This window comes from Armigeres subalbatus, chromosome 3 (genome assembly GCF_024139115.2).
Source record: "Armigeres subalbatus isolate Guangzhou_Male chromosome 3, GZ_Asu_2, whole genome shotgun sequence".
NCBI lineage: Eukaryota > Metazoa > Arthropoda > Insecta > Diptera > Culicidae > Armigeres > Armigeres subalbatus.
Genome location: NC_085141.1, coordinates 177,136,362 through 177,713,077, shown reverse-complemented (window position 1 = coordinate 177,713,077; position 576,716 = coordinate 177,136,362). Strand labels below are relative to the sequence as shown.

At 39.5% G+C, this 576,716-nt stretch overlaps 14 protein-coding genes and 2 long non-coding RNA genes across 28 annotated transcripts; 7 read left to right on the top strand and 9 right to left on the bottom strand.

Moving 5' to 3' along the window:
* Positions 1–45,877: 45,877 nt before the first annotated feature.
* Positions 45,878–133,272, bottom strand: LOC134219077 (protein NASP homolog). Of its 2 annotated transcripts, none has more exons than XM_062697751.1 (4): positions 133,095–133,272; positions 62,509–63,265; positions 62,174–62,448; positions 45,878–46,332 (listed from the first exon to the last, which is right to left on the bottom strand). In XM_062697751.1, the coding sequence occupies exons 2-4, from the start codon at positions 63,230–63,232 to the stop codon at positions 46,093–46,095; spliced, it is 1,239 nt and encodes a 412-aa protein (XP_062553735.1). In that variant the 5' UTR covers positions 63,233–63,265; positions 133,095–133,272; the 3' UTR covers positions 45,878–46,092. The 2 variants fall into 2 exon arrangements, with proteins under 2 accessions (XP_062553735.1, XP_062553736.1); XM_062697752.1 differs by lacking the exon at positions 133,095–133,272 and adding an exon at positions 77,266–77,389.
* On the top strand, positions 78,342–114,628 carry LOC134220127 (uncharacterized). 4 transcript variants are annotated; one of them, XM_062699119.1, is made up of 5 exons: positions 78,342–79,025; positions 96,000–97,099; positions 103,153–103,428; positions 105,676–105,813; positions 113,411–114,628. In XM_062699119.1, the coding sequence occupies exons 2-5, from the start codon at positions 96,760–96,762 to the stop codon at positions 113,683–113,685; spliced, it is 1,029 nt and encodes a 342-aa protein (XP_062555103.1). In that variant the 5' UTR covers positions 78,342–79,025; positions 96,000–96,759; the 3' UTR covers positions 113,686–114,628. The 4 variants fall into 4 exon arrangements, with proteins under 4 accessions (XP_062555103.1, XP_062555102.1, XP_062555104.1 ...); XM_062699118.1 differs by lacking the exon at positions 78,342–79,025 and having other exon boundaries at positions 96,123–97,099; positions 103,153–103,395; XM_062699120.1 differs by lacking the exons at positions 78,342–79,025; positions 103,153–103,428 and having other exon boundaries at positions 96,123–97,099.
* A 3,078-nt stretch (positions 133,273–136,350) lies between the features above and the next one.
* On the bottom strand, positions 136,351–137,041 carry LOC134227915 (splicing factor 3B subunit 6). The gene is made up of 3 exons (XM_062709620.1): positions 136,884–137,041; positions 136,703–136,821; positions 136,351–136,651 (listed from the first exon to the last, which is right to left on the bottom strand). Exons 1-3 carry the CDS (start codon positions 136,911–136,913, stop codon positions 136,420–136,422), a joined length of 381 nt encoding a protein of 126 aa, XP_062565604.1. The 5' UTR covers positions 136,914–137,041; the 3' UTR covers positions 136,351–136,419.
* An 8,276-nt stretch (positions 137,042–145,317) lies between these two features.
* On the top strand, positions 145,318–160,521 carry LOC134226780 (protein CLEC16A homolog). The gene is made up of 10 exons (XM_062707761.1): positions 145,318–145,704; positions 145,772–145,911; positions 146,188–146,566; positions 146,641–147,218; positions 147,274–147,483; positions 147,792–147,911; positions 147,982–148,174; positions 148,237–148,502; positions 158,637–159,219; positions 159,884–160,521. Exons 1-10 carry the CDS (start codon positions 145,502–145,504, stop codon positions 160,389–160,391), a joined length of 3,180 nt encoding a protein of 1,059 aa, XP_062563745.1. The 5' UTR covers positions 145,318–145,501; the 3' UTR covers positions 160,392–160,521.
* Positions 154,031–154,898, bottom strand: LOC134219174 (uncharacterized protein K02A2.6-like). Its single transcript, XM_062697879.1, has one exon. It carries the CDS (start codon positions 154,640–154,642, stop codon positions 154,031–154,033), a length of 612 nt encoding a protein of 203 aa, XP_062553863.1. The 5' UTR covers positions 154,643–154,898.
* Positions 155,135–157,859, bottom strand: LOC134219169 (uncharacterized protein K02A2.6-like). Its single transcript, XM_062697874.1, has 3 exons — positions 157,107–157,859; positions 155,226–156,417; positions 155,135–155,145 (listed from the first exon to the last, which is right to left on the bottom strand). The coding sequence occupies exons 1-3, from the start codon at positions 157,857–157,859 to the stop codon at positions 155,135–155,137; spliced, it is 1,956 nt and encodes a 651-aa protein (XP_062553858.1).
* Positions 160,522–169,389: 8,868 nt separating the features above from the next.
* LOC134220245 (DALR anticodon-binding domain-containing protein 3) lies at positions 169,390–171,259 on the bottom strand. The gene is made up of 5 exons (XM_062699245.1): positions 170,526–171,259; positions 170,283–170,464; positions 170,089–170,222; positions 169,589–169,756; positions 169,390–169,524 (listed from the first exon to the last, which is right to left on the bottom strand). The coding sequence occupies exons 1-5, from the start codon at positions 171,104–171,106 to the stop codon at positions 169,405–169,407; spliced, it is 1,185 nt and encodes a 394-aa protein (XP_062555229.1). The 5' UTR covers positions 171,107–171,259; the 3' UTR covers positions 169,390–169,404.
* An 85-nt stretch (positions 171,260–171,344) lies between these two features.
* On the top strand, positions 171,345–172,470 carry LOC134220247 (uncharacterized). 3 transcript variants are annotated; one of them, XM_062699248.1, is made up of 4 exons: positions 171,345–171,487; positions 171,557–171,631; positions 171,704–171,938; positions 171,998–172,470. In XM_062699248.1, the coding sequence occupies exons 3-4, from the start codon at positions 171,750–171,752 to the stop codon at positions 172,202–172,204; spliced, it is 396 nt and encodes a 131-aa protein (XP_062555232.1). In that variant the 5' UTR covers positions 171,345–171,487; positions 171,557–171,631; positions 171,704–171,749; the 3' UTR covers positions 172,205–172,470. The 3 variants fall into 3 exon arrangements, with proteins under 3 accessions (XP_062555232.1, XP_062555231.1, XP_062555233.1); XM_062699247.1 differs by having other exon boundaries at positions 171,678–171,938; XM_062699249.1 differs by having other exon boundaries at positions 171,423–171,484; positions 171,556–171,631.
* Positions 172,351–173,892, bottom strand: LOC134220246 (S-adenosylmethionine mitochondrial carrier protein homolog). Its single transcript, XM_062699246.1, has 3 exons — positions 173,698–173,892; positions 172,947–173,629; positions 172,351–172,594 (listed from the first exon to the last, which is right to left on the bottom strand). The coding sequence occupies exons 1-3, from the start codon at positions 173,755–173,757 to the stop codon at positions 172,483–172,485; spliced, it is 855 nt and encodes a 284-aa protein (XP_062555230.1). The 5' UTR covers positions 173,758–173,892; the 3' UTR covers positions 172,351–172,482.
* A 3,085-nt stretch (positions 173,893–176,977) lies between these two features.
* Positions 176,978–178,552, top strand: LOC134227816 (programmed cell death protein 6). 2 transcript variants are annotated; one of them, XM_062709494.1, is made up of 2 exons: positions 176,978–177,181; positions 177,225–178,552. In XM_062709494.1, the coding sequence occupies exon 2, from the start codon at positions 177,264–177,266 to the stop codon at positions 177,786–177,788; it is 525 nt and encodes a 174-aa protein (XP_062565478.1). In that variant the 5' UTR covers positions 176,978–177,181; positions 177,225–177,263; the 3' UTR covers positions 177,789–178,552. The 2 variants fall into 2 exon arrangements, with proteins under 2 accessions (XP_062565478.1, XP_062565477.1); XM_062709493.1 differs by having other exon boundaries at positions 176,980–177,181; positions 177,239–178,552.
* A 674-nt stretch (positions 178,553–179,226) lies between these two features.
* On the bottom strand, positions 179,227–180,099 carry LOC134227818 (single-pass membrane and coiled-coil domain-containing protein 4 homolog). Of its 2 annotated transcripts, none has more exons than XM_062709496.1 (2): positions 179,885–180,099; positions 179,227–179,696 (listed from the first exon to the last, which is right to left on the bottom strand). In XM_062709496.1, exon 2 carries the CDS (start codon positions 179,689–179,691, stop codon positions 179,509–179,511), a length of 183 nt encoding a protein of 60 aa, XP_062565480.1. In that variant the 5' UTR covers positions 179,692–179,696; positions 179,885–180,099; the 3' UTR covers positions 179,227–179,508. The 2 variants fall into 2 exon arrangements, with proteins under 2 accessions (XP_062565480.1, XP_062565479.1); XM_062709495.1 differs by having other exon boundaries at positions 179,227–179,727; positions 179,885–180,088.
* Positions 180,100–196,378: 16,279 nt separating this feature from the next.
* Positions 196,379–207,576, bottom strand: LOC134219982 (mitochondrial import inner membrane translocase subunit TIM14). Its single transcript, XM_062698904.1, has 3 exons — positions 207,431–207,576; positions 207,138–207,377; positions 196,379–196,783 (listed from the first exon to the last, which is right to left on the bottom strand). The coding sequence occupies exons 1-3, from the start codon at positions 207,431–207,433 to the stop codon at positions 196,670–196,672; spliced, it is 357 nt and encodes a 118-aa protein (XP_062554888.1). The 5' UTR covers positions 207,434–207,576; the 3' UTR covers positions 196,379–196,669.
* On the top strand, positions 205,087–205,659 carry LOC134219983 (uncharacterized). The gene is made up of 3 exons (XR_009981734.1): positions 205,087–205,149; positions 205,249–205,295; positions 205,544–205,659. It is a non-coding gene; the product is annotated as an uncharacterized LOC134219983 (long non-coding RNA).
* A 1,001-nt stretch (positions 207,577–208,577) lies between the features above and the next one.
* On the top strand, positions 208,578–211,031 carry LOC134224935 (small ribosomal subunit protein eS1). Its single transcript, XM_062704587.1, has 3 exons — positions 208,578–208,973; positions 209,086–209,395; positions 210,750–211,031. The coding sequence occupies exons 1-3, from the start codon at positions 208,633–208,635 to the stop codon at positions 210,909–210,911; spliced, it is 813 nt and encodes a 270-aa protein (XP_062560571.1). The 5' UTR covers positions 208,578–208,632; the 3' UTR covers positions 210,912–211,031.
* Positions 211,032–219,910: 8,879 nt separating this feature from the next.
* On the top strand, positions 219,911–225,452 carry LOC134224936 (uncharacterized). Its single transcript, XR_009983113.1, has 5 exons — positions 219,911–220,455; positions 220,660–220,700; positions 222,777–222,844; positions 223,052–223,235; positions 223,454–225,452. It is a non-coding gene; the product is annotated as an uncharacterized LOC134224936 (long non-coding RNA).
* A 17,431-nt stretch (positions 225,453–242,883) lies between these two features.
* On the bottom strand, positions 242,884–569,195 carry LOC134220244 (protein TANC2). 5 transcript variants are annotated; one of them, XM_062699240.1, is made up of 11 exons: positions 568,724–569,195; positions 527,338–528,306; positions 317,230–317,424; positions 297,082–297,239; positions 271,594–271,885; positions 270,965–271,237; positions 248,144–248,485; positions 245,650–248,076; positions 245,235–245,586; positions 244,914–245,169; positions 242,884–244,504 (listed from the first exon to the last, which is right to left on the bottom strand). In XM_062699240.1, exons 2-11 carry the CDS (start codon positions 528,287–528,289, stop codon positions 244,160–244,162), a joined length of 5,592 nt encoding a protein of 1,863 aa, XP_062555224.1. In that variant the 5' UTR covers positions 528,290–528,306; positions 568,724–569,195; the 3' UTR covers positions 242,884–244,159. The 5 variants fall into 5 exon arrangements, with proteins under 5 accessions (XP_062555224.1, XP_062555225.1, XP_062555227.1 ...); XM_062699241.1 differs by lacking the exon at positions 270,965–271,237 and having other exon boundaries at positions 568,724–569,192; XM_062699243.1 differs by lacking the exons at positions 527,338–528,306; positions 568,724–569,195 and adding an exon at positions 517,634–517,844.
* Positions 569,196–576,716: the final 7,521 nt, after the last annotated feature.

The window sequence follows — 576,716 nt, the reverse complement described above, 5'->3', positions numbered from 1 at the left end:
TGTTGCATTCAGATGAATATTTGCTTTCCCGTAATACATGCGATTTGAAATTCAAACCATCACGTGCTAATGCGTCGGCCAGGCCGTTCAAGAGAGTCCGCGAGTCATGCATCTTAATACTGGCGGCTAGTCGAAGAGATGTTCATGTTTACTGTTAATTGGGCTAGACTGATTACTAAATACGTTCAAAAATGTGAACCTGATGATAAATAGGATTGGAATAGAATTACAATAAAATGAATCACTCCAACAAATGAAAAACAATACTATATAATGGTTTATACACAGAATTTTGTATTTACGCGACTCACTCGTACGATTGAATGTGTAACTTCACTTTACCACCAACATTCATGCAACAAATTCGCAAAACGTTCAAAATTATTCTAAGGAAATTCAAATAACAAATAATATGCTGTACGCGTTTCAGATAATCGCAAAATCGAGAAAACGAATTCTGCGTACTTTCTAACTCTCGAAAATGTTCCAACACTCAAAAAAACGTTCTCAATATCGGTGTATCAAGTTCTAACACTACAAAGCTGATAATAATGATCACAATACAGGTTGTAGAAAAAGTGTTCTCTGTGTGCGAATTGTATTTCATTTTGGGTTTTTATAAACTATTTACTGTTGAATTTAATTATGTTAACAATACTGTCAACGGGCTCTTAAATTCACGTGTAGTATTTTTAACAAATAATCATTGACATATTGGTTACATACATATTTCGAATATATTATAATAAATCTATATAAAAACCAACTTATGTATGCATGTATGTTAGCTAACTTCTTCTGAGCCAATTGACTGATATCAACAAAATTTGGTACACACATTATCTATACTGAGGAGAAGATCACAGTGGGTGGGAACTTATTCAATCAAAAATAATCTTCTTCAGGACCCTCCTAAGCCGTGCGGTAAGATGCGCGGCTACAAAGCAATACCATGCTGAGGGTGGCTGGGTTCGATTCCCGGTGCCGGTCTAGGCAATTTTCGGCTTGGAAATTGTCTCGACTTCTCTGGGCATAAAAGTATCATCGTGTTAGCCTCATGATATACGAATGCAAAAATGGTAACTTGGCTTAGAAACATCGCAGCCAACTGTGGAAGTGCTTAATGAACACTAAGCTGCGAGGCGGCTCTGTCCCAGTGTGGGGATGTAATGCCAATAAGAAGAAGAAGAAGAAGTAATCTTCTTCAGCTAAATACTAGCTTATTTAGCTTAAATTGTTTCTTGGGATGCTTATGGAGTAGGTAGAAGAGCCATTGGGAAATTCGGGAAGGTGTAGGAGAGGGGTATTGTTTAGAAAACGAACATTTCAATGTAACTTCTAAGCCCCTTGACCAATTTCAACAAATTTCGGTACAAATATTCTTTCTCCATGGAGACATGGAGATTATAGGCAGTAGGAATGTTATTGGGGAAGGGTGTTTTTTCACAAAATGAATCATTTAAAGAAGGAAACACATGAAGCGATCTGAAGAAAGGAAAAATGTAGAAAAAAGAAGGAAAATGTAAGAAGAAGGCTACATATGCATGAAAAAATAATAGTAAAAGAAGATTAATGAAGGAAAAAAGAACAAGGATCAAAGATAAAGGCTGAGAGCAAAAAAAAAGAAGGAATATAATTGGGTAGAGCGTAAAGAAAGGAGGCATATAGAAGAAGAAGTTATAAAGTGGAAGGAAGAAAAAATATGTATGAAAGGAAAAGAAATTAAGAAGAAAGGAAAGCGAAATGAAAAAAGAACCTATGTGTTATTCACTCGAGAACTGAATTTTAAACATTTTGAAATATTAAGTCAAACGGCATTTTACTAAGCATTTCACCTAAAACCAAGTTGGATAGAACCGGAACAGTTATCATAGTCAAGAACAGATCACAGTGGGCACATCGTATTGAATCTATGTATTAATCTATCTTTCAATAAATATTACACTATATAACCTATGTATTGTCAGATTTTCTGGATATGATACACTGCGCGGCGTTTGTAATGTTCCCAAATGAGTACTTGCACAAAACTTCACGCGGCGAATGACTGTCGAAAGGTACGGCCGCGCCAAACGATACACCGCAATGCTATTCACCCGTAAGATTCAAGTAAACGGGGTGCAGAAAGCCCGGCGGTACCTTTCATGAAGGATTCGCCGTGTGCAATTTTGAGAAAATCAGTCAATATGTGGATTCCATGCATGCTTCAGCATTGGACATTTTAATTGCATAATTTACATTTTAATCGCGAGCAAAGCCAGGTACATATAGCTTGAATTAAATAAATATGAATTCTGGTGGATGTATTTCTTCTTTTGTTTTTTATCTTGCCCATCCCTAAAAGCAACTACCGATACTAGTCTCGCTAGGGTGATTAATTACCTTCTGGCGTTAAACCGGTGGACGCACCATAAGCGCATAATATGTGTTCTGGATTTTCTGCAAGAATGGTAACGTTACTGAACTGGGTGAGCTTTGGATTTGCAGCACCGCGCGCTCAAATGGGCAAGGTAGATATATCCGCACTGCAATCGCATCTTGGCGAGGTCTCTTTGACGGTACAACCGCCGGTATTTTATTCGGACCAGTGCATTCTGATTGTTCCGCTGTTCCTTCAAATACCGTTTTCATCCGACGGATAAGTAATGTCCATCAAGAATGTATTAATATGTTGGCCCTTATTCTGCTGGCTAATGAGCACCACGAGTCGTGCGGGATCTTTTCTAGACCATACAAATTGCACTGATACAATTCATATTACACGTAAGGCCTAATCACGTAAACTGAGTGATGTGGTGGTCAACGGTTTTTAGCGGAATCTCTAGAAGTCTAGCAGCAGTCTTGTATTTGAATGGTATCATTGGAGCCTTGGCGCATTAGAACAAACAGGATTGAGAATACAAATTAATTTGTATTTGTCAATACCTACTGCCGTAATCTGAAAAAGTGACTTATACGTCATTTTCAAAAAATGGTGCTAACGAGTAGTACTCACCGAGCTCTTTAAAAGAAAAATGGAAAACATGTAGGTTGTAATTTGGTGCATACGACACTTCTTCAGATTATGGCATAATAGTGCTCATTTATTGATACATTGAGTTAGGGGATGGTCAAATTGAATAACTAGTGAACAGTAACTGTAGATTTGAACAGAATTTTCCATTAAAAAATCAAATTAATAATAAATAATTGCAAAATGTTTAACAAAATAAATATTTTTTCCACAAACAATCAAGAAAAAGCAAAAACATATTAGATTTTTCAAAACTTCCCGTTTTTTAAAAGTGTTAATTGTGCATGGAAAATTTACTCAATTGTATTGCTTTTTTCTTTTTTAATAGAAATTATCTCTCGTACAACTTTGTTGTACGAGAAAGGCGCAAAAAAGGGGGAGCCTCGACTGGTGATTTCAGGCGCATTTCGTTGTGTAATATGGGATACAAAATATACGCGACATGGCTGAGAGAGCGGAAACGACCCATTATGGAGGGGTTAAGCATCGCTTCCATACCAAATTTATTTAAAAAAATCTTTAAAAATGAACTGTTTATCTTTTTCACATTGCGGCTGTCGAATAGGGTGCTCTTTTAACTCTAGTTTCGTAAACATTAGGTCAATTTCGCTAAACTTATGTTGTTTTGTTTTTATTACAATAAAACAAACTACCGCAATAATGGGACTCTGCTGCCTATCCTTGCCATATTTTTTGAAGGTCTGCCCTTTTGTTGCGATGTCTCCTGTATTTCTTATGGAGAGCGATACCACAACAATAGGACCTTAGCACTACCGCAATAATAGGCTCAAGGGACTCAATTTTTTAAGGAAAAATGTTGATTTTTCATCATTTTGAATGAAATTTTGTTAAACAAAAGGTGTTCTAGTGGTTAATTCGAAAGGTTTTAACGGATCCACAATTGTTTCTGATGCTGTTATACACAGAATGGACTATTTTTACACTACCGCAACATTAGGACATACCACAACGATAGGACGTTTTACCCTATCTTGATTGTAGGCGATAACGGATACCTAGAAGATGATATAAATAATATGAATTGTGGAATATATCAATATATCAAAAATCAGCACTGATATTATTCCGAACAATTTGACTTAATATGTCAATTTCAACATATTTGTAGTTCTCTGCTAAAATTTCAGCTCAATCGGTCATCGGCCTTTGCTGTTATTATTTCGAACACCACTATAGATCGACGGACGACCAAATTTTATAAAGAAGAGTAACTGAAGAACGAGAGAATGCAGGAAAAATTAAGCTCATAGCATCAATAGACCTAAAGGAAGCCTTTGATAGGATCGAACTGCACAGTATAAATGATATTTTATAATGAATGTACCACATGATGATATATGAAGAATCTGCAACGCTGTCCAACACTTCTGAATGATGAACGCTTGAAACTACCCATAGTGCTGGCCGTCGCAGACGACATTCTTATTTTAACAAAATCCAAGGAATAGTCGGAAACCATTTTGAGATTTCTGGAAGTAAAAGCATTAATAAAAGTTTAGAAATTATTGCAAAAAAAAAGCTGAATTGTGATCCGATTCCGAGAACCTATGAGTGACCGTAACATACCGGACGAAATGCAGTTGAATAATGACATTTTTCTATTTGAATACACAATTAACACTAAGCATTGTGTTAATCGACCAGTAACCACAAAACAGAGTTGCAAAGATACAATGAAAACTGCAAAGGTTTCAATAGAATTTATGGAGTGATACAATCCTCCATGGAGTTTCGGTAAACTTGTATGCAAAATTGTAATATGCCCTGCTATAACATATGGAATTGAAACAGAGACTATTCTGAAGGGTAACAGTATGTTTCAACAGATTATCAACGGCCAGATACGAACACAAAGGCGTAGCCAGAGGGGGGCATGGGGAGGGCCGTCGCCCCCCCCCTAAATGGTGGTAAGATTGAACGGGGACTGGAATGAATTCCCTTAACATGTGCACTTTACAATACAATCATATTCAGAAATAGGTGCACCCAAAAAACAAATCTGACAATTATTGTATAAAATCTGGCCATATACAATTCTGTAAGCTTTTTATACAAATATTGTATTTAAATAATACAAATCTGTATTATTTCAATACCACAATTGTATTAAAATCTTCCGAAATTGTATATGCCCAATTATTATACACTTTCTGTAAGGTTCTTATGAAGCTGTATTAAAATCAGCCATCCGCTGGTTGGGTGTGGTTGAAATTCAAGAGATTTCCAAAAACTTATTAGGGTATCCATTATCCATAATTCATGTGAAAGTTCAAAACAACTCGAAACATTTCGGGGTCATAAATTCTCCCTAAAATTCTTCTAGAAGCTCCCCTGGGAACTTCTTAATTCCTCCGGGAAATTATCCACAAATTACTTTTGAAAATCGTTCGAAAATCCTTCTCATGTAATTGTAATTCCTTTTTATCTAGAAACCCCTCACAAGATTTTTTTTAGGGAATTCATGAGGAAATTCCTTGAAGATTTTTTACTTCTTTCTAAGTTTTACTTCTAGACATTTCTTCGGCTATTCTTACAGCAAAATCTCCGGCATTTCTTCTGGAATGTATTCGAGAGTTCCTTCAAGAATACATACGGAATTTCATCCCGAAATTCCACCAGAAGTTTCTTCAAAAATGTATGACAAAAATTCTCCGATTTCACTCCATAATTTCACTTGTAAATCTATAAGAAATTCTTTCGGAAATTCTTCAAGAAACTTCTTCAGGCATTTCTCCAGGAGCTCTCCCTTTAATTCCTCCGGGATAAAACCGCCATAAACTTAATAGCAAAATCCTCTGGGATTTCAATTTAGAATTCTTTTCGCAATTACTTCAGAATATCCTTCACGAATTCCTCTACAAATTTTTTTGAGAATTTTTCCAGGAGTTCGTCCAAGTATTTCTCCGGAAATTCTTCCAGGTATTTTTCCGGGAATTCCTTCAGGTACTTCTCCAGGAATTCCATCTGGAATTACTCCGGGAATTTTTTCGCAGAATTATCCTAGAATTCTTTCCGGACTTCACTCGGAATATACTCCAGAATTTCATTCGGAATTTAATTTGAAAGTTCCTCCAGGACATCTTCCATTGAGTTCTTCCAGGAATTTCTTCAGAACAAACGCCCGGGAATGCATCCAGTAATTTTGTCAGCAATTCATTTGGGAATACTTTCAGGATTTCATCTGGGAATTTCGGTATTAATTCCTCCTGGTATTTTATTCGGGAATTACTTCTGATATTTCTCCGGAAATTCCTTCAGGAACTTCTCCAAGAATTATTTCAGGACTTCTTTGTGGGAGTACCTCCGGGAGCTCCTCCTGGAGTTTTACCAAGCGTTCCTCCGGGAGTCCCTCCAGGAACTTCACAGGGAATTCCTGGATTCGAGGTGAGCCAGCCTTGGACTGAAAACTTCTCAAATAAAGATAATAATAATATTTAAGGTTATGGCTTTCAGTCTTCTTATGCTCAAAAACGGGTTTTACGTTTTTATCCGACGTTTCGGTTACCCATATTGTACCTTTATCAAGAAGATAACTAAGTTCGGTTTTATTGTTACATTGTCTTAGCATTTCCTAATAAAATGGGACTTAGTTAACTTAGCAACTTAGAATTCCTCTGATAATTTCTACGGGAATTTTCCCGGATGTTCCTCCGGAAATTACTCTGGGAGTTGCTCTTCTGAGGTGTATCTCCCGGAGAAGTTCCCGAAGGAACTGCCGGAGGAGCTCCCGTAAGAACTCTCGAAAAAATTTCAGGAGGAACTCCTAGAAGAATTCCTAGAGGACCTCCCCCACATAAACTATCGGAAGAACTTCTTTCTGAAGAAAGCTTAAATGATTTCTTGAAAAAAGCCTTAATGATTTCCTGGATGAGCTACTGGTGGAACTCTCGGAGGAATTCTTGTAGGAACTTCCGGAGGAATTTCTGAAGAAACTCCCGGGAGAATTTTTAAAGGAACCCCCGGAGGAAATGCTAGTGAAACTATCAGAAGAATCCTCGGAAAAAATCGTGGAAAATTCATCTTATAGACAAAACTCGTGTAGCTGAAACCTTTGTAGGGGTATATAGCTGGACCATCGTCATCGTCAGAGGACATCCCGGAGAATTCCCTGAGGAGCTCCCAGAGAAATTCTCGGAGGAGCTTCTGGGTGGATTTCTATATAAATTCCTGAAGAAAACTAAATGAATTCCAGAAAGAAAGCCTGAATGAATTCCCAGAGTAAATTCTGGAGAATTTCCCGGAAGAATTTTCAGAGGAACCCCCGTAGAAACTGCCGATAGAACTACTGTAATGATTCTCGGAGGAAAGCCTGGAGGAACTCTTGGAGGAACTGCCGGTGGAATTTAAGAAAAAACGACGACAAAGAAATACAAAAAGTCCAAGTTGGTACAATAGGCAAATAAAAAAATTGAAAAATCGCAAACAAAAAGCACATAAAATCTACAAGAAAGAAGAGAGTGATCAAAACTTAGCGAAATATTTGGAAATCTGCGACCAACTGAATCTAGCCATCAGTAATGCACTTGAAAAATATAATTCAAAAATTGAGCTTGAAATAAAGTCCTGTCCAAAACAACTTTTTCAATTACGTAAAAACAAAATTAAAACCAGACAATTTCCCATCTGTAATGCACCTCGACGAAAATGTTGGCGATAGCTCGGAAAAAAACTGTAATTTATTTGCCAATTTTTTCAAAGACATCTATACTACATTTTCGGAAGAAGATCGCGATCGCGATTATTTTGCGTTTTATCCAGAATTTTCCAGAGATGTTGGTGTAAATCAAATTCAAGTCCAGGAAATTTTCAACGCTCTAATGAACTTGGATGCTTCGAAGGGACCTGGCCCTGACACGATCCCACCAGTATTTATTAAAAATTAGCAAAAGAACTCACTACTCCTCTATATTGGCTTTTCAATAAGTCTCTGGAATCTGGAATCTTCCCAAAAATATGGAAAAGCTCTTTTCTAGTACCAATATTTAAATCTGGTCGAAAATCAGACGTACGTAATTATCGTGGCATAGCCCTTATCTCTTGCATTCCAAAACTTTTCGAGGCAATTGTCAACGAGAAGCTATTTTTGCAAATCAAAAACAGAGTAACTGACACACAACACGGCTTTTTAAAGGTCGCTCGACCTCAACAAATCTCCTTCAATTCGTAGATTTTTCATTGAATGCAATGGATAACGGCAACCATGTAGAAGCTCTATATACGGACTTTAGCAAGGCATTCGATCGCATTGATATACCGATGCTGCTTTTTAAACTACACAAAATTGGAATTGAACCACGACTCCTGAAATGGCTTGAATCATACCTAACTGACCGCCAACAAATTATCAAATTTAATGGACACAAATCAAAACCAATTCAAGTCACTTCGGGAGTCCCTCAAGGCTCTCATTTGGGCCCTCTTCTTTTTATCTTGTACGTAAACGACATTTCCTTCATTCTGAAAAACATTAAAGTGTTAATTTATGCCGATGATATGAAGCTCTTTATGGAAATAAGAAATGAAGTCGACATCAATGTATTCCGCAATGAAATAGACAAATTCTACATATGGTGCAAGAAAAGCCTATTAGAACTGAATGTAAAGAAATGCAACTTAATATCAAAAACCAAACATTTCAATCGCATTAGGGAATCAGAATGTGGAGAAATGTGAAAGAGTAAGGGACTTAGGAGTAATCTTAGACTCTAAACTTTCTTTCGTAGACCACTACAACACAATCATTCACAGGGCTAATATAATAACATGCTAGGGTTCATAAAGCGTTTCTGCTATAACTTTCATGACCCATATACAATTAAAACACTTTATGTAGCTTATGTTAGATCAATAATGGAATATTGCAGTATTGTATGGTCTCCTTTCTCAATCACGCACGAAGAGAGATTAGAATCTGTACAAAAGCAATTTTTACTATTTGCTCTTCGTAAATTAGGTTGGACATCATTTCCACTCCCATCATACAAAGCACGCTGCATGCTTATTGACATACAGACTTTGAAAGAGCGGCGTGAAATAGCAATGGTTTCCTTCGTAAATGATATCGTTTCGCAACTTGTTGATTCACCTGAAATCTTATCAAAATTCCACTTTTATATTCCTTCAAGGCAACTTCGTAATCGCACCTTATTTATAACAAACTATCATCGAACAAATTATGCCAAATTTGGACCTTTGAATCGAATAATGAACATTTACAATCAACACTGCGAAGCTATCGACTTTACAATGTCTCGGCAGAATCTTAAAACATATTTTAATAGAATTCGAAATCGCAACACATAAGACAAAAGATATAACATTTTTTATCTGTCCTATTTAATCTCGAGTTAATTTTTTATTATAAATATATGGTAAATACTTCACAATTTATGTATATTAGCATTAAGAAATGAAAAAAATATGTATATTTATATGTACTAGTCTACGACGGTTGACGAAATTAATAAATAAAAGTATCTTGTGTAACAATTCTGACAGCATTCCTGGAAGAATTCCCGGAGGAGTTTTTGGAGAAACTCCTGGAGGATCTCCCAGTGGAAATCTTGATGTTTTCCCAGGAATTCTTTCAGGATTACTTTGGTAATTATTCTAGGAATTCCTCAGAAAATTTCATGTTTGGTATAATTTCTGTTTAAATGTTCGGTGAAATTCCAGGAGAAATTCATTGAAATCTTCACAAGAAATTATTTGAAACTTTCAGGGAAAATTTTATGGAATTTACACAAGAAATTCGAAGATTTTTTGCGAAATTCCCAGGAATGTTTACTGGCAGCTCTGCGGAATTTCCACGGAATATTCTTAGGAACTTCACGGTGCAATTTTTCAGAATTTTTTATGAGAAACAGCACGAAGAATTATCTGAAGAATTTCCTGCAGAACTTATAAAGGAACTCGTGGAAGATTTCTTGGAGTAAATAATGGCGTGAAATAGCAATGGTTTCCTTCGTAAATGATATCGTTTCGCAACTTGTTGATTCACCTGAAATCTTATCAAAATTCAACTTTTATATTCCTTCAAGGCAACTTCGTAATCGCACCTTATTTATAACAAACTATCATCGAACAAATTATGCCAAATTTGGACCTTTGAATCGAATAATGAACATTTACAATCAACACTGCGAAGCTATCGACTTTACAATGTCTCGGCAGAATCTTAAAACATATTTTAATAGAATTCGAAATCGCAACACATAGGGTAACGGCTGTATTTTGGACCGGGCTCATATTTTGGACCACCTAGCTGAATTTTGCTTTTATATCACACAAAACTAAATAAAACACGCAACATTTAAGTTTTATTGCAAAAAGAAACTATCCATAAAGTATCTCCTACATTTGTTTCTTATAAAATATAGCCATTATTAAGAAAATTTTCATGTATTTACCCATTCTGGCTGGATTAGACCAAAACCAAGACGACATGGTAGAATTGAATTCAATTTTCAAAAGCTGTAAGTTTATTTGTACATAGATTTAAAACATGTGAATGATGTTGTTGACTTATTAGAACCTAATTGAAGCAGTTTCAGACCTGGAGCAAAACATTGTAAGTTTAAAAACAGTATTCTGAGGCATGACCAAAATAGGTTCATTTTTCATTTATCCGAACATATTTTCGACATATCTTCTTTTTAGTTCCTAGATCTCTAAAATTTTGCCTTTTTGCTACCAGAGGTGAGCCAGCCAGCCTCTTGAATGATGACAATAATAATAATAACTTTTGTTTTTACCAACCATTTATTTCTCTAAAAACAAACATTTCATAAACTACTGTTCATACCGCATTTATAAATTACCGTTCATTGATGTAAGCCCTAGAAAAATGTCTATTAAACCAACATGTAACTGTTTTCATTATTTCCATACGAAAATAGTTAAGAAAGCTCCATGACAAGAACCAAACTTTGCTAGAGCTCTCCGTCCGTGCTGCTTGCCAATGCAACAGAGTTCCGTGTTCTACGATTATGTTTCGTTTGGAAAAAGAATGTGCAAGGAGCAAGTAAGAACCGGGCAACCCACTACTATCAATGACGCATATGCAACACGTTTGTTTTGCTTTGATGAAGCTGTTCCGAGTGGTACTGCAATTGATATTAGTTTCAATACCCTTAGCTAGTAGATATTGTTCTAAGCTTTTGAGTGCTTATAAAAATGTATTGCTTAACACGGACTTTAAGGATGGAACGCCGAAAGTGATGGAGGTCGCTAATTTAATCTAATAGTAACATAACTTTGCAAGCAATACACAATTATTCGAGTGGTCCAAAATATGTGCAATAGGTGGTCCAAAATAAAAACAGGTGGTCCAAAATTAAATCTAACATATCTTCAGAATTTACGATAGTTTGGTTCTTTCGGTGGGATTTACAAACATTTTTACCTACACATCCTAACTAGCATTCACCACTTTTTAGTTGCATAGGGAATTAATCAAGCATTATTACAAAATCTAGCTTTTATTCGAAACATTGTTTGGCCATCTCCTAAAGTGGTCCAAAATACCTCCCTTACCCTAAGACAAAAGATATAACATTTTTTATCTGTACTATTTAATCTCTAGTTAATTTTTATTATAAATACCTATATGTTTAATATTTCACAATTTATGTATATTAGCATTAAGAAATGAAAAAATAAGTATACATATTTATATGTACTAGTCTACGACGGTTGACGAAATTAATAAATAAAAGTATCTTGTGTAACAATTCTGACAGCATTCCTGGAAGAATTCCCGGAGGAGTTTTTGGAGAAACTCCTGGAGGATCTCCCAGTGGAAATCTTGATGTTTTCCCAGGAATTCTTTCAGGATTACTTTGGTAATTATTCTAGGAATTCCTCAGAAAATTTCATGTTTGGTATAATTTCTGTTTAAATGTTCGGTGAAATTCCAGGAGAAATTCATTGAAATTTTCACAAGAAATTATTTGAAACTTTCAGGGAAAATTTTATGGAATTTACACAAGAAATTCGAAGATTTTTTGCGAAATTCCCAGGAATGTTTACTGGCAGCTCTGCGGAATTTCCACGGAATATTCTTAGGAACTTCACGGTGCAATTTTTCAGAATTTTTTATGAGAAACAGCACGTAATTATCTGAAGAATTTCCTGCAGAACTTATAAAGGAACTCGTGGAAGATTTCTTGGAGTAAATAATGGTGACATTTTTGGATTATTTCCTGGCGAAATTAATGGTGAAATTCATGAAGACATTGCCGAAGAAGTTGCTGGAGGCATTCCTAAAGAATTCCTGATAGAACTTCGGATAGAATGACTGGAGCAATTGTCGAACGAATTCCTGGAGGAAGCTTGCATATTGTTTTTTTCTGCCTATTTGATGAGCAATATTATTTCAGAGCGGATTTGTTTAGAAATTCAAATATCATTATTGTTGTTTAATAAGCGCACAACGCGAACGTTGCATTGTGGGCATAAATGCGTCACGTTAATTAGCGTTGCGTTCTAGTACAAAACGCTGACTTCAACGCCCAGCGCAACGTGCTATTGTGATCCAGCCTTTACTGTTGGTTGTGGATTTCGTTTCATAGTTTCTGGAATTTAGAAGGAAATAGTGCCAAGCACTAATATTCATGTGTTTTTATAAAACTACGAATTAGAAGACCCAAAAAAGTTGCCCCCCCCCCCTGCTCGAAATCCTGGCTACGCCCATGTACGAACACCAAATAGGGTAACAGGAGGTTATGTTAGCCTACACCCACCAGAGCCACCACCAGAGCTGCGATTAGCAAAATTTGTCGAACATAATGTCCATTCCGCTCGAGATTTTTAATTGCTTAAATAATATAAGAGATTGTGCACAGATTATTGTTGTTTTTGACCACATGGCGTTATAACCAGAAGTAAGCAAGACGTCTGGTAGAAAGATTTTGGTTAGAGCTTCAATAAATAAAGATTTACAACGAGAAATGTGCTCAATCACAGCATATTAGACTAAAGTTTGAACCATATATCCTAGTTCGAGAAATATGGGAACACTCGAGAAATGAACTTGCAAGAGAAGTTTCAGTAGCAAATCTTCTAGAAGGACAAACGGCTCTAGGACAACTAGACACCAGCGCATATGTTACCACCACCATACCTGTTACGAATGCAAAAATAGTAATCTAGCATAGAAACCTCGCAGTTAATAACTGTGGAAGTGCTTAATGAACACTAAGCTGCGAGGAGGCTCTGTCCCAGTGTGGGGATGTAATGCCAATAAGAAGAAGAAGAAACCACATCATAAATGTAGTTCAAACACAAAACTAACTAGGCTTACTATGCAGTGTCGTTGAAAATAATAGTGAGAATCAATTCACAATCACAATTAAGCCATAGGACGGGGACATCTCGTTTCAATAGCTCCGTTTACATTATTAGGTGATAATTGTTGAATCATTGGGAGTGACTTAACTAAGATAATTACTGGGCGGGGGGCCATAAGTGACGTAAAAAGAGGGCCGAGTGTATACCATTGCACCTCCTATCAAAATTTTGTTTTCGGAATGGCCACCTAGCCTAGAAAAACCTAGCACGACAGAGTATAAAAATCTCGTTATCAATTATAACGACTCCTACTCAAAGCTCTCAGCTCAAAGCATATCATATTTAGCCATTGAAAAATGCTGACATTTATTGTTTGAGTGATTGAAAATCATCGTAAACACTTTCTCTATTTCAAGTAATGCGTTAATCTAGCTCTCCGGTAAATGCCCTTTAGCAGTAAGATAAACTGTCTTCACTTTCCACGTGGTCAGTAATAATGCAATAAAAGTTGTGCGTGACAAAACATTGATGAGCAATCTAGCCCTATAGGAGCCAGCGGCAGCGCATGGTACGGATCGGACTGCACGGTGTGGCACCTTAAGTGGCGGTGATTTTGTTTGACTAATGTTCACCTTTATTTGTCCATTAAATTAACGATATTTCTGCTATACATTGCAGGAGGAATTTTCACTTTTATACTGTTGATAATTGACATTGGACCAGGAACGACTGAGAAAAATCACTGAGACCTCATTGAGCAGCTTGTGAAACTAAACAAACTGTGTAGAAGAAAATAGCTTTTATCAATTTGGTAGCTTTGGGTACATTGAGGTGTCGAGAAATACAAAAAAATAACCCTCTAATGTTTAAACACACCTTTAAACAGTGTACTCGTACTGCCAACTAGGTTTGTCCTTGTACTGTTTGAATATTTTTAAAAGTTTAATTCCATTAATAATTGGTCATTTGTAATTTTAATTGATTAAAAGGCAAATTACAATAATAATTCTGAATAGATACACAATAGAAAACATTTTCAAAAATCGATAATTATGGTACATTCACAGCGTAAATATCTTAGCCAATAAATAAACTAATAAATTTGCTAACAAAAATTAGATTGATATTATTTTACACCAACAAATACCAAAAATTGCTTGCACCATTAATGGGCACGCTGTTCCTTTAGTAGTGGTAAAAATTGATGTTGGTTCCTATAGTGGTGCTATCCATTGATTTCATATTAGACTCGCCACTATTGGTACTGTTGCTCCACTATAGGTACAGTTTTATAGAGGAAAATCATTGTTTTCAATCATTTTTCAAGCGAAATCATAGGGTAAGTGGACTGAACAGCATACTACTAACTACATACAGCATACTGAACAGCACGGCGCATCAACTAAAACCATCATAAAGTGTATTATTATTTTCAATTCCACTGAGCTATTAACAAAAATGTTTTTTGTCATCCCATTTGGCAACCACGGTGTGCCTGTGACGGTTATTAACGAAATAAAATGTCCATCCATTCTGAACTCGCCTTTCGAAAGATATAATATCCAGGTGTCTGCTATGAAAATTTCAAAATATTTCATCTAGGGAATCGAAAGTTATAGCAGTTACAAATTTAATGATTTTTGCGTTCGATATTTCACTAATATGCAACCATATATACCGTGAATTTCCTCCTGATTACATCCAAATAAATTATCATCAAATATGCAATTTGCAACCTCAACCAACTATAACCTAAAACCTATTCTTTGAATAATAGAAAAAAAAATAACAAAGGATGTTAGAGATAATATTGTTCTAATGTCAATGACAAAATAGACAATACAACCACAATACAGTATTCAAATTACAGAATTATTGCACTTCAATCTCCTAATCATACCAAAGTGTGAATATTGTCTATGGGAGACAAGTAACTACACTCTGTATGATGATTTTGCTTTTATTAAATATGATATTAGTTGGTAACATAGAATACCGCGCTGAAACAATTTTGTCTTTCATGGGTACTGGGTAGTTAGTATGACTAGTAACCAACATTTAAACAACAATGTGCATGATTTGTTGTCAGTTATACAAACATCATCCAGTTCGATTCAAGCAGTGGTACGAAAACGAGTTCCATTTGTAAAAAATGGGAAAGGCTAGATCACACGAGGAAAACCGCCTTTTCCGAGAACGGTAGATGGAAATTCCGTCACGGAATGAGCATATATGCCCCAATTCGGAACGTCTCAACAATTTAACTGACGTGTTGAACTAAGATGCATTTACTTCATAAATTAATGCATTTACTACATAAATTAACTGACACAGGGAATACTAGTATCCGACTTAGAACTAGAAGAGAAAAACCATCGCGTTTTCATAAAGCCAGGTAAGAAAATAAGATATTTTAGAAAACTGAAACTATTTAAGAAATATTTCACTGTCATGAAACGAGTTTACTACAATTCCATTTAATTCCACCAAATCGTATTACTTTTACATATACGTTTTTCGACCTCAACTGTAAGGTCGTCTTCAGTGTCTCGTACTTGACTCGACTCAAGTCTGTTGACTTGTAAGGTCGTCTTCAGTGTCTCGACGTGAGTCGAGTCAAGTACGAGACGATCTTACACACTTAATTTTTTTAACCGGGATCTCAGCAAAATGGTCAACTTTTACCGAGATTCGCACAGCTGTGCCCCAGCAAACATGTTTTTTGCCGAGATTTCTGTCAAAAGTGCTGAAAATCAGCAAATGATTTGCCAAAAATCAGCTAACAAACATCATTTTTGCCGGAATATCAGCTTTTTATTTTGTTGGCGTACGGCTGTGCGGATTTTTGCCGAGCTGCAGAAATAAAAACTAAGTGTGTACAGTTAAGGTCGAAATACGTATATGTAAAAGTAATACGATTTGGTGGAATTGAATGGAATTGTACTAAACTCGTCTCATGACAGTGAAATATTTCTTAAATAGTTTCAGTCTTTTAAAATCTCTCATTTTATTACCTGGCTTTATAGAAATGCGATGGTTTCCCTCTTCTAGTTCCAAGTCGGATACTAGTATTCCCTGTGTCAGTTAATTTATGTAGTAAATGCATTAATTTATGAAGTAAATGCATCGTAGCTCAACAAGTCAGTTAAATTGTTGAGACGTTCCGAAGTGGGGCATATATGCTTTTTCCGTCTACCGTTCTCGGAAAAGGCGGTTTTCCTCGTGTGATCTAGCCTTTCCCATTTTTTCCCAAATAGAACAGTGGTTTTTGTACCACTGCTTGAATCGAACTGGATGATGGTTGTATAACAGGCAACAAATGATGCACATTGTTGTTTAAATGTTGGTTACTAGTCTTACTAACTACCCAGTACCCATGAAAGACAAAATTGTTTCAGCGCGGTATTCTATGTTACCAACTATTATCATATTTAATAAAAGCAGAATCATAATACAGAGTGAAGTTACTTGTCTGTCATAGACAATATTCACACTTTGGTATGATTAGGAGATTGAAGTGCAATAATTCTGTAATTTGAATACTGTATTGTCTATTTTGTCATTGACATTAGAACAATATTATCTCTAACATCCTTTGTTATTTTTTTTTCTATTATTCAAAGAATAAGTTTTAGGTTACAGTTGGTTGAGGTTGCAAATTGCATATTTGATGATAATTTATTTGGATGTAATCAGGAGGAAATTTACGGTATATATGGTTGCATATTAGTGAAATATCGTACGCAAAAATCATTAAATTTGTAACTGCTATAACTTTCGATTCCCTAGATGAAATATTTTGAAATTTTCATAGCAGACGCCTGGATATTATATCTTTCGAAAGGCGAGTTCAGAATGGATGGACATTTTTTTCGTTAATAACCGTCACAGGCACACCATGGCAACGTCAACGCCAAATATTTTCAACAAATTATCACCGATCAAGTTATGCGAAGTATTGTCCCTTGAACCAAATGATGGCTATATGTACACCGGATTCTGTTTTACACGGATTTTTTTACACGGCCGTCTAAAAAAAATCCCATCCAAATTTTTGCAAAGTTGCTCCATTTTACATGTTTCATCGAGAAATCATAAAAAATATTTATACGAATTTTCTAATTTTGAACTGAAACTCTTTTCACACGGAACGTATCCCCGTGTAAAAAAGAATCGGGTGTATAATAATAATGCCATTGACTTCAGTATGTCCAAATCAAAATTAAAACAGTATTTTGCAATCGTCCGGTTATCTACAGTAGAAACACCTAATTGTACAATTATTTCTATAACACAATATTGTAACCTAAGACTAAAATATGTAATTTAGAATGATATGGAAATGCTAATATCATCTTCCAAACTTAGACGTACATGTTCATGATAGAATTAGAGGCGAAAGTATAGAATTGATAGTTCCGTTAGGATATGGCAGGCATGAAGAATGTTTTTATAGAAGTCGATTTGAAAGCGAGTAATACTTTCACCTCTAATAATATCATGAACATGTACGTCTAAGTTTGGAAGATGATGATATTAGCATTTCCATATCATTGTAAATCGTTTAACTTCACGTAGAAGTAATACACCCAAATCATTAATTAATGTAATGATTTAGTGAAAACACGGGACAAACGCTTTTGCAAAACGGGACATGTCGAAAACCTTGTGATAAAATTCAAGAGCTGTGGAAATTTCAAAATTTATGGGTTTAGAGTGAATCACTCACCACCATAACCTTCTATTCTATTAAGTTAGTTGTGTAATTTTTTTTTTTTGTCTTTTTTAAGGAGACTTTCAGCCCGAGGCTGGCTCGTCTCCGAGGTGGAAAAATTCTAAAATACAAATATTTTACTCTTTAATGGGACGCGGACAAAAACACGAAGGAATAGAAAATTACGCATCTTTCAATATAACAAAAAATTGGAGAATTTTGAATATTTATTTTAATCTACACTTAGACATGCTTATGCTTTAGGTTTTTTTATTGACCAATATCAAAAATTGTTCCAATTCTGTACATTTGAGCATAACAAACAATAGTCAAAGTACCAATCTAATCAATTTACAGTCCTTATTGGTCGAAATTGATTTAAATGACGCTAAGCCTCACAACTTGGGAATCTTGTCAATTGATTTTGTTCCCATGCACTCCCAAAAAAAGCAGGACTCATGCAATTTCGTCGCGGAAAAGTATAAAATCCTGGCCAATTTATAGCCTGGTTTATTACTCGGACTCTCGGAGATTTCCGCCGGATTGTATTTTAAATCGAGCCGAATTTCTAATTTTTCATAACGGAATTCCATAAATCTCATCCACACACATGGGAGCGAAATTTGCAGTCCCTGATGTATGAACTAGCCTTAAAGCACGTTTCCGACCAAAGCTTTCCTCGGTTTGAAACTGCCTTAAACTCGATTTTGTTCAGTTGATTTATAAATTATTTTTTTCATGCCGTTGATTTTTTACAGTGGATGATTTCGAAATATTCAGAATTATTCAGAAAGACTTTGAATGATTCGAAAAGAAGCAAATGATTGAACAACATGTGGTACAGCAGATTTGAAAAAATAATTGAAGTACCTACTTTGGAAGATTAAAAAAAAATGGAAAATAAACTTAATCTGAAAATTATATTGTCGTTGAGGTGTGACCTGATTTTATGGAAATACTTGTCTACCAAGTTGCTAATTCCGTTCAATCCACTGATGAAATTGGCCAAATTTTTATGCCTCCGGAATAAGCAGAAAAAATAATTGATTGTATGATAAATCTCCCGGAGAAGCACCTGTTGTCATTAACTGCTTAAAACCCTAAGAAAAGTGAATCAATGGAAAATACAGAACGGCATAGATAGCATTCTTTTAAAAGCAACAATAATAAAATAACATCTCACACTATTGTTTATGGGTTTCGTCCACTTTCTTTGTTGAGAGATGAGCCAGCCTAGGGCTGTAAATCTCTCTACTAAGGAGGCAAAAAAAAAAACACTTTCTATGTATGATCAATGTTGTAACCGTCAAGCGTTACAAATAAACAAATATATATGCGAGAATAATTTTGACTGCGACTTTCATAAAACTTGCTAACTGCCAAAAGTGAAGAGGGTCGGTTCAGAACACTGTTTGCTCTGGTGGGTGCAATTTTGCTTGGTAGCAAAATGTATACATACGTGGTAGCTGGGATGCTAGAAATGTGGCAAGCGGAACGGATGGGAATGTGGACGATGCCAAACCGAAGTAGCGGGAACGAAGAATGTGATGAGGTCTTTCTCTTGGTTTTCGGCAGTCAAAGTGGCTAGTTCGAGGAAGATTTCCCTCCGAGAAGAAAAAGTACAAGTGAAAAGTTTTGTGGGCTGGAGAGCCGGCACGTTTTCCAAAACCGGTTGCTAAATTGGAGTTTTTTGCCGTCCGTTGGACAAGTGCGCGCATCGTCGGCCATTCCGGCGAATCACGCCATCAGTCGGGCGAACCGTACATCGGCAACTCGAAGTGTTTTTTTCGGAGATTCGTCCACAAGTCGTGCAAAGACAACGCCATTCCAACCGGCCGATCCATTCATCGGCAAACCTGCGAGTTCCGCATCGTTCCATCCGTCGGCCATTCCGACGAGTCACGCCATCCGTCGGCCATTCCGACGAGTCACGCCATCCGTCGGCCATTCCGACGAGTCACGCCATCCGTAGGCCGATCCATTCATCGGCAAACCTGCGAGTTCCGCATCGTTCCATCCGTCGGCCATTCCGACGAGTCACGCCATCCGTCGGCCGAACCGTCCGCCGGCAATTCGGCGTGTTGCGCCATCTGTCGACCTCCGCTCCGCCGACAAATCGTGTGAGGGTTACCCGTCGGCCATAGCTACCGAGTACAACGCCATCCGTTATCCGGCGACCGAACCATCGGAAATCCAGCGAGTTCCACCATCCGTCGACCCATCTTGGGCATCCGGCAGCACATCGAGAAAACGTTACCCGTCACCCATTCCGACGGCCACGCCGTCCGGCGGCCGAATCAGCAAGCCAAGCCAAGCGATCAAACCTAGCGACGTTTGCGGTGGAGAATCCTGCGACCATCGTCATCTACCAGCCCGCGCTGTCCTGTCATCAGTCGACCGAACCACGCCCCGTCGGCTAATCTATCGAGTCGAGACCCACATCGTCATCGGCGATTCGTACACGCCGTCGAGCAGCAAGTTGGCCTTGTAGGCAGTCTGCCATTGTCACCCCCATACTTACCGTGAGTAAACTGTTTGTAACCTAACCTCCAAGCTTCCGATTTTAGCTAGTCCGAAAACCTCCCCATAACCTCCATCGACCCTGGGACTCGAGGACTAAAAGAGGCCTTGCGTGCCCACCCCGTTGACTACCGTTGGCTATAGACCAGTAGTCTGGGGTTTAGGACGGTTCCTCTTCTAGGACCTGTCGGCAGTTCCTCGAGGGCAAGAGGCCGTACCAGAAACGGTATCATTTGGCGCCCAACGTAAAATTCTGGAAGTTTCCCAGCAAGGAAAAATATTCTTGTGATATTTTTTCTTTTGAGGTGTGGGGGAGTTTTCGCGAAAATCGCATTTTCTCGCAATCAATCAAAAAAATTCGCTCAAGTTGGATTTCGTCTCGCTTAAAAAAAAAAAAAAAGGTTTCGTGTTTGGCTGGTGAGAGTAATATCCGCGTTCGCGAGTGTTGAAATTGGTAATCGAACTACAATCGAGGTGAATATCCGAAGAAAAAAGATTCGATCGCGATCCCAGATAGCAAAAAAAAAATCCATACATCCATTCGCAACACGCGTCATTGAGATTGTGAGCGACTGCTGTTGATTCCAGAAACGGATACGCTCCATTCAACTAGGATACATCCCACCCCAAGTTACATCTTTATTCAGGCAAAGAAATCGATCGTTGAACAATGCCGCGATTCTCCGGAGAAACATTCTGTTCCGTTTACCGTACGCTGCGCGTCGATCACCTAACCGCTGGTGAGTTGGATTACGAATTGCTCCTTCGAAATATCGCGATCCCCGATGACGAATCCCGCTGTAAACGCCGACGTAGGTTGAAAGAGATTCTAAAACAGGAAAGAGAGGGCCATGAGAACATCTTAGAGTTTGATCATGATCCGGAGGTAGATTACAATTACTGCTTGAAAATTTTCCAAGAAATTAGGCAAATTCTAACAAATAAGCACAAGAATAGTGGACACTGTAGGGCAAGACTTCTTCATTTAGGCCACCGCTTGGCTCTGATAAAAAATCATTGTACTGGCGACTTAGCGACCAAGTGTACTGAATCGTATCAGGAGGTCATCGCCTTATTCGCCGATCATTTTTGGAATGAACATAGTTTTTTCGGAGATGAGTCTTCCACTTCAAGTGGAAATGAATCCCCACAAGGAGCGGCCGCATTGAGGCCGGCTTCATCAGTGCCATACACTGGCACAAAACCCAAACGAACTAAATCCAAATATGTTACGAAGCAGGATTTCACGTTTGCAATGAAGGAATTTTCTGATTTGTTTAAGAGCTTAACTACGGAAGTAAGAGATCTAAAAACGGAGCTCCGAACTCGAAAGTCGACCTCTCTGAACGAGTTTGAGATTTCCGACATTCTAGTCGATCCCGTGGCGACGTCTAATTGTACCGATCTTGAAAACGAGTATCCCGTCGCCACAACAGTTGCACGGTCTTTCTCGAGATCTTCGACGTATGTGACAACTGCCATTAGTCAGAGCATACCTTTTCCACCGCCGTCTTCGACACAACTACCTGGTACCTCACAAGCTCCAATATCTCACAGTGTTGCAGCTAGGGGCCAATTTTTCAATACTTCGAGTCCATTCCTATCAGATGTCATACCTGAGTTGTTCGAAACAGGGGACTAGGGGAGTTAACTAGAACTGAACCGACAGTGACGTTCACTCTGCCTTCAGAATTTCAAGAGACAATTTTTTTTCAATTCTTGGCTCCAGCTCGTCAACCACCTCCATAGAATCCGTGTTGGACTGGTTCGAGGAACAGGGCTGGAGCAATTCAACAGCCTTGGTGGTCAGAGTCAGAAGCTCTACCACCAATAGCACAAAACAACTCGTCTAATATCAATCTTTACCGACCGGTAATCGGTGCTGCTTTTAGCCTGGCCATTCGTGCCTCGAGGGTTTGCTCGTCCTCGTTTTCGAAACGATTATAGTCCCCGCCGTCCACTATTACTTCCTGCCCTCGAGTAACCATGAAAGGTGAATAACCGGTAGCAGAATGGATGGTTGAGTTAATCATAAGCTCTATTTCGGATAGTTTACAGTCCCATGATCTCTGGTCTTCCCTGGCATAAGATCTGATAGCCGTATTTATCGAACGATTAACGCGTTCTACTGGATTGGCTTGTGAGTGATACCTGGTCGTTAGCCAGTGTTTCACTCCAAACCTCTCCAGTAAAGCCCCAAACTCTTTCGATAAAAACGTGCTAGCGTTGTCTGATAACAAAATAGACGGAACTGAGTTCCGATAAAACCAGTGATCCTGCAGAATGACCTTCAAGGAAGATACGGAGATTTTAGGACATGCGTGTAATTGGGTCCATTTACTGAAAAGATCCATAATAACGAGGATATATTGTTTTCCAGACCGGGTTCTTGGCAAAGGGCTCTAACATCCTTTGTTATTTTTTTTTCTATTATTCAAAGAATAGGTTTTAGGTTATAGTTGGTTGAGGTTGCAAATTGCATATTTGATGATAATTTATTTGGATGTAATCAGGAGGAAATTTACGGTATATATGGTTGCATATTAGTGAAATATCGTACGCAAAAATCAATAAATTTGTAACTGCTATAACTTTCGATTCCCTAGATGAAATATTTTGAAATTTTCAAAGCAAATGCCTGGATATTATATCTTTCGAAAGGCGAGTTCAGAATGGATGGACATTTTTTTTCGTTAATAACCGTCACAGGCACACCATGGCAACGTCAACGCCAAATATTTTCAACAAATTATCACCGATCAAGTTATGCGAAGTATTGTCCCTTGAACCAAATGATGGCTATATGTACACCCGATTCTGTTTTTACACGGATTTTTTTTACACGGCCGTCTAAAAAAAAATCCCATACAAAATTTTTGCAAAGTTGCTCCATTTTACATGATTCATCGAGAAATCATAAAAAAAATATTTATACGAATTTTCTAATTTTGAACTGAAACTCTTTTTCACACGGAACGTATCCCCCGTGTAAAAAAAGAATCGGGTGTATAATAATAATGCCATTGACTTCAGAATGTCCAAATCAAAATTAAAACAGTATTTTGCAATCGTCCGGTTATCTACAGTAGAAACACCTAATTGTACAATTATTTCTATTACACAATATTGTAACCTAAGACTAAAATATGTAATTTAGAATGATATGGAAATGCTAATATCATCTTCCAAACTTAGACGTACATGTTCATGATAGAATTAGAGGCGAAAGTATAGAATTGATAGTTCCGTTAGGATATGGCAGGCATGAAGAATGTTTTTATAGAAGTCGATTTGAAAGCGAGTAATACTTTCACCTCTAATTATATCATGAACATGTACGTCTAAGTTTGGAAGATGATGATATTAGCATTTCCATATCATTGTAAATCGTTTAACTTCACGTAGAAGTAATACACCCAAATCATTAATTAATGTAATGATTTAGTGAAAACACAGGACAAACGCTTTTGCAAAACGGAACATGTCGAAAACCTTGTGATAAAATTCAAGAGCTGTGGAAATTTCAAAATTTATGGGTTTAGAGTGAATCACTCACCACCATAACCTTCTATTCTATTAAGTTAGTCGTGGAAATTTTTTTTTTTGTCTTTTTTAAGGAGACTTTCAGCCCGAGGCTGGCTCGTCTCCGAGGTGGAAAAATACTAAAATACAAATATTTTACTCTTTAATGGGACGCGGATAAAAACACGAGGAATAGAGAATTACGCATCTTTCAATATAACAAAAAATAGGAGAATTTTGAATATTTATTTTAATCTACACTTAGACATGCTTATGCTTTAGGTTTTTTTATTGACCAATATCAAAAATTGTTCCAATTCTGTACATTTGAGCATAACAAACAATAGTCAAAGTACCAATCTAATCAATTTACAGTCCTTATTGATCGAAATTGATTTAAATGACGCTAAGCCTCACAACTTGGGAATCTTGTCTTGATTTTGTTCCCATGCACTCCCAAAAAAAAGCAGGACTCATGCAATTTCGTCGCGGAAAAGTAAAAAATCCTGGCCAATTTATAGCCTGGTTTATTACTCGGACTCTCGGAGATTTCCGCCGGATTGTATTTTAAATCGAGCCGAATTTCTAATTTTTCATAACGGAATCCCATAAATCTCGTCCACACACATGGAAGCGAAATTTGCAGTCCCTGATGTATGAACTAGCCTTAAAGTACGTGGGAACCTTAAATCTACCCTTTAATCTGACCAAAGTTTCCATCGGTTTGAAACTGCCTTAAACTCGATTTTGTTCAGTTGATTTATAAATCATTTTGTTTATGCCGTTGATTTTTTACAGTGGATGATTTCGAAATATTCAGAATTATTCAGAAAGACTTTGAACGATTCGAAAAGAAGCAAATGATTGAATAACATGTGATACAGCAGATTTTAAAAAATAATTGAAGTACCTACTTTGGAAGATTAAAAAAAATGGAAAATAAACTTAATCTGAAAATTTTATTGTCGTTGAGGTGTGACCTGATTTTATGGAAATACTTGTCTACCAAGTTACTAATTCCGTTCAATCCACTGATGAAATTGGCCAAATTTCAATGCCTCCGGAATAAGCAGAAAAAATAATTGATTGTATGAAAAATCTCCCGGAGAAGCACCTGTTGTCATTAACTGCTTAAAACCTTAAGAAAAGTCGATCAATGGAAAATACAGAACGGCATAGATAGCATTCTTTTAAAAGCAACAATAATAAAATAACATCTCACACTATTGTTTATGGGTTTCGTCCACTTTCTTTGTTAAGAGATGAGCCAGCCTAGGGCTGTAAATCTCTCTACTAAGGACGCAAAAAAAAAACTTTCTATGTATGATCAATGTAGAATCAATGAAAAACGGGACAAATTAATAAATTTTCAGATTACGACGGGACAGCACAAAAAGGTCTAAAAACGGGACTGTCCCGTTAAATACGGTACGTATGGTCAGCCTATATTATATGCATTAGCGTAACTACAGGGGGGCTAAGGGACGCTATAGCCCCACCTAGAACTAAATTGCCCCCCTAGAATTGTTGCCACCTTGCATGAATATTGTACTTATCTAGCTCTCTGATCTTTTATAGGCGTCTTATGACATTTTGTCTGCACGGCTTATCATCCGTTTATCAACTCCCGATGAACATTTTGGTTAACTTAGTGACAAGCTAAGAAAATAATTATTATATATTATTATTAATTTTACTGAGAAAAAATTATATCACGCTCTGAAAATACTCAATAAATTTACAAATATGAAACATTTTGAATCTATTTATTCATTTGTTTATTCACAAAATTATTTGAAATATCCCTTGTCACTTTTTAACTCACATTTCAAAGATTGTTTTTGTGATTGAATCATGGTCGGATATGAACACAAAATACAACAGCGGTGAAAAACCAACACAATCGCACTCAAATTTATTTAGAATTTGGCAGTAATCCAGCTGAAATTTGACAGTAGGACATTAAGGTGAAGGTGGGTTGAGTACCAAAACAAAGCTTTGAAAGTATTGGTACAATAAAAACTGCCATATATTGTAGTCGTATTTATAAAAAACAAACAATATTAGTAGGGTGGTTCAAAAAACGACCCAGCACCACCACGCTCACTCGATACTGTCCCATGCTCCGAGTGTCCTCCAAAAATCGATTTGAACAAAAACTGGTTGAGCGCAAGCCGGTTCAAGTTTGTATGAAAACTAGTATGGGAAACTAAACCTTTTATTACACTGGCTACAGTGCCTCCCCTCCAAACGCTGGCGAAAAGAGAACCCACATAGCTGAAAGCAACATTCCTGAGACTTCACTGAACGAAAACCGCACCGCAGGAAAGATCCATTGATTACGTAACGCAAAAATAGCATTTTATACCCCACTCACCCCCACGTCACACTTTTTGTATGAAGCATTTGCCCCTTGCGCGATTGTGTAGACTAGACTAGACTAGAAGTATCTGCCCCTGGTGCGATAGATATCACAGACAAATTCTGGGTATTTTGTTGAATTGCACGTTTCACTGATGCCTTCTGAGAAGCCTAATGATCATGCTAAAGATTCGCAACCTCGCTTAAAAACGACTTCCAACTCACTTGTTTAATACAATCCCATTGAATTCCACCACTTAATTGTATCTTGACAGATACGTTTTTCGACCTAAAATCACAGATAACAGACATCCAGGCCAGAACAAATTTTACTCAAAAAGCTGTGTAAATCAAAGTACATTAGAATACTGACTGTGGCAATACGTCGTTTGGTGGCGCTAGGTGTCATTCATGGCGTCATGCGTACTAGCTGTCATATTTCATCAAACAAACATTGCGCGCCAAAATGATACCAAACATGCCTCTTCCAGCACGTGATAACTGTTGATGTTTATTTTTCATGCACTATAGAACCAAAAAGGTGAAAAAACAAACTCTACAAAACGCATTTTCGTACCTTCAAACAACCTTATTCAATTGCCAAGTGAAGTTTCTGCTACTAATGCCACTTCTCATATTGTTTAATAAATAAATGCTTATAATAGTATTTTCAGATTGCGATTAGTTAAAATTGTTAACTACTGTCAAAGAGAGATAGTGTTCCAAATAATTGTTTACTGCCGGAAATGCTAATTATATTCTTACTTATACACAACCTGAATTGAATAACTAAACGGGACATGAAAAATTGAAGAATCATGAATATACTTGAGCACAAAGTATGGCCTTTTCATCCTTTTAGTGCTTCGCAGCTGGCTGTTACGATGGCTGTGGCCTAATGGAAAGGATGGTAAAGATTCAGAAGAAGTAACAATAATGAAAATACAAACAAAGGCGGTAGCTGCTGTTCACAAAGTTTGACAAAGTTTAACGAAACATCTCAGGGAACATCTATAAATTTCATAACGCTTAGAGGGGTGGCCTGAAGTGTGAAAATTTATACAAAAAATCTAGATACCTAATTCATATACAAAGTGTAACATAGGAGAGAGGAGGTGTCATACATGATCGTTTTGGCGTTACGTAATTAATGGACCTTCCCTCATCATAAAACAATTCATGCGCTCCATGATGGCAAAGAAATCGCTTGCGTAGTGTGAGAAAGAAACATCACATATGGAATTGAAAACAGAGTGAGGAGGAGGATCTGTTGTTTATGTCTATGGTCTATTTTGACAGCTTCTTGATGAGAGAAACTATGCGATGCCAGCGCCTCCACGTGATTGCCACTTGTGTTGCGTTTCAAAATGTCCGTTAAATTCCTTACACACGATTGAGAACGGACTTGTATGTCTGTTCTCTGTGCTCAAATGTAAGGCCGTCTTCAGTGTCTCGTACTTGAGTCGAGTCAAGTACGAGACACTGAAGACGGCCTTACATTTGAGGTCGAAATACGTATCTGACAAGATACAATTAAGTGGTGGAATTCAATGGTATTGTATTAAGGTGATTATACAATCGAGCCATGTGGTGAATTTCAAATTCACCACACGGTTTTCTACTCCTATTGTCAAAAGTTCAAATCTAGCGAAATAATGTTCGTACAATGCTGAAATTAAAGTCGATTGTTTAGCATAAGTAAGCAAACGTTCTACGGATGTGTCATACCCATGGGCGTTGTGGTTCTTTCAATTCGTGCTCTTGAAACATTGCTACAAAAAGTACGTGGTTTCTAAGATGGCCGATACGTGGCTTTGTTGTATAATCACCTTAACTCGTCTTATGACAAGTGAAGACATTCCACTAAAAAGCTCAAAATAATTTTCTTATCAAAACGACTTCCAACTATTGGAACGTCTATTCTATATGGATTGTCTATGGAGCTGAAGCTCTTGAATATTTCATCCAGTCATATCCCCCCTCGCCATCGCCCAATGACGGAGTGCCAGAATCAGAATAATGTTAAATTCAACCTCGCAATATCAACTGTCATACAAACCTGAAACGACCTGTGCACAGTAAGCATCTATTCAAACATGCCCAAACCATCGGATGACACCCAAATTATAAATATCATAATCGACTGAGCATGGCGGAGCCAAATTATTTTTTGAGCCACCCTGTTTATTAGTTTGCTGCTGCCGGTGCCGTTGTTTACATTCGCTCCGCGATCAGTTTTTAATCGTTTTTTTCCGGTCAAAAATAGCAGTTTATAGCAGTTTTCGGTTTAAACAAGTGACTGATTTCGAAAATTGATGTTTAATTTGCATTCCATCAACATTTCGGGGTGTTCATGTGCGGAGAAGTGAGTAAAAACTTGATATTTTCAGTGCCCTTTGAGAAGAAATGAAGTGCAGTGATAAACCCACCAAATCGCGAACGGCTAATAAATTGGCACGAAATTGCTAATTTATGATATTATTCGAACCGAAATACATAGGACTCTTTGGATAAACATGTTCATTATCACGGGAAGTGAATAAATATGCTGTGAACAGGTTAGTAATTTGAATATTAAACTTTTGTTCGATGCTGTTCGAAGCATTCGAATGCTGGTGGGAGAGGGGTGCGGGAGGTGTGGGGTTGACCCATGGAAGGTCCGGTGCCATCTTGACTGCCATCGTGGTACTCTTCCAACTATGTCCTTAAAACCTAAATGAAAATGTTGAGTAAAGACGGGTTCATGAAACTAACGAGGCTAAATCTAAAACGCAATATGAAAATTCGGAATTTGGTTGACTGCAAACTAACTATTCAGTTTGCAGTCAACCAAATTGATCACACGGTTTGAACATATACGAACGTAGAAAATAATTCAAGTACTTCGGGGGGGAATTCGTTAATGAATCAAATTGATTTTGATAGAGGGTAATTGTACCGATTTTGGCCACCTTAGTGCCTAACATGACAATCCTGAAAAAGCATTTTTTCCAAAAAAAAATCGATCAGTTTGAACAGTTAAGAAGCAATAAGCCCTCCAAATTGCTTTAATTGCAGTAAATAATGCAATATGTAAATGAAACTAAGTTTGGCCACCGAGTCCATAAGATTTCTTTTAAGGTCGATACAAATATTTAAGGACTATTTTGTCATTTTTTGTCAATACATAATATTTTCATATATTCGAATAATTTTGAGGTTTTTAAAACATTCTTTAGCAAATCCGAGGAGTTTTTGGATTTTTTTCATTTTAATATTTATTTTTTATTATAACCCCCCCCCCCCCTTGACCTTTCGGAGACCAGTAGGACAAAATGTTAATTAAATATTTGTAACGGCCTAATTTGATCACCACGTCAAAATATAAAGCTATAACATCCTTTTATTGTGGTATGCCATATTGTGGACCTGATCTCATTATCAATATGGCTATCTTATCCGCAAAAAAATTTGCACTTTATTATGCCATACAAAAGTTGAACAAAAAGGGGGGGGGGGTGGAGGCAACACTTTATCAAAATTCAAATGATCATAACTCTGTGAAATATCAATAGATTCCTTTGGTTCTGCCAGGGTTCGAAAAGAAAACTCATCTTGTTTTGGAAAATTTATGTTCAAAGCACTGAATACCGGCAAGGATGTTATCGATCATTTAGTAATCTGCGTTCGATCACTTATTAGTTTGTCAATAACTTACTCCACAGGCTAAATTTCAAAATGTCTACAACTAACAAGTCGATGTTTGAATTTAACTTATAACGGAGCTATAGCGCTAGTAGCAGTAACTTATACTAAATGATAAAAAAATTTCAATCCAAAATTTCAAGGTGAGTTACTGCTACTAGAGCTATAGCTTCGTTATTAGTGAAATTAATTGAACGAACTGTTAGGCAGAGTTGTAGATAAACCTTTGCTCTAGAAATCCACCATACAACATTTCTCGGGTACTTATTCAAAAGGACGTATGTGATTTTGTAAACAAAGATTCAAACGTCGATTTGTCCAATCTGATAGCACTCCCACGCAAACCATTACCACAAACAGGTAGGGGAAGCCTTCGGCTATCTGTTGGTGGTGACGAAGAATTTAATCCCGGATCCCGGGATTTTTTATAGTCCGAGAAACAAGACCCTCTATTCTCCAGCGCCAGATATCATTACTTTAGGAAATTGGAGTAGGAATATTGGTTCCATGCTGATGTAATGCTGATTGGATGAATAATAGAAGCAACAGACTAAGAAAACAAATACAATTTCTAAAATTTTGATTGGATAAAGAAAGTTCTAGTGGCATACTGAACTGTCTAATGTTGGACAAATTGTTTAAGGAACACAGGATGCTTAGCTTATCGGCATATTTCTAAAAAAATCCTGATTTAATTGGTTTTCTCAGCAAGTATTTATTCTTTAAATATTTTAAAGTTTTTACAGAGTTTTGCGAGTATATTAAATTAAACCTAGCGTGTTCATAGTTCTTAAAGATGCATGGCCTTTCTGAAAGAATTATCAAAAGAATCCTTCCGGAAAAGTGAGAGCCTAATACTACGTATCATATGTCTGTAAACAATTTAAGTTGAATAAGCTAGTTTTTTAGCTGAACAAGCCAAATTATGGCGAAATAAGCTCTTTATCAGCCTCCAATGTCTTTCTAATCGCATAAAGTTTTTTCTGGAATCTGGAAAATTCATCACTCTCACTTAACCTCCTGTGAAATGATGGTTCTGAGACGAACCGCCAATGCACCTTTCCAATCACAGGCAAAATAAGAATTGTGAAAGAAAATTTCTGTTGTCTACTCTGACATCAACGTCAGATGATTTGGCATCCATGGAGAAAAAACTTCTGAAGTGTCGCCAAGCGATTATGATTTGCACTTTGAAGTATGTTCGTCTCGGCTCAACCTCCTCTAGTGTATCTGAGAAAAACCGATTTGTTTTCAATAATGTTTTTTCCAATTACAAACAGAAATCAAATCTGCATTTTGAATATCACTTGACTGCTACTGACGCCAACGTTTCTGAGCGTTGCTCTCCGACGAGCGTTTGTGATTCTGATACTGACGGAAACTTCCTTCAGTACCGATGCCATTGTTTGCTATCAACCCTTTCTTTTCATAAAATGCTGGCCCTGAAAAGAGTCGATTTTCAATCCACAATTTCATTCAATCATTTATTTAGTCTACATCTAAACGGATAACACTGAATCAACAATTTGACGCCACAATACACGGTTCGAGGCCGCATCTCTCCATCCTCGAATACGCCCCACGCTCGCCAAGTCGTTGTGCACCTGGTCTGTCCATCTCTCTCGTACCTGCCGGATCGGAAGCGAACACCATCTTTGCAGGGTTGCTGTCAGGCATTCTTGCAACATGTCCTGCCCATCGTACCCTTCCGGCTTTAGCTACCTTCTGGATACTGGGTTCGCCATAGAGTTGGGCGAGCTTGTGGTTCATTCTTCGCCGCCACACACCGTCTTCTTGCACACCGCCAAAGATGGTCCTAAGCACCCGTCTCTCGAATACTCCGAGTGCTTGCAAGTCCTCCTCGAGCATTGTCCATGTTTCATGTCCGTAGAGAACAACCGGTCTTATTAACGCAATCCACAATGCGTCTTTCGAATCACTCACAGCAATCAAACGTTAATCTGAACCGTGTGTTAAAAATTCACTGCTGCTGCTGTCCGACGGCCGCTCGATGATTTCCCGCTAAGACGCTAAGAATAAAAGTTCAGCACCGCCACTGATATCCCGAGACCGCAATCGACGCCTGAGAAGAACAGATTTTCTTTCCACAAAGCGCTTTTCTAATCACAGATAGAAGCAAAACGAAAAGGACGTAATCCTACGTCAAAAATTAGCCCCCCCCTAGAATTTTTCGTTAGTTACGCCAATGATTACATGCACTCAATATTATAATGAAGTCTACAAGCTTGATTGACGACAAATACATAAAAAACGAACAATCTCATTAAAACCCCACTACTTCCACTATTGGTGTTATCAGCTATTACGCTCAAAAGGTGTAATATCATTAGGTAGGTACTCTGAATAAAATGGATTATGATATTGGTTCCTTAATTTAGTTTGATCTAATTTTTCCTAATAATTCAGAGTCTTGCCTGTCAAATACAGTAATCTGTATGAAAGAATGGATTTATCTGATACATTTGGTTGTAATGTTCCATTCCATTGCCATCAACGTGGGGTAATTGAAAAAAGTACAAAAATGTTTTCTTTATCTATAACATGGCTGGGTTTTGCGTGCTCAGGAATCAATATACATTTCTTTACACGATACTTCTACTTTGTGCAATTAATGCTGGAAAAGATAAAGTAAGTCAATTAGCTATAAGATTAGCAGAACGGTGTTGCATGACTAGACCTCAACTCGACTGCCTGCAAGGAATGCATTTCTATAGTTCAAGCCTCATAGAAGCTAGACAACAGTCAGACAGTCATTATTCATTACATTCATGGTTAGCAAAAACTGGTGAAAAGCCTGAAAATTCAAGTCACAACCTTTAACTAAGCATGCAAAATTCATAGTCCACAGTCACAGTCCACAGATGAATGTCGCAAAATTATCTAACCATAAGTAGCAGGTAGTACAATGTTGCGCAGCTTTTGCTTTCCAGAGATCGCTCAAACATAATGGAAAATGACATTCACTGATGTGATTAATCCTCTGTAGGAAAGAAGACCTGAGCAAACATCTAAGCATGTTCAAAAATCGGTCGAACCACAATTACCATAAAGCACAAGACAATAAAAATGACACAATTACAGCATGGAAGTTAGCAACTGGCTGTTGCTGCGATGCCCTTCGTAGTTGTTTGCGTAATTCTCCAAGTGTGTTTAACGAACAGGAATAATTGTACAGGGAGAATCAATTCTGTTTGGCATTGTTTCGTTCCGACTTGGGCAATGGATTACCGTCGTCATAGGACGTAAGCGACAATTTTCGACTATTTGTTTCAATAACATCATTGTACTCATGGTCAATGACTCTGCTCAATTGCTTTAAATTTGGAGAATTCCTAAATTCACCATACGACATCGCAATTCAATGTTTCTCTGCTCCTAAAATGTAACAACCTTCTAAACCTAAACTCCCAATCCATCTTGCGCTAACCAAACAAAGGTTGCAACGTGGCTGATCGATGCCGATGATCCGTGCGAAACTCGGAAGACAACGTTTAATTTGATTTATTGCACTTGAAGTGAGTTGTCAGGTTCGATTTTCGCCGATTGATTTATTGGTAGGTTCCATCGGTGAGACCAGTTTCGCGCCACAGTTTTTGTCACCTTTAGTCGGGTTGGCCATCAGTGGATGGAACAAAGTAGCACAGCGTGCCTACAAGTGAAAGCCGCGACGAAATGCTGAGAAAATAAAATCTACCCAGCCGATGTAATAAAGAATCATTTTCCAATTTTGCGATGCTTCTCTGACGTTTAATAATAAAAAAACGAAATTAACTCTCCAATTTGTGCCTTTCTCATTACATTAAAAATAGAGAAAATAATGTCCTCTCCCTGTAAAGGGAACAGATCCCACCATCATTGGCATGAATGGGGGTGTATGGCCGACTTGTGGTCTCTTCCAGAAAATTTAATTTATAAAGAAATTCCAAAATATTCAATTTCAGTTTAGTATGTATATATTATCGATATTATCGCATTCAGATTGATATTTTCACGAAATCTAAAAAAACCTTTAAAATCCCTCGTGGAACTCGCAAGTTATGATAATTATTCAAATATTATAAGATTTGAATCAAATCTCAACAAATCTCATATTTAAATATTGTCCATTTTCTTACGAACTACATAAAGAAATCAATGAAGAGCACCTAAAAAATCTTAAAGATTATGGGTAATTTCGAAAGTATCTGTGCTATTCATATAGAATTCTAAATTTTGTATAGGCCTTTGGAAAGAAGACATAATTTTATACTCAGAAATCACTTCGAATCGGGAAACATTTTAACAAACTCAGCGCACAAGCCCAAGTCCTGGTGTCAGGTAGGACACAAAACAAACAGCCGACGAAACAGGAGGTTAGCGCAGGCCCAATAAGCCACCTTCAAAAACAACCATAACGAACGACATAGAAGATAATACGACTCGATATAATCAGCAAAGACCTAGACGAAGAATAAAGGATCACGATCAAGAGCGTAGCCAGAGGGGGCAGGGGTGGCCATCGCTCCCCCCCTAAATGGTGGAAAGATTGAACGGGTACTGAAATGAATTCCCTAAAACATGTGCACTTTACGATCCAATCATATTCAGAAATAGGTGGTTGAAATTCAAAAGATTTTCAAAAAACTTATAAGGGTATCCAGGATCCATAATATATGAAAGTTCAAAACAACTCGAAACATTTCGGGCTCAAGAATTCTCCTTGAAATCCTTCTGGAGTAAATTCCGAGTGAAGTCCGGAAAGAATAGGACAATTCCGCGGAAAATTCCCGGAAAAATTTCCTGAAGGAATTCCTGGGAAAATACCTGGAAGAATTTCCGGGGAAATACTTGAACGAATTCCTGGAGAAATTCCTAATGAAATTTCTAGAGGAATTCTTGAAGGATATTCTGAAGTAATTGCGGAAAAAATCCAGAATGAAATCCTAGAGGATTTCGCTATTGAATTTATGGAGGTATTCCCAGAAAAAAATCCTGGAAGTTATCCCGGAGGAATTAAAGGAAGAGTTCCTGGAAACTTCTAAATTCCTCCGGAAAGTTACTAAATTCCTCTGAAAATCGTTCGAAAATCCTTCTCGTGTACCGTGCGGCACCGAAATCCGTACAGCACCAAAATCCGTCCACCTCATGAGATATCAATCAATTAAGGGGGGTTAAAGGTAATTAATGTAGAAATAATTTATATTATCTTGTTCAGATTCTTGACAGAAAGTTTTTAGTGCATAGAAATGGGAAGAAGGCTTTGAAATTAAAACAAAAAAAATCAAAAACAAATCGCCACCCACCAAACGCGGAGTTTTTGCCGCCATTTTGTTTTCGGGTAGAGCATAATTGCTCCAAAAGTAACTGTGTTTTAATTGCTAATTGCGAATAATCACATAAGATAAGCGGAATACAAGTCAAATGGATCGCTTCTCAAGGTGCGTATCGAACTATTTACAGTGGTAGTTTAATCAATCAGACTGCTTCAATTTAAATATTTAGGTAAAAAATAGCTGTACGGATTTTGATCCTTTGATTCGAAATCCGTCCACGGTGGACGGATTTCGAGTCAGGAGTAGTTGATTTTATTCATTATTTTATCACGTTTTTCGTAGTTTTGAATGAGTAAATGCGAAACACTTCAAAGTAGAAGCCTACAAGCTCCTGTGTCAATGACAAACGATTTATTTATATTCGATTCCTATTTTCTAATGACTATTTCATATACTAAGGTGCTTGAGTGTACGGATTTCGATGCCCCACGGTAATTGTAATTTCTTCTTATCTAGAAACCCCTTACTAATTTTTTTTCAGGAAATTCATAAGGAATTTCCTTGAATATTTCTTTTCTTCTGTCCAAGTTTCACTTCTAGACATTCCAGAAAAATTTCTGGCATTTCCTACAGGAATGCATTATAGAGTTCCTTCAAGAATTCATACGGAGTTTCCTCCCAAAATTCCACTAGAAGTTTTTTTTTAGAAATTTATGACAGAAATTCTCAGATTTCGCTCCATAGTTTCACTTATAAATCTATAAGAAATTCCTTTGGAAATCCTTCTACAAATTTCTCCAGGCATTCCTCCAGGAACTCTTCCTTTAATTCCTTCGGGATATAGATAAGATTTTTTCCGGGAATACCTCCGAAAATTCAATAGCGAAATCCTCTAGGATTTCATTCTGGAATTCTTCCATAATTACTTCAGAATATACTTTAAGAATTCCTCTAGAAATTTCTTTAGGAATTTTTCGGGGAATTCATCCGTGTATTTCCCCGGAAATTCTTCCAGGTATTTTCCCAGGAATTCCTTCAGGTACTTGCCCAGGAATTCCTTCAGGAATTTCTCCAGGATTTTTTCCGCGGAATTGTCCTAGAATTCTTTCCGGACTTCACTCGGAATTTACTCCAGAATTTCATTCGGAAATTAATTTGAGAGCTCCTCCAGGATATCTTCCAAGAGTTCTTCCAGGAATTTCTTCAGAACAAACAAAAAACAGCAATTCATCTGGGAATACTTTCAGGATTTCATCTGGGAATTTCTGCATTAATTCTCCTGGTATTTTTCCGGGAATTCCTTCAGATATTTTTCCAGAAATTCCTTCATGAACTTCTTCAAGAATTATTTCTCTACTTACTTACTTACTTATGGATCCTGTACACCTCCGGTGGTGCAAAGGGCCGACTTGAAAGATCTCCATCCTGAGCGATGCCCGGCTATCGCTTTAACCTGTTGCCAGGTTAGATTTCGGTCGACTTCTTTTATTTCTTTATTGAGGCTTCTCCGCCATGAGCCTCTGGGTCTGCCTCTGCTGCGATGTCCCGCTGGGTTCCAGTCTAATGCTTGCTTACAGATTTCGTTTCCGCCCCTACGTAGAGTGTGGCCGACCCAGCCCCACTTCCGGTCCCGAATTTCTGTTGTTATCGGCCTTTGGTGACAACGACGATGGAGCTCGTTGTTTGAGATCCAGTTGTGAGGCCACCAGGCCCGTGAAAATTTCTCCGAAAGTGCTTGTGGGAGTTTCTCCGGGAACTTCTCCAGGAGTTTTTCCAAGAGTTCCTCTGGTAATTCCTCCAGGAACTTCACAGGGAATTCCTGTAGGATATTTGGCAGGAATTTCAAGAGAAATGGGATTTCGGAAGTTCCTCTAGAAATTCAACTCCCGGTATTCCACCGGCTGTTCCTCTGAAATTCCTCCGGGAGTTCCTCCAGGAATTCATTCAGGCTTTCTTTAAGGAATTCATTTAGGCTTTATCCACAAACTCCTCCAGAAGTTCCTCGGAGAATTTCTCTGGGAGTTCGTCCGGGAGGTCCTTTAAGAATTCTTCCAGGAGTTCCTCCTGGAATTCTTACGGAAGTTCATTTGGGAGTTCATCCAGGAGTTCTTACGAGAGTTCCTCCAGCATTTCCCCCGTAAAATTCTTCCTGTAGTTCTTCAAGAAATTCATCCAGAAGTTCCACCGGCAGTTCCTCCGAAAATTCCTCTGATAATTTCTCCGGGAATTCCTCCAGAAATTCCTCGGGGAGTTCCTCCGGAAATTACTCCGGGAGTTCCTTCTCATAGAAACTGCCGGTGAAAGCCCCGGAGAAATACTCATAGAAACTGCCGGTGGATCTCCCGGAGGAATTCCCGTAGGAACTGCCGGATTAGTTCCCGTAAGAACTCTCGGAGGAATTTCAGGAGAAACTCATAGAAGAATTCCTAGAGGACCTCCTGGAGGAACTCCCAGAGAAACTATCGGAAGAACTTCAGGAGGAATTTCCAGCTAAATTTCTGAAGAAAGCCTAAATGATTTCCTGAAAAAAAATCCTGAATGATTTCTTGGAAGAGCTACTGGTGGAATTCCCGGATGAATTGCCGGAGGAATTTCTGAAGAAACTCCCAGGAGAATTTTCAAAGTGAAACTAGCAGAATAATTCTCGTAAAAAATCTTGAAGAATTCATCTTATAGACAAATCTTGTCTAGCAGAAACTTTTGTAGGGGTATGTAGCTGGACCATCATCATCATCAGAGAACCTCTCGGAGAATTCCTTGAGGAGCTCCCAGAGAAACTCTCGGAGGAGCTTCTGGAGGAATTTCTGTATAAATTCCTGAAGAAGCCTAAATGAACTACCGGAATAATTCTTGGAGGATCTCCCGGAGGAATGGAGGAATTATTGGAGGAACTGCCGGTGGAACTCCTGGAAGAATTTCCGGAGGAACTCCTGGAGGAATTTCCGGAGAAACTCCTGGAGGATCTCCCAGTGGAAATCTTGAGGTTTCCACCGGAGTTCTTTCAGGATTTCTTTGGGAATTAATCTAGGAATTCCTCCGAAAATTCCATTGTTGATTTCATTTTCGGTATAATTTCTGTATAAATTTTCGGTGAATTCCTGGAGAAATTCTTTGAAATTTTCACAAAAAAATATTCGAAACTTTCACGGAAAATTTTATGGAATTTACACAAGAAATTCGAAGACTTTTCGCGAAATTCTCAGGAATGTTTACTGGCAATTCTGCGGAATTTCCACGGAATATTCTTAGGAATTCCACGGTGCAATTTTTCAGAAATTTTTATGAGAAACAGCACGAAAGAATTATCTGAAGAATTCCCTGCAGAACTTATGAAGGAGTTCGTGGAGGATTTCTTGGAGTAAATAATGGTGGAATTTTCGGATCAATTCCCGGCGAAATTGATGGTGGAATTCCTGAAGACATTGCCGAAGAAGTTGCTGGAGGCATTCCTGAAGAATCCGGGCGTGACTGCTTCACATTTATTGGCGTTGCGTTTTAGTACAAAACGCTAACACGCAACGCGCTATTGTAATCCGGCCTTTACTGTTGGTTGTGGATTTGGTTTCAAAGTGTTTGGAACTTAGAAGGAAAAAACACCAAGCACTAATATTCATGTGTTTTTATAAAACTACGATTCATAAGCCCTAAAAAAATTGACCCCCCTTAATCGAAATCCTGGCTACGCCCATGATCACGGTTGACGCTTGGAACATGGAACTGCAAGTCGCTAGGTTTCGCAGGTTGCGACAGGATGATCTATGATGAATTACATTCCCGCAACTTCAAAGTCGCACTGAGGAGTATTTCAGCCCAAATCCTGGCCAAAAGTCAAATTTTTTATATATTTCCATATTATTTTTCGTTTTTTAATTCTCAAATAGTGATACTAATTTGCCATGGGATTTTTGAAACAATATTGTAAGCGATGCTGGCTGTCGAAACTTCACCATAATTTTAATGCTAGTTTTATCGCAAATGTACATTGAAACATATTCATGTTTTAGCATGTTTTTCTTGATTTATAATGAATTTCAAGATGAAAATTAATATAGGTATCAATAATGAGGATATTTGAAACTTTTTCAAGCTTGATTCGATCAGAAACCTTTTTCAGGTGATCCATAATCATGATATTAATTACTAGCTTTTTTCTACCTTTTTACAGTAATATGTTTTACAAAACAAAACTTTTGCCTGTCATAAGACGAGTTTAAACAGTCCCATTGAATTCCACCACTTAATTGTATCCTGACAGATACGTATTTCGACCTCAACAGTAAGGCCGTCTTCAGTGTCTTGTACTTGACTCGACTTGCTCCAAGTCGAGTCAAGTACAAGACACTGAAGACGGCCTTACTGTTGAGGTCGAAATACGTATCTGTCAGGATACAATTAAGTGGTGGAATTCAATGGGACTGTTTAAACTCGTCTTATGACAGGTGAAAGCATTCCACTAAAAAGCTCAAAATAATTTTCTTATCAAAACTTTTGATTAGGTTCCAAGGCAGTCCAAGCAACAAAATTGTCACCGTTGGAAAGATTGGAGTTTCCTGAATAAGCTCCATAAGAAACATTTCACGCAAACTCACGCAACCGTGATTTATTTTTATTTTTATTTAGTTAAGTTTGCTTAAAAATGCTAGAAAAAAATCATGGTTTTGATTGTCAAACCTCACATAAATAATGTTTCGCATCCAAAGAAGAGTGAGAATTTGATGAACACACCGATTCATAAAAGCATACGCATTTTCCGGATATTAAGATTTTTAAGAAACATAGCGGTTGATTTGCATTTCGTATTTATTAGGTCAGCTCCATTTGACATTACAAAACATTATCCAGGGACTTTAGCATGATTCGATGACAAATTTATATTGTTGAAGTAAACAAAGAAGTTACATTTTTATTTTTATTTTGTTAATGTGTTTTTTAATTCTAGGATTAAACACTGGAAACAAGTTACATCTTCTCGCGAAATTTATTAAGTAATAATCAATGAATGAAGATTAACATAAGGAAGACCATACCCACTGACTGAGCCAGTCGTGGGCACCACTCGTTGCAAGCACGCTGTAGTTCTCAAAGACAGCGTTCTTGCGCCAAGTGATGCTCTTTAAAAAACAATAACTGACGCCGCCAGTGGTCATACTTCACTGCTAGATGAATGTAAACAGCATAAAAACAAAAAATATACTTTACTGTTTCTATTGAATGCATTTACAGACGACAAAATGATTGACATACTTTTGGCCACGCTTTTACACTGCGTACTCCTATGTGCGTCGTAGCGCTGCAGTAAATCTGCTGGACAGGACAGAAAGTGTGGAAAAGCGGGCATCGAGCGGCTACCTTCTATCAAAGCTGTGGCACCACCAACGAGCTGGGAACCGGCTTCATAGTGCTGGGCAAGATGCGCCAACGTGTGATAAAAGGCCGTTTCTTCAACTACAGCATCATCAACGTGCACTGCCCACACGAAGGAAACCCGACGACGAGAAAGAAGCGTTCTACGCACAGCTGGAGCAGACATACGATGGATGCCCACTGCAGGACGTCAAAATAGTCATCGGCGATATGAACGCACAGGCAGGAAGGGAGGAAATGTATAGACCGATCATCGCAGTGGATAGTCTGCACACCGTATCGAATGATAACGGCCAACGATGCTTCGCAGCCTCCCACAGAATGGTAGTCCGAAGTACCTTCTTTCCCCGCAAAAACATTCACTAGGCCACATGGAAATCATCTAACCAAGAAACGGAAAACCAAATCGACCATGTTCTAATCGACGGTGAATTATTCGCCGACATCACGAACGTCCGCACTTACCGCAGTGCGAATATTGAATCCAACCACTACCTCGTTGCAGTATACCTGCGCTCAAAACTCAAGACGGCGAATGTGAGCAGTTAGTGGAAGAGATTTTCCGGACGAAAAAGCGCCAGCAGGAATATCGAGACCGTGAACAGACGGAGCAACTGTACCGCGCTAATAACACACGAAAGTTCTATGAGAAATTGAACCGTTCACGTAAGGGCCATGTGTCACAGCCTGATATGTGTAAGCATAAGCGGAAACCTTCTTACGGACGAGCGTGAAGTGATCCAAAGGTGGTGGCAGCACTACGAAGAACACCTGAATGGCGATGTGGCAGACGAAGATGGCGGTATGGTGATAAACCTGGGGGAACGCGCGCAGGACATAATTTTACCGGCTCCGAATCTCCAGGAAATCTAGGAAGAGATTGGCCGGCTGAAGAACAACAAAGCCCCTGGGGTTGAACAACTAACAGGAGAGCTATTTAAACACGGTGGTGAGGCACTAGCTAGAGCGCTGCACTGGGTCATTACCAAGATTTGGGAGGAGGAAGTTTTGCCGCAGGAGAGGATGGAGGGTGTCGTGTGTCCCATCTACAAAAAGGCGATAAGCTGGATAGTAGCAACTATCACGCAATCACATTGCTGAACGCCGCCTACAAGGTACTCTCCCAAATTTTATGCCGTCGACTAGCACCAATTGCAAGGGAGTTCGTGGGGAAGTACCAGGCGGGTTTTATGGGCGAACGCTCCACCACGGACCAGGTGTTCGCAATTCTCCAAATACTGCAGAAATGCCGCGAATACAACGTGCCCACACATCACCTATTTATCGACTTCAAACCCGCATATGATACAATCGATCGGAACCAGCTATGGCAGCTAATCCACGTACACGGATTTCCGGATAAACTGACACGGTTGATCAAGGCGACGATGGATCGGGTGATGTGCGTAGTTCAAGTTTCAGAGGCATTCTCGAGTCCCTTTGAAATGCTCAGAGGGCTACGGCAAGGTGATGGTTTTTCGTGTCTTTCGTGAAAGGGATAATACGAAGAGCAGGGATTAACACTCGTGGTACAATATTCAATAAGTTTGTCCAGCCATTTGGTTGCGCCGATGTCATTGATATTATGGCACGTAACTTTGAGAAGATGGAGGAAGCCTACATCAGACTGAAGAGGGAAGCTAAGTGGATCGGACTAGTATTTAACACATCGAAGACAAAGTACATGATAGGAAGAGGTTCAAGAGAAGACAACGCAAGATGAGCCACGGCGGGAAATTATGAGAAAAAAATATGTTCACCTTGAAGATGAAGCTTTTTATTTAAACCTTGTTTTGAAGTTTCAACAAACTACCCACTACAATTTTAGATGAAAATGTTATCTTCTTTATTTCTAATTCTAGCAATGTACAATGTTCTAGAAAGTTGTTCCTTATTTAATTTCGATGCACTTTGCTGAAAAAAACCATTGTTGTACGTCATTTGTATCATTTGTTATGATAAATTCAATAAATAATGTTTGGGTAACCCTAAAAAATCAATATTTTGATTGTAACTTTTTGGATTTAATTTTTAATCAAGTGACGTCTTCTACAAAGTTTTAGAGCATAATAAAATGCACGTGTTGGTTACACATTCGAAGACGCATACTGGCTGGAAATCGTACGTTTTTTGGACTACACAGAGCACTCCGATCGAATAGACTTCGCCGCCGTACCAAACTGGCTATCAACAAAACGCTCATTAGAGCGGTAGTCCTTTACGGACACGAGACCTGGACGATGCTCGTGGAGGACCAACGCGCACTTGGAGTTTTCGAAAGGAAAGTGCTGCATACCATCTGATCTATGGTGGAGTGCAGATGGCGAACGGTACGTGGAGGAGGCGAATGAACCAAGAATTGCATCAGCTGTTAGGAGAACTATCCACGGTCACACCGCGAAAGTCGGACGACTGTGGTGGGCCGGGCACGTAGCCCGGTGAATTTGGGCAGAATTTTATTCATGGTCCACAAAGCTTAAGAGTTTAACAGTGTAGCGCATGATGTTTTACTGCGGGGTAGCAAACTGTTTTGTTCGTCAAATATTGCGTAAAATATGCTTTTACAAAACTATTAAAAATTAAATTCTGAACGAAGCTATTGTTACGTTATTAAGCCTGTTGCATAGATGTGTTTAAAAGCCTCATAACGATATATAAATATGTTTCTTTTGAGACAAAAAACGTAAGAAAATTATTTCTAGGAGGGGCCAGTTTGAACGCCCCCCATCCTTCCCTAAAAGTCTTAAAAATCAAAACCGCCCTGATTAAAAAATATAGCTTTGTATTCATCACATTTTACACGCCCAAATCGAAAATTTGCCTTTTGGTAGTTTTGCTCACTCCTTTATATGAGGCTGTCCTATTGTGGAATTGTGGGAATTTGAAGTAGGGTAGCGTTTCAAAATCTTGGAAGAACCACATCTTACAGGAAAGATGCCTATATGTTATGTGTTAGGATGTAAGAAAATTAGCTGGAAAGTGAAATAAGCTCTACTAACACAATTCAATGTCTACAACAATATCTTAATATCTGCTTTAAGCAAGTGAAAAATATTATTATTCTAAAAGATGTATTTACTCATGTAACAGGAACTTTGAACATGATGCAATAGTGTCCGATACTGAGGGAAACTTTTCGGAATCGTGAATTTACACCAAAATCCATCATCAAAATACATCGTCGAAAAACCTGTTCAATTGATCAAATATATCTTGTATAAATCATCAATGATCATATATTATGTAGCCCGGGGCTGGATGGTCTTTCCCTACTGTAATATCCCGTTTTTATCGCCCCCAAGCGTCAAAATCGGTTTAACGCTGTATTGAACATGAGTAAGTAGTGCTGCTTCCAACTATAAAAATACTCCCAACTATATAAATTTACATTATTATTGATGGTTCTCGGCAATGATCCGACGGGCACAAGAAGGTGATGTGCGCAGCGAGCAAGGTGGATCGATCAGATGGATGATGGAGGACGATTTGCGAACCCTCCGTAGATTGCGTGGTTGGCGACGTGCAACCATGAACAGAGCCAAATGTACTGCACAGGCTACTCCGGCCTTAGTCTGAGTAAATAATAAAAACATTAGTGACGACCAAATGGATTTATACCTGGACATTCCACTGCCACTGCCGTGCTATTTCTAGAATCCGTGTAAAAAAGCCGAGTAAAAAATCTGTGTAAAAAAAGAATTGAGTGTACATTGAAGACGGTTCTTGTAAATAAATAAACAAATAAATATTTTAGTCGAACTTCTGAAAGCCTTCCATTTGATGGGCTACGATATGGCGCTAAGGATTCTTCACAACGGCAGCCCTTACTTTGCACCGTTCAATGTGCAAAAACGATCCATAAAAAAAATGAAATATTATCCGTTTATAACATCTGAATATTACATAAAACGCTACCATAAATCCATAAAATTCCAGAGATTCCATAACCAATAACATTTCGATCCATAAATCTTTGAAAAATAATCCATAAAAACTATATTTCGATCCATCCAATTTCAAATTTGCGCAATTTTTATTCTGATGATGATCCATAATTTCAGTAATATGATTCGTAATTTTGGTCATATCATCACGATAAAAATTGCGCAATTTTAAATTGTCAAATTTTATGGATCAAAATATAGTTTTTATGGATCTTTTACATTTTCCAAAAATTTATGGATCATTTGTCACACGTTCATGGGAAAATAGCAAGAATTGTATTGTTTTTCTTGACCATGTTAATGGGACATATTTCCCTATTAATTGCTAAACTTTAGCTCAGTTATGGATCGAAAAAATATTCTTTATGGAATCTCCTGAACTATTTAATGAATTAATGGTATCGTTTTATGGAAGATTCAGATGTTATTTATGGACCGTTTTTCATTTTTTATGGATCCTTCTTTATTGTTTAAATGCAAAAGTATGTTTTGCCCTTGACAACGGTACCAAGCACAACACAATTGCAACATGATAACAGATTACGTGTGGTCATTGGAAGTAGTTATCCCTCAGTGGTGATGATGCCTTTCTCGATTCAATACCGTAAAACCTCGCTCATTCGAAAGTGATTGGTGTCGAGTGAACGGGGTACCGTTTAAATTCAAAAAGGTTAATTTCGTTCCCCTGTGTAAGATTAGTGAATAAAGTCGAATATTCTCGCTTAACTTTTCAAAAGGATTTAAGTAACATTTTTTCATTAAATAATTTGAGTACTGCAAATGAAAATTGTCATGTTAATTAATTATGTTAATTATGTTAATCAAATTAATTCATGAAAAAAATGTTGTTATTATACACCAAAAAGACTTTGTATGTATCAGCAGAGATCACGCGAAAACTGCAAGTATTCATCAGCCAATGTTTACATTTTATAATTCGAGCTAGGTGGCCTCACAACTTGATCTCGTATGCTGAGATCCATCGACGATGCTATCAAAAACCGATAGAAATAGAAATTCTAGTGTTCGTGTTTTGTGGAAAATTCGTGGAATGTCAAACTCAATCGAAAAGTCTCAGGTAATCAAACTTACAGATTAAATTTGATTATTAATTTCGAAGCCTTGCCATAAGTTAAGTTAAAGTTTCTTTCAAGTTTAAAAGACAACAATGTATAGTTTGGACATTCACAGATATGAATCTATTTTTGGATAACTTAATTGCAATGTTATAATTAGATCTCACCATAGTGCACATTATTTTCTAACGAAACGAAAAACAGAAAGGATAATTCAGAAAATAAATAAGTGTTTCAGCGACTGTCGTCTTAATTGGTAATATTCAAGAATAACAAATTGTGTGGGAAATGGAAATGTAAAGACTCAAATTCAGTCGCTAGTTTTGTCTGCCTCAACTGCTGTTTTTTTGGCGGGAGAACCTTCAACCTCGACGGTGGCAGAGTCCGGTTTCTTTCTCTTGATAAGGTGCGTGATGTCGGTGGGTTTTGCGCTAGACGAGGTTCCGTTGGAGACCGACGATGATGACGAAGGACCGGCACTGTCAAAGCCATTGGTTGTCTCTCCCTTGACGATGATTTTGGACAGTTCACGTTTGACGGCTTCGATGGACTGAAAATAAAAGAAAGCAACATTCAGAAACCTTCCAATAGTTGACATTGCTATAAAACCATTTGCTTTTAGTGATGATTGTCCATTGGGAAATATTGTAATGAATACGAAGCGCAAATTACAGAGAAAAGAATAAGTTCATAGCACTTATACGGGTTGTTTTGGATTAGCATTATTACGGTGTAAATCATAGATTGGAAACTAGTGATTACTAATGTTTCACCAAATCTATAGAATGCTATCACAAATCAAGAAAGAGAGGAGTCCTAGATTCCAGTCAAAGATAAAAACAAAAATACATGAGGGTTACTACTCCTGACCAGTACTGCAAACGGTCGTGATGTCATAAGACAGAGAGGCGCCCTAGTGCAGCGGTTGCGGTGCTTCCAATGGCGGATCGAATATCTCTCCAGCCATCTTCAAGAGATGCTGCGCCTAGCTGCTCTTCCGTTGGGAGTGCCACTTCCAGCTGCTGCGCGTAGTCTTGGGCTAGTCTACCGTCTTGTAGCCGCCCAATGTTTAGCCGCGGCGGACGAGTCGTTGATCACCGTCGAGAGTTTTGAACGCAGACTTACTGCAACGAGGTAGTGGTCGGATTCAATATTCACACTGCGGTAAGTGCGTACGTTCGTGATGTCGGAGAAGAATTTACCATCGATTAGAACGTGGTCGATTTGGTTTTCAGTTACTTGATTTCCATGTGGCCTTGTGGATATTCTTCGGACTACCATTCCGCGGGAGGCTGCAAAGTTTATGCATCGTTGGCCGTTGTCGTTCGATACGGTATGCAGACTATCCGGTCCGAAGACCGGTCTATACATTTCCTCCCTTCCTACCTGAGCGTTCATGTCACCGATGACGATTTTGACGTCCCGCAGTGGGCATCGATCGTATGTCTGCTCCAGCTGCGCATAGAACGCTTCTTTCTCGTCGTCGGATCTCCCTTCGTGTGGGCAGTGCACGTTGATGATGCTATAGTTGAAGAAACGGCCTTTTATCCTCAGCTTGCACATCCTTGCGTTGATTGGCTGCCACCCAACCACGCGTTGGCGCATCTTTCCCAGCACTATGAAGCCGGTTCCTAGCTCGTTGGTGGTGCCACAGCTTTGGTAGAAGGTAGCCGCTCGATGCCCGCTTTTCCACACTTTCTGTCCTGTCCAGCAGATTTCCTGCAGCGCTACGACATCGAAGTTGCGGGGATGTAATTCATCGTAGATTATCCTGTCGCAACCTGCCTAGCGACTTGCAGTTCCATGTTCCAAGCTTCCAATCGTGATCCTTTATTCGTCGCCTAGGTCGTTGCCGATTGTATCAAATCGTATTATCTTCTATTTCGTTCGTAATAGTTGTTTTTAAAGGTGGCTTAATGGGCCTGCGAAAACCTCCTGTCTCGTCGGAGGGTCGTCGTGTCAAGGCTGTTTAGCGTCCCACCTAATACCAGGACTTGGACTTGTGCGCTTTGAGCGACACACGGTCGCTTTGGCGGAGCCTACTTGCGGATTCATGCAGCTTTTTATAGAGGTTTAACAGGGCCCACTGTCAAACTCCACCACATCCTAGGCAGGCGTTACAACTCGCAGATGACCTGGGGAGGGATCGTCAAGCCATTGGACTTAATTCCTGCTGCCCTTAGTCCCTTAGCGGCTACTAAGCTCCTGCGATTTCGGTGATTTGAGGCCAAGTCATCTACTGGCGTCATCCAGTCAAGATCCGTATTCGTAAGAAAAACACGCAAGGCCAATTGCGGCTTTGACTGCCGACGTGCAGATGGAAGCAACAGCACATGCTGGTATGCTGGTATCATATGTCGTTTTCTTTTTTGTGGTGTAGCTACACCGGAAAGTGCATCTTTTTGCACCACATAAACGAACATTTACAGTGCAGTCCCAATAAGATTGCGAAAGTATGTGTGACATCGATCATCTTCCATGATTCTGTCATATTTGTTTTTGTTCTTGCTGCCTGCTTTGAAATATGTATGTTATTCCAATAATTCTTGTTGGGCTTAAATTGAAATTGTATGAATAGTGTCACTCTTATAGACATTTTACTTTTACTTTCTGTTTAATTGCTTCGATTATCTAAAGCCACCTAAAGCTGAACACAGTACTCACTGTCTGACAGATCATGAAAACGATGCATGATATTTCAAAACGAATCAAATATTGCAAAATTTTACGGCCAATAATTCATTATACGTAGTATAGGGTATAAGATAAGAGCTTCTTTGTTTCTGATGGAAGTATTTAAATATGCAAAAGCATATTCCAATAAATCACAATACAAAACTACAAGTAGATTGATTTTTGGGTTTTCATTGGGAATTCTTGGGCCATTTCAGGTTTTTGAGAAGAATGTTGGATTCTGAGGGAAACGTTTTCACTAATCCTTAATTTGCTAATATATTACAACTATTATTGCGGCGAACTTCGTTTCGTAAGAGACATACATTTTTCTGAGCATTCACAAATTAAGTAGAAAGTAGAATGTGTTATAAACGAAATTGGTTTCCCTAAGCTTTCCAGATATTTATTAAACGAATTAAAAAAGCTCGAAACAGGTTATACATTCTAAACTCGATTCTAAACTAATCTTGTTGTACATGTACATTCGTGATATGCTGATTGAGCTAATATCCGTTTAAAATTACGCCATTTATTATAATAAATATGATAAAGAGTAACTTGATGCCAATCTACAAACATTCAATTTTCTATTCCACTTGAACACGATATTTATTAAGATTAGCTATGAATAGGCTATAACACATCGCCTCATCTATTGAATTTTAGTTTTAAGAGGTGACCTGGCAGCCATTTGAACATATGTACTGAGACTTTTACATTACAATTCACAAATTATGTTCAATTATGCTAAATCAACTAAGGTACAGTGGGGCAAGTGGGTAAAGGAAATCGTATATGTCATGGTCATCAAGTCATAAAAGTTGAATATAATATTGAAATTGATCATATTTATGACATAACGAATCATCTATCCAATCTTTATATGCCTGCGAACAAGATCTTTGAAAAATACTTTTAGGATACAAAATATTTGGAAAACAAATAAATCGGTTTCAATTTTTCACTTGCCCCACATGTGGGGTAAGTGAAAAAATGATTTTAAAAGAGGATTTTTAAATATAAGAACACATTTTCTGTTCATATATTTCATGCAAATGATAATTATACTGAATAGAGCATAACTGTGATCTGTTGTGACACTTCATGAAAGTCAAAGGGCACTAGAGTCCCTCCATTAGAATTCCAGAATTTTATGTTTTTATGTTTTCTTTACTTGAATTTTTTGAGATCTACGCGTAAAAAAATAACCTTATATGTTATGGCAAAAACCATTCGAAAATACTTATACTCTTCATTATGCCACCTAATGAATGATCACATATTAAAAAGCTAATAACATTCATAAGTTAATGAAAAGTATAAGTTTCGGAATGTATGTGACTAATGCGATGTATGAGTTTTTTCTTATAGAGTAGAGTGGGGCAAGAGTACGCACTTAGTTTTCAATCGATCATGTGGCCCTTATGAAGCAAGCTTCTACATATCAAATCAGTGTCGATGATTCATATACTCTTCCTTTATGTTACCCAGTGGAAAAAATATTGAAATTATTGAGATTCGTTTTAGTAGAACCCTTATTGCAAGACAAGTGAAAAACGCACTCTTACCCCACCGGTGGGGTAAAAGTGCGCATCGGGTGGGGTAAGAGTACGCATTTATCCAATCATGTACTTTTAGTATATATTAACACAAATAAGAGTTAATAACATTTAATTGATGTTTAGGGTCTGTCTCATTTGGAGAATTAAACTTAAAAGTGACAGTTCGAAAATTAGCAAATAACCCGGTAATAAGAATCGCTGGTGCTGCCCAGCAATTCCAATAAGACATCGATGCAAAATGATTCGATATCTGTCAAAAGTAATCTTGCTCTGCGAGCAGGGTTATTTGATAATTATTGAAATGTCACTTTTAAGTTTAATTTCAGTTTAATTATCCAATTGAGACAGACCCTTAATGGGCATATATTAGGGAATGTTTAAAGATTACGTAATTCTTAAAGGGGGAGGGGGTCCTAAAAATGTGCACTTTCATACGAAAAACCATTGTTTTTTTATATATACAAAAACCTACAAGGGTAAAAATATATATCAGGTTTCGTGTGGCGTACCAATCACGTAGCGTAAAATTTGGCTATTTTATCACCCCTCCCCCCTATCTTAAACTATTTGTATGAATCCTCTAAAAATTATATGGATCGTCACACATCTCGCAACCCCTCCCAGCTAAACGTTGAGTAATTTATGAATGTTTCTTTTGATTAAATGAAATTATCATTTAGATGAAATTGTGTTTTCGTACTATGTTTAGGTGTACAACAAGTCTTCATACCATTTCATTATTTCGCTTCAGTGCTTTGTTCGCTAAGTCCTTTCTAACACCGAATTACTTAAACTTATCCTAAAAACTTGTGATAATTTCAAATTCTGTCCCTTTTTTTTGGTTGTGGATCTTTACGCTTTGGAAGAAGTCTTATTTCAGGCGGAGATACGGGTTTGACATCATAACTTGAAGATTCATATGCGTACTCTTGGCCCACCGGTTCCTGCGTACTTTTACCCCACAGTCCCAAAAATTATTCAAGTAATGGTTTTGACTTCTTGGAAAACCAACCGGATTGGTGTTCTGTACCATAAAGTACTCTATACAATAGGTTATCGAAATGGTATAATGTTCACCTGATTGAACGTATATATGGTAATGAAATACTAGTTGCGGAAATCCAATTATTTTTAGCAAAATGATCAAAAAGTTATCTAACTCCATATCTCCCTTGTTGTTTATTCAAATCGTTTACAATTACACATGATAATAGTTGGCCAGAATACCTGTCAAACTGATGCAATGCTGCTAGTTTATCTTTTTTTATTACTTCAAAAAATCGAAAACGTACTCTTACCCCACGCGCACTCTTGCCCCACTCTACTCTACATGTCATTAAGCGCCTGCTTTGGCAAAAAAGTATTAGAAATCTTAATAATAAAATACATTAATTTTTTTTACGTGTAATATCTCATCTCCATTTGTCTCTAACACTACTTTCTATTTCAGGCTTATATAGTAAGATAAAAAACCTTGGCGATAATTCAGAGAAATTATCTTTGAAATATTCATCAAACCTGTAATCATATTGTGTTTCATTAACAATCCGCTTATGATTTCAGTAGAAGAGTCTACATTAACAAATAAATAAATTTTATAAATTTCAACTAAATAAATCATAATTGTTGATATATGTGCAATAGTAGTGATTCTTGTATTTGAACTATATAAATAACACTTTTTCACGAATTATTTATCAAACATAGATTATTTAAAACACTGACACGCTTGGCACTTTGGGTTTCTGATTTAGTATTACCACGTATCACTGTAATAACCAAAAGCCTTCGAAAGAGTTCAAATTGGTATCATTTGTTTATATACGCTTAATAGAAATTATTTGTGTTTGGAAAAATAGAGAATATAGAATTTTTTGATGTTGATGTTCATGAATTCAAAACTACAAAGAAAACCAACTTATCAATGCACTAAAAAAAAATATTTGTATTTATTGACACGCAAAACAACTTGTGCAAAAGATAAACTTGAAAGGTTAATAAACTTTTACTCTCGCATGTTGAAATGGTTCATTATTTTATGTTTCACTTATTCAACGCATTGATTTGAATGACCTTGTATGATAGTGAAGTGAAATTGAATAATTCTGTGCTTCATCAGTGAACCCACTTACCCCACTGTACCTTATACGTTTTCAATTCCATGGATTAATCAGCAAAGGCTCAACTAAAACGTGACCCATGTAATACAATGTGAGATAGCAAAGCTAGACTGTAATTATTGCTATTGAGTCATTAGATAATAAAAATCAACAAAATCTCAATAGATCAAAGCTGAATATTCAAAATCTGAAAATGTTATGAAAATCCTTTGCAAATACCAAAAACTTGGAATTCAAAAGAGTTTATGGAATGATTCTTCACCTCAAGCTAGTTGATTTTTCCAAAAGATACTTCGAAGAACAAGTTCTGATATTGGTTCAAAATTTTGGAACTATTTTCAAGTTGCACAAAAAAAAACTTGTTTATTAGAATAATTTCATGACTAATAATATATTCAAACCGATGGTCAAGGTAATGAAAGTATAAAATTTAATAGCATGAATTAGTACAATACAACTGGTTGAATGTAAGCAATTTCTTTTGCCTTGATTCATCGCCTTTTATAAACTTAACTTTTATAAACTAATCGATTAGTAAATGTCCTACACTGTTTTTAATTATCCTTTTCTTATGACATACATAAAACTACATTTTTATTTATTTTACATTAGATAAATATAATTAAAACGCGCAATTACCATTCCCACTTTATTAAAAAATCTAACTCCAACGCGCACCCGGCACATCAAAGCCGAAGCCAAAACAAAACAGAATTTGACAGCAACAAGCACGTGACATGCGGCTGTATTGGTAACACCACCATTCGAACAAGCAGCACTCTCGATTTTATGCGTGGTACACTTTCCGTACGGTGCACGAAAAAGTGTGGTTTGAGTGTAGAGTGAAAACCAAAAACGAACAATTTCAGTGCAGAAAGTGTACACCCGGTGCAGCTACACCGCAAAAACGAAAACGACAATAGTAAGTACGGCGATGGAGTTCGTGGAGCTACCGGTCGTCAAAAAAAACTAAAGAGCCGCCCATGTACTGTCACTAGGATATACCGGAAATAGACGAGCCAGTTTAGTCATGCCATCGTCTTCACATCTTGGATCGAACTTCGCATATTCGATTTCTCGTTGGAATCAGATGTATCAATTATTACGACAACCAGCAGAGTAAACCGCCTGCGTCTTCTGCTCTTCAACTACATGCAGCAAATAGATCAACGATAAGGTACAGTGGGGCAAATGAGTAAAGGAAATCGTATAGTTCAGGTTCATTAAGTCATAAAAGTTGATCAGGGGTTGAAGGGGCCCTCTTTAACCGTGCGGTAAGACGCTCGGCTACAAAGCAAGACCATGCTGAGGGTGGCTGGGTTCGATTCCCGGTGCCGGTCTAGGCAATTTTCGGATTGGAAATTGTCTCGACTTCACTGGGCATAAAAGTATCATCGTGTTAACCTCATGATATACGAATACAAAAATGGTAATTTGGTTTAGTAACCTCACAGTTAATAACTGTGGAAGTGCTTAATGAACACTAAGCTGCGAGGCGGCTCTGTCACAGTGTGGGGATGTAATGCCGATAAGAAGAAGAAGAAGATGTTTATGGTAAAAAGAATTATATGCCCGCCGAAAATTATATGCCCTGCTAAGCCATTTCCAAGCAAAGAAGATTTTCACTACTCTAGATTTGGTTTGAGCGTATTACAATGTGCTTACCGTAATATTGTTTGGGCATTTGATTGAAGGTAAAACATTTACTGTATTCAACGACCATCGTAACCTAACCTATATTCTAGATTCCATCTTTACACACTTTACACTTTACACACACATACAAATTTTGAAAAAAATAGTTATTGCTTTGCCTGTTTTTTACCATGGGTGGGGCAAGTGAAAATTTTCTGACACTGAATGCATTTCTCTATTTTTCCAAACACAAACGTATATAAACAAATGATAGCAATTCGAACTCATTCGAAGGCTTTTGGTTATTACAGTGATACGTGGTAATACTAAATCAGGAACCCAAAGTGCCAAGCGTGTCAGTGTTTTAAATAATCCATGTTTGATAAATAATTCGTGAAAAAATGTTATTTATATAGCTTAAATACAAGAACCACTTCTATGGCAAATATATCAACAATTATGATTGATTTGGTTGAAATTTATAAAATTTATTTATTTGTTAATGTAGACTCTTCTACTGAAATCATAAGTGGATTGTTAATGAAGCACAATATGATTCCAGGTTTGATGAATATTTCAAAGATAATTTCTCTGCATTATCGCCAAGGTTCATTATCTTACTATAAACCTGAAATAGAAAGTAGTGTTAGACACAAATGGAAATGAGATATTAGATCTCAAAAAATTCAAGTGAAGAAAACATAAAAGCATAAAAATAATTTAATGGAGGCACTCTAGTGCCCTTTGACTTTCATGAAGTGTCAAAAAGCATCACAACAGATCACAGTTATGTTCTATTCAGCATAATTATCATTTGAATGAAATATATGAACAGAAAATGTGTTCTTATATTGAAAAATCCTCTTTTAAAATCATTTTTTCACTTACCCAGGAGGGGGCAAGTGAAAAATTGAAACCGATTTTTTTGTTTTCAAATATTTTGAGTCCTAGAAGTATTTTTCAAAGATCTTGTTCGCAGGCATATAAAGATTGGATAGACAATTCGTTATGTCATAAATATGATCAATTTGAATATAATATTCAACTTTTATGACTTGATGAACATGAAATATACGATTTCCTTTATCCACTTGCCCCACTGTACCTTAAATCAAAGAAAACAGAATGGTAATATGTTAATGAAGCGCCTGTTAAGAAAACTCCGCTGTGAACCCTTTTTAATTAACAGGCTTGGCAGTCATAAGAGGCCATGGGTTCAATTTCAGATCGTTTCCATTCCTTATCACATTGGCTATCACATTCTATTATATCACATTGGCTTCTACTCTCTTCATTGGCATTACATCCCTCACTGGGACATTGCCGCCTCGCAGCTTAGTGTTCATTAAGCACTTCCACAGTTATTAACTGCGAGATTTCTAAACCAAGTTACTATTTCTGCATTCGTATACTGCATTCATCGCTAACACGATGATACTTTTATGCACAGGGAAGTCGAGACAATTTCCAATCCGAAAATTGCCTAGACCGGCACCGGGAATCGAACCCAGCCACCCTCAGCATTGTCTTGCACGGCTAAGGAGCGCCCCTATCACATTGGCAACACGTCAATAAAGACGAAGCTCTGGTTAGTGAAATATTTTTGTTAGATTTCTCTGAGAATTTCCAAGCAAATTTTAAAATGGTTTTATGCTTTTAGGGACAGGATTTTATAAGAAATTGAATATTGCTAATGGATTCATAGACCACCATGTGTCCGAAAATAATTCTTTAATTCAAATATACTTTCAAGATTCCAATTTGACATTTTAAGGTCACTCCTGACAGAATCCAAGTTTCAAAGTGCTCGCGTTTTCGGGGGCACACTACTCGATACGGAGGCGGCGGACAACTGTCATTTTTGTTGATTCAGCTTTGCTGCGTCGCAGCATGCGTGAAAAAATAAAAATAACAGTTGTGTGTTGCTTCCGTATCGAGTGGTGTGCCCCCGAAAACGCGAGCACTTTGAAACTTGGATTCTGTCAGGAGTGACCTTAAGTTAAGGATGATATGTGATATTTGGGAAATTCTGTAATGCTGATGTAATTTTCTAAAATTACACAGAGGAACAAAATTTAACCTTTTGTGGGTCCTCAGAACCAATTGATGTGTCTTCAGTAGACTTTGGCTCGCTGAATCCGAATCTGTCCTCAGATATGCTCTAACACGTCCAAATTTTGATATATAGCTAGATTAATACCGCTAATTTGAAGAAATTGGCATTTTTCGAAGAACTTTCATGTAGTATATAAACATAATTTTAGGTCAATCAATACCCGGAACGGTAAAAGCACATCTGGTCTAATGAATTTTCATCAGATTTGCACGTTACAATCGTTTTCTATTCGGTTTTCCTTGAATTTGTTCAGTGCAATTAATTTAAAAAAATTACATGCAAGTCCGTTTCAAAAACTTGCATGCAAACGTCATCACCATCAGTTCGAAGCCACCAAAAAATCAACAACATGTGACCAGATATATATGCTAGAATATAGTGCGAACATGATGATGCAGAATGTTCCTTTCTTAGTAATCAACAAGGAAAGAGATCGGGTTGCAATTTGAACAAATTCAAATCCTCTACTAGATCCACTACCAATAAATTCCAGCACTCGGAAAGTAAGTTGAAACTTAAACATTTTGTAACTTCATCGTAAATTTTCTCATTCATGCCGTTGTGTTGTTAAATTAGAGAAATGTCAGAGTGCAGAATTGGCGGATCATCCAACCATATGCTCGGGTAACTGTAACATGGTGAACAGCACACAAGTGGAGCGGAGCCCAAGTTTTTTTTTATAGCGCATAACTTTGCGTCTTAGCACATAACAAAGCTTGATAAAACTAGTGAACTTTTTCCCGTTTCACTGTTATAAGCTGACCATAGATAAAAGAAATTGCATTGGCAACATCCACGCAGCATTTTCAACGCGAATCAAAAAATAAAAAAAAGTCCCCCACGCACAAGTAGGTTGTTGACGTTTTCCGGTTTCTGTTGCGTAGCCGTCAACGTCGCTTCAGCTTGTCTGCAATCATACACAAGAACGATCGAATGCAACTTATCGATTCGTTGATTGATTTTCCTAATGGATAGTTCTCCGCCCAAATTTATATCATAGGAATATTGGAATGATCATAAATAGCAGGAATAATCAAAATATATAGAACTGCGTACAGTTCTCTTACTTGCATTATTCGAATGAACATAATAAAGGAGCTTCAATTGACAGTTAATACACCATATCACTTGAGCAATTATTGAAAATTTATCGCGCCAGAGGAAATACAATATCATATTTATATCCAATAGAACTTACTTCAATGAAAAAATATATTTTTTTCGCTTGGACAAACTATTATATTGAATTCTTGTTACTTTCCTCTCAACACAGTTCACAGAAAAAAAAACCAGTCTTGTATACAAGTTTTCGAAGGTGGCTTGCATAACACACGTTTTCAAATAACTGCCACTTACTAAAATTGTAGATAAATCACACTTATTATGTTTAACTTGTTTAAAATGCACCACATTTCGAAATATTAGATGTTTGTGATCCATTTTGGACCTTGATTGACTAGTAAGTCTTTTTATAGGGTTGACGATGGCTGTTCCAAAATGCTCTAAATCATTGATTTTACAACATTTATTGATGTATATCTCCAAATCTCGACGTGTTAGAGCAAATCTGATGTCAGATTCGGATTCAGCGAGCCAAAATCTACTAGGGACACATTATTATTGGTGTTAGAGATAAAATCTTGTTGAGCTGTGTTATCAATCAGATTAAAAGAGGTAAATGTGTTTTTTCCTGAATAGAAACAATTTAGCAGTTTCAACTATAACACTAAGCAGATTTAAAAGCATTTATATTTCAAGAAGAAAGAATCTGAACAAATAATTCTTAAAATTTCTGAAATCTCTGACACTTGAGAATAGTTTTTATTTATTTACAATGCTCTGAAAAACGCCGATGTGAATATGTATATTACGTGAAAGATTTTGATTTTAAAGTGTATTAAAGGTAACCACTTTCCTTCGATGGGACTCGAACCCATGACCCTCAATAATAAAGGCAATACCTAGCCTAATGTACATATTCACATCGGAGTGGCCAACAACCGAAAAATTAACTTTGATTGAATGCAGTTCTTATATGTTTTTTTTTTTATTTTTAACATTTACATTTATGATTGTAGTTCTGAAATTCCAGAAAATCCAAAAGAAATTATTCTTTGGAAAATATTGATCAATTCTGTAAACATAATTCTCGAGTTAAGACGTGATTTCTAAGACCTAAAATTGTCAAGGGATTTAACTGTTTTCATGCTGGAAGCGAAGAAATTATCCAACTGTCCCGCGAAAATTTGGAATTTTTGAGAAAAAAAATAAAATAATTTGATAACAAAACTCATTCAAACGGCGTTTCATGAATCTTGGATTTCAAATAAAATGCAAACAATTATCAGTAAAATGGTTTAAAAATAGATAAGAAGTTAATTGATTAGTTATAGCTTTTATTTAGTCTGTCGAAAACAATATTCAGCGTCAATCAAATTCCCGGTTCTATCTCATTCCCGGTTAATTCCCGGTTTTCCCGGTTCAGTAGCCACCCTGTTTGAAGTACATTTCTGGCTTCACAGGCTCGATAAGGAACATTTAGGCTATTTAGCTTATAGTCGTCTTTAAACTTAGTGATTCACTCCCACAGTTCCTAATTGAGAACTAGGTACCCGACTAAGGGGCTTTCCTTAGCCGTGCGGTAAGATGCTCGGCTACAAAGCAAGACCATGCTGAAGGTGGCTGGGTTCGGTTCTCGGTCCATTCTAGGATATTTTTGGGTTGGAAGTTTTCTCGACTTTCCTGGGCATAAAAGTATCACCATGTTAGTCTCATGATATACGAATGCAGTCCTGGTAGCGGGTCACAAAGCCTCTTTTTTCGACCTCAAGTCACTAAAGTCACTTTTTTCCGCAAAAACTCACTATTTTCAACTATTTTGAAACCATTGACCAAGATTTTTGAATGAAGCCTTATGTTTCCGTCCGATGATGCTTTGTCCATGGCGGAAATGAAATAACGGATCTTGGAAAAATGATCGCTCTGAAACATCGCCAGCCATTTTACTCACTGCTCTTATTGGCATTTCACCAGTAGCTAATTGAAGGTGTTTTACGTCAGAATTTATAAATTGGTATATGGTCATGCAAGCAGAAGACCTGCCGATTTTGATTTTTAAATTTTAATTTTTTTAACTTTCTACAATAGGGGAAGGTGGGGATATCTGATTCCTTGGGAGACTTGGTCCTCTCTTGTTTATCAAGAACTAAAGTAGTTTTGTTATAGCGTATTTTGCTAATAGATCCTCTAGCCAAATGATCGGAAAATCTGCGTATTTTGGAGGAAAAATATTTAAAAGTTCGGAGAGCACCTTTCTAATTTCATTAAAGCAAGTTCTTGGAAGTTCCGAATATTTTCAAAATCGACTTTTGACAGCACTCTAAAAAAATTAATTATGTATCAATAACAACAACAGTTACAGACTACCACCACACATTCGTCATAATTTTGAGTAGTCCTGCTTTTGACTGACATTTGGTAAAATTTCCGTTGGATAAAAAGAGATGGCAATACAATATTACTTAGTCACTGAGCAGAGCTGGCATTTCCTCACACACTGTGCACAATGAGGAGATTTTAATACACACCACAGAGAGTGACGCTGATACTCATCGTGTAACAAAGCCAACACGGTGAGTGAGGACGAAGACGAAGAGTGAGAGAATCATTCCGGTGTGAGCTGGGCCAGCACAAAGTTGTGCCACTTAGTGCAATATTCTTGGAAACGATTTCGTTTTCTATGAAGCTCACTGAAATTTTTTAGAACACAAACATACTTCGCTTTTGAAAATTAGTTAACTAACGTCTCAGTTAGAAATAATAAAGTTTGGCGCTCCATGCTATATTGGCGAATAAAGATTGAATAAAAAAGATTAAGAAGATGAAGAAGCTAAAAAATGATATTTGACAGGAATGGCCCGGGAAAGCAAACGGTTAAATTTGTAAAACGCTTCTCGAAAATTCTAGAAGCAATTTAGTTAAATGCAGTTAGCAGCAGTGTTGTAAAATGTCATTTGCATTCGGTTGTAGAATTTTCCCAGAACTTTTTTCTGAAGGTAGCCATCATTCCTGAGGTATGACGAACTTATAGCGCTTAAATGTACCAACAACTTTGTCTAACAAGACATTGCTGTAAATATGTAATCTGAGGCGTGGGAGGCAAAATGTCATTCAAATGACATTATGTCAAATGACACGTGACATTTTGGAGAGTTTTCACTATCCAGCCTCATATGTAATATTTAGAGCAATGTACCCTTGGACAAAAATATTGCCCTACTCAAGCGTTATGAGTACATCTAAAATTATGGAATAAATTTGGCTTCTGAAGAAAGTTATGAACAAATTAGTCAAATGACATGCAGATGACATTTTACAAGCCTGGTTAGCAGTACGGGGATGAACTTTCCTTATATTGTATAAAAACACATAATTTCGATTTTGAATTTTATTCTGTGATATTGCACTGATGTCTAGAATTTGTGAGAAGAGTTTTATAAATTTCACCGAGTGCTTTCCCGTGCCATTTTTTTCTAATAATATCTTTCGGCTTCTTCTTCATGCAACCTTTATTCGCCTGGAGACGGAAGGGGAATTAAAACTGTTTATTTTTAGCTTGGCGTAAATCATAAATCTTTTCTAAAACTATTTTACACAGAATTGTGCAAAATAAACAGTGTTTTTCAATGAAATTTGTGTGAAAACTTTCATACGGCCGTGAACATTATTCTGAAGGACAGCAGGAGTACATTGGGCATGATGGCATGACATCTAGAAAAAAATTAACGCTGAAATGAAATAATGGAACTTTATATAAGTTCAATGTTTTCTGTTTTTGTTCCGAATTTAGAACCTTTATATTTACCAAGATTACCAGATAGAAATTGTATTTAGAAATCGTCTCGTCAGTAACTTATTTTAAAGCAGGTGGGGCGGAATAATGCTAGTAGTACAATTGCTTCTTTGCCCACAGACATCCCAACAGCTAGCAACCACAAAAATATCTTATTACGCATAAATAGTATCAACAGCTACGTTTAACTTTCTTTGACAATGTTTATTTTCATTCTGTTTGATTCACCGTTTTGTCAAAACTCATTGAGGAACACGGTGTGTTTATTTCATCATTTATCCTCAACTCTTCGTGTCTGACAAATGCATTCGATGCAGAGTAGAAACACAAAGAGGACTCACTGCGTTGTGGAAGAGAAAGAATGAGCGATAAGCGAAACACACTCTCTGCGGTCTTTTTGAGGAGTGCAATAGACACGCACATTTCGTCTACTCTGAGGAGTATGCCAGCCCTGTCCCTGAGTAGATAAGCTAGCGTGCACGATTTTCGTTTCTCTTCGTTCGTTATGAGAGAGTGGTGAGTGAAAGATGTTCTCCGTCACAAATTACGAAAAAAAGATTCTCCTTCGACTCAAAAACGCTTGATTTCGTCTCATCGTACTTGCAACTGAAACTGAAAGTCACTATTTGGTCACTTTTCTGCAACTGAGTCACTATTTGGTCACTTTTCTGAAACTGAAAGTCACTATTTGGTCTTTTTTTCGCCAGCTTTGGTCACTAAAGTCATTATATTGAGCGGCATTGGCCGCTACCAGCCCTACGAATGCAAAATCGATCGAACATTAAGCTGCGGGGCGACAATGTCCCAATTGGGGATGTAATACCATTAAGAAGAAGAAGATCCGACTAACATCTTCCGCGTTAAGTAGCAAAATGTGCCATACGACGGCCAACCTACCGAACTTATCCGATTGAGAAGTTTTGGGCCGTATTTCTCTAGTCACTTATAAATTATAAGTTATAATGTTAGTGGTATAATAGATCACCTGGAAAAGACCACCAGTGGTGCGAATTCTCAATCTCAGTGACTGAAATTTGTTGAAATTGATACCATTGCCTCTTCACACTCACTTCCTAACAGTGAAAACTGAAAATGGTTAGCAGCAACAATCAAAGATAGAGTAAACAAAAGACCTCTCTTCTCATTACACACGCAGCCCGCAGTGACAGTCCATTCAGTTCACTCGCTGCTGCGTGAATACATTTTAACCCTATATAAATGTATGGGTGAATACTATCACTTGAAAGACAGTGACAGGAAATTGGTGCCGAATGATCATCAAATTCAGCCCGCTGTTGGCAAACCGAGTTAGCTAAGCTACTCCTGAAAGACACCGTCATAGGCGAAGAGGAGCAGAGAAAAATACAAAACAAAAGAATCACACTCAGCAGGCATTGTTGATAAATTGCACCACTGACCAACACACTTACCGTCTTCTTCGTATCCTCAACTTCGGCGATTTTCTCCAAAATTTCTTGCTTTGTTTCTTCCAGATCCTTGATAGCAGCCTTTGTTTCATCGGTTTGTTCCTTGCTTTGTTCCTGTTGAACAACTTTATCCATTTCGCTACAAGCTTCACGGAAAGCGACAATGGAATCCTCGAACTCGTTTTGCATCAGATGGCACAAACCAATTTTATAGTGTATTTCGGCAATAATCCGCCGGTCAGTTTTACCGGTTTTGTCGTATACGGCCAGGGCTCTTTCTGAAACAGTAATTAAATATAAATGAATAATATTTTTATTATTATGTTTTCACAACTCACTGTAATCACTAATGGCAATCGCAAAATTGCTATTCTCAAGAGAAATACTGGCCAACTCCGAATAGCACTCCGACAAATTGTCCAATGATTTATCGCCTTGCTTTTCGAAGATTTTAACTGCCAACTCCAATATTTCCCAAGCAACTTCCAAATTTCCTTCGCATTTTTCTTCCTCGTCTTCTTCTGTGTCATCCTTCTCATGTTCCACACCGTTTGCCGTTGAAGGTCCAGGTTGTGGTTCTCCATCCGCCTTCGATGATGATCCTTCCATTGCGGTCTTTTCCTTTTTTGACTCCCCATTTTCCGTTTTTTCTGATTCAACTGCTTCCTTTTCCGTGCTTTCTGTTTTATCATCTTTATCCGCATCTTGCTCTTTCTCTTCACCTTCTGCTTCACCCTCACCCTCTCCTTCCTCGTCACCATCTTCACCATCTCCGTCTTCTTCGTCGTCATCATCGGCCTCCTCTCCCTCACCCGGAACGATCAAGTTGTTCTCGTCCTTACCCAGGGCAATCAACGACTTAGCATATAGCAAATAAGCCATGCCGCACTCGTCCGAAGTAGGGCCATACAGTTCCGAGTAGATGGCGCAGCAAGCGCTCAGATCATCGGCAGCATCTGTGTACTGTTTCATACAGAAGTTTCGACTACCACGACCGAACAGTTCCTTTGCTTCCGCCACCTTCTCATCCTTTGTAACAAGAGCTTCCGATTTTTCAGCCATTCTCTGTTCCGGTGATTTTTTTTTGCGAATACTCTGAAAAGTCAAAGGAAAAAAATGATCGTTAAAATTTAGATTTAAACATGATTTGCGCATTGGCCTTTATTTTCTTTAAATCTTCATCCGATTTACCTATTCTGGGATGTTTATGGCCCAGAGCTTTTCGATTCATCGCAACTTTGGAGTATTCTGGGATTTAGCTCTTATGTAGATCTCGTTAAACCGCACAATTAAATGTATTTGTGTACACAACTTGTGTGCACGTATTTCAGAAGAGTAAAACAATACAAAAGATTCGGCAGATTTTTCAGTTTTGAGCTGACTCGATTCGATCAATGAATCCAAAAGTACACAAAACAGTCCCTAATAAATCAAACGAAATGAATAAAAGTTCATTTAATCATCGTACAATGTGGACACCCTTTACTTGAATTTCGCATTCACTAAAAATAACCAAGCCTTCACCACAACCCTACCAAAATAAATCTTTTTTTACATATTATTAAGCTTAAAATAGTTTTGACTGGAATAAATGTTAAGTTTGAAAACAAACTTGTTGATAGCCTATTCAGATTACGCCATTTATGATAATAAATATCATGATAAAAAGTAACCTGGTGCCAATTTCCATACATTCATTTTATTTTTCATATTTAACACGATAATTATTATGATAATTGAAATTGGCTATAAGTAAATTTTGTTGAAATATTATTTAGAACATTTCAAGAGTTTTTTTACATACTTTTAAAGCATCTTTATGAGGTGATGACTTTATTAGCTTTTGAAGCTTTTTCAAATCTTCCAACTCTGGCTCCATAGAAGGTATTTCTAAAAAAAGATGATTAGAAAATATGTTGTAACGCTTATAGAAGATTGACAGTGTGTCTACGATAGAAGTACATGCGGGTAAAAATACTATGTGAACTATTAGACGACCTTGAAGGAATATAACTGAGCTGAACATACTGACTTAAACATTCGAATGTATATAACATAACACTTGACACCACAAGAAAGAAATGGACCCAACTCATACCGGATCACTTTGCTTCCTTGTCCTTCAACTTCGACTTGCCATTTGTTTTACCGCAGTACCTGTTGAAATTATAGTCACTGGGCCGTAGTCTGGCGGATATAATGGTGGAATCCTGTTGAACTGTTGATTGTAAAACCCAATCGAGAATGAAGTGGAAAAAATTGAAATTGGATCAAACCTAATGATATAAATATGTATGCAGTTTTAATAAATGAAATGTCTACTACAGTTTCAGTTTCAAAGTGTTAAAGTCGCATGTACAAAAACAGAAATAATAAACAAAACTTATAACAAAATGCTAGCCATGTTTTCATAATGATTCTGGAAGAAATACAATAAAAAAAATAAATGAAGTCCTAAGAAAACAAAACAAAGTTGAATCGTTCGTTTTTATCTCTGCCACACTATAGTACAATGACTATAGTTGCACCAAGCTCCCACATGGGATCATAAAAGCACTGCAGATGCAATGATGTTCCTTGCCAAATCGCAGCCTATTCTGCAGCGCAATTTGGGTTTTTGATACTGACCATAAAGTGGATTCAAAACATATGATAAATGAAAAATGATGCAGAGTGAATGAATTTTGATGGACGATTGAGATCAAAAAACATAATTTACATAATGCGTTCACCTTTGGCTTCAGCCTAACTTATGAGAGCAAACAAACAAACAAACAAACAACATACAAACAGAACTCAAAACGGTAAAATTTTTGGGTAATAATAGATGGGACTATGTGAAAAATATATACTGTGAAAAAAAAACTTTGTTCAGTTATTTATAAAACAAATCAATTTTCACGGTACAGATTGAGATTAGTAAAGATCGAGATTTTGATCCTCGAAGATGACCGACCATTCACGGAAATCAGCGATGATGTTATAATTATTTACGTGGGTATATTTATCGGCGCTACTAATTTGGAGTCATCTGTATTTTTTCTTATTCTGGACATAGAGTAAGTGCTTTTGAAGGAGTAATTTACTTTTTTGCATAATTCCCAGCAAATCCATGAGTTCAATTAAGGAATCATGCATTAACTCGCCTTATTCCTGGCAAATACATATTTTTAAGGGAGTCATTTACTCGTTCGCCATTTTACGAGCAAATGCATGGTTCAAATGAAAGCCAATGCGTGCGTTTGAAGAATTAGTTATTTAACCTTTCATCATCAAAGAGGTCCTAAATTGTCTTATTTATATTATTTGGAGAATCTGTCTGAGTCATCTTATCTGTCTCATTTATCTTTTTTTGTCTTATTTGTTTCATTTGTCTCACTAATCTTTTTTGTCTTATTTGTTTCCTTTGTCTCACTTATCTTTTTTTGTCTTATTTGATTTATATGTCTTATTTGTCTTATTTGTTGTATTTGTCTTATTTGTTGTATTTGTCTTATTTGTCCTATTTGCTTATTTGTTTCATGTGTCTCTTGTACTTATCATCTTTGCTCCACCAGCACCATGATCCTTTGTACAATGAATCTGTTATATTTTCCAATATTGTTCCAAAAATCAAAATTTCATACTCCAAAACCAGCTGGGTTTTGTTTTGTTTTCCTCAATACGTCGGTTGAAGCAATTGTAAACTGAACAATGATGAGATTGTGTTGGCGACACTGTCAGTTCAATTCTGGCGGGCGATCTCAAAGAGAGCTATCACGTGCTTTTTTAACGGAAACGCTTTCATCAGACTTTGAAGAAGGAATCAAATACTCTTCCCCTCATTCCGGGAAAATGCATACTTTTAAAGAAGGGATCGATAACTCTTGGTTAAAACTCATAGCAAATCACTTCGCTTCCCATCCAGTCAGACTTCGAGAAGATCCCAGTAAGTACTACCAAGAGTTCACAATGTAAGCTGCACGGAAAGTTTGTAACGTTTTGCAACTTTTCAATACAAAAACAAAATTCAATATTAAATAAATAGGATGAATTAGATTAAAAACAAAAATAATTATTTATTTTAGTACCGTCAACTGGAGGGAAGATGATCATTGAGGTGAAGATGATCATTTGATGGGTCAGTCAAATGTGCCAAATTTTTTATGAAACGGTAGTCAACAATATTCTCCGTTCAAGTAATGTTACCGCTAGGTAGAAATCCGAGTTTTTCGATTATAATCATGAAAATGTATTTTGTGGAAGAAAGAGAGAGATAGTCATAGATGACGCTATTTTCGTTTCAAATATTGACTTCGTAGACTTCTTTACGTAGTATATTCAACATTCATACAAATAACCTAGTGTATTTTGACTACTAGGTCATAATGATTTTAGTAGAGCTGTCTTGATCAACTTCACCCCAAACCAGATTACTTAAAAAATGTGTGATAATTTAATTTATTTTAATAAATGCGAATGCATTTCAGAAAACTAAAGTTGTTGATTATTGCAACGTATAGCAGTACATGTTTTGAAAATATTTGTTTCGATTTAAAATGTAAACACACATTGTTATTGCATGTTTTGTCTTAAAAATGATCATCTTCCCTCCAGTTGACGGTAACTATTTACAATACAGCACAATTAAAAAAGCATAAAATTCCTGTTATAAAAAAGCTTTATTGGTTTGGATAAAAGCTTCATATTTATATCGAACTAATGAATACTTTGCGGAAACCAAGATGGCCTCCAAATATAGCAATGAAATACCACTTGTCTACTTGTTTACTTGTCTAAAAATCATTTAATAGTACATATTAGTTAAAATTTCTCAAAGTAAATATTTGTGAATACCTTGCTCAGCCATTTCTAAATCATATCGGCTAGAGTGCGGACAGTTAGTTTCGGTGATAAAGTTTTTATTTTTCCAATTAAGGTTAGTCTTTATTTCAATAGAATTTGATTAAATGTAATTGATTATAAAAAGTGATTTGACATGGAGTGAAACGTTAATAGGGGGAAAGACGGCTTTGGCAGTTTTTGTTCTATTATTGGCAGGGGGGTTTTTGTCGACTGAATTTTATGAAATTTGGCCACAATATTCTTTGATATGCAAAGAATGTTTGGGCCAAATTTGAGCCTAGTCAGTCATAAAAAAAACCCCTGCCAATAATAGAACAAAACCTGCCAAAGCCGTCATTCCCCCTATTTAATCAAATTTGTTTTTTTTTGTTAAATTAGTTTTTCGATCTAGATTACGAGAAGCGAAAACTCTGCGCTCTTGTGAGATTTTAAATCTGTACAAAAGGCAATTATATTAGTGAATTCATTTGTTGGCTTTATTTTAATTTCGTTTCTCGTTGGAACCTAGCGTCCAACGGGCGCTTTTTTATCCGAGCGACAAGCATGGCATTTTCCCGCCATCTTTTTTTGGAATTCGTCCACGTAGGGACGATTACGGTGACGACCGCGCTCATCCTAACCCGCCAGTTCCTTGGCTTGGATTTTCAGTTATAATTCGTTAGAAAAACGACAAAGATATATTTTTTCCCGTTGGCATTAATTATTTTAAATCTCTTGTGTTAGATTATTACGTGATTAGCGTGAAAAAAGCTTTGCCTTTCTGTATATTTGGTTTTTGGATTTTTGACAAAATTGTGTTTTTTCCCAAGGGTCCCCCCTCCCTTGGGAATAAAAGCGCAAAAAAAAAATTTTTCACTTATTATGCGTTTTCCGACTAGGACTCTTCACCAAAAATGTAACGTGCCATGATTTGACTGGTTTTACTTAAAACCTGATTTTTAAAAATCTCTTATTTATTTTTGTTGTTGCCTGTTTTCCCGCTTGCCGGAAAGTGGCAACTATATTGCCACCAATGTTGTTCCGCTTGCCAGGCAGTGGCAACTATATTGCCACCAATTTTTCAATGTTTCTGAACTGTTTAATGTATAACAAACATACATTTGAGTTTAATACCATGTCAACATTGTGTAATATTGTTGCTTTTGTTGATTTATTGTTTAGATTCGTCTGCCTTATAAAGGGTTAACGCGATGATTAACCCATAATAGGTCAGTTTACCCTATTTAAAAAATGTTTCTCGATTGTAGGATGATGTCATCGATTCTAGATAAAAATGGCTTTCTTTCGATACCTATATTGATTTCACCCCTGTTTTATGGAATGCGTCTTTTACGAGCTTTTTGAAATTGTGCCACTGGTGGAGCAAAAAGGGTGCAAATTTAGGAAATCGCTTAATATTACCATTTGAACAAAATGATTGAATGTTTAAATGAACTATTTGACATTCAGTATACCTATTCACAATGGTTTAGGACAGCGGTTCTCAACCTTTTATCTTGAGAGGTACCCCTTCGAGCTTTTGCATTCATTGAGGTACCCCTTATTTTTTGGCTATACATGAAAATAAGCGTAACTTATAAGATATATGGCCGGAGTTCTGTGAAATCAGTTTCATTTTAGTAAATTTGATTGATTACAAACCATATTTGATATCCATCAAACCCATAACTGTGTACATTCTACAACAAATGCGAGTTTGAATTGCTAGGAAAAGATCTCCGATTTCCTTGTATGAACAAAATATCACACATCAGTCAAAATGTGGTATGTTGTGGTTTTTCATAATCATGTTGTGGTTTTTCATAATCGTTATTATTAGGGTTTTAGTACCGGGAGTACCGGTACCGGAATTCCCGGGAATACCGCCCAATTTTCGGTACCGAAATACCGGTACTGGCTTAATGAAAGTACCGGTATTTTCGGTACTAAGGAAAAAGTTTTGGTTAAAACTTCCGATGGTTAAAACCTCATTTTTGAATGCAGCAGCTAGTAAGAAAGATATAATTTTTTTTCTAAAATTTCAAACACCTGACAATAGAGGTAATAAACTATAGAGGACGATTGTCGCTGCGGTTCTTTTTGTTATCGTCCCCAAACATGTTGGCTACCTATCTGTCAAAACGTACTAATTATTCCTTCGTTGACATTTAGTGCCTACCCCATAAAACATTTGACAGATGGTGAATTTCCTGATACACCGACAAAATCGGGTGCCGACGGAATCAACTGTTTTTATTACCGATGAAATCGGGTGTCAATGAAACCAACTGTTTCTACTACCGACGAAATCGGGTGTAACTTGGGGTGTCGTGAAAATTAGCCTTCACGATTGCCAACTAAATCTGGTGCTGACCAAATCATTCGTATGGACAACCTATTTTGTCGAGTGACTCATAGGAACTACTTAAATCGACGTATCAATCGATAGATTAAGTAGTGTTTATACAGCAGATTTAATCGGGGTAATGGTTGGTAGATCATATTTGTTTAGAGTATTTGTTTACTTATATAAGTGCTGTGATTATTCAACAATAAAAATAGTTAAAAGGTGAATATTTAGTTACTTAGTACGTGGCAAAGTTTAGTGCAACAATGACAAATATGTGTGTGCGCAAATAGTATCGCTCACTTTTTTTGTCCTCAATCGATTTTCTCGCAACAAGTTTCGAAGGGGAATCCTGCTTCCTATTAAAAATTGGCCGGAACGGAGTATGCGCTGACGTAGTAGCCAAAATACTTTATTTTATGCTCTTCGTTCAATAATTATTAGTGTGAAATTTGTTTTATTAAACTAGTTCCTCATTACAGTTTTGTGTACCCAAAAATCGGATAAAAAGTATTCGCTGAGTTTTAAATACTATCGTTTTTTAATTTGCTCGAAACAGGTTGCATTCGACGGGGAATCCCATCCTATTATTTCCTTTTGTAAATTGACCAGATCCAACTATGGGCTCTGAAGTTATGGCCAAAAAACAATTTTTAATTTAACAAACTCGATGGAGACTCAAATGAATAATTTTGATTTTTTTCATCTGCCTTTATTTCCCGTCGGTTTCTCTCCTCATCAGTGACAACTTTCTTCTTCTTTTTCTATGACTCTACACTCCAACTGGAACTTTGCCTGCTTCTCAACTTCTATTAGCATTCTTACTCTGCCCGCCATTTCATGAGTATATATCTCGTGTGGCAAGTACAATGGATACACAGTACCAAGGGAGTCGAGAAAGTTTCCCACCCGAAAACATCCTAGACCGGATCGAGAATCAAACTCGCCGTCTCCGGATTGGCCATTCTGTGCCTTTGTTTGTAAGGCTTTAACTGGAGTTCCGGTGATACCCAAAAAGACGACTTCCACATTGGACCCTACATATTGTACCCATCAACATAAGGACTGCGATCTATGCCTTTCCTTCTGACTGTAGGAAGATTGGACCCAGACATGTTCCGTTTTAATTAATGCCAACGGCGACCATAAACATCACGGCTTTTTGGCAACTGTACTAACTAAATCAACTTATTATCAATCGATTAAATAAAATTAAATCACCATTTTTCGCCGGGTTGTGTTTGTTTTCCTTTTTAAATATCCGATTCATAGCTTATTTTAGAAGAACGTAAACAAATGATTTCATCGGGTACCGTCTACTGTTTATAAAAATACAATTTTTAATCGAGCAATTTACTTGCTTTTAATCACCCGATTTCGTCGGCTGTATTTCATTATTTGATTGAATCAGTTGATTAATCATCCAATTCTTTAAATTTTCATCGATCGATTTCGTTGGTTTGATCGCTTTTCTGCCGTCGACTACGTTAACCGATTAGTCTACCGACTAAAATGCTTCAAATCTATTGATTTAGTCGGCCGATTTAATGTATTGTTTAATCGCTAAACGCCCCTGTAAAGCTCCCATAAGCGTCTGTGCAACAAACAACCGATTAGTCGGATGCAAAGTAGGCCGATCCGACCGACGAAAACCGACTAAATCGTGGGAAAAGTAGGTGGGATGTTTTATGGGGTATCCTTACCAGCAAAAGATGTTTCGCCAGTGACGACAGCGACAATCAGTTAGGACAAACGTCAGGCGTCCGATGACGTACCTCAAGACAATCAAACCGCAACGACATCGTCACATCCAAAAAAATCGTCACACTTCATCAGTATTTTTTCCAAATCGTCCCCGCTTGAGGCAAGAGTGTTCCTGTAAGTTCGATTACTGCACCAGGATTCGTAAAGATTGTAAGACAAAAGTTAACTTACAACGACTCAGAAAAAGCTGAAAGGAAAATACTTGTTAATGCTTCATGATTCAATAGCAACAGTTCGCCCTACTTCTGTAGACTCAGAAAGAGCTTTCTCTGTTTCTGGAAGCTTCGCTACTAAAATACGATCCCTTATGTCTGACGAAACATTGCATATGCTGTGCGTTTTGAAAGCATATTTCAAGGAAAAGGACAAGCTCCAAGACAAGTGTTGAATACATACAAAGCAATGAATAAAGTTTGAATCGTTACCATTTAATTCTGTATTTTTATTGATTTTAATGATTTTCGAAAAAAAATCTTCCAGTACCGGTATTTTCCCGGTACTCCCGGTACTGAGGGGTTCAGTACCGTAGTACCGGGACTCACCAAAAAGGGTCAGTACTAAAAACCCTAGTTATTATGGTGTTATCCTATGATTGAATTAAGTTAACTTGGTGCGATTTGGTAGAGCCCCGATGATATGAAAAACGTGCCTGAAAGCTAAAGGGATATAAGGCTCTCCTAAAAAGTTGTCTAAAAAATTAATTATTCCATTAAACTTTCCAAATCAAATTAGGACTTTAGAGGACTTTAGGAGGCTTCCGAACCTCTTGAAAGGAGGCTTCTGACCCTTTTGAAAGGACGTTTCCGACCCTCTTGAAAGGAGGCTTCCTACCCTCTTGAAAGAAGGCTTCCGAACCTCTTGAAAGGGGGCTTAAGAGCCCCTTTAAAAGAGGCTTATGAGCCTCTTGAAAGGAGGCTTCCGAGCCTCTTGAAAGAAGGCTTCCGAGCCTCTTGAAAGGAGGCTTCCGAGCCTCTTGAAAGGAGGCTTCCGAGCCTCTTGAAAGGAGGCTTCCGAGCCTCTTGAAAGGAGGCTTGAGCCTCTTGAAAGGAGGCTTCCTGAGCCTCTTGAAAGGAGGCTTCTGAGCCTCTTGAAAGGAGGCTTCTGAGGCCTCTTGAAAGGAGGCCTGAGCCTCTTGAAAGGAGGCTTCTGAGCTCTTGAAAGGAGGCTTCTGAGCCTCTTGAAAGGAGGCTTGAGCCTCTTGAAAGGAGGCTTCCTGAGCCTCTTGAAAGGAGGCTTCTGAGCCTCTTGAAAGGAGGCTTCTGAGCCTCTTGAAAGGAGGCTTCTGAGCCTCTTGAAAGGAGGCTTCTGAGCCTCTTGAAAGGAGGCTCTGAGCCTCTTGAAAGGAGGCTTGGAGCCTCTTGAAAGGGAGGCCTGAGCCTCTTGAAAGGAGGCCTGAGCCTCTTGAAAGGAGGCTTCTGAGCCTCTTGAAAGGAGGCCTGAGCCTCTTGAAAGGAGGCTTCTGAGCCTCTTGAAGGAGGCTTCTGAGCCTCTTGAAGGAGGCTGGGCCTCTTGAAAGGAGGCCTGAGCCTTGAAAGGGAGGCTTCTGAGCCTCTTGAAAGGAGGCTTCTGAGCCTCTTGAAAGGAGGCTTCTGAGCCTCTTGAAAGGAGGCTTCTGAGCCTCTTGAAAGGAGGCTTGAGCCTCTTGAAAGGAGGCTTCTGAGCCTCTTGAAAGGAGGCTTGAGGCCTCTTGAAAGGAGGCTTCTGAGCCTCTTGAAAGGAGGCTTCTGAGCCTCTTGAAAGGAGGCTGAGCCTCTTGAAAGGAGGCTTCTGAGCCTCTTGAAAGGAGGCCTGAGCCTCTTGAAAGGAGGCTTCTGAGCCTCTTGAAAGGAGGCTTCTGAGCCTCTTGAAAGGAGGCTTCTGAGCCTCTTGAAAGGAGGCTTGAGCCTCTTGAAAGGAGGCTTCTGAGCCTCTTGAAAGGAGGCTTCTGAGCCTCTTGAAAGGAGGCTTCTGAGCCTCTTGAAAGGAGGCTTCTGAGCCTCTTGAAAGGAGGCTCTGAGCCTCTTGAAAGGAGGCCTGAGCCTCTTGAAAGGAGGCTTCCGAGCCTCTTGAAAGGAGGCTTCTGAGCCTCTTGAAAGGAGGCTCTGAGCCTCTTGAAAGGAGGCTTCTGAGCCTCTTGAAAGGAGGCTTCCTGAGCCTCTTGAAGGAGGCTCTGAGCCTCTTGAAAGGAGGCTCTGAGGCCTCTTGAAAGGAGGCTTCTGAGCCTCTTGAAAGGAGGCTTCTGAGGCCTCTTGAAAGGAGGCTTCTGAGCCTCTTGAAAGGAGGCCTGAGCCTCTTGAAAGGAGGCTTCCTGAGCCTCTTGAAAGGAGGCTTCCTGAGCCTCTTGAAGGAGGCCTGAGCCTCTTGAAAGGAGGCCTGAGCCTCTTGAAAGGAGGCTCTGAGCCTCTTGAAAGGAGGCCTGAGCCTCTTGAAAGGAGGCTTCCTGAGCCTCTTGAAAGGAGGCTTCTGAGCCTCTTGAAAGGAGGCCTGAGCCTCTTGAAAGGAGGCTTCCGAGCCTCTTGAAAGGAGGCCTGAGCCTCTTGAAAGGAGGCTTCTGAGCCTCTTGAAAGGAGGCTTCTGAGCCTCTTGAAAGGAGGCTCTGAGCCTCTTGAAAGGAGGCTTCTGAGCTCTTGAAAGGAGGCCTGAGCCTCTTGAAAGGAGGCTTCTGAGCCTCTTGAAAGGAGGCTCTGAGCCTCTTGAAAGGAGGCTTCTGAGCCTCTTGAAAGGAGGCTTCTGAGCCTCTTGAAAGGAGGCTTGAGCCTCTTGAAAGGAGGCTTCTGAGCCTCTTGAAAGGAGGCCTGAGGCCTCTTGAAAGGAGGCTTCCTGAGCCTCTTGAAAGGAGGCTTCTGAGCCTCTTGAAAGGAGGCTTCTGAGCCTCTTGAAAGGAGGCCTGAGCCTCTTGAAAGGAGGCTTGAGCCTCTTGAAAGGAGGCTTCTGAGCCTCTTGAAAGGAGGCTGAGCCTCTTGAAGGAGGCTTGAGCCTCTTGAAAGGAGGCTTCTGAGCCTCTTGAAAGGAGGCTTCTGAGCCTCTTGAAAGGAGGCTTCTGAGCCTCTTGAAAGGAGGCTTCTGAGCCTCTTGAAAGGAGGCTTCTGAGCCTCTTGAAAGGAGGCTTCTGAGCCTCTTGAAAGGAGGCTTCTGAGCCTCTTGAAAGGAGGCTTCTGAGCCTCTTGAAAGGAGGCCTGAGCCTCTTGAAAGGAGGCTTCCTGAGGCCTCTTGAAAGGAGGCTTCCTGAGCCTCTTGAAAGGAGGCTTCTGAGCCTCTTGAAAGGAGGCTTCTGAGCCTCTTGAAAGGAGGCTTCTGAGCCTCTTGAAAGGAGGCTCTGAGCCTCTTGAAAGGAGGCCTGAGCCTCTTGAAAGGAGGCTTCTGAGCCTCTTGAAAGGAGGCTTGAGCCTCTTGAAAGGAGGCTTGAGCCTCTTGAAAGGAGGCCTGAGCCTCTTGAAAGGAGGCTTCTGAGCCTCTTGAAAGGAGGCTTGAGCCTCTTGAAAGGAGGCTCTGAGCCTCTTGAAAGGAGGCTTCCAGGAGCCTCTTGAAAGGAGGCCTGAGCTCTTGAAAGGAGGCTTCTGAGCCTCTTGAAAGGAGGCTTCTGAGCCTCTTGAAGGAGGCTTGAGCCTCTTGAAAGGAGGTTTGAGCCTCTTGAAAGGAGGCTTCTGAGCCTCTTGAAAGGAGGCTCTGAGCCTCTTGAAAGGAGGCTTCTGAGCCTCTTGAAAGGAGGCTTGAGCCTCTTGAAAGGAGGCTTGAGCCTCTTGAAAGGAGGCTTCCGAGCCTCTTGAAAGGAGGCTTCTGAGCCTCTTGAAAGGAGGCTTCCTGAGCCTCTTGAAAGGAGGCTTCTGAGCCTCTTGAAAGGAGGCTTGAGCCTCTTGAAAGGAGGCTCTGAGCCTCTTGAAAGGAGGCTTCCTGAGCCTCTTGAAAGGAGGCCTGAGCCTCTTGAAAGGAGGCTTCTGAGCCTCTTGAAAGGAGGCTTCTGAGCCTCTTGAAAGGAGGCTTCTGAGCCTCTTGAAAGGAGGCTTCTGAGCCTCTTGAAAGGAGGCTTCTGAGCCTCTTGAAAGGAGGCTTCTGAGCCTCTTGAAAGGAGGCTTCTGAGCCTCTTGAAAGGAGGCTTCTGAGCCTCTTGAAAGGAGGCTTCTGAGCCTCTTGAAAGGAGGCCTGAGCCTCTTGAAAGGAGGCTCTGAGCCTCTTGAAAGGAGGCTTCTGAGGCCTCTTGAAAGGAGGCTTGAGCCTCTTGAAAGGAGGCTCTGAGCCTCTTGAAAGGAGGCTTCTGAGCCTCTTGAAAGGAGGCTTCTGAGCCTCTTGAAAGGAGGCTCTGAGCCTCTTGAAAGGAGGCTTCTGAGCCTCTTGAAAGGAGGCTTCTGAGCCTCTTGAAAGGAGGCTTCTGGAGCCTCTTGAAAGGAGGCTCTGAGCCTCTTGAAAGGAGGCTGAGCCTCTTGAAAGGAGGCTCTGAGCCTCTTGAAAGGAGGCTTCTGAGCCTCTTGAAAGGAGGCTTCTGAGCCTCTTGAAAGGAGGCCTGAGCCTCTTGAAAGGAGGCTTCTGAGCCTCTTGAAAGGAGGCTCTGAGCCTCTTGAAAGGAGGCTTCTGAGCCTCTTGAAAGGAGGCTTCTGAGCCTCTTGAAAGGAGGCTTCTGAGGCCTCTTGAAAGGAGGCCTGAGCCTCTTGAAAGGAGGCTTCTGAGCCTCTTGAAAGGAGGCTTCTGAGCCTCTTGAAAGGAGGCCTGAGCCTCTTGAAGGAGGCTTCTGAGCCTCTTGAAAGGAGGCTTCCAGCCTCTTGAAAGGAGGCTTGAGCCTCTTGAAAGGAGGCTTCTGAGCCTCTTGAAGGAGGCTTCCGGGCCTCTTGAAAGGAGGCTTCTGAGCCTCTTGAAAGGAGGCTTCTGAGCCTCTTGACAAGAGGCTTCCGAGCCTTTCGAAAGGAGGCTTCCGAGCCTCTTGAAAGTAGGCTTCCGAGCTTCTTGAAAGGAGGCTTCCGAGCCTCTTGAAAGGAGGCTTCCGAGCCTCTTGAAAGGAGGCTCCCGAGCCTCTTTAAAAAAGGTTTCCGAGACTCTTAAAAGGAGGCTTCCGAGCCTCTTGAAAGGAGGCTTCCGAGCCTCTTGAAAGGAGGCTTCCGAGCCTCTTGAAAGGAGGCTTCCGAGCCTCTTGAAAGGAGGCTTCCGAGCCTCTTGAAAGGAGGCTTCCGAGCCTTTTGAAAGGAGGCTTGCGAGCCAAATAAATAAAAAATGATTTGTGTGAAAAAAATCTAACATGGGAGGAGGGGGTTGAAAAATCCAAAAAAAATGCTTACGTAATTAGTGTAGGCCCCCTTACAACGCAACACGTCACATTCCACTTTTCCGCGTCTCATTCAAATGGTTCAGAACCATTTTTATTGTTAATGAACTAGATTTAAATATAATTTAAAATTAATTATAAATAATTAAAGGCATTTAAAAACTGGTTTGATAAAAAATGTTGAAAATATGAAGGGAATTGCATCTCTGGCGGAAATACGTCTCGTAATACTAATTATTTAATTGCGCTTCTCTTCTAAATATGTTTTGTACACTAGCGGATTTAAAGTGGGGTACGTTGGGTCAACCAAATTTGTATTTAAAAAGTTAGAATAGTAATGGTAAAGATTCTCCATCATTTAAATATTTGTTTCCAACCAATAAAAAAAATTAGAATACCCATTATACATATACGCCCACATGATTCTTCCCAAACTGCCTATTTTCCATTCATTTTTCTAAAATTCGAATAAATACGCTGAAGCAGTTCATATAAAGAGAAATGGGTTTTTACTAGAATTGTGATAACTTGTGGTCCACTCTGGTAACCACGTATTATCAGGTTTCCCTCATCTTGTGACAAAGGAATGAAAATTAAGGTCATATTATCAAGAAAGACAGTGCTGTATACATGTATCCAAACAACTGTATAAATTTTGTCTCCACAGCTATCTTTATTCAAACACAACATATAAAGCTAATAAATTATGTAAAATAGACCCACTTATCGCCGAGTTCATCAAACCTCACGATTCGGGCATTAGAAGTCTGGGCAATATTCATTGTCATAGGCAACCAGAAAACATATTTCCATAAACATTCGGCACTCACAATTGGCGGACAGAGAAGCGTCGTCTGATTGAGATTGTTAGACGATGACATTGGAAACAAATCGAAGCATGTTGGGTCAACAAACATAAAATATGTATACCTGTCCGAAAAATGACCACTAGGCACGAACAAAGCCAGCACTCATTATTAAGTACATATAACTCTATCACATATCGGACTACAGGAAGCCAAAAATTAAACACAGGACAACGCGAAGATGTCCCCCGTTACACTGAAGCCGGTCGTAATATATGACAACTAACAATAAACATTCTGCTTGTTCTATTGATTTTTCGCTCCGCCTCCAATGCGCACGTGCTGGCAAAATGACACCCACGACCGTGTGTGAGTACGGGAAAACTCTGTAAACATGGGGCGAAAACGATCGCTTTCCATTTCTAAGAAGGTGTTTGAAAGTATGGGGCCCGTCTGCCCCCTTTCTCGATAATCATGAACAGATGTACGACATTTTTCTGACACACAAGATACAACATATTCGTGCAGTGTCAAGCATAGAAACTCTCCGATTACTAACATGAACATTAAGATATCTTTACAACTTCAGTTAAATTTTAGTCGAGAGCCCAACAGCTAACACCTAGTTTTTTTTATTTGATGATTTTATTATATTTTAGTATAATCAATATAATCTTTATCAATATTTTAGTAAAATTCGGAAAAGTGATTTCTTAACGAGATGTAGGTTCTAACAGATCTATCTAAATATTCATAATATTGTTTCATAGTAATTACTCCGTTTTTTGAAAATTTCTCATTCTTCAACTTTGGTCGATGAGACGAGTGTATTACTTCTGCTTGAAGTTAAATTTCACAAATTCATTTGGAACACACCCAACTTGTTATCAACCTGTTCTTGATCGACGTTTTGTCCCTTTCGATCTTTTGTCATTTCGACCTTGTCTTTCGACTTTTTATCTTTCGACCTTTTGTCAAAGATCTGGCCAACCGGTCGAACCTATTGCCCAGATTATACCTGTTAGAATCTCGGTAATTGTTAATTGAAAAACAATATGTCATGTACCCAATTAAAAAAAATTACTGAACACTTTAAACAATTCCCTTTTGTATTTCTTATAACGCCAGTGGAATAAATTTTCCGCTGTCTCTAGCTTACAAGGATATTTTTCGCCCCGCACGAGTTATAGTATCGCGAGCATTAGACACGAAAGGACTTACTATTCAGTCCGTCCCGTATGATTCGACTAGCAGTGTGCGAACAAAAGCGAAAACAGGGTTGAAGAAAATTTAAGGATCCAAAAGAGAAGTCGGATCCAGTTATTGCTTTTTTCTCAAAACTAGGAGCCGCTTTGCCTTTAAGTATTTTCATCTATTCATCTATTCGAGCATGTTATTTCCAACTAAGCAGCGAAGGAAATTAGAAAACAAAAATTGAAAGTGTGTCAGTTCTCTTCTATCCAACACGACGGATCCTTCGGATTGAATTGCAATGCGAAAAAGTTTTACACGTTCCTTGTTGTGGAATAAGTGCAACCGTGCAGAAATCACGACGCTTAACCTACATCTAATTTTAAATAGAAAAGTTTTTCCCGGAGGAAAATAATTCCGTGCAGTGTTGTGGTGTGGATAAAAATAAAATTCTTGAAACGCGAAAGTATCAAACCTGCAATCAAATCCACATCTACGCTACCAAAGTGGAGAATAATTACAAGTGTTCTTATTATAGTAACCTTCTTTGAAAGCTCACTGAAAAATCAATTTCGACTAGCAGTACGCTTCAAACCAACGTAACAAAAGAAATTGTGGAATTTCCAAAAAGGATAAATGCACGTAACAAAGCTTCCTGCACCACTACATCTTTAAAGCAGCTTCGCTAATCAGGTAAGACCCCGTTGTATTGCACCAGGTCGTGTTACTGCGAATGTCGTTCAGTTCATTACTCTATGTCAAGGGTATTTTAACGCGAGTTGCATGTTACGTTTATTCCTGAGAAGTATTCTGGTTGCAATGCTATAAAAATGTGTGTTAATCTCATTGATGATTCATGGAAAACTAGAAATTTAAATATTTGAAAGTATTTGAAATTAATGATTTCAATCGAACTGCAGATAAGAAGAATATGATAGATTGTCAGTAAATTGCTACTTAATTACATGAATTTCATGTAAAATGGGCATGTTTGTGGATCAAAATTTCGATTCCTTGTGAGTAAATTGAGTACATATTTTGCGTCCCAACTAAAAATTATCTGAATTTTCATCTAATGAATGTTTTTTTGTATACATGTTGACTGAATAGGCACGTTGCAGTTGGAAATAATTATAAGGCCACTTGTAATAAGGCTTCATCATTTTTTCATCTGAAACCTGCCTCTCCAGTCAACATCCATACAAATAACATTCATTGATTGAAAGTTTAGTTCATTTTGAGTTGGGACCCAAAATATGTATTCACGAAACGATGTTTTGTTCTTAAAACATGTTCACTTAGTAAAATCAGTGCTGACGTTAGAATTATTTCCAGGGGGTTACAATCTACAGGAATGCGTTTCAACATCAACAGCAATATAAATTTAGTGGACTATAGTTTTTGAAGCATGTAGAACAAATATTAAAGTGAATTACGACAGTGTCCAAAAACGGCTGCCACAATGGCCGTGCTAGCTCTCACCTTGCAGTTTCGCTTGCACAAATGTAATTTTATAGGCGATTACCACATTTGAAAACCATTTTTTCGTGTATGCTGCAAGTGAGCAAGCTCAAATAATTTTCTTAACTTCAAATTACCCCGTACACAGTCTTTAAATAGACTGAGTTTGATATCCTCGAGGATCATGCGGAATAGTTTTGCCGATTTCTGTTTTAAAGGCTTAAATACTGCACATAAAAAATTACATCACCATGGCATTTCAGCCATAGTTTACATTGAATCTTTAATAAACAGAATAGTTTTCATTATTTGAATGTAGTAAAACATGTTACACTCATAATTTGAAACAAGCAATAAGATCCACTTGATGGAGTGCCAAATTTGTAATGATTCAGCTCAAACAGGATCCCTGTTTGTTTTACCCTGTCCATTTCCCCCATGTCCATTTCCCCCCTGTCCATTTTACCACCACCTCCCCTAATAAGCTTGCGAGAAGTCGAGATACAGAAGAAGAAGCATTTTCAGGACGATACAATGCAATGAAAAACCGTTTTTTTAACTTTCTGTCCGTCCTCATAAAAACTTACGTTGTCTGTGCTCTGGGGTCATATTGGCCCCAAATTGAAATTGCTATAACTTTTTTATTGTTTGGTTAATTTTGGATTTTTAGACGTTACCTAAGATTAACCGCATTAATAGGTGGGGGTACCTCACGGGAAGGAGTTTTTGTAAAAAACGATTCAAGACAATGATTTATTATGCCTATTTTACTTATATCTGAAAATCCTACCCAACTATTTTTTTTTTCGAAAAGGTTGTGTGTTCTTCGACATGAGGTATTGGTTAGCTTGGAACTTGGCCGCTAGATGGTGGTATACGTGAAAGCATTATTTTAGACTACTCAAGATATTCCGATATATGGAATTTCCCACATTGTCCAACCAGCGGATGGCAGATTTTAATACAATTCTGCATAAGAACCTTACAGAAATTGTATAATACCTTGGCATATAATACTTCAATACAATTGTTGTATTGAAATTATACAGTTTTGTATTAAGGACTGTATCGAAAATAAGTTATTCACATTATTTTATTCGAAAAAAATTGGATGAATTTTAAAATATTATAAAAAATTGCCTAGCAATATATGTTAATTCTGGCTTAATTTTATGAAAAAAATATGATACTGAACAAATATTGCACTATTCCAACAATTATCCAAGCCTTTTTCTCCTAGTCACAAACCGGCGTAAAATTGCTTCATTTTAAAGCATTGATCACTTTCTAGTCCAAATTTCGATCACTTGATTTTGATTTTCTTCTTTTTTTCCGACAGTTTAGCGAACGTGTAGTACTCCCCACGCTTGTTGACCACGGATTTTTACCTTTGCGGGGTGGATAGCGAAACGCTTGGTCAAATTATCCATCTCGATGCCCTTCTTACGGAGCCATGTGTCCAAAACTCGAATTTCAATATCATTTTCAATTTGCGATACATCTGAAACAACAAATTTTCAACAAACAAAATATTTCTGATTTGAAACTTAACATATGAATACATCAAATGCAGGGTAAAACAAACCAATAACTTTTTGATTTTTTGAGTAGTAACACATTGGAACAGGATAACTTATTTTCGAAACAGTCCTTATTTTAATACAATATCTGTATAAAAAGCTTACAGAATTGTATATGCCATGATTTTATACAATAATTGTCAGATTTGTTTTTTGGGTGTAAATATTTTTATCGCACAAAATTTAAATTTGTAAAGATGATGTTTGGTGGGAATGGATTGTCTTTTGACGGGAAAAAATAATAAAGATGTCTTATGGTTTCCAGATATAAAAAGCAATTAGAGGAATCTTAAAGTGTGATTATTTCAAAATGTACCAAATTTTCAGCCGTTGAATATAGCCATATCAAATTTTAATGGATTATTAAAAATCCTTTAAGGTTTAAGAGATTTGTAGAAACCTGAAAGGATTTAAGCTATAAGCCCGCATAAAATTTGGTCCGGAAGGGGTTCTGAACTCCCCAAATCGTGCTGGTAGTGAATCGGAACTAGACCTGTGCGCCGCCGCGCCGCCGCCGCCGGTGGTTTTACTCACGCCGCCGCCGCCGGCGATTTTGGGTCGGCGCGCCGCCGATCATAATTTTGCCACGCCGATGACTAATCGCAATAAAAAAATCAATTAACTTGAGTCGAGTCGAGTAAAATAAGAGACACTGAAAATGGCAGAGACGAAATACGTATTTGTAAGACAATACAACGTGGTGGAATTGATTGGAATAGTACTAAACTCGTGTTATGATTGTTGTTGTTAGTTAGTTGTTAGAATGTTGTTGAGGTAGAACTCGTCAGAATTCAATTTCAAATCTACCTCAAGTGATGGTGCCTCTAAGACAGTGTGGTGACAAACATTGGATAATGAATTGGTTGGTTGATTAGTTGTGAATTTGAATTAGGCTGTATCTAGTAGATTTATTCTACTAAGGGCCAATTTCTTCACCTCCGCCTGACTCTTAAGCGGTGCTTACCCATACGCTTAAACATGGTTTAAGGCCTAAGCGGAGGTGAAGAAATCGACCCTAAATAGAATAATACAAAAAATGTTGAAATGGTCTTTGGAATTCGTCTATGCCAAAGCCTCATTCAGTCGGCATCTAAATCTGTAGGCAGTGTTGTCCTATACTCTGTGCAAAAAATTCTGCTCTTTGATTTTACTCCATCCAAACGATTTTACAATCTTAACTAAGTAAGTGCAACCAGTGGCGTAGCCCAAAAATTGGTCGGGGGGGGTGTTTCTGAATTTTTTTTTTCAAAAAAAAAACTTTTTTCTAAAAATGTTTTCTTTGGGTGGGGGTTTATGTAAACGCCACTTATGACTACGCCACTGAGTGCAACTAATAGAAGGCTATTTGAATTTTCTAAATGTCCATCGTTTAGATGGAGTAAAATCAAAGGGCAGAATTTCTTGCACAGAGTGTAAGACAACACTGCCTGTAGGTGACTCGCAAATTATGTTTGTTGTGGCACATAAACTTTTGTGAAGGCTTGAATACATCCCCAAAGCGCCAAAACCACTTGGTATATTTCCTAGTACATTCCTCCGAAAAGTTTCAATAAAAAACCTTAGAAAATTACTTTATGTATTCTTCCGGAAATGTCTTACATATTTCTTAATAAATTTCTCAACAAATTCCATTTGGAGTTTCTTCAAAAACTCTTTAGCAACTCTTCAATTTTTTAAAGGAATACCTCCTCATGAATTTCTTCGGCAATTATTCTATGAATTCCTCAAATAAATTCTTCCAGAGATTGCATAAGGGATTTCTTCCTAATTTTCCTAAGGAATTTCTTCAGAACTTCTTCCAGCAATTCCTTTAAAATATTCTCCGAGAATTCTTCCAGAACTTCTGGCAGGAATTCCATCGAAAATGCCTTCATGGGTTCTTTACGAAATTCTTTCAGTAATACCTTCAGATTTTTTCAGTGTTAGTTGTTTAATTTATTTAATTTATTCAAGGAAATTTTTTTGAGGAGCTCTCAAATGAATTTTTGGAAAAGCTTTTGAAGAAATTCCTGGAGGGTTTTGTACAGGAATTTCTAAATGTATTTCCGAAGGCATTTTTAAGAGAGAGCCTGAATGGATTTTCGAAAATAATTTCCATTTGAACTACTTTAAGAGATTTTGAAAGTATTTCTAAACAACTTCCCACAAACCACGTAGGCCGAATTTTCACTTTTTCAAACCTACCACCCCTTCCCCCCTAGTAAACTTTTCCAAAACCCCTCCCACACCCCCTTGAAGTCTACGTAGACTTTCTCACATTTTTACAAAATGTCATATGTGATTGGAAGAAAATTGGAAATCAACCACGTTTTCAGCAATTCGCTATACAAATCCATTTTCAAATCCATTGTAAACACTACAGTAAACTTCAAATTTTTAAACCTAACAAAATGAAACTGAACAAAATCCAACTCAATATCAATTAAAAATTTTAAACGAAATCAAATTCAATCCTCTGTCCATAGCTCCTGAAACCAAATCTCGAACTTACTTATGGATCCTGTACACCTCCGGTGGTGCAAAGGGCCGACTTGAAAGATCTCCATCCTGAGCGTTGCCCGGCTATCGCTTTAACCTGTTGCCAGGTTAGATTTCGGTCAACTTCTTTTATTTCTTTATTGATGCTTCGCCGCCATGAGCCTCTGGGTCTCGAAGCCAATTAATTTAATTTCTGTTGGATTTGATTCCTCCTAGAGGTGTGCGCCACCGCCACCGGCACTTGCATAGGCGCGCCACTGCTTAAAATCTGTCACGCATCTGAATTATAATTCTTCATGCCGGTTCAAATTTGAAAAAAACCCAAGAATTTTCAGAATTTCGAAAAATTTCGAGTTGAAATTCCGAGAACGTCAAGGTTACATTCCAAAAAGTTTGTCGTAGAAATTCCGTAGAATTTCCCGATTGATAACATTCAAAGTTTCCAGGTAATACGACAAAGAACTCTCCGTGATAATTCCGATATTTTTCTTGAAAATTCCATTCCGTTGAAATGTCAAGATTTTTTTTCTAAATTCCAAAAGTTTTCCCGTTAAAATGTCTAGTAATATTCCGTGAAAATTTTGAATTATTTCCCGTTAAAACCATGCTAAAGGTTTCCTACGATATTTTGACATTTCTCTTGCACAGTAGTAGCGATTTCCTGAAGAAATTAAAAAAAATCCTATAGACATTCCATAGAATTTTCCAGATAATTCTCGGTGGAAAAAACCGTCTAAGACGAATTAAGTACTGTCCATTTAATTCCACTAGTTAATTTTCGTTATCTTTGCAGATACGTATTTCGACCACAACTGTGTGGTCGTCTTCAGTGTCTTGTACTTGACTCGACTACTTGAGTCGAGTCAAGTACAAGACACTGAAGACGACCACACAGTTGTGGTCGAAATACGTATCTGCAAAGATAACGAAAATTAACTAGTGGAATTAAATGGACAGTACTTAATTCGTCTTAGACGGTTTAATACATTCCACTAAAAGAGCTTAATATATTTTTCTCTCGGTGGAAATTATGAAGGATTTCAGTTGAATTTGTGATGAATTTATGTAAAAAAATAGAATAAATTTTCATGAAAATTACAAATGCTTTCTTACAAGAATTGCAATAATTTTTTTGTGAAAACTCAAAGAGTTTTTAATGGAAAATTCCAAAGAATTTTCATTAGAACTGCCGAAGAAATTGCCGTTAAATTTCGAACATGCGAAAATTCCAAGAATTTCAGAAATTAGGACAAATTTCCCTGGGACTTCCCAGAAAATCTTCAGTGGAAATTCTGAAGAATTTCTCACGGAAATTTCGGAGAATTCCCCTTACAAGTTCCAAAGAATGTCTTTTGGGAATTCTAAAGACTTCTTCTTGGATATTTCAAAATGCTTCCTTTGTAAATTCTCAATAATTCTTGTCGAAGTGCGACATAATTCCCAGTGTAAATTCTAAAGAATCACTTGTAGTTTCTAATGAAGCTCCTGCCGAAAATCAAATGATATTTTAGTAGAATCTACAATGTAATCAATGTAATCCAAGTGGAAATTCTGAAATTTTTTCGAAATTTTTAATAGAATACTTTGGAGAATTTTCCTGCTCAACACAGAAGAATTTGCTGTTGAAATCATGATATTTTTAGCCGTAGTTCAGACTATTATACTTCAGTGAAATCCATAAGAGATTCGAGAGATTATTTCGGTAAAATCTTGCAAAAAAAAAACGGAAAAATCGAAAAAAAAATCAAACAAATGAACTTCGCACCAAGCTGCTGTATGAAATGTTTTACGAAAAAAATAAAATAAAAAAATCAGAAGGGTTATGTACAAGACACAACCGCCCAACGTAAACTACGTAAGGCAGTTTTGTTCATTGAGGATTGTAGTGCCATCATGCATGAATATTTTTAGAAAATTTATTTGATTACTTATGTCACTGGTTTCGAACAAAACTAGCGTATCTTAAGATATGCAAATTGTTGGCGATTCAAACCATGCGTGAGTCAAATCCCATCAGAATCATGGCCTAGAGAGTTGCTCATGATTCGAATCACATTTTGCATCATTGTGAGTGAGCGAAGCGATGCGATTCTGGCCGAGAAACTCAAGCGCGATGCTCCCCTTACAGAATCGCAGGCGAGTTAGCACTGAGTGTCACTATGGATAAAATATTCGTGCAACCATTTTATTAATATCATTACAAGACTTTTGAATCAGGGAGCAAGAAGGTGATAGCTCTATTGTAACTCATAAAGCCCGTTTCAAGAACGTATGCGTTCCAAAGCTTTTGTCGTATACAATAAGTACCGCATGATTGCACCCACGTATTAAGCATTATGTGTGCATTCACTCTTCCTGAATCAAAGTTAAAACCTTCTGATTCAGACGCGCATTTAATTGGACAAAATATTATTAGGCCGATATAAATATTTTTTTGTAATATGCCCCCCCCCCTCCGGATTGTTTTGCTCAAAAATAACAATTTGAGGGGCAACAAAAAAAATGTCCGGTAAATTTTGAGAACTTTCAAAACATTCTTTAACAAATCCGAGAAGTTTTCATTTCAATATTTTTTTTCCATTTTAATATTTATTTTTTACTAGCAGACCCGACGAACTTTATTTCTCGCTCAACTTTTCAAAAGGACCTAAGTAACATTTTTTTTATGAATTAATTTGAGTACTGCAATCGAAAGCTTTCATGTTTTTCTGTTGATTGCGCTATTCAAATTAATTCATGAAAAAAATGTTACTTAGGTCCTTTTGAAAAGTTAAGCGAGATTTCGCCTGAAATTGATTTATTTTCTGATTAGTTCTCGAGTTATGCAGAAATTATTGTTTAATTTGTATGGGAGCCCCTCTTTCCAGAAGGGGGAGGCGTTGCAAACCACCACAGAAACATATCTTCTCTTCCAAAACCTCCTCACGCCAGATTCGGTTCCATTTGCTTGATCTCGAGTTATGATGAAATTGGTGTTTTATTTGTATAGGAGCCAGGTTTCAAAGAGGAGAGGGGTCTCGAACCATCTTAAGAACCTTCCCCGGCCCCAAAAACCTCTGCATTCAAATTTTAACGCCGCTCAGTAGAAGAAGATTACCTCTCCCCCTTGACTTTGCGGAGATCATAATTTTTCATAAATATGTGTAACGGCCTTTTTAGTTTTCAGTTTGCAAAAAAAAAAGCTCAACATTTTTCCAAAGTCGTTTTTTAATATAAACATGTTTGCGCAATTACATTGCGATGATTGCATTACTAGCAAGGGCATTGGCATTGATAACAATTGATCGTCTCATGCCTGCACAAACATGCCCCTATCTGCATAACTTTTTATACAGCATGCACTACATTACGCATTTTTGTTACATTTGTTTCGACCGCGGTCACTGGTCCGGCTCCATTGTTCTACTTTTTGTGCGAAACACCGCACAAAAAGTAGAGTCCAAAAGCCAACCGCACTGAACGGCGACGGCCGAAACGAGACTCTAGCGGACAAGAAAAGAGGGTGCTGCCAAAATGATCCGATACCCTATTTCAACGTTTATAATAGAAAGTTTCAATACAATTGACAAATTGGTAGAGAATTTCCGAGTCGATTGATATATAAATCTCAAAAATCCATCAGAAGATAAAGGCGCTATTAACGTTCAAAATCTTACATGATTTCGTGACGGTCTCGAATTTGGAAATTTTCATTTGTCACCCTGTATCCGAGTCTTCCCCTTAGACGTAGTTTACGTCAAAAAAGTCTACGTAGACTTTTCGTATACCCACGCCCCCCTTCGTAGACTGACGTAGACTTTTGTGAACCCCCTCCCCCTCAAGAGTCTACGTGGTTCATGGACAACCCCTAAAGGAATTTCTGAAGGAATATTTGAAGCAATTTCCGGAGGAATTCTCAAAGGAATTTATGAAGAAATTTCTAATAGAATTTCAGAGGAAATGCCTACTGGTATTTCTGAAGTAATTCCTAGATTTCTCCAGGATTTTTTTTTTGTAATTCTTCAAAAAATTCTATGGAGATTCAAACAAAAACTCCTCCGAAAACGAATTCCAGAAAGTTTTTCGAAAATTCTCTCAGCTATATTCTGAAATTTCTCTCAGGAAAAAGTGCCTTCAGAAATTTGTTCAAGAAAACCTTGGGAAAATAGTTAAGGTTTTTTCCCGAAAATTCCTCAAGAAATTCTTCTAACAACTCTTTTGGAATTCCTTGAAAAGTTCTAGGACGAAATTTCCTTAAGAATTCCTGAACAAGTTCCTGAAGGAATATACGTAGAAGTCCCTGAAAGTTTTTTTCAAAGTAACTCCTGAAGAAACTTCTGACAGTCTTTGATATCTCCGAAAATTCCTTTGGACATTCCGTCAAGACTTCGTTCAGAAATTCGGATAAACCTTTTGAAAATCCTTCTTTTTGAAATATCTACAAAGAATGTTTTAGGAGTTCCTCAGGAAAGCGTTTCAAAATTCCAAAAAAATCTCTAAAGTCTCGTTCAGAAATTTATTAACGGATTACTTCGGAAATTTCTGTCAGCTTCGGAATTTAGCTTTGGAAATCAATTTGATATTCCTTCGGAGTTCCTTAGCAAGTTGCTTGACAATAATTATTCCTGAAATTCCCATAGGAATTCTTCCAAAACTACTTTAAGCAATTTAATATAGAATTTCTTAGGGAAATCCTTTAAAAATTCCTCCAGAAAATTCTTTTGTAACTTCATGAAGCTACAGACACTGACAAAACTAGCTCTGTACACATCGTTGATTCGTCCAGTTGTCCTGTACGGCTATGAATCATGGACGTTAAAATATGCAGATTATCAAATTCTCAAAGTGTTTGAGTTGAAAATACTGTGCTCAATACTTGGCAGCGTGGTGGAAAATGGTAAATGGAGCAGACGAATGAATGAACCACGAGTTAAACCAAGTATACAAAAATGCAGACATAGGCAGGTTGATAAAATAAGGCAGATTACAGTGGGTTGGACATGTAGTGCGTATGCAGGAAGAGAGACCAGCAAAAGAACTTGCAGAGAACCTGGAACATGACGTTGGCTCTGGGGTGTGCAATCGAGGAAGATACGGAAGCAGCCGCTGATGCATTTTGGAAATACTGTTAGGAATTCCTTCGAAATGTCTGTGGGGATTTGCTCAAAATTTTCTTACAAGGTTCCTACTACACTTTCCAACACTACTTCAGGAATGTTCTCGTAAAGGCCTTTAGAAAATTCTCTTAGGAATTCCATCAGAAAATAGTTCATTCTTTAATAAATTTCCGAATGAATATATTTTATGGTTTACTAAAGGAATTTCCCAAAGAGAACATGAATTGATTATAATGGATATATTCTTTCTAAAATAGAAAAAATCTGCAGACATTGTCATAGGATTTTACAAATGAATTCCTAATGAAATTTACTGAGAAATGCCTGTAGGAATTAAAAAAAATCATAGTTTCCTCCAGAAATTATTTTAGAAACTCCACCAAGCCCTTTGTTGGCATATTTAGGCAAATTTCAGGAAAATATTAGATTTTTTCGGAAACTTAGTTATTTTGAGATCAAAACGACTGAAATGCATCTAAATCCTAAATTTGAAATAACTTTTGAAAAAAGTTATTACCAATTTGCTCTATGACACCGAAATCTAATTCTTCACTTAGGGGTCACGAAAAAGAAAAGCAGGATTTATTGTTAAAATTTGATTAATCAAAATCAAAGAGTAACAAAATAGTGGTAATTCAAATAACATTTTGAAATCAGATATTGATTAGTATCGCCGGCAATTGTCTATTTTGAATGTGCTGTTTGATGATCGGCAAACGCAGAATATTGCAATTTTAATCCACTGAAGTCGGTTTTTATACGGGCGATTCCTACCGTGTGAATCAAACCCCGTTATCCAAAAATCCACGGTAAAATTGTTTTTTTCAGCCATTGATTTTTTCATCCACGCCGGTTCACGCCGCCGCCGCCGCCGCCGATAAAAGTCAACGGCGCGCCGCCGTGACGCCGCCGCCGCCGGGGCAAAAGTGACCACCACGCCGCCGCCGCCGATGATATGACCGGCGCACAGGTCTAATCGGAATGAGCCTCAGAAATTTTTGAAAGTTAATGAAAAGTCCAAGTAGTAGTAATTAGGGGAGAAGCTGCAATAAATTTTTGTTTAGCATGAATTGCGTCTGTAGCGCTTCACTAAAAAAGAACGATAAGACTGTTGTCAGCGAAAAGTGAAATTTTCTCGCAAGATTTTGACATGCAACGAATAAATATATCATAACAACTAAAGACACTATAAACAAAGACGGGAAATGTTCCAATTGGAATTCCAAATTTACTGTCAGTGTCATTCCAATCGAGCAAGAGACCTGTCATTCCAAAATATCGCGCGCAACATTTGGCAAGGGTTCATTTGAATCAGCACGAATAAATATGTTTGTATTATTATTTGAATATTTTTTGATGGATTTAGGTAAAAAAGTGTTCGTATGTGGTTGAAAATCAATTAAACATGTTTATAGTGAATTGTGGCTTTTTATTGGGTGGTTGAACACGATACAAATAAAATATTTTTGAATTAGGAAATTCGTATAGACCAATATGGAAAGTATATCCAGCATCAGCAGTGTTGCGCACGCAGAGTTGCTTGGTGATTTATGTTTTCAGGGATCAGACTTCCCGTCTTTGTATATAGTGTCTTTAATAACAACATGCGAATAAATTTTTGCAGCGTCTCCCTCTGACGCGCACTCGTGATTCTGCTACCGACGGCAACTATCTGCCGACGCGACGCCAATCAAACCTATTTATTTCCAATAATGTGCGTTTCAATCACAAACAGCACTAGCTTGATTGCTACTGAAGCCGAAACCGAAATCAGTTGTATATAGGTAACAGAAACCTCTATGAAACATATGTGCTGCTCAGGCAGCCACACGATGAATTGCCATGGAAATGCTAAAGACGCCAGCCATGTGAATACATTTTTGCAGCGTCTCCCTTCGACGCCCGCTTGTGATTCTGCTACCGCCGGAAACTTTCTGCCGATTCTGATAGGGTCGGTGTACCGGTAATAGTGGTATTAGTGACAGGTCCTTATTGATTAATTCATAACAATTGATAGGAATATATTTCCTGTGATGTAAATATATTGGCAGAAAGCTGTTCTTCTCTACTTCTCATGAAAAATATTGTTGATACTTCAAAATATTGTTTTCTTTTCAAAATCGCTTCCTCCATTCACTGGTACATGGTACTAACTTCTGTTCCTATAATAGTGAATCCCATTGGTTTCTTATGGGATTCACCATTATAGGAACGCCTCACTATTATTGGTGCAAGGTAGCCAAAAAGTTAAGGAAAAATAATGTTTTTCGATGTTTTCCCGGAGAATTTGTAAACTTTTTCGCACACATTCACCTTTTTTAAGCAAGCGCTATGCTATGAAGTAATTTGTAGAAATCAAAATGCACTTAATCCAGCGAAAATCGAGTTTCCACTATTACTGTTACACCACTATTACTGGCACAGCCACCCTACCGCTCTCCGCTCTCCGTGACATCTCGAACAAACCGGCTCGCGCGCGCTATGTTTCGGGCGCGGTTCGATCATTTACGGTAGCAATCAGCGTGCATCGGAGGCGATCGTCGGACGGAGAGCAGACCATGACGTCGGGTAGCGATCCCAGTGACAACGGCTGCCGCAGCGATGGCGTTGGTGGCGTCATCGGTTGTAGAGCGGCAGTAGTTGCTGATTGTAATTTGAGATATTGACAATAAACAGGTTTTTTCAGGACCACCATTATTTTGGGAAGAAAGTTAAGCTGAGAGGATTTTTGTTGTAAGTAATCAATTACGAAAATATATTTAAAAAAAAAACCTGATTATTCCACCTAGCGGTGTTGCTGCCTTTCTCGTGCAAAAAATCACTTAAAAATATGAGTGAGTGCTTTTTAGCGTGTTTTGCGCATAGAAAATAGTATTTTGGTCATAACTTCTGATCCCATAGTCCAATCGGACCAATTTTCAATAGCAAACAATGGGACAGGATTCTCAGTCGAATGGAACTTGTTGCGAGATTCGGCCAATGCTAAGTTCCAAAATTGTGTACACATACACATATACACACACACATACATACATACATACACACAAACAGACATCACTTCAATTCTTCGAGCTGAGTCGATTGGTATATAACCCTATGGGCCTCCAATCCTTCTATCAAAAGTTTGGTTTTGGAGTGATCATATAGCATTTACGTATACTGCCGTGAATCGCATAGTTGTCCCATATGAAACCCAGCAAAGATGGGACAGATATGCGATTAACGGCAGTATAATTAGTATACGAGAAAGGCAAAAAAAAATAAGGTGCAATTGTCGTAAATTTCTTATTTTGGAATTTTGTTCGAAACCAGTGACATAAGAAATCAAAAGAGTCTTCTTGTTCGGAGGTGAACTAGCCTTGGGCTAAAAACCTCTTTAATAAAGATTTTAATAATAATTTTAAGTCTTCTTGTAATGTTCATGCATAATGGCACTACATTTCTCAGTGCACCAAACTATTTTACCTAGTTTACTTCGGACGGTCGTGTCATGTACACAACCCTTATGATTTTTACGTCATTTATTGTGAAGAAATGAAAAGAATTTTTGCTTAGATTACTCTTTTTTCACTCAATTCAATGAATTTAGGGCCTTTTCCAATATAATACATGTTTCAGCAGATCTCCAAAAATTTCCTGGCGTTTATGCTTTAGGCTTTCAGGCCTCCACACTCGTTAACTAAAATCTACCGGCCAATATCAATATTCCTAGCGATTCATGAATTAAATTGAACATGCCTTCAATACAGGCCATAAGTTTATACGCGTAACGATAGATTTATTTTGTCATTTTAGAAATGAAACATGCTCTTAGTAGTCATTTGAATCAGATAGGATTTGTTTTCTCGTATAAATCGTACCAGGTACCAGTCAAAACGTTCAATGCAAGTGATGGCGTTGATTCAGTGGTAGTAAAATTGGAATTTCATCACTATGAAACTACTAATCACTGCGAACTAAGTGCAATAGATAATCTTTTCGCCTCATACTGCATTTCTTATCACTACTTTCTTCTAAAATACCCCCATTTTCCATAAATTTGCGAAATACCTGATTTTCCCATACATTTTATCGATTTCCAACTACCATTCTTCCATGAGCTCATGGTGAAAATTTCAAAACATATATTAGCATGTTCAACAAAACAGATAGAAACGCCGGTATTGCGACTCAGTGACGAGTACCGTAAACATGGTGCACGGAAGATTGTTGTCCACACTTATCACTGCTGATGCCAACTGGAAGTAAATTTCATAAAGTAAACAGTTGATACCTACCTACGTTAGAGTCGTGCCGGCGTGCGGTCAGCATTTGCATGAGATTTTTTGTTTCGGCTCGTGCGCAGCGCAAACAGCACAGAATCGAGTTTAGTCACATTTGGCGCAAAGCCTAGAATGTAGGTACTTATTTATTCGTTCTTACCTCTAAAATGAACAAGGAGTCACGAAATGAATATTTCCCACCAAAAACGGTTATACGTTGTGAAATTATTGTACGAAAACATTAATTGTGGTGAGAGAAAATAGAAAAAAACATGAGCTGACTATCGTCTGCTTGGCGTGGCTGCTGCTGCGGCTGCCTGGGTTTGTTTTTTTTTTGTTTTTGCATGGAAGAATGAATGGTAAAAAGAAATGTCAACCATTCCCATCCCTGATGGAGAGCATAAATTATCTTCAAATGATCTAATAGTCATTAAGGCGCATACTTTATTATTTTTTTGACAAAATCACGCGCGGTTTTCTGGAGCCTCTTCGTTATAATGTAAAGATTGAACATGTCACTAAGGGAACACCCATAAATTACGTAACGCTCAGAGGGGGTTGCCTGAAGTGTGACGATCCATACAAATTTTGCAGATGCTCCATACAAAAAGTGTGAATGGGAGAGGGCGGGTTGGGTTTTGAAAATGGGCAATTTTTGCATTACGTAATTAATAGATCTTCCCTAATGAGCGGCCTTGAATAACTACAGCGCCAACTAAAGGTAAAAGGCTGAAAAGCATGCATTTTTCCATATATGTATTTAGTCGATTTTTCCCATATAAACTTCATGCAAAAGAACTTCATTTTCAGGGAGTATACTGCCGCTAACCGCAAGTCGAGCACATCTGTATATGGACCTCCATATACAGATGTGCTAGACTTGCGGTTAGCGGCAGTATACGTCTCGAAAAAAATATTTGGATTTTTTTTTTCATATAAGTGTGGTCCAGCCTAATGTACCCAGAGGATCTACTGTAGGGCAAATTGGGTCAGACTTTCAAAAGTTAATTTCAACGAATAACTTAGAGTATTTGAGTGTTTTATGTATGTATCGTGCAGGGAAAATGCAGAACTTGTTATTTAGATCTCACGCGAAATTAGTAAGTTGGAAATTTCTTCGCCTAAGGGCAGGAAGTGCAAAATTCAACAATTGGAAATGTTGTGTTTGGGCAAATTTCATTTTCGGGGAAAAGTCTTTTTTGGGGAATTGTACAATCTCAAGAACCTCGCATAAACTAAAGAATGAGAAATTTCAATTATGCCTAACTTAGATTACCTTAGCTTAATTGACCGCCCATAGTCTCAAGCATCCTACTTGTTTGCAAAATGCTGAAGATTGATACCCATATTGCCATAGTTTGTGGTATTTTGAAAATGGCTTATTTTGATGCTCGGAACTGACAGCAGGGTAGACAATGTCCTCAGAATCATATCCAGGTGTCATAATCCTACTTGTCTTGCAAAAGGCTTAAGTTGCTAATATCGAGCGAAAATATTGAACTGGCCATTTAGGGGCCGGTTCCCAAAAGGTCACTTCAAAGAAACCTGTTGGTGGCCGATTCTGAAACAGGTGTCACCGTGATTTTTCGTGCTGATACAATCTCTATATACAAATCTACCGAAATGGGACAAAATAAATGTCATTTTCTTAGACTTATATCGTCAAAAAAGAAAGTAGTGATCAAATTTACTGCATCTGACCCAGTGACCCACCGGAATAACTCTGGATAGGATGACCACATCATAAGTCCCAGAACAGTGATAAAATCAGGCCAATACGACATAAAATGATGAAATGGCAGTAATTTGACTTTTTTTCTTTTACTCAGACCGACACGGATTAAATAAATATTACACCTTTCCAACATTTATGCAAGTCTTCCTCTCCTAGTCACAGATCGGAATAATATTGCTTCGTTTAATTCATCTTGATTTTCTACCTTTTACGCAAAGTTGGCGAATGTGTAGTATTCCTCAAGCTTGTTGACCATGAATTTTTACCTTCACGGGTCGGATAGCGAAGCGCATTATTCATCACTATGCCTTTCTTACGGAGTCATGAGTGCAAAATTCGAATTTCAATATCACTTTCAATTTGCGGTACATTGGAAACAAGAAATGGTCAACAAACAAAAAAGTTCTGATTTGAATCTTAATAGGTTAATACGTCGAATGCATGTTAAATACTTGTATAAGCTTTTGAGTAGTAAAGCTTTGAAAGTTGCTAACTTATTTTCGATACAGTCCTTATATAGATTAAATCACGGATTCAGCTTGGAATTATCGAGGCGCCGTATAATCGAATCAGACCTGTAATATGAACTAGTGAAAAACTATGTACATTTGTTTATGTTGAAGAAATAATTGTCCACTACTACCAAACATTCAGCTATGTTCACTAAATCCATCAATTAACAGTCGTCTTATTTATTTACATTGTATACAACTGGATCCCGTCCAATCTTTATTCTATAACTAGTGACTGACAAAATGTACAGAAGCAGATCCATTATCCATCCTTGGGCGGAACCAAATACTTCACATACAGCTATTCCATCAATAGCCACTGCCAAACAGCTCAGCAAATATTGATGTAGCAATTAACGGGCGACAGCTTTCTTAATGTTCATCAAATGATAGCATATACATATTTGTATACTACTAAGGAAACATACATTTTCGATTATGACATTGTAACAAGAATACTTATTAAACAATCAAATAATTATTTGCAGAGACCAAGCAACGTGTATTAATATGTTGTCAATTCTCTATATTCTATTCGTGTAGTGGACGAGAAGTTGAATTCGGCGGAAGAATTCTCGCAAAAAGGTCCTCGCCAGCAAACTCAAGAATAAATATAGACGGTACCGCCAACAAAATGAAGAAACGCGATACCGATTTATGACTCGTAAAAAACAAATCGGGTGGCTGTAAAATAAAGGTGACAACCCGTTGTTTACCCGCTACTTCAACTGTAACAACCTATAACCTAGAGCCACCGATTATCACCCTTCCCCAACCACCAACGCCGACCGACCACGAACCAACGACGGTCAGGTTCGAGCTTGGCGCAGGAGCCGAAACCACATCCAACATTAAGCACCATATCCCTCAACACATCCTCCCCGAAACTGCCACCCAAATCGATAATAGTGGCAATTTGGGCCATAGTAACAATCATCAAAATAGCTCCACAAACGATTCCGGCATCGATATCAACCAAACCACAAGTCCCGATACAGCAGCCACCGTGGACCAACAACCGACAGACTACGTTAGGAACAAATCAACCACACGCAGTTGGCCGGTAATACACCGGAATAATTCCTACCGGTACCAGCTCCAACCGACGGTGCACAATCACCGACGACAGCAGTCACATCAATATTACCAGTATGATTATGACGCCCTAACCGGGCCTAACTGTCCTTCAAATGATACCAACAACAATATCAACTACAGCGCAAACGAAGATTATCTAGTCAGTAGCAGTTACGATAAATCCCCTAGCATCGATAGCTATTATTTCCAGCACTATAGGCACAGTATGCAACAGTCGACCACCACAATGACCACAGCTGCAGGACAGGGAGGCGCCACTATCACTTCCACCGCCCATCATCAAACGCAATCCGGTACCACTTGTTGTATGATGCCGCCGCCGGTTCTGTTCCTATTCTTCACCCTACTGATGACATCCAGCGCAACGGCCATGCTCTGCGCGGCCATCATGACCGACCACTGGGAACATGTGTCCTGGAATCGGGAAAATTTGGACCGGCTCAGCAACAAGTCGTCTATCGAGCTGCAGTGGTATCTCGATGGGCGGGCGGCGAAGTTTTCCGTGTCCGATATGCACAGGAGATCGGGTGACGGCCGAAGCAGAGGTAAGTAGGAAGAATTTGTATAACTGATACATAGTGATTGTGTTCATAAACAAAACATATTTGAAAAATGTACACCAAACTGAAAACGAATCATGTAAATTTTTCAAAAATTAGAACTAAAATAAATGCACCCTTTGAAAAATGAGAAATTTTCCACAGAAAATGTGTAACTCTATATAGTAAAAATGAGTTATGATTTCCATTGTTACGTTTTAGCTCCTGAAAAAAATATCAAATTTTCAAAATGTTTTCTTTGATTGATACTGTATTTATGTGAACGAAAAGATAATAAATTCCACTGGAAAAGCTGGAAAATAACTGAAGGTGGCAGCAAAATAAAATGTCCATGAAAAATTAGAAATTTTCCAAAAAAAAATTGGAAGTTGCTAAAAAAGAAATCAGGGAATGAGGAATAAATAAATACATACAAAATTTCCACAAATATTTAATGTAAAACTTCCAATAACAATTGAGGATTTTCCACAAAACATACAAAAATTAGCGTTTTTAAAAGCAAAAATTGAAATTACAAAGGAAGAATTTTCCATAAAGAAAACAATCCGTGGAACATAAAAAAATACAAAATTTTCATAAATAAATCAATAGTAGCAATAAACAATAACAAAATTTCGCACAAAACAAATATTTTTTTCAATAAAAAAATGAAAATTGTCTACAAAATAACCAATAAAGAGCAATATAAATTCTTTTTTTATAATTGAAAAATTACATTGCTTTGAAAAGTGTTAATTTATTTTAGTATTAATTTTTTAGTGGAAAATTCCTAATTGTTTATGGGAATTTTGCATTTTTCAGAGAAATTTTATATTTATTTATTATTGCTCATACCCTGATTTCTTAATTGGCAATTTCCTATTTTTTATGAAAAATTTCTTTTTTAGGGGAAGTTTTCATTTTATTCAGAACAAAATGCTGGCGAGTTGTGTTGATGTGTCGCTATATCACAATAAAATCTATTCAGAGTGCATTGCAGAAATCAGTTCCATATTTGACATCCCCATAATATTATAGGAAATCTCAAGCAATGCCGAGTTTGTTCAGCTAGTTAACATTAAAAACTACTTTTGAAGGAAATTTTCCAATTAAATTATTGTTTTTAATTATTTTTTACGGTTTCATGCATGTTTTCAAAAGTTTTATCTTGTCAAAAATATAAATTTTCAGTCAAGCTTATATGACATTTATTTACTATACACTAGACTGGCTCAGCTCAATGTGGTCGAATTCCACGGGACAACACCCCCCCCCCCTCCACAGGATTGTGCATTTTTATGAGAAAATCAATCTCTCAAAATTTCAGCTCAATCGCTTGTTGTATAAGCTGGCGCATTTGATTAGAAGTTTGTATGAGGTTTTCAGCCAAGATGTATAGGAAAATACACCTCCGTCACTCATTCGATCTGGAAATTGATTCTGATTGCTCGATTGAGTTCAGAATTGCAAAAAGGGTAGTTGGTATGTTACAGAACAATTTCAATAAAGATTGATGATTAAATGAACTTTCGAATGAGCTTTCAGCTGATGTATAAGGGGCTAGATTGTGTATTTTTGAATTTATTGATCGAATCGAATCAGCCGAAAACTATATAAAAGTTCATTCAATCATCATACAATATTCAGTGAAATTGTTCTGTAACATACCAACTGCCCTTTTTGCAATTCTGAGCTCAATCGAGCAATCAGAACCAATTTCCAGATCGAATGAGTGACGGAGGTGTATTTTTCTATACATTTTGGCTGAAATCCTCATACAAACTTCAAATCAAATGCGCCAGCTTATGCAACAAGCAGTTGAGCTGAAGTTTTGAGAGATTGATTTTCTCACCAAAAGACACAATCCTGGGGGGTGCCCCGTGCAATTAGACAACTGTTTCTTGGGCCAGTCTACTATACACATATACATATATGTAGAAAGTTTTTAAATCGAAATTATTGAATGGAAACCTACCCACAACTGTATCTAGCATGGACCTAATTTCTAGCTGAAGGAGTGCGAAAACGTTGCGAGAAAATGTCTTTGTTAGGCCAACTTGACCACTAGATCTCTTGCTATACAACGGCCATTTTTTTTGGAAATCCACCTGACATTAAATGTTTTAGAAAATGCGGTAAATGTTCTTCAGGAATTTAAAGAATTTCTTCTAGAACACCTCCGGAAATTTCTTGAAAAATACATGAAATTGAAGAGTTTCTACAATTTTTTTAGAGAATTGTTTTTCAGAAAATTCCTCCAGCAAGCCCATTGGTAAATCCACACAATAAAACATCGAAAATTCATTCAAAAATTTGGAGAATCAAACCTGAAATTTCCTTGATGAAACCCCCAAGAATTGTTTCATAACACCTTTCTTTCTACAAAAATTCCAGCTTTAATTCTTCTAAAAGAATTCCCGGCGTCATTTACGGAATTTGCTACTTATTAAGACTGCTATCACCAAATAAGTTCAATTGTTTCTGGAGAAGTTCCCGTGGGCGTATTTCCTTAAATAATTTCTTGAAAAATTTCCAGGTGGATTCTAAGAGAAACTTATGGAGATGTTTTTGGAGAAACAGGCGATTTCGAGCAATAACTGGAAGAATTTCTGAAGGAATTATTTCCGGAATGTCCAGAAAAGTTCCTGAAAGAACTTCTAAAGAATTCTTAAACTATTTTCGAGTAGAATTATTGGGGGAATTTTGGAGGAAAGGAATTTCCGGTTGAATTTTCGGGAGCTGGGTGGGAGGTGAGTTTGGACGAATTCCATGTGAATTTCGGAAGGAATTGAAAAAGAATGAAATTCTGATGGAAATTTCTAGAGTAGCTCTCTGGCGAAGCTACTCGAACATTCCGGAACAATTTCTGGACGAACTTTCGGATGAGTTTCTGAACAAAATTCCGTTGGAAATCCTGGAATAACTTCCAGAGGAATTCCTGGAGAAGCTTTCATAGGAATTCCCGGCGAAACTTTTGGAGGATCTTTCGAAAGAATTCCAGGAGGAACTTCCGGAGGAATTCCTGGAGGAACTTTTGGAGGAACTCCTGGAGGAATTTTTGGAGGAATTCCTCGAGGAACTTCCGGAGGAATTCCTGGAGTAACTTTCGGAGGAATTCCTGGAGGAACTTTCGGACGAATTCCTGGAGGATCTTTCGGACAAATTCCTGGAGGAACTTCCGGACGAATTCCTGGAGGAACTTCCGGACGAATTCCTGGAGGACCTTTCGTCCGGGGTAGTGTCCAGACCACATGTGGCAAGCATGTGGTCACGCATTGCGCGAAAACGTGAGCACACGAACAACACGTGTTCCGCCGTTTCCTCTAAACCTGCGCACACCAAACACTCGGGCGAGGCCGAGCGAGCCAGCTGCGTTACCTGCACTTTGATTTTGCAGCACGCTTAAACGCCGGGCACATCGAACCCCCATGGGTGCTTGCTGTTCACAGCTTTGCTGGAACAAATCAAACAATTGGGAGGGTTCGTGCAGCATTGTGCCTTATGTCCCTCCAATCCGCAGCGTCGTCAAAGATTGCTTCTGTCAGGGCCTTTGCAGTCCCATTGCTTGTGCCCCGGTTCCAGGCACTTGAAGCAAACTTCGGGTTGCTCGTATATGCGCACAGGGCATACCGACCATCCCACCTTGACGCTCCCTAACTTGACTACCTTGGAGGCGTCCGCTGCAGATAGCCGAACCAATGCTACCTGCGTCCCTGCCGGACCTTTCCGTAGCCGAACGGCTGCGGTGGTCGTCTCCACTTCACACTGTCGCCGCAGTGCCGTGACGAGCTCTTCGACTTCGATGATCTCGTCCAGGTCTTTAACCCTTAGATTCACCTCCGTCGTGAGTGTCCTCACCTTGACCGTCTCGCCTAGGACCTCCTCCGCCAACTTCTTGTAGGCGGCGCTCTTTTGCGAGACGCCCCGCTTCAGCTCGAGTATCATCTCGCCCATCCGGGTACGTCTTATTCGACGTACGTCGGCGCCGAGTTCACCGAGCTTGACGTCACTCCTCATCGCCTTCAAAACATCCGAGTACTTAGCCTCGTCCGCCGTGATGACTAGGGCATCGCCCCTGGAGCGATTGGCGCCTACCCTAGACTTCTTGCTACCCTCATTCGCCTGGGCCTTCTTTTCGGCCCTTGACGTCTTCGGTTTCCTCTTGTTCTTGACCAGGGTCCAGGAGGCGTCACCCCCCTCTATTTCCCTGATCTGGTGCGGCTGAGAACTTTCAGCCTGCCGTAACCCCTTATCACCGTCTTTCCTGAGTGGACGGACCTTTCCAGGTCCTTCCTTCCCCGGTTTTGGAGGTACCTGACCGGGGTTCAGCTTCCCAGCCCCACTACCCTTGTTCGGGGTAGTAACCCTCCGCGTTTTGGAGCGGCTCCCAGGGAGCTCATCCCCTGGAGACTGTCTCCCCCGTTTTTGTGTCTGCTCCGTTGGAGCAGTCACCCCGACGTACCCGCAAATACTTGAGCCTCAGTCTGGGTAGACTTTGGCACCACCGTCTTCGCTGGCACGCCTTCGGTCGATTCGACCTTGCCCGAGTCCGCGAATCCTTGGGCCTCAGTCTGGGTAGACCTCGACTCCACCGATTTCACGGGTTTACACTTGGCCGTCCCGACCGCCCTCTCCAGCTTGGCGTCCAGCATCGACTTTCGAAGTCTCTGCAAGCTCCTCTTGAGGTCCTTGCTGATATTATGCTTCGATGACGCAAAGTCGATGATGGCGTCCAGCTGTTCCGTCGCCACCTCGAATGCCGAAAGCCCATCGCGTTTGCGGTTCATCGCCTCCACAAGCCATGGGCCGTCAATAACCCCTACCGGCGTTTTTATAGCCGAGAGGAAGGTTGAGTGACCCACGCTGGCGCTGCGCACTGAGCTGCCGACTATTGCCTCTGGCCTCCTAGGCGGAGACCTGAACAACCCACCTCTTGCGAAGGGGTTGTCGCCTACAGTACTACCACTAATTGAAGAATTGACTTGGTTTTCCATTTTTGGTCCCACGAGTTGCTCGGGAAAAGAGGTCCACCACGCCAGAGCCCAGCATGACGCGGTAAGGGACAATTACTGTGGAGGGTGCCCAGGTACCCCACAGGCTCCGTTAAAGGCCTAGCTTATTATTTCCCCCCCTGGCCATGCATCCCTCGGCACGGGTCGCTTGACGCCTTGGGATTAGGGGTTAGGGACGATGGTCCCGGTCTAACTCGCAGTGGCCATGGGGAGGGGTCGTCAAGCCCTTGGACAAAGTCCCTGCTGCCCCCTAATCTTCCAGACTATGTGTTAACGTATTGAGTCACGTGATTGATGATAAATTGAAGCCGCTAAGAGCAAAAATGTAAAAAAGTATGTTTTCCCATACTAATCTCCATGTAAATTTAAAACGCGATGCGGCATGCGAGGTTGCAATCAATCGAGCCCATATTTTGCACAGTTGATTGGGGTCGATTCAGAAAAACCTTGATCTCACTTGATCGGACGAATTTTGCGTTTTTCCATACAACTGCGCCCCACACTAATGTATATGTATGATTACATTTTTTCAAATAGTAGAATTTATATTGGATTCACAGAAATATGCACGTGTATTGGTTGATTTTGTTGAACGGAACCAGTTATAATTGACGTACATTAAAGGGGCATGTTCTTAAAGGGGCCCTCCTTAGCCGTGCGGTAAGACGCGCGGCTACAAAGCAAACCATGCTGAGGGTGGCTGAGTTCGATTCCCGGTGCTGGTCTAGGCAATTTTCGACTTCCCTGGGCATAAAAGTATCATCGTGTTAGCCTCATGATATACGAATGCAAAAATGGTAACCTGGCTTAGAAACCTCACAGTTAATACCTGTGGTAGTGCTTAATGAACACTAAGCTGCGAGGTAGCTCTGTCCCAGTGTGGGGATGTAATGCCAATAAGAAGAAGAATACATGTTCTTAGAGTTCATATTCGAGTGATAAAACGGCCTAGAAACTTTTCTTCATCTCTCTACCAAAAGTGCTGTATTACAAATATTCTCATGTTTTGTAAAAACCATTCATTCTTTTATTTCGTCCTTATTCTAGACTTTGATTTCCCCCGATATGTGCTGAAACACAACAAGCCACCTATCGACAAGCGGGCCAATGTGTTCCTGGTTCCGATGAATGGTGGCATTTGGACGCTCTGTATCGCCCTAACGCCGGACGAAATCCGATCGCTGTCCAGCGATGGCTTTCCACAGGTCGATCAGTGCGTCAACTATCTCGCCGGTAATGCCGAAAGCGGGCAGATCAACGAAGAAAATACCCGCGCGGAGTGGCAACACAGTGAGTTCCAGCCCACATTACATCCGCATTTAAGTAGGTACAACTGAGTGTGAAAAACAAGTGTTTACTAAATTGTTTCTTAAATCTGTCACCTCTCCGAACTGTCGATACAGCGACATTTCTTTCCTTTTTTTCACTATCTCTAAAGACGAACCGCAAATTACGTAGGAAATTTAGCGCATTTTGTCGCTATTTTAAAATGAACTCGAAGCCTTACATAATTTGCAGGTGGCCTTTAATCCATTGCAATCCTTCAAAATAAAACTACGTGAAATGAAAGCACATGTACATTTCGATCTTCAATCACTTGGTGGCTGGTGTGAAATTGTTTTTTCAGGATTTATCAACTACAGTTTATTCACGTCGGTTGTATCATTAGAAGTGTGTTTGCATTACCATCTTCATAATGCTTCCTAACTTGTGCTCTTAATTTTTAAAGCAGCTACCAACACTGTCCACACAATCTAGAGCCATATCAAATGGGAAGGAAATTCCAAAACCTATTACACCTCATGCCTCATACTCATCATGTTTGAAACGAAATGTAAAATAGGAATTGATTTTTAGAGCATGTTCAATGTGTACTTCCCAATTCGAAATATTGAAGTACAATATAAATATTGGAAAATCGGCTGGGTCATTCTGCACTGGCACGGCATTCTTCTGCACATAGATTAACATAGTAGTGCACTCGCTTTGATATTATTATCTAAAACGTAGATTTTACATGCCATAAATGCTTTTTTAGCTTGCATTCCATTTCATATTACTCACATACAAAAAATACAAGCACATGACTGTGAGGGTCTGTGAGACCCCAATGAAACCAAAGAGATTTTGAAACATGCCATGGATATCGCCAAATTTTGGTCAACGCAAAAAGTCTCAAGCTTAGGGAATCGTAAAATATCGTAGAAGATTTTCAGTGATTCTGAAAAATAACTTTGAATTCTAAAGCAACGCAAAATATGCTTAATGAACACCAGATGTGATGTTAAGGAGCTTTAAGATGGTCATCGCATTAGCAAAACCTTCATGTATTGTAGAGTATTTGAAGAGGGGAAGGAAGATTTACCATATCCACCAAACCGAAAAAAAACTAAGATTCTAGTTCAAAGCATTCAGAAAAAACTATAAATAAATTCCAGAAACTTGGTCAAAAATCCGAGATTTGAATATGTAAATATTTTTACGGAAATCCTACAAATAATTCTGTTCAGTCTGAAGGAATTCTAGATTTATTCAACTTTTCCATCAGTTTTCTAAATATATTGGCATTATATATCTTCAGAAACCCAAATTTAATTCACCTAATAGTGATACTGCCTTTCTCGCATTTAGCCAAGCAATTAATCTTTTCGATTCCGTACACTATTTTCTGTATAAATTTTACACGCAATGGCCGATAGTTATCAAATTCAATAGCGATCATTGCCACCTTTCGAATGCAACTTGAGAGCGAGAAAATTGATTAAGGATTACTTTATGAAAAGTTGGTTACATTTTTTTATCTTTTGTGCACACACAAGGACAGCCAGAAATTTGCTCAGTTCGTCGAGCTGAGTCGATTGGTATATAACACTATAGGTCTACGAGTCTTCTAATAAAAAGTTCGTTTTCGTAGTGAAATTCAACTAGAGTACAAGAAAGGAAAAAAATAGTTCAAAATAACCAATCTTCATTAATAGTGATTGCTGCTCCTAATTCATTTTTAAACAACAAAAGGCTTCCACATGATATTGGGGCCTTTCTTAGCAGATGCGCGGCTACAAAGCAAGACCACGCTGAGGGTGGCTGGGTTCGTTTCCCGGTGCCGGTCTAGACAGTTTTCGGATTGGAAATTGTCTCTACTTCCCTGGGCATAAAAGTATCATTGTGTTAGCCTTATGATATACGAATTTGGCTTAGAAACCTTGCAGTTAACAACTGTGGAAGTGCTTAATGAACGCTAAGCTGCGAGGTGGCAATTTCCCAGTGAGGATGTAATGCCAATGAAGAAGAAGATATTTGTAAAACACAATAGATCAGGACAAAATACAGCATTAAATTAAAGTCATTTTAATCTCACATAACAAAACTTAACAACTCCTCACTGCCTCAGCAATATATGCTTTCGCTCATATGACTTCATTCAAAAATTGCATCATTCCTCGGATTCACGATACTGCAAAACTAACATTTTTCTTCACTTCTGCTCTCAAATTTATTCACCTAAAATCGTTTCGATTTCTAATGAATTCAATTTTTACTATTATGCGCAATTGCTCCCAACAACTCCAGGAATGCAAAATTTATCGATATCGTGCTCATTGGTGTGCCTTATCATATTAGGCAGTGCGGCTTTGGTTGGAGCTTTCGGCGTTTGTCAGCGGCAGATTAGCGCCGTATTGGTGACTGGTGTGATGTACCTGTTGGCCGGTAAGTACTAACGAAGAAGGTAATTTATTAACTTTCAACATTCATAATTTAACGAAACCGAGTCGCTCAAAATTATTTAAAAGTTAACGCTTGGAGTGATTATAGAATCTGCAATATAAATAAATGGCAAGAAAAACGATATTTTTTACCTGGAAAACAGTATCAAAACTGTGTGGATAATTTAGAGACCATTAAAGATTTTACTATTTCTGTTTACCCTTGTATCATAAAATAGAGCGATACTGCTGCCAGCCGCTTTAAAAATAGCATCAACACATTAATTCGAACATATGCACAAGAAACGTCCTTCCTGTAACACGCTAGCTGACTGACATGGTACCTTTTTGCATGTGCCCCCTAAGGGTGCGAGTGATGAACGCTGAACAGTTCATAGACAAAAGAATCGGCCCGCCATGGAAAACAAAAATGACTAGTTTGTAAACAAATACGTAAAAAAGGAATCAAAGGATATTAGGACACGAACGTAAAACGACTGACATGCAACTGGCGGGCGTGGACTATTTCGTATCTAGCATGACAGCCAGAAATAATAGTGAGACAGACTACCGTTGAAACATGCAAATGTTCCTTCTGTGTGAAACGTTGGCCCACAATAAAATGCGGTGATACCTTGCAGTTAGTATGCACACCATTTTCATCAGCTGTTGAAGAGCTTTCAATATGTTTGATTTTATGTGGCCTCCTTTGGCGAGCTTTGCTAGCAAAAGAACTGTATTGCCAATCAGGACGGGATGGATGTGATTCTCGGTCTGCTGGTCCAGGAAGGGAAAAATTCTCGACACAATATGTACAGTGTACTCCCAACCAGCGTTTGTTAGGTTTTCTAAACATTGTGTATAACAACATCCCAAAACCTGTATTAGAACTGAGCTAGAGTGGTGCTTTTAACCAATTAAGCTACGAAGGACCTCCGTCGGCCTTCGCAGCTTAGCGGCTCATTCAGTAGCCGCTAGGTTGCGAAGGCCGACGGAGGTCCTTCGTAGCTTAGTCAGTCTAGCAAACTGATGGTCGTGGGTTCGAGTCCCATCGAAGGAAAGTGGTTACCTCCAATACATTTTTCAAATCATGATCTTCCACATACATATATTGTACACATTCACAACTGAGTTTTCAGAACATTGTAAAGAAAAGCTTGCAAAATGTTAAGGTCTCACACTAGCATTTTCGCATATGCCCAGTTCCTATACAGGTTTTGCTAGGTTCTCATACAAAATTGTTAGAAAATCCAACATTCACCGGGTTTATATTTTTTCCAAAGCAAGCTAAAATAGCGTTAATAAATCCTAATAACCGATCTTTTATCTGCAATTTATGGGACAGTTGTAAGTTCAATATATAATGAGAAGTAAAGAATCGATTATCATTATTATCAGAATACTGTTATCACAGACATACGTAACAGTTAGAACAATTCATGAAAAATTCATCGCCCAGTTATTACAAACTCTCGTCTTTGTTACATGAAATATTGTTTAGTACGACAATGTCAACAGACGGTGCTAATGTGAAATGCAGGGCTGTTACAAACTGAGCGAATTCCAATCCGCGAAATCCGCGACTAACACAATGCAATCCGCGACTGCAAAAGAGAACTGCGACCAAGAGCGCGACAAACAAAAATAATGGTCTTAGTACTTAGAAACACATTTCAATATAGAAGTACGCCCGAAGTTGTTTTTTTTTATTAAAGTGTTTTTTAATCTACAGATTTAGTTCAACACCGATATACGCCCGAAGTAAAAAAGTAACTAGAACTTTCGTTTTCTACATTACTGTTGCAACGATGCATTGAACGGTAAAGCAGAACTAATTTCATTGTTCATTAATAAATGGGTCCTTGCATTCCTAATAGCCTAGTCAATCACTGGCTTCAGAACTTGAAAAATAATTGTATTTGTAATTGTGTATATTGATGCCCAAGTTCACAGATCTGAATTTTACTAGGAATAAAGTATATGATTCATATCAAGATACATCATTTTATCAAATGATAAAACTAATAGTCTGAATATGTTATACGTCCATGTACGCAATTATCAAGCAAAACTAACTTTCAAATTCAGCCAATGTGCATGATGGATATTTCACAGTTAATTGAAACCCTATCTTGTATGTATCTAGTGTGATAAAAACTGTTAGCGATTACAAACTAATGGTGGAACTAAAGTGAAAACGCTTCCTTTTGTATTTAACACACTCGAACTGACATCGATGCTATTTGTTGTAAGTACGTTGTCAGATAGCATTTAGTCACACGTACATTACAATTTGGTTAATGAAGCATACTTTCTGAAGCAAACTTTTGCAACAAATTTTAAACTAGCCTAGATATTAGTAAAAGAGAGCGTAATGAAAGAGAATCTCTCATTTGGACTTACGACGTTTTCAAAAATCACGCGAGAATTTTGAAGAATTACTGCGCATATTAGAGTAGAGGGGTATACAGAAGTTGCGCGATTCTGCTCCCAATCAACAAACAAGTACCAAGTGGGAAGGATTGCAACGTCTATTGACCACCCATCTATCGTGAGCAGTGAATTGTCGGATTTACAATCAACCGTGATTTCCCAGATACTTATTTTTTCTTTCTTTATTAACGTGATTTTTAGAGTTAAAAAGTTCTTCATTTGTCAACATAACAATAATTAATGATTTTGTGTGTGTTACTTCTACGTGAAGTTACACGATTTACAATGATATGGAAATGCTAATATCATCTTCCAAACTTAGACGTACATGTTCATGATAGAATTAGAGGCGAAAGTATAGAATTGATAGTTCCGTTAGGATACAGCAGGCATGAAGAATGTTTTTATAGAAGTCAATTTGAAAGCGAGCGGAGGACAATGCCATCACAAATATTGCCCTCCTTTCAATTTCAGTTTTTAAGGTTTATAGGATGACGATGCTGGCAGGGTCCTACCGAAGTTATATAAGAGCCGCGTGTGTCCAGAACGGCAGAAACGTAACCGAAAAATGTGTGATGGGAATTGAGCTATGGCAATACAAGTGACGAAATAGCGACTAGTTAGAATATTCAGCGACTACTGCTTTTGATCCGGATGATAAGGGCCCATTCACAAAATACATAACGCTTTAGGGGGTGGGAGGGTGTCTGTCCGAGCGTTATGGCCCATACAAATTTTAGAACCTTTCCATACAAAACACGTTACGAGGAGGTGGGTGGGGGTTGAAAATGGTTTATTTTAGCGTTATGTAATTTGTGAATGAACCCTAACACCCTTGGAGAATAAAGCAGTCGTTCCCCAAAACGTAATAATTATCCGCGATATAACATTTATAGGAACCACTGTAAACATATTGGAAAAGAAAACTAAGTTCTAAACACAATCCAATCAATTTCATAAAATTGGAAAATTGCGATTTTCGAAAAAGTGCAATAATATAAATCCGCGATTTTTGCGACAACATTTTAAGGAACCGCGATTTTCGCGAAACATATCCGCGACAAATCCGCGAAATACGTCTGTGCTATTATCATGAGAAACTTTTTCCCATTTTTGTTTTTGAGAAGAACAAGCGATTCACTCAAAGGCCATAGTAAATAGAAAACAAAATATATTTAATATACCCTAGTATAAAAGATTTTACAAATGCAATCTTCGCCTACTTTGTTAAATATTCTTGGCTGAGCATATGCACAGCACATGTTTCGAAATGAACAAATTGATATGAAATTTGCGGAAAAGAATCTACGTGTCTAGGAGGGACTCAACCTCAACCTCCCACTCTCTAGATAGGCGTGATAACCCCTACACAATAAAACCACTTAAATGTCACGTTTACGGAAAAGCCATCAGAATCCGAGTACCAACCTCCACCGCGGTTAGCTCTTTTTTGCAAATTGAATATATTTCGAATGCTTGATTTGTCCCATGTGCTTTACTGTTGTATATCCACAGTCAAGCGAGCACACCTTGTTTATTATTCGAGAGCATCACAAATCAAGCATCCGAAAGATATTCGATTTGTAATTTTCGGTTTGAAAATTGTTTCGACTTCCCTGGGCATAAAAGTATCATCGTGTTAGCCTCATGATATACGAATGCAAAAATGGTAACTTGGCTTAAGAACCTCGCAGTTAATAACTGTGGAAGTGCTGAATGAACACTAAGCAACGAGGCGGCAATGTCCCAGTGGGTGATGTAATGCCAATAAGACGAAGAAGACTTGATCGAAGTCTGTCTATCCGTGTGTATGTGTGTGTGAAAAAGCAACATCTTAGACATATTTTCATATATTATTTTTATTCCAATTTTCTCGCAATAAGCTGAACTTGACGTGAAAAAAAACGTTTCGTGTTCGTTGAGGAGAGGACTACTGTTCGATTGACCTATTCGGTCGGAGCATGCGGAGTTCAAATTACGAACGATTTCCTGCCGCTATGCGTCTCCGAATTTGTCTGTTGGCATCATTTAACAGTGAGCCCAAATACAAGATTTCTTCAACCACCTCGATTTCGACACAAACGACACAAACTCGTGGTGGATGGCAATCATTTTTCTCTCTTGAGCTTTTTCCTATCACGTACTTCGTCTTGGACATGTAGATGACTTGACTAGTTGGATCCGCTTAGCCTTCTTTAGTCTAATGTAGGCTTCCTCCATCTTCTCATAACATCAAAGTCTTCGGCGAAACCAAATAGCTGAACGGACTTCGTGAAAATCGTACCACTGCCCTTTGTATTACACCCCTTTCAAAGCGATGTTGAATAGCAAACACGAAAGATCGAGACTGCCCCTAAAATTCGAACTACGTACATCATTCGATCGATCGTCAACCGTGTCAGATAATTTGGAAATCCGTGTTGGTGATGTATGGGCACGTTATATTTGCGGCATTTCTGCAATGTCCGGCGTACGGCAAACGCATGGTCCATTATTGAGCATGCGCCCATGAATCCCGCCTTTCTTCTTTGCGAAATCGAATCTTTGCAATTGTTGTTAGTCGGCATAGAATTTGGAATTCAGGTGCTTTTCGTAATGCTGACACCCCCCCCCCCTTTTTTTTGATCACCTCACACTTGTTCCCCTTCCATATCCTTACAAATATCAGGCTATGACACAAGTCCCTTTCGTGAACGACTCAACTTCTCATAGAACTTGCGTGTGTTATTTGCGCGGTAAAGTTACTCCGTCTCTTCACTTTTCCTATCTTCCTGCTGGCGCTTTCTCCTACAGAACATCAATTTCTGACAGGGATTGAATCCTAAAGAGAAAGAGCAAGTCTCTCACTTATCATCTCTGTATACATATACGATATGTAGCATACCGCGAGAGACTTTTTTTCGCAAGCTGTCATGATAGAGAACTGATTCGGGAGGCAAAACCCCATGATAAATTTCTTTTAGAAAGCTCCAAATGCGGGGAGCACTGGCTCTGATGATGCATTTCAACTTGTTCTACACAGCTGTGCAGTAATCAACACGAAAGGAGCTAAAACAAAGCCAGAATCACCATTTTTCTGTGGGGCTGCCTATCCGATTTTGTTTTTTCGCACTTGTATACAAGTTTGATACATTTGTTATCATGGGTTGTTATGATTCGGAACAGTTTTTGCCTCTCTTTTATCGTTGTTCGTTATCTATGGAGAGCGATTTCTGCAAACCCTGATTTCTGACTATTCCGCGTCTTTTTCTATCTTGCCTTGTTCGCCTTCGTGCGGCGAATCTTTGGTGGCATTGTGCACCTCGACTCGAAAGAAGCAAACCATGCAAACTGTCATACGAAAAAGCTGTATAAAGGAGATGCGCAATGAGGCCCCTGCTTTGTGATGGAGTGCGCGGTTGATTATGTTTCTGCTCTGCTTTATTCTGCTTTGTGTGGCAGAAAAGTGATTTCATCATTGCGCGTTTCATCGTGTTTCTGCACGTTACGCAGAATGTTCGAGTGATTCTGATCAACTTCTACTTCTTATCTTCCTCTCCTAATCCAAAATTGACGATGGAACGTGGCCAGCATGAAGAGGGTGATCACCCTGAGGCCCCTCTTGAGGACTGCTGGCGAAAAAGCTTAAGGGGTGCATTTTAGACTGTTCTCCCTCAAATACCTATATCCCATCCCATGATCTGCAGCTACAAATCGGTGACATTATGCTTAACCATGTCTCTTCCAACGATATCGTTACACATTAGTCATGTCTTATGAAATTATGAGACAGCTTGAAATAGCTCGTACTGCGAACATTAACATGACAAGAAAAATAATAGGAATAGTCAATTCTATCATTTTCCACGATCCGTCCAAATGATTACTGCATATGTGTATACTAGAGTAGACTCGTATTAAATTGTATTTTAAAATATTCAAATGAGTCCAAAACGGTATACTATTATCACATAGAGCCTAATAATAATATAAATAAAGAATAATGCGGAGTCGACGGAGTTTTTTTTTTCATTTGAGTGGGACGTCGATTGAAATTTTGATGATAGTAATCGCATGATATATTCATGTTGATGTCTCATCAATTTGCAAGATATCTGGATGACAAATATTTGACTATTAGACATTAGAACCTTATCACTGGTTTTCGGATTGTTGGGGGCAGCAGTTCACGCGAGAAAAAAAAAACCTCGGTATTTAGAAGTTAGATTAAACCTCTCTATGAAACTAATATTGAATCAACTTAGCAATTCAAATGGGGACATTATACATTTCTCATCTCATTCGATTAGCGTCACATCGCTCTATCCAAATATTGATCTAGTTTGATAATATCATAAAAGCACAAAAAGACAAACATATGGATGTACATATTCTAGATATCTCGTTAGTTCGACCCCTCGCCAGAATTTGTTTTCCTCCACGAGCTCTATAAACTCGTTAACTTAGTGATTGAGTCCATAAACACACAGAGGGCCAAATCGAAAAGTTAGGAATTATAGCTATCTAAGCAAATGAAAAACATTAATTTGTATCTAGCAGTAAGTAGCCAAGGCTTGTACAAAAAACTCCCTGGTATCCTGAATATTTTTCAATGGCTCTACATTCCAACTGGAACTTGTCCTGCTTAGTATTCTATTAGCATTTCCTCAGTTATTAACTGAAAGCTTCTATATGCCCGCCATTGCATGAGTATGTATCTTGTGTGGCAATAACAATGGATACACTATGCCCAGGGTAGGGTGTCGAGAATGTTTTCAACCCGAAAACATCCTAGACCGGACCGAGAATCGAACTCGCCATCTCCGGATTGGCAATCCTAAGCCTTTGCTCGCAACTGGAGACCCCTGAATACGAATAGTATTACAAGGATTTGAAATTGATTTTATTTCCATGTCCAGAGATTGATTAAACCTAGAGGGAGTTCCATTCAAAGCTACGCACTTTGCGTTATGATTCCGAAATTTTATAATTCTATGCGCAATTTACAAATTTGTTATAAATATCATAGATATTCCTCTCGATATTTTTTAATTTGCCACAAATTTACAATGTGGGTTTAATCAATCAACTTTAAAATACAAACTTTCCCGATCGGACCCACTGCAGTTCAACTATCACGCATTTATTAACATAGTTATTATCTGTATCTCTTTGTCTTTTCTTTCCAGCACTGTTTGCCCTATTCACCCTGATGATAATACACTTCAAGCGGCAACAAGGACGACCACTGGCGGAGGTCGACTATGGCGTCTCCATCGACGGAGTGGTCGCCGTCAAACCCGACTACATATACGCACAACCATTGCTAGATGCACGGGTCATCGTCACCGCCTGGAGTCTCAATCTTGGCTGGGGTGGGGTTGTCTTGTGCGCGTTTACTTCGTTCCTCTGGATACTGCTGTCAAAGATCATGCGATTCAACCCACTGTCGGCAATGATTTGATGATTCAAAATCAAATTCAACAAAGTGGCCGTCTACAATGTGACATGAATCGGTTTGTGGTTATTATCGTACAATCTTGCTAACAACATTCTATAGCATTGTTTCCAGCTAACTCATCATCTCTATGCGATGCGAAGCAACTAAGTTTTCCCAGTCCATCAATATCAGTAGAGACCTACCCGATTTACAGTTATCACCGAATACATATTGAAAAATACCCATCTAGAACGAATTCCGTACCACCTCTTAGAGCATAATGAATCAAAGAAATGCGAACGTTTTTCTCCCTTTTAGAGCAAATCATAACTAGAAGATTTGCACCGCTTCGAAATATGAGTAATCTTAAAATAGAACAATTTTCGCTAAACACTATTTGGAATAGCTCATAAAACAACGTCCATAAGTTACATCATGCTTATAGGGGGAGGGGTTTCGAGAGCATACATACATAAAAAGCACGCTGACGGAGAAATGAGGGTTTAGAATGATATTTTTGCGTGATGTAATTCATGGCTCTTCCCTAACGAGTCCATGCGATTTTCTTCGCATGCTTTTTGCAGAATTACGAAAGATATTGAATCAAAACAAAGAAAATAACTAAACGCAAGGTGCGACTTATTGCAATGCTTTCATTGCTAGATTTTCTATTCTAAATATTTGTTCCTTTCTCATGCATCCCCGGTAAAACTTTAATGACGAAAGAATAAAAATATCACGAATAAACTCATCAATACAATATCATCAACAAATACAAAGAGAAGTAACAGATCTATCCAAAACGCGAATGTTTGCCATTTTTTTCGTATCAGCAGAGTGATAGCACTCGCCATGAAATCTGGCATTGTAGATCAACTACTATATTTTATGTAAATGCTTTGCCTTAATGAAATGAAACAACTTGCATAAAAGATTTACTATACACAAATAAATGACAAAACTACTATCAAAAATGTACAATGCTTATTCTTTGGAAAGAAAACCTTCCCTGCACTGGCTATTATAAACAATTGAATGGATCTGTTTCACAATCGTCCGTATAAATTAAAAGCAGGGTTACTGCTCCTGGACTTCATCTCATAGCTCCGATATTGGTCTCACGAAAAACAAAGCAATGTAAAGGTATTTGGTTTGTTTTTTTTTGTGATTTTTTTCAGCAGTGAGCACGCATGTTAGCAAAAAGAAGCGACGAAATTGGTGTCGTATTTCTTTGTTTCGCGATGAGATGAATATATGTTCAGTGAGATGGAAAACGGAACAGTTCCCCTAGTTGTTGAACTCTTGTAGCTTGTAGCGCCTACAGATGTCCACAAAGAAAACTACATGTTTGATATGAATAAATAATAAATAACGTTTCGAGCATATGGCATATGTTACATTAAAACTTTAGCATTTACTACATTATCATTTACTACATGCAGAAACGTAAAAACAAGATAGACCACATGATGACGATGATAATTTCTGCAGCTAATCTACAACTAAGATGTGGTTTTTATTTATTTCCCTTTAATTGGGCTTCTATTTTCAAAAACAAAGACGAATCGCTACGATTCATATGAATGACATGCATCTGAAACATGAATAGCAACGTCTAGACTAGACTACGAGAAACCAGTAGTAAACATTTCTTTTATTATTACCAAATTAGTTGCTTGTAGTATGCTCGAAATGTGTGGTGTAGTAGAGTCTTTGTTATTCAAACGAACTTCCACAAGTGACGTTTACTACTCAAATGTCTTTTTCCTAGCGTGCGCGTGTGTGCGCGTTTATATGTGCAAGGTGTCCTAAAAACAATTTTTCAATTTTTTTTACCCCGCCTCTGATAAGTTTCGAAACTACGCAAACGTATCGTGTGTGCTGAGAAGGAGGTTTTGGGCCGATGTCCACGTAGCGGAGTTTTCAGCTGCGTGCACGTCGCGTCCACGCAAAATACCTACCTGGATACCTGGTTGGCTATAGCGTCGATACACCTATGCCTAGCGCATTGTAGAGCTCCATAATCGTCGGTCTTGGGCGATGTTCCTCCAGTTTCCCCGAACGTTCAGGGTCCCCAGGTCCGATTCCACCGCGTGCAGCCAGCGTGTTCGTGGCCTTCCACGAACCTTCTGGCAACCTTCTGGTTGTCTATTGAATATTTTTTTCGCTATTCTTCCTTCCGACACTCGCACTAAGTGACCAGCCCACTGAAGTCTGCCATATTTTATACGATTCACAATATTTTCTTCTTTGTATACTTGATACAGCTCATGATTCATGCATCTGCGCCAAATACCATTTTCTAGTTTGTACGCAGCACTTTTCGCTCGAAATCCCCAGAAGCTATCCGGGCCGCCTCTTTTAACGGCTCGCTTCATGTCCATAAAGGGCCACTGGTAGAATCAGAGTTTTGTATAGAGCAATTTCGTTTCCGTCTGCATGTTGCGGAACCTAAGCTGGTTACGTAATCCGTAAAAGGCCCTGTTCGCAGCAGCAATACGTCTTTTCGCTTCACGGGAAACGTCATTGTCACATGTCACAAGCGTTCCAAGGTAAACAAATTCTTCAACAACTTCAAACACCTCCCCATCAAGCACTACCTCAGCACCAACACCACTAGGTCTTCCCCTATATTTACATGCCATCATGTACTTTGTCTTGGTAGAGTTAATGGTTAGGCCTATCCTCGCCGTCTCCGTCTTCAGTGGGACAAAAGCCTCCATTACTGCTCTGCGATCGAATCCAATAAGGTCAATGTCGTCCGCAAAGCCCAGGATCTCCAGATAGCGCCTTCTCCAAATAGCGCCTTCGAGTGCAATGTTGAACAATAAATTCGAAAGTGCATCACCCTGCTTCAATCCGTCTAAGGTCACAAACAAGGTTGACACTTCGTCTGCAATCCAAATACTTGATTTCGAGCCATCCAGCGTTGCACATATCAGTCTAATCAGTTTTGCGGAAAGCCATGTTCAGACATTATCTGCCACAGCTTATTTCTTTTCACTGAATCGAACGCTGCTTTGAAATCAATGAACAGATGGTGAGTCTGCAAGTTGTACATCCGCAGGCTAAACATCTGATCCGTCGTTGATCGGCCCTCACGAAGACCTGCCTGATATTCGCCGACAAAGGACTCCTCAAACGGTCTCAGTCTGTCACGTCCTGCGCTGTTGTAGTCACAACCTCGTGGATATTTTCCCACAATCTGTTGACGTCGCCAGATCCGGTGGCATATATCCGCTTGTTCAGCTTCTGGTGGTACTGTTCAGCAACTCTTTCAACTGACAAGCGTTGGATATTGAAACGCATCGTTCTATTGTTTCGTGAATTCGTGACGGTGGAAAGTCGAGCCCTCAGGGTGGTGGGTTCGAGTCCCGAGTCCGAAGGGAAAGTGGGTTACCTCCAATACATTTTTCAAATCAACAACTTCCACATAATGTACATATTAGAGTGGGGCGTCATGGACAATTTTTCAAATCAATGGTTTTTCGAAACCATTCTGGGTCCCAAACTGTGCAGAATTTGAGCCCAATTGGTTGCTTCCTCGCTTTCCGCATCGCGTTTGAAGTTTGTATGGAAATTAGTTTGGGAAAACGTATATTTTTGCATTTTTACTTCTAGAGGTTTTAGTTTATCGTAAACCAAGTGGCATATTACGTTAAAGTATAGCCCAAAGGATGCCGAAAAACTTTGCTGAAAAACGTACGCTGTTGGAAACTCCACGAAAAAAGTTATAACGCTACGAAAATTGCTTGTTCAAACCATATGCGAAAAATCGTTTATTCTGCCAGCACTGTCGAACTACGTGGGCCAATAATTTAACTAAGTATTATTCCGAAATTATTGATCTTACAGGGCTTTGAAGCTAATGGGAGTTATTCTGAATCATTTCACAAAGTAAAAATTCCGACAAGAAGGAAGATGGGCTTTGCCCTCTGTCAAACATATGTTGTCCGGTAGTGCTGGCAGAAACATTGATTACTTGCATATGGTTTGAACAGTTTTCGAAGCATTATAACATTTTTTGTGGACCTTCCAGCTACGTACCTTCTTTGGCAAAGTGTTTCGGCATCTTTCAGACTATATGCCCACGTATTGCGTCACGTGATTGATGATAAATTAAGGCCTCTAAGGCTGTGAACCATTCCACCGATTCGTTTAACTTTTGGTTAAAATTTGACATTCCGATGGTTATTTTCCCATCGTGGTTAAAATTTTACTCCGAAGCCATTTGAGTTTTGACAGATTGATAGTTATTTGGAACGAAATGGATTTGGCGCCAATTTTCTCGCGAACAAAGTTTAACTATCGAACTGTCAAATCTAACCATGCTCCGGAGCAGGGTTATTTTTAACCACGGCGAAATAACCATCGAACTGTCAAATTTTAACTAAAAGTTAAACGAATCCTTGGAATGGTTCACAGCCGAAAAGCAAAAATGTAAAAAAGTACGTTTTCCCATATTAATTTCCATATAAATTTGAAACGCGATGCGGAAAGCGAGGACGCAACCAATCGAGCCCATATTTTGCACAGTTGATTGGGGTCCCAAAACGATTCAGAAAAACCTTGATCTCACAACTCTAAACAACTGCGCCCCACTCTAGAACATATTCACATATGAGTTTTAAAAAAATTGTAAATTAATGTCCAAGTCGAATGGTTTAATCCCCGGAATGTAGGCAGTTAACTTTGATTGAACTGAAGAAATTCCTGCTATAAATGCTTTGAATATACTTACAACCGCAAATTCTTTCATCTTTTTGAAATCTAAAATAAACCCCGCTGAATTTTTTTAAGAATTACTTTTGGAAAAGCAGAAAAATTTCCTTTGAAAATTGAATTTATTCAACGCAAAAAAAAATCTGGAAGCCTTGTATTAATGGAACACTGTGGCTACGTTTGAAAATTGGAACACCGTGGCTACTACTTCCAATGAATATGCTTCTTAGTGATCTTTCATTTTTATTATTTGTTATGATGCTTTTTCTCCTTTTAGATAATCCAATTTGATGTTTAATTTGTTAAAGCTCAATGTTTCCGTAATAAGTTTGTAATCATTTCATTAGATTTAAAATACAGCAGTCTGTGCAACAAATGTCTAAGACGTAGACGTACAAAAAATCAGAAAGTTTCTCTAGGATATAAAAAAAACTTGAAAAATCTGGACCTAATCAGCTGGACATACTTTCAAATATATACTGGAAATTCTTCGGTATTAGAAGTTTATTGGAATTTCAACGTAAATATGAATTTCGGAAAATTCATCCATTGCTTCCATGGAATTTCCGAATAATTTGTCGTGAAAATTCTAAAGATTGGTTTCATGAATACTCCGAAGAATTTCATGTGAATATTCCGAAAAGTTTCCCTCGGTACTCAAGAATAATTATACTTGAAAATTCAAAACAAGTTTTCGTGGATAGAAAAAGAAAATGTTGTTGACATTCCAAACAATTTCTGGTGCAAAAAACATAAAAAAACATGCAAAATATGTAGCAACGATCGAAGTCGATTCCCGGTGCCGGTCTAGGCAATTTTCGGATTGGAAATTGTCTCGACTTCCTTGAGCATAAAAGTATCATCGTGTTAGCCTCATGATATACGAATGCAAAAATGGTACCTTAGCTTAGAAACCTCGCAGTTAATAACTGTGGAAGTGCTTAATGAACACTAAGCTGCGAGGCGGCTCTGTCCCAGTGTGGGGATGTAATGCCAATAATAATAAGAAGATCGAAGTCGAGGGAATTAGATCAGACATTGTTACTGTGTGGTATGCACATCATTAATATCATGAGGAGCACGAACAGGTCTAACGAACAGCACCGATCCATTATCATATTTGACTCCAGTGTTGCCACATATAAAGATTTATCTTATTTATAAAGATTTTTTAATATTTTTTGATAAAGATATCTTTATATAAAGATTAAAGATTTTTTGGAAAAATAAACTTTTTCAAGATTTTTGGGCATTTTGAATTTTAGTGTTCTGTTTTTTTCATTTTTGGCCGATACTTCAATCCGATATCTTGGCCAATAAAGTAGTTTTTACTCAGTCAAATTCGTCAGCCACCAGATGGCTATCGCATGAATCAGTAGTCAAAAGGAATATTGATCGTTTTTTTCAAAGCTAATCATGTACTTTACGTTCTATTCGAACTGTGACAAGTATTGAACTGCCCAGCGCCACCGTCGTCACCTCAACGATCCCATCCCTGGTAAAAGTCATGAACAGAATAAAAAAACATGATGTAGACTTGATTGATATAAGAGATAAAAGAACAGGCAACAATATCAAAAATTTGCACCGAAATATCATTTAAATATCAAGATATGCTAATGATAAGAACAAACTAATGGAACATGATACTGATCTCTTATTATAAATAGCATAAATTGATCTCCTCATGATATTTTAATGCAAAATATAGATATTGTCGTTTGATCTTTTATCTCTTATATCAATCATGTCCATATCTCATTTTACTATCTTATCAACATTTGATATTATTCAGATATTTTCTTCTACTCGGGATGACCTACTGCTTGTTAATAAAGTCAATCGTATTTTCCAATCGGAAAGCCCTGAGTATACGAACATGTCAGTGAAATTAAATCGCGTTATCTGATTATCCTTTTCAAAATCTAGAAAGATGAATATCTTAAAAATATCACAGACAAATGGCTTTCAAAACTTTGAACAACATCTTCACGAGAAAATGAAGACCTACGTAGGGCTAGCGGCAGAAAATCTGGCAGGACCTCTTGATTAACCGCTGAAGGAAACTTTCTATTCTCTCGTATATAATTTCTATGTGGAGCTGGTGAAACAAACAATCAAACTCTTGAATGATCCCGTTTTTAAGACAGCTTGACTCATCGATCCAAAGAATTTGAAGAACATTACCAGTCTCAGTTTGATTATGAAGAAGTTTCCAAACTTTTGCGGGAGCTCAGGGGTGCAAATCTTTGCAAAACTGATCAGATCGAAGAGCAAGCCGATACGACGAAAAGTTGCGAGACATCGCTGGGCGGTAAACGGCGAGAAGGAAAGCTGGCATTTCCATTATTAAGAAAGTTCATCAACATTTCTATCCCATCCCTCATTCGGCAGCAGCGGTTAAAAGGCTGTTTTGGTCGAATAACTTTATTAAAACTTTGGTTAGTAACCGACTGAGGCCGTGAACCATTCCACCGATTCGGTTAACTTTTAGTTAAAATTTGACACTTCGATGGTTATTTTCCCATCGTGGTTAAAATTTTACTCCGAAGCCGACCCATTTGAGTTCTGACAGATTGATAGTTATTCGGAACGAAATGGATTTGGCGCCAATTTTCTCGCAAACAAAGTTTAACTATCGAATTGTCAAATCTAACCATGCTCCGGAGCAGGGTTATTTTTAACCACGGCGAAATAACCCAGGTAATCACTAGCACTTTATTTCGCCTTTTCGGCTATATAGAGCTATAAAAGAGCCAGTATAAAGTTTGTTAGCTCTATGAAAGCATTTTAGTCGCACGTACGGCTTATTTTAATGCTTACAGTTACCTGGGAACCATCGAACTGTCAAATTTTAACTAAAAGTTAAACGAATCGGTGGAATTGATCACATCCTGAATATATATATGGTATACCAGCACGATTAATGCTATTTTGCGTTAAAAAATGTTATGTTAAAAAGAAAGGAGTTGCCAAGATGGCTTTAACATTGCAATGCAATTCAAAATGCAAAAAGTCAAAATATTCACACTACAAACCTGAAAGGTTTATAACTCGTTTCAAAATATACTCTCATTACAAATATCTACCTGCTTCTAAAAAAACCCAACAGATTTAAAAACATTTGTATATTTTTAAAAAAGTGAATATTTCAGCTATTAAGCACCTATTCAAGTTTAAACCTGGAGCACAAAGACCCGTTCGCCAATAAACTCGTCGAATTTGACAGTTTATCCACGTGAAAATGTCAAATTTGACGGGCGAAATGACGAACGATGGCATGCGCTTCAGCCTTAAGTACATAAAGATTTTTTTCAAGATTTTTTGCTCACAAATAAAGGTGAAAAAGATTTTTACGCCTGAAAATGAAGGTGAGGTTCGAAAAATAAGTGGCAACACTGTTTGACTCTCCTCTCGGACACCCGCATCAAGGCAGTCAGTACGTTGGGGACTTCCATTCGAGCCAGTCGTGTGCGACCCAATCGAAGGTGTTGAAGAATATGGTCATCTCGATATTAACTATAGTCCCATTGAACACACCAGACATGAGAAAGAACTGATGCAGCAAATCAAGGAGTTGAAGCAGACCGTTGCAGAGCTGTCAAACAGATCAAGATATGAACCGAACGTCGTGGCTCGGGCGCATAAGGATCAGTCCAGTGGTGTGGAGCAAGTTGCATCAAAAATTCAAAACTACTGTGAATCCGGCTACCAAAATGTGGGAGACAGGGACCAAGTACATAGAAAACTTTGAGATAGCCGCCTCGTTGTTCAATGCGCGTGATCCTGGCCGACGTGTACAATTGCTTTTCTTGTCAATGGGAGAGGAACTCCAAGGAATTGTGCGAGCTGCTAAGCTACGTCCAAGCTTAGATAGCGCTGATTGCTTGTGCAAAATATCGATCAATACTTTAGATCCATGACCGATACATCCGCCGAACATGAAGATTTTGCCAGTATGCATCAGGCGAAAGGTGAATCCGCTGTAAGTTTCCATGCGCGTTTGAGAGAGAAGGTTTGATTGTGTGGGTATAGTGACACTGACCAAGAACGTTTTGTCCGTGTTCAACTGTTGAAAGGACTACAGAATCGAGAAATCGCCAAGGCGGCAAGAACGTATGGGCATGAGACCAATTTTATTGTACAAGCGGCGACACGAGACGAAGCTTATGCCAGGGAAACGTCAGCTGATAATCACAATACTTTATCAATCGATAGAGTACAGAGCCGTGGAGCAGGGATGCATCGAAGCCGATGGAATACTTCTACTCAACAGGTTGGTTCTGGATCATCCTTCGGGCGTAAGAGAACCAGAAATGAAGGCTCATCTTATGGATCAGGATCGTCGTTTGAGCCTAAGAGGTTCAGGAATGAGAATGCTGTTCATGCAACACGGCGTGAACGTTGTTCAAGATGCAATCGCCCGATGCACAAGAATTGCCCATGTCCGGCAATGAATAAGTCGTGTAACTCCTGCGGTCGACAAGGACATTTTGCTGTCACATGTCGCAGAAAGGCGGTGAGCAATATCAGAGATGAACAAGTGGAACCGAACATTGTTGAGAGAAAAGTCAGTGATCAGGTAATGGATAACTGAAATGTAAATGTTAACTTTTAATGAGGAAATAAATTACTTCCAATGCGTGTTTCAATAGCAATATTTTTTTATTGTTTAGGTGTATGCTCTTTCATTGGGAGATGTGCTTGTTGATTGCTCACTTGGTTCATCGAATTCGATCAAATTTTTGATCGACTCTGGAGCGGACGTGAATGTCGTCGGGGGCGCTGATTGGAAAACTCTCAAGGAACAGTATCTTGCAGGAACTGCTTGCTATGAATTAGTTCACTATCCGTTTGACAAAAACGTACACGGATATGCTTCGAAAACCCCTATGCCGATAGAGTGCGCTTTCAGAGCAAAGATTCAAGTTGTAGGTTACGACAAGCCTTCAGTAACAGCTGATTTTTTGGTTGTCAAGGACGGCAGACGATCCCTATTAGGCCGCTCAACCGCCAATGACATGGAGTTGTTGAAGGTTGGACCGTCAATAAGCAACTGCGAGGAGGTGACAACATGCGAAATTTTTCCTAAAGTACCTGGGGTCAAAATTAGATTTAGCGTTGATAAATCAGTGCCACCGGTCAAAAATGCATACTATAATGTCCCGGCAGCTTTCCGTGATGCAGCGCGTTCAAGGCTGGAATTGATGGAGAAACAGGGAATAATAGAAAAGGTGACATCGGCACCTACATGGATCAGCGGTATGTCGGCATGACACAATGAGGGCACCAAATAAGGCCATCCAACGGGAATATTTCCGTCTTCCTCTCATCGATGAGATGAAAGTTAAGTTACATGGAGCTAAGTACTTTTCCAAACTCGACCTTTCAAACGCATACTATCACCTCGAATTATGTAAGGAGTCTCGCGATTTAACTACCTTCTTAGCGGAATGTGGTATGTATCGTTTTACACGATTAATGTTTGGGGTAAACTGCGCTCCAGAGATATTCCAGAGAGAAATGTCTCGTATTCTGGAGCCAGTTAAAAACAAGATTGTCTATATCGATGACGTTCTCCTGTTCGCCGAAACATTGGAAAAACTTCGGAAAACAGTCTCTCGGGTTCTGGAAATCCTAAGACTGCATAATTTAACTTGGAACACAAGCAAGTGTCAGTTTGACCAAACTCGCGTTACGTTCCTGGGACATGAGTTGGACGCAGAAGAGTTCAATATCGAGGAGGCAAAAGTGAAGGATGTGCGAAAGTTGAAAACTTTGCTGAGATTTCCGCACCGTTGTGGACCATAACGACAGCGAGAGCCTGGAGCTGGGGTGTGGAGCAAAGTGAAGCATTTGAGATGATTAAAAATCGTATTATTGGTTGCACTACTTCGCTGGGTTATTTTTCTGATCAAGACAAGACCATTCTATATACGGACGCTTCTCCGACGGCACTCGGCGCCGTTTTGGTTCAAGAGAATGAACATAGTGTATCGCGAATAATCAGCTTTGCTACGAAATCGCTTTCGACCACAGAAAAAAAGTAGGGTATGATGGGGCAAGATGGGTCGCCTAAGGCGAACCCTGAATATCTGAAAACAGAAACATTTCAATTCAACTTTTCAACATGGATCTAAAAAAATAGCTCATAATCTGTAACCCAAGCGTATGAAATACCAAAAACTCCACTTTTTATTCCATTTCAAGTCATTAAAGTATAAGTCTATTTTTCTGTCAATCAAAAAATGGCGGGGTAAGATGGGTCAAACAGCGGGGCAAGATGGGTCACCTTTAAGTACTGCAATTAATATTGTTTTTATTCCCAATATTGAATTAGCCACAGATAGATAGCTTTATTGCCAATGATTATATTGAATAAAAAATAATTTTTTAGCCTTGAATGAAGAAATGGCTCTACATTTAAAAATGTCTGCAAATTCCAATGAAAACAAGCCGTCTAAGTATTGCTTTCTTAAAAACAAAAAATAAACATTTTCAATCAATAAATTAACATCATTATGACAAAAGTAACCTTAAAATGATTAAACCAGCAATGGAAAATATGTTTTGAATACGAACTATGTCCTTCAGTATGTGCTGACCCATCTTGCCCCATTTGTAAGTTCATGTTAGAATGTCTAATTTTCGATCAAATGTATTTATTTCAACGCAGTTAGTATAACATCACCTACATTACTTATAATACGTTAACTATGTTACTAAAAATGTTTAAATTTTACATTGCTCGACGAGATTATACGTTTTATAGAAAGTGTGTTTCGCATAAGAAACAATGCAGTGCGGGCAGCAGGGACTATGTCCAAGGGCTTGACGATCCCTCCCCAGGCCATCTGCGAGTTGTGGGGCTTGCCTAGGATGTGGTGGGGTTTGACAGTGGGCCCTGTTAAACCTCTATAAAAAGCTGCATGTATCCGCAAGTAGGCCCCACCAAAGCGACCGTGTGCCGCTCAAAGCGCACAAGCCCAAGTCCTGGTGTTAGGTGGGACGCTAAACAGCCCTGACACGACGGCCCTCCGACGAGACAGGAGGTTTGCGCAGGCCCAATAAGCCGCCTAGAAAACCAATCATTACGAACAATATAAGAGATAATGCGACTCGATATAATCGGCAAAGACCTAAGCGACGAATACAGGATCACGATTGGAAGCTTGGAACATGGAATTGCAAGTCGCTAGGTTTCGCAGGTTGCGACAGGATGATCTACGATGAATTACATCCCCGCAACTTCGACGTCGTGGCGCTGCAGGAGATTTGCTGGACAGGACAGAAAGTGTGGAAAAGCGGGCATCGAGCGGCTACCTTCTACCAAAGCTGTGGCACCACCAACGAGCTGGGAACCGGCTTCATAGTGCTGGGTAAGATGCGCCAACGCGTGATTGGGTGGCAGCCAATCAACGCAAGGATGTGCAAGCTGAGGATTAAAGGCCGTTTCTTCAACTATAGCATCATCAACGTGCACTGCCCACACGAAGGAAGACCCGACGACGAGAAAGAAGCGTTCTACGCACAGCTGGAGCAGACATACGATGGATGCCCACTGCGGGACGTTAAAATCGTCATCGGTGACATGAACGCACAGGTAGGAAGGGAGGAAATGTATAGACCGGTCATCGGACCGGATAGTCTGCACACCGTATCGAATGACAACGGCCAACGATGCATAAACTTCGCAGCCTCCCGCGGAATGGTAGTCCGAAGCACCTTCTTTCCCCGCAAAAATATCCACAAGACCACATGGAAATCACCTAACCAAGAAACGGAAAACCAAATCGACCACGTTCTAATCGACGGTAAATTCTTCTCCGACATCACGAACGTCCGCACTTACCGCAGTGCGAATATTGAATCCGACCACTACCTCGTTGCAGTATGCCTGCGCTCAAAACTCTCGACGGTGTACAACACGCGTCGAAGTCGGACGCCGCGGCTTAATATCGGGCGGCTACGAGACGGTAGACTAGCCCAAGAATACGCGCAGCAGCTGGAAGTGGCACTCCCAACGGAAGAGCAGCTAGGCGCAGCGTCTCTTGAAGATGGCTGGAGAGATATTCGATCCGCCATTGGTAGCACCGCAACCGCTGCACTTGGCACGATGCCCCCGGATCAGAGAAACGACTGGTATGACGGCGAATGTGAGCAGTTAGTGGAAGAGAAGAATGCAGCATGGGCGAGATTGCTGCAACACCGCACGAGGGCGAACGAGGCACGATATAAACAGGCGCGGAACAGACAAAACTCGATTTTCCGGAGGAAAAAGCGCCAGCAGGAAGATCGAGACCGTGAAGAAACGGAGCAACTGTACCGCGCTAATAACACACGAAAGTTCTATGAGAAGTTAAGCCGTTCACGTAAGGGCCACGTGCCACAGCCTGATATGTGTAAGGACATAAACGGGAACCTTCTTACGAACGAGCGTGAGGTGATCCAAAGGTGGCGGCAGCACTACGAAGAACACCTGAATGGCGATGTGGCAGACGAAGATGGCGGTATGGTGATGGACCTGGGAGAACGCGCGCAGGACATAATCTTCCCGGCTCCGGATCTCCAGGAAATCCAGGAGGAGATTGGCCGGTTGAAGAACAACAAAGCCCCTGGGGTTGACCAACTACCAGGAGAGCTATTTAAACACGGTGGTGAGGCACTGGCTAGAGCGCTGCACTGGGTCATTACCAAGATTTGGGAGGAGGAAGTTTTGCCGCAGGAGTGGATGGAAGGTGTCGTGTGTCCCATCTACAAAAGGGCGATAAGCTGGATTGTAGCAATTACCGCGCAATCACATTGCTGAACGCCGCCTACAAGGTACACTCCCAAATTTTATGCCGTCGACTAGCACCAACTGCAAGGGAGTTCGTGGGGCAGTACCAGGCGGGTTTTATGGGCGAACGCTCCACCACGGACCAGGTGTTCGCCATTCGCCAAATACTGCAGAAATGCCGCGAATACAACGTGCCCACACATCATCTATTCATCGACTTCAAAGCCGCATATGATACAATCGATCGGGACCAGCTATGGCAGCTAATGCACGAACACGGTTTTCCGGATAAACTGATACGGTTGATCAAGGCGACGATGGATCGGGTGATGTGCGTAGTTCGAGTTTCAGGGCATTCTCGAGTCCTTCGAAACCCGCAGAGGGTTACGGCAAGGTGATGGTCTTTCGTGTTTGCTATTCAACATCGCTTTGGAAGGGTAATACGAAGAGCAGGGATTAACACGAGTGGTACAATTTTCAATAAGTCCGTCCAGCTATTTGGTTTCGCCGACGACATAGATATTATGGCACGTAACTTTGAGAAGATGGAGGAAGCCTACATCAGACTGAAGAGGGAAGCTAAGCGGATCGGACTAGTCATCAACACGTCGAAGACGAAGTACATGATAGGAAGAGGTTCAAGAGAAGACAATGTTAGCCACCCACCGCGAGTTTGCATCGGTGGTGACGAAATCGAGGTGGTAGAAGAATTTGTGTACTTGGGCTCACTGGTGACTGCCGAAAATGACACCAGCAGAGAAATTCGGAGACGCATAGTGGCTGGAAATCGTACGTACTTTGGACTCCGCAAGACGCTCCGATCGAATAGAGTTCGCCGCCGTACCAAACTGACAATCTACAAAACGCTCATTAGACCGGTAGTCCTCTACGGACACGAGACCTGGACGATGCTCGTGGAGGACCAACGCGCACTTGGAGTTTTCGAAAGGAAAGTGCTGCGTACCATCTATGGTGGGGTGCAGATGGCGGACGGTACGTGGAGGAGGCGAATGAACCACGAATTGCATCAGCTGTTGGGAGAACCATCCATCGTTCACACCGCGAAAATCGGACGACTGCGATGGGCCGGGCACGTAGCCAGAATGTCGGACAGTAACCCGGTGAAAATGGTTCTCGACAACGATCCGACGGGCACAAGAAGGCGAGGTGCGCAGCGGGCAAGGTGGATCGATCAGGTGGAAGATGACTTGCGGACCCTCCGTAGACTGCGTGGTTGGCGACGTGTAGCCATGGACCGAGCCGAATGGAGGAGACTCTTATATACCGCACAGGCCACTTCGGCCTTAGTCTGAATAAATAAATAATAACAATGCAGAAAACTATTTTACCTTGCCATACTGTGCCAAAATTAAATTTTATCATCAAATCGAGTGATGATTAAGTAGAACCAAATTATTCCTCCTACAAAGTCATAATCTCCACATTAAAATGTACACGATGCTCAAAAACGGCCCTGACCCATCTTACCCCGTGACCCATCTTGCCCCGCCTAACCCTATGCCTAGAACCAGCGTGAGGCCCTAGGAGCTGTATGGGCGGTGGAACACTCCGCATACTTTTTGTTGGGAAGGCATTTTATTCTTCGAACAGATGCCGAAGGGATTACCTTTATTCTAAACAGAACTCGTGAGAACTCAAAACGAGCCTTAACTAGAGCGGATGGATGGGCGTTAAGGTTAAGTCCTTATAACTACGAAGTTGAATACGTTAAAGGCCGGGACAACATAGCGGATCCCTCATCGAGGTTGTACCAAGGAAATGATCACTCGTTCGATGAGGAAAACAGCCCTTGGGAGATTGCTCGCCTCGAAGCAAACCCAATTTTATTTATGACAGAAGATGAAATATCAAAGTATACCGCGGAAGACGAAACGCTCCAGCAGGTTATAACTGCTATGGAATCCGAGAACTGGTCGAACCATCTGAATCGCTACAAAGCAGTGGCCAGTGATTTATACGTTCGAGATGGGATTTTGGTTAAAAAAGGTTGTGCTGTTATTCCAGAAAAACTTCGACAGAAAACGCTTAAAGTTGCACATACAGATCATCCGATGTCTGCTAAATTTAAAAGTATACTTCGCGAGCGTGTTTGGTGGCCAAAAATTGGATCCAATCGTGTTCAACTTGCGCAATAAATGGGAAACCCGAAAGACGAACCCCTATGGAACGCAGTTTTGCACCCAAAACCGTATGGGATACAATAGCTGTCGACTTTAATGGTCCATACGCCAAAGTTGGCGGCATTTCTATCTTGGTTATTGTAGATCTAAGATCCAGATACGCAATCGCTCGTCCCGTCAAATCTACAAGTTTTGAGTATACCAAACGAGTTTTGGAGGATGTGTTTAATTGGGAAGGATTCCCTAGAGCAATTAAGTCTGACAACGGTCCCCCATTTAACGGAGAGGAATATAAGTCGTTCTGTGCGCAGCGGGGTATCCAAGTGATCTTTTCAACACCATTCTTCCCACAGAGGAATAGGCTTGCTGAGAGCTACATGAAATTTGTCAATAAAGCAATGTCAACTTCATTTTCGGAAGGAACCAACTACGTTGAGGAGTTGCAATCTGCAGTTCAGGTCTATAAAGCGGGTGCGCATTCAGTCACTAAGATTCCGCCAGAAGAGGCTATACGAAAATACCAAATTTTATGAAGATTAAATTTTATGAAATTTGACCACAATATTCTTTGATTTGCAAAGAATGTTTAGGCCAAATTTGAGCATAATTTGTTAAAAAAAAAACCCCCTGCCAATAATAAAACAAAACCTGCCAAAGCCGTCATTTCCCCTGCTATGATCGACACATCTCGTCTCATGCTTCATATATAAAGTTGTACTGTCCACGTGGTTGATGTTGTTGGATCTCAGTTCTATCCCTAAAGAACAAGATGATTTTAGCCGACCTTGTTTACCACTAAAAGTAGCTAGGCTTGCGAGAACCATGCATTGATTACCATTTCTCTAAGCAATACTCTATAAAATAACAGATTCTGCCATAATGATGAGTTTATTCCCCACGAGACAAATATGCGTAGAAATTCAACAATGGGACATGGGACAACATTGACTGATTTTTCAAATAAAGTGCGATATCTTCGGTGTTTTCGACAAAAACATCAAAATAGAGCGGTACATATGTGATGAAAAGTTAAAATCTCAAAAATCTATCAAAATCTATTTTATAGAGAATTAATTCTAACATGGAACAATTCAAGACAAAATTTTCAAAACGACTTATCTGCTTTTGTAAACAAATATTCAAACGACGATTTGACGAATCTGATAGCTCTCCCACGCAAACTAACACCATCAAGAGGTAGGTGAAGGATTCCGCTACCTGTTGATGGTGTTGGTTTGCATGGGAGAGTTATCAGATTCGTCAAATCGTCGTTTAAATCTTTGTTTACAAAAGCAGATAAGTCGTTTTGAAAATTTTGTCTTGAATTATGCGTACTTCTTGGCAGTGAAGATTTTAAATGAAAACTAGCAATTTAAGCAAAACTTCATAATTCAGGCAAAGGCATATCAAGAACATTGTGTTACGGTTCTGATTTTAGAATCAAATTATCAATTTCAATTGTCAACAAAAGTATCAAAAAAATTGTGGCATAATGAACAGAGTTTTGAGATTCTGAATAAAACTTGCATGCCCTTAGAACATGGTTTCCCAAACTGTGGGTCCCGATCCCCAGGGGGGGTCGCGAGCGGATTGTTTGTGGGTCGCGTAGAACAAATATTAATTGCACCTCGAATGCCGAACCTTTTGATCATTTTTTTCAGGAACATAATATCAAGCTCAAACCGCATTTTAATTTAAATATTCATCACCACGCTATTTTAGAAAATATGTATGCCTAAAAGCTTAATGAAGTAAAATAAAAACATTTTGACAAATAATATCATGTTTGTCGTTTTTTGAATTTGTGCATGAAGGCAACGTGAATATTTTTGTAAAACTTGCGAAACAGATGACATTCTGATTCAATCAATGCTTAATACTACTTGGTAAAATGCATTTTTTCATAGGTGGGTCGCGAGACATATAGAATTTCTGGTTCTGCCACATCACACCAAGCACCGACGAAAAAATACCCATTCTTTGTCTAAGCTTCCGTTTAGCAGATTTAATTAATTGCAAACCGTTTCGGATATTGCTCAATCCCATAACTGAGGATATTCTACAACAAATGTACGCATGCATTGTTATGAAATGATTTTCTTTTTTTTTGTACGAACCAAATATCACAAGTCCGGCAAAAAGCCGTTTGGTGCGGTTTGGCAAAACCCCGACCATATATCGTAATAATTTCTAGCACCCCTAGAGCTATTTAAGGGCTAACATACTGTTGGGAATCTAGAGATATTTCGGAAAACTTCTAAACCAAAGACAATTGTTCTCGAAATTCTTAAAAAATATTCGCGAGCCTTTTTTTGCATCCTGATGCATTGAAGGGGTGTGCAAGTTTTTAATATTCTAATACCTGATACATATTTCAAAGCGCTTTCGAAATCAAACGAAACATTTCTAATTCCCATGGTGTGTTTAGTTTGATTTATATTCCTGTTTTTGTCCACTGTTTTGAGGATCAACGTGTTGATCGTATGTTTTCAAAATTATATTTTTTTTATATTTTGCACTAGAAAAAAAACACGTGGTATATACCACGGGGGGGGGGGGGAGGGGTTCCACCAAATGTATACTTAAGTAATTTGAAATAAATTCATTATTTGATCATAAAGATGATTAAAAAGATACAACTCACATACAACTTTGAACGACTATTCAATGTGACGGAGCCTAGTCGCCATGAGTGGGAAAGACTAAGTACAGTAATATCCGGATTTTATTACTTCCTGGTGAATTTTGGGTTGATAAAATAAAAAATGTGACAAAATAAAAAAAATCAATTTTTTATTTTTTATGATAAAAAAAATTAATCAATGTATGTTTTGAAATGGCAAAATACATTAAGAGAACCCACAATTTCTTATCAAAAAGACTGACACAATTCTTGATAGGTACTTCAGAAATGATTCATAATAAACCACAGGCGTTGAAAGTTATTGCATTCAATTACTCAAACAGATTGCTGAAAATAATAAACTAAATTTATTCTGTGTTCCTGGGCACTGTGGAATTGAAGGTAATGAAAAAGCTAACTTGTTAGCAAGAAAAGGTTCTTCCAAACCATTCACAGCCCCTAAACCATTCTGTGATATTTCGGAATGTATTCTCAATATGGAATTAAATTCAGCATAGCAAGCAGTAGCACGCGTGACAGCAATACATAAATTATACCAAAATTATCCCTTTGGCCCATCTGATTAATATAGGAGCATGTATTAATAATGGAACAAATATCCTGCGAATCAATTAACCCTGCTACGAAATTTAGTCGAATTTGACAGATCGATAGTTAAAATAGCTAAAATCAATAACTTTTTATTGGTTAAATTGATAACTTTTAATCGCTGAAACCTCAAATGGGTCAGCTTTGAAGTAGAAGTAAGATGGGAAAATAACCAAACCATCATTCAAAAGCTTGAACCAAAAGATAAACGAGTCGGTGTATATATGTTTGTTTGCACATTTGCTCGAGATCAACATTGATGTTCGATAGTTCCATTAGATTTCAATCTTTGGGACACCCTATTTCGTTCTCAATGTGATTTCTTCCAGGATACAAACGGTAACAAAGGCTTTTTCATGTAATGAGGAACTAAGCAATAATTTTAAAATTTGTATTATATCTACAGAAGTATAAAATGTGTATACAATTAGTTGTCCCTTGGCAACGTTAAGAAACCTGGAACTTTTAATCGTGATGTAGGCCCTATATAATATTCCATTAGAAACCATGTTGTATCTACGATCGTTCATAAACAAATAGTAAATAGTGAAACACTCACCAGACGACACGTTTTTCAAAGCACACTGAATAACAGGAATCAAATTGATTGTAATCAGCAATAGTTCACACAGTAAATCTCACGAAATACAATTATTTTGTTCAATTTAAAACGACACCAACATGAACTTTAGCAGACGCTGCCGGCTTTGCGAAATGACAATGACAAATGGCGCGTTTGACGGTTTCACTCTCATATGGAGTGCATAGGTAACACAGTAACGGAGCGTAACAGTGTATAACACTATCGTTCTAGCAGAGTTTTTCAAAGTGGCTAATTCGTGAAAAAATACCTCCAAAAAAATTGTAAAACTTTTTAATTAAAAACTAATTAACTTTTGGTATAGTAGAAATTCGATGATCTACTAAAAAAGCATTTTACATGATTTTTTTTTGTTTTTAAATTATATTTATTGTAAACCTTATTAAAAGCATTTTCAAATATACTTCCTATCTTCACCGTATCGAAATACAGCAACAGTTCGCTAACTGGGCGCGTTTTAACTGGACTGTTTTTTAACTGGGCGTTCGCTAACTGGACCAAAGCCCAGTTAAAAAGCAGTTATCCGTCAAAAAACAACAACAAAGACTCGGTGACGAGGGGACTCTGAATGGTATATTCTTTAAGCTTCATGTAAAACACGATCACAACAATGCATCGCGAATTCCCTCGTCAGCCCAGTTAAAAAGCGGCGTTCGTTAACTGGGCTGGTGTTTTAGCCCAGTTAGCGAATGGATGCTGTACAGAGATTTCACGCACGTCCGTCTCCACCAGATGGCAGCAGCGCGGCTTTGTCAAGGCGAATTGCGGACCGGGAGGATACAACGGACTAATAAAAGGGTTTCGATTTTAGTGGGTCGGGTGGTCTGCAACCACACTACCAGGAGCCTCCTTGGTAGGTGTCTGATTACAGATTCCAGATTCGCATTCGATCAGAGCGCGTTTGTTCTATATAGGTAGGGTGACCGTATGGTATCCTAAAGGAGGACTTGTCCTCCTTTTTCATTAAAAATCAGAAGTCCTCCTTTTGTGCTAAAATGTCCTCCTTTTTGGAAATTTAGAGAAAACAGTTGCATTAATAACAATTTCTGAAGAAATTCTAATTCAACAAACAATAATACAACAAAGAGCCATTCACAAACAAAACGTTGCACAAGTTTTGGAATAGAATTATTGTAAAAATCGAAAATAAAAAGCTTGAGTTACAGTAATCAGGTGTCGAAGATATCAGAAAAATCGGAATTTAAAGAAATGGGTTAGAAAAAAATGCATATGCTTCTCAAAATTTCCTACGAGCAAAGACCGATCGAATTGCCTTTTAGTCGCATCGCATGGTATGTTTCTTGAATATAGAGCAGCCCCAGCCACCATGCCATGCCTTGGATGAAATTAAAATATCTAAAACTAATCTGAACTCGATTTAGTAAACTGTTATGAGTTTCCACTGTTGAGAACTTTGTGGTCATACGGTTGATGGTATTATTCTCATTCGCATGTCTTAAATTGTGATTCTCAATGGCATTCAAGAAAAAAAATTCCTCTGGTCTATAATGCATCTTGTGTTCAGATCTAATAGAACCTAACGTTCGGTAAGTTATCTATTGCAAAATGTTCTGAATTGTAAACAATGAACTTTTCTTTTTTTAAATCTTGTGAAATATCGCTGAAATCGCCAGCATATTAACACAGAGAAACAGACGTCTCACTCAACATATGTTCCATCGTACACCTTTTTAACGGTTTATTTAACTTTTTGTAGGTGGTCAATCGGCCACCGATGGCGCTTTCATCGATTTTGCTTGTGTTTGACGTTTGCACACTACCGCCATCTGGTTGCCGCTTGGCCACTTACCGGGATTTTAGCATTGGGTGACAATGTTTTCGTGACGATGATTTTGATTGCAATTTGTTCTAAGTGAGACGTCTGTTTCTCTGTGATATTAATATACAACATTTGTTCACTGCTAATTTAGTTATTAGTTGAAGCTAAAATACCCTCATTATGGTGGTGATGGTGCTGATAGTCTAACTAGAGAGTCGGAAATGTTCTATCTTGAGGTAATAAAGTTATCTGTTATGTTAATGAAGTAGAAGAAGATGTCGTATTTATCTCGATTCACAAAAACTTCTTCCAATAGACTTTGATGTGGAAAATTCAAACAAATATGATACTCTTCATCATACTAAAAACTAAAAATCGATCGATGTTTTTTATGTCCTCCTTTTTAACCAAATGTCCTCCTTTTTCGTTACGATTCCGGTGAAATGTCCTCCTTTGGAAAAATTTCATATGGTCACCCTATATATAGGGGAACTGTTCCGTTTTCCATCTCAATGAACATATATTCATCTCATCGCAAAGCAAAGAAATACAGCACCAATCTCGTCGCTTCTTTTTGCTAACAAGCGTGCTCGCTGGTGAAAAAATCACAATAATAAGAAACAAATCAAATTCCTTTTCATTGCTTTGTTTTTGATGCGATGGAAATAAAAGATATTTTAGTTACCAGATAAAGATTGTCGCTGTCGTCACTGTCAGGAACATCTTTTGCTGGCGAGGATAGGGGAGCTAAATGTCAAAGAAGGAAAATCCATACGATTTGAGAGCTTGGTACCCAACATGTTCCGGACAGCAGAACAAAGGGAACCGAAGCGACAATCTTTATCTAGTAACTAAAATATCTTTTATGGAAATAGCTATGCTATGAATGTGGGATGAAGTGCCGAACCGTTCCCCTATATGTTCCTATTATTTAATGATGTATATGTTCCAATTTGGACAATTGGCAGCACTTTTCTTATGAGATGGAACATTGAAGTGTCTGGATGGATTTATATTCGTTACTAGCACACCCAACGAATTTATTTTGATTGAAATTGATAATTCTCTGATTTTTTCTGTTTCTTTTGTGAATAAATTTAATAGCGATCAATAAGACAGTTGAATGCAACTTGTTTCAAGAAAAGCTACTGAGAATTTATGTGGAGTTGGTTATTGTTTTTCGTATACATATTTTGTAAAGACGAACCGGATGAGAAGAAGTTTGCGTACAGTACAACGACAAATCTGTGTAATAGTTTGTATATTGAAATCAACTAATTGCGTAAATTGCAGTTACTTAAAACCGTGCAGATTGGGATATATGTAATGTCTTCTAAAACTTGATTGGTTCGAATCAAATAAGGCATGCGATGCGTAGAAAAGTTAATGTTATTAATGAAACTTGAAATCACGGAAGAAAAGAATACGATGATCTTATTATAAATATTTATACGAAATAATTATGTTTATTGCTTACTCTAAACAGTGTTCCCTAACACACAATTATTTCCTCAAATCGTCCGAATTGATATTGTATTTAGCCTTCATCTGGTCCAACTCCTCCTGCTTCTTATCTACGTCCAGTCGTTTGAAGGCCTTAGTGGACTGGTAATACAGCACCACTAGATATCGATTACAAACGTTGAATCCCGACAAATGGTCACAGGCATTCTTGGCATCGAAAATGTCCTCGTAAACTACGAAAGCCGTTCCGCGAGTTTCCGGTGTATTTCCCCTAAAATTATAGAATTAATCAACTGATTCCCACAATTTGTCATCAACTTACACCCTGATTTGACGAATAGCTCCGTATTTGCCAAAAATATCGTACATCTCGTCGGATGTGATCTTATAGGGAAGATTCCGGACATACAGCACTCGATTTACCTCCGGCGGTAATCGAACCTGGGAATAACCAAATAAAATATTGAATATTTTTGCACCGAAATAGCAGCATGGTAACTTACGTTATTTCTTTTTTGCAATGCCAATGCCATGATTTACGATAAAAATTCCACTTAAATTTTTTTAGAGGTTGATTGTAGGTGTACTTTTATAAACAAAGCTGACAAAATATAAACGAAAATAAAAAATGGTTTGACAAACAAAATGTCAAAAATGTGTGGCGTTACATTCGTTATTAAAATTAAACACTTTACATTCGGGCAACCCCAGGGGACTGAAGAGAAGGCTAATACGCCTACCCACCATTTATTCAATATGGCGTACAATGTTTTTGTTTTAATTTCCTTTGATCCATAATAACAAAACTTCGTAAGTATCGACAAGCTATTAATCAACATAAAGAAGCCATACAAACACAAAAAGCTCGATGTACCTCAACCAAATGCAAGTTTTCGCCAGGAAAAGTTAATTGCCGATAATTAGCACTAACTGCGAACGAACCAATCACCCCAAAATGAGCGCTGAATTCGGGTATACTACCCAGAAACTGGGTACCAAAAACAGAAGTACCAAAAACGATGTTGGGTAGAGTGCCATTGTACCGCGGATGACAGGCGTTTCACCCTCCGGGGCAACCCCGTGGCAAGAGATGCTTCTCAGCGTAGCGTACATCTTCATGAATATGTCCAGCATACATTTTGAAAAGTACTTATCCCGAATCGTGCTTTTACAAACAACTAGATTTTATCCAAAATATTGCTGACCACACATTTTCAATTTGTTTTAAAATAATACCAGCTATTATGAACATGTAAATATAATCCTAAAACATCTTTCTGCACACCTTTTATTTCATTTCAATTTCACTATTGAATGTTGTTCGATTTCCATTCCCGGACCATTTCAATTGTGATGCACACCACAGTATAAACAATAATAATATTTTTTGTTTGATTCACAGCATGAGAACAAGTTACGAAATATGATTTCGTGTAGCGTTTAATTTCACCTACCGATTCACTCCAATTCGTAAGTTCATTATATTTTATCATCAAATAACACAATTCCCATGGTCAAAGATGTAAATCTTACAAATTATTTCGAAAACAATTTTCAGATTTAACCAAAACAAAGAGTAAACAAAACACATGATGTTTATTTTCGACAATAACAACGGACGGTAACGAGCTACCCGGAGGGTGAAACGCCTGTCATCCGCGGTACAATGGCACTCTACCAACATCGTTTTTGGTACTTCTGTTTTTGGTACCCAGTTTCTGGCTAGTATACCCGAATTCAGCGCTCATTTTGGGTGATTGGTTCGTACGCAGTTAGTGCTAATTATCGGCAATTAACTTTTCCTGGCGAAAACTTGCATTTGGTTGAGGTACATCGAGCTTTTGGTGTTTGTATGGCTTATTTATGTCGATACTTCCGAAGTTTTGTTATTATGGATCAAACGAAATTAAAACAAAAACATTGTACGCCATATTGAATAAATGGTGGGTAGGCGTATTAGCCTTCTCTTCAGTCCCCTGCGAGCTACCGTCCGTGGACATGGTGGCTATTGTCAAACGCCTTGAGATAGTATAGGACGCCAGGGGGGTGCATTCGGGCTGTTTAGGCCCGATGCCCACGTAGCGTCTTTTCATCGCAGCGTGCACACAGCGTTAAAATAACGCAGGTGTGCATCGGAGCGGTGACGCTGCGTTAACGCTTTTTTCCGATACACACCTGCGTCTTTTTAACTCCGTGTGCACGCAGAGTTGAAAAGACGCTATGTGGGCATCGAGCCTTATGAATTACACAACACGCAGTGCCCTATACACGGTTAGAACGCTTTACCCATTATTTAAAGGGTATAACTTTTGCAAGTCCCGCACTTCGGGATAACTCGCTTAACTTTTCAAAAGGACCTAAGTAACAGGACCTAAGTTGACAGTTCACAGAGCTTTTTGAGTCTCCGCGGAGCTTCCAGAAAAATTGTTTCGTCATTTTATTCTCATGTACATACTCAACTAAACTATCTCATAATCATCATAAGCCTCATCTTATGAAGCGTGGAAAAATAATCGAATACTATATTCATAAAGCCTCTTAAGATAAAGTCTCGCGTGATTTTTGAAAACTTCGTATGTCCAAATGAGAGACTCTCTTTCATTACGCTCTCTTTCACTGATATCTAAGCTAATTTTGCATTTATTGCAATGTTTTCATCTCAACACGCTAGACAAAGCAATTCTCTTCAGATCTCTGTTAAAAAATCCGATGTAAATGTTAGTATGGCTTCGTAATAATCGAAAGAGAAAGTAAACAAAGAAAAGCCTCTCTTTTGGACGTTTTCAAAAATCACGCGAGAATTGGCTCGTTATTGAGATTCTCACGTCCAAATGTGTGAGTGGCGATAAAACGAAAACAAACACTCCTAGATGGTGCAACCTCACAAAGCTTGGGTTAAAATGAGTATATTTCCATATATTTTTTGACTGTTTCGCAATCATTGTGATGACCCGACAAATTTTGAGGTTATGAGCAGAAGGAAAACAAACATGTATTTACACATGCCGAACTGCACATTAGTTTAGCACATTAGCGCTAAATGCCACTCATCTCTATGAAGGTCATCTCTGTATCTTATGAAGTTCATAAAAGTTATCTAGATCTAATACAGTAGACGTTCGATAACTGCAAGTCATTTAACTGCAATGCTTTTTAACTGCAATTCGATAGTTGCAACAGTTTTGCAGTTATCGGACCGCTAAACTTCAAACTGATGTCAGACTTAATGACAGCTGCATTGGGATGCACATTTAGATGCACTTTTATTGCATCTGACGTCGATTGACAACCGTTTGACGTCTAGAATGCGTTGCAGTTATCGAACGGCATTCGTTAACTGCAAAGTAAATATTTTGCAGTTATCGAACGGCTACTGTAATGGATGGAACGAAAAGAAAAATATCAAGTTTTGATACATGATATTTGGAAGATTTTGTACCAAATTACTTTGGCTGCACTTGCGACCACCTCGTCAGAGCAACCGACTTAAAAACAACAAGGCAGTCTCAATTGAGTTGTCACATCCTATCCTAGATCTAGATGAGCGAAAGCATGGTTGGGTACGTTTTTTGACCGTGTATCAGGCGCATCCGTTAATACTAGAGTGCTTTGAGAATAGGTCGTATGTGCAAAAGAGAGCCTCTCTTCGGTTACATTCTCTTTCGATTATTACAAAGCTATACACAAATTTATGTTGGATTTTTTGGCAGATATCTAAAGACAATAACTTTGTCTAGCGTGCTAAAGTGAAAATGTAGCAGAAAATGCTAAACTTGCCGATCTATTAGCGAAAGAGAGCGTGAACAAAGAGAATCTCTCTTTTGCACATACGACCTATTCTCAAAGCAATCTAGAATAGATATTTTCATTGAAATCGTGACGTCATGCTCGTTTGGAGACAGAGGATTTATCTTCGCTCATCTATATTCCACTATTTATATCTCTAGCCGTAATCATACACGGAAGAAATAAACTACCCAATAGTGAGTTTAATAAATTCACCCAACCTCAAACATCCGTACGGGAAGCCAAAATTGAGTAAGTGGGGCCCTCCGCCAAGAGTCAAGACCATGCTGAGGGTGGCTGGGTTCGATTCCCGGTGCCGGTCTAGGCAATTTTCGGATTGGAAATTGTCTCGACTTCCCTGGGCATAAAAGTATCATCGTGTTAGCCTCATGATATACGAATGTAAAAATGGCTTAGAAACCTCGCAGTTAATAACTGTGGAAGTGCTTAATGAACACTAAGCTGCGAGGCGGCTCTGTCCCAGTGTAGGGATGTAATGCCAATAAGAAGAAGAAGGGTCGAAGTAGTTTGCCTTTACTCCCATGTTAAAAAAGTACCCAACGGAAAATTTATTTACCCAAATGTAAGTTTAATTCACTCAATTTCGACCTCAGGTAAAAAAACTCAAAATTGGGTTCCCGTATTGAAGTGGCGTCGTTGGATTGTTTGGCTCTTTGTTTTTGACAACAGAAGAAAGAGTGAATGAAAGAGAAGAGAAAAAATAACTCAAACATAAGTTAAAAAAAAACTCAACGCTGGCAAGGGGTGTCTCACAGCTATCGATCGCAGCGAATATCAATCGAAATAAAGTCGATTTAAAGTAAAGTACTGATTGATAAATATTGCAACACACCTTCTAGGACATTGAACTGAAATTTTTGTCTAAGCAAGCGTGGATTTTCACGTTACCAATGACATCAAAAAGTTGTTTATTGATCCTTCAACAACAACAAAAAATGGGTAGATCTTCTGAATTCACAATTGTTCATTACATATCAACTAATAATAGATTTCCTTCTTATTTCAGACATTATTGTAACTGGAATAACCAATAATCAAATGCGGTATTTCGTAGCTCATTGATTCACCAGATTCGTATTATTTACAGACTGTTAAAGCATGCACTAAAGGATAACATAATCCCATGCGAAGATGATTCACAATAAAAACCCACTAAAGCTGGGGTGTTGGCCTTTCATCGGAGATTAAACTCTTGCAAATGAGTCACTTGCAAATGTGATATTATTTTATTGTCGGACTTCAGAATTTAATAAATATAGCACAAATTTTGTATTCGAGACTCAAGTTATTTATAAGCTCTAACATTGGTGGAAACTCTTGGGTGTTGTCTTTCCATGTGCCAAATCGTCTTTATTCGAAAATACATCTTCATTTTTTGAGTTCTTCTTTAAAATTTGCTTACACAGCTTTGATACTAAATGTATGGCATATAACGTGTGACGTAGTTTTGGATGCATCCACTAACAAGAAACTAGGACACATTCCTGCTACTGAAATCTGATTTAAACTACTGAAAATGTATAGGTATAATATGCCGCAAATTTCAATATTTTCTCTTTTTCGGTGTACCTAGTTGATCTACACTGAGATAATTCCCCATCTAAAATATATGTGCACTGCACATATATTTTTGCAATCAAGCTTTGCAAATATATTTTATTGGTCTTGCCCATAGAATGAGAAAATCTGCTACCCTTATATTTTATATGCACTCATTAATAGAATTCAAATGCATTTGAAATATTTATTATTAGTTCATTCCAATATGTTTTAAGTGCAAAAACTAATAATAATCATTCACCTGGTTTTTAAAATCGTTAAAGCTGATTTAGCATTTCGATTCCTTGAAATGAAAAAAAAAAAACAATAAATGCGAAGAAACTCTCATTTTATTTAAATTCACCATTTACACGACCTACTGCCTACTAGAGGCCTGAATTCAGGCCTCTACTGCCTACTACCATTTTCGGAAACTTCCCGTTTTCTAGCCAAAGTTCGACGACATGCGGACATTCAGGACCGGTCACAAATTACGTAACGCGGTAATGGTCAGTTCAGTTGTTATATACGCTTCATATCGAATAAATCTAATTATCCATACAAAAGGTGATACCACAGATAACAGATGTTGATGCTAGCATCCCATACGTGTGTAAACATCCGCAACCGTTAATTCAAATGTATTTTAAATTAGGACCGCGTTTGGCAATCGATTGGAGATGGCGCAAGAATCATTGTTATTGAAAACGCAGCCCGATTGCGGCTGTCAAATGCATTGGCTGCGTTCGACGGTTGTAATTCAGCTGCATCCTTATGTACTGCCGCAATCAGTTGAGTAGATGGCAGTAGTGGGCCAACGTATATCAATTCAAAAGTTTACACAGGATTTTCAATAAAATTTGTTCTAGGTTCAATGTCTGTTATCTGTGGTGATACACAAGAGAGGAAAGGGATATAAAATTTTGTTACGTAATTTGTGAGCAGGCCTTTCTATTCGCCGGTAATTTTCCTGCTGTAGAAGAAGACTTCAACAACATGCGGTTCTCTTTCGCTGAATATGATGAAGGATTGACTTGACTTCCGCGGCTTCCGGTTACAAAACGACGCAGGCAGTTCAAGGTGTAGTACGTGACTTTCCTGTTCATCGGTAAAACGGACCGCATCACTTCACTTGATACCCTGCACTTTACTTAATGGCTAAGTAACCGCTCCTCCTGGATTTCTTCTTCCTGTAAGATCAAAATAAAAACATTTAATTGGGAACACTATTCTTGGTAAGCTTTGCGATTCAGCAGAAATTTAAAAATTGAAATTTTACCTGGTATACCTATAGGTTCAGTTTTAGCTAGGGGAATCATCTTCACTGTTGATGTGCCTGTATCCGAATCTGGGCCCCCGTACTGTCGTATGTTCCGAGCCAAAAACCACGTAGAAATATTATCTTCTTTCCAAGTAGAATAGATGTTCTACCAAATAAACAATTACCATCTATTCGTTGCGGATAAAAGAAGGAAATTAAATTGGATAAAGATGAAATCCTGTTTTCCAAGACAAACTTTAACAATGTACCTGAGAGTGCGAGCAGATTCTCTGGCATTTGTTTTTATTTTCAGTTCATTGTGCGGTTATGAATTATATATGCGAGAACAGATAGAATTTTATTATTAGTCGATACATTGAAATTTTATCTGTGGTACCAATAAAATTTGAAGTTAAGGCAAATAGAACATAATACAGTTTAAATGCTGCACATAAAATCTCGAAGGAATACGGTGAATTAGTTTTATATGCTTGCTGCACATAAAATATAATGGAGTTTTGATCTCAGTGTATGTTTCTTGACTAGGCAGCGATGGATACACAGCTTTTACTAAGTTAAGCGACGACTGTTTTATGTATGTCTTTGTTCAAAATAAATGCTCTCTCAAAACACAAACTCGGGAATTCTAAGGAACTATTTATAAAGAGTAGGCAACCATCAATACTAATTTAAATAAAATATGCAATGTAGGTACTTCTCAAGTTTAACTTGGGTTACCAAGGCTGTGAACCATTCCACCGATTCGTTTAACTTTTAGTTAAAATTTGACAGTTTGATGGTTATTTCGCCGTGGTTAAAAATAACCCTGCTCCGGAGCATGGTTAGATTTGACAGTTCGATAGTTAAACTTTGTTCGCGAGAAAATTGGCGCCAAATCCATTTCGTTCCAAATAACTATCAATCTGTCAAAACTCAAATGGGTCGGCCTCGGAGTAAAATTTTAACCACGATGGGAAAATAACCATCTGAATGTCAAATTTTAACTAAAAGTTAAAAATCGGTGGAATGGTTCACAGCCCAAATGATTTTCTTGTAAGCATTATCTATAAATGAAACGTGTTTACTATAAAACTGTCAACGTTCGATTTGACAGATAATGACGTTACGTTGCTAAAATCAGCAATAGCACTTTTAATTGGTTTTGATTTACATCGAAATAAAGTCGCTTTGGTTACTTGGTTAATTTTCGACAGATATATTCAATTTAATCTATGTGAGACACCCCTTGAACGCTGGGTACTTTTTTTCTTCCGTGTATGTTACACGGTAACCTGAATATACTCTTTTAGAACTATAAAGTACGCATAATCGTGGAAAAGTGGAACTACGCCTAAAACGAGTAAATTTCATTTACTCATTTAAGAGTATACTGCTCATACGTCAAAATCGGCATACTTTTCACTCCTTTTTTACAAGTAAAAAGTGTGTAATTTTTACGCCAAGAACAGAAGAAAAATGTGTACTTTTTACCCCTGCAATTTTATGCATGGATTTGCTTTTTAAAGTCGGTAAGGTTGCTCAACTTAGTTTATTTTGATAATAAAACATATGACAGTCAATCTAAAATCATTTTTATTTTAATTAATAATAATAATACATTATTTTACGTATATACATCTTTGATTCTCGTACCCCTGGGGTTTTCTGGGACCATCCAAATTTCCTTTTCAGTGAAATTTTCAGCATTCCGGCACATTAGACCTTACTCAGCTATCTTGAAGGCAGCGGCAGCTTCCAGTACTGGTTGCAGTGGTCACAGAGCAGCGCACGTCGTATAACAGCTTGGCGCGAAGAACGCGGCGGAAGCGTTTAGCAACGGCTTCTGATTCTGCTGCTGACCCGGGCTTGTTGATTCTTGCGATTCCTAATCCAAAAGGACAACAATGATCATTTTATATTATTTTAAGAATCTTTGAAAGAATACTAACATTACATACCTTCCATATAGGCCAAACTGTCCGTATATCAAAAACAAGCGAATTCAACATTTTTTTTTTCACAACAACTGACTGATTGCAACTATGAAGTTACGTGCATGAAAATTTTCTTTTCTTGTAATGTACTTCTTTTTACGCATTTCTCAATTTAATGCGCATACCACGAAAATCGTAAAAAATACTCTCCCTCCGATAACTAAAAGTACGCATAATTTGACGTATAGGCAATATTCTCCAAAGTGAATGAAAAATACTCCTAAAATGAGTATTCCTGTATAACCGTGTACGCGAGATATCTTTTGTCCAAAACGCCCTCCCAAATTTACGTTCCGTAATTTTTTAATAAACCCCATCATGATCATTGAAACTTCAAACAGAAAAACGTCATCATCAGAACAAAAGCAAAATTTTCACGCGAAATGTTATTACTTTATTTTTAAGTTCTCAACAAAACTCGAAAAATGTGCATAAATTTATAGATAAACTTGTTGGAAAATTGCTGAATATTGCGCGTAATGTGTTAGTAGTGTGAAACCAAAAAAAATACAAGGAAAAAATGTTCCGCAGTCGAAGCTGGTTTGGAGGAGGCTGGAACCGTCCGAAAAATCGCCTCTCGCTGGACCACCTGAAATATTTGTACAGCGTATTGGAGCGGAATACCACCGTATCGGAAAACAATCGGGGCTTGTTGGTGGAGTCCCTGCGCTGCATTGCCGAGATTCTGATTTGGGGTGATCAGAATGATTCATCCGTGTTTGAGTAAGTATGATGCGATGTGGGAGTATAGCAATTGCTGACCTTCATCTAATTGTGTCGTATTTTGCAGCTTCTTTCTAGAGAAAAATATGCTGTCATATTTTCTGCACATAATGCGACAGAAAAGTGGTGGCTCGAGCTTCGTATGTGTCCAGCTGCTGCAAACATTGAACATTTTGTTCGAGAATATACGAAATGAGACGTCCCTATGTAAGTACTAGCGACGGGTAGACACTCTTTTTTCCGGAGGTTCTTGGTTTATGATAAAATATAGTATTAAAATTACTTATCACTTTTTCATCAATTATTCGTACTTAATTGAATTAGGGCAATTTTCTTCACCACCCCTAAACTCTCAAGCGGTGTTTACCCATACGCTTAAACTGGGATTAATGCACAAAATTAATGCCTAAGCAGAGGTGAAGAAATTGGCCTTCGGACATCTACTATTAACAAAACTTTTAACGCACGTTCTTTTCGTTGTAGATTACCTCCTGAGTAACAATCTCGTGAACTCTATAATCGTCCACAAGTTTGATTTTTCCGATGAAGATGTTATGGGCTATTACATACTGTTTCTCAAGACGCTCAGTCTGAAGCTGAACACGCACACGATACACTTCTTCTACAACGAACATACGAATGACTTCCCTTTATACACCGAAGCAATCAAGTTCTTCAATCACCCCGAATCGATGGTGCGCATCGCGGTACGCACCATAACTCTGAACGTTTACCGAGTGCAGAATCCAAACATGCTGCAGTTTATTCGAGATAAAACTGCTGCTCCTTATTTCAGTAACTTGGTGTGGTTCATCGGGAAGCATATCTTAGAGCTGGATGCCTGTGTACGGAATGATATTGAGTGAGTGTTGAAATACCTATTATGATGAGCAATTTCTCAAAAATCTTTTTTTTTTAAATCGTGTCTGTTTTCAGTCATCAATCGCAGCATCGCTTGGCTAATCTAGTAGCGGAACACCTCGATCACTTGCACTATCTGAATGACATTCTTTGCCTGGATATTCCGGACCTCAACGCAGTTCTAACCGAGCATTTACTTCATAAACTGCTGGTTCCATTGTATATTTTTTCACTGACTCCATCGCCACCTATTTCTATGGCTGTCGTGACCAGAAATTTGGCGGCTGTGTTGAACAAAGTAGTGGATATCGATATCAAGGAGATGAACAACCCAAGGGTATCCAGTGTAGTGGCACTGTTTTTACTATCCCTTGTGTTTTTGGTTATAACCCATAGACCTCTTATCAATGCTTTGACTTGGGTCATTCTCAATGCCGACCATACGGTATTCAAAGAAGGGGCAGCTCAGATTCTCAATTCATATATTGAAAATCGAGAGGTTGTGGCACTGGGATTCGGACAGCCTGTCGAAAGCTTGGAAGAAGCGCTGGAAAGCTCTGTAGCCTCCTCGAGTTTTTACAACTACGACCAAAATGTGGATGAAGGAAACAGCAGCAGCAGTACGTCCACCAATCACGATCAACAGATATCGGGTAAATCACTGAAGCGGTTTTTGTTAAACATACTTTGAATATATATTTTCCTCAGAATCACCAAGTCCTCCATCATTATCGGACGAAATCGAGAAGGTCAACATCACCGACGAAGAAAAGGAAAAACTACTACTCAATGCATATCGTACACCTGAAACTAATAGACCGTTCCTAGATATGGTTCTTTCTTCCTTGGATTGTGCTGAAAACGACTATCTTGCACTACTGGCATTGTGCCTTCTGTATGCATTAGCGAACAACAAAGGTGAGAAATATCATTATTACGTTTGCACACTTGTAGTATTCAGAATTCAGTAACAAACATAACAGAATCGTCGAGTACAAAGTACGTTGAAAGTAATTCCATTTTCGCTTGTCATCCTCACTGCTATGCATAACTGTCTGCTCTAAATCCTGAACATGCACCATTCCTATGGAACTTAAACCACTGGCAATAACAAACGGTAGATGGTTGGTTGATTTCCCATTATTTTAGTGTTGTTCTTTTGTAAAAAAAAATGTTTCGTTTGGGTTTCGTTTTGAGTGCGAATTAATGTTTCTGTGATATTTTAGGGGTTAATGCAGAGTGGCTGGAAATAGTCTTGAACCGCTCGTCTCCATCGGGATGTTCCAAGTACAACATCATACTAATTGAAAAACTGCTCCAGATAATTACTCTTTGTAGTCAACCATGTGAGTGCCTTGAAAAAGACGAATATTTAATTTTAACTTTATATATTTTCTCAAAATTTCTAAATTTCAGCCTGTCGGGTTCGATTAGTAACGATTGACCTAACATTGAAACTGTTATCACAAATTATCGGCGTTGGTACCAGTAACGTCAACATCAACGATTTGCATAAGAATACTGTAATGTCAGCCCGGAATCAAAGCATGACCGTATTAAGGAATTTCTACAAATCGGAAGACATATTCCTGGATTTGTTTGAAGACGAGTAAGTCAATTGAAGCAACCCAGTACAACGCACACACATTCACCTCACAAACCGTTCCGCAGGTACAACGAAATGGTAAAGTCCGTTTTGAACGTCGAGTTTCTGTGTAACGATTCAACCATACTGCTTCCACCGACGGGGACTCCACTGACGGGAATAGGATTCACCAGGCGGCTGCCCTGTGGTGAAGTGGAGAAAGCGCGTCGTGCCATTCGCGTATTCTTCCTGTTGCGTCGAATGTGTCAAAGCATCAACGGCGAAAAGGAGCTTCTTCTACCTCTGACGAATCCCACTCACTGTGTGCAGATCGACAATGCCCTTGATTTGAGTAAGTTTATTCAGTTTCTTCCGGGACTCGTTCCAACCGCAATTTTATGCGTTATAAGTCAAGTTTGTTAAGTCAAGATAATTGTGCTAAAAACAAAGGCTCGGTTATCACTCGACGGAAACAGCTCGTAATGTCGTTGGATTGACGACCGGCGACAGATTCATCCCACAAGCATGTAATAACAGGCAGGTCTTTCATGTACTTGCCCTCAGGAGCAAAGAATTCGTTATACGGGACCATCCACAAAGTACGTCACGCTTATAGGAGTAGGGGGGCTCCGAGCAGCGTGACGATTCATACAAAAATTATGGAGGCTTAAAACAAAAATTTGGGGTTGTATACAGGACACGACCGCTCGACGTAAACTACGTAATACCAAATATAGTACACTGAACCAATTATTCCGCTCTATATGGAAGAGAAGGAACTATCCCATCGACACTACTACCCAGCTTTAGCAGCATCTCCCACTCTGTGAAGGAGTAAGGACCCCACTGTCTAGCAGCTGGGCCACCCCATTCATTACCCCACAGTTCAACAATTAATAATACCCTAAAAGTAGGAAATTACCAAGGATTGGAACGCGCTGCATAGAAAGAACTAAAATTTTCAATGTTTTAGCGATGATACTCAAAAGTTTTAATAGTACTGGCAAATTGGTGGAGAGTTTATGAATCGATTGATATATAAATATTTAAAATTCATTGAAAGATAAAGGACCTATTAATGTTACAAATCTTGCATGATTTCGGTCCGGTGACGTCGGTCGGATTTCGGTGACGGTCCCAAATTTTGAAATTTTCATTTTACACCCTGTATCCAAGTCTTCCCCTTAGACGTAGTTTACGTCAAAAGTGCGACGAAGGGGGGAGGCGGGAGGTTGAAAATCGCTGATTTTTGCGTGACGTACTATTGTGAATCTTCCCGAAGTCAATAAACGCTGCGAGAACACGATACCTAGACTAACGCTGCTACGAACGAACGATGCAATGAGAGAATCGTCTTCACAATGTGACTGACTTGCGGTTACTTTTCGCGTGGTTGAGGAATGCAATCGCATGTCAGTCACACTCGAATTACTATTGAGAAAAATACTGTTATCAATAGTTTTAACAATGTTTCTACTGCAAAACCATTGGTTCTGTATAATAGTATGACTTTTTTATATATAGTCTAAACACACAAATAGTAGAAAACATACTTAACTTTTGCAAGCGATTTATTCGTTTTACAGATGGGACTGACTTGCGATTCGCGGCAGTATATACATAAAAATGAATTTCTGTCTGTTTGAACCTTACAGACTCCGAAACTACTGAACCGATCGGCGTGAAAATTTGTATGCAGAGGTTTTTGGGGCCGAGAAAGGTTATTTTCGGGACCCCTCCCTCCTTTGGAAAGGGGGGCTCTCATACAAATTGTTATATATGGGACAGTCAGAGATCTGGACAAATAACGTCTTGATTGAACTGAGGTGAAAACAAGAATGCTTTTTATTTTTAGTGTCAAAGTAACATAGATTGCTATGATGTTCTAGGCCTTAAGTTTGACCTGCTATCAGGTATCAGGTATCAGAACGTCGGCTCCAGGGGCACGTTCACCTCAATTCGGGAGATTTGTGCCATCGCCTTCACAGCCTTTCTCATCACGCACCTGACGGAAAAGGAAGTGAACAAAAAGGAAAGGAATATGGATGGGAGAAAATGGGAAGTTTGGGAAAGGTACCCTTGAAGAGGGCATACAACGTATACAACACGTACAAAAGCTCAACAACAACGGGTTATGAACAACAGAATACTTTGAAGGTTCAGGTTTCTGTAGTCAATTTCACTTAGTAAGCGTTTACCAAATATTTGGAAACGCAGTTGCGCATAAACTGGGCAGTTACATATCAGATGATAAGAAGTTCCATAATCGGATTCACAACCATCACAGACAAAGGATTCAACACGTTGAATATTTGCCATGTGATAGTTGAGTCGGCAGTGACCTGTCAAGGCCTTGACTAAGACACTGCAATTCTGTTTAGACAGATTAGCTAAATAGTTAGCTACTACCGGAGATGGCTCTCGGATATACAATTTTGTTTGTCGACATGAATCCAAACTACTCCAATACCGTTTGTGCTGAGTGGAAGCCCAAGAGCTAATCAAACGCTTCACCCAACACTTAGATATTGGAATAGCTGGCTCAGGACCAAAATGTCTTGTGATGCTCCAGTGCGAGCTAACTCATCAGCCAATTCGTTTCCAGCTATGGAAGAATGGCCAGGTACCCATATAAGGTGCAATGTATTAACTGAATTCAGTTCCTCTATTTGAGTTCGACATGCGATTACTAACTTCGACCTTGAGTTGGCCGAAGCGAGGGCTTTGATAGCTGCTTGACTATCTGAACAGAAGTATATTACTTTGCCCATTATGTGTTTCTGCAGTGCGGATTGCACTCCACACATAATGGCAAATATTTCCGCTTGAAATACAGTGCAGTGTCTACCCAGTGAGTGGGACTGTTCCAATCTTAGCTCACGCGAGTAGACACCTGCACCCGCTCTACCTTCGAAGAGAGCCGTCAGTATAACAAACAATGCTGTCCGACATACTTCTCTCCAAATAGCCAGATGTCCACTCATCCCGCGAGGGGAATTGTGTTGAAAATGTCCTATAAGGGAAACTACTAGCGAGTGTGAGATCACTTGGAGCAAGGACTGTTCTGTCCCAATCAACCATGAGTTGTAACAACGAAGTGTGTGTAGAACTGCGGTTTACAGGATTCTCTTCCATGAAACCGAGAACCCATAATCGGTAAGTACAAGAAAGTGCTTCTTGTTTGAGATGTATGTGTAGTGGGACAACGTCGAGAAGAACCTCGAGAGCAGCCGTGGGAGTCGAAGAGAACGCACCAGTCATTGCCATTAGGCACATCCTTTGAAGATGGCCTAATTTAGACTGAATTGTCCTCACTTCACCCTTTTGCCACCACACAAGACATCCATAAGCCAAAATTGGTCGTACAACTGTTGTGTAAATCCATTTGATATATTTAGGTTTAAGACCCCAAGTTTTACCAAAAGTTCGTCGGCATTGACCGAAAGCCATACACGCCTTTTGACTCTGAACTCAATGTTAGGAGTCCAGGAGAGCTTGGAATCAAGAATTAGTCCCACATACTTTACCTGATCCGTTACATTGATTTCAGAGTCAAAAAGATGTAATGGGCGAATACCATTACGGTTACGTTTTTCCGTGAAAAGTACAATAGATGTTTTATTCGGATTAACCGAACGGCCATATTGGCGACACCAACTTTCGACTGCCTGAAGAGCATTTTGCATCAGGTCGAATAAAGTAGTAATACACAAACCGGCTATTAATATTAGATAGTCGTCGGCAAATCCATAGGTAGGAAAACCGCCATTATTGAGTAATCTCAATAGCGTATCTGCAACGAGGTTCCACAAAAGTGGAGATAATACTCCCCTTGAGGGCAGCCACAGACACTCAATTTCCTAATCGCTGCTTGACGTAATGTCGAGTAGAGATGTCGGTTTTAAGCATCTGGTGAATCCAATTTGGCAATTATATTAGGTAGCCCATGACAACGTGCGGCTTCCAATATTGCATCGAAAGACACGTTGTCAAAAGCACCCTCAATATCTAAGAACGCACCCAAGCATGATTGCTTTTGAGCAAATGCTTTTTCGATGTCGTAGACAACCTTGTGTAGAAGAGTCACGGTGGACTTTCCAGATTGGTAAGCATGTTGATTAACATGAAGAGGCATGTTTGCCAAACAGTCATCACGAATGTGATGATCGATAATGCGTTCTAAGCATTTCAGAAGAAATGAGGTCAGACTGATGGGTCTAAAACTCTTTGCTTCTTCATACGAAGCACGTCCTCCTTTTGGGATAAACTTTACCGTGACATCCCGCCAGGATATGGGAATGTACCCAGTAGCAAAACTGCATACTAAAAGTTTTTTCAAAACATGTTTGATATGCTCAAAACCCTTCTGAAGAAGAACGGGATAGATCCCATCTTCCCCTGGAGATTTGTAAGGAGCAAAACTATTAAGAGCCCATTGAATCGATTCAGTAGTTATGATTCTACGAGCCTGAGCCCAAGACCCATAACTACATGAAAAGACATCAGGAACATCCGAAGATGCAATATCTACACATCCAGGGAAGTGTGTATCAAATAAGTGCTCTAACGCTTCTTCGTCAGAAGAAGTGTAGTCGCCATTTGGCTTGCGAATTTCGCCAACTTGGAAATCCTTGGATCTCGCAAGAATTTTGTTCAATCGAGTGGCTTCACTCAAATTTGAAACATTTGCACAAAGGTTTTTCCAGCCGAATCGTTCAGCAGATCGTAGAGCCTTCTTGTAAGCTTTGCGAGCCAACTTGAAAGAATCCGTCCCTGCTGAATGGCGTCTGTTCCAACTCCTTCTACACTGCTTCCTGAGCTTAGCCAAATCGGAATTCCACCACGGGGTTCCTCTTGAGGTTTTCACAGAACGCAAGGGGCAAGCTTCTTCAAAAGCTTCCACGATATGCAACGTTGTAGTATCAACGGCATCATCCAAGTCGGTAGGAGTTTCAATGAACTCTATAGACTCCGAAACTACTGAACCGATCGGCGTGAAAATTTGTATGCAGAGGTTTTTGGGGCCGAGAAAGGTTATTTTCGGGACCTCTCCCTCCTTTGGAAAGGGGGGCTCTCATACAAATTGTTATATATGGGACAGTCAGAGATCTGGACAAATAACGTCTTGATTGAACTGAGGTGAAAACAAGAATGCTTTTTATTTTTAGTGTCAAAGTAACATAGATTGCTATGATGTTCTAGGCCTTAAGTTTGGCCTGCTAACATCTCCCCCTTAGAAAAGATTGTAATCCTTAAAAAATGCTGGAAACCTTCGTGTTCTTGATGTTGATTTCCTTACAATGGAAACTGGAGTTGGTGTGTCTGGAATGTTTAAATTAATTTGGGCAGTTTCTCGTGGTCCATCCGGAGTATTCGGGGGAACATCAGAGGCTTCTAATGCATCCACATTTTCAAGTCCAGTTGATTGGTTGACTCGTACTTCGGGAGCTGTCAATAATTGTTCCGTTGGATATACACTGAGTCCAGAAAGCAGCGGTTCATTTTCTAGATTCTGTTGACTGATTTCGACTTCATTTTCAAACACTCCGAATTCATTCAAAAGCGTTAATATTGGTAACTGTTCTTCCTCCGCCATAATTGTGTTGCTAACATGTCTGTGCCTTAGTTGGTTTGTATGCGATCTGATTAGTCCTCTTCTTCTCACGTCGTCAAGAAACACGTTGTACGTCACACTTCCTTTTTTTTCGATTATCTTTCCAGCAGCCCAGTATCGTTTATTGCGTATATGAATTTCTGCGTATACTTCATCACCGGCAGCAAACATCCTTTCTTTGGCTCCATGAGATCTATTAAATTGGTAATTTTGCTGGTGATTAACCTGTAACGACTTGGGTTGTTGTTTTTTTAGATGGTCCAAATTCATTTTGATTTTTCTTCCAAGCATCGCTTCGGCAGGTGATTTTGAATCTTCAATATATTTGTTTGGAGTGTATCTGTACGTGAACAGAAACGTTTGAAGTGCCTCTTCATAATTGCATCACATTCCATTTTTGTTAACGCCCTTTTCAATGTATCGACGAACCGCTCGGCTTGCCCGTTCGACTGAGGATGAAATGGTGGAATTTTAATATGTTCTATTCCATTCTTTTCACAAAACTTTGCGAAGGAATTTGAATCAAACTGTGTCCCGTTGTCAGTCACGATAACATCTGGTAATCCAAACCTTGCTATGGTTTCGAAAAGCTTGTTTATAGTGACGGATGATGTCATGGAGTTCGTGCAATATATTTCTGGCCACTTGGTGAGAGCGTCGACGATAACCAGAAAAAATTTGCCCTTGTATGGCCCGGCATAGTCCACATGGATACGAGACCATGGCTGTGTAGGAATTGGCCAAGATGAAAGTGTTGTCTTTGTGGGAGACTTGGCTACTGCTGCACAACGGGAGCATCGTCGAACGTAATCTTCAATGTCCGCATCGATGTTTGGCCAAAATACGTAGCTGCGTGCTATAGTTTTCATTCGCTCCATCCCAGGATGTATGTATGTAGCTGCTTTAGAACTGGTGTACGAAGAACATCTGGAATGACCACTCTATCCGATAACATGACACAATCCCTTGAACTGTATAACGATTCTTGTCGTGCACGATACGGTTTCACATCAGGTGCCATATTGGTTGTTGACCATCCAGTTCTGATTTGTTGAAGTACATTCAGAAGTGTTTTATCTTCCTTAGTAGCAGCTACAACCATTTCGTGTGTGATTGGAAGCGAAGAAAGTGATTCGGTTTGGATTATTCTAATGCTGGTCTCCATTCGATTACTTGCGGTAACATATTCCTCTTCAGGTTTAGCATGCTGATTTATGAGTCTTGATAGGAAGTCGGCGTATCCAAAGCTTTCCGTTGATTTGAATTCGATTTTGAAATTATACAACAACATAGTTAGCGCCCACCGTTGAAGCCGATTAGCGGTGTGAACCGGAATTCCTTTCTTCGATCCGAAAATAGAAACCAAAGGCTTATGATCTGTCTGCAATGTAAATGGACGTCCAAACAACATTCGATGAAATTTGGTAACGGCAAAAATTAGCGCCAAAGCTTCTTTCTCGCCTTGACTGTATCCATTCTCGGCTTGAGTCATGGTTCTGGAAACGTGACAAACCGCCTTAATTGTGCCGTCTGGAAAACGATGTAGCAGAACCGCTCCAACTCCACTCATGGAAGCATCAGCGGCAACAATAATCTCGAGCCTTGGGTCATAGTGTGTGAGTAACAGGTTTGACTGCAAAATCCGTTTGAATTGGTTGAAAGATTGTTGACAAGCCGGAGACCAGTACCACCTGACGTCTTTCTTCAGTAATGCATCCATCGGTTCACGTAGTTTATGCATACCACGTACAAATTTGCTATAATAATTCACCGCACCCAAAAATGATCGTAAGGTAGTGACATCATGCGGTGCCGACATCTCACTAATAGCTCGAACCTTCTCTGGATCTGGACGTATACCTTGAGAATCAACGATTAACCCCAGATACTTAATTTCACTCATGAAGAAATTGCTTTTCTCAATCTTGAGAGTAAAACCATATTCGCGAATACGTGCAAACAGACGCTCTAAATGAATCATGTGTTCTTCCACTGAATCACTTGCCACGATGATATCATCTAAATAGCCACTTACTCCGTCCAAACCAGCGATCATGTTGTCTACAATTTCTTGAAAAGCACCTGGAGCTGTCTTGACACCAGGAGAAAGTCGTGTAAATTCAAAAAGTCCCTTGTGAGTATTGATTGTGAGCCGCTTTCGTGAATCTTGATCAATCTCGACCTGTAAATAGGCGTCTGATAGGTCAATTTGACTGAACACCTTCTTGTTGGCCAGCTTGGCAAAGATGTCTTGAGGTAGAGGTAACGGATGCTGATGTGGCTCCAATGCAGAATTTAATCCTGTTGAGTAGTCGGCACATATTCTGACACGTCCATTTGGTTTTGTCACAGCTACTATCGGAGCAGCCCACTCTGAATACGATACAGGTATGATAATTCCGAGTTTTTGAAGACGATCCAATTCTACTTCAATCTTGCTTGCAGATGCATAAGGAACTGGTCGTTTCAGACGGAATATGGGTTTGATACCAGGTTTGACTGTGAACGACACCTTTTTCTTTTTGCAAAGTCCAAGTTCATCACTAAAAATTGCGTCATATTTATGTTGAAGTTCTTGAATAAGACCCTCCGTCCGAGGAAATTTTTGTAGTTGTACAGTGTTACATACAGCATTTATTGGAACGTCCCATAGCTTGAACATTTCAATCCATTTAATCCCAAAAAGAGACAATTCTGGTACTGTTGTCACAAAACATCTTCCTTTTTTTATTGTTCCATTTAAAGAAACGCTGCACTCTAATTCACGAATAAGTCCAACCTCTTCGCCACTAGCATTAACTGCATCAATGGATGGTACTTTTGCTACAGGTGAACCTAGTTGAACGTAAACATCTTCAGGAATGATGGTGATTGGTTGGTACTCCGTTGATCTCCACTGTGACATACTTCCATCTATCCGATAGTTCTACTTGATTGACAGTGAACACCCCCTGTGCTTGAAACTTTTGCTTGAATCGTTTATCTTTCTGCTTTTTGATCGGCTTCCCAAAACAGGCGCAATAACCTTCTTTATGACCAATCTTCTTACACGTTTGGCATTCATGATTGACAGTGCTTCGAATAGTGCATTTCTCGCTTAGCTTTTCAAAAGGACCTAAGTAACATTTTATTCGTGAATTAATTTGAATAGCGCAATCAACAGAACAACATGAAAGCTTTTGATTGCAGTACTCAAATTAATTCATGAAAAAAATGTTACTTAGGTCCTTTTGAAAAGTTAAGCGAGATTTCTCCACATCTCCAACATGGTGATCTCGGAACGTCATTAGGTTCATCGCTGGAAGTGAATCTTGATGGATTTGTACGAGTTATGGCACATACTGCTTGCTCCGTGCTGCTATGCTTCTCTACCATTGCTGTGTCGCGTTTTAGATTGATCAGTCGCTGGCATTCATCTACTAACCTATGTACCGTCATATCATCATCGGGCTTATTGCTTTCAATTCTGGACAGGAGAGTGGTGCGAATGTCTGCATCCCGGTGTGATTTAAGGCCGCACACGTACATAAGGCATTTGAACTGATCTGGCGTCACTTCGTTAAGCTTGAATTCTTCACATTTTTGATTAACGATTCCTGCGTAAGTGTAAAAATCATCACTGGAGTTCTTTGACAGCTGTAGACACTGATATCTTGCGTTGAACACTAAAATCTGTCGTCCGAAAATGGTCTTCAGAATTGATACGGTTTGATCGAAATTTTGATCGTTGGGCTTCTTCGGAAGGAAATAGCTAATGTACTTTTGATGTGCCACCGTACCAATGTTCCGAAGCAAAAGTCTAACTTTTGCGGCTTCATCCAGGTTTTTTGCATCTTCATGGAACAAGTCTTCATACCTTGAGAACCACGCTGCAAATGTTACGCCGTTCTCAGGATCGTACATGAACTCTGTGATTCCACTGGACAGAGACTCGATAATAAACTCCTGATTGTTGTTCCTCTGGTTCGAAAACGTGGATTGTCGGCTTGATGAACTTCCATTGTCTTGACCAGCGGATGATTGATTTTCCATCAGTTTATCGAGAATCCGTTGTTGATTCTGAAGAATATCCAGAAGCGAAAACTCTGGATTCATCTTGAAATTAAAAATCTTTGAATTTCCGTAATCCTCGTCGCCAAAACTGTTATATATGGGACAGTCAGAGATCTGGACAAATAACGTCTTGATTGGACTGAGGTGAAAACAAGAATGCTTTTTATTTTTAGTGTCAAAGTAACATAGATTGCTATGATGTTCTAGGCCTTAAGTTTAGCCTGCTAACACAAATGAAACAGAAATTTCTGTATAACTAGAGAACTAAGCAAAGAATAAATGAATTTTAGGCGAAACGAAGTTCGTCGGGTCTGCTAGTGTTAAATAAAATAATCATGATAACACTGAAACAAATTTCTCGAGGAATCATCTTGCACTTTAGTCATGCACTTTAAATCATGAACAAAGTTGGTAACACTCTAGGTATCACCCTCATATATATATATATGATAACAAAAATGGTAACTTGATTCAAAAGCCTTGTAACTAATAACTATTATGTAACAGATTATTAATAAACCAAAAGTTACAAGTGGACAATGCCCCGGTGAGCGATGTAATGCCAACAAAGAAGTACAAAATAATGAGCGAGACCCTCAGATTGGGTTTGGAGGCGATGCCTTATGGCTCGCTTCCAATCCCGAATCCTGAATTAGAAAAAAAACACATTAATAAAGAAAAAAATATGGTTTACATCTCTAATTCTACTATATACATTAAGGACATTAAGCCCCTCTTCTACAAAGCAATGTTTACGAAAACATATTTTATTAGTATTATCATCCCAAGTAATCTAAAGCCAAAATTCTATCTTTGCAGATAACAGTGATTTGATAGCCTGTACCGTGGTGATGCGAGATGGTACCAAATATCGCCGATTCCTGGTGATGGATATCCTCCAGCTCATACTAGTGGAACCTGACAGCAAACGATTGGGCTGGGGAGTGGCCAAATTTGTTGGATTCTTACAGGACGTGGAGGTGAACGGCGACAAAGAAGATTCCAGGAGTCTACATCTCACTATCCACAGAGGCGGTGCAACTAACAATCGCACTCCGATATTGTCTGCCAAATTTATGTTCGATGACCACATTCGTTGTATGGCTGCGAAGCAAAGACTCACCAAAGGTCGCAGCAAGGCACGCCAGAAGAAAATGTTCCAGATTGCACAGTTGTTAGAAATACCTGGACAGCTAAATGATGCCCCGTTCCCTTCGCTAGCATCTTCGGGTTCATCGGGTAGCATGGCGAGACCGAACAGCGGAAGGCATCCAAGAGAGCATCGACCTCTGTTTTCCACGGCAAACCGAGTACCTGGGGTCGCATCCGCTTTGAGACGCGACAGCATGCCCTCGGGGAGCGTCAGCAGAGTGCAACTCAACGCAAGTCGTTCGATAGATGGGTAATTGTTTATTACGTTTCTACTGTGTGAAAAGAACTATATTTTTTGGTTATCCATGTGTATTATTAAAGTACTACTATAAATTTTCAGTAGAAATGAAACATGGGTCTATCCTGTATAGGCCACAATAACTAACCCAAAATCGTCAAATATTCATAGATTTCCTCCGAAAAACTAAAAAGAATTACAATTAATTGCATATTATTCGGCAACTCAGCCGTACAAAAACCATTTTTTTTGTTAAATATCTTGGCTGTGTATGTGCACATTTTGCGAAAAAGAATCCACGTGTCTTGGAGGGACTCGAACCCTCAACCTCCTACTGTCTAGATAGGCGTGAATAACCCCTACACAACAAGACCACTTAAAGGTCACGTTTGCGGAAAAGCCATCAGGATCTGAGTACCAACCTCCACCGCAATTAGGTCTTTTTTGCAAATTGAATATCTTTCGAATGCTTGATTTGTTCAATCTTCACATGTGCTTTACTGTTGTATATCCACAGTCAAGCGAGTGCACCTTTTTTATTATTCGAGATCATCAACCCCATCATGATTGTTCATTAAGTTGTGGAAAATTATGGAATTAACTATTTGATTTAAAATAATGAACTAATTGGGCTTGTTTTCTATTACTTTCATATTGCATATGAATTTCATTGCAGTGAATCCACGGGAGCCCATCGAAAATGTCCCAACACCGCTACCCGTCGGGAATCCAGCCAACCAATAACCGTCAGTTCAGTTAAATCGCGGGAAACCTCTCGTAATAGGTCCAGCGGCACACCCAGATCGCGTGAGTCCAGTCCTCGTGTACCGAGACCTCGGTCGGAAGAAATACCGTTGGAGGATTTCCGTCGTTCGCAAAATGCCAGTCCGGTTTCACGGAACTCCTCAAATGCCCCTTCACGTTCCCACACCCCTTCTCGGTTGACATTAGAACCGGTGATGGCAGTCATGCCCAACGTTAGTGGACCGTTGGCTAGTGGCAGTAATAGTGGGAGCAGCGCGAATAGCACTTCGAAAGAAGCTATCGTGTCAACGGTGGTGGCCGTGAATCCAAGTTCCACCACGATTACCATCCCGGTGGAGCTGAGTCCCACTTCTGAGGAGACGTCGTTCATCGCCGGTGAAGAACGGCAAAAGAAACGGGGTGCTATAGAGACGGTGTGAGTAGGGGATTAAAACTGTTTTCGTTTAACTTTTTATTCAATGTCAGGACGAATTTTTATCTTTGTATAACTTAACGTAATAAAAAATAGCAGGTGAATTTAGTAAAATAAAGATTATTTATGTTCATCTATTTTCATTGCGGATTTGTTTAGTAATGCTTCGAATTTCAGTTTTTTGTATTCGCTCCCTGTACGTAATACAAATTGGCTACATATGGTGCCCAACATTAAAGGAGTGATATAAGCTGTTAACAACGATGATCAGCAATCCTTTTGCTTTTTATATACAGATATTTTTAAGAGAACGAATAATCACATAAATCTTTAATTTATGCGAGTATTCTGGCTTAACAGTGTATATACAAAACTAACGCTTCGCATATCCCTGTTGTTCGGTGCAAAAAATTCACCTAAACGAAATTGAAAACTTCCGATTAATCCACTTAGCGGTAACGATGCCTTTCTTCTTGTATAGCACACCATTTTTCATAACTTTTGAACGCAATGTCCGATCGTGATTGATTTCGGGTGTCCTTTGAAAGGCGGAATACGAAAGGCAGAATGGACGTAAGGCGGAACGATACAAAAGGCAGAAACAAGAAAGGCGGAATCACAAGACAGAATTGCATTGGGGTGTTTCAACGTAGATGGACATTTTGAACCACCAGATCAAACGGCCGGTCGTAACTCTAGAACTGCTTAATGGATACTAAGCTGTAGTATCAGTTGGGAGATAAGATTCCAATAGATAGAAAGTAGATAAATATACTAAAGGCGTACTTTTAAGGAAAAAAAAGACTTATTCCCCTTTAACTTAGACCGGGCAGATATAAGTCTTTAAAGAATAGCTGAACCACGAAATTGCAATCGCCAAGCTTGACAAACTTGGAGTCGGTGGAAATCTCCTCGATTGGTTTCAATCATATCTGACCGGACGCCAGCTGGTGGTTGCTTTGGGCGATTGTCGCTCAGATAGTTTCCGCGCTTCGTCTGGTATACCGCAGGGTAGCCACCTGGGGCAATTGATTTTCCTGCTTTACTTCAACGATGTTCACCATGCAATCGATGGACTACGGCTATCCTTTGCGGACGATCTAAACATATTTCTTGTCGTCGATAAGGCGGCCAGAACGCCTGAAAAATTTCACCGACGTACATTGCTTGAAGGCACTCTACTGCTCTCTCGCGCTTCGCCGTAGTTTTGTAAATGTTTTTCGTCGTAGTAGCTGACGCGCATATGCAAGATAAGTGTATTTTAGTCCCATGACAGCAATCCGATTTTTCGTTGTGATACTGTTTTGTTAATTACCTAGTTATTATTGTAGTGACCACTGGTCACACTAGTTTTAACCCTCTCCCGCCCATGGTGTCTGTGGTGCACCATCAAATTTTGCACCTTCTAACCTTCATCGAATTGTTTCAACAACAAAAAGGAATATTGGACACATCTTTATGGTACCATTAGACTGGAAATATAATCAATTTTGAGTACAAATAGTGAAACTATTGAAAACAATCAATTAACTATTGATTTACAATCAAAAACTTTTTTTTTCGTTTTCCACTAATTTTGTCTATGCCAAATAACTTTTGTTCTAGCATTTTTCTCAAAGATGATTCCTTCCTATTGAAATCTTTGAAAAAAGTCGTGGGCGGGAAAGGGTTAAAATCATCATTAGGATTACAAACAAACTGTTGATGTACACCATAAATAAACAAATAGAATATGTTCTCTCTCACCTCAAGCAGAGGCCTGTGTAAAACTAAGAAATTACCGGCTTTTGTTACATGTATAAGAAGGTCTGCCTTTCGTGATTCTGCCTTTTGTGATTCCATCTTGCGTAAGAGTCCCAAAACAAAACGTCCAATCGTGATCAACTAGGGTGTGTCCCGCGGCGAATGCAACTTGTTGCGAGAAAATCGGATGAGAATTACTACATGCAAAGTTGGCTAAAGTTTTTTCGTTTGTGCACACACATACACACGGACAGACAGACATTTGTTCAGCTCGAAGAGCTAAGTCGATTGATATATAACAAGGGTCTCCGAGCCTTCTATAAGAAGTTCGAGTTACAGTCAAGAGCTAAAAGTAGAAATGATTCTAAAACGCCGTTCATTAAAAAGTGAAATGAAATAAATTAGGCTGCAGCAAATATTGTTTACTCTCTCCTCCCTCCCTCTATATTTCGAGGAAATTCAAAATTGTAACGGGAAAGTAATAAAATAATGCACTTTCATAGAAAACTCTTTAGGTTATGAGTTTTATGATTAAGTCAATTTTTTTTTCATGTCGTCAAGTTTTAAGACTGATGTATCAACACGAAATTTTAAGTAACCGTTCATACAAAAAAAGTGCCCAAACATCACTGCGATTATTATTGGCTTATTGACGCCATCTTGTTCCCAATGGAACCGTCAAAAGCGGAACCAAGTACCAATTCGTGTTGTTTTCTATTTTCACCCATAAGAAGCAATCGAAAAGTTCAAGTGATGCTGGTGTTATTTTTACGATATCATTCATTTTCATACGTTGCCTTTTCGACAGTTCTTAACTTTGTGCGGCCGTGAAACATGGAAGTCAATTGAGGCTGATCGGAGAGCTTTCGGAGTATTTGAGCGTAAAGCTCTACGGACAATACTCAGCGATAAACAAGAGAACGACATCTGGCGGCGTAGCAAGAATCACGAGTTATACCAGGTGTATTCGCGAATACGAAGGTAATGCCTCTACTCACTTTTATGGCAAAAACTCATTGCTATCTGTCAGACTGTGCGTGAAACATGGCCGCCAATCACACCTTCTTGTTCCTCTACGGTAAAATCCCATAATACTATCGACAGACATATGATTTCCGCACAATGATTTTCGTATCACGCTGGACGCGTACAGTGACAAGATGACACACATCTTTTATTTCCACCGTTGTATCTATTTGACAGCTTGTTTTGAAACTGATTCTACCGCTTTCCAAAACTATATGTTTCATCAAAATGTATAGAAATCATAAACTGTTACTACAGATTTTATGAGTAGTATACAATATTTATCCATATTTTTTTGAATAAATTGTGAATTCACGTCAGCAGTTCATTCATCGATATAAAAACGTCATAGTTTCCAATTCTTCGTATGGGTATTTTAGCAGAAATATGAGAGTTCTTGCAAATATTCCGCAGGGCAATTATTTCTGCGGACGTTAATCACTCTATTCTATGGTTTGGGGTGATTTCAGTGCAAACGTCACTGATCGTTTAATTCATTCGGACATTTTGAAGGATACAGCCAGCACCGTTCAATTGGGTCATAGATCCTGTAACAGGTTTATTCGGACACGGAGCTCCGGGTTTTCCAAACACTTATTTACTTCGCGCTGACTACCGTTTATTTCTGCACTCCACGTTTACCTCCACGAGATCCTCCTCTCCTATCCTCCTTCCCTCTCCAAACACTAAAGATCCAATTTTGAATTTGTCCAAAACAACGGTGCAAAACATTCTTCCAAAAAGTAGATGCTGACTCATGGCAAATCAAAGAGCCCGCATCCTTCCCAACCCCCAGACCTCATTCCAATTAAAACCCATGGGATCCTTGCACAAAATGTTTGAAATCACACGATACAGAACTCAAACCATTGAATATCATGCAAAAGTGACGGTAGATCTTTCCCGAGAACAACCCAAGAACTGGCAAAATCAATAGGAAGACATCTTCAGAACGTACAGTCACTCTCAAAATTGAGCGTACAGTATGGATTAGTTGACTACATTCGAAAATTTCAAAGGAAATTAAATGGTTGGCTCGGTTGTTTTTAATGCATATCATTATTCACCCCTTCCTTCAATGTATGCGTACATAAAATTGTTGAAATTTTTTCTCTAAAGTTCATTAATTTGAAAATAATCTCAAAATACGCCTATTAGATGTGACAAAATTGAGCGTACAGTGAATTTTTTTCCATATAATTTCTTATTATAAACACGATTCATGTATTTTAAAATTGTTTTTTCATGATTATATTTATAATAATAAACATCCGCTACTTAAACATTCAATGTTTTGAAATTAAACCATGTTTTAATCAAAATGGCGAACAAGTAAGATGTATAAGCAATGGTATTTAACAATTCAATGCTGCTGGGCAAAATAGATGCTTTAAGATATGGATTTCACCGGAATCGTGTCTTATATATGATAGATAATCGAAATCGAACAAGACATACGATAAATTTGGGAAAATTCAGTCGGTAAATGATGAAAACAGATGTAAACATACAGAGAAAACGAAAAATGTTAGGAATGACATAATTCAAATTTAGTATGTCTTTAACTTAAATTTGTTTTAAAGCTCGATTATTGTCTCAGGTCTATCATTAAGAGTAATATTATTGAATCCAATCATTCACAGTCAAATTCTAAAAGTAAAAGGTGCATGTTAAGGTACCGAACATAAAAACGACTTTTCAACCCCGTAGAGCACTTCTGATTGAATATTGAAAAGATTGCTTAAAATCGTAATTTTATAATTAAATTTGGATTAAATTCCACGATATGTTACCATAAGGGATACAATTGGATGATTTCCATGTGGCAAGTGAAAATAAACTTTTTTACGAGTTCGGCAGCTTATTTAATGATATCTTGGTGAATTTAAATGATTCAACCAAATTTGTTAGTACGGTGACTGAGTCTTCAAATATAAATTGACGTCTTATAATGTATCCGTCTGCCACTCTTTCATTAATATTATTATTAATGAGTGTCCTGAGCTTATAAGCTACCTATAAATCGACTTTTTAATAAAGTTATACTTAATTTGAAATATGCCATTCCCAACATTTGTCGTTTTCTCTGTATGTTTACATCTGCTTTCATCATTTATGGCCCGTTTACATATGTGCTAGTTCTAGCGGACAATGCACTATCCGACAATACTAGCGCGAAATTAGCCTAATGTAAACGCTTGTTAGCCAAGACAATTCCTGTTTACATTATGCTAATATCGCGCTAGTATTGTCGGATAGTGCATTGTCCGCTAGAACTAGCCAATATGTAAACGGGCCATTACCGACTGAGTTTTCCCAAATAAATCGTATGTCTCGCTCGATTTCGATTATCTATCATATATAAGACACGATTCCGGTGAAATCCATATCTTAAAGCATATATTTTGCCTAGCAGCATTGAATTGATAAATAGCATTGTTTATACATCTTACTTGTTCGCCATTTTGATTAAAACATGGTTTAATTTCAAAACATTGAATGTTTAAGTAGCGGATGTTTATTATTATAAATATAATCATGAAAAAACAATTTTAAAATACATGAATCGTGTTTATAATAAGAAATTATATGGAAAAAAATTCACTGTACGCTCAATTTTGTCACATCTAATAGGCGTATTTTGAGATTATTTTCAAATAAATGAACTTTAGAGAAAAAATTTCAACCATTTTATGTACGCATACATTGAAGGAAGGGATGAATATTGAAATGCATTAAAAACAACCGAGCCAACAATTAAATTTCCTTTGGAATTTTCGAATATATTCATCTAATCCATGCAGCGCCGTAGCGTGTGGTTGGCCAGGTTGGCCCCCGCCAAGGGCGCCAATCTTTAGGGGGCGCCGAAATCGCGGATTAAGCTAAAAGAAAAGACACATTTATTTAGTTTGGGGCCATTTACTTAACAACTCAACTGACTGTGGGTTATTTCAATGATAGAGATATTTGCTTTTATTTCCACATCAACATGTTATATGGATTGGTTTTAGTTTCGACTGCTATTCCGATTTCTTAAAGGCTTTCGAAACCAAGAGGTCAGTAGAATAAAAAAACAACAATATTGTATTATACAAGTTATTTGAAAATCATGAATTTTGATTCCAACATTGTGTGAATCGGATTATTTCAAATTTTAGCTATTACATATTAGGGCCGCCGAGGGATTTCCGGAACCATAACGTTTAATAGCAGTGAGCACAATTTACACTTAAATTCATTGGTTTGAATTTATTCAGGTGGATTAAGTGGATATTTAAAGGATTACATCCATAATAAACCGATTGACCAAATTCAAAAGTGACTTTTGTTCTTATATCCGGAAGTATTGGTGTGGATTTTTGTGTATATTTTTTTTTTTTTTTTTGAGATTTTGAACATCGATGAACCAAGAGTTTTCATTTGATTTAATTTGTCACAACTGGATCCAGTGGTCCAAGCTATCGAAAGACCCACTCCGAAATTGAATTTTAGGTTCAATGGCAATTCCCGGCTATTAACCAACCAACTGCGAAAAATGGTTTTCCCTGATTCGACTAGATCCGTTAAAAACTCTGACCTTCGACCATCTCACCCCAGAGTGGAACTTTATTAGCCCAGTTAGGTTCAGAAGTGGTTTCAAACCACCGTCAGACCCACTCCAGAATTGGATTTTCCTTGGCCCGAATAGTTCCGATAACGATTCTGATCATCGACCGACGCATTTTAGAGCTTAGAGCTCTAGGGGAACTGTTCCGATATCCATCTCACTGTACATATGTATATCCATCTCATCGCTAAACAAAGAAATACGGCACCAAATTCGTCGCTTCTTTTTGTCAACATGCGTGCTCACTGCTAAAAAAAAAAATAACGAAAATAATAAACAAACCAAATTCCTTTCCATTGCTTTGTTTTTGATGGGATGAAAATAGGAGCTATGAGATGAAGTGGCGAACCGTTCCCCTATTTACTCAACTAGAGTTAGCAGTGCTTATGCTCTGAAAAAAAGCCTCACCATTTTTAATGAACTTCCAACACGGCTCTGGAAGGTCCCTTACATAATTTGTGAAAAAATCAAAAAAGTATCACCAAATTGAAGAAAATCTCTGGAGAATGTTCTGCAATTCACGTGACGACCTTCAGGAACTAATGATTGCAGAATATGAATGTTATTTAAAAATGAAACCACTAAACCTTCTAATTTTACTTTTTGGTGAATTTCAAATTGTTTCTGAATGTTAAATGTTAAATGTAAAATTTTCATTTTTTTTATTCGTAAGAGAGGGGCGCCAAATCATGGTTTCGCCAAGGGCGCTGGCAGTTCACGCTACGGCTCTGAATCCATGCTGTACGCTCAATTTTGAGAGTGACTGTAATTGAAACAAATAATGGGCTTACGAATAATTATTTTGCCAATGTAGTGAAAAATATCATCTGGAATTGCAGAAAAACGAATTTTACTCAGTCAGCTTGCAAATGTTTGTTTTATTTCATATGTCAAACGGCGTATTTGACATTTCAGAACAACAAATTATGTTCTGTTTCGTACAATACAACGGTCGCAGGGCAGGGTACGGGAATCATCGTGCTATCGTCATACCAGCGTGATTCTGGGTGACAGACATATGATTTTATGCTGTACAGTGATATTGGTATCATATATGTGTCACAAGTATAAGGAACTGTCAGACTGTGCGTGAAGAATTTACCTTCGTAGCCGCGAATAAAGGGCTGGATATTGTTAAGAGCGAAGATAATATTCAGTAGAGAAACCGGGAGAGGTCGTAGGCTTCGTGGAAAGCCGCGTTAAAGAGGACCTGAGGGCGCTAAACGTTCAAGCCGACTGGAAGCGATTGGCCAAGGATGAGGATACTCCATCCGACGTAGGCTCATCGACGAGGAACTATAGCCCTATTAGTATTAGTCCGTGCAATACAAAATCAAACGTCGATCTTCATCAAACGATAAAGAACTACCTTTATCTGGACAGTCTAGGAAGAAATAAACCAGAAAATCCACTGCTATCTGTTGAAGATCAGCGTTGCTTACATCACTTACTCTTCGCAAAGATGCACGATATGAAGCCGGATTGTTTGGCGATACGACGACATCAGTCTACCGGATAGACGATCAATGGCACTGTATCGATTTCAATGTCTGAAAAAACAAATAGAGATATATTCAGAGCTGGACACGGCAAGCTAAGATAACATAATACATCGAAAGACAATACATCAGAAAGCCCAACGAAAAAGGAACAGTTTATCAGATCCGTCGTCGGTCCCGTAACCAACCCAAACAAACCTTTTAACGTCAGAATAGTGTGGGATGTAGCCGCTAACGTTCACGGTACTTCGCTGGATTCCGTTTTTCTGAAGATACCGGGATCTCCTACGTTCACTGCTCAGTCCTCGTTATACGGCTACAGTTTCGGGAAGGACATATCAGAATAACTGGCGATATTCGTGAAATGTTTCACCAGGTGCTGATCAGAGCTGAAGACCAATTCAGGCAATGCTTTTACTGGGCGAATGAACGTGGCGAAAGTGAAGTGTATTCCATCCTGGTCATGACATTCGGGGCATCAATATCAACCAACAATCATACGATAACTAAAATATTGTTATATTATCGCGACTGGAAAAGCAAATCCGCGAAAATTGCGAAATCCGCGACTGTTGTAGCAGCCCTAAAAAAAGTCGAAAATTATCGACTAGTGTTTCCGATGAATGGATACATCGTTTCATATATGAACTATAGTGATTAGTGATTGTAAAAAGATGTGGAAGAATTCGGAGACGAGCCAACCTCGGGCTGAAAGTCTCTTTAATAAAGACACAAAAAAAAAAGAAAGATTTGGAAGGGGTAATTTGACACTGGGGGATAAATTTATCCCCCAAAAAAGAGCGAATAGGCAAACCAGTCAAAATCCATAGTGAAAAAATTGGATGTCGCTCCTCTGGGTTCTTCACAGTCCTCGACGTAATTGATAATGGTAAAGCTTTTGACATCATCCCTGTAGAACAAACGACAAAAATGACGTAGAAGTCGGGAGAGATCATTGAATATCGTGAACAGTTGTTTAGAGGTCCGAGATTACTTCCTTATGGTGCACCAGAGGTATTGAAGAAGCATTCACACTAGGTCGATCCGTTTTTCATAGAAACCAATGATGTTGATATATAGACTGTAAACCCTAATGTTTAAAGGAATTTCTCTATAAAACACATTCAAACTAAAATTAAATAACGTTACATTTGCGTCACTGCTTCAAGGTCCAACATATTTAACAATGTCGACAAAACATAATACACTGATTTTAGCATATAAATTCGTGCAAACATGGTGGATAACAGATGATCCCGATTTTCCTAATAAAGTCATAAGGAGTTATGCATTAAAATATATGTTACATAGTTGCAAGGTCATTCTTACCGTTAATATCCGGATCCGCCGATAGTATTTGCTCAGACAAATGACCAATCCCGATGTGAAGGCTAACACTAAATGTGGCGACAATCGTTCCAGTTGTCCGTCGCCCAGAGCCTGTTTTACCATGTTGGGGAAACCAGCCACGTAGACCCAAAACAGATGCCATTCGTCCTAGAATTGGAATGAAGTTAGACATATTTTTTTTTTCCTCGTTTGTCGGGTGAAGATCACTGCGTCCAGATTTTAGGATTTTAGGACATATTTGAAAACGTCGAAAAACAAAAGTCGTCTTAAGTGCAAGCATACAAGCAACATATCGCTCCGAGTCAGCCTTGCTAAACTTGATTATAATTATGTTCAATCTTACATAATATGTCTAGTTACTATGTGCAGATAACATTATCAATTTTTTTAGCAAATATAAATTATTCAGAATTATTATAAATGTCAAAATAAGTTAAAATATTTAGATCTTGCAAAATAACAGTTCTGTAAAGACTTACCTCTTCTTCCAGCCGACTGAAATCAATGTCCTCCAAAGATGGTAATTCTGGATAATAACCTATCTTCTGCTTTTCCGATAATGTTTCGAATATAACAGACAATCTTGCATAATTGTACAAAATGAATGAAGCTCCTACAAGAAGAAACATGTTTTATGTAGTAAACTGACAATTGAAATAACAAGCGCATTTACCCTTGCTAGACTGATATTTATCTTTTCTCATATCAACCGGACTCGATGCTTTAGATTCCAGCATGTCGACAATGGCAGCCGACCGTCCCAGACTAGCGATCGTTTCCTGGAAGTGTCGATGATCCCTTACGCGTATTCCATACTTATGCTGCGCAATCAGCTGCATGTCATTAGCACGTTTTCTGGAAATTATTCAAATTGGATTTACCTTCCTGTGGTATTACTTTATATGATAAATATTACTTGACGTAATCTTTTGCGTTGATAAACTGTGATGTTACCGGCCCACACACAAGTTCAAAAGCATTGAATTCCTTATTGCGATTTCTCACGATGCTTATGATTAGTGTGGGATTTTCTGTTGGATGAATCATTTTGAATCCACCGAAATCTAACAAGTTTTTAACTACTTTTTGTACGGTTGAAAGTCGAAAATCCGTCATGTTGAAATTGTCTGAAGAAATTTCATCTACGTCACTAATAACAGAAATCTCGCTTGAAGGTTCATCTCCAAACCCCAGCTTGTGGTCAAGAGCTTTCTCTATACAGTAACGAAAGACGTATTCACGTTTCAAATGAAAAGCTATAGATGAACTGAACATTTTTATGTTTTCTAGCGGTAACTTCCATTCTATACTTTCTTCAACTAACGATTGCACTGCAAAGTCGGCTGTATCGATTCTTTGGGGCTCAATAAGTTTGACCACGATGTCGCCACATTCCGACAACTGTCTGTTTTGATAACGCATCGAATACCGGCTCGTATTGAACCATTTTTGCACGAAGTTTTTTAAAACGTCGTCTAGCTTCTTGAAGTCTTCCATTTATTATAATTAACACTAGTTTTTCAGTACCAGTAGGTAGTTGCATAGATTAAAAAATAATTAGTTTAAAAGTGATTGTATTTATAATTATATTTTAAGAGTTTTTCCAATGAAATAAGCACAGGAACAACTGTTAGCTTTGTTTACGTTACTGAGCGTTACGTTGGTTCAACTCATTCATTTAATTGGCGGACGTGACGGTTGGGAGAGAACTGGTGGGTGGTGAATATGCGAACGTGACCTCTTGTTGACATCTCGAACTTTTCTTATCAGTGTTTTCGTTCGTATCCCATCCATGCATACTCAGCAGGAGACGGGCAGCAGTGAGCAGTGAAAACTTCAAAGTGCAGACGATAAAGAACGCAAAATCGTAAAAAAAAGGTTTGCATCAATTATACGTGCAAAGCGATTCCATTTCTGGCACATCTTAATCTGATTAACTTCACATAGGTCGCACTTTCGATGAAGATCCATTAAAACATTCCAGATTTTGAGAAAATGTGATACTGACGTGCTTTATACATTGTGAGTTCTAACTAAAGCTGGTATCATCCATTTGCAATCGAAACAGACGAGAAATTGCTTATCTTTCGCTAGAAAGTTCCATAAATTATAATCAGAATACGCGGCACACGAAACCAAAATGAGCTCCAATCTAACGCAAACAGTCCTGTTGACAGTGAAGAACATCACCGGCATGAAGAACGCGACGGCGTCCGCTGGGGGAGTGGAATTGCCCGATAACAAACACTATCCCGGCAATTCGGAGAGTCTGAACTTTCTGTTTATTCCGCTGGCCGTCCTCATCACAGTGATGCTGCTATCAGTGATGGTATATTCGGTGATTGAAAGTAATAATAAAATAGATAATTATACATTTAAATTTTCCAGGTATATCTAATGGCAAGGAAGAAGCATACGATTTTTAACAAGCACGTTTACGTGCCTAGTTTCTCGTTCGATTCATCGGATCTTGAAGACGACAACGATTTGGAAACGGAACACCTGCTGAAGGGTAAGCTCCGCCTAGATGAACCTTATTTCAAAGGAATCAACAGCAACAAAACTTACACAGGTGGAAACGAAATGTACGCCTAAAGACTTATATTTCTGGTTAATCTCTATTATTATGTTGTTGCCATATTAGATGTTTCCAAATATGTAGAATAGCTGCTCATGTTAGTATTACGAATTAGTATTTATTCGCAAACCAAGCATAAAAACATACACCAAAAACATTCCACTTAAACTTTGTGATAAGTGCTTTTTTATTACGTTTGTTTATTATTATGAATTCGTTTAAGATACATACTATTGACATAGTAAATTAAGCTTTGGTTTGACTAAGATCAAACAATTGCTAATATTTGATATTTCTACTTGTCATTATCCGAACTTAATATCCGTGATGTAAGGTCGTAGAATCCGAAAAATATAGCGCCTCCTAGTGTTATCCATAGCACTCGAGGAACGAAGCCAGCAAAGATTCTGAAATAGAAAGAGTAAAAACATGCAGTCATTTTTTATAAGTGCAATAAATAGAGGTAATAAACTATAGAGGAAGATTGTCGTCACTGGCGAAACATCTTTTGCTGGCGAAGATAGGGCACTAAATGTCAACGAAGGAAAAATCAGTACGTTTTGACAGATAGGTACCCAACATGTTTGAGAAAGATAACAAAGGGAACCGCAGCGACAATCGTCCTCTATAGTTTATTACCTCTATTGTGCAATACTATTAAATTCATTACAACATCACGGGAGGTCTTCGACATGCTGCTACTTGGACATGCGTTCTTTTCGGCTCATTATGAATGAAATATTAAACCCATTATCTTACCCTCGAATTCCACGTTCTCGATAAATGCCTCGCAGTATCCTAAATGCGCTGATTTGCCTCACTTCGTTCTGGTCGGCCAACATGATTCTAGTTTTCACCACGTCGAGCGGTGTCGTAAGACCGGCTGCAATACCTCCGGCAATGGCACCGCAGATAGCTACCGACACCGGCGTTTGTGCAGTACCCGTAACCGAAGTCCAATTCAGTTTCAAATATTCCCACAGTGGGAACTGTATAAATGAAAATGGCACTTCTCGCATGATGGTGGTTCCGAATCCACGATACAGCCCTCTTCGGAGGCCTTCCGTTTTCAGCGCATGGTACAGTATCTGCAACGATGATGTGTTGTACTTAACGGAAAGAGCTTGCCTTCGCTGTTTCGCAATTTCCACTGGTACGCGGATCAAACAAGCCACTATTTCCGCACATGCTGCCGATGCCATGTGAACATATGGCTGCTGTGACTTAGTTGCCATAGCCCCCAGATGTGATTTCAGTCCATCATATGTGCAGAAGAACAGAGCTGCCGTTGGGGCACTACCGGCAGCAGCAGGTGCCAATCCCTTATAGATGCCGCGGAAGCCACCGGATCTTATGAAACCTCGCTCGCTTTGAAGCCGCGTTTTGATCGTATCTATTGGAAACAAGGCAACATCTACAACCAACCCGGCGACTCCACCAGACTGATCGGAAAAAAATATGTTTTCAGATTATTATTTGGGTTATCATCAAGCTTCAAATTCATACTCACTATCAGTGATGACCAATAAACATAATCCGCAACCGAATGAGCTTTAGTTTCTAAAGTCATGTTAAACCATTACTTCACAGCGTATTCAAATTATTTTTATCGAATCGTGAAATGTTGTTCAAGTGTGCTACGCCTGATATGCTGATATTAAATTTTCGAAATTTTCCTCTATATGCTTTGCTGATGATATGAACGATTTGAACCATTTGAACCCTTGAACCGCATCCGCATGCAGACGAGACAGTTCGTGAACGTACCTTATGCACGCGGGTAAACTTAGAGATGCCGTAAAATCTCGATTAATTGATTAGTAACTAATCGATTACTCTCGATTCAAAATTAATCGATTATCACAACAATGAATCGAAGATTATCGAACACTGAGGAAAATGGACGTATGATTTTTAATCAAACAAACGCCTTATGAAAATTTGCCACAATCGGTATGAATTTCAATAAGTTGCCTTATGAATGATAATTTTCATTTGAAAAAAGTGAAGTGCGGCAGACTGGGTTCGAACCATGGACGTCGGGGTCGGGAGGCCGGTATGTAGACCACACGCTTATCGACGCTTGATTACTCAGGAAAGTAACTGCGTATAAGAATCACTGTTGGTGGAATAATCAGTCGAAGATTCATAAGGCGCCAGTTATGAATTTCGATAGTACAGTTCGCTGAGTGAAGTAATCGACATCTATAAGTAGTCGTAAAATCCCGATTAATCGATTAATAACTAATCGATTACTCTCGATTCTTGTCGATTATCGAATCGATTCATCGTTGAGAAGTAATCACACTTAAATTATTTCACAGATTTCGGTGAATTTTGCTTCAATTCACCGAAATCTCAACAGCAGAATTGTTCGGTAAACATTTCACCAAATTTTCTGCGATTTTTTCTTTGTTCAACTGTCAAAACCACCGAAAATCTGTAAAGTTATTCACCGAGCAGTTCTGCTGTTGAGATTTCGGTGAAATTTCACAAAAATCTGCGATTTATTTCAAGTGTGATCGATTCGAATTAATCGATTATCACAACGATTAATCGAAATAATCGATTAATTTGCGAGATCTCTATAGGTAAACTCAAGACAAAATTTACAAAACGACTTATCTGCTCTTGTAAACGAAGATTCAAACGACGATTCGACGAATATGATAGCTCTCCCACGCGAAACCATTACGTGCCATTACCATCAACAGGTAGCGGCAACCTTCACCTACCTATTGGTGGTGTTGGTTTGCGTGGGAGAGCTATTAGATTCGTCAAATCGTCGTTCGAATCTTTGTTTACAAAAACAGATAAGTCATTTTGAAAATTTTGTCTTTAACTCATCTTAAAGGTATAGTCTCACACCTCGGGAATTTGGTCCGCGTATTTTTTCCCATGTGTTTTTACACTGACAAAAATCCAATCATATCCATTATGTGTGGCACACATAAATTTTGACTATAGCATTTCCCACATAACAGCTATGTGAATTCGCATAGCATAAATGTGAAAACACACATAACCGTTATTAACTAATAACCTTTATGTGGATTCTTTTATAGCGGGTGATTATTAACGCACACATGAAATTTATTTGTAAATTTCTTTAGATTTTTGCCAATAAAAATGTGTGGATTTTTATTAGTGTACATATGCGATGTTTTCGGGATTTGGGCACGGAAAATCAAAATCCCGGCCAAATTTAAAATGCACGGGGTTCAAAATCCGGCGGAAAATTTTCCCGAGGTGTAAGGTAGCCTTAAGGTCTGTCTCATTTCGATAATTCAAGACAAAATTTTGAAAACGACTTATCTGCTTTTGTAAACAAATATTTAAACGTCGATTTGACGAATCTGATAGCACTTCGACGCAAACCAACGCCATCAACAAGTAGTCGAAACCTTCACCTACCTATTGCAATGTATAAAAATGCACGAAATAGTGAAAATAATACTGGCAGCACTTGAACTTTTTGCTGGATGCAAAAAGTAAACAAGTCGAAATGGAACCGCTTTTAACGGTTCGATTGGAAACAAGATGGCGTCTTCGCCGGTCTCTTATTCTAGTGCGAACACAGGTTTCATTTTTAGTAAACAGCGCACCGATGAAACGTCATTGTGTTCATTCAGTGCATATTGCGTTCATTTACGACCCATTATTTTGCGTCGGTCTATTAGGTTCTGCAGCATGACGTCACGAATGAATTCGGTCCTCGTCGAATGAACTTTTTTGACAGTTCAGTAGTACTTTCCACTGACTCCGACAAGGATCGAATTCGTGATTGGTTGGCTGCCCCCGAGTCCAACGCGAAGTACTAGTAATCAGTCATCAGTTTGAGGTTAGATACAGACGCTGCAGAACCTAATTGGACGTTAGGCCTTTTCACGAGACGTTTAGGGCCGATGCCCACGTAGCGGTTTTTCAAGCTGCGTTATCGCTGCGTCCACGCAAAGTACCCAGCATCAAATGTACTCATGCAAACGTATACGTGCGCATTACTCTATTTGATGCTGGGTACCTTGCGTGGACGCGGCGTTAAAGGTAGCCTCACACCTCGGGAATTTGGTCAGCGGATTTTTTCCCCATGTATTTTTGCATATGCGATGTTTTCGGGATTTGGGCACGGAAAATCAAAATCCCGGCCCCATTTAAAATGCACGGGGTTCAAAATCCGGCGGAAAATTTTCCCGAGGTGTAAGGTAGCCTTAACACAGCTTAAAAAACCGTTACGTGGACATCGGCCCCTTAAAAGCAGCTCACAAACAGGGTTTGCGGGCCTGTTCAGTGGTTGTAAGCTGAGACGAGACCTGCAAAGACGCTGCTTCTTTTCTCTTGTTTTGACACTTGTTCTTCTTTTCATCACAGTTGATCATCGAGTTTCAACTGTTTACTTGACTGTTTCACCTAAGCCCCAGGTGGACCCTTCTGAGCACAATAAAAGTGTATCCAATTCACGAAATAGTTAATTCATTTTCATAAGGATTTTTATACCGGGAACAAAACACAGCTTTATTACTGATTATTAACAAGCTAAACGGAAGGTTTGGAATACTCGTTAAAGTAAAAAAGTCTTGGTAAAACAAAAATGATGTGGAATATTTTATTTGGGATACCAATACTTTCACTCAAAAAGCTGCTGGTTGCACCTGACAGTTCGTGACAGCAGTTGACTGGCAGCAGCTGAAGTTACATTTTTTCCTCTTTGCAGGTCTCGTCTCAGGTTGTAAGCAAGTGCAGTCTCGGCGCCGTGTCACATGAAAAGGCCTATTGTAAAATTTGTTTAGTGTGTGTTTAATGCGTGAGCGCACTCGAAAACGTCGAAAACCGATGCGATGATGACACTTTTGAAGATTTTTACTTTACATTCGTAAATAAAAATACAAGCCACCTGTCAGCATCAGCGGATGAATCATAATTAATCGAGAAAGTTAAAAGAAATTTCTTGTTGTATTTCGAATTTCGCAAGTTTTGATTCTTTCTCGGTAAATACCGTAAGTACAAGTTTCTACATCTACTACCAAATTATCCCAAAAGATCCCTGCTTACAGAGAAACTGTCAGAAAACAAAGCGCAATGTCGGGCATGCCAGATCAACAATTTCTGTGGAACATTTTCCAAAAAGTGGACCGCGACAGAAGTGGACATATATCGGCCGATGAGCTACAGCAAGCACTATCTAACGGCACGTGGAATCCGTTCAACCCGGAAACGGTTCGTCTGATGATCGGAATGTTCGACCGACAGAACCGTGGCAGTGTCAGCTTTCAGGACTTTGGGGCACTTTGGAAGTACGTCACCGATTGGCAGAATTGTTTCCGCTCCTTCGACACAGACGGTTCGGGCAACATCGACAAAAATGAGCTGAAGCAAGCGCTGACGGCTTTCGGGTATCGCTTGTCGGACGGATTATACGATACGTTGATCCGGAAGTTTGATCGATATGGGAACGGCACGATACTGTTTGACGATTTTATTCAGTGCTGCGTAATTTTGTACACATTGACGTCAGCTTTCCGGCAGTACGATACGGATCAGGATGGCGTGATAACCATTCACTACGAACAGTTCCTCAATATGGTCTTCAGCTTAAAAATTTAACTGGGTAAATTTTTGAATGCTTTCTTCTACGCCATCCGCTACACCATTTAAATTTTAAGATAAATGAGAACACTTGAAGTGAGTTAAATCTTAAATATGCTTCAAATTCATTGATTTTTGTTAGAATTTGTGATACATGTGGATGTGAGCGTCTATTATCAAATATGTATTGGCCTTCAAGTATGGGAATAAAAATTATCAACAAAAGTAACTGAACAAAACTAAATTTGACAAGATTAACACATACCACATGGCGACAACTTTTGTATGCGAACAAGCCCAAGCTTTGCTTATTCTACTGAAGGAATAAGGTAAGGTATTTTTTTTAAATGCTTCAATTTACACGATATATTTGTCACTCTTGTGCAAGTATCGAATATGTTGCTTAAAATCATGCTTAAGTACCGTTAACTTCAATGATGTCGCTGGACAAAGTTATCAATTATGTTTCAGTCAATCATAACTTATTAAATTCTGAAGCAGGACAGCAGGACAACAACAAATTTCATTCCTAATCCAATCAGAAATCGATCAAATCTCGTCCTTGTGGTTGTTTGTTAATTTTTTTAAATTTGTCGTTATGATTTGACATAATGTTATATTTTTATACTAAGACAGTTTATAACAATAGTAAAACAAAGAACAGGATCAAATATTACAATTGCCAAATTATAACAAAAATTCTATCGATGTTGATGGGTTATTAATAAAGTTTTCTACAATACAAATGTTTGAATAAAATATTTAATAGTATTTCATTGAAATATTGTCTTTTTCAAAATCGAACAGCACATTATTTCATATCCGATAGTATTATTATATTACATAGGACTGTTATGCATTTATGGGAAGTGATTATGTTTTTTGCCATTCAAACCATTGCGAAAAACACACTTTTAGTTAGCAGTGGCTCGTGAATATCCTTAAACAAAAATGAATTCATAGAAATGCGAACTCAAGAAAGGATTGTAAGAACAAATGTAATGCATTCATCATTGTATTCAATGGATGCGTCCAGTAAGTATACTTTTTGCCTTTCTCGTATACTAAGATTTTTTCGCATGAACTCAGTATACTGCCGTCATACGCATATTTGTCCCATGTTTGGTGGGATTTCTTATGTACATGGGACAGTTATGCGTATAACGGCAGTATAATAACGATATGATCACCAATTTTAAAACTAAATTGCGCATTTCGTGGATTATGCTAGTGACACACTGGTTGTATAAGTACCGCAGTAGAAAATTCTTGAAATGAGTGCCATATGGCATTATTGTCTTTATCAAAGATAGTCTTGCAATTATTATCATGGGTACAAATACCACAAGTGCATCCTTAGTATTACTCGGACCAAAATCTTATTTCCTGATGATTACATATCTTTTCTCGATAATTTGAATGCGCTGTTATGCTGTTAAAGTCCAAACATAGGTAATGAAACAAATAATTGAAGGATAATTTTATTCCATTGTAATATAAAGATAGATTTCGTAAACTTTGTACATTACACTGCATTCACTGGGCATTTCACCTATAAAAAGAATGTGATTTGAAACAATTGCAATGTTTTCGTTAGTCTAATAAAGCACGATGAAATGTGGAAAATATTCCTTTGTAAAAATAGTGTTTTCTATACTGCTCAGAAAATCGTTCGTAAAAAAGGAATATGTTGCGATATATCGCCAAATTAAAATAAATTGAGTGGTATTCATTCTTTCTACAATTCCTCATATCGGGGACGCGTTTTTAGGAATACGTAAACCACTATGCACATCAGGAACACACCACAGATCGGAAGCACAATCGTTTTGAGCTGTTGCTGGATTTTCTGATTCTCTTCCCGTCGCTCCTGCTTCTGCTTGCGGGTTTCCTTGGTTTGTCCTCCACGCAGTTTTCTCATTTTGCCTGGTAGTGGTAAAAATGCTGATATTCAGTTCTAAAACACAGTCAAGATAAGATTAGCATATTCGAAAGCAAATCGCATGCTGTGGTGGTGGACCTAGCTTCAAAAAGTGCCACGCTGGAAGATCCAAATCACCGGCAAAATAAAATTATGTCTCTCTGTAAACATTGAATTCATGCAACTAACTTACCTGATATATTGAAAAATGCCGAAGAATAATGAAAAATAGAAACTGCTATTGAATCTTGTTTTTCTTTGACAATTTTTATTATGATTTGTGATGTTGAACTGTAAAATCGACTAATGCTTTTAAGTGTGCACTCGAGGGAGAATCGAGGGTGCAAGAAATCGGAGAAAACTTCGCACGAATAACAACATCGATGACAGAAAGACTTTGACAGTTGAGTAAAAAAAACAATATCGTAACATTCGTTACGGGTAACGTTCGTTACATTGATTATTAATTTAGTACAATAATGATTTTATTCATTTTATTAAATAAATATTTATAGAAAGTACTAGAACACGCAGTTTCACGAAAGATATTTAAATCATTTTCAGTTGATTACGTTTTTTTACGTAGGACTTACGTCTTTCTTATATATTATATCAAGACAAAATTTTCAAAACGACTTATCTGCTTTTGTAAACAAAGATTCAAACGACGATTTGACGAATCTGGTAGCTCTCCCACGCAAACCAACACCACCAATAGGTAGGTGAAGGTTTCCGCTACCTGTTGGTGGTGTTGGTTTGCGTGGGAGAGCTATCAGATTCGTCAAATCGTCGTTTGAATCTTTGTTTACAAAAGCAGATAAGTCGTTTTGAAAATTTTGTCTTGATATATATACAGTGTGGCGTTGAAATCAAGGATACCGCGATTCGGTAGCGGAAAGGTTATGTTGGAACGCAGGTTGCCTCATTCCAAGTACCTCTGGCTGACGCCAAGAAGGTACTGGATAAGGCCAAGCAAAAGGTGGGTTGGTCGGTATGCTCGGTGAGCGCAAACTAACAACCTCAGTCCTGATTCAAGTGCTTCGATTACGGACATATAAGTCATATGACTGCAAAGGTCCTGATCGGAGTCGGCTTTGCCAGAGGTGTGGAGCTGAAGATCGCCAGGCTCACACTTGTCAGGCCGCACCGAGGTGTTTGATCTGTGGTCTTGACACAGACATCGATCAAACAACCATCCGATGGACAGGCCTGTCCGGCCTCCAGGCGGGCTCGGTCATGCAATTAGGTCAGCTAAATCTCAACCACACGGGAGTAGAGATGTCCAAAATTAATCGATTACCTCGATTAATCGATTCATCGTTGTGATAATCGATTAATTTTGAATCGATTACTACCCAACGATTAATCGATTCAATAATCGATAGGAATCGAGAGTTATCGATTAATTACTAATCGATTAATCAGGATTTTACGACATCATAAGGATGTCGCTAATTAGTTAATTACTTCGATGAATCGATTAATCGTTGTGATAATCGATTAATTTTGAATCGATTAATATACAACGATTAATCGATTCAATAATCGACAAGAATCGAGAGTAATCGATTAGTTACTAATCGATTAATCGTGATTTTACGACATCTCTACACGGGAGATACCCCATCGTGTTTGATTGAAAGCGCAATTGCTGATTTTAGCAATGTAACGTATAAACCATCTGTCAAATCGAACGATGACAGTAATAGTAAACCTTAGTAAACAAGTAAGTATTATGAAAAGAAAATATTTATACATGAACTATCAGAGAACATCTATAAATTACAGCAGGCAAGAAACATGCTCATTGCTAATCCTTAGTGAGAGTGATAGTCTTAGATAGTTACACCATTATATCAAGACTCTTGTTCTTCTTGGGCCCATGTTTTAGCTTAGGTTTCATATCAATAAGCTTCACGCGAAGAGAGTAAAGGTAGCCTCACACCTCGGGAATTTGGTTCGCGGAATTTTTCCCCATGCATTTTTACATCAGGGATGCCAGATACAATTTTTATAAATCTGTATCAATCTCAGTCAAATGTCTGTATTTGTCTGTATGGAGTTCAGAAGGTACAGGAATTAGAAAATTATTAAAAAATCATGCCCTTTTGACATTCTACGTTGTCAATCGAGGTTTCATTCATCCAAAAGTCAGTGTAAGACTTAGTCAGGTCAAGTATGAGATACTGAAGACAAGGTTGTTGTGGATCGAAATACGTATTTTAGAACTTACTTTAAAGTTACAATCTAGTGGTGGAATTAAATGGGATAATACTATCTCTTCTTATGACAAGTGAAGATATTCCACTACACAGCTCTGAATAATGTTCTTGCTCATCAATATTTATGTAACGTTTTAACTAAAACCACGAACATGACTCATATTCTGAACACTGGCGTTTTAGCGCCCTCTAACTAAAATTTACATCGGTTTTCCGCACTGAGGATCAAGATTACAAACGAATTGATGATGCAAAATACACGAATAAACCCAAAATGGCCATTTGAACGCAAGTGTTTGGAATATGAGTCATGTTTGCAGTTTGAGTCCAAACGGTATGTAGTTACCTTACCTTAGCATAAATTGATCATATTTACGCTATTTTCTGACTGAAAATCCGTCAGGAAGCTCAAAACAGTTCGGTTCGAAAGAGAGGCTTCTTGGGAAAGAGAGGCTTTTTGGGTTTCTGAACAAAATTCTTTTGGCTTCGAAACGGAATCTTTTTAGGCTTCGGAATCACAAAAGGAATATTTCCTTGTACAGAGAAAGGAAAAAATCCCATTCAGAAGCCCAGATTTCAAAAGTATTCCTTTCGAAAGTCTAAAAGGAATCCCTTTGAAAGCAAAATCCAAGATAATTTCGTTCAGAAGCCCAACAAGGTTTCGTTTGGAAATCCAAATTTAGGGTAAAGTGCCCAATAGTGGACCCCCAACCAATAGTGGACCCTCCAGCCATTTTTGCATTATTACTGCACAATGTAAACATTTTGCTATGAAATTCCATCGGGAGAACCTACCTTACACTCCTACACACTTAAAATAAATCGCCGAATTCGGTAAAATTTTACCGAAATCTCAACAGCAGAACTGTTCGGTAAATAATTTTACAGATTTACAGTGATTTTGACAGTTGAGCAATGGAAAAAATTACAAAAAATCTGTAAAATAAATTACCGAACAGTTCTGCTGTTGAGATTTCGGTAAAATTTACCGAATACGGTGAAATGAGTTAAGTGTGTATGATTTGACTACATGCATTGGAAATGCTATGGAAAGTAAAATTAGATGATTTTTTACAATTCCATAAAAAATAAACACTAGAGTGTCCATTATAGGAATATTTTGGGGGTCCATAATAGGAAAGAAGAACGTCGCGAAACGGAACATAAAAATCAAATGAAGTGTCGACTATAGGGAAGCAATTTCCTATTATGGACCCCCAGGGGGTCTACTATAGGGCGAATTCAGTCAGACTTTAAAATGTTAATTTCAACGAATAACGTCGAGTATTTGAGTGTTTTATGTATGTATCGTAAATAGGAGATGCAGAGCTTGATATTAGATATCACGCCAAATAAATATTTTGAAAATTTCCACTCCTTATGCCAAGAAGAGCAAAATTTCGCTACTAGGGGGTCCACCATTAGGCATTTTACCCTAATCTGTTTTGGAAGCCCAAAAGATTTTTTTAAGGAAATATAATAAAATTCCTTCCAGAGTCCCAAATAATTTCATTCGAAAATCAGAGAAAAGCCTTATTTTATGTTTACGAACCGATTTTTTTTGGTATTCTAAACGGAACGGATGAAAAAAAAACATGTTCAGAAAACCCCCCCAGACCAATTTTCTGGCAACGCCACTGTGTTGGGCTTTTGAACGGGTTCCTGTTTGGCTTCAGAATGGATTAATTTTGGACTTCTGAATGGAATCTTTTTAGGTGTCCGAAAAGAATTAAAGAATCTTTCCGTTTTAAATTCTAAAAGGATTCTGTTTGGAACTCAAAAGGGATCCCGTAAAGAAGCCTAAAAGGCTCCGCTCAAAATTCCAAAATGATACTGTTTGGAAACCTTATAGAATTCCGAACGAAATCCCCATAACGATTTTGTTTGAAACCCCCAAAATGGTTTAATTAGAAAGCCCAAAGTTTTCAAAAACTGAATGTCTGTAAAAGTCTGTAACTTCAATCAAAAGTCTGTATAATGTCTGTAATCTGTATGATATCTGTATGCAAGACCAAATGTCTGTATAAATACAGACATGTCTGTATGTCTGGCATCCCTGTTTTACATATGCGATGTGTTCGGGATTTAGGCATGGAAAATCAAAATCCCGGCCCCATTTAAAATACACGGGGGTAAAAATCCGGCGGAAAATTTTCCCGAGGTTTTCCCGAGCAGGAAGCAAGATACTCTTCTACTTCACGAAAGTAGATGTTGCCATATGTATATGATACAGACGTTATCCCCGATTTCAAACGAATTCCAATGGACGAAACATTTCTAATTTCTTGGGCTCAGTGAATAAATCTAAACCCAAATCTAAAGTCTAAGCTATGAAGCCCAGCTGTCACATCCCACGTCATACGTATTTCTTCAGTAGCAGAACTGAGGTTGTGATAGCAAGTGCAGAAGCACGGAAATGAACAACATATCCTCGGGTACCTAATAGGGGTTATGAACATCCTAGTATTTCTACGTAGGATCAGAGCATTTTACAGGATGACGAATATGGAAGTCGTGCTGCAATTATTCAAATCAAAGCTCGAAGTCAAATGGATTATATATTTGTAGGCAACGGGCAAGTAGTTTTTGTTAGTATTGCTGAACGCAATGAAATTTCCAAAGCTTTTTTCAGCTGTTTTTCATCATATCGGCAAGGGTTAATTTAAAATCTGAAATAATAAACAATGAATATATTATTATATAATGTAAAACCAATATCAAATCAGAAATCATGTCCATTTTCTTGTTGGTGGAAAAATAAACAACTTGATGTCATTGGTAACATATAAAATCCACGCTTGCTTGGACAAAAAATACAGTTCAGTGCAGAAGGTGTGTTGCAAAATTGATCAAGCAGTAGCTATAAATGTCATTCGCTTTAAATCGAAATTATTCGCTGCGATTATTGACGGTGAGACACCCCTTGCATTGTCCTCTCTTGTAAATGTTGGGACAAACTCAACTCGCAATAAGCGTTTGTCCCAAACTGCAACAGAATAGGACAATGATTGCCTGCCGCGCATTTTGAGATTTAGTCGGCTTTTGATGATGTTTTTGGTTAAATAAAGTATCAGTTATCAATGTTTAGACATAAACTTAACCATCTGTTGACATGATTTGTGTTTTACCTCTGAAATATACAAGTTTGAAAAGTACACAACAATTGCCTCTCCATGTTTGTCGCAAATAAAATGGAACCCAACAATGTCTTTATCATCTACAGATGAGGACAAAGAGTTATCGTTATTCTCTTTTGTTGCTTGTTTTTTTTTTTTGCATTTTTCAGCGACAATTACATTCCTTGGTTATAGCAGGTGACTTCAACGCGTGGGGAGTGGATTGGGCTTATCGGTTCACTAACGCTAGAGGTCATATCCTGCTAGAGTCTCTAGCGATACTGAACGTAGTCCTGCTGAACGAGGGCCAAGCGTCAGCTTTCAGAGGATTGAATGGCGAGTCATGCATCGATGTGACCTTCTACAGCGCGGGATGGACGGTGGAGCTTGAATGGAGGGTTCACGAAAGGTATACTGCTAGTGACCATCAGGAAATACGTTTTCTGGTCAGATATACCCCCAACAGAACCACAAGGCCTGCCAGTAAAGCTGATATAGGGTGGCGTACCTTGCAGTTCGACCTGGGAGGGAGCTCTTGATACTACACATCAAATTAATTATATACTGTCGTCATGCAACAAGTAAATTTTCAACAAGAAAGAACAATCAACGTAGGCGCCACCTGAAAAGACTAAATTCATTTTTGCGTGTTATTGTTGTTATATTGCCTTCAAAAATTTGCTTGCCGAGAGTTTCGTTTTCGGCTCACACTGACAGCTAGATTTCGGCTCGGCTTGACACACACATTTTTCGTATCTGTTTCTCCCTCCCAGAGTTCGACCCAAAAAAAGAATCACTACGGTGGAAAAATTGGACTCTAGGCCTTAGTGGTGATGAGTTATCCGATGTCCTAACACGAGCATGTGACGTAACAATGCCCAGGAGGACTATACCAACCGGCAATCGCAAACCGGTGCACTGGTGGACGAGCACGATAGCTGAACCTGTCTTAGAGCTATAAGAAGGTTGCGACGTACTAGAACCGAAGCGGACACGCTAGAAAGACGCCCGATATTCCAAACTGCGAGCAGAGCTCTGATCTACAAAATCAAATGTAGTAAAAGAGCCTGCTTTGAAAAGCTATGTATTAGAGTGGGGCGCAGTTGTATGGAAAAACGCAAACTTCGTCCGATCAAGTGAGATCAAGGTTTTTCTGAATCGTTTTGGGACCCCAATCAACTGTGCAAAATATGGGCTCGATTGGTTGCAACCTCGCATGCCGCATCGCGTTTTAAATTTACATGGAGATTAGTATGGGGAAACGTACTTTTTTACATTTTTGCTCTTAGCGGCTTCAATTTATCATCAATCACGTGACTCAATACGTTAGCATATAGTCTAGAAGATGCCGAAAGACTTTGCCGAAGAAGGTACGTAGCTGGAAGGTCTACAAAAACTCAAAGGTGCAGCCCAATCGGGTTGTACGCAAAGGTGACGTAGGACTACGTAGCTATTCGAAAATGATTGTATTTGCCATAATAATTTGTCTCGTTTTATTAACATTGAGCAAACTGCTCGGAGGCCAACTCAATCAAGAAGTCGATTAGTTGCTCCCAGTTGGATGGACTTTGAGTCTCTAACCGTGGAATTAACATGACTCATCGGCCGCTAAAGCCACTCGACTGGCTTCCAGTCAGGGACATCACATTCCTTACTTTGCCACGTACGCTTACATCGCGAGCGAAAACCAAACGTTGCTAATAAAAATATTTCCGTTTGGTTTCACGCCACTGCTTATTTCTCCTTTATTTCGTAAATTTTGAGGATGATGTCCTCCAAAAGGCCTTTATACAAAAGGTTGATCCGACAATCCGATATAAACTTTCTTCAAAGTGCAAAACTCAATCGTAACTAGCAAACTTGATAGCGCATCGGAGGAGATGATGCAGTAAATTTGAATGGATGGAATCACTAACAGCAACCAAGCTACCACGCCAAACCCGATCCCACAGAAACAATTCATTTCGCAATAACCTCTTTCTTATCATAAAATGTTGGTCCTAAGAAGAACCATTTTCATTTCCCAATGCGACTTTCTAATAACTAACTGCATCCAAACGCTTGCCGGCACCTTACGTTGAAACTGTCCGACCGCCACCTGATGATTTTTCGCTCAGCCTCTAAAATTTGAAATAAATTTTCCGCATTGCCACACTGCCACCCACTTCGTGCTGCTGTGTCCGCTTCGCAGCATCGAATGTCGAACCGCCTTCTGTAGAATTCCGATCAAAATGGCTCGCGCGCGCCGAACAGCAGCTTTCTTGTATTAAATAAATTAAACCCGTAAGCCCCGCCTCTTTGTGATCTGATATGAGTGTTAATGTAATGTGCACTCATAACGATTAATGAAGGGGCGGGGCTAACGGAATTACCTCATTAGATATAAGAAAGCTGCTTTTTCGGCGCGCGCGAGCCATTTCGATCGGGATTCCGCAGACAACGGACCGTTCGGAGAATTATGAATTCTAAGAATCCAATGAAACTTTCTCGAAAGATCCTGAATTTGGTTATGAGATCAATCGTAAATAGCGAATTTGATAGCGCGTCGGAGGAGATGATGTAGTGAATTTTAATGAATGGGATCACTAACAGCAACCAAGCTACCACGCCAAACCAAATGCCACCGAAACAGTCCATTTTCGCAATTACCTCTTCCTTTTCGTAAAATGTTGGTCCTGAGAAGAACCGATTTTCTTTTCCCAATTCCCATTCCAATCACTAACTGCATCCAATCGCTTGTGTAAATTTGCAGCATTGCCACACTGCCACCCAATTCGTGCTGCTGTGTCCGCTTCGCTGCATCGGATGTCGAACCGCCTTTTGTGGAATCTCGATCAAAATGGCTCGCGCGCTATCGAACAGCAGCTTTCTTGTATTTAATAAATTCAACCCGTAAGCCCCGCCCATTTGTGAGCTGATATAGTGTAAATATAATGTGCACTCATAACGATTAATGAAGGGGCGGCGCTAATGGGATTACTTCATTAGATATAAGAAAGCTGCTTTTACGCGCGAGCCAGTTCGATCGGGTTTCCACGGACAACGGACCGTTCGGAGAATTATGAATTCTAAGTATCCAATGAAACTTTCTCGAAAGATTCTGAATTTGGTTATGAGATCAATCGTAAATAGCGAATTTGATAGCGCGTCGGAGGGAGATGATGTAGTGAATTTTAATGAATGGGATCACTAACAGCAACCAAGCTACCACGCCAAACCAAATGCCACCGAAACAGTCCATTTTCGCAATTACCTCTTCCTTTTCGTAAAATGTTGGTCCTGAGAAGAACAACGGACCGTTCGGAGAATTATGAATTCTAAGAATCCAATGAAACTTTCTCGGAAGATTCTGAATTTGGTTATGAGATCAATCGTAAATAGCGAATTTGATAGCGCATCGGAGGGAGATGATATAGTGAATTTTAATGAATGGGATCACTAACAGCAACCAAGCTACCACGCCAAACCAAATGCCACCGAAACAGTCCATTTTCGCAATTACCTCTTCCTTTTCGTAAAATGTTGGTCCTGAGAAGAACAACGGACCGTTCGGAGAATTATGAATTCTAAGAATCCAATGAAACTTTCTCGGAAGATTCTGAATTTGGTTATGAGATCAATCGTAAATAGCGAATTTGATAGCGCATCGGAGGGAGATGATATAGTGAATTTTAATGAATGGGATCACTAACAGCAACCAAGCTACCACGCCAAACCAAATGCCACCGAAACAGTCCATTTTCGCAATTACCTCTTCCTTTTCGTAAAATGTTGGTCCTGAGAAGAACCGATTTTCTTTTCCCAATTCCCATTCCAATCACTAACTGCATCCAATCGCTTGTGTAAATTTGCAGCATTGCCACACTGCCACCCAATTCGTGCTGCTGTGTCCGCTTCGCTGCATCGGATGTCGAACCGCCTTCTGTGGAATCTCGATCAAAATGGCTCGCGCGCGCCGAACAGCAGCTTTCTTGTATTTAATAAATTAAACCCGTAAGCCCCGCCCCTTTGTGAGCTGATATAGTGTAAATATAATGTGCACTCATAACGATTAATGAAGGGGCGGCGCTAATGGGATTACTTCATTAGATATAAGAAAGCTGCTTTTCCGCGCGCGCGAGCCAGTTCGATCGGGTTTCCACGGACAACGGACCGTTCGGAGAATTATGAATTCTAAGTATCCAATGAAACTTTCTCGAAAGATTCTGAATTTGGTTATGAGATCAATCGTAAATAGCGAATTTGATAGCGCGTCGGAGGGAGATGATGTAGTGAATTTTAATGAATGGGATCACTAACAGCAACCAAGCTACCACGCCAAACCAAATGCCACCGAAACAGTCCATTTTCGCAATTACCTCTTCCTTTTCGTAAAATGTTGGTCCTGAGAAGAACAACGGACCGTTCGGAGAATTATGAATTCTAAGAATCCAATGAAACTTTCTCGGAAGATTCTGAATTTGGTTATGAGATCAATCGTAAATAGCGAATTTGATAGCGCATCGGAGGAGATGATGTAGTGAATTTTAATGAATGGGATCACTAACAGCAACCAAGCTACCACGCCAAACCAAATGCCACCGAAACAGTCCATTTTCGCAATTACCTCTTCCTTTTCGTAAAATGTTGGTCCTGAGAAGAACCGATTTTCTTTTCTCAATTCCCATTCCAATCACTAACTGCATCCAATCGCTTGTGTAAATTTGCAGCATTGCCACACTGCCACCCACTTCGTGCTGCTGTGTCCGCTTCGCTGCATCGGATGTCGAACCGCCTTCTGTGGAATCTCGATCAAAATGGCTCGCGCGCGCCGAACAGCAGCTTTCTTGTATTTAATAAATTAAACCCGTAAGCCCCGCCCCTTTGTGAGCTGATATAGTGTAAATATAATGTGCACTCATAACGATTAATGAAGGGGCGGGGCTAATGGGATTAGTTCATTAGATATAAGAAAGCGGCTTTGTTGCCACGGACCGTTCGGAGAATTATGAATTCTAAGAATCCAATGAAACTTTCTCGAAAGATTCTGAATTTGGTTATGAGATGTTGTTTATCTAAGATGCGTATTGTTGCGAGGAATGACAACAGAAATTCGACTCAAGACAAAGTTTCTTCATATTACCAAACATTATCTCTTGGCATCTGTCTATTCAAGCGACGTTCACTTATGGGTAGTTGCTGTAGGTAGATAGTTTTCACAAATGTGGCGATTTTATTGATTCTATACAAAAGAAAGTTGATCCGACTATCCGAAATAAACTTTCTTCAAAATTCAAAACTCAATCGTAAATAGCGAATTTGATAGCGCATCGGAGGGAGATGATGTAGTGAATTTTAATGGATGGGATCACTAACAGCAACCAAACTACCACGCCAAACCCGATGCCACCGAAACAGTCCATTTTCGCAATTAACTCTTCCTTTTCGTTAAATGTTGGTCCTGAGAAGAACCGATTTTCTTTTCCCAATTCCCATTCCAATCACTAACTGCATCCAATCGCTTGTGTAAATTTGCAGCATTGCCACACTGCCACCCACTTCGTGCTGCTGTGTCCGCTTCGCTGCATCCGATGTCGAACCGCCTTCTGTGGAATCTCGATCAAAATGGCTCGCGCGCTCGAACAGCAGCTTTCTTGTATTTAATAAATTAAACCCGTAAGCCCCGCCCTTTGTGAGCTGATATAGTGTAAATATAATGTGCACTCATAACGATTAATGAATGGGCGGGGCTAATGGGATTATTTCATTATTTACAAGAAAGCTGCTTTCCGCGCGAGCCAGTTCGATCGGGTTTCCTGAACAACGAACTCGTTCGGAGAATTATGAATTCTAAGAATCCAATGAAACTTTCTCGAAAGATTCTGAATTTGGGTATGAGATCAATCGTAAATAGCGAATTTGATAGCGCGTCGGAGGGAGATGATGTCTGTCCAAGCGACGTTCACTAATGGGTAGTTGCTGTAGGTAGATAGTTTTCATGGATTTTATACAAAAGAAAGTTGATCCGAAATAAACTTTCTTCAAAGTTCAAAACTCAATCGTAAATAGCTAATTTGATAGCGCGTCGGAGGGAGATGATGTAGTGAATTTTGATGGATGGGATCACTAACAGCAACCAAACTACCACGCCAAACCCGATGCCACCGAAACAGTCCATTTTCGCAATTAACTCTTTCTTCTAATAAAATGTTGGTCCTGAGAAGAACCAATTTTTTATTCCCAATGTTCCTTTCCAACTAACTGACACCACAATTTATAATAAATTTTGATAATTTGGTGCGGGATCGCCACAGTGCTATTTTTATGGTCAACCTTTTCTTCATATGAAATTCTGGTTCGTTGAGGTTGAATGATCTGCAGCAACACATCGAGCACCACCACCAATGCGATGGATTTTCTTTGAAATTGTTATTAGCGCCTCCATGATGCTGTGTCCGCTCCGCTACAATCGCTTTGATGCGTCTGCTATGCGTGAAATCTTGTTCAAACTGAGGATTAGATCCAAACCCGCAAGTGATTGATTTTTGATGTCTGTGCTAGTGATGCATGTACGTGATTGGTTAGTTTACCCATTTCTAAACTTTTTATCAATTATCGATAATAAATAGTTGAAAATCAGTATTTTCAAATAAATACAAAGAAGCGTTGACTCATCCTTGATCGAATGGTCCAAAAAAATTGAAAATCCATCGAGAAACGGCTTAGATATTAAAGTTTAAAGTCTATCATATTTTCGTGACGGTCCCCGATTTTCGCAATCGTAAAGTGTACCCCAATATAGAAAACACAGACGTAGTCCTACGTCAAAAATGTTATTACGTTTCGAAAATGGATTTTTTAAACCATATGCAAAAAAATCAATGTTTCTGCCAGCACTACCGGACAACCTTTGGTTATCGAAGGGCAAAACCCATCTTCCTTCTTGTCGGATTTTTTTCTTCGTAAAATAATTCCGGATACATAGCTCCCATTAGCTCTGAAGCCCTATAAGATCAATTATTTTGAAAAAACACTCAGTTAAATTATTGGTCTACGTAGTACGGCAGTGCTGGCAGAATAAACGATTTTTTGCATATGGTTTGAACACTCAATGTTCGAAACGTTATAACTTTTTTCGAGGACGTTCCAAGAACGTGCCTTCTTCAGCAAAGTTTTTCGGCATCCTTTGGGTTATACTTTAACGCAATGTGCCACTTGGTTTACGATGAACTGAAACCTCTAGTAGTAGAAATGCAAAAATATACGTTCTCCCATACTATTTTCCATACAAACTTCAAACGCGATGCGGAAAGCGAGGAAGCAACCAATCGGTCCCAAATTCTGCACAGTTGTCCAGGACCCAGAATGGCTTCGAAAAACCATTGATTTGAAAAAAATGACCATGACGCCCCACTCTACTATGTATGATGGCCAATACAGTAGACGTTCGATAACTGCAAAATGTTTACTTTCCAGTCAACAAATGCCGTTCGATAACTGCAACGCATTCTAGACGCCAAACAGTTTTCAATCGACGTCAGATGCAATAAAAGTGCATCTAAATGTGCAGCGCAATGCAGTTGTCATTGAGTTTGACATCAGTTTGAAGTTTAGCGGTCCGATAACTGCAAAACTGTTGCAACTATCGAATTGCAGTTAAATGACTTGCAGTTATCGAACGTCTACTGTGATACTCCATGGGGGGATGCATACAGGATAGTTATGGCTAGGACCAACAGCATATCTCCTGAGAAATCCCCGGAGATGTTAGCCAGGATCGTTGAAGGTTTGTTCCCGAAGCATGACTCATCGGACTGGCCCGCCACACCGTACGAGTCAGTGAACGTGGTACCGCTAGTGACTAACGATGAGCTTATCGCCGTTGCAAGAAAACTTAAGCTAAATAAGGCACCAAGTCCGGATTGTATTCCTAACCTGGTCCTTAAGCACGCGATTCTTGCCGCTCCAGATATGTTCAGGAGCTGCCTCCAACTTTGCCTGGTATCTGTTTGTAGATTTCCGTTTACCCTTGCTCAAAAAAATCCTACACACTTAATTTTATTTGACGAGCTCGGTTAACGAATTACCGATTTCTCAACAGCTGAGCTCCCGGTAGTCCCCTCAGTAAAAAGTTGAACAATTTTCCGAGCTCTCGGTTTGCAGCCTCGATGATGAAATGTCAAAAATTGCCGAGCATTCGGTAAACAAATACTGAATACTTTGTAAATTAATTACGGATCTCGGTTTTGAATATTACCGAATAAAATGTAATTTTGCCTTCCTTTTATTTATTAACAAACGAAGTAAAAGAAAAATGAGAAACATTCTTGGCCATAATATTCGTTTATTTATAAATAACAATTGATAATTATTGACACAGCCTATATGAACGAAAGCAAAAACCTGGTGATAATTATTCCATCAACGTGGTGCGCAGCAAGTAAATCGAATGGTATAAAAAATATGTTCGGATGCTCGGTAGTCTAGGTTGAGATTCGACAGGAACAACCCGGTGCGCAGCGGGTGGATCGATAGAATATGCGTCGTTGGTGATGTGTCGCCTTAGATCGAATAGAGTAATTTCTTCCTCAGACCTTGATACGTCCACGGGCCAAACCGGCCAAACTTCATAGATGCAGCCAACTTCCTGAAAATTGAAGAAGGTTTTTCTTAATTGTTCCGTTGCCTGCTATTGAGTTAGTTTGCTTTTACTTACCGAAATATCAACCAGGAACAATAATTTAACTTGCGCACAATCTACAAGTACGAAACTCAGCAAGAATGCATACTCTAATATGGCGCCACTTCGAGCGTCTTGCTAGTCTGCTGAAAGCTGAGCTCGGTAAAAAAAATACCGTGAGCTCAGCAATAAACAATTTTGTTTACTGAATGATCGGTATTTTTGTTGACCATTGCCAACAGAGTTTGTTGAACAAAGTAGCTCAGTTATATTTTTTACCGATGCCCTGTAAATTGTTTGACATTGCTGAGAAGTCGGTATAATTTAATACAGAAATCAGTAAATTCTTATAAATTAACTGACTTCTCGGTTCAAATTGTAGTTTACCGGGTTAAATCGGTATAAAAAATTACCGAGCCAAAATACTCGATTTAAGTGTGTACATCGGATTTCACTTCAATTTTTCCAAATCGAGAGCGTTATGCTGCGTTTTGACAGGGCAAGCGAATAGAACAACTCAGTTGCATTCAATAGGGTACCCCGAAACGTTGCACGCAAGAGATGACGTTGATCTAATTATCATATAGGGATAGGTAGGGATAATATGCTTAAATTGTTCAGTTGACTTGCAAAGAGTTTCTCTAACAAATTGTCCATTAAACCAAACTGAGCTGGAAACAGCCCATCAGTTTCAAAGTAAGATTAAACAAAAACCAACTCTCCCTGGTTTAACGTAGATTACAAAATCCAACCTCATCTATTGTTTCCGCTCTTCAACTGGTTTGAGAACATAATTTAATTTATGAGATTATCAACCGTCCCTGATTGTAGTTCCAGTTGAAAACCGAAGTGAGCTCTCGCGACAATTGAGTTTATTCCCATTTCTGTGTGTTGCAACTGCGTCGCGACTTGCATGATGTCGCATGGCGGTGGCACAGATGCTCACTAGTCGCGATGCAGTTGCGACATCAAGAAATGGAAGAAAACTAGGAACATTTTTCAAATAGGCGTAACTGTATTTGACCTTGAAGTTTAAAACGACTCCTACCCACTCTATTCAGCATATTTCGTTCAACTGACGTTGCTACCTGATAGATCGCAATCTATTCTTTCTGTTGGGTACATTAGTTGACCAAAATAATTTGAATTAAGAGCACAATCGTCTTTCCAAAAATTAAGGTCAGAATCAATTACGCCCATTTGAAAAAAGTTCCTAGAAAACTCAATTGTCACGATCGCTCACTTTGGTTTTCAACTGAAAGTACAATACGCATTGGCATCACAGAGAACAGACGTTCATCTTATGTCGGGAAGCTGTGTAAAACTTTGTACTGGTCATTTCGAAGTATGTCGGGGAGTTGCACGGTGCTAGTGTGCTAGGAATGTTTGTGAAAATTTGCCGTATTTTTCTTTTTAGCGCTAGTGGTGGCTAGTGTTCAGTCCGAATTGTCCCTATGTATATGGTATCACCTTGTTTACGTAGTGTAATCTAACTCCATCGCTTGGTAAGATTGAGCTTGTATGTCCCGCAGTCTGCGTTGGCGACGCTGAGAAGTTTTACACACGTTTTCAACAAAATGTTTGAGCCTCCATGTCTGTTCTCTGTGTTGGCATTGCTCGTTTCAGTTTTTTTTTTCAAAGGGTGCAATTCAAAACTTATTGCAAAACAATCGTTAAGAATCGAACAGAAACTCTTGTGGGGGTCTGACCGACAGACTTTATCATTTGTAAATCGCGGATGAAACCAAAGAACACCTGTTGCCTGTTGGGCTGCCAAATCTGAAAGAGGACGAGCTCTCGTCGCCGCCTACTATGATGCGCTTGGGCTGTGGTGTCGCGCATGGCATGCTGTGATGCGCGTTATTCGTTTATGACTTTTCTAACGGTTTACTGAAGCAGTTCTAATACCGCATAACTAGCCCACAACTCTTATGTGAATTGGGGCAGTATAAATGTAACTTAAAAAAAATCCTGTCATGAATTGGAATGTTTCTATGGTAGAAAGTATCACCAGAATTTAAAGGATGTCATCAGGACCGAAAGCAAACAAAAAATAATACAGGATGGAATACACAAGATTCTGTTTTTACACTTTTTTTGCTCGTGTTTTTGATCGTGTGACTTCAATTTGCCACCAAAATCATTGCAACATGTTTCAAAAAATCCTAAATAGTTCAAAGGAAAATCACATGGTTAATAATATAGATAGTAGAATCTATAGATAGTGGAATATATAGATGAGCGAAGATAAATCCTCTGTCTCCAAACGAACTGTCAAACGTGTCTCCAAACGAGCATGACGTCACTATTTCAATGGAAACGTTAAGGGCTGTGACGTCATATGCGCGTGTGCACGGGCAAAAAAATCGACTCAGCCATGCTTTCGCTCATCTATAGATTCTACTATCTATAGTAGAATCTATAGATGAGCGAAAGCATGGCTGAGTCGATTTTTTTGCCCGTGCACACGCGCATATGACGTCACAGCCCTTAACGTTTCCATTGAAATAGTGACGTCATGCTCGTTTGGAGACACGTTTGACAGTTCGTTTGGAGACAGAGGATTTATCTTCGCTCATCTATATATTCCACTATCTATAGTTAATAATATGCGTTAAATATTTAGGATGCGTGCAAAATTGAGAAAGTGTAAATCGTGTAAAAACAGAATCCAGTGTAATTTAGTCAAATACTTTGCACTTTGTCAAATATATTTTACATTCGTTTCAATAATAATAAATATTTACAAAACAACTGTGATTGATACATCAGCGGATGCTAGATTTTCTAACAATTCTGTATGAGAACATACCACGATCTGAATAAGAAATGAGCACATACGAAATTGTTAGCCTCTTGTACAAAACATAGATATACTGTAAGAAAACCTCGCAAAATTTTGAGAATACAGCCATTTCGCATATGCCCCGTTCTAATAGCTTTTGTTAGGTTCTTCTAAGAAACGCTGACTATATACTAAATTATTTGGTGTTGTCCATAAAATCTTTAGCTTCGTTGATTTTGGCAGCCAAATACGGTGACCCTCCTTTGTCGGGATGATTTAGGAGCATAATTCGTTTGTGAGCATCTTTAATCTGAAATTTTTCAGTAATATACGTAAACCAATTAATTTTAAGTTGTGCTACACTAGATGTTCGATAACTACAACATGAATTATTATTTTTCAGACGAAATTTACACAATTAAAAGGTTTTACAATTCTTCCTTTTACTTGCATTATGTTAAACTTGTTTATATAAACAGATAGGGGTCGTACACTAATTACGTAAGCACTTATGGGGGGAGGGTCTGCCATTTTCTTACGCTGCATATAAATAAAAAAAATGTATGGGAAAAATCTTACATGGGGGGGGGGGGTGTTGAAAAACCCAGAAAATTTGCTTCCGTAATTAGTGTACGGCCCCATAGGGTAGGACGGAACTACAGGAGCAATTAGCATCCTAAGAAAGATACTCAATATCATCTTAGCAAGCATGCTTTTCTAAATTACAATACGGCAGTTCTTTTTTGTTGCATATCAACTAAAATCTAGACTAAAGACACTATAAGCTTATGGTGTCTTTAATCTAGACTATATTGAGTGTTTTTATTGACATAACGTGTTATATGTGTGGACAATTGACTTACTCTGTTTTACCGTGTACTCCTAAGAATAAATAAAACTTATTACTATTGAATCGTTCGTCAGAATATAACGTGTTTCAATCTTTCTCGACAATGTCCGATCGTTAGGTTATGTGCCCAGCATAAATTCGATTTTGATAAACGTAAAGTTGTTCGGGAAAGTAATTAGCGTTCGGTTTTCAGTTTTCCGCGCGATGGATGACGACGTGAAGTTTTTGCGAATAAAGCCATTCGACGGTACGGGTTTTAATAATTGGTGTTTTCGCATGAAGGCGTACCTACAGCAGCTAGAGGTTCTCCATTGTGTTGAGAAGGCTGGCGAAGAAGAAGATTTCTGGAATACTTCCGAAGGTGCGACGAATGAGGTTAAGGCAGCGGATAAAATCAAACGGGATGCTCGTATGCGTCAAGACAACAAGTGTCGTTCCATCTTGATTCAAGGAATTGCTGACAGTCACCTCGAATATGTCAAGGACAAAGTTAGTCCAAAACAAATTTGGGAAGGACTGCATAACGTGTTTGAGCGAAAGAGTATAACGAATCGATTTCTGTTGAAACGCCAACTTCTTTCCATGAGATTCGATGAGAGTGATCGCTTGCAGGATCATTTCCTGAGATTTGACCAGCTTGTCCGGGAAATTAAAGGTGCTGGTGCAAGAATGGAGGAGGAGGATATCATATGTCATATGATGCTCACAATGCCATCGTCGTATGATGCGGTCACGACAGCCATGGAGGCGGTGTCGGACAATTTGACGATGGATCTTGTACGGAAGAAGTATCTGGATGTAGAAGCAAAGCGAAGGGGTCAAAAGATGGAAACAGAAGCAGAAGATATGGCGTTCGCAGGAAAACTAAGTTGAAGTTTAAGTGTTTTTCATGCGGTGAGGTGGGGCACAGAAAAGCTCAGTGTCCGAAGAATAGTTTTAATGGATCGTATGGTAAACATACGGGAAAGAAGCAGATGCAGAAGGCAAATGCGGTGTCAAAATCGGTGGCGTTTGTTGCGGCGGATTTGTCCGTTGCTGCTTCGAGTATGGCGGTTGGTGCAAAGTGGTTCCTGGATAGCGGAGCATCGGATCATATGTGTAACGAGAAAGTTTATTTGAATGTCTGGAAAAGCTCGATAAACCAGTGACAGTGCAAACCGCAAAAACTGGCGTGAATCTTTTGCTCACAAGAAAGGTCGAGTTACTGCATTATCCGTAGTGGAAGGTAAAGTGATCAATATAAACATGGACGATGTGCTTTACATTCCCGAATTGTCGTTCAATTTGTTGTCATTGCGTCGACTTGAGTCCACGGGTAAGAGAGTTATCTTCTTTGAGGGCTGCATCACGGTCGAAAGTGAAGGAGAAGTCGTTGCAACGGGAAGGCAGCACGGACAGCTTTACAGTATGGATTTCGAGTGCAAACGTAATTATGACTCTAATGCAATGGTTGGCAAAGTCAGTCAAAAATTGGAACTGTGGCACCACCGGTTTGGGCATTTAGGAGAAGATAATCTAAGAAAGCTACTGAAAAGCAACATGGTGGAAGGGATGAATGTTGACAGTGTTAATCAGTGTAATTTGAAAATCCTTTGTGAGTCATGTGTAATTGGCAAACAGACCCGCGGACCGTACCAATGTCGCACAGAAAAACGTACTAGTCGACCATTAGAAATCATCCACAGTGATGTGTGTGGGCCTATCACACCGAGATCATGGGATGGTTTTCGATATTTTATATCCTTCACGGATGACTTTACACATATGGCGGTTGTGTACTTAATGCGGTCGAAAGCCGAGGTACTTGAGCGGCTGAAGGAGTACGAAGCGATGGCTAGTGCGCATTTTGGTACGAAAATCTCTCGATTCAGGTGTGATAATGGGGGAGAATATACTGGTCGTGCAGTGAGAGTTTTTTGCAAGAACAAGGGAATACGTTTGGAGACCACTGCTGCTTACACACCTGAACAAAACGGTGTGAGTGAAAGGCTCAATCGAACAGTGGTTGAAAAAGTGCGTGCGATGTTACTAGCAAGCGGTGTGGGGAAGCAATTCTGGGGAGAAGCGCTGTACACAGCGGTGTATGTACTAAATCGCAGTCCGAGTGTAGCAGTGTCTGGAAACATGACGCCTTACGAGGCATGGTATGGTAAAAAGCCGGACGTTTCCAACCTGCGTGTTTTCGGTAGCGAGTGTTTCGCCCACATACCGAAACAGTTACGGAAGAAACTTGACTCAAAGAGCGAAAAAGTCGTGTTCGTTGGATATGTACCTGGAGGATACAGAGTTTGGAATGGAAGAAGAGTGTTTGTTTCTCGGGACATTGTTTTTAACGAAGTGTTAGTTCCAAACTGTGTGTGTGAGTCCAAGACTGATCTATCGACTGCCCCCGAAAAATGTGTTATTATTGAGCAAAAAGATAAGCCAGAAACTGTTAGTGACAATTGCGGACAAGAGTGTGATTCAGAAGACTATTTTTCTGAGTGTGAAAGTGTGACTGAAAGTGAAGAAGCTGATGATGCAGTCGAAGGCGAAGGCGAATCATCGAGTGCACCTTGCGACACTGTGTCAGCACGAAGAAGTGGAAGAGTAGTAAACCCTCCTGCTTGGCAGAAAGACTATGACATGGATGTGTCGGTATTCGCACTATGTGCCGAAGAATTTGTCGATAACATTCCGGCGGATATCAGTGTGCTGAAGAAGAGAAGTGATTGGCCTTCTTGGGAGGAAGCCATTAAAGAAGAACTTAGATCGCTTGAGAAGAACAAAACATGGACATTAGTTGATCGTCCTGCTGGGAAGAATGATATTGACAATAAATGGGTGTTCAAAATGAAGAAAAACAGTGAAGGTATCGTTGAAGGATACAAAGCAGGGCTGGTTGCTCGCGGTTTCACGCAGAGACCGGGTTTCGATTTCACCGAAACGTACTCGCCGGTTGCAAAAATGTCAACGCTGAGGATCTTGTTAGCATTGGCGAATCACGAAGACTGGAGTATCCATCAAATGGATGTCAAGTGTGCGTTTCTCAACGGTGGCTTGCAAGAGGAGATATTCATGCGACAACCAGCAGGCTTTGAGAAGGGGAAGGATCTGGTTTGCAAGTTAAATAAAGCCATTTACGGCCTGAAGCAGGCGTCCAGGAACTGGAATCAGCGGTTCCACGAATTTATTGTCAATCTTGGATACAAGCGTAGTGAACATGATTTTTGCCTCTACTATCGATCATCGAAAGGAGTCGTGACGTATGTAGTTATTTACGTTGACGACATTATGCTAATGAGCAATTCGGATGAGGCTATCGAGAAAATCAAGAAACAGTTGTCAGCTGAGTTCGAGATGAAGGACCTGAACGAAATAAAGAGTTTCCTTGGATTGAACGTTTGTCGGGATCGGAACAAGCGAATCATGACGATCGACCAACGAGCTTATGTTTCAAGCGTTCTGGAGCGATTTGGGATGGAAAACTGCAAGGCGTCGGCCATTCCCATGGATCCAAATCTTCGACTTGAAAAGGAGAAAAACCCGGAGTTATTCACGGACAAGCCGTACCGTGAGCTGGTTGGCTGTTTGATGTACCTGATGGTCACCTCACGACCGGACATCTGTGCGGCGGTCAACTATTTTGCTGGGTTTCAATGCGGAGCAAGTGAAAAACACTGGGTACATCTCAAGCGAATCCTTAGATACTTGAGGGGTACTAGTGACGTCAAGCTAATGTATGGGTGTGACAAGGCAGCAGAAGTGTTGGAAGCGTTTACAGATGCTGACTGGGGAAACGATCCCAACGATCGGCGATCCGTTTCTGGCTTCGTCATTAAATTACATGGTTCCACGGTTACATGGGCAACGCGAAAGCAGTCGTCGGTGGCACTATCAAGTACGGAAGCTGAATTGATGGCGTTATGTCAGGGAAGCTGTGAGCTGATGTGGATCATCAATCTATTGGCGTCTATTGGTGTGACAGTTCCGAAGCCTGTTACGATTAATGAAGATAATCAGTCGTGCATTTCGGTTACTGTTGAACCCCGAAAGCATAAAAGAATGAAACATATAGAGATGTCGTAAAATCCCGATTAATCGATTAGTTACTAATCGATTACTCTTGATTCTTGTCGATTATTGAATCGATTAATCATTGTATAGTAATCGATTCAAAATTAATCGATTATCACAACGATGAATCGATTAATCGAAATAATCAATTAATTTTCGACATCCTTATGATGTCGTAAAATTCTGATTAATCGATTAGTAACTAATCGATTACTCACGATTCCTCTCGATTATTGAATCGATTAATCGTTGGGTAATAATCGATTCAAAATTAATCGATTATCACAACGATGAATCGATTAATCGAAGTAATCGATTAATTTATGACATCTCTAGAAACATATTGAAATTCAACATTTCTTCGTGCGAGAGCTTATACAACAAGGACGTGTTCGGTTGAAATATCTGCAAACTGATAATCAGGTTGCCGATTTAATGACAAAAGGCCTTGCGCGATTGCGTTATTTTAAACTGCGTGACATGCTAGGAGTAAGTAATTGACGTGGGGTATTGAGTGTTTTTATTGACATAACGTGTTATATGTGTGGACAATTGACTTACTCTGTTTTACCGTGTACTCCTAAGAATAAATAAAACTTATTACTATTGAATCGTTCGTCAGAATATAACGTGTTTCAATCTTTCTCGACAATGTCCGATCGTTAGACTATAGATCGTGAATTTAAAAAAGAACGGTAATCCCGATAAATGGGACTTTCAATCTTATCCGAACTCAAAAATGAGTTCTTACCGTGGAAATTTCCAGAAGGCCAACGATCGCTGGTAGATCATCATGTTAGTTTTGATTTACTAAAGTCTAAGTGTTAGCTGTCAATAATTCCATATAGTTGACGCACGTCGAAATTGTGAATTTAAAACGCAGGAATCTTCTCATTGATTTATGCCAATCGAAAGATAAGACTTGGCTTCGGCTCAATTGGCCAGAGTAAATTAGAAATTCGACTTTGAAGAGACTAAATTGGGGGTGTCCAAAATGTGTACTTTTGGGGGTCCAAAATATGTTGCACTGTCCAAAACGAAGAATATTTCCATTTCAGAAAATGTCGAATTTCAGTGATTTATCAATAACTGAAGCTCATTTCGAATTTCTATTTTATAAATAAGACTTTTATCTTTGAAATGGTGTCATTTCCGCCCATATCGAACCTGTATTGTAATAGTACGAACCTGTAATCGAACCTGTAACCTGTGATAGATATAAGCATATATTGGGATGCACTTCCTCTAGCGGTCCAAAATAGGACAGTTACCCTATTACGCGTTTACTAGGATAATTTAACCGCTACAACATTAACACGTTACGATCAACAAAGATCAGTTAAGGCCCAGGCGGATGAGGGTAGCAAGAAGTCAAGGGTAGGCGCCAATCGCTCCAGGGGCGATGCCCTAGTCATCACGGCGGACGAGGCCAAGTACTCGGACGTCTTGAAGGCGATGAGGAGTGACGTCAAGCTCGGTGAACTCGGCGCCGACGTACGTCGAATAAGACGTACCCGCATGGGCGAGATGATCCTCGAGCTGAAGCGAGGCGTTTCGCAAAAGGGCGCCGCCTACAAGAAGTTGGCGGAGGAAGTCCTAGGCGAGACGGTCAAGGTGAGGGTACTCACGACGGAGGTGAATCTAAGGGTTAAAGACCTGGACGAGATCACCGAAGTCGAAGAGCTCGTCACGGCACTGCGGCGACAATGTGAAGTGGAGAAGCCCACTGCAGCCGTTCGACTACGGAAAGGTCCGGCGACTACGGGACACAAGGTAGCATTGGTTCGGCTATCTGCAGCGGACGCCTCCAAGGTAGTCAAGTTAGGGAGCGTCAAGGTGGGATGGTCGGTGTGCCCTGTGGGTATATACGAGCAACCCAAATTTGCTTCAATTGCCTGGAACCGGGGCACAAGCAATGGGAATGCAAAGGCCCTGACAGAAGCAAGCTCTGCCGACGCTGCGGATTGGAGGGACATAAGGCACAATGCTGCACGAACCCTCCCAATTGGGTCCTAAAGCCCTACCTCGTTTATGGTTGCAAACGATAGTGCATCGGTCAAGAATACTTGAACCGATGTTATAAAAAATCTGGTAAAAGTCTAAATCAGTAAAAATAATATTTTTATGTTTAATACATTTTAAGGCAAATATTGGCCTGTGCAACATTTCAGAACGAATCAACCATCAGCCCAAAACGTCAGGCCCATATATTAACTGTCAAAGGTTGAGTCAAGTGCCCTGCGGTGTTTTGCTAGTGCGTTTGAATCCTTACGTCAAACAAGACCGAAAATGTCGAGGAACCATTTTTCATCTATTTTTTAATTTCAAATTAAACAATGTTCCTTTCAATTTTTGAGTCAAAAGAAAAACTGACGCGTTCAGGATGATTAACTTCATCGTTCCCTGAAATAAAATCGAATATCGGTTCTTCATTTTAGGACCCAATTGCTTGATTTGTTCCAGCAAAGCTGTGAACAGCAAGCACCCTATGGGGGTTCGAAGTGCCCGGCGTTTAAGCGTGCTGCAAAATCACAGTGCAGGTAACGCAGCTGGCTTGCTCGGCCTCGCCCGAGTGTTTGGTGTGCGCAGGTTTAGAGGAAACGGCGGAACACGTGTTGTCAGTGTGCTCACGTTTCGCGCAATGCGTGACCACATGCTTGCCACATGTGGTCTGGACACTACCCCGGACAACCTAGTTCGGAGGATGTGTAAAGATGAAGTTGGCTGGAACGCCGTTTTATCGGCTATCGCCCAAATCGTCTCTTAGCTACATAGAAGGTGGCGCGTGGACTCAAGGATGGCTAGTTCAGGCGCAAATAAGAGGTGGTCCAAGGGATCGGAGTCGGCTTCATGGGTCATACCGGTGGTCATGCTCTGTGGTTGAACTCGATCCTTTCATCGAACAAGTGGCCGCGCGAAGAACAACATGGTATCGTCGCTTTCGCGGCGTCGGTCAACCGGGCGGGTTCCGAGCCCGAGGACGGAAAGGGGTCCTCCTCAAGACTGGGGCAGGCGTAGGCACTGCGACGGCAAGTCTCTATGTGTGTTGGCGAATAGGCCCTATCGCAGAAAGGTCAATTTGGGGTGCACGCGGCATCATCATTCTTGATACCAGTCGTGCAGAGGGAAGCAGGCGCGAAGTCGACCCTTCCCACCTTCCGAGGACACAGGACGTGGTAAGGCCACCTGGAAAGCCGGCAACGCGCTGGCACGATACCATGGTGTTCTTCTAAAAAAGCGAGTTACGATGTGCGGTGTTGCAAGGACACGCAGCTAACCTCGAGGGTGCGTTGTGCAGTGGCCCCCCTTTGAAGCATTACTTTCTGCACTGAAAATAATCTAAACGTTCGATTAAAGAATTCTTACACATAGATGTCAATGTAGGTCCACTGTTTGATTCAAAAGGAATATCTTCCCAGATTAAACTGTTCTACCCTTTGAATTCAAGAGTTAAAACACTTGAGAACTCAATTATCAGTCACTCACCGACATCAAGTGTGATGATTGTTTCATTAAAGTGGAATACACATAGATTCGCCCTACTAGTCAGAAACAGTGACTTCGAAGTGTAAAACACTTTCGATTCAATCGTTTTAGATTTGGTAATAAAGCGAATTCTGTTGTTTTGATGGCAAGGGCATTAAAGTAAAATCCATACAATCGAAAGTGCTTTACACTTTAATAAAGTATGTTCCACTTTGAAAAAAAAAATGCGGGTAGTGGCGGTTAGTAAAAAATTTGAAGAGCGATCCACATTCTCAGTGAAAAAGGTAAGTACAATTGATAAAATGTGATCCATCATAGAAACCTATAAATTATTTTGCATATTTGTCCATATATGATGCTTATGATTATTATTATTTCGACAGGAAAAATCACTATTGTCAGGGTGCAGAGGAACATGGCTGTATATAAGGTACATATGATTCACTTAAAATATTGCTGTTCAAGTGGAAAACTGGAATGGGGGACTATCGATGGTGGACTTTTCTCGCAATCCGTAGTTAAACCCTCGGTTAAACCTAATTTCGCTTATAGTGCGCTAGTCTTATTAGCCCTTTAGAAAAAAAAATAACATCAATAGTCCCCCATTTTCCTGTTTTCATTTTGATTAGCGATTATCATTTAAATAATAACTAAATTAAATTACACATTTCTTTACAGTACGCTGCAAACATTATCCGGAACCGAAGGAATAATCAAAAACAACGGATTGAGAACATAATAAAAATGTGTATCATGGTAAAAATATTAAATAAAAAAATAAAACTATAATTATTCTCCCAAAAACAGGTTTTTATATTATTCTAGAAAATAATAAGAATATTAAAAACATGGGATTTGAACAGCTAAAACATTCGTTTTCAAAGCTTTTACAGTTTTAAACAAAAAGCAATACTTTTCGATTTCAATACCATAGCATTTTAAATACAATGCGAAAAACTGTTGTTATCAAGTATAACAACACTTGTTTCGAAAGTGTTTAGCTGTTGAAACTAATATGTTGCGCGGTGAGTTACTGAAAGTGTTTCACACTCGAGTCTCACATGTTTGACCAGTAGGACAAATCAAAGGGCGAAACACTTTATAGTCGCGTGTGTATTTTTTTGAGTGTGGTTGTACCGAAGGGACTATGGGCTTGGCGGCAATGGAAACGGTTTAGCTGGTCGGGGATGTAGTCCTGCCTCCCTCGTTTGCTGTTGGAGGTGATCCCTAACCTTGCACTTCCTGGACAACCCAGGATGTCTGTTGAGCAGATTCCCTCTCCATTGCTTAGGAAGAAAAAAAACACACACACACATACATACATACACACATACAGACATCACCTCAATTCGTCGAGCTGAGTCGATTGGTATATAACACTATGGGTATCCGAGCCTTCTATCAAAAAATCGTTTTTGGAGTGATCCTATAACCTTTTCGTATACTTAGTATACGCGAAAGGCAAAAAAAAAACAGAATAATCCACTTGCAGTGAGATTTTTCCCCTTCCTTAGTCGTAAGGAAATATTGTCAGACTCCAGTATTTGAAACGAGATAAATGTACAACTCAACTTCCCATGGCGATTGATCGTATAAAGTGACAAATTAATTGCCTACCAAAAGGCGGATTTCATGGGTTGATTTCAATCTAGGATAAAAATCACAAAAGCATGAGGATTACTACTTCTGGCCACGCCCATCTTCACCGTAACTTAGGAGGGGAAGGAAGTGTTGATGTAGTACTTACTTAACGAGAGGCCCCCGACTCAGCGACACCCTCTTAAGTACCACGGAGTTGGATATTGGGGAAGGTATTCGTTGGGTCAGGATTTGCCTGTAGCTAACAATGTGACCGTGGTAGATCTTATATTATGTAGGTATTTCAATTATGTTGTAACTACTTAAGCTAATATTAATAAATATTGCAGCTTAAAGCTGCTTCGCACCCAGATACGGAGTACACATACAATTTTATTCCTTTTGTGGGTAGTCTCATTCCTTGGCAAAAGACCATAATTGATAATCATGAGTATGTACAATTTTAGCATTAATTAAACTGACCCTAGAATCAAGGGTCACGCACTAAAAAGAGTCATTTTCATTTTACTAACATGCACAATGGAGCTACTAATATTTTTTTGTTTTTGACTTATATATGTGGGGTCAGTGTATAGGTATGTGAGAATCAGGCTTCTCGAACTCCTGTTCCTAGAAGCTTGACTATTTTATGGGCGAACCCTTGTTCACGGGGTAAAATCGAAACATTATCTACCTTTAGCTTAGATGCTGACGGACTAACTCCCAGAATAAGCGCCGCTTCCCGTTTGTTCATTTTAGGATCGAATCCGCCCCGATAGTACTTCGAGTTGGCCATCGATTCCGCATCGAATTTGGGAAGACTTTGGAGCGCTTCCTGCATCTTGCTGGCGGCGTTCGGCATCTGCCGCAGTAGAGCCCGTCCGCCGAAACCGAGGGCAGCAAGACCGAGCCCCGCCAAAATTATCGAGCCGGTCTGAAATAATTTAACAATAAGTTTGAATCTATAAAAACAAATCTAAAATTTACCATTTTAAATGAAACCGGAACGATTTGTTACGAAATTACAATCTCTCGGAAAAAAATATAAACAACCGATGTGATCCTACACGGTAATCTGAATATACTCTTTTAGAACTATAAAGTACGCATAATCGTGGAAAAGTGGAACTACGCCTAAAAGAAGTAAATTTCGTTTACTCATTTAAGAGTATACTGCTCATACGTCAAAATCGGCATACTTTTTACTCCTTTTTTACAAGTAAAAAGTGTGTATTTTTAGAACAGAAGTAAAATGTGTACTTTTTACCCCTGCAATTTTATGCATGGATTTGCTTTTGAAAGTCGGTAAGGTTGCTCAACTTAGTTTATTTTGATAATTAAAACATATGACAGTCAATCTAAAATCATTTTTATTTTAATTAATAATAATAATACATTATTTTACGTATACACCTTTGATTCCCGTACCCCTGGGGTATTCTGCCATGGGACCATCCAAATTTCCTCTTTAGTTAAATTTTCAGCATTCAACACAGACCTTACTCAGCCATCTTGAAGGCAGCGGCAGCTTCCAGTACTGGTTGCAGTGGTCACAGAGCAGCGCACGTCGTATAACAGCTTGGCGCGAAGAACGCGGCGGAAGCGTTTAGCAACGGCTTCTGATTCTGCTGCTGACCCGGGCTTGTTGATTCTTGCGATTCCTAATCCAAAAGGACAACAATGATCATTTTATATTATTTTAAGAATCTTTGAAAGAATACTAACATTACATACCTTCCATATAGGCCAAACTGTCCGTATATCAAAAACAAGCGAATTCAACATTTTTTTTTTCACAACAACTGACTGATTGCAACTATGAAGTTACGTGCATGAAAATTTTCTTTTCTTGTAATGTACTTCTTTTTACGCATTTCTCAATTTAATGCGCATACCACGAAAATCGTAAAAAATACTCTCCCTCCGATAACTAAAAGTACGCATAATTTGACGTATAGGCAATATTCTCCAAAGTGAATAAAAAGTACTCCTAAAATGAGTATTCCTGTATAACCGTGTATATATGACAAATGACTGACATTAGGAAATGCAGTACCAGAATTATGTGCTAAAACTTTGATATTCTGTCAAAAACTTGCGTTGTACTAAATTTCAGTTCAGCGGATGCCACAGTCTCCGAGCTGTCAAACGTCGAGTGTTTCCGTTCTTTTTGATCGTGAAGTGTAATCATGGCGGTCGGCAAAAATAAGGGTACCTCCAAAGGAGGCAAAAAAGGATCGAAAAAGAAGGTTGTGGATCCGTTTACCCGCAAGGATTGGTACGATGTGAAAGCCCCGAACATGTTCGCGACCCGGCAGGTCGGTAAGACCCTGGTAAATCGTACCCAGGGCACAAGGATTGCCTCCGACGGTCTCAAGGGCCGCGTGTTTGAGGTTTCTTTAGCCGATCTGCAAAACGAGAACGACGCTGAGAGATCTTTCCGTAAGTTTAAACTTATTGCTGAAGATGTCCACGGACGCAACGTGCTGTGCAACTTCCACGGAATGGATTTGACCACCGATAAACTTAGGTAAGTGAACGAGTATGATATTGTTTTGTTGATGTCCTGTTTAACCTCGAATACCGCCTCTTGTAAACAAAAGGTCGATCATATAAAAGTTTAAATTTTTCTTTTATTCCAGGTCCATGGTCAAGAAATGGCAAACCCTGATCGAGTGCTCGGTCGATGTCAAGACTACCGACGGCTACCTGCTGCGTGTGTTTTGCATCGGTTTCACCATCAAGGATTCCGTTTCCCAGCGTAAGACCTGCTATGCTCAGCACTCGCAGATCAAGGAAATCCGCAAGAAGATGACCAGCATTATCACCCACGATGTGACCAGCTCGGATCTGAAGGAGGTCGTAAACAAGCTGCTGCCTGATTCGATCGCCAAGGATATCGAGAAGGCATGCCAGGGAATCTATCCGCTGCACGATGTCTACATTCGTAAGGTAAGTTTGGGAGCATGTGTTGAAAAATGGGAAAGTTCGTAGTGGTGAAAAGATGGCCGAAGCCTGTTGGGAATTGTGATCTGGTATGGTATGGACAGGATTGCATAGTTGCAACAGAAAAAATGTTCCCGGGATTATGGTAGTGAAATTCTGAGAATGAAATTATCCCTAAAGGAAAAGTGTATCTTTCAATTGTTATCATAAACGTTAAGGCAGAAAGATGAATGAATATTTGTGGGTGAAAAAACCGAATTGTTCTGCGTGTTTGTGGCATGAATTACCATTATGAGAGTATGTATATTAGAGTGGGGCGTCATGGTCATTTTTTCAAATCAATGGTTTTTCGAAGCAATTCTGGGTCCTGAACAACTGTGCAGAATTTGGGACCGATTGGTTGCTTCCTCGCTTTCCGCATCGCGTTTGAAGTTTGTATGGAAATTAGTATGGGAGAACGAATATTTTTGCATTTCTACTACTATAGGTTTCAGTTCATCGTAAACCAAGTGGCACATTACTCTAAAGTATAATCCAAAGGATGCCGAAAAACTTTGCTGAAGAAGGCACGTTGCTGGAACGTCCACGAAAAAAGTTATAACGCTTCGAAGATTGAGTGTTCAAACCATATGCAAAAAATCATTTGTTCTGCCAGCACTGCCGAACTACGTGGAGCAATAATTTAACTGAGTGTTATTTCAAAATTATTGATTTTATAGGACTTTGGAGCTAATGGGAGATATTCGGAATGATTTCACAAAGTAAAAAATCCGACTAGAAGAAAAATGAGTTTTGCCCGGTAGTGCTGGCAGAAAAATTGATTTCTTGCATATGGTTTAAACAATCAATTTTCGAAACGTAATAACATTTTTTGTAGACCTTCTAGCTGCGTACCTTCTTCGGCAAAGTCTTTCAGCATCTTCCAGGCTATATGCTAACGTATTGAGTCGCGTGATTGATGATAAATTGAAGCCGCTAAGAGCAAAAATGTTAAAAAGTACGTTTGCCCATACTAATCTCCATGTAAATTTAAAACGCGATGCGGCATGCGAGGCCGCAATCAATCGAGCCCATTTTTTGCACAGTTGATTGGGGTCCCAAAACGATTCAGAAAAACCTTGATCTCACTTGATCGGACGAAGTTTGCGTTTTTCCATACAACTGTGCCCCACTCTAATGTATATCGCTCAATAATTAAAAGGTGAACAAGCCAAGAGCTGAAACCCTGTACTTTTGCTGAAACCCATATTGCCTAGATCGGAATGCATTTCTGAATGAAAGCTTTCTCGACGTTTTGTTACGCACCTGTACCATTCATTCTAATGTAAATTTTCCTAAAAAATATCTCCCACTCTTCCAGGTTAAGGTACTGAAGAAGCCGCGCTTCGATCTGGCCAATCTGCTGGAACTACACGGTGACGGTGGTGGCAAGGGAGCCGAAGTGTCGACCGGAGCTGCCGAAGGTGGTGTGACCATCGACCGCCCAGAAGGCTACGAACCACCAGTACAGGAGTCGGTTTAAGTCCCCAGCTGTTAAGAGCGTCTTAGATTTAAATCAGTAATATTTCCATGGGGCGAGAAGGTGAACTGTCGTGCTGAACAGGAGAGCGGGAGGAAATACAACCGAAACTGTTGTACAAAACTTGTTTGTTTCGCTTTTTTTACGTGTGTTAATTCGGTCACATGTCCTGACTCTTGTCTTTTTTTTGTTTTCTTCATGATGCAGTTCAGGTCAGTATGGTCAATTGTGCAATCAAATATTAAACAAATTTATATTCCAGATAAATAACACATGTTGCGAGGAAGGCTGCTGCCGTGAAGAAGGTAAGAAATACATTTTTTACCATTTTTACAATTATGTTCTGTTATTTTATGATGATTCGATCATTCATTAGTTATTTCTCGTCTCTGAATTATCTACGATAATTATGAACGAGTCGCATGATTCAGACTGACAGTCATACTGCATTTATGTAGAAGATTCAATAGATTTACAACACCATTAACCAATTACATTTTCGTCTTTTACAGGATACAACATACGCATCTGGGGAGTTGCAAATTGATTACAACAGGTAAAGCTATTATTACTCACCATTGTATTAATTTAAAGTATTCTGTGATGATTACCAACTCAGCTCGCTTTGATAGAAACATGAAGAAAACTTGTTCCTATAATTCCTACGCATTAAATTATATACTGAAGCAGTAATCTTCAATCAATAATAACATTGCGTAGTGTGAATTATTAAAAAGAATTTGTATTTTCAGAAACCCTGGATACCGCTCTACAATAATGACACATTGTGGATAAACGAGTCATACGTTTCAGTTCAGACCGGTAAGCATTTGTTTACTATTTTACTGTTTTGCACTAATGCTCTGTCTCATTTGGAGAATTAAACTTAACCCTTAAATGCGCAATGTTGTTTTAAAACAACAAACCGAAAATAAGTTTAATGTTAATAATTTTAATGGTAGTTTACGCTAAAAATACTTTCGACGATTTCTAAAAAAATCGCCTTGCGCCTTTAAGGGTTAAAGGGGAACACAAATTGGCAACACCACTACATAAAGCCGTATTTTTTTTAATGAGTGGTTGTGTTAGTTCTTGGTGTTGCACTACCACAATCACAATTTCCCGAAGGACGGAAAGATACAGACGATACACTGCCGGTGGTAACTCATTCAGAAAGCTCTTTTCATTGTCCAATTTTTCTTGAGCCTTAAAATTAAAAGTGACAGCTCAAAAATTTAAAAATTACCCGGCAATAAGAATGGCTGGTGCTACACAGCAATACCAATAAGACATCGATCAAAAATGATTCGATATCTGTCAAAAATAATTTAGGTCTGCGTCACTTCTAAGTTTAAGTTTAATGCCCCAGGCTGAACGGACTTCGTAAAAGTTGTACATCGCGAGTGCCTTCGTACCTAGGCATAACACCGTTTGGCATAAGTCCATTTAGCATAATCCCATTTGGCATAACGAGTTGAATAGCCAGGGGCCATTTGGCATAACAACCGTTTGGTATAATAAAGACATATAGTGATTTTAGGGCCATTTGTCATACAAATTAAAAAAATTGTAATAACTTGGCAGAAGCTCGCTTTACAAGAGTAATCTGTCTTATTGCTTTATTCTGAGCATATGCGTGTTTTAAGGAGTAATTTACGTTTCGTCTAATTCCGGGTAAATGTACTAATTACCCTTATTCCAGAAAATGGGATTTTTAAAGATTTTTGCGTAGAAAATAAATCATATACGCTTCGACTTTTTCCTGGTGAATGCGTTCTTTTGAAGAATGGGTCCAACGAAATGCCTAAAGGGATTCTTGAAGAAATTTTAAAAGAATATCTAACGATATCCCCAAAGTATTAGATTTTCTCAAGACATTTTCGAAGAAGCCCCTAAAAAATCCTGGGGGAAGGTTTGAAAGATTAAATGAAAGAAATTCGGAAGCAATTCTTAGAATAATCTCTATAAAGGGATATCTGAATTCATTTCCGGAGGATTTTCCGAAGGAATCCCTAAGGGAATTTTCGAAGGAAATCCTAAAGGAATTTTTCATTGAATGGTTGATCCAATTTCTGGATAAGCTGCATTAGATACCTATATTAGTGCAATCCACCAAAAATGTGTTAAATTAATCAATTTGGATAAAATGCACGGTATTAACCCTTTCCCGCCCACGACTTTGTTCGTAGATTTCAATAGGAAGGAAAAAAGTTATTTGGCACAGCTAAAATTGATTCTATGATACTGCCCCGAATGTCACTAACCCGAACGCCAGTACCCCGAAAGGCTATTGCCCCGAATAACCCGTTACCCCGAATGGTCACTACCCCGAATGACCATTGAATTGCCAAAAAAACATGTACCACTCACTTTCTCGCTCACTTTATTACTTTACTAGAATGCGTTTCAATAACGAAGTTGAAAATAGAAACTAATCAGTCAAAAATAACATATTCAAAATAATTGAAGTATGAGTCATTTACTGACCCGTCTAATTCTGGGCTACCGCGCTGTTTAAAAGAAGGAAACATTTACTTTTTCGCCTCATCCCGGCCAAATGCATGCTTTAAAAGAAGTTATTTACTCTTCCATCTTATTCCGGGCAAATGCGTGCTTTAAAAGAAGGTGACATTAACTCTTTCGAATTATTCCGGGCAAGTGCGTGTTTTAAAAGAAGGTGTCCTTTACTCCCCACTTTATTCCGGGCAGATACGTGCTTTTAAAGAAGGAAGCATTATTCTGGAGAAGCAGATCCTTTAAAAGAAGGTGTCATTTACTCTGTCGCATCATTTCGGGCAAATGCGTGCTTTAAAAGGAGGAGGCGTTCACTGTTTCGCACATAGCCCCGCACATAGGATTCGTTTGGGTTGCGTTTGACAGTGTGCCAAACGCAACGTAAACGTAGCCTATGTGCGGATCTCTTTATTCTAGACAAGCACGTGTTTTACTCTCCCATCTTATTCCGGACAGATGCGTGCTGTGAAAGAAGGAGAAATTCATTCTTTTGCATTATTCCAGGCAAGCGCGTGCTTTCAAAGAAGGTGTCATTCATTCTCCCTCCTTTTTCCGGGCAGATGCGTGCTTTAAAAGAAGGATGCTTTCACCCCTTCGCATTATTCTGGACAAGCACACTTTACAAGAAGGTGACATTTCCGGGCAAGTGCATAATATGAAAAAAAAATACTCTCTCGCCTTGTCCCGGATAAGTGCGTAAGTGCGTGTATTAAGCACATTAACATTATTTGTTGCTGAAGATATGTATATCCGTTCCATAGGCAGGACATGTATTAAAGAAAAAGAAATAATTGCTTATACTGAAAGTCACATCACATTTTCACAAATTTCTCGTGAAGGTCGTGAAGCCAAATTTGCTTTCATTATCTCCGCTGGTCTCTATATGAACACCGTCTCTGGCATTTGCTCTTTCGCATTATCCCGAGCGCTCCAGGCTCAAATATTAGGGTGATTGTTAGCATATGCAAACGTAATAATTAAAATTATTGCGTAATATATTTATATGATTTTCGGGGTAATGGCCTTTCTGGGTAGTGGGGTATTCGGGGTAAAGGGTTCATATCCTTTGGCACAAATTTAGCTCCGTTTGCTCGGTACCACTGCAATACGTTACGAGCGTAGTTGCAAGACGCCAGATTAGGCCAAAACAGTGTTGATACTTTGTGTTTTCTTATGAATGGCAAAAGACGCTTCTTGAGACACTATTCGGTGTAAATCGTACTGTTGAATGTTCCGGAAGTAATGAAGGGAGCGCTTACTTCACCACATCCGCAAATCGCCTGATTTCTTAGCAAATTTTAATAACTTCTTTGTTCGGACATCCTTCGGAATATCGAACTTAAACTTGGCAACGAAATATTCATGCCCAGGAATCTGACGGAAGTCAGCCTTGACGTAGGTTTCATCATCCATCACGATGCAACAGGATTTGGTGCACAACTTCGTGTAATACTAAAGACACACTGGTTGTACAAATACCATGGTACAAGAATCTTGAAATGAGTTCCGTGCCGATTATTGTCTTTATCAAAGATAGGCTTGGAATAATTTTCTTGTCCTCTTTTACCATGGTACAAGTACCACAGGTGTGTCCTTAGTATAAAGTTTCCGGGCGCGGGTTTTTGCAGCGGTGCTATGCTTTTCATTTCGGTTTGGGGCTTTTTGCACCTTGTAAACATGTAACCCAGCACGTTTCATGGGTTTGGGCACGAAACCAACCGACATCTTGGACTTGTTAGCAACATTTCGTTTGGAAACTTATTGAGCTGTTCTACCACTCCTGGTCATTTTACTGTCCATTGGACCGCTTCTACGACCACTCCCTTCCTTCCTTTGAAAACTCAGATGCTCCTTAAAGGTTTTTATTACACGAGATACAGTTGAATTTGCAATCCTGAGTGTTTTGCTATCGATTGCAAATCGGGTGCAAAAATTTTTTTCTTGTTCCGACGATATGATTGGAACCACTGTATGAATAACTATGAAATTCTGCAGATGTAAACAATACACTATGAATAAGATTTGGTCAAATTTTCTAACCCATGCAGTTCAAAAGTTATAGGAGATTTTCGGTGTGCCATTTTTATCGAATACACCCTTTAGTGGTCATTCGGGGTAGTGGAATATTCGGGGTAGTGACCTTTCGGGGTAGTGACATTCGGGGCAGTGACATTCGGGTTAGTGTCATAGAACCGCTAAAATTAGTGGAAAACGAAAAAAAAAGTTTTTAATTGTTAATGAATAGTTGATTGATTGTTTTCAACAGTTTATCTATTTGTACTCAAAATTCATTATATTTGCAGTCTAATAGAACTTAAAAGATGTCCCAATCCCAAATATGTATGTATTGCTTTTTATTGCTGAAACAATTTGATGTAGTTTAGGCGGTGCAAAATTTGATGGTGCTCCTCCTAGACACCATGGGCGGGAGAGGGTTTGCGTGGAATTAGAAGAGGTCACGGTATAAACTTACTTCAGTTGATTGTTTTGCTGAAAAAATCTATATATGGAACGTTTGTAAATTAATGTAAAGCACCAGGAAAAATCAGGATATTTTATTTTTACAGATGGATTCGCTAATTGGGCCAAAATCTAACCTTTGCTAGTTAGAGTGGGACCGTGCTTCAATTAGCAAAGCTGAACTTCATCGTTGGCGTAATTATCTGCTTGCGTGAAGTAAATTGATTGTTGAACACGCTACACGGGGGAAAATCGACATCTGAGAATACTTCAATACCAAATTTTCAATACGACCTATCTTCTTTTGTAAACAAAGTTTCAAAAGTCTTTTTTTTTTGTCTTTATTATCGAGACTTTCAGCCCAAGGCTGCCTCGTCTCGTGGATGTTTCAAAAGTCGATTTGACGTATCTGATAGCACTCCCATGAAAACCAACACCGTCAGCTGCAGGTAGCAGAAGCTTTAAGCTACATATCGTCAAATCGACGTTTGAATCTTTGTTTACAAAAGTAGATAAGTCGTTTTGCAAATTTGGTATTTTTATTCGGTGGTGTTTTTGTTGCTGCGGTTCGATACTACAGTATTGACACGATTTTGTCACTCTCCGATTTTGTCCACCCCAGATTTTATCATGTTTTCGACCCGATCTTTTCACGTCCCGATTTTGTCACTCAAAAAAAAAAAATTGAAAATTTTAGTCGTTCTTTTTATTTTTGTAAATAATTCCGCAAACAACAATGATTTTCATGAAATAACTTTCACCGACTATAATAGTTTAATCACTTCTGAGTACCTGTCAAGAATTTTGTAAGCCTTTCCGACATGAAATTATAAGTTCCGTTAACGTATTTTGCCTTCCCAAGGCTGATTCATATTTGTGGAACAAATTTTAAAAATTAAAATTTTTTTTTTTCGATTTTCTCACATTTCCTATTTTATCACCCAAAAATTCACCATGGGGATGATAAAATCGGGGTATGACTGTATTCTGTACTATACATGTTGCAAAAATATTTGGACATTTACTTAATTTATTTATTTTATTTTACTTACTTATATAAAATATATTACTATTTATATTTTCGCAACATCTTTTGCCTGCTGGGATATTGATGATGAAAAAAAAATCCATACTATTTGACAGTTCTGTATCCGCCATGTTTCGGACTAGGGACTAGAACAAAGGGAACCGAAGTGACAATCTTTATCTTGTAACTAAAATATCTTTTTGTAGAATGAAGAGCGCGATAATAGCCGTTCCAATAATTGAGGTCAGAACAGAATCAAATACGCCCATTTTAAAAAAGTTCATGGATATAATCTTTTACGATGATGATTACCAACTCAGCTCGCTTTGATAGAAACATGAAGAAAACTTGTTCCTAATTCCTACGCATTAAATTACATACTGAAACTTTGGAGATCAGCTTTATTTCAAATACAATGTTGTGGTTCACATTATTAATATTTCACATTCTTTTGTGTTACAGACTACCTGCAATACAAGCTGAGAAATATTGCGAAGCTCAATGAAATGGTAAGCATTATTGACACCTTACTAGTTAATAGATAGAATTCTCTTTTTTTATCGCAGATCATGCTCTACTTTTAACTACTACTCCTATAAATTACCATTGTTGATTAAGGCCCAAAAGGTGGTTCAAGCATAATTAATTATCGAGTACTCGTTTTGCTCCGTCCTTGCCTATTGTTTATAACACTGCCCCTATTCGCATAAGCGTCCCATGTCCCATGTTTTCTTCAACTTCAGTAATATGCCGTTGAATGTTTCAAACTCGTTTTACATGGAGAAATACAAAAAATTCTAATAATTTGATAAAACCTAAAATCTTTCTGTAAATTTGGCATAACATTCTTTATCTGTATACATTGCTATGGAACTATTAAGTGGACCATAATTATATTTCTTTTTTTGCGCAAAAGTGGAAAATGGCTGTTATGCGAATAAATAGCTAGATGGGACAACACAAGTGGGTTTTGTTTTCAAATTTCTTGAACGAAGCCTATTATTTTATCAGTTTCTCTTAAAGATGAGGTCATTTTAAGCTTATTTCAGGAAAAAAAAAATCAAAATCGCAAAATATCGATATGGGACTCTTATGCTAATCGCGGCAGTATAGGAGTTTATACTTTTGTGGAGCCAAACCGTATTTTGTGTTGGAAAAGAGAATTCTGATTTTAAATTCTTCAATGATGATTACCAACTCAGCTCGCTTTGATAGAAACATGAAGAAAACTTGTTCCTAATTCCTACGCATTAAATATTCACTGATTTTGTTGTACAGTGATACCATTATGTTATTCTGCTAAACAATTTTATTACAACACATATTTTCTATTCATTTTCAGAATAACTAAATGATTTTGAGTCGTGACAACAAATATCTTAAGGTAAGAAATGTCCTTCTTCCAACGGAGACATAAATCAACTTTGTAATCAATGATGATACCGATGACGAGACTGAAACGAATTCTCACGACATTCTTTGTTTCTGTGTTTTACGGAATCAGGTTGTTTCGAATTCTTTCAAGATTATTTTGGCGGCTGACTCAATTGGTTTAACAAAGCTTTATCACGTTCAATTTACTGAACAAAAATTAATGAGTCTTATGGTTTTGTATTTCAGATAACTTATTGACTGTGTTCTTCAAACTCGATCTGATGATGGTGTTTGTGAAACAAAAGGAAAAGGTAAGGGCATCATACCTAATCATTTAATTCCTAACATATTTTCCATGATGATTACCAACTCAGCTCGCTTTGATAGAAACATGAAGAAAACTTGTTCCTAATTCCTACGCATTAATTATCTACTGACGTCTATGATACCGTTTATAATGCAAAGTTGCTCTAATATAGAAGTTATAATTAGGTTTTTCATCTGTTTCATTTCAGAATGATTTGCGGAACAAAGTTCTGTCTAAAATTAAAAGGTAATTATCCTGTAAAACTATATTGAATGGTTTGAACGCTATCCTCCTTAAACCGAATCTAAAGGTAATACGTATGAGGAAAAAATAATCAGCATACGTATGCATTAGAATTCACATTTACTTACCCTTCTAATGCATGATCAACTTGGGAGGCAATGGTGGCGAATTCATTCGATGCGACGAAACCTTAAAAGTAGGGCAAATTCCAATGATGAAACCGATGACGAGACTGAAACAATATCATACGACAGCCAATGTTTCTGTGTTCTACGGAGGCAGGCTGTTACGATTTCGTTCAAGATTATACTGGCGGCTGATTCGAATTTGCCTTACTTTTTAAATGTTTTTCATTTGCTGTTAAACATTGATAAATAATATTTAAATTGATTTCAGAAACATGGATTCACTTCACGATTTTGCTGGTTTGTTTCTGAGATATATTTACCCAGAAGTTCATTCATACCTAGGATCTTTGGTAAGCATATTAAATAACCTTCTTAGTTTAAAATTAGTCCATCTATGATGATTACCAACTCAGCTCGCTTTGATAGAAACATGAAGAAAACTTGTTCCTAATTCCTACGCATTACTTAGATACTGACGACACCGTCTCCAGTGTGCAAAGTAACACAGAGATTAAATTTGTTCTAATTCTATTTCGTTTTCCACATTTGCAGGTTGTTTCCATATGTATGCCTTCATTCAGGTAGACTGCCGTGAATCGCATATTTGTCCCATATGCATAGGAAACCCAGCAAAGATGGGACAGATATGCGATTCACGGCAGTAGACAAAAAGGTAAATACATACATAGTCAATAAAACCTTAGATTTTCTTCCATTTATTATTTTTATTGAAACGGAACTGCTGGTATTCGCATGTCAGCTGTTCTGGGTTTTCGTCATATCAAAACAGCTAATTATTAGAAAGAATATAATTTATATTGACGACCTCTGAATCGTTTTTCGGTAATCCATTCGGGGAACATGAGCAGTCAAAAGTATAAAAAGATAACAAATGAAGTATTTGCTTATTTTTATTAATTTACTTAAAGTTCTGCATGGAATAATTGATATCATGACAATTCGGGACTGATTCGCGATTTGGGTGTAACTTATTTTGTAACAAACATTGGAAGGCTAATTCCTGCTTATTAAAGTATTTCCTGAGAAAACGATAACAAAATGTTTGTTTACTAAATAAGTTACGTCCAAATCGCAGATCAGTCCCGAATTATTAGGTACAGGACTGAAATGAAAGTATCAGCAGCAAACTTCTTATAATTTATTACATTTTCGGTTAAACAAATTTGTATTTACAAAAGAAAATCTAAGGAAAGTATAACCAAATATTGGGCAAATTCTAATGATGATACCGATGACGAGACTGAAATAGAACCATACGACATTCTTTGCTTTTGTGTTTTACGGAAGCAAAATGTTACGGTTTTGTTTGAGATTATTCTGGCGGCTGATTCGAATTTGTCTAACTCTTTGGATGTTATCCAAAATTGCTGTTAGAATTGATAAATAATTTTTATTTTGTTTTCAGAAATATGGATTCACTTCACGATTCACGGTAACACAACGCTAACAATCTTTCTACATTTCTCAGCATTGGTAAGCATCAACAACCTTACCTTCTTAGTTAAGAATTAGTCTATCTATGATGATTACCAACTCAGCTCGCTTTGATAGAAACATGAAGAAAACTTGTTCCTAATTCCTACGCATTACTTAGATACTGACGACATCATCTCCAATGTGCAAAGTAACACAGAGCTGTTAGCTGTTCTAATTTTATTTTATTTTCTACATTTGCAGATTGTTGCCATATGTATGTCTACATTCAGCTAGACAGAAAGGTAAATATAAACGTAGTCAATAAAACTATTTTCTTAGATTTCCTTTCATTTATTATTTTTATTGATACGGAACTGCCGAAATTCGCATGTCAGTTTCTTCTGGATTTTCGTTATATTTGAGTAAACTTCATGAATTGTGTTCGAGAGAGATGCGAAAAGTAACAAACCATCTAATTATTAGCAAGAATAGATAATGTTTCTATTAACCTGAAATAATAAAATTAGGCTACACTAAATCGAAGGGGGTGCAGTCAGAATGTTCCGGTATGTTTACTGCCGTGTCAAGCATATCTGTCCCATGTCGAAAAATATGCAACTGAGAAAAATGCGATTGAAGTTGGAAACATATTTTTCAGTTTTTAGTTGAATTGCCCCATGAAATTTTGATTAATAAACGTATATCGATGAAAATAGTGTATTTCTAATGGCTTAGTATGTTTCAAAGGATAAACACTATTTTTTTAGTGGAATTTATTCAGTGGGACATTTATGCTGCGAAATTGAAGACAAAATTGATAATTCCAAGCATATTTGTCCCAGTGCTAGAGTATCATCAGATTACTTTGCGCTTAGCAAAAGTTTAGTTGGGTCTGGATAATAACCTGTTTCAAATTGGATGCATTTAGTCTTTTCAAAGCGTATTGTAGTAAGGAGCCGTACACTAATAACGTAAGCTTTTGGGGGAGGGGGCTCTTACGCTCCATAGAAAAAAATGTGTATAAAAAACTGACATGGGGACGAGTGTGTCTGAAAACCCCCAGAGATATTATACCTTACATAAGTATAAGGACAGTGAGAATTGGTTCTCATTCATAATTTGATCCTGAAATAAGTTCAGGTGAATTATGTTTCAGCGCAGATGGGTTTTTGGAAGAAGCATCAAAATCAGGTTCCGTAGTAACTCAATACCGCAATACTGCGAAGGTGTTTGATGATTCCTATGAAATTTATTTCAGATTAGCATCTGATGTGTCGAGTGGAAACTTCCACCTGTGTGGAGTGCGTGTATGTACACTTGTAAACACACGTTAAGGACCATTTTTTTTTTCGTAATAAGTTGCACTCGATGGAAAATTCGGCCCCATTGTTTGCTATTGAAAATCGATTAGTCACTTCGTTCCAAAGCTATTGCAAAAATCTTTTATATATGTAAATGAATTGGGCCTACCTTATTGCCATGCCCTTAGAAGCACGACTACAAAGCGATGATGCTTTGGTGGGTTGGTTGGACTCACGGTCAAAGGAATTTTCGGGTGCAATTAGGCATACAAGTATTATCGTGTTAGCTTCATCATATACGAATGCAAAAATGGTAATGCCAATAAGGAAAGAAGAAAAAGTGTAAATAAATACATAGAATGCGAATAAAAATAATCTCTCATTTTTATTCTCACTTAAGTTTCAATCATATATTACTTTTAAATTTTCATAATGCACAAGAAAGGCATCAACGATGTTAGGTGGATTAACCTTTTTACCCATTGAAACTATACCACAACCCATAGTATTTCTCTGAATGATTTGATAATGAAAATTGGCCTCCTCGAAGTAACTTAAAACATGTTGTATGGAACCTGTTTCAATGGGACAGTTATGCTTGGAAATTCTACTATGGGACAAAATGACCCGATATTTTTTCGCCAAGTTTTCGAACAAACTATATGCATTTATTTGTTCACAATAAAATATACATTAATTTAGAACGTTTGGAACATAAAACTCAAAAATGATTAAAATCGACATGGGGCAGATATGCTTGGGACGGCAGTTTAGGGATGTGAAAAAATAGTAATTGACTGAAAGTATTAACATTTTCGGTTTAACACATTTGTAGTTAGAAAAGGAAATCTATAGAAAATATAATAATCAAATTTTGGGCGAATTCTAATGATGATACCGATGACGAGACTGATACAAAACCAATCGACATTCTTTGCTTTTGTGTTTTACGGAGGCGAAATGTTACGGTTTTGTTTGAGATTATTCTGGCGGCTGATTCGAATTTGCCTAACCCTTTGGATGTTATTCAAAATGGCTGTTAAAATAATTAATAAATAATTTTTATTTTGCTTTCAGAAATAAGGATTTGCTTCACAATTCACGGCAACATAACGCTAACAAAATTTCTCCATTTCTCAGCATTGGTAAGCATATTTAACAACCTTACCTTCTTAGTTAAGAATCAGTCTATCTATGATGATTACCAACTCAGCTCGCTTTGATAGAAACATGAAGAAAACTTGTTCCTAATTCCTACGCATTACTTAGATACTGACGACAGTATCTCCAATATATAAAGTAATACAGAGCTTACAATTGTTTTAATTCTATTTTATTTTCTACATTTACAGATTGTTTCCATTCAACAAGACAAAAGAGGAAATAGATGGACACATGCTGAAATATATTTCCTGGGTTATTGTGATGGTGCCTTCAAATAGTTTCCCCAAGATTTTATGTTCATCATCTCGATATTTCTATGACTCGATGGTCCGTTCAATATCGACTAAACAACTGACTGCGTTGACTTTATAAGTGAGTATCTTTAACCTCATACTTATCACGTTTCATTGAATTATAGACTTTGTGATGATTTCCAACTCAGCTCGCTTTGATAGAAACATGAAGAAAACTTGTTCCTAATTCCTACGCATTAACTTTCCGACTGATTTTTTATTTTTCTCATTTTTATCCATATTATATATAAGACATCATTTTTCTAATTCATATTTTACATTCATGTTCCATTACAGCTGTGCTATGCAACGGAGCAAAAATGAATTCTGCAATCAGCCAGTAAGACGGAAACAGAGGTATGATCGAATGTCGTTTGACATTCTACAAAATCAAAGGGAAAATTATGCTTGTTTGTTATTTGAATGTTCTATCCATCGTAAACGAATGCTCTATCCATCGTAAACAGCGTAACAGTTTTTCGTGGTTTTTTATTTGTTTCGCATATAGGTACAGTGACCGGCATAATAAAGAGCCCATTTGGCGTTTTTCATACAAAATGGTCAACTTTGGGTGTGAACCAATTTAACAGAGCTCAGATATAACTTTATTTTTACCACACCTAGGTTACACCTAAGAATCGACCATATTGATTCACAGGGTAAAAAATTATTGCGGTATTATCAAAATTAGAAATACTCGAATAAGAGATCGGCGAAGACGCCATCTTGTTTCCAATCGAACCGTCAAAAGCGGTTCCAATTCGATTTGTTTACTTTTTGCTTCCATAAGAAGCAAGCAAAAAGTTCAAGTGCTGCCAGTATTATTTTCACGATTTCATGCATTTTCATACGTTGCCATTTCGACAGTTTTTCACTCCGCCGGTCTCTGGTTATAGGGTTGCTAATCAAAATTATTCTAAAGCTTGTAAACTGATTACATATTCAGCGAAAAAGAGTATTTTGCCATACAAAACAATTTGCTGTGTAGAAAGAATTGAAGTTTTCAAGATATTTAAAAATCTATTGCCAAGAAATTCGTTTTGGTATTACCGCAATAATTTTTTACCTTATGAAATAGCATGGTCGAAACTTAGGTATGGTAAAAGCTTTTCGCCAACCTAATGTTGAATGGAATTTTTGAAACGGTAATGATAGGCAAAACTTGCCCCTTTTGAAAGAGTTACATACTAATTACTATCGAACAATTACTAATACAAAACCATGAAAAACAATCCTTTCAGCGGAAACAACACCCGCGAACCCACATACAATGTTGAAGTCCATTAGTCTGACAATAATAGAACAAAATCTGGCAAACCCTTCTTTCCCCTTTCTGCAGTATGCGGATAAATACTGATGATGATGATGATGATGGTGATACTACCATCTATTGTAGCAAGGCACCTGCCGATAGCACTGGCCATATCTGACAAACGATTTGATCATGATTATACTATTGTATGTATTTCATCAAACTCCTGTATGAAGGGCCAAAAATGGGTGGGGTGGTTCCATAAGCAAAGACACTTATGCGAATCCACGGGATAAATACAGAATCTCCTTCCAGAAGAAAGTTCGTACATACAATAATATAATCTAGCCCTCGTTGCCCAGATTGACCCAATAGATGGGGAGAAGAGCCCGCCCTTTATCCACGAGATGTCAACAATAGGAAGTTGGCGATTCCACTCTTCCTATCCAAATCGCTTCAATCGGGTGCCCTGATGGTTTTTTTCGTAAATAATCATATAATTTGGTAAATATTTATATGTATATATATCATGTATAAAGGAATTCTCTCACCAAATTTTAAATCGCATGTCCTGGATGAGGGAGGACCTTGCTTCATCAGCTAGTTTTAGATTTGTGCTGTCTTCAGAGATGGAAAACCAATAGTTGGGAATATTCTTTGTTCTTGTTTATTGTTCATGTTTGTTCTTGAAAAATATACTTCTTGATTTCTGAAAAGATGAAATAAAAGGACAGATGGCAATATCATAGATAATAACATTAGCGTCTTGATTAAAATGAATATGAAATCTGATTTTTATGCAGTATGCGGATAAATACTATGCAGAAAATGGAAAAATAACATACCGTCTAACGGGGTCACTTAAAATTTTAAATGACAAGCAAATAACATGATGATTTTTCTCGAAAACGATTTCTTCCTGTTGAAATCTTTGAAAAAGTCGTGGGCGGAGAAGGTTAACATAAGATTCTTCAAGATGACCTTTAGCGTTCAAACGGGTTTTTATTTTGGTTGAATGACATAAATAAACAAAATTAAATATGAGCTTTTACTATTTTTTGATTTTATATCACATTTCTTATATCACATTAACTAAGATTAATAAGGTAAGACATCATATTAACTGCCTTGAATCACTTAACTCGAACCCAGCAAAAAGACAAAGATAAATACATGCAATAAATGTAGGCATCACAATATCTTGAAAAAGTTCCTACACTGCACAAACTTTACACATCAACAGACTTCAACGTATTGTATTTGTCGTTTTTTTTTTGCCAAATTCGTTTATTTGATAGGTTTAAACGTGTAAAACAACTTTATACTTACAACGCATGACGAACGCATCAGATAAGAGGAAAGCAGCCAATAAGAAAACAGGATTCTCGAATCGAAATCAGATAAAAGATTTATCTAGAAATTATAGACACGTCATTACTAGTATGCGGGCGATAAATCCAGAGAAGCTTTTATCAAGAGTGTTGGTGGGATAATCAAGCTTGAGATCCTGGGACTGAGTGAAGTCCGTTGACCAAACTTTGGAGAACACAGAATAGCGTCGGAACAAATTCACGCTCGCGGAGTTGGCTTACTCGTTGGAGTTGACTAAGCGCCCAGGAACACTCTGCGCTAATGAAGTCAGAAACTATGAATGAAAGGATAATCGTTGCTAGATTTAGAACACGGGTACGAAACCTTAACATTAACAATCCAATGTTATTGCGCCAAACGATGCAGCCGATCTGCAAGACAAAGTCCTCCCCTCCCCTCAACTCAATGCCGTCGTAGATAGAATTCCAGATGGTGATGTCAAAATCGGTTTGAGCGTCTTAAATGAGAAGATTGGATTCGACAACTTGAACCATGAGCGGATCATGGGACATCATGGTCTCGGAAAATGAGCGAAAACGGAGAGCTGTTCGCAGAATTCTGTGGTAACATCGATCGTTTACAAGGTCAAGTACTGTCTGTAACCGCATAGTTGTGCCATTTTTGCTGAGTTTCCTATTCATATGGAAGAGTTATGCGATTACATGTAGCATGCAGCGTAGATCTCTTGTGACGGCTTTACATAAAATTAAATCGATCACATCTGCGTTAGCCGAAAATGGAAACGGAGTTTTCTTGATGTACACACTTAGCTTTTATTTCTGCTGCTCGGCAAAATTCCGCATAGCCGGCAAAATAAAAATTACGTTTGTTAGCTGATTTTCGGCAAATTATTTGCTAATTTTCAGCTATTTTGACTGAAATCTCGGCAAAAAACATGTTTGCTGGGGCACGGCTGTGCAATCTCGGTAAAAGTTCAACATTTTGCTGGGATCCTGGTAAAAAATTAAGTGTGTACGGAATAAACGTAGTGCGGATATCGCGTCTGATCATCATCTCCTTATCGGTGATACACGCCTGCACTTCCCGTGGATTCGTTGACAGGAGGAGAGAGTTACGCGACGGTTCAACATACGCCGACTGGAAGATGCCACGGTTAAAAGTTCCTTCGTAAGAGAACTGGAGTCTCGTGCTGCAGATATTCCGGAAGGTGGCAACGTGGAAAACGCCAAAACATCTTTCTCTCACCCCTCTTTTCTCTAGAGCGAACATAGAAGATAAGCGAAAATCGTGCCTACTTGATGAATTTATTTTTTCGTGTCATCACTTTTACGCCTCACTCACTTTTCGCGAAAATTTTCGGTCAGCAGTTACAAAAAAAATATGACCGCAACGGGATTCGAACCTAGAACACCAAGAAAAATGGCGATGCGGTCACTATAGCCACACCATCACGATAAGGAAGAAAGGAGTGAGAAAACGAGCAAGTCAACTTTTCGCGGCACTGGTAGTGAGGGAGAGAGAGCCGCCGCAACCGGGGACATTCGCCTCCTCTACGATATCTCACGACGCTTAAGCGGGGCGAAGATGAATGCAACGATACATGTGAAAGACGCGAATGATCAGTTATTGACCGACCCAACTGACCAGCTGAAACGCTGGTTCGAGTACTTCGAACTAGCCACCCTATAACCAGAGACCGGCGGAGTGAAAAACTGTCGAAATGGCAACGTATGAAAATGCATGAAATCGTGAAAATAATACTGGCATCACTTGAACTTTTTGCTTGCTTCTTATGGATGCAAAAAGTAAACAAGTCGAATTGGAACCGCTTTTGACGGTTCGATTGGAAACAAGATGGCGTCTTCGCCGATCTCTTATTGTAGTATTTCTACTTCGAACAACTTTTTCAAGTGCCAGCCAGGCCATCACCACCTCGGCATGATATGCCTAGGATCCGACGTATAATACGCGTCAATACCGAAGCTCCATCACTGATAGAGATTCAAACAGCCATCCAAAGCATGAAATCGAATAAAGCCCCAGGGGTCGACCGCATATCAGCTGAGATGCTCAATGCTGACCCCATGACATCCGCTCAACTACTGCATCGTTTATTTCGTAATATCTGAGACACCGCAACTTTACCGGTTGACTGGATGCAAGGTATCTTAGTGAAGGTGCCCAAAAAGGGTGACCTGACTGTATGCGATAACTGGCGAGGCATTATGTTGCTGTGTACCTTTCTCAAAGTTCTGTGCAAAATTATCCTAGCCCGGATTCAGGAGAAGATCGATGCGACTCTCCGGCGGCAGCAGGCCGGATTCCGTGCCGGAAGATCCTGTGTGGCCCATATTGTCACGCTCCGCATAATTCCGGAGCAGGTCAACGAATTCCAAGAGTCCCTTTACTTGGTATTCATTGACTACGAAAAAGCTTTCGACCGTCTCAATCACGAGAATATGTGGGGCGCCCTGAGACGCAAGGGGGTTCCTGAGAAAATCATCGGCCGCGGATATCGCGTCTGATCATCATCTCCTTATCGGCGATACACGCCTGCACTTCCCGTGGATTCTTTGACAGGAGGAGAGAGTTGCACGACGGTTCAACATACGCCGACTGGAAGATGCCACGGTTAAAAGCTCCTTCGTAGGAGAACTGGAGTCTCGTGCTGCACAATGGGGTCCTGTCCGACCCTATCCGGGTCGTAGCTGGTGTGAGGCAAGGATGTATTCTATCACCGTTACTGTTCCTCATCGTAATCGATGAGATTCTGGTAGATGCGATTGACCGTGAACCAAAACGCGGGCTGTTATGGCAGCCTATAATCATGGAGCACCTAAACGACTTCGAATTGGCTGATGACGTTGCACTCCTCGCGCAACAGCGCTCTGATATGCAGAGTAAGCTCAACCTGGGACGGGACTTGCAAAGAGGAAAAAATGTAACTTCATCTGCAACCAGCAAGCGCTGTCACGAATTGTCAGATGCAACCAGCACCTTTTTGTGTGAAAGTATTGGTATCCCTCGAAAAGTATTCCGAATGATTTTATTTTACGAGTACTTTTTCACTTTGAAAAGTATTCTACAATAGCCGGACAGATTATTATTGAACAGTTATAAATACATGTTTTATTTCCGATAGGAAAATCTTTATAAAAATAAGTTTACAAATTCGTAAATTGCAAACACGTTTATTGTGCTCAGAAGATTCTACCCGGGATTTAGGTGAAACACTCAAGGAAACAGTTGAGAATTGATGATCAACTGTGATGAAAAGAAGAACAAATGTCAAAAAAAGGAAAAAGAAAGCCGTCTTTGCAGGTCTCGTCTCAGAGCTCAACGACCTTTCCGAGCGCTCTTCCTCGGCAGGTTTAGTCATCAACGTCAACAAAACCATATCGTTAGATGTAAACACGGTGACTCCTTCCAGTTTCACAGTAGCCGGGCAACCAGTGGAGAATGTTGAAAGCTTCCAATATCTTGGTAGCCAAATGGCGTCAGACGGCGGTACAAAGATCGACATAGGCGCACGGATCAAGAAAGCAAGGGCTGCCTTTGCGAGTTCAAGATATATCTGAAAAAAAAAAAAAAACAGACGGATGAGTGAACGCACCAAAATGCGAATTTTCAACTCTAACGTGAAATCTGTGCTGTTATACGCTAGCGAAACGTGGTGTGTATCAGTGGAGAACACTCAACGGCTGCAGGTGTCCATTAACAGATGCCTGCGTTATATATTATTCGGGCCTGGTGGCCTCACAACTGGATCTCAAACAACGAGCTCCATCATCGTTGTCACCAGAGGCCGATAGCAACAGAAATTCGGGATCGGAAGTGGGGCTGGGTCGGCCACACTCTACGTAGGGGTGGAAACGAAATCTGTAAACAAGCATTAGATTGGAACCCAGCGGGACATCGCAGCAGAGGCAGACCCAGAGGCTCATGGCGGCGAAGCCTCAATAAAGAAATAAAAGAAGTCGACCGAAATCTAACCTGGTCTAACAGGTTAAAGCTATAGCCGGGCAACGCTCAGGATGGAGATCTTTCATGTCGGCCCTTTGCACCACCGGAGGTGTACAGGATCCATAAGTGTAAGTAAGCTAGTGAGAGAGAAATGGTTATCTATCATGACACTTTTTTTCTTATCCCGAACATGGAATTCTCGACGAAAATCAGCGTGAGGGAGCATTTTCTGCTCGTGAGAATGAGTGAGAATTACTATCCCTGCTCTGGATCATGTTTTCCCACACTCTGAAAAATCTTCACGTCATATTTACCTGAAAACAAATGTGGTTCTCATCCACCCTACTTTTCACGTAAGAGTGACCTGAATGACAAGTAACCTGAACAAAATTTAGTTTCCTTGAGTTACGTGATTTATCCGGTGACTCTGACTGGATCTTCCAGTACTTATGACGTGAAGCATGAAAGTAGTTACGTGTTTTATCAGGTGAACCTGACGTGATTTGTACGTACTGGTTACGTGAAATTTTAGTGAAATCTACAAGACAGCAGGTAACCACTACATGTTTTAAAATGTATTGCAATATAGTGATTTTGGAATGAATGCAAAAATGAACTAAACAGGGACTGCCCATAAAAGGTAAGCTTTTTCGCGTTATTGACAGGGAATGCCGTCATTTTGTCATTGCGCTTTGGAGTTATCACAGAAATACTGTTGAAGAAAAACAATGTAATCGGCGGATGTTGAATTAAATTTATCAGATTTGTTGAGAAATTATGTCAATGAGAATCGCTGAAAATTTGAAACTAGTTGCTTGCTCGAAAATTGCTAATATTGCCGCTGTTAATTAACCAAAAAGTAGTGGAACCTAGGCTATAAACTTTATATTTACGCGACCGGAAAACTGTAGCTCTAGACTTCCATGCAGCTTCCTTTTCTTTTCCGCATAATTTTTCAACGAATCTAATAAATTTTATCCAACCTCCGTTGCTTTTTTTTCAAAGAGGAGAAATTCAGGCACGGAAAATATCCGCCTAGATGCACCTGAAATATCACTTACCTCCGCCCGCGAAGTATCATCATGTTTAGGTTATGTATTATTATTTCTTGTTTACAATGCAGGTCTTCCGCAAATGCCGAAGCTGCAATCACACTAACACAATCTCACTTGAATTGTTTACGTGGATATACAGTCATATTCACCAAGATTTTTAGTAAAAGTTACGTGAATTTCTGGTGAGCATTACTAACGTCACGTAACAATCTTCATTTGTTCAAGACAGATCAGTTACGTGATTTTTCACGTGAATATGACGTGATGATTTTTTAGAGTGCAGGAATTATAGAAAATAGCCACCATCCACCGTTCTTTGTGTGTCCAATTCCTTTATAAATTTTGAAGAGTACTCTCACGGACTAATGAGAAAAACTCGTTGTTCGAGAAATGTCTATCATAAACCTCACCTTTTCTAGCGTTTCCGCCTTCCCATTGCCGTAGATTGAGAAGTGAGATATGAAACACAAACTAAGGTAATCTTGAATGATCTGTCGACCAAAACACGCATCTGCTCTCTTATATTTGTAAGAAAGTAAGATACGTGCTTAACTGGTTTCATCGACCGGAGTGCCTCGACAGAACTAAACTAAGACTATCCTAGAAGAAGAAATAATGGTCTACGGGTTGATCAGAAATAATCCCCAAAGCGAAGTTAATTACTGCCAGCTCAGCAAAACCGAACCGAACACGATTCCTGAAGTTTTCGGAAGGTGGTTGAATTTACGTTGAAAACAGCGAACCAAGATGATCCGTTAATACGAAATACGTTAATCAGTGAAATATCTGATGTTGCAATTAACATGTTCATATTTTTCAGTAAAAGGAAGGGAATAGATATTTGTCGAAGATGATCCGATATTCCTTGAATTACATTTTTCATGGTCAGATAGTATTCAATTGAGAAATTCATTGGTGAGGAGAACTCGAAAGGGGAGGGAGACAATGATCAGAAGAAATGTAGTTGAGATAACCTCTCAGGAATCTTGACCGTGAGAGATGGCAATCAGATGCTGAGAGAAAGCAGAAAGAGCTGTAGAGGAGGACGGGGCAAGATCGCCACCCGGGAAAGATGAGTACCCTTTATTTTTACCGCTATTCTTCTTTTGACGTAAACTACGTCTAAGGGGAAGCCTCAGATACAGGGTGCAAAATAAAAATTTCCAAATTGGGGACCGTCACGAAATCATGTAAGATTTCAAACGGTAATAGCGTCTTTATCTTTCGATGGATTTTCGAGATTTGCTTATCAATCGATTCGGAAACTCTTCAGCAATTTGCCAATTCTATTGATACTATTGATTATCAACGTTAAACTATTGAAAATGTTATTTCTTTCCAAACCGGGTGAAAAATTCAATCCCGTTCATAAATCCCCAACACGGACATCAGATTGCAGTAACGTATGGGCCTTTTGATCCGTTGCTTCGTTTTCCCTGTGTATAAAAAGCCCCGTGTTTCGCGTGCGCGCGTCATTTTCATTCTACATGTCACGGAGAACGGACGATTCCGTTCGCACGGGAGGGTTCGTTGATTGAGATTTATGAGTGATGATGCGGATGAAATTTTTCGTCAGGTGGTGGTGGTGGTCGTGGCAACAGCAGTGCATCTTTTCATCCGTGTTCCCAACAGCATCGTTGAATCTGGCAATCAACGTCGTGCTGTTGATAAGGCACATAAGTGGAAATGAATCGGTTCTTTTCAGGACCACCATTATGTTTGGGAAGAAGGTTAAGTTGAAATAATTTTTTGACGTAATCTACGTCTAAGGGGAAGACTCAGATACAGGGTATACAACGGAAATTTCCAAATTCGAGACCGTCGCGAAATTAGGATAGATTTCAAACACTAATAGCAACTTTATCTTTCGATGGACTTTTAATCACTTATTCTGCAGAAGTCGAATGATGGATTGAATCTTATGAATTTTTGCGTAACTGCTGCCGATTTATTGCAACAATTTTAGTTTTACTTTGATCAAAATTCATCTCGCCTCGTTGCCTTAAGTTATGACTTAAGAGCTACTTTCATGGATGGTAGCCAATCGTTAGTAGGGGAAATTACGGCTTTGGCAGGTTTTGTTCTATTATTGTCAGGAAGTTTTCTGTAACTAATTACGCTCAAATTTGGCCTAAACATTCTTTGCATATCAAAGAATATTGTGGCCAAATTTCATAAAATTTGGTCAACAAACCGCCCCCCTCCCCCCCGCAATAATAGAGCAAAACCTGCCAAAGCCGTCATTCCTCCTACTTCATACAAGAAAATTTAATCTGAGCGCTGCTAATGTTAAGGTCACTCCTGACAGAATCCAAGTTTCAAAGTGCTCGCGTTTTCGGGGGCACACCACTCGATACGGAAGCAACGCACAACTGTCATTTTTATTTTTTAACGCATGCTGCGACGCAGCAAAACTGAATCAACAAAAATGACAGTTGTCCGTCGTCTCCGTATCGAGTGGTGTGCCCCCGAAAACACGAGCACTTTGAAACTTGGATTCTGTCAGGAGTGACCTTAATGACGACGACCGCGCGACCCACACCATCACCGGGGATAAAATTTCCGGTAGGAACTCCGCCGATGCCGAAGGTGGTACCACGGTCTGCTCTCCGCGACATCTCGAAAGAAATGACTCGCGCGCGCGGAAGAGCTGCTTTCTTGAAATCAATAAAGTTGAACCTGTAGCCACGTCCCTTCGGTGAGTGTGTGACGGTTACACAATATTTGCAGCCATACCGGACAACAAAGAGGCGGGACTAATGAGCCATCTTTATTGATTATAAGAAAACTGCTCTCCCGCGCGCGCGAGGCATTTCATTTGAAATGTCGCGGAGAGCGGTCCCAGCATCGGCGGAGTTGCTGAGAGAATTAATCGGTTCTTCTCAGGGCCACCATCCTATACAAAGGAAGAGGCGAGGCGAATATTATTCAAAGAGCAAATTAACCACTTGGCGACGTAGCAGAATTACGAGTGCGCCCCGGGAGGAGATGCTACAAATATGAATTCGTATGGATGGCATCAGTGGCAGCCAGGTGAAATTTTCTCAAGATTCTTACTTGGTTTTGTTGCAGCTTGTGATTGGGAAGGCGGATTAACAATCAATATTAACAATCGAAAGATTACAATTTTGTGGAAGCGAAGGTTAAGCCGAGACGATTTTTGCCGTAAACTACGTCTAAGGGGAAGCCTCGGATACAGGGTGCAAAATGAAAATTTCCAAATTGGGGACCGTCACGAAATCATGTGAGATTTCAAACGGTAATAGCGACTTTATCTTTCGACGGATTTTCTAGATTTTCTTATTAATAGATTCGGAAACTTTTCACCAATTTGCTAATTGTATTAAAACTATTCATTACCAACGGTAAACTATTGAAAACGATCCGATTCTTTTAATAAATAAAGTTGAACCCTTAGCCACGCCCCTTTAGTGAGTGTGTGACTGGTACACAATATTTGCAGTCATACCGGACAACAAAGAGGCGGGACTAATGGGCCATCATTATTGATTATGCGAAAACTGCTTTCCCCCGCGCGCGTGGCATTTCATTTAAAATATCGCGGAGAGAGGTCCCAGCATCGGTAGAGATATCGCAAATTAATCGATTACTTCGATTAATCGATTATTTGTGTGATAATCGATTAATTTTTATTCGATTACTACTCAACGATGAATCGATTCAACAATCATCAAGAATCGAGAGTAATCGATTAGTTACTAATCGATTAATCGAGATTTTATGACATCTCTAAGTATCGGCGGAGTTGCTGAGCAAATTTTAGTCCAAATACATATGGGATATTGGAAAAATCGGTTCTTCTCAGAGCCTTCATTCTATACAAAGGAAGATTGAGGGATGCGAATTTTTTTCAAAGTGCAAATTAACTGCTTGGAGACACCATAAAGTTGCCTGGCGTCAGTAGCAGAATCACGAGCGCGCGTCGGAGGGAGATGCTACAAATATATATTCGCATGGATGGCTTCAGTGGCAGACAAGTTTAATTCTTTCAAGATTCTTATTTGGTTTTGTTATTCCAGCCAATGACGTGGGTCGTGTGGTGGTTAGTGATTCGAAATATGCATTATTGGGAATTAATCGATTCTTCTCAGAGCCACCATTTTAAACATAGGAAGATTGAGGTGAGACGAATTTGTTCAAAGTACGACGTCGTAGCAGAATTACATTGCCGTTCGTAGCAAAATAACGAGCGCGTATTGTAGAGAGCTGCTGCAACTATGTATTCTTGCACAGGCACTAGATTCTTCATTTCACCAAACTGTTTTACGTAGTTTACGTCGGGTGGTCGTGTCTTGTACACATACACACTTATGATTTTTTTCTATCTAAATAACCCCACATGCTGTTAAACTATATTCCAACAAAAAGCTTTACAATAAAACATTATTATTTTTATCTATATTTGGGAGATTTTCAGCCGGAGACTGGTTCATCTCCTTAGAGGAAAAGGGCGACAAGCCCCCCGGGCAGTAAAAGAGTACAGGGATTTATGTCAACTTATTATCTAAGTATCATATGCATCTGTTGGTTCGTCTTGAAGTTGGTGCGAAGATGAGTGTTATCCGAAATGCTCCATAATCGATGTCGATGTTTGATCCACAGTAGGCCCAAAACCAGTTTAATGTGTTCGTAGAGATTAATGTCTTTCAGGTAATCCATAAGCCTTGTGATACTACTTGTACACATTGCAGGCTGGACAAGTTTTGAGGAAAGGTCTTTCATTTCCCATGCTATGGGATACTCTTGTGTGGCCAGTTCTGAGACGCGACAAATTTTTTTGGTCACGTTGTTTTTTTGGATCCTCCCATTGTGAAGTATCAAATTTAACTTTTCGAATAAACAGGTTTCGTGAGTTATGCCAGGTTAATGCCCACGACACTCTTATTGACTTCGTAATCCATCGTTTCAAATCTTGTCCAGGGATTTCATTTGTATGAAGATGTTCGTCCCTACCAACTGCTGCTAGGCGGTCCGCCTCATGGTTGCCGTGAATCCCGCAGTGGTCGGCAGGCCTGGTAGCGGGTCACTTTTTAGTGACTTGGTCACTTTTTTCGGGCAAGTCACTAAAAAGTCTCCTTTTTCGAGCTCAAGTCACTAAAGTAACTTTTTCTCGAAAAAAGTCACTTTTTTCAACTATTTTGAAACTATGTATTGACTATGATTTTTTTATGAAGCATTATGTATCCGTCGGATGATGCTTTGTTCATGGCGGAAATGAAATTACGGATTTTGGGAAAATGATTGCTCTGAAACTTCGTCAGCCATTTTACTCGCTGCTCTTATTGACATTTCACCAGTAGCTAATTGAAGTAAGACACCTTCAGAATTTTTAAATTGGTATATGGTCATGCAAGCAGGAGACCAGCCTATTTGGATTTTTTTTAACTATCAGGCTTTCTACAATAATGGAAGGTGAGAGACTAGATCCCTTGGGAGACTTGAGCGTATTTTTAGTGGCGAGTTATTTTTTGGATTGACATATTTACTCTATTATTTACTGTGTTTTGTCCCTCCTGAAGATTTTTTAGTGGTCCCGAAAAATTTGAACCACTCCTCCCAACAATGACCAAATGCTATCATTTTTTACAGCACAAAGCCATAAGTATGCTAAATTGTCTGTACTGATAAATAATCCTGCATTCCATTACAATTTCAGGATATTTGTATTTTTAGTTGTTGCCCCAATATGAGGAGACTTGATCTCTCATTAGTCACACATAAAATTGGCGAATTCAAGAAAATATAAATTGTGCTAAAGCGGATAATTTTTTTGTAGATATAGGGGAATTGTTCCATTTTCCATCTCACTGAACATATATTCATCTCATCGTGAAACAAAGAAATACGGCACCAATTTCGTCGCTTCTTTTGCTAACATGCGTGCTTACTGCTGAAAAAAATCACAAAAATTATAAACAAACCAAATACCTTTTCATTGCTTTGTTTTTCGTGAGACCAATATCGGAGCTATGAGATGGAGTCCAGGAGCAGTAACCCTAGGTGTAATGAAGGATTTGCTCGAAAAAATATTTATTGAGTTAGTCATTTAAAGGGGATTAGGACTCCCCAATTGTGAAGATTCCATGCGCTGTCGAATTCCATAGCGAAAATCATTCATGATTTATTTATTTATTTATCATCAGACTAAGGCCGGAGTGGCCTGTGCTGCACATAAAAGACTTCTCCATTCAGCTCGGTTCATGGCTGCACTTCGCCAACCACGCAGTCTGCGGAGGGTCCGCAAGTCGTCCTCCACCTGATCGATCCACCTTGCCCGCTGTGCACCTCGCCTTCTTGTTCCCGTCGGATCGTTGTCGAGAACCATTTTCACCGGATTACTGTCCGACATTCTGGCTACGTGCCCGGCCCACCGCAGTCTTCCGATTTTCGCGGTGTGAACGATGGATGGTTCTCCCAACAGCTGATGCAACTCGTGGTTCATTCGCCTCCTCCACGTACCGTCCGCCATCTGCAACCCACCATAGATGGTACGCAACACTTTCCTTTCGAAAACTCCCAGTGCGCGTTGGTCCTCCACGAGCATCGTCCAGGTCTCGTGTCCGTAGAGAACTACCGGTCTTATAAGCGTTTTGTAGATAGTCAGTTTGGTACGGCGGCGAACTCTATTCGATCGGAGCGTCTTGCGGAGTCCAAGTACGTACGATTTCCAGCCACTATGCGTCTCCGAATTTCTCTGCTGGTATCGTTATCGGCGGTCACCAGTGAGCCCAAGTACACGAATTCTTCAACCACCTCTATTTCGTCACCACCGATACAAACTCGTGGTGGGTGGCTCACATTGACCTCTCTTGAGCCTCTTCCTATCATGTACTTCGTCTTCGACGTGTTGATGACTAGTCCAATCCGTTTAGCTTCGCTTTTCAGTCTGATGTAGGCTTCCTCCATCCTCTCAAAGTTACGTGCCATGATATCAATGTCGTCGGCGAAACCAAATAACTGGACGGACTTCGTGAAAATCGTACCACTCGTGTCAATCCCTGCCCTTCGTATTACTCCCTCCAAAGCGATGTTGAATAGCAGACACGAAAGACCATCACCTTGCCGTAACCCTCTACGGGTTTCGAAGGGACTCGAGAATGCCCCTGAAACTCGAACTACGCACATCACCCGATCCATCGTCGCCTTGATCAACCGTATCAGTTTATCCGGAAATCCGTTTTCGTGCATTAGCTGCCATAGCTGGTCCCGATCGATTGTATCATATGCGGCTTTGAAGTCGATAAATAGATGATGTGTGGGCACGTTGTATTCGCGGCATTTCTGCAATACCTGACGTATGGCGAACACCTGGTCTGTGGTAGAGCGTTCACCCATAAATCCCGCCTGGTACTGCCCCACGAACTCTCTTGCAATTGGTGTTAGTCGACGGCATAAAATTTGGGAGAGTACCTTGTAGGCGGCGTTCAGCAATGTGATTGCGCGGTAGTTGCTACAATCCAACTTATCGCCCTTTTTGTAGACGGCACCCACGAAACCTTCCATCCACTCCTGCGGCAGAACCTCATCCTCCCAACCCTTGGTAATCACCCAGTGCAGCGCTCTAGCCAGTGCTTCACCACCGTGTTTAAACAGCTCTCCTGGTAGTTGGTCAACTCCAGGGGCTTTGTTGTTTTTCAGCCGGCCGATCTCCTCCTGGATTTCCTGGAGATTCGGAGCCGGAAGTCGCATGTCCTGCGCGCGTGCTCCTAGATTCATTACCATACTGCCACCGTTGTCTGCCATATCGCCATTCAGGTGCTCTTCGTAGTGCTGCTGCCACCTTTGGATCACCTCACGCTCGTTCGTAAGAAGGTTCCCGTTTATGTCCTTACACATATCGGGCTGTGGTACGTGGCCCTTTCATGAATACAATGATAAATGCAAGTTGAAAAATCTGCGTATTTTGGAGGAAAAATATTTGAAAGTTCAGAGAGCATTTTTCTACTTTCATTAAAGCAAGTTTTTGGAGAAGGAACAATACCCTCTAAATTTTCAAATTCGAATTCTAATAACGAACCATTAGGCAAAGCTGTAGAAAAACCTTCGCACTAGAAGTCCACCATTCAACATATTTTGAAATTAAGCTTCTGGAATGTGTTATTGACAAACTACTAAATGATCGAACGCAAATTACTGAATGATCGTTAACATCCTTGGTTTTGACTGATATTTAGTAAAGTTTCCGTGGGATAAAAAAAGAGCGGCTAATACAATTTTACTTAGTAACTGAGTAGATAAAAGTTAACTTGCACGATTTTCGTTTCTCTGCTGGATTCGTTATGAGAGAGTGGTGAGTGAAAGATGTTCTCCGCCACAAATTACGAAAAAAGATTCTTTTTCGACCCAAAAACGCTTGAATTCGTCTCATCAAATTTGCAACTGAAACTAAAAGTAAGTATTTGGTCACTTTTTCTGCAATTGAAAGTCACTATTTGGTCCTTTTTTTCGTCAGCTTTGGTCACTAAAGTTACTATTTTGAGCGGCATTGGTCGCTACTAGCCCTGGGTCGGGTATCCACATAAATACCGTATTGGGGAGTGCTTGTAATTGAATAGCTTGTATCCAAGGATGACGAGACACGTCTGAGGCTAGTGCTCCAATGACGCTAGCTGAGTCAGTTAGCACGAGAATGGGTTTTGGCGATGGAATTGTACAGGCGATGAGAATTGCTGCGGCCTCTGCTGAAAAAATGGAGCAACAATAAAAAAATATTATAAAAATAAAATGAATCTGAAGTTCAGATAGGTAAATTCGTAAAAGTTGGCGAAAACTTAGATTTTCTTACGAGACGAGCCAGCCTTGGGCTGAAAGTCTCGCTAATATTTTTTTTAAACAAATATTTTGTAATGAAAATCTTAACCTATTTCACATATTATATGTCTTAAGAAAATAGTTTAGGGCCAGTTAAAATATTTACAGTTAAATGTTTGACCTTGCTAGATTTGAATGATTTATCTTAAATGGGGCAAGATGAGCCCCCCTTTTTGAAACAATCAAATAATACACCAAATACTAAAACCATGCACCTACAATTATGATTCACAATGCACTGCATCTGTTGAGTAACGTACATTATCAATTTATTAAATTTTTTAACTGATTTCTGTTATTTAGGGCCGATTTCTTCACCTCCGCTTAGGCCTTAAACCAGGTTTAAACGTATGGGTAAGCACCGCTTAAGAGTTAAGCGAAGGTGAAGAAATTGGCCCTTAATGTGATTTCGAAGTTATCAATAAAAAAACATTAACTTATCGATCCCAAAACAGTTTTATTATTTTAATATGGCCAATGCGCATAAAAATCTATTATTTGTTATATTGATGCTCTAATACATATTAGGAAAAAATGATTTTTAGATGGTGCTCTTCTTGCCCCGTAGGGATGCTAATCTTGTCCCGTAGTACATATATTTGAACCAGTTAAAAACAGAGTTTTAGTTAAGTCACATTTATTGGGATTACCGTTCTTTTTTAAATTCGTGTTCTAGTCTACACGTTTAGAAAAATGTACCTAATATTAGGTACTTTTCAATCAAATCGGAGATTTAGTGTGGTCACCCAAAATTAAGTAAATTTTCCTTGAAATATACATAATTTTGAATAGAAACTAACTAAAAGTTAGGTAAATTTTACTTAACTATTGTAAACATGAGATTACTTAGCGTTGGGTTCCCACAGTTTAATGCCCTTGTTGAGTAGTTATGACAACCGTGAGGGCCGATCAACGACGGATCAGATGTTTAGCCTGCGAATGATCCTTGATAATTTCCGGGAGTACAACTTGCAGACTCACCATTTGTTCATTGATTTCAAAGCAGCGTACGATTCAGTGAAGAGAAATGAGCTGTGGCAGATAATGGCCGATCATGGTTTTCCGGCGAAACTGATTTGACTGATACGTGCAACGCTGGATGGCTCCAAGTATTCGGATTGCAGACGGAGTGTCAACCTCGTTTGTGACCTTAGACGGATTGAAGCAGGGTGATGCACTTTCGAATTTATTGTTCAACATTGTACTCGAAGGCGCTATTAGAATATCTGGCGTGCAGAGGAACGGCACTATCATCACACGGTCGCATATGCTCCTGGGCTTTGCGGACGACATCGACCTTATTGGAATCGATCGCAGAGCAGTAGTGAAGGCTTTTGTCCCACTGAAGAGGGAGACGGCGATGATAGACTTAACCATTAACTCTGCCAAGACAAAGCACATGGTGGCAGGTAGAGATAGGAGAAGACCTAGTGGTGTTAGTGCAGATGTAGTGCTTGATGGGGATCTGTTTGAAGTTGTTGAAGAATTTGTTTACCTTGGAACGCTTGTGACATGTGACAATGGCGTTTCCCGTGAAGTAAAAAGACGCATTGCTGCTGTGAATAGGTCCTTTTACCGATTACGTAACCAGCTTAGGACCCGCAGCATGCAAACAAAATTTGCTCTATACAAATATACCCGCAGCAACAAAATGTGCTCTATACGAAACTCTGATTCTATCAGTGGCCCTTCATGGATATGTAGCATGGACGTTAAAAGAGGCCGACCGGAGAGCTTTTGGGGTTTTCGAAAAGGGCTGCGTACAATGGTGGGTAGGTTTATGACTACAAATGGAAAAGGGAGGGAGATGCAAGATAAAAAAAAGTACCTTAAATTAGGTACTTTTTTCTAACCGTGTATATGTTACATAAGATGGGTCTACTACGAAAGGCCGAATCACGAAAAGCCGAATGCACAAAAGGCCGAAAACACAGAGCCGAAAGTGCATAAGGTCAAATCACAAAAGGCCGAATGAACTCAGCAGAGCAACAAAATGGACCAGAGCGAGCGCGTTCTGCTCACTGGTGAAAAAATCACAAAAATAAGAAACAAACTAAATTTATTTTCATTGCTTTGTTTTTGATGGGATGGAAATAGGAGCTATGAGATGTAGTGCCGAACCGTTCCCCTATGTGTCTCGATAATATCTAATGAAAAGCAGAGAAAACAAATATTGGTACACAGAAAGAAAAATCATTATTGAAATTAAAAAAATCGTTGGTAAAACTAAAAAGTTGCGTTGGTTCTTTTTCGTAGAGAGTAGCGCATGTTCAAAATAAAAGTACGTAAACTTTTGTTATGCCCATGATTAAAAAAATCCGAACCGCTCTAAAATTGAAAGTTAGGACATTTAAAACAATTGTTGATCTGTCAAACCAAAATGTAAACACTATGGAAAATAAAAGTAGTTTTCGCTTTTGAAATCAAAAGTTTGGACTATTATTAATAATAATTTAAATTTTGTTCTCAAATATTCAATTTATTTATTGTTCATTTCAAAACATTATTTTTTATAACAAATTGTTGTGTTTGTAAACGCCGATAATTTAAAATGGGGCCAAGATTCATGTAGCTGGGAGTGACGAACAGCGCTCGTAGGTTTTGTAAGAAACTGTCACGATCTCCAGTCTCGACTTTTTCCGAAAAGATCTTCCGCCGTTTTTCGGTACATATCTGAAAAGAAAATCCAGTAAAACAAACTAAGAATATTATGCTCATTGGTTAGCAAAATGTTTCAAAAACTGTCTAACTTACCTTCTTGGTATTTTTCTGCGAATACATTGGTCGTCTAATTGGGACTGTCTCGCTGAGCATATTAAAATTTGACCACCAGCCATTCTCGTCAGAACTGTCCTGTCGAAAAAAATAAAAACTTGCATCAGTTTTCCTTGTTCGCCACAAAGAGTCCGACATAAATACCTTGTAGATGTTTTGAGTTTCCAATAATCCTTTATGCAGGCGTTTTCTTAAAAATTCCTCGAAGGCCGCGGCAGATGTCCGATCGCGAAATATTGAATAAAACAAACTTCGCCTTTTATGTGCGTTTCTTCGCGGCGCTGACTGTTTTGTTTTTATCAGAAATAGTATCTCTGGTTAGCGTCGTCATGATCTTGACAGCCAGCATCGGTGATTTGAAACTTGCAAAACAATATTTTTGAAAAAGAGAACTTTTAAATGAGAGAGTACATTAAGGTGAAGCATACTTTTAATTTAAACGAAATACTTTCTTGAGGATCAATTTCACTTTCATTTCAAAGCGAACTGAACGTTTTTCAAAATGAAAGTACAAAGTATTCATTGAAACAATTTTATTTTTTTCTGTGTATGAGTTTTAATATTTTATTTTGTATCAATTGAGTACTACAATTATCGAAATGATAAAACAATGCTTATTATATACAAACACTCAAAATAATTTAATGTATATCCTAAATCAGCAGTTAACCAAGGAAACCATTTTATTAAGTCTAACATGCACATAAATAAAGTAGTATGTACACTGGCCGGCATAATAAAGTGCCCACTTGCCGTTTTTCATACAAAATGGTCAACTTTGGAGCTCTAGATCTTGGGTTCCCGTGAACCGATTTGGCTGAAAATTTTACCAGAGCTCAGATATAACTTGAATTTTAACATATCTATGTTTCGAGCATATTGACTCACAGGGTTAAAAATTATTGCGGTAATACCAACGTGAATTTTTTGGCAAAAAATTGTTTTTCAAATGCCTCGAAAACTACATCTCTAAGTGTACAGGTATATATAGCAAACTTTTTTGTATTGGCAAAATACGCGTTTTTGCTGAATATGTCATCAGTCTACAACCTATAGAATTCAAGATATTTAAAAAATAAATTTTTGCCAAAAAATTCACTTTGGTAATACCGCAATAATTTTTTAACCTGTGAATCAATATGGTCGAAACTTAGATATGTTAAAATTCAAGTTATATCTGAGCTCTGGTAAAATTTTCAGCCAAATCGGTTCACGGGAACCCGAGATCTAGAGCTCCAAAGTTGACCATTTTGTATGAAAAACGGCAAGTGGGCACTTTATTATGCCGGCCAGTGTAAATGATTTTTTTTACTCAACTTTCCTTTCAATTTATATACACCACCTACATTGCATGTATGGCTTACAAAGACAAGATGAATTCTAAAAATGCTTCAAACTGATGTACTTTTAAAGAAAATTAGAAATCTGTTATCTCTGGTATGTACTCTTATCGATCTGGTAAATAATTTAGATTATAAAATAATTTTATAAGTTATGATGGACGACCAACGACTCTAAACTATTTTGAATACGTTGCACAACATTTTTCTGTGAAAGGAATTATACGTTGCAATAGTATTGTGCACTTTCAGTGCTTAATAAAAATCGAAGTGTCGAAAATAAAATTTCAAAAAGGTTAAATGTTTCAATTACCCTAAAGAATGCTATTACACTAAAAGTTTTATTGCATTGCGAATGATGATTTGCATTAGTCTTTTTCGATTTTACGTTTTTTCGTTACACTTGCTATTTGATTAAATCCTAAATCGTAAATTAAGTATTATGTTGCACACACTATAAATCGGTTATTATGTCCATGCATTCGGCGACGGAACGGCTGCTATGTACCGAACTGGATCTGGTGCTGCTTTCGCCAAAGCCACTCAAGAGGGAAGCGTTTCCCGCCTCAGCCAGCGCTTGCATATGCCGCTTCTGGAGGTCGCTGTGCAGTCGGGTAAGTGTTTCCCGTATTTCCAACGACGTAGATTGAGCCTTTGTTAAAGCCATGCCAGCGTCTCGGAGGGCATCTCCATAGTTGCCGTACTCCATAAGCGCCTTGGAGCGTGCATAATATCCGTCGTAGGCATTGGGCTTGATTTCAATAGCTTGAGTGGCTAGCTCCACAGCTTCTGCCACATCCTAGGAAAAGAAAAGAATAATAACATTATGTTCGGTTAGGTTTCAAACAATTATAACTTTTATTTAGTTCTATTTCGTGTTCTATCGTGGTATTTCATTTCGCGGCACAGACAAACAGACGTAACAGTCGTTTAATTTTTGTCGTTCATTGATTTGCTGGTCTGTTTATGTAATCATTAATTAGTCAAACGATCACTTGTGGCGCGCTTGTCTGATTTGCTCGAGTTTGACATTTGCTTACTTCTGCTTCGTGATTTGCCCAATTTAGTTAAAACAACAGAAGTTTTTAGTATTTGACCGACGATGAATTTGAAGATTGAATGTCTGTTTGTCTGTGATCATTCTTCCTTCCAATATCATAATTAAACAAATAAGAACTGGGTGTTTTTTTTTAGGAAATTATACTTACGTTCATTTTTCTTTTACAACGCGACAGGTTGAGCAAAAAGTTGAATTTCAGTTGTTGGAAGGTAGCATTGTTAGCCGAGTTGTTGTTTGTATCAGTCGAATAGATAACAGATTGCTCCGGTCCGCTGTCGTTGCTATTGAGCGTGGTCGTCGGAATTTTCTTCAAGGCATACTGATAACGATGAGAAGCTTCTTGCAGGCGGTTCTTACGATACAAAGTATTTCCGTCCTCGAGGAGTTTGTTCAAAAGTATGAGCCTGAAAAGAGGTGTGGTTTTTAAGGATTGAGAGCAAGTATAAAATAGAAAAAGGTTTCTAATTACATTATTTCTGATTTCCCATTGGCCATGGCCCAAGTAGCTGGTCCTAACTTGGCTCCTCGTTTCAGGAATACTTGCACAACTTGTACATTGCGACAAGCAATCGCACGATCTAATGGTCTCATACCATTTATATCGACATGTTCAATTTGTGCTCCATGGTCCAAGAGCATTTGAACTAATGCAGCTGAACCTTGGTATGCAGCCAGATCTAGAGGAGTTCTGCCAGTACTATCTGCATGCTGTTTATCTGCGTTTCTTTCCAATAAGCATTTAGCTGCTTGTTGTTTGCCTCGAAGACAAGCCCAGCTGAGAGCACTAAGGCCATCCTTATCAAGTGTACCAAGCGAAGATCCTGGAAGTGTAAATGGATTGTTAAGCACCCAATAAAGAAATAAGTTCATGATAACCCACTTACCTCTGTTCAATAGCAGCTCAATTATTCCAACGTGTCCTTCTTCGGCTGCGATCATTAACGCTGTTTTGCCATTGCTATCGGTCTGTTCCACATCTGTTTGGCTTTGCAATAATCTCTCGACTATTGCCCAATGACCTTCCTTAACAGCAATCAGCAGAGGAGATTGCTCTTTGCGATTTCTCACATCAGTGGCACCTCCACGGCTGAGTAGGATCGTCACCGTTTCAGTGTGTCCATTAGAGCAAGCCGTCGTCAGAGCCGTTTCGCCGGTGATAACATCCAATCGGTTGACCTGTACTTCACCCATATCCAAGAAGTCCTCTACAATCTCGGTGTTTCCTTGACTCGCTGCGGCGATCAGTGCCTGTTGAGCTGCCTGTTCTAATGTGACGTCGTTGCTATTAGGTCTAGGGTTCCAGTCACAGGCCACGAGATATTTCACAACCTTGAGCTTTCCAGTAATGGCTGCATGCACTAGAGCGCATCGCTGCGAGGTGTCAGTCTGTCCAAGAGCACTACCAGCGGCAACTAATTGACGGACAACGTCACAATGTCCTTTAGCTGCGGCTAAGATTAGCGGAGTGCAACCTTGGCTATTGGTTTTTTCGACGTTTGCCCCGAACTCGAGCAGGAGACTCACCATCGGCACTATTCCTTCGTGGGAAGCTATACAAAGGACGGTTGCGCTACCCAAGAAGCTAGTAACGTGGTCTGGTGATGCTCCTGCTAACAGGAGAAGTCTTGACACCTTTATGTTGGGGCTGTATACATTTCTGAGTGTACAAAGGGCGGATGACACACATATCGTTACGGACGACACCCAATATGCTTGCAAATCCCTGGGAGATTGATGCTGTGGGGCAGTGCGGTAGAGGTGAGCTTTAAGAATATGATGACCCAATTCGAGTGCTTGATCGGGATCAAGTGGAGCTTGAAGGCGAGATAAGCGCAGAGAAATGCCTGCGTGGCCATTTCTGAGATCACAGATGAACTTTGTGCTTTCCCCATCATCTCGCCTTATCAACCACTCCCTAAACGAAGGATGGAAGAACATATACGTATTGTCTATTCGCTTGATCAAAAAACCTGTCAAAGTTTTAAATCGACAGATAAACTCCTCCCAATCGATGTGTTCTCCCCCTTCTCCTTCGACAATCAAAGCATTGATGGAGTAGAAGATTTCGGTCAGCGTCAATGGATAGAGTGCAGCCAAGCAGACGCTAAGAATACTGGAAATCTTGTCATACGCAGTTGTGGTCGGAAATCGTAGATTGAAATTAAGTAGAAATATTTGAGCCAACGAGACAGGCAGTATTTTGAAACTACTTGATTTTATGACCAAGCTGCCCCGTTCGATTAGATCCAACGTCAGTTTGGCATAAAGGAAGGAACCTTTTGTAAGACTTAGCAAATGCTGAGCAAATTTAAAGTGTATACTTGTGTTAATTATTTCTTTGCCTCCGGCAATATTATGTTGTATGCTGGAACTTTGATTGATCCGGAATGTGATATACTCGAGGATATCTTTTTGAAGCGCTTCGTTGCTATTCCAATTATCAAGGCTCATTTTAGTATACGGCAGGCCTTTTGTGAATTCGGTCATTTGCGTTCGTATTGTAGCGATGACCTTTAACCACGAGGGAAAGTGTTCAGCCATTTTCTGCAGGAAAGAAGCTATTGTATCACCGTGATCTGGCCTATGGTATTCCGCTTCGCATAAACCATCGATTAAGATAACACAATTCTTTGGAGGTATTTTGCCTACCCTTCGCAACGCAGCCAGTGGCTCCAATATGCCCATTACCATAGCCCGTTCAGGATCGGCAATACATTCCTTTACACTCAGAACGTTCTGAAGAGCTTGTTCACCTAGGAGAAATTCATGGTAGGCGGTTAGTTGCGGGGCTTGACACAGCTGTGCCGCTAAAGAGTGGATGAAATCTGGAATTAGGCAGGTTGAGTTATTGTCCGCTTGGCAGAAATGGTAAGCAACCACGTGTGATGCGAGATTTCGCAATCGATCATGTGCAACGTTTATTTGGCAGTAGATTCCATCATTTTCCTGGATAGGCATTTCTTTGCGTCGACCGAAACATGAGTATTCCACCAACTGCAGAAGTAGAGCTGTTTTTCCCGTTCCTAAGGTTCCGCTCAATAAAATACCAGGTGAGTCTGTTGACTGAACGGCGTTGGCCAATTCTCTGACTAACCAATGTCTTCCGACAAATAGTGGATCTGGTTCTTGAGTAGGTACTTCAAAGAACAACGGCTTCAATGTGAGTTGCTGCTGCTGCTGACGGTATTGAGCAAATCGAATTTTCGGATCTATAGGCCCTTTGATTTGACCCGACCGAGCTGATCTTCTAACCGTTGTCTTTCTGGTTTTAAACAATGCTAGGTCATCGAGATTGCCACCACTTTGGGATGCTGCAAAACAGAAATATCATTTTAAAGGTTGGGTGATCAAATGCATACATTTTTCGAAATAACTTACTGGTAACTGAATGTCTCCGGCTCATTGGACTGGAGGAGGCATTGCTCTGCTCCGATATGGACACGGACATCATTGAGCCGATTGAATCACAGCCGGTGTTGTAGTGGTTTGGTTCCTGGTGCAGCTGCAGCGTTCGCGAAACATCGGCTTCTGATGACCCAGTGAGGGTTGACACAGGACTGGTGTTTGTCGACGTTAGCGAACTGCATGATTGTATAGGTGCACGTAGGTTCCGTCGGGGGTTGTTTTCCAGAAAAAATCCGAGGCGCACCTGTAGCTCATCATGGGATGATTTCGACTTTCCATTTAGAAGCATCGGTTTAACATTGCCGCCTTCATCATCTGTAAAAACAAAATGTTTGTATGAAAGTTTAAGCATTTAATAGTAGAAGGTTTATAAAACATCCAACATGCATGAATATAAAAAAGGTAAAGTAGATACTTGATAAGTAGTTTGAATCATGCTATATTTTGTCAAATATGGTCCAAAGTTATTTTTATAAAACAAACACGTTCAAAAACTATAACAATCATGTAAAATGGAATATGTTATATTTTTAGATCATCTTTGTGGAACTAATATTTTCAAGTTATTTTGAGCGCTTTTAACTCCACATGCATTTTAATAGTACAGACTAACAGACATAAAACTCGTCAACTTTTCATCGATTACTAATTGACTGGTCAATTTCAATAATTATTAGTTAATCGATCACTCGCGGCGCGCGCATCGGCTTTGCTCTTGCTCGAGTTTAACGTTTGTTCACTATCGGTATCTGATTCGTGATTCGTCCAACTAACTGAAATCAACAGATGTCGTTGGTGCTTGTCCGACAATGAATTCTTTGTGGTAGAGTGACCGGCAATATAAAAACCCCACTTGCCGTTTTTCATACAAAATTTTCAACCTAGATCTCGGTTGCGTGTAAACCAATTTTGCTGAAAATTCGACCAGAGCTCAGATATAACTTGAGTGATTTTGAAGAACCGATTTGTTTTCTAGATGAATTGTATCAGAAAATTTATCAATGTTTGGCGAGACAAAGTTCGCCGGGTCAGCTAGTTTTATCTATAAAAACAAATTAACCTGTGTTCTAATCCGCATAACTTGAGAATGACTGGATGAATATTCTTCATTTCTTCAGCAAATCTGTTCATTATAATATTTCACGTATAAACATACGATATTTTCTCATATGAGTGGAAGTTCCTTCGTGAATGCATAAAATACATTTGTTTTATTATTGTTATATGTACTGGTATTTCTGTTTCGTACGTAAGCATATTTTCCGGGTTTTTCGAACCCCCCTCCCCCCATGTAAGATTTTTCCCATACAAATTATTTTTGTTTATATGGAAACGTAAGAAAATGACAGATCCCCCTCCCACAGCGTTAATGAATAAAACTTCAAATGAATGATTAAATTGGTTATGATTAAATCATCTAACTTTATGATTAAAGATTATGATTAATGATTATGATTAACGATTAAAATATTTGTTTACAACGAATAACGATTATGGATAATGAATAAAACGTTTGAAGTATGATTAACGATTACCGATCGTGATTAAATGTTGACAGAATATGTGTATGATTAATGATTAACGATCGATATGATTAATGAATTATGATTATGAATAATCAAATTGAAATATTTTTTGATAGTGATCAATAGTCAAGTAACCTTTCTTCCAAATTGAGTTATTAAAAGGTATAAAATTATATGATTATGATTAAAGATTAATGAATAAAAGCAATGTATGCCAATGATTAAAATTGATGAGTTATGAATAAACTTAAAACAATTATGAACATGATTAGTGATTAATGATTAAATCATATTTTTTGTATGATTATGATTAATGAATAATGATTAAATAGCCCATTATTCATTAATCATGATTAAATCTATGATTAATCACTAATGCTCTGCCCCCTCCCACCATAAGTGCTTACGTCACCCTAAGTGCAAATCTCGCCAAATAACTTTCAACGCGGGATCGCGGGTTCTTTGGTATTGCCTTCGCCTCACATTTTTAAGACGGATCAGTAGCTGAAGATCGTTGTCAATAATTATGGAGTTGAATTTAATCTCACATTTAGGAATTACATACAATGCCTCTGGCATACAATAAAATTTGTCAAAGACACGAGAAAAAGATATTTTAGTTACTAGATAAAGATTGTCGCTTCGGTTCCCTTTGTTCTGCTGTCCGAAACATGTGTGGTATATACCTGTCAAATCGTATGGATTTTCCTTCTTTGACATTTAGCTCCCCTATCCTTGCCAGCAAAAGATGTTCCGGACAGCGACGACAGCGACAATCTTTATCTAGTAACTAAAATATCTTTTACACGAGAGCATTATCAATATCACTTTTGGTATCGAGGGGAATATCAACATCATTCCTATCGATATACCTCTTCTTCTTCTATATATATAAAACAAAGTTGGCATTTGTACGACCGCGCATCACTCAAGAATAGACAACCTAATTTTTGCTAATTTATATGCCTTTTCTTCTTCTATTTACAAGGAAAAATGTTAAGATGAAATGGAATACTTTAAAGATCAATGCCCAATCTTTTCGTTGAAATGGTTTTTCGTACAATTTTGCATGATTTTTTTCAATTTTGATCATCTTCTATATATATAAAACAAAGTTGGCATTTGTACGACCGCGCATCACTCAAGAAAAGACAACCCAATTTTTGCTAATTTATATCCCTTTTCTTCTTCTATTTACGAGGAAAAATGTGAGAATGAAATGGAATACTTTAAAGATCAATGTTCAATCTTTTCGTTGAAATGGTTTTTCGTACAATTTTGCATGATTTTTTTAAAATTTTGATCATCTCTTCTTCTTCAAAGATGGCATTTGTACGACCGCGCATCACTCAAGAATAGACAACCCAATTTTTGCTAATTTAGGGTAAATCACTACTTGGGCCTATGGACCCGATTCCTGGCTCACTGCACAGAAAACTAAGGATTTACACTTTTTGGAAGCCGTAGGTTTATGGTTGATAATTTTAAAAAAGTCTCCCATTTATATCGCACAATACTCAATATTTTTCAACCATTTATTTCACTCCTAATTGGTCCAATTATAGAAAATAAAAATGTGCATTCCGAACAATCACTCTCCGTTGCTACACCACTGAGCCGGAGTGAATCTTTCCACTTTTACAAAACGGTATTTTCATGTAAACACCTACCTGAAAATCGTCACAGTTCTCAATACAATCATTGCTGGAAGCTGTTTATCACCACACAATAATTCTAAACTCACGCACTTTAATCTTTTCCATTTGTTTGTTTCACTAGAACTAATATAAACATATTAGAATACATTTAAAAATGTATCCTCAAACCGAACAAAAATTCACCTCGGCCTAAGAACTTCTAGCCGCACCGTGCTGCCATCCTTCAACGTTCATAGGAAAACTATCTAATTAGTTGACCGTATCATGTTATTTGAAATTCTCTCGATTTCAAAAAGTGACAAAAATATAATTTTTAAGCGTTTGGAAGTAATTTGGATAAGTGAATATATCTTTTCAACCAAATAAAAATTATTATAAATAATACCATCTGGCATCATGTCGGCGTTGAACGTTCTTATTTTTGTTTACGTCGCATTTTCTACCGTCCCGAGAGAGCATGAGAGTAAGGTGTTGAGAGATTGAGCGAAATTTTGCTTAGGCCGGGAACCGGTTTGGAAGTGGGCCGGAAATGAAATCGCTAAGACTGAAATTAGTGCTGGACCTCGTTAATTTAAATCAAATAAAAGCTTTTTCAAACGATGTTTACCAAGAAAAGCTATTTTTAAGCAGAAGTGAACCCCATTGCAGTATAGCACGGCACACGAAATTTAGGAAAAGTTGCTTCCTGTCATAAATATCAATTAAATAATGCAGTCGCATGCATGTTAGGCCGGGAATGGGGTAAGAAACCCTATATCCCTTTTCTTCTTCTATTTACGAGGAAAAATGATAAGATGAAATGAGATACTTTAAAGATCAATGCCCAATCTTTTCGTTGAAATGGTTTGTCGTGCATTTTGTATGATAATTTCAAATCATGTCATCTAAGTTGACATTATCATCAGATAACGGAAAAATCGATTTTTGTTAATTTTGGTTTGGCTACTAAATTAATTCGAAAAGTGTCATGATAAAATAATGTCAAAAAAAGGAAAAAATATTTTGAAAAACCGGTTTGTTTTTTAGATAAATTGTGTACGTAAAAAATATATCAGCAAATTGATCAGTTTTGGGCGAGACAAAGTTCGCCGGGTCAGCTAGTTTTATATAAATCCCAATCAGTTCTATGATAATTAAAAGTAGAGCTGATTAGATTATTAATGGCTTCTTGTGAGATTTCAAACGTCACAGGAAGGTGATCAGAGTCAAAGTCAGCATGAGTTACCAATTGGCCACACAGCTGACTTGAATCAAGAATGCAAGATTGCAAGAAAAACAAATTGGTCCATTGGGATATTGAATAGTATAATGTCCCTCAGAACAATCTTCAAATAAAATTTTACCATTGAAATTGCTTTGAGCATTATTCCATGAACGGTGTTTGGCATTGAAGTCACCAATTATGAAAAATTTGGATTTGTTGCGAGTTAGAATTTGAAGATCAGCTCTTAACAAATTCCTTTGCTGCCCATTGCACTGGAAAGGCAAGTAGGCAGCAATAAAAGAGAATTGTCCAAAATTTGTTTCAACAGAAACTCCCAAGGTTTCGAAAAATTTGGTTTCAAACGAAGAATAAAATTTATGTTTGATACGTCTATTAATGACAACAGCGACCCCACCACAGGCGCTGTCAACACACTTAATTTTTTCCGCCGAGGCCGGCAAAATAAATTACCGAGAATCCAACAGCTGAGAAGTCGGTAAAAATCTCGGTGAAAGTTCAAATTGCCGACTGGTCGTAAAATGTGCGAAATCATTTAACTGTCAAAATTTGCCGGGCCGTTCGGTAATCTATTGCCGAACTGCTCGGCGAAGTGTTTCACCGAATTCATGTAAATAATTGTTTTTATTATTATTTTCAATAAAGCATAGTAAGAAATTTTAGAGCGAAATGCAACATAAAATCACGAATATTTATTGAACCATATACACCATTGAATATACAATAAATTTATCAGAACATTTGAATAATTTTTTTTACAAAATGCATACAATAAAGTTACATATTTTGCATTCAAGCACTGAAGAAACAACTAGGTACATATGGCATGCCTTTTGCACAAAACATCCGCTCACGAAAAAGCCGCACATTGAATAGATGACGAGTTGAAAAGCTGTCCCACCGTGGAACTTCCACGTCCATGTATCCTCCATGTCCACGGAAAGTCGAAGAAAAGTTCATTCTCATCTCGACGCCGGCGTAAAGAAAAACGATCAACGCCTTCTTCGGTTAACGTACCTAGTAATTCGATAGATTAAACATTTGAGCAAAAAATAAAATAAATTAAGATAATAAAACTTACATGAAGACTGTTTTTTTTTCAACCGCTGCCTATAATCGACGTATTTTTTATTCTCAAACACGTGTCTTTGCAGCATTCTGACGTTTGACAAATGCACTTCTCCGAAACTCGGTGAAGTTGATGATTTACCGATTAAGATCGCAAAACATGTTGCCGAATTTCAGTAGTGAATTTTATTAACAGGTTTTCGGTTATTAAATTTCAAATATTTCGGCGAATCAATATTTTTTGACGACATTCCGGTTAAAAAACATTTTACGGAACATGTTCGTTAAATAATTTCACCGAAAAAAAAATCTGGCGATTAAGTGTGAAGACGATCATTTCGGTAAATAAAATAATTTGGATCTCTTTTGATGAAAAGACCAGGTATTAAATATGTTTCAGTTATAATGGCAATGTGCACATTATGAACTGATAGGAAGTTGAATAATTCATCTTCCTTACCCTTTAAAGAACGGGCATTTCAATTTAAAATTTGCAAAAAATATTTGGATCCATTAAAACGAAGTCCAATAACAATTTTTTGAGTAAATTTGATACCAACCTGAACAGCTTCAGTTTTGGCAAGCAGAGCAGAAAAGCAGAAAAAAAATAAAAAAAGAAGCTATCATGTGTAACCCAACGTATCGGGATGCAGTACGCAGAAACAGTGCTAATATCTGTCGAGTGCGGAATTTGATGTGTAGACAAGAGTATACAGGAAAATTTGATATAGGGTTTCTCACCCCATTCCCGGCCTAACATGTGCACGACTGCAATATTTAATTGATATTTATGACTAGGGGCAACTTTTCCTGAATTTTGTGGGCCGTGTAATATTGCGATGGGGTTCACCTCTGCTTCAAAAATAGTTTTTTTTGCTAAACACCGCTTGAAAAAGCTTTTATTTGATTTAAATTAACATGGTGCAGCACTCATTTCAGTCATAGGCGATTGCTTATCCGGCATACCCCAAATCTCCTCGGCATACGCAATATTTTACTCAATCTCTCAACATCTTACTCTCATTCTCTCTCTCGGGACGGTAGAAAATGCGACGTAAACAAAAATATGCACGTTTCACGACAACAAGATGTCAGATGGTATTATTCATAATCATTTTTATTTGGTTGAGAAGATATATTTACTCATCCAAATTTCTTCCAAACACTTAAAAACAATATCTTTTCCACCTTTTGAAATCCAGAGAATTATAAATAACATGATAGCTTTAACGTATTAGACAGTTTTCCTATTAACGATGAAGGATTATCTTCATACTAAAATAAGACTTATGGCCTTTTGGCAGCACTGTACAGCTAGAAGTTCTTGGGCCGAGGTGATTTTTTGTTCGGTTTTAGGATACATTTTTAAATGTATTCCAATATGTTTATATAAAATCTAGTGATACGAACAATTACAAAAGATTAAAGTGCGTGAGTTTAGCATTATTGTGTGGTGATAAACAGCCTGAAGCAATGGTTGTATCGAGCACTGTGACGATTTTCAGGTAGGTGTTTATTTGATGATACCGTTTTGTAAAAGTGGAAAGAATCACTTCGGCTCAGTGGTGTTGCAACGAAGAGCAAAAGTTTGAAATCTACATTTTTATTTTCTATAATTGGATCGATTAGGAGTGAAATAAATGGTTGAAAAATATTGAGTATTGTGCGAGATAAATAGGAGACTTTTTTAAAATGATCAATCATAAACCTACGGCTACTAAACAGTATAAATCATTAGCTTTCTGTGCAGTGAGCCGGGAATGGGGTCCATAGGCCCAAGTAGTGATTTACCCTATTTCATAGCGGAACACGTCTTTATGAACACGTGCGAATAAAAACATTCGTAGAATTCTTCAAATATATCATATTTTAGGTCAACCAACTGATCCCGCCGTTTCTCGAGAAAGCCATCTCTGCACGTTAGGAGAAATGGCGTTAACAATTTGAAGCTTATCTGGCATGGAAATATGTGGACGATCAAGCAGCGAAGTTCAAAACCCTTATGATGTTTTGTGGACCCGATATCCGGAATGTAGTTAAACAAGTTGAAGTCGATGAAAAACACGATGTGAACAATCGGTATCACGTTGCGATCTCAATCCTGGATGACTTTTGCATACCAAAGTAAACAAAAACGTATGAGCGCTAGAAATGTCGCGAAATGATACTAACAGCCGGTGAAAAGTTAGACACGTTCGTCAACCGTCTGAGACGACAAGCAGATTTCTGCGACTATGGAAACCAACTAGAGAGCATGGTGGTGGATCAAAAAATAACCACCACGGCGGACAAGACCTGGAGTGGAAATGTCTGGAGAAGGATTGCAAATTCGAGGAGATTCTCAAAATTGGTCACACCCACGAGTCAGTTCAAATGCAGATGAGTAAATTGGACAACCGGAATGAAGCTGGTACTCTACAAGCAATCAGTATTATGCTTGTGACACATATATGATACCAATATCACTGTACAGCATAAAATCATATGTCTGTCACCCAGAATCACGCTGGTATCACGATAGCACGATGATTTCCGTACACTCAGAAATATATAAAATCCAAAAACGATTTAAAATTATACTTGTTTGCTATTTGTCAAAAATATACGCGATTAGTATAACAATGTATTCTATTCATTATTATAATTTATACTATGCCAGAATAATGCGAACATATTTTTGTTTCGCATTCTGTCAGCTGATGATTTCCCGCACGTGGTTTATTTTATTCAGATCGGCGGCTGCAATTTTTTATTGCATAAGTTTAATTCAACAGTGTAAAAATGTGAGGAAAAGTGATATTGAATCTAAAATTTGAAATGTTTTATAATACACTGTCCTTTTTTGTAGATACGCCATCGACACGCTGAAACGGAGCTAAAAGTTTTGGAAGGTGTAAAACCGTGCAATGCAGTGCAACTTAAGGAGTGACAGAAAAAATCCTACACTCCTTGCCGGATGATTCGTTCACAAAACCACAAAATAGCTTCAATCTCATTTCCTCTCATCATGCAACTGGATAATTCTTTGTGGGGTGGCTCTGTGAGGAATTTTCTGGGGCGGATCCTCGAGCGGAATTACATACTTATGTCTAGTAGGAGCTGGAGAAGGACTTTGCGATATGGAAAACGGCTTTCGCAAACGAAAAAACGGTGACACAACGGTTGGCCGATGAACATACCGCTCTGATGTGCCGGAAGTTATTTTAATGGTGATCAACATTTCTTCATGCACGGCATGACTTATTATATTTATTATTACGATTTTTGAGCTAATAAAGTTGAAAATTAATTTGTTTGAACTTTTATTTTAACTCTTGACTACGAAATAATGAAAACAAATAAACATAACCTAAAAAAGATAAACCAGCTTCAAAATAAACTAAATAGCCATAAAGTCTACCTATACTAAATCACAATATTCTAAAGTTATACTATCCAGGTATAATTGGATTGAAATCGAATTTGGTGTCAACCAGGCGAATAGCCATTTAGTGTGACTTTTAATCTATTTGGTATTTAAAAATTTCTGAGTGTACCCTGCCCATCGACCGTTGTATTGTACGAAACAGAACATAATTTGTTGTTTTGAAATGTCAAATACGCCGTTTGACATATGAAATAAAAACAAACATTTCCAAGCTGACTGAGTAAAATTCGTTTTTCTGCAATTCCGGATGATATTTTTCACAACATTGGCAAAATAATTATTCGTAAGCCCGTTATTTGCTAAAATTACGCTCTGAAGATGTCTTCCTATTGATTTTGCCAGTTCTTGGGTTGTTTCCGGGAAGATCTACCGTCACTTTGGCATGATTTCATTCATTTATTTAGTTAACATCTAAACAGATAACACTGAATCAACAATTTGACGCCACAATGCACGGTTCGAGGCCGCATCTCTCCATCCTCGGATACGCCCCACGCTCGCCAAGTCGTTCTGCACCTGGTCTGCCCATCTCGCTCGCTGCGCTCCACGCCGTCTCGTACCTGCCGGATCGGAAGCGAACACCATCTTTGCAGGTTTGCTGTCCGGCATTCTTGCAACATGTCATGCCCATCGTACCCTTCCGGCTTTAGCTACCTTCTGGATACTGGGTTCACCGTAGAGTTGGGCGAGCTCATGGTTCATTCTTCGCCGCCACACACCGTCTTCTTGCACACCGCCAAAGATGGTCCTAAGCACCCGTCTCTCGAATACTCCGAGTGCTTGCAAGTCCTCCTCGAGCATTGTCCATGTTTCATGTCCGTAGAGGACTACCGGTCTTATTAACGTCATTTTTTTTTTTTTTTTTTTAATTGCGTTTATTTGAAGGCTCAAGCGCCAGTAGGCATAACGGAGCCGCTTTTCTTTTGAAATATTTTTACAATTTCATAAACTTCATTTTAATTCTAGTGGTTAGTTGTTGGGGAGCCGAAAAACTCGCGGCTTGGTCGAGGTTAAGGAGTACATGATAGAAAAAAAAAATAGGAAAGGATAGGGCCTAGGGCGTGCTATTGTGGAGTTTTCGCTCATGATTAACGTAGCATGGACATTGGACGAACTGAAAAGATACAATAAAACGTATTTTTCCAAGCGGAGGGGGGGGGGTTGCAAGGTTGACGTTTTCAAATAGCTGACAAGGGGATTAGACGAAGACATTGATACGTTTCAAAAACTTGTATATGAGAATCATGTAGGCCAGGTCAAGGTTACCCAGTACGTCTCTAATGTTTTCCTTGTCTGGTTTCCCTTGGGCCCGGAGGGATGTACGTAAATCGGACCTGGCAGCTCCGTATTCGGGGCATTCCCAGACAACGTGGTTGATGTCTTGATAACCAACACCGCAACCGCAGCGATTGCTGTCTGCGAGCCCTATTCGAAAGGAATGCGCGTTTAGTGAGTAGTGATTGGACATTACCCGTGACATTACTTTGATAAAGTCTCGGCTAAGGTCCAATCCCTTGAACCAAGGTTTGTTCGTTACCTGAGGAAGAATAGAATGTAACCATCTACCCAAATCTCCTTCATTCCATTTTGTTTCCAACTGAGCAAGACCTGTTGACGGACAATTGTGAAAAATTCATTGAAGGCGATTTGACGCTCATAAATATCACCTTCCATAGCGCCCACCTTGGCAAGTGAATCCGCTCTCTCATTACCCGGAATAGAGCAATGTGAAGGGACCCATACCAGGGTGATAGTGTATAAGCGATTCGATAGAGCACTCTATATAAATCGTATTTCGCGCAGGAAATACGGTGAGTGCTGTACCGGCCTCATTGAACGAATAGCCTCTATTGAGCTGAGACTATCCGTAAAAATGAAGTATTGATCAGAGGGAAGAGAGGCGATTCGCTCTAATGCATAGTGTATAGCCGCTAGTTCTGCGACATATACGGAACAAGGATTTCGAAGTCTACGAGTGGCGCTATGAAAATCATTGAAGACACCGAAACCAGTGGATTCATTTGTTTTTGACCCGTCGGTGAAAAACTTTTTATCGCTACTGACGTGGCTATACTTGCTTGCAAAAATTTTAGGTATGCTCTCCAATCGGAGATGATCTTGAATTCCATGGATTTCTTGCCTCATGGTTAGATCAAAAACTACAGTAGAATTGGAAGAGTCTAGGAAGCAACAACGATTGGGAATAATCAAAGAAGGAGCAATTTCCAGGCTCATATACCAGTAGTACAGTGTCATAAATCGTGTTTGGAAGTTTCGTTCGAGTAGCTTCTCGAGATTTTCAATGACCAAAGGATTTAACACCTCACAACGAATGAGGAGCCTCAACGACAGCTCCGCGAAACGATCCGATAAAGGAAGTACTCCCGCAAGTACCTCTAAGCTCATTGTATGAGTCGAGTTCATACAGCCTAACGCTATACGAAGACAACGGTATTGAATCCGTTGTAGTTTTATCATGTGTGTTTTCGCGGCGGATTGAAAGCAAAAACTACCATATTCGATGACCGACAGAATTGTTGTGCGATAAAGCTTTATCAGATCTTCCGGGTGGGCTCCCCACCATGTTCCGGTAATTGTACGCATGAAGTTGATTCGTTGTTGGCATTTCTGATACAGATGTCTAATGTGCATTCCCCAGGTGCCTTTCGAGTCGAACCCAAATATTTATGCGAAATGCCTTGAGAGATTTTCTTACCTCTGAGATGAAGGTCTAATTCTACTGACTTATGCTTCCTATAGGAAGACAATCAGCTCAGTTTTCTCCGGAGAGAATTCGACACCTAGATGAATAGCCCAAGTAGACAAATTGTCTAAAGTATCATGCAATGGTCCTTGCATATCGCCCGCCCCTGTTCCTGTGTAGGAGACAACGGCGTCATCCGCAAGCTGTCTTAACGAGCAATTTTCCATGAGGCATTCATCGATGCCTCTAACGTAAAAGTTATAAATAAGGGGGCTTAAACATGAGCCCTGGGGGAGACCCATGTAACTAATTCTAGAAGTTGTTGAGTTTCCATGAGAAAAGCTCATATGTTTCTCAGACAACAAGTTGTACAGATAGTTGTTTAATATTGGTGAAAGCCCACACTCGTGGAGTTTGTCTGAAAGGACGTCAACGCAAACTGAGTCAAAAGCCCCCTTAATATCCAAGAAAACTGAACCCATTTGTTCTTTTTGAGAATAGGCCAGTTGTATTTCTGTAGTAAGCAACGCAAGACAGTCGTTCGTCCCCTTGCCTCTGCGGAATCCAAATTGAGTATCTGATAGAAAGCCATTTGATTCAACCCATCTGTCGAGCCGATTGAGAATCATCTTCTCTAACAGCTTCCGTATACACGACAACATCGCGATTGGACGGTACGAGTTATAATCGGACACGGATTTCTCCGGCTTTTTTATGGCAATCACTCTCACCTGTCTCCATTCATCTGGAACAATGTTGTTCTCCAGGAGTTGATTATATAAGTTCAACAAACGCCTCTTCGCGACGTCTGGGAGGTTTTTAAGCAGGTTGAACTTAATTCCATCCATTCCTGGGGCAGAATTATTACAAGAAAGGAGAGCAAGCGAGAACTCGACCATCATAAAAGGGTTATCCATTTCAGTTCGACCGAGGCCAGCGTCACGCACGATTATTTGGCCTGGAACGGAATCCGGGCACACTTTTTTGGCGAAAGCGAAGATCCATCGAGGAGAACTTTCCCTATCTTCGTTAACCGACGACGCGTTTCGCATTCTCCTCCCGACAGTCCAAAGAGTTGACATCGACGTTTCCCGTGATAGCCCATTAACGAAATGGCGCCAGTAACCGCGTTTCTTAGCATTCACAAGGCTCTTGAATTTGCGTTCAAGAGAAATATATCGGTCGTAATTATCCCGCGCACCGCGCTTTCTATAATCCTTGAACGCGTCGGATTTTTCTCGATAAACTCTAGTGCACTCGTCATCCCACTCGGTAATGTCGACGTATATGTCGACGCTGTGACTGAAGCGCGCTGTTGTGGATCAAACCGGCGAGAAATCGGTATTCTTCCAACGGAGGAAGTACATCGACCAATTGTTCACCATCGATGATCGCCTCAGCATATTTGCCCCAGTCAATGTGCTTCGTGAGGTCATATGCATTGTCGATCTGATGGTTCTTACGCGATCCATTGGAAATTGAGATTTCGATAGGCAAGTGATCACTACCATGGGGATCCTGAATTACTTTCCACGTACAATCCAATGTTAGTGAAATCGAACAGATTGAGAGGTCAATTCTACTTTCGAGTCCTGATGGCGCCACACGTGTTGCTTCTCCGTTATTTAAATATGTCATATTAAAGTTGTCACACATGTCATAAATCAAGGAAGAGCGGTTGTCATCGGTAAGTTCCCCCCAGGCTGTACCGTGTGAGTTGAAATCTCCTAGGATCAACCGCGGCTCCGGCATAGCTGAGCAAATGGCCGTGAGATCTCTGTGCCGCACCGTCGCATTCGGTGGTATGTACACAGAAGCTATGCTGAAGCTTTTACCTCGTATGGTGACATGACATGCGACTACTTCAGTGCCTATCATCGAGGGAAGATCTATTCTGTAAAAGGAGTGGAGCTTGTTGATCCCCAAGAGCACCCCTCCATATCCATCACCTCGATCTCGACGAATAATGTTGAAATCGTGGAAATTGGGATTTTTATCTGAAGTTAGCCATGTTTCACTGAGAGTAAATGCATCACAACCTGTGCTGTGAACTAAATACTTAAACGCTGCTAAATTTTTGATGATACTCCTACAATTCCACTGTAGTATCGTGACCATATCCCCGACCTCGTTGGTTGTATTAGCCATCAAAGGATATGATCGAATCAAGAATAGGCCACTTCGAACTCAGTTGCTTCAAAAAAGGTTTCACTAAAGAAATCATCATATTAATGATGTTTCTTGTTGCGGGTGAAAGCTCCAATAGGTTGAAGATGAAATCCACAATCCCAGAAAGCGACATTTTATTTGATGCTTCAGCTTGTGGTTGCTGAGATTCGCATTGACCATATTGTTTTTTCCTGCTTTCTGGGCAAAAAATTGGAACAACTGGGGTTTTAGATGTTCCAGGAAGTGACGGAAAATCATTAGCCACAAATTTGAACCCAGGAGGAGAAACTTTCTTGGGTTTTCCGCTACTTGCTAATTTTTCAGGGGAGGGTCGGAAAACCTGTTGATCGACAGAAACTTTTTGAGATACGTGTTGGCGTAGAAGCTTTGATCTCATACGCTTTCTCTTTGATCCTGTTTCGACAACAGTGTACTCTTCACCATCCCCAGAGTCAATGCCTTGATCATCTTGAGGTAGGGAAGAGAAGATGTTAGTATTGGTGATAGATTGGGTTGATGGTACAGCGGCTGGGGCGATCTTCTTCAGCATTTCTGCGTAAGTTCGCCTCGACCGCTGTTGGAGAGAGCGGATTTGATGTTTTCCCCGCTCTATGTACCGCGGGCATGCAGAGAGATCATGCGGAGCATCGCCACAGCAAGTACATTTGGGATCCTTACTGCAGGGACCCTCAGCATGTTGTTCGCCACATTTGTTGCAGCGTGGCTTGTTACAGCAGTATTTTTCGGTGTGTCCAATTTGTTGGCACCTGTTGCAGTGCATGACCGTCGGTACATAGAGACGGACAGGTAAACGAAGCTTTCCTATTAGCAAGAAGTCAGGCAGAGCTGAGCCAGAAAAGGTCACTCGAAATGAATCTGATGGTTTTTTCGTGCCATCTGGTGACACAAAGTTCATTTGCCTCACATCAAGGATCTGAACTGCTGGAACCGCTCGGTTTTTAAATCCACCAGTGCCAGCCTTGATGTCATCGCTTGTCAAAAACGGTTCGGTGACCACTCCTGCAACCTCAACTTCGTGACTTAGTATGTAAACATGGTATTCCATGCGAAAGAGCTCGCAGGCAGCAATTTTATTTGCTTGATCACGATCACTAACTGTGACCCGTAATTTGTTGCGACTCGGTGAATTCACTTCCTCAATGCCTCGAAACGACTTTGCCAGGTCCTTTTCAATTTGTAATTTATTCAAAGGTTTGCTTTTGGGCCGAAAGAAAACCAGGAAGGGACCCTTAGATCCGGGGGGATAAGCCTTAAGGCGGGGAGTTGCCGGGAGAGAGGATCCAGGAAGAAACACATGTTCTTGGTTAGCTTTGGTATCAACGATTGCACTAGTATCCATTAGTACTGGAGATACTGAAGTACAGATACCTGAAGATGGATTTGCTAATTCAGACGTCTTGTCTTTGTTTCTGGCCTCCAGCAACACAAAAAGGGGACCAATCTATTTTTCATATGATGATCATCGTCATCTGAAATCACAAATTTTAAGTCCTCGCCGTTATCGTTTCCTTCCATAAAGCGTGTGGATCATCCACCGCAACTTTGTAAAAAAAATAGGGGGGCAAACAGTACTGGATGAAAATAACGCTCAAAAAACAAGTTATGTAGATTTCAGTGATCTTTTAGGGAGATTAATCTTATTTTATGAAGGGAATGAAAACTAGATCTTTTATAACTTAAAGTTCTACAAAATATAAATAAAAGAACGCGAAGGATAGTTATAAGGGAATATGTTGTATCTTATTATTATATAGAAAAATAGAGAGAAATAAAAAAAATAAAAATAAATGATCAAAAAATAATCTTTAACTTTTGTGGTAAAAGCCACTAACGGGAGGCCTATCGACAGACAGCAGCAGAATGTAGGAGAAATAAGCAGATCGAAATTTTACCTCACTCTGCGAACGAACAGATCGATGCGATGCTAGGTAGCCGACAGGCGATAGGCAATCTTCAATGCTAGTGTACCGTTGTGGCTCTCGTATAGGTATAGGCAGCAGACACAGGGCGATGGTATGGTATCTGCTTTGATGCTGATGATAATGTTTCCAATGGAATTCAGCTGTAGGATGATTTCAGCCGGGCCTTGCTGTAGGTTGAAACCGTCTCGGAACAGTCGCACCGGAGGACTCAGCCAGGGTACGCTGCTTCCCAGTCCCGGGTTGCACTACTGGTGAAAAAACCGGTGTAAAACGACCCTTTTTAGGGAAAAAAAAAACACGTGGCAAAATCACACTGCGCAGGGATAACAACGGCAAACGATCCGATTGTCTCGAACGTAGGACGGGGAATGTTATTAACGTCTTGTACATGACACATTTGGTGCGGTGGCGAATCTTTTTCGACCGCAGTTTCTTCTGGAGCCCGTAGTCGGCCCGACTTCCACAGATGATGCGCCTTCGTATTTCACGACTAACGTTGTTGTCAGCCGTTAGCAAGGATCCGAGGTAGACGAATTCCTCGACCACCTCGAAGGTATCCCCGTCTATCGTAACACTGCTTCCCAGGCGGGCCCTGTCGCGCTCGGTTCCGCCCACAAGCATGTACTTTGTCTTTGACGCATTTACCACCAGTCCAACTTTTGTTGCTTCACGTTTCAGGCGGGTGTACAGTTCTGCCACCTTTGCAAATGTTCGGCCGACAATGTCCATGTCATCCGCGAAACAAATAAATTGACTGGATCTGTTGAAAATCGTACCTCGGCTGTTACACCCGGCTCTCCGCATGACACCTTCTAGCGCAATGTTGAACAACAGGCACGAAAGTCCATCACCTTGTCTTAGTCCCCGCCGCGATTCGAACGAACTGGAGTGTTCGCCCGAAATCTTCACACAGTTTTGCACACCATCCACCGTTGCTTTGATCAGTCTGGTAAGCTTCCCAGGGAAGCTGTTCTCGTCCATAATTTTCCATAGCTCTACGCGGTCTATACTGTCGTATGCCGCCTTGAAATCAACGAACAGATGGTGCGTTGGGACCTGGTATTCACGGCATTTTTGAAGGATTTGCCGTACAGTAAAGATCTGGTTCGTTGTCGAGCGGCCGTCAACGAAGCCGGCTTGATAACTTCCCACGAACTCGTTCACTAATGGTGACAGACGACGGAAGATGATCTGGGATATCACTTTGTAGGCGGCATTAAGGATGGTGATCGCTCGAAAGTTCTCACACTCCAGTTTGTCGCCTTTCTTGTAGATGGGGCATATAACCCCTTCCTTCCACTCCTCCGGTAGCTGTTCGGTTTCCCAGATTCTGACTATCAGTTTGTGCAGGCAAGTGGCCAGCTTTTCGGGGCCCATCTTGATGAGCTCAGCTCCAATACCATCCTTACCAGCTGCTTTATTGGTCTTTAGCTGTTGAATGGCATCCTTAACTTCCCTCAAGGTGGGGGCTGGTTGGCTTCCATCGTCCGCTGAACTGACGTAGTCATCTCCTCCGCTGCCTTGACTTTCACTGCCTGTACTCTCAGCGCCATTCAGATGTTCCTCGTAGTGCTGCTTCCACCTTTCGATCACCACACGTTCGTCCGTCAAGATGCTCCCATCCTTATCCCGGCACGAAGCCTTTGCGGGATGCGTTGAGCTTCTGATAGAACTTGCGTGTATCTTGAGAACGGCACAGCTGTTCCATCTCCTCGCACTCCGCTTCTTCCAGGCGGCGTTTCTTCTCCTGAAAAAGGCGGGTCTGCTGTCTCCACTTCCGTCTATAACGTTCCACGTTCTGCCGGGTACCTTGCTGCAGCGCGACCGCCCGCGCTGCGTCCTTCTCCTCCAGAATCTGTCTGCACTCTTCGTCGAACCAATCGTTCCGTCGACTTCGACCCATATACCCGACGTTGTTCTCCGCTGCGTCGTTAATGGCTGCTTTAACTGTACTCCAGCAGTCCTCAAGAGCGGCCCCATCGAGCTCACCCTCTTCCGGCAACGCTGCCTCGAGATGCTGCGCGTATGCAGTGGCGACATCAGGTTGCTTCAGTCGCTCTAGGTCGTACCGCGGCGGTCGTCGGTACCGAACATTGTTGATGACGGATAGTTTTGGGCGCAGTTTAACCATCACCAGATAGTGGTCAGAGTCGATGTTAGCGCCACGATATGTCCTGACGTCGATAATGTCGGAGAAGTGCCGTCCATCAATCAGAACGTGGTCGATTTGTGATTCTGTCTGCAGTGGTGATCTCCAGGTGTACCGATACGGGAGGCTGTGTTGGAAGTAGGTGCTACGAATGGCCATATTCTTGGAGGCGGCGAAATCAATTAGTCGTAGGCCGTTTTCGTTCGTCAGCCGGTGAGCGCTGAACTTTCCAATAGTCGGTCTAAACTCCTCCTCTTGGCCAACCTGAGCGTTCAAATCTCCTATGATGATTTTGACGTCGTGGCTTGGGCAGTTGTCGTACTCACGTTCCAGCTGCGCGTAGAATGCGTCCTTATCATCATCAGTGCTTCCGGAGTGTGGGCTATGGACGTTGATTATGCTGAAGTTGAAGAACCGGCCTTGGATCCTCAACCCGTTGCAGTATGATGTTACGGTTGAATAACATTCTACCAAGGCATCAATGAAAGTAATCAACAGTCTCAAGTCTCAACATCTCAGGTCTCAACCAAAAATGTTTGACGATCATTGAAAAGCAATCAAGTTACCATTGGAAATGCGATGGAAATGCTTGCCAGTGTGCAAATGTTTTAAAATGTGAATCCACTTCTACATTCTCTACAATTTTTATTTATTTTTATTTTAATTATTAATTATTATTATTTTAATTTTAATTATTATTTTAGCTTAAGATTCAATACCGGGCTATACTAAAATGAATGTGTAGCTGCAACTTCCCGACAAATTCAATCCAAAAAAAATCTGGTTGTACACCCAACCAGAGATTGCAACATTTTATTGCAATCTCGCATTAGTTTCGCGTACAGTTTGCCATAATTTGCGACATATGCACAGATTGTATTAAGTTAACGGCAGGCCCTTGCATTAGGTCTCCGGTCACGAGAAAATAAGAACTGGTTATGTGTTAGTGGCTACATTTAATCTAATTTTACACTCCCCCATCGAGGCATCCAGGAGTGAAATGCTGTATACTTCGACAACCTCAGCAACCATACAAAAAAATTTGGTCAAAGGCGGGAATTGAACCCGGACCCTCCACTGTTAGCACGTCTAAACTGACGCGCTAACCATCTGGACTATTTACCAGATGTGGAACGATGCGACCAAAGGCAATCATAATCCACGATTCATGCTATGCGGATGTGACAAGTGGAAGGGCAACAGGGATAGCAATGAGTGATACGAGTGGAATAAGCACCATGCATATTTGTGTCCTTTTCCGTTATCAAGCTAAATGGAATCGGGAAGATTGTGTGGGTTAAAGTTATATTGCTGTACACGATTCATATACTTGTTCTAGGAGAATCGTTTGGATGTATTGATCGAAACCAAATAAACCGACTTAATGCAATGAGCTGTATTAACAAGTATGACATTCTCTGATCGGTTTGAATGCGAGATTTGATACAAAATGCTTAATACAAAGAATGTCACACAGAATTGTTTTGGGTGTAGATTTTATAGGCCTTTTATCAACGAAAGATGTTGATTTTTGGGTATCTCGAAGGACGAAATCTGTTCACACATAGAAGATTTGTTTATAAAACAATGTTTTACAAGGTTGTCGAGGATGGGTATGGCTTTCATTTAGTTGTTGTTGCAATGAGTTTCTTTCATCCCACTAAGAGTTACGATTTTTTTAGGGACGAAATCCTGCCGAAAACACTAAATCCATTTGAAGCACACTTAAATTTTACCAGAAGTCTATCTTAGCATAGGAATTGTGAATACCAGTTGACCGGTAGATTTTAAGAAACTTTTTGAAATTTGAACAGATTTTACAAATATGCAAATATTTGTATTTTCACAGAAAGTCAAGCGGCACTCATGGCATCGAGTGTGCCAAAATAACTCCGCAAATCGATGAAAATAAAAACTCCTAAAAAAATTTAAATTTTCCATAAAAAATAGAAAATTGCCAATAAAGAAATCAGGGTATGCAATAAATAAATATAAAATTTCCACAAATAATGCATAATTTTCATAAACAATTCAGAATTTTCCACAAAACGAAAATAAATCAGAAAAATTGCAATTATAAAAGGATAGTTTTCCATATTACATTATCAGATTGTTCCATGAAAAAAAAAAGACAAAATTTCCATTATTAAATCAGTATTAGCAATGAACAATTACAAAATTTTGCACAATTTTTTTTCACGAAATTCACGAAAAAAAATCAATAAAGAGCAACAAAAAATATGAAAATATACCCCTATTGGGTGAGATAGGGTTTCCACCCTGTTCAGAATTAGTTCATTTATTCATTAGGTTCTGTACACTGAGGATACTGGTCGTAAGATTTACATACAACAAAACTTATGAAAATGTTTCATAAGAAATAATGAGAATCGTTAGATCATATATTGGTCAAATCTATCTTTTTTGAACAACACGGCTCCTCGAAGCGTCAGTGGGCGTGTGTGATCACACGCCTCCTAATCACGACTTCATGGTTCGAAATAGGGTTACACTTTTTCTTAATCGAACTTAAAATATTTTATGTGATTGTCGTATGAAATGCATTCCATTAGAGAATCATATGAAAATCAATATATTTTGTTGTAGCGAAATTGCAAAAGAGAATCTTATGATGGTCTTCTGTCCAGTATCCTCAGTGTATTGTTTTGATCACGTTACAAATAATACCCTCTGCCTCTGTCATTTATTTCTATACGGAATGGGCCGGGTCGCATATAGCAAAAAAACATCTCAGACGGGTTGGTGTCAAACCCATTTACCTACGTATGTATATTACACAAGTTCTGCACATGAAACGATTCTTTTGCGATGAGTCAGCAACGCAACGGCAGCATTCAATAATATGCGATAAATTGAGTTCGACCAGAATGGGCATACGTACGATGATGATCGACGGGACGAAATATTCGCGTCTGAAGATCGAACCGCAATGATGGCGAATGGCGATCGATGCACCGCGTAGTTTGTATGGGATACGATTCAGTTCTTGAGGATCGCCAAAGTGTGCAACCCGAAGAAGAATGTCTGTCTGGGTTTTGCACAATTTTAACGTGCTGTTGCTTTCGAATAAGCGAATCATAATTGAAATAAACTGCAGCAAGCAGCACAACGATGACTACGGTGTAAGTTAGAATGATAATGGAATTGGCTTAAGAGTTCTGATGTTTTTCGAGGCAGTAAATTGGCAATAATTTACTTGTTTTAATGTAACTCTGACTGGTCATTTTTTTAAGCTACAGCATGATTGGATCATGAGAACAAAAACGATTTTTCCATTGCATTGATTTGTGCAGGAAAGTGCTTGTGATGACTTTGAGAATAATAATATAAAACACTTTAACCTAAACATTAATTACGCAACAATGCATTGTTGAAAGTGAAAAATGATATCATTTTCCTTCAGAAAAAAATAACTAAAAATAAAAACATCCTAAAATAAATTACACTCTATGTATTTTAAGCGGCTTTTATTTGAGCTATGTCATACGTGTGTGTAGTGAAGCCATCTCTGTTTATCACGATTTTCAAACATTCATCTATAAATCGAACGATTTATAAAGACAATTTAAGATGAGAGACAACTCAAAGCTGAATGCCCTCACACATTTTTTACCACAATTCAAGCAGTGCATACTTTTTTGATTAAATAAAAGGAAACAGGACGAATAAATTCCCATCAATAATTATCAAAAACTTATCCTTCAAACGATAATTCCTAATTGCAATTGACAACATAATCCACAGCAGTGATAACACCTTTTTCATTATAATCGTTAGGTGCCTGCCAGAGTAAATGCCACGTGCCATGCGACGCGACGTGGCGCGACTCAATTCATTGTCAAATTGCAATATCACGTCGCGTCGCATCGCGCCGTTGCGCATACCCCCTTTGTGTGATATATACCAGCAACATTGCCTACTTCACGGCATAAACAAACGACTTATAGACGTAGCTAGGTGGAGAATCCATTGTTTCAAAACTTTTTAAATGAAAGGCTGGTCGTTATAAAATTCGAGAGTGATCAACTAGGTCTGTCTTGTTACCAAAAAATCGCTTGAGGATTACTATATGAAATTGGTAATGTTGGCTAATGTTTTTGTTATCTCAGTTACACACACACATACACACGGACAGTTGGTCGATTAGTATATAATACTATGGGTATCAGAGAGTTATATAAAAAAGTTCGTATTTGTAGTGAAAGGATAGCCTTTCGGTATAATTTCGCTTTACGAGATTGGCAAAAAATCATAAATATAAATGAGAAACATGCCCATTCGCTTTTCATTCCATTGATTTTGATAGCATGATCATGGGAGGAATAACTCTACTTAAGGACAAGCCTCTCGGAATCCAAAACTAATTTCACTCGCGTTTTAAAGGGCACCCCAATCAATAAAGAAGCAACGCACAACTGTATTTTTTTTTTTAAATTTCAGCTCTGCTGAGTCACAGCATGCGTGAAATAATAAAAATGACATTTGTGCGTAGATGACATTTGTGCGTTCATTCCGCAGTGAGGTGCCCTTGAAAACGCGAACCAGGAAGCTTGTCCTTAAAGGACCTATTTCTGATATAGGTTTTGTTTTTTCTTTATGTATTATAGTTATACGAAACGGAAAGTAAAGACGAGCCCTCCCTCACTGGTTGTATGACCTTTATTCTGATATGTGAATTGTATCGGATTTATCTTTGAAGTATTTTCAATTAGTCAATTAAAATCGGACAAATATCAAAAGAAATGTGCATACACAGCGAATAAAATATAAAACATGAAAGCGAAATCGGAATCAGTAAAACAGTAAATCAAAATAATGTAATCCACACAGAAAGGGAAACAAAATGAAACAAAAGAATACTGCAAAAAAAACCAAAAACAGCAATAAGAATTCGGAACAGTTCGTGCCTGCTAATTGATTCAGTCCGGCGTTGGCCGTCGACGCTTGCGCTGACCAGAGGGATTTAATTTTGCCGAAAACCACGGAGGCTTTGCCCAGGCTGAGACGATGAAATTTATGGCTATCATTAACGTTCCGTTGTCTCTTGTTGACCGCTGTAGTAGTAGTCGTCGTCGAGGAAGTTGCTGCGATTGGCGACGATGTCGATGAGCGCAAATTGCTGGTTCCTGCCGCCGCAGCCGCCCGATGATATGTGGCCGGGTTCAATAGAGACGCTAAACCTGTTTCCAGAGAGTGAATGTTTATGAGTTTTGGGGATAGTTCCAAGTGGATGTTAATCTTTACGGTAATCGTTGAAATGATGAATTCCTTTTTCTTTTTTTCTGCTGGATCCCCAAAATATGTTTAAGAAACGAATCCTATGTCGTGATGTTATCATAAATTCACGTAATTATAGGGTGATCGGAAAAGAAATCTACAAAACATTCTGACTTTTTCCATCTTCTGGGTCGTTCAACAATGAACGGCAAGTAAAGCGGATATTATAATTTCGGGATCAATTAAGCGTCTTGATCTCTTAATTGGCCCCAAATAATATTGAGCCATGCTGTCGACAGGGAGGTTATGGGGAACTTACCGGACAGTGTAGAGTTGTCGGTTGCGGTATTGCTCCGACGGTAGCCGAATGGGCTGCGCAGGTTCTTGGGATTGAAGAGGCGTCTTCGGTTTTGCGGAGGTGTAGCGCAGGCACTTGAGGATATTTCACTACTGCTGTTTAGTCCAGAGCGTTGCGAAGGCTTCATTCCGACGCCGAAGGATGTATTCGATATGCTAGCATAGTGGGAGTCTGATTTGCTGGATGCAGAAGGACATCTTGGCGGCCTATCCTTTAGTTTGTAGACGTCGGATGACATGAGATCACTTGGGCTCTGAAATTGAAAAAAGGAACAATATGTAGTACAAAACATACTAAAGTTTTATTATAGAATATCTTTAAAGGTGGCTAGGGTAGGATATGTATGACGTAATATATCTTTTAGTAGCTTTAGATTATTTCTCTCTTGAGTCACAATTATTTGTAAGTTAAACTGTCGAAATATTACAAATCCTCTTCCCAATTAAGCCTCAATTTTGACATAAAATCTTCATAGCTTCTTAGAAAAAGCACTCGTCTAGCGTATTGGTTTCGTGGAATCGAACCACACTGAAGGAAGTGGATACCCTCCAATACATGTTTGGAACCAAATCTGTCACATGTTGTACATATACATTGATCGAGTTTCAGACAGTCATTTCAAATCTAATTGATATAGGCTAGAGGAAGACCACAACGCTAGACACTTCTCAAAATGACACTTGCAGGGGTCCTACCAACATTTTATGTTGTGCAAAAGGAAGATATTTAGAAGTAATTTATCTCTAGATCCTTGAACTTTGCTCAAAGTTTTGAATTTTGTCCAAAATTTTCGATTGAAAAAAAAAACTGTTCAAAATTCTTTTGTTTCACTATATTTTAGGACAGTGATCCCCAGTATGCTTACTATCAAGATCCGCATAGAAGTGTTGAGCGGTTTAAGTGGGCCGCAGTATATTTGGAATATTTCTCTTCAATTCAAATTGCATATTACAGAATATTATATATTTGAACAACATATTTTATTCCTGTGAACCTTTAAAGAAGTACTTATAAGAACATTTTATTCTACAGGTTTTATCGCCGTGGCCAACTTAGCATCTTTTCGACTCGGCTGGCAGAAAATATTCTAAGTTGTTGTTCCAAATGATCATATGTCGACCGATTCTATAATTTCGATCTTATGTTTTTATGCTCGAGGTTTATTGTTCACTATAACTTGGCGTAGCGGGGTTCTGAGTAAAAGTCTAATGGGATTCTGAGCAGCATCTCGTCAAATTTTTTAACAGAATCCGTCTGGAATTGTGAACAGAAATCGTTTGAGATTATGAGAAGAATCCGTTCAGAATTCTAAAAATAATCCGTTCGTGATTCTGAACAGAATTCCGGTCGAGGTTTGGAGCTGATTCCTTTCCGAATTCCTTTGAAATTTGGAATAGGTTTCGTTTAGGATTCTGTTTGAGATTCGCAATAGAATCCGTTTGAAAGTTTTTAACAGAATCTGTTTGCTATTCTGAAAAGAATTCGAATGATATTCTGAACCGAATGTAGTGATGGTCAACGTATTTTTGGAGGTAGTTCCAGCAACTGAAATTTCCTCAAAACCATTTATGATAAATAAAAGTATTCCTATTTCAGCAGGGTTAGTGCAGGGTATGACCACCACAGGGCACTTGCAAAAGATCATACTAATGAACTAGGGAATCTAAAAAAAAGGATGGATTTTCCACACAAACTTCTGGTGAAACAATAAAGTTGATTATGGAAACCCATTTTCCTGGATCGATTATGTATGTAGACCCAACAACAAGTGGTTCGTTTGAAAGTCAAAGATGTTCAGCAAGAACAACTAAAATGTCTGATGATGCGAAAAATGTTGCACAAGCCTTGGCTGACGATATCTCTACGAAAGTCAGGGTAGAGAATGCAGTGAGATCTTTTGAGCCTTATAAATCTGCCGGACCGGACGGAATAATTCCAGCAATGCTTCAAAACGGAGAATCAGTGCTGATTCCGCCGTTAATTGAGATTTCCAAGTCTAAGACTCAATTATATTCCATCTTCATGGGGGAAAGTAAAAGTTATTTTCATACCAAAAGTAGGAAAGCGAGATAAGACGCATCCTAAATCATTCAGGCCCATTAGTCTTTCATCAGTTCTGTTTAAAACTATGGAAAAGGTGTTGAGTGATTATATCAACTCAAATTACATGATTAAACATCCGCTGTCTAAGTTCCAGTTTGCTTACCAGTCCGGTAAGTCAACAATTACGGCACTTCATACAGTGGTAACTAAGGTGGAAAAAGCGCTTTCGGTAAAAGAAATAGCACTTTGTTCTTTCTTGGACATTGAAGGAGCTTTCGATAACGCTTCTTATTCGTCAATGGATCGTGCCATGAAGAAAAGAAACTTTGACACGAACATTATCAAATGGATTCACACCATGCTTGCAAAAAGAGAAATCTCTTCAGAGCTGGGAAGTTCGTCTCTTACGGTATGGGCAACAAAAGGTTGCCCTCAAGGAGGGGTCCTCTCATCACTAATGTGGTCCTTAGTTGTAGACGATCTTCTAGGAAGCTTAGAAGAAAAAGGTTTCGAGGTTGTAGGCTTTGCTGACGATATTGTCATCATAGTGAGGGGGAAATTCGACAATATCATTTTGAAAGCATGCAATGGGCTCTAAATTTTACCCAATCGTGGTGTATTCAGGAAGGCCTTAGCATTAATCTGTTAAAAATTGTAATTGTACCATTCACTAGGAAAAGGAAACTTGATCTAAAAGCTCTAAAGCTTGAAGGACTAGAAATTCAGCTTAGTGAACAGGTCAAATACCTGGGAGTCATTCTGGATTCTAAACTAAACTGGAATGCTCATATTGAGTGTGCGATCGGAAAGGCAACTATTGCCTTCTGGATATGCTTTAAAACATTTGGAAGAAAATGGGGTTTAAGACCAAAAATGATAAAGTGGATTTATACTTCCATTATTCGTCCAAAACTGACATATGCTGCTCTTGTATGGTGGCCAAAAACAAAAGAGGCTACTGCACAGAAGAAGCTGACAAAACTGCAAAGGTTAGTGTCCATTGCTATAACGGGAGCGATGCGTAGCACTCCTTCAAAATCGTTAGATGCAATTCTAAATCTGCTACCATTGTATGAATTCGTGCAGTTAGAAGCGAAAAGAATATGCAAAAACTTAAACGATTGAAGTTATTCAAGTCAGGCGATTTAGTGGGCCACTTGAGTATCTCACAAAATTTTCAATATGGGCCAGTGATGAATATGAGTGGAGACTGGATGAAACCTGTGGAGAACTATGACATTCCTTATTACATACGTGAGCCATCACGTATGGACTGGGAAGTCGGAGGTCCCACTGTTCGTGACGGTTCCATAAAATTCTACACAGATGGCTCAAAAATAGGAACAAAAACGGGAGCAGGAATCTTCGGCCCTGGGATATCGATCTCAGTGGCAATGGGAAACTATCCAACGGTGTTTCAAGCGGAGATTTTTGCTATAATTAAATGTGCTAGTAGAGAAGAAATATAGATATGCAAATATTTGTATCTTTACAGATAGTCAAGCGGCACTCAAAGCATTGAGTAGCTTTAAAAGTACTTAAAAACTTGTCTGGGACTGCATTATTTCATTGCGAAGAGTGTGCCAAGAGAACTCCGTAAATCTGTACTGGGTTCCAGGACACTGTGGCATTGAAGGTAATGAAAAGGCAGACGAGCTTGCAAAACGAGGTTCAAACACACAGTTTATTGGCCCAGAACCCTTCTGCGGTATATGATACTGTACTATAAAAATGCTCAAGCTCATCCATTGTATGGGCGCCAAACGACGTAACATGGAATCTGAGAATCGAGCGTATCCAAAAACGATTTATCAGGCTCGCATTGAGACATCTTCCGTGTCGGGTCCCCGCGAATTTTCCTGCCTATCCCGAACGATGCCAATTGCTTGGTCTTGATACCTTGGATCGGCGACGGAAAATTCAGCAGGCTACGTTTATTGTAAAGTTGCTGAACGGAGAAATCGATTGCTCCCATCTCCTTTCGTTGATTGGACCTGGAAGAATGCTGAGACAGCGGACATTGCTGCACACTGAATTTCATCGCACTCTATTTGGTTATAACCAGCCCATATGTACCATGATTCGTTTGTTTTTATCGATTGAAGCTGCATTCGATTTCGGAATTTCAACATCCCAGTTTGTGAATAGATTAAAAAGACAGAACCTAATTTAAGCTAATATTCATGTTATTCATTAAGACTGTTGAATGTCAGATGAATTATAAATATACAAACAAACAAACAAACAACGAAATCATGCAATGTGGGAGTCTATCAATCGAGATCGATTTTTGACGCGATTTTAAAATTCAAGATGGCGGATTAATATTTTTTCAACTTTGTTGAAATCGCACCCGGAAATCGCTGGACTTTAGCTGATATCGCACAGTACGCTGGTTGCTACCAATTCTGTCCTCTTGATAGAGCAACTTGATAGACGATGCAATCTCTACGACTGGCTGTTGCTCATACGTGGTAGATTCGAGCAACTTCTGCATATCCATCTGCTCCTATATGAACTATAGTCTGCTCTTTCCGTCCTTGCATCCTTTTACCAGAGAGTGTATCAAACTTACAATTGATAAATTTCGATCGATTGATAATCTGAAGAGTAGACTGGGGCAAGAGTACGCACTTAGTTTTCAAACGATCATGTAGTCCTTATGAAGCAAGCTTCTGCATATCATATCAATGTCGACGATTCGTATACTCTTCCTATATGTTACCCAGTGGAAAGAATATTGAAATTATTTCAAATCGTAAAACGAGAACCCTTATTGTAAGACATGTGAAAAACGCACTCTTACCCCACCGGTGGAGTGAGAGTGCACATCGGGTGGGGTAAGAGTACGCAATTTTCCAATCATGGATTTCAAGTATCTATTAACAAAATTCATAGTAAATAACATTTTATTGATGTTCAATGAAAGTAAATTCAAGAATGTTTAAAGATTACGTAACTCTGAAAGGGGGTCCTAGAAATATGAACTTTCAAACGAAAAAACATTGTTTTTTTTATTATATACAAAAAAAATACAATGGTAAAAATATACCAGGTTTCGCGTGGCTTGAACAAAGGAATTTTTTTAAAGAAAGATCACTAATTACGTAACGGAAAATTTTAACATTTCATCACCCCTCCCTCCTATCTTACACTTTTTGTATGAATCCCATAAAAATTCTATGAATCGTCATACATCTCGCAACCCCTCCCAGCTCAGCGTTGCGTAATTTATGGATGTTTCTTTTTATGGATGTTTCTTATTGAGGTGTAAAACAATACCAAATACAATTTTATTATTTCGCTTCAGTGATTTGTTCGCTAAGTCCTTTCTAACACCAAATAACTTATCTTTAAAAGGAAAACTTGTAATATTTTTCGATTTCTGTTTCTTTTTTTCTTTGTTGTGGATCTTTATGCTTTGGAAGTAGTGTTATTTTGGCCGGAGATACGGGTTTAACAACAGAACTTAAAGGTTCACATGCTTACTCTTGCCCCACCCGTTCCTGAGTACTTTTACTTCACAGCCCCAAAATTTATTTAGTTTATGGTTTTGACCTCTTGGAAAACCAACCGAATTAATGTTCTGCACCATAAAGTACTTCATACAATAGGTTATCAAAATGGTATAATGTTCACCTGTTTGATCGTATATATGGTAATGGAATACTAGTTGCGAAAACACAATTATTTTTAGCAAAATGACCAAAAAATTAACTATCTTCATATCTCCATTGTTGTTTATTCAAATCGTTTACAATTACATATGAAAATAGTTGGTCAGAATACCTATCAAACTGATGTTGTGCTGCTAGTTTATCTTTTTTTATAACTTCAAAAAATCGAAAACGTACTCTTACCCCACGCGCACTCTTGCCCCACTCTACTCTAAGTATAATTAACTTGGCAAATTTGTATTCACGTTTGATTCAAAATAGAAATACTGCAATAAGAGATCGGCGAAGACGCCATCTTGTTCCCAATCAAACCTTCAAAAGCGGTTCCAATTCGACTTGTTTACATTTTGCCTCCATAAGAAGCAAGCAAAAAGTTCAAGTGCTGCCAGTCTTATTTTTACGATATCTTGCTTTTTCATACGCTGCCATTTCTACAGTTTTTCACTCCGCCGGTCTCTGGTTATAGAGTTGCTAATTCAAACTAACTAGAACGTATCGAATTGATGTCAGTTCGAGTGGGACGAATCCAAATATTCGTACCATTTATAGTTAATACCACATCAAAAACAAATCGATAGATTGTTAAGAAAATTATTTTGAACTTTTTAGTGGAATGTCTTCACTTGCCATAAGACGAGTTTGTACAATCCCATTAATTTAAATGGAATATAAATGGGATTGTACAAACTCGTCTTATGACAAGTGAAATCGATAGATCTAGAGGCCTTCTTCCAGGATTTTTTTTGATGGCTAAGAACTTATGCTTAGAACACATCATATGGTCAGGTGTTCCACAAGGGAGTACTTTGGGTCCTCTCTTGTTTTCCCTGTTCATCAACGATGCTGCTCTAGTGCCTAGAGGAAAACGCATCTTCTACGCCGATGATATGAAAATTTATTCCGATGTTTAACAGAGAAAAAAGCAGAGAAGTGATGGGAGTAGATTTTCTCTATAGCATGATCCGCTGATGATGACCGAACATATTAGTAGGTCGAAACGTCCGGTAATTTGCTTAGTTTAAATTAATGTTCACCGAAAAAAGCCGATGAAAATAATCTCACATGAAAATTTATTCCGTGATCAAAAACATTGGAGATTGTCTGGAGCTACAGAAACATACAGAATGTTCACGAGCTTTGTGTGGCTAAATGTAGCACAATATCGTATACCAGGAAAAGACAGCCGATTCTATTCAATTATTCTTTGGTCGGACATACTTTGGAACGCCTCCACATAGTTAAAGATCTCGGAGTTTTATTGGATTGGTGTCTGGTGTCCTTACAACTATTTTAGCTGTGTTCTAATTGTAAAACTGTATGTTAAAAAAAATGCAGGGTTTTCATGCCAATTTATGGCTTTTCCCTACCAGAGTACTTCATAGAGACAGATATAGTCAAATGAAGATATACAAGAAAATAAATAAAAATAAATAAATAAATAAATAAATATTGTTCGTGGCTTATAGGGATTGCATCGCATTTAAAACCCGATGACACATCTTTGGTAACGCATGTGGATCAAAAAGCCTTTATTCGGGATTTTTTTTTGAGGATCAAGAAGTTATGCTGTGTACATTATATTCTCTGTACCACAAGGAACATGCACCATATTTAAAACAGGTCGATAGATTGCGTGAAAATCGCGAAAAACCAATTTTCGATTACAAGTCGTTTTTCTACGCGTTTTTGCGGTTTTCGAGATTTACGCTGATTTTTTCAAAAGTTTTTTTACGTGGTTTTTCAAAAAGGTCGGAAAACACGTGAAAAATCGGTTTTCAGTGAAGTCGTTTTTAAGCGGCTTTTGCGATTTACGCGATTTTTTACGTGGTTTTGCTTTACGCGGAACGTATCCCCCGCGTAAAAACTGACCCCAGTGTACTAAAGGGCGAACACGAAATTATTGCAACACCGTTAGTTTGCTTTAACTTTCCATTCATTTATCGGATGAAAACCAAAATTGCAGAGCAGTTTTATACATATACTAACTTCAGTTTACAAAGATTGAATCAATTATTGCAGGTAATTAGGGAAAATTCTCGACACTTTCGCTTCATAACGTTCATGAGAGCTTGTACAGTCGTATATGATACCTTTTACTCATTTTTCAACCACTTCATACGCATGTTTTTTGCATCCTTGACTATCTCATTGATTTTCCTGAGTTTCCGCTTCATCATGGCCCAAACAGTTTCGATCGGACGTAATTCACGGCAGCTCGGCGAATTCATGTCCTTGGGGACGAAATGCACTGAATAAGTCTCATACCACCATTCCAGCACGCTTTAAGAATAATGGCATGAAGCTAAATCCTGTCAAAATAAAGTTTTTTCATTGTGCTAGGAGAACTGACATCCCAGTTTCCCATCTAGGAAACATGCTCAATGGGTCGTTGAACCCTTTTAGCACTCTTGAAATGGTTGAGTTGCAGATTTTCAGCATTTCTCTTGAAGCAAGGGACAGCTTGCAGCTTCGGACTTTCCATGTCAGCAGCGTACAATTTTTTTTCACGCTTCTCCACTTGACTCACTTCCATGTTGAACGCAACAAACCAAACAACTAAGCCATTCACAGGGTGTAAACAATACACTTCAAACAACTGTGTAAAATTTAGTTAATTTCTGTCTAAAAAAGTTATAGCCAGTTGTAGGTGTTGCAATAATTTCGTGTTCGCCATTTAGCTTGTAAGGTGAAAGCTCATTAAGGGAAAAAACGCCCAATATGGTGAGTACCACTGATGTATGAAGTTATGAATTTCATGAATTATAATGATAAAACTACTCACGATATACAAATCGTGCTTGAACATCATAGTGATGTGAACTAGACAGGTTCCCGATTACACCGAAAAAAAGGGGAATGACTTTTCTTATAATATAATTCTCATCAAAGGGCAACATGTAGTGTATTCACGGAAAACCTTCGCGGGCCGCAGTTGGGGATCACTGCTTTAGGAGGTTCGAATTAACAATATTAAAATCGATCAAACGCATTTTGATTATGTGAAGATAATTTGTTAGATATATCATGTAGTTGTGTTGTATATTTTATGAACGTTATATCGTTAAAATTTTTGTATGGCCTATATTTAAAAAAACAACCAAATATCAGTTGATTCATAATAACTATGCTGCTTCTCAGACTCTGTAGAAGGTAGATATTAAAATGTGTTAGTAGAATTTATTTGACGCTCCATCTAAATTTCTTATTATCAATTCAGTGCAAAGCCGAGTTATAGCCGCTAACAAAGTTGGATTTTTCTCACAATCCATACGTTAAACCTAACTTCGGAAGTGGTGCGCTGTTTTCATTTGGTGATGTGCTATACAGCGCACCACTTCCGAAATTAGGTTTAACGTATGGATTGTGAGATAAATCCAATTTCGATAGCGGCTATAATTCGGTTTTCTACTGAATTTATAATACATCCTACTCTAAATTCCTACCTTTTTCAATGTCGTCTTCACATTTTCAGCTCTTTTGTGTGTGTTTTTTATACTAAATATACAGTGTTTGAGAAGCATTCTGATTAAAATTAACGTCCCAAATTCGAGGAAGAAAACAATCTCAAGTAGACACTATCATACGAGTAGAAAAAGACGATCCGATAACCCGTTTCGAAAGTACAGGACATTACCCGCTCCCAGATTCCCATGGTTTCTTTTCGACATTTTCTTTAAAATTGGAATGATTTATTTCCGTACACAACGGGCAACATGAATCAGCTGTCACATCGCATGTAATGCAATGCATATCGCAAACGGTAGCATCGCTACTAAAAATGGTTTAATTTTTCTTCCATCTGCCCGCGCGTACCAAATACATGATGAGGGGATAGTGAACCCTGCCGGTCCTGTTTTGTCCGAGACCATGGCACCGGCGCAGCAAGACGACGCCAAAATTGGACGTGACTGGGAAACAAGAAAGGTGACTTTTGAAGACGTAAGATCGCTTACGGTCACTGGATTTAACTGCTTTTCGTTCGCGACGCAATCGGATGCAATTTTGCCTTTTTTTTGTATTAAAAACACTTTGGCTATTAATTCTGACTGAATGTTAAAACCACCAGTAGTTACAATCATATTTTAAGGAAATAAAATCAATTCCGAAATAAAATAAAATCAAGGAAGCTCTAAACTCGGTTTGAAGTAGGAACTGAGTGCATCGCGGTCAACAAACCTTTTCTCATTACTGCACCTCACAGTTGGGTTTCTGTTGCACCCGTTTTGGAAGAGAAATTGAAACGGGATAATTTCTTATGTGGTGACCATATTTGGGAAAAAATCGGTCACCGACTGCTCCCGATGTGAGTGTTGGTGGCAAAAGGAAATTCTATTTTAAGCCGTTTTAAATGGTAAACGATAATAAGACACTTATTATTTACTTTCATAGTAAATAAGTGCATAGTTTACATCTTTAAACTATAGACTCAGAGGCTCCGAGAAAGACAGATAGATATAGTGGAAGCTATCTACCTAAAGTGTTATTTTGACTGTTATAATGTTTTGTAATGCACGAAAATTTTACGTCACAACTAGATGTATTGTTTTTGTTTGCACAATTGCTTCACAAGTACAAGTTGCCAAACCTAATAAGTTCACCACGTGTTTTTATAGTTCCCTTCGAACTTCTTGTTGTACGAGAAATGCCAAAATCATATTACGTGGCACATCTCAATGTTTGAGCAAAGTTTAAAGATAAACATGTAACATATTTAATTATAGCACGACGCTTCAATTAAAACCATCCAATGAATATATTATACATTACAAAAAAAATCCTCTCAAAACCCCACTACTTCTACTAAGGGCACAACTACCCTAGCCCCCACTGAATTTCTTTTCATATTTTTTTTCGAACGGCGATCGACATTTGCGGTAAAAGTTAAACTATTTTTCCATCAACCGGGTTTCCCCAATGTGCGGTGTATCATCATGAATAACTAACTTCTCCGATTCTTTGATCCACCATAAATTTTATGATTTTTTTTCATTTTCTCATGACCTTAACGTCTCATTTAACATATTCAAAGCATATAAAACTATTGTGTTGTTTGTTTCAGCTGTTTTTAAATTTCAAATTTTATTGCATTGAGTTAACAGAAGCTTTAGCTATATTTTTCGAAAATTCGTCTATTAGTCCAAATTTATTCAGTGCAAACAACCAAATAAAACTAACCAAGGTTCACTGTCCCAGTTCACCAGTTACCTATTGTGACCTTGTGATTCAATAAATCTACGCTTTTTCAATGCTGTTCGCATACCCATATTTATGGCTGAGCCTACAATTTGCAAATTGTTGTGAAAATATATAGGTTCCTTTGCGGAACGCGTCAAGCTTTAATTTCATTGAATCGAAACACCTAATGGTGATCCAGGTATAGGCATAAGCTTGCGCAAGATACCTCTCAATAGCGCCAATCGATACCTACCGTTGGTGCTCACGGCGAACACAATGGTATTTTTCAAGCCATTTTACTATCTAGCATGCATTTTTTACCTCTTCAAACGCATGCAAATGAGACAGGAGCCCCTTGGTGAGCGCCAAATGATCTTCAAGAGGTGTGAATTAGCAGCATTGCTTATATGTAGTTTACCAATTCCAGTCACACGGATTCGAACAATGAGTGCTGCACTTGGAATCGGTAATTCGGATTGCTTCGCCGCCAGATTCATTCATTCCCACAGCTAGCGCCAATTCATTTGCTTTTCAATGGTATTTATATCTCCTTTCACTGTTGGCTGCTTAAGTTGTAAATATTAGCCGCCGAATGTGCATATTGCAAGATACGAAGTGCCCGCTGGTTCAATCCGGAACAACGTATGGTTACAGAGACGCACAGTAATTAGAGGGCACTTGAAATTTATCATCCCAATATGATCACCCTAGCTACGATAGTCATGCTATTTCAAATAGGAATATACTTCTCGAATGTACTTCTCGAAAGAAATACCATGTCAAATTGTCTCATATTGGAAGATAACGATAATTTACACTGAATAAAACTATAATTTCCTCATATATCTAAATTAAATTTAACCTAAAGTTTTTGGAATATTTCTCTTATTCCATTTTTTGCAATACCAATTCAAAGAATATCTTCTGAATGTGGGGTACCATACACTGGGGAAATACCGATTTCCTTTTCGTTTGATAAGCAATGTTTGATGAATTTTACGATTGAATGATTGTTCCCTGTTCTTGACTCATGCAGTTGTTCTTATCATTCTTCAAAATAATTGTATTAGGTATAACTGATTTATAATATATTTTATAGTAATTTACCCAATTATCGCTCATTGCTATTGGCTTGCATTTTTGACGTTTTGCCTTTCTCGTACAGCAAAGTTATACCTAAAGGATATCATTTAAATCCGAAAGCGAACTTTGTATAGAAGGCTCGTACACCCAATTAGTGTTATATACCAATCGGCTCAGCTCGACGAACTGAGCAAATGTCTGTCCGTCCGTGCGTGTGCGCACAAAAGATGAAAAAAATGTAACCAACTTTTCATATAGTAATCCTTAACCGATTTTCTCGCAACAAGTTGGATTCGAAAGGTGTGTTGGTAAAGTGTTGTTGATCGCTAATGAATTTGAATACGATTGGTCATTGCGTTCAAAAGTTATAAAGAAAATTGTGAACCAAACCGAAAGGCACAGACAAACAGACGTAACAGCTTGAATATTGTTCTGCAAAATCTATCGTAACACGAAACAATGCTTCGTATGAAATTGTCACCAGATAGCGCTGGAGTGAAATGTCAAACTTGAAGGATTACGACGCTAGCGCCTCTGAAACGCACAATCAATCAAATTCAAATGAATCGTTGAAGTCCTAGTCCATGGTAATTCTCTAGTATTACGTCTGTCTGTGTGTGCGAAAAGTTTTGTGTCTTGGATAAATGCAAGCATATTTTTCAGAGAATTTGCAGTGCTACTTCGTTCACCTGGCGTGACTCTTGGATGCTGGAAGGACATACAGGATAGAATCCACAGGGTTGTTACGACTACGCGGTTTTCGCGGATTTCGCGGATTTACATAACGATTTTAACACTTTGCGCGGATTTGGCGTGGATTTAGTTTTAGAAGAAAATTGAACAAATTAAATTCTAGATCTAGATTTTAGATTTTTTAATAAGAATTTGTTGTAAATTCATGAAAAATGAATTTCCGCATAAATTCCCGAGGGCGCTTTTGCAAGAATGCCCGGAGAAATTTACACAGATGTTCTAAAAAAAAAGGCCACAGACAATTTTTGAGCGGATTCTGAAGAAATTCTTAGAGGAGTTGGATTTCTGCAAACACATCCAGGATAGTTTCTGCGAGAATTCCCGGAGGATTCACCACAGGAAATTCTGGGATGAATCTGCGCATGTATTACAAATTTCTGCAGGAATTTTCGCAAATAGGGAGCGGGACCATTTGGGCAGCACCCCCTATTCCCGTCCGCAACGTTAATAACTCGATCGCGTTACAACCAAATGGCTTGATTGTTTGTACATAACTAGATATCCACAGAAACTAACCATGTACTAAAAAACAAGTAGTTCGGTTGTAATGCGCTCGAGTAATGAACGTTGCTGACGGGAAAAGGGGGTGCTGCCCAGTTGGTTCTTTACCCTATTCTCGTATTTTAGCTGAAATTCTAGTAAAAAACAACACAGGAATTCCTGCCGAATAATTGCGGATAAATTGACGCTAAAATTTAATTTACTGCATGAGCTTATAGAGAAACTATAATTTATTTATTTTATCTTTGGTTCAAAACCACACAGATTAGAGTATCTTAATCCTATATTTGAAGAAGTTTTCTAACATTATAATCAAACATATCACATACATCGTTAAACAATCTACAACATCTGTCAAGTGGTTTATTGTAACCGTAAGCAGTGCGTTGTACCGGGGTCCAAAGCAATCGGGGATTGCGTAATCGGCGGCTAGGTACGTGGAAGTTGATTTCCCGGAGCACGCTACTGCAGTCAATGTTGTCACGGATCATGTCAAAAATAAAAAAGTCGTTGTAAATACGTTCGGCGTTTGGAGAGTGTTTGCAAGCCAATGAGCGTACGGTGGCGAGTTATCTGGATTGGTCCATGGCAGCTGTCGTAATGCGAATCTGACGAAACGTTTCTGGATGCTTTCTATGCGTGGTGAATGAATCGCATGGTAAGGAGCCCATATTTGAACTCCGTACTCAAGAATGCTTCGGACCAATGAGCAGTATAGTGTTTTCAAAGCATAAACATCATCGAATTTTGCAGAGTTGCGGCGCAGGAAGCCAAGCATAGTGTTGGCTTTAGAGATCGTCTTTGAGATGTGCTCGTTGAACCGAAGCTTACTGTCCAAGGTAAGGCCAAGATCCTGTATGGAGTTAACTCTTATAAGCGGTAACTGGTCCATCGAATAGTCAAATCCGATTGGTGAGTGAACACGGGAAAAAGTAATGATTCTGCATTTGGTGGCATTGGCTTGCATTCCGTTTATCTGACACCACGATGATAAGCGCACAATGTCGGCTTGAAGTGCACAGTAATCTAAAGCTGACTCGGTAAATTTTCAGATCATCCGCAAAAAGCAGCTTGCACGAATGTATCTGATCGCAAACGTCGTTGATAAATAGCGCAAAAACTAAACGTCCTACACACTTAAATCATTTCACAGATTTCGGTGAATTTTCCTTCAATTCACTGAAACCTCAACAGCAGAACTGTTCGGTAATTATTTCACAAAATTTTCGGCGATTTTTCCTTTGTTCAACTGTCAAAACCACTGAAAATCTGTAAAATTATTCACCGAACAGTTCTGCTGTTGAAATTTCACAGAAATCTGCGGTTTATTTTAAGTGTGTAGGTGACTCCCTTCTCCCTTGTGGTACGCCAGACGAAAAAAAATAAAAAATTCTCGAATTCATCGGAAGTGGCGTCACGAACCTTAACGAAGGCTTTTCTTGAAGTCAAGTACGAATGAATCCAGTTGACGATTCACGACGGTAGACCAACACGGTTCAGTTTCAAAATAGCAAGATTATGAGGAACTTTATCAAATGCTTTCGAAAAGTCAATATATACAGCATCTACTTGTTGCCGCTTCTCAATGCATCCACTAACACTATTGGTGAAGCTCATGAAATTAGAGATCGTCGAACGTTTTTGCATGAATCCGTGCGGGAACTCTGATATAACGGATTTAACGACTGGATAAAGCTTGTCATGCATACTTATTCTCAGTTGTCCTGAAACGAAGAAAATAACGTTTACGGGCCTTGCGTAGACGGTTCCGTAGTTTGCGCAGCTGCAAGTTCCACCATGGTTGTTGGCATTTTGTAGACATTCTTCGGGTTTTCAGCGGGACATTGTCACGAATTACTTGGTAAACATTGTCATAAAAAAACAGTCACAGCATCATCCACCGTTTCGAGGTTTGACAAACACGTCCAGTCCAATGCAGTTAATCTAGCGTTGATGACATCAAAGTCACATCGTGCGAAGTTATATTCGTTCCGTGCAGCTGAATTCGACTGCGGGAGTTGCACTTATCACAAGAAATGAAGGAGAACTTTCCGCACAAATTTTAAGCTGGAGTTTACGCACATTATTCTCATTGGCGTAACTAATGCAAAATTCTAGGGGGGGCTAACTTTTTTCAAACTTTTCTATTTTAACACTCATAACACAGAAAGTTTACCATTTTCGCTCGATTCAACTGATGTATATTGTTGGTCTACCAGATATCAATGTAATGGACGACTTAAATATTTCAAATGATGTTCATCGACGCTCAGCCCTGTTACAAAAATCTAGAAATCTCGTAGGATTTCTAAAATCCTTGATAGGTTCAGAAAACCATAGGTGTTGGGCTAACCGTAAATAGAATGTGAAGCACGATCCTGATTTTTAAAGGATTTTTTGATTTGCTTCGAACCTAGAATACATTATAAATTAAATATTGAATAAATTAGTTAGTTAAACTCTTTTCGCCAGCTTTGAATTCAGTGGCCTGACAATTCCTACGAGCTTTCAAACGGCGATCTAACCACAACAAACTAACGTTTCTTTTCTGTTAAAATAACTTCTAGGACGATTTAAAAAAAAATCAGTTTTACATCCCAATACAACTTATTGGTCGTTAATTTTCAATCTAGTTAAAAAAGAAAAATTAACAAGTTAACACATAGGAATATTTAACACATCTTTTCTCTCAGTAGGTCTGTTTCACATTGCTTCAGCGACAATAGCAGTTTAGAGAATTAAATAGCATGCGGAGTTTCTATGGGGTCTGCCTAGGATGTGGTGGGGTTCGACAGTGGGCTCTGTTGAACTTCTATAAAAAGCTGCATGTGTCCCCAAGCAGGCCCTATCAAAGCGACCGTGTGCCGCTCAAAGCGCACTAGCCTAGTCCTGGTGTTGGATGGGACTTTAAACAAATTTGACCCGATCGAGCGTCTGTCCACCAAGGAGGTGCGGCTCCAACAGCGTCTGTTCTGGCATCCAGCGGCTGAGTATGAAATGCTATTCCCCGGAAGCTATACCTAAGATGGCAGCCCCATCCCGGTGGATAGGGAACCTTGGGCCAACAACCTACTGTTCCCGAAACATCAATTTGTTCGAGAATCCGATAATGAAAGAATACGGACTGATTTTACGGCGACGACTCTTAGCGCGAAACAACGGACACGAATAGGAACATGGAACGTTTTAACCCTAGCCCAGCAGGGTAAATTGGCACAACTTGCCAATGAGGCACGCCGCATGAAGCTTGAGATCCTGGGACTGAGTGAAGTCCGTTGGCCAAACTTTGGAGAACACAGAACGCCGTCGGGACAAGTTCTGCTATACTCTGGTTTACGAGGTGAACACGCTCCCCGGCATCGCGGAGTTGGCTTCCTACTAAGCGCTCAGGCACACTCTGCGCTTATGAAGTCGGAACCTATAAGTGAAAGGATAATCGTTGCCAGATTTAGAACACGGGTCCGAAACCTTACTATAATCCAATGTTATGCGCCAACCGATGCTGGCGATCTGCAAGACAAAGAGAACTTCTACAGTCAACTCAATGCCGTCGTAGATAGAATTCCGAAGGGTGATATCAAGATCTGTTTGGGCGACTTCAATGCGAAGATCGGATCCGACAACTCGAACCATGAGCGCATTATGGGACGCCATGGTCTCGGAGAAATGAGCGAAAACGGAGAGCTGTTCGCAGAATTCTGAGGTAATAACACCATGGTGATCGAGGGATCGCTCGTCCCTCGTCAACCGGTTCACAAGGTCACGTGGGTCTCCGTGACGGCTTTACAGAAAATCAAATCGACCACATCTGCATCAGCCGAAAATGGAAACGGAGCCTTCTTGATGTACGGAATAAACGTAGTGCCGATATCGCGTCTGATCATCACCTCCTCATCGGCGAAATACGCCTGCGCATTGCGCGGATTCGTCGGCAGGAGGAAAGAGTTGGACGACGATTCAACACACGCCGACTGGAAGATGCCACGGTGAAACGGTCCTTCGTTGAAGAACTGGAGACGCGTGCTGCAGATATTCCGGAAGGTGGCAGCGTGGAAGACCAATGGACCGCCATCAAGAATGCCTTCATCGCCACCAGCGAGAACAATCTGGGTGAACTACGCACCCAGAGAAAACAATGGATTACCGATGAGACCTGGAGGAAGATAGAGGAGCGAAGAGAAGCCAAAGCCGCGATAGAGCGATCGAAAACCAGAGGAGCCAAAGTCTTAGCCCGTCAACGATACACGGCTCTTGAGAAGGAAGTAAAACGCTCATGTCGACGGGACAAGCGAGCGTGGGCAGACTCTCTGGCCGACGAAGGAGAGAGAGCCGCCGCAACCGGGGACATTCGCCTCCTCTACGATATCTCACGACGCTTAAGCGGGGCGAAGATGAATGCAACGATGCCTGTGAAAGACGCGAATGATCAGTTATTGACCGACCCAACTGACCAGCTGAAACGCTGGTTCGAGCACTTCGAACAACTTTTCAAGTGCCAACCAGGCCATCACCACCTCGGCATGATCTGCCTAGGATCCGACGTATAACACGTGTCAATACCGAAGCTCCATCACTGCTAGAGATTCAAACAGCCATCCAAAGCATGAAATCGAATAAAGCCCCAGGGGTCGACCGCATATCCGCCGAGATGCTCAAAGCTGACCCCATGACATCCGCTCAACTACTGCATCGTTTATTTCGTAATATCTGGGACACCGCAACTTTCCCGGTCGACTGGATGCAAGGTATCTTAGTGAAGGTGCCCAAAAAGGGTGACCTGACTGTATGCGATAACTGGCGAGGCATTATGTTGCTGTGTACCGTTCTCAAAGTTCTGTGCAAAATTATCCTAGCCCGGATTCAGGAGAAGATCGATGCGACTCTCCGGCGGCAGCAAGCCGGATTCCGTGCCGGAAGATCCTGTGTGGACCATATTGTCACGCTCCGCATCATTTTGGAGCAGGTCAACGAATTCCAAGAGTCCCTTTACTTGGTATTCATTGACTACGAAAAAGCTTTCGACCGTCTCAATCACGAGAATATGTGGGGCGCCTTGAGACGCAAGGGGGTTCCTGAGAAAATCATCGGCCTCATCGAAGCACAGTACGAGGCCTTTTCGTGCAGAGTGCTGCACAATGGGGTCCTGTCCGACCCTATCCGGGTCGTAGCTGGTGTGAGGCAAGGATGTATTCTATCACCGTTACTGTTCCTCATCGTAATCGATGAGATTCTGGTAGATGCGATTGACCGTGAACCAAACCGCGGGCTGTTATGGCAGCCTATAACCATGGAGCACCTAAACGACTTCGAATTGGCGGATGACGTTGCACTACTCGCGCAACGGCGCTCTGATATGCAGAGTAAGCTCAACGACCTTGCCGATCGCTCCTCCTCGGCAGGTTTAGTCATCAACGTCAACAAAACCAAATCGTTGGATGTAAACACGGTGACTCCTTCCAGTTTCACAGTAGCCGGGCAACCAGTGGAGAATGTTGAAAGCTTCCAATATCTTGGTAGCCAAATGGCGTCAGACGGCGGTACCAAGATCGACATAGGCGCACGGATCAAGAAAGCAAGGGCTGCCTTTGCGAGTTTAAGAAATATCTGGAAAAACAGGCAGATAAGTGAACGCACTAAAATACGAATTTTCAACTCTAACGTGAAATCTGTGCTGTTATACGCTAGCGAAACATGGTGTGTATCAGTGGAGAACACTCAACGGCTGCAGGTGTTCATTAACAGATGCCTGCGGTATATAATTCGGGCCTGGTGGCCTCACAACTGGATCTCAAACAACGAGCTCCATCGTCGTTGTCACCAGAGGCCGATAGCAACAGAAATTCGGGATCGGAAGTGGGGCTGGGTCGGCCACACTCTACGTAGGGGCGGAAACGGAATCTGTAAGCAAGCATTAGACTGGAACCCAGCGGGACATCGCAGCAGAGGCAGACCCAGAGGCTCATGGCGGCGAAGCCTCAATAAAGAAATAAAAGAAGTCGACCGAAATCTAACCTGGCAACAGGTTAAAGCGATAGCCGGGCATCGCTCAGGATGGAGATCTTTCAAGACGGCCCTTTGCACCACCGGAGGTGTACAGGATCCATAAGTAAGTAAGTAAGGAGTTTCTAAAATCCATCCGAAAGAATACAAAGTTCTTTCTTATTCAACTTTTAGTTACCTCTACTTGAAATCTTATTTTTCTAATCTAACTAACCTTTCTCAAGAAGCCTACAGTGATAATTAAAATGCGCTGCATCTTTTAGGATTGGTATTAGTTAGGAAGGTTAAGATCATACGCTCGATTTAGATAACAAGTACTCATAAAACCCTGGAAAAACTTGAAAATCTCAAGGAATTGTCCATTATCCATTAAGTACTTGTAATACTAATAAATAATATATTTTTTAATTTACTTGTTGATGAGGTATTTCCTTCGGTATTTCATAAGTTATAACGTGTTTTGAGGGATTCAAAATTTGTCGTGAGCAAGCCTTATAACAATTGCTCGAAGTTCAAAAACTTGAGCGAATAGATTGCTGTAGTGTTTCGATGAGAGTAATTGGATAATGAAGACAATCCTTTCTCTGCACTTACCCCCGTATATAATCAGTGGACTAGATATGCGTAATACTTATACAACGTAACAAATTTTCTAGGGGGAGCTAGCCAGATCCTAGGTGGGGCTATAGCTCCCCTAGTCCCCCCTGTAGTTACGCCAATGATTATTCTACAAAATTCCCGATGAAATTACTACTCAAATTTCCGAAAATAACCCCTTGAAATTTTCGAATGAACTTGCGCTTCAAACTCAGGATTCTGAGTTGCAAATCAACGGAGCTTGAGCAACTACGTTAGATTTTGTATTATTTGTTTCTTGATACGAATTCAAATAATTGTTATACAGAAGTTTTGTTGATAAAACGGAGATGTATGGTCTAATTCCTAAATCTATACGCAAGTTTGTCTTATGATCAATAGGGTTGTTATATTAACTGCGATTCCCTTGATCCTATTTTCAATTTTGTACAAACATTGAAAGTTGAAAAATATATTTAAAATCAGTAATATTATAAACACGCACTCGAAAAGAAGACATTCAGTAAATTGTGGTATCCAAAATTGATATTTAACCTTCTTCGGATATTAGAAAAAACTTACGAATAAGATGTTAGGGTCATATTGACCCAGAAATGTAAATGCTTATAAAACAGTCAAATTATAACCGAATTACAAAGTTTACATACCGTTCGAAAGATAAACACATCATTTGTGTGGCTATGTGGTGATATGCTGGTTCTGGAGATAATGGCCACCGGGAAACGACTTCCACGGGGACCTTGTCGGTCATATAAGGGGAGCACAAAAATCGCTCCATATATGCCTTTCGATCGCTAATTCTTTATAAATTCTCTTAAAACGGTAATGTATGGTCCATGAGAGGGCCTCCGACGAAATTGGCCACTCCTGGTTCATGCAAGGTGCCCCCGGGGAACCCGCAGAAGGGGACATTTCCGTTTTAGCACCAAAATATGCCGTGCGGCGGCTCTTTCGTCATGATTATCCACAAAATAGATGATAATGCGCTTGAAATCAACAATTGATCACATTGGCCACTCTTGGAGCCAATGATTTGCCCTCGGGGAACCCGTAAAAGAGGACATTTCCGTTTTAGCACCAAAATATACCGTGCGGCGGCTTTGTCGTCATGATTTTCGACAAAAATAGATGATAATGCGCTCGAAATCCACAAAATTGATGAGTTTATCTTTCGAACGGTATATAAACTTTGTAATTCGGTTATAATTTGACATTTCTGGGTCAATATGACCCTAACATCTTATTCGTAACTTTTTTTGTGGGGTCGTTCCTGTTGCACCTTAAAATATTTTTTTCATGTCAGATGCTTAATTTCCACAAAATATTAAAAGTCAAGAAATTTCAGAACGATCGGATTATCAGGTAAAAAGTTATTCTGCTTTGAAGTTTCGTGGGTCATATTGACCCCAACATCTTACTAAGGTTAACATGTATTTGCTTAGAATTTAGTTTTGGGTAGCGCGGAATGGATTTTCATGTAGCGCGGAAATGGCGCGGATTTGGCGTGGAAAATATTTCAGGATCTCCGTAACAACCCTGATCCACTAATAACAGCTACAATGGACATTTTATTCCGCACTTCGCGTGCTTGTATGCACAAATCTCAATAGATGATCAACATAACTTAAAATGATTACTATCTGAGTGAGACTGGGGCACGATGGCCAACCAAACTAAATATTTTTCCTGAAATTTGGTTAAATATGCCAAAAAGCTTTTTGTGGAGTTTCTGAAGAAATTTTAGGAGGAAACTAGGATTTGTTTTTTGGAAATTCCTACAGGCATTTCTTAGGAAATTGCATTACGAATTCCTCCATAAAATCCTATGTAGGGTTTGCAGAAATCGCTCTCAATAGATAACGAACAATGATAAAAGAGAATCAAAAACTGTTCCGAATCATACCAAGCCATGATAACAAATTTATCAAACTTGTATACAAGTGCGAAAAAACAAGATCGGATAAGCAGCCCCCACAGAAAAATGGTGGTTCTCGCTTTGTTTTAGCTCATTTCGTGTTGGTTACTGCGCAGCTGTGTAGAACAAGTTGAAATGCATCATCAGAGCCAATGCTCCTCCCATTTGGAGCTTTCTAAAAGAAATTTATCATGGGGTATAGCCTTCCGAATCAGTTCTCATGACAGCTGGCGAAAAAAGTCTCTCGCGGTATGCTACATATCGTATATGTATACAGAAATGATAAGTGAGAGACTTGTTAATTCTCTAGGATTCAAATGAAAATTTCTGCAGAAATTCATATAGGTATTCTTTCTAAAATCCATTCAGGCTCTCTTTGGGAAATTCATTTAGTTAAACCATACAATATTCCTGCAGGAATTCAATCGAATTTTATAGAATGATTTAGTTTCCGATGGAATTCCTAAAAGAATTCTGAGGGAATTTCTGGAATAATGTCGAAAAGAGTTTATGAAGCCATTTCCGGCAAAAATTTTGGAGGAATTACCGGAAGAACTTTGGGAACTGGAGGTATTACCGAAGTCACGCTGATATGTTCGCGGGCTCCTCTGGTGCCACGTAGCTCGAAACACTCCTTGTCTTCCCGGAGGACCAGCCCGACTGGCATCCGTATACCTAGAAATAGATACGACAACGCCTGCCAGTAGCCTACGACTACTATTTAGCACACACCTTGGAACTGTTGGAAATAATTCTCGATAATGCCGCAACAGCAGTCGAAGCTCTCTTGCACGCATAGTCGACATGGCTGGCCCCAAGGGGCTTCAAACTCCGCTTTGATGCGATCGCGACATGCGGTTGTGTCTGTATGTGTGTATGTGAACACATTTTGTAGACACACTTTTTGGAACTTAGCATTACCCGATTTACTCGCAACAAGTTGCATTTGACGGGGAATGCGGTCTTCTGTGTTGTTTTTAGTTTATCTATAAAATTTCAAATCTCAAATTCTTTCATTTTTATTCACCAATAAGGTGTACACTTTTTTTCACTAGTCACTGTTTTCCCGCCTCAAAGCTTGCGCCACATTAGGCAGATGCAAGCTTTTAACTGCACTGCGGTCATGCGTATCTTTCACGCTGCATATGGTTTGATTGATGTGACACTTTGACCACTTGCGCCAGCCGTCATCATCAACGAGCAGCAGCGTGCGGTTTCGGTGCATGACCGGGCCCGGGCAGCTTTGCTCTGGCAGTTGATGGTTCTGATTGATGCAGGCAGATCAAATGGTCTCACCTGATTGAGCCTGAAATCTCCATTTTTGTGCATATATCTGCAGCAAAAGCAGGCTAAGGCGCCGCGTAACGTATTATTCTCTAAACGGCGACATTGAAGGCGTAATTAATTTTAATGGGCTTATGCATTATCCTTTGAAAGTATGCATTTTAACTGGCGTGCCAACACCTGAGAAAATGACATAGTTTTGCGGGCAATTACTCACTCAAAGTGCAATAAATCAGTAGTTTTCCACGGGCACTCGTTGAAGGACGTTGCAAGTGGATTGGTTGGAATTGGAAATCTTGATAATTGAATATGATCGTCAAGTCTCAGAGAAGAAACGATCCATTTTTGGGAACAGAAAGCTTATTCATTTAAGATTTAGCATTTTTATTAAAAGTTTTCAGGTTCAAAAATGCATTTGATTATTTATTTTCTATATCTATTGAAAAGTTTAACGATTGACGATTTATTTACTATTGATTGGATGAATGAAATGAAATAATTTTACTTAAGAGTCTTCCTTTTCTTCAATTATTAATTTGCTTAAGTTCAGTATAGAAAAAGATAGAGACATCAACTTGTACTTCAATCATTACGTTACATTCTTTTTGAAGTGCAACATTATGAATAGATTATGAAACTGTTCACCGAAGTTGCTCAAACGTCAACTGCACCCAACCAAATGATTAACGTGATAAATATATCAATCTCCTCACGTAGGTAATTGCTGTTGTCAGAGAATGGCCTTAAACTTAATTAACTGGTAGATGAAAAAAGCCGCTGGCTAGCAGCTTCGTTCAACTGCGGCATTGGTGCAGAGAACAAGCAAAGATTCAAATTGAAGGGGCCACCGAGTGAACATTGGCACATGCCAAATAGAAACCGAAACGTATTATGTAATCTTCTGCGCTACCGCTAAACAGAATTGGTTCCGCTCTGTTCGTATTTTGGCTCTGCGGCGGTAGTAGCTTCAAACTAGCATCGATCGAGGCTCTCCCCGAATGATAAATGACCGTTACAAACGCGTAAATGAATTTTGACCATGGAATCTCCGATAGGTCCAGTTTGGGCCGTTGCTGGTTGGCGGCGGCAGCCCAGCATTGGCAGTTGATTCCATTTGCCGGTAAACAACCGTTGAATAGCCTCTGTCACTCATTATGAGAGCCATTATTCGCTGCAAAACTAATTGAATCGTGTCTTTTTGCTCGAAAACAGACACAACCACAATTATTGCCGTGTTTGAACATGAAATATTGACGCGTTTAACCATTAATTGACACTTTTCGTCACGCTTTCTTGTTTAGTGCTTAGTTGAAGGAAAAAAGGTATCTATATAGCATCTGACAAGATGGTTAGCGGTATACAATACTCTAACAAGTATCGACTAAAGTTTTCCTATGATTGGTAAATCTATGATCCCAATGACTGTCGATTGCAATGCAAATTACATGGCTCGTTGACTGCTACTTGACTGTCGCTACAAGGATGGTGATCGTTCGAATTGCACAATGGAAGTGAATCGAACCTCGCATAATCGGCTCAGTAGCACACACTCATGATTTGACATTTTTGTCCGTACTTTAGCATATTTCCCTCAGGTCATATATAGGAAGACGGATGGTTGCAACTTTTACAAAAGCGTATTTAAACCATTTTGGAAATAATTGAAATTTAGATCTATTTGGTTGACCTAGCAAGTCATGAACTATAACATATTTTTATTAGTTCACAGTTAGAGTCTTCAGTTAACATTGCGAACAAAGGTGTAGGATCCAGAGTTGATGAGTTCAATTCTCGGTCTGGACAAAGATGTTTTCAGGTGGGAAACATTCGCGACAACTCGGTGTTCAAAATTATGTCTAGCATTCTGTTTAACAGACTGAGACTACTTTATTAGTCCTTTTATGGCGTATACTTAAGGGCCGATACACGGCGTATCAGATGTTTAGCCTGCGGATGATCCTAGATAAATTGCTCCCAACTTGCAGACTCACCATCTGCTTATTGTTTTCAAAGTAGCTTACGGCTCAGTGAATAGTGTATCTCAGATGTTCGTTAGGAGATCTTTGGTATCATCATATCAATCAACTCATAAAAGAAATGTAGTAAAATTTGTCCATTGTTTCTTTCTTAGTTGCCCATGTAAAACGCCCAAAAGTAGCATTTTTGAAGTACTCTCAAAGAATTCGCAACACCCCGGTATCCGGTGGACTTATGGAATCATCGAAATCGTTTTTTTATTTAATATGTTATGGCTCAGGAAAAGGTGTTTTTTAGATGGGTGAGAAATTATCATTATTCAAAACTATAAATCCTAATGCCAAATGTTCGCTCGGTGATCGACTAAATCTCAGCGATTTAGACTTGACCAGTTAGAAAACTGATGCAAATGGTCATTATTTTTAAGGCAAAACATGTACTTACTTGATATGTTGGCGACAGATGGCCGGATTGTCTAGCCTGTGAACGACAGACTGGTTGAGGAGAGCTGAGAGGACTTAGTAGTGTTGTTGTGCTGCCGATTCCAGTATCATAACCATGCATCTTTCGACTTAGGTAACTGCCGTGGTTTGATAAAATATCTGTGGAATAAAAAAAAAGAATAAATGTAGTTGTTAATGTAATCAGAAAGCGAGGAAAGCTGAAACCTGATTATTTAGTTTATCTGTGTCCATTTTCTAGACTATTTTTTAACGGTCGAAGTCAAAGTACTCTGATTAATCCATTCAGCGACGGGTGCTTTTTCGTGCATAAGAAAGGCAAAAGCCAATTAGGGTAGATGTACCAGTTACAACAATTGACCTCTCCCGACAATTTTTTTATTTGTTCAATCGATTTTTTATTTTATTCAAGACCCCTAAGTATTAAAAAAAATAATAAAAGATCGAAAAAGTGCTGTTTTTCACGATTGACCTCACATTTGCTCGATTTTGAACGAACATCGGGTGTATTATTCAGGCCGGTTCACACGTGCTGCATTTTTTACGTTTTTGATATTGATTTTTAAAATAGTTAGAGGATTAAAAAATATGGGTTCTTCGGAAAAATTTACCTTAAATAAGCCAAAGAATAGACTGAGAAAATGAAACGAGATACAATTTTTGACGGAAAAGGTCAATTGTCGCACTAGTGCATTAATACACCGAATGACACATCAAACCACCACAAAACATGTTTAGATAAGTGAAACATATCCATAGGATACGATAACAACTTCAATCTCTTTCAAGAGACACAAAACATAATTGTAAAAAATCATTTCACTTGATTTTCCACGTCCTTTGCACCGGTTGTCACACCGGTAGTTCTATTATGGCAATTGGAAGTTTATATGAAAAAATGTATGCAGAAACATCGAAAAACAGTGATTTGCAGTTAAAATGTACACTTTACGATGGAAAACTATGATACTCATTCAGTTTTGGATTTTTAAATACACAATGTCACCCTGAAAACAGCTAGAAGATTAGTGTTTGACCGGCGATGTTATTAGAATTTCTCTGAAGAGTTTTCAGTGTGTTTTAAAGTGAAAAAAACTTTGAAGAGTGATTTGAGCAAATCCGCGTTGCTCTCAAACTACTATAAATAAAAAAAATCTGGGTGAAGAACGCATAAATCCCGAAATCCACGAAATCGCGTAAAAGGTACCGAAGTACAAATTAATGTGAATGATAATGAAATCTTTATTTTTATGTTGACGTAAACTACGTCTAAGGGGAAGACTCGGATACAGGGTGTAAAAAGAAAATTTCAAAATTGTGGACCGTCACGAAATCATGTAAGATTTGTAACATCAATAGGTTCTTTATCTTTCAATGGATTTTAAAGATTTATATATCAATCGATTCGCAAACTCTCCACCAATTTGCCAGTAGTATTGAAACTTTTGAATATCAACGATAAACTATTGAAAATTAAAGTTTTTTCATGCATCATGCATCTCCTATGCAGCGCGTTCCAATCCTTGGTAATTGCCTACTTTTAGGGTATTATCAATTGTTGAACTGGGGTGTATGATTGGGTGGCCCAGCTGCTAAACGATGGGGTCCCTACCTGTGCGCCGAAGTATTTGTGAACAGCGGCGGCGTAAGGCCATTTTTACACCGGCGGCGGCAGCAATGTTCGGCGGCGGCGGCGGCGGCGTGAATCGGCGTGAAGAATTTTGAGCTGAGAAAAAAAAAATCACGCAACACGGCATTTCATGCTTTTTATGAATTTTAAGGTTTTTTTTGTACAATTTCTAGCCTCAGTCAGACTGATGGGGGGAGCATTCTTATAGCTATAGCTTGTATCTCCACAGCAAAAGTTTACATTATATCCTCCACTAGGACATTTCCGTATCACATCACATGAGTTCATTGGAAAGTACTTCGAATTTCGGATATAAATACAGAAATTCGTGTGGAAATTCCTCAAGATATTCCTCAAAAAATTCGAAAAAGGAATTCTAAGAATTAATTTAAAATTTCCCTAATGAATTCCTTCAGAACTTCCACCAAGAATTCCCTTGAAAATTTATTAGGGTATTTCTTCGGAAATTCTTTCCAAAATTTCTTCAAAAGTTCCATCAGGAATTTCCTTCTACTTGAGGGATTTCTTCGGAAATGCCTTTACGGAGTCTTTTGAGAATTTCTTCAGTAATTCATTCGAAACTATTTTTAGGGATTCCTTTAAAAATTAGATACCCATGGAAAATCCTTCAAGAAGTTCTATTTGAATACCTACGGACCCTGTTTTAGGAATACATTCAAAAATTCATTTGGGAGAAAACTTTCAGAAATTTCTAGAAGAAAATCTTCCAGTAATTCCTCAAAACATTTCTTCGGAAACTCTAGGAACATATTTTTGGTATTCTTTCGAAATTTCCCTCTGGAATTTATTTGAAAAATTTCTTCAGGACTTCTTTTCTAATTTCATATAGGAATCCCTTCGGATATTCCTTTAGCAACTCTTCCAGAAATTCCTGTAGACCTTCGAAAATTTCCTTTTGAATTACTTTAAGAATTATTTCGGGAATCTCTTCAGAATTTCTATTCGGAAATCTTCGGAAATTTTGTTAGTAAATTCCTTTATTTTTTTCAAGACGTTTTAAGTGTTTTTTTTTTTATTTGAAAATAACTTTAACTCTCAAATACCTCTAAAAATTTCTCCAAATTCGAATTCTTTCCGGAACTATTCTTGCAGTAAAAAAAACCCGGAAGGTAGTAAAACAAATTCAGTTTTGACTCAAGAATCAAAATTACATGGCAAGAAAAACTCCCAAAATATCGAAATTGCAGGGCTGGTAGCGACCAATATCGTTCAAAATAGTGACTTTAGTGACCAATGCTGACGAAAAACGGGATCAAATAGTGACTTTCACTCCAGAAAGAGTGACCAGTTGAAGTGACAAAAAATTGACTTTTATGTGGCAATGGTACTTATTTAATTATTTCTCAGACATAGAATTATTTCGACTCATCAAGTTTATAAGTCTGCGGTCGGAATCTCTGTTGTTATGGAAAATATAGCAACGTTATAAAGAATTTTAGAAACTAACTTTCTTTATAAAACTTGTAAAAATGCATCCCACTTTAAAGTATATTCATGAACTGTTCCGTTTTCCATTTCACTAAACACAAATTCATCTCATCGCAAAACAAACAAATACAGAACAACTTCATTGTAACTTTTCACAAACATGTATGCTCACTGTTTAAAAATCAAAGAATAATTCAAAATCTATTTTTTTTGTTAATGACATGTCTGAACAAGCAGTTTGTTCGGAATATCACACGGTGTGTGTCAAATTCAAAATCATTAAACATTCGAAACATTCACGATTTTTAATATTTGAGTATCCAAAATTTATGCATTTTCAGTTTCAGATGTATATCATTATTTTTATTATTTATTCAGACTAAGGCCGAAGTGGCCTGTGCGGTATGTAAGAGTCTTCTCCATTCGGCTCGGTCCATGGCTACACGTCGCCAACCACGCAGTCTACGGAGGGTCCGCAAGTCATCTTCCACCTGATCGATCCACCTTGCCCGCTGCGCACCTCGCCTTCTTGTGCCCGTCGGATCGTTGTCGAGAACCATTTTCACCGGGTTACTGTCCGACATTCTGGCTACGTGCCCGGCCCATCGCAGTCGTCCGATTTTCGCGGTGTGAACGATGGATGGTTCTCCCAACAGCTGATGCAATTCGTGGTTCATTCGCCTCCTCCACGTACCGTCCGCCATCTGCACCCCACCATAGATGGTACGCAGCACTTTCCTTTCGAAAACTCCAAGTGCGCGTTGGTCCTCCACGAGCATCGTCCAGGTCTCGTGTCCGTAGAGGACTACCGGCCTAATTAGCGTTTTGTAGATTGTCAGTTTGGTACGGCGGCGAACTCTATTCGATCGGAGCGTCTTGCGGAGTCCAAAGTACGTACGATTTCCAGCCACTATGCGTCTCCGAATTTCTCTGCTGGTGTCATTTTCGGCAGTCACCAGTGAGCCCAAGTACACAAATTCTTCTACCACCTCGATTTCGTCACCACCAATGCAAACTCGCGGTGGGTGGCTCACACTGTCTTCTCTTGAACCTCTGCCTATCATGTACTTCGTCTTCGACGTGTTGATGACAAGTCCGATCCGCTTAGCTTCCCTCTTCAGTCTGATGTAGGCTTCCTCCATCTTCTCAAAGTTACGTGCCATAATATCTATGTCGTCGGCGAAACCAAATAGCTGGACGGACTTATTGAAAATTGTACCACTCGTGTTAATCCCTGCTCTTCGTATTACCCTTCCAAAGCGATGTTGAATAGCAAACACGAAAGACCATCACCTTGCCGTAACCCTCTGCGGGTTTCGAAGGGACTCGAGAATGCCCCTGAAACTCGAACTACGCACATCACCCGATCCATCGTCGCTTTGATCAATCGTGTCAGTTTATCCGGAAAACCGTGTTCGTGCATTAGCTGCCATAGCTGGTCCCGATCGATTGTATCATATGCGGCTTTGAAGTCGATGAATAGATGATGTGTGGGCACGTTGTATTCGCGGCATTTCTGCAGTATTTGGCGAATGGCGAACACCTGGTCCGTGGTGGAGCGTTCGCCCATAAAACCCGCCTGGTACTGCCCCACGAACTCCCTTGCAGTTGGTGCTAGTCGACGGCATAAAATTTGGGAGAGTACCTTGTAGGCGGCGTTCAGCAATGTGATTGCGCGGTAGTTGCTACAATCCAGCTTATCGCCCTTTTGTAGATGGGACACACGACACCTTCCATCCACTCCTGCGGCAAAACTTCCTCCTCCCAAATCTTGGTAATGACCCAGTGCAGCGCTCTAGCCAGTGCCTCACCACCGTGTTTAAATAGCTCTCCTGGTAGTTGGTCAACCCCAGGGGCTTTGTTGTTCTTCAGCCGGCCAATCTCCTCCTGGATTTCCTGGAGATCCGGAGCCGGTAGAATTATGTCCTGCGCGCGTTCTCCCAGGTCCATCACCATACCGCCATCTTCGTCTGCCACATCGCCATTCAGGTGCTCTTCGTAGTGCTGCCGCCACCTTTGGATCACCTCACGCTCGTTCGTAAGAAGGTTCCCGTTTATGTCCTTACACATATCAGGCTGTGGCACGTGGCCCTTACGTGAACGGTTTAACTTCTCATAGAACTTTCGTGTGTTATTAGCGCGGTACAGTTGCTCCGTTTCTTCACGGTCTCGATCTTCCTGCTATGTATATCATCTGAATATATTTTTAAAAATTCACAAGTATTGATACGTAATCAATAAACCGCCTCAAATCCCATTACCTTATCAAACACAGATGCAGATTTTAATATTTCGATTTATTTTATGTTACAAAATTGTTATATTTATTTGTTACAAAAAATGGAAAGCATGCATGTTTGCTTAAGGAATGCATTAATGACCTTTCGACCAACCCCTTGCTCACTTTCGGTTTCCTCGAAACACTGGAAAGTATATCTAAAATTGAAAATATTAATCTGAACGTAAACAGTTCAATTGATACGAAATGAAATTTAATAGTTTTTGAAAAACTTATAAAATCAACAAATCCCTGTGCGCATTCTGTTTGCATCACTTATAGTTTATAAACTATGACATGAAACTCTTTCAATAAATTATTGTCTAAAATACCATAAGAGCACCAAGTTAAACGGTCGCCCAAGTTTCAAAGCGAATATTAAGTCACGAAGAAGTTAAGAGCAACTTTCGGACTAAACGCCACTTAGCGGTTATTTTTTCCGATCCGTCATTCAATTTCCGCCATGAACTCCAGGAATTGGCCAAAAATTAAAATTAGTCAAAAGTTCCAAAATAAATGAAAATAGTGACTGTAGTGATTTGAGCTCGAAAAAAAAAACTTTTTAGTGACTTGCCAAAAAATGACCAAGTCACTAAAAAGTGACCCGCTACCACGCCCGAGATTGCGGATTTTCGAATATTCTCAAGAATTCCTTGGAAACTTACAGCAGGAGCTCCTTCGAAAATTTCTACATTTTTTTTCATGAATACCTTTGATAATTCTTTTGGAAATTTATTCAGTAAGTCATCAAGAAACTCATTTCAGTATACCTTCAAAAATTCCGTCAGGAATTCGATCGGGAATTCCTCCAGGAATTCCTTTAAAAAATCTCCACAAATGAAACAAATTTTTCTGGAGATTCTTAAAAAAAACTCTCCTACAATTAATTCTGACAATGAGAAATTTTCAAAGGAACCTCTAAAGGAATTACCGACATGCTTAAATTTCTTAAAGAACTTCTTTGGACATTCCTCCAAGAATTCCTTCAGTATTTTCTCCAGGGATTCCTTCAGAAAATCTTCCAGACGGAGATAAATTCCGAAATTCCTCAAGACTCTAAGAATTTTCTTCAGGTATTCCTTCAGAACTTCCTCCAGGACTACCTTCAGAAATTACTTCAGGAAAACCAAGCAATTTCTTTGGGAATTGTTTATCAGAATAAATCGAAACCGTTATTTTTAGAGCAATTCTGGCTATTTAAGTACAGGGATGGTGAAGGAAATGTTCAATTTGGTGGATCACGAGCCCCATCGTGTTCTAGCTTCAAAAGCCAAGTTACCATTATTGCTTTCTGTAGCCAATAAGATCTTGGATGATCTAACATTTAACACGCCAATGCGGGTAAAAGTGACAGCGATAGAAGCAAACAAATCTGCTAAAGGTATAACATCTATTTAATTAATGCCTGATAGGTTGCCTTGGTGGGCCCTCCTTAGCCGTGCGGTTAGACGCGCGGTTACAAAGCAAGACCATGCTGAGGGTGGTTGGGTTCGATTCCCGGTGCCGGTCTAGGCAATTTTCGGATTGGAAATTGTCTCGACTTCCCTGGGCATAAAAGTATCATCGTTATAGCCTCATGATATACGAATGCAAAAATGGTAACTTGGCTTATAAACCTCGCAGTTAATAACTGTGGAAGTGCTTAATGAACACTAAGCTGCGAGGCGGGTCTGTCCCAGTGTGGGGATGTAATGCCAGTAAGAAGAAGAAGAAGAAGGTTACCTTGGTACGGCAGATGCAAACGATCTGCATACTGTGATTTTTGTGTTGGCCAATCGTCGGCGTGATAAACGAAATTTAGCGGCATCGACCCAACCGGCGTATGGCGCGCCGCCGACACCTTGATCGGCGTCGGCGTACGTCAAATGAATGTTTTTAGTGTGTCAAACAAAAGGTCTCTTTTCCTGCTCTTTAGAATAGTATAGTGAAAATCACAAACAATTTTGTAATTAGCTTCAAAATCGACTCAAAACTCATTAATGAGTTTAGCACCGCCCAAGCGTGGACAGAAGATCGTAGTGTGCCATGCTGTAGAGTGGAAGTGTTTTTTTCGTATCATATTTTCATCGCCGTTTACCATCTGCCAAAACTCGAAACTTGCAGCCGAATTATAAAATTAATTAACCAAATGTATAAGTCGTGTTTTCTTTGGATGAATTGTAGTAACGGCGATAAAGATTCATGATAATTAGTTGTACAAATCCAAGTTAGATCGTTTGGTCAATTTTCAAAGTTTTGTGAAGTTCATACGAGAGAAGGAAGAACTCATGGCAGTGCGGTAGTGATTCGGTGCGCGTTAGTGATTTTTTGTCGTACTTGGACGGGTTCCGAGACCAAAGAATTAATCCTGCCGGATGTGCCAGTGGGATACTCCAACGATATAGCGTGAAGCATGGAATGTGTGCCCAAGGCGTAATGGCGCAAGAATAGATCGACGTTTTCGAAGTGCAGTTTAGATAGTAAATGAAGCGGGTGAATATTTTAAGCGGAAGTTAAGTTGGCTTTATTGAAGGATTGACATCTGGTGAGTTTATTCCAATAAGAAGATAACGACTCCATTTTGTGATGACTGTGTTTATTATGTCGTAAGTGTGTGAAACCAATATTTTTACGGTCAATTACGCCAGATAATAGCCAGTGGACATACATTTTGCTTAAATAATCTATGGCTTCCAGGACAGTCTTCCATGCGACTGGATTGGTAAACTGAATCAAAAGAATGTACTGAGTTCGTAGATAGGCGTACAGAATATTCATAAATTACGTACGCTTAACGTGTAAGGATCCATACAATACTTTATGATTAATTATACAGGGAGTTGAACAAGTCCAATATCTGCGTTACGTGATTAATAGATGTTCTCTGATTCATTGTTTGCCCAATAACTTGTCTCCTTAATGTTTGCCAAAAGTGAAAAAAGTCTAATAACATACAGATTTTTTTTTCTTTTTATGCATATATAGTTAATGTCACTAATAAAGACGTTAGTACCCCCGTTTATGCCATGATTGCTCATTCGGGGTATTTATTTAACATTCATCTTAAATTCAAACATTGTTAAGTGAATACATTACAAGAAATTTCTTTTTATCTATTGTCGGCTATTTATGATAGTTTGATGCCAACTGAAAGTCTGAAAGTGCCAGGCACTGGTGAAAAAGATATAATTTGAGTAACTTACATACATATACTTCATATACATAGCCTCTTTTTGTTAGTAAGTAGAATAAAACATTTAAGACATAGTTTCAGTTTTCAACATGCTTCTTTTTTTCTCATTTAATTTTTTTTAATAGTTTGTCATTCTATGTGACAACGTAAGGTAGCAACAATATCTTGGTCTAGATAATTGAAAGCATGTTTTTCCTATCTTATTATGGTTGCATGGATCGCATCACTTACCAAGGTGAATCCTGATCCGTGCAACTACTTACCCACCCCACTAACAAACATCCCTCCTGTGTCAACTGTGGAGATGCAGAGGTGATCTCGGTCTCTAGTAACAACAGATGTCACACCAACTATTCCTTCCCTTCCCAGATGACCGTAAGGACGTGGCCGGCGCCGTTATTGATCCATTAATTACTGAACTCTCGATCTGTGCACATTGAGGTTGGAAAGCTAATCCCAAGCCCCAACTATTGGTTCCCTGTGCAATTTCGATTGTTCTGATCAATCACGGAGTTGCAACTACGAATTGTGCGGTCATCAAGCTCAAGCTCAAGTACCGCCCAAGCGTGGACAGATTTGGTTTGAAATTTTGCACACAGCATTAGGGCAACAGATAGAAACGAATCAAACAATTTAAAAAAATCATTTTTGAGCCACCTTAACCAGCATCAAAAATAAGTAAGGTAGCATTGCCTATTCTACTGTCCTAGACCCTGGAGTTAGCTGATTCAGAGAATCAACAAAAATACAGGTGAAGTTATGAAATGAAGTTATAATCACTGTGGATGCGAATACGGGGTGCTGCAGAAATGGTCTTTCCTCCTACGCGAGAACAGACTTTTGTTGAGCTCGTTTTTTACGCGAATTTTATGCGGATTTAAGGTTTATTATGATTTTTTCCACACTTAGATCCCGAACTTCCACGTTAAACGTAACACCTTCCACTCGGATATGTTACCTTGCCGCGGTGGGTCGGCTTACGCCATTAGCACTGAGATGGCAACTAAAGACATATCCTGTCGTAATGGTATCACATGTTGACTATTTTTGTTTGGTGCCGCGTTACATATCTGGCATTGACACACTAATTTACGGCATTTGCATGTGATCCAACGGACATCGTGTCTTGGAGCCTTGAATGGTAGTACAGTCAGGCAGAGGCCTTTTTCATAAGTGATAATGATGTGAGTTCTCTTCTTTTCGGCAATACTTTTCTGATGCGCTCCCTGTGACGCTGAGTCGTAGCCATGCTACCATTTAGCTAGCTATGCATTTATTGAAAAACAAAGTATTCAAGACATTCGTAGGGAATCGACTGCTGGATTCACTGAGTAGAAGTTTTTTCAAAACTAGGAACGTGGTGCCAGTTTTATTTTGTTATGCCTCACTTTGAAGAGCAATAATATAAAATACCAAACATTATAATGATGGTATATGAACAATCTTATAACAGCTTCAGTTTCGATAATTTTTACAAATAGATAGGCAATAGGCGTGATGAAGCTTTCTTTAGTTTGCCACCGAAAAGTGAATCCTATCTATAGCTGACCTTGATAAGAACTTAATAGATAATCACCATAATTAATCAACGATAAACGTGCAGATTTGACAGATTTGATAAAGGGTTGGCTCGAAAACAATATTTTTTGACTAGATATAATAGCAAGGGGATCAAGTCTCCAAATTCTAAGACTGTCGAATAACGTACAAAATACCGTTCATCAAAACACACAGCAAGTCGAAAAGTCTGCGTATTTTGGAGGAACAATATTTGAAAAATCAGAGAGCAACTGTCTACTTTTATCAAGCAAGTTCTTGGAGAAAGATCAACCCGAATCAGTGGCGTAGCCACGGGGGTGGTTTTGGACGTAACCCCCCCCCAGAGACAACATTTTTGGAAGAAATTTTTTTTTTCGAGGAAAAAAATGTTCAGAAAACCCTCCCCCCCCCACCCCAGACCAATTTTCTGGCTACGCCACTGACTCGAATATTTTTCAATTCGATTTTTGATAGCACTCCAGAAGTTCGATTGTATATCAATAACATTAACAATTTACGGATTGTCATTTTTGGCTGTGATACATCGGAAATGACAAAAGGGGATCAAGTCTTCCCATAGTCTCCCTTACGGATAAATCTTCTCCTGTTGAAAACACAAAAAAAACTATAAGTATGAATTCCACCAGATGTTCGAAGGCGACAGCCATGAATTACGAGAAAGGCAGAAGTTAAGTTTTCGCACAAATGCGGCTTGTTCCAGCAATTCTTTATCCGCTTAATTCTCTTCCCACTTCTTGTCAGTCCTCCCTGATGATGCAAATTATTATGCACCACAAGAAATGGGGCACTGAATGTACGAGATTTCTATAACCAATACATGAAGCAATTACTTGTCTGTCCATTATCCTAGATCCTTCATCTGTCGTTCATCGAGTGCTTCATTTTTGTTGGATGATTTTTATTGTGCCTCGAATTACCATTCCCCCTTTAGTGTGCCCTTGTGACTTTTGACAGCCGACGAATCCTGTCCCCTAAAATGGAAATTAAGCGCATAAAAACGTGTGATATGTTATTGAATTAATGCGAAGGATTAAAACTTAATGGACGGGCAATAAAGCCTATGGTGAGTAGTTCTGGACAACGCCAAAATCATAATGCTTTATTGTAATTCGACACGCACTTTGCAAATGTTACCAATCCAACCCAAGGGCAATACAGCTACGTATGTTTAAAAAATAAATAAAAAACCATTATTCAAAATTTGTATATTAATCCTCACGCTTGTGTTTACTTCTAGCATAGGGTGCGAAAAACATCTGCACCGTCTGCACCGATTTAAGAGCAGTTCCTTCCCCCTGGCAGAAGCGGTGATTACAGACCATTCAAATACAACCTTGATAAAAAATTGCTCCAATGATGACAGGAACGAATTAACTACAGTAATCATGCCCTCATTTCAGAACTATCATAACCACAGCTAATGTTGTATAATAACATGAATTTACCATAAGATTTTAAGCTTTTTAAATGACAATGATCGCAGTTTTCTCGCTTTCTTAATTCCACGAGTTCAAGGTCCAACGCACCGTTGCGTTGGACACTTTAATTGATCGTTAACAGCTATGCTTATTATGTAATGTTGGCAAAATCAATAGCACCTCGCGCAGCATTGACTTTTCGCTTCTGGTGCAAGACATGGCAAGCGGAGTTATGTGAACCTATTCGCGAAAACCTTCCTAGGAATTGCGTTCTTGATTGGATTGGAAACAACAAGGTGATGACAGTTTGTATGTGCGAAAATTGCAATCGCCCGAAAACATGTTCTACAAGTTCGTGCAGCATGCGATAGTGCTTTTGCAGTTTTTGAAAGTAGGCTCACTAACCAATCTGCTTGAAAAGTCAATCAAATAAGGGACTTCAGCGCAGGTAGGTCGCAGTGGTCACTTTACAGACGTTGTTTTATCGAAAGCTTCTGCATATCTGAGTTGAGAAACGTACCGCTCAGCATTATGGCCCGGTACGATTACTGTGAGACAACTTTTGCATGGGCTCGTGTTTGATTGATATCTTGATAAATATATCATTCAGTGGTGAGCAAAGGGGTATAGAAACTTCCATACTTGGATGTGGACACGTTTCTATCCAGGTCATGTTTACGGTGCTATATAGTCACTCTTTTCGAATAGAATGTTTAAGTATTTTTTGCTAGCTAGTGATAAATTAAGCGTGCAAAATCACATCGATGTTGAAACTAATTCGGTTCTGTTGAAAAATATTTCCTGCTGAAAGTATATAAGAAAGAAATTTAACTGTTGAATTTTCAGTAAGCAAACCCTGTATAGAAGAAACGGGCACGCATGAGCGGCAAATTTTGCAAATTGTTTGTAAATCCTGCTCAATTCCATGTAAAAACTATATACGATCATTCCGAGTTTCGTTATATTTGAAACTTTTGGGAACATTTCCCAAGAGAATTTGTGATTGTGTTATTGTGTTGTTTGTGATACGGAAAATTGTAAAACTTTGTTCAAGGCTTCGTTTTTAATTGTGTTGAATCCAAACGCGCAATCACAACCTTTTTTTTATTGTTTCTATGAGATAATAGGTATCTTTGGATCGTGTGTCATTAAATGGTCGTTGTTGCCGAAAGTATTCTTCTTCTTCTATGGCTATACATTCCAACTGGAACTTGGCTTGCTTTTCGACTTTTCTATTAGCATTAGCACTATATTTCAACTATTATATTAGCATTACCTACACACTCAGTTTTTATTTCTGCAGCTTGGCAAAATTCGCACAGCCGTGCGCCAGCAAAGTTAAAACTGATATTTCAGCAAAATTTACCTTTGTTAGCTGATTTTCGGCAAAATATTTCCTGATTTTCAGCAATTTTGACAGAAATCTTGGCAAAAAACATGTTTGCTGGGGCGCGGCTGTGCGTATCTCGGTAAAAGTTCAACATTTTGCTGAGATCCCGGTAAAAAAACTTAAGTGTGTAAATTATTTAAAAAATGTGGAATTTCCAGGAAAGCTCTTTGGAATTCCCAAGGAGAATTGTTTGGAATTTCCGCGGAAACATCATCGGAATAGACATGATTAATAAATAATTCTGAAGAATTATTCTTCAGAATTTTTACGGAAAATTGTTCTAAATATCTACAGGTTCTTCTTCTTCTTCTTATTGGCATTACATCTCCACACTGGGACAGAGCCGCCTCGCAGCTTAGTGTTCATTAAGCACTTCCACAGTTATTAACTGCGAGGTTTCTAAGCCAAGTTACCATTTTTGCATTTGTATATCATGAGGCTAACACGATGATATTTTTATGCCTAGGGAAGTCGAGACAATTTCCAATCCGAAAATTACCTGGACCGGCACCGGAAATCGAACCCAGCCATCCTCAGCATGGTCTTGCTTTGTAGCCGCGCGTCTTACCGCACGGCTAAGGAGGTTATTGTTCGGAATATCCACAGGGGGTGGTAGTTCATGCTGAGTTTGTGTTTCTGTTAACTCTTCTTTTTCTTATTGGCATTGCATCCGTTTCTGTTAAGTATGCTTCAAAATTTGCACCGAATAATTTTCGGAATACCCGCAGGAGACTGTACGGAGTTGTCACGGGAAACTCTCTGGAATTTTCACAAGAATTTTCCGGATTTTTCACAAAAAAATCCTCAGAGTTTCCGTGGGAGATTGTACGAAATGAGAATCCCAACAAAAAAAATCTTCGGAATTTCCAAGGGGATTTTTTCAGAATTTCTGCGAAGCTCCTTAGAATTTCTGTGAATTTTTAAATTTCCACAGAACACTGCTCGGTATTTCAACGGGATTTTTTTTTTGCTTTTCTACGGGAAATTCATTGTTCGACGGAAAGCTATTTGGCTGAATAACACGTTAAACCTAGGGCTTCCATTTCGGGAAACGATTTCCGATTCCCGGGAAATATACATGAGGTTCCTGAATTTCCCGAGAAATTAAAAAACTAAATTTTGTCTTTTTTTAATTTCTTAAAATATGATTTCGGCGAATCAGTTATATTTTTTTTAATAACAGCTTCTCACAACTTTTCAAGAAAATAGGTCGCTATCGAGATAGATTACACCCCATATTATTGAGAAATTAAATCATACATGGCGGGTTGGAATAACAGGGTGGCCACTCAATTTATATTTTGGAATTCCCGGTTTTCCCGGCTCAAATTTTGTAACTTTCCCGGCAGAAGTTTATCGAGAAAAGAAATGGGGTTTTGCATTCATTTGACAAATCAATCTGTGGAACAACCATGCTTGTTTTACGCGACATTTTTTCGGTCATATTTCTGATCATGAGCCTTAAATTCACCATCAAAATCTATGGAATTGTATTACAATACATCCAAAATAAACCAAAGAAAATAATATGGTGAAGTGTGTAATAAAGCGTCTGTTAAGTAAATTCCGCTGCAACGCTTTTTTTAGTAACACGCTTGGTTCCTGCTATATACGAGGGAGGCCATTGGTTCAATTCCAGATCGTTTCCATCTCTATCCTATAGGTACCTTCAATTTGACCATTCTAGCAATCACTGTTAGAAGATAATCATAGCTCATTTCTGTATTCATTATTTCTTTCCTATCACATTAGTAACACGTTAATCAAGATGAAGCTGATGTAAGTGATAGAAGCATTCCTATCAATTATTTCTCACTGTTACTTTTTATTCGAAAAACAACTGAGCTCATTATAAAATTTTTATCTAAATTGTGATTAAAATATCAAAGGTTTTGCAACCAAAACGTTCATACATAAAATCGGAACCATTATTCAAAAACGAGACAGCTCAAGAATTATTTTTGACAGATTTTTCAGTGAATTTTAAAGCGTATTTTAAAATCCTTGATGTTTTAGGGAAAACATTTGATAGGAAATGGAGCATTGCTAATAGTTTCACAGACCACCATGTGTCCAAAAAGAATTCTCAAATTCAGACATACTTAAAAATTCCAGATATCTAAGTTTTAGAATGACTTTTTTTTAAATATTTTTCAAAAATTATCAATCAGATTTATAGATGGTAAGTGTGATTTCTTGAATATAAAAAAATAGAAGTTTTGACTAAGAAACATATAACACTAAGCAGATTCAAGAGCTTTTGTATTTGTATTTCGAGAAGAAATGTAAGATACGTGAAAGGATCTTAGAAGTAAAAGGGTTATCGATTATGATTTCTGCAATCTTTGCACTCAAAAAGTTATTCCTGGAATTTATGAAATCTCTGGCACTTGAGATTCGTTTTTATTTATTTGCAATGCTCTGAAAAACTTCGATGTGAATATGTGGAAGATTTTGATTTGAAAAGTGTATTGGAGGTAACCACTTTCCTTCGATGGGACTCGAACCCATGACTGAGGGCAAAATCTTCCGCATAATGTACATATTCACATCGGAGTGGCCAATACCCGAAAAATTGAATCAACGGAGTTTTTGTTTGTTTTTCAACATTTACATTTAGGATTGTAGCTCTGAAATTCCAGAAAATCCGAAAGAAATTTTATTCTGTTAAAAAGATTGATAAATTTCTGTAAAAATAATTCTTGTGTTAAGTCGTGATTTCTAAGACCTTTGCTTTTACACTGGAAACGAAGATTTTTTTCAAATGTTGAGATGCCATGGAAAATTTGGGATCTCTGAGCATAAAAATTGTTAATAATAATATACATCCTAATAAAAAAAAAGCTATAAGAATTTTATAACAAAATTAATTTAAACGGCATTGCACTAATCCTAGAATTCAAATAAAATGTAAACAATTGTCATAAAAAATGTTAAAAAAAAGATACTAGAAGTTAATTATATCTTTAATTTAGTCTGTCGAACCAAAACTAAAAAAAAGGCCATATCAAATTCCCTGTTATTTCCCGGTTTTTTCCCGGTTCTATCTGATTTCCGGGTTCAGTGGTCACTTTGGAATAAGTTTTTTCAATCGTTTGTTCATTTAGTAGGTTTAAGCGCCAGTGGACGTTGCACAATCGAATTAAAAAAATAGCGTCTGTGATGAAATCTTTCTTCTTCAAGATCTTATTAGAGCTATATAGAGCTACCAATTTTCAATAGATCGCAGATATTTAAGCAAGGGCAGCAACGGCTTTGGTAGGCATGCCCTATTTTTATTGTGAGAGGATTTTTCTTAGACATTCCATTTTGATTTGATTGTTGAACAGAATCATATCCCAAGCACCCGTTTATTCAAATTTGTCTGAACTAATTCATTTGAATATTTTAGAAGCTTTTCCAAATCATGATACTAGTATTCAATTCCGGACAATAAGGAGTGTGAAAGTAAACATATTTTAGGTTTACAATGTGAGGTCATTACAATAATTACATTAAAGACCTTTCGCAATTTCACCCAATTTTGGTACTGTTCGAAAATTGAGATAAAATTTGGATGAAAAAATCCTTCAATTGATAGTTACGATTATTGAAACACAACCATCAAGCGCTCGTCTATGAGACCTTCGTTTGCGCATTCAAAAAGAACAATATATTTATTGAAAAATGTTTATTATTTACACTTTTCAGACCAAAAATTTGTTCGAGTGCTCAAACTTTACCAGAAGATTGTCCGTGTTGAAAAAAAATATATTGTAGGCGTTATTTAGAATTATTGATTTTAGAATTCTTCTGATAATAGCCCAGAACCGTCTTTACTACCATATCAAGCCAGAACAACCATTATGGAAAAGCAGCACATATAAGAACTCAACAAGACACTACAGATCCTTCTTTTGAGTGACAGCAGGTGCTTACTTCGACGACAGATGCTTATGACATGGCGAACGTATTGTAAATAATTTTCGAACTTAACGAAATATTTCCTCAAAGGTTTCAACATCTTTTTGATCATTTGAAGCTATTTTTTAATAATTTCACCGAAAGTCATCTATCCGAATTGCATTTGACCGAAATGAATGTTCGGGCGAAACGGATATGCATGGAAAACGGTTTGGCCGAAAAATTCATTTGGCCAAAGCTACATACGGCCGAACTGGTAATTCGGTCGAAAAAGCAGTTTGCCCTAACAAGCCCTTTGGCAGAATGGGTCATCAGGCCGAAAATACGGCCAAATGTCAATTACTGAACGGGCAATTGGTTTTTCGGCCAAATGACCAGTTCGACCAAACACCATTTATGGCCGTATGTCTATTTCGGATAAATGACATTTTCGACTGGATGGGTCTTGGTCTAATGGTATGCCATCTAAGCATATTCGGCCAAATACCTTTGGGCCTTGTGGCCTTCGTTTCGTTTGGCTGAAAGTCATTCGGTGAAAAGCCATTTGTTCGAATGCTACTTGACCGATTAACACACGTTTTGCCGATTTTCAAATTTCATTAGGCCGAACTGAACACGTGTCAAAAACGGTTGTCAAGTAGATAATGGTTTGACCGGAAATGTCATTTGGCCAAAAGCGACATACAGCCGAAAGGAATATTCAGTCAAACTGGTTATTTGGCCGAAAAAGTAGTCTGCCCTAACAGGTCATTTGATCGAAAATGAGGAATAAATGGCGGTGGTGGTGGCTCAGGGAGTACGTTCCACACATAATGGGAGACTTTTTGCCAATACAAGAAAAATAGGAAAGAATAGGAAAGGAAAGAAAGAAGCGATTGAGGATGATAAGAAAGATAGGGACTTCTAGAAAGCAATTACTGGAAAGAAAAGTTAACAAAATTCAGAAAACCAGTCCAGCTGGCATAAAAAACACACAATCTGGCAAGAATACCGGACATAAAAACCAGACAAGTGGGTCTCTAATTTATTTCGAGTTGGTATCATAAACGAACAGAAATCACTAATATAAAATTAGTAAATTTTATCAAGTGATACTCATAGGTGACGTAAAAGCTATTAAAAATTTCAGCAAATTGTACTTACTGCGGATTTACTAGGATACTTCAAATATTGTAACATCGATTCGATGTAAGTTTTAATTCTCATTGTAGTGTTTACGGGTTTAAATGATTTGAATATGCGATGTTTGCCTAGGTGGTGAACTGGGGAAACAGCCTACACATTAACAAAAAGAAATGCGATATTTGCTTTCAAATCTACTCAAATGCATATGAAAGTCCGAGAATTGCTGTATCAACTATGAAATCATGGGTAGCATACACATTTACATACGTTGCATAATCAATAACATCCTGGTTCATTGTTATTGCCACACCCACAATGTTTCTGATTTGTTGTAGAACACTGTGTGCTCAGCTAAGCACATTTTATTATTAACATTTCCCTGCATGTGCACCAATAGTAGTTTGTGCAACTAGTTGCAAAAAGATGATTTTTTCAGCACGAGTTGTACGTTTATCCAACGAGGCTTGCCGAGTTGGATAAATACTACGAGTGCTGAAAAAATCGAGTTTTGCAACGAGTTACACACGCTATTTTTTGCAATGACGAAAAATGGGCTTTAATATGATAAATCTATACCAAAATTGTACAATCGAATTTACTCCACATGATCATTCATGCCAATAAATTATGTTGCGGCAAAGAACAATAAGATTCCATCTTATCGTGCCAAATTGCATAGCTTGAAAAGCTATGAAGCGATGGATGCAATTGCCTTTGGAAAATTGTGATGTTATGTCCAACAAACCATTTCATTTATTACGAGACGCTTAGAGTATATTATTTAAACACTCACCCAAACTAATTCAGCTAAATGTAGTCGTGCAACTACTGTCCCAATGTAGGTTTTTCATTATAGCACCCAAATGAGTGCTATAATGAATATTATGCAACCCATTTGAGTTGCATAATGGTCATTAAAGCACCCATTCTGTTGGTATGGAAAAGTAGGCCGTTTTATCACTCAAATGACAACTGTAAACCAGGTATTATGATCAGGAATTGCAAAAAAGGTATTATGAAGTTTCAAATAACTTTGTTGTTCATAAAGTAGGGTTAGGGGAAGGGGGGCAATATGCCCGACCTAAGCAAAGACTGCTCTAATGTCTTAGCTGGAACGATTTTTAAGGGTATTTTTACCTCATGCAATAGTTAAACAATTAAGCTAGCCGATGCCATCAAATAAATTTAAAAAATCTTAATCACATTGATAATATTAACATTTAAAAAAAGTGGTGATATTTCGCTGCCGGAAAACTCTTGAGACAAAACGCCTCTTAACTGGCAGCTCTTATGGAACAACGCACCACGCGTCGGCTAATCATCGTTCTGGTATGGACCGTGCGTGGAGACGCGTAGTGCATTGTAGGTTAGTCCCCCTAGGGCGTTCAGCCTCGCCGTAATGTTAGATGTTTTATCAAAATGTGAAAAATTTCGATTTTTCCTACCTTCCTATCGATATTATTATGACACATTTTTCACCTAACCTACATAATTTTAGGTCTAGTTTTGTTATGACCATCGCAAACGAGGTAAATGTGAGAAAATACCAAAAAGGGGGGGGGGTCGTTTTGAAGCTTCTTCCCCTACTTTATCTCATAGCTCCGATATTCAGCTACGACAACCTGAGCAATGAAAGGGAATTTGATTTGTTTCTTATTTTTGCCTTTTTTTGGGGGCTATATTTCTTTGTTTCGTGATGAGCTGAACATATGTTCAGTGAGATGGAAAACGGAACAATTCACCTGCATTAAAAATAAACCCTGCAAGTAGAAGTGGTGGCCTGATGGTTATAGTAGAATAATGCATATCTCATGAGTCATGGTCCATGGTTCGAGTTTGTGTTTTCATTAGAATTTTTTGCTTCAGTTTTCATTTAAAATTCAAATACACCGGAATCATAATGTAATAGGGGAACTGTCCCGATCTCCATCTCACTGAACATATATTTATCTCATCGCGAAACAAAGAAATACAGCACCAATTTTGTCGCTTCTTTTTGTCAACATGCGTGCTCACTGCTTAAAAAAATCACAAAAATAAGAAACAAATCAAATTGCTTTCCATTGCTATCTATTGCTTTGTTTTTGATGGGATGAATATCGGAGCCATGAGATAAATTCCAGGACCAGTTACCCTAACTTTTAACACATTTTTTTTTCGACACAGAGCGATAATGTAAAGATGGGTAATAAAATGAAACACTTACCATGGTCGATATCTTGTTGCGCCGCCGGGTGGCAGATCGGACAAATCTCGTTCCGAAACATGCACGAGTAACACCGCTCATGGCCACAGGTGTCAATCAGCTTCCTCTTCTTGCCCTTATCGAAGGGCATCTGACAGCTCGGACACAGCGCGCCACCGGTTTCGTTTTCCAAAATCTTTCGAATCGCTGCCAAATCTGGAGAATGAAAGAAAAGTAGCTAAATAAGTCAAGCGCTCGTGGGACTCAAGAAAGGAGAAATTGGTTATTTATCATTTGGTTGAGGAGAAAAGGAAAAACAGCGAACGTGCTGCAGCAATACAACAGTATTAACCTGTAATAAGCACATATTTCTTCTCAAGTGCCAAACTACAGTTATTGTTTTAATGAAGCCCTATCCCCGATCATGGAACCCTGCGGCAAAAGTGCAGTCGGAATCGTCATGGTGGTCCGGTCGATTGTTTTTCATTACTCGCAAATAGTAGGGTTTATGAGGCAGAATAGCCAATATTTTGCCAGGTTTAAAAGAGCCTTTTTAGCAGAATACAATGATAAGTTTTGGCGACGGTGGTTTGCCTCGGGACTAGTGCCATAACGCTATGGTTATCCGCTTACAAGGCATGGCATTTAAATTGCTTTTGCCGACCGATTTATGAGGTGAGGAAGCATGGCTAAGGAATCTGATTCGAGAGGACTGAATTTTCCCAGGACGGAACGTCTCAGCTAAAAGTTAATGCAAATGTACGAGACAGCTTTATGTAATTGCAAAATATATATCACAGAATTCTCACTTTCCAATGTGTCATCCGTACCAGTAGCGGATTCGAATCTGTTAAACGAGTGAGAAATTAATGATTTGCAAGCGTGGATCGGACATTATCTGACATTTTACACGCTCTCATATTAATCAGATTAAACAGATAATGAGCAGGGAGAGAAAAGAAATTTTCAATTTCAAAATGTGGGTTCGTATTTAACAGGAAACAAGTCCACAGGCGATAAATCTGACTGGCATGCTATTAATGTTTTGTTGGAAGTCGATTTACTTATCGAAGTACAACCAGTTCATATCAAGAAACATCAATAACATAAGGCTATCTGACGTTTATCATCTTTCTCTTGCACGCGCACAGGTGGGATAGGATTTGTTTTCATACGGAAACGCTTCGGAAGCGTTTCCGTATGAAAACAAACCCTATCCCGTCTGTGCGCGTGCAAGAGAAAGATGATAAACGTCAGATTGCCTTATGTCGGATACGTTTGAGTACAAATAAATAAATAAATAAAATAAAAATATATTTAGGAATATTTACCACTGGCTCCGTTGGGCATATTTTTAGGATCATATCAGGATTAAATAATGAATTTTGAATAAATAGTGCTCGATAATCGTAATTGCGTTTAAAATTACAATTTCAAATATAGGTCTCCGAGCCAACTGTGAAGAATCGTTTTTGGAGTGAAATGGTAGCCTTTCGGTTTCTGTTTTTCTCCAAAAGATTTTCTAAATAATGCTCTTTCGAAGAAAACTTCGTATGAGGTAATTATATGTGTAGACAGGTGTATACTAATGAATTTGAACCTCCGTACACATTTGGCATTGTTATGCCAAAATGTCAAATATATTTCCTATCTCGACGTGACTGATACATAAAAAATGCCGACAATAAATTTGTCTGCTATGACAATTCCACTTGTCTGTCGCATGCCGACTTGTGCACTTCACAACTTCACAAGTCAACCGAGGCGATTTGGAATGAAACATGTTTCTCATGCAGCAGTGCCCCTGGATAACCTGTTCAGCAATGCAAGGGCACCACACGTCTGTGAGTTCTGAAGTATCTACTGGTGCTCCCCAGTTTAATACGAATTCGAAATTATCGACCCGGATCCGGGTGTTCCCAAACGGAGCTGACCTGACCTGATGCCTGCGCTGTCATTGACTGTGCTGCTGTTGCTCTGTTGGGCCAAAAGGACTCGAAAATTACAAGAGATTCGGAGCTGCTCGCAAAACTATTCTGCTGTTTGGAGTTTTGGGTAATGACTGAAGCTTTCGCTTTTGTACAGCCACCATGCTGTTTCTGCGGAGGTAATCACTCGACGCTTACCTATAAAAGACGCAAGATGATGGACGTAATATGAGCGTGCAAAATTTAGCCGTTGCTGCCGACTGCAAAAGTGAAAACATGGAATTCCAAGGAAATTAAGGCAATGCATGCAATATATCGTGTGATAATTTCGTGGATGTTTCGAGCTCAATATGAAGGGTAACTGTTCCATTTCCATCATCTCACGGTCACACATGCATCTTACCTGGACAGAAAAGAACATGCTCAGCGCTGAATAATTATTTTGAAATGAATTGTAAAATGTCTTACTCTTAAGGGTCTGTCTCATTTGGAGAATTAAACTTAAAAGTGACAGTTCGAAAATTAAAAAATCACCCCGTTATAAGAATGGCTGGTGCTACCCAGCAATTCCAATAGGACATCGATGGAAAATGATTCGATATCTGTCAAAAGTAATCTTGCTCTGCGAGCAGGGTTATTTCATAATTATTGAAATGTCACTTTTAAGTTTAATTTCAGTTTAATTATCCAATTGAGACAGACCCTAAGTAGAAACTGAAAATCATGATTTTCCATTAGGGGAGTGTAAGGTAAAATAGTCCTTTAAAAATAAATGTCAAAAAATACATCATTTTTTTATTTGAGTTCCAGCAGAAAATACATAAGTTTAAAAACACTATTTCTTCTTCCTTTCAATTCATCAATATTTTTCGTCTCAATAGATACGTATATCCTTCGCTGATATATATTAGAGAGTAAACTATTTGCAGAACAATTTTCAACAGAAGTAAAATAGGACCAAAATAAATGCCTTAAACATTAGCACGTCTTTCGCACACTGAAACAAAAATGAACGGATTCGGCGAAAGTGCTTGTTGATATTTTTTAAATCCGGGTACCGGTACCGGTACTGATGTTGCTTTTACAGCTATGCGAAAAAAAACAATTATTCTTAACGGCAAATGAGCAATTTCGGTAAAACTTACACGGTTTATTTCTATATATAGATGATTCTATTTGGCAAAATATTAGGATGGGGAGAGAGGGGTAAAATAGATCCCCAAATATAAATAATGTTACGAAACCAGATGATCGTAACCACACTTCTTAGATTTGATTATTCCGACCCAGCTGGCAACTAATCTCGAAATTCTTCCAAGCGTAGTATTTTTCCCACCAATTCTTCCATATATGGGTGACGTCTTAGCTGCAAGAACGACGTAAAGCAAAATCCAATGCTTTAGCTAGTTTCCATCCATTCCGAAGTGTGTTTTGGTTTGGTACTTCAACACGGTAGTCTATTCCTTAACTAAAAAGCTCTAAATAATTTCCTGTGTTTTGTAAATCTTGCACATTTATGCAACCCAATGTTCAATTGGTGAAGTAAGTTGTTTTTCTGACATGCTATTCGACTACAGCACGATAAACAGATCCAATCTTATTCAACGTTATTCTACTCCAACTAAAGCATAAGTACAACCCAGTTGCACTATACACCTACCAACCGTCTGAAGAAGCAGAACAAAGCGGATATGATGCGAAACTTCTCACGAGTATCGTTGTTGCAGTAAAGAAAGGTTGGGCTCCCAAGTCGCTGTGTACGTCTCGAATCAATATATTCACGCTCCATTGTGCAATGCTCATTATGCTTCTCTTTGCATACCGCCTGGGACGGATACCTGAGAGCCACCAAGCTTGACTAATGATTTGCTGCAATCGAATTCGACATAAAGATATATGTGATCTACAAGCTGGCATTTCAGATGAATTAGCTTTCCCGAAAACAATAACAACGAGAGTCACATTCTCGATTCCAAAAACACTTAAAACCCTTCTCTGTTCGCTCCATAAACTTCGATTACACAATCCGATCGACACATATAATCATTTCAATCCCATTTGGTTCACATAGTTCACCGTTTTTACTGTCACCTTCGATCATAACCCGTCGACGGTGCAGGTCATCAATCATCAATCTCGATCGCGAAACTGTTTGTACGTACAAGCTCGAAAGCAACCCTTCACCAGCACCCCGCCGAAGCGCCAGTGTGGAACCCAGTCGAATTTGATACTCAGCTGGAACAATCCGCTGAACATTAGCAAAACGGGGACTGTTTTACCCACACGCTAGACATTTCCGCAATCTTCCATCTCGGAGAAAGGTATAATTACTCATAATAAAAACACTCCACTTCGGTTGGATGTGTATAAAGTGGCCGTCCACGACGGCATGCTTCGAGATTGAATTCGATTGTGGCGATGACGGGAGATGATGAAGGGGACATGGATTGAACTCTCGAATCAACGATGTTTCATAAGTCATAGTCGAACCATTGGAACAGATTGGCATACCTTTGGTCGCACATGCAACAGGAAAAGAAGCGGAACCTTAGTTAATGCTCGGAGTTCGCAGTAGGTTGTCTTCCTTTCAATTGAACTCCGCGGAATTGGCAATAGGGGCGTTGAACTTTGGAATGGAGAATATCGAACATGTGTTTTGATTGTCATTTAGGCTTACATAATGTTTTCCCGGATGTCAAATTTGATAAGGCAAGTGTTCCATTTTCGATCCAACTGAAACATATTCATCCCACCGCGAAATAAAAAAATGAGTTTCAACTTTGTTGATTCCTTTCAGAAGCATGCACTCACTGACTGACCGTGAATTATTCCAAAAAAAAAGAAACGCTACCTATTTCATATTTCCACAGGAATAAACGGAAGTTATAAGATGCGGAACATGACCTTATTTATGTTAAAGTCTCAGATTTTATGCAGCCTGGGTACCATGTTTTCAAGATTTTATTGTTTGGTTCTTCAATAATAAATAACTTTTCTTTGAATATATAACAGAATCGTGATTCAAAGCAGCAGAATGTTTTTAAAAACCGTAATATCCGCAACAAATATTATATGTTCCTCAAATATCTTTGCTTCCTGCTCATACAAATTAACACATATGTTGACACAAACCAAATCTGATTCGCGCTTTATCTTGATGTGCCTCAAGGGTCCAAAAAATACGATACCAATTGAGTTCCATTTCTCTTTCAAAGCATAACTCTTTCTAGCGTGTAAGCTGCGTGCGCCTTATTCGGACGGATGACAGCAGCTCGCGGGTTTAACACCACCTCATAAACTTGCGTTATGGTCGATCTTTAGCGCCTGGCAGGGTAGAGGACAATGATTTATTTCCGACCCCGGCTCCAGGTAGTCATTCAGTGCCGTCACGACGGACGACACGTCTATGTTTCCTCAAGCATTGGCAGATTTAATTAGATGCGACGGCGAATAGCAAATTAGAAAATGTCAAAACATTGTGTGTGCCGTGTAAGCACGAATGTTGTGTTTCTTGTTTTGCGCTCACTGTGGCGTTTGCGCTGTTTTTGAGCGTGCTTTGAAACTTAATTCGTTTCGTTAGCAGGTTATTGTGAAGTTTTAAAATCTAAGTAAGGTATTTACCATGTTTTCGTGTTGTCGATATTAGTTAGGAACACGATGTCGTCTCAATCATGACATCATTCATTTCACATGACAGAAATAAATATTCGCATACCTGTGTTCTGAATCACCTTATTTAGGAGAAATTATATTTTAGCCTAGTTGAGCTTAGACTTACTGCACAAGGTAATGGTTCATAAAAAGACAGTATCACTCAACTCAACATTAATGGGGTGGAAAATATAACCCACTCGTCTCGGCACATGTGTCTGGAGAATGGCGCAAAAAATCATAAATTCCACAAAATAAGCTGATTTTAATTTTGAAATTCATGTGAAAAGATAGTTAAAATTGGTCCAAATAATAAGTAATAGGAAAAGATTTCCAAGACTCGTTGAGAACTTCATAGCCTTTGTCAGAAACTTTTCTAAGGGACGTTGTGATTGGCAACCGGCGTTCGGTTTTAGCAAAAACACTTTTCTTAGTTAGTATGACATGGAAACGTTGACGCGGCATTTTTGTTCAAAGCGCCGGTCCTGCTCTGGCATCAACATCAATAGACAGGCCATACTTAATAGGATAAACGGTTCGGGATTTACGCGCTGGCATTAACACATTTGCCAAATCCAACGTAGATTAGTAGATTATTATTAACGCCCTAAGTATAGGTAAAGCTCGTTTATCGTTCATAAGAGCTGTCGTATTTTTAGGACGCTGGGCTAATATGGGTTAAACTAGGAATATTTTCCTTTCAGTACCGCTTTGATAGGGCCATTTAATATTTTTATTTTATTTGTAATAAAAAAACATCTGACATAAACTTGTCAATGACCCTAAATGTAAAAATAAAGATCTACTTAGCAATAACACGGTCATAATTGATTGTTTTTATAAAAAATGTGTAGGTTAAAAAAATGCTCTGAAGACTGGAATGAAGTTTCCGAAGAAGTATTCGATGATCAATGAAGTCTTTAAGGACAAGCCTCCCGGATTCCAAAACTAAATGCACGAACGTTCAAGGGCACCCCATTCAAAACGGAAGCCACGTCATTTATATTATTCCAGCTTTGCTGCGTTGCAGCATGCGTGGAATAAAAAAAATGGCAGTTGTGCGTGGCTTCCGCTTTGAATGGGGTGCTCTTGAAAACGCGAGTACATTAGTTTTGAATTCACAAGCGACAAACACTTTTTCGGGTTTTCACGAAGATTTCGCTCAGTACGAGTTTTAAATCGAGGATAAAGAAAAAGATTGTAGTTTCTGTACTCGCGACTAGCCCGGTTAAACTGCCCCTTTGCCTATTTTGACCGTAAGATTAGCGAAGTGAACCAGAGCGTCGACGTTATATCAATAAGTCCAGCCAGTTATTAGATCATTGAGGTTTACAAGGTGCGTGCCGAGGCGGAACATGTCTGGCAACTGCCTGGAGCACAAAATTGGAGAAAAATTACATAGCATCGTCAACTTAGCGGATCGAATCGGGATGTTCCCAATTCATCGTTGCATGCAGCATTATTCAGTAAATCGAAATTTGCTCGTTCAAAATCGAATACAGTAATGACCTTCTTCTTCTTATTGGCATTACATCCCCAAACTGGGACAGAGCCTCCTCGCAGCTTAGTGTTCATTAAGCACTTCCACAGTTATTAACTGCGAGGTTTCTAAGCCAAGTTACCATTTTTGCATTCGTTTATCATGAGGCTAACACGATGATACTTTTATGCCCAGGGAAGTCGAGACAATTTCCAAACCGAAAATTGTCTAGACCGGTGCCGGGAATCGAACCCAGCCACCCTCAGCATGGTCTTGCTTTGTAGCCGCTCGTCTTACCGCACGGCTAAGGAGGGCCCTCAATAATGACCTAGGTAATACGTATTGGGCACATAAATAACTCGATCGCAGGATATGAATTAGGGGCCTCCCAAATTGCCACCTCGGGCAAGTACCTTAGTTAATACGCAATTATAATCACACCTTCGTCGCCGATTTTAAAACATCATGGTTCATGATGCAAGTCATCAAGCTTTCATTCTAAGCAAATCATCCTTTGGATCTCCTGGACACCCCACGAAAAGCATCTTGAGTGTTGTTCCAGTTGCTCCAGTTCAGTCACGCCCGTTGCAGCCAGCGTTCTTCAAAGTCGTCCTGGTACTGAACTTAAATGTACACCGGGGATCTCCCAACCTGCTGTTGCGGGCAAGTACTCTTCTATCCCTGTAACTTAGATCAACCAACTGGTCGCAGTGGAAAATGTGAAAAAAAATTCTGAAACTTCATCGCCTAATGCCGTTTAAACTTCCAAAGCTCCGTTTGCGGATTTCAACCTCGTTCGCTTCCGTACCCTATCTAGTCAGGTATTTTGACCTTTGGTTCTCCACTGCAACCTGTTACCGACTGATCGGAATAATTTGAAAACTGGTAGTCAACTCATGAAATAGGAGCCAGGATGTTACTTATATGCTAACTTTAAATTCGCCTTAATCTAGGTTTTGAAAATCGTTCTGCTACAATTAAAATCGAACCAATCAATGTCGTTGAGAAGGTTGAGGCAACGTTCAAGTTGATTTTGCCCAAACATTGTGGAGTGTCGGGAGACTGGAAGAGCTGACGTTGACGGGAGAAACGGCCTGGAACATGAAAGTTAACTTGCTGCAAGAGCTCAGGGCAGTCCACGTGGTTGCTCCACGTCGCCGTCGAAGGGTTTCGAGTCGAATCAGTTGGCATCGCTCTTCGTAGTGCGGTAACCTCATAGGATTATTCCACGGCAATCGCTGGAGGGCAAAACGAACAAAACTGCGTTGGGCTCTTTCGATTCGCGACACCTGGCACAGCATATTCGAGTATGCTTCGCACGAGGCAGCAATACAGGCTTTTCAGGGAGTAAACGTCATCAAAATCAGCAGCGTTCCGGGGCATGAAGCCTAGTACGGCGAAAGCCTTGGCAGTAGTCGTTGCAATATGCTCATTAAAATTCAGCTTGCGGTCAAACGTAACTCCCAGGTCTTTTATGGAGCTCACACTTTTCAGTTCATTTCCGCATGCCGAGTAACGAAAGTTTATCTGCGTTCTGCATTTGGTAAAACTTATTGAATTGCATTTCGACGCATTTATCTCCATACCATTTAAACAACACCAGTTTGCTATGATATCTAGATCTTGTTGTAGTGCAAGACAATCGGTTAATGATCGAATAATTCGAAATATTTTCAAATCGTCGGCGTACATGAGGCGATGTTTACAGCATAAGTCGTTCACGAAGATGATGAAAATCAGCGGCCCTAGGTGACTGCCTTGTGGCACTCCGGATGGCGTAGGATATGTATTGGATAAGACAGTGCCTAATCTAACGAAGGATGACCTACAAATCAGGTAGGAACGCAGCCAAGTGACAATCCAGTCAGGAAATCCCAAACGTTGCAATTTCTTCAAAGTTAATCCGTGAGGAACTCTATCGAAAGCCTTCGAAAAGTCGATGTAAATGCTGTCAACTTGACATCTCTTCTCCAGGTTAGAATTCAGCATGCTAGTGTAGGTCATCAGGTTTGTTACAGTTGAGCGATCGTTGAATGAAAACAGGAGATAGTCTATCTGGACCTGGACCTTTCGATTCATCGACAGCTCCTAATGTTTTTGAAATTTCAGCTACGGAGAATGTGGGGCGCGGAAAGTTCATGTTGTATGATGGAAGAGAGTTAAGAAGGTCTGCCGAATCTGGAGGAGGATTCGTATTGTACACCGACTTGAAAAAACTTGCGAAAAGCTCAGCAGATTCAGCGATATCATTTGATGATTGATGTTAGTTCAGCACGATAGGAAGTTTGTAATAGCAAAGGGACGTCAAAATACGTATTAGCTAGGCACTATTGTTACATTTATAACTAAGAATTACTAGTTTCTTGCATAAAAAAAGCCTCAACGTCCCAATCCAACTGCAGCCATTTGCCATGCGAGCACCTATTGTAATAAAGACGATGTCATAATCGCAGCTGCTAACAACGTTCCTCCAGCTGGGACCACTTGTTCCTCGTTTTTTGGTAGTTATAGAGATGATCCATAGAGCTAATTCGCAGTTAAAATTATCCATGAATCCTGGTCCAGATGAAATTAATCGAGCTAGTGATAACAGAAGCACTCACATCTCACTGTAACCAACATATGAGCGCCGATCAACATGGATTTATCTCAGCAGATCGACGACTACTAATCTCTTGTGGCTCACTTCGAGCATTTCCGGCAGCTTTGTGTAGAAAGCACAAACGGGCGTCATCTATACTGACCTATCTTCAGCTTTCGACAAAATCAATCACGGTATCACTGGTTAGTGATGAACTTAAATTAAAAAATCACTTGAATAAAAAATAAAAAAAATAAAAAAATTGCGCTGGTTCCATTCATGTTTTATTGGACGAAAACTGTCTGCCCCGGTAGGTAATTCCCAGTCCATCAAATTTTTGGCAACCTCAGGCTTCCCTTCATGGCAGTCACCTTGGTGGTTTGATATTCCTTTTGTATTTCAACTATTTCAACAATGTGCTCCGAGTACCACGATGATATGGAGCTCTATACACTGATCTGGTCTATTTTTGACACAATGAACCTACAACAAGATATAAAATCATTTGCGGCTTGGTGCACATTGACCGGATGGTTGTCAATCCCAGAAAATGTTCAGTGATCTCTTTCACTCTTTTACTTTGATCTTGGTGTTATTATGGATATGCAGCTAACATTCAAGCGTCAAGTCTCATACGTGCTCGAGAAGGCCTCTAGAACATTGGGATTCACCTTTCACGTCGCCAAGCGCTTCACCGATGTTTGTTGCCAGAAGTCACTGTACCGTTCGCTGGTTCGATCCACACTGGACTATTGCTCCGCTTTCTGGCATCCTTATATTGATTATATTAAACCTACGACAAGCATGGATTAAGTATATAAAAACTACTAGAAATATCAAGTTTTTTTTTAATTTATTGTGAAGGAAACCAAATATCTAGGGGCCCTCCTTAGCCTAGCGGTAGGATGCATGGCTATGAAGCAAGGGTGGCTGGGTTCGGTTGCCGGTGCCGGTCTAGACAATTTTCGGTTTGGAAATTGTCTCGACTTCCCTGGGCATAAAAGTATCATCGTGTTAGAACACTAAACAGCGAGGCAGCAATGTCCCAGTGGGGGATGTGATGCCAATAATAATAAGAAGAAGAAACCAAATATCTGAACAGATTTTGAATATAAACGTAATAAGTAATTAGGACATTTTGTAAAGCTGTTTCTAATTAATAAAACTATAGCTTTTTAGCTGACAAAAGACAAAGTACTATTTTGCTTCTGCTGTAAGAGTCGGTAAAATTGGCAAAATACCTCGCCTCCGCAACACATGCTATGTTGGTACCTTATCTTTCCCACGAAAAATAAAATGCACTTTACAACAGTGTTTAAAGGCCATTAAGCTCATCTTAGGCGCACAATTGTGAAAGAGTGCCCTTTCGACCTATCCCTTTCGCTTTCGTTGCCCAAATTATTGCTCACCGTGGGCTATTTTCTCTACCGTATATTACGGCTGCCCTACGGTAATGGAAAGTAATCAATAATAATAACGTTCGACTGTTTGTTTTTGCTTTTTACTTTCTCGATTGTTCAACTTGTTGTTTACCGAGCCTACTATACGGCAGCAGGAGGCACTACCCGTGATCGGCGGCCACGAAGACGACCGCCGACGGGTGGGAGCCCCATTGAAGTCAGAGCTGAGTGCATCCAGCCAGCAACCAACAATCGGATTTATGGCCAAACGGGTGAAGTAGGTTTCACAAGAAGAGACTATTATCTGCCGCGTTTTTTGGGAAACGATTGGGGAGCCATTACAAGATACAATTGCAGCAATATAAACGCTTAGTACGATACTTGGTTGGTTATGGAAGGTATCCGTTAAGTTTGCCGTTTATCGGCTTTTAATTGGATGGTCTAACAGTATAATTGTCCATAAGGTCTTCCAACCTAAGCCCAATCAATCAAGTTTGTCTTGCTTGGAAGGATAGTGACTGAATTTGTTAATGCTATGCATTACTTGAAAATGGCAACCCACGTATTATTTTTTCACATGGATTTCTAAATTGTCTAGTATGTAGTAGTCATGCACAGCATACACAGGGAAAATTTAAATTGGCAATCAAATATTCCTTTAAAACGGAAATAGAAACAAAAATGAAACAGAAGTACTGGGGAGAAACATTCACAATCAAAGGGTGAAGTAAGCTTCAAATCTTTTGCTTGAGGTTCAATGAACAATGAACATAGTTTAACACGGAAATCTAATTTTACTTGGAGCCACACTGGGTAATAAATAAAAAATGTCAGTGTTTCGCGTTTGAGAAATCCTGATAAAAGAAAGAACGCCAATACCATCCTCAAGATTCATTTTTCTTTGTACGTTCTCTACGTTCAAACTGGAGCTTAGTCCGCATTTCAGTTAGTAGGTATTCCCAATGTTAATAATCAAAATCTTTTCCAAACTAGGCTAAGGTTCCAGTTTGCCATCTCCTGTTTTTTTATCTTCCACCGTTGCTCACCATGGTTATTGGAATCCCTTTTCTGGCTTCGAGTGTATACGATTGCAAATTGCCAACAGATACCCGAGTGTGGTCCCCCCGGTAGATCGATAGCTCTTGAATTGGGACCAAATCGCACCGGGATATTCCGACCGTATGACATGGGCTCGCAATAAGAATTAGATTTCAATTAGCTAGTGATTAATTTTGATCACGTTTAATGTGACGTTGATTGCAAAAGCTTGAATATACGGTCTCTCGGGTTTTGCTATGACGCGACGACGCTGTGATAGGCCCCATGCTTGTTTTCTCGAACAAGGTGGAATTTTCACAAGCCAAACTGCAATCACGATTTTTTCCCTGGGTCGTTTGAGCCTGAAGCTGAAGTTGTTTCATCGTGGCTGTATGGGCAAAAATCATAGAAACGAATATCTTATGCAGGTGAATTGCTAGCAGGAACTAGTTGCTGGCTCACATCCGATTAATGATTTTTACTGACTACTCGGGGTTCGAGTTTCACAAACTAATGCCATTACATTTTGAGCAACAGAGTTGGTCTTTTGCAAATGTTAACATATTTCTTCTGAGCCTATGACCATAGTTCACGTCAATATTCTCGTTCATTCGTTTTTATACTCTCTATGCTATGTATATATGTACGTATATCTAGCAGTACATGTCATAGCTAATTAGAATGCATGATGGTCTTTCCACTGCTGGTTACAATCTAGATAAATCGTGGTAGCACGTCGCGTAATTGACATGGTTAATTTATAACAATCAAAAATGGGACACGACATATCAAGTAAAAGTACAGGTGAATGCAGGAATAAATGTATACACGATTTTTTCTTTTTTTTCAAGTGGAAGAAAGTTTTGTTAGGAATGTTTTCCATTTTGCCTTTCTCGTACACAAAGTTGTATGCCAATAACAGTTGACGCAAGAGCCATTTGAAATAGTTTGTAGATCCTATATGAATATGAAAATAGATTATATAACTTTGTCTAACAGAACATTGCTTCAAATATGGCAGTAACTGGATTAATAAACCAACATTGCACGTACGCTTAGAATGCTTTCTTTTTTTCTTCAGCATTTTTTATCATTTCTCATAATAAACACTACGAACCCCATCACAAGTAAACCAAAGAAAAAGGCGGAGAAATTTTAGTAGGAATCACCATAGAGAGCACATATTCATAAGTAGTTTTATGATCCCCAGCTCGAAACCAGAAAATTACATGCCAAATTGAGGATCTAAATATCTAATTTCATTAGTGCAGCTCTCCCGGGGACTAGAAAGGTCAACTGAGATGAATCACCTCAATGCCTTATTTTTTAAACCTACAGCTCTCGTTCAGTGCTACAAAATCGAAAAGCGTTTGAAATTTAAATTTTTAGGATTGTCATGAAATCCGGAGCTCTTTTCTGTTTATCACATCAAACTGTTTACAGGCATCACTCCATGTGCGTAGCATAGCATAGCATAGTTACGGTGTACTTCGTAGATTGGACACTAGTGATACTCATGTTTTTCTTTTGAAATCCTTATTCAGATTGCTATCAGAAATCAAGGTGGATGTGGTCCTTGATTTCAATCTAGGATAAAAATCACAAAAGCATGAGGATTACTACTCCTGGCCACGCCCATCTTCACCGTACTTACTTAACGAGAGGCCCCCGACTCAGCGACACCCTCATAAGTACCACGGAGTTGGATATTGGGGAAGGTATTCGTTGGGTCAGGATTTGCCTGTAGCTGACAATGTGAGCGTGGTAGATCTTACACCGTAACACACCACGCAAAGGTGTCTACCCAGAGTTACGGGGATTTACAGGCATCACTCCATGTGCTCCCGAAAACCCCACAATCGTGCATTATATCATTCTTCTACACATATAAGGTTAGTGTCTTGGCTAAATGCGAGAAAGGCAGTATCACTACACGGTGAATGAGGTTGGGGTTTTTAATTCTATTCTATGCTGGGGTGACAATGCGCATCTCGAATCGAATCACTCGGATTCGTTTCGAAAAAATTGCGGCATTATGTATTTCGTTCGACTTCATTCAGTCGCAGTACACGATTTCGAGTGGTGCTGTACTAGTTCAATCGAGTATGTTCAGTCAAACTAAATGTAAACAGAGAGAATAGTAGATAGTAGTGCTGTCCAATGAGCAGCTCGAAGTAGCTCGAAGTTGTTCCTGTCACGCTCATGCCCGTTTGTTGACAAAAAAGAACGAGCAGGACGGGAACAACTTCGAGCTACTTCGAGCTGCTCATTGGACAGCACTAGTAATGCTGTCCAATGAGCAGCTCGAAGTAGCTCGAAGTTGTTCCTGTCACGTTCATGCCCGTTTGTTGACAAAAAAGAACGAGCAGGACGGGAACAACTTCGAGTTACTTCGAGCTGCTCATTGGACAGCACTAGTGCTGTCCAATGAGAGCTTGAAGTAGCTCGAAGTTTCTCCCTGTCCTGCTCATGCCCATTTGTTGACAAAAAAAAACGAGCAGGACGGGAACAACTTCGAGCTACTTCGAGCTGCTCATTGGACAGCATTGATAGCTGTCTCCGTGTTTAGTATGCCGCCCGTTGGAGAGACAACCTTCAGCGCATGGCGAATGTGAGTAAACAGAGAGAATAAGAGTAATTTCATCTGCGTATAGCATGTTGCCTGTTGGAAGGGCATCCTTCAGGGCATGAATTGTTAGTTTTTTGCAGTTATTTTATTAACAAGCAAATGGTGCTCAATGACTTTAAAAAGCAATACTATTTATTGAGCATTTGCAACCGATTAAAACATTATGCCGATACGACATGTTTTGTAAATGGAGATATTGTTACGACACAAATGATAAGTTTTATGTTTATTCGAGTTTATTTCTCCGATCCAATTTTGAGCTAAATAATTCAAAGCTAAAGAAGGATTCGATAATAAATAAAAATAAATAATAAATAAATAATAAATTTGATATTTCCATTTGTTTTAGTTAAATGCACTTAGGTCATCTCATGCGCGTTTTTTGTTTAACTCGTCTATTTTTACGTAGATTTTCCTCATTTTTCCACGCGATTTATTGAAATCGTCAAGAAATACGTGAAAACTTAAAAAAACCGATTTTAGTTTTACGCGGATTTCGGGATAATTAGAGATTGCATATTGCCTGGAAGTAGCTATAAAAGTAGGTATACTAATGACATTTCCTCAAGAGACAATAATAAAACATTTATTCTTTTCCCGTAGAGAAATAATAACAAATATAATTGAAAACTTTCAGCAAGAAATAACTCTCGAACAACATTCGAAAGCTATAAATGTGACGAGTGTTTTTCGTTCGACTTGAGTCGTTTTTCAGTGTGCTACCGAGTTTCCATAATGCCAAAACATCTCGTTATACTTGTACCTCCTCGAGCAAACTCGAACGATGAATCGTTTTCGAGATCGAATCGAAACCCGTAATGCCAAACATGTTCGACTCGATAGAATGACGTTCGAATCGAGATGCACAATGCCAGTCCTGGTCGGAAGCAGTGATGTTAGTTGCGATCGCCCATCGCATCGCTCGGAATTCACGGCTGGCGATCGTTGCGATGGTGGTTGAAGAAGAAGAAGAAAATCAGTTGTATCGGTGGTGACGAAAACGGTCGTCAGCATAAGTGGCAGTGATATCATCGAGAACAGCAGAACCATACTTTTTGTTTATCTGGGAAATTGGGTCGTAAAAAATCAGAAGGTTTGTATACAAGACACGAGCGCCCGACGTAGAGTAGCCATCGAGCAGGCAAGTGCAGTGCGTGTTTTAGTCGTCGGGAAAATAATATTAACGCATTTGCCCAAAAGTACACGCGGCGCTCCCAACAGGAAACGACGCACCGCGCTTTTTGCTGCCCGTTTACTCGATTCTTATGGGGAGATAACATTGCGGGGTTTCCTCCGCTTTGTTGCGCTTTGCTCCGGTCAAAACAAGTTCGATCTTCTATAGCTTGCAGTAGCCATCGGGATAGTGCGTACAGTGCATGTTCGATTCGTCGCGAGTAAGTACAGAATGCTGCGCGTCGGTTCGGTGATCCAAAACGTGATCCTCCACAGTTTTCTCGTGTTCCTGCTTGGTGTTCAGCTAGGTAATTTGTTCTGCTTTATGAGGTCGATTCATAGCTGGTTAAAATCATTGTGTAAAAATAATGGCACGGTCGTATCGCTTATCAGAGTGAATCCAGATCCAACGATACCTACCGACTATCCGATAATCCTCCCTGTGGTTTTTGTGGAGACGCAGAGGTAAACACGGTCTTCAAATAGCAAAAACCACCTACTAATATTCCTTCCCTCTTCCTAACTGACTACAAGGACGTGGCCGGCGCCGTGATTGATCATTTGAATATTTGAGTCACTGAAACTTGCACACTGAGAATGCTTGAACAATCCCAGTTAATCATTCAGTTGATTCCTTGTGCAATTTTACTGATTCTGGTCAATCACGGAGTAGCAACCATAAATATGTGAAGTCAGTCAAAACGAAGCTTAGCCAAAGCTAAGACAGGACCGCCCGACGTAAACTACGTAAAATTAGTGTCAAGCTAGAAAATATAATTTAACTGCTAAAAAAATAAATATTATTTGACTGCCATTCGATGATTTGCCGCTGAAACGCTATAGACGCGATCCATTCGAGTTAATTTATTACTTGCATCATCTCTCTTCGACGCGCGATTTTGATTTCACTACCGATGGCAACTTTCTGTCGTCGCCAGTCGATTATGTTTTGTACTTTGAAGAAAATTTACCTCGTCACCTTCTTTCGTATGAAATGGCGGTCCTGAAAAGAACCGATTTGTTTTCATTATTGCATATTTTCAATCACTGATTAGTGATTGAACAAAACTAAGGTCAGAATCTTGCGAAACAAATTCATATCTCGCCGACGACAGCCAAATCTATGAAGATGCCACCATAGTGAACATATTTTCTGCAGCTATCATCCGTATCGGGGATGCATGAACAGGAATAGTTGTTAATAGTTAATAGTTAAATTCAAAAGTTTCAATGGAAATGGCAAATTGGTGGAGCGCTTCCGAGTCTATTGATACATAAATTTCAGAAATCCATAGTAAGATAAAGGCACTATTAACGTTCAAAATCATAAATAATTTGAAATCTTCATTTTACACCCTGTATTCGAGCCTTCTCCTTAGACGTAGTTTACGTTCAAAATCCCTGTACTAAATTAAATAAAAATTTCATTTTGTATCTGCCTAAATGCCATCGATCCAGAATGCGGCGCTACAACCAACTCAATAGTTGACAGTTGAAAAAAAAAGGAAATCTGAGCAAGGTCAGGTAGGTACATTCGACTAGTAACTCATAAAATGTGGTAATGTGTGATGATTATGTACATCAACTATTTCATTTTTGACCAATATAACCAGGGTTTGTACTTTCCGTTTCAATGAGACGAAATCCAGCGATTTTCGGTTCGAAAGAGAATCTTTCTTCATAGTTTGTGGTAAAAAAAAATATTTCACTCACCCAAGCACTCACCACATTTTTCACAACTCAAATGGGTTGCATAATATTCATTATAACACTCGTTCAGGTACTATAATGAAAAACCAACATCAGAACTGTAGTTACATGACTACATTTTGCTGAATTAACTTGGGTTCAAATAGTTTATTCTCTGCGTCGCGTAATAAATTAAATAGTTTGATGCACATGACTTAAAAAAATTCCAAAGGCAAGTACATCTATCGCTTCATGGCTTATCGAACTATGCAATGTGGTACGGTAACATGGAATCTGATTGTTCTCTGCAGCAACATAATTTATTGGCAAGAATGATCATGTGGAGTAAATTAGACTGTACAATTTTGGTACAGATTTATCATATTAAAGTCCATTTTTCGTCATTGCAAAAAATAGCGTGTGCAACTCGTTGCAAAACTCGATTCTTTCAGCACTCGTAGTATTTATCCAACTCGGCAAGCTTCGTAGCAACAACGTCTTTTTGCAACTTGTTGCACAAACTCGAGCACAAACTAGGGGGAATGACGGCTTTGGCAGGTTTTGTTCTATTATTGTCAGGGGGGCTTTTGTTGACCAAATTTTATGAAATTTGGCCACAACATTCTTTGATATGCAAAGAATGTTTAGGCCAAATTTGAGCATAATTATTTTCTTTTCATCGTTTTTATGTCTCACTCACTAGAAAATTTTAGGTGAGTAATTATGAAAATTGTATGAGTGCAAAAGCATCTACAAAAATGGTGATGCGATACGCTTTGATGTTTGTAAAGTAGTTTATTTTTTCAGCATTGGTGTGGTATTCACAATTTCATTCACCGCATGATTTGCTTTGAAGTTGCGTTTTGGGGTTAAGCCAACCTCGGGAAGGACATTCATATTAAAGATAAAAAATCGTTAAATAAAAGCATTAGCAATTAAAATAATTATTATAACATTGATTGAAGATTAAAGCAAAATGCGTTCAATGGCATGCGCAGCAGGTGATGTCACCTCATGACAGTGCGGTTAATCTTTTCGATCCGAACCATGGGATATAGATTCGATTGTCGATCTGACAAGAGAAGTTTTTCATGAATTATTAGAATATTATTGTAACTTACATAGTGTTGTACAAATATGTACCTACTCGTTATAAAAATAAAGATTATCGAAAACATCACTCACAGTGACGTCAGATTGTGTTGTGTTCTCAAATACTGATGATACAACGGAAATTAATAATACCACTCAGTAGTAAAATAGTAATAATTATTGTTTCTACATACATTTTGTGTTCGTGTTGCCCCACGCAGAGTTTCCAATTCCAAGGCAAATCAGTTCTTATTTCACTCAAGTTCAACCTGCTGTTGACAGGCAAATTAGTTGATTAGTTTATTGTTCATTATGAAAGAATTTAATGCCATGTCAAACGTTGCACTCATACAGTACGTCCGTCGTGTGTACCCCCCAAAAGAGTCCTGATGCCAGAGATGAGGCCAATATTTAAATATCAACGAGGCGTTCATTCATGAGCGTAAAAAACCGGCACGACCGTTAGCTCATTGACTAGTTTTTTTTTTCACTCTTTTGCTTTTTCCAGTCACCACCTTTTTCCGCTGCCTGGAAAGCGTTGCAAAACGACAACAGCAGCTGGAGAACGAGCTCCAGTCATGTAAAGACACCTTACACTTAGGTTCCTCAGCTTGCCCGCCCGCGGTTATACATTGGATCGTAAAATTACGACCCACGCAAAATTTACCTTCATTTCGCGCCAACCCGTCAAAAGACCTCTCTACCGGTTCATTGACAAATATTCGTTTCAGATCTTTGGGGGCTCTCAAGCATTAGGGTAGCATTTCATTCATAAAAAAGTCCCACTACTGCTCATTAAAAAAAACTTTGGTATCGAAAGCCGGCTCGGTTTGGTTTTATTTACTCGCACTTTACGGCGATAGTTTCGATAAACTTTAGGTACAGCATTCTGCACCCTGGTCGTCGTCGCCGCGTCGCAGGTCCGTTGCAAAAGGCGACCAGTTTGCAGTTTGCAGTAGGGATTACATCATCGAATGTAGGAAATTTACATCTTTAGCCTGAGTAATGAGATATACTAGTTAGAACAACTGATAAAAAAAAGCCCTAATGATTAGGATTTAGATATTATGTGAACACGCTTAAAACATTTTCAAAAAGAATTTTTCTTGAAACGTTTCAAGAGGGTGCACAGTTCTGCCCCCATTCCAAATGTACGACTGACAGTGTTCATATCGTCCGCGAGACAAACAAATGACACCTTCTAGCGCAACAGGCACGAAAGTTCATCACCATCTATCACCATGTCGTTCGGAGTGACCTGGAGTGTTTGTCCGAAATCTTCACACAGATTTGCACACCATCCATTGTGGCTTTTTGCAGTCTTGTAGGCTTCCCGGGAAAATAATCTGATTCTCCATAACTCTATGTGGTTTACATTTTTGTATGTCGCTTTGAAACCGATAAACAAATGGTGCTTTGCATAGCATAGCATAGCATAGCATATGTGATTGTACAAATCGTGGGTGGCTATACAATGCTCAATTGAGCAATCTACTGTATATTGTCGCAAATTGGTACTTGGGATTAGTACCTTTTCCTATACAGTAGCTGTTGTATACCTGGCCACGTCCTTACAATCACGGAAGGAAGGGAAGGAATGTTAGTTCAACATCTACTAGTGAAGATGCAGGGAACCCATACTACCTTCATAGATGTCTCGGGAAGGAAAATTTGTGTTAGTGGAAAAGGTGAATAATAGGGAGCTCTATTCGACAATATAGAGCGTTTGTCAATAACAGTATATGCTGTGAAAATAATAAAATATATTCATCAATTTACTTACGAACCGTCCTAAGGAAAAACAAAACAAAACACAAAATTTCGGCAAATCGCACGATCGTTCTGCCGTCCGAAACAAGAGCCAACACGCACTGAACTAATTAACTTTATTACCAGCCGCGCAATGCAAAACACAAAATTTCGGCAAATCGCGCGATCGTTCTACCGTCCGAAACAAGAGCCAACTCGCACTGAACTAATTAACTTTATTACCGGCCGCGTAATGCAAAACACCATAAACAAATGGTGCTTGGGACACGAATTCACGGCCGTTAATGGCGCCGGCTTGATAACTTCCCACGAACTCATTAACTATAGGTTACAGACCATGCGAGTGTATGAATTAAACCATCCCTGATTGTAGCCGAAGATGTTGGTAGTTGAATTGATTTTTCAAAAACTAATAACTGTTTCTGATAACCATATGAATCATTTGTTTGAGAAACTATATCCATATTCCGAGAAAACAACAAAAAACTGTTTTTGAACAAATTTGCACCAAATCTTTTGATTTCTTCGACACAGATCAATAGTTTTTAGCCACACTCAACATCCTGAGACTTTTCCAGTTTGAAAACTGCAAGCAGTATTTCACAATTTCTCTTTAAAGCGCGTGTACATAATATAGTTTCTCACACAAACAAAAAATTCTTCATGCATTTCCGAACAAGTTTTTTTTTTCGTTTTTTTTGCTAAAATACGTATTTTTGGACGAGAATTTAGAATATATAAAATTCTCATTTTGGTTCATATGGAATAAACAACTAATACTATGGGGTTTACTGCTCCAAAACATTGGCTTATAGTACTGCCCATGATTTCATAGTTGACGTAACAACCAGCACCATCGATGTTGGGAAAACGCATTTTCATTAATTTTACCCAAATCATCACATAAATCAACAACATACATGAACTAATCTGTCTAAATGGACAATATTAGTAGTTATTTTAAGGCCGCGGGGAATTGATTATTATTCCTTTGTTTGGAGTGGTCAAAATATGCATACGACAGTTTATGCGATCAACCATACGTTTTGTGAAATGTTTGTTCCCATAACATGGCGTAAAAACCAGGCTACTATGTGTGGTTATATAGCGCTAAAGAATAATTGTAGTTGTTCCAACGATTTATTGATTGAAGAAGGGAAATCTTTTGAAAAGTTCGAGTTTCCGGGAAAGGTTTTTCGGATAGCTCTTTCCGTGAAAATTAAAATTATGTGGTAAAGATAAAATTATGTATGGAAGAGTTCGTGTTCGAGTTCGGATTTTTATTCTTTCTTCTTTTGTATTATACTTCCTTTTGAATGATCGCGATTGTCTTAAATAAAAACTTTTGGCGACAATATTTAGCAAACAAACATTATTTTATTGATTCAAAAGAATGTGAACGTTTATCTCCAGAGCTACACCTCGATGGATGAAAGCTTATTTTGTCGGATTATATTGTGGATTTCACAAGAAATGCTTGCTTTTGCAGGAACTTGCATATTAATTTTTGATTACAAAATCAATTACGCCCAAATCATAAAGTAGTCCTGAAATACGACAAAGTAAAACGAAAATCTATGTTATGCTTAATTAGTGGATTGTGAATGTCGAAAAAATATGAGACAGGTTTTTGCTCCATATTGCAGCAGGTAATGGAGGTACGTCAACTTATGCGATCAAATGACCAGTTTTTCAAAAACAATTATCGTCATAACTCGAATGTTTCCGAACAAAACATGAATATTTTTTCATGGAGCATATGTATAATCATACGAAGAATCCATATCCGCAAAAAAGTGTGTTTTGGTCATTTTGGCTTATACGTCAACTATGTGATCATGGGCAGAGTAGGTCAACTTTATATTTGAATCGGAAATAGTAGTTTGTGCAACAAGTTGCAAAAAGATGATTTTTTCAGCACGAGTTGTACGTTTATCCAACGAGGCTTGCCGAGTTGGATAAGTACTACGAGTGATGAAAAAATCGAGTTTTGCAACGAGTTGCACACGTTATTTTTTGCAATGACGAAATATGGGCTTTAATTTGATAAACCTGTATGAAAATTGTACAGTCTAATTTACTCCATATAATCATTCTTGCCAATAAATTATGTTGCTGCAGATAACAATCAGATCCATGATACAGTGCCACATTGCATAGTTCAATAAGCCGTGAAGCGATAGATGCCCTTGCCTTTGGAAATTTGTGATGTCATGTCCATCAAACTATTTCATTTATTACGCGACGCGGAGAATACACTATTTGAACACTTACCCAAGCTCATTCAGCAAAATATAGTCATGTCACCACTGTTCTGATGTTGGTTTTTCATTATAGCATTTTAAATGAGTGTTATAATGAATATTATCTAACCCATTTGAGGTATAATAATGGTCATTAAAGCACCCATTCCGTTGGTATGGAAAAAGTAGGCCATTTTATCACTCAAAGACGAACTGTAAACCAGATATTATGATCGGGAATTGCAAAAAAGTTAATTTTTGATTTTTGGCTATCTGATTACCCATAGTGCGATGTTGAATTTCTCAAGATAACGAAACACAATCGCGTGCAGACTTATGAAAATTATATGGAAAGAGTGGCCTGTCTGTCATTTTCTTATGCCCCAATTTTTAAATTCTCCAATTTTTAAAAATTTAAAATTTAAACAATTTAAAAATTTACAAATTTAAAAATTTTAAAATTTTAAAATTCAAAAATTTAAAAATATATAAAAATTTAAAAATTTAAAAATTTAAGAATTTAAAAATTTAAAAATTTAAAAATTTAAAAATTTAAAAAATTTAAAAATTTAAAAATTTTAAAATTTTAAAATTTAAAAATTAAAAAAATTTAAATATTTAAATAATTCAAAAATTTACAAATTTAATAATTTAAAAATTTAAAATTCAAAAATTTAAAAATATATAAAAATTTAAAAATTTAAAAATTTAAAGATTTAAAAATTTAAAAATTTAAAAATTTAAATTTAAAAATTTAAAAATTTAGAAATTTAAAAATTTAAAAATTTAAAAATTAAAAAAAAAAATAATAAAAACTTAAAAATTCAAAAATTTAATATTTGAAAATTCTAAAATTTAGTATTTGAAAATTTGAAAATTTGAAAATTTAAAAATTTAAAAATTTAAAAAATTTTAAATTTTTAAATTTAAAAATTTAAAAATTTAAAAATTTAAAAATTTAAAAATTTAAAAATTTAAAAATTTAAAAATTTAAAAATTTAAAAATTTAAAAATTTAAAAATTTAAAAATTTAAAAATTTAAAAATTTCAAAATTTTAAAATTTAAAAATATATAGATTTTAATATTTATAAATTTAAAAATTTAAAAATTAAAAAAAAAAAAAACTTAAAAATTCAAAAAATTTAATATTTTAAAATTCAAAAACTTAATATTTCAAAATTTGAAAATTAAAAAATTTTAAAATTTTAAAATTAAAAAACTTAATAATTTTAAAAATTAAAAATTTAAAAATTTAAAAATTTAAAAAAATTGAATATTTAAAAATTAAAAAATTTAAAGGCTTTAAAATTTAAAAATTTAAAAATTTAAAAATTTAAAAAATTAAAAATTTAAACAATTAAAAATTTCAAAATTTAAAAAAAAATAAAAACTTGAAAATTCAAAAATTTTATATTTAAAAATTTGAAAATTTAAAAATTTAAAAATTCAAAAATTCAAAAATTTAAAAATTTAAAAATTTAAAATTTAAAAACTTAAAAATTTTAAAATTTAAAGATTTAAAAATTTAAAAATTTAAAGATTTAAAAATTTAAAAATTTAAAAATTTGAAAACTTTAAAAATTAAAAATTAAAAATTCAAAAATTTAAAAATTTAATAATTTAAATATTTAAAAATTTAAAGATATAAAAATTTAAAAATTGTAAAATTTAAAAATTTAAAAAATTAAAAACTTAAAAATTTAAAAATTTAAGATTTCAAAAATTTAATATTTATAAATTTGAAAATTTAAAAATTTAAAAATTTAAAAATTTAAAAATTTAAAAATTTAAAAATTTAAAAATTTAAAAATTTAAAAATTTAAAAATTTAAAAATTTAAAAATTTAAAAATTTAAAAATTTAAAAAATTAAAAATTTAAAATTTAAAAATTCAAAGGTTTAATTTTTTTTGAATTAATAAATTTAAAAATATCGAAGGTCAATAAGTCGAAATTACAAAAAGATAATTTGGACACAAGGTTCAATGTTCACTAAAGTTGAAGATTTCATTCTAGATTTGTAGATTTGCATGTTAATTAGAAGTGTGGCTCGGTTCGAAAATCAGCGGTGGCGTTTTGGCGTCACGCCGAAAGCCATTTCAGCCGACGGCGGTGTGAATCGGTGTTGCCATTTTTTTATTGCGTTCGTTTCTTGAAGATATTCTTCTGTTTTGTTTTCGGGGCATATTCAAGACATTAAGGAGAGAATATTTTGAATTCCGCCGGAAAAATGTGACGAGTTTCCCAAAAAAAAGCCTCTGGTTTTTCAAAAACTTTATTTGGATATTTTTTTATTTTCTATGGGAACTACTTTGAAATTTTCACGAGGATTTTTTTTAATTTCCAAGAAAAGCTCTTTTGAATTCCAAAGTAAAATTGTTTGAAATTTCCGTGGAAAACACTTCGGAATTCACATGAGAAAGATTTTTTACGGGAAATTGTTTCATATTTCTACAGAAATTTGTTCAGAATATCCACGGAAAGTTCATCGGAATTTCCACTGAAATTATTCAGAATTTCAACCCCTTTTTTTTTTCAATCTACACGGAAAACTTTCCAGTAATTAAACGGAAAATTTGAAAGGAATTTCTGTGTATTGTCCACAATTATTAAAAAGGGGAAGGGTCGTCAAGGCAAATACAATTCGGCAAGAAATCATTCGGCCAGGCAACACATTTGGGCGTGGTAATTGAATCGAAAACAGTTTGGCTGAAAATTTCATTTGGGCCAAGCGGTTGTTTGGTCGAAATGGTCGTTTATCCGAGTAATCAATCTGGCGGCGACATTTCGGCCTTATGTCCATTTCGGCTGAACGACATTTTCGGGCAGATGAGTTTCGGCCATATGATGAATTTGGCCAAACACCTTCCGACCTTGTGGCCTCCGCCCAAAAGTAACTCGGCGGAAAGCCATTCGTTCGAATGCCACTTAGCCGAATAACACGTTGAGCCGAAAGTCATCTAGCCGTTGTTTTCGCCCTAACTGGTTATTTGGCTAAAAATGCAGTTTGGCCAAAATGGTCGTTTGGTCGAAAATGTCGTTTGGCACAAATAGTCTATTGGTAGAAAGAGTTATTTGGCCCGAAAATGTTTTTTTCTGCCAAACAATCATTCGGCCATATGACCTTTTCGGACAAACGGACAAATCGTGTCCATGCTCGGTTCTTAGACGCGTTTGATCCTGCTCCTGCTCGGCATACAGTTGGTTAGTTTGTTCTGCTTTGTGCTGCCAAATAACAGTTCAGTTAAATCATTACTTAAAATACTGGCATGGTTGCATCACTTATCAGAGTGAATCCAGATACAACATTGTCTACATACTAACGGATAATCCTTCCTGTGGTTTTTTTGAAGACGCAGAAGCAAACAGGGTCTTCAAATAACATTAACCATCTACTAATATTCCTTTCCTCACCCTAGCTAATTACAAGGACGTGACCGGCGCCATTATTGATTATTTGAAATTTGAGTCACTGAAATTTGCATCCTGAGAATGCTTTGTGGAATTTTCAAGGAAAATTTTGCCTTTTTAAAAAAAAAAACATAAATCGGGAAATTCTAAGGAAATTCCATTCGAACTTTGGAATTTCCACGGACTTCTACAGATTTCCTGTGGAGTTCTAGAATCTTGTTTACTTCTACAAATTTGAATCTGCATGAAAATTATAGATCAGCGCCGTGACAAAATTTTAACGGCGGCGCGCCGATGCAAAAATGTCGGCGACGGCGATGTGCCAAAAACCGCACACCTCTAATATTAATATTCGAGTTTCACCTAATATTATTTCTTTCTAGATTTTTCTTTCTTTTTTGAACATATTAGTTATTTAGTCAAATCAATATTTCCATCAAGGTGATTATAGAATGAAATGTTTAATATAATTTATACTAAAGTATTTTGCATATTATTTTTTTGATATTTACCTGTTATGCAAGGCTAGTTCATACAAATTTCTGTTATCGAGGTCGTCGCTCCTGCCCGGGAAGGGGCCATATACTTTTGTCAAGTATTTTTGTGGTTTGTGCTAACGTAAGAACGACACGACACTCATAATTTTGTACCTTAATCCGAACAAATGCAAAATTTAAAAAATGTATTGTATTTTTTGATAATGCTTTAAACTTCAATGGATGCACATTCTTTTAAAAATATTATTTTGTTCGGCTGTAGCCCACTCGGGCAAATGGCCTTTTCGGGCGCTTGTCATTCACTATTTTCGCACATTAGATGGACGGATAAGAATCACATTATTTTAGCAGTAATATAAAATTCAAAATCTGCATTAGTATAGCGACATGGTTAACCAAAACTTTCTGGGACAATATATGGAGAACTAGTTACCAAATTACAGCTTACGATTTTCATTTGAAGCAACACATTACAATTGCCTACATTACAAACGATTTATAGTGAATAATGCACCAACCTTTCATGGAATGATAAAGCATCCACCACCAGAGCTAAGATTTGGAAAATTTGCTGACCATAAAGTTCATTTCACTCGATAATTTTGATGGACAACAAAAGATTGTTTACAACTATTGTTGTTTTTGATAACTTGGCGTAATAATCAAAGATAAGCAAGCCGTATGGTGGCATAGTTTTGGTTAGAGCTTCAATATATGAAGATTTACAACGATAAATGTGCTCAACAACGGCATATTAGGCTAAGGTTTGAGCCATATAGCCTATCTGATAACGATATTATTTATGCAAAGTGTGAAGACGTATGAAGCTGCTTAATAATTGTGTGCAAAAGACGTATTTTGGTTGCGCAGTTAAGGGTTAATTCAAATAAGCTGCGTATAAATTTTCTTCTCCATTTGAAAACATTCAACGTTCGGGATGTTGAGCCATCGGAAATGCTGCGCTGACTACGGCACGAAAACACCACGGGTCATTTAGTGAATGAAAATTTGCACGGGCAAATTGTGCTGTGCACTCAGGCCGCTTAAAACGGCCAGACGACTTTACACGTAAAACCATCATACAACATCGGATAATGGAACTTAGCATGATAGAAGGATTTAGGTCAGGCGGTACAGTTAATGGTGATAATTTATTAACTTGATACTCCTGCTAGCTGCACTAGCTGGTGGCAAAGCTGTTGCCCAATAACGGAGAGAAACTCGTGATGCCAGTATCTATTTGATAACCTTTTCACGTATTCTCTAGAAATTGCACCAGTCGATTTACCGACATTGAGCATGACTGCATCATCTTGGAACGTCAAATAATATAATTTTGAACGTGACATAGAACTCGTTAGCGGAAAGGTTTTGCAACTGTTGTATTTATGTGTCGAAGCTACCATGGACCTTCATCTTGTAGCAGTCAGCAATAAGCATGTCCAAACGTCAGAGCAGAGCATAAATTTAGCTAAAGCTGCCCTGGTTGATCAGAAAAGCGCAGCCAGTGCTCATTCGGTCACCACCATGCAGATCGAATTTCCATTTTTTTTGCATTCTAGTCAGGCGTTATGCGCACCACCGTTTCAATTCACCTAGTTTTCGCTGTGACAGCCGAGCTGCACCTTTTTAAATTTGTTTGCAAGTGTTTGAAAATTGCAGTACCTAGTGGGATAACTAACCATGTGTTACAGTAAATAGATCCGTCTGCAGCGCAGAACTGTGGCTGTGAAATAGTATGGCTCTTCGTAAGCTAGTGTATTAGTACGCTTTCGTCCATAAGAAAACGATACATTTAGATTGCGCTAAACAGGTTAGTGTTAAAAACAGTAGATAAGATAAGCAGTGGAAGAAACCAAAAAAAGTTGGTAAGCTGAACATTTGTTTTGGACTGCTTGCTTTAACATATAATAGCTTACCTTTATCCAGAGCAAAGAACTTTATAAAATAAGATCAGATACCAATATATTACCAAAGATAACCTTGTTGAACCAGTGTCGAATTCATAAATATACTATCAAGAAAGACAAATAACTTTAAGCCTAGTAGCTACCTTTCATTGGAGAATCGTCGTTCCTTCATCGATGCTGTTTCTTACCTGTAATGAAATAAAACAAAACGAACCATTAAAATCGATCCTGAGAACGATATTAATTATTTTTATATCCTTCATTCCAAAGGTTAGCGCACTGATCAATGCTAGATATAAGCTCGGCTGCACGGTGCCATTCCCGGTCTCGTTTCATTCGGTGTGCTCGGTTGATTAAAGCCCCCAGATAGCTTCAATCATAAGTTTGACAATTCACAAACAATCATGCATGCATGCTCCAACCTTTTAGCGGTCCTTTTGGCGGGTCATAGCTGAGCAGTGGCATATAAACCACCGCTGCCGGATATTTGCCTCAAATGTAATTTTATTTGTTGGATGGCCAGTCGTCGACATCGTCGTAAGCAAGCCACGATTTTTCGATAATCTACACTGAAAGCACAGGGGCGTTGTAAGATCTCTGGAGCTAACCAAAGAAAGGGGTTAGTGAGTTTGTCACAAAAAAAACATAATAACTTTTCCTTTTATTACAAATCAGCACAATTTCTTAAACTCATTTGTGCACATAGGGTTACTTCCTTTTGATTAAAACCAGAAAAAATTAAAACAAAACAAAATTATGTGTTATTATTTTTATAAACACGAATAAGGCAAAAATCGCCCCTTTTAATATTATTGGTAAAGGAGCGTGTTATTAATAATGGGACAAATAGCCTATACGTCATATTGCAAATAAGGGCAGTACATGTGTGCCAAAATCACCAAGTTTAAGCTAAAAACTCCCATTAATTCCCATCTTGGCACATCTGATGCACTCGAGAATGGAATGTTTATTTTCGTTCCGATTGTATCAAATATGATTGTTGGAAATATAAAATCTAGAGGACACAGGTCGCTCCTACCAAACAAACTCTTCAAGTGTGAGACCGTTAAGATTGTGCAGCTTGGCTTTTTGATTCGAGATCAACCAACCGACGAGCGGCGATGCTGATGGATTTCGATATTTATCCTACCGGCAGAGGAGAAGAAGTGAAAGTAAATAAAATGTACGACTCTGTCCTCCCCGAGCTGTTGTCGTTCCGAGTGGAAAATGTTTATTTGATTATTGATTGAAATTAACGAACGAGCTCCGGTTTCGGCTTCAGTTGAGCTGATAAAGGCCAAATGGTCGATCGAAGAGCGATCGCCGGTCACTGCTGGAAGCGATGATTATTTTTCCAGTGCAAATATTGACTGATTGGTTGCAACTTGTAACTATCCGGAAGTAGAAAGGGCTTGATGAGGAATTATGTGTTTATTGGTTGTTTGTAATATGCAAGATTATTCGATAGATAATTTTTAGTATTATCATTATGACCATAGTAAAAAGAAATTAACTCAAGAGAAAAGCATCGTAGACACAAAACAAATCTAAGTTTATAAAATACACCTATTTTGGTAATATTTAAAGAGATTCCTCTTCTTATAACTACACCTCAATGATATTTAGTGCAATATATGTACAGTACATACATACATTCATAAAATGTATTTACATTACAACCTATGCAACGCATTGTATAAATTTTATTTCATAAATTTATCTAATTTAAAAAAATCTACATTGCTTACAAGTTGCATATATGCACCATATATCCGTCATCCTGGCTTGAGTCTTGCTCTGCATACAGTTCCACCCAACAGTACAGAGTAGAAATTGAGGCAAGAGTACGCACTTAGTTTTCAATCGATCATGTGGCCTTTATAAAGCAAGCTTCTGTATATCAAATCAGTGTCGATGATTCATATACTCTTCCTTATATGTTACCCAGTGGAAAAAATATTGAAATTTATTGAGGATTCATTTTAGTAGAGACCCTTATTGCAAGACAAATTAAAGAAACGCACTCTTACCCCACCAAATTGGGGTAAAGTGCGCATCAGGTGAGGTAAGATTACGCATTTATCCAATCATGTGCTTCTAAATTATATATTAACACAAATAAGAGTTAATAACATTTTAATTGGATGTTTAATGAGCATATATTTAGGGAATGTTTAAAGATTACGTAATTCTTAAAGGGAGGGGGTCCTCAAAAATGTGCACTTTCATACGAAAAAACCATTGTCTTTTATATGCCAAAAAAATTACAGAGGTAAAAATATATATCAGGTTTCTGCGTGGCGTATACAAAGGCATTCTTCCTTAAAGAAAGTCCACCAATCACGTAACGTTACCAATTTGGCTATTTCATCACCTCCTCCCTCCTCCTATTTTACACTCATTTGTATGAATTCTCTAAAAAATATATGGATCGTCACACATCCTTGCTGCAACCTCCCAGCTAAACGTTGCGTAATTTATGAGATATTCTTCTTTTGATTAAATGAAATTATCATTTTAGATGAAATTGTGTTTTCGTACTATGTTTGGGTGTACAACAAGTCCTAATACAATTTCTGCATTATGTCACTTCAGTGCTTTGTTCGCTAAGTCACTTTCTAACACCGAATTACTATCAACTTATCCTAAAAACTTTGAGATAAATTCGAATTCTGTCCCTTTTTTCTTAAGTTGTGGATCTTTACGCTTTGGAAGAAGTCTAATTTCGGTCACGGAGATACGGGTTTGACATCACTTAACTTGAAGATTCATATGCGTACTCTTGCCCCACCGGTTCCTGCGTACTTTTTACCCCACAGTCCCAAAAAAATATTCAAGTAATGGTTTTTGACTTCTTGGAAAACCACATCCCGGATTCGGTGTTCTGTACCATAAAATACTCTATACAATAGGTTATCGAAATGGTATAATGTTCACCTGATTGAACGTATATATGGTAAATGAAAGGAAATACTAGTTGCGGAAATCCAATTATTTTTAGCAAAATGACCAAAAAGTTATCTAGGCTCCATATCTCTCCCTTGTTGTTTTATTCAAATCGTTTACAATTACACATGATAATAGTTGACCAGAATACCTGCCAAACTGATGCAGTGCTGCTAGTTTATCTTTTTTAATTACTTCAAAAAATCGAAAACGTACTCTTACCCCACACTCTACTCTACAGTCTAATACAATTACCATTCTGCTTCCAATGCATTACTGGCCATATTTGACAAACGATTTGATCATGATTATACTATTGTTTGTATATCATCAGACTCCTGTATGACTGTATGACTCCCAACAGATGGGGAGAAGAGCCTGCCCTTTATCCACGAAATGTTAACAATAGGAGGTTGGCAATTCCACTCTTCCTATCCAAATCGCTTCAATCGTTATATATAATCATACGGTTTCAATATAGTTTTTAATATACAAAATGGAATTTTCTTACCAAATTTCCGCATAATATTATCCGTCCTTTGTCCCGGATGGCAAGATTTTTCCTTCAATATTAGTGTGTTTTGGAATAAACTGCTGTCTTCAGGGGTGGAAAACTCTAAATGTTTCGGCTTACAATGTACTACTGCATGAATGATGATGATGATGATACTACCATCTATTGTAGCAAGGCACCTGCCGATAGCACTCGACCATATCGTGACAAACGATTCGATCATGGGCGATTATACTACCATGTTTGTATTTCATCAGGACTCCTGTATGAAAGGGCCAAAAATGGGTGGGGGTGGTTCCATAAGCAGAGAACACTTATGCGAATCCACAGGATGAATAGAGAATCTCCTTCCAGAAGAAAGTTCATTACATACAATATTATAATCTAGCCCTCGTTTCCCAGGATTGACCCAATAGATGGGGAGAAGAGCCCGCCCCTTTTATCCACGAGGATGTTAACAGTAGGAAGTTGGCGATTCCCACTCTTCCTACCCAAATCGCCTTCAATCGGGTGCCCCATGATGGTTTTTATATGGCATATATTCATATAGTTTCAACATAATTCTGGTAAATATATATAATGGAATTCTCTCACCAAGTTTCAATTCCATGTCCTGGACGAAAAGGACCTTCTTCAACGCCAGCTAGTTTTAGATTTATTCCTTCAGAGATAGAAACCAATAGCTCTTTTCAAGAAATGTTTTGGTTTAGAATCCGGGGAATATGCTTCATTCTAGGTCAAAAGTTCGAGAAATAGACTTCTTGATTTCTTAAAAAAGATGCGCAAATAAAAGACGGATGGCAGTATCATACATAATAACATGAATGTTGTTTTGATTAATATAAATATGTATTCTGACTTTTTTGCCTTTCTCGTACAACGAACTTTTTCTAAAAGATTTTTCTTTTTTTTTTCCGGGAGCAAAAAAGGAGATTTTTATATATTCTGAAGCCTTGTCCAAAATAACGTAATCTGGCAAAAAAAAACTTAGTTCGGAATAGTATGATTTTTTTTCGTTTGTTTGAAAAACTACCACACGCACTTGAGAGATTACGGAGATTATGGAGCACTGCTTGCCATTTCCGAACTGAAAGTGTACCAGAACATTGAGTATTGCCAACAACTACTGATCTGTTTCAGAAGGAATTGAAAAATTTGTTCAAAAACAATTTTTTTTGTCGTTTTTTCTAGGAATTGTGTAAAAAGTTGATATATGCAGTTTCTCAAACAAGTGATTCATGTATTACTAAGTTTCTATTGTACAAAATATGTTACACACTAAGATTCTAAAATGTCTAATCAACATTTTTGTTGGATTCAGTCCAACGATAAGGAAATTTTCGAAATTGTGATGATTCTCTGGTACGGAAATTAAATTACTTGTGGATCCGTTTTTTGAAGAGAATATAATTTTCCTGAGAAAGTGGAAATAGATTTAATAATACAAAGTTAACTAACTACATATGGGTGCTTCTGTATGAGTCTGTTTGAGAACCCCTAGTTAACATATTGGGGGCCGCACTGGACAAGTTTATTATTTCCTTAATGCGAGTTTCGCATAATCTGGAATTTTCACTTACGTTTAGTTCCCTTTTCGTTCCCTCGTATCATTGTATCGGCGACAGGTAGCCTTGGCAAACGATTATGAGCTGAAACCACTTAAGTATATAAAGGTGCTTGAGTACTTAGAAATGCACATCTTCTAACAATTACTCCTGCTTCTTACCAGTTGTTGTACTGTATATGAATCAGCGCGATAATCTGGCGGAGGACGCAATATAACAAGCTAAGTTACTCTATAGTAAACATATGTGGTTAATGATGATTCAATGCCCTAATTATCGTTTCGTCATGGAAAGTGCTTACCAGATTCAATTTATAGTTCTGACTAATATTTAATATTCTGAGATTGAGGCACTTCTCTAATAATATAATAAATATTTCAGCTGAATCCAAGTAAAGTGGTATCTAACAGGTTCTAAGGTAGTAATGCATGTGATGACTTTTGTTTTTCTACTCACCCGGGTGACAGGCCGGGTCATTACCTACCACTACCACGAAGGATTATCCTTGTCATTCGAATTATAGGATAGTTTAAACTTGAGAGGTGCACTGGCCGTTGCTTTCGTGTTGGCCAACACTCCCCAGGTGCACACCAACTCCAGTCAATGGTTTAGTCTAATCGCACCGAACATCAAGAATCGCCAGCTTCGCACGTCGAAAGCCTTTCGTAGACTCCTGGAAGCAGTTTGCAGGGTGGCAATGGAACGGATTTGCCTATCCTCTCCCAATACGGACACTGATTATTCTCCCTTCGGCCAGCGAGGTTTCTGGAGGGCAGCTTAGGATCCACAATAATTGCAACATCGTCTACAGATATTGGTTTTGTGGTCTGGGTGCCACTTAGTTCGACGAGTAGTTTCTGGGAGGTAATCTGTAACCCAGCGGTGGCGCCAATATCTATGTGGCCAGGATTTGCGACGTACTCCAATTCTGGGCCAAGGCGTTCCCCCATGTATCGTCGCACACACTGAGCGGTTTGCAGCCATCAGAAGATCCCAGCAGAAAATGGTTTGGTGTTAGAGCGGGGGCGGAGTAATCGTCAATTGGTACATGCGTTAGCGGACGAATTTACAGTGTTTTTCGATTTCTGTTACAAGATTTCGTAGGACTTCATCTGACAGTTTTTCATTGAACACGGCTAACAAGTTGGTTTTTACTGTACGTATAAGTCGTTCCCAACTACCACCCATGTGGGGACATTGGGGTTGAATATCCATTCTAGCTCTGTACTGACGAACTCCTTCATTAGCTCTTTATGACCCAGCGTCTTCTCTACTGTCTTTAATTCGCGATTTGTGCCGATGAAGTTCGTCCCGCGATCGCTGTAAATTTTTCGCGGTGTGCCCCTACGTGCAATAAAGTTGCGAAGTGCCATGATGCAAGAGCTCGTAGTTAGTGAGTTTACAACTTCGATGTGTACTGCGCGTATTGTCAAACAGGTCACCAGCATTCCCCAGCGCTTCTCTACTCGTCGACCTACTACAGTTTTCAATTGGACCAAAATAATCCACGCCTACATATGTAAATGGACGTGTAAATGCGGCTAGACGTGCCGGCGGGAGGTCGGCCATGATCGGAGAGCTGTGGGATAGCCCGGTCGTTCTTGCAGCGCTGGCATGATTTCCTTACTTGAGCAAGACATACTCGCAGACGTGGAATTCTATACTTCTGTCAGTTCATTCACAACAGTTTCTTGATTTAAGTGGTGAGTATTTTCATGATAATATTTTATGGTGGTGGGTGGTGGTGTAATGGTATCGAGGAAGAATGATGGGGTTCTTTGCGTTGTCAGTAGCATGTTGACAGGCACCAATACGTGTTTTCATTCGCATAACTCCATGGTTATCCATCCATGGTGCAAGTTGGTAGAGGGAGCTGGTACTTGGAATTGTCTCTGTCGAGCACGGATTACGTTTGACCCGTTGGAGAATAGCGAACTCATCCAAATATCCTGCCCGCTGAGCTTGGCTCAATAGGTAGTTTTCTGCTATGCAAAGCTCATCACTGGACAAAGATTCTTTCATTATTGGCGACTTGGTTAAGTGCTTAAGTTGGAAATTTTTCAAGAAACGTTGGACGTAGGCGACAATTCTGACTAGTTTACACCAGCTGGGTAGTTTTCAACACAGATGACTGGTTCTAGCGTTTGATGCACTGCTACAAATGAGGACGAAGTTCGTTGACGGTCGAACATTTCTGCTTTAATTGTTGCGGCCATAGATTTTCCTCTTGCCAGAGGAAATCAGGCCCTTTGAACCAGCGGCCATCTGGAGATAAATTCAGTAATAAATCCATTTGTGGCATCGTCCGCGACATTCTGCTTACTAGGTATCCATCGCCACTCACTTGCTTCCGTTGACTCGAGTATTTCACTGACACGGTAGGCAACGAACTGAGTATATCTCCGGTGATCCGAATTTAGCCAACAAAGCACGTCGCGCGAATCAGACCAGTAATACTTCGCTGTAGGTTGTAGAGACAGTGAATCACTGACTGTTCGAGCTAATCTTGCTCCGATCATTGCAGCTTCAAGCTCCAACCTGGGAATGGACGTGAATTTTATCGGAGCTACTCGTGTTTTGGCGGTAACTAAGGAGCATTCGATTTCCCCCGCTTTGATGATTCTTAGCATGACAAGGGCTGCCATTGCATTTTCGCTGGCATCAACAAATGTGTGCAACTGAATTTCATTTGCTTCATCTAGAGCTATTTTATCTCGGTAGCATCGGGGTATCTTAACATTTTCTACCTGTGGGAGAACTTTCAACCCAAGACGCCATTTGCAGAACGCTTCCTCGTTGATGGTTTCATCCCATAGAGTACCAGATCGCCAGATTTCTTGAAGGATGACTTTCAAAATGCGAGAAAATGAGCGAAATCAAGCCGATGGGATCATATATTGTCATCAGTACTTGAAGAACTTCCCGTTTCGTAGGGAATCGCTGACCTATACCTGACTATAGTAGCAAAGCGCTGTCGTATCGATCCCATCCTACCTTGTATGTGAACACATCGGATGCTGTGTTCCACCACATTCAATACTTTCTCAGTTGACATTTCCGGATGCTAGATCAAGGCATTTCTCTTCAGTGGTTGATTCGTTGAGTGTTGCAAGAACTTGGGTAGAATTGCTTATCCAATTTCTGATCTCAAATCCTCCTGCTGCATGAACGTTTTTCACTTCATTTGCTAGTTGAATAGCTTCTTCTTCGGAATCTACGCTGATCAACATGTCGTCGACGTAATGGGACTTCGTTATAGCTTCATATGCCGCCGGAGATCGTTCTCTGAACCGTTCTGCGTTCATGTTTTTAACGAACTGCGCACTACTGGGGAGCAGCACGCACCAAAGGTCATGACCCGCATAGCGTAAACCCCTATCTCACCTGTACTTTCTTTCCAGAAGAATCGCTGGCTAGTTTGATCTGCTTCCCTGATTAGCACCTGGTGGAACATCTCTCGTATATCCCCAGTTGGTCCGATGCGTCCTTCTCTAAATCTGAGCAAAATTGCAAATAGAGAGCACGTTTGATCTGGACCCTTGAGCAAAGCAGAATTGGTGACTTGCCGAAGGCGGTAAGCTGCCGCATCCCACACCAATCTTACCTTTCCCGGTTTATTTATATTCGTCACCGCAAATATGGCAGGGTACCAAGTGCGGGCAGGTGCTGATCAATTTCCTTTTGGGAAAGCTTCCGTATGTATCCTTTGTTTATGTAGTCTGTGATTTTTTGTTCGAGAACCTGTGCCAGCTCTGGGTCTTTAGATAGGCGTTTTTCAAGACAGTGGTACCGACGCAAAGCCATATTCCGGCTATCTGGCAGACGGACATCGTCGTTACGCCATGAAATGACCTGTCTCATAATGATCTCCCGAAGAAGAGTTAAGGGACTGGAGAAGGATAGAGCCCGTTGATCTTCAGTAGAAAGAAGTGATTGGTTTGGCCTTTGAACACCTAGGCAGTCCAAAGAGAAATACTCTTTCATCGCCTTGAAGTCTGTCATCTGACTGTTTGTTACAAGGGCAGATATGAAAAGTGTACCGGGGGAAGTTTGCTTGGGTTGGATCCATTTCCTCCGCCAGACTGTCCATCCCAACAAGGATTTCGCCGCAATTGGTTGATTCAGGTTTTCCTTCTCTACATTTCCGTACCATGCTCAATTGAATGTGTTTCATGCCAATCAAAGATTCGTGGACTGACGTCTTGGTAAGAATTTATTAGAAGTCCTCGGATGTGTGGGTACAATTTAGAGAGCTCATTTATGTCCATCGTTTGTGAAGGCAATGCGAGATTTTCGACGGTCCTCACTCCATCTAGTGCAAACAGCTTCTCTTCATTTTCGGGTCCTGCGATGTGTAGATTCACAATCCGCGAATTATTTTCAAAGCGCTTCATTCCTCCTGTCCATCCCAAGCACAGCGGATCAAGGGGACCATCTAGTTCTAATTCCTCTGCAAGATCCTGGTTGATTAGTGTTGATTCCGCTCCTTCATCTAGGAAGGCATAGGTGCGAATTATTCGCTTGTGTCCTTTTAGAACTACAGGCAGATAGCGAAACAATACGGCGCTCGTTTTCGTGTTATGCACGTTGCATCCTTGCTTGGGGCCACCTGTTCCTTCAGATTGAGTTTCACTTTCAGTTACAGCTAGAGGAGTTTCCTTTTGTTCATTGTGTAACAATTCGTTGTGTCTGAACGTACAACCATTTTTACCAAAAGGTTTTTGCTCGGCACACACCTTTGTGTCGACGTAAACAAGTCCGACATAGTCCAAATTCTCGAACTATAGCCCATCTGGAGTCCCTGGTGAGCTCCAAGAAACGCTTGCACTTATCCGCCGACTTACAATTCCCTTGCAGATCGGACATTCGTCGTGTATCGGTGGGGCATATGATTTTCTGGGGGAACTGATCTCGTCTTCTTCGTGTGATGATGTCTCGGAATGGTACAATGTACTACTGCATGAAGGGCCAAAAATGAGGATGGTGGACCCGTAAGCTGAGACATTTACGCGAAACCCGCGGGATAGAAAAATTCTCCTTCCAACAGTGTAATCCAACAGACTAATAATAAGATTTGCAATATGTGTTGGGCTTTCCGAGGAATGATTTCTTTGAAAAAAGGCCTACATTGATTGAAATATGAAAATATTTTCTACCTCTTGAATGTCAGAAAGGCACTCATTCGGCCGCCATTATCGAGCGCAAAATACTGGATAGGCTCAGAAATTATGACCAAAATACGATTTTTATATACGCAAAATGGATTTCAAAAACTCATTTTTCCTGCGATTACCTTGAACCGATTTACTCGCAACAAGTTGCCTTTAACGGGGAATCAATATGCCAGTGTAATTCCTTTAAAACATTTCCTAATTGGCTGTAAATCTGATAAATTTGCTAAACTGAGAACCGTTGTCCTACTTCATAGTTTTATAACTAATCAAAATCTTCCATATTTATTCTCCAAGTTAATTCCACTAAGAAGTCAGCGAGGTAGAAAGTTTCAAATCAAACGACATAGAACATCGCATTATGGAAGCTCATTTTTCGTAAGAAGCATTCAGTTCTGGAACGAAATACCCTCGATTATTCAGTCTATTATTTCAACATTAGTATTTAATGAGGCATGTTTTGAGCATTTTAATCCATAACTAATTTGTTAATGTTTTATTTGTTAATTAAAAAAAAAGATTTAGTAGCAATGTCCTTTCTCTTACCCTCGGCTCTTAAACATAAAAGACTAAAGTCTTAAGTTTTTTAGAAGTATGAATAAATAAATAAATAAATAACCAGCCACCACAAATTTACGAAATATTCAGTCCTACGAAGATCGAGATCCACCACATTATCCAGAAAATATGGGAGGATGAAGAACTGGCTGGTTAGATGGCCTCATATGGCCAATATATAAGAAAGGGCACAGGCTAGAGGGATCATTCTTCTGAACTCGGCGTACAAAATTATGTCGCGTATCCTGTTTAGCAGACTGAGACATGAGACATGAATCATGAGCTGTGTCGAGTATACAAAGAAGAAGATATTGTAAATCGTACAAAATACGGTAGACTTTAGTGAGAGGGTCACTTAGTGCTAATGTCGGAAGAAAGAATAGGGGACCCCAAACGTTCAGGTTGGCTTCGTGGCCGTGCGGATAGCGACGTCAATCGTCTAGACGCATGTGCTTTGGAGTGTGGGTTCGATTCCCGACCCGGTAATGGTAAAACTTTTCGTGAAGCGAAAAGTTCTCACTGGGTGTTGTGTGAATGTCCTGTCCGTTGTCCTATGCTAGATGTTAAGTGTTCAGTCTGTGCGACCTCTGGTCGAAGACGGTGACCCTGTCTTTTTAACTGGAGGAACATCGCCCAAGACCGACGATTATGGAGCTGTACAATAGGGTGCCAATGGAATGTATGGGAAAAAAATTGTCATCGATTTTCAAAAAACGACATTGCTCACAAGTTTCATTACCCCAAAATATGACCCCATGGAAAATTTGAGCTCAATCGGACATGATTTAAATTTCAAAACTTTGATGAATTTTAGGCACCCGTAAATCATGTCCGATTGAGCTCAAATTTTGCGTGGAGTCATATTTTGGGGTAACGAAACATGTGAACAATGTCGCTTTTTGAAATTCGAAAACTGTACAAACTGTACTGTACAATACGCCAGGCATAGGTGTATCGACGCGGGGGCAGCAGGAACTTTGTCCAAGGACTTGACGACCCCTCCCCATGGCCACTGCGAGTTAGACCGGGATCATCGTCCCTAACCCCTAATCCCAAGGCGTCAAGCGACCCGGGCCGAGGGGATGCATGGCCAGGGGAGCTTGAGCTTGAGCTTGAGCTTGATTGACTGCTCGTAGTTGCTACTCCATTATGACCAGATCAGCTGTTCTTGCACAGGGAACCAACAGATGTTTGCTTGGGACTAGCACACATCTTCAATGTACAAGTACTGGTGATCTCATTTGTTAGGTCATACTGGCGCCTGCCACGTCAGAATGCAAGTCAATATAGGGAAGGGGAGGAAATGATGATGCAATCACTCGCCCGCTGCAAGCCGAATATACCTCTGCACTTGCCACGAGTTCATGCGGAATTTGTTGGAATTTCTGGGTTAGGTTGGAGAGGCAGAGGTCCGTCTTGGTTAACGAGCTGCCAAGAAGGTAACTGATGGAATTTCTAATTGTATGAAGAAAACGAGCTCTATAGTTCATTTCCAATTCTATCAGATTACTGATAGAATACTCAAGGAATAGTAATGGAAACGGTATGGAAGTCCATTTCCAGTTCTAGCGATTGCTAGAACATGAGAAATAAAGAGAAAGATACAGAGTAGGAGAATGGAACGGACCTGGGATTGAACCCACGACCTCCTGCGTATGAGGCAGAAGCAGTAGCCATATGACTACCAAGCCCGCTCCGAGGGGATGCATGGCCAGGGGGGTGAAATAATAAGCTAGGCCTTTAACGGAGCCTGTGGGGTACCTGGGAGCCCTCCACAGTAATTGTCCCTTACCACGTCATGCTGGGCTCTGGCGTGGTGGACCTCTTTTCCCGAGCAACTCGTGGGACCGAAATGGAAAACTAAGTCAATTCTTGAATTAGTGGTAGTAGTGTAGGCGACAACCCCTTTGCAGGAGGTGGGTTGTTCAGGTCTCCACCTAGGAGGCCAGAGGCAATAGTCGGCAGCTCAGTGCGCAGCGCCAGCGTGGGTCGCTTAACCTTCATCTCGGCTAAAAAAACGCCGGTAGGGGTTATTGACGGCCCATGGCTTGTGGAGGCGATGAACCGCAAACGCGATGAGCTTTCGGCCTTCGGGTGGCGACGGAACAGCTGGACGCCATCATCGACTTTGCGTCATCGAAGCATAATATCAGTAAGGACCTCAAGAGAAGCTTGCAGATACTTCGAAAGACTGAGGCCCAAGGATTCGCGGACTCGGGCAAGGTCGAATCGACCGAAGGCGTGCCAGCGAAGACGGTGATACCAGGCTAAGTACTCGGATGTCTTGAAGGCGATGAGGAGTGACGTCAAGCTCGGTGAACTCGGCGCCGACGTACGTCGAATAAGACGTACCCGGATGAGCGAGATGATCCTCGAGCTGAAGCGGGGCGTCTCGCAAAGGGCGCCGTCTACAAGAAGTTGGCGGAGGAAGTCCTAGGCGAGACGGTCAAGGTGAGGGCACTCACGACGGAGGTGAATCTAAGGGTTAAAGACCTGGACAAGATCACCGAAGTCGAAGAGCTCGTCACGGCACTGCGGCGAATGTGTGAAGTGAAGACGCCCACCGCAGCCGTTCGGCTACGGAAAGGTCCGGCAGGGACGCAGGTAGCATTGGTTTGGCTATCTGCAGCGGACGCCTCAAAGCGGTAGTCAAGTTAGGTCAAGATGGGATGGTCGGTATGCCCTGTGGGCATACGAAACAACCTGAAGTTTGCTTCAAGTGCCTGGAACCGGGGCACAAGCAATGGGACTGCAAAGGCCCTGGCAGAAGCAATCTCTGCCGACGCTGTGGATTGGAGGGACATAAGGCTGACGCTGCACGAACCCTCCCAATTGTTTGATTTGTTCCAGCAAAGCTGTGAACAGCAAGCACCCATTTTTTTTTCTTTTTTTTTTTATCGCTCGGTGTGCGCAGGTTTAGAGGAAACGGCGGAACACGTGTTGTTCGTGCCCACGTTTTCGCGCAATGCGTGACCACATGCTTGCCACATGTGGACTGGACACAGCCCCGGGCAGCCTAGTTCGGAGGATGTGTAAAGGTGAAGTTGGATGGATCGCCGTTTTATCGGCTATCGCCCAAATCGTCTCGAAGCTACACAGAAGGTGGCGCGTGGACTCAAGGATGGCTAGTTCAGGCGCAAATAAGAAGGTGGTCAAGGGATCGGAGTCGGCTTCATGGGTCATACCGGTGGTCATGCTCTGTGGTCGAACTCGATCCTTTTATCGAACAAGTGGCCGCGCGAAGAACAACATGGTATCGTCGCGTCGGTTAACCGGGCGGGTTCCGAGCCCGAGGACGGAAAGGGGTCCTCGTCAAGGCTGGGGCAGGCGTAGGCACCGCGTTGGCAAGTCCCTCTGTGTGCTGGCGAATAGGCCCTATCGCAGAAAGGTCAATTTGGGATGCACGCGGCATCATCTTTCTTGATACCAGTCGTGTAGAGGGAAGCAGGCGCGAAGTCGACCCTTCCCACCTTCCGAGGACATAGGGGCGTGGTAAGGCCACCTGGAAAGCCGGCAACGCGCTGGCACGATACCATGGTGTTCTTCTTAAAAAGCGAGTTACGATGTTCGGTGCTGCAGGACACGCAGCTAACCTCGAGGGTGCGTTGTGCACTGGCCCCCTTTGAAGCATTACTTTCTGATTGTACCGAAGGACTATGGGCTTGGCGGCAATGGAAACGGTTTAGCGGGTCGGGGATGCAGTCGTGCCTCCCTCGTTTGCTGCTGGAGGTGATCCCTAACCCCGCACTTCCTGGACAACCCAGAATGTCTGTTGAGCAGATTCCCCCTCCATTGTTTAGGAAAAAAAAAGGTGTGTCGACGCTGTGGCCAGGTATTCAGGTAGGATATGTAACGGTGTAAGCAATTCTTAGTCGAATTTAAAAAAACCCAAATTTATCCACCAGTGGTGATTATGCCTTTCTCGATTCAATGTGTTGAATTCGAATTAGTATGGTAAATGCAACGTAAATTGCCTACATTTTGGCGGTTCAAAGCTTTGATGCGATTATATCACGATACTTAAGAATTACTCAACTATGAGAGTAATGGATTGCGTCACGGCTAAATTGATTAATGACTTAAAGTGTGCATGTAAACAGCGTATTTATTAAAAGAAAAATAGAAATATTATTCAAACCAAATGAGTTATTAGCAAACAAAAACAATAGTGTCCATCTAGGAAAGTTTCTCCGTCGAATGAAACTAATTGCACTCGAATCGGTTAAGTCCTTCTATATGAAACGTGTTTAACAAAAAAAAATTCCCGTGGCTACACACATACACACACACACACAGACGGACATTTACTCAGTTTTTCGAGCTGAGTCGATTGGTATATAACACTATGGGTCTCCGAGCCTTCTATAAAAATTTGGCTTTTGGAGTGAAATTATAGCCTTTTGGTACAACTTTGTTGTACGAGAAAGGCAAAAAACAAATTAGAGTGTATGTTAGTAGAAGGCGTTACTCAGTTAGTTTCCGGCTTGACCCACTTCTATCTATCACTAGCTTTACATTTTATACTTTTCAACTGGAACTTGGCCTGCTTTTCAACTTAGTATTCTATTAGCATTTCCTCGCATATTAAATGAAAGCTTCTCTATGTCCGCCGTTGCATAAATATGTATTTCGTATGGCAAGAACAATGGATACACTATGCCCAGGGTGTCGAGAAAGTTTACAACCCGAAAACATCCTAGACCAGACTGAGAATCGAACTCGTTATTCCCGGATTGGCAATCCTACGCCTTTGCTCGCAAGGGTACTGGAGAGATCAACTATGTACAATAAGATGTTAGTTTTTTTTTTTTTTTTTTTTTTTTTTTTTTTTTTTTTAACTAGTTTTATTTGCTAATTATCTAATACATGCATTCATCTCTTAGACTAGGTGTTCCGTGTTTTCTTAACACTATCATCCTTATTTGCTATGTTACGCTTTTAGTTATTATTAATACATTTCAATTGCCTCTGGCAGTTAGAATTTTTCCTCTGGTTGAATTGAACTATGTAGGAATTACAATGTTTTCAACTTAAACTAAACTTAACCTATTTTATACTAAGGGTACAAGGAGTTAATCGTTTGCAATAGAAGATTGCAACGATTTTTATCTAAAATGGAAATTATTTTTGTTGGACATTTGTTGCAAATGTCTCAATATTAGAAATTCTATGAAGTTCATTGGTACTATACCACGGAGGCAACTTCAGAATCATTTTCAAAATTTTATTTTGAATCCTCTGGAGTGCCTTCTTCTTTCTGGTATTGCAGCAACTAGCCCATATTGGCACAGCATACAACATGGCAGGTCTAAAAATTTGTTTGTAAATCAAAAGTTTGTTCTTAAGACAAAGTTTTGATTTTCTGTTTATAAGTGGATATAGGCACTTAATATATTTGTTACATTTGGCTTGAAGGCCTTCAATGTGATTTTTAAAGTTAATTTTTGATCTAGCAGAAGTCCTAAATATTTAGCTTCGCTAGACCAATTAATTGGAACCCCATTCATAGTGACAATATGTCTGCTAGAAGGTTTCAAATAAGAAGCTCTCGGCTTATGTGGGAAAATTATAAGCTGAGTTTTGGAAGCATTTGGGGAAATTTTCCATTTTCGCAAGTAAGTGGAGAAAATATCCAAACTTTTTTGCAATCTACTACAAATGACACGAAGGCTTCGCCCTTTGGCTGAAAGGCCTGTGTCATCTGCAAACAAAGATTTTTGACACCCTGGTGGTAAATCAGGTAAGTCAGAAGTAAAAATGTTATACAATATGGGCCCCAGTATGCTGCCTTGGGGGACACCAGCCCTTACAGGTAATCTATCAGATTTAGTATTCTGATAGTTTACCTGCAGTGAGCGATCTGATAAATAATTTTGGATCAGTTTAATGATGTACAGAGGAAAATTAAAATTCATCAATTTTACAATCAAACCTTCATGCCAAACACTGTCAAATGCTTTCTCTATATCAAGAAGAGCAACTCCAGTCGAATATCCTTCAGATTTGTTGAGCCGAATTAAGTTCGTAACTCTTAATAACTGATGAGTGGTTGAATGCCCATGGCGAAAACCAAATTGCTCATCAGCAAAATAGAATTGTCATTAATATGAACCATCATTCTATTTAAAATAATCTTTTCAAACAGTTTGCTTATTGAAGAAAGCAAACTGATTGAGGATAACTAGAAGCCTCAGCTGGATTTTTTGTCCGGCTTCAAAATTGGAACAACTTTGGCGTTTTTCCCTTTATCTGGGAAGTATGCTTATTGGAATCATTTGTTAAATAAATTAACCAAAAAGGATAAAGAGCTCTCAGGATGTTTTTGATAAGTATGCAGAAAATACCATCATCACCCAGGGCTTTCATATTTTTAAATTTTCTAGTAATAGATCTCACTTCATCCAAATTGGTTTCCCAACGAAGGGTCAAAAACATTCTCTTGATTGAGAATGTCTTCGAAGCTCCGTGTAACCTTATCCTCAAATGGACTAGTGAGACCTAGACTAAAATTATGGGCACTCTCGAACTGCTGAGCAAGTTTTGAGCTTTTCGCCATTTGTTAATAAAATTTTATTTCCCTCTTTAAGCGCTGGAATTGGCTTTTGAGGTTTTTAAGAATTTTTGTTAATTTCAAAAGGGTTTCGAACTGGGATCCAACTTCGAGACATTATTCTCAAAGTTGGTATTTCTCAGAATAGCGAAACGTTTTAATTTCATTTTGCAAATCTCGCCAAATAACTTTCAACGCGGGATCGAGAGTTCTTTGGTATTGCCTTCTTCTCAAATTTTTACGACGAATCAGAAGATAAAGATCGTCGTCAATAAAAATGAAATTGAATTAAACTTCACATTTCGGAATTGCAATGCCTCTGGCTTCGACAATTAAATTTGTCAAAGATACGAGAGCATTATCAATATCACTTTTGGTATCGAGAGGAATATCAACATCAAAATTCCTATCGATATACGTTTTATATAAATCCCAATCAGCTCTATGATAATTAAAAGTAGAGCTGACTGGATTATAAATGGCTTCTTGTGAGATTTCAAATGTCACAGGAAGGTGATCAGAGTCAAAGTCAGCATGAGTTACCAATTGGCCACACAGCTGACTTGAATCCGTTAAAACTAAATCAATTGTAGAAGGATTTCGACTGGAAGAAAAACAAGTTGGTCCATTGGGATATTGAATAGTATAATATCCCGCAGAACAATCTTCAAATAAAATTTTACCATTGGAATTGCTTTGAGCATTATTCCATGAACGGTGTTTGGCATTGAAGTCACCAATTACGAAGAATTTTTGATTTGTTGCGAGTCAGAATTTGAAGATCAGCTTTCAGCAAATTCTTTTGCTGCCCATTGCATTGAAAAGGCAAGTAGGCTGCAATGAAGGAAAATTGTCCAAAATTTGTTTCAACAGAAACTCCCAAGGTTTCAAAAACTTTGGTTTCAAACGAAGAAAATAATTTATGTTTGATACGTCTATTAATGACAATGGCGACCCCACCACAGGCGCTGTCAAGACGATCATTTCTGTAGATGAAATAGTTTGGATCTCTTTTAATGGAGAGTCCTGGTTTTAAATACGTTTCAGTTATAATGGCAATATGCACATTATGAACTGAAAGGAAGTTGAATAATTCATCTTCCTTACCCTTTAGAGAGCGGGCATTCCAATTTAGAACTTTCACACAATTATTTGGATCCATTGAAACGGAGTCCGATAACAATTTTTGTGTGTACTTTATACCCACCTGAACAGCTTCAGGAATGGTATTTGCTTTGAACATTGCATCAATCATGTGATGCAATTGTTCAGTTAAAAATCAAAATCGGAAGCAGTCATGCTACCTGAATCGGCAACATGACCGTTATTTTCCGTTAGGACATGGGTATAAACCTCATTTTGAGAAGAGAAATTTTGTCTACCAGCAGCGATGTTTGCATACGTAGGTACATTGGAAAAATTGGAATTTACTGAAGTGCTTGCTACCCGTTGACGAGCGGCAAAATTTGTTTGTGAATTGTGGTGGGTATGAATTGCTCGACCGGTAACCGGTTTCGAAATTTGAGCGTTTGAAAATTTCTACCGTCGAATCTGGGATCGATTGGAATTTCCGTCATCAATTTTGCACGGGAATTCAAAACTTTTGCGTGAAGGGCATTCCCAGAAATTGGATTTATGATTGCCCCACAATTTGCACATTTAAATTTATTGGAATCTTCTCTCACAGGACATGCGTCCTTGGCGTGAGAGGTTCCACCACAAATCATGCTTTTAGCATCCATGAGACAATGTTTGGTACCATGACCCCACTTTTGGCACTTACGGCACTGGGTAGGGTTTGGAAATTTCCCCCAGGCCTGCGGAAATGTTCCCATGTAACACGGACATGAGACATAATACAGGCCTTTTCCAAACTTTTCATATTATTTAGTTCACTTTTGTTAAAATGAACTAAATAAAATTCTTGAGAAATGCCCCTCTGGGAAGTACCAGAATGGGATTTCTTTTTCATCTTAATTACTTGGACTGGTAAAAATCCAAGTAATTGAGAAATTTCAATTTTAATCTCATCCAGTGATTTATCATCACTGGGGAGACCTTCAAGACGACTTTGAACAATCGTTCAGTTTTGTCGTCGTATGTGAAGAATTTATGGCGCTTCTCAGTTAAATAGTGAAGAAGACGTTTGCGATCGTCAAAGGATCCCGGCAAAACGCGGCAGTCACCCTTCCTAGCAATCTGAAATGAAACCTTGATCCCCTGAAGGTTACTCAAGATTTCATTCCGAAAGCCAGAAAACTCGGCAACAGATACCACAATTGGCGGAATCCTTTGTTTCTTCGCATGAATCGAATCACCTGGGCTAAAGGTACTGATTGCTCAGTTCGATTGGAGAAGAAACAATGTCAACATTAGATTTAGAAGGAATATCTGAAGTCAGCTTCCTTCTATTTTTCCGCGCTTGGGCAGGACGGTCTTGAAACCTTGTTTCTTTGAAGGAAGTGGAGAATTCAGAGACTCCCCCTTCCTCTTGTTTTTGTTAATACTCATTGCTGAGCGTGGAGACGTGACCTTCTAAGAGGTTTTTTCCCAGAACGGTGTCCCTGCAGGATTACCACCGCTTGTCGGAATTTTACTTCCGCAAACGGGTCCAACGTAAAACGAAGGCACGGGTCCTTGCAAAGATCGTAACGGGATCAATGGGTACAAATAGCGCTAAGAAGCACCGTTGAAATTAAAATAGCTTCGGGTAGTATTAAAAACTTCCTTCCGCAAAGAGAGAAAGAACCGCACAGCACGAAAGCACGATGCGGTCTGATAAGATGTTAGTTATGGGATCCTGTACACCTCCGGTGGTGCAAAGGGCCGACTTGAAAGATCTCCATCCTGAGCGATGCCCGGCTATCGCTTTAACCTGTTGCCAGGTTAGATTTCGGTCGACTTCTTTTATTTCTTTATTGAGGCTTCTCCGCCATGAGCCTCTGGGTCTGCCTCTGCTGCGATGTCCCGCTGGGTTCCAGTCTAATGCTTGCTTACAGATTTCGTTTCCGCCCCTACGTAGAGTGTGGCCGACCCAGTCCGATCCCGAATTTCTGTTGCTACCGGCCTCTGGTCACAACAACGATGGAGCTCGTTGTTTGAGATCCAGTTGTTGAGGCCACCAGGCCCGAATTATATACCGCAGGCATCTGTTAATGAACACCTGCAGCCGTTGAGTGTTCTCCACTGATACACACCATGTTTCGCTAGCGTATAACAGTACAGATTTCACGTTAGAGTTGAAAATTCGTATTTTGGTGCGTTCACTTATCTGCCTGTTTTTCCAGATATTTCTTAAACTCGCAAAGGCAGCCCTTGCTTTCTTGATCCGTGCGCCTATGTCGATCTTGGTACCGCCGTCTGACGCCATTTGGCTACCAAGATATTGGAAGCTTTCAACATTCTCCACTGGTTGCCCGGCTACTGTGAAACTGGAAGGAGTCACCGTGTTTACATCCAACGATTTGGTTTTGTTGACGTTGATGACTAAACCTGCCGAGGAGGAGCGATCAGCAAGGTCGTTGAGCTTACTCTGTATATCAGAGCGCCGTTGCGCGAGTGGTGCTGCGGCTTCAGCCAATTCGGAGTCGTTGAGGTGCTCCATGGTTATAGGCTGCCATAACAGCCCGCGGTTTGGTTCACGGTCAATCGCATCTACCAGAATCTCATCGATTACGATGAGGAACAGTAACAGTGATAGAATACATCCTTGCCTCACACCAGCTACGACCCGGATAGGGTCGGACAGGACCCCATTGTGCAGCACTCTACACGAAAAGGCCTCGTACTGTGCTTCGATGAGGCCGATGATTTTCTCAGGAACCCCTTGCGTCTCAGGGCGCCCCACATATTCTCGTGATTGAGACGGTCGAAAGCTTTTTCGTAGTCAATGAATACCAAGTAAAGGGACTCTTGGAATTCGTTGACCTGCTCCAAAATGATGCGGAGCGTGACAATATGGTCCACACAGGATCTTCCGGCACGGAATCCGGCTTGCTGCCGCCAGAGAGTCGCATCGATCTTCTCCTGAATCCGGGCTAGGATAATTTTGCACAGAACTTCGAGAACGGTACACAGCAACATAATGCCTCGCCAGTTATCGCATACAGTCAGGTCACCCTTTTTGGGCACCTTCACTAAGATACCTTGCATCCAGTCGACCGGGAAAGTTGAGGTGTCCCAGATATTACGAAATAAACGATGCAGTAGTTGAGCGGATGTCATGGGGTCAGCTTTGAGCATCTCGGCTGATATGCGGTCGACCCCTGGGGCTTTATTCGATTTCATGCTTTGGATGTCTGTTTGAATCTCTAGCAGTGATGGAGCTTCGGTATTGACACGTGTTATACGTCGGATCCTAGGCAGATCATGCCGAGGTGGTGATGGCCTGGTTGGCACTTGAAAAAGTTGTTCGAAGTGCTCGAACCAGCGTTTCAGCTGGTCAGTTGGGTCGGTCAATAACTGATCATTCGCGTCTTTCACAGGCATCGTTGCATTCATCTTCGCCCCGCTTAAGCGTCGTGAGATATCGTACAGGAGGCGAATGTCCCCGGTTGCGGCGGCTCTCTCTCCTTCGTCGGCCAGAGAGTCTGCCCACGCTCGCTTGTCCCGTCGACATGAGCGTTTTACTTCCTTCTCAAGAGCCGCGTATCGTTGACGGGCTAAGACTTTGGCTCCTCTGGTTTTCGATCGCTCTATCGCGGCTTTGGCTTCTCTTCGCTCCTCTATCTTCCTCCAGGTCTCATCGGTGATCCATTGTTTTCTCTGGGTGCGTAGTTCGCCCAGATTGTTCTCGCTGGTGGCGATGAAGGCATTCTTGATGGCGGTCCATTGGTCTTCCATGCTGCCACCTTCCGGAATATCTGCAGCACGCGTGTCCAGTTCTTCAACGAAGGACCGTTTCACCGTGGCATCTTCCAGTCGGCGTGTGTTGAATCGTCGTCCAACTCTTTGCGCAGGCGTATTTCGCCGATGAGGAGGTGATGATCAGACGCGATATCGGCACTACGTTTATTCCGTACATCAAGAAGGCTCCGTTTACATTTTCGGCTGCTGCAGATGTGGTCGATTTGATTTTCTGTAAAGCCGTCACGGGAGACCCACGTGACCTTGTGAACCGGTCGATGAGGGAAGAGCGATCCCCGATCACCATGTCGTTATTACCACAAAATTCTGCGAACAGCTCTCCGCTGGGGAGCGTGTTCACCTCGTAAACCAGAGTATAGCAGAACTTGTCCCGACGGCGTTCTGTGTTCTCCAAAGTTTGGCCAACGGACTTCACTCAGTCCCAGGATCTCAAGCTTCATGCGGCGTGCCTCATTGGCAAGTTGTGCCAATTTACCCTGCTGGGCTAGGGTTAAAACGTTCCATGTTCCTATTCGTGTCCGTTGTTTCGCGCTAAGAGTCGTCGCCGTAAAATCAGTCCGTATTCTTTCATTATCGGATTCTCGAACAAATTGATGTTCGGGAACAGTAGGTTGTTGGCCCAAGGTTCCCTATCCACCGGGATGGGGCTGCCATCTTAGGTATAGCTTCCGGGGAATAGCATTTCATACTCAGCCGCTGGATGCCAGAACAGACGCTGTTGGAGCCGCACCTCCTTGGTGGACAGACGCTCGATCAGTCGGGTCAAATTTGTTTAAAGTCCCACCAACACCAGGACTAGGCTAGTGCGCTTTGAGCGGCACACGGTCGCTTTGATAGGGCCTGCTTGGGACACATGCAGCTTTTATAGAAGTTCAACAGAGCCCACTGTCGAACCCCACCACATCCTAGGCAGACCCCACAGTACGCACCCTCTCACTCTAGCTGATGTCAGAAGGACAACAGTGCCCAGGCTGCGCTACCAGCTAAGTACGCAACCCTTAGCTGGCGGTCAATTGTCATCGGAAGACCCGTGGAAGCGTGAGTATTGGAACTTGTGAGGACCAGAGCTATGTTAGGCGCCCCTTCCCGGATGTCAACTCACCATTTCGCAGCCCTACAATAAGATGTGGGAGCTTCAATATCAAGATAGTCCTTATCAAGTGATAAAGCTTGTACGCTCTCAAAATTCAATGCATTTTCAATATTTTATGAACGCATTTAGGTTTCGGATTGATCATTTCTTGCACAATTTTACTTGAAAAATATTATTTTTAATGTCCTGTATACACTTTCAACGCTAAGCCCTTAATTGCTTTTTTTGTGCTGTTTTGACCTGCTAATAATCTTTTCTCGATACATTTATAATGAACGAAAAAGGCATCATCACCGCTAGGTGGATTAATCTGGGTTTTTCTACTTCTTGTCATCTTATATGACGTTTACTGTCATCATTTTTCATGCTTTCCCCAGAAACTAGAACTAATATGCCGACCAATGCAGGATGCATATCAAATATCCGACAGGTATACTGCCGTCATACGCATATTTGTCCTATGTTTGCTGGGATTCCCTATGTACATGGGACAATTATGCGTAGAACGGCAGTATACGCATCAGGTATGGCCATCTCTGTAAAACAACCGCAGAACTACCGGAGTTTATTGAAAATTGGGTAGTGAGTCTTACCAAAACCAAAAGTTGGTAGAACAATTTTGGTAGGAACTGGAATATATGAAGATTTATAACGATAAATATGCTCAACTGTAGCATATGAGACCAAGGTTTGAGACGTATACCCTAGGTACCGGAGCAAAACGGGAAAAATACGTCAACTCGCGAGTGCGACAAACTTCGACTGACATTGCTTACAAGTTTCATTACTCCAAAATATGACCCTATGATAAAAATTGAGTGTTCTAATCCAACAAAGTTTTGAAATATTTAACCATGCTAATTTTCTCAAGTATTCCACGGCATCAGTTACTAATTTAACATAGCTTAAAGGATTACCTATATATAACATATTTTACTGTTATGAACAGTAATACATACATACAGACAATGTCATGTAATCTAGTTGTATAGATATCGGAAATATGTGTGCCAGAGAATCGTGTTTTTCATTTTTGCATGTCTATACCAGCAGGTTTGCATCCAGCACCATACATAAGAAGTCATCTTCGGCATGATGATAAGCAGTTGTGGAGCAAACCCATAGTGTAAGGTACTGTTTGTCTGGACGAGAGAAGCCAGTTGTAACAAATTGCGGTTCCATTTTACGTGAATGAACTCGAACAATTCCCCCTGGTTAAATCTGCACTGTACTCCGGTATGGCACTGGTCATACATAAATCAATGTTCGAATAATAAATTGCTTATCGACTCACGGTTCAACTGGTTTCAGTTGCGAGCCCATAAGTTATGTCTTCCGGCAGTGGGTAACATCGTAGACCGGGAATTGGTAGCGGAGTATAGTTGTATAAAGTATCTATGATTATGTTTATATTTTCTTATGTATACAATATACATGCGGGGTCAGATTTTTATTTACCGAAGACTCTATGAAATCTTGGAAGTAGCAAACAACCAGGAATGAAGGGATTAGTGATTAGAAGCAGTGGGAGTAACTGAAAAAATCGAGATAAACGATTCACATGATTCTGAATTTAGTTCCGAAATCCAACGATTTTTAGGTTCAATAAAAATAAAATATTCCTATCCTAAGCAAGCAGACAGTTATTAAAAAAAACTTGAATGAGGTGCTTTCTTTAATCTAGCGGTAAGATGTGCTGCTACAAAGCTGGAGCATGCTGAAGGTGATTGGGTTCGATTTCAGGACATGATACTCGAATGCAAAAGTGGTAACATGGCTTAGAAACCTCGCATAACTGTGAAAATGTATAATGAACGCTAAGCAGCAAAGCGGCAGTTCTCCAGGGATGTAATGTCAGCGAAGAAGGGTCAACATATATTTTTCCATAAAAAAAACTGAACCATACACCGTTTTCACGCCATACGAAGATTTTGTCTGATTTTTTGGCAGAGCTTCCTAATTGTCAAAAAGATGCTCATAGATGTGTATTGACTTTTTTTATTTGAACTACCATATTGTACATTATATCGAAACTCAGCACTTAACCCATAGATATTGATATTTGGAACCAACTCGAGAAATTCAAATTCCCCAAGCGGACATCCCGGGGAGACTTTCCATTTTATGCATCTTGTCATCTTGTACCCTACATAACATGTGATCCCAATTTACTACCCAGAAACTGCCCACGTTGCTGGCTGATGCAAATTTCCGTTCGTCGCCTTCGCAGATCAATGATTGAAACACTTGCACTCGTGGTGCACAGCACATTTAGTAGGACCAGCGATGCATCATCGTGGATAGAGCTGTCCACGGACGAGTAAGCATCTTTCGCTTCCCAGTATCCCAAATGCCCTTCAGCGCAATGACTATTACCGCGCAAACCTACATACATCGCCGTTGCGGCTCAACATAAGTCTGGTTTCGTTCCGCTGCCTGCTAAAATGCACTTTAAAATAATCAGCAACAAGTTGTCTTCATGCCTCTGCATTAGATCACAAGTGATAGCGCTTATGATGATGATAGCGGGCTCTGTAAAACATCGCCAAATGCGAGTCAATTGATGTATGTCTGTTGGTCGACGCGCGGGCTGTTGTGTACGATGCGATGTGGAGGTAGAGACTCGAAGCCGGATCAGACCGGACTGGCGCATAGGACTAGGTCTAATAAATCTTCAATCTTACAGCGTCATCAAGTGCGTTACGCCAGAGGTTGCAAACTGTTTGGGAACGTGTGTGTACTGTGCACATAGTAAATATTGCCTAATACAAATGGAGGCATGTTTGAAGAAGAAGCACCAAGGTAAGTGCAAGGAAAGGAAGAAAACAATAAGACATAGGTTTTGCTAAACGATTAATTATGAAATTCAAATCGAACGATATTTTTATTTACGTTTTTGGGTTATTATGTCTAATGTTCATTGGAAGCAATTATGGAATGAAGAAGAATTTTCCAATGAAAAGACTTGCCCTATCAGGTTTGTTGTTGTGGAGGGCTTGACAAAACATATTGTAACAAATAATAAATAAAAAGAAGAAAATCGTTTGTTGTACTCAACGTATCACTAATTCTTCTCAATAAACTATAGTTCAAATTTATCTAGATAATTTGACGTTTTAAAACATTACTTGTATTTCGTACAAAATATTGCATTTGGTAACTTTCAACTAGAAAATATCCCTAGTATATGCCAATTTTAAAGCCGCTAACTCAATGCTATGGCATTGAAAAGGGTAGGAATCAAGGATATTTCCTAAATAAGGGCTTAAGTATTATTTACCATGAGCATTAGCAATGGTTTTTCTAAATCATTCTGGGTCCCAAATAACTGTACAGAGTTTGGGCCCGATTGATTGCTTCCTCGCTTTTCGCATCGCCTTTGTAGTTGGTATGGTAATTAGTATGGGAAAACGTATATTTTAACATTTTTACTTCTAGAGATTTTAGTTCATCGTAAACCAAGTGGCACATTGTATTAAAGTGTAACCCAAAGGATACTGAAAAACTTTGCTGAAGAACGTCCACGAAAAAAGTTAAAATGCTTCGGAGATTGATTGTTCAAACCATATGAAAAAAACTCGTTTATTCTGCCAGCACTGCCGAACTACGTAGACCAATTATTTAACTGAGCGTTATTTTAAAATTATTGATCTTATAGGGCTTTGGAGCTGGCAGGTAGTGCTGACAGAAACATTGATTCATTGCATATAATTTTAACAATCCATTTTCGAAGCGTAATAACATTTTTTGGAAACCTTCTAGCTACGTACGTTCATCGGCAAAGTCTTTCGGCATCTTTCATATTATATGCTAAAGTATTAAGCCACGTAATCTCCATATAAATTTAAAACGCGATGCGGAAAGCGAGGAGGTTCTGGACGAGGTGAACAGTTCTATCGCAAACTCGTGCACATCTTACCGTACATACTTAAAATATATTTCGCTGTTCGTTATTTTTTTTGACGAAAATGTACGGTAAACATAAAAATTTACAGTTTGTTCGGTACAAATGATTGATTTCCGTGAAATACTACCGAACAATCTGTAGTTACACAACCATTACCTGTAATTCGATAATAAAACTTACAGTTCGTTCGGTAAAATCGATGTTTAGCCGAACAAGGTAAAATAAATACCAAACAAACTGCTAATCGAATTATTTTTACCGAATTACTGTAAAATCGAATTATCAAATCCAATTCAGGCTAATCAAAAATAATTTGCAGCTCTTAATTTTTTGCACGTAAAATGGTCAGCATTTTTTGACGGATTCAACACGAAAAATGTGGCGCATGCCTAACATGAGAGAGAAACGACATCAGCAATGTAAAATATTCTAAATGTGTAACAACACAACAATCATGGATATAGCAATAATAATACAGCACAAACTTACAGGGTAAATGTTTCTGTGACAATTGCAACTAACAAGCAATTTTGCATAAAAACTACCTCGGATGGGAATATATCTTGATCCTAGTAGCAGCGCAACTGGACCGAACTCACTATCACTGAGATAATTAAAATATTGCTACTAACGATTCTGAATTATTTTGGTTTACGTCTTTTGCTCCCGTTCAAAATGAAGAGTAAGTAAAAAAATAGGTCATCGACATCTCCAATGCTAACTCTACTTATGTGACAAAGATTGGCCCTCGTGGTAAGAATGTCGAAGATCCCTTCGTGTAATTCAAAGTCACTTATGGAGTCACAACTCCAACATAGTCGGTGATGGCTGGCAGGCTGGTATTGGCCGGAAGGAATTGCAGTTGACGTGTTCTATCCTACTTCAAAAAACGTGCCTGCAAAATGTCTTCCAGTAGTGTCACATTTGCTCTCGCTTTTGAACTTAAATGCGCCTCGTCGTCAGCTTAGGTTTAATTCTTTTTTGATCGTTCAGGGTCCTCGTACAAATTATGGGCATAACGAGCCATTCACCAGCATGACCCGTATCTTCAATCGATGTACTTCTTCAAGCGGGACAAACATCTTTTCTTGTTCTAGCAGGTAAGTCTTTGACGTGACACGAGATACTGCACCAACATTAAATGGAGACCCAATGTTTGGGGAAATGGTTCGATTGTTCGGCTATGGGCACCCCCACATATCTTTTTGAACAAATCAGATGCTGTCAATCTGACAGCTGTTATTTATTCGCTATAGCAACACGATATTTTGTGTCCAATACCAAACCAGATAGCATGGCTGGGTAATGCGCACTATTGGTACTCTACGTACCTGAAGACTCCTATCCCTTTCTCCCAGTGGTGCCGACTGGGAGTAGGAGAAACCTTAGGGAAGAACGGGTAAATAATCCGGGTGGGAACTATGATCATATGCTCCTGTCGAAGTGCAAATCTGATCGAGCGTCTGTCCCCCATGTTAGGGGCGTCTCATCATCGTCTGCGTGCCAGTGAGACGCTAAGCAAAATTGTGCACACTGCGCTGTATCGAGAAGGCTGTCCCTTCTATGCATAATAAGCTTGATGACGTGAAGGATGCGTTCTACCCTAGCAGCACACATGTTTCACATAATTCGGAGAGAGCAAGCCTCGGGCTGAAAGTCTCTTTAATAAAGATACAAAAAAAAATGTTTCACATAGGTTACGGCAACTTTATGTGACCAGATTTAGTCACGATCAAGCTGCTGCAACAGTTTTTGTCTTACTCCTGATGCTAGGGTATGAAAACTTTGAAAAGGCCTGCGGAGAGTGCTCACCACCACATCCTCGTACAACGGGGATGCAAACGCGCAGGTCGGGAGAAAGCTTATTTTCCTTGTCATTGGTACGGTAAGCCTTCATTCCGCTACAAACGATAATGTTCTGCGATTTGTGACCTTTGCTGCTGCTAGAAGGATGGCATTCAGCAGTACCTATTTCACACGTTGAATATCCGCAAACACACCTGGCGGCACTTACTCACAGATAGACCACGTGCTGATCGACGGATAGGCACGTGAGGCACGAGTATTGACTCGGATCACCAACTTGTAGCAACAATTCGGGTGCGACTATGCTTAAGACTGCACCAGTGCCCACCATATGCAACGACCGAGAGGGGAAGATGCTGACAGACAAGATTATGGAGGCAGGTAGGTGGAAGATTTGTTGAACGAAGGTGTATTCAAGAGCAGGATGGACATAGTCGGCCAATGGAAAGCTGTGAAAACACCAAAGCTAAATGAGGTAGAGATGGCTCTACATGAGCTAAAAAACTGTAAAGCTACTGGGAAGGGAAGGACAATATTCCGGTTGAGCTTCTTAAACTCGGAAGTGAGCAGCTGCATCAATCGATTCACCACATTATTACAAACATATGGGAGGATGAAGAATTGCCGATCAACTGGTTGGATGGCCTCATCCAACAATTTCAAGACTTCATGGATTTATTGAAGTTTTTAATTGTTTTAACGGCCATTAGGACTCAAATTCAAAAGTGTTCAGATGGAAAGCAGGCAAATTAACGAGGGTTCAAAGTTTTCAACTGAAGCTATGTTCGATATATAGAAAATATGCGTAACACAAGTCTATGACCAAAATATTAGACTTTATGTCAGTTTTTAAAATTAGTTTTATTGGAGTCCTCAAGATAATCACTAAACCACTAATAAGCTTATGCAGCATTTATTTATTTATTTGTTTCTTCGTCTTGAATTATAAAAAAACTCCTCAGACTGTTTCTTATCTAATATTTCTTATTCTATTCTTAAAAACTAGTTTAGACACAATTAAATCAAAAACAGCACTTGCACTATTAAACGACCGAAAACAGTTTTCCAGAGGGTTGTTAAAACCTGTGACGCTGAATCATAATAAGATCGCGTTCACGCAGATGCCGAGAAGGAGCGTAAAACGTAACGTTTTGCAATAAATATGGACACTGCACTACATTTTTTAAAATATCAAAAACAAACAGCCTTTGCAGATTAGTCCGACGAAGCGCAAGTGGCTCCAGGCCTATAAGTTTGCAGCGGCTGGAATAGTCCAGGAGGTTTACAGGATCATTCCAGGGAAGCCGACGGAGGGCGTATCTGATGAAACATCGTTGAACCTTTTCAATCCTGATAGATTGTGTCACGTGGTATGGGGACCACACACATACTGCATACTCCAAGATACTTCGCACCGTTGAACAGTACAGTGCTTTGAGTGCATAGATGTCCGTGAAGTCCTTTGTATTTCGACGAATGAAACCCAATGCAGCAAATGCTTTCGCGGTAGTCATGCTGATGTGCTCATTAAAACGAAGCTTGGTATCAATGGTCACCCCCAAATCGCGGATCAAATCTACACGTTCTAATTGAGTGGAACCTATCGTATACCCATTTTCGATACGTGTATTTCGGCGAGAAAACGATATAGCTTTGCATTTGCTTATGTTGAGAGCCATTCCATTTTCCGAACACCACAGTTGGAGTTCGTCTATATCGGCTTGAAGCGCACAACAATCGAGATGCGAATATTTATATTTTTAGGTCGTCAGCCCGTAACTGGCCCGATTTTAGCCGACTACATGGGTCGTTTATAAACAGTACAAAGATTAAAGGTCCAAGTACACTTCCTTGCGGGACACCGGACGTAATGGTAAACGCGCGTGAACGAGAGCTATTCAATCTGACGAAGGCCTTCTTCCACTTAAATATGAGTGCAGCCATTGTGTTATCCAGTCGGGAAAACCCAGATATTTGAATTTCTGGATAGTGAGCTCGTGGGGAACTTTGTCGAAGGTCTTAGACAAGTCGAAATATATTGCAGCTACTTGATGTCGAGCCTCGATCTCTTTCGAAATATAATTCACATACGACATTAGGTTCGATGTGGTCGATCGCTTCTTTACAAAACCGTGTTGAAAATCGGATAGCAGTGGCTGGGATGCGGCGTACAATACGTTATGGACAAGCTCTTCGAAGACTTTTCCCAAGCAGCATAAAATAGATATACCTCGGTAGTTTTCGACTTCGTGTTTGTCACCCGATTTAAATATCGGAGTGATGGCGGCCGTTTTCCATAGTTCAGGGAATGATCCCTCATGCAGTGACTTATTGAAGATCACTGCCAACTGTGCCTGCAATGACACAGCGCACTCCTTGATGAACATCGGCGATAGCCTATCCGTACCAGGTCCTTTTGAAATGTCTAATTTCTTCAATATTGCGAGGACATCGTTTTGCGAAACGACTAAAGGTGGTAGGTTAACATCGAAAGGAAGAACGTTTCGTAGAGTTTCGGGAGCAAAATTCAGCGAAGAAGAACTATGCACTCCATCAAAAAAATCGGCGAAAAGGTTTGCAGAATCATCCGGTGTATCAGCTGAACGATCTTTGAATGTCAAGTTGGTAGGAATGGCATTTGATTGCCTACGATTGCGTATGAACGACCAAAACGAGGACGGATTGTGTTTAGCAGTTTCTTCCAGGCGAGCGACATAGTCACGGAATACGGCTTCTTGACGTTCGGTGTAGCTTGATTCTATTGAGCGAAGCCTGTTCCAGTTGTCTGCAGAACGTGTGCGAAAGAATCATTTGCAAGCTTTCCATAGTGCGTTCCGGAGCTGTTGCAGCTCTGATGTCCACCAGGGATGTTTGAAGGGAATTGGCTTTCGTCTCCGCGGGACGTACTCGTTTAAGATACCATATAGTTTATCATAGAAAACGCATACGATTTCATCAGTGTTCTTGCCAATGAAGGAGTCTGTCCAGTCGATAGACAAAATGGCGTTTTTAAGATCAGCAAAGTTGCAGTGTCGGAAGTCAAATCCGTCGTCGTGATTCGGAACATCGGTATTTCTGTTGTTGTCTTTCACACTGATCCGAAGAACAAACGGTTTATGATGGTTGTCGATACGAAGTAGGGAAGTAGGTGGTTCAAGAAATTCAATTATGGTGGGCTCGTTAACGAATGCCAAGTCAAGAATACGGCCATTTGAATTATGCAGGGAGTTGATATGATGTAATCCAGAGGCAACCATCGATTCGACAAGGGCAATCTCTTGCTCCGATGAGGCGTTAATTGGAAGTAAAGTACTTATGTCTTCGTCGAATGACCACGTCAACTCAGGAAGATTGTAATCACCTACGGTGACAATTATGTCGAAATCCTGGGCTTGATTGCAAATCTGTGATAAGCGACCGTATAGAGATAAATAAAGAGTGAGATAAATAAAGAGTCGGACTGGAATTTGGTCGGAGATAAATACCACAGACGAAGATGGAAAAGAAGGGTAGTTTGATGCGTGCGACAACTTGTTCAAGATGGTCACTGTCGATTAGTTTAACGGATGTGCATTTTAACGTTTCCTTCACTGCAATAAGTACTCCGCCGCCGCGAGTTAAATTACTTGTAGCTGCGTTGCGATCACAGCGAAAAACAGAGTAATTGGATGCAAATTCGGAACTGGAAATGTCAGGGCGAAGCCATGTTTTGGTGAGGACTATGATATCATAGTCACAGCTGGACAACTTAAGATACAATTCGTTGGTTTTGGTACGCAGCCCTCTTACATTCTGATAATACAGTGTCATGGAATTCAGTTGATTACCGTTCGAAGTTAGTGGTCTTATTAGTGTAGTCGGCGACGATTCCGTTAAACTGCAGGGGGATGATGCAGATGCTGCGTCACGGAGGTATTCGGCTCTGTGGTTGTCGTTTCCACATTTGTGGTTGATATTGAGCGTTTTGTTATTGCTTTGGAGATAACTATAAGTCTGCAAATAAAACTAATCTCGCAGCAATGAACAAAGCAGCGATAAAACCGTTAAAAAACTTAAATAAATCCATGAAGTCTTGAAATTGTTACTTGGATGTGCCAATTACAAAAGGATAACCCTTCCGAACTCGGTGTACATAATTCTGTCCCGAATTCTGTTTAACAGACTGAGACCACTTGATGAGTCCTTCGTCGGCGAATATCAGGCTGGGTTTCATTAGCGTCGATCAACGACGGATGATCCTTGACAAATTCCAAGAGTACAACTGGCAGACCCTCCATCTGTTCATTGATTTCAAAGCAGTGAACGATTTAGTGAAAAGAAATAAGCTGTGCCAGATAATATATGGGCATGGTTTTCCGGCGAAACTTATTAAACGCATACGTGTAACGCTTGATGGGCCGAAATCAAGTATTAGGGTTGCAGCCGAAGTGTTAACATGTATGTCACTTTAGATGGATTGAAGCACTTTCGAATGTATTGTTCAACATTGCACTCGGGGACGCGATTAGGAAATCTAGCGTGCAGAGGGACGGCACTATCATCACATGGTCGCATATGCTCCTGGGCTTACTTACTTGATACTTGATGGGCTACAGCTCTTCGATGAACCTACGCCGAATGGAGTATCCTGCTCCACTGGACTCGATCCTGGGCCAATCGCTTCCAGTCGCCCTGAACATTGAGCGCCCTCAGGTCCTCTTCAACTGCAAAAAGCCATCGTGTACGCGGCCTTCCACGAACTCTACTAAATATTATTTTCGCTTGACGCTCTTCCGGCATACGAACAACGTGACCAGCCCACCATAGTCTACCTATAGCCTAATAATATCCAGCCCTTTATACGCCTGGCACAGTTCGTGATTCATGCGACGCCCCCAGATACCGTTCTCCTGTTTACCGCTGAGTATTGTCCGCAGCACCTTACGCTCAAACACTCCGAAAGCTCTCCGATCAGCCTCCTTTAACGTCCATGTCTCATGGCCGTATAAAGCCACCGGAAGAATCAGAGTAGTATACAGCGCGAGTTTTGTTTTCGTTTGCAGACTACGGGACTCAAGCTAGTTACGAAGTCCGTAATAAGCCCTATTTGCAGCTGCAATACGCCTTTTCACCTCGCGGGTAACATCATTATCGCACGTCACTAATGTTCCAAGATACACAAATTCTTCTACCACTTCAAATTTTTCACCATCCAGCACTATTTCGCTACCACCACCACTAATGAACCCACGTTGATTGCCAGCGACCATGTACTTCGTTTTGCTGGTATTGATCGTGAGTCCAATCCTCGCTGTCTCCCTCTTTAAAGGCGCAAAAGCCTCTTCCACGGCACGGCGATCAATTCCGATAATATCGATATCGTCCGCAAATCCCAGGAGCATATGCGATTTTGTGATAATGGTACCGCTTCTTTGCACACCAGATCTCCTAATCGCTCCCTCGAGCGCTATATTGAACAGTAGGTTCGAGAGTGCATCACCCTGCTTTAATCCATCTAAGGTAACAAATGACGTCGATATTTCATCCGCCACCCTTACACTTGATTTCGATCCGTCCAACGTTATACGAATCAGCCGTATCAGTTTCGCCGGAAAACGCCATAATTCATTCCGTTTCACTGAATCGTACGCCGCCTTGAAATCAATAAACAGATGATGTGTCTGCAAGTTGTACTCCCGGAATTTATCAAGGATTTGTCTCAGGGTGAACATTCGATCTGTAGTTGATCGGCCCTCACGAAAACCTGCTTGGTATTCGCCGACGAAGGACTCTTCAAGCGGTCTCAATCTGTTGAACAGAATACGGGACATAATTTTGTACGCCGAACCCTCCTTAGGTTATTCCTCGGTAATTGGCGCACTCCAGTCTGTGCCCTTTCTTAAAGAGAGGGCTAATGAGGCCGTCCAACCAGCTAGCAGGCATTTTCTCGTCTTTCCATATTTTCGACATAATATGGTGCAGAACTTCATAAAGCTGCTCACTGCCATGTTTGAGAAGTTCAGCCGGGAGCTGATCCTTCCCCGCAGCCTTATTGTTTTTCAGCTCTTTGACAGCTTTTTTTAACCTCATCTAGTGTAGGTGACTCCACAGCTTGTCCATCGTCGCTAATATTTATTCTGTTCACCGATGCACCGTCACTTCCTCCATTCAACAAAGTCTCGAAGTGTTGCTTCCACCTGGCAGCTACTTCAGTTTTATCTGTCAGCAAATTCCCTTGTTGGTCGTTGCACATGACGGGAGATGGCGCTGTCTTTCTCCGCACGCCATTGACAGACTCATAAAACCTCCGCATATCGTTCTGCTCCATTTTATCCTGCGCCTCACTAATAACTTGATCTTCGTACTCTTATTTCTTCCTGCGGGTTCGTTTTTCGGCTGCTCTTGCTTCCTTGTACCGATCTCTATTCGATCGGGTACCTGACACCAACATCCGGCTTCTGGCAACGTTCTTCTCGTCTGTCACTCTCTGACACTCCACATCGAACCAACCCGTCCTGGGTCGCCTCTGTGCAGTGCCTACCACTTCTCGTGCTGTTGTGCTCACCGCTCCATGGATCGACTCCCATAGATCGTTGATGTTGTCGCTAACGTTGAATTTTGTGTAAAAACTTTCGAACATGTTAGTCCACAGCTGAGTGGGGTATGGGGTCGCTGTTAAAATGTTATCAATTTCTCGCTTTTTATTCAATTTTTAGCTAATTGTTAGTGTTTCCGAAGAATCAAGCAAAAACAAAACGCATAAAAAATGGCACCAATGTATTTCATCATGGTTACCAAAGTCTCACATATTTGTTAAAGTCTATCCTAATCCTTAGCTCTAGAAGTGATTTTTTAATTAAATTATATCGAAGCCAACACACAATTTGTTGAGAATCACTGCAAGATCAGCTTTTAAAGTACGTCTGCCTTGATGAGGGATTAGACCAGACGTACTCAGCGCAGCAAATCTAGGCGCGAATAGTGGCCAGGGAAGCTTATCGTTCGATCGTTTCTTTATATCCAACCAACCGTGCACATGCACATTCAGATTTCTTGGCTCACTAAATAACCAAGATATGAATGAAGATAGTGTCCATTGAATTGAAAATTTGCATATAAATTTTACTTTAATTAACTGGTTGACACCCTCTGGAGAGAAGAGTGTGACAGCCGTTATGCGGAGAGGGACCTGGTCGCTTTCGTCGCGCATATCGCTTCGCTGTCTGACTGGAACGCCCACCTCCATCTCTTGCATCGTGGAACGGAACGGAAGGGTCAGTGTACCCGAATAGAGTCTCTGAGGCTGGTAGTCTCCATCAGGTAGCGAACTGTGTATCAGCACTATTCTCCACAAAAGTGCCGCGTCTAATGCGTCCAACAAAGTTTCCCGACATGCTGCTGAAAACTGCGGCACATGATATAGCAGAGCCACTAAATGCTACAACGTGTGATAATGTATTCAAATCCGATTTTAATGCTCGCTCGCATATCCATTGCGGCGGTCCACACTCCATAAATATGATTTTTATGACGTTGTGGGTCATGGCACAAATGCATCGCTGCATTCGTGGCTGCCGGTAGGAAATAGGACTGTTTTCTCTGCGAAGGATAGCGGAATTTCAGTGGCTTAACTCATTGGGAAAAGTGATTGAGATGCCACTATTCAATTATGGTGATAATCTTTAGTATGTCGTTAACAGTTTTATTTGTAAACGAGAAATCGTTTTTTTTTCACCTTTAATAGTGTGGCTAACGAATTTTGTCATCGAGGGTGACAATCAATCAGAGAGGGGAGGTGGATTATGTCAAGGTGGGGCGAATCAGTTTAGGCTACCTAGAAAGTCTGGGCAACGCCTGCAATTAATGTACCTAAGTATAAATAAACTGATTCATAAATAATGTCTTATATTTGAACGGTTATCAATAAGACCCATTCTCGTGGATAAACCCAATGTTACCCCTCCTCTATTGGTAATTGCTTTATATTATAATAATAATAGTAATATGGGGTAATGATGCATACTTGTAATTCATCATGAACTGTTTAACTGATTTAAAACAGTTTAAAAAAACTGTAAAACACTTCTATTATTGTTAGATTACGCCATGTAAAGACTTTTCAAAGCTTTGCTAAACGTACAAGAAAGTATATTGCAAAAATAATCGATTTTTACTTCGGTCCACGCTAATTTCCAGTTAAATAGTAAAGGTCAAAATAAGTCATATTGTTCACGTAGCATCATTCAAGGCAAGCACAACCGTTCTATGACCTATCCAGTATAAGCGGCATATAGCTGTGGCTTACTTTTTTCTCTCTTTTTCTAAAAAGTGAGGCACAAGTTGCCCTCGAAGACTATTCCATAAAATCTAAATGTTACCGGTAAAACTAGATAGGAACGTGCTCTAACGATCGTTACGACTTGCCTTAGTGGAGAAATGTACACAAGTGCACAAGCAGCAATCAATGAGAGAGACATTCGCCGGAATGATCGTTGCATCGAACCAAACGCCATGGATCACATCCACAAACCATCTGATTTTGCACTGTGCTAGCGACTATTATGGATTGTTGGTACCAATCCATGCAAAGAAAGCTCTGAGTATAGCACGGGACGAAGCAAAAAAACATATACACGAAGATGGCGAGTAAAATGAAAAATGGCTCATTAGAGTTTCTAATTAAGTGATTAATAAAAAGAGCAAATGACGCAAATAATTGGGTACATGTGGGACATGGATACAAGTACAGTAGTGCTGTACGTGCAATCTCCGAAAGAAGCTAAGCTTGGAGATTGAATGTAAATCTTTTAGTAAAATCGTGGTGCCTTTGACAATATAGCTTATAAAGTGACCTGTTCCAGGTGATTTCGTAACACATTTAAAATTCGACCAACATTTAACACTTATTGTGACCCCTCTAATGATGCAATATGGAAACGATGTTCTAATCTTCTGTTGCTGGCCACATCACCCCATCGATGCCCATTTGCGTCAAGCTGAGTTATCCAATGTCAACTAGTTTTCGCTCCATCACCTCATTCGTTGCCAATCTGATTTTACTAAGTATATAGCCGATGCTACGCTACGCTAGTAAAACTTCATTCAATAAAGCCAAGCACGCACCTTAGCAGCGGAAATCCATTAGCAATGTCCCCCGGCCCAGTCGGTATTGTGTGATGCACATTTATCGACTAATACCTTCAGCGCCTTCAAGGATTATTGAATCATTTTGCGTTTCATTGATTGCCTATTGTTGTCACATTAAATAGATTTGAACTTGGAAGGTGTGAAGCGACGAAGCCAAGGTTGCTAACATAATTTGAGCTCGATAATTGTACTAATAAGCTTCCGTTTAGATCATGCGAATAAATTAAGCCTTGATCCTAGCCATTGCGGCTGGACAACGGTAATCAAATTATGCATACTATTAATTATCAACCATGTTTTACACAATATATTTCAGAATTTAATTATTTTTAGATTTTTTTTTTTCAAATTGGGGAAGAAACGAGTAAGTTCTGTTTTCATTTAAACTTTAACTTACTAAACTTACTAAACTTACTTACTTTTCGATTACGACGCCTTGGTAAATAGGGCCCTCCTTAGCCTAGCGGCAAGATACGCGGCTATAAAGCAAGTCCATGCTGAGGGTGGCTGCGTTCGATTCCCGGTGCCGGTCTAGACAATTTTCATAAAAGTATTATCGTGTTAGCCTCATGATATACGAATGCAAAAATGGTAACTTGGCTTAAAAAGCTCGCGGAACTGTGGAAGTGCTGAATGAGCACTAAGTGGGGGTGTAATGCCAATAAGAAGAAGAAGAAGAAGAAGAAGAAGAAGAAGAAGAAGAAGAAGAGGATGAAGAAGAAGTCATAATAGGCAGTTATTGTCGTAATTTTGCGAAGTGACGTATAAATAATAAATTGTGCTATTTTCAATCCAGCGAATACAACACAAGTATCACATGACAGTGATTTTCCATAGTAGTACGTAAGGTACAGTTCAATATTATGAATACTTATTGTTACAAATAATGAATTATGATATTGCAGTTTAGTATCATAGTCTATTAAAAATCTATTCCTAAACATTGTAATTCCGCAATCTCCATCGCTGTGGGAAAATCTGTCGTAACGGACTACAAAGTCTATTAATTCTGGTGCGATGTTCATTACTCCCAGAAGCCACTATCCATAACAAAAAGAGTACAAAACAACCGGCAATTTAGAGGTGTGATGTCAGCCTATGTAAACTACCGGTTCAACAGGTTAATATCGCAGTCAAAATTCCCATTAGCTAAGCATGCATAATAAATACTCCATGCAGCGCCAACACAGCATGACCATCAGGTTTGTATTTTGTTCTGTTTGTGCTGCCAGAATGTCATTGCCACCATTGAATTGAAATGGTTCTTGTGGCATGTTGTGTGGAAAGTGAATGAGTTGTCTCTTTTAAGCAGTGATGGGAAATGTCAAAAAATGTCATGGGATTGCTATTAATAAATTACTAATAACTCTTTTCAAAAGTTATTTAGAATTCGGATTTTTGAATTGACATGTAATGCTTGAAGGATTCTAGAAGTTAGTTTTTTTTAGGCTCCCAAGACCTAAGCGATTTCATCGCAGCGAAGGCGACAAATAGTCGCCGCGAATCTATCGTTGGGTCGCTGCAGACATTTACGCGTCCATACCAACAGCAACAGATTTGCAGTCGCCAAGCGATAGAATCGCGTCGCATGTGTTTAGGGGAACCTTAAAGCAGCGGGTAACCTTAAAGATGCTATGAGAGATTCAAAATGCGCATTATTTATCCAAGATTAATTTTCTTCATAGGGAGCATCCATAAATTACGTAAGCGGGTAACCTTAAAGATGCTATGAGAGATTCAAAATGCGCATTATTTATCCAAGATTAATTTTCTTCATAGGGAGCATCCATAAATTATGTAACTATAAGAGGAAGTGTGACAATCCATACAAAAAAAAATAAAAATAATTCATACAGAAAGTGTGGGGGCCCTCCTTAGCCTAGCGGTAAGATGCGCGGCTATAAAGCAAGACCATGATGAGGGTGGCTGGGTTCGATTCCCGCTACCAGTCTAGGTAATTTTCGGTTCGGAAATTGTCTCGACTTCCCTGGGCATAAAAGTATCATCGTGTTAGCCTCATGATATACAATTGCAAAAATGGTAACTTAAGTTTGGCTTAGAAACCTCGCGGTTAATAACTGTGGAAGTGCTGAATGAACACTTAATAGCGAGGCGGCGATGTCCCATTGGGGGATGTAATGCCAAGAAGAAGGAGAAGAAGATACAAAAAGTGTGACATAGGGGGGATAGGGTTGAAAATGGCTATTTTTTACGTTACGTAATTAATAGAACTTCCCATAGTGCCAAATAATCGCTTGGCAATGGCGGATAGTTCAATCTTAACGATGCCGTTGGTAGCAAAATCAAAGGTGCATAACTTATCGAATTGGCTGTCGTCGGCGAAAAGTGAAATTTTCTCGCGTGAATTGATAATTTTTGTAGCGTCTCCCTCTGACGTGCACCAGTCAGTGATTCTGCTACTGACGACAACTTTCTGACATCGCCATGCCAACCGATTTATTTCCAATGATGTGCGTTTAAATCACAAACAGCAACAACTTGATTGCCAACATCAACCACTCGATGAATTGCCACAGAAATGCTTAAGACCAGGGATGGCAGGAATTGCTCTCAATAAATAATGAACAACGATAAAAAAGATGCAAATCATAACAAACCATCGAATGTGTATACACGAACGCGAAATCTGATCCCTGGACAAACAAATCAACCGGCAACCTCGAATGAGCAACACTGCTGATGCTGCATAAACTTTTCAAATTGGCCTATAAGATTTTCATTAATCAACAATATTGAATTAGTAACGCGTTTACCAAACCAAATCAGGTTGTGATTTCACGATAAACAAGTGAACTTCATTCTCAACCATTTGTTGGGGTTGATTTGCTCAAAATGATCAAAATAATAATTAAAGTGTGTGTATTTGTGATAATTGAAATAGTCCTTACCGAATGATACGCGCGATTTTTTGTAATGACGGGTCTTTTGATCGATTGGAATGACACTGACAGTAAATTTGGAATTCAATTTGGGGGTCGTTCACTAATTACGTAAGCACTGAAGGGGTAGTGGGGGGGTCTGCCATTTTCTTACGTCCCATATAAATAAAAAATGATTTGTATGGGAAAATCTTACAAGGGGGGAGGGGGGTTGAAAAACCCAGAAAAAATGCTTACGTAATTAGTGTAAGATCCCTTGGAACATGTCTTTGTTTATAGTGTCTTTAGTGTACACCTAGGTGTACACAAGGCAGCCCTTAGCGAGAGGCTATGATAAAACGCTTCGTTCTCGCTCATTTTATGTTGGGGACCATATTTTTTCACACAGCTGTGTAAAACAAGTTGTAATGCAGAAATGTACACTCCAAATAATCTAAACGTTGTTTCCACCTGAATTTACAGGTACATTTTACGTGCACACGTAGCTGCAAATGCTTCAGAAAAATTCAGGTGAAACTTACGTGTCCGGTGAATTCTATCCAAAACTCAGGTAGAACTTACCTGATTTTCACGTAGAATGAAAATTCTATCAAAAAATCAGGTTAAAGTTACGTGAATTTCAGGTGGAAAAAATCTACGTACTTTTTCAGGTGGAAACAACGTGCAGATTTTTTTGGGTGTAATGTAAAACTGGTGCCCCCGTAATTTTGTATTTGTATTTGATTACTTCAATCGGACATCCTAGTCTACATGGAAATTACGCTTATGAACTAAACAAATATTACAGTATGCCAAGATTCAGAAGTCTGTTCTTAAAAATGTTATTTAAATATAACACACATAGCACTAATTGGTTCGTTTTGTCCGTAATCTGTGCGATGATGTTCAAGCCGTAAAAAGTTCACATTGCTAAAAGTTCTTCGAGGAACGTTAAAATTTATTCTAGCAAGAATATTTGGCGCATCAACTTCTCCTTTCAAGAGTTTGGCTACGAATACAGCCCTCAACATATTCCTCCTCTCTACTCTCAGAAGCTGGCACCGCTCAAGATAAGGAGGGAGTTCATTGGGATTGTTCCATGGTAAACCTCTCAAGGCAAATCGCAAAAATTTCTTCTGAACTGCTTCAAATCTTTTGATCCAGATACCTAAGAGAAGTGGGGTTCCTTACAACTGCTGAAGATTCCAGTAATAATCGCACTAATGTGTAGGGATCTTTAAACTCCTTTGCTAATTTGAACATCAGGCCAAGATTGCGATTAGCCTTTGCTAGAATGGTCGAGTAGTGCTCGGTAAGTTGTAACTTTGTGTCTAGGAGAACGCCTAAATCCTTAACAGCGGATACTCTCTGCAACGGTTCGTCCTTCATACAGTAGTCCCAGATGAGGGGCTGCTTCTTTCTACTAAAGGATATGATCAAACATTTCGTAACGCTGATTGTCAATGCATTGCGGTTGCACCAGTCTTCGAACAAATACACCATTCGTTGCAACTCTCTACAGTCGTTGATTGATCTCACAACAAGGAAATTTTTTATATCGTTAGCATATAGTAATCTGCATCCACGGGGTAGTACAAGGCAGATATCGTTGAAGAATATTGAAAATAGCAGCGGACCAAGATAACTTCCTTGGGGTACTCATGAACCGTTTTGGAAAGGAGCAGAAGCAAAAGTCCCAGTTTCACCTTCAATTGACGACCAACCAAGTATGAGCTTAACCAAGCTACGAAGCTGGACGAGGCACCGAGATGTTCCATTTTATCTAGCAGGGCATGATGATTCACTCGGATAAAAGCTGCCTTCCGTAGTAAACCTTGTATCGATTTGAGCACCGTCTTCCATGTGTCGTAGACAGTAAGATACAAATTCCGTCAAATTAGTTGAGGTTGATCTTCCAGGGAAAAATCCATGTTGATCAGGAGCAATATACAACTTCGAAAGAGAATGTGTCCAATCAGAATCTCGAAAAGTTTTGATCCAGCGCACAATGAAGTGATTCCCCGATAATTTCTGATGTATCTTTTGTCTCCGTTTTTGAAAACAGGAAACATAAACGATTCTTTCCAAATTTCAGGAAACTTACATTGGTTTATACTCAAGGAGGTTTATACTTATATTTTCAAGGAATTGGCAAGGTAATTTATACATTTCTTGATTACTACAGATGGCACACCATCTGGACCAGCCGAACAACTTGATTTTAGATTCTTTGATGAAACTATGATGAAACTATGAAACTATGCTCAGTAAATGGTAAAATATTCACAGTAATGGCATTTCTTGGGACATCGCGTAAGCAACAGGATTTCTGAACATTCTGGAACTCAAAAGCGGTCAAAAAGTGGGTTGCAAACAATTGGCAAATTTCATCCAGTGAATTTGAAGTTTCGTTTCCATAATACATATTTCCCGGGAGTCCATCTTCTCTGCGTTTACTTTTGATGAAGTTCCAGAAGCGCTTGGAAATCTGTTTCAGGTCATGCTATTTTCGTTGGGAATATTTACTGTACAGCAATTTATTATAACGCTTATAGTTAGTGCTAGCTTGTACGAAGTTCAGCTTCGACCATGAGTTTTTTCTAGATGTATGATGACGTAATGCAGCAGCTCTCCTCCTTTTAAGACAACGCAGTCTTCCATTTGACGAAATGCGTACCCACAATTGTTCCAGATCATCATCAACTAGAACATTTGAGAGCGACGACGTCAACCTATTCGAGATAGCGACAAGCACTCCACCACCTCGCCTATTACCTGTTCGAATTGGATCACGATCCTTACGATAAACTGTGTAGCGCTGACCGAATAGCATGGAGGATGTAATGTGATCGTTGAGCCAAGTCTCGGTGAGAACAATCACATCATATTCAGCATCAGATGAAGCAAGGAAAAAATCGTCGATTTTGGAACGCAGGCCTCTGACATTCTGGTAGTAGAAACTAATGTCGTCACTGCAGGGTTGTTGTGTGTCTTCGTTGTTTGCAGCAATCTGAGATGAAAAGTCGCACTCGGGATCTCTTGCAATCGAATAGTTGATGGACTGAAATTGGGGATTGTCTTTCAAAAATGGGGCAGCATCCTGACCGGCTTCGGTGGGACATATACCACTGTAAAACTGTAATTGGGGATTTTTAAAATAAATTTATCATGAAGTATAGCCCCCCGAATCAGTCCATTATCGTAATAGTTTAGGGGCCGTACACTAATTACGTAAGCATTTTTTATGGGTTTTTCAACCCCCATACAAACATTTTTTCATTTATGTGGAACGTAGGAAAATGGCAAACACCCCTACCCCCATAACTGCTTACGTAATTAGTGTATGACCCCGAACAAAAAACGTCTCTCGTGGTATGCTACCTATCGAGAATGTATACAGAGATGATAAGTGAGAGATTTGTTTTATTCTTCTTTGATTTCAATCCCTGCTAAAGACACCAGCCATGTGAGTACATTTTTGCAGCGTCTCCTTTCGACGCGCGCATGTGACTCAGCTACCGCCGTAATTTTTTTTGCCAATTCTGGGACCGCTCTTTGCTCTTCGCTCCGTAGAGCGGTGCTATCTGCTGATTGAGATATTAAAAATAAACCTTTTTTTCAGGACCACCATTATTTTGGGAATAAAATTGAGTATAAATTCCTGGCGTGCAATTTAATTTGGCAAGCAATATTCTGATAATAACAATAATAATATTGACTGTTAATGATTTATAAAAAGGAAGTATTGAGAAGATTATCAATATAAAATGTACACAAGACGAACTTCCTCCAAAGTAACAAACATGATCGCTTGGCGTCGGTAGCGGAATCGTGGCATCAGTTTCTGTTCGGGCAGTGGCCGTCGACGAAAAGAGAAATTATTAAAGACTGAAATGCACGTTATTGAAAACAAACAAATTCTTTTCAAGATACAAGTGAAAGTTGATCCGAGACGAGGTTTCTTAACGATACAAAACTAGTTCACGATTTTCGCCAAAAGCACAGTGGCACAGCTCTAAATGAATTTAACTGAAAATTTGCTCATTGACTTTGTTTAGAGATGCTTATCGAAGTAACCAAAAAACTTTTGAAAAAATAAAACACTTCTACTGTAGATGGCAGCGCTGGTGTATCCGCTCTCCACAAAACCTTGTTCGAATCAAGGAATGTAGCCAAACCCGCAAATTTTGATGTCTGTGCTGTGCATCGCAGGATTGGTTAGTTCATCTATTTCTAAACTTTTCAACAATTATCGATGAGAAAATCAATATTTTTAGAAGATTATATAGAAGCGTTGACTCTTTCTTGATCGAATGGTAAAAAAATGATCACCATTTTTAAGGTCACGTACTTCCCATGCAAGTCATGCGTATATCATCTCTACTTTAGCATCTTATGTGGCATCATATAAAAATTTGTGCTAGCTGGGGAGAGTGTACTAACCCCATAAAACCAGAAACTAGGACTCTTAGATCACTTATGAGAAAGGCGATATCATCACAAGATGATTTTGTTTTATTATGTATTGAATGCAAGGTGTATATCGGTAGCCATTTGTTTCCATTTGGTACAAGCAGTGTTTCCAATTTACATAAAGATTAACCCTTGTTCCAACGACTCACCTGGCTAACGACGTGTGAATTTTGTTAAATGTTATAATTGCCAAGGCATTGTCTTGATGGTATTATAATCAACCCTAACTACAGTAAAATAAAGAATCGTGTGAAACTACCTGCTGATACCATACTTATGCCACGGAACGTTTGGCAGCCCATTAGTGACATTCCTTCCGTGTCTCATCGTCTGCTTGGAACAAGAGAAGGCATGTAATGCCTAGAAGAACGGTATCAAGCTCAAACCGACCAGTCAACGACGCCTAAAATACGAAACGCCAGTTATTTTGTTTTCTGATATACCGCTCCACATTTCACTGTTTTAAACCCAAACATAACAATCAGCAGTTCAGTATTCAACACTTGCTAGGCTTCTGCATGCCAGTAGCAGCATGTGCAGTAGATAGGTGTGTATCAAATGGTTTGAAATACGAAACGATACCATCGTTGTCGCAATTTGATCACGCATTCCAATGTCTTTTTTTATACTGTGTCACTGTAAAATAATACCGGGATTTCTGTTCGACGAGACGAAAGGTGCGACGGAAAGGAATTTCATACGATGAAAGCCGCGTGAAATTGAATCAAATAAATGGCTTGTAGCGATGCTAGTCGATATGGGTTGGATAGATAATATAATCTTGGGGTCATGAACAATTGTTTTGAGGTTTTACTAAAACGTGTCCCTAAGTTGAAAGAGCCCTTCTTAATGTGTTGTTGTTTTAAAATTTTGGTAAATTGGACACATAAGGTTGATAAAGTCAAAGCTCGTTTGTGTTGCGTATGTACTTACACAGAACAACTGAAGAAATCCATAAATATTTGGTATAGATTGCTTAAGTTGAACTTGAAAAATCAAACGCTGCATTTGCGGAATTCACTACTCATGGTCAGCATCGTTCGCCTTACACGATGACATTCGCTAGATATGCAAAAAAAAACCATGCCATTATTAGCATTTCGCGTGGACGAACAACAAACACCAACCAACCGGCAAACAACTATGCGCGCATATCACCATCACGAATATCGCATTTCATTGATTTGAATATAATTGTACGACAGTCTCGTGATGCCCGGTGTGACGATCTAGATCCGAGATCCAAACTGTTTATGGCGACGGTTGTTTGGGACAAATGCGACCGTTTTTCAGCTGACATAATAACTCCATTAAGGCGAATTCCTACTCCCCGACTAGATACGATCGGAATTAGAAATGACTCACCGTCTATAACACCGTAATAAACGAGCGAATATTTTTTATACAACCGAGAGAATCGTTTTGAACTGAGTTTGTTGCTGATGTTCTACTAGTTGATACCTGTTAGCAATTACCCATCGTCGCTCGTTGTCAGTGGTTGGCACTAATTGACGGCGGTTCGGGAAAAATTAAACATACCTCCCAGTGAGCTTTTAAGTCTTTCACTGACATCGCTGTTTTTACGATGAAAGATAACTTAGATAAGCAATTTCGAGCGAAACACAATTGCTCATTCCAGTTTGTGGCGCTATCTGAAATTCGCAGCCGTTTATCAATCTCGACTTTGTAATCTGTAAAGCAATAGGATGATACATCTGTATCGAAGTTGAAATAAATTGGACAGCTGTGTATTTAGATTGTTATCGATAACACTGGCTGAAATGATTCGCATCGCTTGAGAATACCGACAATGTTGTTATATATCATATATAAATATTCATGAATCAATTAGAAGGCTAGAGGCTAGAGGGCCCACCATCATTTTTATGATCATTTTTGTAACTTTGAATGTATGGAACGTAAAATGATTCAAGGATGTGTAGACCGCATCGTGCTTTCGTGCTCTGCGGTTCTTTTCTCTCTTTTCTGAAGGGAGTTTTTAATACTACCCGAAGCTATTTTAATTTCAACAGTGCTTCTCAGCGCTATTTGTACCCAATGATCCCGTTACGATCTTTGCAAGGACCCGTGCCTTTGTTTTACGTTGGACCCGTTTGCGGAAGTAACATTCCGACAAGCGGTGGTAATCCTGCAGGGACACCGTTCTGGGAAGAAAAACTCTTAGAAGGTCACGTCTCCACGCTAAGCAATGAGCATTAATAAAAACCTGAGACGAGACCGGCAAAGACAGCTTCTTTTTCCTTGTTTTGACACTTGTTCTTCTTTTTATCACAGCTGATTATCGAGTTTCAACTGTTTCCTTGACTGTTTCACCTAAGCACCGGGTGGACTCTTCTGAGCACAATAGGGAAGATCCATTAATTACGTAACGCAAAAATTGGCCATTTTCAACCCCCCCTCCCCCCTATGTCACACTATTTGTATGAATCATTGAAAATTTTTGTATGGATTGTCACACTTCGGACAACCCCCCCTCCCCCATCTAAGCGTTACGTAATTTGTGGATGTTCCCATAAAAGTGTATCCAATTCACGAATTAGTAAATTCATTTTCATAAGGATTTTTATACCGGGAACAAAACACAAGTTTCTAGCTGATTATTAATAAGCTAAACGGATGATTTGGAATACTCGTTTAGCTTGAGCTTGAGCTTGAGCTTGATTGACTGCTCGTAGTTGCTACTCCATTATAACCAGATCAGCTGTTCTTGCACAGGGAACCAACAGATGTTTGCTTGGGACTAGCTCACATCTTCAATGTACAAGTACTACACCCAACCAGCTCATGGCAGATTTTAATACAGTTCTGCATAAGAACCTTACAGAAACTGTATAATAATTGGGCATATACAATTTGGGAAGATTTTAATACAATTGTTGTATTGAAATAATACAGATTTGTATTATTTTAATACAATATTTGTATAAAATCCTTACATAATTGTATATGCCCAGATTTTATACAATAATTGTCAGATTTGTTTTTTGGGTGTGGTGATCTCATTTGTTAGGTCATACTGGCGCCTGCCACGTCAGAATGCAAGTCAATGTAGGGAAGGGGGAGGAAAAGATGATGCAATCACTCGCCCACTGCAAGCAGGTGATTTGGAATACTCGTTTAAGTGAAAAACTCAAAGGTGCAGCCCAATCGGGTTGTACGCAAAGGTGACGATTGACTACGTAGTTATTCGAAATTGATAGTATTTGTTATAATAATTTGTGTCGTTTTATTAACATTGAGCAAACTACTCGGAGGCCAACTGAATCCAGAAGTTGAATAGTTGTTCCCAGTTGGATAGACTTTGATTTGGAATCACTAACAGCAACCAAACTACCACGCCAAACCCGATGCCACCGAAACAGTCCATTTTCGCAATTAACTCTTTCTTTTCGTAAAATGTTGATCCTGAGAAGAACCAATTTTCTTTTCCCAATATGTTTTTCCAACTAACTGACAAGACAATTTGTAATAAATTTTCAGCATCGGCACTGGCGGTGCGGGATCGTCATAGTGCTATTTTTATGGTCAACCTTTTCTTCATATGAAATTCTGGTTCGTTGAGGTTGAATGATCTGCAGGAACACATCGAGCACCACCACCAATGCGATGGATTTTCTTTGTTATTAGCGCCTCCGTGATGCTGTATCCGCTCCGCTGCGATCGCTTTGATGCGTCTGCTCTCCGTAAAATCTTGTTCAAACTGAGAATTAGATTCAAACCCGCAAGGGATTGATTTTTGATGTCTGTGCTAGTGATGCATGTACGTGATTGGTTGGTTGACCTATTTCTAAACTTTTTATCAGTTTTCGATAATAAATAGTTAAAAATCAGTATTTTCATATAAATTCAAAGAAGCGTTGACTCAACCTTGATCGAATGGTCAAAAAAAAATTGAAAATCCATCGAGAAACGGCTTAGATATTAAAGTTTAAAGTCTATCATATTTTCGTGACGGTCCCCGATTTTCGCAACCGTAAAGTGTACCCCAATATAGAAAACACAGACGTAGTCCTACGTCAAAAATCTTCGTAAAACAAAATTCATGCGGAATATTTTATTTGGGATACCAATACTTTCACACAAAAAGCTGCTGCTGACAGTTCGTGACAGCAGTTGACTGGCAGCAGCAGAAGTTACATTTTTTCCTCTTTGCAAGTCCCGTCCCAGATAAAAACAAGAGGAAGGGGAGTTACTGAATTCTCCACTTCCACTTCTAACAAACAAGGTTTCAAGACCTTCCTGCCAAAGTGCGGAAAAAATAGAAGGAAGCTGGAGATTTCAGATATTCCTTCTTACTCTAACATTGGAAGTAATTCTTCTCCTATCGAGCTAAGCGATAAGTTCGATTTGATTCATGATGAAATTGAGCAAATCGAATCTACCCTGGAGGTTCGGTGACCCAGGTGATTCGATCCATGCGAAAAAGTTGATGTCGAGTTTTCTGGCTTTCGGAATGAAATCTTGAGTAAGCTTCAGGGGATTAAGGTTTCATTTCAGATTGCTAGGAAGGGTGACTGCCGCGTTTTCCGGGATTCTTTGACGATCGCAAACGCCTTCTTCAGTATTTAACTGAGAAGCGGCATAAGTTCTTCACATACGACGACAAAACTGAGCGATTGTTCAAATTCGTCTTGAAAGGTCTCCATAGTGGTGATAAATCACATGATGAGATTAAAATTGAAATTTCTCACTTACTTGGATTATCACCAGTAAGTAATTAAGATGAAAAAGGAATTTTGCTCTGGTACTTCCCAAATTTATAACAGTTATTTCTCAATTTATAACAATTATTTCTCAATTTATAACAATTATTTCTCAATTTATAACAATTATTTCTCAATTTATAACAATTATTTCTCAAGTATTTTATTTAGTTCACTTCAACAAAAGTGTACTAAATAATATGAAAAGTTTGGAAAAGGCCTGTATGATGTCCCATGTCCGTGTTACATGGGAACATTTCCGCAGGCCTGGGGGAAATTTCCAAAACCCCACTCAGTGCCGTAAGTGCCAAAAGTGGGGTCACGGAACTAAACATTGCCACATGGATGCTAAATGCATGATTTGTGGTGGAACCTCTCACGCCAAGGACGCCTGTCCTGTGAAAGAAGATTCCAATAAATTTAAATGCCCTAATTGTGGGGGCAATCATAATTCCAATTTCTGGGAATGCCCTTCACACAAAAAAGTTTTGAATTCCCGTGCAAAATTGATGACGGGAAATTTCAATAGGATCCCAGATTCGCCGAGTAAGCATATTTCAAATGCTCAAAATCCGCAATCAGTCGAGCAATTCATACCCACCACAATCATCGAACAAATTTTGCTCCTACATCTCACCGGGTAACGAGCAGTTCGTCGAATTCTAATTTTTCAAACATGCCTACCTATGCAAGCATCGCTGCAGGGAGGAAAAAATTCATTTCTAAAAATTTATCGACGATGAATGATTTTCAAACCCATTCTTCAATGGAAAATAACGTTCGTTCTGGCGGTTCATGTCTACTTCCGACTTTGATTTTCCAAACGAACAATTGCATCACATGATTTATGCAATGTTCAAAGCAAATACCAAAACTGAAGCTGTTCAGGTCAATATCAAATTTACTCAAAATATCAGACTTCGTTTTAATGGATCCAAATAATTCTTTGAAAATTTTAAATTGGAATGCCCGCTTTTTTCCTATCAGTTAATAATGTGCACATTGCCATTATAACTGAAACATATTTAAAACCTGGTCTTTTCGTTAAAAGAGATCCAAATTATTTTATTTACCGAAATGATCGTCTTGACAGCGCCTGTCGCCATTGTCATTAATAAGCGTATCAAACTTAAATTATATTCTTCGTTTGAAACCAAAGTTTTCGAAACATGGGAGTTTCTGTTGAAACAAATTTTGGACAATTCTCTTTGCTGACTACTTGCCTTTCGAGTGCAATGGGCAGCAAAGGAATTTGTTGAGAGCTGATCTTCAAATTCTAACTCGCAACACCTGAGCGCATTCTGAGCCAAACACCGTTCATGGAATAAGGCTGAAAGCAATTCCAATGGTAAAATTTTATTTGAAGATTGTTCTGGGGGATATTATACTATTCAATATCCCAATGGACCAACTTGTTTTTCTTCCAGTCGAAATCCTTCAACAATTGATTTAGTTTTAACGGATTCAAGTCAGTTGTGTGGCCAATTGGTAACTCATGCTGACTTTGACTCTGATCACCTTCCTGTGACGTTTGAAATCTCACAAGAAGCCATTAACAGCTCTACTTTTAATTATCACAGAGCTGATTGGGATTTATATAAAACGTATATCGATAGGAATTTTAATGTTGATATTCCTCTTGATACCAAAAGTGATATTTATAATGCTCTCGTATCTTTGACAAATTTAATTGTCGAAGCCAGAGGCATTGCAATTCCCAAATGTGAAATTAAATTCAACTCCATCATTATTGACGACGATCTTCAGCTACTGATCCGTCTTAAAAATGTGAGACCAAAGAACTCGCGATCTCGTCTTGAAAGTTATGACCTCAAAAGTCAATTCCAGCGCTTAAAGAGGGAAATAAAATTTTATTAACAAATGGCGAAAAGGCTCAAAAACTTGAAGTAATTAATATTAAGCGTCCTAGGGGAAAATGGTACAAGGTTAAAAAATTTCAAACTTCCATTTACTTCCACTAATAATCACTTCCACTTATAATCACTAATGTATCATCAGATACGTATTTCGTTTTCTACTTGAAAACTTCTTCAGTTTGAAATCTGAAGTTTGAAATTTTTTAACCTTGCTCAAAAACTTGCTCAGCAGTTCGAGAGTGCCCTAGGTCTCACTAGTCCAATTGAGGATCAGGTTACACGGAGCTTCGAAGATATATTCAATCAACATAATGTTTTTAACCCTTCGTTGGGAGCTAATTTGGATGAAGTTAGATCTATTACTAGAAAATTTAAAAATATGAAAGCCCCGGGTGATGATTGTATTATGGGCCCTACATTCTACATAAAACAAAAAACTTCCAGAGAGCTTTTTATCCTTTTTGGTTGATTTATTTAACAAATGTTTTCAATTGGCATACTTTCCTGATAAATAGAAAAACGCCAAAGTTGTTTCAATTTTGAAGCCACAAAAATCCAGCTGAGGCTTCTAGTAGTCGCCCAATCAGTTTGCTTTCTTCAATAAGCAAACTGTTTGAAAAGTTTATTTTAAATATAATGATGGTTCATATTAATGACAATTCTATTTTTGCTGATGAGCAATTTGGTTTTCGCCTTGGGCATTCAACCACCCATCAGTTATTAAGAGTTACGAATATAATTCGGCTCAACAAATCTGAAGGATTTAGAGAATTATTTTGAGGATATAGAGAATATAGAGGATTTAGAGGATAAAGAGAAAGCATTTGACAGTGTTTGGCATGAAGGTTTGATTGTAAAATTGATGAATTTTAATTTTCCTCTGTACATTATTAAACTGATCCAAAATTATTTATCAGATCGCTCACTGTAGGTTAACTATCAGAATTCGAGATCTGATAGATTACCTGTAAGAGCTGGTGTTCCCCAAGGCAGCATTCATTCATTTATTAAGTTTACATCTAAACAGATAACACTGAATCAACAATTTGACGCCACAATACACGGTTCGAGGCCGCATCTCTCCATCCTCGAATGCGCCCCACGCTCGCCAAGTCGTTTTGCACCTGGTCTGCCCACCTCGCTCGCTGCGCTCCACGCCGTCTCGTAGCTGCCGGATCGGAAGCAAACACCATCTTTGCAGGGTTGCTGTCCGGCATTCTTGCAACATGTCCTGCCCATCGTACCCTTCCGGCTTTAGCTACCTTCTGGATACTGGGTTCGCCGTAGAGCTGGGCGAGCTCGTGGTTCATTCTTCGCCGCCACACACCGTCTTCTTGCACACCGCCAAAGATGGTCCTAAGCACCCGTTTCTCGAATACTCCAAGTATTCGCTTGCAAGCTTCTTCGAGCATTGTCCATGTTTCATGTCCGTAGAGGACTACCGGTCTTATCAGCGTCTTGTACACGACACATTTGGTGCGGTGGCGACTCTTTTTTGACCGCAGTTTCTTCTGGAGCCCGTAGTAGGCCCGACTTCCACAGATGATGCGCCTATTATTCACGACTAACATTGTTATCAGCTGGATCAGACTGGATCTGTTGAAAATCGTACTCCGGCTGATACACCCGGCTCTCCGCATGACACCTTCTAGCGCAATGCTGAACAACAGGCACGCTGTTCTCATCCAAAAATTTTCCATAGCTCTACGCCGTCTGTACTGTCTTATGCCGCCTTGAATTCAATTAACAGATGCTGCGTTGGGACCTAGTATTCACGGCATTTTTGAAGGATTTGCCGTACAGTAAAGATCTGGTCCGTTGTCGAGCGGCCGTCAACGAAGCCGGCTTGATAACTTCCCACGAACTCATTCACTAATGGTGACATACGACGGAAGATGATCTGCACACTAACTTTTTCTATTTCGAGCTCGGCAAAATTGGGCACCGCTGTAGCTCAGTAAATTTCAAAACTGAACTTCGGCAGAAAAATTCGTTTATTACTGATTCTCAGCAAAATATTTGCTGTATCTCAGCAACCGAAACGTCACTTTTACTGAGATCTCGGCAAAAATCAAGTTTGCTGAAACTCGGCAAAAATCAAGTTTGCCCACCTCGGGAAAATAAACAAAAAATGCTGAGATTTCGGCGAAAAAAATTAAGTGTGTGGGATATTACTTTGAAGGCGGCATTAAGGATGGTGATCGCTCGAAAGTTCTCACACTCCAGCTTGTCGCTTTCTTGTAGATGGGGAATATAACCCCTTCCTTCCACTCCTCCGGTAGCTGTTCAGTTTCCCAGATTCTGACTATCAGTTTGTGCAGGCAAGTGGCTAGCTTTTCCGGGCCCATCTTGATGAACTCAGCTCCGATACCATCCTTACCAGCTGCTTTATTGGTCTTTAGCTGTTGGATGGCATCCTTAACTTCCCTCAAGGTGGGGGCTGGTTGGCTTCCATAGTCCGTTGAATTGACGTAGTCATCTCCTCCGCTGCCTTGACTTTCTCTGTCTGTACTCTCAGCGCCATTCAAATGTTCTTCGTAGTGCTGCTTCCACCTTTCGATCACCACATGTTCGTCCGTCAAGATGCTCCCATCCTTATCCCGGCACATTTCGGCTCGCGGCACGAAGCCTTTGCAGGATGCGTTGAGCTCCTGGTAGAACTTGCGTGTTTCTTGAGAACGGCACAGCTGTTCCATTTCCTCGCACTTCGCTTCTTCCAGGCGGCGTTTCTTTTCTTGGAAAAAGCGGGTCTGTTGTCTCCGCTTCCGTCTATAACGTTCCACGTTCTGCCGGGTCACCTTGCTGCAGAGCGACCGCCCACGCTGCGTCCTTCTCCTCCAGAATCTGTCTGCACTCTTTGTCGAACCAATCGTTCCGTCGACTATATACCCGACGTTGTTCTCCGCTGCGTCGTTAATGGCTGCTTTGACTGTATTCCAGCAGTCCTCAAGAGGGGCCCCATCGAACTCACCCTCTTCCGGAAACGCTGCCTCGAGATACTGCGCGTATGCAGTGGCGACATCAGGTTGCTTCAGTTGCTCTAGGTTGTACCGCGGCGGTCGTCGGTACCGAACATTGTCGATGACGGATAGTTTTGGGCGCAATTTAACCATCACCAGATAGTGGTCAGAGTCGATGTTAGCGCCACGATATGTCCTGACGTCGGTAATGTCGGAGAAGCGCCGTCCATCAATCAGAACGTGGTCGATTTGTGATTCTTTCTGAAGTGGTGATCTCCAGGTGTACCGATATGGGGGGCTGTGTTGGAAGTAGGTGCTGCGAATGGCCATATTCATGGAGGCGGCGAAAGCCATGCCGTTTTCGTTCGTCAGCCGGTGAGCACTGAACTTTCCAATAGTCGGTATAAACTCCTCTTCTTGGCCAACCTGAGCAATCAAATTTCCTATGATGATTTTGACGTCGTGGCTTGGGCAGCTGTCGTACTCACGTTCCAGCTGCGCGTAGAATGCGTCCTTATCATTATCAGTGCTTCCGGAGTGTGGGCTATGGACGTTGATTATGCTAAAGTTGAAAAACCGGCCTTTGATCCTCAACCTGCACATTCTTTCATTGATCGGCCACCACCCGATCACGCGCCTTTGCATATCGCCCATCACTATGAAAGCTGCTCCCAGCTCGTGTGTGTTGCCGCAGCTCTGGTAGATGGTATGATTACCTCTAAACGTTCGCACCATTGATCCCTTCCAACAAACCTCCTGCAGCGCTACGATGTCGAATCCACGGTCCTTGAGCACATCGGCGAGTATGCGTGTGATCTCAATGAAGTTGAGAGATTTGCAGTTCCACGAACCGAGTTTCCAATCGCTATTCCCTTTTCGTCGCGGTGGTCTTCGCCGATGGTTTCGGTCCGTACTCTCTTGTTTATTGTTCGTTGATTATGTTTTTTAAAAGCTGGCTTGCAGGGCCTGACACCAAACCCCCCTAAATTTCCGGAGGACCATTCCTCATATTACCGGTGGATCATGGTGCACAGTTTCACTTAGAGTCGCTGGCACTCGGACGATGATCAGCCGCCCTAACTTGGAGAACAAACGCTGTTGTGAGCCGATCCTGACATGGAGAACAGACGCTTAGTAAGATTTGCACCTCCGGAGAGGAGCAAACCCCCCCTTCCCTGTCAGCATACGACCATAGTTCCCACCGGGGTTGGTTACCCGGTCCCGATCTTCCCTAAGGTTGCTCGTATCCCGGCCAGCACCACGGGGAGGTAGGGATAGGAGTAGCTGGGTAAAAGGCCTAGGACCGCGAGATGGGGTCTATTTTATTCCTTCAGGTACGCGAAGTACCAATAGTACGTGGTTCTATTATGGGGTTATTTTATCCTCGGCTTATCGTGAAGCTTCGTATTTCCCTCTAAAATATAGAGTATGTAATTACAGAGATCAATCCTTTTATCTACATTCTCTTATATCCAATGCCGTAGCCAGAGTGGTTGGGGTTACTCTTGAACAGCGGCTTCGCATGAATCACGATTTATACCATATGTGTAAAGGGTTTGGATATTGTTAAGCTTACGGCAGACTACGATGAGCTGTTCATGTGGTTCGTATGAACTCGAAAGAGGCAGTAGTCATCGTGGAAAACCGTACTCGACTTCGACTTTCAAAACGTTTTTTTTTTCTCGCTTTAACATCTACAGCAGCGGATCTCAACCTTTTCAATGCACAAACTGATTCATATTTGCGAAATGAATTCAAAAATTGAAAATAAAAAAATCCGATTTTGTCACATTCCTTATTTTATCCCTCCAAAATTTACCAGGGGTGATCGAAACGGGATATTACTGTATGAAGAAGAATATTAACTTTGGTGAACTAGCGCAAGCAACAACTCAAATAAAGACCTAAAAAAACTAGAATACTAACTTCTATTTTGAGTTTTCAATAATTGTTATTTTAAATAAAACTATAAAGTTTTTTAAATATTTCAAAACCCTCTCATTGCTTCAATGGTTTACTCAACGGTTTCATGGTGTATACTCCTAGTAACCATATATGCCTACCTTCGTTACTCCGCACCGTTTCGAAGCTACGGCAACCAATAACGCCTCAAATGTCGTCAACCATGGCTAATCCATTTGTTGACGTGCATTAGTTCAGATCACGATCTAACAAGCGTCGAACTCCTGCTTTCGATGGCGCGATGGATGTTGATATGGGAGCGAAAAAACCTGTGCGGACTCACATTGGGTCTTACTTTAATAACAGGTCGTATATCACCGATGGTAGCCGCGCCGTCGCTGTGCCAGACGTGGTGTCTGTGTCACTTGACCAGACCCAGAATGACAGTAGCTGCATATAATTAAAATACTTTTTTTCCAACCTCTCTGTATCTACTGCGTTGTTCCAATCAATTCCCAACCTACCACGAGGACTCGAAACTGGTTTCTGTTTGCATGCATGCGAGCTCTGTAATGAGCTTCAATATTGATTTTGAAGCTGTCCAGTTGCTATCAAAATGAAACAAACATTGAGTCTGAGGCCAGCGTTTGTGTGTGCGACTTGCGCTCATATGCCGTCATGGTTTAACGAACGTCGTAGAAATCCAATTAAAACTGTAAAGGTATCGAATGCTCGACTAAAAACCAGAAGCTGCACTACTCACTAAGCCGCTTGTATTGTGAACAATGAACAGTGACGAATTCCAACGATGTAGACAAATGGATACTAAGGTATGTCCAATAGGAGAAAGTAGACACACTTCATCCTACGTTACCCACACGAAAATTGCACGATCAAGTAAACAGTTTCCAACCATTATTGTTTAATATCTATTGGAGGAGTCGATGCAACTTTCTTCATAGAACTTATTTATATTACATTTGTTAATCATCAAATAAAAACAAATCAACGTAATAATTTTATTCCACTCAATAAAATTATATAAAGAGCGACTGAAACACACAAAAACGTAGGGTGCTTTATAAGAGCAATATTATGTTTGGCATTGAAATTAATAACGGCGTACTGGAATCTAACTGATGTGATTTAACAGATGGAATATAAAATAACAACAACAGTTGAACCAAGCGATTTACTAATAGCACTTAATCACTGGTAAATTTTAAGGTCAATGTGTTGAGCGTGCTCCCAAGGAATATTAAAATCAGTCAAAAAATAATAATTGTTGCCAGAACGTACAATTTCAGGATAGTTTAGTGAGAGAAAAAAATCTGGTTAGGCACATGTGCGTCCATCATCCCCTATAATAGGAACCAACGCCAACGCAGCGCTTCTTAGTCGATAAAAATGCATCTAATTTACATGTCAACTTTGAGCCTAAGCCGTTACCACCTGACGCCTGCACCGTACGTATACGCTGATTTCGGTTTTGAATTTTGAGTTCGGTAGGCCGATAGCTGATTTGGCTTCATTAGGAGTGTACCGCCACAATACCTGTCGCATGAAAAGGGTGGAGGAATGACGTGAATGATTAGCTCAGCGACATATTTCTGACATGAATAGAGATAATCCTGCCTGCTGTGAAGTGGCCTTCCGTTCACGCAAAACTAAATACATGACAAAGGTGCGCACTATTCAAAACAAAAACTACTAATAGGTTTCCATCAGTGCTAAGCTTTCCGTCGTTTAATGGATACAGATCTAGGACCGGTTCAGGGCTCTTTTGTCACATTTAGCAGCGGGTAATAGCACTATGCCGGTATGGGTCATAACTGGCCTGCACTGCAAATCTGATGGATTATGCAAATTCCCAATAAGCAATATGTGGTTTGTTTATATTTATTCATCAAAGGCGCTTGCCGTTAAAGCTCACATTTGACAAGATATAAAATTTCACTCCGTCTAAAGTGCCTTCGGGTGGAATTCAATCAAATAGCTCTCATGTCGACCTATGGATTGTAAATCATAACTTAGGTATAGTCTATGTATAAAAAACAAGTATTGCGAAATTCGCTTTCAATTGACAATAAACGACGATGAACGAAAGGCATAAACCATTCTCAACCCCTTTACAGTTTGAGGAAAACGACTTTAGAGCGGTTCCATCCCAGTCAACACAAGATCGTAAATGATGTCACATAAGATGCTAAAGTGGAGGCCGTATAGGTACTTCCCCATACAATATGTACGTATATCGCCTCCACTTTAGCATCTTATATTGCATCATATACGATTTTGTGTTGACTGGGATATCATTTCAGCAACGAGTAATTTTCATATTTTTTTATTTGAATGAAACCTTGCATACAAGTCTTTGTGGGTCTGTTGTTTAATTGGGCAAACAAACGAAAACTTACAAAGTTGTCATTTTGTTATTCTACTACAGAAGAATACGAAAATATGTCTTTGCAGCTAAATAATCAATATAATAATGCAAAAACAATTCAAGGAACTCAAAAAATCCACTCATTTCTTCCTCTATCAGAAAATACAATAAAGGCAAAGCTATATTCAAACTGTCCTGACAATGATGCTGAAATATTCGATATTTTTAAGAAAGTTGTGTAAACAATAATTTGATAAAAATACAGGAATAAAAATGAACTGATGATATCCAACATATAATGTTATTTTTTTATTGCGCACAATCACCATCCCTGATGAATAAGCTTAATTCGCTCTTTAGAATCATGCTAATTGAGGAGCTTGCATTTGCAGTTCTTAAAAAGGCGTATCTCGAAATCGGGTTGTCTCATCGGTTTGATGTCTGTGGCGATGTTCGGCAATAGAGAGAAAATATGCACAGTATAAACACATCCAATTTAAATGGATTAAACTGTTAGGCGATATGCAAGAGTGTAAACACGGAAACTTTTGAAACTAGAGAAACACGGAGTACATTCGAAAAGGGCCAACACTTATTAAATTATCAAAAAATCAATATTAAATCAGTAATATCTTCTAAACGGTGCATCTTAGAAAAATGTTTCGGAAGTACTTTTTGCTTGCAAATTTGATGTACTTTCATAAAATTAGGGTGACAAACTTTTTTGACTTTTCTTAATAGCTTTTTTGAAAATCGTGATTAAAAAAATTTTTTTTCATTGTAACCTATTTTTTTCCAGAACAACCCACTGTGCACTAGATAGCATTTTCAGTCAGCTATAACATAAGGATAATTAAAAAAATTGGCATGTAACTTTTAGGGGAAAATCTATATTTTAGTTCAAAACACAAAAACCAAACATTTTTTACCGTGCATATTTTCTCCATATAGCACCAACAATTGTCTAAAACTTCGCCGAAGACACCAAACCGATCGTACAAATCGTTTTCGAGATACAATTTTTTGAAGATATCATGTGCATTTTTCATAGGCCCTTCTCATAAGTAAGGCTAGATTCAAAATGGCGAACCAGGTATGCAAAACGGCGTTTTTCTTCCCCAAAAACTTGTATGCAAGGTGTCATGCAAATAAAAAAAAAAACAAAAAAACTGGACAAATTTTCCACTTGTTCCACATTTCCACTACGCTCTTTAGCGATACCGCGATGAACGTTTTTTTTCGCCACTTTTTTGTTTTATTTCACTCTGGATTCAATCTTTGTAAAAGGTACGTGTCTGTATAAGAATCCAATATTCCAGAATCAGCTTTGCGATGTACTTCACTATCTGGACATAACAGACATAACACATTGAACATTCACTCATCAAATTCATCGTCGTTCAAACACTAACGACATCTATTGATTTCAGTTAGTTGGGCAAATCACGAACCAGATGGCGGTAGTGAGCAAACGTCAAACTAGAGCAAATCCGATGCGCGCGCCACGACTAATCATTATTTGAATTGACCAGTCTCTAAAATGATCAAAAAAGCACTATTAGCTTCTGGTGTTGAAAATTCACTAAGTAGAACTTATTAAACCAACAAAGGAAGGTAGAACAGCACTGAGCACTCCAAGAAATTCGTCATTCCATCTGGTGTACCACAAGGCACCGTGCTTGGTCCTCTTCTCTGCCTCATCTTTGTGAATGACCTCGACGGACTGCTATCGTCGTTCAAATTGTCTTTCACTGATGATCTAAATTTTTTCCGTGTCATCGACTGATTGTGTTGTGATACAAGATGATTTAAACCGCTTGCTGATTTAGTGTGACGACAACGGCATGCGGGTAAATGCCAAGAAATGCAAAGTGATATCTTTCTCCCGCTCAAACAACATTATTGCTCATCAGTATCAAATGGGAATTGATTATTCGGATCGCGTGAATTCAATTTGTGACCTAGGTGTTACTATCGACTCAAAGTCAATATTTAACGAACACATAAGCATTGCGATCTCCAAAGCATACCCGGTACTAGGCTTTATTAGACGACATGCAGATGAATTCTCAGATATTTATTGTCTTAAAACAGTATTTTGTGCGCTAGTACGTAGTATCTTAGAATATGCTTTACCGGTCCCGGATCATCCTTTTTTATGTCACGCACTCCTTAAGAATTGAACGCATTCAAAAACATTTCATTAGATTTGCCTTGCGACAATTATCATGGAATGACCCAGTAAACCTCCCAGGGTATCCTGACCGATGCAAATTGATCGATATAGAAACCCTTTCTGCCAGGCGTACTAAACTACAAAGGCTTTTCATATTTGACCTTATCGTAGGTAATGTGTACTGTCCAGATCTTTTAAGTATAATCCCATGGAATGTTACTTCTCGTAGATTCCGATATTTTCCGCTTTTAGCTATCCCGTTTCATAGAACGAATTTCGGTAGCAATAATAGTTTTAATATGTGCTTGCGTTCTTTTAATGATGTTTGTAAAGCATTCATTTTCAATTCAATGTCCAAAAAATGTTTAGTGCGAGAATTAATGATTAAGTTAGGAATTAAGCAGTCTGTACGGCAAAGTCGAATATGGTGAACAAATACAAATACAAATATACTTAGTGTAGTGTATGAGAAATGCAAAAAGTCTATTTGACTCAGTCATTTTATCATCCCCCTGTAGTGTAAGCAGGTCTTTCAAAATTTTGGATTGTAAATACTTAACACCAAACTTTAAAATGGTATTATAGATTGATTAACTTATCAATTGAAAACTATTGCTATACAAGGAAACCAAAATAAGAATATTGCATCAAGAAAACAAATAAAAAATATTCTCTCATACTCCAATGAGTGAAAGTCGGAATAGGATGTTGCCTAATTAAAAATGACATTAACACTTTGATGTGAGCCGACCTGCGCACCTCGGAAATAAATAGATACATTACATTCTTAAAAATTAATTTTTAATATCCTCTTTTGCTTTTTGCTACTTTCCTGTTTTAATTACCAGGTTGGAGAATGATAATTTACAGACAACCCCAAAGCCATAACTGAATCGGTGTTTTAATCGTTTCACTTTTCACGCTGAGTTCGCCTGTCAACCGCATGCTGTTTTTGTTGCTCAGTTGCAACAGATCATTAAAATTAAACGCATTCCAATTAGATGTATTGACCACCACCGCGCCGCGTGTTGCGCCAGCTGGAGCGGCGCATTCGATCGGACATGCGGTCGGTGGTCAGATTTTCCGCACACGTAGTGATTAGATTTTATTTTCATTATGATAATCTCCACTTAGCCATGTCCCCAAGGAGTGCTCGAGTGCACTGCCTGCACACTTTCACTTTCCACACAACCGATCCGCCGATCGATGGACCCCCATTTGAATGATATCGGCTCTTACTCAACTGGCAGAGCTTCGGAAAAAAAGGTCCGTGATAGATGTTGTTTTATGATTTCACTCACAGGTTGGAACCTCCGCCGGCTGATAGGACTAAGGAGCGTGCCATCTTGTTTGGCTTGAGTGCCTCGACGACCGCGCACGGCTTTTAAGTGGTAACTTGTTGTAAGCCAGCATTAACGAGACAAGTGATCTTTATCATTGCGCATTACATTGGGCCTATTAAAAACTGAATAAATGTATGAGGCCGACTGTTAGCGGAATGAAATAATCAGCAAGTATACGCGATCAAAGTTCAGGTTTTCTCCTTCTGTTTTGGATAATAACGACTGATGCGCCATGTACCAATCAGCATGCAAATTAATGTGATTTCAATTTCCAGCATTTATGACGTCGCATAATAAAGTCATTGCTCTTGAAGTTCTGGAAAATTACACACTTACGTGTAGGATGTCATCCACAAATTGTCTTTCACTTCTACTTGTTTATCCAATTATTGTCAAATCGATGTGATAGAATCCAAATTTCATGGATGCTCATCAGAAAACACTTTAATCAGAAGACGCCGTGTAATCTTCACACTCTGCCGATTGTGATCAATCGGCGTATAACCAACAAATTGCTTAGTTTCTTGTTATATATTTATGCGCTGCCGCTCTCTATCTATTTGCAATTTTCCCATACGGCATCCACATGCTTCGGCCGGGCACGGGAACGCCAGCCAGGCAAATCAAAGATTATGAAAGAGCAACACCACGCGGTTGTGATTTGCAACTTTTTTTGCTCCTACAGTAATCGTCATCATCATCATCATCGTGAACTTTGGTAGTTATTTTCCCACTCCTACAAGCGCCAGACGTATCTTTACGAGCGCGTTCCACCAGTTCGTGACCGGCCAGTAATTTTTATTTACGATTCAATTGCTGAGTATGGTTAATGTTTTCTAGTGTAATGCGTTTTGAATGGGTAAGCGAATTTATTTCTTCTCCTGACGGTAATGGCAATCAATTTTCTATTATTTTCAAAACGACTTACACGCATTAGCGCCCTCTGGCGAACGAATGAAGCATGGAGTTGAAAAGTTTAAGAGTAATAAGCGTGTAAAAAGTTAAAGCCCACATACTTTTCCGATTTTGGCAAGAAGCCGTGAAGCGTATGTGGATAATAGAGAGGAATTGAGTTATCCACAAATTGTGGCGGTATGAACATGAATTTAGTTGCTCCTTTGTAATTAACCAGAACGAAAGATATATGAGCTGTTGCGAGTCAGAAAAGGTATTGATGTATTTAAGTTAGTTTAACAGTAGACAACATTATTTAAAATCATTGAATATATGGTTCAATATCACATATTTTCGCATCTCAATTTAACCTGTCGTAAGGAAACTGTTTACTAACTGAATAAGGATTCTAAAACAAATTATTAGCTTAGCTTGATTGACTGTAAACCTCGTAGTTGCTAGAAAGGTTTGGGCGAGAAACAACAAGTATGAACAGCTCACCACTTTAACATTTAGCTTCGGATTATAAAACTATTCTCACTCAGTGTTGGAAAAATCATTCAGAAAACTCACTCATCGAGCTATCCCGCATGAGCAAACTCTTTTGCGAATTTAAAGATTTTAAAGATTGCTACAAGAGACCCAGGAACCATTTGCATTTCCGTGAGCGCCTTTGGAAAGGGATAGTTGGTTAGATGAGAAGGTAATCTAAAGGAAATCGTCTTGATATGCAACTTCATAATTGTTTTGTACGATGATATGCCAAAGTAAATTACTGATCCGTAAAAAGCAGAATTTCGATATTCACGCGATCATTCTGCGTCCAATGAGAAACACGAGCAAAAGCGCACTGAAGTTTCCACTTTTAATTTATTTTACTCACCTGCACAATTCAGAATCAAAGAAAAAACACAAGCAATCGCGCACTGCAGTTTTTACTTTTTAATTAACTTACTCACACGCACAAAGCAGATCGCGCAATTGCTTTGCGTCCAATGGAAAACACGCACAGCACCAGCGGATGGCATATTTAATTGAAGTTTTGCATAAGAACCTTACAGAAACTGCATAAAAATTTGGCATATACAATTTGGGAAGATTTTAATATATCGTTGCACACTGGGGAAATCCAATGTCAAGGTGGAAAAAATGATAACTTTCGTTACAAACAACTTATGTGGACAATGTGGGCTTCGTGGTCGTGCGGTTAGCGACGTCAATCGTCTAGACGCATGTACTATGGAGTGTGGGTTCAATTCCCGCCCCGGTAAGGAGGAAACTTTTCGTGATCGTAAAATTCTCCACTGGTCTACTGGGTGTTAAGTGTCCGTTGTCTTATGCTTGGTGTTAAGTTTTCAGTCTGTACGACCCCTCCCCCACCTCCTTGAAGTATACGTAGACTTTTTCAAATTTTACAAAATATCATATGTGATTGGAAAAAATATAAAAATCAACCACGTTTTCAGCAATTCAGCTATACAAATCCATTTATTTCCAAATCCATTGTGAACATTACAGTAAAATTCTAATTTCAAACATATCAAAATCAATCTGAACAAAATCCAACACAATATCAATTAAAAATTCAAAACGAAATTAAATTCAATCCTCTGTCCATAGCTCCTGAAATCAAATCTCGAAGCCAATTAATTTAATTTCTGTTGAATTTGATTCTTCCTAGAGGTGTGCGCCACCGCTACCGGCACTTGCATCGGCGCGCCACTGCCTAAAATCTGTCTCACATCTGAATTATAATTCTTCAAGCCGGTTCAAATTTGTAGAAAACCCAAGAATTTTCAGATCTTCGAAAAATTTCGAGTTGAAATACTGAGAATATCAAGTCTACATTCCAATATTGTTTTTTTTTCCTGGAGATTCCGTAGAATTTCCCGATTGATAATCTTTGAAATTTCCAGGTAATATTCCAAAGAACTCTCCGTGATAATTTCAATGTTCTTCTAGAAAATTTTATGCAATATCCCGCTGAATAATCATCTGTTGAAATCCCAAGATTTTTTTTTTCTAAATTCCAAAAGTTTTCCCGTTAAAATGTCGAGTAATTTTCAGTGAAAATTTAGAATTATTTCCCGTTGAATTTTAGCATGGTTTCCTACGATATTTTGACATTTCTCTTGCAAAGTAGGAGCGATTTCCTGAGGAAATTTAAAAAAAATCCTATGGATATTCCAAAGAGTTTTCCAAATAAATCCGAGGAAATTATGGAGAATTTTAGTTGAATTAATAGTGAATGAAAATTATAAATGCTTTCTTACAAGAATTGCAATAATTTTTTTGTGGAAACTCAAACAGTTTTTGGTGAGAAATTCAAATAATTTCTCGTGAAAGTTTTCAACAATTTATTTTTCCATCGATAATTCCAAAGAATTTGCATAAGAACTGCCAAGAAATTGCCGTAAAATTTCTAAGAATTTCGCTTATATGTATGTCCAAAGAATTCCTCGCAAAAATTCCAATAATTTCAGAAATTAAGAAAAAAAAATCCCGGGAACTCCCCAGAATATCTTCAGTGGAAATTCTGAAGGGTTTCGCTAGCAAATTTCGGATTCCCCTTACAAGTTCTAAAGAATGTCTTTTGGAAATTCCAAAGACTTCTTCTTGGATATTCCAAAATGATTCCTTTGTAAATTCTAAAGAATTTTCCGTTGAAGTGCGACATAATTTCCCGTGTAATTTCTAAAGAATCACTTGTAGTTTCTATAGAAGTTCCTGCTGAAAATCAGAAGATATTTTAGTAGAATCTGCAATGTAATTCAAGTGGAAATTTTGAAATTTCTTCGAAAATTTTTATAGAACACTTTGGAGAATTTTCCTGCTCAACACAGAAGAGTTTGCTGTTGAAATCATGATATTTTTAAGCCATAGTTCAGACTATTACTTCAGTGAAATCCAAGATTTTTCTGGAGAAATTCGAGAGATTATTTCGGTAAAGTCTTGCAAACAACGGAAAAATCGAAAAAAAAAACAAACAAACAAGTGAACTTTGCACAAAGCTGCTGTATGAATTGTTTAAAAAAAAAAAATAAATAAAATGAAAAAAGGTCTACGTAGACTTTTAGTAAACCCCCTTGTCTCCCTTCGTAGACTAACGTAGACTTTTTCGAAACCCCCCCCCCCTCAAGAGTCTACGTGGTTTATGGACAGCCCCTTTGTTTAGCTTTCCCAGTCAGAAAGTTTGCAGTAGCCATCGGGAAAATAATAAAATATTTATTTCGTATTCAGTGGCTCATGCGCTTCCCAAGTAACAATTTCAAGACTTCATAGATTTATTTAAGTTTTTTAACGGCTTTATCGCTGCTTTGATCAATACCGCGAGATTAGCCTTATTGGAAGACTTGTAGCTATCTTCAAAATCATAATAAAACGTTCAATAAAACCACAAATGTCAAAAGCTTTATAAGCTTATTAGGGGCCTAATGATTATCTTGAGGACTCTAATAAAACTAGGGATCCTATAATGAGAGATACGCAAATACTTTTTCAGACGATTTAGCAACGCTGTTACTTTTGTTAGCAAACGCTTCCAGCACTTGCCGCAGCGCAAAATGTTGAAGCTTGTATATGACTTTGCATTTGAAAACAATTTGGAATATGTTTGTCTGTCCACTAACAGTGTTTAAATAAGCATTATCACTAAAATAAAAGTGGAATACAAACAGACGAAACACGATACATAAACTAGATTACTTCTACTCGCGAAAGCAAAACAAATTGTTTATTCGATGAATTTTTTTAAAATTTATCTCAATACCTCTCAGCCTTGTCTCAATCTACAACAATAACAACGTTCATTTGGCTCACGTTTTGACAGTTCTCAATGCTCGATTGGCTTACAATGGCCGCTTTCGCATATGTCTCATTATAGGATCCCTAAATAAAACCAATTTTGAAAACTGTCATAAAGCCGAATATATTGGTCTAAGACTTGTCTTACGCATAACCTAAATAAAACTTAGTAGTTTTAATTAGGTTTATAATGGTATTGTACAAGAACATAAGGTTTATGTTGAACTTGGTGAACTATGGTCAATCGAATGGCTACCCGAGCAAAGTCTGAAAACATAACGAGAGCATATAGAAAACACATTTTGAATTTGACATCAAATTGAAATCATAATTTGTTTTCAAATTCATATTTATTCAATCATATTTCATCATGATTGATTACATATTTTGATCTCATTTTGCTGTAGATTTCTAAATTGTATGATCTTACATCAAACTGTGTACTTATTTTGCTATCGGAACCAATATCAAATTTAGTTTTCGATTTGCTCTCATCGATAACAGGAATAGTTTTCGATTTGATGTCACAGTAAGATTTTTCTGCTATACATTTTGTTATTTTAACCGTTAAAACGACCAAAACGATATCAAATTAAGTAATCATATTCGGCGATTTCACAACATCAAAACGAGCTATCGTTTTGCTCTCAAGCTTTGCTCGGGTAAAAACAGATGTTTCTGTTCCGTGTTCCCCAAATATTTTAAACAAAGAACATTAAAAATACATAAATTTTCCTAACTGAGCATTCGCATATTTAAGATTTTGTTGTTTATTGGTCAAATTCCACTTCTGAAAATGAAACAGATATTATGATTCCAGTTGAAAATCGAATTTCGAAGTCGCGAAAACCGATTTTATTCGCGTTCAACTTATAGCGCATCATTGCGCAACTGGTGCACATTATTCGCTGGTAGGAAAAAATAATTTTATATCGGCGTAAATCTTTTGCAAAATCTCTTGAAATGCAGCGATTATTATTAATGACAATTAGTAATAATCGCTGCATTTCAAGATGATTTTCAAAATTTGAAGCACGAGAAATGTTTCCTTGCAAATCGGAATGCCACCAGAGGAAAAGGCAGCATATTAATTTATTATCTACACTAATTAATTGGCCGTAAATCACAGTATTACGACGGCCAAGGGGTGGGACGCTGAGCACAATGTTCCAAGCACACATTTGCAAGTTTTGATTCATAAGTGTGGCACCCGGTGTGGCACACTTGGCACACTTTTGACATTTGAATGATCAGCACTTAAAATACCGGCAACCTTGCCAAAGCTTGTTTTGATATTTTGACTTATTCTCAAAACCGTAGGGTAATGTACTCAATTTGTACAACTACTTTTGATAAATAAAAACTTTGTGCTCTTCTTGTGTAATATATATTGATTAAAATAATCATGTTGAACAAATACATATATAGTAGACAGAAAGCGCGCACATATATTTACGGTAGTCTACGCGGTAACAGTTCAATCTACTATGTAATTACAGCGCTTTTATTGGCAGCAGAATAATTATTTCATTTATGTAATTGAAAATTGTTTGTTTTATTTTGCTCCAGATTCAAACTAGAATCAGAGTCTATTATATAGAGTTGCGCAAAGAGGATCTTCTTACACTTATTCTGAAAGATCTTCTTGTTATTCTGTTTGCAACTTTCATTTTTGTTCAACGCTTAAAGTGACTTCACGGGAGTGTTCACTGCTAAAGCTTTTTAATTCGATAACCAAGTCACCCACATAGTGCAAACACGTGATTTTCTTGTTGCTACTTTATTGGAGGGTGTATTGAAGTTTTTTAAAGCTGTTTCTAGAACAAATCTAATACATTTCAATTCATGTGTTTTAATTCGCCATAAAAATCATAAGACGATAACAATACTTCCGCCTTACCAACAAGCATTTGTTTACTTTGCTCGATAGGTAGACGGTTTGACAGTTCAATAGGTAGATTTGGCTTCACTCTTTGCGTAACTCTATATATAATAGACTCTGACTAGAATAATGGTCGAAATTTTGGAATGAAACTGAATCACTACTGATTTCACTCTTAAGATTCCGATGAAATTTCACCGGATTCAGTGATTTATTCTAAGAGAAGATCCATTAATCACGTTATGGAAAAAATGGGCATTTTCAACCCACCTTCCCCCCTGTCACACCTTTTGTACAAAACATCTAAAAATTTTGTATGTTACGTCACATTTCTTTCAACCCCCCTCCCCCTCTAAGCGTTACGTAACTTGTGGACGCTCAATAAGTGTGTAAGAAACAAATTTCGTTGACAAAACTAGTATAATTAGCATGCCTACTTTTTGTCCCTTTACCCTATGCTTTGATAACCCATCTTCTCACCACGGTTCCCACCCACCATCGCATCGGAGCGGTAGCTGAAACTTCCGGATACGAAAATCTTTTTATGAACCGCAGTATCGTATGCTTAAATCAAATTTCATGGGTTGCAATTGCGATAACGAGTTAGTTCCAGATCTAAAGAACAACACAAAAGTATAGTAAGTAATAATACTTATATTTTTTTGTGTTCTCGACATCCGTAATTAATCCGTTACCGCTGCTTCAATACATACCATTGAAGTTTTTCCCGTAGCACCAGTATAAAACCTTTGGCCTGAGTTCCGATGTAGCGTCATCGAATTCCAGCAACTTCAAATCCATTTATTTATTAAACCGATTTAACCTACCTCTGCATTAAGATTTACGATCCGATGATATTAGTTTCATGAATCTAAATCAAGACAAAATTTTCAAAACGACTTATCTGCTTTTGTAAGCAAAACTTCAAACGACGATGTAACGAATCTGATAGCTGTCCCACGCAAACCAACACCATCAATAGGTAGCGGAATCCTTCACCTACCTATTGATGGTGTTGGTTTGCGTGGGAGAGCTGTCAGATTCGTCAAATTGCCGTTTGAATCTTTGTTTACAAAAGCAGATAAGTCGTTTTGAAAATTTTGTCTTGAAATAATTATTATGTCCAATCAAGCATTGGGGCCCTCCTTAGCCGTGCGATAAGACGTGCGGCTACAAAGCAAGACCATGCTGAGGATGTCTGGGTTCGATTCCCGTTGCCGGTCTAGGCAATTTTCGGATTGGAAATTGTCTCGACTTCCCTGGGCATAAAAGTATCATCGTGTTAGCCTCATGATATACGAATGCAGAAATGGTAACTTGGCTTAGAAACCTCGCAGTTAATAACTGTGGAAGTGCTTAACACTAAGCTGCGAGGCGGCAATGTCCCAGTGGGGGATGTAATGCCAATGAAGAGAAGAATCAAGCATTCGCGTGTTTATATTTTTTTTCTCATCGTGCCAAAAGGTGACATTTGAAAGTGTTGCCAGGATTTTCTGATTGTCAAAATTAAAATCTGACACATTTGAGGTGAGGCACAATTTTTGGCACACTGTGGCACGAATCGTCACAAAAAATAAAATGAACACAAATTGAATTGTGCTCAGCGACCCTCCCCTTGACGACGGCGCACTTGAAAAAACTGATTTTCTTACCTGTTTTCACCAGAAATTCGTACGCGCAGAAAAATTTGCAAGCACGCGAACGAATTCTGGCATTAATAAAGTTAAAAAAAAAGAACGAATTCTGGGCATCCAATTTCCAATAATTGAATATTATTTTCATCCATGCCCGTGATGTTGTTTTTAAGTTCATTCTTCCATTTCTATGATTATCCTTTTTCTTCAAAACAATAACAAAAAGCTCCACGGAAAAGAAATTCCCTGTTTTGACAGCGGTTTTATGGAACTCTTATGAATAACCTTAAACTTGTTTTGAAGACGATCTCAAGAGGTCATCAAGAGGTTGTCATGTAGATTTGAGTTTTATTGCTAGTCTTGAAAATTTACTCTCCAAAACTGCTAATAGAGTATGATAAAACTCAAAATGTTACTTGGGTTGTATTGCGCTTTGCTCCGGTCGAAACAAGCGCGATCTTCAATAGTTTGCAGTAGCCATCGAGCAAGTAAGTGCAATAAATAAAAATAATAAAATATCTATTTGGTGCTCGGTGGCTTATACGCATGTATTGCGCTTTGCTCCGGTCGAGACAAGTGCGATCTTCAATTGTTTGCAGTAGCCATCGGGCAATCAATATATTCGATTTTTTTGTTTTTCTCCGTGTAAAACGAGTTTGAAAAATTCAACAGCATATTACTTAAGTTAAAGAAAGCTGACATGGGACACTTATGCAAATAGGGGCGGAGTAGGTAGATACATTTTCATACTATCAAGTTTTCATATTTTCGTTGTTTCTTATTTTTATTTTTAAATGTTTTGATATTTTCAAATTTTTATGTTTTCATATTATTCATTTTTCATGTTTTCTTGTTTTTATTATTGTCATACTTTCATATTTTTTTTTTTTTCATATTTTGAGCCAAAAAGTATTTGTTATACATTTATTTTTAACCGATTTGCTCAAAACTAATTGAATTCGACCAAAATGACCAGAATACTGTTTTTTGGAGTGTACGATATAGGCATCTTCGTCTCTAAGTGTTTTTTGACCCTTCCTTCGGAAGTGTCTATAATTTCACTTTGTATGCGTTACGCAGGCGTGTTATGTATTAATCGATCAATAAACCTCTTGAATTATGAAATAAAATGTATGGTAATTGAAACAAATTCACTTTAATATTGAAAATATAATTGCAACAAGTGATATGATATAAAATTATGCTTATTTTTCTGATTTGTTTCAAAGAAACAATTGATTTTAATTGAGGAACATATAGAAGTATGTACCACAAAATCTTCTCAGAAAAGCAAAAACGTAAAAATTTGAAGGGATTTCAAAAATTTCTTCAGTGTGTGCGTATGTGTGCAAATTCTGGAATTTACTATCATATAAATCTCACTCATTTTTAAGGTATTAAACAACATTAGTTCGACAAAATTAGGCAGCCATAAGGCAAAATATATGTTATCATTGAACGCTATTGAGTTTCCTTTAGATCAATGACTGATTTAGTTAGTTCTGGATTAATTAATATCAATGTCTCGGAAATTTCGATCACACATGCTGTCAGCGTTACGATAGTTACTAACCAACCATGTTACCACATGTTACAATAGCTATTCAATCCGACGAGCGCCTGATAGATAGGCAACCTTACGTACAGTGCGGAATCATACGTTTTGTTATCACTCAACCCATGAAATCCGCCTTTTGGTAGGCAATTAATTTTGTCATTTACACTTTCAATCGCAGTGGGAGGTTGAGTAGTTTTATCTCGTTTTAAATAATGCTGTCTGAAAATATTTCGTTTTAAGTAAGGAAGGGTCAAAATCTCACTGTAGGTAGGGTTGTACTGTAGGGTTAATCTGGGTTTTTTTTGTTATTTAAAGAACTTGTGCTTCGAATTTTGACTTACGGATATCGAGGCTTAGAATGATTTAGTCTTCGGACAATAAAGTGTGTCTCATAAATGGAAATAATGTGAGGTTCCATTTCAAACGATTGAATTTTATCAATTTCTCCACCTAACTGTACTTTCACAAATTTCCTTGGTTTGTTTAGAGACATTATTGAAAATTTTGATTAGTTTAATCCAAAGACCACAATTTAAAATTGAGAAGATTGGATAATGCCTTTCGAATTTATGGACAACTGGACACGGCTTGTTGGTTGAACGAGCTCGGTGGTCTCGGTGGTTCTGCCTTATGAGCAGGAGGTCGTGGATTCAATCCCAAGCTGGTGTCTTCCCTACTTTGTAGCTCATTCTTCGTTCTTTCCAAAAACCTCCTGTGACACGTATGAGAGGTCGTAGAATTACCTGCATCTTTCTTAAGTAGTTGTCCAACTAATCATCCTTCCCCTTCCTCAGCATTCGCAAGGACGTGGCTAGAACAGAAATCTACTAAATATAAAGAAATTGCACCTTAAATCCATACCATGTACCCAAATCAATACCATTCGAAAACAAAGAATTGGTGCGCAAATTGTTTTATTTTTCATGTTTGCGATGTTTTTCAGCAGTGAGCACTCCGGATAACAACAAAACTCGACACAAATTGAGCCTAAATTGCCTGTTTTGAGAATATTATTAATAATGGAACAGATACCCTATATACCGTAATAAAGGACAGTATATAATATTTCATAGTTCACATGCATAAAGGAAACCTCCACCGACGGTTTTCTGTATTTCTGTAATTGAAAACCTGAGTACATTTTTGGGAAGCAAGTAGCCAACTCACTACGAAGGGTGGTTATATTATTAAAGCACACAAACCTGGTGGCACTTTGTCGTAAGTAGCTACGAGTGAAATTTAAATCGATGACTTCCGCATGTATCAGAAGGGTAAGAAGGTGCATACTTCTTTTAAAAGCACTCCTTCAGCGTCTACGGTTCATCTGAAAACCAAATAGCATCTTAGGTAATGGCGATTGAAAAACGGTGCGGCCGAGCACTCACGAAGTTTGCTCCTGGCATTTCACTTGTAATTATATTGACCATCGCCGATTCTACACTTTGTTTTCATTTTTTCGACTTTTCAAGTACGTATACGTGATGGCCGAACGAAAAGTAGGAGAGTTGTTTTGCTACAGATACCGCACCGTATGTGGGTACTTTTTCCGGCGGATGCCATGGCAGCCTGCAGCATACCAACAGTGCAAGCGTGAGCATTGCTGTACACGATTATTTTTCCTCTCGGAGGCGGCCGCCCGTCAACGACTCTTGGTTCGTCAAAAAGAGTCATCTCCGGCGGAGCACATGTGTTTCTACCCACTTTCCATCATCTACCAATTAGCGAAACGTTTCTGCATTGCTCCCTGCTTGCATTCCGACATTCCGACCGACCCGCGTGAACCGATCACAGTAATATTGTACATCGAATTTTTCGCTGAACTTTCACTTTACAAGTACCTACATTTTTATGTATTCAGTCTTGTTTGAAGTGGGAACTAGCATCGAACTTTGACATAGGGAAGATCCATTAATTACGTAACGCAAAAATGGCCATTTTCAACACCGCTCCCCCTATCACACTTTTTGTATGAATCATTGAAAAAAATTGTATGGATTGTCACACTTCGGGAAACCCCAATCACCCCCTGAGCGTTACGTAATTTATGGATGCTCCCATACATATAAATAATCTGATTGATCATGAAACATTGTAAGTTAGGTTTATTTCACATGTTCCTAAATTGTACTTACGATTTCAACTCGATTACTCGATTAAGAAAAACATAGAATTAATGACAATATTTCAAGGGGCATGTAGAATAAATAGGGTGGATATAGCAGTAGTGTATACCAGCAATAAAGAAGAATGCATTTTAATTTTTAATCTGGTTGTAAACAAATAATATAATCTCACTAGTCACGATAGTTAACAAGTTTGCTATTAAACTAAAGGGTGTACGGAATCAAATTACATCACTTAGAACAACTCGCCAAAAATGAGTCTTTTAAGGACACTTCTCACACACAAGGGCACACCACTCGATACGAAAGCTACGCAGAATTGTCATTTTCATTATTTCAGCTTTGCTGCGTCACAGCATGCTGACCAAGTGCAGAGCGACTTGGAGAGCGTGGGGTGCTACCGAGGATGGAGATATGTGGCGTCGAACCGTGTATTGTGGCGTTAAATTGTTGATTCAGATTTTAGACGTAAAAGCTAAATTATGTTCGAGCGAAGAATTGATTCAAATATGACGTCCACCACTTTAAAAAAAAAAATAGACCCTCCTCCCCCTTTGTCACGCGTGAGTGTACGAGTTATCACTCAAAATAATTTGGGCAATTGGTTGTATTTTGAGTGTAATTATTTAGTTTTTTATTTTTCTCTGCTCCTCTTTGCCTATGATGATGTCTTTCAGTCAGAAAGACAAAGCAGGAATAGCTTAGCCAACTCGGTTTGCCCTAGTCAGCGAGCTGAGGCTGATAATCATTCGACATAAATTTCCTGTCTTTTTCTTTCAAGTGATAGTGTTCACCCATGCATTTCTATAGGGCCGTCACTTTCAATCACGCACCAGCGAGTGAACGAATGGACGATTATGTCTGAAAAACGACTATTATGTCAAACATACATATAGGCTAGATGTACCAGTTGTGGCTACAGCACCAGTTGTCGCACTAGTGCTTTATATGCCAAATGGCCAACCAAATCACCGCAAACCAAGTTCATATCGATAAAGCATATTAATATGATACGATAACACCTTTGATCTCCTTCAAAACAAGCAAAGCCTAATTGTAAAAATTGATTTTGCTTACTTTTTGACGTCCTTTGCACCAGCCAAATAAGGAACCAAAATTAAGAATAGTGCCACAACTGGTGCATGCGTTCCTATTATGGATTAATCAATTTTGATGATTATAACAAATTTTATTGTGGTTTTCACAGGAGCAGGAAGTAAAACCTTTCGCTTGATATATAGAATCCGCTCACATGCCTTTTACTTATTTTTTTTTTTTAAATAGTTGTTCTTAGGTATGGCGACAATTGGTACACCCACCCTATTATTTCGCAATCTACACCACCACACACCTTCCCATTTCCTCAATAATTGTGCCACCCCTCCAAAATCGTCTGCTAAGGATAGATAAGATGTGTCCAATATTGATGGAAATGGTGTTATTTTTCTTGAGCAAGGGTAAACGGAAATCTGCAAACAGACACCTGAGGAGGTTAACTCAGGTAGTGTGGGGATGGGATCACCCGACTCACTGAAACCGTATCCTCCGGCCCGCAATTAAGCAATACATCAGGGGAGGACTATTGAGAACGCTCACGCCTATGATAACGCACTCGACGTTATAACGCAACATCGACTTCAAGGGTGGTTACCTCACCACCCGTCGATCGCGACCTATGATAGTAACCTATCGGTCTGCATCATGAAATCGCGTAGGAGACTAGCACCCCCACAACAAACCCCACGCATGAACCGCAATGACCTCCATATCTACATACGGAGGTGCCCGCAGCCCCGCCCGAGACGTTTTGGTTGTTGGGGGTGAGCATGGTGTTCACTGCATTACAGTAGTCTCTACTGCAGCTGCTGGTTTTGTTTAAGATGTTGTGTTCACCGCATTCCATATAACCTCTTCCCGACACATCCTCTCAACGGAGTTGTATCCATGTCGCTGACAAGCAGCATGGCATTGCGTTCAACATTGAATCGCTGGCATGCAAACATGACATGCTCTGCCGATTCTACCTCACCTACACATTCCGGGCACTCAGCAGAATCTGCGAACCCGAACCTATGCAGGAACTTTTTTAAAGCAGCCATGTTCAGACAAGACCTGTGATAGATGGAAGTTAACCTGACCATGCTTCCTACTCATCCAATTCGATACCTCCGGAATCAGTCTGTGGGTCCAACGACCTTTGACTGCAGTGTCGTATGCTAGATTGTTTGAAGGCTAACTTGATGGGGCGTAGGCCGGTGGTGATAGCGGGGGACTTCAACGCTTGGGCCGTGGAATGGGAAAGCCGATCCACGAATGCACGAGGGCAGATCCAGCTGGAATCACTGGCCATGTTGGATGTGGACTTGGCTAATGTCGGTACCAAAAGTACCTACAGCTGGAACGGGGCTGAGTCGATTATCGACGTTACGTTTTGGAGCCCTGGCCAAACGAGTAGTTCGAACTGGAGGGTATATGATGGCTACACCCACAGCGACCACCTGGCGGTTCGCTACAGTATCGACTATACGACCAGCATTCAGCGGACGGAAGAAGGGGCGAGGCCTAGCCCTCGTATGTGGAAGACTTCATACTTCGACGACGAGGTGTTTAAGGAAGCGCTCCGCCGCGAGCACAATACTCTCGGTCTGAGCGGCGAGCAGCTGGTAACAGCACTCTCGCATGCATGTGATGCCACCATGCCTAGGGAAATCCACCCTAGGAATGGGAGGCCACCGGCTTACTGGTGGACTCAAGCAATTGCGATCCTGCCTACGGGCACGGAGGCGGATGCAGCGAGCACGCACAGAAGAGGAGCGTGTTAAACGACGGGTGGCGTTCGTGGCTGCTAGAGCCGCTCTGAAGACTGAGATTAGATCAAGCATAAAAGTCTGCTTCGAGGGCCTGTGTCAAAGTGCCAACGCGAATCCATGGGGTGACGCCTATAGGGTAGTAATGGCCAAGACACGTGGGGCGATGGCCCCTACAGAGCGGTCTCCAGAGATGCTGGAGAAGATCATCGCGGGGCTCTTCCCACGTCATGACCCAAGTCCCTGGCCCTATCTTTATGGAGCTGCCAGGGTGGCCGATAAGGGAAGCGTAACTGTGGCGGAACTTGCAGGGATTGCACAGTCCCTTAGTGTAGGTAAGGCGCCAGGACCGGATGGTATTCCGAACCTGGCCATCAAAGCGGCCATTGCTGAGGCTCCCGAGATGTTCAGATCTCTCATGCAGAGATGCCTGGACGAGGGAGTCTTCTCTGAAGCATGGAAAAAGCAGAGCTTGGCCCTATTGCCAAAGGCGGGAAAACCACCGGGAGATCCGTCGGCATATAGATCAATATGCCTGCTTGATACGGCGGGGAAAGTGCTCGAGAAGACCATCCTCAACAGGTTGTTGATACGCACGGAGGGTGCAGATAGTCTATCGAGTAACCAGTTTGGCTTCCAAAAGAGTACCAAATCCGCGGAGATAGCTATTCAGCGTAAGAGGAGGGGAGTTCGCTATTGTGCAGTAGTGACTCTCGACGTGAGGAATGCATTCAATAGTGCAAGTTGGGCAGCTATTGCAGATGCGCTCCTGAGTCTTGGAATTCCCGAGTACCTGTACAAGATTCTCGGAAGCTACTTCCAGAATCGAGTACTGGTATATGACACGGAGGCGGGTCGGAAGTGCGTTGACATAACCTCAGGGGTTCCGCAAGCTTCCATGCTGGGTCCGGTGTTATGGAACGTCATGTACGACGGTGTCTTGAGGTTGAAGTTCCCGGTGGGCGTGGTGATCGTCGGCTTCGCTGACGATATTACGCTGGAGGTCTACGGCGTGTCGATCGAAGAGGTGGAGCTGACTACAGCCCACTCAATCGCAATTGTGGAGGAGTGGATGAGTTCCAGGAAGTTAGAACTGGCTCACCACAAGACAGAGGTAGTTGTTGTTAACAACCGAAAGTCGGAGCAACAAGCGGTGATAAGGGCAGGAAACTGCGCGGTCACCTCTGAACGCGTCATCAAACTCTTGGGGGTAATGATCGACGATAAGCTCACCTTTGGTAGCCACGTCAATTACGCCTGCAAGCGTGCCTCCACAGCTATAGTGGCATTGTCCCGGATGATGTTCAATAGCTCTGCGGTTTATGCCAGCAAGCGCAAGCTTCTGGCTAGTGTCGCTCTATCCACACTGAGGTATGGGGGGCCAGCTTTGGGCACGGCCCTGCGTATTAACTGCTACAGAACGGAGTTAGAAAGTACGTATAGACTCATGTGCCTAAGAGTTGCGAGCGCGTACCGTACCGTGTCGCACGATGCATTTTGCGTCATTATGATGCCTATTGACATCGTTATCGGTGAAGACATAGAGTGCTTCAAAATGCGCGGCATGAGAGGCATCCGTAGAACTGTCAGGTTGGCCTCAATGGTCAAATGGCAGCGTGCGTGGGACAGTTCCACTAAGGGTAGATGGACACATAGATTGATACCGGAGATAGGTACGTGGGTCAAGAGGCGCCATGGGGAAATCACTTTCCACCTGACCCAGGTGCTTACAGGCCATGGTTGCGCTTCAGACAGTATCTACACCGGTTCGGACACTCGGCCTCGCCCGAGTGTCCGGTGTGCGCAGTTTTAGAGGAAACGGCGGAACACATGTTGTTCGTGTGCCCACGCTTTCGCACAATGCGTGACCACATGCTTGCCGACGATCGATCTGTCGACGATCTGTTAAATTCGCTGCACACATAGTTTATATTTCTGCAACTCGGCAAAATCAGAAAAAGTCAATGTTTGAATTACTATAATGTAGTTTTATTGAAATTTCGCAATCAATTCAGAGCAAGCGGTGCACGGTGGTGTGTTTGACGAAAATCGTGAACTTTTTGTTACCACTTTAGGGAATAAATTCTACAAAAATATGACGCATCAAATGGCGAAAAGTTGTAGTTCCAATTTTTGTCACAGGTAGCGCTGCAAAATGTAACTTCTTTAATAAACGATTTTTAAATATGGTGTCCTTGGCAAAGTTGTAGTGTAAGTCATTTAAAAAAATTGCTGAAGACACCGAGTGTCCATCTATCATCGTTTTTGAAATACGGGCGTTTTTTAATGGAAAGATCCTAAAAAAAAAGGTTTTGAAGATATTTTCGTTTTGCGATGGCTGTCAGATAGAAGATGCGTCACGCGATGCGAAAAACTCAAGCAAAAACAATTACTATCATAAAGTTATATCCTTCTAACGAGTCACGCTGCTATTTTATCAATATTTGATATTATTGAGCTATTTTCGTCTGCTCGGGTGCTTTTCTGCACGGAAACGAACGAACATCAGCGATCTATAGGACACAGGTTTACCAATTGAGATCTCAATATGTTTGCACTCCATAATGCAAAACAAAAATAAATGCAAGCAGGAATCGAGATACAAGCCAATACATTTACCAAACAAGCCATTGTGCGAAAGTGCAAGAATGCGCTATTACTAACTGTTACGGTTCGTATACCATACCTCGATTGCAAACATCGAAATATATTCGCTCCGGGGTATCTATAAAGATGCCGTTGGGTTTGCGAAGCTCTGCCACTATACACAATCTGACTGTAAGCCATATTTATAGAAGCCGCGCCTGGACCGATAAGAGCTAATATTTAAATCTACAACGAAGTCGTAAATGGAGCGTAACGAAAGAGCTTCCTGTCTACAGCTTGTCGATTGAACCGTTGAGATTTGCGCTGATTTACGACATTTACGAGCATGCACAGTCGTGTTTTAATGCGTTTTCATCTGTAATTAGTAATCAACAACTTAAGCTCGCTTGGGCAAGGATTACAAAGTAAAGCAGAGAATTTATTCACTGGAAAGAAGCTATCCTCTCCGGCCTAACCGGCTTCCTAACCCGCTAGTAGCGACCACGACACGCGCCCACAATTTACCAGCAAATTATCACAATAAAAAGCTGCACGATTGCGTCAGCGACACAATCATTCCGGCATCATCGCCACCCGTTTGTTTCACATGCTGTTGAAAGCAAATAAATAATATTTACAAACGGGCAACTTTCAACGGAAATTATTGCGATGGTTCATACCGATATGCTATAAAGATAGCCACAAGCTTTCGAAACAGAGCGCCTCATAGCTCTCCGGTATGCGTGCACTATACAGTCCCTGCCGTAAGTTTGAGGTCACCTTTTTAAAATAAGATCATTCTACTGCCCCGTAATAAGAAAGTTTCAACATCTAACGCCTGATGAGGGATTCAAATTAGATGTCCACTACTTGTTTGGATTTTTGGAAATGTTCTTTTTATTCATTTTGAATACGAATCTCAAACCTGCATTATTCGGCAGCTATTCTAGATTTGTTTCACATAGCAGTTGAGTATCAAATGCTTGACACAGTTATACGGCTCAGTTCTATTTCCTGCAACGAAATTCAAATATTATTCAATTGTTTCGGAGTCAGAACTGTTCTATTTTGCTCAAGATTCAAACTAGAATAGTGTTGGAAAATTTACAATAAAACTAAATCACTACTGATTTTACTCTTTGTAGGAATAAGTTATAATTTAGATTGTGGTGGTTCGATGTAAAGGGGTGTAATTGGTATTGTGGTGGTTTTTAGTATTGCGGCAATTTGCTGATGTACTTAACCACATCGTTGGTAATAAATGTGATAATTCATAGAAAATCAGTGATTCTTTATATGAAAAAGAAAAATATTTAAAAAGAAACTTTGCAGTCTATTTTCTTGAATCTGTTTACATCCCTGTGCATTTGAACCCTATTTAACGTAACTTATGGACAAATAACTGTCATGTGTTTTATAGAGTGACTACAAATGTATGGCCGATGCTGTACATACCTGGACCTAGTGTCATTTTATCTTTCTATTGAATTACCTTGGAACAGAAAGCCTGAATCTAAATAGAGGCAACAGTTTGTTTTTTTTTCTTCGTTTACCCTGAATCTAAGTTCTAGCCGGGATACATATGGCTGCTTATCGGGCGCTTAGAGGAACACCGTTTAGAAGTGTGCTGCTCTATGCACGCTAGCGAAGCGTGGAAGTATATGATCTTTTAATCTTTAATCTGAAACGATATAAATCCTCACCGTTTTATTTATTTTATTTTGTTTCTGTCGGGTTGTAAGAGGTACGCTTAGGTATTCCCACCAAGCATTATTTTGAAACCTGGAGCTCTTAAAGTACTATGAATTATTCGGGCTCAGATCGTCTTGCTTTTGTAAGCCCTAGGAGAGAGTCAGTATTGTTGCGCTTCATATCATTAACCTGTCTTGGAAATAAATTGTGGTTACTTTTTCTTTATATCTCAACCGACAGTGACCCTCTGCAGTTAACTTTTTAGTGTTGCTTATGAGATGCATTTTCGTTTAAGAGCGATAAACTCTCAACTTTCATCACTAAGCAAGTAATCGTCTCATTCTTTGTGTTTCTCACTCGTTTGTGTCTGATGGGGGTGATGATACAAATATGCAAATAAGAAATAACAGTCTTGATACTGTATGTGACTCCACCTGAATGGCTCAATTTGTTTCTCACTGTATTCGCATAATTGTAACAAGGGGCCATCCAGAAACCACGTGGTCATATTTTTGAAGATTTTCAACCCCCCCTCCCCATGTGGTCTATCGTGGTCATTAGGCAGACCCCCTCCCCCTTTGACCACGTGGTTTTTTTCAAGCACAAAAATTTAAAAAAAAACCTATGTAACTAAAACATATGGTTAATCCGATCAATTTTGAAGATGGACAATTTCAACTGATTCAAAATCAAACTAAAACCCAGCATGGAAATTATAAATTTTCATTATTTCGAAGATTCTATTTTTTCTCTAATAAATAATCAAGAGCTGGCTCATCTCTCAAAATTTCTAATTCTTCATTGAAATTTTATTTTGATATTGACTCGTGGAATCCAATGATGCCATACTAAACATATTTTCTCGTTCACTCTGATGTCTTTCGAATAATTTCCCAAGGAACTTCTATTCCATATCTCGAATATGCTTCAGTTAATGGTGGACTCATAGAAGAATGAATGTATTATAGATCAATTATCATTTTGGAGTTCGGATCATTCGATTTATCCAATTAACCAAATTATGAATGATGTATGATATAATATCCCATTAGGTCCATTGGGTTGATATGGCAATTGTTATTTGTATAAGCTACTACAGACTTTTTAGTTAAGCAAATTATGTTGAGCTTTTTAATGGAATGTCTTTACTTGTCATAAGACGAGTTTGTACTTTCCCATTTAATCCCACCACTTGATTGTACCTTGACAGATACGTATTTCGACCTCAACAGTAAGGTCGTCTTCAGTGTTTCGTACTTGACTCGACTTAGGTTATACAAAACTTTTAGGTTTTAAAAAACGTCCTGGAAGTCGTAATGTTTGAACTACTTAATCATTCAAGTCCGTAAACCCAGTGCTTCTAAGGCCCTACAAAAAAGGCTATAAGACTCAATTCTTTAGCCCCGGAGCTACTCAGTGTCGGAGGGACACCGTACTAAACCCCAAGCCGCTGGTCTAGCCACGGCAGCTTTGCGGGGGTGGGCGCCGAAGGCCTCTTTTAGCTCCGGGTCTCAGGGCGGTCTGGCGAAAAGGAGCTTTCGGAGCGTTAGAATCCTATTAGATGGAAATTAATAATGATTACCTGTTTTATTACAACTTTAGGATGGTCGATGGGGTGGCCAGTGTGTTCATCTGCCGAATGCGGCCGCGAGGGTCGCGAGATGGAAGAAGCCGCCAATTGCGGCGGACGAATGCGGTTGATAGGTACCGTTCGGGGCGGGCGGCGATGGCGGCCGTCGAGAATAACGGTCGATGACTCTTGCCAACAGCGGCCAACAGATGCGGCTCGATGATGGACGACGAGGGTGGCTCAAGAGAGTGGTGAATGCTGGTGCCAGTGACTGGCGCCGGCGATCGGCGAGGCGGATGGATTGCCGCCAACGAGCGTTGAGCTTTCGATGATTGCGGCTAGATGGTGCGGCTCGGGAATGCCGCCGGTGAGGATAATCGGCAAAGGCCGATGGATTGCTGCTGCCGTGGGTTGCTTGGCCGACGATAGCCGTCAGCGTATGCGGCTCGAGAATGCCGCTGGGAATGGTGATCGGCAAGGCCGATGGGTTGCGGCCGCCGAGCGTTGCTTGGCCGGTGACTGATGGCTTGCTATTGGCCACCGAGTGTGGCTCACGGTAGTCGGGGATACAGGTGACCGGGACGGGCGCTGACGGTCGACAAGGCGAATGGATAGCCGCCAACGAGTGTTGCCTGGCCGATGATAGTGGCCAGATGATGCGGCTCGGGAATGCCGCCGGCGCGGCGATGGGAATCGGCAAAGGCCGATAGACTGCTGCCGCCGTGGGTTGCTTTGGCCGAAGATAGCGGATAGTGATCGGCAAGGCCGATGGATTGCGGCCGCCGAGCGTTGCTTGGGGCTTATGAATGCGGCCTGCGGAGTTGGCTCGGAAATGCCGTGACGATGGCGGAACAATCTTGCTGCGGAGGCAGCCGTGAACCTGACGAAGCTGTCTCAACCGCGCCGTGATCCAGCGGAATCCCACGCGTTCAAGCACTACGGTTGTAAAAAAAACTCTGCACCACAAACGTTTCACTTGCCAGCCAATCCACAACTAACTCTCGTATCCACTCACAAGCTCTCTTCTCCTCGCTATTCTCCTCTTCGCTAAAAAACGCACGTTCCTGCACGGGAAAAAATCCGTTGCCAGATTCATGACTAAAAGGTCATGAAATCATAAAATTTGTTGCTTCATGTTATCATGACTATAATTCATGATATCATGACCCAAACTACGGTTATTTTAAATAAAAAATAGGTTTTTCTTAATATGAGTGTCAGAAGCGTTATGACATGCATTCGCATTTTCATAAACAAAATATATTGAGGCTGAGTCGTGCAATCATGACTCAGAGTCATGTAATCATGACTCAGAATCATGGAATCATGACTAAAGGTCAAGAAACATGACCCAAATATCCGAAATATGTATCAAATTTAATAAATTTTCATTACGTTACGCAAACTTGAAAGCAACGATGTTTTGCATCTCGGTCAAGTCGTCCCTTGCGGATGTTCTCGGTAGTGTTTTTGCAAGTTTCGCGAGTATATGCGTCGTGAAATCGCGAGTGTCATCAGCATCTACAGGTGGCCATATTTTTTAAAATCTTTTTTTTAAATAAAACAAACATAGTGAATGGTACTCTTGTGTTGCAATCCACCTTTACCTTGCACCTTTACGGAATGTGCCAGCTGTAACGTGATGTGCCAGAGATGGAAGTACACGGCAACGATTTCTTTTGGGGACGTGATCAAGTTTCGGCTTCGTCAGATGAACTGGAAGCAAGCGAGATCCGTCCAGAAGTTTTCCAACCAACCATGCATCTTACGGTAGAGCCATCGCCGTCAACATCGATGCTGCAGACAGCAAGACTCTCGTATGATTCCACAACTGCTTCCCGCAGTTGCTGTTCATAGCAAAATTTTTCCTATACTGCCGGATTACCTGCGAAAGTAGAATAGTGCACTAGAAGTTTTAATATGAATGTGGACGAAGAAAGTGAATTAGAATATTTACCTTTATTTAGCTGGACAATCGGACATATGTGTAAATTTTACAATTGCAACATAATTCCTAGTGGTAGTGACAAATGCATCCACTATAAACGTTGATTTCTTCGAGTTTGGTAGGTAATTTATGTGCTCAATACCGCAGAATAAACAAATAGTATTTTTATTTATTTATTCATCAAACTAAAATTTATTTTGATTTTTACTTTGCGATGACAACTTTGGATCATAAATGACAGCTACCAAATTCATGAACTATGATTCTACTAACATGATCTTAGTTCATGGTTCCAGTGTGCATGAGTCATGATATCATGACCCAAATTTACATTTTTCGTCAAATCAATCAGAATCATAATCGACAGCTACCAGATTCATGAATTATGATTCTGTTTTCATGACTTCATTTCATTGTTCTGGAGTATATGCTTCATGATATCATGACTCAGCTTGCTATTTTTCGTCATCAAATACCAAAAACGTAACGCCAAAATCACGTTACGACAAAATAAGTCATGATATCATGACCATTTTTCATGGTGTATTTTCATAACATAAAAACACGCTTTTTTCCCGAAATCATGACTCATTTTGCCACTTTTGAGTTCCGGATTTTTACCCGTGTGGTTTCCGTCGCTCATCGTGGGTTTCAGCAATCGCACACATCGGTCGTGGGTGTCTTTGCAGAAATGCGTTTCGTGATGTCGACCACCCCATTCGAAACGACCGTTTAGCAAACTATCCCTAATATAATTATAGCTAGCCTAAATTTCTCACGCTCCATATTAACCAAATAATTATAAGTGTTACCTGTTGGTAACAAGGCATAGTCATTGTGCAGCTTGATGTTGACTCAAGATAATTTTGGGTACCTTGTCTCTTAGATCTCATGTTAATGGAAATTAGGATCATATGCTTATTTCATCGGATTGGGAACATACCGATGATGAGGACATTACAAATGTCATGATTGATCACCCGAGAAGTCGTGGGCTGAACTTGAGAGCAATCACTGGCTTAACGATCAGGATGACCCATCTTATCTGAGTGTTCAGAATGATTCAAACATTTCAACTTCATTTGCATGCTCTTAGAATCGAAATCTTCCCAAAGTTTCGGATAACTGAGTTTTCAGGGTCAGTCAAATTTGAGTTCCCATATTTTTTTCTGTTAAACCAATATCTAGATGAACAATTTTACTGAAGAAAATGGTGGTCTAGCTCTCTTTTGTGATTTAATAGCCAATCTAAAACGCTGGGCATATATGACCCATCCGTCCTGAAAGGGTTGAGATTTGTTTTGGAATTCAATTTCAATCGTTATTATAACACTATTTATTACCCTAGATTGTTTTAGTAATTGGAGTGTTTTTTTCTGGAACACTGCCACTTTTTTTCATATCGCCGGACTCTTCTTAGTTCTAAGACCCTTTTATGAATTTAAAAAGTATTTTATTTAGAATTTCATGTTGATTTTTTAAATGCAAACTTCTCTATGTCATAACCTTTTTCATACGCACTACTAGAATTTTGTGCATTATTGATCAAAAAATTTAAACATCAACCTAAATGTTCTACTTAGGTGCATTAATCAACTTTTCGATCAATTAGCCCAATTATTCAATATCATAAGAACTAGGCTTCTTAATCCTAAATAATTGCCTACATGTATTGCTTGGATGAATTTCAAATTCCAAGATCTTCCTAATTTTCAAGAATAATTATTCTGGAGTTGCAAGGTAAACCCTTCAGAATAGTTAGAAGAAATTCTTCGGAGTCTCCACGGAAAAATCTTCAGTATTTCAACGATTTTTTTTTTCGAAATTCTGTGGAAAAGTTCCTAAAAAAGGTTCGGTAGAAGTTTTGAAGAACTAGAAGAATCCGTAGAAGGATCCTAAATGCATATTTACGATGAAAATTCCAATAAACATCAAATTCCGAAGAACTTCCGGTATAAATTAGAAAAAAAACCAGCTTACTTTTTTTACAGAATCTCTAAAGATTTTTTTCAAAATCCTGGGCAAATTTAATTCTTCTAAATTTCCAATGGAATTTTTTTTTCGTTTTTCAAAAAATAATCTTAGAAATTTTAAGCAGTTTTTTTAATTTCCAAAAGAAATTATTTGGAGTATACCAAAATATTTCCGATGGAAATTCCTAAGATTTTCCAGTAGAAAATCGATGAAAATTTCATCTTAAACACCAATAATGAATTTCCCGAGGATATTTCGATGTTTTTACAAGTGGAAATGACGAAAAAAATTGCACTTTTGCAGTACTTGTGAAGGTTGTACTTTAGAATCAATTCCAATAGGAATTCCTTAGAAAATGAAATCAAAATTTTAAAGATTTTCTGATGTGAAAATTCCTTAAAATTTTTAAATCATTTCTTGTGCTTATTTGCATGGTAAAGATTTAAAGCAATGTTTAGCTGAACCTACAAAGAAATCAAAATGACTTTCCGAAGAAGAATGAATTTCCCATGAAATTTTGGAAGAATTTATGGTGCAAATTAAAAAAAAACACGAACCTTGTGAATTCTAAAGATTTATTCTTTGAAAATCCAAAGTATTTGTTGAAGATAATCCATAGACCCTTCCGTGGAAATTCTAAATAATGCCTCGAATAAAAAAAATATTTGGAAAATTTAAAAAATGTGATAGAATTCATTTTTTTTTTCAAAAATTTCATTTCAAAATTCCAAATTTGAAAACAAAAATCCAAAAACAAAAAATCAACGGTAATATCAAAGTGTTTCATGTGGCATTGGCTATTTAATTTCTCATGAAAATTCAGATTTTTTCTTGAAAAATTTAGAAGTCTTCTTCTTCTTCTATGGCTCCATATTCCAACTGGAAGTTGGTCTGCTTTTCAACTTAGTTTATTCTATTAGCATTTCCTCAGTTATAAATTGAAAGTTTTAAATGCCAGCAATTGTACGATTATATATCTTGTGTAGCAAGTACGAAGGATACATTATACCTAGGGTGTCGACAATGTTTGACACCCGAAAACATCCTAGACAGGAACGAGAATCGAACTCGTCATCTCCGGATTGGCAATCCTATGCCTTTGCTCGTAAGGCTAACTGGAGACTAAACATTTTGAAGTGCACTCCCGAAATGTTCGAAAAACTTATTTTGGAAATTAAATAGAATTTCTGGTGAAGATTCGGAAGAACTTGTCGAAGAAATTCATTAGAATGTAAAAAAATATGAAAATATGAACATTTTTTTCCACCGAAAATTATATGTATTTCCCACGAGACTGTTTTGAATTTTCAGACAGAATTCACATGGAATTTTTTTCGGCATTTACACTGGCGATATTTTGTTTTTTTTTTCATGACCAATTTGTAGCAAAATTTACAAGCAAAATTTTCCAGAGAGAATTGTTCAAAAAACATTCTGAATGCTAGCACTTTATCCACAAGACATTCTTTTGAAGATTTTTCTTGAATTATTGTAAAAACATGAACAGTTTTCAAAATTGTAGCTGTAGTCCGCTGATGCAAAAGTGTCGGCGGCGTGATGCCAAAAACCATCTGCGGCGGAATTTTTAGAAAATATTTTTTCATTTTTCTTTCCCAATTTTTTTTGGTGAAAATTGAGACTGAAACGCAACCTGCTTTTTCGTTTATTTTTTTTTTGTGGAAATAGGATCTAAAGCTAAGTTGGCCAAATAACTCAGATATGCATCGGCGTTGCGACCGACGCTGCGTTACCGGGTTTTCTCGATGCTTAATGCTAAATTCTTTTTAACACTGAGTTGAAAAGACGCTACGTGGGCATCGGCCCTAAGATGCGCTTTGCGTTTAATGATTAAATCATTAAATTTTGATGATTTGTATTTTTACACCGCTATTGTTATTTACCAAAATTTTCGTGTTAAAAAAACCACGTGGTTCGAGAGCAACACCCCCTCCCCATGTGGCTTATCGTGGTCATTTTCCAAACCCCCCTCCCCTATATGACCACGTGGTTTCTGGACGGCCCCCAACGTTTAGCTCAAAGTAATAACTTAAAGCCAAGGTTTGAATTCCTGACGGTTAGGAACAAATACGCACACCCCCATGTCTTAAATGCCGAAACCCCATTGTTTATCGATCCTTGATGATTTAAAAATCACAAAATGTCAGCGTAGGCAATCACGAAGCTCAGCTTTCCATACTCGAATGCAACCCATGAGAATGATCGTGAGCGAGATAAAGATCATTCGCGACAATTTCTCAACGCCGCACATCGTTAGGTACCCATGTTTTTGTACAGGTGAGGTGAATGGTGGCGCAACTTCAACGCCAATAAAGAGGTACACAGCCAAGTCAACATTGATGTGACGAGCAAAAATAAAAATACAGAACGACAAAGTCAGCTATTCATCCTTGTGCTATTACCGTAGAATCAAAGATCGCGTTTTAAATTGGATGCGGCATTGCTTTGAGTTGCATATTTTGAAAACGAACTATGAATCGATATTCAACGTGTTTTGGTGGCAGAACATCGGAGCGAATATTATGCAATCTATACCTCTGATGGAACGCTGATTTGAACAGCACTGAATAGACCCATTGTTAGGGCAAACGCGGCCACGACAATCCATGGCTGTGTTTGACGAATTAGTTTAACTAATTTGTCAGATTTGAAAGCAATGACTGTGCGGCACGGAGTGACCTCACGCCACAGGACTGTAGGAATATGGTTTTGTTTTTCCTCCGACCTCTTGGTCATCTAATCGTAAAATGAGATTTTGCGCAGCAATAAATGTTTGACAGGCGTGAGAGGGTCAAAGCCTATCAGCTTCTGAATACCACCATTTTGCGAACAAAAAAAAAGTGCCGATGAGTCACGGTTGATCAAACATTGTTTCAGATAAATCAATTTTCGGCGCATTTAACGACCTGCTGATGGAGCTTGGCAGCGAATATAAAGTGCGGATAGTTATTTTAATAGCTTGTTTCCTCGCAAGGTTATACGCGGAAGATGCATACATTAAATGTTTTACCCAGGTGTGTCAGTTGGACGTATTTGGAATTTAACGTATTTATTCATCATCATTATATAAAAATATTCAATGACGTTACCAAGATTTTGTGATGTGACATAGCCTTGTGAGTAATAGCACGGTATTATCCAGTTGGAGGATCCGATTATCAGTGCGGAATTTTTCTTGGATGTTTTCTCAACTTTCCTAGGAATTGTATATCATTGTGTTTGTCTCACAATATACAAATTCTTGCATTGCTTTCAAAAAATATATGTGAATGTGCTTTTAGAACACTAATTCAAAAGTCAGCTATAAGCTCTAAGAAGAAGAAGGATTTCGTATTACTGGCAAGATACCCGTGTATTTCCTGAGGACTCTGCAGAAATGAAAAATATTCTTACCTACTTAAAATCAATAACCTTTGATTGCCTTCGAAATAGAGTGAATTTCAAATATGATTAATTCATCTCTTTTCAGTTACCCAGGTGCAAATGGTAAAGTTCACTCTACTGCTTACTGAATAAGATGATGCGATGATGATCTAATAAAAACAGAACCAGCCTGCGGCACAAGATGTTGATTTTTTCATTCGTTTTATCGCAACATTCCATCGTTAGGTCCACTATCACAAATCTGTTCGAATAGTGCAAGAGTTCACCGTTTTACAATTCGTAGAAAGTCGGTGGAATTAAACCATCAAAACAAAGCGGAGGCATTGGTAAAATAAAACGTGGGAAAGCATTTAGCTTTTTGTGTTCTTCGCTTCAGCTCAACTCACAATGCACTTCCTTAAATGAGGGTAAAAAACGTTAAACCGCAATATGTAGCGAACAGAAGATAAAAGGGAAAATAACTGACTTTCCGGTACCACCGTGATACAATCAGAACTCTCGGCATGGCAATTCTTGGTAGCTCTTTTATTGCATTGCTGATGAATGGAAAGCCATTGCAACCGGCCGGCGTGGAGGTGAACTTTAAACCGAAACATGGTAGAAACCAAAATTGAAGGATAATGATCCACTTTAGTTTGAGAAGAGGTATTTTCGTTCGAGCTGATATGAAGGAGTAAAATTTTACGCTCCCGTGTGGAATGAAGTCGACCCTCATAACTTTGGGATTGCTCAGAAACGATGTAGTGATCACGCGGGTAAAATGTAGGCGAACTTCCTCGCTCCGCACAAATTAAAAAGTATTTACTTATGTTAGAATCTTTAGAAACATTGCCACGTGGTTCATAAATAACGCCTTGGAAAAAAAAAGTTAACAAAAATAAATGATATTTAGCTTTGACAACATTTTGCACTCCCGCAGTTGCAGATTTGCTATACCAGCACCCAGATTAGTCCCAGTTCATCATTGAAAGTATCTAACTGTTCCCCTAAAACATCAATTTTTCATTACATGAAAAAATAGTAAATTTTGGGATACTTGTGTCTCAGTGAGCATAATGCAATCTGTTTCTCGATATACGTACATAGGGGAAGGAGGGGCAATATGCCCTAGCTAAGCATAGACTGCTTTTATGCCTTAGCTATAACGATTTTCATGGGTGTTTCTACCTCACACAACAGTTAAACAATATAGCTAGCTGATGGCATATTAAAATTAGAAAAAATCTCAATCATATTGATAATATTCACATTTCAAAAAAGTGGTGATATTTTGTTGCCGGAAAACTCATGAGGCAAAACGCCTTTTAGCAGGCAGCTCTTAGGGAACAACGTACCATGCGTCGGCACATCAGCATTCTGTTATGGACAGTGCGTGGAGACGCGAGTACATTGTAGGATAGTTCCACTAGGGCGTTTTGCCTCGCCGAAATGTTAGATGTTTCATCAAAATGTGGAAAATTTCAGTTTTCCGACATTCCTATCTATTATTTTGACACTTTTTGACACCTAACCTACATAATTTCACGTCTAGTTTTATTAAGACTATCTCAAACATGGTAAATATAAGTGAATACCCGAAAGTCGTTTTGCCCCGGGGGGAGGGGGGGCGTTTTGGGGCCTCTTCCCCTACTGATAATCATTGCAACGGTGTTCACGGTGTCTTTGTCCAAAGAGACTTATTTTCAAAAAATCAGTTTCTCTGAAACACCCACTACTCGATATTATAGGCTTTCCTCTTTCACGTAAGTGTAATTATAAAATGTTCTATCGGGGGACATTTTTCCATACATTTTTGGTGGAGGTTCCAGCTGCTGCGCGTATTCTTGGGCTAGTCTACCGTCTTGTAGCCGCCCAATGTTAGGCCGCGGCGTCCGACTTCGACGCGTGTTGTACACCGTCGAGAGTTTTGAGCGCAGGCATACTGCAACGAGGTAGTGGTCGGATTCAATATTCGCACTGCGGTAAGTGCGGACGTTCGTGATGTCGGAGAAGAATTTACCGTCGATTTGGTCTTCCGTTTCTTGGTTAGGTGATCTCCATGTGGCCTTGAGGATATTTTTGCGGGGAAAGAAAGTGCTTCGGACTACCATTCCGCGGGAGGCTGCGAAGTTTATGCATCGTTGGCCGTTGTCATTCGATACGGTGTGCAGACTATCCGGTCCGATGACCGGTCTATACATTTCCTCTTTTCGTGACGGTCCCAAATTTGAAACTTTGGAATGATCTTACCGAAGCACGTAATTCTACGACAAAAAAATAATAGAATTGAAAGGTTGGAATCAATAATATGCTATGGATTGTGGTGACTATGCGGTCAACTACTGATTCCTTTAGAAGCATCAAATCCGAAATAAAATAACTAACGAACCTCTGGACATCATCCGCAACTGGCGAAATAAAATTTTTGAAGAAAATTTTAAAGAAAATGACAGCTGAGAGACGAAGAAAAACCCAGAATAATCCACCTAGCGGTGATGGTGCATTTTTCGTGTATTATAAAATGTAACAAGAAAAGCACATAAGAGAGGTCAAAATTGCACCTTAGGGAGATATATTCAGTTATTTCCATCAATTCACATTTATTTACGTCCATTTAAATGCATTGCAGCAGTTTTTGAAAAAAAAAATCGATTTTGATTTTTTTTTCCAATGTTTTCTTTTTTTAAGGAAATTATTTGAGCTTTTTAGTGGAATGTCTTCACTTGTCATAAGACGAGTTTGTACAATCCCATTTAATTCCACCACTTAATTGTATGTACCTTGACAGATACGTATTTCGACCTCAACAGTAAGGTCGTCTTCAGTGTCTCGTACTTGACTCGACTTGTTTTATTAATAACTTCGGAACGTAATTTCCGATTGGGTCAATTTTGAATAGCGAAAAAATTGGAAGGATTCCGCGTCAAACGCGAATGCGGGTAAGGCTAAATACAAAAAGTGTGTCTCACATTTTTTTTAACATACACACGCACATACATACATACATTCACACATGCAGAGGGCTGCGAAATGGTGATTTGACATCTGGGAAGGAGCGACCTACACAGCTCTGATCCTCACAAGTTCCAATCTCACGCTTCCACTGGTCTTCCAATGACAATCGACCGCCAGCTATGGTAGTGCAGCCTGGGCAAATCCAAATCTTCAATTAGTGGTAGTAGGCGACAACCCCTTCACAAGAGGTGGGTTGTTCAGGTCTCCGCCTAGGAGGTCAGAGGCAATAGTCGGCAGCTCGGTGCGCAGCGCCAGCGTGGGTCACTTAACCTTCTCCGCGGCAACGCCGGTAGAGGTTATGGACAGCCCATGGCTTGTGGGGGCGATGAACCGCAAACGCGATGGGCTTTCGGCCTTCGAGTTGGCGACGGAACAGCTGGACGCCATCATCGACTTTGCGTCATCGAAGCATAATATCAGTAAGGACCTCAAGAGGAGCTTGCTGAAACTTCGAAAGTCGATGTTGGACGCCAAGCTGGAGAGGGCGGTCGGGACGGCCAAGTGTAAACCCGTGAAATCCGTGGAGTCGAGGTCTACCCAGACTGAGGCCCAAGGATTCGCGGACTCGGGCAAGGTCGAATCGACCGAGGGCGTGCCAGCGAAGACGGTGGTGCCAAAGTCTACCCAGACTGAGGCTCAAGTATTCGCGGGCACGTCGGGGGTGACTGCTCCAATGGAGCAGACACAAAAACGGAGGAGACAGTCTCCAGGGGATGAGCTCCCTGGGGGCTGCTCCAAAACGCGGAGGGTTACTACCCCGAACAAGGGTAGTGTGGCTGGGAAGCTGAACCCCGGCCAGGTACCTCCAAAACCAGGGGAGGAAGGACCTGGAAAGGTTCGTCCACCCAGGAAAGACGGTGGTAAGGGGTTACTGCAGGCTGAGAATTCTCAGCCGCACCAGACCAGGGAAATAGAGGGGGATGACGCCTCCTGGACCCTGGTCAAGAACAAGAGGAAACCGAAGACGTCAAGGACCGAAAAGAAGGCCCAGGCGAATGAGGGTAGCAAGAAGTCTAGGGTAGGCGCCAATCGCTCCAGGGGCGATGCCCTAGTCATCACGACGGACGAGGCTAAGTACTCGGACGTCTTGAAGGCGATGAGGAGTGACGTCAAGCTCGGTGAACTCGGCGTCGACGTACGTCGAATAAGACGTACCCGGATGGGCGAAATGATCCTCGAGCTGAAGCGGGGCGTCTCGCAAAAAGGCGCCGCCTAGAAGAAGTTGGCGAAGAAAGTCCTAGGCGAGACGGTCAAGGTGAGGGCACTCACGACGGAGGTGAATCTAAGGGTTAAAGACCTGGACGAGATCACCGAAGTCGAAGAGCACGTCACGGCACTGCGGCGGCAGTGTGAAGTGGAGACGCCCACCGCGGACGGAAAGGTCCGGCAGGGACGCAGGTAGTACTGCAGCGGACGCATCCAAGGTAGTCAAGTTAGGGAGCGTCAAGGTGGGATGGTCGGTGTGCCCTGTTGGCATATACGACCAACCCGAAGTTTGCTTTAAGTGCCTGGAACCGGGGCACAAGCAATGAAACTGCAAAGGCCCTGACAGAAGCAAGCTCTGCCGACGCTGCGGATTGGAGGGACATAAGGCACAATGCTGCTGTTTGATTTGTTTTCAGCAAAGCTGTGAACAGCAAGCCCGGCGTTTAAGCGTGCTGCAAAATCACAGTGCAGGTAACGCAGCTGGCTTGCTCGGCCTCGCCCGAGTGTTTGGTGTGCGCAGGTTTAGAGGAAACGGCGGAACACGTTTTGTTCGTGTACCCACGTTTTTGCGCAATGCGTGACCACATGCTTGCTACATGTGGTCTGGACACTACCCCAGACAACCTAGTTCGGAGGATGTGTAAAGATGAAGTTGGTAGGAACGCCGTTTTATCGGCTATCGCTCAAATCGTCTCGGAGCTACACAGAAGGTGACGCGTGGACTCAAGGATGGCTAGTTCAGGCGCAAATAAGAGGTGGTCCAAGGGATCGGAGTCGGCTTCATGGGTCATACCGGTGGTCATGCTCTGTGGTCGAACTCGATCCTTTTATCGAACAAGTGGCCGCGCGAAGAACAACATGGTATCGTCGCTTTCGCGGCGTCGGTCAACCGGGCGGGTTCCGAGCCCGAGGACGGAAAGGGGTCCTCGTCGAAGCTGGGGCAGGCGTAGGCACCGCGCCGGCAAGTCCCTCTGTGTGCTGGCGAATAGGCCCTATCGCAGAAAGGTCAATTTGGGGTGCACGCGGCATCATCATTCTTGATACCAGTCGTGTAGAGGGAAGCAGGCGCGAAGTCGACCCTTCCCACCTTCCGAGGACATAGGGCGTGGTAAGGCCACCTGGAAAGCCGGCAACGTGCTGGCACGATATCATGGTGTTCTTCTAAAAAAGCGAGTCACGATGTTCGGTGCTGCAAGGACACGCAGCTAACCTCGAGGTTGCGTTGTGCACTGGCCCCCCCTTTGAAGCATTACTTTCTGGTTGTACCGAAGGGACTATGGGCTTGGCGGCAATGGAAACGGTTTAGCGGGTCGGGGATGTAGTCCTGCCTCCCTCGTTTGCTGTTGGAGGTGGTCCCTAACCCCGCACTTCCTGGACAACCCAGGATGTCTGTTGAGCAGATTCCCCCTCCATTGCTTAGGAAGAAAACAAAACAGACATCACCTCAATTCGCCGAGCTAAGTCGATTGGTATATAACACTATGGGTCTCCGAGCCTTCTATCACAAGTTAGGTTTTGAAGTGAAGCTATAGCCTTTACGTATTCTTAGCATACGCGAAAGGCAAAACTCAGAATAACTACCAATAAACATTCAGGATATTTTTATGGAAATACAAAAATTTAAATAACTATAAAACTATAAACTATAAAAGGTTTTTCCTTGGAAGCTCAAGAAAATTTATCGTGGAAATAGATTTAAACAGTTCAATAATTTCATGCGGTTTTCAAAACCATTCTAAAACCATAAGAAGGAAAGCAATAATTTCCTTGTTTGCTTAGAATTTTTGGATTTTATACGTAGAAGCAACCCCGTCCTTTATATAACATACATATTTCGCTCGAGGTCAGCACTAGATGAAGTAAGCAAAACTTTAATAAAGTTCCTAAATATGTGATGACCGTATGTTCATCCCCAACAACACTAGCAACGATTAACCTGCTTCTTTAAACAACTGGGCAAACAAAATACGTCCAACTATGCTGAAGCTAAAGGTTAACTCGAGCTATTATTTTTGCACTGCTCGCCACCGCAAATACCAAGAGGTCATTAGTTAATTATTGTAAAGTCTCGTTTTATACCCATGCTGAATTCTTCCTTGCACTGGGCGCCGTCAAGACCTTTAACCAGCGTCAATTATTCGTTACTTTGGAGCTCATTAAAGACAATTAGCATTGCACTGTCAAAGAACTTGGAATGGTTCTGTTTACTCGTATAGCTCCCAAATAAGTTTTCTGACCTAAATATTTTGGAAACCGACCTCATAATCCGTGCGAATACAATGATCAACAATGACAAGTGATCGCTTGAAACTATGGAATAATGCGAACTTTAAAATCACCATAAATTTCCTCAATGGATACGCGTTTAATGAACCAATCAGCCGGATAATGATGCCTATCATGGCACACTTTCTTCCCGTCAACGTAATTTGCCGGTGATTTTTCTAGTGGCACTCAATCAAACATTCAAGCGGGCAGATAATTAGCGCCAGCACAACGAGATTACCGTCGAATGGCCCTCAGCTACGTAGGTACCAAATGATGCAATTAACATGTCCAACTAAGTCAACTACCATGCACTTTCGATCTGCAGCCAGCTGCGCTTGGTTACATAACTGATAAATCGCGGAGCTGCAGTACGAACATCTTTCACCGCATGTAAGCAGTAGTTTATCGAGATTTTTTACAAGATAAGCAAAGCAGAGAAGTCATTTCCACACACTCACTGGTCAGGCACTTAGTTAGCTAAACAGTAAACATCTGTGGGAGGCTAATAAGTACAGGGAAATGCAAACGCGCAGTTTTACGATGACGACGGATGGGATCGTCTCGGTTGATGAGCTATCGATGGATGGGTAAACCTTGCCCTGCGGAATCCGTATACGACTACCGACGTTCGATCGTTCTGGTCCCATCTAGGGCCAATATTAAATATCTTCTTTTCTAATGAAGTGATTTGCCAAAGTGACTACTGGTCGTACACCGGTTTTTAATGGGATACAGCGTTGAAGCTTCTACTTGTTTGCCTCTATGTCAAACAGTGACGGGGTACGTTCCGCTACTTCTTGGTAGAGCTCACGAAAGAAAAAAAAACTGATGCTGTGCAAAAAAAGCCGCATGATTGGGACTTTTTTTTTGGCTTTGCTCACACGAACGAAAACACATGTTAGACAAATGTCCTTCTTTGAGTAGCGCGTAAGTGGCAAGCACAGCGTTTTATTCAAGGTATTGGATACTGTGAAATTTGAAGTTATGACATGAAATGATTGAAGGATATGTTCAAAATAATTAGATGTTTGGTTCTAGAAGCAACCAAAATCCAATCAGGAACGCCATTGTTGAAGTAAATATCAAAATGGCAAGCTGTAAGAAAACATATATTCGAAGTACACATACTCTTTTTTATCAACCGAGCAGGTTTATATATTACTATGTCTCTGGCTTAAACTTCAAATATTATAGTTGGTGGTTGATTTTTGTCTCGCGATTTCGACGTTTGGTTTAACAATTTTATAACGCAATTGGACCTATTTTAAAGACATTTTACGGCAGACCACAAGTGATACAGTCAGGGCTGCCGAGCTTTCATATCATGTACCCATAATAATCAAATTTGTTTTTGTTATTCAATCCTTGCATGATAATAGAATTATTATTTTATTTATTCAGACTAAGGCCGGAGTGGCCTGTACGGTATATAAGAGTCTTCTTCATTCGGCTCGGTCCATGGCTACACGTCGCCAACCACGCAGTCTACGGAGGTTCCGCAAGTCATCTTCCACCTGATCGTCATTTTAACCGGGTTACTGTCCGACATTCTGGCTACGTGCCCGGCCCACCGTAGTCGTCCGATTTTCGCGATGGTTCTTCCAGCAGCTAATGCAACTCACATTTCGTTCGCCTCCTCCACGTACCGTCCGCCATCTGCACCTCACCATAGATGGTACGCAGCACTTTCCTTTCGAAAACTTCAAGTGCGCGTTGGTCCTCCCCGAGCATCATCCAGGTCTCGTGTCCGTAGACGACTACCGGTCTAATGAGCGTTTTGTAGATTGTCAGTATGGTACGGCGGCGAACTGTATTCGATCGGAGCGTCTTGTGGAGTCCAACGTACGTACGATTTCCAGCCACTATGCGTCTCCGAATTCCTCTGCTGGTATCATTTTCGGCAGTTACCAGTGAGCTCAAGTACACAAATTCTTCTACCACCTCGATTTCGTCACCACCGATGCAAACTCGCGGTGGCTGGTTCAAATTGTCTTCTCTTGAACTTCTTCCTATCATGTACTTCGTCTTCCACGTGTTGATGACTAACTCGATCCGCTTAGCTTCCCTTTTCAGTCTGATGTAAGCTTCCTCCATCTTCTCAAAGTAACGTGCTATAATATCTATGTCGTCGGCGAAGCCAAATAGCTGGATGGACTTATTGAAAATCGTACCACTCGTGTTAATCCCTGCTCTCCGTATTACCCCTTCCAAAGCGATGTTGAATATCAGACACGAAATACCATCACCTTGCCGTAACCCTCTGCGCGTTTCTAAGGGACTCGAGAATGCCCCTGAAACTCGAACTACGCACATCACCCGATCTTGGTAATGACCACCGTGTTTAAATAGCTCTCCTGATAGTTGGTCGACCCCAGGGGCTTTGTTGTTCTTCAGCCGGCCAATCTTCTCCTGGATTTCCTGGAGATCCGGAGCCGGTAAAATTATGTTCTGCGCGCGTTCTCCCAGGTCCATCACCATATCGCCATCTTAGTCTACCACATCTCCATTCAGGTGTTCTTCGTAGTGCTACCGCCACCTTTGGATTTCCTCACGCTCGTTCGTAAGAAGGTTCCCATTTATGTCCTTACACATATCGGGCTGTGGCACGTGGCCCTTACGTGAACGGTTCAACTTCTCCCAGAACTTTCGTGTGTTATTAGCGTGGTACAGTTGCTCCGTCTCTTCACGGTCTCGATCTTCCTGCTGGCGCTTTTTCCTAAGGAAAGTAGAGTTTTGTCTGTCCCGCACCCGTTTATATCGTGCCTCATTCGCCCTCGTGCGGTGTTGCAGCAATCGCCCATGCTGCATTCTTCTCTTCTACTAACTGCTCACATTCGCCGTCATACCAGTCGTTTCTCTGATCCGGGGGCACGGTGCCAAGTGCAGCGATTGCGGTGCTATCAATGGCGGATTGAAGAGATTGGAGAGATCTCCAGCCATCTTCAAGAGACGCTGCGCCTAGCCGGTCTTCCGTTGGGAGTGCCGCTTCAAGCTGCGCGTATCCTTGGGCTAGTCTACCATCTTGTAGCCGCCCAATGTTGAGCCGCGGCGTTCGACTTCGACGCGTGTTGTACACCGTCGAGAGTTTTGAGCGCAGGCATACTGCAACGAGGTAGTGGTCGGATTGAATATTCGCACTGCGGTTAGTGCGGACGTTCGTGGTGTCGGAGAATAATTTACCGTCGATTCGAACGTGGTCGATTTGGTTTTCCGTTTCTTAATTAGATGATTTCCATGTGGCCTTGTATATATTTTTGCGGGGAAAGAAGGTGCTTCGGACTACCATTCCGCGGGAGGCTGCGAAGTGTATGCATCGTTGGCCGTTATCATTCGATACGGTGTGCATACTATGTGGTCTGATGACCGGCCTATACATTTCCTCCTTTCCTACCTGAGCGTTCATGTCGCCGATGACAATTTTGACGTCATCCATCGTATGTCTGCTCCAGCTGTGCGTAGAACGCTTCCTTCTCGTCGTCGGGTCTCCCTTCGTGTGGGCAGTGCACGTTGATGATGCTATAGTTGAAGAAACGGCCTTTTATCCTCAGCTTGCACATCCTAGCGTTGATTGGCTGCCACCCAATCACGCGTTAGCGCATCTTACCCAGCACTATGAAGCCGGTTCCCAGCTCGTTGGTAGTGCCAGAGCTTTGGTATAAGGTAGCCGCTCGATGCCCGCTTTTTCACACTTTCTGTCCTGTCCAGCAAATATCCTGCAGCGCAACGACGTCGAAGTTGCGGAGATGTAATTCTATGCAACTGAGCATAATTGAATTAGGTTCATAACAAAGGAATGGAAAACTATTGAATAGGCTTAGAATTTATGTTTAAAAAAAATCTGGAATATGTCTTATTTATTGCTCAAAATTCCCAAATGAAGCCGAAATTCCAAGATAAGTAAAATAGTGATAATTGAATTTTGAAAAATCGGAGAAGAAACTCCCCAGACTTCTTAAATAAGAATCTCATCTAAAGAAAGAAACTCCCTAGAAGTTCGGTAGAAGAAATTCCCTAGGAACACGGATCGGACATTTTCCAGAATTCGTAAAGAAAATGTCCACGTATTTCAAGAGGGAGAATTAACGATTTAACTGATGTATACTTTTCGCAAGTTGGCCTACCAGACATCCTTTGACGATTTAGGCATTTCAAATTATGTTCATCGACGCTCAGCCCTGAAATAATAAATCTAGAGATCTCGTAGGATTCAAAAACTTTGATGGGGTAAAAAACCATTTTAGATTGCTTTGAGAATAGGTCGTATGTGCAAAAGAGAGTTTCTCTTTGGTTCTTTTCTCTTTTAATTATTACTAAACTATACAAAAGTTTACTTCGGATTTCTTGCCAGATTCTAAAGGCAAAATCTTTGTCTAGTGCTCTGATGTGAAATTGTAGCAAAAAATGCAAAACTAGCTTATCTATTAGCGAAAGAGAGCGCAAGCAAAGAGAGCCCCTCTTTTGCACATTCGATTTATTCTCAAAGCACTCTAGCATTGATTTACTTCGAACCCGAACACACTAAAAATAAAAAAAATATACATTGGTTAGTTAAATCCTTTTCTTCGGCTTACAATTCAGTGGGACGACAATTTTTCCAAGCTTTAAAATGGCGATCTGACCATAACTAACTAACTGTGTAAATGCTATGATGATATTTATATTGTATTCTACATCCTAATACAACATACATGTCAATAATTTTGAATTTAGTTTACAAATTAACTTATAGGAATAAATCTAGCACATATTTTCAAATTGACTGTCTGAGAAAATTCTTGCACGAGTTGCCTCCTAACTTCGATTGCAACAGCGCGCCTACTGAGACCTTTTCACTGGTTATATTGCTGCGGCGACCAAAGCAGCTTAGCAAAGCAAAATAAGACTGCGGAGTTTTTAAAATCCATCCAGTTCTTTCTTATTTAACTTTTAGTTGCCTTGAAATCTAAAAGTTTTACCGAGCCGTTCTCGAATTTCAAGAAGCCTAGCGTGATAATTGGAAATTCAAAATTTTCGGGAAATAGCGCTGCAAAATCCCGAGAACACTTTAATAGACAAGTTTGCAGAAAGGAATCCCTTCGAAATGTTTAGATTCGATACGCCAGATTTTTCAAAAAATTCAATGCATCTATTAGGATTAGTTGTAGTAATGAAGCTAAAGATCGTACGCTTGATTTAGTGCAAAACTACTCACAAACTGTAAAAAACCCAACTTAATTCACCGCCTTTCTCGCATTTAGTATAAAACTTACGGGGAAAACCGCGTAGAACCCAATATCTGTATAAAAATAAACCCGCGTGAAAAGTGGCTTCAGTGTACTTTGCAATTTCTTTTCCAGCATTTCCATACCTATACGACAAACCTTCAGAATGCTCACAGATTTGTAAAACGATGCATTTGTTTACTTGTTGACGCCATTACCTGAAAATGAAATAAAATAAAAACAATACGTTAGTTTTATTTCAAAAATACCATTTTCAAAACAATAAATGTGTCTGCTAAAATTCTGAATTTGCAAATAAAATCAAAACGAGGTACTGCGAATGTCTGTGTTGTCATTCAAAATGTACCTAGTAATGCCGATGCATTATTTTTAAATAATGTTTTCTTTGGTTTAATAGTAAATGCACCGAAACCCTTCCTTCACGATATTCCCTTCGATATCGAATTGTAGAGAGTCGACTGTATTATTACTATATGCCCATAGACATAGACCCAGAGACGTTGGAGAAATTTTTTATGCTAGACCAATCTGGGAATCGAATCCAGATATGGCGTATTATGTATCCGCGCATATTACTACTGAGCCAAGGAAGGCCTCTGCATGGGTGAATGAATTACTTCACGCACAATTTAGTCCTATGCAAAAAAGTTGAATTGGGAAAAAATGTTTTTGTGAATCTGATTGAACTCCTTTCAATTATTGCATTATGGTCGAACGAACGATCCGAACCCAACACGTTCGTTCTTGTAAAAACAAACAACGCCTCTTCATCGAGTGGTCGTTGTTTCTGTTTGTCGTTCGAAGAGATAAATAAATTAAACGATTTCTCCACATAAACGTCTTGCAATGTGGCCGACTGGGGCAATGCGAAGGCGCTCGCTCGCTCGCTCTTGTGCAAACCTCGTATAATGTCAAGAGCAGCCGCAGCCAGTGTGCAGAAAACTTGTGCAGGCTTTTGAAGAAATCGAATTCGAAGCTGTGAGCCGATCTGCCCGTTTACGATGAATGGATCATGCGGCGGATTGTGAATGAATGTAGACGTCACTTCAACTTGACTCACCGCCGCCCCGGCAGAACGCGTTGTCGTCGCCGTGGACACATCCACTCAGAACCACGATCACTTTCCGCTCCAGTCCGAACCGCCCCCGTTGATGTTGCAGTAAGGCGTGGAGCTGCTGCCGTGTCGCCGGAACGGTTATGGGGCAAGATTTGGCACACTTGAGAGGGTAATACGAGAACTTGAGTAGGAGACATTATGGCTGCGCAGATGTGGGATACCTTTCGTTCTGAACACCACAACACGCCGCCGTTCGAAGGCATTCCGGTCCGTTGATTGTTGCCTGTAGCTGTCAGCGAATCCCAGAGTGGGAAACAGCGGGAACGGAGTTGCGGTGTAATGTTTCTTGGCCAACTGCTGCACGTTGGTCATCGATGATCTAGTTGTTGTAGTCAACAAGAAAGAACCGATCGAGCGGAAATAGGTGGGCTGCAGCTGCCGTGCCGATATGTACTCCAATCGTTGCCATGCGATTTCCTTTTCTACGGATGTATTCATACACGCATGGATAATATTTGCCCGCCTGAAAACGACATGTGGGTAAATTACACGCCAGTGGGATGATATTTGAGTACCGAGTAAAGTCCGAATAATCAATTCACGGTGATATCATCAGGTGAAGGCTGCTTTTGGTGGAGCTCTGTCACTTATTCAATGGTGTGATTTCATCAGACACAAGAGCTTTGGCGGATGACATACCTACCGCTTAGCTGCAAGTATCCAAATGCGTTTATTCAGGGATTTTTATATTCACAAACACAATAAGGACAAGCAACAGGAAAATCTGAAAATTTAAATGAACAAGTAGGGTGAGGGAAGTATTTTGGACCACCAGTTCGATGGCTCATATTTTGGACCACTGAGTGCAAACCCAAGTAGCACACGTTACATCTTTCTAAAAGCACCTTGTTTCTATTCAGTTTCATTAAAGGCATTGGATAAACATAAAAGCACGAGAAAGTTGCATCAAGATGTCAAAAACGTTCGAATTGTGATCACTGTTTCATTAAAATTGCAACGCCGTTTCACCATTTTTACGTCTCACTCATTTTAATGAATGTTTTCGGTTAGCAATTTATGAAAAATTGTTGACAGCAGCGGGATTGGAACATAAAACTTTGACACAAATGGCACTGAGATGCACTCACTTTAGCCACACCACCACATAGACTGCTTCAAGGGGTTAGATAGTTTGTTTAATAGAAGCTACTGTCGGCACTGGAAGTGAGCGAAAAATGGTTAATACTCTGAAGAACTTTTTTTTCTTTCCTGTAAAACGATTTCTCGGCGAAAATCTGTGTGAGTGAGCATTCTTTGCTTATGAGGTTGAGCGAGAATTACGATCCCTGCATTTCCTTGGATTTTTGCCTTTCTCCTACTTGGGTGTATATGAAGGCAATAAGAACCTCAACATTCTATAGAAGGCCACACCCATCTAGGGGAATTGTTCCGTTTTCCATCTCACTGAACATATATTCATCGCATCGCAAAACAAAGAAATACAGCATCAATCTCGTCGCTTCTTTTTGCTCACTGGTGAAAAAATCACAAAAATAAGAAACAAACCAAATTCATTTTCATTGCTTTGTTTTTGGTGGGATGGAAATAGGGGCTATGGGATGAAGTGCCGAACCGTTCCCCTATATATATTATATGTCCTGAGGAGACAATTATAGCGGATGGACGCAGCACACTTGTCATGGACGAATTACTATGACCAAAACAACCAAAACGTGTCATATATGAATTGCTACAACTAAATCGATCACTTTTGAATCCCTCACCGATTTCAATCAAATTTGGAACACATATTCTCTGTCATAAGAAGACGATTATATTATACTGGTTAGGAGAGTCATAGCAAAAAGGGGGTAGAGGCATGTTTACAAAACTAAAAGTTCTATATAACTTTTTAACGCATGCGTCGATTTTAACCAAATTTCGAACTTGTCCTAAGACGAGTTTATACCATCCCATTGAATTCCACCACTTAATTGTATCTTGACAGATACGTATTTCGACCTCAACAGTAAGGCCGTCTTCAGTGTCTCGTACTTGACTCGACTTGAAGAAAATGATCGCAGCTTACACTATTTATACTATGCGTAGGTATAATAATTTATCTAGGTACTTATCTAGTTACATTTCGTACGGTGCTTACTTCTACTCGCTTGTTGCGCTTAATGCTTAGGTATAAACTTGAAGAGCCAGGAGCTACTAAATAATTTTCTTATCAAATTTCGAACACAAATTCTCTATCCTAAGGAGACGATGGAAAATGGGAAGATGTTGGGGGTTTATTCTTAAGAAAACGACTAATTCAATATAACTTCCAAAAATTCAATATAACTATTTTTAACCAAATTTGAATCACACATTGTCTGTCGTAAGAAAACGATTACAGACGGAGTGAGTGTTCATTGGGAAAAGGGTTAGGTGTGGGGGAGGAACAGGGCGAACGAGGTAATGCATAAGTACAATAAAAATAATATATTAGTAATTACCAGTTTTTGGTAAAATTAAGAACAGTGCCGACGTTTTTCAACCTAAGGAACAAAAAGCTTAATTTTACTACAAAAGCAGAAAATGTTATTGATTATATTTTCAATTTAACCATTAATGTAACAAAGACACGAACAAAATAATTGAATTTGTGATACAATTTTACGATGATTTCCGTAATAACTATGGAGGCGATAAAATATGATAGTTTTATTGTAAGATACCTATATTACATTTTAGTTAAGTCAATTGCCACTTAGGTTGAAAAATACTGTTTCATATAATTAATCATATAATTTTCTCTACTTTTTTTTCGATTTGCGTTAGGTACAAAATCGTTCGAAATAACGGAAATTACGCATATCGAACATGGCACAATGGAGTTAGGAATAATTTAAATTACATATTCTTTAGTTTATACGAGGTTCTTTGGGATTGTACCAATTACTCAGATTGAAGCATTCCCCTAAAAAAAAACATTTCGCCGAAATATCTTTTCCCTGAAAACATCATTATCTCGAAAACAACGTTTCTCAGAAATCAACATTTGTTTGAAAATAACCTTTTCCCTAGAATGGAATTTTCTAAAAAAAGTCATTTTTCCGAAAATGACATTCCACCAAAAATTTCAGAAAATCACCTTTTCCCGAACAAACAAACAAAACTTCTCCCCGAAAATGAAGTTTTCCAAAAAAAAAAATCCCCATAATTGACGTTTGCCTGAGAAACGAAAATTTATCCGAAAATGACAATTTCCCGAAAGTAACATTTCACCAAAAATAACATTTTCGGGAAAACAACTTTTCTCTGTAAATATTGTTTTCTAGAATATAACAAGAATTTATTAGGTTGAATGAATCTGCCTTCCTTTAATCATATGATGTTCTTGATCTATCTTTTGGCCTTCTAAAATGATGTAGTATCAATAACAAAACACAATGTCTTCGTTCATCAACTGGTTTGATCATTTTCTAATCGTAACAGCAACTGAGAAACCAACTGGCAATTCCGGGCAGGGTCGAGTACATACAGCTAGTAGTGTGATACATCAAATGACTCAACTGACTGACAATCCAGAACTTTTTGTTCTAAGCCAAGTTATCATGTATGCATTCGTTTATCATGTGACTATCACGACATATGTTTCTCCCAAGCTGGCAACTCAATATCCATTTTCAAATTCTTGTTTTTTCGGTTTTCCTGGCCACTTTTTTTCACAGACTGGGGTGTATCAATATAGAATATGATCAAGGAATGGTACATTTTAGGACTATTTGATCAATCCATCACTTTAAAAACCGAGAAGAGACAAAACTGATACGAAAATAAAAATCAAATGCTTTCATTAAGGCGCTTGTAAAATATTGCAATGCCTCGTAAATAGCCATTCGTTCTAAATTTAATTTAATTTCTACAGATTAAAAAAAAACGCCATTGTGACATAAATTTGTTCTATCATTCCACTTGAAAAATAAAACTGGATCAGTAGTGACAAAACCACTATGTGATTACATGAAACATTACAGCTATGTATATCAATTTCAACAGTAAGGCGCTTTCAGTGCCTCTTAATTGTGACAAAAAAGTAGGTCGAAAGACGAATCTGTAAAGTAACAAACAAGGAGTGAAATCAAACGGAATAGTACGTACTCGTCCTATGACAAACAAAATATTTTGTGAAAACTGTCTTGCAACGCAAAATATAAAACGGTTTGTCAGGAAAGGTAGGATTCCATTGCAGAAACAATATGAGCATGAAGCACTTTTCTTTCATAAAACTAAATTGATTTTGACATAACCAGTACTGGAATTTCTCATTTTCAATAAGAGATGTCGCGCGATGTTTACATATCTGCCTCTTTCAAAATCTATTGAAACGCGAAGGATGAATGGCATGCTACAAAAATCTCAAAAAATATTTGTTCCGTGACAGGTCATGAAAGTGTGCAATATCTGCTTTATTTTTGTGTTTATTTTCAGTTTCAACTCGGCGAGTTAAAGAAGTGTGATCAATTTATCGACTAGTCACTATTTTTCGCATGTATCTTTTAAAATAACTAAGAAATTTAAATTTTAAAATAAAGCACAACATCCCATCATGACTGCCTTTCATGCGAAATTGATCAAAGTACCCACGATTCTTTCATTTGGTCGCCTGAAATAGAAATAGGCGGATTGCTCTCTGTCTTATGACGATCACGACCTTTTCCAGTACTGGACATAACACTTCGAGAGTTGTTTTTTGTGGTACAGTAAGACATTATTGAATTTGAAATAAACCATAGATTGTTTACAAACGAAATTTACTTAATACTATCACAAAAAGAACAAAGATTCTCATATTCTTACAGACTTGCCAAAATTAAAACCAACTTACTGCGTTCACTTACAGAACTATTTTTTTCTATTTTTCATTTAAAGAAAAAGCTCATATTTGTAATAATCGCTACTTTGCAAATACCTAAGATATTTTCTCGTTTTATGACAAAGAAAAACATTCCCCTAAAATGTTCTTCACAGTATAAAAATGTTACAGCATATATGATTAGCATTAGCATTGAGCACCTGTTGGACACCTACTTAAGAAAGATGTAGAGAACTCTACGACCTCTCATAGATGCCACGGACGGTTTAGGGTTTGAGTGGAAGGTTATAACAGTAGGAATCGTTTTGGTAGAACGTGAAACACAGAAAGAACTAAGACAGAAATACAAAGTAGGAAAGGACGAGCCTGGAATTGAATTCACGACCTCCTGCTTATAAGGCAGAAGCGGTAACCACTAGACCACCGAGCTCGTCAAAAAATATGTTACAGCATTCCCTAGCAGCGCAATCCAGACCGATTTGGTTGCAGCAACTCAAATGTGACTAAATTCTGTTACATATGGGTCACAGAAACTTTTGTGCAACATGTGTGTTACTTGGGTTAATGATGTAACAAAAAGGCTCCGTTTGATTCGACTCATTTTTCCAACACTTTTTAAAATTACAGGTCATCGTTACTATGGAGCTTGTATTCAATATTGCGTACAAGAAAAAGTTGGTTGTAAAATTTAAGGCTATTGAACACACAAATATGGGTTCAAATATTTCCATGGCGTGTAATTTTCAGAACTTTTAACTGTGTACATAATCTTGAATTAATATATAAAGGGTGTACGGAATCAAATTGCACCACTTTGAACTACTCGCCAAAAATTAGTCATGAAATTGATTGTCATGAAATTTTCAGGGACTGAAATACAATATAGAAGCTTTGACTATGTATCACTGTTTCACTGTAATTCTTAAATACATCCAAATGCTGAAACTTTTTTCTTAAATGAACTCATAAGATTTTGTACATGTCCCTGACTAACATTTTTTATCCAGCAATCTATCCCAACAAAAAAACTAACTAATTTTATTGTCGTAGTTGATTATTTAACTTAATTAAAGTCAACTTTCCCAAAGAAACCATATTTTTTGACGCTTCTAACTATTACAAAAATCGAAAACAAAAAATCAAAAAAGAGCTGCAGTGTGAACCGGCCTGAACAATGAGATTGATGCTCTCTCAAAATCTGACAAATATCAGTCCAAAATTAGATTTCAGCGCTTTTCTTATTTTTTTGATTTTGGTTGTTTACTATAGAAGCGACAAAACAGAAAGTTTTTTGAAAAGTTTACCTGTATTAGTCGGATAAACGAAAATGTTAACGTTGGAGTTAGAAACAAATACGAAGTGTTGTAATAATCAATTTTGGAGGCTTCCGAAGCTCGTGTTTTCATTCCAGACCAGTATCTTTCAATCTGCCGCAATTCTGGTGATATCGGGGTCAAAGGCAAAAAATTGAATTACTAACATCTTTTTATAAGATGTGGAATATGGAGCTGAATGCGCAAGTTTTTTTCACACGTTCTGTTCCTTCGGCTGTATTTTCGAAACTACTGGAAGTTTCTTAATGAAATTCACGCAGGTGAATAACACATGCTGAAGCCGTCTTTCACAAAATTTCGTTGTAATCAGCCCAGTAGGTGAAATGTTATCGACTTTTGAAAGTGGAGCAATTTGATTCCGTACACCCTTTAAGTTATTTTCAAACATGTTCCCGGTTTTTCCCGGCTTAATGCCTACCCTGTTCTCCGGAACTGAATAAAAATAATGGAACAAATGGGATAATATTCATAGCCGAATTTAGCATGTTTGAGTTGAACACAATATCATCTGATTTTATGTATCTTAATTGTATGACATTTGACCCTGAGGCCATCGAAACATTATTTCACGAGCCGGCAATGACATGAGAATGACAGAAGCACACAAAACCAATAATTCGTCAGCTTCATAATTCACACCGTTACGACTCTTTGACGACAATCAATCCGTGACAGTTTAATTGGGTGTGAATATCTCGCATGCTGTATAACTAATGCACTGCATTCATCTAATATCCCCGCAACCTGATCAATAATGGCACTTAAAAGGTACTTAAGATTCGAAACAAACCTAGTGCTTGTCCCACCGGATTGTTACGGTTGGTAACCGCCGGATGATGGTAGCGGCTAACCGGCTTTCACAGCAAGCACAGCACCTATCGTCGTCATCGCTACTCCCCATCGTAACCGTTCGACGTGATTTATAAACTACACTATCAATACCCCGTTGATTCATTATCCAGCGTAACTGTTTCTTTTCCCATAGCAGCAATCCCACGCACTGGTCTCGCCCATCTAAAGCGGTCAACAGCAAGCGCGGATGCACAGGCAGTGGTTTCAGAGCTGCGGATACATCACTTGGCTACCCTTGGCTTCCAGCTTGATAGCAAATGATCATATACTGCTGGGCTAGACGACGAGTAAGAAGGATATAAACTTCGAAATACGAAAATAGTTTGTCGATAGTCGCTCTATCTATCAAAATAAAAAATAAAAACGATGTTGATTGTCTTGATGCAGTTTTGATTTTGTCACGCTGTGTGAGCACAAATTATAAACAATTGCTTACAAATTAGATGTTTCGCTGTGGGACACTGCTTTGAAGCTTTGCAAAAAATATGGAGGAATCGCTCCTAAATATATTATGAAACAAAACATTTAATTAGTTCTAACGATATAGCAATAGCAAGCACGTTATTCACGTGAAATAAACTCAGGAAAATCACTTTAAGCACAAAATTCCTCCTCCTCCTCAAAATCATGATAATTTCACGCTAAAGCGTTCCGTGAACTATAAAATATTTCGGCGCATTCAAGCAACAACAGTTTTGGGTATTAAATTTTATTTCGAATCTTTCAACAAACTCAGGCTGTTTAATACTGTCTTCCCTTGAAATCAACAAATCTTAGTATTTTCATTTAGTTCAATATGTATTTTAATACTTCGAATCCTACATCCGTCATCCTACATCCAGGAAACAATAAGCACCTATTTCATGAGAAGCCTTGAATATGAACACCTACTACACAGTTGTGCAACTTTGGCAATGCTAATTTCTTGGAGCCAGTTGTTCGATGAAGTGAACTCAAGTCACACGAAACTGTTCTCGTGGTTTCACGCGAAGCTCTGTTCAGAGTAAAAAAAAAAACAAAATCCGAGTGAAACGCCATTTACAGTCAATAACAGTACTAATTGTGTAAATGGAGTTGTTGTTAGAAAGTTGGGAAATTTCCTAAAAATCTGCCATCCACAGCGAAAACGAAAATAAAATCAAAGAAACCATTAGCCAAATAGAAGTACGAATCTTCGTTTTCTCTCTCACACTTTTTTTTTTCGTTCAAACGTAATGGCCTCTTGTTTCTTAAGTACCTTGTTCACAAACCTAGCCAGGTGTTTACGACATAGTTTGTAGTAATGAAAACTACTCCCGGTTATGCTGTTTCCATTTCCCATAGCAATCCTAAGGCACAATTCCAAAAATGACGCGTTTCATTTGCGGTGCTGCATGAAATTATCAGTGACTAATTTATTATTCATTCATCCACCGATGCGATGCCGCGCCCGGGCTGCCTGCCCATTCACCCATCAATGTGACCGCTCCAAAACAGCAACTTTTCGGGTCCTCGAGCTTCCTAATATCGGCGCGCACGCGGTGAGGTGTCTGTGAAGTGTCTGCTATTGATTTATCGTATTTGTATTTGCCATATTTAGCGAATTGTGGAGACACCTGACCGAAAGCCGAGCAAGAGCGGTAGGCAGGGTGCGTTTTGGTTATGAATAGCTTTGGAGATTTCCTGCTACACCCACGCGAGCGATTTGGAATTTGAACACAAATCGACGACATTGGTGCCATGAAGGCTACCGTGCAGAGTGCGACCCATTTCGGTTGTTGATTTCGGTAATAAAATCGACGATTTATTTGTCACATTTGAAGTTATGTATGATAGTTCAGAACGACTTAGATTTTATGCATTTTGCATTATGTGTTGATAGGGAAATCAGTATTTACATATTAGTAACCTTGTATTATAATTACAATTCGGCTAGATTTTTCTCAACATTTTTTTTTAACTAGGGTAGTGTATCATTGTTTTCTAGCGCAAAAATGCATGTAGAAACTTTTTCTACTATGGAGTATGAAGCATATAGCCTGCAGAATGGAATGAACCAAATATCATTTAAAAATATCGTTAGCCCAAACGGGTCATATGGCCGTAAATGTCATTTGGCTGAACATTCCATTTGGCCGAAGCGGATATACGATAGAAAATGTTCGACCGAAATGGTCGTTTGTCAGAAAATGTTTTTAGGCCGCCGGGTCGTACGGCCGAAAATGTCGTTGGGCCGAACTGGTCGTATGGCCAATAAATATCGTATGGTGAATGTGAACAGTGTGATGTGTGAACTGAGAGTAAAAAGTAAGGAAAAAGAAATAAGAAATGAGAAGATAAAAGAGAGACGTATCACTTCTGACTTCTCCCTTCTTATTACTCACTTCTCACTTGTGAATAGTGAGAAGTTCTGAGTGAGAACTAAAAGGTAACAAGTGAGAAGTTATTGGAGTTGGATATTGACGATGCTGTTCGTTGGAACAGCCAAAAAGTCAACAATGTGACTATGGTAAATCATTTTCTGTAACGAGAAGGTATCTACCCGACGCCACGAGAACAGGTAGTGAGCTATAAGTTGTTACACAAAATTATGTACACTTATTAGACACTATTATGTATTCTGATTACAAATCCAGGAACTCTAGTATAAGCTATAATCTCTAAATGGGAGACTTTAGTATTAAAGTTAATGAAAATTAGGGACTTAAATTACAGATAATGTCAAATTAAAAATTCTAAATCTAATTAGTTGGCAATTTTAAAACAATTTTAGATTTTTGAAATTCCGATCAATTCATTCACCTCTACACTAGTTATTTTCGATATCTATTCTTTACTAGTCGACCCGGCAGACGTTGTTTTGTATAATAGGCTTTGTTTTAGTTTTTCACGATTTACTCAACTTTACTAATAATTTTCGACTGAAGAAATATCATATAAATCCGTCGGAAACTATAACGAATGCAACTGCTGAAGGAATGAGTAAAATCCATCCAGTCGTTTTCGAATTATGCGGATACGTACTCAGACCATTTCATTTTTATTATATAGAAAGATAGAAGAAGAAGATAACGATTTAGAATCTCTTTATAAAAATGTGTTTTTATGTCGCTGATAAAGAATATTAAAAATAAATGTGATGTTTCTGAAATAATTTCTACCAGAAATGATACTTTTTACGCGATTTTTTCTCGAGCTTTTTTCATTAGCGCATGTTCTCTATAAATATCGCCACTCAGAACATGATACAGAATCGAATGAACGTGGTGGAGCAAAAACGATTTTTTAAACCACCCGCTTAGGCACCTATTAGGAGTGAGGCAGAGGTGAAGAAATTGACCCTAAGTACAGTAAAAACGAACTAAGTGAACAGAACACCCTTACTAAATTAATGATTTCGTGTGTGTTACTTCTACGTGAAGTTAAACGATTTACAATGATATGGAAATGCTAATATCATCTTCCAAACTGGGACGTACATGTTCATGATAGCATTAGAGGCGAAAGTATAGAATTGATAGTTCCGTTAGGATACGGCAGGCATGAAGAATGTTTTTATAGAAGTCGATTTGAAAGCGAGCGGAGGGCAATATTTGTGATGGCACATATCGCACGATATCGCACGATGATGGCACATATCGCACGCAATGAGAAAACAGAACTGTGCAATAAAAATCCTATTCGACTAAATGCTGATGTCATATTAGAAATTTGGAGACAGTACTCGTCGATAGCAAATCCTTCCGTACGCGATGGCATATGAGCAAGTCAAACCACCTTCCTTTTGCCAGTGGAGATATATCAGCTTCCACACTGATATTCTTCCCTCCCCCTTCATACGGGAGCTTGGCAGAAGGAAGGTCGTGCGATATGTGCTATCACAAATATTGCCCTCCGCTCGCTTTCAAATCGACTTCTATAAAAACATTCTTCATGCCTGCCGTATCCTAACGGAACTATCAATTCTATACTTTCGCCTCTAATGCTATCATGAACATGTACGTCCAAGTTTGGAAGATGATATTAGCATTTCCAGAACACCCTTGTTAGCAAAAATGAGCAGCGTCGTGTCAATTTCTGATGTTTCTTGTAAAGAGCCAGTAATCAAGTAACTTTTTCCGTTATGACTTCCTACCCGAGCAAAGTCTGAAAAAATAATTTGTATGATCTGCCTGTGTACTTATTTTGTTATCGGAACCAATATCAAATTTAGTTTTCGATTTGCTCTTATCGATAGCAGGAATAGTTTTCGTTTTGATGTTATTGATTTGCTCTCGAGCTTGCTTTGCTCGGGTACACACTACGGTTTTGCAAAGATAGTTTTACACAGGCCTGTGCTAGAATTACTTCTGTGTGCTTTACAATTTCTTTCTCGAGACTATATTTGGATCCCGAAGGATCACAAGGCTAATTTATCAATCATAAACGATTTTAATGTATTTTTCATCATATACGGCCTTTTCGCTCATTAATCTTCCGGACGTAGAGAAACATCGCTCGACATCGGCGTTGTCATGTGATAAAACTAAAGCTGTTTTCACTATCTTATGTCGAATTCGTTTTTAAACCTGGTTCAGTGCCAACCCGAGCCCTGAATAAAAAAACATTTTCAGTTCCACCTGTCATTGAATATGTTAGTGTGCGTAGCATCGTGTTTATTTTGATTCGAAACATATGATCCAGGACATCCAGTGCAGTGCACTGGCAGTGCGTTGGCCTTGACTAATCAGATCATGATAAATAAAAATGTTTAAGTGCGTGAACTGATTTTTGCGGATAGTGGAATTTACTTTTGGGTGGATATATGTATTTAATTATATTCTATTATAATTCCGTGCACACTTGTATACCCAGAATTCCGTATAGAATTCATGTAAAGGAGATTTTCTATTCTAGAAGAATTCATCTAATATCGCCGAATATGATTACTTAATTTGATATCTTTTTGGTCGTTTTAACGGTTAAAATAATAAAATGGATAACAAAACTTTTACTGTGACATTGAATCTATTCCTGCCATCGATGAGAGCAAATCGAAAACTAAATTTGATATTGGTTCCGATAGCAAAATAAGTACACAGTTTGATGTCAGCCCAAACAAAGTCTGAAAACATAATGAGAGCAAAACACATGTTGACTTTGACATCTAATTGAAATCATAATTTGTTTTTAAATATGAATCATCATGTTGATAATAGAAAATTGACACCCAGTAGGACCAACGGGACCAGGACAGCGCAGCAAACCAATACATGCTCGGTACTCGAGTAGACGAAAATAGCTCAATAATATCAAATGTTGATTAGATAGCAAAATGAGATATGGACATGATTGATATAAGAGATAAAAGATCAGACGACAATATCAATATTTTGCACTGAAATATCATAAGGAGATCAAGTTATGCTATTTGTAAGAAGTAATCAATATCATGTACCATTAGTTTGTTCTTAGCCATAGCATATCTTGATATTTAAATGATATTTTGGTGCAAATTTTTGATATTGTTGCCTGTTCTTTTATCTCTTATATCAATCAAATCCATATCATGTTTTGTTATTCTGTTCATGGCTTCTGCCCGGGTAGGGTGCCAATGGAATGTAAAACAAGACATTTTTTTTTATGGTACCCTCCACTCTCCCCCACACCAAAAGGCTCTACGATTGAGCCTCCTGGAAATGGACGCATCTATGTTCTCAGCAAATTGGCAACACAAAAAAAAAACTAACAATTAGACTAATTGCTGAGAACTAAAATTAACAAAAATAATAAGGGCAGTGGAGCAAAAGGACATGAAAACTGCCATTGTGTTTTCAGGGCACCACCCCAGTACCCCGAATCCCAGTACCCCGAATGTCATTACCCCGAAGGCCACTACCCCGAATGGGACAGTGCCCCGAAAGTCATTACCCCGAATGGGACATTACCCCGAAATCCATTACCCCGAAAGGCAATTACCCCGAAAACATTTAGAATCTATAGTATTCTATTATTATGTTTAACACCAACAGATACCGATGAATCGCAACAGTTTTTAACTAACCAGTTTAAACAAACGGTTTTGATTTTTCTTCTAATTAGCTTTAACTGTCATTCCTGTCATTTTGACCTGGAAAAGTACTATTCTACGAAATGGAGTAATAGATCCTTTTTTTTTCCAACAAAACGCGTTTTCCCGGTATAAGGCGAACAGAGGAGATGATGCATTGTTTTGATGAACGAGTTTGCCCGGTATAAGGCATACAGGGTAAATATGACCTTTTTTTTAATAAACGCGTTTGCCCTGTATAAGGCAGAAAGGGGAAATGATGACTTCTTTAAATGGACGTGTTTGCCCGGTATAAGGCAGACAGAGGAGATGATGCCTTCTTTAAATGGACGCGTTTGCCCGGTATAAGGCAGACAGAGGAGATGATGCCTTCTTTAAACGGACGGGTTTGCCCTGCATAAGACAGACAGAGGAGAGGATACCTTCTTTAAATGGACGTGTTTGCCGGTATAAGGCACACAGAGGGAATTATGCCTTGTTTAAATGAACGCGTTTGCCCGGTATAAGGCAGACAGAGGAGATGATGCCTTCTTTAAATGGACGGGTTTGCCCGGTATAAGGCAGACAGAGGAGATGATACCACCTTTTAATGAACGTGCTTATACCTCGATAAGGCACACAGAGGAAATACTGCCTTTTTAAAAGGAACGTCTGCTCGATAGAAGGCGAAACGAGATGATGCCTTCTTTAAGTCAACGCAACTTCCCGAAGACAAACAACATCTTCCTCTCTCTCACTCTCATACACAAACTCTCACTCACTCACTTCCTATGTCTCACTAATTATTACTCATTCACCCACTCTCATTCATTCACCCACTTTTACTCACTTAACCACTTTTACTCACTCATCCACTTTTACTCATTCATTTACTCTCACTCATTCGCTCTCTCTTTCTCGCTCACTCTTACTCACTCACTCTTACTCGCTCACTCACACACTCACTCTTACTCACTCACTCACTCTAACTCAACAATGCACCCCCTCGTCGATTTTTAGATTTAGACCACGTGCTACGTGCAACTTTTATTGAGTAACATTTTTTTCATTGAAATGAAGTATTAACTTGAAATAATGACTAATTCGGGGTACTGGCTCATTCGGGGTAGTGTACCATTAGGGGTAATGGCATTCGGGGTAGTGACTTATTCGGGGTAGTGACTTATTCGGGGTTGTGGCGTTCGGGGTAGTGGCCTTCGGGGTAATGGCATTATGGGTAATGGAATTATGGGTAGTGTCGTAGAGTCGTTTTCAGTGGACATTAGTCCTTTTAAGAAAACACATTACTTAATTTAATACAAATATTTAAACAAAAATGAATCTTTGGAGGGTTAATATATTGCCTTGGTAATTTATATCAAAAGTGTACTAATGTTATTTTTCAAATAATGCCTGACACTATTTTTAAAGCTGTATCTATTTGTTATGCGCTGCAAGTCTTGGGGAAGACTGTTAAACTTTGATGGGCCAATAATTGAAAATCGTTTCTGACCAAAACTGGAGATTGCTCGAATTTGTACAAGATTGTTTACTCGCCTTGTGTTATGAATTCGTGAAGTTGTTTGTAATACAAAATTATGATGGATAGTTGTGTTATTGATAACATCATGAACAAGCATAAGAGCTTGTAGTTCACATACTCCAATTAGTGGTAGTATTTTATGAGGTAGGTTCGAATATAGGTTCACTGTAGGATAAAGTATGGGTAGCTTGAATATGTTTTTTATGCATCTATTCTGTAAAGTGTGTAACCTTTTGAGTTTCGATTTACATGCACGGCCCCAATTCAAAATCAAATAGCTCAATATTGAGTGAATATGTGCATTATAGAATTGTAAAAGTATTTTTGAGGGGCAAAACTACTGACACGTCTTAAAACTCCACACAATGATGATACTTCATTACAAACCTGTTTTATATGGACATTCCATGGAAGAGTATTGTCCAAATGAACGCCCAGATATTTGAAAACTGAAACACATTCAATTCTATTAGGCCCAACTATTGGATCCTCTAGTTGCGGCACAGATCTACTTGACGAATGGAACATCATGTATTTAGTTTTGCCAATATTTAGTGATAATAGGTTGCTAGACAAATATTTGTATACTTTCTCTAAATCGAGATTGGAATGTGAAATTTTAACTTAGAGACTACTATTAGAGTAAAAGAGAGCAGTGTCATCTGTAAAAAGTCTAGGGATTCCTTTCAGACTAATTTTGTATAAATCATTAACATAAATTAAGAAAAGTAACGGTCCAATATTACTTCCTTGTGGTACTCCCGTTTTAATTTGTAAGAGCTTTTTTCACCATCTAATGATACGAACTGCTGACGATTATGTAAATAGCTACAGATTAAGTCATTAGCTCTACCTCTGATACCATAACGATCAAGCTTCTTAAGTAGGATTTCATGATTCAATGTATCAAAAGCCTTCTTCAAATCGAGAAACAGAGCGCCTACGTGTTTTTTTGAGTCGATATCAGATATCAAACTATCAACTAACTCAGTAATGGCTATAGTTGTACTACAGCCTTTTCTAAAGCCATATTGCATACTATAAAGTACGTTATTCCGTTCAATGAAGGTTAACAGACGGTTGACTAAAAGCTTTTCAAGAATTTTGTTAAAAACTGATAGCGTGGATATGGGCCGGTAATTATCCGGTTTGCAAGGATCACCATTTTTAAAAATAGGCACTATTCTGGCTAATTTGAGACACTGTGGATAGCACCCAGTTTCTACTATTTGATTGAAGCAATCAGATAAAATTTTGGCAAATAAGTCAACATTGTTTTTTACTATACTAGATGGAATGTTATCCGGTCCAGGACTTTTATTATTTTTTAAATCCCTAATTAAAATTATAAGCTCATTAATGCTAGCTGCTTGAATGAAAATAGATTCCGTGATGGAATCCACTACTCTCAAAGGGTCTTCTCCATTAATTGGAATCGTGCTGGCTAATGCAGACCCAATACTTGCAAAGTGGTTATTTAGCACTTCACAATCTTCTACTTTGGACGTTGTTTGAATTCCATTTAATATTAAATTTGGTGGTGAAGTTTTTTTTCGGAGAACCAAAAAGAGCGTTGATATTCTTCCAAAGTTTAGAATGACATGTGCTGGTTAGCAGATTTTCATAGTACTGTTTCTTTACTTTCTTTTTAAGAATTTCTACTTTTTTTGAAACGTGTTTTAGTAACTCTAAAGTATTCTCATCTGACGGATTTCTACGGTGTCTCTTCAAATAATTGTTTTTGATTTTAATTAGGGACCAGATTTCAAAATTCATCCAAGGACAATGTGTGCCTTTCAGTTTTGCAGCTCTAGTTACCGTAACAGTGCAATTTGCAAGAAGCTCGATATACTTATCTATCAAATTCTCAATGCATGAATTGACATTTTCCACTTCCCTAATGCTTTGCAAATATGCTCTAAATCCATTATGCAGAGTATTATGATCGACAATGTTCCTCGAGAATGTTACATGATTGGTATCGACAGTTAATTTATACTCGGACAACACTATCAAATGGTCACTAACCATCGAAAAAATTGTATGATTACGAATACGAGATGCATCTTCAATTTTACAAATAACGTGGTCTAAGATATTAGAACTCGCCGGTCTTGTTACAAAGGTATTAGCGCAAATAAAGTTGTATGATTGTAATAACAGCTTATATCTTTCAACGACATTATTATTGACTAAGATTGGAATATTCATGTCTCCAAACATAAAACAAGAGCGGTTGCTAACACTGCTTGAAAGCCAACCTTCTAACCTATCCAAAAAGAGGCTAACATCGTAAGAGGGTGGACGATAAACACCATGGATGTCGTAAACAATTTTATTCATATTCAATTGAACATGAATATGATGCATTCCATTTTCAACAATATTAACAATTGTCTTATATGCTAGAGCATTTCTCAAGTAAACTCCTCCATTTCTCAAGTTAAGCCTCCATTGGATGTTTCTCTACAAGAAAAAATACATGAAAAACCTGGAATGATATACAACGCAGTATTCCCTTCTTTTATCCATGTCTCACCCACAACTATAATGTCGAAATGCACTTTAAGTTCATCCAAAGTTAATAAAATAGTATCAAACTTTTGAAGATCATTCATTCCTCGTATGTTCCACTGTAGAATTCGTAAATATTTACTTCTAAGTTCTATATTATTATTAAAATCATCAATATTATCATGAAAATAATTTATGAAATTAGCCATTGGTTATTTTTTTTCCTCAAAACAAAAAAACAATTTTTAATTTAATTACTTATTAAAGATTCTCACTTAACTGGATATACACGAAGCACTACTTAGTTTGTTGACTAACAAATTAAAATCATTTTTTGTTTTAATTAAAATAGGTATCGATTCATAATCTTCTTTAACAAGTATAGCACCGTTTCTTCCAGGCCACACATATCTAATTTTATATTTGGACTGCAGTTCTCTTATTTTATTAAGAAGATTCAAAGCAAGAGGCGTTAACTCATCACGAATAATGACATTCGTATTGTTTGGATCAGGTTTCTGTATGATTTGGGCAGTTTTAACAATACCAAAGAATTTCTTTTTGGCGAAAAGCAATTCTTTATCGCATAACCTCTTAAAAACAAGCCTGATAGGTCCAGTTGCATTGACTTTATGGTTAGTTTTTACCCTTGTTGCGGATACCAATGACTCTGGGTTTAGATTCACACCAATATGCGAAGCGGGGCCCCGGGGGCCCCGGGGCCGACGGTATGTGGGGGCCCCAAAATGTACAAAAAAGGTTGGTTTTGGTACATAAGAATTGTGGGGGCCCGGGCCACGGCCCCCCGCCCCCCCCATAAATCCGGCCCTGGAAGCGGTCTTGCAAACTATATCAGTTAGATTTTTACTTTTCGTAAAGGGAATTCCTAAAATTATGGCATTATTAGATATATCCTTCAGTTCCGATTTATTTATTTTCTCCTCCATATCGTTTACAGTGCTTTCGAGTACTGATAGCGATTTTTCCATTATATTAATATGTTGTTTAAGAGTTTCGTTTTCTTTTTTCAACTGTTTGTATCCCTCCAGAATGTCATCGAATTTCGATGACATAAAGTTCTGCGACTTCTCAATAGCACTTGACACACTTTTAACCTCCGAATTCATAACATTCAATTGCGAGATAACAATACTTGAAACTATCGATTTCATTTCCTCAGAGATCGTACTAAGGTTGAAAGTTTTATTGTTGAGCATTTTATTAATACGTTCAAAGTTTTCAGAACATCTAACGGTGCAGAAATACATTTTGGACTTGATGCGTTTAAAAGCTTTACCGGTGATATTTCGACAAAAAGGATGCGCATTGGAAAAACAGTATAAACAAGTTAAAATATTATTGGCGTTGGACTCTAACTTCTCGCATACAACACATTCGACGGAAGTATTCATATTGTATTAAAAAATTTGATAAACAAGACAAAATCAAACAAAAGAAAAAAAATACACCTATAATAATAATACACAAAGTGAGATAAACCCATACACGATCGTAGTTGAAATCAAGTTCACTTATTTATAAATGCTTTTTTCAGCTTGAATGGAATGAGACAGTAGAAAGCGAACAGGCGAATCTTGTTCTTGCAATCAAAGATGGGTTCTTAAAGCTTGTTGGACTTTCAATTAAGGATCCCACGGTACTACTAGTGTCCTTGGCAGCTGTTTCTTGTAATCAAACGTTCCGAAAATTACCAAATCTGTCGCTTTTCCGACCACAGCCGTTTCTTGTATGCATATATGCATGCACATTGCTAACAAGTTTCAACACCCCAAAATATAACCTCATGCAAAATTTGAGCTAAATCGTACATGCTTTAGGGGTGCTCAAAATTAATCAAATCTTTATTTTCATTTACTTTTGAATGAACATTTATTTGTCATAAGTCAAATCAAAGGCAGATTTAATCAAATTTAATGTGATAAAAAAAGTCGAGCTTGAATCAACCAGAATTTAAATTGCTTGAAAATACGTAAGTTAAAACTAGTTGATTATGAGTTTATATGTTTTTATATTATTATCAAGATCTAGAGTGCTACATAAAGAAAAACCCGACCTTTTCGATATCGGCGACCGTCCCAGAGATTTTTCTACTGGCCCTCTCTAACACTCGTGCGTATGTAAGCGCCTCACTCGTTTCGAGATATGGATAGTATTTTTATATCATAGCGTTGTCATTTTGGGATGCGAAACATAAGTATGGAATCGCTGTACAGAACCACTGCCTGTTCATTTCGGACATGCTCCCAATGTTGCGTTTTAAAAAGAATACTTTCATAGATTAGAATACTTTTGCGCTTAATTCTTGGTTCAATTCATCAATTATTTTTTTGCAGACTTCAAAATAAAAATGAATCGCACAACTTAATTGAAATAACGGCAGCAGCACTACAGGCAGCGCAAAATCTGTTTAATAGTTAGTGTTGTTTAATCTCGATTTTTTTTTCATAATGCGCGAATAAATCAGTATAGGCACAGTAAACTTTTGTTTTTTTTTCAAGATAATGAACAAATAGCATAAATATTTCGTTTCAAATTCTTTACAATAAATCCCGATTTTTAGTATATTTCAACCAAAATCGACTGGGGGAAAAGTCAAATCACCCAAAATGAAGTTGTTTGCAATATAACCTTAAATTAAGAACTTTACAAAAAAAACACAATTTTGAGTGGTGGCACTTAGCTGTCAAGATGGATGAAAGAAAGAACTTAATTTTGGATTTGTTTTGGTCCCCGTGAGAGCTTAAAATCAATATAAATACTAAAGTCAATTTTATAATCCTAAAACCATTTTCTACCAATTAAAAGATAACATACATTTTTCTTTCATTTACTCCTACTATATACCCAAGTGTGCTAACACTTGTCTTAGAAGAGTTTCTGGGACATATTATCGACTGAATCTAGTCGTATTTGAGTTGCTGAAATCAAATCAGTCAGTATCAGCAAATACGTATTTCGTTTCCTATTTGATACGTTTCTTATCTTCCTACTTCATTTTTGTATCGATTCCTGCTTGTCGTCGATAACAAAACACTGATGAAATTTTTCAAATAAGTAACGAAATATGTATCATTCGCAAAGCACAGGAGCATATGCGATCGTATGATAATGGCACCTTTCCGCTGCACACCATCTACCATAATCATCACTCCATCGAGTGCTATAATTGAACTGTTTATTCGATAGTGCATTGCCTTGCTCCCATCATTTAAGGTTTCAGATGATGTCGTAATCTTATCCGCAACCCTAACACTGGATTTCAAATCGATCAGCGTTACACGAATCAACAGTAGAAGTTTCGCCGAAAAATAATGTTTTAGCATAATAAGCCGGTATTCATTTCGTTTCCTTAATCTTGAAATTCAGCAAGTAATGGGAAATGTCACAAAAATGTCATGCGATTTCTATTACTAATTTGATAATAACTTTTTTCAAAAGTTATATACAATTAAAATTTTTTGATTAGCATGTAATGCTTAAAAAATCTAAAAAGTTGTCATACAGATCATTGTTCTAAATACAAAATGTGAGACTTGAGAGCGAAATTACAAATGTCACGGAATATCATGACATTAATGTCATTTGACACTAATAAGGCTCTCACGCCACCTATTCCAAATTGAGAGCAATGACCTATTAGCCGTGCGGTAAGACGCGCGACTACAAAGCAAGACCATGCTGAGGGTGACTGGGTTCGATTCCCGGAGCCGGGTTAGGCAATTTTCGGATTGGAAATTGTCTCGACTTCCCTGGGCATAAAAGTATCATCGTGTTAGCCTCAAGATATACGAATGCAAAAATGGTAACCTAACTGTGGAAGTGCTTAATGAACACTAAGCTGCGAGGCGGCTCTGTCCCAGTGTGGGGATGTAATGCCAATAAGAAGAAGAAGAATACCTATTAGAAAAAGTTATAGGATCATTCAACGGCTATACGTTTATGTAAAAACATAATTGTAAATAACTTGTGAAAAAAGTTATTAGGCACTTCAGTCCCATGACATCTATGTAAATGACATTTCCCGTCACTTTTTCCAAACAGTTTTTGCCTCTTTTTATCGTTTTTCGTTATCTATTTCTATTTTGAGTGATTTTTGTAAACCCTGTATGCGTTGTATTAACTCCATCGGCAAAAATGGCAAAAATAAGGAGGTATGTTGTATATGAAACCTGTGTGAAAAAATAATGTCGTTTTTGCCTCTTTTTATCGTTTTTCGTTATCTATTTCTATTTTGAGTGATTTTTGTAAACCCTGTATGCGTTGTATTAACTCCATCGGCAAAAATGGCAAAAATAAGGAGGTATGTTGTATATGAAACCTGTGTGAAAAAATAATGTCGCATAACCATGTGGTCGCTGTTCAGATAATTTTATCAGTAGACTAATTAGCAGTCAATTTTATTTTCTATATCTCAAAAGTTGCAACCCTAAACTAAATGTTTTCATCTTGGTACTTCAATATAATAATTCTACCATAACGGTCTCATGAACCAACATTATGTTATCCAATCGGACACCAGCTTACATTGTTCCACGAAAATATTTTCTCCGGGTGATGCGATAGCTTATCATCTCCCCATCTATTTAAATTGCCTCAACCGACTCGTTTTGAATGAATCAATTGTGCCCAGTTATATATTCACAGGAATGTTTTACAAGAGATTACCTGATGTTACATACATCCATTGCGCTTCAAATTCACGCTGCGGTAAAGCATACGCAAGGGAAAAACAACTCGACTGCCGGAGCAACTACAGTTGAGTTGAGGAGGCCTTTCTCTACGCAAATATGTATGCAAACACAAACGGGAAGCATGATCATTATCTTGTGTGCATGCAACTTTAATTTTCTTCAACATTCTATCAACAACACAAAGCAAAGTCAAACCCACCGGTTGCGGCCGCTGAAAACCACAGCACCGACCACGCCGCAACCGCACTCTGGTAGCACCAACTGAATGGATCGTCTTAGTTTTCATAACACGATGCTGTGGCCCACCGAGCAGCAGCGCCACTTGATTGTAAACTCTCTGTCCAAAAGGTAGTTATTTAAGATTTAATTTCATAGCGATTTTACGCCCGACCTGTGGCTGGAATGGATTTTCGCCTCTTCGCGCCATTGCTCTAAGACTCCTAACCCTGGCATAGTAAATGAAGTGTTTCCTGTCATCCTCCGCCTTCTTTCCATGCTTTCATGCATTTCTTCCCAGCTAAACTATAGCCGAAGTTATCGGTTGGTAGGATATAGGACTGAGGTGTGGAGTCGGCGCGATTGCACAAAGTGCCAGCCCATCCATAACGTGGACCCCGGCTGGGGAGTGAAGAGCAGCGTCTGCGCACTGGCTGGTCTGATTCGAACCGTTAGCTGGAGTGGGTTTGGATAGCTACATATAATGAAAAGGGCCCTTATTGTGCCGAATCTTATTATCTATGCGAGTGCATATTTGGACGTTTAAATGCACTCATTATTGACAAACACATTGATGATTAAAGTTTGAACCAGCTTATTGTTATCAATAGAACGATGAAAACTTCAATTGGGTAATATTTGGGTAGATGACAGATATGATACTTGGATGAAAGAGGTTTTATTGATTATGTCCTTATCTTATTTATCTGCTTCATATCGTTAAATGTTAATGTTTCTTATGGTTTTCTATTTGCTCATAATATTTTCGTGTTCTTTCATGAATTCTTGAGGCTCTCTTATAGTTAATAAATGCATAAATAAACACAATTGTCAAACTCCTGATGACTAACGGTACCACGCGAAACCCGATTTTGCACGCCTCGTCGTCTTGCGGAGCCATGCTCAGAGGTTGCACACTGACTGACGTCGTCGTCTTCGTCGCCATAGTCATCATCAACCTCGTCGCTCTGTAGTCGTGGCCGAACAACAACAACCACAGCACAGTTCGACGCTAGCTGTCTCGTCTTCTATATATGGAAGTCGGTACTGTTGCAGTAACACCGGACAAGCCAAGCCTCGGCAAGACAGAGGACACATGGTGCAGAATGGACCGCTTACCCACAAGCCGGTATGGCTGCAGAAAAATTAAATGACTTCAATGATGGTACACTTTAACCGCATGGATGACATAAAGTCGGTCGCAGTAGCATCTCAGCAAAACGAAAAGATTGCGTTTTTTTGTAGACCATGTGTGCAAAATTAGTCATGACGGCGGCGATCGAATTCCTGTTGGCTCTTTTTATTTTTGGACAGACGAACACGATCGGAACACAGACGAACTGACGCAGCTTTTTGTTTTTGTCTGCCAATTAGTTTGGCTCTGCGCAAGGCTTTGTTATGCTACGTATGCTCTTTGAGCTCTCTTCCGAGGGTCTGGTTGTCGGTCGCCACAGAAATCGATTAAATAACAGCATAATCATCATTATCTTATCCCCCTTTGCTGCTACGCGCCTTATACAGTAAGAAGTTTATAAAGTGCTTTTCGGCTTGCACCAAAATTGGGGCCATAGTCGAGGGTCAAGCCAAGGCAAACATGTGTTTGATGACGTGTCTACTAAGAATGGCAGCCCCAATCCGGTTCGGTTCACGCGGCGTTGAGAGATTTGCGGTCCAAATTACTGTTTTCATTCAATCACGGTTGATTAGCCGTTCCAATTCATTCCAAAAGAGATCCAGCGGGCTAGGGCTTTGTGTGCAGCCGGGTTTCGACCACTACCGCAATTTTGTCGCTTTGCTTTTTATTTTATACGCACCATTGAATCCGACCTTCGCACGGTAGCATGCTGGTGATCACTCCAGCGAGAATTTTTTTGTTCGCATTATTCCAGACAAATATATCTAATGGTGTTGACATTTTAAAGACTATCACAACCACCCTGTTCGGCTTGGACAAAATTAGCTAAAAAACAGTAATTTTGTTTACAAAACACCACCAAGTTCATGCGTACTTTAAACAATATAAATATTTTCAACATCATTTATCGATCAATTTCCTCTGGAGCTTGGACATTTAGAAGAAAACGGAAAGAAACATATTGATCAATGATTATCATTGCTTGTCGCCAAAGCACGCTAAAACGAAAATGAATATTTTCCGAAAAAGTTTAGCTATTTAAATAAAAATACTTCAAAAATAAATTTGAACCTAATTGTTTCATTTTGACCCAAGAAGTTTCTGTCTAATATAGTGTACAACATCATAATTTACATTCGTTCAGATTCGCTAGAATTTATTTTGGACACGCTACCGGCCATGGCAAACATCTCCAGCCACATGAATCAAATGATTGTGATGGCCGACGAACTCATGAAAAATAATTTGAAACAACATTTAAGGACAAAGACAATGGTATACGTTTTCAAAAATAATTTAAGCTATGAGATTTGTGTTGTGGTTTAGAACGATAACTGAATACAAACAACCTTATCCTTAAAATAGGCTCTCGGTTGTATAGCAAGCGAAACAAATTCGATATTGGCTACATACGTCTGGTCTGGCGCTGGTCTTTCTCCGTTCTTTTCTTCATCTGGTTTAATGACTCAGTCAATATTTGGATAGTCTTCTGGCTCGGACATTTTTTCTCGCTTCACCACAGCCACTCGATTCGCTCTTGAAAAACTGAACTGCTGACGTTCGATTTGTGTTCCTCAATGGCATTTGGAAAGCACAATCGGCGAAAGTGATTGATTTGGTTCTTGCTTATGGACTCTTCCAGGCAGTTCACCGTGCCGCCGTGGATAGTACGCCAAAGCACATGGTGCACTCCATCTATGATGAGAGTTTACTCGGTTTAGGTCATCGATTTGAAGTGCTTACCATGCTGCTCACAGTGCAGATCATTTGAAGCATTAAAGCGCCATCAATCCGGCCGCGCTCGCTTCTGTCTGTCTGGCCTGGTGTTTGATGAGTCGCAAAATATTCTTCTGCACCCGGTTGAGCCACCGCGTAAATGGTAATCCAGTCTTCGGCAGCAAATATTTGACGAGCGTTAAGTGTTTTTCAAACATACGCAGAGAGCAACTCCTCCTCTTGAGTTGATCCATGCGATCAGTAAAGGTGGAAGAAGGTGACGACGCAAACGGAGCCTGACAAAGGAAGAATGCTTCTTGCTTGTTTATGGCGCACAATACTGGCCGAGCGAAGACTGGTTACAGTCGATGGAAATTTCACCATGTTATCGAGTGCTAAACAATTTCACTTTGTTCCTCACAGCATCTCGTCATCCCAGCTCACAGCCCTGCCCGGTGAAGTCGGTAATGGCGAACCAAGACGCACGTCAGTAATACAATTTTTCTGTGGCCCAGGGCGATGCAGTTGTCCGTTGACCTCTTACGTACATTTAAAATGTCGTACAGTGTGAGCAATCTCGCTTAACTTTTTAAAAAGACCCGGGCAAAAATGAGTTGTTTAAAAAAATGATTTCTTGTGAAAATGACTAAACTACCTCTATAATTAGAACAGAATGTTAAGTCACTGTGAACTTTTTTATGCGCTTCCTTATTTTTATATGGGCTTGATTGGCCTCTTTCCACGTCCTACGTAATTTGTGAAAAAGCATTTAAGATCAATTAAAAAAAACTTGTATAGACAGTTTTCACTGGAACCTGTAACTATTGAAAGAGAGAGTGCACAAATATATGCTTCTCCCTGGTCCTTTAGTAACACTAAACTAGATTTGTTGGTATGGAATTCAAGTTGATGGTGGTTATTTCTCCCTTTTACCTCCCTACAATTGCCAGTGGCTGATTTACTCCGGCATAATGGCATATGGCCTAAAGTGAGGAGAATGCCGAGACACATTTCCGGGAACTGATTTCGCTTTCATGATCAGGTTTCAGGTCAGGATTTCGCTTTACTTGAATTGGATAATTTGGCATAGGTTTCGCAGAATGAATCGTGAAATTTTCAACATTTAGCTATAAGATCATGTCATGAGGTGCCACACTTTCACATTTGTAAACATACAGATAAAGAGTATGGCAATTTACTGACAGCCCATTCGTCGAAGAATAATTATACGTTATTGCTCCATGTTGGTCGAATTTCTCATGTTTAGCTGAATGTTGCACAGTCTGTATACCAGCTGGAAGCATATAATATGCTCGACCGGTGTTAATTTTGAAACATGTGTCCAAAGAACAATTTTCTTGAATTCTAGGAATGAACTGACAGTAATTGCACTGGAATTGCATATGTTAGTGTGTAGCGGTATCCGACCAAGTCTTTAGTCAAAGTTGTGCGCAAAGGCGCTGGATTGTCAATCCTTAGATGAAAAAAAAACTCTAGGTCCTATCTGTATATTTATTTTTTTGTCTTTATTAGAGATTGTCCATGTCATAGAAAATTCAAAATTATTGCATTAATTATAATTTATTAGATCCCCTTAAAGATTATTGGAAAGGTTTTTGAGCACAGTGCATGACCTAACCATAATTTATTTGTTGGCATTTAGACTGTTACAAATATTTATGTGACTTTTTGTCCTACTGGTCTCCGAAAGGTTAAGGAAGGGGGATAATAAAAAATAAATATTAAAATGAAAAAAATCAAAAAACGCCTCGGATTTGTTAAAGAAAATTGAAAATCCTCAAAATTATCTAAATTTTATTTTGTTGCCCCCTCAAAATATTATTTTTTGGCAAAAAAAATCCGAGGGGGGGAGTCAAAATAGATATTAAATATTTGTATCGGCCTTATTGATTTCAACGAATAAGGCAAAAATTTATAGCTAAAAAAAATTAAGCGGGTACTAACTTTGCACTACTTCGTTCACTTGAGAGACAGAAATTTGGTGTCTTCGATAAAGTGTCTTGAAATTTCGGTTTCTACAATGTCTCCATACAAGATAAATAATTTCAGCGATAATAAGTGAATTTCTCTTCTTACTCCTGAAGTAGAGGGCTAAAAAAATAAAGACAAACTTCCGAAGATATCAAAAATCTCTAATGAATAGCTTTGCCAATCCCAGAGGAGACTAGGGTCCCGCAGGGGTCTGTTCTAGCAGTAACCCTGTTTCTGGTTGCCATGAATAGGGTCTTTAATGACCTCCCCAAGAACATCTACATCTTCGTCTACGCGGACGACATTCTGCTTGTGGTGGTCGGAGACACTCCGGCGCGAACGCGTATCCGAACCCAAGCAGCGGTTAGTGCAGTTCATCGATGGGCGATGGGCCTCGTCGGTTGGCTTCACCATGTTGGCCGGCAAAAGGGTCAGCGAGCATGTGTGCAATGGACGGCATAGTCTCTCCGGCCCTAGTCTTAAGATTAATGGGCAGCCGATTCCAAACCGGAAACTTGTCAAGGTCCTCGGAGTTTCCATCGACCGAGGACTGACCTTCGTCCCTCATTTCCAAGCGGTCAAAGTCGGCTGCAAACCAAGGATTAACCTTGTTAAAACTTTAACAAGACCGCATAGGACGAACAACAGGTATCGTATCGATACCACTTGGTATCGTATCGAACAAGCGCTCATTGACAGCAGCCTACTGTACGGACTGGAACTGACTTGTGTAGAACGTTGTGAGCTTGCCCCAGTCTTCATCCAATACCTTTGCATAGCTTCGGGACATCTTCCTTCTACACCCACTGAGGCTGCCTGTGCCGGAGCAGGTGTCTTCCTATTTCGCCATCGTGTGCAAGTGGCTATTTGCATAAAATCCGCTACATCCGGAAACCATAGGAAGGGGATCGGATCATGAACACGATGGCCAGCGTCAGTATCCCCCAGGTCCACTAGGTCCACTGACATCGAGTGATAAACAACTCCATTGCGAGGCGCTTTAAAAGAGGGGACAACACGGAAGCTCTTCGAAGATTGGTCGCCGAGTTTCTAAACACTGAGTTTAGGGACCATGAACATCGATACACTGACGGTTCCCATTCGAGAGAAGGAGTCGGCTTAGCCGTTACTGGGAGCAACCTAACGGTCTCGGGCAGCCTTTCTGTACAATGCAGCGTCTTCTCGGCGAAAACCGCTGCTCTATTGATTGCCGATACCACCCCCTCCAACAAACCAGTCCTAGTTCTGACTGATTCCGCTAGTGCCATCGCTGCGCTACAAAGTGACCACTCGAAACATCCATGGATAGAGGCCATCCTCGCCATAGCTGACGATACCGCTAGCCTATTTGTCCTCATCTGCTTCCTCAAAGATGGAGGACTGTACCACCAGATCTAGATCCAGCTTGGACTTTCCGGACACCCCAACTCAGAAATATGTCCCTCCAAGGAGGTTAGCGAGCCTCCCTAGTCTTCCCAGGGTTGTAAGTCCCCACGCTCCCCACAATCCCCATGACTGTTTTTCCTCCCCAACTTCGCTAAAATCGTAGCCTCATCTTGATACCAACCGACCAAGTCCTGTGTAACAGGAATACGAAAGCAGTCGCTTTCAGAGTGAGCCACGCTTTCTCCGATGTTTATTTTTTCGTTTTTAAATGCGATCTGAATTTTGTCATCGTTCAACAGACGTCCTGATCAGTTTATTGCGGAAGTCCTCCGCTCCGAAACTTTTTTTTTTGCGAGGGTCGCTCTGAAAAGTTTTCCCTTTTCGGTCAGTTTTATGGATCGATGTTCTGCGCTAAGGTTGGGTTTCCTATATAACTGCAGCGCGAAGAACAGCGTGACTCAATAATTCGATTCTTGGACATCCGTACATCCAAAGTTTATCGAAGGAGACTCCCACTGCGGAAAACCACGATTGATAAATGTTTTTCTCGACCAGCTTTATTTTATGAACCAATCAAATCTTTAACGTTTTTAACGCGCTTAGTTATGTATAGTTTAGTATGCATTGTTAAATATTAGGGGAGGATGTTCGGTTGTGGGCACCCTTTTGTGTTTTGTGTCCGATCTGACCAATTTTCAATAGGAAACAATGGGACAGGATTCCCCGTCGAATGCAACTTGTTGCAGGCAAATCGGTCAACGCTTTCTTCCAAAAAGTGTGTGTATAATAACTAGACATGCTCAAAGAACAAAAATATGAATTCTCATTATTTCAATCAATTATGTCTAAATAATTTTAAAAACTGCATAAAAACGTTATTAAAAATAAGTTAGGGGACAACTAAAACGATATTGAATGATTTATCAATAAAATGAGGGTGCCCATAACCGAACCAAAAAGGGTGCCCACAACCGAATTTCGCAAACTTTGATGGCGAACATCATTGAGCCTCAAAATAGATTAAATTTACTATATAAATACGCATTAGAATTCAATTTTTGAATTAAATCACTTCAATTCATGACACTTTGAAAAAGGCCAAAAAACTTTCGTGTTGTTTTTCTTGTACAAAAACTTGATTTGTTTATAAAGCCTGTGTACGTTAAATTTCGGACAATCAGATAATGTTCAATTGATTTGTCGCCATTTCATCAATTTGGATGAGAGCTAAAACATGCTGAAAGCAGCGGTTAAGCGAAGAGATTGAGCTGTCATGTAAATAGTTCGTCTTAGTGGTTGGTAAAAATGTTTAAAATCGAGTTGGATGATGGGTGTCCGAAATTTAACGTGGACAGGCTTTAGTTCAAAGTAGAGATGCCCATCCGGTTTGATATTGAGCACAAATGACGGTTTTCAAAATGACAGCATCTCCGTAACCGAACCTCCTCCCTTGCCAGTTGCTCCCTTAGCGCTGGCAATATCATAACAAGTGAAGAACTGAAGTAATTTCAAAATTCACAGAAATAAAAAAAAAAGTTTTACCAATAATACCAAAGTCCCATATTTAAATATTGCCCACTGGCTTCTTATTCTTCTTCCTTTTCTTTAACGGCTCTACATTCCAACTGGAACTTGACCGCTTTCAAGTATTCTCTTAGCAATTCCTCAGTTAATAATTGAGATGTTTTCTATGCCCGCCATTGCATGTATGTAGCTGTAGAGTATGTAGCTTGAGTGGCAAGTACAATGGTTACACTATGCCCAAGGTGTCGAGAATGTTTCCAACCCGAAAACATCCTAGACCGGACCGAGAATCGAACTCGCCATCTCCGGATTGGCAACCCTACGTCTTTGCTCGTAAGGCTAGTGGAGACCCTTGGCCCACAGGCCTTCTTAGTGAATATATTTCTACAGCAATTACCCACCGCCGGTCGTCGCTCGGGCCGATACTGACGCCATCGAATTTTCTACACTCGCCATGCGAATAAATTTATTACAGCGTCTTCTTTTGATGCGCGCTTGTGATTCCACTATCGACGCATACCTTCTGCCGTCGCCAAGCGATTAATTTGCACCTTTAAGAAAATTCACCTTATATGATATGGTGATCCTGAAAATAATTGATTCATTTTGTATAATGCGCTGTTCCAATTACTAAAAGCAACAAAACCAAAGTCGTTGTCTTGTGAGAAATATTAACTTGACGTCATGTCTTCTACTCACTCACGGCTGTACTTTGCAGATAATCCTCTCAAATCAAATTGCTTCCAAAAATAGTGGTGGTCCTGAAAAGAACCGATTAAATTATAATGCTCCCTTTCAATCACCTGCAGCAACCGTTCAATAGTTTGAATCATACGAAAAAACTGTGACTTGAAAGCTGCTGTAACTGTTGAAGACCACCGGATGGTTCTTCATTCATCCCAGCCAACACAAAATCGCATATGCTAGCGAATAAGTGTACAAGGTGGAGGCGATATAGGCGCATTCCTCCATTTGACTGCGTGCAAAATGCACGTATATGGTCTCCACTTTGTACACTTATTCGCTATGATATACGATCTTGTGTTTGCTGGGATCTCTACTTCATACGCCACCGTTGTGAAATTGTCCTTCACTGCTGCTGATACGACCGCCACAGACGCCACCGCACTATGGGGAATTCTCATACAAATGGGCGACCAAAAATATTTTTTCAATGAAAACTGTTTGTATGCAACATATTTTATGTGAAGGAATATTTAAGAACCTTTTTAAACCTTAAACCATCGTTAACCCTTCACAAAATGTAATCAATGAAAAAAAAAAAAATTTTTTTTGGGCAATTTTTTTTGTTTGTTTTTAATACAGCATGCATAAAATAGCAAAAAAAAATATTTCTAGTGATAATGTTGCTCATTTTTTAATCATTACCAGATATAGAGAATAAAAACCACAATTCTCAAGAAAATTTTACTTGCTGCGTTCTCGTAAACGCCCAAATATGCGCAAGCAAATCACTCACAAAAAGGTGGTACTAGGGTTATATTTCAATCCCCTATTTACCGATGAGGGGACATTTGGGGACATTAGGTTTGCGGGACCATTTTATAGCAAAGAATTATTATAACTAAAGTTTTTCTTCTACAACTTTTTGATATTAATCTTTGCGTGTAAAACAAACCAAACTATCTCAAAGCTAAGGTTTTAAGCTTTGAAATGGTAAATAAAACCTGCAGCAGTCGTTTCCACTGGGATCCGGATCGCAACCGGACGCCATCGTCCGCTCTCGGTGAAATCTCGAACGAAAATGAGGCGCACTAAACAATGGATGACCGGAGAAAATGAAGCGGTTGAGCAAAAGGCCCAAATGATGGAGATCTTTTACGTTGGCCCAAAGCAATGTACCCATAGTGGTGCTCAGGACACATCAGTGAGTAAGTGAGTGGCGAAAGGCCCGTAACTTACATCAATCTGATGTCCTGCATGAACGAGGTTGGTTGTTTCTGAAAGTTTTTTTTTGCATGCAGTGCATTTGAAGTTTGCTCACTCCTGGAATTTGGCCAAACACAATGTAAACATCAGATGGTGTTAGTGATTTTCGCACGATGATTTTGACGCAAAATATGTCCGTCTGTGGTAATACGGAAATACTTATCCTTACATAGCACATATCATGTGCACTGTATACATTTTCAGAATACAGCTTTTCCCACATTTACCTCAAGCGTCACTTTGTCACAATCTTCCAAATCATATTTTGGAAGTTTTGGTCGCACCTTTGTAAGTAGCCCAACCATTGTGCTCATTGCTCAGAGCTTATAACTTATACAAGGTGTGTTAAAAACAAAATCGGACGAACACCACCCCAACTGACAAGCTATGATTTAATGACTCGTTCTCGATTATTTTCTGTTGAGCTTGAGCTTGATTGGCTCGTAGTTGCTACTCCATTGTGACCAGATCAAACAGATCAGCTGTTCTTGCACAGTGAACCAACAGATGTTTGCTTGGGACTAACACACATCTTCAATGTACAAGTACTGGTGATCTCATTTGCTAGGTCATACTGGCGCCTGTGTTCTCGATTATTTTCTGTTGGAGATAAAGGCCATCATTAGAACCGGTGCTATTTTTTACTTTTCTTGTACGCTAATAAAGTAATTACCCGGGTTCGCAATTCTCATTCAGCAACAGGGTTCGTAATTTTCATGAGTATAAGATTTATCATTAACTCAGATTTTTGGCGAGAAATTATTTTACGGGAAATAAAAAAACCTGTCGGACGAGTGATAAGTGTTGATAAACGAAGTGGTGAGGTGACGCAGATCATTCGGGCACATCTACCGTTTGTATATTGTTTTATTGACAGCATGTTTGCCGTACTTACGCGACACGATGGAATGCGAAACTAAAATTAATTTGTTCGTGCTTCCATAAAACAATGCCCAAATATTATTTATTTATAAATGCCGCTAAGGGTTATGTCCGCTCAACAATAGCAGCAATGAACTGCTAATGAATGACTTATGATTAAACTGGAATTTGACAGCGCTACCGGTTGGAGCGCCAGACTGTATAAAAGCCTATAAAAGACAAAGCAAACGATGACGATAAGCAACACTTAATGTGGGTTTTATGGCGCTTCCAGAGAAACAAAACCGAATTTTCTGGCTGGCCAAGGTGCCCGTAGTTAATTAAATTCATAACCACAATAAAGGACGTGCTGTACGCACCTTTCGCTGCGACACGTTGCTATATGACTATAGTCTGGCGGAGACGATCTATTGAACTTCACATTTTTCATCCATTCCAATATTCACGGTTCAATTGATTCCCGCCATTCCATGCGCCAGTCTATGGTGAAAAATCGCTATGCGTTTCCCTTGATGCGATCAATCAATCAATGCAAACTTAATTTTTATAATTTGGATGACCGGGACCAGGAGGACAGCTCATCAGCGCCTGATAGACGTACAGAGGGCTGACCATAAAGGAATAAATTCGGCTTCTTTGTTCCTGGAGTGCGATACGACTGCACTAACGAAGGGCACCATACCAACCCGACCGATGATGGTCAGAAAACCGCGCTACCATGATGTAACACACCGCCGTTCCGCACACGATCGACTGTCCCGGGATCGGAGTCTGAATCTCAAAGCTGCAGTGATTGGAAGGAAGGCTATCTTTCGCAACAACATTACTGCACCACTGGCGATCGCGGGAATATTAACATTTCGTTTCCAGCTTGGGGCGTCGATTAGTGTTAGCGGAGAGCAGTGCTAGACACCGTTAGTGGAGCGATTATCTCAACTACAACAACATGGCGACATGGTGCGGTGGTGGTGGCAGATGATGGCCTCAATTTCTATGCAGATTGTCCAAGATTGCGTGACGTTGTTGTGTTCTGCTGACTGAACGACGGATTAAAAACCCCGCAGGGACTAGTAGTAGATAGCGTAATTGATGAGGGTGAGTTCTGCGATTGCAGTGATGTTTTTTGAGAGTAAGTTTTGAATTTGAAAGAATGTTTCCGAAATAAAAAAGAAACCACGAAAGAGATTAAATTAATATGAACTCTTGACATTTTTATTCCTGAATTTGTGTATCAGAATCTCAAATTTGACAGCATTCGAAAAGATGTTATAAGCTTTCCAAAGTCTACCTTTCCCAATGCCACTTCTGAAACCGCTGCTAAAACTAAGACAAACATGCAACGGGGCCCTCCTTAGGTGCCCGCCAGAGTAAACGCGACGTGCGATGCGACGCGACGCGACAGTGCAATTTGACAGCCTGTTGATAATGATTGTTATTCTTTTACGTGAGTCGCGTCGCGTCGCATCGCTCGTCGCGTTTACTCTGGCTTCACCCTTAGCCGTGCGGTAAGACGCGCGGCTACAAAGCAAGACCATGATAAGGGTGGCTGGGTTCGATTCCCGGGGCGTTCCTGACAATTTTCGGTTTGGAAATTGTCTCGACTTCCCTGGGCATAAAAGTATCATCGTGTTAGCCTCATGATATACTAATTCAAAAATGGTAACTTAGCTTAGAAACCTCGCAGATAATAACTGTGAAAGTGCTTAATGAACACTAAGCTGCGAGGCGGCTCTGTCCAATACCAATAAGAAGAAGAAGAAACATGCTGAAAATCAAATATTTTTAACACAAGGGCTTGGCATTAATCTCGTGATCAAAAAACTAAAACTTTCCATATTTACTTAACCCATCCGTTATTAACCCCCGTTTTGAAGACTATAATAAAAACCTTTTTGGCTGTAACTTTTTTGTCTTTCAACATTTTTTATCGTAACTTTCACCAAAAGTAGCGGAATTTATTCAAGTTTTGGGAGTTTTATGGATTTCCAGGATTGGCCACTTGGCTCCGGAGTAAATACAGATTTAAAATGGGTGTTAGCTTTTGGCCATTTCTCAGAACGCATACTTCGGAAATGAATTTAAGATATTTTGATTGAAAGCGGCGCATAAACTATACAAAATATGATCAGGAATTTGATCGGTCCAAAATATGGCCTGTATTCCGGATTCCGGACGTTCCGCCGGAACCTGTTACGGGGTACCTTTACGGAAAAGGTACCGGGCCGAATACCATCAAACTTCAAGATTTCAAAGGTTATGGCATTCTATGTTAGTTGTGTACTTCTTGGACCGTATTTGAATAGATTGGAACCGGTGAACGGATTTACCAAGTACCGGTTCGAATGTAAATCTTGGGAAATAGATAAAACGCATTATGCGATACACCAAACTTCATGACTTCAAAAGTTATGGCAATCTTCGGTAGTTTTGTACTTTTTGGAGCATACTCAAACCAATTAGAACCGGCTTATTATTCCTCGTTGGCTTTAAGTATGACCAGCGATGTGTCACAGCCAAATTGTTATTTTTGCATTGCTAGTACGATAAAACTCTCATGCGCAGGGAAATCAAAAACAATCTAGACCGCACCGTGAATTTAATCCAGCCTTGTTCAGCATGGTCTTACATCAGAAGACTACAATCGAGAACTATTTTATTTTCATAAAACATCAAACTCCTTCAAAACTTCATTTTTTATCCTTTCTTTGGGATTGTCCAATTTTTCATTTTGTATTTATTCGTAACACATTCGTGTTAGAAATCAATCGAAACAATATTATTTTATTTGTTCAGACTAAGGCCGAAGTGGCATGTGCGGTATATAAGAGTCTTCTCCATTCGGCTCGGTCCATGGCTACACGTCGCCAACCACGCAGTCTACGGAGGGTCCGCAAGTCATCTTCCACCTGATCGATCCACCTTGCCCGCTGCGCACCTCGCCTTCTTGTACCCGTCGAATCGTTGTCGAGAACCATTTTCACCGGGTTACTGTCCGACATTCTGGCTACGTGCCCGGCCCACCGCAGTCGTCGGATTTTCGCGGTGTGAACGATGGATAGTTCTCCCAACAGCTGATGCAACTCGTGGTTCATTCGCCTCCTCCACGTACCGTCCGCCATCTGTACCCCACCATAGATGGTACGCAGCACTTTACTTTCGAAAACCCCAAGTGCGCGTTGGTCCTCCACGAGCATCGTCCAGGTCTCGTGTCCGTAGAGGACTACCGGTCTAATGAGCGTTTTGTAGATTGTCAGTTTGGTACGGCGGCGAACTCTATTCAATCGGAGTGTCTTGCGGAGTTCAAAGTATGTACGATTTCCAGCCACTATGCGTCTCCGAATTTCTCTGCTGGTATCATTTTCGGCGGTCACCAGTGAGCCCAAGTACATAAATTCTTCTACCTCCTCGATTTCGTCACCACCGATGCAAACTCGCGGTGGGTGGCTCACATTGTCTTCTTTTGAACCTCTTCCTATCATGTACTTTGTCTTCGACGTGTTGATGACTAGTCTGATCCGCTTGGCTTCCCTCTTCAGTCTGATGTAGGCTTCCTCCATCTTCTCAAAGTTACGTGACATAATATCTATGTCGTCGGCGAAGCCAAATAGCTGGACGGAATTATGCTCTTCGTATTACCCCTTCCAAAGCGATGTTGAATAGCAGACACGAAAGACCATCACCTTGCCGTAACCCTCTGCGGGTTTCGAAGAGACTCGAGAATGCCCCTGAAACTCGAACTAAGCACATCACCCGATCCATCGTCGCTTTGATCAACCGTGTCACTTTATCCGGAAAACCGTGTTCGTGCATTAGCTGCCATAGCTGGTGTAGATATGACATAGATGATGTGTGGGCACGTTGTATTCGCGGCATTTCTGCAGTACATGGCGAATGGCGAACACCTGGTCCGTGGTGGAGCGTTCGCCCATAAAACCCGCCTGGTACTGCCCCACGAACTCCCTTGCAATTGGTGCTAGTCGATGGCATAATATTTGGGAGAGTACCTTGTAGGCGGCGTTCAGCAATGTGATTGCGCGGTAGTTGCTACAATCTAGCTTATCGCCCTTTTTGTAGATGGGACACACGACACCTTCCATCCACTCCTGCGGCAAAACTTCCTCCTCCCAAATATTGGTAATGACCCAGTGCATCGCTCTAGCCAGTGCCTCACCACAGTGTTTAAATAGCTCTCCTGGTAGTTGATCACCCCAGGGGCTTTGTTGTTCTTCAGCCGGCCAATCTCCTCCTGGATTTCCTGGAGATCCGGAGCCGGTAAAATTATGTCCTGCCCACGGTCCATCACCATACCGCCATCTTCGTTTGCCACATCGCCATTCAGGTGCTCTTCATAGTGCTGCCGCCACCTTTGGATCACCTCACGCTCGTTCGTAAGAAGGTTCCCGTTTATGTCCTTACACATATCAGACTGTGGCACGTAATCGCTGTGGCAAATCAATCGAAACAACTTGAAGTTAATTCTCTTTAGTATTAAAATGATTAGTACTACCAAAGTTAAAAATAACTAAGTCGAAGTACGTAAATCATCATGCGTAAATTTGTCGGAATGTGAAGACAAATTCCATCGGTTTGATAGAAGTCAAGCGCAGATCGATCACATGCTCTTAGAAAAAAAAAACTCAAAAAAACAGGGGGTACCTTAGACTATGTAAAGTTCTGGAGGGGTGCATTCTTCTTCTTCTTATTGGCATTACATCCCCACACTGGGACAGAGCCGCCTCGCAGCTTAGTGTTCATTAAGCACTTCCACAGTTATTAACTGCGAGGTTTCTAAGCCAAGTTACCATTTTTGCATTCGTATATCATGAGGCTAACACGATGATACTTTTATGTCCAGGGAAGTCGAGACAATTTCCAATCCGAAAATTGCCTAGACCGGCACCGGGAATCCAACCCATCCACCCTCAGCATGGTCTTGCTTTGTAGCCGCGCGTCTTACCGCACGACTAAGGAGGGCCCCTTAGGGGTGCCACTGATGCAAAAGGTTGAGAACCGCTGGTCATCAAAAAAGTAACTTGGCATAGTAAACATGTATGAAATAATTGTGGAAGTGACCTGATGTACAAACTACAACGCTACAATCTTCCCAGCCACCTAGTGAAAATCATCCACAATTAACTGTCAGCGAGGACATTCCGGGTCTCAATCAGCCGAGCGAGTTCCAATGAGCATGACATCATCGCAAGCGTCCTCCAGGGCAGTATCTTCGAGCCCCTGATGTATAACCTCTTCACCTTCGACATACCAGAACATCCATAAGGTTGCATTCTGTCTCTGTACGCAGAGAACACAAGTCTCGTCTACAAGGGAGTGGTCAGATCGCTTGTTGCAAAACTCCAACAAACCAACTGAAAGATCTGTATCAACGCGGGGAAGACCCAGGGCTGATGCCCTACCACTCGAAATTCCCCAAACAAATTCCACCTGAAGATTGTGAAATCACCTCAATGGTACGACAATGGAATGGGCCGATGAGGACGACTACCTTGGCTTGACCCTCAACAGCAAGCTTATTTTCAGGCAACAGGTTGACAAAATGGTGGGTGTAACATTTTGTTGAAACTACCGTTCCCTTTAATCAACCGTCAGTCGTCACTACAAGAGCTGTTTCATCTTCAATAATGTTACTTCTAACTTGAAAATCAGGAACAATATGACCGGGAGCCCGCTACATTTTCATTTGGTCTTTTGAAAATGAAAATGAAACTGTTTTCGCTTTCACATGACGATCACGAAAACTACCAGTACTGAGGACCACTGTCTGGCTGACATTGAAACACTATACAAGAGCGCCTTGGCGAGTTTTGAGGATTTGTTGCGCATTTTCGGACTAGCCAGCAATACGGACGCTCCTCGTAAATAAGGTTCTTCAAATTGTAGTGTATACAAGTAAAAAGGTTATCAAAAGGTCATAAGTAATTATAAGTCTAAAATAATGCCTTTATCAGGCAAAAAATTAACAGCTTCCCTATCTAAAACTGAAAAAAGCTATGATATTATATTAAGCTTTCAATTAATAACTGAGGAAATGCTAATAGAATAGTAAGTTGAAAAGTAGGCCAAGTTCCAGTTGGACTGTGGTAAAGTCCGAATCCAAGGTTTCAAAATCTATTCAAACTAGGACGCTTACCCTGAAAAGTTTCTCCGAAGTTTCATAACGTTTCGTTGTGCAAAAACCAAACTTTCATTTCGGTACCAAACGGTAAGTGCTCAGCTTAGCTTGCATAACAGACCTCCTATTGTCATAACTACAATCACATTAAAAACAAAAACAGATTAATTTACCTAATACGCTTAGACTCAATCCACTTCCCGGACGGGCATTACGTCCACCGCCGATGGCTGCTAGTCCATTAGATGTAGCAGCAGCAGCTCTACTTGGACCAACGTTGGACGGAGCCGGAAAAGCAGCCGCCCTTGATGGGCTACCGGCTCTAGCAATCGATGAGAACTCTTTTCCGTTCGCTGCTGCACTTGTTGCACTGCTGGATGGCAATGTTTTCGTAGTCTTCGTAGTGATAGGCATTTCCAATATATGTTCAACCCATTAACATTGAACACGCATAGCAGGATGGAGAGAGTCGTCTATTATCAATTTCACTGTCGTCACAACAATAATACTGCCGTTCGATCGTACGAACAGTCTAATGGGTTCACTGATTATGACAGTGAAGGATCGATTTGATAGTGATTTATTACAGAACTGTTGATCAATGTATTCCTTCGACGGTGAGCTTCGAACAATTACTATAATATATTGGGCCATTCAAAAGACTGATAAATAACACAATTTTTCTCCCCTTGCTCACTTTTCACTCACTATTATGGGAATTCACCATTAACCTAATCTCGTTATTCGAAATTATCATTATCATTTATTTGCTGTTATTGCACTTCTTCGATGGAAATAAATGTTTTGTTGTTAAATTATCTTCCATCCATCCGTCGGCATTGGTCCTCTTTTGTACATCGGAATCGAGGTCTTTTGTTTTGCCGTGTTCTTTCACTTTCCCGGAAAATTTATCGTTTCACTCACACCAACTACGGGAAACTTAATGCTTCTTCGCGACTGTTCAAGTATCATGGAATAGTTGCTTGAAGCATGCACTTCTCCGGTATATTGTAGGATCACTTATGTTACAGAGAACGTCGGGCAGAAGTGAAGGAAGAACGTGGATAAGTACAAAGAGAAACTTTTTTGTGTCTCCTTCGGCCGTTCCAAGTTGCTTTCTCACTCCACAAGAATTGCAACGTAATTCCACGGGTTATATGAGCACAGGTACATAAATTATGTTTTATAATTAAAGATGAACGGATCACACGGTGTTGCGATGTCCGGTATTCTCGTGGACCATGTCGACCATGCTATGGACGACGATGATGATGATCATCTCGATATAAAAAGCGCAATCTCAACTTTCTCATACATCTCACATTTTAATTACACTAGGAGCAGCAGCATCCTTTGTTCGTTCAGGGTCCACATTCTTAAAATGAAGATGCAATCTAACCAGTACGTTCCACTGTTTGTATTACCACCTTCTTGCATTCACGTCTTCCAACAAAACTGCTGAAGAATTAATTCAATTCATGAACGTACACACTTCCTACATCTTTCACGTCTATTCCTATTCATCACTCTTTGCGCATTGAACTGTGCACTCGAGGTTCCATTATCCAACGAAAATGTTGATTATACGGACAGGGAGCATATATATCCATCAACCAGATTGACCCGCGATAGGGCGGATTTTCTTTGTACCACTTCTGAATGCACCACACAATAAAATTGTCTAGTCGTCGTTTTCCTTGAAATAGGTTCTGGAAAACCTTATCAATTACAATTTCTTCACTTCTCCAACTAACTACACGTCTTGTTATCTATCAATATTGAACACGTTGAACGATAAACATGTAGCTGTCTTCCCAATAGACACTTTATTAACTCGTTATATAGTTGATGTTCAAATCATATTGCCAATCACAAACAATGAATTCCATCAGCACACGCGACATCGCAAACAACAATAATTGTTATCAATATCTACCTCCACGGGACACCAAGAACTGCAAGTAAGATTTTAAAGGTTTTCGTCAAAGTTTTTGCCCACTGACGAAGTAAAATAAACATAAACGAAGAAAGACTGCAAAAATACTTGCGCACGGGAATAGACTTCCACAAAAGCGTCCACCAAACCGGTATCGAGTGAGCGATAGCAAAAAAAACAAAACTTGAGTCACACGTTCACCACCGTTTAAAAAGCCACACGTCGTTGGTAAGCCTCAAGGAACACATCCGACGCGATCGGTGGCTTGGACCGAACTGAACCTCTCCTCTGCCGGCGAATGCTTATTGCTCATGCTTTGCGCTATACGCTAACTGGACATTATCGACAGACAACCACACTGCGCGACTGGAGACCGAGCTCGAGCTGCATCTCAGCGCGGAGAACGTAAAACGAGGATGGAAATGAATGGAACTATGTTCCGCGATACCTACCCATAATAAAAACTGTACTACTGATAGATGAACGCCACTCGATTCAACAGACTGCTCGAAAAGTTGAAAGCAGATAAGTTGTACCATCAGCAGAACAAGCTTTGGCGAATGAATGGGAGAGAATGAACCACGCGGTTACTACGCAACGGATTGATTAACAGGTTGTTGTGTGTTTGATCTTGTTTGAAGCCTAACAAAAAGCGTGAGCATAGGATGATAGGCATTTTAATCGTTTGAATTTCATGACACATGACACAACAGCAAAGAACATAGCAGAACAAACATCCTAATCGAAAATTCTTGTATTATAATAATGTAATTATTTCGCATCTTTTGATGTCATATTCAATAGTAGCCATGACAACAGAATAATGACTTAACCCTGCTAGGCCCAAAGAGTCATATATGACCCCAAAACGAAAAATGGTGGTATCAAATCGCACGATGCATAAAATATATCTTTAGCAAAATGGCTTAAAATTAACTCCCCAATAAGGGAAAACTATCACACATGCGCGATTACGACTTTACGACAACCTAGTACGTCATGAACATGGTGAAGTTCGGAAAATAAAAATAATGGATATACACATAGGGGGCAATCGGTGCTGTTTCTAAATAAGATTTTTATTCAAACATGTCCGTAGAGTAACCTTGATATACAATTAACCACTTTTAATCTTCCTTGGATGTACTAGGCCATCCAAACTATCCTTGAGTTTAGGACTTGAGATTTACGACTTTTTTGAAAAGCTTATTTCTCGTTACTCAAAGTATCGATCTGCATTCAATCATATCCATCTCCTGAAAGGTCAACATATATCGTCAGATAGTTTTGGGATATTCTGGGCCATCCAAACGGTCCTTGAGATCTACAGCTGATAAAAAATACTGTTTACGTTACTCAAAGTGTAAATATACATCCAATCATGTTCATTACATCTCCTGGAGGGTCAATATATATCGTTAGACAGCTTTGGGTTATTCTGGGTCATCCAAAATATCCTTGAGTTAAGGAGATCTACAGCTGCAATGTATTTTTTATGCTACTCAAAATTTCGAAATGTATTTAAACGTGTTCAATACATCCTATAAAAGTTGAGAAAAACACCGCAACGTAGCTCTGGGATATTTATTCTTTTATAATTATTCTTGTTCGGGACTTGATATCTACAGCTGCTAAAATGCCTTTTTCGTTATTCAAAGTTTCGGTATGCATTCAATCATATTCATTACTTTGCTTGGAAGGCCGAGAAATATCATCAGCTAGTTCTGGGATATTCTGAATCATCCAAACTATTGTTGAGTTCGGGAGTTATACTTGATCAATAACAGTTCGGATGATCCAAAATATAGCAAAACCATATGGCGATATCTGTTGTCCTCATCGGCGAAATACGCCTGCGCATTGCGCGGATTCGTCGGCAGGAGGAAAGAGTTGGACGACGATTCAACACACGCCGACTGGAAGATGCCACGGTGAAACGGTCCTTCGTCGAAGAACTGGAGACGCGTGCTGCAGATATTCCGGAAGGTGGCAGCGTGGAAGACCAATGGACCGCCATCAAGAATGCCTTCATCACCACCAGCGAGAACAATCTGGGCGAACTACGCACCTAGAGAAAACAATGGATCACGGATGAGACCTGGAGAAAGATAGAGGAGCGAAGAGAAGCCAAAGCCGCGATAGAGCGATCGAAAACCAGAGGAGCCAAAGTCTTAGCCCGTCAACGATACGCGGCTCTTGAGAAGGAAGTAAAACGCTCATGTCGACGGGACAAGCGAGCGTGGGCAGACTCTCTTGCCGACGAAGGAGAGAGAGCCGCCGCAACCGGGGACATTCGCCTTCTCTACGATATCTCACGATGCTTAAGCGGGGCGAAGATGAATGCAACGATGCCTGTGAAAGACGAGAATGATCAGTTATTGACCGACCCAACTGACCAGTTGAAACGCTGGTTCGAGCACTTTGAACAACTTTTTCAAGTGCCAGCCAGGCCATCACCACCTCGGCATGATCTGCCTAGGATCCGACGTATAACACGCGTCAATACCGAAGCGCCATCACTGCTAGAGATTCAAACAGCCATCCAAAGCATGAAATCGAATAAAGCCCCAGGGGTCGACCGCATATCAGCCGAGATGCTCAAAGCTGACCCCATGACATCCGCTCAACTACTGCATCGTTTATTTCGTAATATTTGGAAACCGCAACTTTCCCAGTCGACTGGATGCAAGGTATCTTAGTGAAGGTACCCAAAAAGGGTGACCTGACTGTATGCGATAACTGGCGAGGCATTATGTTGCTGTGTACCGTTCTCAAAGTTTTGTGCAAAATTATCCTAGCCCGGATTCAGGAGAAGATCGATGCGGCGGCAGCAAGCCGGATTCCGTGCCGGAAGATCCTGTGTGGACCATATTATCACGCTCCGCATCATTCTGGAGCAGGTCAACGAATTCCAAGAGTCCCTTTACTTGGTATTCATTGACTACGAAAAAGCTTTCGACCGTCTCAATCACGAGAATATGTGGGGCGCCCTGAGACGCAAGGGAGTTCCTGAGAAAATCATCAGCCTCATCTAGGCACAGTACGAGGCCTTCTCGTGTAGAGTGCTGCACAATGGGGTCTTGTCCGACCCTATCCGGGTCGTAGCTGGTGTGATGCAAGGATGTATTCTATCACCGTTACTGTTCCTCATCGTAATCGACGAGATTCTGGTAGATGCGATTGACCGTGAACCAAACCGCGGGCTGTTATGGCAGCCTATAACCATGGAGCACCTAAATGACTTCGAATTGGCGGATGAAGTTGCACTCCTCGCGCAACGGCGCTCTGATATGCAGAGTAAGCTCAACGACCTTGCCGAGCGCTCCTCTTCGGCAGGTTTAGTCATCAACGTCAACAAAACCAAATCGTTGGATGTAAACACGGTGACTCCTTCCAGTTTCCAACCGGGCAACCAGTGGAGAATGTTGAAAGCTTCCAATATCTTGGTAGCCAAATGGCGTCAGACGGCGGTACCAAGATCGACATAGGCGCACGGATCAAGAAAGCAAGGGCTGCCTTTGCTAGTTTAAGAAATATCTGGAAAAACAGGCAGAAAAGTGAACGCACCAAAATACGAATTTTCAACTCTAACGTGAAATCTGTGCTGTTATACGCTAGCGAAACATGGTGTGTATCAGAGGAGAACACTCAACGGCTGCAGGTGTTCATTAACAGATGCCTGCGGTATATAATTCGGGCCTGGTGGCCTCACAACTGGATCTCAAACAACGAGCTCCATCATCGTTGTCACCAGAGGCCGATAGCAACAGAAATTCAGGATCGGAAGTGGGTCTGAGTCGGCCACACTCTACGTAGGGGCGGAAACGAAATCTGTAAACAAGCATTAGACTGGAACCCAGCGGGACATCGCAGCAGAGGCAAACCCAGAGGCTCATGGCGACGAAGCCTCAATAAAGAAATAAAAAAAGTCGACCGAAATCTAACCTGGCAACAGGTTAAAGCGATAGCCGGGCAACGCTCAGGATGGAGATCTTTCAAGTCGGCCCTTTGCACCACCGGAGGTGTACAACAGGACCCATAAGTAGGGGAAGGTGGGTAGACTTGATCCCCGGGGAGACTTGATCACCCCCTGTTTTATCGAGAACTAAAGTAGTTTTGTTCTAGCGTATTTTTTAATATAGATCCTCTAGACAAATGACCTTTATGTGGTGAGTTATTTTTTGGATTGACAACCTTATTTATTCTGCAGGGCGGTTTGTATGTTTTGACCTTCCTAAAGATTTTTTTATTGGCCTCGCAAAATTTGTATAACTTTTCATAACAATGACCAAATGCTTTCCTTTTTTCACAGCACAAAGCCATAAATGTGCTTAATGATTTGTACTGATGAAAATGTCAACATTCCATCAAAGTTTTAGGATATTTGGATTTGAAGTTATTGCCTCAATATGGGGACATTTGATCCCCCTTTAGTCACCCATACACAAAATAGGCGAAAAAATACCAAAAAATATAAATCTGTTCGCAGGCTTCTATTATTTTGTGTGGATTTAACAGATTTGATGATGGGTTGGCAGGAAAAAATATCTATTGCGTAGATATCATAGAAAGGGGATCAAGTCTCCCCAAATTTTGAAATTGCATGTGCTGTCGAATTCAATAACAAAAATCGTTCATGTATACGCACAGCAATTCGAAAATTGCGCGTATTTTGAAGGAAAAATATTTAAAAAATCTGAGGGCACCTTTCTAATTTTATCAAAGCAAGTTCTCGGAGAGGGATCAATTTCCCCCGAATATTTCAAAAGTAGATTTTTGACAGCACTCTAAAAAACCGATTGTGTATCAATAACAACAATAATTTAAGGACTGTCATACATCATTAAAGTTATATACTATATATCTAAGAGAGTCTGTGTGGAAATCGCGTATGTTTATTTATTTTTGGCTGTGATACATCGGAAATCAGAAAAGGGGATCAAGTCTACCCAGTCTCCCCTAATGTATTTTATTCTGGGGGCCCTTTTTAGCCGTGCGGTAAGACGCGCGGCTACAAAGCAAGACCATGCTGAGGGTGGCTGGGTTCGATTCCCGGTGCCAGTCTAGGCAATTTTCGGATTGGACTGGACTGGACTGATTGGACTTCCCTGGGCATAAAAGTATCATCGTGCTAGCCTCATGATATACGAATGCAAAAATGGTAACCTGGCTTAGAAACCTTGCGGTTTATAACTGTGGAACTGGAAGTGCTTAATGAACACTAAGCTGCGAGGCGGCTATTTCCCAGTGCCACTATAGTCCAGGATACAGATTTACACGGAAAGATGCATTTTACGCCAAAAATATATTAAAAAAAAGTGTTGTTCTATAAAATTGTTCGAAATAGTAAGGCCATCATTATGGTGCTATCAAAAAATAGGGTGGCCCATCATATAAAAAAATGAAAATATTTAGTTTTATTTCTCGGAATACTGACATGTTATGTTTTATAAAGTTGTAGCGCAGCTTATTCCAATAAATTTTGCTAAGAAAGCTTTTTCTTTTCTGGGCCCAACCGGAGGTATCAACTTTTGAAAAAATGTAGTTTTGACAGAAAAACGAATATAACTTTTGATCGGCAAAATATATATTGAGCATATTTTCCCATCAAAAGTTGCATTTGGTTGAGCTCTAAAAGTCACCCGAAGACGACTTTTTCAAAGAATCTAAAACAAAAAAAGTAGATCAAAAATAATGTTTTTTAGGTACATTCTAATTGTATTAGGTAAAATCGCTCTAAATCAGCCAACTTAAGAGCTACAGAAAAAGCTTTTTTAGCAAAAATTATTGGAATAAGCTGCACAACAACTTTGTAAAACATAGCATGTCAGTATTCCGAGAAATAAAAAAAATCCTTTTTTGTATATGATGCGCCACCCTACTTTTTGATAGCATCATGAAGATGCCCTTACTATTTCTAACAATTGTGTAGAACAACATTTTTTTTTCTAAAATATATAGTTTTGGCGTAAAATGCATCTTTTCGCGTAAAACTGTATCCTGGACCATAGCGCAGTGTGGGGATGCAATGCCAATAATAATAATAAGAAGAAATACTTTATTCCAATGAGACGGAGAGGAGATTATCAGGAGTAGGAGTTCAGGTGGGTACAGGGGGAGAAGTGTTTTTTTTTTTCAGAAAACGAATAGTAGTTTACTAAGCTAAGACACAGAGTAATTTCAAGGAATGAAGAAGGCTAAAGGGAGGAGAAAGATGGGAAAAAAAATAATTAGAATAAATATAATAAGAAGGAATAAATAAGAATAAACAAGGGAGATAAAAGGTAGAAAAAGAAAAAAAAAGAGGTTGAGGAGGAAAAAAAGGAAGAAGACATAAAGAAGAAAGAACAAAAAACGGGAAAAATGAAAGAAAGAAAAAGCGAAGAAGAAAGAAGATGGGAGAAGAAATGATTTCCTGAGAGTAGGACATAAAGACAGCAACTCTATTGAGAAACCGATCACAGTGTACACACCGAGTTGCATCTATATATCAATTTATATTTTTTTAACCTTTCTACTTATGTACGTTTGGTGCTGCAATAAGACATTTCAATTGCATAATTTACTTATCATTCCCGAGCAAAGACGGGTTAATGAGACTAGTATAGTATATTTGCGGACATCATAACACAAAAACAGCTCGTCTGATTTGAACGTACAAGTATTTAAATATCTCCAATTCAGTACTTTGTTTTACATCTCATGTAAGCATATAGTTTAAATATCCATCGAATTAATAGTGACAGACTAGGCCACCTCGTTTGTAACATTATCCATCTCTCGTTGGCAATTCACGTTTTAATGGCTAAGAAAGTTAACCTGCTCAACACAACTCGTCGGTATATATACTGACATACAATCTAAGCATATGGATATGCATACAAACAATAATTAGTTTAAGACTGATCACCAGCAAAATCAACCTAAAAACGTTTGTGCAATAAATCTCGTCCCGCTGCTGGTCACGATTAGCATCGGACCCCGGTTGATCTAGTTCTGTAGGACATGCGCAGTAGCGCAGCCCAAGTCAGGGCAACCGAACCGACCCACCAACAAGCCAAGCGGCCAACGAGCGAAAGGTGTCCAATTCCGCCCTATCGCATTATAAATTAATAGACCGTCGTCAACAAGTCTGAAGTGGTATTTACATCCAAACGCTCGGTAAATGGCGGTGTGAACTTCGCTAATATGTACCAGACTTTAATCATAAGCTGCAGGCCGAACCTGACGTTACGACATTATATAATGCAACCAGTGTTCGATCGGATTCAGTGCCACAAGTACTGCCAACTGCTTTTCAACTTTATTTTTCCGTACGTTCCTACGAATCTCAAGTAGGTACCCGCGTGCTCATTCATGGACCCGGTTCAATCAGGCTTCGACGACGAACAGTTTACTTCCTCCGTTCATTAATATAAATAAGGGTTTGCGATCTGTTCTTAAAAGATCTAAAGCACGAACGCACCACACTTTTATTGCTCAACGCTGGGTCTTGCAGAAGCAGTTACAATCATGTTCCCCTAGCTGCTTTTAGGCGAGCAACACGGTACCTACCGTTTCAAATTGTTTTCCGGGCAGCTTGTAACGTCGATTAATACAAAACAATTATTTAATTTATTCATCACTATATTACACTGTTTTATTTCTGTGTGTAACGCGCTTTCTAATATCCATTTTTTTAAATTCACATGTAGATTGACTAAAACAAATTTTAGTTAATTTCACTAAAAGTTCAATTTCTCGATGCCATTTAAAATCAATCGAGGACTAGAATAATCGTAACCGTTCACAAGATGTGCTCAAAACTTCCACAGTTCTAAGAAAGAGCCAAGACGGTTCCGGCAGATACTTTGGTCGACCAATAAAACACATTGAAGCTGAATAAGAATCTAGTTTGCCTACGCGCCTCCAGGTTATGCACATTACGATTCTAAATAGTACTCCATTCGGTTCAGTATAGAGTTGAAAAATGCATCGTTCGTTCGACGATCATGATGAGAGCACGGTGCAATCGGATACCGTAATGTGGGTAAAATTGATCACTTTGAAGAGCTTCTGATTAATGAAAGAAAGTACTGTCAGTACCTTGGCGATCTCTATCATCCCTTGTGCTGAAACTTATGATTATATACCTATTTATTAGTATTGTTTAAAAAAAATCTAAGGCTCAGAAACCACATTTTGCTCATGTAAAAACCTGGAATGAAAACTATTGTTCTTAGCACCACAGCCAAGGACAGAAAAGGTCACTTCAACTTACTAAAACAAGTGACATCCAGCACACAATCAAGTCGCCATTCCACTGCATGTGTATGGACAGCAGCAAGCGTCGACTCTCGGTATCAGCATTGTTGCGTGAGGTGTCGAAATTGAAGATCAGCTAGACTCATTAATAGGGTTACTGCTCCTGGACTTCATCTCATAGTCCGTCGTAGCTGATTGTTAGGCGGTAATTTTTGGTTACCTTGACTAAATGTTCGAAAATCGCCTAAAGTGAGTACATCTTGGTATCAAAGTGATAAATTTTATTATTTGAACAATTTGCACCCGAATTACGGTACCAACGTTGATCCTACGAATTGCAGAAAATTAAATCCAAAGCATTTATATTGAATTTTGGCCCCTATGGAAAAGGCGAAACAATGTTCAGTGTGTTGTTGTTTTCAAGCTTATTGCACGCATTCGTGTAGATATGACCGTGATTAAGAAAACGTGGGAAGCTTTTAATTGATTAACTTTATCGATGTAATAATTTCAATTTTAATAATCAGAGGGATGAAGGAAGAATAAAATTATATGAGATTTGAAGAAAAGAAAAACAGTTGATTTAAATCTGCAATCTCTTTGACGTAGGACTGTATCTATGTTTTCTATTTCCGGGGCACACTTTCCGATTGCAAAAATCGAAGAGCGTCACGAAAATATGATGGCCTTCTTCTTCTTGGCATTACATCCCCCATTGAGACATTGCCGCCTTGCAGCCTAGTGTTAATTAAGCACTTCTACAGGGGTCGTACACTTATTACGTAAGCAATTTTCAGGGTTTTTCGACCCCCCCCCCCTGTAAGTTTTTTTTCAAACAAATGATTTTTTATTTATATGGAGCGTAAGATATTGGCGACCCCCCCTCCCCCCCTAAGTGCTTACGTTATATGTGTACGGCCCCACAGTTGTTAACTGCGAGGTTTCAAAACCGAGTTACAATTTTTGCATTCGTATATCATAGGGCTAATCCCGAGCAAAGCTTGAAAGCAAATCGATAACTTGTTTTGATGTTGTAAAATCGCCGGTTATGATTAGGGGAGGAGGTTCGATTGTGGACGACACCCCTACGTATCTTATGACAGATAACAGATGCTGTAATTCTGACAACCGTTATTAGTTTGCTATTGTATCATGATGTTTTGTGCTTAATATCAAACCGGAAGGGGATCTCTACTTTGAACTAAAAACAAATCATTTTTTTTTACAAAAAAAAAAAACAACACGAAAGTTTTGTTTGCCTTTTTCAAAGTGTCATAAAATGGAGTGATTTAATTCAACAAGTGAGCTCCAACGCATATTTATGCAGTAAATTTAATCTATTTTGAGACTCAATGACTTAAACTTTTAGTGCGATTTTTTTTTCTTTATTTTCGAAAAAGGCTGTGAAATTCGATTGTGGACACCTTTATTGGTTCGGTTGTGGGCACCCTTATTTTATTGCCAAATCATTCAATATCGTTTTAGTTGTCCCCTAACTCATTGCAAATGAAATAATCAGTTTAATTCATATTTTTGTTCTTTGGGTTTGTCTGGTTATTATATTCATACTTTTTGGAACAAATCGTTAACTGATTTGCTTGCAACAATTTGCATTCTACGAGGAATCCTGTTCCATTGTTTCTTATTGAAAATTTGTCAGGTCGGACTATGAGATCAAAATGTATGGCCAAAATAATGATTATCCAGGATTTTTTTTTACTGTGAGGTATATCAATAAAACGTAAATCAACAAGAAATTGAAACCCATTTACCTAAAGTGCTACTTTAGGCTTTTCTTATGTGATTTTTTTCAATATCCTCCCCAATGCGATGGAGGCATCATCACTACTGGGTGGATTGATCTGTTTTTTTAGTGCCCCATGGCTTTTAGTAAGGCATTTGATTCCATTGATCATCGATTACTGTGCAATAAGCTTAAACATAATTTTATGTTAGATCACTTATCCGTAAATTTAATACTCTCTTATTTGTCAAACCGAAAACAATATGTAGAGTTTAACAACAAACAATCTCAGCTGATCCCTGTCCTGAATGGTGTACCTCAAGGATCGATCCTTGGCCCACTTCTATTTTCACTGTATATCAATGATTTACCATTATCTCTATCGCACTGCAAATTTCATTTATATGCAGATGATTGTCAATTATATATATCTGGAGAACCTAGAAACATTTCTGAAATTGTTAATAAAATTAATTCCGATATTGAAAATATCTTGATTTGGTGTAATCACAACGGTCTTATCCTAAATGCGAAAAAAACTCAAACCATTATTTTTCGCAGTGCACGTATGAAATTGATTAACATGCCGCTAATTAAAGTGGTGATGATCTCATTGATTATTCAAATATTGTCAAAAATTTGGGTCTTATGATGGATTCAAACCTTAACTATACCAGCCCAAGTTAACGCCGTCTGCAACAAAGTTTATAATGCTTTGCACTCCCTAGTTTTGCTGAGACATTGCACTCCTCAACATATTAGAATCCAATTGGCTAGATCACTTTTGGTTCCTTTGTTTGATTACGGCGATACGCTGTTTGGTCTAGTTTCCACAAAAATTTAAACAAATTGAACTTAGTATTTAATGCTGTCACAAGATATGCTTTCAATCTTAAAAATACGAGCATATATCAAATTATCGAAATCAATTACTTGGATGCAATCTCACGAATCACCTCAAACTTAGAATGTATATTCAAGTCCATAAAATAATAAATAACCCTCCTTCATACCTCAAAAATTTCTTTGAGTATGTTCGATCCTCACGAGTATCAGCACTTATCGTTCCGAGATGTAACTCAAATGATCTAAAAGTATCCTTTCGCCACCGTGCTGTAAAACTTTGGAACGATTTACCCAGAAATTGCAGGAGCGAACGAAATCTTATTTGCTTTAAGAGAAAAATTGGATGCATTTTGAATTAGTAGTGCATAGTAGTTAGGTGTACATAAGAGCATATACTCTGAAAACCATTAGGCGGTTATTTATGTAATTATGTTGTATTAAATAAATAAATAAATAAATAAATACTGAGGCTTCTTCTTCTTATTGGCATTACATCCCCACACTGGGACAGAACCGCCTCGCAGCTTAGTGTTCATTAAGCACTTCCACAGTTATTAACTGCGAGGTTTCTAAACCAGGTTACTATTTTTGCATTCGTATATCATAAGGCTAGCACGATGATACTTTTATGCCCAGGGAAGTCGAGACAATTTCCAATCCGAAAATTGCCTAGGCCGGTACCGGGAATCGAACCTAGCTACCCTCAGCATGGTCTTGCTTTGTAGCTGCGCGTCTTACCGCACGGCTAAGGAGGGCCCCAAAGTACATGGTCGCTGGGCGGCTCTGTCCCAGTGTGGGAATATAATGTCAATAAGAAGAAGAAGAAGATGTACTTCGTTTTGCTGGTATTGATCGTGAGTCCAATCCTCGCTGTCTCCCTCGTAAAAGGCACAAAGGCCTCTTCCACGGCACGGCGATCAATCCCGATAATATCGATATCGTCCACAAAGCCCAGGAGCATATGCGATCTTGTGATAATGGTTCCGCTTCTTTGCACACCAGCTCTCCTAATCGCTCTCTCGAGCGCTGTATTGAACAGTAGATTGAAGCAACACCCTGCTTCAATCCATCTAAGGTAACAAATGATGTCGATATTTCATTCGCAACCCTTACACTTGATTTCGATCCGTCCAACGTTACACGAATCAACCGTACCAGTTTCGCCGGAAAACCATTTTCTAGCATAATTTGCCATAATTCATTCCGTTTCACTGAATCGTACGCCGCCTTGAAATCAATAAACAGATGATGTGTCTGCCAGTTGTACTCCCGGAATTTATCAAGGATTTGTCTCAGGGTAAACATTTGATCCATCTTTGGTTCAATCAAAGTTAATTGCCTATTTCCGGGGATTAAACCACCCGACTTGGACGTTAATTTACAATGTTATGAAAACTCATATGTGAATATGTACGTTATGTGGAAGATATTGATTTGGAAAATGTATTGGAAGTAACCACTTTCCCTTCGATGGGACTCTACCCTACATGACCCTACAGTACGCTAAACTGGTGCTTTAACCAACTAAGCTACGAAGGACCTCCATTTCTCAAGCCAATACTTCCACATGTGTATTGTACACGTCCACATTAGAGAAGCGTGAGTATTTAGAATGTCTGGCCGTGTACTATACACATGTGGAAGTATTGGCTTGAGAAATGGATTGTGAGTGATTTGACTATGCGTCCAATTTGGGAATCTCGAGCTCGTTCAGTAGTCGCTAGGTTGCGAAGGCCGACGGAGGTCCTTCGTAGCTTAGTTGGTTAAAGCACCAGGCTAGCGTACTGTAGGGTCATGGGTTCGAGTCCCATCGAAGGGAAAGTGGTTACCTCCAATACATTTTCCAAATCAATATCTTCCACATAAAGTACATATTCACATATGAGTTTTCATAACATTGTAAATTTGATCCGTCGTTGATCGGCCATCACGAAAACCTGCTTGGTATTCGCCGAACAAAGGACTCTTCAAGCGCTTTGAATCTGTTGAACAGAATACGGGACATCATTTTGTACGCCAAATTAAGGTTCCTCGGTTATTGGCGCACTCCAGTCTGTGCCCTTTCTTAAAGAAGGCCGTCCAACTAGCTAGCAGGCAATTCATTGTCTTCCTATATTTTCGATAGCGCATTTCGCAACCTTATTGGGTTTCAGCTCTTTAATAGCTTTTCTATCCTCATCTAGTGTAGGCGACTCCACTCTTTTTTTGACGTAGAACTACGTCTGTCTTTTCTATATTGGGGTACACTTTACGATTGCAAAAAATCGAAAAACGTCACGAAAATATGATAGACTTTGATCGTTTATATCTCAACCGCTTCTCGATGGATTTTCAATTTTCTTGGACCATTCGATCAAAGAAGAGTCAACGCTTCATACCCGATGTACACTGAAGTCGTTTTTCACGCGGTTTTCCTCACACGAATGCAATTTTTTATTACTCGAATTTCGGGATTTCCAGGGATCATTCAGACATATTTTGGGTATTTTAGCTTCTCCTTCCATAGCACTACATTCCAACTGGAAGTTGGCCTGCTTTTCAGCTTCTAATCTCATAGCATTTCTTTAGTTATTAATTGAAAACTTCTATGCCCGCCATTGCATTAGGATGTATGTATCTTGTGTGGCAAAGTCAATGGATACACTATGCCCAGGGTGTCGAAAATGTTTCCCACCCGAAAACATCCTAGATCCGATCGAGAATAGATCTCGCTATCTCCGAATTCTGTGCCTTTGTTTGTTTGATAACTTTGAATAGTAGGCGAGTTATCATCGGCGATAACTTTTCAAATTCTGGAATCGATTGATAATAAACACAAAATTATCATTTTAATGTAAATCTAACTTATACCAATTTAATGTCAACAATGATGTTCAAACGGATGTTAAGCATTGTGTTTTGGTGTTATGTAGGAGAATAAGTTCAAAAATAGCTTTTACCAATGGTTCGAATCGAGATACAGTCATTGAACGATTTTTACTCTCTAGCGAGTTTTTTCAATTGATAATTTGGATATGTGATCGCTTTAGAATGTTGTTCATCCTCGATTATTTGAAAATTTTATTTTCATTCTCCTTTTCAAATGTTGGTCTAAAAATTATATACATCACCAGGGTTCGGAATCTTCACTCAATCTCAGGAACACAGGATAAACAATGCAAAACGTTTGCTTTGGTCTCATCGAACAGAAAAATCGAAAACCTGTACATTACATACAGCTACGTAGTTCAACGTCACCTTTGCGTACAACCCGATTGGGCTGCACCTTTGAGTTTTTTCCTGTGGTGGGTTCGTGTTTCGGCTGCTCTTGCTTTCTTGTACCGATCTCTATTCGATCGGATACCCGACACCAACATCCGGCTTCTGGCAGCGTTCTTCTCGTCTGTCACTCTCTGACACTCCACTTCGAACCAACCCGTCATGGGTCGCCTCTGTACAGTGCCTACCACTTCTCGTGCTGTTGTGCTCAACGCTCCATGGACGACTCCCATAGATCGTTGATGTTGTCGCTAACGTTGATTGCACTTATCCGTTCGCTGAGCTTCTGGCGGTACTCAGCCGATACTTCCACCGACAATCGCTGGTACAATCGTTCGGTACAGTTGACAACCGCAATCGAATTTTACTGACACACATTGATTGCCGTCCGCGATGATTTCTGCTGGAAATTTATTCGCTGTGATATATTCTATAGTCACTCATATAATAATTTTCAATTGATTTCTTAGCACCAGTTTGGCATTATATAAAGAGGCATTACCCAATCCTTAATAAGTGTTTACATAATGCTAATTTGGCGCTAGTACACGCAAAAAAAAACGTTCCCGAATTCGTGAGCTAATAAGTTCACGGTGTATTTTTAGTTACGGTTTCGGAAACAACAGTCACGTTTTTTGGAACGTTCTGGAAAACGTGACTGGTGTTCCCGAATCCATGAATTAAATCATGGTGTATTTTTGCGGTTTACGAATACACCCAGATTTTTTTTAAGGCGGTTGGATTTTATTAATTTCTCGGTTAACCTGAACTTTTATAGATTTTTAAATACTCCCTGAATTTTTTGTGAATTTTTTCGTGGGGTTAATTCATTGCTTCATTGGCTCTGAAGGTCTTAAACAAATGCAAGTACAATGCAAGTACAAAAATATCACGAAGCGTCATGAAATTAATGCATTTTGACAAAAACAAAATCGCATTCAAGCCGATAGTTTCAGATTGAGAGAAATGTTATGTTAGATAAAGATATAGGATCATGCAAGCGTTTCGGATTCATAAAAAATCTGAATTGTAAACAACATTTTATTTAAAATAGTACCTCTGAAATTGGCACATTGAGGTAATTAAAAATATTTAATAATAAAGATTCGACTATTTCAAATAAGAGCTTTACAGATTTAAGAAGATTATAGTTTGGCACTGTCTTTATTTTCATTGCTCTAATTCCAGGCATGAAACTCACAAGTTCATCAGCTTACCTAAACTGAAAGGAAAAAGTTCATTAAAACCTACCATAGTCTTCTCATGCTCATTGAGAAATGAACTTGAACATCATACGTAAAAAATAAATAACATCATTTCAATGCCACCTGAAACCTGCGGTTCGAATTAAGTGGAAAATTTGAAAGAAAGGAACAGCCATTAATCATCTTACTTCAACGAAACCCCTCGCTGAAATCAGGATCATTAACATACATATTGCAAGTGCATGCCAACAAAAAAAAACTAAACAAAACACCTTATCCTTCACCACGACGATCTATCTCAGTTTTCCCTTTTCCTTTCGCAGTAGGTAGTAAGTAGCTGCTCCGCATATAGCAACATTTAAATCTGATGTCCTCTCATAAACTGTGCACAGCCCGCTCGAGGCCTCACATTCATTCGAGCACTCGGAGGGTCGGCCCGCAATGGCACGTCACTTAAAAGCAGCAGAGCGCTCCGATTTTCGATCAGACAGCGATAATGATAATTTTTATCTCTGTTCACGTTCTTCAATTAAAATCTCGTTATCTTGCCTTCCCAAACAATGATTCTCTTTCCAAGCCATATTTTTTAACGTCACAATCGTATACATAGTAGTAATGGCAGCGCGGCAATGAAGGTTTCCGAGCGCTACACAATACAGGACATGTCAAGCCGCCGAAGAGGGCACGGACAATACAGCAGTTAACGATTTCATGGTCAAACCGCACGGAGATTGAGTATACGGTTGTAAAGTCGATTCACTGTTGGTTGCACGTTCCTTCAAACATATCTTGGCGGCAACTGATCAACGTATAGATGCAGAGTTGATACGTAATAATGTCCTTCACTGCAGGTTCGACAGGTTTATTCATTCATGTGAATTTATTTAGTAAACGATTTACTGTAGTTGTACTCATTAGTCAAGTATCTAGAGTAAAAGACAATAATCAATTATGTTTAACATAACATCACTTTGCGGCTTATCAATAAAACGCTTCTATTTACTATCCAACAAGTCCACTACATAATATTATTTGAAAGTTGGGTGTATTCAGACTTCTATAATCCGTAACCACAGACAAACAGACACAACACTTGTAAAATTTCCATTGTTCACTGATTTACTGGTCAACTTAAATAATCATTAGTTGGCCAATCGATCCCTCGTGGCACGCGCATCGGATTGGCTCGAGTTTGACGTTTGCTGGCTACTGCCAACTGAATCGTGGTTTACCCAACTAACTGAAATCAACAGATGTCGTGTTTGTACGGCGAAGTATTTGATGAGTTATTGTTCAATGTGTTATGTCTGTTTGTCAGTCCCGTAACCGTTTTCGCCAAAGTTCATTATCTATATACACCTTCGAAAAACATGGTTCGTTTCAATAGTAAGCTACACTGGGCAGCTTTTTTACGCGGTTTGTTTTTGCTTGTTTATGGACTTGGATTTAATGAAACAACCCAACAAAAATTAAAAAAAGATCGAAGAAAAATAAGGAGCCTTTCAAAAAGTTGTGGAAATCAAGGTGGACCGAGAAATTAATGAAATCCATTTGCGAATATTGTATTTCGTGCTAACGGTGGTGTACCAGTTAACATAACCCAGATAGTCATTCAATTTTGCCTTATAAAGCCTAGGTGTCCGGTACTGGGGATTCTCCCAATACCACACATACATGGAGGCGCATGGCTGCTCATCTTAGCTTGCACAAAGAATCATAACACTCTTCTTTGATTGCGCGATCGTTTTGCGTCCAATATATTATTGTGCCTTGCAACAAAATGGCAACTTTCGTGATCATTTTCCAAGGCTCTCATAGATGTGAAAAATTTCTCCGCAGTACAAAAAGCACGTGCTATACAAGCATTCACCGCCGGAATGCACCACGTGGCGACCAAATTTCAAAAATATCGAAGTAACTTTTTTATTTGGAGGTATGTTTTTCTTAGGCGACTATCTGGCGCATGTTTTTAGTTCAATCAAAGTTAATTGCCTATTTCCGGGGATTAAACCACCCGACTTGGACGTTAATTTACAATGTTATGAAAACTCATATGTGAATATGTACGTTATGTGGAAGATATTGATTTGGAAAATGTATTGGAGGTAACCACATTCCCTTCGATGGGACTCGAACCCATGACCCTACAGTACGCTAGACTGGTGCTTTAACCAACTAAGCTACGAAGGACCTCCGTCGGCCTTCGCAACCTAGCGGCTACTGAACGAGCTCGAGATTCCCAAATTTGACGCATAGTCAAATCACTCGCAATCCATTTTCTCAAGCCAATACTTCCACATGTGTATAGTACACGTCCGCATTAGAGGAGCGTGAGTATTTAGAATGTCTGGCTGTGTATATCCGCCATACATTCTAAATACTCACGCTCCTAAGTAAGTCGAGTCAAGTACGAGACACTGAAGACGACCACACAGTTGTGGTCGAAATACGTATCTGCAAAGATATCAAAAATTAATTGGTGGAATTAAATGGAGAGTACTTAATTCGTCTTAGACGGTTGATTAGACAACTTTTCATATAGTAATCCTCAACCGATTTTCTCGCAACAAGTTTTATTCGACAGGGGAAAAATCCTAGTTGATCACTATTGAATTTTATAACGATCGACCATTGCGTTGAAAATGGCACATCGAACCATATTAGCACCATATAAGGTTGGTGTCTTGGCTAAATGCGAGAAAGGCAGTATCACTACTCGGTGAATTAAGTTGGGTTTTTTAAATCACGTGAACGTTCTGCGTCCAATATAAAACACGAGAAACGCGAAATAAAGATTTTTTTAAATTAATTTGCTTACCCGCACAAAGCAGAACCACACTCTTGCTTAATCGCGCGATCGTTCTGCGTCCAATATATAACACGAACAACAGCAAACTCATGGAGGCGCATGGCTGCTCATCACCGAAAAAGCAAAGAGCGGTTGAAGATTATAGGGTTTCTGCTCCTGGACTTCATCTTATAGCTCCGATATTCATCCTATGAAGAACAAAGCAATGGAAAGGAATTCGACTTGTTTCTCATTTTTGTGATTTTTTCAGCAGTGAACACGCATGTTAGCAAAAAGAAGCAACGAAATTGGTGCTGTATTTCTTTGTTTCGCGATGAGATAAATATATGTTTAGTCAGATTGGAAAACGGAACAGTTCTCCTACTAATCAGAACGAACGACCGCCAAGAGAATACGGACCGTAACGACCGGTGAAAACCACAGCGACGAAAGGGACTAGCGATTGGAAGCTCGATCCGTGGAACTGCAAATCTCTTAACTTCTTTGGAAGCACACGCATACTTGCCGATGTGCTGAAGGACCGCGTATTCGGTATCGCAGCGTTGCAGAAGGTGAGGTGGAAGGGACCAATAATGGTGCGACTGTTTAGACTAGGGACTAGCGATTGGAAGCTCGATCCGTGGAACTGCAAATCACTTAGCTTCTTTGGAAGCACACGCATACTTGCCGATGGTTGGCTCCTAAACTTTAACATAATCAACGTCCACAGTCTCCATTCCGGAAGTACTGATGGTGATAAGGACGCATTCTACGCGCAGCTCAAACGTGAGTACGATAGCTGCCCAAGCGTCGACGTTAAAATCATCAAAGGAGATTAAAACGTTCAGGTTGGTCCGGGGATATATTTAGACTGGCTATTAGAAAGTTCAACACCCACCAGCTGACGAACGAAAACGGTCTACGACTAATTGATTTCGCCACCCCAAGAGTATGGCCATTCGCAGCACCTACTCTCAGTACAGTTCGTCCGGTATACCTGGAGATCACCAGTGCAAACAAATCCACAAATCGATGTTAGGAACTTCTCCGACATTATCGACATCAGGACCTATCGTGGCACAAACATCGACTCTGACCACTATCTGGTGATGGTTTAACTGCGCCCAAAACTATCCGTCATCACTAATGTTTGGTACCGACAACCACCTCGTTACGACCTAGAGCGACTGAAGCAACCAGATATTGCCGCTGCAGATGCACAGTAGGGCAGTTCAAATTTCAAAAATGTTCGAAAATTCCAACTCCCATATGTCTATTAGGATCATTTTGATAATATAGGAGTCCTGGCAAAATTTCAGGCAATTCGGTGGCCATTTAGGGGTGGCGCGAAGTCAATTTATGTTTATATGGAAATTTGTATGGGAAAAACTTAAAAAAATTTCAAGTCTCCCTACAACTGTCAAATCGTGATGAATTCAAGTAAACATCCCCAACCTCCCTTTTTGGGATCTATATAAATGAAAGCTGCGAATAACACATTAGTTATGAGAAGATTGAAAGATTCTATTGACAGTGTGAATATGAGATAAATGGCTAAAATGGTGTGATTAGCCTCAACGTAGCAGTGGAAATATAAATCAAAATTAATGAGTTACCCACTGGTTGAGCTCAAATAGATTCCAAAAATTGAGGTTGGGGATGTTTATTTGAATTCATCACGATTTAAAAGTTGTAGGGGGATTTGAATAAATTTTAAGTTTTTCCCATACAAATTTCCATATAAACATAAATTGACTTCGCGCCACCCCTAAATGGTCACCGAATTGCCTGAAATTTTGCCAGGACTCCTATATTATCAAAATGATCCTAATAGACATATGGGAGTTGGAATTTTCGAACATTTTTGAAATGTGAACCGCCCTAATGCACAGTATCTTGAAGCAGCGTTGCCAGAAGATGGTGCGTTCGATGGGGTCCCTCTTTAGGACTGCTGAAGTACAGTTGAAGCAGTCATTAACAACGCATCGGAAAGCAACGTCGGGTATGTTAGACGAAGTCGGCGGAACGATTGGTTCGACCAAAAGTTCAGACAAATTTTGGAGAAGCCAAGGACCCGGCAGAACGAGGAACGCTATAGGCAGAAACGGAAGCAGCAGACCCGCCACTTTCAGGAGAAGAAAGGATCGAAAGGCAGAGATGCATCCTGAACAGAACATGAGCCAACACAGATAAAAATATGTTTAAATTTATTTTAAATGTATTTTCATGCACATATTTGGAGCATGCAAATAAACGTAACATTCAATTGATCTCACTATTCTTTTAAATCAAAATAAATTTAAACAGTACTTGCTCGTAAAATTCAATCAAATTAATTTGAATATCGAATGTTAATTCGTTTGATGGGATAAGCTGCAATTTTACATGTCGTTGAATTTTCAAAATTATTTGCTGTGAAGAGCGTGCCTTGGTGTTCTTAGTTTTGAACTCTGAACACAGTTCAGTGTGCATTGGGTTGGTACGCAAGCAAAACGATCATGGTGATTAAGATTCTTTAGATTTAAAACCACGCAAAACATACGAGCATGCTGGATTTATATCCGTTAGATGCCCACGTGTTCCATTACTAGACGAAAAGTGTGTAGCATGTCGTCGCTTGGATTTGTTTTCCTTGTATACAAGTTGCTAAGTACGACAGTGCGCTTGAACAGTGTGTTGTGTTCAGAACGTTTTGAAATAAAATTTAAATGTTGAAGTTCAGAAAACAGCTCAGTGGAATTTCGGGAAATTACTCGTGAAACTCTAAATTACTCGAAAACACTATTTCTCGCTTAACTTTTCAAAACGAGCTAAGTTTCATGTTTTTCATGAATTAATTTGAGTACTGCGGTCAAAAGCTTTCATATTGGTCTGTTGATTGCAATATTCAAATAAATTCACGAACAAAATGTTACTTAGGTCCTTTTGAAAAGTTAAGCGAGATTTCTCGCTTAACTTTTCAAAAGGACCTAAGTAACATTTTTTTTCATGAATTAATTTGAATATTGCAATCAAAAGCATTCATGTTTTTCTGTTGATTGCGCTATTCAAATTAATTCATGAAAAAATGTTACTTAGGTACTTTTGAAAAGTTAAGCGAGATTTATTTTGTTGCATCAAACAACGAGGACATTGTTGTTTCAATCTTCAAATTCGTTATTTCAACTCTGATTAACTGCTTTATTCAAGCGAACTTCATTGTTGTTTCAATCCAGCATTGTATGACTGAAACAATAATAATATCGTTCTTATGACATCCATTTCATAATACGGACAAAATGTATGAACTGGTCAACATAAATCATTATGTCTACATAAAGTAAGCATGGAGCAGAGGTAAGGTGGATGACTCACACTTGCCATGTAGCTAGTTCGATTCTGTTCCTGTCACTTTTGCTTCTCTTGTTGATGTCATCATATTGTCGAAAAAGTAGTTTCGCAACAATTTCGTGAGGGTCTGTCTCATTTGGAGAATTAAACTTAAAAGTGACAGTTCGAAAATTAGAAAATAACCCGGTCATAAGAATGGCTGGTGCTACCCAGGAATTCCAATAAGACAACGATGCAAAATGATTCGATATCTGTCAAAAGTAATCTTGCTCTGCGAACAGGGTTATTCGATAATTATTGAAACGTCACTTTTAAGTTTAATTTCAGTTTAATTATCCAAATGAGACAGACCCTAAGTAAAAACAACGTTTGTTTTCACTTTGTAACGTTTTACGTTTAGCCTTTCTCGTATACTAAGTATACGTAAAGGCTATAATTTCACTCCAAAACCAAACTTTTGATAGAAGGCTCGGAGACCCATAGTGTTATATACCAATCGACTCAGCTCGACGAATTGAGGTGATGTCTGTTTGTGTGTATGTATGTATGTGTGTGTGTGTATGTGTGTATGTGTACAAATTTTGTAGACACACTTTTTGGAACTTAGCATTACCCGATTTACTCGCAACAAGTCGCATTCGACGGGGAATGCGGGTCCCATTGTTTGCTATTGAAAATTGGCCTGTTCGGACATTGCATTTCGGAATTATTGAAAAATCATTGTTTTTTCCCAAGGGTCCCCCCTTGGAAAAAAAAATTTCAAAATCGAAAAAAAAAAATTTTAATAATGGTTGGAATGCATAGTAATTAATGCAAAAACATGCAAAATGATAGAAAATACGCGATCTATCCCCCTAAAGTGCTTTTTTGACCTTTCCTATGTGATTTTTTCAGTACATTTTACGATGCACGAGAAAGGCATCATCGCCGCTAGGTGGATTAATCTGGGTTTTTTCGATAAATTTTAATTAAGTAAAAATAGTATTTTTTGGCGTTTTTCTCTTTTTAAGTAAAATCACAAATTAAAATTATTTTGAATTTGTAAAATAATGAAAAATTACATTAAGTAAATAATTTGCAAACGGGAGGAAAAAAAATTTGAATTTTTATTTGTATGTCGATTACGAGGTTTGTGTCTTGACTAAATTATTATTCAAGTTGAAATTGACCATGTACTGTTGTAGTGTTCTCATGTGCTCGTTTATATCGACTCACCGAAGGCGCGCACTCTTTGTCGCCATTTCAAATTTATTTTGCACAAATTTAAAATAATTGACTTTTCAAAGGATAAGTTTCTTTATAAAATTCAGACAAGAACTCGATCATTTCGCTAAGTGAACGGCTGGTGATTAGAAGTGTTTGCGAGTAGGCTACGAAGTTTTTCAATATTTTAAGTTGAGTTTGGCTAGTTTGACTAAAAGGTAAAGTGTGATTGGAGTGAATTGTGCTGTGTCTATTTTAATCAAATTTCTAAATTAACAGTTAACGTAGCAGACGTCATTAGGACGTGTTTTTTTGAATTCTGCGAACACCGTGTTAGTTAGTGAAACGTACAAAAAGGTAAAACGAATGTTTAATGTTAAGTTTTTGTTAATGAAACGAATTCGCGTTGAACTTTTCCAGCGCACTGCGCTTTTTGGTACGGGCTGGATTTTAAGTATCCGACCGGAATCGGGTATCAGAATACGTGTGGCGTCTACAGGGCCCGACATTTCGTCCAACGGACATTGTGAGCTCGAGCGTGCATTGAGGCCCGCCTGTAAAGGCAGTCAAACGGAGGAGGAGTGAAGTCGCTCGCCAAAAAGCGAAAACTCGGCGGTCACCAATCAACCGTCGAAGATAAGATCCCCAAGCCAATTCCCGTGGATCATTCCCGAGAGTGCGGTCCCTGTACGTCGTCAATAATCGTACCCTGGACAGAACCCAAACCGACGGTTAGTATTTTTCCTTTTAGTCCTCGCTCGGTGAACCGGAACGGTACGCGAAGCCGGGTCGTTAGGGAAAGGAAGCTACTACCCAAGTAACATTCTAAGTTTTATAACGCTCTTGAAGACCATAATTTACTCCACAAGAGTGTTATAAAACCAAAATGTTACTAGGGTAGCTTGAGGGAACGGTTATTCCGGACCACTTTTGATTCCGAAATCGGAAGCCTTCCGTCCAGCCGCCACTCCCTCCGCATCTTAAGTCTAGGCCATATCGCTCGAGTTCGACCTCCACCGCTGCGCGCCAATCTGCAGCATCTGCGGCAAAGCTAATCGGCCGCCATCGCCACATCCTGGTCGGAGGACATCGTCGCCATCTTCTCGGCGGAGTGCTATCAACGCATCAGTGCATCAAGAAGCAAAACCCTGCGCAGGTATGTGAGCTTGTTATTTCATGGCCATGATTAACTCTTTTTTCCATTCCGTACCGAAACGTCCAACCCGAATTAGATGACCCGAAAAAATGAGTTTCTATTTGTATTGCGTTTCACGGGGTTGGGAAAATTCACTCCTATTGCGTTTGCCGTGGCTACAGTTTGAAAGTCGGCTTCGAAAGTTGCTTTCCGTTCTCTCTTTCAGTGGGTTGAGTGAGTGGGAAGTGGGGAAGTAAATATCAAACGTAAGTAATTTTGGAGCCAGCGACCGTTCGAGAGTCCCCAGAGGTAAAGGGTCTGTAAAAGTCGGGCAAATAGAGAACACAACCGGTGGTCTCTCTTCGAGAGTGGCGCTTAAGCCACCGTGTTTTAAAATCACCTCGAAAACAATTCGCGAACGGTTACAACTTACGAAATCGCTGTGAAATTACTTTTTCGACAATATGATGCTATCAACAAAAGAGGAAAAAGTGACAGCAACAGAATTGAACTAGCTACATGGCGAGTGAGAGTCGTCCACCTTACCTCTGCTCCATGCTTACTTCATGTAGACAGAAGGAATATTGTTGTTTTATGATGTATTATTTGACAGTGACAGCTGGAAAGCATGATTAAAACAAATGAAGCGTTTGTTTGAGAAACTGCATATGCGACATTTTTGGCCTAGAAGAGATTTTTTTATATTCTGAATCCAAATATAAAAAAATACGTCCAAAAATACGTTCTTCTTCTTCTGTTTGCATCTGCACATGTTTCAAAATGGACAAATTGATATAAAATTTGCCAAAAAGAATTCACGTGTCTTGGAGAGACTCAAACCGTCATCCTCATACTCTCTAAATAGGCATGATAACCCCTACACAACAAGACCACTTTAAGGTCACGAAAATGACAGTTGGGCGAGGCTTCTGTTTTGAGAATTCTAGTGCATTCAGTTTTGGATTCCAAGATGCTTGGACTTAAATAGGTGTCCAACTAACCATCCTTCCTCTTCTTCCGCATTCACAAGAATGTGGCTAGAACAGATCTCGACTGTTGAAGAGTGCTTTGCTTCGATCTAAGATATAGTTCTTCTCATTTTTGGCATTACATACCCTACTTGGACATTGCCGCCACAAAGCTTGGTGCTCATTAACCACTTCCACAGTTATTAACTGCGAGGTTTCTAGGCCAAGTTACCATTTTTGCATTCGTATATCATGAGGCTAACATGATGATACTTTCATGTCCAATCGAGAAAATCTTCCTAGAACGGACTGGGAATCTAACCCGGCCACCTTCAGCATGATTTTGCTTTGTAGCCGCGTATCTTACCGCACGGCTAAGGAAGGTCCCATCCAAAGCCCCCTAGGCAATGCAGCGGAACGGCGACGAAAACGGCAGGATTTGACAGTTAGTCCATATATTTTCTGTCAAATGTGCCGTTTCCGTCGCCGTTCCGATGGCATTGTGTTTGAGGCTTAAGTGGTTATTCCCAAATCAATTACAGTGGTAACAGATGAAAGTTATGCTACCTACTCTCATACCAAAGTCTTGGCTTGAACCACCTATAAATTGTGAGAATTGCTGAATGCTAATGATGGGAACTTTTGAATTAAAGTTGACGAGAGAGCAAGCTATAGAACTATAGAACAGTTCAACACCTAACGCCTAACTAACGTCCTAAGTAGCAATCTTCGGTCATACTGTTAGTTTAAATTTTGGTTCAACTGTCAACAACTGTCAGTAACGAATTGTAATTAAATTGGTGTGATATTTTTTACGTGGGTATTCGAAAATTATCTTCATTATTGCGAGAGAAATTGCTGATCATTTTCACTAAATAAATATATTTTCATTTTAATTATGCGAAACAGTAATATACATAATAATACAACCATATTTAATTACTTGATTGAAAGTCTTACAAAATCGATTTTTCTGTCCAGTGACTTGTCAGTAACTCAATGCTATCCATACATTTTACTTGAACTTCAACTAGGCACCAGGGACAACACTAGTAAAAAATAAAGTATAATTAGGTTCCTCGTAAATTATGTTTGCGATCTTATTCCACCCTTATCGATTATTCCACATAAAGCGTGGTTATGAGTTTATAAAAAGGCTAAACTACACACAGCAATAAGAATCTCATAAGGCTGGCTGCGCTGCCTTTCGTTGTCGTACAAACCCAGCTGGGTACAGGAGATGTATGAATGTCTGACCATCGACAGCTCGCGAACTGGCTTGCCCAAGCACCACAGCATCAACGACATAGCGCTTGCACATTCGTTGTCTCCCTCGTGCGACCAAGGTCTGTTCGTGACCTTTAATCGCATTAATCAGAGTTTGGGGCAAAAATTAGCGATATTAATAGTGTAATGCAAAAGGTCAGCACTGCAGAGGTGCAAGAAAGGTTTATAGCCGATGCCGTTTTGTGCAGTCCATAGCAAGTCAGATACCGTTTCATTGGAGTTCCTCCAAATGGGGATGATGCCGTTGGCAAAATTAAATGTTTGAAATCCCTTTCGTTCTTTACGAATAACGACGAACCTTCCGCGAGATATTTGCCATAAAATCCACCCACTACAGGAAATTTAATTAATCGTCATAACTGCACCGGCAAGCCAACGCCAACGAAGAAAAATGTTATTTATGGAAAAGAAGGTGGATGCAGACGATAGTGAATCATTGTACAGTAAAAGTACTCAAACCGGCTAGACAACTTCTTCACGGTTGCCTCCAGTCAGAAGGTGCTAGCCCGTTGTGAGCTTTGCATGGGAGAATAATTCTATATTTATGAAATAATAACTTCAAACAAGGAATCCTTTCTAGCGTATGCTTCTATATACAGCTTATCCTAAAATAAGAGAATGAAGTACCAATTCTTTCTTCCAAAATAAGACTCATTTGCTATGAAAATAGCCAAAGAAATATTGGAAAGACTTAAAAATAATCAACGTTCTAAGTTTGTTTTTGATATGTTAATGAAATGAAGTACCGTTCATTTAGGTTTCGAAATACCTTTTGCTATATATTGATTGACCACGTGATCCAAATTCGTTTCATTTGAAACTCATATGTCAATTGATTAATTCGACAATACGTACTTATTCTTCCTCATCTTTACTTTTCGCAAGCTTATTGCTTATCCTTTTGACAATTAGACTATTGCCAACTCTCAACTTATTGTTCTAGATTGCACTTCCAGTTATTTATTGAAAGCTTTGATAGCCTGATTAATCGCCTTTCTCATGAGGTAAAAAATATATAAAATAAGCCCAAAATACCACTGTTAGGAGAATAGATCCTATTATTCACATTTTGTTGAATTCTTTGCAAAAAATTTCGATGAAGCAAATTTTTGCGAGTAAATCGGATAAGAATAAGTGCCAAAAAGTAATTTTTCCAATCCGGTGAATATTCAATAGAAAACAATGGTACAGAATTCCCCGTCGAATCTAACCCGTTTGTGAGCAATTGTGTCAAAGATAAGTGCCTAAAAGATGATTGAGTAACCCACATACATACACACATACATATATACACAAAGAGATCACTTCAATTAATCGCTCTGAGTCGATTGGTATATGACAAACTGCCCTGCGGGCCTCCTATCAAACATTCCAACAATGAACACAAGGCCTTTTGCTTACACCTTAATGTACGAGAAAGGCAAACATGGTAAAATCATGCTCTTCCATTTACAACAACCACATTGTAAGCGGTATTTTAAATATATTTTAAGCCGCTGCGAATATGAATTTAAATTAACAACTTCCACTTCCTATGTGATAACAGAAATAGGTACACATTTCAAGGCGCCGCATGATTTAATTTTATACATTAATTCAGACAATAAACGTCACTGATTTCACGCTCATCAAGAGGGCGTCATAAATCGCAATCTAGCCTCTTATCAACCAAACAACACATACCTAATTGAAAGGAACCTTTCGGAGACTGATTTCATAGTCTGCCAACGCACCACATGTAAAATCTCAATTGGATTATTTGCTAGAGAATTTTCCAAAATATTTACCAAATCTATCAACGCTGGTATTGTTGCTATTATTACTGCTACAATTTCGTGTTCCCATCCGGATTCGGCTGCTTCTGCTATACATTTTGCGAAACATCACACAGAAGGATTTAGATTCTCACTTCAGATTTCACAAACAACAACAGTAAAAAATCACTGACGTTCATTCATAGACCACCAGTAGGATGCAAGCCGCAAGCAGATTCACACGAAAATTTGGCACATCTTCATTCATCTGAAAACACCCACGTCACGACGAATCACGACCGCGGCAAGTCTTCTCCAGCTGTTCTACCGTTGTTAAACTCGAGTCTACTACTGATTGAGAGAAACCTACATCGTGGATGGTGAATCGCACGCGAAGCAACTCAATTTTCATAATTTTGCGATAACGATTCGTGAGCCAGAATCAAAGTTTCATACGTTGACGATGACTATTTGGTTGGTTTTGTTGTGTTCGCGTTGCTGATGGCCCGAATCAGGTGCAAAGTTGTTTTGGAGGCATATCATTCGTGAAAAATTTATTATGTGGTAGTGGTACATAGATTTCTGTTGAAATGATTTATAGTCAAAAACCATTTTTTAGCACAATTGCGAAAGGTTTATTCTTTGTCCTGAGATATACCGAAATAAGTTCTTACAAATTTTATTGATTTTGTTAGAGATATGAAAGTAATTAAAACTTTCAGAATATCACTCTTCATTCATGAGGCATTGAATCTTTCTCTTATCAAATTGAATAACGGGCAGCGTGCACGATCACCTAAATATTTACTCACTGAGTATTACACAGCAAAATCGAGGATAGTTTTAAACGAACGTTTACATTTAAGTCAACTTTGCTCATTCGGTGAAATATATTCGCACATAATCAATGCGGCGCTGACTGGTGTGGCAGAATTTTGATGGATTTAGATTAGCAGTTTAAATCGTGACATCATTATTGTCACTCACCACATTATAACGCCCACATTCCTCTTCCTAACATTCTCGTTTTTAGTTACACTATTTTCATTACACTGCTTTTGTTTTTATTTTCTTCATAGATAGAAATAAATAGTATTTTTTTTTTCAACTGTAGAGAGTCACAACTTCATTTTTCAAAAACCAAGGAACCAGATTCTATTGTCGTTCCCAAATTCGAAGCACTGGATACTTGGACTTCAGATACGAGAAGCTGATAATTTTCCGAGTAGGAGGTTTGATGTCGGTGTCAGGCCCTGCAAGAGATTGTGGCGACGAAGGATGAACCACGAGCTCGCCCAACTCTACGGAACACCCAGTATCCAAAAAGTAGCTAAAGCCGGACATGTTGCAAGAAGGCTGGAGAGCAACCGTGCATAGATGGTATTCGATTCCGATCCGACAGGTAGAAGAAAGCGTGGAGCGCAGCGAGCGATGTGGACTAATCAAGTACAGAACAACTTGGCAGCCGTGGAGCGAAAACGGGGATGGATTCTGCTCGAATTTCCGGATCAATTCCTCAGTGTGTTTCCTATATTTTGCCTAGAAGAATTTCTTAGAAATTCTCCGAATTCTTTCCTTAAAGCAGCGTTTCTCAACCTGGGGTACATGTACCCCTGGAGATACCTTTGCTGGCCCTAGGGGGTACATCGGAAAAAAATGCATAATAGCAAACGTATTACAATTCAAATTGGAGCTTATTGATTAAGTTTTGATAATTGTGAACTTTTAATTTTGTCTTGTACATAATATGCATTGCGATCAGTAAATCAAAGTCAATTGAACCCTGCTCTTCTCAACTAGAACAGCGTATGAAGGGCTGCGGAACAAAAGATCAAACGGACAAATGTCGAATGAGCAAATTTAAAAAATCTTCAATGCAATCTACCTGATCTAAACAAAATGTTGAATTATATGTTAGGAGCACAGACATAACACATTAAACATTTACTCATCAAATTCATCGTCGTTCAAACACTAACGACATCTGTTGATTTCAGTTAGTTGGGAAAATCACGAACCAGGTGGCGATAGTGAGCAAACGTCAAACTCGAGCAAAAACGATGCACGCGCCACGAGTGATCCATTGGCCAACTAATGATTATTCGAAGTGACCAGCAAATTAGTGAACGATGGAAATTTCACGAGTGTTATGTCTGTTTGTCTGTGTTAGAAGCATGCTTTTGAACTAAAATCTAGAATCTAAAGGTTTGGAAGCCGTTTGAGAGGAATGTAGGCTTTTTTTTCAGAAAAGCTCGGTTGCTTCGTAGCAAGAGGTTCAGAAACATCTTTCTACGCTTCTCGGAAGCCTTCTTCGGAGCAGCTCGATTGCCTCCTTTCAATATGCTCGGAAGTCTTCTTCAGAGCAGCCCGAATGCCTCCTTTCAAGAGGCTCGGAAGCCTCCTTTCAAGAGGCTCGGAAGCCTCCTTTCAAGAGGCTCGGAAGCCTCCTTTCAAGAGGCTCGGAAGCCTCCTTTCAAGAGGCTCGGAAGCCTCCTTTCAAGAGGCTCGGAAGCCTCCTTTCAAGAGGCTCGGAAGCCTCCTTTCAAGAGGCTCGGAAGCCTCCTTTCGAGAGGCGCAGGAAGCCTCCTTGCAAGAGGCTCAGGAAGCCTCCTTGCAAGAGGCTCAGGAAGCCTCCTTTCAAGAGGCTCGGAAGCCTCCTTCAAGAGGCTCAGAAGCCTCCTTTCAAGAGGCCTCAGAAGCCTCCTTTCAAGAGGCTCGTAAGCCTCCTTTCAAGAGGCTCAGAAGCCTCCTTTCAAGAGGCTCAGAAGCCTCCTTTCAAGAGGCTCAGAAGCCTCCTTTCAAGAGGCTCAGAAGCCTCCTTTCAAGAGGCTCAGAAGCCTCCTTTCAAGAGGCTCAGAAGCCTTCTTTCAAGAGGCTCAGAAGCCTCCTTTCAAGAGGCTCGGAAGCCTCCTTTCAAGAGGCTCGGAAGCCTCCTTTCAAGAGGCTCGGAAGCCTCCTTTCAAGAGGCTCGGAAGCCTCCTTTCAAGAGGCTCGGAAGCCTCCTTTCAAGAGGCTCGGAAGCCTCCTAAAGGTTTGGAAGCCGTTTGAGAGGAATGTAGGCTTTTTTTTCAGAAAAGCTCGGTTGCTTCGTAGCAAGAGGTTCAGAAACATCTTTCTACGCTTCTCGGAAGCCTTCTTCTGAGCAGCTCGATTGCCTCCTTTCAAAAGGCTCGGAAGTCTTCTTCAGAGCAGCCCGAATGCCTCCTTTCAAGAGGCTCGGAAGCCTCCTTTCAAGAGGCTCGGAAGCCTCCTTTCAAGAGGCTCGGAAGCCTCCTTTCAAGAGGCTCGGAAGCCTCCTTTCAAGAGGCTCGGAAGCCTCCCCTCAAGAGGCTCAAAAGCTTGTTTCCAATAGGACCGTCTTTTAAGATGCAAAAGAAGCCTCCTTTTAAATGATTCAAAAGTCGCCATTCAAGAGACTCGAAAGCCTCACTACGAGAGGCTAAGAAGCCTCTTATCAAGAACTGCGGAAGCCTTTTTTCAAGAGATTCAGAAGTTCCTTTCAAAAGGCTCGGAAGCCTTCCTTCAAAGGGTTCGGAATTATTCTTTCAAGGGGCTTGGAAGCCTACTTTCAAGAGGTGGTACCCTAATTAACGCAAAAGTTTGAAGGGGTACCTCTCAAGAAAAAGTTGAGAACCGCTGTCTTAAAGGAATTTCTAGATTCATTTTCGAAATAATTTCTTCAGAATTTTCCAAAGGAATTTTTCACTCAAAAATTCACTTTGCTCCCGAGCGTGTTTTGTGGGCCCGACAAATGATACAGTTACAAACGAGGAGCACATGCTATGGAGCAAATGGTTCGGAGAGTTCTATGGAGCTCTTATCATCTTTCTTCTTTTTCTTCTACAACGGTTGATGAACACTTGCACATCTTTGTGATCTCAGTTAATACGCACCAAGTCTCACTAGCGTATAACATCACAGATTTCACGTTAGAGTTCAGTATTCGAGATTTGCCCGATTGGATCTCCATGTTCCATGTTGATATTGGTCCGCCGCCCGACTTTGCCTGGCTTTGGTTTTCGACTTTCTCCATTGTTTGCTCGGCTACCTTGGAGTTTAAGTTGTTCACATCCAACGATTTGGTCTTGTTGACGTTAATGGTAGGAGCGGTCGACCAGGTCATTCAGTTTACTCTTCATGGTAGAGCGTTGTAGAGCAATAGCGTCATCTGGGTCGAGGTCGTTCGATTGTTCTATGGGGGTGGGCTGCTAGATTACTGGGCAACAGTAACAGAAATATAATACATCCATTTTGGCCTTACTCTAGCGATTCCATTGTGAAGAGCTCTGGAAGTTTGCTTACAGGGACGCCCCACAATTGTTCGTGATTCCGACGATCGAATGCTCCGTGGTCAATCAGTACCAAATGGAGGAACTCTTGAAATTCATTAATCTGCTCCAGGATGATGCAAATCGTGACAGTATGGTTCTCACATGATCGTTCGCGCGGAATCCTGCCTGCTGCCGTCGAAGAATTGTCAACTGAATAAGGATAAGTCGTCAAATCTTGAAGAAGTCGTTCTAAGTGGTCGAGCCAACGTTTCAGCTGATCAGTTCGTTAAGTGAGTGACTGACCTGTCGCGTCTTTCTCTGGAATCCACGGATTTGTTCTTGATCCAATCAGGGGTCGTGAAATATCGTACACAGAAAAAATAATGAAAAGCAGGGTTTGCAGAAATCGCTCTCAATAGATAACGAACAACGATAAAAGAGAGGCAAAAACTGTTCCGAATCATAACAAGCCATGATAACAAATTTATCAAACTTGTATACATGTGCAAAGCGAAGCGATTCTCGCTTTGTTTTCGCTCCGTTCGTGTTGGTTACTGCACAGGTGTGTAGAACAAGTTGAAATGCATCATCAGAGCCAGTCCTCCCCGCATTTGGAGCTTTCTAAAAGAAATTTATCATGGGGTATAGCATCCCGAATCAGTTCTCTATCATGACAGCTGGCGAAAAAAGTTTCTCGCGGTATGCTACATATCGTATATGTATACAGAGATGATAAATGAGAGACTTGCTCTTTCTCTTTAGGATTCAATCCCTGATGAAAAGTAATCAGCGCGTAAATAATAAAGACGTGGAAAATTACACTATTCTGGGCGTACGTGCATCTTTTCCAACAAGTTCGCCCTAAATGTATGCAGTTTACATAGCATTATGACACTTATTCGTATAAAAAGTGGCATAATGCAATACAAATTGCATACATTCAGGTGATAATATCGTTTAAATTTATGCTCTTTTTGGCATTCCCTTTATGTGCATTACTTTCCTGTAAATTTCAACAACTCTGTGTAGAGGAGGCGAATATCACCGATTGTTGCGGCTGACGGTCTCCCATCGTCAGCCGGGGAGTCCACTAGCGCCAGCTTCTCACAGATCCAGCAGCGTTTGGCTTACTTCTCTAGAGAAGCTTTGAGTTGGAAATGGATGAGCCGAAAATGGAGATGGTGCCTTCTCGAGTCCGTAATAAACGCAGCGCTGACATCGCGTTTGGCTATCAACTTCTAATTGGCGAGATCTGACAAAGCATTTCTCGGATTCAGCGGCAAAGGAGAGTATCGGGCGACGAATAAACACAGAGCGACTAAGAATTATCAAGCTGTTAATAGATCGTTCGTTGAATAACTTGGAACTCGCCCAGGTAGCAGAAGTCAATCGAAACTGGTTGCAGCAACTCACTTGTGACTGACCCAGTTATATATATGAGTTACTGTAATCTATGTGTAACATGTGCGCTGCTTGCGTCGGGTAGTGGATGTTCCGGGAGGTGACAGCGAAGAAGAGAAGTGGGTGACGAAAATGCTCGAATCAAAACCGGTGTGAACAACTTGGGTGAGCTGCGCAGCGAAAAGAATGGATTACAGATGTAACCCGAGAAAAATTGAGGAGCGTAGAAAAGCAAAGGCTGAATAACGGTAAGAATCAGAGGAATAGAGTACAAGTGTCGAAGAGTATGTATCTCTGTTAGTGGGAGTCGGGCGCTGCTGCAGACAGGACAGCCATGGGAGGACTTTCTGATCGATGAAGAAAGGATTGCTGCATCAACCAGAGATTATAACCTCAATTACTCACTGACTTAGACAGCTGAAATGCTGTTTCTGGCACTTCGAATAGCTTCTTCAAGTCTCAGCCAGTGTTCTTCAAAAAGCACCCATCCCGAACATGAAATCTAAAAAGGGCCCCAAGGTCTTTCGGCTATCGGTGAAAGTGTTCTGGGCTGACCCTAGGCTGTCTGTGCAAATATTGTAGCAACTATGATGCACTATTTTACCCCAATCCCCATCATTCTGGAGCAGGTTAACAAGTTGGAAGGCTAATTGATGATGAAGCGCTATATTAAGGTGCTGCGACTTTTGCGGAGTGAGTGATCGTCATCGTCCATGGTGGTTGAGTGTAAACGGGAATAGCTGGAACTGGAACAGCCCCTCAAACTTTGAAGTAACCGGACGATCGGAGGATTTCAATATCTTGACAGTCTCATATCATTAGATGGCGGAATTGGGATCAACATGGAAGTACAAATCAGAAAGGCTGGGGCAACCTTTGCGAGTTTTCGAAATATTTGGAAACCCAACCGGATCGATCCATGCACCAAAGTTCGAATGTACTACTCTATTGTGAAAAGTTTTACTAGAGTATCTCATCATCATAAAGATCTAATAGGATGTAATTTTTCATTTTTTACAGATTTAGATCATTTGGCAAAATATTTAAAATTTTGAAGTCGAAAAAGTCTAATTATCTGTACTTAAAACTAAATCCTATGTGATCGGATAGAAACAGAAATTTACTAGTTCCCCAACATTGTTTAGCATACTACAACCAATCTTTCTCTTTTAAGAGGCTTGGAATCAGCTTCCTCTAATCATTAAAATTATTGTTCCTTAACTATCTTTAAAAGATATCTCAAACAGTTTTAGGTGGTATGTATCAGGCGCACGGTGAATTATTATTATTATTAGTTTTATTTTTAAGATTTTGAGATTTTTGAGTCGTGAGCTTCTGAAACGTGTAGAACTGTTCCGATATCCATCTCACTGTACATTAGGGTGGCTCAAATTAGTATGGGAAAAACTTTTCTCAATTTTTTTGACGGGCCGCCCTCTTATTCGGTTCTATTTGATGCCCTGATGCTCTGGACAAAATTTCAGCCACATCGGTCAACGTTTGGGCGGTGCTAAACTCGTTGGAAGTTTATATGCAAAAATGTATGCAGAAACATCCAAAAACAGTGAATTGCAGTTGGACGATACTCATTCAGATCATAAATAATTTAATACAGAATGTTATGCTGAAAACCGCGAGAAGATTAGAGTTTGCCCGGCTAAGTTATTAGCATTTCTGTGAAGTGGGGTTTGAGCAAATTTCGTTTCTTTTACCTTTGAAAAGAAATAAATTCACCCCTACAACACTGCAGTAAAATGCTAATATCTTTGAGTAATAAACTCTAATCTTCTCGCGGTTTTCAGCATAACATTCTGTATTGAATTCTACAAGAACTGAATGAGTATCATGGTTCTTGATCGTAAATTGTGTTGTCCAACTGCAAATCACTGTTTTTGGATGTTTCTGCATACATTTTTCCATATAAACTTCCAACGAGTTTAGCCCCGCCCAAACGTTGACCGATTTGGCTGAAATTTTGTCCAGAGCATCAGGGCAAATCAAAAATTTTGAAAAAGTGTTTTTTGAGCCACCCTACTGTACATATATCCATCTCATCGCTAAACAAAGAAATACGGCACCAAATTCGTCGCTTCTTTTTGTCAACATACGTGCTGAAAATAATCACAAAAATAATAAACAAACCAGATTCCAAACGTTTCCATTGCTTTGTTTTTCATGGGATGGACATAGGAGCTATGAGATGAAGTGGCGAACCGTTCCCCTACTTTGAGAATGAATAGCAAATCCCATGCATCATTCACATGGTTCTCTGTGCAATTTCACAAGTTCCAATCAATCACGGAGTAGCAACTACGAATTGTACGGCCATAGTGCACATGCTTGCTCAAACGTAGACTTTTTTAGACAACGTAGAAAAAGATACGACTCGAACAATCATCCAACGACAAATTACATCCCAACTCTGATATACCTAGTGGCGTAGCAGAATATTTGTTAAAGAGGATTCCACCCCGTGTTGGAATTCCAGCTTTTAAAATCTTCTTCTTCTGGAACTTGGCCTGCTTTTCAACTTAATATGCTATTAGCAGTTCCTCAGTTATTAATTGAAAGCTTTTCTATTCCCGGATTTGCATGAGTATGTAATGTATCTTGTGTGGCAAGTACAATGGAAACACTGCGCCCAAGGTGTTGAGAATGTTTCCCACCCGAAAACATGCTAGACCGGACCGAGAATCGAACTCGCCATCTCCGGATTGGCAATCCTACGCCTCTGCTTGCAAGGCTAATAGGATGTCCAGAGCTTTTAAAAAATATATATATATTTTTTGGGAATCCAACATAGCGTCGTTAAGGATGCTACATAATGCGATCTGTTTAAGTTGGCCAGACCAGATTTCTTAGCCAGATAATAACAGTACTCCATTGGTAAAATTTTCTCACGGAACTAAACTTAACACCACTTAAAAAGTGATATAACTTGTTCAATTAATTTTGGTGCCATTGAGCGCATCGACGGCTATGGCAGTAAATACGCTTTCGCTTTGTCTGCCAAAACCAAACCGTTTGATTATTTTTAGACACTTGATCTCCTCAAAATGCATCAACCAAGCATCAGCACTCGTCTTCTTGTTGACATAGTTTATTGAACTCGTAAAATCGTCTGCTGCTCGTTTGCTCGATAAATTCCATCTCCTCTCAAAAGAGTCTGCAATACGTTTTTTTTATTTCCTCTTAAAGTATACCGCGCCTCGCAAGTGTATGTTAGTCGTGACTTTGGACGTCGTGGTCGCGCCTCTTGTAGTAATTGCAACTGCAATCGTTTCTTGAACAACGATTGCTCAATCAGGGCGCATAGATCAAGTGCCGTCGAGTAATGTTTCTGCATTTTATAAATCTTTTCCCTCGAGACATTTGCTGGGTCTAATTGGTAACGAATTTGATATCAACTTTACCGGATGGGTTTCATTTTAATGTTGACACGTGAAATCAGTTTCATCATACAGTCATGCAAATCCCAGTTTATGCAAAAGACGGCGCCAGACTCATTTGCAGAAATGCTAATTTTGTTTAGCTATTTGATGCACTGATTAGGCATGATCACAGCAGCTGCAAAGGGGGGAGGGGCGTGCAATTCGTTTTTATGTTGTTTGTCTGATATTAATTGGTCAGAAAAGGTTGTTTCATTAAACCAGATATATTGTTATTGCTTAAAGACCTCGGTGCAAATTAACTCAATCACGCATTTGTGTGATTAGTTTAATAATATTCTTGAGAATTGATTCTAATAAATTTTGACTTTTTCAAAATAATTCTAATTTTTTTAAATTAAATACATATGTATAGATTATGCTTATGACAAATAAAACAAATTGCTTTCTAATGTTCTATTTTGTAATACAATTGAAATGTATATAAGAAAGCAATTACTGTGCGTTAAAGGTATTTTATTTTAACAATTAAAAAACCCATAATTAAAACTCTCGCCGAAAACCCAGTGCACTCCTATGGCAAATGATCATAAAAACACAATCGCACAAATCCGATCATATAACTCCAGTTTCGGAGAGCCGCCCGTTTGCAAAAGAAATCCCAAGAGCAACTTACCTTTGTCAGCGATCTCCTTTAGTTCTGCTTCGGTCTCTTCCGGAAACTCGTCCCACCACTTGACACGCATTTTTTCGTTAGTAGAATATTTCACCACTTCGATCGATGAGTTCATGGAGTTCGGTTCGTATGTTGAACTGGCCATCGAGGAAAATCCATCCACAATGGAGTTGTTCATCGAGTTGTTATTGCTAATCGAGTATGAACGTGTGTCCAAAAGGTTCTCGTTGCTTTTCACAATCAAACTGGGGTCGTGCCACGTGCCACTCGTTTGCATCGAATTCAGTTCACCATAGCAAGATGTTGTCATAATTTTCGGTAACTTTTCCATAGGTCCGCCGGATGTAACCATCACTTGACAGTCGACTGCCGATTGGCGCTGGTGCACCGCCTTGTCGCGTGGTTTTTTCTTGACAGTCGCGTAAATTCCTATTTCTTCGTATTTCCGGTCGTCGTCTAGTTGTGTTCGATGATGCACGTCAGCTGCGACTACCACTTTCGGATTGTGCTGTGCATAGATTTGATTAAAGTCTTCGTACGATTCAATATCAAGAATGGCCGATTCATCCAGAGTTGTTATAAAATCGTCAGCATCTTCAGCTTCCCAGCTAATCTTTTGGCAAGATAACTCCGTTTCGAGATCGATATCGATCACTTTCGTTGACTTTCGACGCATATCATCCACTGGGAGGGAGGCAAAAGAGTTAGCCCCAATCCATGGTTCGTACATGGATACTGGTCTGGCTGATCTTGAGGATACCGGAGTGCTGCACGCTCCAATCATAAAATCGGGGACAATCCTATCCTTATTGATTGTAGCGTAATCTGGATTATCCGGATTGTTGGAAATGTAGTTTAGATTGTCCACCCCAGATGGCCCTAGGTCGTCCGTATTGGTCGACATGGTGGAAATCATAGAATCGTTCAGAAGTTTTTCCATTGAATCATCCATAGCTATGGATTATTTTTCTGAAATAAAAAAAATAGGTTGATGTAAAATAAATTATGTAAATTGGACTATGATGAATTATTCTATATTATTTGTTTATAAAGGATCACTTTGAACTTTTTGTCTATAAAGTACATAACTCTTTGCACATTTAGTGGTACAAAGTAAGGGCTGTCACGCCTAAGCAGGACAACGATGAGAACGATGCTACAGTTCAGATCTATTCGACCCAATTGACCAACTGAAACGCTGGTTGGAGAGCTTCGTACAGTTTTTCCAAATGCCAGACAGGCCACTAGAGGCATGATCCTCCACCTACGGTACGACATATCCACGCGTCAATACTGAAGCTCCATTATTTCAAGAGATTCAAACGGACAGCCAAAGTCATATTAACACTGAAATGCTCAAAGCTGATCGATCCATGATATCACCTAAACTGTTCCTCGTTTATTTCGCAAAATGTAGGATAACGCAACCTTCCCAGTCCATTGGATAAAAGGCAACTTCTTCTTCTTAATGGCATTACATTCCCACACTGGGACAGAGCCGCCTCGCATATTAGTGTTCATTAAGTACTTCCACAGTTATTAACTACGAGGTTTCTAAGCCAAGTTACCATTAAAAAAATTTTGCATTCGTATATCATGAGGCTAACACGATGATACGTTTATGCCCAGGGAAGTCGAGACAGTTTACAATCCGAAAATCGCCTAGACCGGCATCGGGAATCGATGGCCTTTTCACCCTCAGCATGGTCTTGCTTTGTAGCCACGCGTCTTACCGCACGGCTAAGGAGGACCCACAAAAAAGGCAACTTATTGAAGGTATCCAAAACGAAGCTGCGATAACTTACATATGTTGCATGTTTACCATTTTCATAGTTCTATGTCAAGTAATTCTAACAAGGATTTAGGAAAAAATCGATTGGACTCTCCAGCAGCCGGATTCCATGCCAGTCATTTTGTAACTTGTCGATATCTTTGGATACTTTTTCTTTTTATTCATTAATTTATTATTGTTTTGGATAAATCTGAGCCAATCTAAGCCGTATCCAGCCAATAACATCTACTCATGATATTTTTAATAGGGGAACAGACGGCTTTGGCAGGTTTTGTCGACCGAATTTTATGAAATTTGGCCACAATATTCTTTGATATGCAAAGAATGGTTAGGCCAAATTTGAGCAAAATCAGTCATAAAAAATCTCCCCTGACAATAATAGAACAAAACCTGCCAAAGCCGTCATTCCCCCTAGTAAAATATTGAATGTTAAAATAATTGAATGTATATTGACCTTTTCTTTTCAATTGTTCTCCAGAAATTGACCACCTGTCATGAACATGAATCACCCAGTGACAGGCGTATGAGGCCCTTGAGTCCCACATGGTGTGTCAGAGCGTGTGTCAGGAGGAGTGGCAGGGTGTGCTAGGATGAGTAACCAAATAAGTCTCAAATTGGTGTGCTAGAGCGTATATCAGGTGGTAGGGTGAGCATTCAAGTTAGTCTCACATGGCGCGTAAAGGGTAAGCACCCCAGTTATGTCGTTTTCGTTTTTGCGGTATAGCTACACTCGAGCTATACTTTTGCACCGAAAATGTTCGTTTTTGGTTTTCGTGCTACACCAGTGTAGCATTTTTCTTGCACTGAAACTAACAGTGTAGCACCAGAAAAAATCAGAGTGTGCCGTGTAGTGTAGTTTGTTGTCAAGTTTTTCCCGTTGTTATTGTTTTCTTTTAATGGTATCCATCAGATATCTATAACAAAGAAACCTAACTACACTAAAAACGTTTGTTTTTGCCGTGTTTTTGCTGCACTAAACGGTGTAGCTACACCTCAAAAACGAAAACGACACTAGACTCACATGGTATGTCAGCGGTGAGCATCCAAGTAAGATTTATACGGTGTGTCAGAAAGAGTGTCGGAGTATGTCAGAGAGGCAATTCCTGGGGGAACCAGGGTATTAGTAGAGAGGGTAACTCAAGTAACCTTCTGTTGCTTGGGTGGGTTTAGTGTGTCCGGCGTTCCGTCAACTCTACTCCCTGAGTGACAATTTCCGGTGTCTGTTTGCAGATTTGCCTTCATCCCTCTATAAAAAAATCCAAGTAAGACTCATAGGGTGTGTCAGAGAGTATGTTAGAGAAATCACCTAAGTAAGCCTCATACGGGATGGGTGCCTGTGTGAACGTGAATGAGTGAGTACATTAAGAACTGTCTACCCCCAAGGAGTAATGCTGGTAGGCAGTTCCTGGGGGAACCAGCGTATTAGCAAAGAGGGTACCTCAAGTAACCTTCCGTTACTTGGGTAGGTTTGATGGGTCGACCATCTGTCAACCCCACTTCCTGAGTGATGATTTCAGGTGTTTGCAGATTTGCCTTCATCCCTCTATAAAAAAAGCTACCACGATGATACTTTCATGCCCAGGGAAATCGAGAAAATTTCCAATCCGAAAATTACCTAGACTGGCACTGGGAATCGAACCCAGCCACCCTCAGCATGCTCTTGCTTTGTCTTATCGCTAGGCTAAGGAGGGCCCTAACAATATCCAACCCCAATAACCTCTGGCATTTCAAATGACCCTTCCAACACCTCTATAATCGTTTCATTAGAATAGAGAATACACCCACGACTCACACTGATTTGGTTGCAGCAACTCAAAGGTGGCCAAATTTGGTTGTTTATGAGATACTGTTACTTCTCTACAATATGTATGCTGCTTGGGCGTGTTTCAAATTTGATTCAAATCGACCCATGCAGTAATCAGTTATACAAAACTAGTAGATAGTGAATATGTATTCTGAATTCAGAGGAAATCGGTCAAGCTTTGTGGAGAGATAGATCACATCTTTTTGCACTTATTTACATGCATTACCGCTATTGCACAGAAATTGCATTTTTCGTATCACTATGGATAATTGCGCCTTCTATCAAAAGTTCAGTTTTGGTGTGACCCTGTGGCCATTGCAGCCACTTAGTTTATAAAAAGGTCAGTAGCTAATCAAAACTAATTCTAAATATGAGTTAAGAGGTTTTGTCTGTTAATATAACTCATTAAATTTATACAAAGAGTAACATTAGATATCATTATTTTTATTACTCGCTGATGCTCAGTTTACGAGCGACACAGTGCGGAAGCCAATGTTCTAAATCGAGCTAAAAATCAACCTAATCTAATTTCACTGTAATGCGTATACGCATATATTTACTTAGTTTTGAATATTCGAAGCTAATATTTAAGGCACTATTTTTCTGCGTAATAATACTAATAAGGATAATTGTTACCTACATTCATAATTATTGGAAATTTCTCTTCAAAACATGAATGCATGGTATCTGTCCTGTCATGCAAGCATTTAAATTTAGTTCCTTTTACTCGTCAAGAAATGGCTTCCAATATGCATCTCATGTGCCGACACATAAGAGTTTATGTACACAAGCATGAGGAGCACGTGGTTTTATTTTATTGCTCCAATGAAATAGTCGGAACCCACCAACAAGTCAACCTCCGACTCGGATGTAACAGAAGGTGGCATGGCGCGACGACGACGACAACGGACGACAAATGCATCCGACCGAGGACGTACCCCCAGCAAAGATGTTCCTTTTACACAACGCAACTGGTGGAGAAGGATGGAAAATGATCGTTTTTCTGAGGGGTGTGATGTGGTGGTGGTGTAACTGACAACGGTTGAGGCATCTCCGTGAGTTGAAGCAGTTGTTCAAGGTGTGACTTGACGCTGTAACGTGCGCATCGCTGGCTTGCAGCGCACAGGGGCTACTACTCTCGGGATGTTCGTTTTGGGAGCCGTGTCAATGCTCTGCTCCGATGTAGGTGAACAACACTAACGAGAGATGGGAACCTACTGTTTACATTAGTAGTTAGAAACAGGAAAATAGGAATTAAGCAGCACTGAATGCGAAGGTCTACCGTGGTGGCTTGCAATCGTTGAACACATAACTAATGAGATGCGTACTTGGTGATTTTTACAGGAGTTATTCTTTTTTCGCTATAACATGTTCTATTATTAACTTCTATTATATGTAGGGGAAAGCAGGCCAACTGAGCAATTATTTCCAGTGGTGATACAGCTTTCATCGCAGTTATTCCACATATTACTTGGATATAAATTTTGTTTTCATCATAACTGCTGCAACCGATTGTAATAAAATTACAACATGTTTAAATCAAATTAAATGTATTGACGTTAATTGTTTCTATTGTTTTATTTAGTTTCAGCGAATCATATTATCGTAGTGATGTAGTAAACATTTGAAATACGTAATATCATAATATTAATAATATTAATAGCTTAAAAAAACTAGGAAGGTTTTTAAGCCCACTCCGCTAGCAATGATGGTTCTCCGTAGTTGCATGTCCGAAAGATTGTGAAACTATTGAGAACTTGAGCTACAGGTCCTAAGCCCTGGTAAAGGAGGAAGGTTGCGATGGCTGTTATTCATGGCCATCGTGTAAAGCAAAAATGGATAAACCCCAATGCCAAGGTGTCATGCGACCCGTGCCGAGGGCTGAATGGTTGAGGGGGTTCTAAACATGCTCAACCGCGAACGGAGCCTGGGGTGCACCAGGGCGAACACCCCAGTAAGCAGCCCTTACTGCACTACGGCGGGGCACTGGTGCAGCGGACATTTATTTCCCTAGCTACTCGTGGGACCAAAAATGAGTACAAATTCTACAAACAACCCTCAAGGTGACGACTGCCTCTCTCAGTCGTGTGAGAGCGAAGTGGAGAATACTCTGAGTCAGCTTGGCCTTACCGAAGACCAGCTAGTTCGCAGGAGAAGATGGAAATATCCTGCCCCTCAACGCCCCCCAACGCCTCATCTCCCGGAGCAGCACATGTTTCGACAAAGCTGATCCAGATCTTCAACCCCTCTCATCGACCGACTCCAACCTGCTGGACATGGAAGATAACGAAGATGATGGTATAAGGATCGTCTTCTTCTTCTTCTTCTTCTTCTTATTGGCATTACATCCCTACACTGGGACAGAGCCGCCTCGCAGCTTATTTATTTATTTATTTATTTATTTAGTAGTAATTGTCATCTGACATCTGATGTCTCAATGACTACAAGGGTAAAACTTATCACTGAATCTAACAAGCATACACATAATACATAATCATAATACACAAGAATTAATCACTACCGTAAAACAGAACTTAACAAACTACGTTTGTGTCAAACGGTGTCTCGAAAGTGTGTTGTGAAAACTCGCTGTAGATTTGCTGGCGATAGATTAAAATCAAAGAGGTGGAACACTGCGTTGAAATTGGATGACATATATCGAACTGGATCATGCTGACCATATCGACTGTTTCGAGCACCAAGCTGAATGAAGTCCCTTCTCCTCAGCGGACGCATAGGAGCGTAAAAATTCATCTTACTAAGTATTGCTGGAGAGTCAAAAGCACCATTGAGGATTTTCGCTACGAACATGGCCTGTGCCACACGGCGTCGAACATTTAAAGTATCCAGCCCAAGCAGCCGACAGCGGTTTTCATATGGAGTGAAATGTTGGCCATCACGCCAAGGAAGATTGCGCAAAGCAAAGCGCACGAACTTTTTTTGCACAGATTCGATCCTCGAGATCCAGGTGGCTTGATAAGGGCACCACACAGTGACAGCAAACTCCAGTGTTGATCGTACAAGCGCACAATAGAGCGATCGCAGGCAGTATGGGTCACGAAATCCTTTGGCGATTTTCATTATGAAGCCAAGTTGTCGGTTTGCCTTAGAAATCACGTAATCGTAGTGGAAACGGAAGGTTAGTGCGTCGTCAAGTATAACTCCAAGATCCCTGATTTGTTGCACTCGCTCAAGAGCTATCCCAGCCAGCATGTAATTGTAAATAATAGGTTTTCGTTTTCTGCTGAACGTTATTGTCTGACATTTATGGATACTGAGTGACAAATGGTTTCGCTCGCACCACCCCTCTAAACGGGTTAAAAGCATTTGTAGTTTAATGCAGTCCTCAAGACTATTGACGACAATGTATATCTTTGCATCGTCAGCATAGAGTAGCCTCACTCCAGGTGGTAGCACCAGTGTCACATCGTTGACAAATATTGAAAACAATAATGGTCCCAGATTACTCCCTTGTGGTACCCCAGATGGAGTAATGAAAGGATCCGAAAAGATGATCCGACTTTCACACGCAATTTTCTATCCGTCAGGTAGGATCTAAACCAATCCACGCACGCAGAGGAAACGCCCAACTTCTCCAGTTTACTAAGTAGAATACCATGATCAACACGGTCAAAAGCAGCTTTGAGATCTATATATACAGCATCCACTTGCCGCCCGTTATCAAGAGCCTCAATGCAAGTTGTTGTGAATTCTGTCAAGTTGGTCGCGACCGATCTCTTAGGGAAAAATCCATGCTGGTCCGTTGAGATGTACTGCTTGCAGCAAGCGAAGAGCGTGTCGTTCACTATGATTTCGAAAACTTTCGAACAAGCGGAGAGAGTGGTTATTCCACGATAGTTGCTCACATCGCATTTGTTCCCTTTCTTGTGTACTGTGAAAAGGTATGACGATTTCCAGCGCATGGGAAACTTTCTGGTTCGAAGCGAGAGATTGAAGATTTTTGCTAACGGTTTGATAAAAGCACTTGAACACCGGCGCAGCAAAGCAGCGGGTATCCCGTCCGGCCCAGCACGGAAAGAAAATTTCAGTTTCCGAATCGCCCGGCACACATTTTCATCACTGATGGGAAAGATGTCTAAATCCAGTACATCACGAGGAGCGTCGCGAGAAGCCTCAACGGCATGAGAGAGCGGAGCTGCGAAATCGTTGAAGGAGGTCTTGAACTGTGTAGCAAAGAGCTCGCATTTGTCAGCGGGAGTGTCAGCAGAGACACCATTCAGTTGCATTGACGTAGGAAGACCATCTTCGTTCCGTTTGGACCTAACAAATTTCCAGAATTGCTTGGGATTTAGACGCAGATTTCGTTGTGTGCGGCTGATGTATCGGGAATACAAAAACTGATTATAACTTCTGTATACACTGCTGGCACTATTGAACTGCTGCTTGTTGTACGTGGAACGATAATTGCAGTATCTACGAAGTGCAGAAGAACGGCGACGTTTAAGTATTCGTAATCTGTGGTTGGACCACGCAGGCTTCCGTGCAGGTCCTACAATCGGAACATGAATAGCAAATGCACGAACGATACTGTCGGTGAAAAGTCCACAGCATCGTCGACGTTATCAAATGTTTTGATTCAATCCCAATCAATTGCAAGTAGCATTTCATTCAGTGAAGAGTAATCTGCTTTTCGGAAGTTATAACTGCTCGAATCATGTCCAGACTCAAAGGTACGACACCTCCAAGGTAAGCGGAGGATGGTTGACATCTACAGGTGTCAGCGGCTCAACAGCAGGGTGTATTGTGCAACTTGGCAACACTGCATCATTAACCAGTACCAGATCAAGTACACGACCATTTGAGTTAACAATGGGATTGATCTGGGTCAATCCATGAAAGTTGAATCCGTCCAACAATACGCAACTGGATTCTGATAGACGAGAGCGTATCAGGTCTACTGATGGGTAGGAATTTTCACCCGAACACCACCGAATAGTAGATTGATTGTAGTCACCGAGAAGCAATACCTTGTCGCTAGCTCTGAGAGTAGAAGTAACCGTTTCGATAGAATCTAGATGGCGTTGAATATCATCAAGATTGTGCTTAGTGTTCATCAAGCACTTCCACAGTTATTAACTGCGAGGTTTCTAAGCCAGGTTACCATTTTTGCATTCGTATATCATGAGGCTAGCACGATGATACTTTTATGCCCAGGGAAGTCGAGACAATTTCCAATCCGAAAATTGCCTAGACCGGCACAGGGAATCGAACCCAGCCACCCTCAGCATGGTCTTGCTTTGTAGCCGCGCGTCTTACCGATCGTCATCGTCATCAACCCCCAAACCGGATCGTCATCAACCCCCAAAAATTTTTAGCAAGTAGCAAAGGATCCGAAGATAACAAGGGTTCTACGGAAGCCAAGGGTGCTCCGAGAAAGAAAATCCCCACACTCACACGCTCGCAGAGGAAGCAGCTTAGAACTCTCCGGGAGAAGGGAAAAGACCGGAATGAGGCCTTGTCCATAATCCTGAATAAGGAGAGCGAGCCCACTTCCTCAAAACGCTCGAGAAACGATCTAGACAAATCCGCCACAGAGGACCCCAAACAAAAAAGGGTGAAGCACCATCTGGATCCGAGAGAGCGCGCAAAACAGTCCTCAAACCGCGCGCATCAGAAAAACGTGTCTGGACAACAAAACCCACCCATGAGGAAAACAGCTGGTATCAGCTACAGTGATATGGCCAAAAGCGTGAAGGTCGGGATAGTACCCAAAGACTTTCCCGCCGTCCAACTCACTACAGCCCAGCTAGACCTTCTACAAGAAACACTCCTGCTCAGAGTAGTTCAACAGCGAAACGAGCCAATAAAACCCAAATTCAACAACCTCATCTACAAGTCCGGTTACATGGTTCTAATCTGTAAGGATCAAGAGACTGCTGAGTGGTTAAAGAGAATATCCCCATCCATGAAACCCTGGGAAGGTGCAGAGCTGATGGCAATGGACGAAGTGGCGATTCCACGTCCAGAGATGATCCGAGCATTCTTCCCACAAAGCTCCAGCTATGATGACGACCGAATAAAGGCTCTCATAGAAAGCCAAAATGACATCACAACAACTAATTGGCGTATTGTGAAACGATCCATTCTGAAAGATATTCATGTTGAATGGATCTTCACAGTAGAGGGTGCGTCGATGGAAAAGTTGAAGAAGTCCAAATACACCCTCAACTATCAATTTGGTGAAATCCAACTAAGGAAGATTACAGATCAACCGACTGCCGCTACCGCCAATCCGACTGGAAGGCCGACCCAAGAGCAATCTGAGGAGGCCTCCTGTTCGGGCGAGGTTCGGCTAACTGGAAGGCCGACCAAAGAGAAATATGAGGAAGCCTCCGGTTCGGGCGAGGTTAGTAAATCTCACCCCAAAAGCACCATAAAGGCTAGTCTGTCCGCCTCTAAAGGAAAAGCTCGAAGCTTACATGCGACCCCCTGCTCTAGTGGTACCAAACCAAAGGTATCTAAACAGGGCAAAGGGGTGCAAAAGCGACAGTTTGACCACAGAGGCGAAACTGGCGGGCCAGGTTGCTACAGGGAAGAGAGAAACCCAAACTGTAATATCAAACGACATCCTGATGATCCGCAACATCCAAAGCCGGACAGTCGTTGTCCGGAAAAAAGCGGGAACCCCGGAAATGGCGACAAAAGTTCTGCAAATGAACCTCCACCATGCTGAGAGCGCCACGGGTGTGCTCTGTCGGAGGTTCACCAAAGAGAATTTAACCGTGGCCCTCATTCAAGAGCCATGGCTCAATAAATCCAGAATACAAGGTATTCCACAACACTCATGTGAGTTGGTATATGATGACAGCCAGCTTTCTCCTAGAGCGGCTATTTTATTACATAACAACTGTAAATACTTTCCAATTTCAGAATTCATAAAAAGGGACATCGTCGCGGTCAGAATGGAGGTACCTTCCGCCAGAGGGAGTAGAGAGATCTTGGTGGTCTCGGCATACTTCCCAGGTGACGTGGACGAAATCCCTCCTCCAGAAATAGCTGCGCTCGTAGCCTACAGCCACCGACACAACATCCCCTTCGTCATAGGGTGCGACGCAAATGCACATCACACCGTATGGGGAAGTACCAATATAAACACCAGAGGTGAGTACCTGTTACAGTTTCTCTCTTACAAGAACATTGACATTTGTAATGTTGGTGACAAGCCCACGTTTGAAAACTCCATTCGTCAGGAAGTTTTGGACTTGACTCTATGTAGTCGGTCTATCTCTGATAAAATAAAAACCTGGCATGTTTCTGAAGAAATATCAATGTCAGATCATAAACACTTCATCTTCGTATGGGAAGGGGGTCTAACGATGGAAAAAACGTTTAAAGATCCTAAGAAAACTGATTGGGAATCCTACTCAGCTATCTTACGATCCGAAGAGTACAACATAGAAAGTCACATCAAGTCCATAACACAATTGGAAGATGCGTCCAAATCCATTGAAAAAAAATCCTTAACGCCTACCAAGAGAGCTATCCAACTAAATCAACTAGTTCGAGTAGAGACGTTCCATGGTGGAATAAAACTCTTGAGAAACTTAGGAAAACTGCGCGTAGGGAGTTCAACCGTGCTAAGCGAACCGGCGATTGGAGCCTATACAGAAAGGCCCTGACGAACTACAACAAAGAAATAAGGTCAGCCAAACGGAAATCGTGGATTCTAATGTGTGAAAGCATAGATAATACACCCGTAGTGGCCAGACTCAAAAACTCTTTCAAAAGACCACTCCAATGGTGTGGGTAGCCTCCGAAAGACGGATGGTTCGCTCACTGTAGAGCCTAGCGATACACTGAGCGAATTGTTAAAGATCCACTTCCTGATTCAATCCCTGAGTCGAGCATCGGCGACCAAGGCACTGGAATTGCTGTCTCAGATCCACAAGAGATCCAATCATGGGTTTCTGGATCTAAAAAAAGACACAATAAAGGTTGCAAAGGAAGCTTTCACTCGGGCCAGGGTTGAGAGGGCTGTGAGATCTTTCGAGCCATTTAAGTCTCCTGGCATGGATGGAATATTCCCAGCGTTGATCCAAAAAGAGGAGAAAACACTGGTTCCACCCTTGGTTGAGATTTTTAAGGCGAGTCTGATTTTGGGGCACATACCTAACGATTGGCGTCAAATCCGGGCTGTCTTCATTCCGAAGGCAGGCAAGAGAGATAAAACCAACCCCAAAGCATCCAGGCCGATAAGTTTATCCTCTGTAATGCTCAAAATTATGGAAAAGGTACTATGCGAGTACATAAATCACAAATTTATGAAAGCAATGCCTTTGTCAAAAAACCGATTCGCTTATCAAAGCGGAAAATCTACGATCTCGGCACTACATACGGTAGTTCAAAAAATTCGAAAAACCATTAATGGCAAAAGAAATTGCTCTTGTAGCATTTCTTGATATTGAGGGCGCATTCGATAGCGCTTCTTATTCGTCTATAGGGTCAGCAAGGTTGAGGAGAAAATTCGACCCATGCATTGTTACCTGGGTACATGCTATGCTAGCTAATCGGAAAATCTCCTCTGAGCTTAGCGGTTCATACATCACTGTTAAAGCAACAAGGGGGTGTCCGCAAGGCGGAGTGCTTTCTCCTTTGTTGTGGTCACTGGTGGTGGATGAGCTTCTAGACAGCTTAGAGTGAAGAGGCTTCGAAGTAGTTGGATATGCTGATGACTTTTTTTTTTTTTTATTTCTTTATTAAGCTGATGACGTTGTCATTATTGTACGAGGCAAATTCGAAAGTGTTATCGTGGAAAGAATGCAATCTGCCCTAAATCACACTTTTTCCTGGTGTCAAAAGTATCAACTAGGCATAAATCCTACAAAAACTTCCATTATCCCAAACGGAGAACCAAACGGAGAAAGGTACAACTGAAACCCCTTTTCTTGAATCAAACACAATTAGTTTATTCAAGTGAAGTAAAATATCTAGGTGTCATACTCGACGCAAAGCTTAATTGGAACTCTCATCTCCAATCAGTTGTGCAGAAAGGTCTCAATACACTTTGGGTTTGTTCAAAAACCCTTGGTAAAAGATGGGGCCTAAAACCAAGTATGATCATGTGGATATATAAAACCATTGTCCGTCCCAGGACAACTTACGCTTCCCTTGTCTGGTGGCCTAAAACTAATGAGGCTGCTGCAAGGGCTAAGCTCAACAAAATCCAACGCACCGCTTGCATAGCCATCACTGGTGCAGTTCGTAGTACACCCACTTTGGCCCTAGACGCAATGCTTCACCTGCCCCAGTTAGATCAATTCATAAAGCTGGAAGCGGAAAAAGTGCTCTAAGGTTAAAGAGAACAAAACACTGCTCGGGAGACCTTACGGGTCACCTCAGCATATTAAATGAATTTGCCATAAATCCCGCAATAGGAATTTGTAGTGACTGGATGGAAACGGTAGTCAATTATGACTTACCTTACGATGTGTTCATTCCTTCCCGCCAGGAGTGGGAAGGAGGTGGACCAAGCGTTCCAACAGGCTCTATAAATTTCTTCACAGATGGTTCGAAAATGAATAATCTGACAGGATCCGGAATCTATGGCCCTACAACAAAAATTTCTGTCCACTTAGGACAGTGGCCCACAGTATTTCAGGCGGAAATATATGCAAAATTAGAATGCGTGTTATTATGCCTGAGGAGAAAGTATAGATTTGCAAAAATATGTATTTTCTCTGACAGCCAAGCGGCACTTAAGTCGCTTAATAACTACACTTGTAACTCAAAGCTAGTGTGGGAATGCATTCTGGCTTTGAAAAACTTATCCATACGCAATCGAGTCTACCTATATTGGATCCCAGGACATATGGGTCTAGAGGGAAACGAGATTGCTGATGAGCTAGCCAGGAATGGATCTAATGAAAGGTTCATTGGCCCTGAGCCCTTCTGCGGGATCTCAAACTGCTCTGTAAAAATGGAACTGAACAAATATATGGTCAGTCAAATCACATCAAACTGGAATGCACTTCCCCATACGAGCCAATCCAAAAGGCTCGTAACGATTAACCCCAAGAAAACCCAACAACTATTAGGTCTCAACAAAAGGGATCTCAACATCTACACCGGTCTAATAACTGGACACTGCCCCTGCAGATACCATCTACAAAAGATCGGAGCAATCCAAACCTCAAATTGCCGCTTCTGTGACGAGGAGAGAGAAACATCAGAACACATCCTCTGCTATTGCAGTGCACTCACCCAACGTAGGTTCAAAGTGCTCAGCAAGCCCTATTTAGGGCCTGCTGACATATGGATCTTATCCCCCAAGGACGTGGTTGGCTTCATAAAGCTAGTCTCGCCAGAATGGGGGAGTCACATACTGTAACTCAGGATCTCTATTCATCAATAATAGATGGTCTTGAGTTCAGTCGATACCAAGGTATCTCAGTGACAAACATGTTACTGAGATAACTTGCGTATTTCACAGCAAAAGGGTATATCACAATAGTCCTAAAATCTGGACGCAGTGATCTTCACCTGACAAACGAGAAAAAAGAAAGCCCAGTTGGAATAAAAACAGTATAGCCAATCATACACTAAACCAGCGGATGTTAGATTTACTTTTCAAAATTGTGTAAAATTATTATACGAATATTGTGTAGGACTTTAAATTTTTGCAAGCTTTTTAACAATACCTGTAAAAATCTATGTATTTGTATTTCTTAACATTCTTATACAGAATTGATAAAAAAATCTTCCATTTACTTCCACTATTCCACAAATTTATTGTTTGTATCATCATATTAGTATTTCGTTTTCTATTTGAAAGCTTCTTCAGTGTTTTGACATCGACTAAAAAGCACTGAAGAAGTTTTCTAAAAGACGAAATACGTATCAGTTGGTATAAACGAGTTTGCAAGATTTTTTATTATTACAATTCAATATTAGTTATTTATTATAAAACTGCAATGGAAAAAAATGAGCAAAATCCCCTCATATACACTCAAATTTAACGATTTGCAATTCTTTCACCTCACCCTCACCAGATTGTTCCCTTGGTCCCTTGGTTTTGCTTTAGTGTGATACACATCATAAATAATTGCCAACATTACGGTTCTTGTAAACGCTGTAAGGCAAATCAACCAACCAATCACAACACACCATTTTCTTCATAACTTTGGAGATTTTGAAGTTTTCCTGTACTACAAAGGCAAAAACAAACAACCATGCGTTCACTATTATTTATATGTAATTGAGTCATTTTACACCACCATTCGGGCGTTTTGCCCCAGGCCCATTAAAAAAATTAAATGTGTTAGAAACTCATGAAAACCTTGTTGTTTTGAACAGGAGATCATTGTGATATGTAGCTGGTTTTCTAAATGTTGCATCTACACGTTGAAATGGTTCGATATTCTTGTGAAAAAGTGGAATGTCTTCAACGGTCTAAGACGAGTTTAGAACTTTCCATTTAATTCCACAACGTTTTGTTATCTTTACAGATACGTATTTCGACCTCAACTGTGAGCCTGTCTTCAGTGTCTCGTACTTGACTCGACTCGGTATTCTTGTTTAAATTGGTAAAACATCGAAAAAGCTTAAGGGGTGCATTTTGGAATGTTTGAATTTGAAATATAATAATTAACATTGATTAGTATACAACATTGAAGTATCAAACATTCTTATTCAAAATCGCACACCTGTCCAAATGTTCCTTATCAAAACACTAATTACTTTATGCTACACTAATTAAATAGTTGACGATTGTAAGTACTATAAGTGTTATGTCTTGTCTCGCGTCGCGTTCCTCATGAATGTCGTGTTGTTCTTACATTAGCACAAACCACAGGAAATAGTTGACTAATTATTCTATTTTATTCTTTTGCAAGTCACTATTATCGAGCCCGCTGGGGAATTATTTAACGTCCAATGAACTGCTATAGGATGGCGAAAAGCAAAAGAAACGAAAGATCACTTACCGGCGTCCCGGTGACAGACATGCGTTTCTCATAGAAAGAAATGGATTTCTTCTCTAAAAATAACTCCCCTTCGGCAAAAATTTGAACTTTTTTTCCGTTGTATATATGCACATTTTCCATTTACTTTCTCCCCAATCGGCAACATGACGGTGAGTCTGCGGAATGTAAGTTGCAGTCTATTTGCTATTCAGCTGGGTTTCGCCAAATGCACTCCAGAAGGGCGATCAGCATGTAGATCGTATGAAAATTTATCGAAACATGCACATTATTTGATCTAGAGCTCACAACATTATATGTTTGTATACAGAGTTAGTAAATCATTCCGAATGTACCGGAAGAATCGATCATTTTTCCGACATGTATGCGCGCAGCCCAATGTCTTTGTCAAACAACAATGAACCAGTAAAAAAGAGAGGATGTTGAGATATAAATCACACCCAATTCGCCAAATATTTATGCGTCTAGCGTTGAATTAATTAATTCAAGAAAAAATGGCACCCACGATCTGTCTAACGTGGCGAATGCAAAACAAATTAGAACTCTGCAGAACAAACATGAATACAAGGGGACTGCTTAATTTCGTTATTTTTTCCCAGAAGAATTTTCCTAAAAATTATTGGATAAAAATATAAAATATACCTTAAAGAAGCAGAACGAATAGGGTGAAGATTTTTTCGGTATTCTCGGCAACCACGTGCTTTTTGCAGTAGATTTTCAAGAGCGCGGATTGAGAGAACCATAACGCAAACATTGGTGATACAATCGTAGGATCAATTGCTTACTTATGCTAAACTCCAGTTTCAGCACTGTATGAAAAGTATTATGTCATATTTTACCTATTGAAGATGGGAGTAGAAAAACATGTGGCGAATTAAAATTTTTTATAATCACCTTAACTGACCACAAATGAGAAAAAATGGGTTTCATAAACTTTCGTGAACTAAATTGAAAGCTGTAATTAATTGGAGATATTAGTATAGAGCCTATTCTTCTCTCATCCAAAAACGTTTATTTAAAAAATTGTTTTTATAAAAAATGTTTAGTTAAACACGATTTCTACATTGTTCTATTGTTGAGTTTACAGCATTGCATATTGTTTTTGGTACATTTTTCAATATTTTTCCTATTTGACGCTCGGTTCAAGGCAATTTGCAGCCCCTCGATGTACCCAACTTAAGCCGTTGACCCAGATGATTCACATGCAACCGTGGCCTTAGTGACTTCCTATTGAGATCACCCATATAGCCTGTGATGCGATGAGCGACAGAAGGAAGCAATTGCTCTTGCTTCTTGCCACCGGATTTACATCGTTTTTGTTATCATGTATAGAAGACAATAAAAATAAATATATTTCACGAAATATAGCACAATATTTATAAATATTTCCTCTCGGTCTAAGAGAAAAAGTGGAGAGAATTGCGCTTTTTTGTCAGTCAGATCAGAATGCCTGCATTGTACTACTCCGTTTTACCCGGTTCCATCTCTATATCTTCGAACTGCATATGCAATACCATTTTCCTCCGACAGATGTGTGCATGCCGTTCGTTATGCAAAATAAAGCAACACGCTGCATGTGTCTCGCCGGTGACCACGCGATCAACAGAAAACGTCTGCCTTCTTGACATTGATCTTTAGGAAGCGAGAGCCTGGCCGGTAGTGACCATATCTATAGAACAAAATACACATTGCGTTCGGAATCATAGCCAAGCTGCCGCCAACAACGATCGCGAATATCGCGCTAGACGTAAATTATACGCACACTCGACCCCAATTAAACAAATTATTATTATTATTTTTAGGGGTTAGATTCTGAAAAATAAACTTTTGATACCACCCTCACAGTTGCTGTGTTGCTCGGAGGCATTCATAGTGAATTGAGCTCTCGTATGAGTTCCATAAGAACGGACGCAGTATATTCTTAGTTAATTTTCTTTTAAAAGACAGGAACACCGTCTTCGACCAGAGGTCGTACAGACTGAATACTGACCCACCACGCACACAAAAATCGATTTGTATTACAGTCGCCTCTCCACATCTCTTGAAGGGGCAATCGACATAGGGAGAAATCGAGAAATGGAAGGAAAAAATGACATGGGTAATAGATCCAAAAAATCTCGTTGCTATGAAAAATGACTACAAAACAAATGTAGTTTCTTGTTGTTGATATGTTTGTTATTATCCAAAGATGGTCTAGAAGCCTACAAATTTTCAAATATCGACATAAGGAGAGTAAATCCAGAACAAAATACACATCGAGATAGAGATCGGGATAGGGAGGATATCGATATGTATAATGCTCAAATGTATGTAGATTTAAGGGACATAGGGAACCATCGAGATAGGGAGAGATATAGAGATACAAAACATCGGAATGTATTAAAATTCGTTGATATTCTTATCCCATTACTTGCTTTTGGGGAAGAATTGAAAACGGAGATCCGGATCAATTTCGCCAAATTGCTTATTTCGAGCTCTTGCACTGCCAAATCTTCCGTGTGTGTTAGCATCAATCTTCCCTTAAACAGAAGCTGAAGATTTTTTAGAAACGAACAGCCTTGAATAATACTTGGAACTGGTAGAACATCCTCTCCATCGTTTGGAATTGCTACAGCTCCAACAGTTCAGTTCAAATTTTGGTTATATTCATCTCGTACCGCCAGAGATGTTACTGTCGATCAAGTATATGTTTTAGCTAAAATAGTCTGACCAGCGAAGACATACAGGAATCGTAGAGGCGTAGAGGTCTTCCAAACACCACTCTCACCCTAGTAGCACACATGCTCAACATAGGTTGCCACAACTCATATGTGACTAGATTTAGTCACAACGAAGTTGATGCAACTATTTTTGCCTGACTTGTGCTGCTCGGGCAGGCAAGTATGATCCTGCTAGCAACAGTTCTCGGCCTCCGCGTTCCCAGTCCATAAAAAGAAAGACAAACGCGATGTGCTCGACTCTATAGTATTGTTCTCTTGTCTGATGTTCAACTTACAACAACGGTACCGATAGAATCGAATCTGTTCAACACCATTTCCTTTGATTCGCGCTTCGTAATCTACCTTGGCGGGATCCGTTTCATTTACGTAGCAACGAAAACCAATGCTAGCTGATCAATCTGGAGCTACTTCGTTCAAGAAAAGACGTCGATAAAGCCATGATGATCACCGACATCAGCCGAATGTTGAGACTGCCTTGTCGTCGCACAAATTACGGTATGTACGGTGCTATTTGTGGCCTATAGCGCGTCTTCAACAAAGTTCGATTTCCACGTCGCACGGAGTATGTTACGTCGAAGATTTTTATCGTTTTATGATAGACAAATCTCGAACAACGAGTTCTTCCTATTAGTCCGTCAGAGTATTCTTCAAAATTGGCAAATAATTTGGTCATACAATGAACTTGGACGGTGGCTATTTTCCATAGCTCCTAAAGTTTCTGCGCGAGCGTGGTTCAGAGGTGAGGACTTCATTCGCACGATGTCGAGGCTTATGTCCAATCACTATTCACTAAACGTACATCTCTATAGAATAAACCTGGTCGATAGCAACCTATGAAGGTGTGGGGCCGGTTACGATGACATCGATCACGTACTTTGGTATTGCTTAGAAAACGACGCCTCCAAATAGCAACCCTTGTGGCCCGAGGTAAACAACCCTACAAGGAAGTAAGAGGTGTTTTGGTGGATCGCGGTTTATATGCAGGCCATCTATGCCATTCTTTGCTCGTCTGACATAAAAGTCTAACACCCCTTATTTTTTATTTCTCAGTTTTTTTCTCGTCGTTGTCTTATTGTTCCGTGTAACGCGAAGTCTAATACCCAGATGAGCAGCTGTAATAACTCAGACCTAAATCCCGACCTCGTCCGTCCTGATATTACGCAACTCAACCTTGAGCTGCCACGAGTATCTTGGTCTATGCCCCTTTTCCCTTACTAACTGTCGATAATAAGATGATATCAATTGTAAATATCATAAGGTATCGTCTCCGTTAAGTGTTGTACACGCCTGAGCCTGTCAAATAAACACAACAGATTAAAAAAAAATAACAATGCTTAGCAAAACTTGGTCAGCCTACTTACTTCGTCCTTTTATTCAAAAATAAATATGTGACAAAATTGTGTCCCACATGGGACATTGGTGCCAGATCTATTATAATGTTGATAGCATAATTTGACTTCAGAGTAAAGATAAAATCACGCTGTTTAGTGAATACCGCTATTAATTAATTTACATACGAACTGTCCAAAGCAGAACAACGTAATCCGGATCTTGCAAATGTTTTACATCATATACGTAACACATTCAATCGAACACTTTATCGCTTGCCGCTAAAAAAACAGAACCACCAATTCGGTTTTCGCGAAAGTTCTGCGTCCTACCTGAAACACGTCCGATCACGCACCAATTAATTTACTCACTCGATCGCGCGAACTATCTGATTACTGGGCAGAAACACGATAAACTGACACTGATTGATTTTCTTGTCGACCGCACAAAACAAAATCGGACCGCACGATCAGTCTGCTTACTGAGTAGCATCACGATAAAAACTCCAGAATAATCCACCTAGCGGCGATGATGTCTTTAGCGAGATAGATTCAGGTATTTCCATCAATTCACATTTACTTGTGTTCATTTGAATGCATTGCAACAGTTTTTTGAAAAAATGACCCTTGGGCAAAATGGGCAAAAAAAACAATGTTTTCTTAATAACTCCGATTTGCTAGATCCTGCATGCGGATACCTGCAGCTTTTTATAGAAGTTTGAGGACAAGCCTCCAGAAATCCAAAACTAAGTTCTCTTGCGTTTTTAAAAGCACATCACTCAATGCGGAAGCAATGCACAACTGTCAATTTTATTATTTCACGCATGGTGCGACGCAGCAAAGCTGAAATAAAAGTATGGCAGTTTTACGATGCTACCGTAGTGAGTGGTGTGCTCTTGAAAACGGGAGTAGATTTAAATTTGGATTCCGGGAGGCTTGTCCTTAACGAAGCCTCTTTTCGAACCCCACCGCATTCAAGGCCGGTTGCTGATGTTAATGACCAGCACTGTTGTCCTACGCTCTATGCAAAAAAACTGCTCTTTGAATTTACTCCATCTAAACGATTTTATAATCTTTACTAAGTAAGTGGAACTAATAGAATGATATTTGAATTTTCTAAAAATCATGTTTCCCGACTAGGTTTCTTTGTTTGGACAAACTCGGCGATACATTTTGATATACTATTAGAGAGGAGTGAAGCGCGAGTTTTCTTTAATACTGAAACATCGACATGTTTGACGGTTTTCAAAACTACACAGTTAAAAATTCTGAAAATTACACGCTATGGAAATATTTAAACCCATATTTTTGGGTTAAATAGCCTCTAATTTTACAACCAACTTTTTCTTGTGCGCAATATTGCATGCAAGCTCCACAGTAATGACAACCTGTAATTTTAAAAAGTGATGGAAAAATGAGTCGAATCGAACGGAGCCTTTTCGTTACATCATATATGCTGTAACATTTTTATACTGTGTAGTGTTGAACTAAATCTAGAATTGAAAAAACACTTTAATACAGTTAAAAAAAGCAGTTTTCAAAAAGTTCATAATTGACCCACAGTTCATAGGGGCCGTAAATTAATTACGTACAGGTCTGCCCTTCAGATTAAGGCTCGTTTTAACATTGGAGGTTAATAATCTCCATTTAAAATATTTCAGGTACATTGTTCATAACAGTAAACGGTGTTAATAAAATGGAAGTTTTGTTACTGTGTTCTAGGCGAATGGTTTGTATGCGAATAGGCTTGAAAACTCCTGCAACTCTTTGCCAAAATATGAATTTTGTTTTAAACGCTTAAATGTTAAAATAAAAAAATCGACGTGTAGATCCTTGGCTTACTGCTTTATACTTAAGTAATCAAGATGTTTGGTGTCATTCAGCTTGACCATTGATTTTCCTTTATTTGGTAGAGAGATTGTGATTTTCTTTCGAAGAGAATAAAATCTTTCAAGCATTGTACCACGGCCAAGTCAAAGAACTTCCCGTCAATACCTCGGTCAATACAGCAAATCTACGTATTCTGCTTCCATATCTGTCAAAATCATTCGGAATTAGTGGTGGTTAAGTTCCCTCGCGTTGATAAAGTTGATTGTCGATCGCCTAAACTTCAAGAATATTCATCGTTTTCGCTAATATAGTTTCTTGGTGAATAGTTCAATGTGCAGGGAAATGCCATCATTCAGCTAGTCATGCTTCTTCTTTCTTAGAAATATCATAATGACAGTGTTCTTTCCCATCATTGCCGGTGCCAGCGACATCAGATGTAAGGCCAGTTTTTTAAGGAGAGTCCTAGCTCCTTCATACAGGTCATAACAACTTTCCTCAAGTCTTTTTGGTAGTCGTTTCACTCATTGGAATCAAAGCTGCCAATTCCTCTGTGATTTGCAGACGATCTACAATTCCCCTTGAGAAAATAGCTACCAGTGCCATGTTTTTCATATCAGTATTTCCATCGCATGGGGGGCATATAGAATCTGAGGAAGGCGTCTTTTCGCATAACAGTTTTCAAATCTTCTGCGAGAACTTTTAATCTTCACCGTGTTCCGCGACAAACTAATGCTACTGAAGGAGTCTTTTCCTTAGGGCTGACGATGTCAAAAACAGCCGATATGCATTCCTTAATAAGTTTTTGGTTCTTATAGAACTGTTTTGACAATTTTTCACCAACAGCAAAACTGACACGTGCTGCATTTTCAGACTTGGTGATTGCACGGGTGAATAGAGCTTCAATTATTCACTCTTCCACAAATAATTTTAATCAATATTGTAAATTTACCTTTGCAGCGTTTCCAACTTTTTTAATGATCCAGTATAAATATCATATTACAATTTGGTCTCGCAATGTTGTTAAAATTCCTTCAAAATCAAATCAAACATAATATTCTCTCAACACAGAAACAGATTTCGAACAAATTAAGCAAACCGGTTTTCTGATGCCAATCTTCAATGAAAACATCAACCTTCCGTTTCTTGGGATCACTCAATGCTCACTATATGCTTTAAATCCTAAAATTCTCAATTCTCAAAAGTTTTTTAGAAACTTCTATATTTTTTGAGAACGCAATAGTAGTTTGTGCAACTAGTTGCAAAAAGATGATTTTTTCAGCACGAGTTGTACGGATAAATACTACGAGTGCTGAAAAAATCGAATTTTGCAACGAGTTGCACACGCTATTTTTTGCAATGACGAAAACTGGGCTTTAATATGATAAATCTGTACCAAAATTGTTAGTTTAATCCTCATGATCATTCTTACCTATAAATCATGTTGCTGCAGAGAGCAATCAGATTTCATGTTATCGTGCCACATTGCATAGTTCGACAAGCCAAGAAGCAAAGTTGAACTTGCTTTCGGAAAATTTTGATGTCATGTTCATCAAACTATTTAATTTATTACGAGGCGCCGAAAATACACTATTTGAGCACTTACCCAAGCTAATTCAGCAAAATGTAGTCATGTAATTACTGTTCTGATGTTGGTTTTCCATTATAGCACCCAAATGAGTGCTATAATGAACTTTTTGCAATTCCTGATCATAATACCTGGTTTACAGTTGTCATTTGAGTGATAAAACGGCCTACTTTTCCATACCAACAGAATGGGTGCTTTAATGACCATTATGCAACTCAAATGGGTTGCATAATATTCATTATAGCACTCATTTGGGTGCTATAATGAAAAACCTACATTGGGACAGTAGTTACTTGACTACATTTAGCTGAATTAGTTTGGGTGAGTGTTTAAATAGTGTACTCTAAGCGTTCCGTAATCAATGAAATGGTTTGTTGGACATAACATCACAATTTTCCAAAGGCAATTGCATTCATCGCTTCAATGCTTTTCAAGCTATGCAATTTGGCACGATAAGATGGAATCTTATTGTTCTCTGCCGCAACATAATTAATTGGCATGAGTGATCATGTGGAGTAAATTCGATTGTACAATTTTGGTATAGATTTATCATATCAAAGCCCATTTTTCGTCATTGCAAAAAATAGCGTGTGCAACTCGTTGCAAAACTCGATTTTTTCAGCACTCGTAGTATTTATCCAACTCGGCAAGCCTCGTTGGATAAACGTACAACTCGTGCTGAAAAATCATCTTTTCGCAACTTGTTGCACAAACTACTATTATGCAACTCATTTGAGTTGCATAATGTTTATTAAAGCACCCATTTCGTTGGTATGGAAAAGTGGGCCTCTTTATCACTCAAAAATTAACTGTAAACCAGGTATTATGATCAGGAACTGCAAAAAATCAAATTTCTCAAACACTGATACCTAACATTGTTCCTTCCATTTCTAGGATTTTGATAAGAATTGCACAATTTCACTCAGGCTCCCATATTTTAATGATATTTTCTTAACCCAATAAAGAGTTCAAATTCCTAGCAGAGTTTTTAAAGTTCTATCACTTTTCCTTGGCATTATATTATTAACTGTGATGCTTCGGAACTTTGTTATTATTTTTGCATTGTTGGCACGATGAAACTGCCCAGTCGAGGAAACTTTCTGAACCGAACCGGGAATCGAACCCAGTCTCTCCCTCATCATGATCTTTCATCAGAAGACTAAAAGTTTCAGGAACTGTTAATTTTTCGAAAACACCGAACATCTTTATTTTTTACACTTTCTGTGGAAGTATCCTAACTTTCACTTTGTTTTCGTAACGCATACGTGTTATAAATAAAGTTGAAGACTCACTTCGACATGAAAACTATTATTGTTAGCAAGGAAGCTAAAAATTATGTTTTTGAAAATTAAATCAAATTGAATAGTTAGGTTTGATAAAAGTCCAGTGAAAATTTACCCACTTTTACATTTGAGCTTACTAGGGGGTACCTCAAGCTGTGCCAAGGTCTGAAGGGGTACCATTCAAGAAAAAGGTTGTGAACTGCTGCTCTAGATAATACTAATAGAAGGCTAATTATTGAAGCTAGAAATAATTTAACGATCTGTTTTGCCTTAGATAAAATTTGATAACACAATTGTATCTTATACTGATAAACTTCAACGAACCCACACCCTATCCACACTATGCAGTGAGGAAGGGTATCCCACAGTAAAGTTGTTTCCTTTTCCTATGTCCGTTGCAGCACATGTTGAAAATTTTAGTAGCACCTTTCCTCGCTGTTGTACTCACTGCAGATAATGGTCTCGCAGCCCGAAGCCGATATTGATTTGAGTCGCGCGCGGGTCATAGACACAAACGAAGCAGAAAAGTGACTGCTCACAGCGAGACAGATGATCATAGACAACACGTGTCTCAAAAGGAGAAAAACCTAACCGCGTATTCTAAACAAGGAAAACGCAGAGATTTTTGAACCCTCCTTGCTCGCATCAGGATTAGTCAGTGTGTGCAGCAGCCGAGAGTATAGGAGTTTTCTCGGTATTCCTCACTGGCAGTTCGTTTAGTTTATTGGTAGCTGTATGTTGTTATTGAGTACCTTCCCGATCAGGAGTCACTGACTTTGGATATTTCCCGTAAGTAAATAAGCGAACGAGGTCAACAACCGTCTTAAAGATTCCGTTGATGTGTTCCTTCCTCGATTTTGGTTTCGAAACGTAAGCCACTCACTCACGTGGTGAAAAAATATTACCATCATCACACACAGAATTCGGTTGGGGTTGTTTCGTAGCTCGTAGTTGTATCAATACGATGCTCGGCCTGACACCTCAAACAGTGTGATTTGGCAGGCAACGATAGTGCTTTACGACAAAATAAAATTGTTCTGAAGTTTTACAACGTTCCATTTTGCTCGCGTTGTCACTGGGTACCAGTAGCTGAGGAAGAGCACTTATGAGGGGAACCGTCATTCGAAGAACTCCACATGAAACGTGTTTTCAAGTACCACTTTTTAAGGGTCTGAAAACCAAATAAAATTATAGTAATTAGGCACGTCCAAGGATGACGTCTTGATGCTTCTGGTTAGCGGCAAATTGAATTACATGACCACAACATTATAATTCATAATGATGTAGCATACTTTTATTTGCCATAAATTGTCATTTGCTTTCACGATACTCTCTATCTAATGTGTGTGTTTGAAATCTTCGGCTAGTCATTTTCCATCTTAAGTGCACATGTCTTGGATCTCAAGAAAAAGCGTCAATTTTATCGGTTCTGGCTCACGGCTTAAACAAGTAGTGTCCATGGTTCGAACCCAGTCTGCCGCACTTTACTTTTTGAGCGGGCTTGGTAGTCATATGGCTACTGCTTCTGCCTCATACGCAGGAGGTCGTGGGTTCAATCCCAGGTCCGTTCCATTCTCCTACTTTGTATCTTTCTCTTTATTCCTCATGTTCTAGCAATCGCTAGAACTGGAAATGGACTTCCATACCGTTTCCATTACTATTCCTATACCTTCAATTTGAGCATTCTAACATTAATTTGCTAGAATTGGAAATGAACGTATAGAGCTCGTTTCCTAAATCCAATTAGAAATTCCATCAGTTACCTTCTCCTATCTATCACATTGGCAGCTCGTTAACCAAGACGGACCTCTGCCTCTCCAACCTAACCCAAAAATTCCAACAAATTCCGCATGAACTCGTGGCAAGTGCAGAGGTATATTCGGCTTGCAGTGGGCGAGTGATTGCATCATCATTTCCTCCCCTTCCCTACATTGACTTGCATTCTGACGTGGCAGGCGCCAGTATGACCTAACAAATAAGATCACCAGTACTTGTACATTGAAGATGTGTGCTAGTCCCAAGCAAACATCTGTTGGTTCCCTGTGCAAGAACAGCTGATCTGGTCATAATGGAGTAGCAACTACGAGCAGTCAATCAAGGTCAAGCTCAAGCTCTGGCTCACGGCTTAAACAAGTAGCTATGAGATGGAGAGCAGCAACAGTTACCCTACATAAAGTAATTCCTCAATAACATGTAAAATTTTTCTGCAGAAGACTTTATTTTAATAAGGACAACTTTATGAAAATATAGTAAATAAATGCATATGTGGTTCAGCAGCTAATCAGCTTGCTCGTGCAACCCACATGAATCTACGTCCATTAAAATAAGATATGTTGAAAGAACATCCTTAATCATCATATTCACTGGAGAGCCTTGCCCGTATGAACAATTTCCCTTCGACCTAGGGGAGAGGTAATCTGTTGACGTGAATGCGAGAATGATTAACCCGTGGCAGCGAAACAATTTAAGGGATAATATTTTTCTAACTAATGTACAATGCGAGGCTGTGCAGCATGCAGACGATAATGGAGCCGGAAGTAAGGTTGATGATTGACGAATTATCGTGATGTTCCGGTTGATCCACAGCTAGGGTCGAACCGAACAAGAAATGCGTTTTGGCTTCAAAAGGGGAACTGAGGAATTATATTTATGCGTTCTAACTTACTTGAATATATCGTCTGCGTCTTAATACAGCTCAATCAAATTGATATAAAAGAATCTGAGAAGGATTCTCCATCTCACAGGTCACAAACCCTGCATCGCGAATGAAAAAGTGTATCACCAATCTCGTTAGATCTTTCTACGTAGCAAACTTTTTTGCTTTTTATTCTTTTTTTCTCGATAGACTGAAAATAGGAGCTATGAAATGCGATTATCAAAGGTTTATTCAAATTCCGAGATTTGCTTCACACTGTTAAAAATGTACACCAAGTAAATGTGTGATATATTTTGCGTCAAGTGACCAATTGACATCAAACCACCTTGTTTTGTATTCCTCAAAAATATTATTTTATCAAAGAAGGTGTTTAGCCAAACATTTCTATTAAGAAACTAGTCGACCCGGCAGACGTTGTCCTGCATAGTAGGCGAAAATGCACTTTCTGAGCTACCCATGTAAAATGCCCATACAAATTTTAATTTTAGTTTTTCAAGATTTACTCAACTTGAAATATGATTTTTACATGAGGAAATATCATATAAACCCGTCGGAAACTATGACGAACGTGACTGTTGAAGGAATGAAGAAAATCCATCCAGCCGTTTTCGAGTTATGCGGATACGTTTCATTTTTATTATATAGAAGAAAGATAATAAACAGACCAGGATGCTTTCTGAAAAGGTTCACGATACGATATCCCCCTTCGTGTCTGTACCAGACGTCGTCGGCATATCCTCCGAATTTCTGGAAGTTTACGTAAGACGTTAATAATAGCCAAATAACTGGACGGACTTCGTGAAAATCGTACCACTCGTGTCAATCCCTTCCCTTCGTATTACTCCCTCCAAAACGATGTTGAATAGCAGACACGAAAGACCATCACCTTGCCGTAACCCTCTGTGCGTTTCGAAGGGACTCGAGAATGCCCCTGAAAATTGGCTGTCATAGCTGGTCCCAATCGATTGTATCATATGCTGCTTTGAAGTCGATAAATAGATGATGTATGGGCACTTTGTATTCGCGGCATTACTGCAATAACTGACGTACGGCGAACACCTGATCTGTGGTAGAGCGTTCATTCATAAATCCCGCCTGGTATGGCCCCATGAACTATCTTGCAATTGGTGTTAGTCGGCGGCATAAAATTTGGGAAAGTACCTTGTAGGCGACGTTCAGCAATATGATTGCGCGGTAGTTGCTACAATCCAGCTTATCGCCCTTTTTGTAGATGGGACACACGACACCTTCCATCAACTCCTGTGGCAGAGCCTCATCCTCCCAAACCTTGGTAATTACTCAGTGCAGCGCTCTAGCCAGTGCCTTACCACCGTATTTAAACAGCTCTCCTGATAGTTGGTCAACTCCAAGGGCTTTGTTGTTTTTCAGCTCGCCGATCTCCTTCTGGATTTCCTGGAGATTCGGAGCCGGAAGTCGTATGTCCCGCGTGTGTGTTCCCAGGTTTATTACCATACTGCCACCGTTGTCTGCCACATCGATATTCAGGTGCTCTTCGTAGTGCTCGCGCCACCTTTGAATCACCTTACGCTTGTTCGTAAGAAGGTTCCCGTTTATGTCCTTACACATATCGGGATGTGGCACGTGGCCCTTACGTGAACGGTTCAACTTCTCATAGAACTTTTGTGTGTTATTAGCGCGGTACAGTTGCTCTGTCTCTTCACGGTCTCGACCTTCCTGCTGGTGCTTTTTCCTCCGGAAAATCGAGTTTTGTCTGATCCGCATCTGCTTGTATTGTGCTTCGTTCGCCCTCGTGCGTGGTATTGCAGCAATCTCGCCCATGCTGCATTCTTCTCTTCCACTAACTGCTCACATTCGCCGTCATATCAGTCATTTCTCTGATCCGGGGGCACCGTGTCTAGTGCAGCGGTTGCGGTACTTCCAATAGCGGATCGAATATCTCTTCAGCCATCTTCAAGAGACGCTGCGCCTAGCTACTATTGCGTTAGGAGTGCCACTTCCAGCTGCTGCGCGTAGTCTTGGGCTAGTCTACCGTCTTGTAGCCGTGGCGGACGACTCCGACGCATGTTGTACACCGTCGAGAGTTTTGAGCGCAGGCATACTGCAACGAGGTAGTGGTCGGATTCAACATTCGCACTACGGTAAGTGGTACGTTCGTGATGTCACAGAAGAATTTACCGTCGATTAGAACGTGGTCGACTTGGTTTTTCGTTTCTTGATTAGGTGATCTCCATGTGGCCTTGTGGATATTCTTGCGGAGGAAGAAAGTGCTTCGGACCACCATTACGCGGTAGACTGCAAAGTTTATGCATCGTTGGCCGTTGTCGTTCGATACGGTATGCAAACTATCCGGTCCGATGACCGGTCTATACATTTCCTCCCTTTCTACATGAGTGTCTCCGATGACGATTTTGACGTCCCGTAGTGGGCAGTCATCGTATGTCTGCTACAGCTGTACATATAACGCTTCTTTCTCGTCGTCGGGTCTCCCTTCGTGTATGCAGTGCACGTTGATGATGCTATAGTTGAAGAAACGGCCTTTATCCTCAGCTTGCACATCCTTGCGTTGATTGGCTGTCCTGTCAAGCAGATTTCCTGCAACGCAACGACATCGAAGCTGCGGGGATGTAATCCATCGTAGATCATCCTGTCGCAACTTGCGAAGCCTAGCGACTTGCAGTTCCAAGCTTCTAATCGTGATACTTTATTCGTCGCATAGGTTGTTGCCGATTGTATCGAGTCGTATTATCTTATATGTCGTTCGTAATGGTTGTTTATAAAGGCGGCTTATTGGGCCTACGTAAACCTCCTGTCTCGTCGGAGGGCCGTCGTGTCAGGTCTGTTTAGCGTCCCACCTAACACCAGGACTCGCTTTGGCGGCAAACGGTCGCTTGCGGATGCATGCAGCTTTTAATAGAAGTTTAACAGAGCCCACTGCCAAACCCCACCACATCCTAGGCAGGCACCACAACTCGCAGATGGCCTGGGGAGGGATCGTCAAGCCCGTGGACATAGTCCCTGATGCCCCCACAGAGAATATGTGTTCCGAATTTGGTGGAAATCGGATAAGAAGTTACACTGAGTTGACCGATAACTAAAAACTACCCCTCTCCTTGCTCTCTCCCTCACATAGTACATTTTGTTCATTAAAGCATCAACTTCTTATGACTAAACTTGTTGGGCGAATTTCAACACTTCTGTTGAATAAATACAAGTATGCTAGCATTTTTATGACAACTTGTATGATAGAAAATCTGATGCTAATTACATATTGGGAAGTACGCCATGTCGACGAATACCGCGATCGGGAAAATACGAGAACTACAAGTTCAAACAGTTGGTTCTGGGGTGTCTTCTGAACGAATCTCAATTTTTTCACAGTTGCTGTACCCATCTATATTATTTTCATCTAGCTAGCTACTACACACCCAGTATTTATTTCTGCAGCTCGGCAAAATCCGCACAGCCGTGTGCCCAGCAAAATTTTAAAAACTGATGTCCCGTCAAAAAAATAGGTTTGTTAGCTGGGTATCGGCAAATTATTTGCTGATTTTCAGCAAGTTTGACAGATATTTCAGCAAAAAAGCGTGTTCGGTGGGGCTCGGCTGTGCGAATCTCGGTAAAAGTTGAACAAATTGCTAAGATCACGGTAAAAAATTAAGTAAGTAGGTCGTTCTTATTCGAGGGATACTAATTTTTTGCTAGATCGGCAGGAGAATGGATGCTGTCATGTAAACATATGAAATAAAAATAAAAATTGATTTGTATGGGAAAAATCTGATATGGGGGAGGGGGGTTTGAAAACCCCAGAAAAATTGCATACGTAAATGTTCGGTCCCATTATATAAGTAGGATATTTTGGAATCCGTTAGATTTAGGAAGTTTCCATCTTCTCCAAATTTGTTCAGGAGATCAAAACGAAGCTCTCGCAGATCAAAAATCCCGCCTTCCACAAATTCGTTCAACAGGTCCGTTGTACCCACACACTGCGTCTAATTCACCCGCACATAATCAAATCGGGAATTTTTTAGCCCGATTTTCATTGTCAGAAAAATCGTAAAAATTGATTATTTTCTACTGAATTGACTTCAAGCCAGTAGAAGCCAGTAGTGCTTGCACATTTTTACACTTTGCAAAACAAATTCAAAATAGGTAAAAGGTTAGTACAATGTGGCTATAATGTTTCATCCAATGTTGTATTCAGCGCAAGAGCCGGATAATAACTATAGTATTTAAACTAATTTTACAAAATTTAAAGATAAATTCCATCGCCGGCAATCTTGTTCGTAGTTTACACTAAAGAACAAATCGAGAATCCTCCCGCGTGGTATTTATTTAGCGTTTGCTGCATATTTTTACAAATAAATTCTCGATCGTTTTGGAAACTTTTTAGTAATAATCAAATAGTGAACAATTCGCACAATTGTGAAAATTTGAAATTTCACCTGTCATAAGACGAGTATAGTACTATTCTATTTAATTCAACTGTAAGGGCGTCTTCAATGTCTCGTACTAGACTCAAGTCAACAGAAGCGGTCATCAATCCAAAACATGAATCACTGAACACATTGTTTTCATTGTAATAAATATGCTAGAACACAACTACTTTGGATCTCGATATAAAAAAAGGAAAGGCGTATCCCAAGGGAGTCAATGTTTAATCACTGTTTAGCACTGTTGAAATTAAAGTAGCTTCGGGTAGTATTAAAACTTTCTTCGGCAAAGAGAAAAACTAACCGCATAGCACGAAAGCACATGCGGTCTGATTTTCATTGCACCATCGGAACGAAACCACTGGGACGACACGATTGAGATGACGGCACAACCGTTTTTCGCAAAGCTCATCGTACACACCGGTAGAGGCGTTTCGTTCATCGAGTTCCCTGCATCTTTGCCCGAATTCTCCGTTATCTTTGGCCATTCATTGATCTTCTCGACAGTTCAAATTTCAAAAATGTTCGAAAATTCCAACTCCCATATGTCTATTAGCAACATTTTGATAATATAGGAGTCCTGGCAAAATTTCAGCCAATTCGGTGGCGGAGTCATCCAGTAGCACTTGGTCTTAACACTCGTTTTCTTTTTAAATCCTACAACATTTCATCACGCTTACCCGCCATATTAGTCATATGTACAATAGGGCAGTTCACATTTCAAAAATGTTCGAAAATTTCAACTCCCATATGTCTTTTAGCACCATTTTGATAATATAGGAGTCCTGGTAAAATTTCAGGCAATTCGGTGGCCATTTAGGAGTGGCGTGAAGTCAATTTATGTTTATATGGAAATTTGTATGGAAAAAACTTAAAATTTATTCAAATCCCCTTACAACTTTTAAATCGTGATGAATTCAAATAAACATCCCCAACCTCCATTTTTGGAGTCTATTTGAGCTCAACCAGTGAATAACTCATTAATTTTGATTTATATTTCCACTGCTACGTTGAGGCTAATTACACCATTTTAGCCATTTACACACTGTCAATAGAACCGTTCAATCCACTCATAACTAATGTGTTATCCAGAGGTCCCTGTTATATAGATTCCAAAAAGGAAGGTTGGGGATGTTTATTTGAATTCAATACAATTTGACGCGCCACCCCTAAATGGCCACCGAATTGCCTGAAATTTTGCCAGGACTCCTATATTATCAAAATGATGCTAATAGACATATGGGAGTTGGAATTTTCGAACATTTTTGAAATTTGAACTGCCCTAATAGGGGTGGAGAGAATTCAATTTATGTTTATATGGAAATTTGTATGAAAAAAACTTAAAATTTATTCAAGTCTCCCTACACTGACAAAAATCCAATCATATCCATTATGCGTGGCACACATAAATTTTGACTATAGCATTTCCCACATAACGGCTATGTGAATTTGCCTAGCATATATGTGAAAACACAAATAGCCCTTATTAACTAATAACCTTTATGTGGATTCTCCTATAGCGGGTGGTTAATAACATACATAACATTTATTTGTAAATTTCTTTAGATTTTTGCCATTGAAAATGTGTGGACTTTTATTAGTGTTCAACTGTCTAACTGTGATGAATTCAAATAAACATCCCCTACATCCCTTTTTGGAATCTATATAAATGATACCTCCTGATAACACATTAGTTATGAGTAGATTCAAGGGTTCTATTGACAGTGTGGAAATGGGATAAATAGCTAAAATGGTGTAATCAGTCTCAACGTAGCAGTGGAAATATAAATCTAAATTAATGAGTTATCCACTGGTTGAGCTCCAATAGATTCCAAAAATGGAGGTTGGGGATGTTTATTTAAATTCATCACGATATAAGAGTTGTGGGGGGATTTAAATACATTTTAAGTTTTTCCCATACAAATTTCCATATAAACATAAATTGAATTAGCGCCACTCCTAAATGGCCACCGAATTGCCTGAAATTTTACCAGGACTCCTATATTATCAAAATGGTGCTAAAAGACATATGGGAGTTGAAATTTTCGAACATTTTTGAAATGTGAACTGCCCTATTGTACATATGACTAATATGGGGGGTAAGCGTGATGAAATGTTGTAGAATTTAAAAAGAAAACGAATGTTAAGACCAAGTGCTACTGGATGACTCCAAACGGGCCAGTATAATGTGGGGTAGTCAGGGTTTAACTAAATTAGCTAATAGTATAACTTATTTTGCCACGCAACCATTTCAGTATAATTTGTTTCTACGAATCAAATTCCTAGAAGTTAGGTTTTCAGCATTACTTAGCGCAAGAGAGGGTTTAAACTCTGCGTTACATTGCATTTTTTTCCCCCGATTCGGTGCGTTATCATGAGTAATCAGCACTCATGGAACACATTGTTTAAGCCGAATGTCAACCGGGATCGATCAAAGTGTAAGATTTAGTGTAATTAGTTTAATTATTTTTTTAAGCATCAAAAGTTAGGAGCATGTTTTCAGCGTCACACAGCCCAGGAGAGGGTGTAAGCTCTGCGTTGTAATGGTATAGTGTAGGCCAGTGATCCCCAAAGTGCGGCCCGCGGGCCGCATGCGGCCCTCGAAGCCTTTTTCTGCGGCCCGCGAAGGATTTCAGAATATACACTGCATGTGGCCCGTGTATATGCATAAGAAACACTTTTCATCATACTCAGTTTTTTGTTATACTCAGGAAATCGGTCAAGTTCTCATCATTACGATGTATAAGCACCATCATGATTAATTAAATTCATCACTTCATAGATAACTTAAGATAGTAAGCTGAAAATTAACGTACTTTACGCTACCGTCGTGCATGGCTTTTTTTGACTGCAGGAGCTACTTTGGATTTTTGATTTTCTAAAAAAAAAACTAAACGGAAAAAATACCAGATTTGAAACAGAAAGTTGCCATCCAACCAACCAACGCTGCGATAATGGCAATTTGAGAGTAATTTACTTTATAATTTTTGTTTCAAAATGTCCGAAATAGCCTCAAAATGTCCAAGAATCCTCGAACGATGGTATCTAAGATATTTAACAAAGTCAAGAATTTTCCTTCCTACTGGTAAGTTTACCTGGCTTTGAAACATGTTTGTCGTTATTTTATACGACAAGCTATGATCAATGATTGCTCGAAATCTCAATTTTTATCTATTCGTTCAATGACACAGAATTGGGAGATTTCAATATTTTGACTGCTTCAATAGGAAATAAAACTATCAGTTTATTCATTTCATGCATTTACGCGCATACATTTTGCATATTTAAAGTCCCTGAACGGATGGAATGAGGTTAAGGAATCGTTACTGTTATGTGTAGTGAACTATAATCCTTCAACTAAAATTCAAAATCTTAGAATCCGGCGGAATATGATCATTTGGGAAAGAAGATTAATATATGTTCTGCAAACTATGCTAAAAACATGTTGTTGCGAAATGATTTTTATCGTCTTTAGTATTAACTGCGGTGATAAAACCCGTAGAATAAAATGTTTTTACAAAATACAAGTATGTTTTTAAAGAAGATTCATCGCAACAAATTTTATTGAAATCTGAAATAGATATTCAAAATAATTTATTAGGCAGTAAAAATCTACATGAAATGAAAAACAAATCATGCAAATGTACTGTGGCCCGCTTCAACAGTTCGAAATTGCTATGCGGCCCTTGATAGTAAGCATGCTGGGGACCACTGGTGTAGGCCGTCCTCGATTGGGGTCCTGTGGGTCGCATGTAGTGACTGTGCTCGGGCAGTTATGTATTGAAAACGGTTTTTCGGGGCAGTTAGGATTGAGTTTTAATATAAACAGATGTAGGATTGAACAAGTTATAACCTTCAGGGTTCATATTGTGGAGACTATTGACAGCCAAAGCGTTGAGGATAAGCTTTTAGTTAGGAACTGAATTAATTTATCCGATTTGGAATCCTAGATTGAATAGTAGGTATATATGGACAATAATAGAAACTATATACAGTTATCTTTTTATTAAGTATTGAGGATATGCTTTTAGTTAAGTTAAATAGCAGATATGCATGTATGATAACCATTAACCCTTTTGTTACCGACAAAAAAATATCCTTACGTTACCGACAGGGTACCCGGGTACCCACAGACTTAAAATGATCATAACATTGTCAGTTTTTCACCGATTTTGACGATTTTGGTTGTTACGGATGCAGGAACTTATCTGTTATTCGATACATGTGACATAGAACCGATTCGGATTACCTGGTTACCGGAATTCCGGATTAAATGTGCCAAGTCCCAAAGTATGTATAAATTGAAGATATATATTCAACCAAATGAAGATTTCTTGCGTCATGACTAATAAACTTCGTTGGAAATTTAAAGAATATAACTTAACTACGTTACAGGACCACCTTATGATTAAATCCCGGAACGGTTATTCCGGAAACAGGTTCCCGTCGGGCCTAAAGTGGCCACAAACTCATTTTGATGAAACACTGGCAATATAGGTATCAAAATTCATGAAATTGTTTCGGAAGCATGATCTGATAAGTTATTGGACCATAAGATGGTTTGCCAACAAACCGGTCATCCTGGAACAGGTTCCCGTGGGGCCTAAAGTGGCCACAAACTTATTTTGAAGAAACCCTGGCAATATGGGTATCAAAATTCAGGAAATTGTTCCTGAAACATGTTTTCCATGTAGTTGAGACCATAGGATGGATATGAACCCGAACGGTCATTCTGGAACAGGTTGCCGGAGAACCCGTAGGGGCCAAAAACTCATTTAGAATAAGTAATTGGACCATAGGATGGTTTGACAATGAACCGATCATCCTGAAACAGGTTTCCGTGGGGCCTAAAGTGGCAACAAACTCATTCTAAAGAAACCCTGGCAATATGGGTATCAAAATTCATGAAATTGTTTCGGAAGCATGATCTGATAAGTAATTGGACCATAGGATGGTTTTACAACGAACCGGTCATCCTGGAACAGGTTCCCGTAGGGCAGAAAGTGGCCACAAACTTATTTTGAAGAAACCCTGGCAATGTATCAAAATTCATGAAATTGTTATGGAAGCATGATCTGATAAGCAATTGGACCATAGGATGGTTTGACAATGGATGGGTATCAAAATTCATGAAATTGTCTCAGAAGCATGATCTTTTGGGATATTAGGCCCCTACGAGCCCGGGAACCTGTTCCAAAATGACCGTTCCGGTTCATATCCATCCTATGGTCTCAACTACATGAATAACATGTTTCCGGAACAATTCCAAGAATTTTGATACCCATATTGCCAGGGTTTATTCTAAATGAGTTTGTGGCCCCTACTGGTCCTTCGGGAACCTGCTCCAGAATGAACGTTCCGGTTGATATCCATCCTTTAGTCTCAACTACATGGAAAACATGATTCCGGAACAATTCCAAGAATTTTGATAAGGTACACTGGGGGAAGTGGAAAAAGGGGGTAAGTGTAAAAATCGACTCGAAAAATTGGAATTGTACATACTTTACAGTTTTTACCACATCATAACATTGTGCAAGAATATACTTTGATGCTCACACTAATACTATGTTGAAAATTGTATAATACATACACTAACACGGTTATCGCTTGAACGGTATTTTTAGGTTTCGCGAAAAGTTGATTTTTGCATTCATAAAATCAATTCTTATTTGTACCATTTTTTTTTTCAAGTGAATTTTTATCACATGTGACCATTCTAATACAATTAAACTAATCCCATTCAATTGGTAGTGGTTTGTATCAAGAAAGCAAATGATTCAAAGATTTTACACTTACCCCAGGTCTCAAACACTGCGGGGGAAGTGGATAATGTTCTAATAACGCAATTTTTTCCCCTCCATGGTTTATTTCGATAGCTGTGAAGCTTAATATGTTCCTTCTATGTTATAATTGTGATTCCAGTGGTGATTGGACTCAAATAAATGAGAAAATGCCTGATTAATCCACCTATCGGTATTGATGCCTATCACATGTTTTACATATAAAAAAAATGTATAAGAAAGTTAAAAATAGTACTGATAGGTAAATATATTGCATAATTCACATTAATTTTAGTTCATAACAAGTTTCGCCGTTGAATGCTATTTTTTTGCGAACAAATTGGTTAAGAACAAGTGCTCAAGAATAATTCTAAACGTGCTTTGCGCACACACATACATACAAATACGCACATGCAGACATCATCTCAATTCGTTGAACTAAGTTGATTAGTTTATACCCCTGTAAGTCCCAGTTTTCCTTTAAAAAGTTCATCTTTGGGGCGAACATATAGACTTTACATACACTTAGTGTTCGAGAAGTCAAAATCAGTCCTTCCCTAGCTATTACGAGAATTCCTTGAGGATCTATTCCGTTAAGGTAATGAAATTATTCCACAAAAGATACTCAGAGCAATTAACGTATTGATTTTAGTTATATGTAACTACTCATCACTATTGAAGGTCAAGGTAATATGGGTTTTCCACTTACCCCATCTCACTTACCCTGGAAAAACAACTCTTAATTTTAAAATCTTTTTCCATAAATTTCAAGCGGCCAAAATGGTATGAATTACCGCACAGTTGGTATAAAATTGACTGTTTTGCTAGCCCATTTTGATTGAACGCATTTAAATCATTTAAACTGGTTTTACACTAATTCAATCAAGCACTATCGATTTTTCCTTTTCCACTTCCCCCAGTGTACATATTGCCATATTGCCATGATTTATTCTAAATAAGGTTTTGGCCCCCACGGGTCCTCCGAGAACCTGTTCCAGAATGACTGTTCCGGTTGATATCCATCCTATGGGCTCAACTACATAGAAAACTTGTTTCCGGAAGAGTTCCAAGAATTTTGATACCCATATTGCCAGGGTTTCTTCCAAATGAATTTATGGTCTCTTTAGGCCCTCCGGGAACCTGTTCCAGAATGACTGTTCCGGTTCATATCCATCCTATGGTCTCAACTACCTAGAAAACATATTTCAGGAACAATTCCAAGAATGTTGATACCCATATTGCTAGTGTTTATTCTAAATGAGTTTTTGTCCCCTACGGACCCTCCAGGAACCTATTCCAGGATGACCGTTCCGGTTGATATCTATCCTATGGTCTCAACTACATGGAAAATATGTTTCCGGAACAATTCCAAGAATGTTGATACCCATATTGCCAGGGTTTCTTCCAAATGAATTTATGGTCACTTTAGGCCCTCCGGGAACCTGTTCCAGGATGACCGTTCCGGTTCATATCCATCCTATGGTCTCAACTATATGAATAACATGTTTCCGAAACAATTTCAAGAATTTTGATACCCATATTGCCAGGGTTTCTTCAGAATGAATTTGCGGCCACTATAGGGCCCACGGGAACCTATTTCGGGATGTCCTTTCCGAGTCCATATGATTAGATGGTCCTAATACGTTGGGAAGTCATAATCCTCGAATTTTCTGCGAAACTGTTAACTCAGGATACAATAAATCATCATTTGGATTCTATAAGATCAACTTCTCCATTTTTGAGACATGGTCTAGCAAGTCCGGAACACAGACGAGCTCGGTGGTCTAGTGGCTACCGCTTCTGCCTTATAAGCAGGAGGTCGTGGGTTCAATTCCAGGCTCGTCCCTTTCCTACTTTGTATTTCTATCTTAGTTCTTTCTGTGTTTCACGTTCTAACAAAACGATTCCTACTGTTATAACCTTCCACACAATCCCAAAACCTCCCGTGGCACCTATGAGAGGTCGTAGAGCTCTCTTTCTTAAGTAGGTGTCCAACTAACCATCCTTCCCCTTCACCAGCATTCGTAAGGATGTGGCCAGGACAGATCTCGACTATTAGAGAGTGCAATGCTTCCATCTAAGAGATAGTGATTAGTCCCAAATCAATATCTGAGGTAACGGATGAAAGTAATGCTACTCTCTTACGATAATCTTGGCTTGTACCACCTACGAATTTGTGCGAATTGCTCAATGCTAATGCTAATGCTAATGGTCTAGCAAGTCCGGAACTCCGGTAACCAGGTATTCTGGAACGGTCCTATGTGACATGGATCGGATAGAGGATGAATTTCTTAATCCATAGCCAATGGAATCGTCCAAATCGGTTGAAAACTGACGAAGTTATGGTCATACCATAAACGTGGGTACCCGAGTACCCTGTCGGTACGTTACGGGGTAAAAATATTCAGAAGCCCCTCCCCAAGCCCCCCCTTACTGGATTTTCATTTTCATACCACCCAAACCTTAATTTTGCCAAGTTTGAAGATGTCACGGAGTTTCAATTTCCTGCGATGTTCAGAACCCTGAAAAAATTTCACTTGAAAACGAAAAAGGTACCCGGGTACCCTGTCGGTAACAAAGGCAGAATTATAAGAACTGTATTTTTGTCTTTGTAGGTAGTAAGATTAATTATTTACTAATGTTTTGCGGGTCGGCGAGTGAAAGCGGCCCAATTCTTTTATCTACCTCTTTCCAGACGACCAATGATGAAGAATTTACTTCAAGAAAATCTCATAGTTCCGGTATCAGCAGTGGTATTCATAACTAATACTACCTACAACCACCGTCAATACAGGAAGTCTGTGTTCACAACGAGATTACTTCAAGGACAATCCCAACATCCTCTGTGCAGATAAGTATTGCGTTTATATTTTAATTGCACTGAGCTCGTTCTAATCTGATCGGTGAATGAATTGATTTGCCACATATTTAGATACATCGTGAATAATCAATATCATTAGTAAATTTAAATATTCCCGTAGATTAGAAAAGCAAGTGCATAAATTAATATTTTATGGCAACATATCACTACGAAACGGGACCCTTCGGAGCCTTAAGTAAGATCTCGGCCCGGTTGCATCTAAGGAGATCTAAGTGCAGTGCACACCGGACGTGTTGCCCGGTAGACGTATTACGGAGAAAAAGAAAAATTTGGATAGCTTCGCGGAAATAACGCGCAGTGAGCTATCCCCGCAAGGAAGAAGTGTAACATAGTGCGCTTGGATTTTAATTTTTATTTTGAAAACATGTTTGACAATTATAGGTATTTGTTTTGCAGTTGAGAAAATTTCTTCTAGGAGGTCTGCCGTGTAGTTCGGAACTGTTGGGAATACAATTCGTTTAATGAATGTAACGAAGCGAGCAATGGCGAATCGGAGTTTGTAATTCAGCATGATGGTCACCGATGTACGCAGATATCTAATTGAATGTTAGCCTGCTTCTAAACAAATTGTGATAGAATAAAATAATAGAACAAAAGCAATATGGTGTGACTCAGTACTGCAGACCCTGCCATGACTTGTCCTCAAATCCTCAAATCCTTTTTAATGTAAATGGATTAGACATGTGCAGTCAGATCAATTTGAAAATTTTCTCATTAGAGGTAGGTTATTATTTTATCAAATAATTAAGTTAAAAGATGCTACAAAACACAGATTAGAGACAGTGTAACTAGTTTGATGGGGCTTTCATGATCGACTTTTGATTGCTCACCATATTATCATTCTTTTTCTTCTGCCGGTCGTACAGCTCGTACATGACAAAAATGACGAAACATATTGAACGATAATATTAAAGTAACAGAAAAAGCGATATAATAAATTCCTAATATCATAGATTCCTGAAAAATTGAATACTGCGTCAAAATTTTCTAAACCATTAGCATAACAAATTGTAAAATGGGTCTGCAACTACAGAATGACAGATTGTTAGTAATCATAGTAACGATAATTGGGCAAAGCTGTCTATGATCATTTACCACGGAAATATCCGATTGATGTGGTTTGGATTTTCCTGTAATCCCAATTTTTCTTGCAACGCGTAATATCGCTCAGCGGTATTTAAATACAACGCAAATAGGCTATGGTCAGAGGGTGCATTGATATTACAAGATATTACAAGAATTATATTTACATAAAGCACCCAGACTCATTAGTAAGTAGTAAGTTCCTTTGATGGAAAAAATATTCAGCAGATAAATTAATTCATAAAATAACTCTACTTGTTTATAACATTGCTTTTTAATTTTGGGTTACTAACCTTTACACTATCCAGGAAAAGTTATAGTTTATCCATTATGTATACCGTAAACATATTCCATTTAAAAGACGTTGTGCACCATGTGTTATTCATCATCCATTTCAGTTCCACTTATTCCATTCATTCTCACATAGACTATATTACTCTAATTGAAATTTACGATATTAAATACATCAATTAGATCGATTAACTCGAAATGTGCACACTTTTTCACACAATAAATAGGCGAATTGATTTTTCGTAGTCACATGTCACTGCACCCCGTAGCGGAACACCAGGAATCGTTTCGCGAGTAGATTCAGAATTCCTTCACATCACATCCCGTTTAGAACGGCACGTCGCGCAGCCCGTTACATTTTGTTATAAATAAAAACCGACTCAGCCCAAGATGCCGCCGCCGGTTCGGCCGTCAACGATCGCGATGGTGTTGCGTCTACGGATCGAAAGTGAAAACTAATCCTCGAGGAAAATCAAGAGACACAGTCACGCAGCAAACGCACCTCGGCGTTCTGTGCGCGACTTGGAAAAAAGGAAATCGAATGACGAGGCTGCCTCGGCCGTACGTGTGAAAAATGCATTTCCACCTATTTATCTGTGTGCGCATCCCATTGGAATTCGTCTAGGTATGTAGCTACTCTAGCCAAATGTATATAGGATCATTGCAGCTTCTCCATAGGACGAAGCAATAAAAGGGAAAAAAGGAAGCTCTTGAGCTATCATTGCATTTGTATGGTTGGCGTAAGCGTTGATGGGTGTCGACATAATCGTGAGAATAACCATGCCAATGTGGTAAACCGATAGTTATTCAAGCGAATTGCAAAAAGATTTTTTCAGCAAGAGTTGTTTGCTTTGAATGAGATAAATATATTACTACTGCGTGAAGTTAGATGCATTTTACAGTGAGATGAGCATTTCCATAATCGTTGTAATGCGTTTGACTTCAAGTAATACACTCACACGATGCCCACAAACGCCCACACAGCATGATCAGTATCCTGCAATTCTACGTTGTAAACATAGAGATTGCCTTTCGAGAGCCCTAGTTTGAAAAGATTTTGCATTAAAAGAGTAGTGGTTGAACATTAGACGACACATGGTTGGTATAGAGTCTCGTTTTCCATTAAATGTTTTATCCTTGAAGCACTCAAATATTTTCGTATCCCGTTAAGAAAGAAGGTACACTGAGCGCTTAACCCGTTTCAGCTTTCGGGGAACTTAGACTGTAGGCAAAGATCAAGAAATGACCACTGCAGTGTATAACACTAACCAAAATATCAATTAATGTCAAACGATTATTATTGTTCTTTGTTTCAAATTAGTAGTTTGTTGTTTCAAATCAAAATCGTAGTTTGGAACATGGCTGTATATTAGAAATATTTAGTAGCAATTTATGTCCTACTGGTCACCGAAAGGTCAAGGGAGGATAATAAAAAATTGATATTGGAATGAAAAAAAAATCAGATAACTCTTCGGATTTGTTAAAGAATATTTTAATAATCCTCAAAATTTTGCGAACATGTTTATTGTTGCCCCCTCAAATTGTTATTTTCGGGCAAAAAGTCCGAAGTGATACATATTTTTTCAAAAATATTTGTATCGATTTTAAAATTGTCCGATTAACTGTCAAAGGCAGACAAGCAAAATATTGGTTAAATGAAACGGAAAGTGTCAAAATAATCAACATAATGTCTCAAGACCCGAACTCAATGGAACGGAACGGCGACGGTAACGGCAAGATTTGACAGAAAATATATGGGCTATTTCCATTACCGTCGCCGTTCCGTTCCATTGAGTTCAAGGCTTTAGTATATTTGAACCTTTCGAGTCCTGGATCACCCATGCAGTCTCAATCCTCTTGTGAACGACAAGCGTGCGTTGTTTGAAGGTGTTGTACTTTTACAGTCCCCTCCCCCTTCTAAGTGTTACGTAATTTATGGACATTTCCTTAGATGCGTATTTCAAGCCGCGTAAGCAGGATGTTCTAGAGAGACATCGTCTGCAAAGCGTGAAACAGGGAACTAATGAACGCTGCGCACACTATGTCCCAAGATTTTTTTTATGTACAGGTTATCCGACTTCGTCAGTAGATGGGAATAACCAGCGCGGGGGAGAAACATACATTTTCAGTGCAAAACGTAAACACACGAGCATAAATTCCATACAAAAATCCAAGATGGCTGAGTTGGGGATATTGACAAGTCGGATAACCTGTACATAAAAAAATCTTGCTATGTCCTTCCCCGAGCAGGAGCGACGACCTCGATAACAGAAATTGGTATGATTTAGCCTTGCATAAGAGGTAAAATACCAAAAAATAATACCAAAAAATTATATGCAGAATACTTGAGGCATACCATGCTTAAGTATTTCAATACCAAACGAATAATAATTGGTTATGCATTTGGTATTAAAATTCAATTTAATAACTGAGTTTGTTATGGCTTAAGTATTGTGCATATTAGTTTTTGGTATTATTCCTCTGGTATTTTACCTCTTATCTAGGGCTAGTTCATAACAGAGTATGGTATCAATACCAGAATTAGGTATTATTGAGCCAATTTCTCCTGCTCGGGTCGTTTGCGTCAACAGTTAAGAGACTGTTGACTGGAAAAATATTCACATGAGGTGAAAAGCGTCTTAGAAGAAACTATGCTGATCGATGTCCCACTAGACTGGCTATTATTATTTATTCAGACTAAGGCCGAAGTGGCCTGTGCGGTATGTAAGAGTCTTCTCCATTCGGCTCGGTCCATGGCAACACGTCGCCAGCCACGCAGTCTACGGAGGGTCCGCAAGTCATCTTCCACCTGATCGATCCACCTTGCCCGCTGCGCACCTCGCCTTCTTGTGCCCGTCGGATCGTTGTCGAGAACCATTTTCACCGGGTTATTGTCCGACATTCTGGCTACGTGCCCGGCCCACCGCAGTCGTCCGATTTTCGCGGTGTGAACGATGGATGGTTCTCCCAACAGCTGATGCAACTCGTGGTTCATTCGCCTCCTCCATGTACCATCCGCCATCTGCACCCCACCATAGATGGTACGCAGCACTTTCCTTTCGAAAACCTGAGTGCGCGTTGGTCCTCCACGAGCATCGTCCAGGTCCAGGTCCAGGTCCAGGTAGAGGACTACCGGTCTAATGAGCGTTTCGTAAATGGTCAGTTTGGTACGGCGGCGAACTCTATTCGATCGAAGCGTCTTGCGGAGTCCAAAGTATGTACGATTTCCAGCCACTATACGCCTCCGAATTTCTCTGCTGGTATCATTTTCGGCAGTCACCAGTGAGCCCAAGTACACAAATTCTTCTACCACCTCGATTTCATCACCACCGATGCCAACTCGCGGTGGGTGGTTCACATTGTCTTCTCTTCAACCTCTTCCTATCATGTACTTCGACTTCGACGTGTTGATGACTAGTCCGATCCGCTTGGCTTCGCTTTTCAGTCTGATGTAGGCTTCCTCCATCTTCTCAAAGTTACGTGCCATAATATCTATGTCGTCGGCGAAGCCAAATAGCTGGACGGACTTACTGAAAATTGTGCCACTCGTGTTAATCCCTGCTCTTCGTATTACCCCTTCCAAAGCAATGTTGAATAGCAGACACGAAAGACCATCACCTTGCCGTAACCCTCTGCGGGTTTCGAAGGGACTCGAGAATGCCCCTGAAACTCGAACTACGCACATCACCCGATTCATCGTCGCCTTGATCTACCGTGTCAGTTTATACGGAAATCCGTTTTCGTGCATTAACTGCCATAGCTGGTCTCGATCGCATATATCACATGCGACTTTGAAGTCCATGAATAGATGATATATGGGAACGTTGTATTCACGGTATTTCTGCAGTACTTGGCGAATGGCGAACACCTGATCCGTGGTGGAGCGTTCGCCCATAAACCCGCCTGGTACTGCCCCACGAACTCCCTTGCAATTGGTGCTAGTCGACGGCATAAAATTTGGGAGTGTACCTTGTAGGCGGCGTTCAGCAATGTGATTGCGCGGTAGTTGCTACAATCCAGCTTATCGCCCTTTTTGTAGATGGGACACACGACACCTTCCATCCACTCCTGCGGCAAAACTTCCTCCTCCCAAATCTTGGTAATGACCCAGTGCAGCGATCTAGCCAGTGCCTCACCACCGTGTTTAAATAGCTCTCCTGGTAGTTGGTCAACCCCAGGGGCTTTGTTGTTCTTCAGCCGGCCAATCTCCTCCTGGATTTCCTGGAGATCCGGGGCCGGTAGAATTATGTCCTGCGCGCGTTCCCCTAGGTCCATCACCATACCGCCATCTTCGTCTGCCACAGGTGCTCTTCGGCCATTCAGGTGCTCTTCGTAGTGCTGCTGCCACCTTTGGATCACCTCACGCTCGTTCGTAAGAAGGTTCCCGTTTATGTCCTTGCACATATCAGGCTGTGGCACGTGGCCCTTACGTGAACGGTTCAACTTCTCATAGAACTTTCGTGTGTTATTAGTGCGGTACAGTTGCTCCGTCTCTTCACGGTCTCGATCTTCCTGATGACGCTTTTCCTCCGGAAAATCGAGTTTTGTCTGTTCCGCGCCTGTTTATATCGTGCCTCATTCGCCCTCGTGCGGTGTTGCAGCAATCTCGCTTATGCTGCATTCTTCTCTTCTATTAACTGCTCACATTCGCCATCATACCAGTCGTTTCTCCGATCCGGGGCACCGTGCCAAGTGCAGCGGTTGCGGTGCTACCAATGGCGGATCGAATATCTCTCCAGCCATCTTCAAGAGACGCTGCGCCTAGCTGCTCTTCCGTTGGGAGTGCCACTTCCAGCTGCTGCGCGTATTCTTGGGCTAGTCTACCGTCTTGTAGCCGCCCAATATTAAGCCGCGGCGTCCGACTTCGACGCGTGTTGTACACCGTCGAGAGTTTTGAGCGCAGGCAAACTGCAACGAGGTAGTGGTCGGATTCAATATTCGCACTGCGGTAAGTGCGGACGTTCGTGATGTCGGAGAAGAATTTACCGTCGATTAGAACGTGGTCGATTTGGCTTTCCGTTTCTTGGTTAGGTGATCTCCATGTGGCCTTGGGGATATTTTTGCGGGGAAAGAAGGTGCTTCGGACTACCATTCCGCGGGAGGCTGCGAAAACATATGCATGCAATCAAAGGTGCCTGCGATGCGTGATTTCGCGCGCACTGAAATATAAGTAACTGCACGCGCGCCAAAACACATATCGCAGCTACCTTCGATTACATGCGCTTGTTTTCAAGACAATTAATGAATTTCAAAGTGCTCAACCAAACTCCAAATAAATCAGCTAAAAACTAATTTAAAGTTTATTTAATCATAGTAGAATTTTATGTCGAATTGTTCATTGGCATGTTAACTTCATTTCCTGCAAATCTGGGCTCAATCGGGCTTTTCCATCCAATTTCCTGTACGAAATAGTAACAGAGGTGTATTTTCCCATATATTTTGGCTGAAACCCCCATATTAACTTCAAATCAATTGCGCCAGCTTATGCAATAACCGATCAGGCTGAAATTTTCAGAGAATGATTTTCTTACCCAAAGGCAAAATCCTGGGGGGTGCCCCGTAGAATCCGACGACTTTTTTTTCTCCCCATACTAGGCTGGGCCTAGGGCTTCCATTCTCGGGAAGGAATTCCCGGGAAATGAAATTTCCCGGGATTCCCGATTCCCGGGATATGAAAATAAATAGGCTAGTTTCTTACTTTTGTAATGTATTTACATTTTAGACGCAGCAGAAAAATCGATTTTCAAACAGTCGCCTAAAAGGCGAAATAATCTGAGCTCCAAAATGTATTTATGATAATAATTCTAAATAAGGCCGATACAAATATTTAAAAACTATTTTGTCTCCCCCTCTCCGATTTTTTTTTGCCAGAAAATAATGTTTAAAATTCGGGTAATTTTGAGGATTTTGAAAACATTCTTTAACGAATCCGATTTTTGGGGTTTTTTATTTTAAAATCCCGGGATCCCGGGAAATCCCGGGGAATTTCGATTTTATTTCCCGTTTCCCGGGAATTTGATTCCCGGGAAAATTGGAAGCCCTAGCTGGGCCACTCTAATGTCCCACGCAGCACAAGTCAAGTGAATCTGGTTGCAGCAACTTGATTGTGACTGAATCTGGTCATATATAAGTTTCTGTGATATATGTGGAACATGTGAGCTGCTCGGAGTGTTTGTTGAAGGTTGTATTTCCCATGTACTGCGTCGGAAGATTTTTGAGAAGAATCAGTCGCTATATGATATTGAGGCACTCGTGGAATCGCTCGAACGTGTTCGGATTCAAAAACAGGAGCACAAGATCGGGAAAAGTGGAACAGAGTCAAGATTCAATGAATTTTGCAAGGTGCAGAACGTGTTGAAGTTATAAGGAAGGAGCGCCGGAATCCTTTCGCTTTCGCTACACCGGCGTCTAGTTTGAGCAAGGATATAGGGATTTGTTTTGCATGTGATGGATGACATATCCAGGTCACAGACAAACAGACATAACACTTGTTTAATTTCCCTCGTTCACCGATTTACTGGTCAATTCAAATAATCATTAGTTGGCCAATCAATCACTAATGGCGCTCGCATCAGATTTGCTCTAATTTGACATTTGCTCACTACCGCCATCTGGTTCGTGATTTGCCTAACTAACTGAAATCAACAGATGTCGTTAGTGTTTGAACGACGATTAATTCGATGAGTGAATGTTCAATGTGTTATGTCTGTTTGTCTGTGTCCAGGTCATCTTTTTGCCCTGCGAAGGACTCTCTTTGGAATTTAAACTAACTGACAGTTCGTTTGGCTACACTCGCCTTCGCCTCAGTTCGTCTATGGAACCTATAGTGTCTATAATTTTTACTGATTTAGACTTTTACCAGAATTTTTATAACATCGTTTCAAGTAATCTTGACCGATGCACTATCGTTTGCAACCATAAATGAGGTAGGGCCTAATAACCCAATCATAGGATAGAGGTATACTGCCGCTAACCGCAAGTCGAGCACATCTGTATATGCAGGCCCATATACAGATGTGCTCGACTTGCGGTTAGCGGCAGTATAGCTGATATGATTTGTGATTAATTGGATCTGCTACACGAAAATTTGTGCTAGAAAATGAGTAATTTTTCATTGGCGCTTGGTGCGATTTGACTGAACCCCGACCATATTTATATGATTCACCGCAACCGACACGGCAGCCGGTATAGCAGCCGATGTCCCATCGCACCTGGAAGAAAAGTTGACTATCGAGTTGACTATACCTTCTACACGGGAAGTAATACAAATGTATTCGGTTGCACGATTGGGGAATAGAGATGTCGCAAATTAATCGATTACTTCGATTAATCGATTCATCGTTGTGATAATCGATTAATTTTGAATCGATTATTACCCAACGATTAATCGATATAATAATCGAGAGGAATCGAGGGTAATCGATTAGTTACTAATCGATTAATCAGGATTTTACGACATCATAAGGATGCCGCTAATTAATTGATTACTTCGATTAATCGATTCATCGTTATGATAATCGATTGATTTTGAATCGATTACTATCCAACGATTAATCGATTCAACAATCGACAAGAATCGAGAATAATCGATTAGTTAATAATCGATTAATCGGGATTTCACGACATCTCTATTGGGGAAGTGAAGATCGACATGTTCGTCGATTCTGGATCAGACGTGAACTTGGTCACATCGGGTGCCTGGGAGAAATTAAAGGCACAACAGCACAGAGATTGTTGTTTCAAAATGTGAACGTGGCAGTAGTAAGATATTCAAAGCATATACGCATCAAGTGAATCATTCACTATTTTGGGAACCTTTCAAGCGGGAATCAAACTCGGAAGAAGATACATCAATGCGGAATTTCTGGTCATTAAGGATGGACAGCGGGGCCCTCCTTAGCCGTGAGGTAAGACGCGCAGTAGTAGTAGTAGTAAAATTCTTCTTTATTTACACATTTTTTGTTCTACAAATATTTTTAACATGTACAGTGATCG

Coding starts and splice junctions, on each gene's coding strand:
- LOC134219077 (XM_062697751.1), bottom strand. CDS start 63,232: ATGGCTGAAAAATCGGAAGCTCTTGTTACAAAGGATGAGAAGGTGGCG. Junction 62,449..62,508: donor GATTGCCATTAGTGATTACA/GTGAGTTGTGAA, acceptor TTACTGTTTCAG/AAAGAGCCCTGGCCGTATAC. Junction 46,333..62,173: donor TTGAGGATACGAAGAAGACG/GTAAGTGTGTTG, acceptor TTTTATTTTCAG/TCCATCGAAGCCGTCAAACG.
- LOC134220127 (XM_062699119.1), top strand. CDS start 96,760: ATGCAACAGTCGACCACCACAATGACCACAGCTGCAGGACAGGGAGGC. Junction 97,100..103,152: donor GGGTGACGGCCGAAGCAGAG/GTAAGTAGGAAG, acceptor TCCTTATTCTAG/ACTTTGATTTCCCCCGATAT. Junction 103,429..105,675: donor CACATTACATCCGCATTTAA/GTAGGTACAACT, acceptor CAACAACTCCAG/GAATGCAAAATTTATCGATA.
- LOC134227915 (XM_062709620.1), bottom strand. CDS start 136,913: ATGGCATTGGCATTGCAAAAAAGAAATAAC. Junction 136,822..136,883: donor CATTGCAAAAAAGAAATAAC/GTAAGTTACCAT, acceptor GGTTATTCCCAG/GTTCGATTACCGCCGGAGGT. Junction 136,652..136,702: donor GCTATTCGTCAAATCAGGGT/GTAAGTTGATGA, acceptor CTATAATTTTAG/GGGAAATACACCGGAAACTC.
- LOC134226780 (XM_062707761.1), top strand. CDS start 145,502: ATGTTCCGCAGTCGAAGCTGGTTTGGAGGAGGCTGGAACCGTCCGAAA. Junction 145,705..145,771: donor AATGATTCATCCGTGTTTGA/GTAAGTATGATG, acceptor CGTATTTTGCAG/CTTCTTTCTAGAGAAAAATA. Junction 145,912..146,187: donor ACGAAATGAGACGTCCCTAT/GTAAGTACTAGC, acceptor TTTTCGTTGTAG/ATTACCTCCTGAGTAACAAT.
- LOC134219174 (XM_062697879.1), bottom strand. CDS start 154,642: ATGGAGCGAATGAAAACTATAGCACGCAGCTACGTATTTTGGCCAAAC.
- LOC134219169 (XM_062697874.1), bottom strand. CDS start 157,859: ATGAATCCAGAGTTTTCGCTTCTGGATATTCTTCAGAATCAACAACGG. Junction 156,418..157,106: donor ATAGCAGCACGGAGCAAGCA/GTATGTGCCATA, acceptor GAAATGTTCAAG/CTATGGGACGTTCCAATAAA.
- LOC134220245 (XM_062699245.1), bottom strand. CDS start 171,106: ATGGAAGACTTCAAGAAGCTAGACGACGTTTTAAAAAACTTCGTGCAA. Junction 170,465..170,525: donor AACGCAAAAGATTACGTCAA/GTAATATTTATC, acceptor AATAATTTCCAG/AAAACGTGCTAATGACATGC. Junction 169,525..169,588: donor GGCGGATCCGGATATTAACG/GTAAGAATGACC, acceptor TGACTTTATTAG/GAAAATCGGGATCATCTGTT.
- LOC134220247 (XM_062699248.1), top strand. CDS start 171,750: ATGAGCTCCAATCTAACGCAAACAGTCCTGTTGACAGTGAAGAACATC. Junction 171,939..171,997: donor TGATGCTGCTATCAGTGATG/GTATATTCGGTG, acceptor TAAATTTTCCAG/GTATATCTAATGGCAAGGAA.
- LOC134220246 (XM_062699246.1), bottom strand. CDS start 173,757: ATGACTTTAGAAACTAAAGCTCATTCGGTTGCGGATTATGTTTATTGG. Junction 173,630..173,697: donor TTTATTGGTCATCACTGATA/GTGAGTATGAAT, acceptor TTTTCCGATCAG/TCTGGTGGAGTCGCCGGGTT. Junction 172,595..172,946: donor CGAGAACGTGGAATTCGAGG/GTAAGATAATGG, acceptor TTTCTATTTCAG/AATCTTTGCTGGCTTCGTTC.
- LOC134227816 (XM_062709494.1), top strand. CDS start 177,264: ATGTCGGGCATGCCAGATCAACAATTTCTGTGGAACATTTTCCAAAAA.
- LOC134227818 (XM_062709496.1), bottom strand. CDS start 179,691: ATGAGAAAACTGCGTGGAGGACAAACCAAGGAAACCCGCAAGCAGAAG.
- LOC134219982 (XM_062698904.1), bottom strand. Junction 196,784..207,137: donor CGTCAGCATCTAAGCTAAAG/GTAGATAATGTT, acceptor GAAAAATTTCAG/ATTAAAGATGCTCACAAACG.
- LOC134224935 (XM_062704587.1), top strand. CDS start 208,633: ATGGCGGTCGGCAAAAATAAGGGTACCTCCAAAGGAGGCAAAAAAGGA. Junction 208,974..209,085: donor TTGACCACCGATAAACTTAG/GTAAGTGAACGA, acceptor CTTTTATTCCAG/GTCCATGGTCAAGAAATGGC. Junction 209,396..210,749: donor ACGATGTCTACATTCGTAAG/GTAAGTTTGGGA, acceptor CCACTCTTCCAG/GTTAAGGTACTGAAGAAGCC.
- LOC134220244 (XM_062699240.1), bottom strand. CDS start 528,289: ATGGATGATTCAATGGAAAAACTTCTGAACGATTCTATGATTTCCACC. Junction 297,240..317,229: donor GCAACAAGATATCGACCATG/GTAAGTGTTTCA, acceptor TTTATTCCACAG/ATATTTTATCAAACCACGGC. Junction 245,170..245,234: donor AATGGGAAATCAGAAATAAT/GTAATTAGAAAC, acceptor ACCTCTTTTCAG/GCTCATACTTTTGAACAAAC.